Consider the following 576,716-nt stretch of genomic DNA (forward strand, 5'->3'; position numbering starts at 1 on the left):
AGCCCAGGATTGTCTGCGCACAGAATTCGTAACCCCTGGATTGTCGCACACAGAAGCAACCTGGAGTCACTTTCCTTCTTCCTTATGTCAGTACTCTTTCATGTATCTGACTGTTTTTGGATGGCCACAGACACTATACTTACATCCTAAGTCCCCACTCAATCCTAATAGTACAGTGTCTGTTGGCACAAACCTCAAAAGGACTTGTGTTTAGGATCTAAGGGAGTCTAGCCCAGCTTTGCATGCTCCCGTCACCTGCTAAAGAAACTAGTACTTTGGGTACATCTCACTGAGGGTCCTACAGAAGACGTGCGGGGTGGGTGAAGAGTGACTGTCGGGCAGAGGCCTGGAGCCCCTGGTTCTCCCCCCACTGGAGCACAACGTGAATGTGTGTGACCCTGGTAGTGAGGGAGCTGGGCTGAGGGTCCCCCAGAGTCACACACTGCCTCATCTGTGTCTACCTTCACCTCCCAGGTTTCTGATGAAGAGCTACCTGCAGGTTCAGGTGTCCGCAGGCTCCACACCACAGAAGCCTCTCCCTCCATCTGTTATGTATCTTGCCATACCAGGGCCAGCCAGGTGTGCAGCCCAGACAGCAGCTGACTTCCTTTGCCCCGATCTCTATACCACAGCCTGGGCACATGTATCTACCAGGTAAGCCAGTATGGAGAAGTCAGCATCCCACCCATGGTGGGCTCCTTCCCACGCAAGGACAGCTGGACGGTCACTAGCAGACAGTGCTTTACCAACCACGCCATCCCCTGCCTCTCCAGACCTCCAGCTCCTATGATTGTGGGTGTAGAAGAAGGAACACCTTACCCTTCAGCCATTAACCACCACCATTTCTTTATCCCAGTCACGGTGGTAGAAATGTATCCCCTCTCTGGCTAGTGAGAGGAAGCCTTTAAACCTTTAGGTGCCTATGGTGAGTTCCAATCTAACAAATGCGCTCATACATAAATCACTGTCCATGAACGGATGTACAAATCAGTGCCATCAAGTAAAGTAGTGTTTTAAGTCTGAACTATCCCACAATCTACTAGTAATTTTCAGAGTCAAGTTACTATCTGCACCCCTGTAAAACAGGCAGGCACAAGTTGTAAATACTAGTAATGCCCACGCTGTGTGGGACAGAGACAGGGTGATCCCTGGGGCTTGCTGGCTGCCAGCCTGGATCCAAGTACACTGAGAGACCCTATCTCAGGGGAATAGGGCACAGATTGATAGAGGAGGATTTCTGACATCCTCTGGACTCTATGCAAGCACATGTACCTGCTAACATATGCATACACACATGTACATATACGCCACACACACATATATATCATACACATTAAATAAACAAAGAAAGCATAAAGGCAATTTTCAGAAGTGTAGTTATACCTCAGAATAGAACTGGTTTGTAGTCAGGGTCTAGTCAAGTCCAAGGCACATGATCAAAACTAAGGACTCAGAGCTAGAGAGATGGTGCAACCATTAAGAGAGAGCTTACTGTTCTTGCAGAGGACTCAGGTTTGGTTACCAGGGAAACTGACATTCTTCTAGCTTCCATGGGTACCTGCACATACATGGTACACATAAACACACACAAGTACAAAATACATGAAAATACATGGGGTTTTTTTAGAAAGAATATATATTATACTTTGGTTGTGAGCCTAGCCTTTCATGGCTAAGCCATCTCTCCAGCCCAAGAACATATATTATTTGTTGTTCCTTTCTTAAGTAAGGGTCTCACTATGTAGTCATGGCTGGCCTGGAACTCACTGGGTAGACTGGGCTGTCCTCAAACTCATAGAGATCTACCTGCCTCTGCCTCTTGCCTCCTCAGTGCTAGAATTAAACATGTGCATTGCCATGCCTAGCTTAAAACATTAATTTTTTATTATTGATTTTAATTTTATGTGTTTGACTGCTTATCTGTATATCTGTGCACCATAGATAAGAGGTGCCCATGGATGCCAGAAGTGGGCATTGAATCTCCTGGAACTAGAGTTACAGACAGTTGTTAGCTACCGTGCAGATGATGGGACTTGAACCTGGGTCCTCAGGAAGAGCAGCCAGTGCTCTTAATTGTTGAGCCATCTCTCCAACCCATAACATGAATTCTATGAAAAAACAGCTAGGCAGTGGTGGTGCATGCCTTTAATTCCAGCACTCAAGAAGCACTCAAGAGGCAGAGGCAGGTGGGTCTCTGTGAGTTCTAGTCCAGCCTGGTCTATAGAGAGAGTTCTAGAACAGTCAGAGCTGTTAAATAGAGAAACCTTGTCTTGGAAAACTAAAAAAATAAACAAACCACCCAAGAATGTGCACATTCTGCTGGGCAGTGGTGGCGCACGCCTTTAATCCCAGCATTCGGGAGGCAGAGACAGGCGCATCTCTGTGAGTTTGAGGCCAGCCTGATCTACAGAGGGAGTTCTGGAACAGGCTCCAAAGCCACAGAGAAACCCTGTCTCGAAAAAACAAACAAACAAACAAAAAAAACAAAAAAACAAATATCACCAAATACTATACAAGAGCTAGTTCCAGGACAGGCTCCAAAACCACAGAGAAACCCTGTCTCGAAAAACCAAAAAAAAAAAAAAAAAAAAAAAAGAAATGACTAAGTATTCCAGAGACTGGAAAAAGAGACACACCCTAACCAACCAAATACAGATACCATCACTGAAGAGATTTAACTGTCTACAAGGGAACTTTCTGAACTCTGCCCCAAAATGGAAAGCCAGAGACTGGAGAAAACATTTCCAGCATTTACCAAGAAAGCTAACATTCCAACCTGTGTCCCGAGGAAGGTAGCAGCTTCCTTAGGATCAAAGGCAACTTGAGACATTTGCTTATTCATTCCATAATATTTTTAAATGCCTGTAATATCCCAGGTAGTGTGTTTAGAAACAAGGATCTATCTGTAAGCTAGCCTGATAAACACACAGGACACACTGGGCTGGGAAGGTTGGGGAAGGGAAAACAGGCTGCTGGGGAATTAAAAGGCCATTCTGCATCTCCTGCCTTGGAACTCAATGTACCATCTGCCTATCAAGTCCCTGACAAAGCAAACTCGGTGTAGCTTAATAAACAGTTTGCTTTATGCCCAAATTCCAAAGGCCAGATAAACACTGTAGAAAACAGACTAAAGGTTATTATGACGGCAAACGGTTAAGTTAATGCTCAGAGGTCAGGAGGTGGGTCTCTGTTTTTGTATCTAGGTACCTCAGGTAGGAATTTGCAGCATGATTAGCCTTAGAAGAATAAACATTCTCCTTGCTCTGGCCATAAGAAGTCAATCAACAGGATGGCCTGAAGTAGATCCAAAGGCTTAAGAACTCCCAGAGGCTAAAGCAGGAGGATTTAAAGTTCTAGGTCACTCTAGGCTATACAGCAATACTGTCTCAATGGAGAAAAAAAATCTTAGCCCTATTCCTTATTAGCTGTGTGATCCTGGGCAAGTTAATTAACCTTTCTGGGACTCAGTTTTTCCCACTGTAAATTGGGAATGCCCGCCCTTAAAGAGATGCTTCTGAGTCTATAGCTTTATGGCATATAAGACATCAGTTGGATCATTTCCATTTTTGAGAGACCCCAACAGCCCATCAGTTCTCTTTCCTGTTCATTCAGGATACTGAGTCTCTTTTCTTTGGTTCCCAGGCTCATAAAGGATGCAGCACACCACACACAGACCCTCATGAGATCTGGGGTTGACCAGCATGACGCCTGGAACCAGACTGCTACCATACATGTCCAGGCTGCTAAGGTGAGATGTCTGTCAGCTGTGAGGGGCTTGTTCTGTTTCCCAGGTAGGCCACCATGCTATGAAAACTCAAGTTCATATCCTTACCCACGCCTGCTCCTCAGAGACTGCCATCATCTTGCATCCAAGGCTGTAGTCTAGAGAATTTTAATTAAAGGACTTAACTCCAAAGCATCTTGCTGGCAGCCTGTAGGAAAATCTAATGAGGCATTGCTACTGGATTTGACTCAGGACATTCAAATAGCTCCTCCCAGAGAGAAAAGCAGCTCGAGTCTTCCCTTAGCCCCACGGGCAGTCCTAGGATGTCTGATCCAATTTACATTCTCTTTTGTGTTTGTGCGTACTTCACCACCCGTCGATAAATATTTGCCTCTTCACCAGCACTGGATACTAAACAGCAGAGACGTCACCAACAAACAGCTATAATCGGGGAAGCACGAGGATGGGATGGGAAATGGCTGCTGGTTACACTCCCTGCAGAACCCAAAAGATTCTCCAAAAGAAAGGGGTACATGGGCTGAGATTTCAAGCGGCAGTTGGCGGTCTGATAGTTGTGGCAGCTTGGGAGAGGTTTCCCAGCAAAGAGCGCAGGTATCATCAAAGCAGGTAGGAAAGGCTAGTTGGCTGGGAAGCCAAAGCAAGAGAGCTGAACTAAGGTGAGGCAGACAGAGCAGGGAGAGCAGGAGGAGGGGGGTGAGGCCTGAGGCCTTAGGCCTTCTGGAGCTTGGTAGGATGGCTGGTTCTTCCTTCCCTTGCAGGGGGGAACGTGCCACGCTTGGAAGGAGTAATCAGAGTTTCTAGAAGAATCATGCATGCTGCAGGGGAAAGAAAGGGCCGGAAGCCAATCAGAAGAAAGCAGAGACAGTCTGGTCCGTCCTGAGGGTGGCTCTACCATGAGCATGGTGGAGACACAGTGAAACCGGAGAGATGCAGAGATTCAGGGCAGAGGTTACAGGACTCAAGGTCACGGGGTGGGGAGCAGTAAGAATGCCTCCGAAGCCGAGGCAGCTGAGATGTCTCACTTACCAACAACTGGAAGACAGGGAAGTGTTCATTCCCATTGTCAAAGTCCAGGCCTGAAAAGGGCTCTCTCAAAACAGGAGTCCTGAAAAGTACCTGCAGAGAGGCACGCCTAGGTCAGGCTGACAGGCAGACTGAGCACAAGCGCACCTGGCGACCCAGCATTCAATCACATGCAACCGGGCCTGGCATGGACCCTGCAGACCTCCGCTTCTGGGCATCGGAGTTCCACTTAGTCTTCAACCCGCTGTGCTGAGACCCCTACCAACCACAGGGTTAGCCAGATCACAGGAAAGGAGACACACTTGCCCAGTGTCCATTTGTCTGTCTTTAAACCTTAGTGCCCTGACTTTAAACACACCATCCAAGACTCCATCAGTTAGCATAAAGGAGGCTAACCGAATCCTTTCGAAGGTGAAGGAGTGAAATAATGGAGCCAAGACACCTTCATTTCCCATGCGCCATGGAGGCACAGATATGTCCATCCTCAGGAAGTTTCCAGGAAGAGACCTGCCGCTGGCCTCTCACTCCCTGGTAGAACTCACTGGAAGAAAGCACTAGGAGAACTTTGCCATCCTCCCTCATAAAGGGATTCCTCCTGCAGCAGCCCCACATTCCAGTCATTTAACAAACAATAGGGGACCTGACGGCCTCCCACGGAGGCCAGTGTCATCCTTTAGTTGTTGGGGTGAGGAGAGAGAGAGCCCAAGGAAGATGCTCAAATGGCTAAGGTTAGTAGTGGTCATCTTGCTTACTGATCCCCACTCTTTATTAAGTGATTATGAAACACAGAGTCCGGCCCTCCTCCTCCATGGCACCATGGCCTAGTGAAAAACAGCACTGCTTACAATGCCCGTTAGTATACATTTCACACATACATTCCTCAGTGCACACATGTGCACACACACTGCCTTAACATGGCAGACAGTAAGTAGCTGTTTTCTTGAGAAAAGGGGGGGGAGGGGGGCTGACACCCTCCAGGTACCCCAGGCTAGCCTTCAATCCTCCTATAGTCTTTCTACTGTCTTTTGTTGTTGTTTTCTGTAGTAAACAACAATTCTTTTTTTTTAATGTCAAAAGGGAATACAATCACTTAAATGCATTTTTCAAGATTAAGCCATGAATAAGTCCATTTTGGGTACTCTTTGTTGTAGAGTTAGTGATTCTGACATAATCAAACACTTGACATCAGTGATGGAACTCTTACAGGTAGCAGGAGCGTAGCTGGTTTGATCTTGACACTGGGGAAATTTCCTAGCATTGCTGCACTTTATATTTATTTGAATTTTCTCAGACTTAATACCATTACAGTTTGTAATATAATTAAGCACCTTCCTGACACACTTTCTAACATTTCCAAGAGCTTTGAGAAGAGGAATCTAACTAAATATCCAAACACGGCAATTTATTCCTTCTCAGCTTCCTGCTTTTCATTTATTTCTTTATTCTGTTTTCCACATCATATATCTTGATCCCATTCATTCCCCATGTTTGCATCCCCCCTCAACCCCTGCGTACCCCCCAATAAAATAAAATTCAAGAGAAAAAAAGGAAGAAAATAAAATGAGAAAAATAAAAATACGGAAGAAATTAAAAATCTCGTCACGGAAGCTGCAGTGCAGTTGTGATCCAACAAGTCATGACGTATACCCCTTTGTTCATACATCTCTGCTTGCAAGTGTTCATTGCAAAGAGTCATTGGTCTGGTTTGAGGCCCCTGGGTTCACTATGTGTTTGATGCCGGGCCCCCACCAGGACACTTCCTGGACACCCGTTAGTGCTCTGTGTTGTGGAGAGCCTGCAGCTTTGGGTCTGTGGGTCAGATCTTTCATATGTTCCAGCACATCATAGATGGGGTGGATGTTGGGGCGGGCCAACTCATAACCCTGGGTCTGGGCCTGGGCAGCTGGAGGGTTGGTTCCCCATAAGGGAGCGAGGGACAGCTCTCCTGGCCTTATGACCACGGGGCCAGCTCTCCCACCTGCCCCAGGCGTTTCTTTCTATTTTCTAATGCTCTTAAAGATATCTCACGTAAATGAGGAATCCAAAGGCCCAGTTTCACAGTCCACCTCGTCCCCAGTACACATATACAGATATGCATATTCACACCACCAAAAAGCTTCCATCAGACAAGAAATAGCCACCAGTCCCTAGAAGGCACACTTACTCCAAACATCTTGCCAAGCCTCCAGAATGACCTGTGGAGCTGGGAATGAGAGTTGGTGGCCTATGCATCTTTGTCTCTTCATAGGCCCACTGCTACTACATCACTGTGAGGAATTTTAAGGAAGCCGTGGAGAAACTAGGCAACGAACCAGAGATTCAGCGGGTGCTCCAACGCCTCTGTGACCTCTATGCGCTACATGGTATTCTGACTAACTCAGGCGACTTTCTTCATGATGGCTTCCTGTCTGGAGCCCAGGTGGACATGGCTAGAACAGCCTTTCTCGACCTGCTTCCCTTGATCCGGTGAGTGACTGGGACTTGAAATCATGTTAGACCCTGGTGTTCAGGTTGCTTCCCATTCTAAGACCTTGTAAACTTGGGGTCTAGACAGGCTAGCGCCCAGCACAATTATACCAACAGAAAGCACTGGGCTTAATGACAGAATCAATAGGGGAATTAGGAGAAAATTAGAATCAAAGTGCTAAAGAATAAATTAGCTACCTCAGTTGAACTCTCCAACACTGGCAAGGATCAGTGTCTAAGAAATGTGACTAAAATCAAGGTTCCTATATATGGGCATGTTAATAATAACAATTTTAATCATAAGCAGTGTTTAATGAGGATGTGTTTGCTAGGAGCTTTTATATGCATCATCTCATTTAATTCATTCAGCCTTTGAATTGGATTTAATCTTCCTGTGCTACTGAGCAAGCTTAGGTGTATGAGAGTGAACTTTTGTACCTTTGCGTGATTAGGCAGAGGAGGAGCTGGGGACATTCAGAGCTTCTGGCCACTGAGCATGCTCTCTTCACCTGTGTGGTAAGGTGCCTGGGGAGTTTATTATCATGTGTGTGGTATGCATATCCAGGTCTTTGTTGACTTTGCCTTGAGCAAATTCTTACCAAGTTTCAAAAATGTATTTTATTACTCCTTTACATCACTTAAAGATGCTTTTATAGACTCAATAATTTATGTACTGTTTTATAAAGCAATACATGATACTTTTTAAATGTAGAGCTGATCCTGACATCTAGAGTCATGAATACTAGTGACATTCATCCTGCTATTTTATACATAAAGTAAATATTGCTTTAAGAACACATCAAAACTGAAGTCTGTCCTGACCAGATAACTAGAAGAAACATGTATTAAAACACTATGAATTATTTATTAGTGTCAAATATATATATATATATATACATATATATATATATATTTTTTTTTTAAGGTAACTTGAGAACACAATATTTTTTTAAACCTTTCTGGGCAAGCCGGGCAGTGGTGGCGCACGCCTTTAATCCCAGCACTCGGGAGGCAGAGGCAGGAGGATCTCTGTGAGTTCGAGACCAGCCTGGTCTACAAGAGCTAGTTCCAGGACAGGCTCCAAAACCACAGAGAAACCCTGTCTCGAAAAACCAAAAAAAAAAAAACAAAAAAAAAAACCCTTCTGGGCAAAAAATATGATGCCTTTATGTGTGGAGGGAAGTGACTTTTCTCCTGGGACCTTCAGTAGTTCTCATTATTAGTAAAAAGATTTTAAATTGGTGCAGGGTTTCATAAGAGGCTAAAAACAATTGAATCAAATGCTTTTTTTTGTTTCTAATATGCATTATTAACATGACCCTGTGGCTATATATCAGCACGTGACAGATAGCTAGTAGCTAGTAAATGTTTGTTCAATTAAACCATCAAATATGGGGCCAGAGAGATGGCCTGTGGGTCAAAGTGTCCCCCACCAAACCTGACAATCTTAGTTTGATCCCAAACAGCAGAAGGCTAGTACCAGCTTCTATAAAGGCATCCTCTAACCTCCAAACACAAACCATAGCATCCCCACCAAAGTAAACGAGTAATAATATCAACAAAAATGGTCAGATGTACACTGAATACAATTACACCAGGTGTTAAATTTATCTTAATGCAGGATGATCCAGTATGGGACCTCTAAGAGTATAATTAGTGCTACAGAGGGCAAGTTGCCTGTCTTTCTGAAATGATTAGCATTTTTAAAACACACACACAAAAAAACAAAACACTCTGGCCTGGCTGGTGATAATCAGACATAAAAGAGAACCATAACACCTCATAAGCATGGTACGTGTGTGCGTGCGTGCGTGCGTGCGCGCATACGTGCCTTGGCTCCACGGACATAAGCTCCCAACACACACCTCGAAACCACAAACTGATTTATTTACATTGGGTCCTAAGTTTCCTTTCCTTCTGCAGTAATTATTTATGAAACAGACCCACGCTCTCATCAGTTCAGAGTCACGGTTCTCTGCCTAGATTAGCCACTATCGCCCTCAGCTTTTGGGGATGACAAATCAGGACAGGACAATTCTGAGAGGCACCAAAACTAGCTCTCAGTGTGTGGCCAATGAACTGCCTGGCTCAGTCGGAGTACCTTAAGTGGTGCTAAAAACCTCCACTAGGGACTTCTGAGTAAAGGTGGCAGATTCAACACACACATTCATTTCCGAAGCCCCACTAAAACACCAGGATAAACATCAAATATATACCTGATTTGAGACTACATCTCATGTAGCACTGGCTTTGAACTTGCTATATAGCCAAGGATAGCCTTGAACCTCTGGTGGTCCTGCCCCTATATTCCCAGTGCTGGGATTACCAGCATTAGCCAACACACCCAGTTTTTATGGAGTGCTCCAGTTTGAACCCGGGATTTTGCTTCACACATGCTGGGCAAGCACTCTACCAACTGAGCTAAGGGCTACACCCTTAGCCCTGAAAACACTCAAAAACTTAAAGGTATCCACCCACAAAGAGGAAGACCGAAGAAACAGGAATGTCGGAGGACATGGGACACGGACTGGCAGACAGGTTCAGTAGAGAACTTGGAAGTGTGTTTCTGGCAGTGGGATAAAGGTGAAATGACAGAACGCACTGGATTCCCAGTTTCCTCCTTCCTCTTGACCCAGTTCTGCGAAAAGGGTAAACAGCAAGGCAGTGTTGACTGGAGAGCACTGCGCACAGCCGAGGATGAGACCATCCTACAAAATCACTTTACACGCCCTTCCCAGCACGTTTCCCATTGGCTCCTTGAAGGCTGGCAGCCTGTACGTATGAAGATGACAAGACAGTCCCTCCAGCAGCCAAAGAGAAGGAGCTAAAGATGCAAACCACTTATAATCCATCCAGCTCACCCCACAGTGACCCCACTAAAAAGTAATCCCAGGCTTCTCCTCAAAAAGAATAGTGGCTAGTTAACACCCCCACTATCAGCTAAGATCGGACATCCAGGATCACCATGCAAAAAGACCCAAATACACAAGAACAAGACAAGTTAAAGGATACAAATAAACCTGCAGGGAAAAATCAAACTTAAAAACGGAAAAGAAACATTTTTTTAAAAAAATCACCAATATCTTCAAAGAGCTAAGAAGGTCAAGATACTGCGATCAGCAGTCAGAGGGCAGAAGAAAAAGGTTCTGAAATTTTAAAAATGATAATAGAAATGAAACATCAGTGAATGGATTGGAAGATAGAGTTGTGGCGACCTTAGAGAAAGTCAGAGACAAAAATAAAATAAAATGATTTTTAAAAAGAGGACCAAGCAATAAAAAATTTTAAAATATATTTTAAAGAAAACCCATATTCTCACTGGCCTGGAACTCACAAGCAAGCTAGATAGATTGGCCATTGAGCCCAGCAGTGATCTGCCTGTCCCCACCTGCCCAATCTAGGATTACAAACGCCCATGCTAAATGGTGGTGCATACCTTTAAACCCAGGACTCAGAAGCAGGTGAATCTCTGTGATTTCTAAGCCAATTTGGTCTATAGAAAGAGTTCCAGGACAGCAGAGCTGTTACACAGTGAAACCCTAACTCAGAAACAAAATAAAATTAAAACAAAACAAAACTCAACATAACACTCAGTACCACACACACACACACACACACACACACACACACACACACAAATAAATTCTAGGAATCAAACTTAGGTCCTCAAGCAGTTTATCAACCGAGCCACCGCCTCGGTTATATGAATAAGATAAAGCAGGGGCTGGGAGTACAGCTCTGAGGTAGAACACTTGCTAAGTGTGCAGGATGCCATTGGTTTAACCTGCGTCCCCAAAATAAATCATTATAAATAAATTAATAAATAGTAGCAAGGAGATAGATCTAGAAGCTAATGCAATAATCCAGGTGAGAGATGACCACAGATTGGACCAGAGTACAGCACTAACTGCTGTGGTGGGAAAGAGGCAAATGCGGACATGCTTTGAAAACAGAACAGTGTTTGCTGACAATTAGATATGGTACAAGACAGAAAGAAAAAGTCAGGCCATTTATCATAAAGGGGAAATCTATAGGAGGGCCAGGTTTGTGTAAGACAGACAAGATCAGGAGTTTGTTTTAGGAATTCAGTGCAGTTAAAAAGCCTGTTAACAGTCTAATACAGAAGCCAGCAAGCAGGTGACATAAAGGAGGGATAAATTTGGAAGTTAGTGGCATGTGGCTGGTATTTAAAGCCATGAGAAAGATGATGTCATCTAGGAGTGAGTGAATGAGAAGGGTTAGGACCCTCCAAAAACAGTAAGGAGACATAGACAAGAGTTATTTCAGGGAAGTGCTTGAGGTAAGAGCAAAACAAATCCAGTCCTCCAGAAAGAGCAGAAGAACTGGAGATAAACAAACAAAATACACCCAAATTCCGTCAAAAGAGAAGCCAAGATCTAGGGTAGGTGAGGGAAATGAGGGAAGCCAAACGCCTGTTTGCTTTTAAATATTTTTAAATTTTACAAACATGCCTCCATATATGTAAGTGCACAATGCCTGGGGAGTTAGAGACAGCTGTGAGCCACCCAGCGTTGTCAGCTAAACCACGGTCCTCTAAGAGCAGCAAGTGTTCTTAACGCTGAGCCATCTCTCCAGCAACCCCCACCAGCTTGTCTTAAGAGAGATGATAGCAACACCGATGGAATGACCCCAAAGGGTTTCTGACACCGCACAGGAAAGAAAATGTATCCTTCTCCTGTAGGTAAGGGATAGAAGAATCTAGCGGACCAAGGACTGGGTAGACAAGAAGCAGGAGATGGAGCTGACGGGTGTAATGGAGGGTTGTGCACAATGCTCAGAGGTGACAGCCTATGGGAAACCCGTATGACTTGCACCTGATCAGTGAAATAAAATGCAGAGTCACTCTGGGAAGGAAGGGGAGGTGGGTGCTGTGGACTTGAAGATGGAAGAGACTGAAAAATCACTAGGTGAGCGAGTCGGTGAAGCAAAGCAATGGAGCACGATTGCTAGGCCGCGTGGCTCAGCTGCCTGATCTCTTAGGACAGCAGCATAGGCTGGTTTTTCCAGCCACATACAGTCACACAGGTGGTGGCAGAAGATCCTTGCAAACAAGGAGTGAGCTGGGCTCTACATCAGCATGGCAAAAGAAGAAAAACTGCTGAATGTATTTTCAGGGGGGAGAATAAAATGGCCCATGGAATTTCAGCTGACTACAGAGAAAACTGAGACCATCAGGGTCATTAACAGACATTAAACAAGAAGTACAGCTCATGAGCTCTTGTCAAAACAGGAGGCTTACTGGGCGTTGGTGGCGCACGCCTTTAATCCCAGCACTCAGGAGGCAGAGGCAGGTGGATCTCTGTGAGTTCGAGGCCAGTGTGATCTACAGAGTGAGTCCCAGGACAGGCTCCAAAGCTACAAAGAGAAAACCTATCTTGAAAAACAAACCAAACCAACCAAACAAACAAACAAAAAACCCAGAAGGCTCATTGTTGTCAAAACAGGATTAAAGGCCAACAAGATGACTTGATGGGCAAAGGTACTTGAAGCCAATACTGACAATGTGAGTTCAGTCCCTAGGATGATGATGGGAGCTTGATCCAGAGACCCACAAGTGGAAGGACTGACTCTGGCATCTTGTCCTCTGACCTCCATAAGGACTGCACAGTTCTAGACCAGCCGGAACTACACAGTGACACAACCAAGGCCAAGCTGACCTACATAGACCTTCAGATCAAACAGACTTGACACAAGACCTTACCTCAAAACAAAACAAAAATTTAAAATACAAAATATAATTAGGTTTATTATCCTAGCCACCTCAAATGTTTTGATGTCACACAGTCATCATAATGTCAACACTGAACATTAACTAATCTTATCAAAAATTACAACCTGGCCAGAAAGCCAAGGGGAAGAAACCTGGGGATGAGGAGACAGAAGAGAAGAGAAAACTGTTCAGTGCAGCCAAGTGTGTGGAATGGTGCCTGTAATCCCAGCATCAGGAGTCTGGGGGTGGGGCACTGAGGGGAGTGTTGCATGCCAACCTGGGATGCAAAGAGTTCCAGGCCAACCTGGACTGCATGGTAAGATTTGTCCCTTTTACTTGCCCAAAAGGAAATCCTCATTTTTATTACAGTGAGTAATATCTAAAACCAAAGCACCAAGAAGTTATTGGTATTAACTAAATAAACAAACAAAAAATAAATAAACAAAAAAAATAGGAGAATATCAGCTAAAAGACCAACTATGTCTCTAAGGAGAAGACAGGAATGGAGAAACAAGGTGCATTCTGTTGTAATGAAACACTGAGCAAAACCAGCTTGGTGAGGAAAGGGTTTATTTGGTTCTCAGGTCATAGTCAACCATTGAAAAAGGCCAAGGCAGAAGGCAGCGTCTGGAGGCAGGAACTGAAGCAGAGACCATGGAGGAATGCTGCTTACTGGCTTGCTCCAGTTGCTTTTTTATACAACCCAAGACCACCTGCCCAGAGATGGCACCGCCCACAGTGGGCTGTGCTCCCCACATCAATCATTAATCAGGAAAATGCCCCAACGTGTCTACCCGTCAATCTGATGGAGGCAGTTCCTCAATTGGCGCTCCCTCTTTCCAAGTGGCTCGAATTTGTGTCAGCTGACAAAAATCAACTAGTACACTGGGAGATTAAGCTTTTTTTTTTTTCACTTATTTTTTTTAATCCGGTGTTGGGAATTGGATCCTGGACTTTACACCCAGTAGACAAGGCCTAATTTTTTAAATAACAAGTCTTAAAGAACTTTATGATTCTTTATCCTGTGCATACATAACTTATAAAAAAATAAAACCCAGAGGGCTGGAGAGGTGGCTCAGCAGTTAAGAGCACTGACCGCTCTTCCAGAGAAGACAGATTCAAACCCAGTACCCACATGGCAGCTCAGATGTCTTTGACTTTTTTTTCAGGGGATCCGACACCCTCACACAGACATACAGGTGGGCAAAACACAACATAAAATATAAATAAAGTTTAAAAAAAAGAATGGTTTAAAAAAATAAAACCCAAATAATAAAGGTAAATTGTTCAAACAGCAGATAATGATGCAACCTATAGTTACTTCCTGTGGATCAATTCGATTCTTAGGACTAAGGTGAAATGCTCATGATTTGTTTCCTCTCTCAGGAAGGATGCAATCTTGTTAACTGATGCTTTTGACTTGACGGATAATTGTTTAAATTCGGCACTGGGCTGTTATGATGGACATGTCTACGAACGTCTGTTTGAGTGGGCTCAGAAGTTACCAGCCAATAATCAGGTAGTTGAGTGGAATTCATTATAAATTATGTAAAAGGGCAGAGAACAAGCAGTAAATACATCTCCATGTTTTCCCATTTTAATCAGTTCTGCTTACGCTGAAAATTACTTGGCATAGAGCATCTGTTTAAAACACTTCTAGAGAGCACATAAAAGAAACCAGGGGTGCAGTTTGGCAGGAACTGAAATAAGCAAAATACACAGTTCAGAATGTGGAAAGGGCATTAAGAGAAAGGCTTGACATACCCGAAGGCACACACATACAGTAGCAAGCAAATCTAAGATAAATCATAGCAGTGGTAAACCATCTTACTTTTGGCTTTTTAGCTCCATGCTATGTAGATCCAGAGGTGATTTGAGGTACTGTCTTAGGTGGGCAGGAAGGCACATATATTATAAAGGGGATGATAGCAAGACTGTCCTCAGAGGGAAGACGAGAATTCCAGTTATCCCAGCCTCACTGGGCAAAGGTAAGAATTCAAAGTACTGTACTTTGAATTTAGGGAGCCTGTAGTAAAGAGCAGATTTGACAAGGACAACCCCAACAAAGGACGCATCTATCTATAGGCACACACAAGGTGTTTCACAGTGTTGGGTATATTAGACTTTATAAACATGTTTTTCAGATGGTGAAACTTTCTCTTTCGTCCACCTTCAGGAAGGCATCTTACAATGCAGTGACCGACACTTGGGCTTGCTCACACTTTACAGGTGTTATTAGACTTGCTCTTGGCAGTATGTATCCTGTCACACATCAGAGCTGAGCTTCCCACGATCATCTAAAGTCATAACCTCCAGAATGGCTGCCAGACAGGTCAGCCCACTTCAGTCAAGAGCCATCCACAAGATGACCTGGTTTTAGCTCAAGGAAATATAAACAGTCTTCCTAGTCACTGCTCCTATGGTTAACCTGCTTCTAATATGTTACTCATCTAATGATCATTTCTCTGTCCTTGCTCGTGTTTAAATCCTGGTACAAAAGCAAAGCAATCCTTCCCAATCCAGCCTGCTTCCATGGTCTCGAGAGAGACCTGCGTCCTTTGGTGCTCCATAGAGCTGCCGCACCTCTCCCTGTGCACCTGTCGGCAAATGCCGAGACACAAAATATTCCACTCCCCTAGATTCCTCAGGGTCACTGAAGACTGTAGTGGGCCATCTTATCTTTCTTCATTCTTAAACACTTTAATCTGGAAACCATAGCAGGTTTGTAGAAACGAGACGTGACTGACCCCTCATCTCACTGATTCTGTAAAATGCTGACATACTTCAAACTGTTCTTCTGTCTCTACTTCCTTCTACTTGACCAAGGATAGAGCTTCCTATGACCTACATAACGATACGAAAGCAGTCACGACAGATACTCATCAACCGGCCTTATGTGACCTTGTTAAGTCACAGGTGTGGTCTTTTCACACAGGGAAGTTTAGGAAAGGGGGTCAAAACGATAGTTGGTGGACCGGTAACATACAGCCATGTGATCTTATACTTTCAGCTCCTTTGAAAAGCTTCAACATTTTTAAAGTCTCTCCCTTTTTTTTTTTTTTTTTTTGATCTGTAATAGTTCTGAAGTGCAGCAGACATTTTAATAGAAAAAGGCACATTGCGGGTATTTTAAATAAGTTAAAACAGCAGCTATACTGAAACATGCCCTGCGGACACAAAAGTACAAATGAGAATATATGTCCAGTGTTCTCATGCCAGAAGTAAAGTGCTATGTGGTAGGCTGCACCTCTTAGCTCCACAGGAGTCTCTCCTGTCTGCAGCAGGTTGTGCTGAGATTTCTCCTATCAGGATGACACGCTACCCTGGTGTACTCTGTGATGTCTGCTTTGGGCTGACTGATCTAGAAAACTGCCACAGAAGATCCCCCCAGCCCCACGAAATCACATCCAAGCCATTCCCAATGGAAGCAAGAAGGAATCATCACGGGTTAATTTAGACCAGGAACCCCCCTTTTTAGTGCTTGTCTCAGGGCCTTTTGTGGCCAGGCTGGCCTTCAACTCCTACCTCCCAAATGCCATTTGTACATCATCGCACCCCGTTCTAGTCTCTCAATAACTATATTGTAAAGATATGCCCAAGGAATAGTTCATTCATTCAAAGAACAATTACTGTGCAATGGCGGTGTGCTGAGATTGGAGAAACAGTGAAGAACAGGGTGTAAACCTATGTTAGGACCTTATAGGCTTTTTTTGCTTAAGATTTATTTATTATGTATACAGTATTCTGCATGTAGGACTGCATGACAAAAGAAGGCACCGGATCTCATTATAGATGGTTATGAGCCCGCATGTGGTTGCTGGAAATTAAACTTAGCATCTCTGGAAGAACAGCCAGTGCTCTTGACCTCTAAGCCATCTCTCCAGTCCCCAGAACTTTATAGTTTTACTGTAAAAGAAATTAAAATAGTATGGAAGACTAGAGTTTAGCTATAAAGAAAAGAACTCAGACATGGCACTAGAGAATGATAGAAAAGCTGATTTGGACACAGAATATTGCCTACCTGATTCTACTTTCTGGTTGCTTGCTTTGTGGTTTGTGTTCAAAATTTCAAAGAGTCTCAAAAAGTGAAGGATTTCATTTGTATTAAATTCTGAAAAAAATAAATAAGCTGTACACTTTTCTCTTAATCAGCCACCTGCATGCAGTTTAAAATCTGCCTAAGACAGGAGGCTTGTTGGAAAAGTGTTTACCATATGTTCACACAAAATGAACTTTAAAAGTAATTTTAAAAATTAAGAATCTTAGGTAACTGAAAGGTGGTGGTGGCACATGCCTGTAATCCCACCACTTGGGAGGCAGAAACAGGCAGATTTCTGTAAATTCAAGACCATCTTGGTTTACAAATTACAAAGAGTTCCAGGACAGCCAAAGCTGTTCTACAGGGAAACCCTGTCTCGAAAAACAAAACAAAACAGGATCTTAGGCAATGCTACTCTTTTTTTTTTTTTTTTTTTTTTTTTTTTTTTTTTTGGTTTTTCGAGACAGGGTTTCTCTGTGGTTTTGGAGCCTGTCCTGGAACTAGCTCTTGTAGACCAGGCTGGTCTCGAACTCACAGAGATCCGCCTGCCTCTGCCTCCCAAGTGCTGGGATTAAAGGCGTGCGCCACCACCGCCCGGCCAATGCTACTCTTTTAAAGTGAAGAATAATTCTAGAAGTATTCTAATAATGTGATTCCTATAAACACAGAAAAACCCTGCCTATGAGAAATATATCCGACCACTGCTACAAAGCTGGAGACCCAAGCTGTGAAAAGCCAACAGTACTCAGGATCAAGAAGCATCATGGTGGCACAGCATATACAGACCAAGAATTAAAGTCAAAGCAAAGGGTGGAGTGACTAGTTCTTCAAATTGCTTAGTAAGTTGGTACGTGAATGAAATGCTCATCACTTTATTCTGCTTTTGGAGTTTCCCTTTGTCCGTTTATAGCATATATTTGGTTAAATGCTGGAACTTTGCTTTAAATGTAGCAAAAGCCAATAAACACATTAGCTGCTACTTGTGTGGTGTATTTATCTAGGGTATACCGGGATCGACCAGTCTGAGGGATGTCAGCAGGCATTCTACCACGGAGCTACCTCGTGGTCCACAACTTACCTTTAGCATTTACCCTCAGGTTTACAAAGACACACATGCAGCCCTTTAAAGGTACTTGGATGTGCTATAATCTAAATAAAATATAAAGGCTCAGAATGTAACATATCATTTTTTAAAAGTAAAAATGATTTAAAATTTTATAAAGAGACAGAATTGTCTCAGTATATCCAAATATAACCAAACTACATTTTTCTTTTTTTTGAATGATTTATTTATTATGTATACAAATTCTGTCCATATGTATGCTTGCAGGCCAGAAGAGAGCACCAGATCTCATTATAGATGGTTGTGAGCCACCATGTGGTTGCTGGGAATTGAACCCATAACCTCTGGAAGAGCAGTCAGTGCTCTTAACCTCTGAGCCATCTCTCTGGCCCCCCAAATGATGTTTTTCATTTCATTTTCAACTCCACAACAACATAAAACAGTTACAGCATGGACTGCAGCTAAGTGACAAGCACTTACCTAACATGAATAATACCCAGGTCAATCCCCAGGAGTGAGGGAAGAAAACAAACAAGCCTTAAAAATCCTGCTGGCTGCTTTTATTTAAATAAGCAATCATTTACCTACTAATAATTAGTAAACCAGAGAAAATTTGCCAAAAGCAATCTTCCCTTTAGGGAGAATGGGGACAAGGAAGAAAATTCAGAAGTTTTCCTTTTTCCTAAACTTAAAACTAGTATTACTCCTACTTTCACAACTTTTATGTATGTATATATATATATATGTGTATATATATAATTATATATATATAATTTTATATATAATATATATTTTAAGTGTAAGTGTGTGTGTGTGTGTGTGTGTGTGTGTGTGTGTGTAAACCAGTGGTGTCAGATCTGCCTAGAGCTGGCGTTACAGGCAGTTGTGAGCTGGTGACATAGGTGTTGGGCACCAAATTCCTATACAAGAGCAACAAGTACTCTTAACTAAGAGCCCTCCACAAGAGTTCTGAACCCAAATCATCTTACTTCATGTTGGCTTCAGCTAGCTCCATAGCACAGGACTGATCTGGGTCTTTATTAGGAAACTACAGATCAATTTACAACAGAAGCCAACAGTAGCCTCTTCTCACCTGTCCATCAATACAATGAAACTACAGAAACCTGTCAATAATATTGAAGAATCCTTGTTTGAAGATGAGATAATTATGGGTTTCGTGTGTGTGTGTGTGTGTGTGTGTGTGTGTGATTTGTCAAATCTTAAATTTTCAAAGAGATATATAAGTAAATATTTTAATCTTCCTTTCAAAGGGAGAATCTCTTCTCAGAGAAGAGGAAAAGAGTGTTTCGTCTGCCATAGGGCCAACACCAAAGAAGTCCACTGTTCCCTTAAAGCAGGGACATTTTTATCCGATGTTCACAAACTAGAAAGTCTCACTGTAATTAACACACTCCTTCCTATGAGAAACTTTCAAGCAACAGACTCCTATCAACTCTGAAACAAGACAACAATGAAATAAGCAAATGTACATACATTTTCTCTTATTTCCGATCCTTCACTGCAACTTATTCTTCTCAGAGTTGAACTTACATCTGACAAAAACATACATTTGTGGCTACCACAATACATAAGAATAAGATGGCTAGAGTCATTTTGTCCCCCACATGCAGCAGAAGCTGGAGTGAGTCCTAGTCATAGCTGTGGCTGTTGAAAACCCTGTAATATTCCCTGAAAATCCTATCTGAACATGGCTTTGCACTCTTTAGACAAAACTGCTTATCTCTGATGGCACAGCTGGCTTTCTGAACTAAAATCTAAGGTTCCACTGAGTTCTGGCAACTCCATTACAAATGTGCTATAAGCAGTTTGAGACACAAGCAATGCATACTTCTGACAGAGAATATGACTTTCCCCTTATATAGCAATAAATACAACCCTTAATGTTCATACTCCATTTTTTATTAGATTTTGCTTTCCTGGTCGACAGTACACTTGGGAATGAAACTGTACCAGGCATAAGGTTTCTACCACAGGGATATTTTGTATTGAGAATCCAATATAAATATTTCTAGTCAGACATTTCAATGGCTACAGATATTTGGTTGCTTGATTTATATGCATAGAAAGAAACAGTCCTTACAAGGATCAGCAGGTGATTGGCCAGTCTTCCTTTAATACACTACTGCCTATTGGTCTGGAATCGAGGTCACCCTACATGATATTCTCATTTTCCTCAAAGACATGAATACTCTGCTTAATCTTTCATTACTGTATTTTTAGCCTTCCAGTTGAGTTAGGGACCACGTTACCAGAAATCATTTTAGCACTGTTAAGGGTAGATTATATATCATAATGATTTTCAAGCTCTCTTTTTATAAAAAAGGTTTCTGGAGACTCTGAACAGGCACATGCATATTTGGAACAAAACAAGAAGGCTGCTCACACACGGAACTTCCTTCTGGTCCTCGAGGCCTTCAAATAAATACAAATATTAAAAAGGGGGTACACTATGATTTAGAAAACAAGAACAGTCTCTTTCATGTCCCCAGACAAACGTGAGCTTACAGGAAGTCCTCCCCAGCACTGGCGATCAGTCATCTGTTTTCCGGGCCAGTCTACAGAAAGTCCAGTTGTGCTCTACTGTGTTCTCGTTGGCCCGCTCGCTCATGTGATGCACCCGAGTATTGCGGATTGTGAAACCTTGCTTTGTAATGTATTCCATCAGGTGGACCCGGAGAGAAACTTCCTGGTGATAATCGCATGGTCCAAAGGTGAAGGAAACCTGGCAGTCTCTGGTGTCCATCATGTGCTTATTCCACTTGGTGAAATAATTTGAGATGCCTTCTAGTAGGGAATGCACCTTGGTGGTGATGGTTAACTGGGTTATGATGACGGCCACAGGATTGGAATATTTAGAAAGCTTCCGAGTACTAGACAGCTCTACAACTTCTTCAAAAGTATCCATAGGATACAAAGGCTTAGGGTCATTGAGACACTGAATCAAGGGTTCAATCTGGTAAAAGTCAGCTTCTTTCCGAAGAAGATCAAATTCCTTAAAATCCAGAGGGAGGGTCAATTCTGAAGTTCGTAAGAAGTTGAGGACATAGCGGAAAAGAGGTCCATCTCGATCGATGAAGTAATTGCCTTGCGGGTCTCGGGCTGTGGGGAAGTCCCCCCCAAACATAGCTCCAAGCATGGAATCCGGGTAACGTGTCAGTGTGGTAAGGGACGTTGTGTACAAGTGTCCACCTACATTCAACGTGACTGGGTCAGTCATCTGAAATCAAAGAAACAGTCACCTGAAACCATAAAATCACAACTTCGACAAATTAACAAGATCAATACCAATCAGCCAGTATAAGACCCCTTTCTGCTGTAATGTATTTGGCAGTGTTAGGGAGGAAATGGTCTTACTTTCAATAATAACTCACCAGGAGAAGGCCTTCAACATTTTCTTTCAAATCAAATAAATCCAATCTTTTAAGAGTTACTCTACTCCTGCTGGGAGTGACCTTTAGTGTCATACAGTCAAGTCCAGAATCTCAAGAGTTTCTGAGTCAGGTCTGCCTGCCTCTACCTCCCCTAGTGGGATTAAAAATGTGTGCCACCTCACTTGACAAGACCTTCAGCTTTTTTAAATTTACCAGAAGCTAGAATAAAAGTAATCTGAGAGTGTAGCAATAATGAACTTTGGGATTTTGTCCTCAAAGGAGTCATGAGGTGTAATTTTTTTTTTGAGACTAAGTTTCACATAACTTCGACTGGCTTCATATTCACTGTGTAGCTATGAATGGTCTAGAATTCCTGATCCTCCTGCCTCTCCCCAGTGCTAAGATCTCAGGAGTCCATCATCACACCCAGTTGTGAAATGTATGAATGTACTTATGTGAGTGCTTTGACTGCATGTATGTATGTGTGCCTCATGTAAGCCAAGGGTATGGATTGCCTAGGGACTGCAGTTACAGGCGATTGTGACTCTTAGGCTGGATGCTAGGAACCAAACCCAGGTCCTCTGCACGAGCAGAAGTGCTCTTAACTGCTGAGCCATCTCTCCAACTCCAAAATGTATCCTCCCTCTGCCCCCGCCCCCGAGAAAGGGTTTTTCTGTGTAACAGTCCTGGTTGTCCTTGAACTCAGTCTGTAGACCAGGCTGGCCTCAAACTCACAGAGCGGCCTTTGCCTCCCAAGTGGTGGGACTAAAGGTGTGTGCCACCATCCCCCAGTCCCAACGTGTATCTTAAAGACAAAAATTTATTTAGAATTAATCTTAGTAATTTTTTTTATGGAAGCAACAATTCCCTTTTCTTTTCTGGTTTTTCTTTTTATTGTTGTTGAGACAGCATCTTACTACATAGACAAAGCAAGTCAAAAATGCACAAACCTTCTGCATCTACCTCCCAAGTGTTGTTGACATTACAGGCCTGCACCACCATGCCCAGGAAATAAGTTCCTAACACTAAACTAAGAAATAGAAGGTTTGTGGACACAATCTAGCCTATGTTCTAGCCCCAAACTACCACATACCTAAGGGCTAATAGCAGCTTCAAATGTCATAGTCTGATTGTATATTCACTTTAGTAACATTAATGCTGCAATCTGACCTTTAATTCTGAGAAGGAAGTTTCTCAAAATAACACACCCCAGCCTTAGAAATCCTATTTAAGAAAAAAAAAAATCAAAGACGGTCTTCAGGTTCTAAGAAAGCAAAGTATTTCTTACCTGATGAGGAAGAAAACAGGCAAACATGGACACATGTGAAAACTGCATGTGAGAAGAAAATCCTTCTACCTATTAATTCCTTTACTACAACAAAGCATCCTCCACTCCATTCTCCCCGGGCCCTTTGGACATTCCATTCTATGAACAGAGAATTTAAACATACGCCATAGACCAAAACATCATGGTCTACCTGACGTTCGTGGTTATAAATAGCTACTAGGTGGGCAGAGAGATGTCAGGAGTTAAAAGCAATGTATGACTGTAGTGGAACTGAGTTCCACTTCCAGTAACCATGTCTGGGTGGCCCACAGCATCTCCAGGGACCATATGCCCGCCCTCTTCTGGCCTCCAAGAACACTGCACTCACCGCTTCACCCACACATAATTAAAATAAATAATATGCAATAAAAATGTTAAGTTATTTGGAGAATATGCACTGAGTCTTCCACTAAAACGTCAAACCAAATAAAGATCCACACTCCAAATACATCCACACAAAGTAGATGGAGCTGCACAAATTCATAGTTTCATCCTTGTACGATAAGCCTATGACGGTGCAGAGAAAGGCGTCCAAATGGCTTGCCAGCCTTCCAAGCGCAGCAAGGACTACTCACCATATATCCCCAGTCTCCATTATCCATCTGCTCCAGCACGGGTCCGTCAGGAGCCCAGGAACCAGGAAGACTCTAGAGGAAGAAAACAAGCAGGTAACCATGACAATGGAGAATAAGAGCTATTCTGCCCAATGCAGTAGCTCAGACCTCACAAGGACCGCTCACACACGGCCCGTTGGAACCTACATCAGGGCGAAATTGTGAGGAAGAAAGCCATGCCATGCTTGTCCTTACCTCTGGAGCCCACTGGGCACAAAGGACTAGCCTACTTGGAGAAGGAGGAAAGAGTCTGTCACTCTGGGCTGGCAAGACAACCCAGTAGGTAAAGCAGCTTACCTGAAAACCTGACTTTGATCCCAGGACCCTCATGGTGGAAAGAGAAAAAAACTTACTTCCACAAGTTGCCCTCTGACCTTTGTCCTCTGACCTCCATATACACAGTCACAACCACAAGTAATAAAACAAAAAACTGACCAATTCTGCCACTATTTTCTAAAAATGTAATATTTAGATTTTCAGAGAACATTATGATTAGGTCTACAACCTTACATTGATTCTGACCTACAAGATGCTCTACATCAAAAAGGTCACTTGAGGGGGAAAGGGGAAATTCCTTTGGATCAGCATACCAGCTGTATAAACTAAGCATCTGAGAAAGCATTTAAAATCATGGGCTTCAAAAGTAATGGTCACTTTCCAAGAGAAAAAAAAACAGAATATTATTACCTTATAGTGTAAAAAACCAATCAGGTTTAATAATGAAGTATTTCTCTTTGTACATTAATCAAAACAAACAGAAGCAATTCAAACTGGTAAGGCACAATTTGGTACAAAAAGAGCCTCACAGACCTGGCTGAGGTCACTCAGGCAGCACCATGGAGAGCCAGTCTTAGGTCACTGGCAAAGGCCCATGTACTAATAAAGCCAGCTTCAATCTGCTTTTTCCTCCTATTCAAGAGCATGCCACAGTTCTCCTGCGACTTAACTGCCTTAGTCAGTTCCCTCTCACTCACTCTGTTCTCCAAATCAACCTGCAAAGCAAACTGCAGAGCCAATTTCAAAATCACTAGCAGAGATGCCAAGAAACACGGACATACCTACGGGTCCTTTCCCTGGGAAAAGCACCAGCTTTGTATGTGGCCTTTGAAGGCCCATTTTTCCACTTTTAGTGGAATCTGGTCCCCATTTCCAGGACAAGAACAAGCCCTGGCTACAAAAGATCACAAAGGCTCTTTCTCAAAAGGTCACTCAGGCAAGTCGAGAGCATTTGCATAGCACAGCAGGGGCTGAAATCAGAGCCGGCAGCAGCTATTTCTCTACCTTTACAAATTCTTCAAAGCAAACAAGCTAAAATGTGGACCCGAGGAGACACAGGCGGCTGTCATTCTTTACTCTCAGCCATAGGGTACAGACGGTCAGCCTTTCAGCGTACTATAGAGAGATGGAACAAAAGTAACACCAGAGGCCTTTTACCTTTTCTCTCTGACTCACTCCACAAACCCCATCTGATGTGAACGGAAGACATGAGCTTTAGCAATTTTTGGCTTCATTACCGATAACAACAAATCCATGATGCAGTGAGTTAAAGGGCATTTCCCAAAACTCAAAGTACTCTTTCCCCACGGCCTCAATAATCACTCAACCAAACTTATTTTAGGTCCAGTATCACAGGGCAGGGGAGCCCACGTGAAATACGGATACACAGGAATACGATAGTGAACCCTGACCTCGTGGAGCTTTCAGTCCACAAAGGGAGGCAACGCACAACAGCTGAAGTCACAATATAATCCCAGCCTGCCATTAACAGAACAGACTGAAGGAGACCTCAGGAGGAAGAGACCTAGACTCCAACTGGAAAAATGTCGGGCTTCAGAGAAGGGCTCCTCGGTGAACACCGGAAGACAATGTGCCCAACCTGAGCAGGGATTCCGGAATCAAGCCAATGTAGCAGTCTTTCTGCTCGTGAGCACACCCCTGTTCAGTTATACAATAAAGAGGCAAGGACGCCTGGACAAGAACTTGTGTTTTCTGACTCCTGGTCAAGATTTTTCCAAAAGCACCTCCTAGAGTAGAAATTCAAAGAACAAAATCCAAACAACAAACTGAAAAGCATCAACTTTATACTCCCCATAGCCAGCTATTAACCCCATCCAACTGGCGCTTTATTCACAACCTCACAAAAACTTAGGCTAATTAACTAGTCATAATGAGTCATAAAAAAATTTCTACCACTAAATAAAAATGGCAAGACCCTGCTCATTGGTGACTAATGGCTGCTGTCCCATCTCAGGCGACAGGAAGAATTCCAGTTCGTGAACATTCAAATGGCTAATGAAGAATGGAAACCCAAAGCCGGAAGAAAATCATCAGACAGCAATGCCACCGCTATATCCAGGACTAACCTTGCATATTTATGTCTTCACTTCTACATCAAAACAAGATAACTTCTTGTGCAAACATTAAAACAAACAAGCAAAAAAAAATTAGACGTTTCGAATCTCTTCCACAGCAAAAGTCAAGGTCTGGCTACAAACATATAACGAACCTCAAGCTTAATAATTTAGAGAAGCAGTCTTGGGAACCTATGTCCCTTCCTTCCTTCCTCCCTCCCTCCCTCCATCCATCCCTTCCTTCTTCCCTCTCTCCCTCCCTCCCTTCCTCCCTCCCTCTCTCCCTCCTCCCTTCCTGCCTCCCTCCCTCCCCTTGTATGTGGGAGTTAGAGGCTGGGCCCCTCATGCCATGATGTGTGCCTTTACTAAGGAGCTAGCTCCGTGATCTAAGCCCAGGTCTCTTAAAAAGCACCGCAAGGCCTTATACTTGTATGTAAGATACACGAAAATAAAATGAGACACAGTCACTACTAGTCACTTCCAATATAACTAAGCTACCTAAAAAACAGTAATAATAAATTGTTCACTAATAAACTCAAAGATCAATAAAAGGCAATCTTGATTCACCTAAAGTTGATCTCCACACCTTGCTTGTAAACACCTGCTACAGCATAGCATCTCTACAAAAATCTAGAGAAACAGGGAGGGGCAAGATTCTTGCTTCTCCAACAGTCACATTCTGAACTGATGACTATCAGGGACATCTCAGACGTGGACGCAATAAAACACAACCCAAGACCTCACAGAACAGCTTCGGTCTCTTCCAATGAACCCTTTCCCAGGGGTGCTAACAATTCATTTCCTTTTCATCTTCTCTCCCATCCGGCACCATCCAGTGGAGGACTTAATGAGAAGTTTAAATAACCACAAGCCAGGCAACAGAAGGCCTTCAAGTGGGGCATCAAACAGGCCTGTTTTACTTGAGGGGTAAATAAAAAAATACTTTTTTCATAAAATCTGTGAGACATTTCTCATAAAATTCCTTTAAAGGTATTTCCCTTGCTAAAGATCATTTTTAGGGCAGTGACCACAACCAAACAATAACCATAGAGTTCAAAGAAAGGCTTTCTGATTTTGCAAAATCAGTTCACCTGAAAATATCTGACCTTTAATACAAATAAATCCACATCCCAAAGACTCTAAGGCAACGCTGAGGTCCCATGCTTAGGCTTCAAAGGTTATAACTAGTGTGGAACTCTGACGGCAGGCTAGCAGGGAGTTGCGAAAAACAAATCCTGAAGAATTCCTAGAAGCCTGAAAGAAATTATGAACTTACTGACCTAGCGAATCCGAAGAATGCGCAATTCAGTAAGCTAACAACTTAAAAGCATGTGAGAACCCTCAGTGGTATCCTTCTTATCATAGCAAAGCAGCTTTAGGGGCTACAAAACATTAACACAATATTCTAGACTTACTGCTGATTGAGACACCCCCAGAGCAAAAGTCCTTCTCCCATGCAACAGTCTATATGCTGTAATGGAAACCTCCAAATTTGAAGGAGTAATGAATGAGACAACTGCAATCACTTCCTTCCCAGGGGTTCTGGGTAGCCTTTTTTTTTTTTTCCTACTGAGACCCTTGTGCCTGCTATCCCAAAAAGAAGACTCAGTGAATTTTCTCCACCTATACTTACCTTCCAAATTGCCTTTGTACTCACTTTCTCTGTTCTGGGAAACGTGGGAGTTTGAAAGTGAAATACTTTTTATAGCACTTGGTTCAGTGGCATCTAAAGGAGTCGTCTGAGTTAAAGTCCACATGCAGGCCAGCACAAGCCGCCAGGCACACAAGGGTAATGGGATTATAAAGCTAAATTACCGACAACTAAACCAGAGATGGATTTTTTTTCCTCTTCTCCCCCTCTCTCAACCATGTGAGCTAGAAGAAAGGAGATGAAGGCAGAAAAGTAGAAAGACTTTTACAAGAAGTTAGGAAATTTCTAAAGTATCAAATCAGAAGCATACACACTCTCCAGCGAAATTGTTGTCAGAGTCAAATTAAAAACAAACAAACAAACATGAAATTCCACTTCCCCTCAGTTTCCACTAAAATGGGCTATTATGGCCTTCGCAAAAGTAAACACAGCATAGGTAAAACGGGCTGACGGGCAGTGAAAAGGAACGGAGTTCTGAAGTCACTGTGCGGCCTTCCAGCAGAGAGTAAGAACATGATAAATGGCTCTTTACTCCTGGAAGCATCAACAAAATTTGAGAGGTAAAGTCGGGCACAGTGGGCAAACATAGAGGTGAAAGGCAGCCTGTGCTCTTCCCAGGAGTTTCCACAGCGACTAAAATAGGAAGTGCTAAACGTAAAGATGTCCCAGCACTGACAGACAGAACAGACACGTGGGCTCTCGGAACTTCTAGAAAGCATGACTCAGGGTTGTCTCCAAGATAAAGCAGAACACAAATATATGTGTTCCATTTAAAATAGACCCCAGCTATAAAAATCCAAGACACATCAAAAGATACATTCGAATGACCATAAGATTGCTTTATGTGATAGTGTTTCCGCTCAAATATGCTTTAAGAGAATTCGAACCACAAACCTTATTGATGCCATCATCTGTGGCTTTCTTTCAATCTAAGGCATCACAACTAAAAAACCATGCTGGCACCTGGTTTTCAAGGGCTATTCTCCCAGCCTACCTACCTGCCCACCTGGACCTGTGCTCTTTTGAAAACACTTCTCGGTATCAGGCCTGTGATACCGCAACATTATTCCCATACTAGAATAGAGAAAAAGATGAGCCAGCCAAGGAGATACGCTGGAGACAGATGCTTGGGATATCCCAAACATTCTCAGCCAAGCCACATCACCCAAGGTCTACTTGTGAGGCAAACACCTTGCATCACCGAAAACTACAACTGGGTTTATCAACTTGCTGTGTGAACTGCTGTACTGGACAGAAACGTGACAACTTCAGCAGAATATCCAAACAGGATCTCAGTCACGTTTCGTTTCTCCGTCCCACCCCAGACACAGCCTCCTCTGCCACAGCCCAGCAGGTGCTGCAGGGGCTCCTCACGACCACACCATGGGTCACCTTTGACACCCAGCACTAAAACGCCCTGACATCCCAAAACCCCAGCAGAAAGCTGCAATCTGTGCAGAAAACCCCAAAGGCAAGGCTTTAAAACTAGGACAGTGGCGGCCAATAAGCGCCACTCCCCAAAGAACAATCCTTTCCCCGCAGAACCCGCGGGTCCCGGACCGGGCCGCACTCCTCGGTCGCCCGCAAGCCAAGCCCGGCCGGCCACGCGCACCGAGCCCCGAACCCGAGCCGGAGCCCGCGGCGCCGGGCCGCGCGTCCCCGGAGTCCCCCGCCCAGGCCCGGCCGCGGGCTCGTGCCAGCCCCGGGACGCGCGCCCGCCACCCGCCGTCCGCCTCAGCCCGACTTCCCCGCAGCCCCGGCCCCACAGGCCCGGCTCCCGCCCCACTCACTGCGCGAGCGCAACGGCGACCCGGCCGGGAGACGCCGGCGGCCCGAGAGCGCGAGCGCGGGGACGAGCGAGCCTGCGCCCGGCGGCGGCGGCGGCAGCAGCAGCAGCAACAGCAGCAGCAGCGGCGGGGACGACTGAGCCGGCGCCCGGAGTTGCGGCTCCAGCTGCCCGGCGCGGGCGGCGCCTTCTCAGCGGAGTCGCGGCGCCGAGAGCGCGGACGCCCCCTATCGGCGGCGCTGGGCGGAGGCCGGGCGGGCGCGGACGGGCGCTCGCTCTGGGCGCTGCCGGGTCGGCGTTGTCAGGCGGGCTCTGCAGCAGTCCCGAAGTCCCGCCTCTGGCCCGCCCAAGCCCCGCCCTTCCAAGGAGCTCCGCTCAGATCACGCCCCAACTCCGCCCCCGCCCCAGGCTGTGCTCCTCCCGGCCGCCGGCGGTTCCTTCCGTGCGGGCCACAGCCATCGTAGGTCTCTAATGCTGTTTCTCCTCCGCTGTTTCCCCTGAGAGTTGATAGAACTCATCGAATGCCGGGTTTGGGGAGGACAGCAGCCTCCCAGACTCAAGAAAGCAGCCAATAGACAACATAAGACAAGTTCGAATCCTGTTGGGAGGGGCCCGATTAGAAGGCTGCGGTGAAGAATTAGGGAAGAGGGGCTCCTGCTTTTCAGATGTGAGGCTCGAAATGGCCAGAGCCCCTCCTGGCCTTAAAAGGTAGGCATACCATTCTGTAAATTAATGGCTGTGAAGGACCACCTATTCGGTCTTTAGGGATGGAAGCGAAGAACTGCCAGGTATAAGGGGAGAGCTAACATCATCCTGTGCAAAGCCTCTGAGGAGGTTTGACCTGGATGGTGCTGGCAAGGATACTGTCCCTCACTTCAAGAGGGAGGCCAAGGCTGCAGAACTAATTGGACTTCGTGCAAAGACGAGTTCCAAAAGCCATTCATTTCTAGCTAGCTGGATCGGATCGCGGTCCACTTCTACACGGGTGAAAAACCACTGGTCTTAGAAACTCCTTTAATCCCAGCACTCAAAGGCAGAGGCAAGCAGGTCTCTTGTGAGTTCTAAATTAGCCTGGCCTACATAGAAAACTCCAGGCCAGCCAGCCTACAGAATGAAACTTTGACTAAAAAAAAAAAAACAAACAAACAAAAGAAATGAGACTCACCTGGTTTACACATCCACATGTTGGTTAGATGGTTCTGGAATCTAGTTTTTATGAATATGATTATCAGGGTCATATCTAATATTTGATTTTTCTTCAAAAATCTAGTTGATAGGTATAAGTAACATGGGCTTCAACCTAATGAAGGGTTATGCTGACATGTTCACTAAGGGAAAATAGAGACAAAGTAAGGACACAGGGAAATGCTTCTGCACATACACAAAATACTGTATGCAGCATCCTAGTGTTGATTTTCATTATTTGTTTCGGGGGGTTGGTTTGGTTTGGTTTTGATTTTCTGGAGACAAGGTTTCTCTGTGTAGCCCTGGCTATCCTAGAATGCACTCTGTAATGACTGACTTCAAGAGATCCGCTTGCCTCTACCTCGAGAGTGCTGGGATTAAAGGTCTGCACTACCAACACCTGGGGAATGTTAATTTTTTTTAATGACAAAATTTTGAAGGATAAATCATTGAACATAATGTTCCAAGGTAATAGACTAAGAATGTCCGTGATCTGTGACTTACTCTTTTCTTTTTAAAGATTTTCTCAAAAATTTTATGTGTGCAGGTGTTTTGCTTGCCTCCGAAGCTTTATACAAGATGATGTTAGCTCTACCCTTCTAATTGGCTGTTCTTCACTTCCCGAAAGGCCGGATAGGTGGTCCCTCAAAGTCATTAATTTACAGAATGGCCTGCCTAACGTATAAGGCCAGAAGGGGCTCTGACTATAGATAGATAGATCCTCATATAGAGGGATTGCTACCTGTGTGCAGTGCTCATGGAGGCCAGAAAAGGGAGTTGCATCCCTTGGGATTGGCCTTATAGATTGTGGTTAGCTACTATGTGTGTGTTAGGAATAGAACCCTGGGCCTCTGGAAGACCAGCCAGTGCTCTTAACTGTTGAGCCACCTCCCCAGTCCCTGTTTATTACTTCTTAATGTTCTTCTGAATTTTATTTATTTTCTAGAATATGTAGATATTGTATTTATAGTCAGAAAAAAAAATACAAGGAGTATGGATGCTTGTCTTTGAGGTACTAAGGATTGAAGTCAGGACCATACAAACTAAACAAACCTCTATGTGCTAAACTACACCACCAGTCCAACAATATACGAAAGAAAGAAAGAAAGAAAGAAAGAACGAAAGAAAGAGCGAGCTGGGCAGTGCTTCCACACGCCTTTAATCTCAGCACTTGGGAGGCAGAGGCAAGTGGATCTCAGTGAGTTTGAGGCCATCCTGGTCTACAAAGTAAATTCCAGGACAGCCAGGATTGTTACACAGAGAAACCCCATCTCTAAAAAAAATAAAATAAAATAACCATAGAGTCCAAAAGCAGTGACAATTCACAGCCCCTGTCTGGCCTTTATCTAATTGTTTCCTTTTTCTGATTAAATTCACGAACGTTGAGCTGAGTACCACTGGTGATAATAGGCATCATTATGTTGTTCTTTGGCTTCTAATGTGCCACTAAGTTTGGGGTTGGCTATCAATTCTAACAGAGAAATCTTCGTAGAGTTAGGAAGCGTCAGCTTTATTGTGAATGGGTGCCAAGAGAATGAGTTCCAGTCTTGAATTGTTAAACCATCCATGCATTCTTGACGACATATTATTTTTTCACTATACTGCTGGATTTTGTTGGGTAATGTTTTGTTAGGACTTTCTTTTTTTGGATCTGGATGGCCTCTAACTCACCTGCCTCTGCATCCCAGGTGCTGGGATTAAAGGGGTGAACCACTACCGCTTGGCTAACTTGAGACTCTTAAACTAAGAAATGGCTATGTGTATCTGAACAACTTCTCTAGGACTAGGGGTTTCTGTAGTTTAGTTCTCCTGTAAGTCCCATCCAGAGTGCTTGGTTAGGGGCTGAGAATGGATGGTTACCCCGGAACTAGTGTGGACAGTTCAGGGTTGCCAGCCTATAAGGGGAACACCCACTCCTGGCTGGCACATCCCCACCCATACGCCCACACTCTCTCCAGTGATTCCTAGGACTCTACTTTCCAGGTAACCTCTAGGTTATGTTGAAGAGAGTCTGGATGGTCTTGTCTGCACCATGGCTGGGCTAGCCTGGAAGAGGCCACTACTGTGGCAGCTACAAATGCAACAGGAGGGAATCAGACCAACAGGCTGTAAGAAGATATGTGGGGAAAGAAAGTCACAGCTAACAAACCTGACTAATGGGGTTCAGCCTCCTGTTCTGAGTTATCCCTTACCCCACTGTGGCTTGCTTGACCTCAGGTCCCACATGTCAAAGAATGTTGCATCTTCAGTGGAGCACTCGGGATCCCTCCTCTACCTGCTCTGGATTGATTTGCCTGCCTTTCACTGTCCTGTCTAGCTAGGGTAGCTAAGAGAGTCTCTTTCCTGGCCAGGTGATGCCCAACCTAGGATCCATCCCTGTTTCTAGCCCTTTACTCTCCCTAGAATGAGCTCTTCTACTCTGCCTCTGCCGACTTTCTCCAGACAAACAGCCACAGAACTCTATCTGATGCTGACCAACAGACCTCTCCTTTGACCTAGGGACCCCTCCCCTTATTCTTTTGTGATACATCTTCCTGTTATGAACCCATGACCCACAATATTCAATCTGGTCCTAGGGACCACCTCTTACTTAAATGAGTCTTGCTAAAACTAGTAGGACCTTCCTTGGTATTGAATAAGCATGACCCAGGCCTCCACAGAGGTGTAAGTATACAGTGCTTCAGGTGCCATGCTCTCTTTTTCTTCCCTTTGTATCTCCTCCTCTCAAGATGGAGAGGCTACCCCCGCTTTTTCCATCCTTTACACCCGCATTTCAATGGTAACCTCCCCTCTCTCCCCATCATTCTCCCCAGACTGGCTCGGCCATTTCTATGACGTTCATGGATGTTTCTAAGCTAAACATTCCCAGGTCCATACCTCCAGCCAAGCTCCTTCTGACCTCTAGAGTGGAAGACCCTGCATGTATGACAGCCCCAACATGTGCCAAGCCCTATGGCAGTGCTTTCATCCCCTGCAACAGTTTGTCATCTCTCATTTGATAACAAATCATCTCAAAATGTAGGGTGCTGTGGGACAGTGGTCTTGTACCCTGTCACTTGTATTGTATTGCTTTAATAAAACGCTGATTGGCGTAGCCAGGCAGGAAGTATAGGCAGAGTGACCAAGCAGGAAATAGAGGATGGGTGACGAGAACAGGAGAATTCTGGGAAGAGGAAAGGTTGAGTCTGCAGTCGTCACCCAGACCAAGAGGAAGCAAGATGAAAATGCCTCGCTGGTAAAAGGTACCAAGCTACATGGCGAACACAGGCAAGAGTTATGGCTTAAGATGTAAAATATGAGTTAATTAGAAGCCTGAGCTAATAGGCCAACCAGTTTATAATTAATGTAGACCTCTGTGTGTTTCTTTGGGACTGAATGGCTGCGGGACCAGGCGGGACAGAAAGCTCTGTTAACAATAGGGGTTGACAGCAACTATTTATTGTTTGTGGTTTCTGGGCTGAGAGCTTACAGTCCAACTGTCCTCAGGGGTTACAGTCATCAGAAGACTAGAGAATTCACCCCTTCACTCATGTGACTTTTAGCACAAAGCATTAGTTCTTTATCACATGAACTGCCCCTGACAAAGGGTGACCAGCATCCTCAGCATAAGTGACCTGCCAGACAGTAGCCCTGTAAGCCAGCCTCAAAAGTGGCATGCCCATATTGTTTTGATCAAACCTTTTGCAATATGGGAGGTGTGAATAGCAGGAAGCGAAGGTCCTTAGAGCCCACTCTGCAGGCTGCCACACCTGCTCTGAGGATCGACTGGCCTCCACTTCCCACCCTACACATTAGAAAACTACATGGGAGGCGTGAAAACATGGATGATGCCACTGTACAAGGTACATGAAGGGAGGTTCACGCGTGTCACTGCCTAGCTCCCCGTGGTTCCTCCTTGCTCACAGCCCACCATTTGCCAATCCACCCCCAGCTTCATCCTTGATAACTTCAAACCACACTCTCCCACTACCCTCCAACCTCCTCAGCCCCAACTCAGCTCAGCAAATGGCACCACTGTCCTACCATCTGCCCAAACCAACAGCTTTGAGTCATGCCTGCTCCTCCTTCCCCCTCACTCCCCAGTGCCAGGAAGCACAGGCTTGCCAAGTCTCCCCATAAGCACAGCCAGGATCCATCTCTCCTCCTCCCCCGCCTATGCATCACCAATTGCGCCAGGCCATGCCACCAACAGTTCCATTACGGACATCTGCGGAAGCGTTCTCGCTGGTCTCTCTGCCTCACACCTCCATCTGTCCTTCTCTCTTCGGTGTGAGTCATTCAGAGCTGGCTGTGTCTTCCTGCTTGCTTCATACCCTGCAGTGGTTCCCAGACCTGGCCCCCTGGTATATAGTGTGGTCACTTGTCCAGCCTCCTCTCCCCTGATCCTCTTCCTTCTGGTTGGGCCCTCGCCTCTCTCATAGTTCAGTTCGGAGACCTACTGCCCAGATGTCCATGCCAGGGACATCATGGACTAATCTGCAGTCCCCTGTCTCCAGAACTCTGTGTCCCAGCATTTGAATTTGTTTCCTCCTTCTCCCTTGAGCATGCTGTCATTTGCTGACCTTCCCCAAGAGGCTCGGGTCCTCCAGTTTTAAGTTGCAATGAGCCTGCCTTCCCTCTCTTTGCCTCCCTGCTTTTCAGTTGGACTGTGAACTCCCTAAGGGAAAGGCAGCATCTGTGTGACTTAGGACAGCACCACACAAACAGATTAAGCCACACAAGTGCCGAGTACTTAGCACATACCTGGCAGTGACCCGACCATTTGAGGAGTTTTTGGCATTGCTCTTTTCTGCCAGGTGCCTCACACCCCAGCAGAGTAGACAGCGCCCTTTTGTCAGATGTGTCCTGGGCCACCCCCACCACTCCCACTTCGGGTCTTTGCGGATGTACCCTTCCCTCTGTTCATTCAGGTGACTCCTGTCCGTTCATCAGCAGTGTGGACCACCAGATTTAGCAAATGAAGACAGGACACTCAGTTCAATTTGGAGTTGAGCTAAACAACCTTTGTAACACAGGTATGCCCAACTACTGTACTAAATACATCCTGTCTTCCGTCTGGCAGCCGCCTCAGGAATCAGCAACTCTTCAGTCCTCCAAACCAGCAGCTTGGCTAATATAATGGCAGTAGAGGTAAAGAGGAAGAAGGAAAATGGATCCTCTACTCCCCCTCTACTAACCCCCTGGCTTGCCCCTGCCAAGCCCAAACTCTGCCTATGAGCTGACATCATCTGTTCCCAGTGAGATCCGATAGCCTGGATTCCGTGTTAAGTCTCCCTCGGAGCTTCTTTCATCCAGGACAACCTAGTCCATAGAGGGGAAGCATAAACAAGCAACACAAAGCAAAATAAACAAGCAAACAAAAGAAAAGATAAACAAAAGCAAAAAGGACGAAGTTAAGGAGATGGGAAAGAACCCACAAATGAAATGCTGCCAAGAAGACACAAAGCAGGCAGAATGTTCTGGACAGCTGCCTGTAGTGGAGAGCTCCTCTCCTGGCTTTGTCTCTGTTTCTTAGTCCCACCACCCTCCACCTCAGAGCATCAAGGTACCTGTGAAGCAGAAATGACACAAAAAGAATGTGTCTAGGTCCCCTCCGTTTTCAAAGTCAGCCACATGAGCGTCAGAACGCTCCAAAAGGAACAGGTCTTAAGGATGCAGGGAGGCTCTCTCAGAGGTGAGCATGTGGGGGCCAAGCTGCTATGGAAATCCAAGACAGTAACCTGAGGGCTGAAGCCACACCACTCGTGGCGACTCACATTACCTCCCACAGTCCCTCAGAGTTGAAGGTGTCCCTACGGACCCGGTGATAGATGCTCCACTAAGGCAGCTGATTGTGTGGATTCTCTGGACTCAGATTTGGCTGAATAGCTCTGTTTCCCTGACAGCCAAGCATGAAAATCAGGTTCACTCTGCAGCTCTTCTGCTCTCTCTCTCTCTCTCTCTCTCTCTCTCTCTCTCTCTCTGTCTCTCTCTCTCTGTCTCTCTCTCTCTCTCTCTCTCTCTCTCTCTCTCTCTCACACACACACACACACAGACACACACACACACACACACACACAGTGATCCCACCTGCACCCCTTTCTCCCCAATCTCTTTGTTCCTTGTTTCTCCAGGAAAGGTTGGTAAGTGTTCCCTTTTAGCTGCTCCAACTTGGAAATAAATTTCTTAAGCAGACCCCCTCCTCATCTTCGTACCCAGTTTCTGGTCCCAGGCCCTTCCTACACGTGTCCCAGCCTGCAGGGAAGCCCTTTGGCAGAAGGGACCTGGTAACAGCCGTTTCCAACACCTCCCCCTCTTCCAGCCACAGAGCCACTTAGGGAAGTTTGACAAGAGTGTTTTTCCTTTTTATACGATTTCTAATTACCTGCTGTTCCTGGCCTTCTCTTTTAATCAGCTTCCAGAACTCAGCTGGGAGCAACAGAACCAGAGACAGGAATCTGGTTCTCACCGGTATGAGAGCGGGGCTTGTGGGTGTCCCCGGATGTCATCAGCCTCTTCACCATTATGACTTTCCATAATTACAGAGACTGCCCAGGACTCAGAAGATCCGGCTTCTGTCTCGAGCCTCGTGACTGTCTCCACATGTCAGCTTTGAAAAGTTTCCTGGTCCTGCCAGGCCTTCTGTGTCACCGAAACTGCCTGGTCACGGCATCACCAGCTGGCCTGCAGAAGGCTTGTGAAAACTGCGGATTCTGAGTGTCCTCCCTGGCTGCTCTAGAACCCACACACGTCAGTCCCACATTCTCAGTCTTGCATTGCCTTCTTGCCGCTTCCCCAACCCAAACGCTTCTGCACAAGTCTGATAGTTTAGAAAGAATAAGTTCTCTTGAAAAGCCCTGCCTTTGCCTGTTCTTTCCAGCCCCCTCAGGCTGCATCTTTCTAGGCCTGAAAAATCCCCCTTTTCATGCTTCTTCCTGCCTGTGTGTCTAAGTCCTCCCTCAGGCAGCAAAGGCCACCCATACGTGCCCCCCCACCTCCATCGCAGGAGTTCTTCATGACAGAGCCAAACACGGTTGTTATAGTGGAGTTCAGGACACAGCACTTTAGCTGAAGGGATTCATTTTGTTTTGTTTTTGAGATAAGGTCTCATTGTAGTCCAGCTGACTTCAAACTCACTGTATGATCGAGACTGGTCTCCGTAGGTACCAGGCAAGCGCACATGGTGCACATACATACACGCAGGCAAACACTTATGTCTTAGCTACAGTTTATTGCTATGATGAGACACCATGACCAAATCTTATGGAGGAAAACTTTTATTATTTATTTATTTAATGTACATTGGTATTTTGCCTGCATGTATCTCTGTGTGAGAGTGTCAAATCTTGGAGTTACAGATAGCTGTTAGTTGCCATGTGGGTGCTGGGAATTGAACCTGAGTCCTCTGGAAGAACAGTCAGTACTTTTAACCATTGAGCCATCTCTCCAGCCCCGTGGAAAACATTTTTTTTGTTTGTTTGTTTTGGTTTTGTGCTTTTGGAGACAGGGTTTCACTGTGCAGCCCTGATTGTCCTGGGACTCACTCTCTCTATGACCAGCTTGCCCTTGAACTCAGAGATCCGCCTGTCTCTGTCCCCTGAATGCTAAAATTAAAGGTGTGTGTCACCACTGCCAATCTGAAGGAAAACATGTAATTGGGGATGGCTTATGGTTTAGAAGTTTAGTGCATTATTATTAGTATTTTTGTTTTGCTTTGTTTTGAGGTAGGTTTCTCTGTGTAACAGATCTGTCTGTCCTGAAACTCAATCACTTTGTAACCTGGCTGGCCTTGAACTCACTTGAATTCCTCTGCCTCTGCCTCTGCCTCTGCCTCTGCCTCTGCCTCTGCCTCTGCCTCTCAAGTGCTGGGATTAAAGGTGTGCAGCTTGGCCCATTATTGTCATGGCAGGAAGCACAGTGACACATAGGCAGATGTAGTTCTGGAGAGGTAGCTGAGAGTTCTACATCTGGATCCACAAGTAACAGGAAGAGAGTGAGATACTTACTGGGCCTGCCTTGAGCATCTAAAACCTCAAAGCTTGCCCCAATGACACACTTCCTCCTACAAGGCCACACTTCCTAATAGTTCCACTCCCCATGAGCCTATGAGGGCCGTTTTCATTCAAACCACCACAACTCACACACATAAAATTAAAAAGTCCTTTAAAAAAGGAAATGCAAATAGCAAATAATAAACATTTTCTTTAAGGGTTCAACTTCACTAGCTTTCAATAAAACACAAATTAAAACTACTTTAAGATACCGTCTCACTGAAGTCCAAATGACCATCACCAGGAAAACAAATTCTGACAAGGATATGAAAAGGAAAAAACCCTTACCCACTGATGATGGAACTAACTTGATACAGCCACTGTAAAAATCAGTGTGGATGTATCTCAAAAAATTAAAAACAAAACCATTCTATGACCAAGGCATACCATTTCTGAGCATGTATACCTGAATGACTCCATGTCCTGCTACAGAGATACTTGCCCATCTACCTTTACTTTACTTGGTTCATAATACCGAGAAAAAGAAATCAGCCTAGCTGTCTGTTTAGTTAGGGTTTTATCGCTGTGAAGAGACACCATGACCACAGCAACTCTTATAAAGAAACACATTTAATGGGAGCTGGTTTACAGTTCAGAGGTTTAGTCCATTGTCATCATGGTGGGAAGCATGCAGCGTGCACACAGACATGGTGCTGGAAAAAGAGCTGAGTGTTCTCATCTTGATCCACAGGCAGCAGAAGCAGAGATTGTGGCCCACACAAGGCATAGCTTGAGTGTATAAGACCGCAAAGCCCATCTCCACAAAGACACACTTTCTCCAACAAGGCCACACCTACTCCAACAAGGCCATACCTCCTAATAGTGTCACTCAATCTGGGACAAGCATTCAAACACACGTATCTATGGGAGCCATTCTAATTCAGACCACCACAGTGCCCATCCGCTGATAAATAGATAGACAATGGAACTTTAACTCAGATGCAAAGAAAAGTTAAATCATTAAATTCATAGGAAATTAGACGGAACTGGAAAATGCTGTCCTAACTGAGGCTGTCCATAGAAGTCAAGAAGCTAGGAAAGGCCCAGAAGAGTGGGAAGGGAACGAGGCCATAAGAGGGAAGGGAAGAGAAAACAAGTAATATGTAAGTAGAAGGGGAATCTGAAAATAGGGTGGGAGTGGGGTAGTGGGGACAGGATGGAGTTGGGGAAAATACTGAGGTTTGAAAGGTTTAATCAGGGATGAGATGGAATAGGAAGAAGAAGGGGTAGGGGAAGGATTAACCAAGCTAGTAAGCTAATTTTTTAAAAATTTAGAGAAATTGAAATGGAGGCAATCATCATGGGTAGATAATATCCTCCCACATTATTAAAAAAGTAAGACAGCTTTTTTTTTTTCATCTTCCTCTCGGAGAGGCAGCTTCGCTTCTGCATCTCTCCCCACTTCTCTGCTTCCCCCCTTCTCTGTCTCTTTCTCCTCCTCCTCCTCCTCCTCCTCCTTCTTCTCTCTTTCTCTCTCTCTCTCTCTCTCTCTCTCTCTCTCTCTCCCTCTCTCTCTGCCCCCCTTCTCCCTTCCTCCTCCATAACCCCCTGAATAAACATTCAACCTCACCCTGTAAAAAAAAAAAAAAGTAAGACAAAAAAAAAATTCCAGACATGGGATACCTCAGTATGAGTTACTGGTGAGGGAGGCCCCCTAAACAATATAGGTTTTTATCATTTTGGTTGCCCACCGGAAATTAATGGTAAGAGAAATCGATGTGGAACTAACCTAGAAACTATCCTATTGGCTAGACTACAGTTCTGGAAAATCCTATGAAGACCACTAGGGGGGAAAGTCATCAGTGGTTTTACTGAGACATGGACCCAGCATTTTACAACACAGGCCTGCCAACAAGGTGTATCAGTTGGTGAAAAATAGCTTGAAAGGTATAGGGTTCGCCAACCATCTTTTGATTGGATGTTAGGCCCCTCTGCAAGAGGGAAGTCATGCTTGGTACTATAAACCAGATCAAAACCCCACAGCTAGAGAGGTCATAGGTCATAGCGGGAAATCTACTACTGTTTTGAAAGTTGCTGCAGAACTGCCTTCCAAAGTTCATGTTAATACCCATCAATCACAGCTCAGTGCTCTTCTTACTCTTGGTCCAGAAGCTGGTTTCCGCAGTGGGCAGGAATTGGTGCAGAGACTCAAAACCAGTAAAAGCAATGAAATGATGGCTGAGTTCTCAGCTCTAAACAGGACATCTATGCAAACCCTCCCCTCAAGGCTCTAGGAATACCAGGGAAAGGAGGCAAGACTGAGTTCTCAGCTCTAAACAGGATATCTATGCAAACCCTACCCTCAAGGCTCTGGGAATACCAGGGAAATGAGCAAAAAGAATTTAAGAATTGCAGGATGGGGAGCTACAGTGAAATGCTGCGCTCTGGCCACTACAGGGCTTTTTTGCCCATGAACCGACAGCAGCTGTGGTTAGTCACAGGCGATCAAACCAGTGAAATTTCCAGTATGGTTTGGGGGGGGCACATGAGGGTCTACCCTTAGCTGAGGGGCTATTGGTAGTTAATGGTGGCTTGCAGAGGGAGAACCATTTTTCTTTAAGAAAAGTTGCCCATGGGTCAATAAATAACATTACACCCATGTATTTATGTAGTGATAAGGCGAGCAGGCCTGCTTACTGTCCTGCCCGGCACCCCACAACCAGCAAGCCCCAAAGAAAATCACACAGAGGGAGAGGCGCGGCAATCAGGAATAGGCCTTAGGGGACCTGCGCGGCTGCAGACGCAAGCAGCGGGGACTGGCACACGCAAGCGGTGGTGCACACGCAAGCAGCGAGACGGGCGCACAATAACAAGAGCAGATCGCCCCACTACAATTAAATCAAAGAGGTAGGCCTTTTGTTGGTGAGGTCACTGGCAAAGAGGGAGCCTGGTCCTGTTCCTGAAGACCCTTCAGAGGGGTGAGAGGGTTCTTGGCCTGTGGCAGGAACCAGGAAACAGAGCAAGGGCATTTTGGAAGTGGAACTCTTGGCCAGCAGGGAAACCTGATCCGGTTTTAAAAGACCCATTAGATAGGATCAATAGGAGGAGATGGGCAGGCGCCAAGGCAAGAATTCACCCAATAATCTGAAAAACAACATGAAAACACCAGAACCCAATGATCTTACAACAGAAGTATTTGAACACCCTAACACAGAAGAAGTGGAAAAAATTGACTTTATGAAAGCAATAGAGTCACTTAAACAACATGTAAAAAATGCCCTTATAGAAATGGATGAGAAGTATGACAAAAAGTTTGAAGAAATGAGTAAATACGTACATGATACCCTGGAAAACCAAGAAAAAATGATCAAACAGGTAATGGAAACAGTTCAAGAATTGAAAACTGAAATGAAGGCAAGGAAGAAAACACAAACTGAGAACCAGCTGGATAAGGAAAATCTAGGTCAACGAGCAGAGTCTACAGAAACAAGCATAATCAATAGAATACAAGAGATAGAAGAAAGAATCTCAGATTCTGAGGACACCATAGAGAAAATAAACACACAGATCAAAGAAAACAGCAAAGCCAACAAATTCTCAACACAAAACATTCAGGAAATATGGGACACAATAAAAAGACCAAACCTAAGAATAATAGGAATAGAAGAAGGAGAAGAGTCACAGCTCAAAGGCCCAGAAAATATTTTTAACAAAATTATGGAAGAAAACTTTCCCAACATAAAGAAAGATATTCATTTAAATATTCAAGAAGCATACAGAACACCAAACAAACTGGATCAAAGAAAAACATCTCCTCGCCATATAATAATCAAAACACAAAATATTCAGCTTAAAGAAAGAATATTAAGAGCTGCAAAGGAAAAAGGGCAAGTGACTTATAAAGGTAAACCGATCAGACTTACACCTGACTTCTCGATGGAAACCATGAAAGCCAGAAGGTCCTGGATAGATGTGCTGCAGAAGCTAAGAGACCATGGATGCAAACCCAAACTACTATACCCAGCCAAGCAATTGTTCACTATCAATGGAGAAAACAAGACATTCCAGGATAAGAACAAATTTAAACAATAGGTAGCCACAAATCCAGCCCTACAGAAAGTAATAGAAGGAAAATCGCAACCCAAAGAATCCAACATTGCCAACACTGCCTCTAATAACTCAGGCATCTAGCAAACCTTCACCAGCACATCTCAAAAAAGGGAGACACACAAACTCTACAACCAAAAACAATAAGAATAATTGGAGTAAACAACCACTGGTCATTAATATCACTTAATATTAATGGGCTCAATTCACCTATAAAAAGGCACAGGCTAAGAGATTGGATACGAAAACAGGATCCAACATTCTGCTGTTCGCAAGAAACACATCTCAACCACAAAGACAGGCATCTACTCAGAGTAAAGGGTTGGGAAAAGGTGTTTCAAGCAAATGGTCCTAAGAAAAAAGCAGGTGTAGCTATACTAATTTCTAACAAAACTGACTTCAAACTAAAATCAATCAGAAGAGATCGAGATGGACACTTTATACTCATAAAAGGAACAATTCATCAGGATGATGTCTCAATCCTGAATATCTATGCCCCTAATATAAAAGCACCTACTTATGTAAAAGAAATATTACTAGAACTCAAGGCAGACATCAAACCACACACACTAGTAGTAGGAGACTGCAACACACCTCTCTCTCCAACGGACAGGTCAATCAGACAGAAACCTAATAGAGAACTAAGAAAATTATTGGAGGTAATGAAGCAAATGGACTTAACAGACATCTATAGAACACTCCACCCAAAAAGGAAAGAATATACCTTCTTCTCTGCAGCTCATGGAACCTTCTCGAAAATTGACCACATACTCGGACACAAAGGAAACCTCCACAGATACCAAAAAATATCAGTGTCCACCTGTGTCTTATCTGATCACCATGAATTAAAGTTAGAAGGCAACAATAATACTACCCACAGAAAGCCAACAAACTCATGGAAACTGAACAGTCAACTACTGAACCACACCTGGGTCAAGGAAGAAATTAAAAAAGAAATTAAAGTCTTCCTTGAATTTAATGAAAATAAAGAGACAACATACTCAAGCCTATGGGACACGATGAAAGCAGTGCTAAGAGGAAAGTTCATAGCACTAAGTGCCCACTTAAAGAAAACGGAGAATGCATACCTTTGGGGACTTAACAACACACCTGAAAGCTCTAGGAAAAAAAGAAGCAGATGTGCCCAGGAGAAGTAGAAGACTGGAAATAATAAAACTGAGGGCAGAAATCAACAAAATAGAAACACAGAAAACAGTCCAAAGAATCATTGAAACAAAAAGTTTGTTCTTGGAGAAAATCAACAAGATCAACAAACCCCTATCCAAACTAATTAAATGACAGAGAGAGAACACGCAAATAAATAAGATCAGAAATGAAAAGGGGGACATAACCACAGACACAGAGGAAATTCAGAGAATCAGTAGATCTTACTACAAAAGCCTGTATGCCACAAAACTGGAAAATACAAAAGAAATGGACATTTTTTAAAATAAGTACCATATACCAAAGTTAAACCAAGACCAGGTGAATGATCTAAATAGACCTGTTAGTCGCGAAGAATTAGAAACGGTTATCAAAAATCTCCCTTCGAAAAAAAAAGCCCTGGAAGCCGGGCGGTGGTGGCACACGCCTGTAATCCCAGCACTCGGGAGGCAGAGGCAGGCGGATCTCTGTGAGTTCGAGACCAGCCTGGTCTACAGAGCTAGTTCCAGGACAGGCTCCAAAACCACAGAGAAACCTTGTCTCGAAAAAACCAAAAAAAAAAAAGAAAAAAAAAGAAAAAAAGCCCTGGACCAGATGGTTTCAATGCAGATTTCTACCAGAACTTCCAAGAAGAACTAATACCTATACTCCTTAATGTATTTCACAATATAGAAACAGAAGAATCATTGCCAAATTCCTTTTATGAAGCTACAGTTACCCTGATACCAAAACCACACAAAGACCCAACCAAGAAAGAGAATTACAGGCCTATCTCACTCATTAATATCGACGCAAAAATTCTCAATAAAATACTGGCAAACCGAATCCAAGAACACATTAGAAAAATTATCCAAAGCCGGGAGTTGGTGGCGCACGCCTTTAATCCCAGCACTCGGGAGGCAGAGGCAGGTGGATCTCTGTGAGTTCGAGACCAGCCTGGTCTACAGAGCTAGTTCCAGGACAGGCTCCAAAGCCGCAGAGAAACCCTGTCTCAAAAAACCAAAAAAAAAAAAAATTATCCATTATGATCAAGTAGGCTTCATCCCAGAGATGCAGGGCTGGTTCAACATACACAAATCTATTAATGTAAACCACCATATAAATAAACTGAAAGAAAAAAACCATATGATCATTTCATTAGATGCTGAAAAAGCATTCAACAAAATTCAACACCCCTTTATGATAAAGGTCTTGGAGAGATTAGGGATACAAGGGTCATACCTAAATATAATAAAAGCTATTTACAGCAAGTCAACAGCTAACATCAAATTAAACGGAGAGAAACTCAAAGCAATCCCACTAAAATCAGGAACACGACAAGGATGTCCACTCTCTCCATACCTCTTCAATATAGTGCTTGAAGTTCTAGCAATAGCAATAAGACAACATAAGGGGATCAAGGGGATTCATATTGGAAAAGAAGAAGTTAAGCTTTCGTTATTTGCAGATGATATGATAGTATACATAAGCAACCCCAAAAACTCTACCAAAGAACTCCTACAGCTGATAAACTCCTTTAGTAATGTGACAGGATACAAGATCAACTCCAAAAAATCAGTTGCCTTCCTATACACTAAGGATAAGAAAGCAGAGAAGGAAATCAGAGAAGCATCACCTTTCATGATAGCCACAAATACCATAAAATATCTTGGGGTAACACTGATCAAGGAAGTGAAAGATCTATTTGACAACAACTTTAAGTCTTTGAAGAAAGAAATTGAAGAGGACACCAGAAAATGGAAGGACCTTCCTTGCTCTTGGATTGGGAGGATCAACATAGTAAAAATGGCAATTCTACCAAAAGCAATCTATAGATTCAATGCAATCCCCATCAAAATCCCATCAAAATTCTTCACAGATCTGGAGAAGACAATAATCAACTTTATATGGAAAAACAAAAAACCCAGGCTAGCCAAAACAATCTTATACAATAAAGGATTGTCTGGAGGCATTACCATCCCTGACTTCAAACTCTATTACAGAGCTACGGTACTGAAAACAGCTTGGTATTGGCATAAAAACAAAGAAGTCGACCAATGGAATCGAATAGAAGACCCTGACTTTAACCCACAAACCTATGAACACCTGATTTTTGATAAAGGAGCTAAAAGTATACAATGGAAAAAAGAGAGCATCTTCAACAAATTGTGCTGGCAAAACTGGATGTCAATCTGTAGAATAATTAAAATAGATCCATATCTATCGCCATGCGTAAAACTCAAGTCCAAATGGATTAAAGACCTCAATATCAGTCCGAACACACTGAACCTGATAGAACAGAAAGTGGGAAGTACTCTACAACACATGGGCACAGGAGACCACTTCCTACTTATAACCCCAGCAGCACAGACATTAATGGCCTCATTGAATAAATGGGACCTCCTGAGACTGAGAAGCTTCTGTAAAGCAAAGGACACTGTCACTAAGACAAAAAGACAACCCACTTACTGGGAGAAGATCTTCACCAACCCCGTAACTGACAAAGGTATGATCTCCAAAATATATAAAGAACTCAAGAAACTAGACCGTAAAAGGCTAATCGACCCAATTATAAAATGGGGCACTGAGCTGAACAGAGAATTATCAACAGAAGGACTTCAAATGGCCAAAAGACACTTAAGGTCATGCTCAACTTCCTTAGCAATCAGGGAAATGCAAATCAAGACAACTTTAAGATACCATCTTACACCTGTCAGAATGACTAAAATAAAAAACACCAATGATAGCCTTTGCTGGAGAGGTTGTGGAGAAAGGGGTACACTCATCCATTGCTGGTGGGAATGCAAACTTGTGCAACCACTCTGGAAAGCAGTGTGGCGGTTTCTCAGGAAATTTGGGATCAACCTACCCCTGGACCCAGCAATACCACTCTTGGGAATATACCCAAGAAAAGCCCTATCATACAACAAAAGTATATGCTCAACTATGTTCATAGCAGCATTGTTTGTAATAGCCAGAACCTGGAAACAACATAGATGCCCTTCAATGGAAGAATGGGTGAAGAAAGTATGGAATATATACATATTAGAGTATTACTCAGCAGTAAAAAACAAGGACTTCTTGAATTTTGCATACAGGCGATGAAAGGAGACAGAGACAGAGACCCACATTGGAGCACCGGACTGAAATCTCCAGGTCCAAATCAGGTCCAGAAGGAGAGGGAGCATGAGCAAGGAACTCAGGACCGTGAGGGGTACACCCACACACTGAGACAATGGGGATGTTCTATGGGGAACTCACCAAGGCCAACTGGCCTGGGTCTGAAAAAGCATGGGATAAAACCGGACTTGCTGAACATAGCGGACAATGAGGACTACTGAGAACTCAAGAACAATGGCAATGGGTTTTTGATCCTACTGCTTGTACTGGCTTTGTGGGAGCCTAGGAAGTTTGGATGCTCACCTTACTAAACATGGATGGAGGTGGGCGGTCCTTGGACTTCACACAGGTCAGGGAACCCTGATTGCTCTTTGAGCTGATGAGGGAGGGGGACTTGATCGGGGAAGGGAGAGGGAAATGGGAGTCGGTGGTGGGGAGGAGGCAGAAATCCTTAATAAATAAATAAAATTAAAAAAATAAGAAAATCACACACAGAGTCTGCATTAATTATAAACTGATTGGCCCATTAGCTCATTCTTCTTATTAGCTCTTGTAGCTTATACTAACCCATTATTCTTATCTATGTTAGCCACATGGCTCAGTACCTTTCTCAGCAGGGCAGGTCACATGTTGCCTCTTTGGAGGTCTGAGCTGGACTGGGAGGAATGGGCTTCCTCCTTCCTAGCATTCTCCTGTTCTTATTGCTCTGCCTCTACTTCCTGTCTTGGTTGACCTGCCTATACTTTCTGCCTGGCCAATCAGCGTTTTATTAAAATACATGATTGACAGAATACAGACAATTCTCCTGCATCATATATAAGCAACAGTAATTAAACTTGGTGGGTTGCTTTGTTTTATTTTTTTTCAAAGGCATGAAAATAGAAAGGGGATGTATTGGGAAGAATTCCAGAGCTAACCGAAGGGGGATAAGAAACCAGATGCTGTAATTTTAATCAAAATACATTGTATGTACATGCATGAAATTGTCAAAGAATAAGTTTTAAAAAATATTAAAAACAAAAAAGGTAGGAAAACAAAAGGTCTTTCAGAAAGACATTCAACATCAGCCTCTTGCCTACACACACACACACACACACACACACACACAATCAATACACGCATAAAACAACACAGAAATTCAGCTTTAACCGTTCCTTCAGGTCTTCATTTCTCAGTGACTCCCTCCACCACAGAAAGCGTATATGAAATAAATTTGTGTTTCGGGTTGTTTTTTTCTGTCAGTATGTCTTTTGCTACAAAGGGCAGAAGAAAAAGGAGCTTTCCTCCCCTACAGTCACCTATGTTTTCCACAGTGTGTAACAGATAATGTTTGTGAAGCTGTCATAGCATAGACTGTCAGTGTTCTAGGAGCTCCTGAAAGAAAAAGTACAATGGCAAGGCAAGAAGGCTATTTTACACCTATTAAAATGTCCCTGAGGATTCTTGAGAGTGATGGGGGTTGAGCGCCTCAATGGCTAACAGTGGATCCATTGTCATCTCCGCAGGCAATGAGAACATCATGAGGTACAGTAACTATAGTAACCATGCGAAGAAGGATGTTTTAGGTTTCCGAGTCATCTCACACATGTCCCTTTTTCCCTGTTATTGACATCAAACCTGAGATGAATAGGTGTGATCCCAGCTTGTCCTCTGCCTCTGTCATCAGCACTTCAGATCGGACCCACTTCTAAGCCTTATCAGACTCAGTTTCCTCAACTGGGGAACAGAATAAACAATTCCTTTCCAGGATGGCTTTGACAGCCAAATAGGACAATTGAGGTATGGAAAACTTTGGTGATGCAGCTCCTGGCACGAAGTCAGTGCACAGTAAATTGGTAGCTCTATTATAATAACTAATTGCTGTGCTGTTGATTTGAGAAGATAAATATAGAATTGAAGTTTTGGCAGGCAGCAGGGGAACTAGGCTGAGAGGTACTGATGACTTGCCTCTTCCAACCAGACCTCTTGAAACATCCATTTATTTTGGTTGCATACTGACTGTTATGTTGTCCGTGTTGGTAATTGCTATGAATAATTAAGGGACAATGGCTTCCACTGACATTCTTGAGTTCCTTCTGTGATTAGAGAAATGTATCTTTTTATAACTCTCTCTGAAGTAAGCCACACAAAACCTGAACTCTTACCATCATAAAACTATGTTGTCAGAGAGACGGAATTACAGAAAATAGTAAGAAGGAAAGTAATAACTCAACTTCATTAACTACTTTAAGAAGTAACTGGGAGAATGACATCCTCGTTTGGCTGAATATTTTTTTAATACATTTTGTTATGGGGATAGACTCAAGAAAGAAATATTCACAAAACACAAACAAATACATTAATAACATTTCACAAAGTGAGCATCCCCTTATAATCACAGTCATGAAATAAAACATCACTGGTGGTTCGGAAGCCCCATCATGTCCTTCCCTTTTTCATTTCTTTTGTATTGTCACCAGACAAGGTCTCCTGCAGCCCAGCTGGCCTACAACTCTATATTTAGCCAAAAGCTCCTCATCCCCTTGCCTCCATCTCTAGAGTGCTAGGATTACAGACATTTATGTCCACATTCAGCTTCCCTTTCCCTTCTTTTCCTACCCTTCTCCTCCTTCTTCAATTCAGAAGCCGTGAGTTATACCCACTGAAAATGCACACACCGTAGTTTAGATAGGAAACATACCCCTAGAGTTATGTTAAAGGCATGGTCCTGAGCTTGTCGGAGGTGCCGGAATCTAAGAAGTCTGGCCTGACAGGAGGCCTTTCCATCAGGAGCTGTGCCCTGCCTCCCCCAGGAACTCCCTCCAACAAGTCCTTCTTCTTTCTCTCTTTTGTGACCCGGCCTCTAGACAGCAGTTTTGCCCCAGCCAATCATCCTCACCACAATATGTTTGCTCATCATGGGTCCAAAAGCAACACAGTCAAACCATCAGACTAAAACCTTCAAAGCCATGAGCTTTGAATTTCCTCTAGAAATTGGCAATGCTGGACATTTATTCCAGTGATAGGAAGCTAGTTAACACTGTACGGTTCCGTTTCATTCTAAACGTCGACTGTTTGCCGTCATCGCTACTAGCCAGTTTTAGAGTCTTCCCACCATTCTAAACAGTTCCCTGGGTCACAGTTATCTATTCTGTGCACAGGCTGGCCCCACCCTCAGCCGCAGGCTAACGCTGATGCTCTTTCTCTCTCTGTAGGGTTTCAAGAGGAGAGCACAGGCAGTCTTCTGTATTATAATTGGCTTTTTAATCACAAACTCCGTCAATTAGCATTTCCCAAGCATGGCATATGTCATAGCTTTACATGGCATACAGACAATTGTATGATAGTCTGATGTGTGCTTTTAGTAAGTAACAGGGAAAATTTTTATAACGTCTAAAGGGAAGCTAGTTGATTATTTTTAACAAGATACATGAACTAACTAGTAGATCAAGTCCATGATGCCACACATAGTACTGTTCAATCTAGAGTGTGTTTAAATGTTAATCCACATAAAGCAACATGATGCATAATAACACAGATAGAAAATGAGATATAAATTTCTCTCCAAGTGATTGGTGCCAGTAAAGCAGTAGGCTTACATTCAGTAAGAAAAAATGGTTCCTGTGAGACCTGAAATTGTGTATTCAATACATAGACTTGAAAAAATAATCCAGGGGACTGGAGAGATGGCTTAGCAGTTAAGAGCACTGGCTGCTCTTCCAGAGGTCCTGAGTTCAATTCCCAGCAACCACATGTGGCTCACAACCATCTGTAATGAGATCTGGTGCCATCTTCTGGCAGGCAGGCATGTATGCAGGTAGAACCCTGTATACATAGTAAATAAATAAATCTTTAAAATAAAAAATAATCCAAACTTTATGTTCATTTAGGTATTTTGACATTTTTCATAAAGTACTTTCTATGTGTTAGATAAATGTTCACTTAGAAAGTCTACTTAAACTTCTTTTTTTTAAATTTATTTATTTATTAAAGATTTCTGTCTCTTCCCCGCCACCGCCTCCCATTTCCCTCCCCTCCCATTTCCCTCCCCCTCCCCCTTAAACTTCTTTTTATGTTTACATTTTAAATAGTTCTTAAATTAATGATGCAAATCAACTATGAAGCTTGGCATAATAGCACACGTCTATAATCTTAGTACTCGGGAGATTGAAGCAGGAGGACTGTCAGGAATTTGAGGCCAGTTTAAACTATATAATAAGCTTTTGTTTGGTTTTGGTTTTCTGAGACAAGGTTTCTCTGTATAGCCCTGGCTGTCCCAGAACTCACTCTATAGACCAGGCAGGCCCGAATTCAGACATCCACCTGCCTCTGCCTCCCAAGTGCTGGGTTTAAAGGCATACACCACAACACCTAGGCATCACTGTAAGATCTTGTCTCAAAAAAATGTGTGTGTGTGTGTGTGTGTGTGTGTGTGTGTGTGTGTGTGTGTGTTGGGGGCAGCTAGGAAGATAGCATTTGCCACACATGTGTGAAGACTAGAATTCAGATTCCCCCAAACCCACATAAATGCCAGTTGTAAGTGTATAGACCTACCTATAATTTCAATTTCAATAGGCAAAAACCTGGTGTTCAAATCCAAGCTCTCACCATTCGCTGTATGACCTTGAATGGGTTCCTTATCCTACTCAGCATCAATTTTTCTGTTCTATAAAATGGAAATAGTATTTCATCAAAAAGCCTACAGCTCCAAGTCCAGTTTAAATTCAACAGATAATATAAAACATTACGTTTTATTTTGTGCCCATCTAGAAACACAGAGCTGCCATCAAAGCAAGAGCTGCCATCAAACTTGGAACCTGGTGGAAGGTGTTGATCCACACTGCTGGTTCTTTCTGTGTTTGCCTTCCTCACTTCCATGCAGAAGAAGAAAGTTGTGCCAGCCATGGTGGTTCACACCTAAATTTCTATAGCACTTGGAAAGCTCAGGAAGAAGAATCAAGGACAAGTTAAGGTCAGCACCTAGTACACACTGAGTTAAAGACTCTCCTTGGCTACATAGCAAAACCTAGGGAGGAGAGAGAGAGAAAGAAGAGAGAGGGAGAGAAGCAACGAAAGGAGCTGGCTCTAGGACACTGTTTAGAGTTGGAAGCCTGTAAAAGGTTTTGCAAGCACTATCTGGGCAGCTTCAATATGTCAGCAATGTAGCAGGGGACCCTAGAACCAAGAGGCTCACTGAATGATCAAAAGATTCTTCAACTGGCTACATGGACTGATGACCAAAGAGGACACTTTCTTCTCCCTTTTCTTGCCCTCGCCTCAGTCCCAGGACTATGGGAAACCTACCTATGTGCACATACACAGGAAAGCCCTCAGTGAGAGTTCTTACCTGGGCAAGCATGATGGAGGCCTGTTCAGAGTTTAGCATTAGAAAAGCAAGCTTTGTTTCTTACCCACTGGAGTTGGGGATTGGGCTTCAGACCATTTTCAGCCAGTATGAAGAATTCTGAGTTACTCGTTCTAAGAAACAGGATGGGTAACAGATCCCAGCAAGAGGTATCAGAGAAGGTGAAGTTACTGCTTGGTCTCTTGGAGACCACACTGTCTGAAAGACCTCTCTCTGGTTGTGGGTTTGAGTGCAAACAAAGGAAACAAGTGTGGGCGTGAGAGAACAAAGAAGCCTACTGCTGTTTGCCTCTGTTCACACTCAACCTCATTAAATGCAGAAATTCAGGTTAGCAGCTCAGGCTTAGCAATTAAAACTGTGAGGCAGCTACATCTTTTCTGCTTAAAGCGAGGAAGGCATATGTATGGCCTGTGAAACTGTGGATTTGACACCACAGCCCTCTGTACAAACATCTGACTCCATCTGAGCACGCAGGGTGGCCCGCTCAGGTTTCACCATTAAACCCCAACCCTGCTGTGAATGTCAGTTCCTCCCAGAAGCACAGGGAATAAAGCAAATCTCTTTAAAGCAGTACCAACAGCCCTTAAGCCCCAGTTTATGAAGGTTCAAGCCCCAGAGGAGGCCCTGGGCTCTGGCGGCGCACTCTGAGGTTGAGCAGCTAGAACCTAGACGCTGGTGTGTTCATCACTATGACATTTACACTCTGAGAGCCCAGGGAAATGGGTCTTTGAGATGACAGACATTTTTGTAGAGCAAAGCCTGGGATATCTTCAAATGCCGGAAAGAAAATGGTAGGTACCTTTATCTTCAGCCTAGTTGCAAATCTACCTGAAAGGTCAAAGGTCAGTGCGGGGGGGGGGGGGGAGCTCCAACTGTCAGGAGCCACTGTGGTATTTTATGCATCAGTGAACTCAGGCTGAGGGGAGTTAGGGGACTCTAACCAAAGAAGTTGCATTGCAGAGTGCTGGCCGGTGAGTTGTGACTGCAGCCCTGCCTCAGGTCTGTTCATTCACTAAAAACCGTCTCTTACTATTTACCTCTGTGGTCCTGTGGGTCATGATGTGGCAAACCTGCTCCAAATTACTTCTTACCACACACCGCCTGGAAGCAGGGATGTGTTGCACTCTGAGTCAGTGGGACATGCCCATCAAGCCCTACGGTAAGTAATATTTGTGGGAGATCAGGATATGTCACCCCAAACATGGCCACCCTATCCTCAGGGGCCCAAAATGACCGAATGGCCCGGTTAGGGAGTTGCTCTTATCCATCTTTTGAATGTTCAGGTGAGAAAGAGACATAGGAGTACCCTGACCATGAACACCAGAAAGGGCAACATGGCCTAGAGTCCAGACTCCTAATGCAGTAAGCATGACCACAAGCCTATGCTCTCAACAGAAAGTCTGAGGTACAGAGGAGGATGTCAGACAAGAAGAATTCAAAGACCATTTGGATGTGAGGTCTATGGAGGGCCCAACCATGACAAGCTCAATGGAGACCTGAGTCAGATTACCTGTTCCAGGAAAGACCACAAATAGGGACCACCCAGGCACCACCCAGGAACGGACCATCCAAAGGGAAAGTACCTAGCTTTCCAAAGGAAATTCCTAATGCTCCAACCATTGTAGATAAGATCACCTGATGTCTTTTAGCTCAGGACACACCCATCCCCTTTCACCAAAACACCCCTAGACAAATGTCAGTCAATTAGGCGTCCTGAACCATAGAAAACCCTCACCCCAACTTCTGCTATGATAAGAACCCCACCCCAACTGAGCTCGAGGTTCTCTGACTGTGCCAATGCACTGGACACATGGAGAGTCCAAATTCAAACTTGAATAAAGGTTCTTTGCTTTTACATACAGGATTTATTATCTGTGGTGGTCTTTTGGGGATCCCCAATGTTGTGCTTTCCTGTCGCTTTAAGGGACAAGCCACGCCCACTCCCATTACCTCCAGCCTGCCCGCTGCCATCTTGGGCCCTTCCTTTTCTGCTTCCTCAATGTGCGTGCTTTTTATTATAAGGAAGACCTGGGAATGTTATGGTTTTGGTCCCTTTAAGAGACAAGCCACACCCATTCCCCTCCCCATCCGCTGAGGCAGGCTGATCTTCAGCTTCCAGCCTGAGCTGGCTCTCTTTCCCATCTTCCTCTCGGAGAGTCAGCTTCGCTTCTGCCTCTCTCCCCACTTCTCTGCTTCCCCCTTCTCTGTCTTTTTCTCCTCTTCTCTCTCTCTCTCTCTCTCTCTCTCTCTCTCTCCCTCTCTCTCTGTCCCCTCCTTCACTCTTCCTCCTCCATAACCCCCTGAATAAACATTCAACCTCACCCTGCATGTCATGTCTACCCATGTTTCTGTCTTCTGCCTGCCCGCCATGTGTCTCCCTGCCTGGAACCAGCCATTGCTCAGGGACCAGCAGCTGTCTCTGCCTGGGGCCCACTGCCTGCTGCCACATGGCCTGCCACCACTGCTCTGGGACCAGCAGCTGTCTCTGCCTGGGACTGGCTGCTCCCAGGGCCTGCTGTCTGCCGCCACATGGCCCGCCACCACCACCACCACCGCTCAGGCCACTGCTCTGGGACCAGCAGCCATTTCTGCCTGGGACTGACTGCTCCCAGAGCCCGCTGCCTGCCACCACATGGCCCGCCGCCACCATTTGGGAGCTACAGCATTTCTGCTGCCTACTGCCACCAGGGATATTGCAGCATTTTTTAAAAAAGAATAACACCCATAATCTCAGCATAACAGCCCAGTGTTGTGGAGTTAGGATGTATAGGAACAGTGGTCTCTCCATGGGTTAGTTCTGGAGTGACTAAGATCCCTATATGGTTTTAATTCTGGGAATTTGGGGCATAACCTTCCAGAATCAGCCAGAGCTTCAAAAGGCACCTTCAGACAGACTGTGAACCTGGGTCAGAGGTCATGGGTACAGCCAGGTGACCTGGCAGTGTGTTGCTTATCTAGGCTAGCCAGCAGACGTTTAGCATGATGTCAAGGGGATCATTTTGATAAGCTTAGAGTCGAGCATGAGACCTTACAGGCAAGCAAAAGGGTTCATCTTGACTCTTTCTCTTTGCTTCTTCATCTAAAATATATCAAACTGATTTTCTTAACAACATAGCAGTGTCTCAGTTCCTCATGTGCCTCTGGCCTAGTGCCGAGCCTCACAGTAGTCAGCAACATTCTGCATAAAAAGAAAACTGTGGCTGGGAGTGGAAATGGTACAGACTCGGGAAGAAAATTTGGCAGTTCCTCAAACAACCAAGCGTACAACCATCCTACAGCCTAGCAAGTCTACTTGGGCATTTATCCCAGAGAAACAGAGACTTATGTTCACACAGAAACCTGGACAGGACTGTTTGTAACGGCGTTTTTGGTACCAGCTCTAAGCTGCAAACAATCCAAGAATTCTGCAGCAGGTAAATAATTAAATGATAGTCTAACCATGCCAGGAAATATGCAGCATCCAGCAATAAACGGGGAAAAAAAACCGATGCAATAGAAGCCAATAGCATTATCCTCCATGAGAAAAACCAAACTTATGCTATGTTGCGCTTATATAATATTCTCAAAATAACAAAATGATGTTGTTGGAGAGCTGATTGACAGTTTCCAGGGTCAAGGATAGCAGAAGAAAGGACCAGTATACTATGTTAGGGCAGCATGAGGGAGATGCCTGCAGTGACTGAGTACTTTTATGTCTTCTTCTCCTTCTTCTTTACAATTTATTTTGTGGGGTGTGTGTACATGTGTGTGCGTGTGCATGCGTGTGTGCGTGTGTCCAATTAGAGGACAATTTGTGAGAGTCAATTCTCTGTCCACATGTGGGATCCAGGGACTGAACTCGGGTCCTCAGGCTTGTGCAGCAAAAACCTTTACCTACTGAGCCATCTTGCAGGCCCTACTTGTTCAGCATCTTCCCTGTCATGGTGGTTACCTAATTCCAGTTCCACAAATGCAACACAGTAGCACAAAAGGCGTGTTCTTGGTCAGTCTTCTGTTGCTGTGACTAGACACAAAGACCTAGAAAACTCATAGAAAACATTTAAATGAGGGCTTGCTTACTATTTCAAGGGTTTAGTCCATTATCATCAGGACATGGAGAATGGTGACATGCAATCAGCCATGATGCTGGAAAAGTGGAGAGTTCTTTTTTTTTTAATTTATTTATTTATTAAAAATTTCTGTCTCTTCCCCGCCACCGCCTCCCATTTCCCTCCCCCTTCCCCAATTAAGTCCCCCCCCTCCTCAGCCCGAAAAGCAATCAGGGTTCCCTGTCCTGTGGGAAGTCCAAGGAACCCCCACCTCCATCCAGTTGAGCATCCAAACTACCTAGGCTCCCATAAAGCCAGTGCGTGCAGTAGGATCAGAAACCCATTGCCATTGTTCTTGAGTTCTCAGTAGTCCTCATTGTCTGCTATGTTCAGAGAGTCCGGTTTTATCCCAGGCTTTTCCAGACCCAGGCCAGCTGGCCTTGGTGAGTTCCCAATAGAACATCCCCTTTGTCTCAGTGTGTGGGTGCACCCCTTGCGGTCCTGAGTTCTATATCTGGATTCACAGGCAGCAGGAAGAGAAAGACACTGGGCCTGGCTTGAGCTTTTGAAACCCCAAAGCCCAAAGAGACAAAATACCTCTAACAAAGCCACAACTACTCCAACAAGGCCACACCTCCTAATCCTTTTCCAGCAGAACCACTTGCAGATGTCGAAGCATTCAAATACATGAGCCTATGGGGGTCATTCTTATTCAGACTGACACATTCCACTCCCTGCCCCCCCCCCCATAGGCTTGTAGTCATAATAATGGATCCAACTTCAAAAGTCCCGACAGTCTATCACGGTATCAGCATTGTTTAAAAGCTCAAAGTTCAAAGTCTCTTCTGAGACTGAAGACAGTCTCTTAACTGTAACCTCTCCATAAAATCAAAATCAAAAAGCAGGTCACATACTTCCAACATATTATGGGATAGAATATACACTGTCATTCCAAATGGGAGAATAATGAGAAAATACTGAACCAAAGCAAGATTGAAAACCAGCTGGGCAAACTCAAAACTCTGCATTTCCATAGCTAAAGTCAAAATACTCTTCAGATCTCCACCTCTTCTCTGTTTGGTTGGAGCCTCGTGCTCCCTCCTGCACAATCTGGAAAGCCCCAATCTCTCTGCCTCTGACTGTCTCGCTCTCTCTCCAAACCCCACTAGCTCAGAGTCTGCAAACAAAGAAAAGGCACCGCAAAGCCCACTTCTGCATCCTTGGTGGCTATTGCAGCTTCCCCCTCCCCTTAAAGTTGTCAGCCATCCAAGTCCCCACCTAAGTGCTCAGCATTTGACCATACTTGCGCACAAACCCAACTTGTAGAAAGACACATCATCACCTTTTGCCTACAACCTATAAAATCTCCCTGCTTTAGTTCAGACATCCGACTTCTCTGGCCTGCCTCCGGGATCAGACCATCTGCCCTGGGATTTGCTCTTAATAAACCTATTGTTATACTTTTTCAGTTCGACTTGATCTGGTTTACTGCATGGTGGAGAAACTTATTATCTGGGGCAGAGAGAGCAGAAAACCTATTGCTTTCGGTTTTGTTGACTGCAACACACTTCTCTCTCTCGGGCTACTTGTACTCCCTGTTAGCATCTCTTCTCAGCAGGTATCCTGTGACTCTCTAACGTCGTAGGGTTTCAAAGGTAATTCGGGTTTCACCTTCACAACTTCACACAATGACCTCTCTGGGCCTCCACACAGGAACATCCCTGACACATGTCTGGCCTCTGCAGCTTTCCTTAATTGCAGAGGGAGATTCTACAACCTCTTTTAAGTATTCTTAACTCCAAAGCCAGAAGAACCATGTGGCCAAAACTTCTTAGTTCTACTACTTGCTGGGCCTGAAACTTTATCTCCTTGTTCAATTATATTTGCACCAATGTTTTTGGAGGGTTTTTTTTTTTTAGTTTGTTTATGGTTTTTTGTTGGTGTTATTTTGTTTTTCAAAATGGGGTTTCTCTGGCTATCCTGGAATTCACTCTGTAGACCATGGTGACTTAGAACTCACAGAGATCTGCCTGCCTATGCCTCCAGAGTTCTGGGATTAAAGGCATGGGCCACCACTGCCTAGCTACTGAAGGGAACAGGCAAAAGCACCTTGGCCTGAGTATTCATTTTGACTTCAGATTCCATTTTCCCTGCAGGATGAAATAAAGTTCAGGTTCCCAAACCCTAGGAGAGCTGAGAACCTTCCCATGGCTGATCCACATCCTCGCAAAAACCATAGAAATAGCCGTTATACATCTTTAGTTCTTTAGAAACATGACTGTTTCTAACAACAGAAAGAACAAATGAATCTAATTGGTTGGAGTGAAAGGTTTGCACTGTATGTTGACTGACAATGATGGGACATTCAAGGAAGCCCCTAATCTCTAAATCCTGATTAGTGAAAATTGTAATTGTAACTTGGCAAAAAATGTTTGAGAATTTTATGCTTACAAACCCAACTTCTGCCCCTACTAGGGACTGTCAGGAGAAAGAAGGCTCCCAAGTCCTTGTCCTGCAGCTCTTATCGATCAGTGACCCACTTATGTGGTGAATTATTAAAATCTTTGGAACCATAAGTGTTGTCTCTCTCCTTCCTCATGGAGCATAATGTGTTATCTCCATTTTACAAGCTGGAAGTTTAACTGGATAGGATCCTGCCCTGAAGGCACCACTCCCTTTATTCCAGTTAGCATCAGATTTTTCTTCAAATTTTTTATCTCCTTGGGTACTGGATTTAGCTCTATTATACTTCCTGGTGCCCCTTTTCTCCTCAAACTGTACATTTTGTTTTTTTCCTTATTCAGCTTGTTCCTTTTAATTATAGATCTATCTGCATTAAGAGTGGTCACTCATAACCATGTGACATAGTCAATCCGAGGCTGTCTGCCATTAATCCATAGAATCCCCTCTGCCATTAATCCATAGCTCTTCAACATAGCTTCAGACAAAATTTTTGGACAGGATCAGAAATTAGCCCCATTCTTCAACAAAATATGACATGAAAGGTCTGTGGTTCACTTACTAATATTCTTCTCTGAACTTTTTTAGTCAAGTCATCAAAATCTGCATAGTTCTCAGCACCATCATCTTCCATGCTTCTTCAACTGTTTTCCTAATCCAAAGTCCACATTCCACCAACAAGCAGCATGGTCAGGTCTATCACAGCAATACCCCACTCCTGGTACCAACTTCATTCTTAGTCACTATTCTCTATCACTATGAAGAGAAACACTGACTATGGCAAGTCTTAGAAAAGAAAGTATTTAACTGAGGACTTGCTTACAGTTTAGAAATTTAGTCATCATAGTGGGAAGCGTGGTGATAGAGGCAAACTTGGTGCTGGAGAAGTAACTGAGAGTTCTACATCCAGATCCATAGGCAGCAGGAAGAGAGAGACACTGGGCCTGGCTTGGGCCCTTGAAACTTCAAATCCCACCCCACCCCCATGACATACTTTCTCCAAGAAGGCCACATCTACTCCAACAAGGCCACACCTCCAATCCTTCTCAAGTAGTGCTGCTTGCTGATGACAGAGCATTCAAACATATGAGCCCATGATGGCCATTCTTCTTCATACCACCACAGCACCAATGCCCGTGTTTGGGGTTTGTGCTGTGTTTATATGAACCGTCACCATTGAAGAAAGTAGGTATATGATACCAGGGGGATTCTCTACTATGTTGGCAACCTCCGTGAAAAATTATTTCAATATAGAACTTTAAAAAAAAAAACAGCAGGGCAGTGGTGGCACATGCCTTTAATCCCAGCACTCAGGAGGCAGAGGCAGGTGGATCTCTGGGAGTTCGAGGCCAGCCTAGTCTATAAGAGCTAGTTCCGGGACAGGCACCAAAGCTACAGAGAAACCCTGTCTCGAAAAAAAAAATTGTAGTTGAAAGGATAATCTGATTTCTCAGATTTGTAATCATTCTGTAGAGATTCTGGTGAAGAGCTAAGATGGCAAATGCCCCATTCCCAGAAAGTTCCTGACCGTTCTTCATGGTCATGGTATTCCATTTTAGAAGCACAGCATAGATATTTTTAATGCAAAGATTACCTAAGAATGTTTACATTATTTTCATCTTTGCTACTATAAATGTTATTAGAAATAGTCATGAATCAGCTCATGCATAATTCATTCCTCCCATTGTTTTTATACTTTTGTTTTCAGAGCAAAATCATTTATGGTGGCAACATTGGTTTTCCTTACAGCTCTGGTATATTACTAATTTATGCTGTATTTAAACCAATGTATAAATTTTTTAAGATCAAGATTCTGAAAATATATATTTGCATACATATTTTCTTTGGTAAAAAAAGTTAGTCTACTTCAAGTTACTGTAGTCAGTTAACATTAATAAAACAGTATTTCTAGTTAGTTAATACAAATTACTCTTTTACCTATCAGTGTTGATATAAATATATTTTATTGTTTTTTTTCTTTTGTATTATGGGTCCTAGAAAAATGTTTTAAAGGAACATTCTCATTATTTTCATGTCATTTACTATTACTAAGCTCCAGAGATAATGGTGTGAAACACTGCCTCCTTTAGTCTATCAGCTACACGTAAGAAAGTCTGAGTGATAGTTAACTCAGAGACTTCTTTCAACCTGAGAAACACAAAGCCCAGCTCTAAGGCCGGGCGATGGTGGCGCACGCCTTTAATCCCAGCACTCGGGAGACAGAGGCAGGCGGATCTCTGTGAGTTTGAGACCAGCCTGGTCTACAGAGCTAGTTCCAGGACAGGCTCCAAAGCCACAGAGAAACCCTGCCTTGAAAAATAAAAAACAAACAAACAAAAAACCAAACAAAAACAAAACAAAAACCCAGCTCTAATGTATCAGGCAAATGTTTTTTTCCTTTCAGTACTAGATAGTTCCAACGTATTTTCTTTAGTTCCTATGTATTTTATTTAGTTAAGTAATAGGCATCAACATGTTTGGGACTCTAAAGAAGTGTCTCTTTTGTGCCTGGAAACATTTTATCCCATCTTCTCAAAGTTCTTTATACAGTGCATGGGTGAAGCTTTCTGGGCAACTTTGAGCCTTGGCTGCTACAAAGTCAAGATGTGGGCTCCACATCTGAGCTTTGCAACCCACAGACACTGTATGGTTAAGGCCAGAGAACCTGAGTGCTAATATTTTTGGAAGTCCACCATCTTGTTAGTCACACAGCGGTGGCTGTTAACAGGTCTTCCCACTTTCTGTGGCATCTGCCAGAGTCAGGCCAAGAGAGCACCCTCTATAGGTGCATCTCAGCAGTAACATAGAGGTTGTGCTCCCCGATTCCAAATACTCCAACCCCCAAATTTTGACCACTGCTAAGTTGAATGCAGTGTTCATTTCTAGACAGGAGTAGAGAATTCATTGTTTGACTCATGTGATCATGTGGCCACAGTCATGTGACATACTTTATCACAGTTAAAACACAAATGTCCTAAAAATATTACAGAAAATAACATAGTGTTTATGAAACATGAATTAATTTCTGGTTTGGACTTAGTGTACTTACTTAGTGTAAGTAAAAATGCTGCAGGTTTTTGAGTGGCTGCAGCGGGCAGCAGGCCATGAGACCACACCGCAGGTCCCTGAGCAGGGTCAGGCAGCAGGTCCCGAGAGCAGCCAGTCCCAGGCAGAGATGGCACAGTTCCCCAAGTGGCTGCAGCAGGCCACAAGGAAAGACAGACAGATGGGCATACCATGAGACCCTGCCATAGTCTTCAAAGGTGGTTGGTCCTGGGCAGGGAGACACACAGCAGGCAAGAGACAAAAGCATGGATAGGCACATATAGGGTGAGGTTGGATATTTATTTAGTGGGTTATGGAAGGGGAGAAGGGAGAAAGGAGAAGAGCAGAGAAAGAGAGAGAGAGAGAGAGAGAGAGAGAGAGAGAGAAACAGAAGGGGGATGGGGAGAAGTGGGAAAAGTGGGGAGAGACAGAAGCTGCTTCTTCAAGAGGGAGATAGAAAAGGAAGGGACTCAGGTTGGAAGCTGAAGATCAGCTTGCCTTGGTGGGGAGGGTTCAGGAGGGGAGTGGACATGGCTTGCCTCTTAAAGGGACAGGACAGACCATTACACTTCAGTCCAATCTGATTTTTTATTATGTGTATGTAAATATTTTAAATTCTGGAAAACATTGAAAATCTGAAATACATTTTCTTAGTTACTTTTCCAATACTGTGATAAGACCATGACCAACTTATTTGTGTTTATTTGAGGCTTATAGTTTCGATCATCAGAGCAGGAAGCATGGCATTGGGCAAGAAGGCTTGGCACTGGAGCTGGAGTTGAAGGCTCACATCCTGAGACACAATCATGAGGCAAAGAGAGCTAACTGAGCCTGGTGTGGGCTTTTGAAACTTCAAAGCTCACCCTTTGTGACAAACCTCCAGCAGGACCACCCACATCCCCCAACCCTTCCCAAACAGTTCCACCTACTAGGAACCAAGTATTTAAATAGCAGAGCCTATGGAAGCCATCCTCATTTACACCTCCACACACATCAAGTCCAAAGCAAAAGCCTATAGTCATCTTTGAGAAACAGCATGCGAGAATTCACCTTGGTGAGTTTTTGAAACAGCCGAATGACTAAAGCTTCCAAAACCCAAATTTGATATTAAGATGCTGTACTCGGTTTTTTCCTCCTCCCTGTGATTGGACAGCAAGGGAGAAAGGGTACATTTTAACTTATGATTTGAGCTGGTGCAACCCATCCTAGCAGGGGAAGACACGACTCTGAGCCTGCAGGCTTCCTGGCGTCAGGGACTTATAGCACATGCTTGCTCATATCTGTCAAGGATAGGAAACATGGGCTGGAGAGATGGCCCAGAGGTTAAGAGCACTGACTTTCCTACCAGAGGTCCTGAGTTCAATTCCCAACAACCACATGGTGGTTCACAACCATCTGTAATGAGATCTAGTATCCTCTTCTGGGGTGCAGACACACATGCAGCCAGAACACTGTATACATAATAAATAAATAAATCGTAAAAAAAAAAGGAAAGAAAACATAGAACTCAGAGCTCAGTGTGAAGTGGGGTTGTGCTCACTCAAAACCTACCCCCAGTGACCCACTTCTTCCAGTAGGGCCCTACCTCATAAAGAATCTGCAACCTCCCTCCCAAAACACTGTCACCAACAGTGACTGAGTATTCAAACATATGAGCCTCCTATGGGGGATATTTTATATCCTATCCATAGCAGATATGCACTGCTTTGGAGGCCTTTTCACGAATCAGCATCATCAAGACCAAAATAAGAACTAAAAGACTGCCTCTCTGGACAGCTGCTTCCCCAATCAGAACAAGGCAGAACCGCCGGACTTTTGCAACCAAGAGAAGCGGCAAGGCCTCTGTGGACAGCAACTGTGTGAATCCCCTTTGCCCCGTATTCTGAGCACTAATTTAAGACATCACAGAAGAGACATTTCCTGGGAAAATCTGAACTGCTCTTCACCCTCTGTCCTCTGCAAGGAGACCTGCTGATAGTGATACTTGGGACGATGAATCATGGCTTAGCTGATGATAACTGCTCTATTTTTCTTTCTACAACACCGTACGCTATTTGGTCAGACAAACCCTTTGCCCTCAGGGGCTTCCCCTCTTATTTTGCTCAGTAAACCAGTTGATTGAGTACCTGCTAATTCCATCATATCTCACGTGAGTCTGAGGCCTCATGTTTTCTTCTTGCTCACACATCAAAGCTTATTCCAGTCTATGGGGGGGGGGGGGGTCACCTGACCCTAGGAGGCCCCGCCTTTCCTCCACCCAGCTTCTGTTGCTGCCACACCCACACCAGTGAGAGCGGGTCTCTAAAAGCCACAAACTGCCTTCTCCACCAGCAGAGGGCAATTGGATTGGATTCTGCTCAAGTGTGACTCCAGGAGAGGAAGAGGAAGAGGGAGATTTATGGCACTGAAGAGTTGTCCGAGATGTCTTCATTGCCATCATAAAAGATAGTGTCTGAATTCAGGACTGACTCCAGAGAAAGCACACACACGCCCCCTGCCTATCACTCCATGAATAGGTGACGAGCTTTCTCTGCTTTGGTGTGCAATTTCCCAACCCTGATTCTACATCAGAGACCAAGAGACCAGAGAGGAAAGGCAGTGAGGATTCTCTGCAGGATCTTGGAAACACAGCTGCTCTGGCCACAGACTAGGAGCCCTTCTCAATTCCAAATGCCCACTTTCCTGCTGCTGCCACCGACACTGAAGAACCACCTAACTGCATGCAGGCTGGGACAGGAGAGGACGGGAAGACAGGGGAATATAGTATTACCACAGCTCCACACGGCCTGTGATGTGGAGACCTGTTTCGGGGGTGGGGGACCCAAAGAGGATGTGTAGATTCAGCGGGGTGGAGGGGGAGGGGCGGGAGGCAGCCACTGAAGGTGAACCAGGATGGCTGCCAGCAGCATTTAATTGAAAAAAAGATTGCACCTTTTATACTCTATAGTTGCACATAGGATTAAATGGGAGACAAGGGGACTTGAGCTGGGGCGTGGTTTGAGATCAGGCCTTGAGGAATCTAGTCTTGACTATGACTTTAGGCACCTGCACCGCACCAGTCATGTGTTAATGAAGGGCCAGGACTGCTTTATCAAGCAGGAACTTTCCCCCAAGCCTCCAAGGGAATGGAGAACTTTATCTCTTATGTCTTCCTCTTTTTTCGTTTTACCAGACCATTCTGATTTCTCTGTATTTATTAACTGAACTCTTGCCTTTCACAGCCTCAGGCTTGGGATAAGAACTGTAGGCATTTCATCCTTGGGATCACCTGAGTCTAGGAAATCTCTAACATTCCTGTTCTTGGTGTAATTAGGAGGGAACAATGGAATTCCTGGTTCCTAGGTGGCAGGGATTTTTCCCCCAAAGAATCATTTTGTTTAGGGTGGCCACTACGGTACTCATTTCATCCTTTACCAACCGATAGATGATAAATAGATAGATGATAGATGATAGATAGATAGATAGATAGATAGATAGATAGATAGATAGATAGATGATAGATAGATGATTGATAGATAATAGATAGATGATAGATAGATACATAGATAGATAGATAGAAGATAGATAGATTGATAGATAGATAGATAGAGAGAGAGAGAGAGAGAGAGAGAGAGAGATTAGACTGTAAGCAGGCAAGTTTGTAGGGCATTTTCTTAATTAGTGATTGATGGAGGAGAGCCCAGGCCATTGTGGGTGGGGTTATCCCCTAGGATGATAGATGATGGTCCTGGGATCAATGAGAAACCAGGCTGAGCAAGCCTTGGAGAGTAAGGAAGTAAACGGCACCCTTCACGGCCTGTGCATCAGCTCCCATCTCCAGGTTCCTGCCATGTTTAAGCTACTATGCTGACTTCCTTCAGTGATAAACTATAATGTGGAAACCCAATAAACCCTGTCCACAACATGGTGTTTCATCATAGCATAGTGCCACAACTAGGACATCTACATACAATTTTCAAAACCGGGGCTTAGTGGGTAACGTGCTTACCTTAGTTTGGATCTCTAGCATCCATGTAATGTTGGGTACAGCTTATAACCTCAGCTCTGGAGGAGAAGACGCAGAAGATCCCAGGGGCTCTCTGACCAGCTGCTCCAATCTATCCATGAGCCCCAGGTTCAGGGAGAGACTTGTCTCAAAATGTAAGGTGAAGATAGACAGAGGATGATATTCAATGTTGATTCCTAACTTCCAAACATGCATATGGAAATATACCTCCACAACATGTACACAAACATGCATAGTCACATACATTTTTTAAAATTGCTCTATTCGTTATTAGTTAAAATAGAAAGAGCTAGCCGGGCGGTGGTGGCGCACGCCTTTAATCCCAGCACTCGGGAGGCGGAGGCAGGCGGATCTCTGTGAGTTCGAGGCCAGCCTGGTCTACAAGAGCTAGTTCCAGGACAGGAACCAAAAGCTACGGAGAAACCCTGTCTCGAAAAATCCAAAAAAAAAAAAAAAAAAAAAAATAGAAAGAGCTGACTATTTCCTGCTTTGCTGTAACAAACCTGGTGTTTTGAAAAACGCTTTTGCTTTTTACTTATTTCATTCTGTGACTATAAAAGTCCATGTAATGCTTCCACAAGGAACATGTTACTTGGGGCTACCTGAATCTGTGCTCCAAGGCCATGTTCACTCATATCTGGGTCAGAATAAACTCGTATTCCCTTTGCACAGAGAGTTGTTTTGCATCCACATCCACAGCAGAGGGCCCAGCTGGAATGAAAAGAGAGAGGCAAGTATGTTCTTTCCCCATCTCCCTAGAAAGAGATGCCACACTTCCAACCTCAGCCACCATCAGAGATACAGGCTTGAGGATTTTACATGCACCACCCAAGTTCTCAGGCCTGCAGACTGAGCAAGGTCTGCGGTGCCCTGCACTGACCGAGGTCCCTGGTTCTCCCATTTGCCTCTAGCTTAAAGTGACTTCTCAGCTTCATTATCTCCTTCACACATCTGCATCTGTACCTGTCTCTAAACTTCTTTACCTGTATGTGTCATTGCCCTGCTCTCTGGAGACTTCTCAGGAAGGTAGGTGATTACCTGGGTTTTCTGCACCACTGGAACTGTTTTCCTGCAGTGGGATAGGTTTCTCACTCAAAAACATCTTACTTCATCAACTTATTATAATGTGTGCATGGTGGGGGAGTGTGTGTGTGTGTGTGTGTGTGTGTGTGTGTGTGTGTGTGTTTTGAGATGAAGTCCTGGTATGTAGCCCAAGACTCCAGGTTCTCACTATCTTGACAGCTGGGATTACAGATATACATCACAATACCCAGCCTTCAAAATTTAAAAACTAAAATGTAAAAACTAAAACTAAAGGAGAATAAGGCATAAGTTTAAACCAGCACTTGGGAGGCAGAGATGAGCAGATCTCTGTGAGTCTGAGGCCAGCCTGGTCTACAAAGTGAGTGCCAGAACAGCCAGAGCTATACATAGAGTAACCCTGTCTTGGGAAACAAAAAAAAAAATAAAACAAAATGAGCATAAGTGTATATGGATATATCAGAAAAGAATACACCAAAATTATAAAATGTATTTTGTCCCTAGGTGGGATTTAGTATGTCATCCTTATTTTTAAACTTTGTGCTATGCTTTTTTCCTAATTCTTCCTGGATATTCTCTATGAAACAGGTGGACAGGCAGACAGATATTAATGAGATAGATAGATATTATTATTTATAAACATATAGACGATATACTCAACAGAATTATTAGATAAAAAGCAAACCAAAATCATAAGACATCACTTCATACACATTAGGATAGTGTTAAATTCATACAGTAGGAGGGGAAAGAGTATATATAGAAAAATGTGCACTTCTGGTGCATATATAACTGCTGTGGAATTTTATATGAGGAAATACTAAAAAAAAAACTGAGCATCTAATCACCTCATAATATAGTCATTTCACCTCTGAGTCTATGAAATTGAAGAATTAAAAAGAAAGGGCTAGGGTGTAGCTCAGCGACATGCCCAGCATGCACAAAAGCCCTGAGTTTGATCCCCAGCAACACACACACACTGAAACTCATGATTCGAATAGTCATTTGTACACCCATATTCATAACGCCAGCATTCATAAAAGCCAAATACTCAAAACAAATGAGTGAGGTAAACGAAATGTGGTATAAACACACAAAAGAATATTATTCAGCCACAGGAAAAAGAGAAACGTGACACCCATGTGATATCATACTAAGGGAATTAAGATAGTTACAAAATGACAAACTCTGGATGTGACACTTTTATCCAGTACCTAAAAGATCCAAACTCAGAGAAAGAAAGTAGAACTGTGGTTGCCAGGGAATGGAGGAGAGAGTGGGAGGTACTGTTTATGGTTGAGAAGATTCATCTGGGAAAATGAGACAGTTCTAGAGATGGCTGGTGGGGATGGTTAGAGTGTGAATGTGGGCTGGAGAAATGGCTCAGTGGTTAAGAGCACTTACTGGTCTTGCAGAGGACCCAGCTGCATTCCTAGCACCCACATGGCAGTTCACAACCGTCTGCAACTCCAGTTCCAAAAGATCCAGTGTCTTCTTCTAACTTCCAAGGGCTCTTACTCACATGTAGTACACATGCATATACCCGGGTACACTGACATTCATTAAACATGAGTGAATAAATAATAATAAGAGTGTGAATATTATCCATACCACTAAACTGTACACTTCAAACCTCAAAAATGGTAAATTTTAAGTTTGAATAATTTGTACACGAATTTGAAAAACACAACCTAACTATTATATGGTCAAAAGACTTTACCAATGATAAAAAATATGTCACCAAAGAGGATGACACTTCACCAAAGATGTATTGCAAGTAGGCAAATAGAAAAAAACCATTAATATCAAGAACCATTAGGGAAATCCAATTAAAATGGGAGGATTACCCTACCTATCTATTGTGGGGGCATCCCAGCTAAGTGTGTCATGCGTACATGTAATCCTAGCACACAGGAGTCCAGGAAAGAGGATTGAAGTTTGGGGTTAGTGTGTGCTATGAACATAGCAAAACCCTGTTTCAAAACCCAAAAGGCTGATAGCACTACATATTACCAAAGATCTAGAGCCACTTGGCCGACATCTCACAGAGGTTAAGTGAAATGGCATGGTCAACACTGTTTTTTATTTGGAGGCATTTTGAGACAGGATTTCTCTGTGTAACCCTGGCTTCCCTGAAACTCTCTCTGTAGAACAGAGTGGCCTTGAACTCACAAAGATCCGCCTGTCTCTGACTCCCCAGGGCTGGGATTAAAGGTGTGTGCCACCACCTCCTGGCTAATCCAGATGTTCTTTAAAGAGCAAATGGACCAGCTGATTTAGTCATTGACTATTACTTAATAGACAGATGTGTGGAACACACCGATTTGCGTAGCTCTGAAGATGAGAGTCAGTCTCAAAAGGTTACATATTGCATGATTTCATTCATATAACATTCTCTCTCTCTCTCTCTCTCTCTCTCTCTCTCTCTCTCTCTCTCTCCATGAGTGTGTGTGTGTGTGTGCTAGGACTCTGAACTTTATGCCCAGAATATAAGAGAATGAACTACAACCAGGCAGTGGTGGCACACAACTTTAATCCCAGCACTCGGGAGGCAGAGGCAGCAGATTTCTGAGAGTTGCAGGCTGTTCTAGGACAAACTCCAAAGTTATACAGAGAAACCCTGTCTTGAAAAATAAATAAAATAAAAGAGAGAGAGAATGAATTATAGTCATTTGAAACATATCAGCAATTGTTGGGACTTGAAGATTATGAGGTAACAACAGAAGTTTCTTTGTGTTGATAAAAAAAATCTATATTTTTATTTGGTTGGTGGTTACATGAATCTGTATGTGACATAATGCATTCATATATAAGCACATTCATATGTTTAAAATACATAAACATATAAAATAATTCACATAGCTAGGCATGGTGGCACACACCTTTAATTCCAGAGTTTGAGAGGCAGGAGGATTTCTGTGCTCTGGAGGCCAGCCTGGTCTATAGATAGGACTACATATTGAGACCCTTTGTCCAAAAAAGAAAAGAAAGGAAGGAAGAAAGGAAGGGAGGAAGAAAAAAGAAAGAGAGGGAGGGAGGGAGGGAGGAAGAAAGGAAAGAAGAAAGGAAGGAAGGAAGGAAGACAGAAAGAAAGAAAGAAAGAAAGAAAGAAAGAAAGAAAGAAGCAGTACTAGGTATGGTAGTCCAAATCTATAATCCCAGTAATCCAGAGCTCAGGAAATTGAGACAAGAGGATTTAGGAAACTTTAGGATTTAAATTTGAGGCCATTCTGGGAGTTCCGACAAAACCTTGGATAAAGGGATTTCCAAAAGATGAGAAAAGACCCTGAAGAGACCCGAGGACAGACATTTCTTTTCACTCTGCAAAGATCTGATTTTGAGAGAGGACTGTATGGCCAATTTATGCTTCCCAAAATCTTTCTAGAAAATCTAGGGAACATATGAATACAAGTTTATTTTAAGAATTTTTGACTTTAAAACTCGGGCATTTTCATCATCTATGTTTTTAAAACAGAAAATTTTGCTCAGCCTTTCTAAACTGACCAGTTTGAAAGGAAAGTGACTATACCGATTATTATGTATCTAAAATGACCATGGTCATTATTTGAAAGAAAATCCTCCTCCGAGGCCTGTGAAACCCAATCCCTTCCCCATCTTGCTGCACTGACTCAGCCTCACTGGCAAACTTTTGCGAATATAAGGCCTCAGAACACTGTCCTTCTTAACCACAGGCAGGCTCTGCCTTCCATTCGACTTGATGTCTCCTTTGGCTTTGTTACTCAGGTGCCAGATGCTCAGTGGTAGGGACCAGGAAGACAACGGACTCACTTTGACTCTGAACGGCACGGTCCTAGTTTGGTTTCTGTTGCTGTGATAAACGCTGACCAAAATCAAGTAGGGGGAAGGGAAAGGGTCTGTTTGACTTACACTTCCACGTCATTGTGCATCACTGAGAGAAGCCAGGGCAGGAACTCAAACAAAAAAAAAATAATAATTATTATCAAGTAAGGATTAGATTCACGTGGTCCAGTTTTTTTGTATTTGCAAATTCAAAGTAACTACTTTATTATCTATCCTCTCTTGGTGAGTTCAAAGTTTTGTAACTAATACATTTTCTATTCTAACTTGTATTACCAACCTCAAACTATCTTCTTAGACCTCAAAACATTTTCTTAGATAAACAATTTAGGCTCCTATGTCTCTCAACCTTACACCTCTTATACCTCTTTTGGGAGTTTCTTTTCTGAATTTAGTAACAAGGAAAACTGTAACTACAACAGTAGGCAAGTGTGAGTATTACAGCTTTGGAGCTGCAAAGATATCCTGACCTGTTGGGAAACCAGGCTATACTTAGAGATGCAGTAGGACAGTTCTGGAAGGGTAGAGAGAGCTACAATAGGACAGTCCTGGAGTCTGGTGTCACTACAGGACAGCTCAGCCTTGGTGGGGAAATGTATCTGACTTGTCAGGAAGCCAGGCTGGCTATACTTGAGCCACAATAGGACCGCTCTGGAGGATGGAGCCACAACAGGACAGCTCAGCCCTACCGGGAAAGGTGTTCTGACTTGTTGGGAAACCAGACTACAGGAAGTTGGGGTGTGGTGGGGGATGGTCTCCCTGCAGAATATAGCAATCTCTTCTCTGGGAGAGCAGCTACAGCTGAGCTGTGCTCTATTCCCCTTAAGGAGTGTCCTAGCAGAGCTATAGGCTTCTTCTTCCACCTAAGATGTTACTTCTTTTGCTAACACTCTGCTGAAGTGGAAGTCCCTACAGAAATGTAGCAATCTCCTCTGGCTCCAGTGAAAAGTCTTTTTCTGCTCAGCCTTGTTCAACCCCACTTAGGGAGCACCCCAGCAAGCTTCTGTTCTTCTGTTCTGCTCAACCTTGCTCAGACCCCCTATGTTTTAAAAAACATATTTATTTATTTATTTGTTTATTTGTTTATTTATTTATTTATTATGTATACAATATTCTGTCTGTGTGTATGTCTGCAGGCCAGAAGAGAGCACCAGACCTCATTACAGATGGTTGTGAGCCACCATGTGGTTGCCAGGAATTGAACTCAGGACCTTTGGAAGAGCAGGCAATGCTCTTAACCACTGAGCCATCTCTCCAGCCCCCTCAGCAAGGTTTTTCAACTCAGTCCCCTAAGGGACATAGCAGCTATGTTCTATTCTGCACCAACTAATGAAGATCATCACCGAAGACTCGTTTGAGAAAGAGATTTATTTGGGTCGAAGGAGTCCAGGAGAGTGTCTGCCTCTGCCAGGTTGGTGAAAGACAGCCTCCAACTGAACAGGCAGACAAGCTTACATAGGGCTTCCTAGGGGCAGAGGAAGAAGAGGGATTGGTTAGCTTTCCCTGCTCAGGGACTGGTTACATTAGGTGGTCAGGGGCAGAGATGGCTCTGATTTCAGGGCCAAACTGTGGGTTTTTGTTTTGTTTTGTTTGTTTGTTTTTTTCGAGACAGAGTTTCTTTGTAGTTTTGGAGCTTTCCCTAGAGCTAACTCTTGTAGATCAGGCTGGCCTTGAACTCACAGAGATCCGCCTGCTTCTGCCTCCCAAGTGATGGGATTAAAGGCATGCACCACCACTGCCTGGTGAAACTATATTTCTTTCAGTGGTTCTTTTTAGACATTTAGCTCTAAATTTAGGGCCAGGGCATATTTCTTTCACTGGCTCTGATTCTGAGGACAAAGTGTGTTTCTTTGACAGTGGTTTTAGAGTTAGGGCATGTTTCTTTAGTTCCGGTTTCAGAATTAAACGTATTTCTTTCCCTGGTTCAGGTCTCAGATCTAGGGTGTATTTCTTTCACTGGCTCTGGGTTCAGAGCCAGGGTACTCAGGAATTGCTTGGTTTCCTGCTCAAGGATTGGTTGGTTTTCCTGCTTCAGTTGTCCCTTTTACCTGCATTAACTACATCATCTTCAATTCCATTAGAGATCCAAGGAAGAGATAATATTACCTGAGTAAACAGGAAGTACAGAGCAAGCATCTTCTAAAACTATAGAAATGACAGAAGCAGCTGGCCGGCTGGACAGTCACCCAAGGTTTCCCTGTAATGCTGGGGCATCCATCTTTGGTCTACAGGCCTAGAATATCTGACAGACTTTTCTATGAAGCAGGAATTTTGAAGGACTGTCTTACCTTGTCTTGGAAAAGTTTGGCAGCCTCCTTCTTTTGTGCCCTGCTTGTTCTACTACAGCTGTTAGCAGTCAAGGCAAGGGCAGTTTCTTGCTCAGTGGCTAACTTTGTCACAACAAAAGCAAACTCCAAATGGTGGTTCTTTGGTACCCATCCTCCTTTTTTGAAATAAATTGGTGTTGCCAAGAGCAGATGTGTCTCATTTTCTTGAAAAGCCTTAGGTTATTGAAACATCTTAAATGCCATATTCTGTAGATCTCTGAGGTGTTTGAAGACTACCCATCTATCTAAAATAAATCTCTGTTTAACACTGAACACATACCTAACATAACTACAACTTTGATTATTATAGATGACTAACTACTAACCTGTATTTCTAAATTATACATTACATTTTAAAATGAGCTGCATAAGTATAATACCTTAAACACGAATATATATATATATATATATATATATGATGTGGGAGTTATTTGTTATTAATAAAGAAACTGCCTAGACCCATTTGATAGGCCAACCCTTAGGTAGGCGGAGAAAACAGAACAGAATGCTGGGAGAAAGAAGCTGAATCAGGAGCCACCATGATTCTCCCACTCCAGGCAGACGCAGGTTAAGATCATTCTTGGTAAGCCAGCTCGTGGGCTACACAGATTATAAGAAATGGGCTAATCCAGGTGTGAGAGTTAGCTGAGAAAAGGCTAGATATAATGGGCCAAGTGGTGTTTAAAAGAATACAGTTTCCGTGTAATTATTTCGGGGCATAAGCTAGCCATGTGGGAGGCCGGGTGCCGGGGATGCAGCCCCGCCGCTCCTATTACAACATATATAAATACTTGCATCAATATACAAAAATACCTTAAATAAGAGTAGGAACATATATCTATATATAAAGAGTACGTTCTAATAAAAACCTTAAATTTATATCAATATATAAAAATCTACACCAATGTAAAATATTTGAGATTAATAGTTGCTTTTTAGTTTAAATAGATTCAATAATCTACCTTTTTATTCTATCCTATCCATATCCCCCCTGTCTTTTTCCCCCCAGAACTAGATCGTTAAATCCAACCTTTGCTTAGTTTCCTTCTTTACCATGACTGGCAACAATTTGCAACCCCCCCCCCAATGATGACAAACATTCATAGCCCATCAAATGACCAGAAATATCCACCCCACCTCTTGGGAATGTGGTTGTCATATTCTTAAAATTAATTCCTGGTAATGTGGTAATGACATCTTTAGGGAACCCTGAGAAAGTGGGTTAATGACTAAGCCCTAGGAGAGCTAGCTGTATCATTTTTTGTTCAGTTTCTGTGTGATGGGAAAGTGTAGAGCTTATCTGAAGTCTTGGCTAGATAGTCTGTGAGGATGAACCATCTCAGCTAACAGTGTTGAAATTGTCCTGAGTGGATTATAGTTCAAAGCTGATATTTAGATGGTGTTTGTTAGCTTAATGGCATTACCACAATCCAGGTGGAATTGCTGTGGGGCCCCATCATCTCTTTGGAGATTTCAAAGTTTGCTGTTAGAAATGGTCACAGTTCACTACAGAAAAACATCTTAAATGTCTTATGCAGCAGATCTCTGAGAGGTTAAGGAACCACAATCTATTAAGTATATCTGGGGTACACAAACTTAATTCCTAGTTACCTGCTTCAGACTAAGTCCAAAATCATGTATAGGAAGCTAGATGAAGCCTATTTGTAGAATTAGTTAGTACTTTATATGACCATTAATATCATTTAAATATATAGAGACATATTATAAATTTAAATATATATAGACATATTATAAATTTAGTGATAATATTTATATTTTAGTTACAATAGGATAGTCTATTAATTTTTGTTGTCTTCTGTTCCATATCAGGTGGCTCTGCTGACATGAGACAGAGATTTTTAGATTTTCCTTTAATCAGCATGCTTGGGTTTAGAGAAGGAGAGAGCAACACTCCAACTCCAAAGCCAGTTTTAAGCTTTAATTGGAATAGGACTTGAAAAAGACCATTTGCATTATATGTCTGTAGAGAACAGCAGAAACAAATATTTGGGAAGATTATGAAGTTTTATCCTGTTAGTAATGTGCTATAGTGCTTGCTTCGGCAGCACATTTACTAAAATTGGAACGATACAGAAAAGATTAGCATGGCCCCTGAGCAAGGATGACACAGAAGTTTGTGAAGCATTCCATAATTTTTGCATTTCACCATCATCTTCAAGTACATAAAAGAACACATACTGGTGATAAACCCTACACGTGTAACCACTGTGATAAAACCTTTTCACAGAACAGCAATCTCCAAGTACATCAAAAGACACATACTGGAGAGAAACCCTACAAATGTAATCAAATGTGATAAAGCCTTTTGGCAGAAATGTAATCTCCAAGTACGTCAAAGAACACATACTGGAGAGAAACCTTATCAATATAATCAATGTGGTAAAGCTTTTGCAAGTCATGGAGACCTTCACAGACATAACAGAACACAGACTGAAGAGAAGCTCTTTGAATGTAATCAGTGTGATAAAGCATTTTCAAGGAGCTCTCAACTCCAAATACACAAAAGAACACATACTAGAGAAACACACTATGAATATAATCAATGCGGTAAAGCCATTTCATAGGTCAGTAGTCTCTACCTTCACAAAAGAGCACATACTGAAGATAAACCCTATGAATGTAATCAATGTGGTAAAGTCTTTTCACAACTTAGTAGGAACCAAAATAATAATATAAAAAAGCATGATGGAGAGAAGTCTTATTAATGTAATCAATGCGGTAAAGCTTTTGCAATTCATTGTGAGCTTCACAGACATAAATGAACACATAGAGGAGAGAAGAACTTTAATGTAATCAATGTGATAAAGGTTTTTCATGATGCTCTAAACTCCAAATGCATGAAAGAAAACATACTGGAAAGAAATCTTATCAATGTAATCAATGTGGTAAAGCCATTTCTTTCTTTTTAAAAAAGTTAGTTTTTCGAGACAGGGTTTCTCTGTAGCTTTGGAGCCTGCCCTGGCACTAGCTCTTGTAGACCAGGCTGGCCTCGAACTCACAGAGATCCACCTGCCTCCCGAGTGCTGGGATTAAAGGTGTGCGCCACCACCGCCCGGCTATTTATTTATTATGAATACAATATTCTGTCTGTGTGTATGCCTTCAGGTCAGAAGAGGGCACCAGACCTCATTACAGATGGTTGTGAGCCACCATGTGGTTGCCAGGAATTGAACTCAGGACCTTTGAAAGAGCAGGCAATGCCCTTAACTGCTGAACCATCTCTCCATCCCAGGTAAAGCCATTTCATATGTCAGTGTTCTCCAACATCACTAAAGAACACATACTGGAGAGAAACCTTACAAATATAATCAATGTATTAAAGCCTTTGTATGTCATAGAAGTCTTTATATCCATCAAAGAACACATACTTGATAGAAGCCCTACAAATTTATCCAATGTTGTAAAGCCTTTGAATGTGTTATCAATTTTAAAATCATGAGAAAGAATCATACTGCAGAGAAACTTTTTTAAAAAAAAATTGGGGGCAGGGTTTCTATGTAGCATTGGAGGCTGTCCTGGAAATTATTTGTAGACCATGCTGGCCTTGAAGTCCTAGATATGTGCCTGTCCTTCCCAAGTTCTGAGATTAAAGGTGTGTGACACCAAAGTTTGGCCAGAGAAAAAGGGGTAATGAGTGTGGTAAAGTTTTCCTCTTTGTAGTAGTCTTTATACAAGAGTAAAACTTTTAGTGGATAATAGGTCTGTTAAAGCCTTTGCAAATCATGGTACTCTTTGAGGATGTAAGTGTTATGGTTTAAGTAAAAATGCTGCAGATCCCCAAGTGGCAGCAGCAGGCCATGAGACCATGCTGCCAGTCCCCAAATGGCAGTGGGCAGTGGGTCCTGAGACCACAGCCAACCACAAAGGCAGTCGGGTCCCAGGCACGAAGCCATGTAGCAGGTGAGAGACAGAGACAGATAGGCATGCCATGCAAAGTGAACCTGCATTATTCATTTAGTGGGTTATGGAAGGGAAGGCGAGAAGGGGGAAGAACAGAGAGAGAGAGAGAGACAGAGAGAGAGACAGAGAGACAGAGAGAGAAACAGTGAGGGGGAGAAGTAGAGAGAAGGGAGAGGCAGAAGCTGCCTCTTTGAGAGAGAGTGAGAGACAGAAAGGAAGGGACTCAGGCTGGAAACTGAAGATCAGCCTGCCTCAGCAGATGGAGGAAGGAGTGGGCATGACTTGTCTCTTAAAGGAACAGAGCAGACCATTACATTCCCATCTCTTTTTTTATAATAAAAAGGTGGGAGGTTAGGCACCACAGGTTAAAGGAATTGGGGCCGCAGATTCTCAAAACTGCTTCCTTTTTATTTAGGGGCATCATCTTTGGAGGGGACCTGAGAAGGCTGGGTGCTGGTCATATCCTGGCATAGCTAGTCTCTTTGCTTCTGTCCTGTGTTTGTGGTATGGAAATGTCTGGTGTCTCTTATACCTTTTTAAGGTATTGGCAGAACAGAGGATAACGTTAAATTAAGGGAAAAATTTTAAGACCAGGGAATTGAGGGGGATGTATCTGACCTCTTTAAGGTGGATCCTTCAATTCAGCTCCCTGGAACTCACAAGAATTCTTTGAGTTTGTAAAAACAGAAGTTTTAGACATATACATTGTATAAACAGTAGCATATTTATGTCAGAATGTCTGTGACAGATACTTTTACACAATAAAAAGTATTTTTAAGACATAAATTCTTTCACAAGGAATGTTAAACAGCCCTACCTTATGTCAATATTTTGTACAACAGCCAATAGAACTAATTCATAAACAGTTTCCTGAATCTATAATTTACCATTACATGAATGATATCTAATTGACTGATTCAGAAACAGATACCTTAGAAAAAAATATTTGATGAATTAATGAGAGTTTTGCCTTGTTGGAGATTACAAACTGCTCCTAGCACCCTGCACTCTGGTGTTCCCCAGTCTTAACATGGGAAAGATTTTTCTTTTAATATTATTTAACTCTCTACTAAAGGATTTCCCAGGAATCTCACCAAATCTGCTGACATCTCAGTAGTTTGTTGTCTGTGGCGAACTGAAGCCCCTCGCACAGTTTCCAAGGGCAAGCCTGCCATTTGGTTCTTGGCAAGCAGCAGCCACTGCTGTGAGTGCTTGTGCGAAAAGACCCAAGGCAACTGTGGTAGAGCAGTCTGGCGTGACGTCTCCGTCCATGTGACTGCACCACTAGTTGGAGTGCCAAATGTTGTTTTAACTCTGGCACAGTGGCTGTGCCTTAATCTCAGCCTTCAATTGCAGCTCAGCAGTCACCAGCCTGCTTACCTAGCAGTAGCCTGGCAAGAATCCTATTCCCGCAGGCATCAGTCCTGTGGCTGCCACTAAAGGTAGCTTTAACTAAATCTCTGTCGTTCTAATTATGACTAAGACTCGAGATTCAAAGGTTGGGGTACAATCCTGTTAGCTCAGAGAGGCTGAGTTGCAGCTAGCTATCCCCAACCATGGAAGACTCAGGCTTCCACTTCAACAACCAGAAAAGGCTGTGCCACTCCAAATCCCTCCTTACTACTTCCTGTGTCTCTCTGTCTCTCCCAGATACCTTCTGGTGCTCTATGATTACTTCCTGTCAACTTGCTGCTAATGCAGCCTCCTGACCCAAGGTTAATTTAATTAACAAAAATACAAACTTGGGGTTCACAGTGTGATTGAATATCCCCCTAATATTCCCTTATCCTAGGTGAGTTTAGTTTGTGTCAAACTGACAAAAACTAACCACTGCAACAGTGCAGAATAAGCAGTCACAGAAGCTGATGTTAATTTCATGCCTTATCAGAGCTGAGACTCTGAGAAAACATGGCATCAACATCCTAGACATCTGTATTATATCTCACTGCCACCCAGCATATAGAGAGACAGGGTGCAGGATGGAAAAGGGCTGTCAATCACTCAGGAGCTCAGGCTTGCCCTACTCTGCTCAGGTGGTCAGCCGTGTTTCTGAGTCTTGTGATGTCCATGTTTTCTTTATCATCCCTGGCATTCTTCACTCTGACCACGTTTGCACTCAGACACATGAAACAATGACTCTCAAGATAGTATCCCCTCTGGTTTCAACTGTGTAATCCTCTAGGGGCAACTGGTTTGGGAGAAAGATTCATTCAGACCAAGCAAATTGCTAATGATGTGAATAAAAAATGAAATACAAGGAGGAGGAGGTGGCTACTCTAAAGTATGGAGGAGATTTTTATTGTAGAAATGGGGGAGAAAGCAGGGAAAAGGAATAGTCCAGCCTGAACATGGCTGGCAGACTTAACTAGACCATGGGGGACGAGGACAAGAAAGGAGCTGATGATCAAAGAGGTGGTCCAGGCAAAGAGACCAAACCCTGTAGCCAAAATGGGATATATAGGGATCCGACTGGGGAGGAGGGAAGGGAAGCCCAGCCCCTGGGAGGGGGTAGGGTGGGAAGTGCTGGAACGTGCCACAGATACTGAATAAGACTTGTGCTGGGTTTGGGAACCTAATACAATGTATATGTACTAAGTTATTAATAATATGGATATATAGATTCTCTTTTATAATATAGGGTACACATGATAGAACATAAAATTGTCTTGTGATGCTAGGCTATGGTGGCGCACGACTTTAATCCCAGCACTCGGGAGGCAGAGGCAGGCGGATCTCTGTGAGTCTGAGGCCAGTCTGACCTACAAGGACAGCTAGGACTGTACACAGAGAAACCCTGTCTCAAAAATAAAAATTGTCCTATGAGAATCAAAGTTAAATGCTGGAGGCTATTTATTGTTTATGTTGTGCTCCCCTAAATAGGTTTGTCTCATTTGCACCAGATGTGCTTAATCACATGTGGGCAGTAGGTACATATACAGGAAACACATCAGGATATATGCTTGCCCCTGATTGGATGTAGGCAGAAGGTACAGGATGTGTGCTTGCTTATGATTGGACCCAATAGAAAATACAGTGGCCTTCTGGCTTTGTCTTTTTAAACCTTTGCAAAATGTGACTTGTCACCATTTCCTGGGAACCCCAGAATAGTCCAGGGGTTACACAGAGAAACCCTGTCTCATGGGAAAACAAAAAGACATTCCATGAAAGTCTTTCAAAGCAGGGGAGATTAAAAAGTCCTTATCCTAAACACAAATTTTTAAAGTATTTGATAGAACAGTTCTATATTTGCTATTCCTTCCTTCTTTCCTTCCTTTCTTTCATTTGTTTTGGTTTTTTTTTTTTTTTTTTTTTTTTTAGACAGAGTTTCTCTATTGCCCTTGCTGCCTTGGCACTCGCTCTGGAGACCAGGCTGGCGTGGAACTCATAAGATCCACCTGCCTCTGCCTCCTGACTGCTGGGATTAAAAGACAGCACCACTACCATTAGGCGCATATTTGATATTTCTTACAAAGTGACCATTTGATGGCAGTAGTGAGGGAGATTTGGTAGGGGTTGATCCCATACCTCAGTGTCCATCTTTCCATTTACAGATGAGATAGAATGAAAAGAATAAAGGCCACAACTAAGCAGCTATTCCCAAATGTCTGTCTCTAGTCCTATCAAGTCTTTAGGCTTCAGACTTCTCCAGTCTGGGCATTGAGTGAAAAAAAAAAGGAGATAAAAAGGGAAAGAAAGGACATGACTGCTCCTCGGTATGGCGGAGGCGAAAGTTTATTATAGAAAAATGGGAGCGCGTCGTCAGAAGCAGGGGCATCTGGGAGAGTCCAGAGTGGACGTGACCAGACTGAGCTGGGCCACTCGGGGAGAGTGGGGGGAAACAGGAAACTAGGTACAACAGCCAAAACGGCAAAAGGGCCGGTAACCAAAATGTCTGGTTATATAGGGAAGAGCTTCTGGGGTGGGGAAGGACAACTCAACCCTTGGCTGGAGACTTCAGGGCAGAGGGGTGGGGTGTGCCAGACAAACCAAGTAACAGTAAGGGCTGAAGGAAACTGGGAGAACCTGGTGGCCATGTCCGCTTTGATGTATTAAACAGGCACCTCAGCCATATGTCCCAGGTTTGAAACTTAGAAGATATACCACCTAAATTCAGCATGATCAGAACAACTTCCTCACCTCTTCAGAAGACAAAACTAACAGAAACCACCTACAATCACTGATGTAGCACACATCACAAATACTTTACTGAAAGTGGACACAATGCATGCTTGAAAGCTATTGCTTATAGTCAGTGGACAGCGCCCATTCATACATGGTGAGGGCTCTCTCAGATGTCTCTGCCTCTGGCCATGCTCTCCCATACATCTATAATAAACTTCCTCCTCCACCATTCGGAGAAGCAGTCATTTCCTTTCCTTTCCGTTTCGTTGATTTCGTCCTCCTCCACTGGACTCTGTGCAAAAGTCACGTGGTACTCGAGGCCTGCAGTGCCCGCAAAGGGGTGGCTTTAAGGTCCCTCCATCCTCGGTCAGCCAGGCCGCACTGTGTCTCAGCACGTGGCAGGCAGCAGTCAGGGGTGTGTGCACGGCGTGCTAGTTGCAGGAGAGCGGCCGCAAGCTGCCGGCAAAGCCCTCTCTAGTGGGCCTGGCCAGAAAGGATCAGCTGCTGCCGCTGCCGCTGCCGCCACTCCGGCGGGCTGCTGACGGGCAAGGTGGGCGGGGCTCGCAGGCATCACTCCCTGACATTGGCTACAGCAGCAGAGGCCTATAGGGCAGTGCCTTTAGCCTGAGGGGCGGGACCCTCTTGCATTGCGCTTTGCTATTCGCTCTCTGAGGAAGGCGGGTCCCTTAGCCGTCGCTTTCTATAGGCTCCTCCGGACGGAGGCGGGCCCTAAGGTCGTCCCGCCCCACCATTGGTTGCGCCAGGCCTGGTCTGCGGCGCTTCTGTGTTGTCATTAGGCCGCCAGTAGAGGACACGGGCAAGATGGCGGTGGTGGTTGGCTTGGTGCGGGGGCCCTTGCGGCAGGTAGGTCGCAGTCCCCGGTACCCCCGCGGCCGACCCCGTGCCCTCCCTGAACCTCCTTCTCTCTCCCTGCCAGGTTTCCGGGCTGCTGAAGAGGCGTTTTCACCGCTCGGCGCCCGCGGCACTGCAGGTAACCGGCGCCTACGCCGCTGGGCGAGGCTGGGAGGGGGTCCCCAGTTCCCGGGCAGGCCTGAGTGGGCTGGGGGGCATCGCGGACCCTGGCGGCGGCCGAGCCCCGGGGATGATTCTCGCTGCCTCTGTCCCCGCCCGGCGCCACTCACACCGACACCCCTCCCCGCGAGGCCGGCGGCAGGCTAATAAACGATCAGTAACCTCCCCCAACCCCCGAAATTGTGGTAAAATATTAGTTTCAAACCTTTTGTTAAAATGTAAAGTTCCGTGGCATCGGATGCATTCACCATATACGCTATTTATTTCTAGAACTTTTTTTGATCCTCCGAAACAACGCTATCCATTACACGATTATAACTCACACTTTCTCCAACCGCTGTTATAGACCATATTGTATTTTTCTGGTTCTTGTTCAGTGTGCTTGTTCTAGAATGTCACATAAGTTGAATCATTTGTCCTTCTGTGTCTGGCTTATTTAACTTCTCACAGGAGCTTCAAGGTTCATACATGTTGTAGCATACATACATCAGACTTTCTTCCTTTGAAAAGTTTAACTGTATCCTTTGTACACTTTATACATTTATTCAAGGATAGATATTTGGCTTGAGTCCCTGATTCTCTGGCCTCTGTGTATCTAGAAGTGGAAGATTTTTACCATTCTATTTACTAAAGTAACAGTTCCTAGGTTGTGGATGTCAAGTGTTGGGCACTAGTGAGTGCTTAGCCTTAGACTTCCTTGCTAGTTCTCTGCCTCCAAGAATAGTGATAAAACAGCCTAGCATGATTTCTACTTAGGAAACTGCCTGCCAGCTAGTTTAGGGGTCCATCAATTTTCTCACCTGGGTATATACATCAAGCAGCACAACAAAAGCATTCTGTAAGCTGGTCATTAAGATCTAGTGAAGGATTAGTGACAGTGTTACTTACTGAACTTTAATTTGTATGCTATGTATATCTGCTTTGTGTATGTGTGTGGGTGTGCATGTGTGCACTTAAAGAGGCTCAGTTTCCTCCTTCCACTATGTGAGACCTGGCGATCAAACTCATCAGACTTGGCCATCTTGCCTCCTCAGATACTTGGAACTTTAAAAGGGAACTGCTTGAGTATTAAGTTTATGTTCTGTGTTGTAGGCAGCCTTGGTAAGTATAAGGAAGGGACTCTCCGTAGTATCTAAATCCTTTACCGTATTTCCTGTTTATATACTCCTGTGACAGTTGACAGTTCGTGAAGCTATTAATCAGGGTATGGATGAAGAACTGGAAAGAGATGAAAAGGTATTTCTGCTTGGGGAAGAAGTTGCCCAGTATGATGGTGCATACAAGGTAACTGAAATAAGTAAACTTGATATAAAATTTAAAAATACGCATTTGCCCTGACAGAACCTTGAAGGTCAGGGGGTTAAATCTTAATTGTAGGTTAGCAGAGGCCTGTGGAAGAAATACGGTGACAAGAGGATCATAGACACCCCCATATCAGAGGTGAGCCTTGCAGACCAGCTTAGAGTTGAGGATTCAGTTTTATTTCTGTGGACGTTTCCTTAGACTGCTGTTTCTTTACAGATGGGCTTTGCTGGAATCGCTGTTGGCGCAGCTATGGTATGTACTATTAGTTATGAAATCTAAGAGATATCCTTTAATATTATCTTCTGAAATAATTGACCTGGGCATGGTAGCACTCACCTTTAATCTAACCCAGCACTTGGGAAATAGGCAAGCAGATTTCTGAGTTCAAGGCCAGCCTGGTCTACAGGGTGAGTTCCAGGAAAGCCACGCTAAACACAGAAATCTTGTTTGGAAAAACCAACAACAAAACCAAAAAAAAAAAAGGAAGAAGAAAGAAAATATTGTTTGCAATGTTGGAAGAGTGGCGTGGTTATTTAGTATTCTTCCTTGTTGTATTTAATCTAATTAATGTTGATGTTTTTTCCTACTTGACAGGCTGGGTTGCGGCCCATCTGTGAATTTATGACCTTCAACTTCTCAATGCAAGCCATTGACCAGGTTATAAACTCAGCCGCTAAGACTTACTATATGTCTGCTGGCCTTCAGCCTGTGCCCATAGTATTCAGGGGGCCCAATGGTGCCTCAGCAGGTGTAGCTGCCCAGCATTCACAGTGCTTTGCTGCATGGTATGGGCACTGCCCAGGTTTAAAAGTGGTCAGCCCCTGGAATTCCGAGGATGCAAAAGGACTTATTAAATCGGCCATTCGTGATGATAATCCAGGTCAGCATGGTAACATTAGAAACTGACATGAACTCTTGCATGTGAGGAACTATCAAGGGCACCTAGTGAGATGTAGACACCACATATGTAGAGTGCTAATGGTTTGTAGAGAGAAAAGGTAGTAAAAATCGTGCTTTTTTTCTCTGCTGTAAGGTGCTGGTTACTTACTGCACATCTGCACCATTGGCTTAACCTCAGCAAGTAGAATTATATTGACCAAAGCTGGGTGGGGATAGCACACACCTTTAATCCTGGGGTGTGGGGGTGGGGTGGGGGAGGGTGTGGATGTAAGTTCAAGGCCAGCCTGGTCTACAGGGCTAGTTCTAGGATAGCTAGGGCTGTAACACAGAGAAACCCTCTTTCCAAAACCAAAACAAACAAAAAAGATTTATATTGACCGAACTTAGGTGCCTGCACGTAACCCATCCTGAAGCTTCTAGGCTTCTGAGTATTCAGATGAATGATTTCACTGTCTATACATTCTTAGTCATTTTGTCTGTAGTTGATGTTTGAAAACTTTAATGCCTTGCAGTGGTGATGCTAGAGAATGAACTGATGTATGGAGTTGCATTTGAACTTCCTGCAGAAGCTCAGTCAAAAGATTTTCTGATTCCTATTGGAAAAGCCAAAATCGAAAGGCAAGGTAAGAACACCTTAGTATATATTAATGACTATTTTCACTGTAGCCCTTGTGTTTGCATAGGCCAGAAGTTACTGCCAAGTAGTTTGACTTAAAAAGTAAAGGTTGAATGAGCTCAGGTTATGCTTTTCTGAATCTCTGTCTGGTACGTTTGTATTTCATGTCCAGAAATACAATCTCATTGCTCAGGTCACTGAAATAAGGTGAAGGCTTGATAAGACAAGAGCCACAGCCGGCAGCAGAATCACCGGTGCTACATCGGTTCCATTGACCTCTAATCTGTGACCACTTTATTTCAGGGACCAACATCACTGTAGTTGCCCATTCAAGACCAGTGGGGCACTGCCTAGAAGCTGCAGCTGTATTGTCTAAGGAGGGAATTGAATGTGAGGTAAGTGGACATTCGCTCCCCTCCTTCTTTAAATCAGAAACTCCCTTTAGGACTCAAGGCTGTTGAGTTGGACACACACACAAGATTCTGGATCTTTTTAAGTCCCTTTCTCAGGTTACAATCCAGTCGTGCTGGCCTGGGGTGACAGCTCATTCAGTAAAGGGCTTTCTGTGCCAGCATGAGGACCTGAGTTTGGATCCCCAGCACCATGTAGAAACAAAAAAAGCCGGGTGTGGCAGTATGAGTTTGTTATCCCAGCCCTCGGGAGACAGTGCTTGCTAGCCTGGCCAGCAAGTCTAACCAATCAGTTAGCTCCAGATTCAGTGAGAGGCCATTTCTAAAATAAGAAAAAAAAAAAAAAAAAAGATGAGGAGGTGGAGAGCAATTGAGCAAGGAACCTGACGTCATCCTCTGACTCCTCGCAGTGCACATATAACACACACACACACACACACACACATGCACAAGATCCAGCGTTGGAGCTGGACTTCAGAAGTAATGGAACCTAATCTCCTATGTAGTTCTCCTTGGAAAGTATTACTTGCTGTGTTTTATAAGCTGTGAAATGGGGATGATAGAAATTCCCCATTGGGTGTCATGATGTAGGGCCTGCTGCACATTAAACACTCAACTATTTCTTTTGTAAGAGGGATGATGAAACCAGGGAGGGTGAGTGAACCCTGTAGGTGAGCAAAGTTTCCTGTAATGGGAATACAGGTTTCCGCTTTAATTATAAGTTCTTTGACTTTTTGTTTAAGACAAGGTCTTGCTGTGTAGTCCACACTATCCTCAAACATGTGGTCATCCTGCCTCAGCCTCCTAAGTGTTGGGATTACAGGTTTACACCAACATACTGGTTTTCCTTTTAGTCTCTATTGTGTACCTATTAATAGGTGTATTCAGTTTTCCTTAACCCAGAGATTAACAAAAACAAAAAGTGTTGTTTTGGAGTCAAGGCTGTATTTATCTCTTGAAGTCTATAAAGCCTATTTACTGCACTGTTTGTAGGTGATAAATTTGCGTACTATCAGACCAATGGACATTGAAGCCATAGAAGCCAGTGTCATGAAGACAAATCACCTCGTAACTGTGGAAGGAGGCTGGCCACAATTTGGAGTGGGAGCTGAGATTTGTGCCAGAATCATGGAAGGTATTTAAAGAAAACTGGTTCTAGGATACAATCAAGCTGTAGTGAACAGTATACATAGATCAAAAGCTAGGTGTGACCGAATGACTTTTCTGCTTGTCAGTCTAGGGTTTTTGTCTATCAGGAAAATGTTTTAAAAGGTCCAGTCAGAAGCAGTGTCCTGTAACTAGGGTTCATTACCTTGTTTTTCTCTGAGTCCCAAACCAGCCTCTCAGATGAGCCTTCTTTTCTCCAGGCCCTGCATTCAATTTCCTCGATGCTCCTGCTGTTCGTGTCACTGGTGCTGATGTCCCTATGCCTTATGCGAAGATCCTAGAAGACAACTCCATACCTCAGGTCAAAGACATCATATTTGCAGTAAAGAAGACGCTGAATGTCTAATTTGGACTTTGAAATCAAGTCATTGACATTTATTTAAAATACTTGTTGGGACTTCATCTGATGTGTACTGAGAAACTTTACTATCATAAAGTTAATGCTAAAGCAGCAGCGGGTTGTCTGTACTGGTAAGAAGTGTAAATGTGCTTATGGGTGGAAAACACTCCCCGCCCTAGACGCTATACTTTCTTTGTCTGTTACTGTTAGTCTAGTCTTTGAATAAGATTAATATAAATATTTACCCTCTTTCACTACAAGGGGCAAGAATGTTGCAGAGTCCTGATGAAAGATATACCCCCAGAAGATAACTTATATGTTTTAAAAGTATATTATCTACATTTGCTGTTAAATTGTTTTGATAAGGAATAAAGGGGATTCCTACCTATGAGTAGTTGTATTTATTTTTCTCCAAGACATGTTTCTCTGTTTAACAGTTCGGGATGTCTAGGTACTCGCTTTGTAGCCCAGGCTGGCCTCGAATTTACAGAGATCTGCCTGCCTCTGCCTCCCAAGTTCTGGGATTAAAGGTGTGGCAAGTAATTGTATATTAGTGAAATAACGTATGTGGAAGTCTTGGGGTACTATTAAGAAATTAGTGTCAGATGAAAAATAACCTGATATGCTGTATAAATGCAGCTTCCTTAGTTTTTAAGAAGATTTCACTGTATCCCTGGCTGGTCCAGAACTATCTGTAGACCAGGATCTCATAGACATCCACCAGCCTCTGCCTCCCAAGAGCTGGCACTAAAGGTATATTCCACGTACCTGACCCTAATTTGTCATTTCTCTACTGCCCCAGGGCCATATGCATGTTAGCCAAGTGCTCTGCTACAGCCCCAGATGCTATTTGCTTTTATTCATGTATCTAAAACTTCATCCAAAATTGCAGAAACTAAAAGCAGAAGCACTCGATCCAGGTTTCCATCATCAAAATAGTCTACTGCCGGGGGCTGGAGAGATGGCTCAGTGGTTAAGAGCATTGCCTCCTCTTCCAAAGGTCCTGAGTTCAATTCCCAGCAACCACATGGTGGCTCACAACCATCTATAATGGGGTCTGGTGCCCTCTTCTGACCTGCAGGCATACACACAGACAGAATACATAATAAATAAACAAACAAACAAATAAATAAATAATTAAAAAAAAAACAAAATAGTCTACTGCCTCACAGCCCTTTTCTTTTGAGGCAGGGTCTCATTGGCTCAGGTTCCTTTAGTAGATGATGATGACCTTAAGATTCTGACCCACCTACCTCCACCTCCTAAGTGCCACAGACACACACCACCATACTTAGTTGAGACAGTGCTGGTAATGATCCAGGGCTTCCTCAGTGCTGTACAAGCGCTTTGTCAACTGAGTTATATCCCCAGTGCAGTGTCTCAACTCTTCAGACCTAACAGAGTTTCTTTTAAAATGAAAGATTCATGTGAGGTGCTCCTCCACAGTATTCAAACAGATACTGTCATATATGAGCCTCGTTAAAACTTGATGGAAGGATTTAGACAAGTTATGTCTGTATGCCTGAAGGCCAGAAGAGGGCACCAGACCTCTTTACAGATGGTTGTGAGCCACCATGTGGTTGCTGGGAATTGAACTCAGGACCTTTGGAAGAGCAAGCAATGCTCTTAACCACTGAGCCATCTCTCCAGCCCCTAAACAAGTTATGGAAGTGTATAGATAGTCTCTAAATAGTAGGGGTTATCAGCAGGTATGAAGGAGATAAGGAGACAGGACAGGAGGAGAGGAGTAACACCACACTTCACAAAATGTGCTGTATGAAGTTCTCATCTGAAATACCTAGCAAAGCCACAACGTATTTTCTTAACATGATTTATTTTAATAAAAAATACAGCTGAGTATGTATCACAGATTACATGAAACTATACACAATGACATTCTTTCTGCATAGTAACCAACACTGATGTGTGTATTTGAATTTTAACGTGGATTTTTAATAATCCTTTAAAGTGCAATTTATTTAAAGGTTTAAGCAAATCACAGAACGAAAGACTTCTAATAACTGAGTAACATCAAAAAAGATGCTGAAATTGGATACATCGAATCAGAAGTGATTGCCATTGATGCCAGATTAACTTGTAATGACTCTCCCTCTACTCCAACCTGACTTAAATGCTGAGAATTAAGACAATCCTTTAACTGGCAAGAGCTTTTTCTGTGGTTAATGTTTTCCCGTCTGTCTTGGTACATTCTAACTGAAAAGAACTGTAAATCCAGAGTGGCTGCTGTCAGCCACAGTGAGACTCCCCCCTCCTGTAGAAGGAAGAATCAAGAGAGAGCTCTTGCTTCTCTGCCTCAGTATAACTAACTGCCTTGGTTACAGTGTTAGCGTCTGAGGTGAACTACGTAAGAAATGACCAGAAAATGTTTGAGAAGACTGAACTGTGAGAACACTTTCGATAGAGTGGCAGAGATAGTAACAGGCCAGTCACTGCTGTGACAGAATATCATCATTGCTTTTGTTTTCTGTCATTTTCCTTTAGCTGGTGAAAATAATTCCCATATGCTGCTGCCCCTAAAGGAAGCCCATTAGAGTCACAGGAGCAAACTGTTAAGGCAGCAATGCTAGCCCCACTTTGTTCTACTTGGAGAGTGTTTTCCTCTTGGAGTATGTCGGCAAGACTGGCTGTACTGGCTCTGCCGGACTCGCCCCAGAAAGGGACTTGAGGGAGGCTGTGCAAGGACTCAACTAGGAAGAGGGACTTGGGTGGGAGTGGGACAGAAGAGCTTGGCCTCCCAGTGTAAACAGGAAACATCAGCCAATTTTAGGAGCACTGTGATCACAGGTTTTGGCTTTCCTCAAAGTTCCCTTTTGGAAATTCTGGATGGAGCTGAGCAAGGCTCCACGATTCACACCATTCACATCCTGGGGCAGGAGCGGGACAGGCATCTCTGTGCCCGAGGTTGTCGAGGGAGCTGCTGGTGGAGGCGGAGGAGGCGGAGGAGGTGGAGGTAATGCAGAAGACAGCCCTGCAGAGGAAAAAGAAGGTCAGTGTTCCACCTTTCCACCTGCCCTGATGCTGCTTCTACTTGGGCCAGGGCAAAGTAGAATCTGGGGAGACTAAATATTCTCAGAGGGGCCAAGAACCCAGTATTCAGGGTATTTTCAAACGCTAAAAAAAGGAAAGAACGTAAAAAAAAAGGGGGGGGGAGTTTAAAGGTTATTTCTTTCAAATGTGAGAAGAGAATTGAATTGAGTATCAGGGATTTTGTGAAACCATACAGTGACAGCAATCCCTAGAGCGGCTCAGACTCTGTTCCCAGCAGGTCAGCTATACCTGCTGAGTACACAGGGTGAGACATATCTGCATGCAGAGTTGGGCCAAAGGGATGAACAATCCCTAGCTGCTTCTGCACACAGTACTTGAAGGCTGTAATTGGCTAGACTAGGCCAGCAAGCCCCAGGGATCCTCCTGTCACAGCCTCCCCAGGCTTGCAGTTTTATAAGTGTGTGTTGCTGCTGCTTGCTATTTCTCAGGGCCTCCAAGAATCATGGCGATCTTGCAGCACCACACAGCTGCAGCTTCACTTGAAAAGTGTGTACTGTTGTAAAGATCAGAGCCTAAGTGGGAAGAAGCCTTACAGTTCGTGCCGTTATTTGGCTCCAAGTAGAAACAGGACTTGATGACAAAAGTGGGAGTGACATCTGTTGGCCTGTTAAAGAGCGAGCCAATGCCAGCTGTTGAATCTGCTTTGAACGATTTCCTGTTGGGCTGAATTAAAGAAACGTAAAATACTACTACTTGTCAACAGGAATTTGAGAAAGGGGTCTCTTCCTGGCAATGGCATTCTCATAGAGAAGCCCAACCCCAGAACAGAATGAGTCCTCGTGGCCATGCATGTCATGGAATCTGGACAAAGAAAGGGAACCTGGGTATCTAACACATCCTTCAGGTGAACTCTTTAAACGTTCATTTCCTGTGTATGTGTACCACACAAGCAGGCCACAGTGCACACGTGGAGCTCAGAGGACAAGCGGTGGCACAGCCAGTCCTCTCTGCACCATGTGAGTCTAGAGACTGTAATTCAGGTTGGTAAGCAGTCAGTCACTAGATTTCATTTTCTTGTTCTTTTTTAAGTCACTAGGTAAACTGTTCTTTCCAAAGTAGTGAGACATTACTGCTGCAGGTGACTTTAGTGGATGGCAGTTATGAACACTGTGGTTCTCTAAGACCCTACTTGTCTGTTGTTACCACACTGCTGTGGGCAGTGTGAATAGACAGGTACACTGTGCACTAAATATGGATCAGGAATGAATGGCTCAAGGTCACCAATAAAATACTCAAGTGTGGCAAGCAATGATCAAAGTCTTGCAGTTCACAAACCCACTTACCTCCTTTATACCTTTAGCCCAACCTAAGGCAACCAAAATGAAAGGCTCACACAAATGCACAGTCTCATGTTCTGCAATCATGGAATTCTCAAACAAGGATCCCATAGCAATACAAATAAAGATTAAATACAGACAAATGAATAAAATGTAATTTACATTGGTTTTGCTCAACAATGAATGAAATTCAACTAGGTTTTATGTAGGATGGATTATGGAAGACATTCCTGGCTTTACCTCATAAAGATTATAATGAATAGTAACCTTGAAGTGACGACTGAGGTAAGAAGCCCAGGTGGAATGAGCATAGAAGCATCCACTTAGGGCATCTGAATATATGCCAATGAAATGTTGGAGTGAGGGAGGACTCTCTTGACTTGACAGCATGCAGTACCAAGGCTGCCAGAGATAGAAGCTCTGCCCATGTGGGGATGAATGGCTATCAAAACCCATTAGGCATTATCCTAATGGCCAGAGAAGGGCAGTAGAAGTATTAGACCAGACCAGGAGCTGTAGGTTTCCCCCACCGAGCTTTGTGTCCAGGTCCCTGGTTGAAGAATCACTACAGGGTTAAGACTCAGAAGACAGGCTTGGACTGCAGCAGCACTGGGGACCCCACCGCTTGCCTAAGACTGGCTGCCCTCCAGCCTAGGGTTTAGGAAGGCTTGAATTCACGAGTATGGGTGGTGACCTTGGCATACAACAGCTTGGCTTCAGAGAACCAGCCCTTGATGCTGGCATCAGAACCTCACATGTACTACCAGAGTTTTGGAGTCTTTCTCTCTCTCTCTCTCTCTCTCTCTCTCTCTCTCTCTCTGTCTTTGTTTTTTTTTGTTTTTGTTTTTGTTTCTTCTAGACAGGGTTTTTCTGTGGCTTTGGAGCCTGTCCTGGAACTAGCTCTTGTAGACCAGGGCGGTCTCAAAACTCACAGAGATCTGCCTGCTTCTGCCTCCTGAGTGTTGGGATTAAAAGGCATGTAGCACCACCTCCTGGTGAGTCTGTTAGCTTCGTTTAAAGGTCAGTGAGTATAAGACAGGACCATTAGAAACAATGTCAAGAAAGGAAAGATGGGACAGAGAATAAACATAAGCGGACAAGAGGAAAGAGCAAACTCCACGCTAGACTGGTGGTTATATGAAGTCACAACTAGGATGGGACATGCTCCTAAAAGTGCATCTACAATGACAACCAGGACAGTCCTGAGTTCTCCTATCTCACGCTCTCTTAGACAAAAATCTCAATTAGCTGATCTAACTTTCCCAGAAGCCTCTCCACCTGGCCCAGTAGGAATGTGGCAATCAGCTTTGTGTACCATTCTGGTACACAAAGAAAAATTACATATTTTAGATCCTGGGAAGGTTGCTGTGCCAGGAACATTTGTAACACTCTTTTGGGAAGGACATTTGGAGTTACCTATTTTTAGGTCAAGTCCAGTAGTCTCTAGGTTTCTGTAGCTCTGGATGGGTCAGCCAACTGGCCACTAGACCATACCAGATCCAGAAGACAGCAGTGACACAGGGACACAGTAGTTCTCAGCTTTCTGGGCCATCTTTGCCTTGGCCTTAGGCAGATGAGGAGACTCATATCTCAAGAATTCCCAAGTGTATGTCAGAACTTTTTTTTTCTGTCATCAATTATAAAAACCAGGAGGTTGTGACAACTTAACTGCCTAATACCATGTTTTCCCAGTAACTAGGAACCAACATTCTGCAGCACAATATTCAGAGTAACAGTTTACAACATTAAAATGGACTCAGATGCCACTGAGATGCAATTAGAGCTCACATTTCCAAACTAAAATTGGAATGAAAACGAAGATTTGAGAAGGTCACGATGGAAATGAAATGGATACAGATGAAGTGACTGGGGTGGGGTGGCTTTTAAAGATGCTGTGTTTTCACTGAGATAGTCCAAGAAGGAAGTGCTCTTTGTTCGGCTTCCCGTGTCCACCAGTGACACAAACACACAGAAACACAGCATCTCTAAAGCTGGAGAATCAGCGGAGCTTACTTTACCGAAAACTCACGTTCAAAGTGGTGCATGCTCTACTGAAGACAGCAGAGGGGGAGGGAAGGGAGGGAGGAGAGAGAAAGAGAGAGACATCATTATATAGAGTTTAGTGTCATTTAAGCAAACAGTAACAGTAAAATGTTAGTCTGAATTGCATGTTAAGTATTCTCACTACAAAACTAGGGTACACTTAACCACAAAATGTGTGCTGTACAAGCTCAAACATGAACCTTTCAGGATACGGCAAATGAACAAGCCACCTTTTCACACTTTTCTAAGCCAGTGAGATGCTATTTTTATTTATTTACAAGCATAATAGGCACTTCGGAAGAGCAGGCAAGGCCAGTGGTCTGTTCTGCACCTATTACCAACCAGGGATGTTTATCAAGAGATTCAACAAAGGAAAGCTCACTGTTTTACAAAACAGTCTTCCGCTGTCTAAAATAGACTCTCTTTTTAAGCTGAGAAGAACAAAGTAACAGAACAGGTATAAGGGGGTTTGTGGGTGGGCGACTTCTCAGGAAGAACCGTGGGACCCCATCCCCAGCCCACTTTAGTCTAGTGAAACTTCCAATGGCAAAAGCAAAAAATGGCTTTGTTTGTTCTTTCAAACTCACTAAGTTTCAGGTTAAAAGAAAACGATAATGCTTCTTTCCCCACACAGTGAGCCCCAGATTTCCTCAGGACAAACAGCAAGAAAGAACATCAGTCTGAGATGGGCCCCTCAATCCCTGTGGCCACAAGACCAACTCTGGAAGAAACAAAGGAGGCTGGGAACATGCAGTCACTCCTTTTTCCTTCACCAGGGGAGAAATCCAAGGAGAAACTCACACCCTTAGAACTGGGGGTGGCGGGTGGGCATGGGAGAGTGGGCAGAAAGCTGCAGCAGAGGGCAGGCAGAACCAAGGCACTCCCATGGTCAGCCCTGCACGACAGGCAACCTGCTCAGGGAAAAACACATTGCTCTGTGTGTGTGCAGCTTTGCTTACTGGATTGAGAGACCAAACCCAGGGTGGAACTACATCCCCAACCCTAGGGTTTTTTGAGACTGTCTCACTACATATAGCTCAAGCTGGCCTCAAATTCTGAACCTTCCTGCCTCAGCTTCCCAATATTACAAGCATACACCCGCCAGGCTTGTGTATAGCTTTTGAAAAGAGATAATTGTTAAAGCTGAATACAAACATTTTGGTATACACTGGCCTCAGACTTGATTAGACCAGGCAAATTCTACATTTTAAGTAAGTTCATTTTTCTCAGTAAGTTCAAAATTCTCTAGATGGTGTAAATCCTTACCCTTATTAATTCCTAACTCTCCTTGGCTCTCTCTTCCGTACGCTCTATCATTCTCTAGGCCCACGTTCCAGTTCATCTCCTTAAGGTCTCCATAGTCCCCACCCTAACCTTATGATTGTTTACTGCTTAGAAAGCCTTGCAGAAGTCAGTTCTTTCCTACCATGTGGGTTCCATGGACAGAGCTCTGGTTGTTAGACTTGGCAGTAAGCACCTTTACCAACACAGCCATCTCCTTGGCCCACAGATCCTTCTAAAAGTCGGCTCTCCAGAAAGTCATCTAGAGAGAAGATATCTGTGAGCCTCCACTACGGAAATCTGGAGATGAAGGGTCAGAAGATAAAGTTGGGGAAGGTTAAAAGTGATGATGGTTTACAGAGAGATTTTATTTGAAAGAGGAAAAAGGAAACCTGCATAAGACAGGGTCTGAGCTGTGGTTTGACTCAAGGTTTTCAGGGCTTTTTCATTTGTCAAGACTGTTTTTCTCTCTGAAAATTACTTGTAGGGTGTTTTATATGTTGATTGCCATGCCAAAAGCTTAATTCCTTTATCATGCCTTCACCATTTTTAACTTAGAAGTTCAAATTAATTAGAATTAATTAAAAGTAATTTTGTTTTATAAAAGACATTAATTAAAGTAAAATAAAACAAGACAGTTCCTAAGAATGGAACTCATTTGTTCACGGTTACAGAGGGCAACTGGTAGAGCCGGCTCTGTGCACTCCAGCAGAGCAGCGCTTAACTTCCATGGTCATGATACTCCCAGAAAAAAGCAGGCTCTCAATGAGTGGAGTAAATGAATGGAGGCAGAATCAAGTTCAAATCCTGGATCTTGAAGCTTCCATTATCTGTGACCTTGGTCAAGTTCTCAACTCTACTAGAAGCTCAGTTTTTCTGTGAAATAGAGATAAACTGGAATCTACTCTTATTGGACAGGAAGAAAGTTGAGGATTAAAGGGGACAATGAATACAAATCACTTAGATGTGATTACTGAAAACAACAGTTTTATGTTTCCCCTTTATTTAGCATCCTTAACATACTCTTGTAAATGTACTTTATAAAAAGAGCCAATACATGAAGAGTTTGAGTCTATCCTTGGCTACATGAGATCCCACCTTAACCATTACCTTACAAAAAGGCCTAGAGAGTTAGTTCAGAGGTTAAGAATGCTAGCTGCTCTTCCAGAGTACTTGAGTTCCATCTCTGGCACTCCTATGAGAAGGCTTCCAACTGCTGTAATTCCAGGGATCCAACAAATTTTGCTGATCACCCCCAGAATTTTCACAACACATGTGCATGATTCCTCACACACACACACATAAATGAAAAGGAAACCAAGACAATAGGCCTGCAGTCTGTTCCCCAAATACAGTGAGAGCAAATATCTGTATATGTGCAAACTAGGGCATTTTAAAACACTCAGCTCTACAAATGTACAGAATTTTAATCCTTCCCAAAGAGGCCTTTATGAGTCATGGAACAATAGAAAAGAATTAGAAAATTTTTCACTGAAACAAACAAACAAATGAGGGCCTTACGAAAGAGTATGAGAGAATGCCAGCCACCAAGTACAACTGCCACCAGACTTGAGGAAACAGTATTAGTCCCAACAATTTAGTGTGGATCTCAACAAGTACCAACAAATCCTGCAGAGAGGATCCCAGCTGCTAGACAGGGCTCATCTGGTAATATCTCTTCAGTTGGAAGTGCCTGTTACTTCTGCCAAATCCTAAGGAGCTAAAACAAGTCCATCTTGTTCTAGTCACCATGATCACCTAAAACTGAAGCTGTGGCGGAAGAAGTCCCACTCAACCTGCCAACGCTGACCTGCTGCGGTCCCTCCTCTTCTGAAGGTCTTGACCTATCTGCCCCACAATGCTACATCATGCTCCTCACCCAGGAAAAGTTGAGAGCAGAGCCAGCCTCTACCTCCCAAACACTTCACCTACAGTAAAGTCTCCTGGTGCTAGGCGCAGGGTTCAACTCGAGATGCTGCTTGCTGATAAGCCAACCTTTGATACAGATTTTTGTGGAGGAGGAGAGGATTTGTGACAAGATCGCTCTGTATAGTGTCACCCTGGCTGTCCTATAACTTATTCTGTGAACCAAGCTGGCCTTGAACTCAGCGATCTACCTGCCCCTAACTCCCACAGTATTGGGATTAAAGGTATGTGCTACCACTGCCTGTTGAGAAAGATCTTTTATTTCAAAGGAACTACTGGGAGAAAACATTACCAGGTTTTAGACCATTAGCAGGAAGTTTCTGTCTATTTGAACTGTGTTCCAACAGTTTGGAGCTTCTGAGGCACTGGACATCGGCTGAAGCCTGTCCGCTTCTCTTTGTAACCCAGGCTACATGAAAGTGTACTTTGAAAACATTTGAGGTAAGCAGACCTACTATGCATATCTGGTTTATGCACCTAAAATGCTAGGTTGCTAGGCAAATGATATAAGATTCATTACAAGGAACAGCCAGTAGAGGTCAGAGCATGGTCTTTGGGATAAATAATTCTGTCAATAATTTCAACAAAATCATTAAAGGGAATAAAGGCTCTCCTGACAGCTGTCGTACTTGGGCTTCAAATGTGTTCTCTCCAGTTCACAATACTGCTCCCTGTCATCCCCACTGTCCTTAGATGAATCTTTCCCCATATTGACTGACTGCTAGAAAAAATTCCATTTTTCTTCTCTCATTCTGAAAGTTAGCTCATCTTAGGTAAAGCTGCTATTATATGAAATCGCTCCCACTTAGGCACAGGTAACCAGGAGAGTCAGACTATGAATGAAATCAGGCATCCAAAGGCAAAAGCGAGCTACCCAGAAGCACAGCTCACACACAGGGTGCTCGGCACACTAGGCAGGCATCTCCGTTATCCAGGGCTAAGAGTCCTCAGAACCCTCTTCGTTTCCTTAGTGTATGAAAATGAGAGGAAACTAACACCATATATTAAGCTGGAAATGGCTCAAAACAGTCTGAATAGTAGATTTCCAGAAACTTCTGCTCAGCTCAAACAATTAATCGTCACAAGACAACTCTGTCTATTAAGAAGTTCTTTGCAAAATCTGCTGAGAAAGTCAGAGATAAAAGAATCATCCCAATGATCTGGCATTTCTGCTCTATAAAACTGGCCCTGGCCCTAGAACACATAACAGTAAGCGACCAGTAAACACTCTCAGCCAGCAAGGAGAGAGTCAATCAAACCAGCCTTCTTGCATTCATGTTTTTTCCCAGGAGCTTTAGTCAGAGTCATTTAAAGGCAGCCAATACCATAAGCATTAGAGAATATGGTACCGTCAGCTCATATACCAATCCTGCCAAAGACTTCCCTTTCAAACAGCTGGAAGAACTCTTCCAAGGACAGCAATGAACTCTGAGTGGAAAAACCAGCTTCTTAGACTAAATATTCTTGAATGAATGATCATTCATTCAAGGAGGAAAATGAAATGTGTTGTCGCTTTGTTTTTACTGGACTGCAAAATGGTTAGAAAGAAGATCTTAGTTCAAAAAGGAAAGGCGAAAGAGTATTGTGAGACTACTCCACAGGACTGTTCTTGTATGTAATTCCAAAGACAAATTCTTTGTCAGTATTTTTCCCCCAACAACAACAAAACCAAAAACCCTCACAGTATCTGATTTAATTCACAAGGTGAAACGAAGGTTAATGATAATTATCAGATAATTACACGCTTTACAGAGCAGAATAGAGAACAAACGGTTATCCGGAAATTGTTAGTAGGGATGCTTCACTCTGTGCTAGGCAGCTTGTGAGCTCTGCTGTGACCAGCCCACAGCAGAAAGGGGCTGCAGGAGAAGCTGCAGGTAGGTAGGACAAAGTGTAGGACAACAATGTGTTTGCTTTGCCCAAAGACAAGCTCCGACCCAAGGAGACTCCTGAAAACAGCCTGTCAGCCCCTCCAAAGAATACACGTTTTGCATTTGCGTTCGGCTCTCTGGAGAAGAGAGGTGGGGTCTGTGTCCTGAAATGCTTGGATGGAGAAGAAGGCCTGTCGCCTTATACAGTACTGACCTGCTGTGGAGGGTGGAGTTGGAGATGATGGGGATGTGAGAGGTGAGCTGGCCCCAGATCCTGCTGAGAAAAACAGAGAAATCCTCGTGGGGACCAAAAACAGACATTTGAAACTTGGCATGAGCAGAAACTCAGCATTGTTTGAGAATCTGTTATTAGCCCAGTATGTTCTGTGGAGCAATGTGATGAGAAACAGAAAATATAGAAATTAAGCCAAGCGGTGGTGGCGCACGCCTTTAATCCCAGCACTCGGGGGAGGCAGAGACAGGCGGATCTCTGTGAGTTCGAGGCCAGCCTGGTCTACAAGAGCTAGTTCCAGGGCAGCTCCAAAACCACAGAGAAACCCTGTCTAGAAAAAACAAAAACTATAGATATATGAATTAGATCCAGTGGTGGCAGGTTTCCCTCCAGTGCAAGGTGTATTTCCTTCACCAGCCTGGCAGAATTCTCACTCAAAGGAATCAAGAGCACCTTGTAGAATTTACACACACACACACATTCTCTCCCCCCCCCCTCTCTCCCTCCCTCTCTCCCTCCCTCCCTCCCAAGTACCGGGAGCACAGGCGTACACCACTACCACATCAGATTCCTTTTCTGAGGCAGGGTCTCTTTCTGTGTACTTTTGGCTGTCCTGGAACTCACTATGTAGATCTTGAACTCACAGAGCTCCACCTGCCTCTGGTTCCCAAGAGCTGAGATTAAAGGTGTGCACCACTACACCCGACTCGAGCTTTGCTCACATTCGTCCATGTGTTTGAGGCAGAGTCTCATTAAGTAGCCCAAACTAGCTCAACCTCCAGGGCACTGTAATTATAGGTAGTATGTGACCACACCAGCTCAAGTCTCCCGTGAGCCTCTCGGTATTTCCTCTAGGGTAGGCAAACATCTTCCTATCTGAATTGACCACGGAAAATGAGGCATGACTTGTTGAAGATCAACTTTACCAGCAGGTACATTCAGTTAGAGAGGTGCAGTCCTGAACCTGGATTTTCTTTACTTTTTATTTATTTTTATTTTATGTGCATTGGCATTTTGCCTGCATGCCTGTCTGTTTGAGGGTGTCAAAGTTACAGACAGTTTTGAGCTGCCATGTGGGTGATGGGAATTGAATCCTGGTCCTCTGGAAGAGCCATTGCTCCAGCCCCATGTAAGACCTTTTCTTACATGAAATTTAGTAAACAACCTCATTTAGGGTAAAAACCATAAGCAAAATCCAAATTCCCTGTAGCTGGAAAATCTCTAGAAAATATCCCTTCAGCCCAGCAAGGAAGTAGCCCCCACAGAAGCCTCTTGTTTGGAAATAGGAAGGCACAGTCCTGTGGAAAGGACAGCCAGAGCTCCTTCACCTGGAGCCACCAAAGGGAGTGCTGCTGTCAACCAGCACTGAGAAGCCACCACTAGCTCCAAGGCTAGGCTTCCAGCTACAGACAGCACTCACAGAGGATGTGCTGGAGCCCTGGGGATACACTGGAGATGAGTCCTGAACAAACCACACCCTGCATTCTCCACAGTACTTCCTCAGCTCAGTGTAGGAGGGTTGGTTTGCTGAAAAGGTTAGAGGCAAAACTCAACAAGGCTGCTTTTCTACTGGTTGCAGCATTAGCAGATCTTAAAGACAGAAAACCGGACTTGTGAGTCTAGTCAGGCTGGTAACTAACCTATACATTTCCATCAATAACCAGTACCTGGCTTTCCTAAACTCCTGAGGTGTCTTGGCTATGATTTTTGTTTTTATTTATTTGTTTGATTTTTCAAAACAGTTTCTCTGTGTAGCTCTGGCTGTCCTGGAACTCACTCTGTAGGACAGGCTGGCTTCAAACAGAGATCTGCCAGCTTCTGCCTCCCAAGTGCTGGGATTAAAGGCATGCCCGGCTAAGATTTTTGTTTTTTAAGACAGGTTTTGTGTGTCTTTTAGATTGATGTCGAACTTGCTATGTAGCTGAGGATAACCCTAAACCCTCTCTTGGAATTCTTTGGTGTCCACTCTGTGACATGTGCATGTGGAAGAGTGCAGGCATAATCTTGGGAAGGGGCAGGTATAGGCTTTTTTTTTTTTTTTTTTTTTTCGAGACAGGGTTTCTCTGTGGTTTTGGAGCCTGTCCTGGAACTAGCTCTTGTAGACCAGGCTGGTCTCGAACTCACAGAGATCCGCCTGCCTCTCAGGTATAGGATTTCTCTGGTTTACAAAGAACTAGATGAACAGAATCACTAGTGTATAGACATGCTGGTTGGATATATGGCTCTCCCCCTACCTATAAAAATTCGTCCTATAACTACGGAGCAAGTAGATTTCCAAATATGAAATTATGTGCCAGTCATAGCAGCTTCCGTCCCCAAGCATGTTGGTCCTTACTGGGACCTCCTCTTTTCCTTCTAGAATTCTGTGATAGTGTCATGATTCTCATCCTACTTCTAGTGTCCTAGGATTCACATTCCAATCTTTCAATTTCCAGCTCTACACACATCTCCGGCATTCTTCAGCTGAGGATAATCTAGCCTTCAATTTCCAGCTCTACACACATCTCTGGCATTCTTCAGCTGAGGATAATCTAGCCTTCAAGATACATCTTGATTCTCTTGCATGCCTCTCAGTATCTCCTCTAGTGTCAGCAAACATCTTCCTATCGGAATTGACCAAGGAAAATGAGGCATGACTTGTGATTGATTGATAGATCAATCCATAGATCGACTGATCCATCCATCCATCCATCCATCCATCCAGTCTCAATACAGTGAAGCCAGGCTGGTCTCCAATTCATGGCCTTAAATAATCTCAGTCTCCTGAGTAGCTAGGAATACATGCATGCCTAGCCCTTCCACTTTCAAAGCCTTCTGCTTAGTCACCTGTGCCTCCTCACTGATGGGCTTCCTCCACACCTGACGCTGACAGTGGAGCTTTCAATGCTCATCCTTGGTTCTCTGGCTTCTCAAACACTCTCCTCTTTGCATATTCAGCTCCTCCCTTCCATATGGGTCCTTTATCTTCTTAGAGTATAATCAGCTAAACTTCAATTTCCCCTTCCCATGCCTCACCCCCCAGGGGTGAAACTGAGGAGTTATTGAAAACTCCCTTCTCTTCCTCCAACCACAAGGGTTCCAGAGCAGAAGGCAAGATTGAGGCAAATTTCCATGTACAAAGAAGGGCCTGTTTTTCTTCCACATCACATGCTCCTATGTCTGACCGACTGAGTTTGGTGCAGAGGTGGGAGTGTGAGCGTTGTCACAATATTCACCGGGGGCAGAGTTCTAATCTGTGCACACATCACTGCTGCTCAGTCAAATCTCCGCACCTCTGCACGCCGGGCTCCAGCCACCTAGACCAGTTACCTGAGTTATTGGAGCTGTGCTTCACTGGCTGTTCTTCACTGTTCTCAACCGCAGATCGCTTCGATTTCTTTAAAAATAAAAGAAAGGTGGGTGGTAAGCAAAGAAAAGGCACACTTTAGTAGAGACTTAAAAAAATTTCGGATATACAGTTTAACCAGCTACAAAAATTGGTATACTCAGCTTCTAACTTAATGCAGTGAAGAAGCCACAGGTCAAAATGGAAAATAAAACCAGAATGCTGACCATTTATTTCCTCCAGTTAATTTTTGCCATAATTGGCCTAGCAAACCAGGAAACTATATGGCCCATTATACGCACCCCCCCCCCCCCCCGTGTGTGTGTTAAGCTCCAAACTAGTCATCTGGAAGTGCTTTTAGCTTTCAAGGGGATATAATACAAAACGTGTCACTAAGTGTACACCATTAGCTTTAGAATTTTCTTCACATACAGTCAAGAACTTAAAAAGAGAACACAGGTACTGTGGGATAATGCTTTTGTATACTGTAAAGATTTGTCATTCATATTGGTTTAATAAAATGCTAAATGGCCAGTAGCCAGGCAGGAAGTATAGGTTGGGGCAACCAGACTAGGAGAATTCTGGGAAGAGGAAATGCAGAGAGGCAGTCACCAGCCAGACACAGAAGAAGCAAGATGAGAAAGCCTCAGTGAGAAGAGGTACCAAGCCACATGGATAAACACAGACAAGAATTAAGGGTTAATTTAAGATGCAAGAGCTAGCTAGGAATACGCCTAAGCCATTGGCCAAACAGTATTGTAATTAATATAGTTTCTGTGTGATTAAACAGGTCTGGGTTACTGGGAAACAAAAGTACAGTCTCCATTTACATAATGGTGCCCAATGTAGGGCAAAAATTTCCACGTAAAGTCTAAAAAAGCTTTAAAAAAAGGATTTTAGACATACAAAATCAGAATCAAACACAGACTCTCCAATAGCTGTTGGCTAGCAGTGAACGAAGGCACAGCTCTTTTAAGAAAGGCTTTCTGACTCAGCGTTAAAGGCAAAAATCTCACAGCTCTTTTAATATTGCTTAGCAGATTAAAGACTCATGTGCTCAAAAAAAAATAGAGATATACAATAAAAACAGATTCAAACAGAAAACAAACCTCTAAACGGTTTACAATGTGCTTAAAATACACATAAGCATAAAGAAAAAGATTTTAAAAATCCTTAAAAAATAAAATAATTGGATATGATGGCACTCTCCTTTAATCTCAGAATTTGGGAGGCAAAGGCAGGCAAATTTGAGTTCAAAGTCAGCCTGGTCTACAAAATAAGTTCCAGAACAGCCAAAGACACACACACAAAACAAACAAACAAACAAACAAACAAACAAAAACCCTGTCTCAAAAAACCAAAAATTAAAAAAAAAAAGCCACACAAAAATAAAGAATAAGTGCAATTTCCACTTTCACACAGGGACAACAGGCTTACCTTTCGAGCTAGGATCTTTCTCCTTTTCCTTTCTTCCTCAGACCCGTGGTGTGACTGAGCTCTTGTTAGTCTTCGATGTTGGTGAATCTTTAAGAGATGACAATCCCCCATAAGTGTAAGGAAATCCTATCTACAGCAGGATCCTAAGGAGACATCTGTGTGTATGATCACATTAAACTGTTAGGATAAACAGGCCTTTCTTAGCCTGCTGTCAGTCTCGTGGCTATGTCAAGATCTATGGGAGAAGGGTATGCTAAGTGATGATCCTTCTCACTTTCCTGTTCCTTCTACCCTCACTCTACAGAAAAATGTGGCACAGGAGTGCTGCCAACCACTCCACCCAGGAAACCCTACCATGTGTGTGTCCTTGTTTCTCACAGACTGAGGGCTGGACTATAAGATATGGTACTCTGCGTTACAGCACTTAGCCCAAAATCTGGTTGAGAGCAACTATGCACATAATGTTTACCAAGTAAAGAGTCAAAGACAATCACTGTGAACCTCATGGCAGGGAATAGAGGCACTAATATTGAATAACTATTGCCAGCTTACCTGCTTCTGTTCTTCGATGAGTCTCTTTTCTATACATTCTTTGGCAATTCTCAATGCCTCTTTTAATTTTGTGGGAATCTGAAAGAAGTAGTACATGAACTAATGATTGAAGTGGTTGGAGTCTCCGGAGTCCTGAACACACTCAGCAGTAGCCATGATCACATGGGACGTCCTCTAGAATAGAACCAGTTAAAACTGCACACTCCATCTATGTCAGCTATATTCACTTCGACAGAACTTTCGGGCAACAAACACAAAATTAAATAAATAAATAAACCATAAACACACCATGCTTCAAATAATTCAAGGGGTTCCAGAATTGCCAAAGTAATCTCAAAGTAATTCAACACAGGTGCAAGACCAAAATGTAATACTTAAAACAGCAGAGCTGCTACAGCACAGGGAAGGGGCACTGTGGCACTGGGTTTGTCAATGCTTTCTTTCTTCTTTCTCCTCCTCCAGGCAGGGCTTCTCTGTATAGCCCTGGCTGTTCTGGAACTTACTCAGTAGAGCAGACTGGCCTCAAACTCACAGATCCATCTGCCTCTGCCTCCCGAGTACTGGGATTAAAGGCATGTGCCACCACCACCAGGCTATTATTTTCTTTTTACTCAAAAAATTAATTTACTTATTCATTTGTCTGTCTTTGTTTTGGGGACAGCATCTCTGGGAGTTGTTCAGACTGGCCTTGAACTCACTCAGAAGCACAAGCAAACTTGAATTTGAGATCCTTCTGCTGCAGCTTCCTCAGTTGCTGTGTTTGCCACCACCCATCTCCAGGACACACACTCTCTCTCTCTCTCTCTCTCTCTTTCTCTCTCGTTTTTTGAGACAGGGTTTCTCTATGTAACAGTCCTAGCTGTCCTGAAACTCAACTCTGTAGACCAAGTTCTTGAGTGCTGGGATTAAAGGTGTGCACCACCACTGCCTGACTGGCCCATTTTCTTAAGGGAGGATCTTACTGTACGGCCCAGGATAGCCTGGTATTTTGCCTATTCTGGCCTTAACTAATGATTCTCTTGCCTCAGAGATTACAGGCACATACTATCCTACCCAGCTGGAAAGGATTTCTTGGATACGATACCAAAAACATAGGCAATAAAAGAAAACAATGAATAACTTGGACTCATCAAAATTAAAACTTGTTCAAGAAAGGATACCATCAACAAGGACGTAATATCAGAAGATATGAACAAAAAAAATGAAACCCAATTTAAAATGGGAAAAGTTTTAATGACATTTCTTCAAAGAAAAAATATAGATGGTAAAAAAATATGCATTATCAAATGGTCTTTTCACCAGGTAAAAAAGATGTTCAATACTGAAGAAACACAAATTAAATTCACACTAAGATAGCATGTCACAGGGGGCTGGAGAGATGGCTCAGAGGTTAAGAGCATTGCCTGCTCTTCCAAAGGTCCTGAGTTCAATCCCCAGCAACCACATGGTGATTCACAACCATCTGTAATGAGGTCTGGTGCCCTCTCCTGGCCTGCAGGCATACACACAGACAGAATATTGTATACATAATAAATAAATAAATATTAAAAAAAAGATAGCATGTCACTTCATAACTATTATGATGGCCACTATCAAAAAAAAAACATAAATTCAGTCTGCATGGTAGCACATTCTTTTAATCCCAGCACTTGAGAAGCCAAGGCAGGAGAATTTAAGTTCCATGCTAGCCTGGGCTATAGCAAGTTTCAGGCCATCTTGAGCAACATAGTGAGACCCTGTTGCAAAAAACAGACAAATAAGAATAACAAGGTTTTTTTTTTTTATTATACAATACTTTGTATTTTTTAAGCATACCAATCCAAGTTTCCCCTCCCTCTCTCCCAACCTTCCCTTCATCTGCTCTGCTCCTCAGAGAGGGTAAGGCCTCCCCTGGGAATTCAACTAAGTCTGTCCCACCACCTTGTTGAGGCAGGACCATACCCCCCACCCCTGTGCCTAGGCTGACAAGGTATCTCTCCATAGAGAGTGGGCTCTACAAAGTCAGTTCATACATTAGGGTTAGATCCTGGTCCCACTGCCAGTGGCTCCACATACTGCCCACGACAAACCATTGTCACCTGCATTCAGGGGCCTAGTACAGTCCTATGCAGGTTCCCTAGCTGTTAGTCCTGAGTCAGTGTGCTACCACTAGCTCAGATCAGTTGATTCTATGTGTTTCCCCATCATGGTCTTGACCCCTTTGTTGTTATTACTGCTCCTCTCTCTCTTCGACTGTACTCCGAGAGCTCGGCCCAGCAGTTAGTTGTGGATCTCTGCATCTGCTTCGATCTGTTTCTGGGATGAGGGTTCTGGCTTCTCTGGGGTTGTTGATTGTAGGCTGGTTATCCTTTGCTTTATGTTTGATATCCACTTATGAATAAGTACATACTATAAGTACATGCTATATTTGTCTTTCTGAGTCTGGGTTACCTCACTCAAGATGTTTTTTTTTCCAATTCTGTCCATTTGCTGCAAATATCAAGATGTCATTTTTTTGTTTGTTTGTTTTTTCCACTCAGTAGTATTCCATTGTGTAAATGTTACACATTTTCTTTATCCATTCTTTGGTTGAGGGGCATCTAGGTTGTTTATAGGTTCTGGCTATTACAAATAATGCTACTATGTACATAGTAGAGCAAATGTCTTGTGGTATGAGTGTGCATCCTTTGGGTATTTGCCCAAAAGTAGTATTACTGAGTCTTGAAGTAGACTGATTCCTAATTTTCGGAGAAACCACCATACTGATTTCCACAGTGGCTATACAAGTTTGCACTTCCACTAGTAATGGAGTAGTTAGTATTCCCCTTACTCCACATCCTCTTCAGCATAAGTTGTTATAACTGTTTTTTATTTTGGCCATTCTTACTGGTGTAAGATGGTATCTCAGAGTTGTTTTGATTTGCATTTCTCTGACAGTTAAGGATGTTAAGCATTTCCTTAAGTGTTTTTTGACACTTTTAAGGATTTTTTTTGTTGAGAATTCTGTTTAGATCTGTATCCCATTTTTTAATTGGATTATTTGGTAATTTGATGTGTAGTTTCTTCAGTTCTTTGTATATTTTGGAGATCAGCCCTCTATCAGGTGCAGGGTTGGTGAAGATCTTTTTCCATTCTGTAATCTGCCCCTTTGTCTTGTTGACCGTGCCCTTTGCTTTACATAAGCTTTTCAGTTTCAGAAGTTTCCATTTATTAATTGCTGCTCTCAGTGTCTGTGCTACTGGTGTTATAATTTAAGAAGTGATTTCCTGTGCTGATGTGTTCAAGGGTACTTTCCACTTTCTCTTCTATGAGGTTCAGTGTGGTTAGATTTATGTGGAGGTCTCTGATCCATTTGGACTTGGGTTTGGGACATGGCAATAGATATGGATCTATTTGCATTCTTCTACATGTCGAAATCCAGTTAGACCAGCACAATTTGTTAAAGATGTTTTCGTATTTCCAGTTTATATCTTTAGCTTCTTTATCAAAAATCAGGCATTCATAGGTGTGTGGGTTAGTATCAGGGTCTTTGATTTGATTCCATTGGTCCATCTGCCTGTTTTATGCCTGTAGCTCAATATTAGAGTTTGAAGTTAGGGATGGTGATGCCTCCAGAAGTTCCTTTATTGTAAAGGGTTGTTTTGGCTATCTTGCGTTTTTTGCTTTTCCATATGAAATTTAGTATTGTTCTTTCAAGGTCTGTGAAGAATTGTGCTGGGATTTTGATGGCATTGCATTGAATCTGTAGATTGCTTTTGATAAAATTGCCATTTTTACTATGTTAAGCCTACCTATTCATGAGCATGGGAGACCTTTCCATTTTCTGATACCCTTTTCAATTTTGTTATTCAAAGACTTAAAGCTCTTGGTCATACAGGTCTTTCACTTGTTTGGTTAGAGTTACCACTAGATATAATAAGGAATTATAACTAGTTTGGCTAAAAGAAAGGCTAGTAGTTAAGAGCACCTTCTGTTCTTGCATAGGACCTATGTTTGGTCCCCAGGACCGTCATGGCAGCTTGTGGCCATTTAACTATACCTGTAGTTCCAGGGGATCTAATGCCCTTTCCTGGCTTCTGCAGGCACCAAACGTATGTGTAGTACATAGACAAATATGCAGACAAAACACTTATACATATAAAACAGAGTAACAAGTCTTGGAAGGGATGTAGAGAAACAAGAACTTTGTGTACTGTCAGTATGATGATATAATCACTGTGGAAACCAATATGTAGATTTCTAAAACAAAAACAACTGAAGGACCATATGAGGTAGAAATTTGACTGCCATCGGGGAGAGCCAGGGGTGTTGCTGCTTCCTATGCTGTAGTGTACCAGCCAGTCCCACCCCCGCCCCCGCACAGAGATGGACATGGCTCTAAACATCAGATTGTTACTAGCATCCACAGAGCAGTGTGAGGCCTGATTCTGGCTTTTCAGTTACAAGCCCATGATTGTCCTACCACAGATACTGCTTCTCTTGAGACTTCTTTCCAGGTTTTTCTTTAGATTCAGATGTTTGGGTTTATATTCTATCTTCCAGATCCCACTATTTTGTTGATAAATAAACTTTCCACATTATTACAATGCCTAGATACATTTTACTTTTATTTTTAGATACACGCACTACAGCTGGACATGGTGGTGTATGCCTATAACCCAGCATTAGGGAGGCAGGCATGAGAGGACTGCTGCGAGTTTCAGGCCATCCAAGTCTGCTAAAACAAACAAACAAACAAAACCAAAAGAACAAAACAAAAAACCCCAAACAAACCCCAAACCAAATCAACTGCATGCATCACAGATGATCAAAACAATAACTAGCTACAGGATATTTAGATTGTTTCCCAATTTTTTATATTATGACTATTTTGTTGTTTTTAAAGTTTTTCAAAGCCAACTTACTTATTCAACACATCCAAAATTTATATAATTTGCTTTACCTTAAACTGTGGCTTTTCAGAAGTTGTTAGTAAAACATCACTGAATAATCTATAAGAAAAGAAACAAATGTGTAAGGCCCTGGTTTTATTTCCGGTAACATGAAGAAGAAAATCTTTCTTAAACCAGAAACACTCTCTGGGGCAGGTAAGAGCAGCTCAGGATAGCTCAGTCCCTGAGCCACCCAGTCCAGCACTAAGTTTGTTAGTTAAGGCAAAGGCATTTAAACGTCACTTGCTGTGCCCTCAGAGGTGGTATTAGGAAGGGGACCAGGTCAGTTATACTTAATACTGTGAGCAATATAATATTTGTAAAAAAAAAAATCTTCATAAACCCCAGTTCACAAAATGTTGCAAATAATATATTTAGCAGATGTTTCTGAACAGAATTGTTTTTTTTCTTGCCTCAGAAAAGGTTGTTTATTCTAGAACTTAATACATTTTGAATTGTCATGATTGGACTCTAAGAGAAAAATCATTTCCTTCTGTTTCTCATACTTCATTCTAAAGCAGCAGTTTCTGGATTGTATTCTTTCTTCAGAGGTATGTTATTAAAAACAGCAGCAGGAGGAACACTAACAGCTTGGGTCAGAAGACTTGCTTGGGTAGTGTCCAAGTGGTTAAGGGATCTGAATTGAGAATTCTTGTCTAAAGACAGTAACTCAGCCCCTGCAGAAATGGCAGTTGCCCTTCCCAGAGCCCTCCCCTGCAGCTCATCCACTACTTCCAGACCTCATATTTCCACTAAACATAGTCACATCTCTTCAGCTATGGTGCTCAAAGCTGAAGCCCATGAGGTACAAAGATTTAGAAGACAAAACGTGCTTGTTGCTGGGACTGGGGACAACCAGAGACCTGGGGAAGGGAACCCAGTGCACACTCAAGTACATCAGCCTCACACTGTTCCCTAGCCAAATGCACTTTGATTAGGAGTCTGTGGGAAACGTTGCAGTTTTCAGAGTGGACCTGTTCTTTCACATGAACATGGTCACCAGTGGCTGCTGGCTTGGAAACAGGTGCCGCAGCGTCACATCCACGGACAAGGGCTTGTTTCTTCTGCTCACCAGCCTGGCCTACAGCAGGCTTCTCTAACCACGTCAGAAGAAGGGATGGGATGAAGGACTTTTCCCCCCACTTTGTTGGCTGCTGTTACTACTTCCTGAAGAACTTTGCTATACAACAGGCTGGTGCAGATAAAGCAGGCAGAGCTAGAGAAATTTCTCAACATGCAGAAGAAGCTTGCCCAAGTCTTCCTGGAATAAGGAATGAAGCTGAGATCCATTCACAAGTTTGTCTGACTTCAGTGATACCACCCTTAGCCTCTCCATGAAGGAACAGTACCTAAAGGAGGGGCCCCAGGCAGGTATCAGCTCTCTCAACTCCTCACAACTCTGTTGATAGGAGGTCTTTTGAGTATAAGACCCTTAGCACAAGGTTTGGTATTTGTTAGCTAGGAGTTGAATAGCTAGTGCCCAGTGATGAAATGAACAAGCAAAAACCCAGTTACACACACACACACACACACACACGCTAATGGTGATAAAACACATATGGAAAGGACAGTGGTGTTCTAGGACAGCAAGTGGACTAAGCAGAGAGACACAAGGCAAGATCATGGTATCATGCTGTATGGGACACACAATAAGCCAGTCACTTCAATCCTGCAGGGACCACCACTGAGTCTTTACCATGGTACTGGGCTCTGGGCACAGTGGTCCAAGGTTCAGCACAGTTATCAAGATTACAACCAATGCATATGATTGACTTACGGCATCTGTAAGAGCCGGGAGACGGTAGGCATGCCATTTTTACAGGCTTCACAAGACAGCGTAGACTCCAACACGGCCACTTGAAATGAACAGATACACATTTTAGTTCCACAGAACACTCTCAAAGATCCACTTGCTGAGGAAAAGTTTGACATCTCTTTGCAACAACTGTCTGCGGGCTGATCAGGACAGTGTCAAAAACTCTTCACACAAAGACAGATGGCATACGTGGGAGGGATGGGAAATGCTGGCATTTTCAATGATTCAAAAGAAATGCCTCAGAAACCACATGCTGACAGAAAGCTAAGTATACTCCAAGGATAAATAGAGAAAAGCACCAAGATTGTATTCATACAATTGTTCTCTTTAGAGAGAAGCAAATATTACACAGAAGTAAAATTCTGAACTTGAGATTTTGTTGCTTGCTTGCTTGCTTTTAAAGGAAACCAGCGGACAAAGTGCTGTCACTTCATCACCCGACACGATGCTACAAGTGAGGGACCAGATTACTACTCACAGGCTACTGTTCAAACTCATCAGGAGACAGTCCCAGGGTCTGTTCTCTTAAACTGCCTCATTTGGCACAGTGAAACTTGATGAAGTGATTTGCATGTCAAGCAGAGTGTTCCAAAAGCTACCGTGGGCCCTTTTTCTTTCAGCCTTGAGCTCTGAGCCGGCCACTCAGAAGACAGGAGGGTCTGAGGTGAGTTTACATCAGTCCTTATGCCTTATCTGTCCTTTGGTCTTCCTTAGTCTCCTTGGGTAAGGCTGTATCAGCTTCTTGATCCCACTTACCTGAGAATCCGGAGGCACGGATGAGCTAGCTAAGCCCTTACTTTCCAGGTCTCCAGCCACGAAGTTCCTTCAAGTCCCATTCCAGTTTGGATGGGACTCTGACAAGTACTTAGTTCCTCAAATCTGACTTCAAGTTGCTTGACCCTCACTTTTGCTTCTAATTAAATCCCCAGCTGGTCATAGTTCTCTTTCCACCCTGTTGCTTCCAGAATTACAATGCAGTTTAGAGGAGGTCTGCCAAAGGCTTGAGACAGATGAACAGACAGACAAGCTGTCTGAATATTTACTGATGTGTGCTCTGTCTGTGGAGGATGACAACTTCCTCTGTATCTTTCTCGGACTTTGGAAAGAGGTTAAGGAGCTCTGCAGACTACCAAGTCCCAGCAGACCCCACTCCCAAGCTCTATACTGACCCACAGCCATGGATGGTGCAGGAGGAAAGGAGTCAACAGGCACGGAGTCTGGAGGTCGTCCATAAGTCATTTCATACAGTAAATGGCCAAAGCAGTGGACGTCTATACTTTCCAATGTCTGGGGAAGAAAGAGCAGTGCCATGTTCACCTTTCAGCCATTAGCCCTCAGTGCTCCTGCCCAAGCTTTAACTGTGAAGCAAGGTGCAGGAGCAGGCCCATTCCCACTACAACTCCAAAGCCTTTTTCAAACAAGGCATTTTTCTGACTTAAGCTATAGGTCATTTTCAATCAATTCTATTCCCTTCCTTGTCCCACCCACCATTTCATCTTTGCCTCTTAAAGATCAGCAATGCTCCATGAGAGAAATGGGAACAAGGTATGCTCTAACTATATTTTTCACTTCATGATGTATAGGGTAATCTGTACCTAAACACAGACCTGACAAGACTGTCACACTTACATTGATTTTCCTGAACTGTGTGAAGTAGGATCGGTAGAAGGAAGGAAGACCCAATAGGGAGTTTTCAAGATCGAGCAGCCGGCAAGTGTTGCCGTCCATCATTACATTCGCTGCATGAAGGTGGCCATAAGGGAATCCCTTGTCGTGGAGAAACTTCAGTACCTATTAAAAAATATGTGCACACTGAATTGGTCCCAATTCATGCCCATATAACATAGGTTAAATTCATGTTTTAAGTATTTTTTGGGGAAACTGAATGGTGGTGGCACACACCTTTTAATCCCAGCCCTCAGGAGGCAGAGGCAGGCGGACCTCTGAGTTCAAGGTCAGCCTGGTCTACAAGGGTGGTTAACCAGGACAGGGTGGTTAGAGAAACTTTGTCTCACAAAACCAAAACCCAACTCCCCCCTCCCCTCACCCCCTGAAAAAAAAAAAGATGGGAGAGCAAGATGGCTCAGGGTAGAAGGTAACCACTGAATCTGACAAACTGAGGTCAATCCTTGGGGCAGACATACAGGAAAGAGAGAACTGACTCCCAGATTGTCCTCTGACCTCCACACATAAACAAACAAGTAAACAAATATAAAAAGGAAACCATTTCAGCTGGGCATGTAGCTCAGTAGCATTTTCTCACCAGGCAGGAGACTAAGAGTTAATCCCTCAGCAAAAGTTAAAATGCCGCCTCCATCCTTTCTTTGGAAAAAGGAGTGATACAGAGTACCTCCCGGCTGTGAGACTGTCAGATACAACACCAAATCCCCTTCTTTCCCAGATGAAGAGAATTAGCTTGGAGGGAATAGCTCTGATAGTGAAAGGCTCTGCTTTGGGAACTTCCTGGTGCCAGCAGGCCAGCTCTTTTTCTGAGAGAGTCCCCATTCCACCTGCATCGACTCATAAAGCTATGGCACTAGTGTCTCCGCCAATCACTTAGGGAAAGGGGTTAAGCTGAGAACATCTCAAGTTCAATATCTACTTGGGACATATTTGATAATAAAAATACAAAGTAGGTTTCTGGCCTCTCCAAAAGGAGCAAACTTTTCAGCTTCAACTTAGAGAAACAGTGACTCCCTCAGCAACAGCTGTGCATATGCCCCCACAAGGACCTGAGGAACTGAGCAGTGGTGGGGAGGGAGTGCCCAGCAATCCAGAAAAGACAGAAGGAGACACGGAAACACCTCTTTCCAGCTGCTGGCTTTAAAAATCTCATCCTTAAAAAAAAGTATTAATTATTCTTGCCACCAGGCAGGGCAGTGGTGTAGTATTCCTTTAAGCCCAGCAGCACTCAGGAGGCAGAGGCAGGTGAATTTCTTGAGTTTGAAGCTAGCCTGGTTTACAGAGCAAGTTCTAGGACAGCCAAGGCCACACAGACAAACCTTGCCTTGAAAAATAAATAAATAAATAAAACTTATTCTTTTTAAAACTTGTAACGCATAAAATATATTGCTAGCAGTACATATATGTAAATTTATAGTTAAATATATATATAACATGGAAAAGGGGCTGGGAAGATGGCTCAGTGGATTAAAGTGCCTGTACATAGCAAGAAGACCTAATTTTTGGATCTCCAGCACCATGGAAGCTTGCATCTGTAACTCCAGTTCTGGGGCAGAAGGGAAAGATAAGTGGATCCCTGGAGCTTACTGGTCAACCAGCCTAGGTGAACTCCAGGTTCAGTGAGAAATCCTGTTTCAAAAAAATGAGGTGGACAATGACAGGAAGACACCTGCTGTTGACCTCTGGCCTCCACATGTGTGCCCACACAAAATCACATATGTACCTACCTATCTACACATATCTACACACACACAAACACACACACACACACACAGAGAACATGAGACACAGAACTCTATCTCTATCTATCTATCTATCTATCTATCTATCTATCTATCTATCTATCTATAGAACATGGAACACAGAACTATGCTTAAATCTCCATAGATGGGTTTGCACAATCCAAGAAGCCTAGGGAATATTACACAGAGGATGACAAGGCCAAAGTTGATACTCTCTTTTCCCTCTCCTTCTCCTCCATTTTTCTTGGTGTTGAGGATTATTTTGTGCCTCGAAGCACTAAAACACACTGTCTAGTAGAGCTACATCTCCATCCTGCCCAAACAGGAAAAACCCTTTACAGTTCTGTTAAGAAGACATATGGGGTCAGGCATGGTGGTGCATGTCTTTAATTCTAGCATGCAGAGGCATGTAGAACCCTGAGTTCAAAGTCAGTCTGGTTCTATACAATGTACTCCAGGCCAGCCAGAGTTAGTTACACTTTAAAAAATAAAAATAAAAAAAAATCTTGGGCTAAATGACCCGAGTTCAGTCTGTGAACCGTGAATCAAAGCTGTCCTTTGATTTTTGTCTCACACATAGCATGGCTTACTTACCCACACTCAGCCAAACTTTTAGAACTTTATAGATCTATATTATTGCTAGCGTCATCTCAAATATTTGCTTGTTGGGGCAAAATAAAGCAATGCTATCAAGTTCCAGATAAATAGAACAATGTCTCTGCTTTTGGATATTGCCAGGGAACTTTCCCATATGGAAACTGCCACTCCAGGGGTTGTAGAGATGAATGACTCGGCAGTTAAGATCACTTGTTGTTCTCCCAAAGACCAAAGTTCGGTTCCTCACACTGCTGTTGGATGGCTTATAACACCTGTAACTTCAGCATCAGGGGATGACATCCTCTTCAGGCTTCTACAGAGGGAGGCCTCCACACACGTGGCAAACATACACATACAAATAAATCTTTAAAAAAATTGTAATTTTGGATGAAACATGAGTGCAATTTAAACAAAATCAAGTATGTCTTACCTCTAATATCTGCCGTCCATATGTTTTTATTTGCTGGAGTTCCAGACCCTGGGTTTTTTTCGGGTTGCAGTACTTCTTTAGGAAGGGGTCCTTTGGTTTTGCCTTTACAAGGGAACCAAGAACACATAAGTAACAGAAGAGCCAATTTTTACCCTGGGGCTTCCTGAAAGGTAAAACCGCATGGGACTAAAGGTGCCAGGGCCCCAGCACACAGATGTGGGGCTTATGTAATTCAATAGTCTGTAGCTGAGATAGAGAGGCTGACTGGGCTCTATTTCTTCTGTATCTGAGGGACATAGTTGGCCTCATCCTGGGCAATTCCCAAACTCTTGCCTACTGTTAGAATTCTCCAGGACTGCTTTTTTTCTCCCTACCCCCTCCATGGGATTTCTCTGTGTAACAGCCCTTGCTGTCCCGGGACTCAGTCTGTAGACCAGACTGGCCTCAAACTCCCTAATTTCTGCCTGGAATTCACTCAGTAGACCACCTAGCCTACTACTGCTTTTATTCTTCTTTTAAAGTAAATATTTATTTACTTATTTATTTAATATATATGAGTGCTCTAAGTGTTCTATCTACATGCACACCCTATGCCAGAAGAGGGCATCAGATCCCACTACAGATGGTTGTGAGCCACCATGTGATTGCTGGGAATTGAACTCAGGACCCCAGAAGAGCAGTCAGTGCTCTTAACCTATGAGCCATCTCTCTAGCCCAAAAAATGGCATCTTTTTTTTTAAAAAAAAAAAATTTTTTTGACATAGGGTTTCTCTGTGTATCTTTGGCTATCCTGTCCTGAACTCTGTAGACCAGGCTGGCCTCAGACTCACAGAGATCCACCTGCCTCTGCCTCTCAAGTCCTTGGATTAACCATGTGCCACCACACCCAGCTCAACTTCTGGAATTTTATGTATCAAGTATCAGTAACAGGTTCTAAGGTACTGTGGGATGGTCTTTCTGTATGCTGTGAATATGTGTTGCTCTTATTGGTTGATAAATAATGGGGTTTTGGCATATAGCAAGGTAAAATAGAGCCAGGTGGGAAATCCAAGCAGAGACACTGGAGAAGAAGGGGTGGAGTCTGAGAGACATTAGCCAGCCACCAAGGTAACAAGCCATGAACCACATGGCAAATCGTAGATTAAAAATTATGGGTTAATTTAAATATAAGAGCTAGCTAATAATAAGTCTGAGCCATTAGCCAAGCACTTATAAGTAATATTAATCCTCTGAGTGGTTATTCAGAATAGGCAGGTGGAAGAGAAACCTCCAATCACACTAAGGGACTGAATAACTTTATAAGCATGAACTTGGTTTATAAGTAATACCTTGTAGATCAGATCCTTCAACGTTCCTTTTTCATTAAAGGTTCTAATCAGCAATGCTGATGATTCATTAGCGGTGGCAAAGGTAACCCGATATATGTAAGGGTGCTGCCAAAACAAAAAAGAAATTCAGGTTTACATCAGGATTTATGATTCATGATCTGGTTATATAGAGTCAAACGCCATGTTGATGGTTTAGGTTTGTACAAAGTGACATTCCCTGAACACACACTACTTTCATGATAGTAGATGATCAACTAGCACCTTTCTCAGAGAAGAGAAAGATGGGAAGATGTGTCGTGGCAAGCTTTACATAGAGCTCTGCTTGGCTAAGCCCCTCATGTAAAGTCTCTGCTCCTCAAGGAAGACAGGCTCCTCATGGAAGGTCTCACTTTGTTGTGTGCATCCACAGAGTTAGGAGACCAGGGCAAGTGTGTCTCCGCTCACAGCTTGACCACTTACTCTGCACTGCTGTCTGGGTGCCAAGGCAAGGAGCATAACAACTAGAGAAAAGCATGATCAGTGTGCTTTGCATCCTGGCTTTTTTCAGAAGCCAGTAGCATGAACCTCCCTGAGTTCCTAGTATCTTCCTCAGATGGGGACTTTAATGTCAACCAAGCAAGGTGAGGGAAAGACAAATTCTTTAAAGACTTAAAAGTCTTCCTATAACCTGGAACTTTGGGTACATGGACCAGAAGACTAACTGCTCAGGCTCTAGGTAACCTGGTGAATCACAGGCTAATCAGCTGGCCTTTACAGAAAAATGCATTATTTATTATTAGACAGTCCTAATCTAAGACCTTGCTTGGATTACCACAAGTATACATTCAAAATATGTCTGAGGTCTGGCCTGCAAATGGGTCGACATTGTATGTATTCTAGAAGGAGCTGCTTGTGGACTGAGCCACCAAGCTCAACTCATGTGTATTTCTTACATGCACCATGTTGGGAAGAGGATTGTTTTGTTATTTGAGACAAAGTCTCGCTATGTAGCTCAGGTTGGCCTTGAACTGGTAACTCTTCTACCTCTGCCTCTGTCTCCCAAATACTGGTATGACAGCTTGGGTCACTACCCCAAGTATTCTTTTTTATTGTTTTAATTTTTTTAGATTTATTTATTTTTATCTCGTGTATATGACTGTATATGCATTACATGTGTGCCTGGTGCTCATAGTGGGTGTCAGAAGAGGGTGACAGATCTCTAGAACTGGAATTATGGATGGTTGTGAACTACCTCGTGGGTGCTCAAAATCAAACCCAGGTCCTCTCCACGAACAAGTGCTCTTAACCTCTGAGCCATCTCTCCAGGCTCTTCCTTCTTGTTTTTGTTTTGTTTCCTAAACATTCATTGAAAGTAATTTAAATCTCAGGGGTAACTGAGCCTGGTAGTGCAGGTCTATAATCACAGACTCAGGTAGTGATGGAGGAAGGCCATTGGCTAATAAAGGAACTGCCTTGGCCCATTTTATTGGTTAGAAGATATGTGGGAGGAGTAAACAGAACAGAACGCTGGGAGGAAGAGGAAGTGAGCTCAGACTCGACAGCTCTCCTCTCTGGAGCAGACGCCTGAGAGAGACGCCATGCTCCTGGCTCCTGGGCAGACGCACGCTATGAAGCTCCGACCCAGGATGGACATAGGCTAGAATCTTCCCGGTAAGCGTACCTTGGGGTGCCATACACAGATGATTAGAAATGGGCTAAATTAATATATGAGAATTAGCCAGTAAGGGCTAAAGGGCCAAGCAGTGTTTAAATGAATACAGTTTGTGTGTTGTTATTTCGGGGCATAAGCTAGCCGAGCGGGCGGCTGGGGTGCTGGGGACGCAGCCCCATCGCCCTTATTACTACAAGGTAGGGGCAGGAAGCTAACAAGTTCAAGCCCTGTCTGGGTTACAGAGTGAGTTCAAGGCCAATTTGGGGAATTTAGTGAGACCCCATCTTAAAATAAGTGGTAAATTATGGCTGAAATAGTTCAGTGGTGGAGCATCTGCCTACCATATACAAAGTGCTAGGTTCAATCTCAGTTACTGCAAACAATAGTAACAAAACAAAATCTGGGTGTTGAAAGTCTGTCAAACAATCAGATAAACTCAAGGCCACAATATTTTTCTTCAGCATAAAATCACATCTCATTAATATTTGGCCTCACTGCCTTTTTATTTTTTGAGACAGGGTTTCTCTGTGAAACAGTCCTGGCCATCCCATCCTGGAAATCACTTTGTTGATCAGGCTGGCCTCAAACTCACTGGGATTAAAGGTGTGCGCCACCACTACTCAGTGGCCTCAATGCTTTAACAAGAGGTCTTCAAAGGTAAACTTGCCAATCTAAGCAGACAAGTTAATGTGACTGTGCTCACTCCACAAGCAACTAATTGTAGAGTGTGGAAAACAGGTGGTGGTGTTATTATTAACCCACCTGAAGGGTGCTAAAGATGTTCCGTACATATTCTGAGTCTATCTGTGTCCTTTCTTCTAAAAAATGGCCTTAGATTAAGACTGTGTATTAGTATAAATAATACATGTTTCCTTAAAGGCCAGCTGACTAGCCTGTGAAAGGTACCTGAGACAGTAAAGTGGCTATTTAGTCATTCCTTCACCCAGGCTGGTTACCTAGAGCCTGAGCAGTTAGCCTTGTGTTCAAACATTCAACAGAAGAGGTTCATGGGCAGTGGTGGCACATGCCTTTAATGTCAGCAGTCGGGAGGGAGAGGCAGGTAGATGTCTGCGAGTCTGAGGCCAGCCTAGTGTACAAACCACATTTCAAGACAGCCTGGGGCTCTGTTGCACAGAAACCATGTCTCAAGCAAACAAAAAGCAAAAACAAAACAAAACAAAAAACAAGAGGTTCAGACAAGAGTTGCTTTCCTACTCTGGTATTTGATTAAAATACAAAGACTACACTTAAATTACTATGATTAATGGGCTATGAAGATGTCTCAAACACTGGCTTAAAGGACCTCTGATCTAAGGGAGTTGCCCTGCTCACTTCTGGTCTGAACTAAAAGTCACTGTACCTTTCCATTCTCTTGAACCTACAGGGCATTTCCAGCTCTTCTACCCACGTACACTCTCAAAACAACACTGACTCTGATTAGCAATGAGGACAGCAGGAGGACTTGTACGTACCACACAGGAAGGCAGAAGTTTGATTATACACTGAAAATCTTTATCTGTCAAGTACTTGTCTGGACCAAGATCAGCCTGGAAATACAAGAAGAAATATCAGAGTATCACTTTTGTTTCTCCCCAAAAAGAAAAAAAAATCCTTATGTCCTTCTTCCTAATTTTATTTGCCCAAATTCTTAATTATAAATCAAAGATGGAAACCATATCAAGTCTGCTGCTTCAAGGCCTTTTCTGGAAAGATAGTATGTGCATATATGAACACCAAGGTATGACTGAGACTTCCTCCAGTCCCATACCAAATGTGTCACTAGAACTGCCATAGAGAAAAGAATGAGGTAATGCTCAATAGCTTTCTTTGCAGGTCATTCCAAAACTGTCAGTCCTAATTCCAGGTTGTTCCTATATCCTTCTGAACATTTGATACTTGACCAAATGTATAGCCGCGATATTTGAACAACCCTCCATGATGTGGGACTGAGAAAGTCCTTACATCACCATGTGTGAGCTCAGTACAGTTCTGAGGGTCTTTTTATCAAAACTCTCTTCCATAGTGGGCACGTACACTTTTGATCCCAGCACTCGGGAGGCAGAGGCAGTCGGATTTCTGTGAGTTTGAGGAGAGCCTAGTCTACACAGTAAATTCCAGGGCAGTCAGGGCTACACAGTGAAACCCTATCTCAAAAAACAAAAACAAAACAAAAAACCTTTCTTGCATATATTATTTAAATCTGTTGGCATAAACTAAAGCAAAAGAATTCGCTTACCCAGCTCAGTACCAGTCGTTCCTTTGGTTGGTTTTTAATTTTCATCAAGAAATATTTCTTCCTTATCCTCCAACCTGCCACAGAAGCAAGCAGAAAGGTGCTTATAGTGTCAGCATTTTTGCAACAGTTGATGTATAGACTAAGTAGTTAATCAAAATTACATTTAACAATTTTAGCCTCAGATATGTAGGTCCCAACCACTTAACAATGTTCATATGGAAAGACTATACTACAAAAAAAATAAACAAAGAAATTACTTATGGAAAAGCTAATAAAACAGCACTTCAATCTAGACCTACTAAAAATGGCTAAAGAAGAAAGAATAGAGGTTCTGAAAGTTACCAGCACCCTAGTCCTCTGACAGGGCTTTAACCAAGGTTAATAGGTATTAAAAGTTAGGGATAATACTTTAAGCAGTAGGGAGGTAGAAGGAATATGAAGTCAACAGATGTAAAGAGCTTCCCGGGGATGAACAGGCACAGTTCCAATGCAGAATGAGCATGCCAGCCTCTCACCTATGTCTTTCAGTGGTTCTACCACCTCCCACTTGGGCTCTGATCGGAAGAACATGGAAACCTGTTGTAAGGCGATCTCTGTAACGATATTGTAGAAATCCATTATTAGTCAGATGTGTTAGGAAAGACCAATGGCTTCACATATTGTTCATACAAGTGAAATCCCTGTAGTGTATAGATTTCTTTAAACTAGGAAATCTAGGGTTTGGAAAGATGGCTCAGTGGTTAAGAGCACTGGCTGTTCTTCCAGAGGACTCAGGTTCAATTCCCAGCATCCCCATGGCAACTTACAACTGTGTTTGTAACACCAGTTCCAAGGGTTCTATTTAAAAACATAACAAAAAAAAAAAAAAACCCTAGGTAACCTGAAGTATGTAAACTAGCTGGCTAAACCAGGAATTTAATCAGGCCACAATGAAAGCTCAAGATTCAGAAAGTATTATAAATCACACAGAACAACATGTTCCAAGTGACATCTATCCTATCTTCATTCCTTATGGGATTACAGCTTTCACAAAGAAGTGATTAGCCACAAGTAGACACTGGAATAAAAGCCAGAGTTTCAGAAAAATGTTTCACAATAACATGGCTCAACTGTGATGTGGCACAGAGTGCCTGTTTCCTTACAGATTTTTTTATGCTCTTTTTGTTGTTCATTTATCATGCAAACATTTCCCCTTTAACAAAGACAATGAAAAGAGGAAGTTCCTCCAAGTTCACTGTATTAAGAAACTATCAGAATAACTGTTTTTTACACCTCCACTTCCCGCACCGCCCCCCCCCCCCCACACACACACAACATGGCTGGATAGCATTTCCTGCCAATGTGGTAAGTGAAATCACTCCGGATCCCTGAAAGCAAAGAGTAAACAGTGGAATTTCACCTCAGCCTGGCGCTAATTACATCCCAAGGAGACTGGCGAGGCTTGGACTCACCAACAATTCCCTCCATATGTCCAAACAACATTCTCTCCTGGAATCCCCTAGAGCTTGGCAAACATTACCACTGCATGTTTTACAGAACATTCTGAGTGAAGAAGTTTGCAGGAGACAACAGTCAGCTGTGTGTTTACTGACTCACTATGCAAAGTGTCACCTAAATATCCCAGAGAAACACATGACTACGAAATGCAAAACTGGCTCTATTTACATTGTTAGATTCTATCAGATTTACATTCTATTTACATTCTTAGCTGCTCTAAAATGCCACAGGACTTTGGGAAGGGCTTGGGGCTGCTAATAAGAACATCAGTTTTTATTAGCTCTGGGCATGCTGGGCCTCTGTATAAATGTCGTCGATACAGCATTTTTATCATTTCCAAAGAAAGCTGAAAACAAGTTAAAAAGAAAACTATTTTAAGTGAAAGCATTCATATCAAATTTGAGAAAAATCAGGAAAATAATTTTCTATCTACCACATTGTCACTTCAAGAAACTACACAGGACAATGGTTCAAAACTAAAGGTGACTCATAAACCATCAATCAACAAGTTACTGTATGTTACTAATGTTAGTTCCAACTATGGCGGCCAGCCTGCCTCGGCGATTAAGTTATCCCCTGCCAGCAGGTGGCTTTCCATCTCACTGTGCAGCACACACGTCTTTTAGAACGTGCCCTTCTATCAGTCTGTTCTCTTGTTCTCTCTTGCCTATTACTCTGCTGTCTGTCTGTCTGTCTGACTGCCTCTCTTGTGTCCCCACTCCGAGGGGGCCTTTCACTCTTTCCCTCTCTCCTTCTCACTGCCCCAGTAAATCTCTTGCACTAACTCTGCTGTTGTGCATGGCATGTTCTTTCAGTGGCACATCTTGGCAGGGCCTGCCGAAGGTACCCAACTGGCCACGCTTTGGCCTTTCAACTATGTGTCATACACAATTTTAGAAATGGAGAAATAACAGGGAACAAATAAGACGAGATAGATTTGTTCCTGATAAATTGGGGACTGGGAATTAGATTTTTGTTTTATACTTTACAGATCAGAGAGCTTGAGAAAAAAAATTTTCTTTTCACGGAACTGTTATTTATCATAAAAAAAAAATTCCATGGTGATTAATTCTAATGCTCTCTTTCAGGACTAAGTATCAGTCCTAAACATCTCTGCATACAAGCCCATTTGGGTTTCCCACTTCCTACCAAACCAAAACCCAACTGCTAAAGCAAGTGTCTAGCTGGCTTAGGTTTCATGGCCCACAGTGTTTAGTTCACCAGCCACACTGAGCTCTGCCTTCCACAACCTCTTGGCCTGGCCCCAGCAGCAGCATTTCCACAAGGACCAGATAACCCTTCAGGCTGAGCCCAAATCTAATGCTCCCCTACTCCCAAACCCTCTCCTCCTCATACATGTCCAGGGTATCTGTCCCTCAGGGACCATGCAGGTCCTGAATTAGGAATGTTCTCTTCATTGCTGCAAACTCTAGCCGGCAGGACATCTTTTAATTTAAGTAAAGCCTAGAGCCCTTTGGAAATACTAATTCCCCCTACTCTGGGTTCTTTCTTCTTCCTGTAGTACTGGCCCCTGACTCTGATAACCTCCACTGGCCTCTCAGATGCTAATATCAGCACCGCTTCTGGGAGCCCTCCTCTATCTCCAGGCCTGGTGCACCTTCTAACCCTGCTCATTCTGCAATGGAGAAATCTCTTTGCATAAGTGCTATGGGCCGTGCTGTAGACTTAGCACCTGGCACATACAATACTGCTCAATTAATATTTGATGAAGAAAGAACTAAAGATTCAATACATGGCCAATGGATGTGGAACCTCCCATTGGAACCATTAGAATGTGCAGACCCCGAAAAGAAATACATTTGCCTTCTACTTACATCTCTTTCATAATATTTATTTATAAATTTTGCTATTTTAAAAAATTGTTTCTTAGCCTGGCATGGTAGTACATGCCTTTAATCCCAAATGCTGGTTGGCAGAGGCAGACGGATCTCTGAGTTTGAGGCTAGCCTGGTCTATGGAGCAAGTTCCAGGACAGATAGAGAAACCCTGTCTCGAAAAAAGATCCCCCCACCCATCCTCAAAGAAAACGTATTGTTTCTTAGCTAGGTGATAGTGGCGTACACATTTAATCCCAGCACTTGGGAGGCAGGAGCAGGTGGATCTCTGTGAGTTTGAGATCAGTCAAGCTACAGTGAATCCTTGTCTCAATACCCCACCATCACCCTCCACACATACCCCCAAAATGGGGCAAAATGGCTACTCAGTTAAGTGCTAAGAAACAAAAGCTCAAAACAGAGAATGGGAAACCAAGCCCTCAGTCCATCCTACTGCCTCCTGGCTTCCAGCTTTCATAGACTCAGAGGTAGCAGGTCTCCCTTTTTGTTTGTTTGTTTTTTTGAGACAGGGTTTCTTTGTGTAACAGTTCTACCTTCCTCACACACCTTAACAGAGACCAAAGCTTAATAGGTCCTTCAGCATGTGGACAGGTCAGACAAGTTCTAGGTGGGATCTGAACTTGCTTCTATCAAAGCTGTGGACCTATAACACTCCTCATCTTTGCTCAAACTGATCAACTCTGAATTACGGATGGTGACCCCTTAAAAACTCTTAAAAGCCCTCACCCTCAAGGAAAGACAGCTTCAGCTCAGCTGTGCAGAGGGTTTTCTCTCTGTGGCCTTCCTTTCCTCACCTGATGACTCACTTTGCTGTGTTTAAGATTTTTGCTATTGCTCCATGTTTCACTCCGGATTTTTCCAGCCTTTTAGTTCTTTAACTGATAGAGAAAACAAACCTGATCAAGATCCCTAGATGGTAACAGAAGGAAAACAGACAAACTTCTAGAAACCAAATAACATTTTAACTTGGAAAACTCTGATAGGACAGAGCCAAACAAATGTGCAGGGCCTAAGTAAGCCCTGCCTCTTTAAGATCTTAGCTCCCTCATCTATAAGGCAGCTGGGACCCAGGAGAAGAATCTGCCAATAAAATCCTTGCTGTGTAAGCACACCTGACAACCTGAAGTCTGAGTTCAAGCACCCATGTGAAAACTTGGAGGCATTGATCAGCACTGAATCCTGTTGCTGCCGAGGCAGAATAGATAGGATTGGTGCTCTGGCTGGCCACCCTGGGAAATGACAAGTTTCAGGCTCAGTGAGAGACCCTGTCGTAAACAAAAATAATAAAGTGGGGAGTGAAAGATACCTGACATCAACTTCTGGCCTCCACGTGCACACATCCATTTGTACACACGCACACATGTGTACATGCTGTGTGTATACACATATACATACATGTAGACACATGGTTAGTTTTGAGATAACAGCTCTAAGATGCCTTCTGTGTCTACCCCATGTACATTACTACTCTCTGGTCTAAGCTCTTTGAATATAAGAAATGCATGTGCTTCATGCCTATCCTGGCACACGGTGTGGCATGTCACTGATGATGCTGAATAGAAGTGATCGCTACCTGCCCACTACAGCTCGACACCTGCCCTCACGAGAGCATCAGCAGACACTGTCAGGAGATAAGGCTGACAAATGTGAAGACAGCTGAGTTGATTCATTAAAGATGACCTGCTGGGGGGCTGGAGAAATGGCTCTGTGATTAAGAGCACTGGCTGGCTGCTCTTCCAGAGGTCCTGAGTTTAATTCCCAGCAACCACACAGTGGTTCACAACCATCTATAAGAAGATCTGGTGCCCTCTTCTGGGGTGCAGGTATACATGCAGACAGAACACTATATACATAATAAATAAATAAACCTTAAGAAAAGTGACCTGCTGACAACTTTGGAACAGTCAAGGTGAGACTTGGAGAAAGAGATGAAAGAGTCAAAAGGCAGCGGCAGAACTGAAGCTCTTCTGAGTTCCCGTCCAGTGTCAAAGTGCTTAAGAAGGAAATAATGGAATCCTTGTAACCATACAATGCTTGACTTTGTAACCTACAGTAAACGAATTTTAATACCCATTCCTTTCCCTGACTAGATTCTGGAAAAGCATTTTCCTTCATCTTGTATAACATCCACTAGAAGATGGCAAAAACCTCCACAAGGCTCATCACACTGCAATGCATACGCAAATCACCGGACAACCTTTAAAGTCAGTTCCTGATCCGGCAGGTCTGGGAAGGGCCTCAACTCTGTTCTTTAGACAAGTTCTTATGATGCCAACTACACCTGGTGAGAGAGCCTAGAGAACCTCGCTGTGAGCAGTGAGCTCACACTCAGCTGCATAGACAGATCGGGAGCTCACAGACTCCACAGACTGGCATACACATAGACTGAGCACTGACTGGGAAGGTTTGGAGCCCAACGAGAAATAGGCTTCCAGGTGTCCCTTCTCAAACAGAATGACAAGTGTCTTCCTATTAATTCAGATACAGTAATTTGTGTTTGTTTAGCATTTTTGAAATAGGATCTCACTTTGTTGTCCAAGCTGGCCTGGAACTTACTGTATAAACTTATGGCAATCCTCTTCCCAAGTGCTAGAGTTGTAGGAATGAGTCTGGCTTTAAAAAACAATGTTTTAGGGGCTGGAGAGATGGCTCAGTGGTTAAGAGTACTAACTGCTCTTCCAGAGGACCCAAGTTCAATTCCCAGTACCCACATGGCAGCTCACAACTGTCCGAAGATCCAGTTGCAGGGTCTCTGACACCTTCACACCAATGCACATAAAATAAAAGTTAAATAAACCATAAAAAATATTAAAAAAAAAACAACAATGTTTTAAAAGATCCAGTAACAGGGGTCTGGAGGGATGGCTCAGCGGTTGGGCATGCTGGCTGCTCTTCCAGCGGACCTGGGTTTAAGTACCAGGACCCACATGGCAGCTCACAACTGTTTATAATTCCTGTTCCAGGGGATCTGACACCCTCACACAGGCATACTACATGTGTGGCAGAACACCAATGTACATAAAATACAAATAAAAACTATTTTTTTTTAAAAAGAAACAATAACAGAATCTATTACCTTAACAAGAAATTAACAACCAGAGTTCCATTTAGAAACCCTTAAAGCATGGCTTGGCTTTAAATAATCTGTTTTTTCTGTTTATCAGGGTAACTCTATAATAGTTTTAAAGGCCCCTAAAGGCCACACCAGAGGGAAGTAGATATTTAGTTCTTCCTTCTGCTGATGTCAGGCTTGGGTATTTGATGCTGACTTTGTGTGGAACTAGCAGGGAAGCAAAAACCCTGATCCTGGGGAGCCACCCTCTGCGCATGACACACAAGAGCCTCAGGAAGGAGGTGTGAGGACATAGAAACAGCCCTTCTAAATCAACATTACATTTAAAAACTATTTAAAGAAAACCGAGACATATTCCACACTGTAAACATAAACCAGACTGAGGGTGCTCTGTGCACTACTGCTGTGGGCTGTCTGCTCTGTTCCAAAGAGAAGATAATGGGCAATCAGAGGTACAGACACAATTGTTTCTCTTCTGTATTTTCTGTACAGGCATCAAAAATATTTTGGAAGGAAATTATGCCCCTTCTAAAAATATATAGAAAAATACAATCAAGAAAATCTTTGCAAAGAAACACTATCCTGTTACAAATGTGCACATTTCCCCCATATGGAAGTAGAGCTTTCCCATATATTATCTCTTGCTGAGCCCAAGCCCCACATGACTGCACTTCACAGACCCTGTTTCTTACCAGTGTAGTTTGCAGAATAGTTGTTCGGGTCCAGGAACTTCTTAAGCAGCTCACAATTGGACAAGACATGATTTGCCATGATAACATTAAGGTAGTTCTGCAGGCCTCTCTGTCTCTCAGCGATGAATTCACGGTCCATGTTTCCAATCAGTTTCTTAGGAGGAAGAGGCAGACTCAAGCCTGCAATCTGAAAGAACGGAAGGAAAAAAAGGAAGATGAGGGGGGAGTTATAGTTGTGTTATATATCCACAAGTAAGTTTGATATCTGAATCCTGAAACATCTGTAATTCATTAAATATAAAACAATGCAGACTTTAAAGATTAAAAATTTTATATATATAAAACTATACATCTCATGATTGATAAAATTATATACTAATCATAGTAACCGATTGTTTCACTTTTACCAACATTTTATTGGTATGTTTATTGGACATAGTACCAAGAGAAATTGTTTTTACAAAGTTAACATTAGTAGTCCTATGAAACTACTTCCTCCACAGCCCATGGGCCAGGTTCTCCAGACCCTGGAACAACCATAGCAGTTCTGATCTTTTGGCATTGGGGAATGTCTTGACTCTACATTCCTGGGCAGTATTTGTAATATTTTCATGATGGGTGATGGGATTAAGGTCTCCTTCACAGCTGAACAGTGGATCCCAGCTCAGAGGCAGGCAGATCTCTGAGTTCAAGGCCAGAGTGGTCTACAAAGCGAGTTTCAGGCTACAAGAGAAACTTTGTCTCAAAAAACAAAGAACAAAAAAGAAGTTCTCTTTCATAGTTCTGACCTCATCTTGCATACCCTGTCTCCTGCCTCCAGTTACATTATTGTATTTACACTAGGAAAAATGATATTCCTTACAAATACATTCACAACTGCTGAGCCTATTTTGGGTTCTGTGTTATAAATAGGATCCTATGAGGTTATCTGCTTCCCATCTCAGAATTTTGCCTTTTTACATCTCTGAGTTTGAGGCCAGCCTCGTCTAGAGATCTAGTTTCAGGACAGTCAAGATTAGTCAGTGAAGGACAGAAAGTTGATGAAGGTGTAATTGAACGAGGGGGCCACGGTCCAGTCCAGAAAGCAGCAGAGTTTAGCAGCTTTAGCCACGTGGTTCTGGCTTTAGAGTTAAGGACAGAGATGTAGGCAGTGGAATTAGCCTCCAAGCTGCAGAGGCCAGACATGTCTTGTGGTGTCCCTGAATGGAGGCCCAGAGAGCCCATTTTGTGAAGCTGTGAAATTGAGGGCTGAATTGCCTTAAAGAACCCAAGATGTTAAAGAAGCCAGTGCTGTGGGATACCTGCTGAGGAAAGCTTCTAACAGGGAGCAGAAACAGCCCAAAAGAAGTGTGTTGTAGTTGACAAAGCTGAATGGAGTTGGAGATCTGAAGAGAATTTTGACATAAGACACAAAAATGCAGAGTTTGCAGTTTTTCCCAAACTCCAAGCTGGATGTGGGTCTTGCTTTGGTTCAGTATTTCCTTGTTATGTTTCCTTCCCTATGTTTTGGAATGGTAGTGTATGTCCTGTACCATTATATGTTGGAAGTATAAGATGTTCTTTGATTTTGATTTTACAGGTGATAACAGTAAGAGATTGCATGTCTCTCAGAAGAGATTTTGAATTTTGGACTTTTAAACATTGTTGAGACTGTGCTAGACTATGTGGATTTTTTTGTTTTCTTTTGTTTTTTAGAGATAGGGTTTCTCTGTGTATCTTTGGCTGACTTGGAACACATTCTGTTGATCAGGCTTGGCCTTGAACTCACAGAGATCTGCCCGTCTATGCCTCCGAAGTGTTGGGATTAAAGGCATGTACCACCACCGCCTGGCACATTATGATACTCTAACAAGTTTATGGGGGCCAGGGAGTGGAATGTGATAATGTGAATGTAAATGGCTCCCATCTCAGGGAATAGCACTATTAGGAGGTGTGGTTTTGTTGGAGTGGGTATAGTCTTTTTTAAAATTGATATTTATTGAACTCTACATTTTTCTCTGCTGCCCTCCCTGCTTCTCCCCTCCCCCGCTTCAACCCTCCCCCAAGTTCCCCATGCCCCCAATTTACTCAGGAGATCTTGTCTTTTTCTAATTTCTATTTCCCATGTAGATTAGATCTATGTATGTCTCTCTTACTGTCCTCATTGTTGTCTAAGTTCTCTGGCATTGTGGTTTGTAGGATGGCTTTCTTTGCTTTATTTTAAAAACCACCTATGGGTGAGTATATGTGATAATTGTCTTTCTGTGTCTGGGTTACCTCACTAAAAATAATGTTTTCTAGCTCCATCCATTTTCCTGCAAAATTCAAGCTGTCATTATTTTTTTCTTCTGTGTAAGTACTCCATTGTGTAAATGTACCACATTTTCTTTATCCATTCTTCGATCGAGGGGAACTTAGGTTGTTTCCAGGTTCTGGCTATGACAAACAATGCTGCTATGAACATAGTTGAGCACATGTCCTTGTGGCACAATTGAGCATCCTTTGGATATATCCCCAAAAGTGGTATTACTGGGTCTTGAGGAAGGTTGTTTCCTAATTTTCTGAGAAATCACCACACTGACATCCAAAAGGGCTATACCAGCTTGTATATACACCAGCAATGCAGGAGTGTTTCCTTTTCCCCACAACCTCTCCAGCATAAGTTGTCATCAGTATTTTTGAACTTGGCCATTCTTTCAGGTGTAAGATGGAATCTCAGAGTTGTTTTGATTAGTCATCCTCTGATGACTAAGGATGTTTAACATTTTCTTAAGTGTCTTTCAGCCATTTTAGATTCCTCTGTGGAGAGTTCTCTGTTTAGGTTTGTACTCCATTTTTTTTATTGGATTATGTGATCTTTTGGTGTCCAATTTCTTGAGTTCTTTGTGTATTTTGGAGATCAGGCCTCTGTCTGATGTGGGGTTAGAGAAGATCTTTTCTTCTCTGTTGTAGGCTGTTGTTTTGTCTTATTGACCATGTCCTTTACTTTACAGAAGCTTTTCAGTTTCAGGAGGTCCCATTTATTAATTGTTTCTCTCAGTGTCTGTGCTGCTGGGGTCTATTTAGGAAGTGGTTCCGTGTGCCAATGCGTTCAAGTGTACTTCCTACTTTCTCTTCTATGAGGTTCAGTGTCGCTGGCTTTATGTTAAGGTCTTTGATCTATTTGGACTTGAGTTTTATGCATGGTGATCGATATAGGTCTATTTTCATTCTTCTACATGTTGATATCCAGTTATGCCAGCACCACTTGTTAAATACGCTTTCTTTTTTCCATTTGATATTTTTCACTTCTTTATCAAAGATCAGGTGTTCGAAGATGAGTGGATTGACATCCGGGTCTTCTATTTGGTTCCATTGGTCCTCCTGTCTGTTCTTATGCCAATACCAGGCTGTTTTCAGTACTGTAGATCTGTAGTAGAGTTTGAAGTCAGGGATTGTGATGCCTCCAGAAGTTCTTTTATTGTACAGGATTGTTTTGGCTATATCCTGGGTTTTTTTGCTTTTCCATATGAAGTTGAATACCATTCTTTCACGGACTTTAAAGAATTTTGCTGAGATTTTAATGGGCATTGCGTTGAATCTGTGGAGTGGGTATAATCTTGTTGGAGAAAGAGTGTCACTGTGGAGCTGGGCTTTGGGATCTCTTTGCTCAGTGTGACCCAACAATTTCCTGTTGCCTTGTGATGAAGCTGCAGCCAGCAGCATGTCTTCCTGCAGGCCACCATGCTCCCTGGCGTGATGATAATGGACTGAACCTCTGAACTGTAAGATGCCACCTCAATTAAATTTTTTTCTCTTATAAGAGTTGCTGTGGTCATAGTGTCTCTTCACAGCAACCGAAACCCTAAACAGGTTTTCTGTGTGTAACAGCCCTGCCTATTCAGGAACTCACTCTGTAGACCAGGCTGGCCATGAATTTACAGAGATCTGCCTGCCTATGCCTCACAAGTGCTAGCATTAAAGTTGTGGACCACCACACCTAGATGTCATTTGGGTTTTCAACATAAATGCTTTGTTGTGGTTTTCACTTCAGCATTTCTATTTGTCCTTGAAGGTGTGTGTGTGTGTGTGTGTGTGTGTGTGTGTGTGTGTAAGTCAATTTATTATTGCTTACAATAGCTATGGAGGAAGAAAAGGTAAAAGTGGGTGCTCAATCTCCTACCATTTTCCAGATCACTTCAAACTTTTGAGACTATTTTTAAACTTGAAAAGCAAAGTAAGGTCACTTTCAAAGAGTAGTACTATAGTAGTGCTATTTGACACTTGAACCAAAAATAAAAATAAAAACAAAAAAGCAATCCAAACGATATGCATATTGATTGACTGAGGGTAAGGCCAAATGAGAAGGGCACCTCAAATTTAGAAAAGGATGCATGGTAAGCTAGTCACAGGGGCAAACCTAACTCAGGTTCCACTCTAGATTTTTCAAGCAACGATGACACAGTCCAATGAATTAAGACGTGTGGTTGGAATGAGAATGGACCCTATAGGATCATACATGTGGTGAGTGCTTGGTCTCAAGTTGGTGGTTCTGTTTGGGGAGGTTTGAGAAGTGTGGCCTTGCTGGCGGAGCCTTCACTAGAGGCAGGTCTTGAGAGCCTCCAGCCCTGCCCTCCTTGCAGTTTGTTCTCTCTCCTTCATGCCTGGACTCCGAGATATGAACTCCCAGCTCGCTGCTCAGGCTGCCATGCTGCCCCACCATCAGGGGCTCTAACCTCAGTCAGAATAAACTTTCTTCTATGAGTCACGGTGTTTTATCACAGCAACAGAAAGTAATGAGTACGATGTCATGGGAAAACGGCTAGCTGACAACTCTAAGTTGCCTATTTCTCCCGTAAAACTATGAAAACGTTTCAGACAATTAGGATACATTTTCTATCATAGTAGTTTGTCACTAGATAAGACACTTAAATTTCAAGGGTTTTTTTCTCATTCATAAAATTAAGCTTTATCTAAGGAGTTTCTTCACTTTATCTTAGCAGAAAGGCCAAGGAGTGATTACAGTTTCTTGCTTAGCTAAATATAATGCATAAGTACAAAGAAAGCACATCACTCAGCATGACAATCATTTTATTTGATGTTGCTCAAGGGCAGAAAGCATTACTAAGGTTATATATCAATGTAGCCTAAAACATAACTGGTATATCCTAAAAATACCTTATGAAATTTGTAGAACATAATCTTATTTTTATTTAAACCATGGATGTGCTCATATATGGGAGTGGACAGTGTCTTTTTCTTTCCTCAAAAGCTTTTTAATTAGCCGGGCGGTGGTGGCGCACGCCTTTAATCCCAGCACTCGGGAGGCAGAGGCAGGTGGATCTCTGTGAGTTCGAGGCCAGCCTGGTCTACAAGAGCTAGTTCCAGGACAGGAACCAAAAGCTACGGAGAAACCCTGTCTCGAAAAATCATAAAAAAAAAAAAAAAAAGCTTTTTAATTTTTAAAATTTTTATGTGTGTAACTGTTTTTCTTGCATTTATGCCTATGCACCACATCCATGCCTAGAGAGGGCTTCAGAGCCCCTAGAACTGGAGATATAGATGGTTATGAGCCACCAAGTGGGTTCTGGGAATCAAACTTAGGTCCTCTGGAAAAGCAGCCAGTACTTTTAACTTCTGAGCCATCATTCCAGCTCCCATGAAAACTCTCTTAAAAGATTCACACATAGCTATCTCTGGGAGCAGGTTGTGATTTTTTTATTCTGTGATGAAATATTTATCATACTCACGTACCCTTCTCAACTAAAAGAGAAAAACATTCTTTTTCTAATTAAAATGATATTTTAGGCAAGGTTTTTTAAAATTATTTATTTATTATGAACACACGGGACTGCATGGTCCATACAACAGCACCCACTGAGTGATGAGTCCTACATCGTCCCATATGCAGCACTGGATTCAAACACCAGTATTTTCCATTTATGGTGGGGATATAAGAATGTATTTGATAAAACAGTTGTCTTTTCTGTTTGTTTGTTTGTTTGTTTTGAGGGAGTAGTCTCAAACTCTCTAGGTAGCTGAGAATGGCTATGAGCCTGACCCTCATGCCCCCACCTCCTAAAGGCTGGGAGCATAGGTGTGTACCACAATACCATACTCTCTGTGGAGCCAGGAAACTGAACCCCGAGCTCCATGTGTGCTAGGCCAGCACTCTACCAGCCTGAAATGTCTGTCTTGAATGGTGAGAGCTCCAAGCCCCAACCAATCTATTTTTTTTTTTACTTTCTTTTGCATGTATACGGTGTGTGTGCGTGGACCCAGGTGTGCTGGTGTCATAGTGTACGCGTGGAGGCTGAAGGACAACCTTGCGTGTCACTTCTCACTTTCCACCTCATTTGAGCCACAGCCTTTTAGTTGTTCCTGCTTCACGCGCTAAGTTAGCTGGTCCTCAAGCTGGGAATTTTATCTCTGCCTCTCATCGCCCTGTAGGGTAGTAGGATTACTGACCTGTGCCACCACCACACCCGCCCTTACGTGAAAATCAAAACAACTCTGAGATTCCATCTTATACCTGTAAGAATAGCCAAGATCAAAAACACTGATGACAACTTATGCTGGAGAGGTTGTGGGGAAAAGGAAACACTTCTGCATTGCTGGTGTATATACAAGCTGGTATAGCCCCTTTGGATGTCAGTGTGGCAATTTCTCAGAAAATTAGGAAACAACCTTCCTCAAGACCCAGTAATACCACTTTTGGGGATATATCCAAAGGATGCTCAATTGTGCCACAAGGACATGTGCTCAACTATGTTCATAACAGCTTTATTTGTCATAGCCAGAACCTGGAAACAACCTAAATGCCCCTTGATCATAGAATGAATAAGAAAAATGTGGTACATTTACACAATGGAGAACTTACACAGAAGAAAAAAAAAGCCATCCTACAAACCACAATGCCAGAGAACTTAGACAACAATGAGGACAGTAAGAGAGACATACATAGATCTAATCTACATGGGAAATAGAAATTAGAAAAAGATCTCCTGAGTAAATTGGGGGCATGGGGACCTTGGGGGAGGGTTGAAGCGGGGGAGAGGAGAAGCAGGGAGGGCAGCAGAGAAAAATGTAGAGCTCAATAAATATCAATAAAAAACATAAAAAACAAAAAACAAACAACAATAACAACAAAAAAAAAACTTCCCTTGAAGGGGAAAGCTGGGTGGGACTCTACAAAGCCAGCAGAGAAGTTCCTGAGTTCTACTTATACCAACTTCAGGGAGAAGTGCAGAGCTAGAAGGTCCCCAAGGTGGAACCTGAAACTGGTCCTCTGGCCTAGTAGAAGCTTCTAAATTACACACAGACTCTACCAATGTTTCCAGGAAGTTAACTTTTATCTGGAGGTAAAACCTCCGAACTGGTCATGCTCCTTACTCCCTTCCATCATCAGATTTTAACAATCACCTTCAGGCATATGCCAGTGAGTGTTCTAAACTCTCAACAACCTTTAATTTATCTCATAAAATAAGCTCTCCAAGGTCAACTACAGGCTGTAAAATTGAAATCATAAAACATTTGGAATAAGAGAGACCACAGAAGTCACTCTTCATTTGAGAAGGACAAAATGAGACCTAAAAGAAGAGATGGCTGATCCAAGGTCTACCACCAGGCCAGAGTCTGGGTTTTCCCATCACTCCAACCCCTTTCTCCTTTCCTTTTCATCGATGCATGACCTCCCTGGCTGGCTGCTAATTTGACACTGTATTTATTTGAAATATGGTGCTTTTTTTTCTGTGCTGTGCCTATGAAATATGATAACCATAAAATTTTTTGGAAAACACAGACTTTTCTATTTTCTTTTTTTACTTATATAGTCTACATGCATTTTAACAGAACATGGAAAGTACCAAACACTATAAAGAGCTAAAAGAAAAAAAAAACATAATCCTGCCACCTGGGGATCATGAGTGTTAACATTTTGGCATATTTCCTTCGAACCTTTTTTTGCTAAACATTTCATATAATTATATCATATGGCATGTAAGTTTGCATTCAGAAATATCATTATACTAAAGTTTGTTCCCACTGTACTCAGACCCACCCCATACTTGAGATTGAGATTATATTTCTCTCCTTCACAGGAATACACTTATCTGTAGAGAGTAATCAGATACTGAAAACCACGGTCAGAGTTTCATTCTGAGGTTTCTGAGTCCTTTGGTTATAGAGGTTGTTTTAAAATTATTTCATTGCCAAAAAGCTGCACATACTTTCTTCTGTTTGTTTACTTGGATGAAGAAAAACTTTCCACTGCCAGATGTGGTGGCCCATTCCTGTAATCCCAGCATTTGAGAAGGCAGGAGGAGTTCAAGGTCATACTGGGCTATGTAGTAAGTTGGAAACCAGCTAAGCAGTATGGAACTCTGTCTCAAAACAACCCCTACCCCACACAGTATGTGAATATCTGAAATAAGATGCATATCAGAAGCACTAATTTTAAAAAGAAAAACTACACTGGAGCAAAAATAAGTTCCAGGCCAGTACATGGCAAGATTTATCTCGAGAAAATAACAATCATTCAATCTCTGTCAACATGTTTGTTATCTAGAGATCAACTGGTCATACTAAAATTAAAACCAAATATTATCTGAAGGTATAGCTCAGTGGTAGACAGATCATGTGACAGCATGTGAAACACCCTGCACTCAATCCCCAGAACTATACAACAAAGATCAAAGGTACAACAGAAAGCAACTATAGTGTCCTACAGATTACTGGGTCAATTGCAGAAGAAAAGTACTCATGTTTTTACAGTAAATAATGTTTGGGCTCTACTGACACCATTTTCTGAAGTCTGACATAAAACATGGCCGTTTGAAGGAAAAGGAAGCAATATGTTCCCTTTTACCCAGAAGTTCTCCTGACCTTGGTGCATACCATCAGAGGTCACCCAGCGTGTGTGATAGCTAGATCACTAAGGAAGGGAGCAGTTCTTTGCCTCCCTGCTAATCTGGTCAACAACTAAGCACTCCAGCACACACTGAAAGGTTTCTACTGCCACACAAATCTGAGGAATGGCACAAGCCTGACAGTCTTCAGTACTAACATGGCCAGGGATTCTGATGGTGCTGAAGACTATCTAGGAGCCTTTTACTAGTGGCATTGGATGTCCTTGCATAGCTTCCTTCTTTTGATTAAGGGCATCAGGTTAGAATATTAGAATCTAATGTGTACTTCAGAGAAATCATTGAGTAGAAAAAGACTGAGTCTCTACTGTTATGGTTTAATGCTGATCTACACTGCTAACTGCAGAGGAGCCAAGCAAGAGTAAAGGAGAGAGCCCCAGATACTCCTGCACGAACTCTAGCAATCTATGTAGTCAGTCCTCATCCACAAAAGGAGCTTATCCATATGACTTCTAACCAGTAAAAGATATCATAAGCAACCATGTGTGTCACCAGTGTTTTGAAACATTTACCTGCAAGCTGTTGTTAAGTAAATCGAAGTCACTGTATCTTCTAACAATCTGTAAGAGACAAAACAGTGGTGTTTTGATTCAGCAAAGGCATCCCTCTCCACCTCCTGACTTGGGACTCTCTGGTGTTCCAGAGCTGGAGCATCTGTGCCAAGTGGAGCAGTGCTGCTTAGTGTTCACTTTGATTGATAAGTCCAGAAAATGCACATAGCAGTCTCACAGGGATGGCCTGGACTGCAGTAAACTGGTTAATGCTGGCCAAATTCACAAGGCATCAACAAGAGATTTAAACAACAGCAAAAAATTTGTCATGTTTTCAGGTCAAATTGCCTTTCAAATATCTTTCATATTAACCGATTACGTAGAGGGGTAGGTAGATTAATGATTTAGAAAACAAAGGGAAACAGACAGCTTTGATGTTGTTTGTCCTCGACAGGAATAAAACATCATCTGGTAGACATGCCACCTCCCCTGGAGATAAGTCTGTTCCTGTAGGTAAAACTGTTTTACTTCTCAGCAAAAGTTCAGTTTTTATGTCCTGTGTCATTCCTTGGTTATACTTCTGTTACTGCTTAGAACACAGCCAAATCTCATTAGCGCTGGTGTGTTGGCTACTTTAATGTCAGTATGATACCAACTAAAGTCATATGGAAAAAGGGGATCTCAACTGAGAAAATGTTCCCAACATGTTGGCCTGTGGAACATTTTATTGATTGAGGATTGATGTGGGAGGACCCAGCCTTCTCTGGGTGTGCCACTATGGGCTGGGTCCTGAGCACTATATGAAAGCAGGCTGAGCAAGGCATAAGGAACAAGCTAATAAGCAGCATTCCTCCATGGCCTCTGCTTCAGTCCTTGCTCCATGTTCCTGCCCTGAGTTCCTGTCCTGGTTTCCCTCAGTGATGGACTTATAAGCTGTACGGTGAAATAAGTCCTTTCCTCCTCAAGTTGCCTTAGGTCTTAAGTGTTTTATTACAACTAGAAGCCATAAATAAGACATCTTGGTAAGGAAATCATTGTGCTTTTGAGTAGTTTGACTTCAGTCTTTATCACTGGTTCTCAAATAATGTATGTAGATAAATTACCTGGATACCACCTAGAACCTCACCATAAGACAGCTTCATTCGGTAGGACTCAGGTAGGGCCCAAGAGCCCATTTTTTGTTAAGTACCCCATATAAGGTAATAAGAGCTAGAAAAACTTGTACCAGGGCTTGACTATTCTGGTAGGATGATTCTTGTCAAATGTACATAATGTTACACGTAAGTCAACCCTGATAAAGGAAGCCAATGATAGCACAGTGCTTAACTGCAGGGAAATGCACATTACAACGCTGCTCCGTCAACACTGAAAATGTGTGCCCTCAGACCAGTTACTTACCTCCGAAGTGGAAAGTGCAAATCATGCTGCTACAGAGGAATGCTCTAAGAGTGGAGTAAATTAATGTGTTTAAATCAGTGGTGAGTAATTCATAAACAGATGTATGTGATAAATATCCAAATAAAAGCAGTCTGAAACTTTAGGCAAAGAAAAGACTGTTTGGAGCACTGTGGTCAGAGACTGCCTAAGGTGGAGCCAAGGCTCGAGCTGGGTCATAGAGCACAGGCAATACTATTAGAAGGGGTAGGATGGCCACAGTCCCATGAACAATTCAGCTACCCTTTGCAAGCCAACTGGGATGGGAAAGACCCCTAGTTTTCCCCACTGTCTTTTTCTCTTTAAGGCCAGCACTGAGAAAAGCAGAGCCAGGGACCTCAAGACGAGCCCTCCTTAGGGACAGTGAAAGAGTTAGCTCCAGCTGTGCAAGAGTAAACTAGCCCATAAAGGACAGTGACCTGACTGTACACTGTTGTTACCTGGTGACTCACGTTATGTTTCTGGGCTGAGTTGGAGAACTGCTTTCTACTGTTCCAGGTAACCAACCACCAGGAACAAAGGCTTTGTACATCTGTATTAAAGTTAAAGACTTATGATGCTGAAGAAATGCTTCAGGGGGTAAGAGCTCACACTGCTCCTATAGGGGCCCAGTTTGTTCCCCAACAACCATATCATGTGGAACTGCCTGTCACTCCTGCCCCACAGAATCCAAATTCCTTTTCTGGCCTCGGTGGACGTGGAATTCACTTGCACAAACCCACACTGAGAGAGACACACACATACATAATTTTAAAAGACAAAAAGAAAACTAAAGGCTTACACCCAAAAGCAATATGATTTTTACTATATAAATATTCTGACTTTTCCAGATTTTCTGATACCCAGTGGCCACAAATTTAAACACTTTTTTCTAATAGACAAAAATACTTACCTGCCAGCTGTTTTCTGTGGAAATTCCCCTTTGTACCCTGATGATATATTCCTAAAAGGGATAAAAGAAAGAGCCTTAGTTGTAAAAAGAAAAAAAAAAAAATTGGGGCAGGGGATGTGATTGGGTGGTCATAGACTCAGTAGCATGAAGAAGGCTCTGGGTTCAATACTTAGCACAGGGGCAGCAGGGAGCTGCTGATCATGGAAGATAGCATCTGTATTCCCAGAACCAGGGAGATTAAAGCAGGAGAATGACAAGTTGGAGGCAAGCTTGTTTTACATGGTGAGATTCTGTTTCAATAAAACACTCATTTTTGGATACCAGATAAATGTATGACTTCAAAGAAAGGGTTGGAGCAATGGCTCATCTGTTAAGACATGGATTCTGTTCCCAGAACCCACAGGGCAGTTCACAAGCATCTGTAACTCCAGTTCCAGGATATATGATCCCCTCTTCTGACTTCCAAGTACACCAGGCATGCACATGGTATACATATATAGACACGCTGAAAAATACACATAAAATAATGTAGGCCTCTGAGTTCAAGGCCAGCCTTGTCAACATAGTAAGCACCAAGTCAAAACTATGTGTGACCCCATCTTAAAAAACAAATTAATGAAACTTAAAAAGTTTCATTTCATCCCTGAATCCTACAAGATGGTGAGAGAAAACTGTCTCCTGAGAGCTAGCTGTCCTCTGACCTTCACATGAGAGCTGTGGCAGGGGCATGCCTGCTTTCATAAACACACACATAAAAATCGGTTAATTTTTTTATTTTAAAAATAAACTTAAGTTTTAAAGAGACCTATAAAATCAATTTGATGTATTTGATAAAGAACTAAACCTATGAAGATCTAAAGAGAAGTAGGCTGTTCTGTACTTTGGAGACACCATATGTTGTATAGTTAAAGATACCGAAAAGAATGGAAAACTAGAAAGGTGATTTTTCTCAGAACATTTTGATTCTACTAAAGTGGATCAAAGGTACTCCTCCTTGACTAAAAAGACATTCGATTTTTTTCAGATTTCCGGAACTGCAACAATGAAATGCTTCACTAAGATTCCCACTGCCTGAAAGCCTTGGAAACTGTGAAGTCAGTTTTCTCCTGAGCTTCAGGCTGCAATGGTACCCCAGATTCTCCAGTGACTTGTGTTACCCTTCTCTCTCTGATGTGGAACAGACCCTATGTGTAGATAGGACAGAATGAATCACCAAGGCCCAAGAAGTCTAGGCTGCCACTAACCTAGCCATCTGTAGCCACTTCCCCAGAGAGGTCCCTCCCTCCTGCTTCCCCTGACACCACATACTTAACCTTGGCATGCAAGGAGGGTGGAACATGTGCGCATTTTGGCAAGTCATTGTGGTCTGGGGCTGAAGTTTTTCAAACTGGACATGTACTAAGACCACATGATATGGAGCATACATGAAGAAAGAAAAGAGAATTAACGGGAAACTTACACTAAACTTCTACATTAGTCATTCAGACTTCTGGGCAGCCACTCTAAGGGACAAATTCATACTCAGCAAGATACAGAGAACTGTCCAAGACAGCACGGATTTGGCGGAGCTGACTGGGAACCAGAACCTTCATCTTGATCACTCCCAGGACCTTCAACCTTCCAATGTGGTTGGTAGTTTCCACTGACCTGCAGAAGCTGTAAGACTGGCCTACTTCCACATCTTTAAAATACTGGTACTTAGCCGGGCGATGGTGGCGCATGCCTTTAATCCCAGCACTCGGGAGGCAGAGGCAGGCGGATCTCTGGGAGTTCTAGACCAGCCTGGTCTACAGAGCTAGTTCCAGGACAGGCTCCAAAGCCACAGAGAAACCCTGTCTCAAAAAACCGAAAAATAAAAAATAAAAATAAATAAAATAAAATACTGGTACTTGGGCTGGTGAGGCAGCTCAGCACATACAGGCACTCGCCACTAAGGCTGATGACTTGTATACCTATAACCCACATGGAAGAAAGAGTTCCTGTGGGTGCTCCTCTAACCTCTATACACATAATGGGACATGTATACCCCACACACATGCTTTCTCTCGCAAATAAAAAATATGGAGGTCTAATCAAGTGCACAGAATTCACTAGATTGCCCTAATGGTGCACACCTATTGACTCTGGCCTGAAGGTGCAAGGGTGAGGGGCAGCCATTTCCAAAACCGTTGATTAATGCTTTCAACACAGATCATTTTCCAAGCAAGCACTTCCAGAGGTATATTTTGGATTTTACCACACTGTGACTGATACTCAGTTGCCTTAGTTTGATGAGATTCTAGGAAAACTATTTTTAATCTGTCTCGCATCAAGTTTCTTTAGTGAGGCTACAAACACAAAACATCTTGACACAAAGGAAAGCCGAGGCTTAAGGAAAGCTTCAACCACCCTCACAAACATGTCTCTTCATTTCTGCACAGCTCTCAACCACCGTGACACTTAAAGGATAGAAGGTTACACAGAGCTCTCTAGAGATGTTTTACAGACACAAAAGCAGAAGGTCTTATCATCCAGAATCACCTACAGAACTTAAGAGGAAAGAAAAGATTTCTATGTTTGCTTAGGTCCTATCTCCCAGAGAGAGTTAATGATTCACCGTCTGGGGCTGGAGAGATGGCTCAGTGGTTAAGAGCACTGCCTGCTCTTCCAAAGGTCCTGAGTTCAATTCCCAGCAACCACAAGGTGGCTCACAACCATCTGTAATGAGGTCTGGTGCCCTCTTCTGGCCTGCAGACATACACACAGACAGAATATTGTATACATAATAAATAAATAAAAAAGTATCAAAAAAAAATGATTCACCGTCTGAACCACGCACAAGCATTGACAGTTACTACAAGCTCCCTAGGTGATTCCAATACACAGCCAGGGTAATGAATGACTACTGTTCCACAGCCTCTGAAAGAAAACTGGAAGCAAGATCTGTAATCTCAGCTCCTAGGGGGCAGACCCGGGAGGATGGTAAATCCTAATCCAGGCTGGGTTACATAGTGAGGCCCTATCTTAAAAAATAAAACCAATCTCCAGGCGGTGGTGGTGCCCTCCTTTAATCCCAGCACTCAGGAGGCAAAGGCAGGCAGATTTCTGTGAGTTTAAAGCCAGCCTGGTCTACAGATAGAGATGGCCAGTGCTGCACAAAAAAAAATTTAAAAAAGAAAAAAAAAACCTGTCTTGAAAACAAACAAACAAATAAATAATTAGAAATAAATAAATAGAGTTATATTCTATGTCTTTAATCCCAGCACTTGGGAAGCAGAAACAGGTGAATCTCTGTGAGTTCCAGGACAGCCAAGACTACACGGAGAAACCCTGTCTCGAAAAACCAACCAGGGCTGGAGAGATGGCTCAGTGGTTAAGAGTCCAGGCTGCTCTTCCGGAGGTCCTGAGTTCAATTCCCAGCAACCACATGATGGCCTCACAATCATCTATAATGAGATCTGGTTCCCTCTTCTGGCCTGCAGGCATGCATCCAGACAGAATGTTGTATACATAATAAATAAATCTTTAAAAAAAAAAAACCAACCAATCAAACAAACAAATAAATAAAGCCAATAAAAGATGACTCATGAGCCAGTCAGCACACGTCTGTGATCCAAGCACTATTTGGGAGGCTAAGGAAAGAGGATCAGGAGTCAAGGATAGCCTTGGCTATATAGTAGGCAGACCATAGGCTACATGAGACCCTGCCTAAGGAAAAAGGGAAGGAGGAAAGGAACTAATCAGAAGCAGATCTCTATCACAGAAATAAAAGCTTCTACCAGGGAGGAAGGGCACAATTAAACCAAACACCTACCAAACTTCAAAGGCCTTTGCCCTCTTTCCTTCTTCTCTCCACAAGGGCTCAGTTCTTTTATTTCCTTGGGCACAGTACATACTTCACCTTGGGATTTTAAACGTGGAGAATTGAACTGAGCTTTGTGAGAGCCAGGCAGCCTGTCTGTCTCCAGGGCCCACTAACCTTGCTAAGTCTCTGAGTTCACCCCCAAGCTCACTTCTTTACTAGACCTTCTCCTTCACTAGAAGGAACCAGAAACATCCTGCAAACAAGTGACCATAAAGAAGAAACAATACTTCTCTGCTCTGGAACTTTCCATGGCTCCCACTAGGTTAAATACCCAGACAACCTTCGATATTCCTGTAAATCCTGACCAAACTGACCTAACCTTTTCTTTCTATTTAGAGCTTCCTTATCAGACTGCCTATGTCCTAAAGATTCCTGTTTTATGCCTCTCAGTTTGCTGTTCCAAATATTTAAATCCTGGAGTGCTGAGCTTTTTAAATGTTAACTGCTATTTTTGTTCCATATCAATATTTTGGGAAACAGTTCTTTCCAGCTGGACTAAGGTCTAAAGAGCTAGGATCACATATTTCTTATGCTCCAGATCCCACCCAGCACAAAATGAGGTCAGCAGAAGAGACAAAGCAAATAATCAGGGCATTAGTCACCTAACTGCTCCCTTGTGAACGATGAAGCCTGCATGCACACCTACAAACAGGTAAAAATCAAAGCTCCACAAGATCTCATTAGTCTCAGACTGATTATCTCTCTAAAGAATTAATGTCAAGACTCACGGGGCTAATGCAGGATAAATAATATTTCCACAGCTGTCATATACCTTTGTATTGAGTGTACAGCAGGAAGATTAAAAGCTTCCAGTCAGCCTGGCTACGCAGTGAGACCTTGACTCAAAGGGAAGAAATACTTTTTAAAAAAATTTTTATTTTATGTGCATTGTTGTTCTTTGCCTGTATGTGTGTCTGAGTGAGGGCTTCAAATCCTGGAGTTACAGACAGTTGTGAGCTACCATGTGGGTGTCGGGAACTGAACCTGGGTCCTCTGGAATCACAGCCAAGTGCTCTTAACCGCTGAGCCATCTCTCCAACCCCCCTTCCCCTTTTTGAGACAGTGTTTCTATGTGTAAAAGCCCTAGCTGTCTTGAAACTCACTCTGGCCTCAAACTCACAGAGATCTGCCTGCCTCTCTCTCCCGCGTGTTGGGATTAAAGGTATGTGCCACCTCCACCTGGCATAAAAAAATACCTTCTTAAGGTTCAAACTTAGGAAGTTACAAGGCGTGCAGCTGTAACCCCCAGGCAGCAGGCGGCATCCTACTCAGGGACACCAAGTTTCTGAGGAAGAACCATAACAGAAATATTTGTTCAGTTCACTGGCCACCTGCCTGGCTATTCACCATCTTTAATGTTTCACAGAGTTAACGATTACTCTTTGCTCTGAAACTCATTTATCTCTGCTTCATCTGCAGGTTCTCAGTGCTAGAACCTACTTTATTCTACATCAATTGCTGTGCAAACCAATAATGTGCAAAAAATATCTTCAAACAAATAAAAATCTTGAAGGTTTTTAAAGGCATCTGAAGAACCACAACTGTCTTAGTGTAAGTTCTGGCGGGTGAGTGAAGCCAAGCGTATCTCCTTTCCAACCACCGACTCTATTTAAAACTCCTAACTACAGGTCATAGCACCTTGAGCTTTACTCATCACAAAACAAAATCCCCCAGTTTGCTTTATGCAAAACCAAACCGAGTACTTTCCCTCTGTTCACAGAGTAGTCACAGAAAAGCACCACAGCCCACTTTGATCCCTGCAGTGAAAACTGCCATCCATGATCTCGGGCCTTGGAAGTTCATGCTGTCCTCTGTGGAATGTTCTCTCTCCCAGCAGAAAAGCTGGTCTGCATAGACTTCAAAGACAGACGATGCTCCAGTCAGAGACATTCCACAAGGAAGCATTCTGAATACGGCTTTGTTGTTTCATTTTCGGTTTTCTGATACAGGTTTTCTCAGTGTAGCTGTGGCTATCCTGAACCTGCTCTGTAGACCAGGCTGGCCTTGAACTCAGAGATCCACCTGGCCTTTGCCTCCATCGCCTGCGTAACTAATGTTAATATCAAAGTAAAGCATCAACACACACAGACTCCCCAACAAAACTATTAAATAAAATATAGCTTTCACTTATTTGTTCGATAATTCCTGGAATGTCTCAAAACTGCAGAAATGGCCGGGCAGTGGTGACGCACACCTTTAATCCCAGCACTGGGGAGGCAGAGGCAGGTGAATCTCTGTGAAATCAAGGCCTGCCTGGTCTACAAGAATAGTCAGGATAGTTCTTGTTAGTTCCAAAACAGTCAGGACTGCTACACAGAGAAGCCCTGTCTCAAAACAAAACAAAACAAAAACCCACCTGCAGAAATGGATGCACTGAACATAAAGCACTAACTACCTATCGCATAAGAAGCTAGAAGTCTTAAGCAGACAGTCCTGCTGGCAGTGATGATTTTTCTGTGGTTCTGGATCTCTGGAGGCTGATACAGCAGAAACTGACCTGAGTACAGCTGAGGGCTACAAAGTCCCCACTCCTGGGGACATTCTTTGCTACCTCCTTTCGTCCACTGCTCCAAAGACAGGGCTCCTAGATGTCCTCATGACAGAAGGACACTGGGTAACCACAACAGACATCCTGGCTCAAGGTTCGATTACCACCCTTCTAGTTTCCCAGCCTAATTCTTCTGAGCCTCTGCACAATCGTATCTTTCCAACAGGCTGTGGTGAATGCTGGATGACACAGCACTGCTAAGGCATCTAGGACAGTGGCCAGGCGCCAGCTTCCAAGGTGTCTGTAGGTGAATGCTTGTCTCCAGAACTGTTCCAGTGCCTACGACCTAGGCAGACACTTTCACACTGTGTAGTTTCCTTTCACTCAGCTCAGTAGGCAGAACCAGTCTATCAGGTCAGGAGGATGTGCCCAGAACACAGCCTTTTGGTTTTAGTGCCCCCAAATGTTTCAGTCAACCTCATACCACATGGGTACAAATTGCAGGAGTGAGTGTAATCTGGGCACCAGAGAAACTGTACAAATATGAACATTATTTTCCCTCCACGTTAAGGAAACCCTATCATCAACATTTGGCAGGTTCTGGAGAAACAGGAGGGGCAGGCAGGAAAGAGTTCAGCAGCTAAGGATGCTTGCTGCTCTCACAGAGGGCAGGAGTCTGGTTCCCAACAATGGCATGCAGCAACTCACAATTGCCTTATAACTCCAGTCTCAGGGGACCCAACGCTCTTTTGGATATATTATATTAAGCAAAATATTTAGATTATTTCACTTTTTTAGTTTTTTAATATTTACTTTTTCAATTATTAGAGAGAATGATGTGTGTGTATGTGTGTGTGAGTGTAGGCACATGCATGCCATGTCATGATACAAACATGCATATACACGTGGAGGGAAGACTGAAGGGCAACTTTAGAAATCCGTTTCTGGTCTTCCATCAAGGAATCCAGGGGTCAAGCTCAGGTCATTAGATTGCACAGGGAGTGTTTGCACAGATGGCCTTTCTGGCCGTCCGAGCACCCTCTTCTCGCTGCTATTAATGTAGTTACTGGAAAAGGCAAAATTACATGTGCCACTCATGTGACATCTTTACTGGATGGTGCTGCTCCCAGCCTCTAGTTTGTGTGATAATTAATGCCATGCCTATGTGGCTAGGGTGGAGAACTGAAAAACTGTTCACCCAAATCACTGCCTGGTTCTGTGGTTCTCAGGGTACTTCCAAATTGTTGGTGTCTAGGTCTACTCAGACAGTTATGAGATCAAATGAAAAACATAGAAAAAATCTTACTTCTTACAAGGTAAAATATATACTTAGTATATCATCCAGATATTTCATCCCTAGGTATTTATTCAGAAATGAAAATGTATCTTCACAATGACTTATCCAAATGTTCATGGCAGCTTTATCATAAAATACACACTGTAAACAACTAAATGCTGGTGTGAGATAATAAACTGTGGTACAAACACACACAATACAGTATTATTTAGCAATTAAAAAAAAATCCTTGGGGTTGAACTCATGCCTTTCTTCCCACAAATTTGAGAGGATGACGCAAAATGATCTTTGAGAGGGTGGGGGAGGCAGAAACTAAATACTGCACCATGTACAGTTTTACTTATAGTGTATGCGCCACAAAAGATGAAATGCCAGGAACAACAAACAGAGTAGTAGTGGCCAGGGACCAGAAGAGGATACTGACTACAAAGGATGCTAAAGAAATGTTTGCTGTAGAAATAGTTATAGTGGCTATGTCTTTTTCTTTTCTTTTCTTTTTTTTTTTTTTTTGGTTTTTTTCGAGACAGGGTTTCTCTGTAGCTTTGGTGCCTGTCCCGGAACTACCTCTTGTAGACCAGGCTGGCCTCGAACTCCCAGAGATCCGCCTGCCTCTGCCTCGCGAGTGCTGGGATTAAAGGCGTGCGCCACGGCGGCTATGTCTTTTTCAAAGTTACCAAACTGAATACTTAAAAATGATTAATTTTTGCATGTAAATTATACTTTAACAAATCCAACCTAACAGGGGGGTGAGGAGAAAAGGAAGAAGGAAAAGGAAAGAAATTAATGATTGACATGAAGTACTTTATGGCTTAGCAAAGAGCAACATCAACTGCCTGACAATCACCACACTCATTTCTGTGTTATTTTAAAAGGTTTACAATTAGCAGCACTCCGGAGGCAGCAGCAAGCAGATCTCCATGAGTTCAAGGTCAGGCTGGTCTACAGAGTAAGTTCCAGGACAGCCAAGACTCCTGAGAAACCCTGTCTTGAAAAACCAGAAAGGTCTAGACCTTAAGACTGACTACCCTCTGACCTCTGGCGCACTTGTCCACCTGCTCAACTTTTCCTTTGCCATGTTTCCCTCTCCTCCTCCTCCCATCTTGTTATAGACCAGAGACGCATCCTGAGTCCACTGATTCATGACTTCCCTATGTCCTTCCTTTATCCACAGTACCCTATATACCAGCAGCAAATCAGGCTTCCTAAAACATCATTCTCCTGTGCTACACACCTGCTCAAGAATCCTCAATGCTGCTCAAATCCCCTGAGCCTGGCATCCAAGAGATTCCACAACTGGTTTGAGAACACCGCTTTTCTGTATTTACCCTCACCACAATGAACAAATGGAAATAAATATACAAAGGCAGGAATCAACTCGTGCACTCCACGTCCCAAGTGCCCATAACATAGAACATGTCTACAGCAAGTTACAGAAAAATGCTGTTCAGATGTTTGACAACTGATCGCCAACCTGATTCAAATCCACAGCACACACGTGGAAAGCCAACCATGGCTGGGCATGCTGTGGCTCCAGCACTATGTCACTGAGCCAGACGCAGAAAGCAAACAACTCAGAAGTCTCAAGAAGTCCCTGAAATTTACCAGATACATAAGACTCCTTCCTACCCAAGTTTATATAAGCAGTAAGGACTGGGGAAGCAACTCAGAGCAGTGTCCAACCAGCCTATCTATCTCTAAGGGACTAGCCAGCAGAATTACCAGGAGGAAATACTCAATGACCTGTCAAATTGCCTACAAGTCATGAAGGAAGCTCCAGGGCTGCAGCTTTCCCGAATCATTAACCATGCTAGGGTGGGTGGGCTTTTGGTGAAGCAGCTGCCTCTGAGTCATCCCTGCTCTTGTTACTGACCCCAATAAACTCAGTGGCTCACCAAGTTGAACTTTGGTGATATTGTACTTAGTTCTAGCATCAGTTCCTGACCTGGGTTGAACAGACATTTGTGATTTGTATTGCAACTTCCCTGGAAAAGTGTCATGCAATACATGGGTACACATATTTACCTGCATGCACCATACACATTAACACATAAACAAACACACACACACGAGAAAGCAGCAGACAGGTTGAGCATGAGGGCTCACCCAGGAAACCAATCAAGATAGGAGGCAGACAGATGTAAGTTTGCACAGAACGCAATTGGGAAGGAACATACATAGAGATATGTCTTGGGCAACAAGAAGGTAGAAGGATTATCATATCTCAGGGGAGAGGAAAGCCTTCTGTAGGAAGCTAGTCAGATATTCTGTGGTCAACTGGAATGTCTCTGGGCTTTCCTAGAAATTACAAAAAAAGTAGCAGCATCAGTAGCAGTGTGGGAGTCAGAAGCTGGTAGAACATACTCTCCTGTCTTGACGACTTCACCCTGTCTGGGAGTGTAAGACAACCTGCTAACGTGGTGATCTTCAGGCCCACACGCAGAAATGCCTAGGGTATGACAGGAGACTGCCCATTTTCTGTGCTTGGCTGGGTTAGTGGGCTGTTCTCTACTGGCCACACACTTGAGGCTGGTGTACACAGGCCTACTTCCAGCCTCATATAAGAGGAAGGGGTTAACGTGTGCAGGGCTGAAGTGCATGAGTCCCTGGGCAGAATGGAGGGCCTGAATGAAAAAGACCCCTTTCTTCCTCATCATGGCAGGGGGTGTGGGGCTGTTCAAATGAATTAATGAGGAGAAACGACTTGTTCTAAACTAAGTCAAAAAAAATACGGGAAAACTCCTTTAAATGTTCGCAGCAAAGGTGCTGAGACTAACAAGTGGATCCAATGCAAGGTTCATACACACTACATTCTGATCCAGAACCCTTTGCCCTTCCCCAGGCCACTAATTAGTTATCTGTGCACACATACCAAAATGCACTATGCAAGCTGCAAACTAAAGCAGTTTGTTCTCTTTCTTGCAGCATATAATCCATCTAGTGTTTCAAGTACAGTTTTCATAGAATAACATATATATGATAGTATAGTACATTATTTTTAAATATACACATCTCACTCTTCCAGCTTACCGCTTCTTTTGAGTGTGTGAGTGTGTGTGCTTGACTGTCTAAACATGAATAGAAACTATCACAATGCAGTGGAATTCCCAAGCTGAAAGAAATATAATCACATTAACAAAAGAGCAAGTGTCCTAGTCACCAAGAAATGACCACTCAGTTATTCCAAAGCAACAATAACAGCAAAAGTTCCTTTAGGTTTTCAACTGTGGTTTTTTTAGGAAGTGTGAGGAAATGCTAAAGATGGCCAGACTTCCCCCAAGTTTGGTCACCAAAATCCTCAACTGGAGACTCCAAAGTGTTTACCCAAGATAAAGTATTTGTGTTCTTAGTCAAGGTCTCAACCTGAAAACAAAGGACAATGACCTCTTTATAGCACACTTGAATCTTCCCTTTACTCGCAGGGATTCCAACTAACCAAAACGACCCCCAGTTCAAGGGCAAACCCACAAAAAGAGTTGACCACACCCTTCCCAAACCTGAGCACTTAAGAGCTCCAAGGGGGAGCTAGTGTGGAGTTTCTCACTGTTAATTACAGCACTGAAAGGCAGAGGAGGAGGGTTACACGTTGGAGGACAGCTTGGTCTATACTGTAAATTCCTTACTAACCAGGCCTGCATGGTAAAACTCTGTTTAAAAAAAGTATGTGTGTGTTGTCTGTGTGCGGGGGGAGGGGAGGTGTATCTAGCATGGTGATACTTGCCTTTAATCCCAGCACAACAGGTAAAGGTGCTTTGTCATCATGCCTGATGGCCCAAATGTGATCTCTAGAACTCACATGGAAGAACAGGAAAACCGATTCCTGCAAGTTGTTTTCTGACCTCCATACGTGTGCTGTGGGACCCACACAGCCTCCATTCTCCTAACATCCAAATAAATGAATAAATGCAATAAAAAATTTTAATTAAAAAAATAAAAAGTTCCAAGGGAACTTGAGCATTAATCAGTCCATAAAGCATTTGTAAACACAAACGTAAGGGCTTGAGTTCAATTCCTAGCACTCACATAAAAAAGTCAGGAACAGCATGCACCTGTAATGGTAACACTCAGGAGCACAGTAGGGTCATTAAGGCTTACTGGCCATCAGTCTAGCCTAATCTGAAAATTCAATGAGAAACTTTCTCAAAAAAAAAACAAAACAAAAACCAAAAAAGCCAAAAAGGGCTGAAGAGATGGTTTTTGCAGAATACTTGGGTTTGACTCCCAGTACCACATGGCAGCTCACAAGCATCTGTGACCTCAGTTCCAGGGCATCCAACACCCTCTTTTGGCCTCCATGGGCACTAGGCACATACATGATACACACACATACATACAATACGTATAATAAGCAAATCTAAAATTAGTTAATTAATTTAAAAAAAAGGTGGCTGATTCTAGCAAGGTGGCAAACAATTTTAATCCAGCACCCAGAAGGCAGATTCAGGTGGATCTCTGTGAGGTCTGGCCTGGCCAGAGCTCCACAGTAAGAGCTCATTTCAAAAAAATAAGTACTTAATAAAACAAAAAGACAAGAAGACACCAAACTCTACCATACACACAAACACACACATATGCCCACACACACACATGCACACATATACAGACACATACACAAGCACAGGTACACACATAAATACACAGGTACAGATACACAAATACAAACACACACACATACACACACAAATACATAGGTACAGATAGACACACACAGACTCACATACAGATACATACAATCACAGATACACACATACATAAACATACAGACACACAGATACACACATATACAGACACACACACATATAAAGATACACAGACAGACACATGAATACACAGGCACTGACGCAGATACACGGGCGCACGCGCACACACAGAGTTCCAGTTCAGGTCCAGTTTCCCCTTTCTCAGAACACCAAAAGTTGCAACATTTCCTATGTAGCTTTATTTCCATGTAGCCCTCGAAAGCCTCCGGAAGCTTAGAAGGAAATGACTCTTGGCCTGCAGTGGAGAACTGAGGGCTTGCCCCTGTGTTACAAACAAACACACAAATTTCTCATTGACTATCTGTATTTTGATCAATCCCAAGATCATAATGGAAGGAATGGCTGTTTCAGCAAGAACAAAACACTTTTCTTTACACATAAAACAAACTCCTGCCCTGGAACCCACATTTCCCACTGGGAACATTGCCACATTCTTACTTCCCTATTACAACACATTTCTAACAGGGCAATGCTCAAAAGAGGTGACAGACAAGGACTGGGTATCACTGGTCCCTAAATCAGGTGCATAAAGAATGTTTTTCAATAAGAAGAGATGACTTAGGATCTCTAATGAACTAATCACCAGTCTCTAAACTCTCCCAACGGAGGGTTTTCTGGCTGCACTCATCAAGTTTTGCAGGACAACTGAAGACACGAGGCGGCAGATGAGTGAGGGGAGGCCAAGGAAAGAGCTGCCACCACTACCTTACTGCAGTGCGTTCAAGCGCTGCCATTTCCTACCACATACTCAACACTTGCTTATGCAAATATTTTCAGAGGAATTGTTTTATAAGTATTCAGTATAATGTGGACTTCTGAAGAAACCTCCATATAGCATCTGAAAACGAAGTCAAGATAATTCCGACATTGAATACTGGCTTACTTAGGCTTTGAAGACAAACGTCATTTTTTTTTTTTTTTGGTTGGTTGGTTTGCTTTATGTTTTTCAAGACAGGGTTTCTCTCTCTGTGTAGCCCTGGCTGTCCTGGAACTAGCAAAGTTGACCAGGCTGGCCTCCAACTCAGAGATCCACCTACCTCTGAGCAAATCAAACAAATAAACAAATCAAACAAACAAACAAATCCCCCCCAAACAAAACAAAACAAAAAAGAAACTAAATGCCCTTTGTGTGTGTGTGGGGGGGGCAGGGGAGGTGGCACAGGCCTTTAATTCCAGCACTCAGGTGGTAGAGGTGGGTGGATCTCTGAGAGTTGGGGCCAGTCTGGTCTACAGAACTTCCAGGAGAGCCAAGGCTACACAAAGAAACCCTGTGTCGACAAACAAAAACCGAAATACAACAAAAGAAACTAAGCTCACCCAACTGTGGTGGCACACGCCTTTAATCCCAGCACTTGGGAGGCAGAAGAAGGTGGTCTACAGCCTGGTCTATAAGAGCTAGTTCCAGGTCAGGCTCCAAAGCAACAGAGAAATCTTGTCTCAAAAAAACAAAACAAAACAAAAACAAAACAAACAAAAACAAAACAAACTAACTAACTAAGCTCAACAAACCAAAAAGAAATTCCAGCAGGGCAGTGGTGGCGCACGCCTTTAATCCCTGCACTTGGACGCAGAGGCAGGTGGATCTCTGTGCGTTCAAGGCCAGCCTGGTCTACAAGAGCTAGTTCCAGGACAGATAGAACTGTTACACAAAGAAACCCTGTCTTGAAAAAAACAAAACAAAACAAAACTCCTCCGAACCCATATATGTTATGGCAGGTAACTTGTGCGAACCTTAGAAAATGAAAGCCCTCAGATCCAATACAACAAACGTTCTATGAAAGCCAGAACCGTATAGTTGTTTATGCTATAAATATCACTCAATGATCTTTTACTTCAAGAACAGAATGCACCAGATGCAGAGTAAGTGGGCCCTAAGCCAGATGAACTGGCAGAATGGTCAACAGGAGAAAGCTGAAGCGAAAAGGTTAGCCACATGGCCATCCTACCACGCAGCAAGAAGGAATAGTAGTCCACCTGATAACAGTCCTTTGGGCTCTAGTTCTGTGAAGTCTGCACTTTTTTAGTCTATTGCCTTTGTTTTCCCCTTCATGTAGCCAAGAATTTGCATTTTCCCTTTCTTCTCTTATTTCTCCTAAGCTTGCTTACAACTCACCTGATGGTCGGTTACCATAATCCTTTGTTTAGAAAACCTCTTTTCCACTTAAAGCCTCCTGCCCCTAAATACCAGCCCTTCTTATTTGGTGTGTGTGCCTGGGGGGGGGGGGGGGTAAAGAGAGAGGAGAGGGGGGAGAGGGAGAGAGGGAGGGAGGGAGGGACGGAGGGAGGGAGGGAGTTTATTTTATGTGCATCCACTTTCCAGCCTGGAGCCCCTGACGGCCAGAAGAGGGCACTGGATGAATTGGAACTGGAATTACAACCAACTGTGAGCCACCACGGGGGTGCTAGGAACCCAACCTGGGTCCTCTGCATGAACAAGTGCTCTTAATTGCTAAGACACCTCTTCAGTCCTCTCTGAGCAATTTCTTGAAGCCAAAGTCATTGTGCTCCATTAAAAAAAGGAAAGAAGAAATAAGCATAGGGTGGGGGGTGGGGGGGGGAGGAAGGAAGGAGAAAACCTTTCAAGCCCAAGGCAGGCAATGAATCACCTACCAACACACACCCCACCAGCTAGCTGCTTATCCAAGTGTCTTTCTGAGAAATGACTGTATCCTTTTTCCTCCTGGTGTATATGCTTTCCCCACACAATTTTTCCCTTCATAAATCCTAAATCAGATTTACCCTATAATTTTGAGCTGTAAATTCTGTTTTCCAAGACAAAGCAATTTGACAAAGTAACTATGGACAGAAATGAGCTTACTTGGAATAACATACTTACATGTGACTAACCCCCTACATGTAGGTTACTAGGAAATAGAGACGGAAGGGAGCAACGTTGCAAATACTTCATAAAGATGATTTTTCATCCTTGTAACAAGAGGAGAGCAGTTGAGAACAGGCACTGATTATTCCTATTTACATATCACAAAACTGAAATAAAAGAGAGACCTACTGGTTGTTTCGAACCCGGGGGAAAAAAGGCCGAGGTACCCATTTAACACATCAAATCAGACTTGGCCACCTGGTTTTCCCTGAATCCCTACCTGTTGAGGGTCCTCCTGGCTGGCATACCCTGCCCCCCACCGCGAACGCTCCAACCATTTAGTTCCTTTGTGTCTTTGGGCCTCCTGGATGCTGCACCTGGTACCCTTGCTCTCCCCATTTCTTCCTCTCCCTCTACCCCCACAAGGCCCAGCTCTCCACATACCTACAATAAACCTCTCCTCCACCAGACCTGGGAGCAGCTAAGCAGCCATGTCTTTTTCTTTCTCTTTCTTGCTTTCTTTCTCCTTCATTCAGTGCTTCATGAGGGTGCATGTCTGTAACCCCAGCACTCAGAAAGTGAAAGCAGGAAGGCTAGGGTTCAAGGCCGGCTTCAGCAGCATCACAAACAAAAATCTTAGTGAGCTGGAATACACCCTGGATAGGATCTCTGTTAGTCCAAGGCCAGTCAGGTCTACACATCGAGCTCCTGGCCAGTAAGGGATACATAGTGAGGCGCCCATCGCAAAACAAAACAAAACAAAACAAGGGGGGAGGGGTCAGCAATTGTCCTAAGGTATATGACTGACAGGTGTGACTCCAGCTTGACTCTTCAAATCAAGGACAGCCGCTACTATATGTCCCATGTGTTTCTGTCGACGGCCAAGGAGCAACTTCCTAGAAAGCAGAATTTTGAAGGATGCATCTTTGACTTTTGAGACATGATTTCCTGACCAACAAACTGTAAAGCTACCTTCAATCTGCCCAAAAGAGAGCAATGCCTTTCTCTTCTCCCATGCACCACTTTCAATAACTACTTCTTTCCAGCTGTTCTGTTTCCAAAGGACTTACTCAGAGCATTCGCAGTCCAGGAAGTTTGCACCAGTGTATGCTTTTTCTCAATAAAGTTTAGGGCTGATGCAACATTTTTCAGTCTCACACTAAGATGACAAGAACACAGAATAGTCAAAAATTACGCAAGACAATGATACTTTTTTTTTTTATTCCACATCTGCCTGTCTTGGTCTCCTGTGAGTCACTGTCTTTCCTGTTCAGTCATCGTTATAAAAACTGCTAATTTTTTTTTGCCCTAAAATTCTTGCTTTGTGCTTGTTTTAATGAAAAGCTCCGCATAACGATGGGATCCCATTACATCTCTCAGCACCTCACTTGAGCACTGACCTCTGCAGGCAGCCCAGAAGCCTCATTCTGATTTTCACAATCTCGCTTTACACAAACAGGAAAAGGGGCACAATGAGACTACAATTCATTTACTTACCCATCAAACAGACACAAGTGAAATACTATCAGACTGAGACCCAAAAGTGAACGGGAATTGTCTCCCCTGTTACAGTGTGGCAGAGAGGAAAGGACACGGTTATAGTGGTGTCTATCTTGGGGAAACAGCTAGGAAGGAAGGTTTTCTAGAGGAAGTAGTCTCTAAGCACCTATCACATCCATCTCTTCAGTACTAGACCTAAACAACTCATCACGTTCTCTAAGAGATTATAAGACTTACTTGCCAGTAATCCAGTCAAAAATATAACTTGAAAGAATGATGAAGTCCTGCCCTAAACTTGGGCCCTTTAAATACTCACTTTGCAACAAATTACAAGTTTAACAAACTCATGGCTATTTAGTGCCTTTTCACAAGTTTTAGAATAGGATTTAAGATTTTAGCCTAGGCAGCACTCGGGAGGCAGAGGCAGGCAGATCTCTGTGAGTTCTAGACCAGCCTGGTCTACAGAGCTAGTTCCAGGACAGGCTCCAAAGCCACAGAGAAACCCTGTCTCGAAAAACCAAATTAAAAAAAAAAAAAAAAAAAAAAGATTTTTAGCCTAGGGAGACAAACGCACTTTTTAAAAAGATAAGTCATTTCTCTAAGGCTGAATGCTTTGAACAATCCAGGTCCTAAAAACAAGGCTGTCGAGAGGTAACTGGGGTTCCGAAAAGTACCGCTTTAATACGACAGAATGAAAGATCTCTTTGAACAGCGTAAGAACTTCACACACATACACACACACACACACACACACACACACACGGAGGGTTGTTGTGGGGCTTTAGTCTCCAAATGATGAACCCCCAAACACGATAAACAAGACTGTGAGCTGGAATCTGATTTGGTGGCCTGACAAACATTACAATCTAAGGAAATCCCACTCCCACCCCCACCCCATTCATCATTTCCTCACTAAAGTCCCAGAGGTTAGCAGCTCCCCGGTTTTTTACTGGTTCCTGGATTTACTGCCTGTAAATTACAATGCATAGAGCGCCTTTCAAAAGAAAAATTGCACGGGCAAATGAAAACAAGCGTGCCTTAAAGCCCCATAAAAGACTGTAGGCGAAACGAACTCGCCTGTGTTTACTACGAGTATCTAGGGCTGGCTCCCTCCTGCCACTCCAGGGGTCCCCGAGGCAAACGCGAGGCGCCCGGGCCGCGGCTGAGCAGGAGCGGGGCAGCGGGGTCCCACACCTGCCCGGCTCCGGTGCCCGCGCCCGGCTGCGCCGTCCGGCCTGAGCCCGGCCCCCGCCCTCGGCCCCGGCCTCCCGCCCCGGCCGGGCCGCGCACCGTGTGCGACTGCAGACTCTGGCTCGCCTCGACGGCCGCTGTCAGCGGCACCGTGTCGTCCAGCAGCACCTTGCCGGCCGGCGGCTTCTCCATGAAAGCCATCCCGGGACGCCGCTGCCTCTGAAGCCGGGGAAGGAACCGGAGGCGCCGAGCCCCGCCGCCCGTCCGCCCGCCCGCCGCGTCCCGCCGCCGCCGCTGCTGTCAACGCGCGCCGCCCCACGCGCCGCCGCCGCCCGCGGGGTCCTAACGCCGGTCGGCTCGGCTCGAGGGCTGTCAACACCCGTCCGCCCGACCACGCTGGGTCCTAGCGCTGTCTTGTACCGCACGGTAGGTGACTCTCCTAAGGCTGCTGTCAGAGGCCTCGTGTTGCTGTGTTGGCACCTCCTGGTCGCTGCATCGTACACCCATTACAATGAGCACCCCGCCTGGGACCCAGGAGCACAAAACTAAACCATCACCACCAGGAATCCTCAGATCTAGACGCTGTATCTAGAGCCCTGGAATCCAACAGACCTGAGCCTTTACAGATGAAACCTTCAAAAGCTCATATGGGCAGATTTGAGACCCTACTGCTCCCTATCACATCTTCCCTGCCCAGGGACCCTAGGGATCAGGAAATAACAACAACAACAACAAAATCACTTTCAGGGAGAACCCTCAGTCTGAGTATGTAGACCAAACTTTCTAAACCAAATCCTGATTCCGACTTTGAACTTGGATCCTTAGGAGAATCTGGGTGCTGCATGCACCCTTATAACTGGTTTAACTCCAAAACCCTCTAGCAACAAGCTCTAAGAAATTGGGAAGGAAAAAAAATAACAGATGCAAAGACTTCCCTGCTTCTATGCTTGGGACCTAGGCCAAAGGTCTTCAAATCCCAAGAGCCTTCAGATTTCTTAGACTCGGAAAGTCTAAGCATTCTGGCTCCAAGAACCTCAAACTTAGCCATCAAACTTGAAGATCCGCTTCTCAGTACCAAATCTACCGTGCTTATCTTAATCTAAGATCGCAGTTTTCCAAGACAATAATGGAATTAAACTTCAATCAGTTGATCAGGACCTTCAGGCATTTTCGTCAGCTATGTGACCCTGAATAAACCACTCACTTTTCCACCTGCAAAACTGAACCAATATCTATGTAGAAAGTCGTAGGAATGAACAGGATGGGAAAGTACTTTGCACATATTAAAAATTTCAAATATACATTACAATCTGACAATTCATAGAACAGGTTTCTAGCTCTTGTTTGTTTCCACTAACTTTCTTTCATTTCATCCATAGAAACAAAGTCGCTTTGTGAATCCACCACCACCGCAACTGACGTCACAGCAAAGGTCTCCATGGCACTTTAAGCTTAAAGAGGTTGTTGGGCAACCCCAAGCAGCCAAGTGATAAGGACAGACTGCCCTTAGGGAATGCTCAGGAGAGGGAGATAAGGGGGAATGCAACTTCTTAATTTAGCCCTAAATAAATGAGAACTCTTCCTATATCTCATTTCCATCTCAATGTGCTTTAAAGCAGCAATCTAGGAAAGCTAAACCGTGTGTTGCTTAAGAAGGATACCAACTCTTCTCCTCTGTTTGTTTCTTTTGTTTAATGACAATGAATGGGGTACTTCATTGTCAGAGTAGCAGAAACCCAAACCCTGCATTACTCCTGTCATGGTGGAGATTGACCAAGACAAGGCTAGACATGCTCATATCCTGCTGCTGTGTGCTGAATTCATTCTTAGGGAGGGCATTAATTCATGCATCAATTATTCACTGGGTACCTACCACAAAATAAGACGAGTGGTGGTGCTGGGTTTAATAATGCATATGAAGGGCTTGAAGATATCTCACCCTGAAACGAATTCTGTCTCAAAGAGGGTTCTACTAAGGGAGCAATGAGGGAGTGTTGAGAAGGACAGCATGCAAAGGATAAGCATCTAATCCCCAATAAGATCACACGAACCATGGTATAATCAGCCATTACTGCAAGGCTAAAACCCAGGTTGTTTGCTAGGGGTGTAGCTTAGTGATAGATAGAGAATTGATTTCCGCAAGACCCTGGGACCAATCATTAACACCAAAACCAGTCTAAGACTATCTAATGATGTTCAAGAATGTTCTTGACCTAATACGTGAAACGAGGAATACATCTCTCTGTAGATAGATACAGGAAAACCACCAGAGGGAAACAGACCAAAGTGCTTCCTGTAGGAAACAGAATCATATTTTTCAAAATGCATTTAATTACAATATTTTATATTTATGATTAGGTAGCAAAATATTATATAACCAGGCCCAGTGCTCTACCAAACCACAGATTTCAAAACATACATTTCCAAGGTTCAGAAGATGCCTCTCTGAATCTAGCAAATTGTACTTAGCTCCATTTCCAGTGTATCAGCACAAACAAAATGAGGCGGTTGTGCTACTGGAAGGCCTTGGATAGAAAGGATCCACAAATGAAAAACCAGAAAATGAGTGGAAGTTTTATTTTTGCTGGTTATGGTGCTGGGGTTCAAACCCGGGGCCTCACACAGGCTAGGCAGGTATTCTGCCACTGACCTGCATTCCCAGTCCAGACTTCCAATAATATAGATAGGAGGAAGGAAAGATGGTCACAGAGACAGTGACTGCAAGGCAGTCTGTATGAAGTACAGAGATTGAGGCACCAGACACCATGGGAGCATAAGAGATAAGAAGTAACGACAGCTAGTGGACTGTGGAGCAGCTCATGAAAGATGTGGGGTTTGAACAGTCTTTAAGAACCCAGTGTTTCGTGTACCCAGTGTTTCGTGTACCCAGTGTTTCGCATGCTAGCTACACTTTCAGCCCCATTTGTGCTTCTATCAGAAACCCGCTGAACTACTGAACAGACACCAGACACCAAATATTGAGTTTGGCATTGGAAAGTTAAGAAAAACAAGACGGATGCCACCTACTGTCAAACTTTGGAGGCTCATAAACTAGAAACAAATATGACGTGAAGTCACAGGTTAGGCCAGGGATCCACACTGCTTGAAGCAGTAAGAGACCAGGATGTGTGATGAAATGGGCAGGAGGTGCTAGCAGAGAGGAGAAGTTCTTCACAACCTACTTAGACATTCTCAGGGCAACAGGTGGTTCAGGCTTGAAAACCTCAGGGACTCACGCAGACTGCGAGGCCACCAACAGACACTTTCTTGTGTGGACTTCAGTACTTCAAGGAGGGAAGGGTGAATACTGAGTGGGTAAAGGCATTGTGGGAGGGAGCAGGACATGGGTATGGAGCGAAAAATTCTGGTTTGGAGGAAGACTGCCATGAGAGAGAAAAGAGAATTTGAGTTAGACTCAAAAACTAAGCAAAACCTACCTGCCCTCACAAATCTGAGGAAGAGCCGGGGTGCGGCCTTGGTGACCCAGGCCTTTAATTCCAGCACTCAGTGGGAGGCAGAGGCAGACAGATCTCTGAGGCCAGCTTGGTCTACAGTGTGAGTTCCAGAACAGGCAAGGCTCCAAAGCTACAGAGAAATCCTGCCTCGAAAAACCAAAAATAAACAAACAAATAAATAAAAATAAACAAATCCGAGGAAGAAATCAGAGTGCTGGTCATGGTTACAGGTTCACGTTCTGAGTTAACTCCTTAGATTTCACCAGCTCAAAAGGTACCCAGCTGTCTGACTTCATTTTGCTTCAGCTTCCTCAGCTGTGGAATGGGGACTGGGACAGCCTCAGCAGGCAGGATGACTGGGTGCCCTGAACTGTGCTAATGTTGGTGTACCTAAAAGAAGGTTGAGACAAACTGCAGGTTACAAGCCTTTCCTGGGAACAAAGAATCTGAATGTTTTTCTCTCCAGAAGGGAAGGGACTGAAAAGGAATCAGAACTGAACACCGGGACTGCACATGTCACGGAATGTGACTTGCCTGTCTTCTTTACCAGGAAAGAGAAACTGAAAGCCAGAAATATTTGATGGAAGCCAGGGACAGGCTCAGTGTTTCCTTATCCTTCTGTGATTCTCTCTGGCAGCCCAAGCTTACTTCTTTCCTACCACCTCAGTGAGTTCCTTGTCAGCAACCCCAAGTATCCTGAGACACCAGACCAAACTCCAACCCCAAGACCACCTCAATATTCACCTGGTTTTTTGTTTGTTTGTTTGTTTTTGTTTGTTTGGTTTTGGTTTTTTGTTTTTCCGAGACAGGGTTTCTCTGTGGCTTTGGAGCCTGTCCTGGAACCAGCTCTTGTAGCCCAGGCTGGTCTCGAACTTAGAGATCTGCCTGCCTCTGCCTCCTGAGTTGCTGGGATTAAAGGCATGCGCCACCACTGCCCGGCTGCTTTTCTTTCAATTCTTTTTTTTTAAATTTGGCTACAAGACCCGGTGGTCTTTCTCCCTGAGCCCCCGAGTGGCTGACTACAGATGCAGGCTTTTGTGCCTGGCTCTGTCTGGTATTTGCAATGGCACAGAATGACTATGGGGAAGCTCTTTCCAGGTCAGAGCTGATCTAATTCAAATCAGACTTGCTTTTCTAGTCTTGGGCTGAATAAACTAATAAGGAATGAGAAAATGTCATGGTGTTGCTTTTTGCATACATACAACTACTTGCAGGCTAGCAGAAGAAAAGAAGATTTTTATATTCTGTTGTTGCCAAATATTTAGACAGCTCATGGGTTGTTTGTTTAACAACCTGAGGTTTGGCCAGATTGATTGAACATAATGGATTTTAGTGAGGAAATTCCTAAGCCTGACAACTGCTATACAAACCAGAACACACAAGTTTCAATATTTCCTAAGCAGAGTGGTCTTACAACTAAAAATGGCTTCATTTCTTTAAATATTCATAGTCTGGCCAGGCAGTGGTGGCTCACGCCTTTAATCCCAGTACTCAGGAGGCAGAGGCAGGAGGATCTCTGAGTTCGAGGCCCACCTGGTCTACATAGTGAGTTCCAGAACAGCAGGACTGTTTCACAGAGAAACCCTGTCTCAAAAAAAATAAAAAATAAATAAATAAAAATTTATGGTGAGGACACTAAACAAAATTTAACTCATAGCTGTTCATTCTGCTCCAATTCCAAATTTCTCTGAAGATGCGGTGAATCCTGCTCTTTGCAATCCAAACGAAAGCAGAGAATAAAGAACAAAGCACCCAAGATAGTACCACATAAAGCCAGCCATGCAACCCAGGCAGTAACTGGACAGCACCCCGATTCTGCTGACCTGGAATAGTCAATCAACTATGCCAGCAATGAGGCGGTCACAGAGCACAGTTGCTCAGAGTGACAGTCAACCCTTGGTAGACTGTTTTAATATAAACCCTTAACAGATGTGATTTAACAGCAATTTTCTCAGGGTCTGTAAATTATACTCTAAGAACATATAAGAAAAAATGACTAACTAATCCTTTGGCCCTAAATGAAAACCCATGGTTATCTCAGATGTACTGGTGGGAACATTTTTTTCTCTAGGTGAACACTCAAGTCAGGCCCACAAGGTAAATGGTGGCCATGGTGAGGCTCTACCCACTGATCTAAGATTTGCTGCTGAGAAAAAAGAAGAGTGGCATTTCAGTAATATGGAAATGTTCCCAACAGAATAACAGTCTGTTAAGCAATTTTCCAGTACATTAGGCTAAAAATGCTTAAGATGGATATTCTTTCTGTGCCAATCAAATATCACATAAATTGCAGTCTTACAAAGCACCTAATATGAAAAGTGCTAGACAAATTGGCCTATTTTAGTCATTACTTTGCACTCACTTTCCTGTGACCTAGTGTGATCACGGCTCCCTCTCAATCACCAGTCCCCTTCACTGTAAGACAGACAGTAGTCATTCTTTCTGGGTTCTCCTGTGGGCTTGAGAAAGTGAATGATCGCTTCTCCTTGTGGCTGCTTTAACACAGCTTCAGCGGCCTGACAGCCTTGGCTGAGTCACCACTTACAGACTACGGCCTCTTCGCTGTTTAACCGAGACCAAAGTTCATGACCACACCAGACTACTAGTAACGTGAAAATGCTCTAAATGAGAAGCTACAGTGTAAATCAGTTATTAGCCAAAGTGACATCTCTCTTCACCCCCCACACGGCTTACATAATCTTTTCTTTTGGTTGGTTGGGACAGATCGTCTATCTTCCTGCCTCAGTCTCTGAATTGCCAGAATTAGGCAGCAGTCACTGTGCCTGTCTCTAACTTTTTGTTTGTTTTTCTTTTTTTTAAGACAGGGTCTAATAGCCCTGGCTGTCCTAGAACTCACTCTGTGGACCAGGCTGGTTTCAAACCCACAGACATCCACCTGCCTCTGCCTCCTGAGTGCTGGGACTAAAGGCATGTGCCACCATCACCTGGCTAACTTTTCTTTTTATCTAGCTGATCCAAAAGCTGTCGTCTGAACACAATCTCTGAATGCCATCTTGGAAAAGGGTAGGTGGCCAATCATGGTGCTACGCATTTGTTTTCTCAGAACTTGGGAAGCTGAAACAGGAAGATGCTGAGCTCAAAGCCCGCCTAGGCTATGTGGTATGACTAGTACTGGCACAGGGGTGAGGGACAGGTATTGGGTAGAAACTACAGGTACAGAATAGGGAAATGCTACAACTATAGCAGAGAATATCAATCTGAGTGGATTTAAGAAATCTATTTTAACAAAATGTTATTGAAATTGACAGTGTTCCAGGAATGAAAACACTGGATTCACAATGACAGGAAAAAGGAAGTTCAAGCTTGAATGCTAGCTCTACTGCATATTAGCTGCATGACCCTGGACAGCTATACAGCATCAGTTAGCTTCTGTATCAATAAGATCGGTCCATTAACTTTATAAAGCTGTTTCAAGAATTATAGTAAAGGCAGAAAATTAGCTTATGGCTCCCTCGGCCATTATGGGGCTAGCAAGAAACCTGGCAGTAGAAAAATTCCCAGGAATCTACAAGGATGACCCCAGCTAAGACCCTAAGCAATGGAGGAGAAGATGCCTGAACTGGCTTTGCCCTGTAGTCAGACTGATGAATATTCTAAATATTACCATGGAACCTTCATCTAGCAACTGATGGAAACAGAGGCAGAGACCCGCAGCGGAGCACTGGACTGAGCTCCCAAAGTCCAGTTGAAGAGTTGGAGGAGTGAGAATATGAGCAAAGAGATCAAGACCATGATAGGAACACCAGTGAAACAGTTTACCTGAGCTAATGGGAGCTCACCAACTCTAGCCAGACAGGGAAGGAACCAGCATAGGTCCAAACTAGTCCCTCTGAATGTAGGTAACAGTTGCGTGGCTGGGGCAGACTGTGGGGCCACGGGCAGGGGCATCAGGATTTATCCCTACTGCTTGTACTGGCTTTTTAGGAACCTATTCTCTTTGGATGGATATCTTGTTCAGCCTAGATATAGTAGGACCTTTCCCAGAGCAATATCCCTTTCTGAGGAGTGGATGGGGGATAAGGTGGGGGGTAGGTAGAAGAAATGGGAGGAAGGGAGGGAATGGGAACTGAGATTGGTATGCAAAGTAAAAAAAAGTTTGTTTTCTTTAAAAAGAAACAAAATAAATTAATAAAAAATTAGCTTATTAGAAGTGTAAACAAAAAAAAAATCACATCGTGCTCTCTGTACGGATCCACACATAAGACTGTTACTGAATACCAGGGGTTGAGTTCTCTATTTTCTTCTGATATTTCATCAAGTCTAGTGACTTCCCTAGAACTAAGTCTCCTTAGATGTACTCCATCTGCAATGCTGCCCATTCTGAAACTTACAATAGCTCCTGACACAAACTTTGGCATCTTCTCACCCTCAAACACTGTAATAGGCTTACAACCAACTCACAAGATGCATGACTGCCCTCTAGTGACTACAATAATTCTTTCTAGTAATCTAGTCAGCTGTTCCAGTCTAGTACCTTGCTGAGTAAATTAACTCCAAGGAACTGAGTTCAACCCCAGAATCCACGTTTAAACAAAGCAGGCACAGTGGCTTATGCTTGAGAAGTGGAGACAGGTGGATCCCTTAAGCTCACAGGTCAGCCAGCGTCATCTAATTACTGAGTTCCAGCTAGTGAGCTACAAAAAGATTATGTAAATCTTGTGTAATGACACCTTACTGACCTTTGGCCTCCACAAGCACAAAGTACACACCCACAGAAATCTTGTTACTTAACACAGCACCAGAGCCTGTTGGCCTGGTGCACGTCTTTAATCCCAGCACTCGGGAGGCAGAGGCAGGCTAGCCTGGTTTACAGATCAAGTTCTAGGACAGCCAGGGCTACAGAAAGAGAAACCCTGTTTTGAAAAACAACAACAAAAACAAACAAACCAACAAAACAGCACCAGAAGGAAGGCCTTTTCCAGGAGATACGCAATAGCTAACCACATTTGATCGTTGGCTTTGTTTTAACGTCTTGCTCTGTCAGGCTGCTCTCAAATCCCTAGTCCTAAATTTTGGAATTCTAAGTAAATGATTCTGTGCCCTGCTGATCTTGTATTTCTAATCGGAGCAGTTAGTTATGGTCAGTTACCATTTAACATAGTGAACACAGGTGAGCCACAAGTATACAGATACTTGCTTAAAAAGGATTTGCTGTATAGGGATGGCTGTTTAAAACTTAACATATTTGGCACATTTGCCCCATATCCCTAAACTCTTAAAAAACAAACAAACAAAAAGCAAAACAAAAACCCTCAGCCTCCCTCATTCACCACATATACTTTTTTTTTTTCCTATTTGAGATAGGGTTTATGTAGTCCTGAAACTTGCCATGCAGACCAGATTGATCTCAAACTCAAGAGATACTCCTGCCTATACCTGGAATTATATGCATGCATCACCACACCCTGGTCTGACTTATTCCTTATACCACATACATATTTTTTAAAAAAGATATTTATGTTTGTTGTTTTGGTTTTTCGAGACAGGGTTTCTCTATGTAGCCTTGGCTGTCCTGGAACTCACTCTGTAGACCAGGCTATCCTGGAACTCAAAGACATCTGCCTGCCTCTGCCTCCCAAGTGCTGGTATTAAAGGTGTGCACCACCACTGCCTGCCCAGCTGATGTTTTGGTTTTAATATAGACCCACATTTTCAAGACAGGGAAAGAAGAATCAGAGCCCTTTAAAAAAAGATCCTTTGCACCCCAGTCTTCTCTCCAGGTCTAAAATACTAACAGAGATTGGCCTACTCCCTGAAAAATCGACATGCCAACATGTTCAACTGTAAAGCAGCCAGCTTCAAATTCAGAAAAACCCCTAACCTCATTCATGGGAGGCCGGGGTGGGAAGATAATGTTGGCTATTATTTATAGGCCTGGCTCTGGGCTTACTTGTAGGTTTCTATTATTTCCAACAGTGCTGCACAGTATTAGGAGTTGATAACTGAGTCAAAGCTGCACGTAAATCTCTCTCCCATAACAGCAAAAGCTACCCGGGGAAGTTACATAGAAGGTTGAAGTCGATGGCATTTTTGTTTTTTTGAGACAGAGTCTCTTTCCGTAGCCCTGGCTGTGCTGGAACTGGCTGTGCACAGCAGGCTGGCCTTGAGCTCCACCTGGCCTCTGCCTCTCAAGTGGGGAATAAAGGATTGTGCCACCACATCCAGCACAAGATTACATGTTGGTGTAAACAGTAAAGAATAGGTGTTCCAGCCGGGCGGTGGTGGCGCATGCCTTTAATCCCAGCACTCGGGAGGCAGAGGCAGGCAGATCTCTGTGAGTTCGAGACCAGCCTGGTCTACAAGAGCTAGCTCCAGGACAGGCTCCAAAGCCACAGAGAAACCCTATCTCGAAAAACCAAAAAAAAAAAAAAAAAAAAAAAGAATAGGTGTTCCAAGATGATCTGACTTCCATCATTGCAGTTAGTAACTAAATTCGTGGTGGTATAATCCACAAGAACCCTCAACACAGATAGAGGTAGGCGTTATCAAATACAAATATAACTATGTTTGAAATTCTGAAAGTAAAACATGTAGATAGCTTTCCCATTTTTAAAAAAATATTTTTATTATTGTTGTGTTTGTGTGGTTGTTTTGCCTGCATGTATGCCTGTGTACTATACGCATGTAGTTTCTCCAGAGGCCAGAAGACGGTGTTGGATCCTTTGACTCTGGAGTTACAAACAGTTGGGAGTGCCAAGAATTAAACCCAGATCCTCTGGAAGAGCAGCCAGTGATCTTACCTGATAAGCCATTCCTTCAGCCCCTCTCAATTGTTTTATAATTGGAAAAAAAGAACAAAAAACCAAAAAAAATAACCAAACTTCCAAAGGCGACGAAATCTTGTACATGCTTAAGTCTGGACAAAGCATAAAGTTAATATAAAAAGTAGACATTGAAACAAACTGTCGACTTGCTCTCCTTCCCCACATGACTTCCGAGTATACAGCAACAGCCCACGTCCCCATTTGTCATTTGACACTGAGCACAGGTGTTTGAACTTACAACTTTAAATTTGCATTTCAGCATCAGGAGCTTCTGGGACCATAACTTTAACCCAACCTTCCATAACTGTCTTCTTACTCTCTACTACACAGCAGGACACCGCAACAACAGCAACCAACTGCTTCAGCCTCTTCACTTCTGCAGACGCTAAGACCTCTTCTCCAGTATATAAAGGGGCTGGAAATTTAATTTCCTGAGAAAGAAACACACAGCCTGGCCCTGGCATTTTAGTACCCAGGAGAGCAGAAATAAGTCCACTTATCAAAACTCCATGCACAATTGTCTTTCCAAACTTGGTGTGTTTTGCATAATCTTCACTTAGATGCAGAGGATTGTCATCTCCTGTTAACTTGGAGAAGGTAGCCACATCCTGCTGTGTGAAGGCTCTGCTGAGCTCAGCACGGTCTCCAACCCTTATGTGCACACACTGAAAGCACTGCCCTGCTGGGACCAGGTGATTCTGCCACAGTCTCCTCTGAAGCCCACTCCACCAGCGATGATGACCAGAAATCACAGAGAACATCTTCAGTGTCTCCAAATAGCATCAATAGGGGCTTTAGCCTGCTTCTTTTTTTTCAATGTATGTAGATACCAAAAGATTCTGTTGAGAGTGGAGGTTTCTGGAACTGTAAGAGTATTTAATCCAACACTTGTTCCCTGCTATTACCAGATAATGCGAGGAGAAAGGGAGACACCTACGAAAGAAGAAAAGGTTAACGCAGACCGCATGGTAACAACAGGCAGCCCAGAAACATGCAGGTTTTACAGGCTAGTAGTCACATTGTAAGGCACATCCTGGCAGGAGCAATGACTGAGAACAAGTACTAGTAAGCCTGGAAACAACCTGCTAACACAACACTGCACTAGTAGTGAGAAGAGCCTTTATCACAAATCCTGATAAGAAAAATTTGACCTTCAATCATCTCTTACAAAGTGATCTAAAATCTGACTACTCTGCCTCAGTTTCAGAGGCAGTGAGATTCCGGCTTGTCCTTGCCAGATGTTAACTGTTTATTTTACTCAAGACAAAAATGAGACACACGTCCAGATCACATCCTGCTGTGCTCAGTCCTCCTGGAATCATGAGGGAAAAGTCTTTACCTGAATCACTCTAAAGGCACACTTCTTGTTTTTATAGGCTCCGAACAAGGTCAAAGAGCTCCACAATTTAGTCAGACCACTGTATAAAGAACAAGAAAGCATAAATAAAGATTTCTGTTGCCAACAGCTCCCTAGTACTTTTGTTTGCGATTGTCTAGAAAATTAAAAACAAATAAACACAGAAACCTCATTTAAATAAAACAGAACCTTAGAAGAATGTATCACAGACAGAAAACAAATTGAGCTCAAGAATTTTTCTTTCTTTTTTTTTTTAATTTTTTTTTTTGATTTATTTATTACGTGTACAGCCTTCCATGTGTGCCCGCAGGCCAGAAGGGGGCGCCAGGTCTCATTATAGATGGCTGTGAGCCACCATGTGGTTGCTGGGAATTGAACTCAGGACCTCTGGAAGAGCAGTCAGTGCTCTTAACCACTGAGCCATCTCTCCAGCCCTCAAGAATTTTTCTAAACTGCACACATTTCTGACTTTAAAACAATAATCATCAGGATAATGCACAAATTCATGAAGTATTCCATATTTAAAAAAAAAACAAAACAAAACAAGACTACCTTCCCCAGTGAAAGCTACAACTTTTAAGGGCAGTAATGTACTCTAATGCTTGTGGGTAAATGCTGGCGTACTTCATTCTGCTGAAATTATTTTCATATATAATAGGAATTTTTGAAAATGCCTTTGGGTCTGTGCAGCAGAACCGTGTAACAGTCTGAGCACAGGACTACAATGCGAGATGGATCCTGTATCACAAACACAGGCTTGAGAAACCTTGGCTCTTAGAGGCTACAGTGTTACTGGGTGGTGCCATTCTCATCCTGCATTTGATCCTAATCCATCTTTATGAGATATTGACATACAAGCCAAATACCAGAGGAGGAGCAAAGTTCATTGGGATGACTGTTAGTCCATATAATCGAAGTAACTCTTTACCATACTCCCAGATGACCTGCTTGGTCATAAGTGAAGAAGTTAGCCCTGATGGTGAAGTCCAGCAGATGTTAGTGGGAATTACTGTTTGAAAAGACAAGATGGATAATTTAGAAATACAGGCTTTCCCATAGCAGTGTCTCCATGGATAGAATCTTTCGCCAGGATTCTGACTTAACTTGTTTGCAGAAACTTATGGAGTGTCTAAGGAAAACACTAAGCAAAGTAGCCTATTGCTTCATCGCTGAGGAATTCTTGACCCAAATAGAAAATTTGTTCCTTTCCAATTACAAAAGCAAGGAAGAAAATGGACTGGCTGAAGAGAATAGTCCAGCGGAGTTGTTCTGTAATATTTTAAAATGTCTATGTTTTGACAATTGCAGATGGCCCCTATGCTGGCCTTGCCACCCTTGGCCAAGGCCTTAAAGAAGCACAGATGAGTCTGGACCCAAGGAGGCATTTAACACAGAAGTTGATGAAGCAAGCTCCTAGAGAAAAGCCCATCTCAACAGTGTGTGCATAAGTGGATGACCATAGACACCTGAGACCCTTCATCCCAAGTTCTGCCTCTTTGGAGGACACAACTGTAAAACAGTGAGCTTAGAATTTGTGTCTTCTGTATAACCATGTTGTCAAGAATTTACTCTAAAATATCCACAAAAGCCGGGCGGTGGTGGCGCACGCTTTAGTCCCAGCACTCGGGAGGCAGAGGCAGGTGGATCTCTGTGAGTTCGAGACCAGCCTGGTCTACAAGATCTAGTTCCAGGACAGGCTCCAAAACCACAGAGAAACCCTGTCTCGAAAAACCAAAAAAAAAAAAAAAAAAAAAAAAAAAAAATCCACAAAATAAAACGAAGCCAAAATTTAAAAAAAAAAAAAGAATTTGTGTCTTGTTCTGCCTTGGGTAAGGAAAATTAATAATAGTACTTCTCCTCTATTAGACTTGGTGTTCTTCAAAAATAATACTCAAGAAAACAAATCAGGCCCTCAGTTAACCTTGAGGCATTCTTCTCCAGTCCTGTAAAATGGCCTGGAGCTCCCATTGTTATAGTTGGTTTGACCCTGTGCTCACAGCTCATGAGCTTTTTAGGCCCCAAGCACTTTTGCCCACTTGGACCCCTTCTGTATTTATATTAATAAAAAAAAAAAGAAAAAGAAAAGAAAGGAAATAAAAGAGAAAAAAACCCATAATTATCAACTGGGAACCTGGCTGTGATTAAACCACAGGGTTCTCGTATCTAGAGTCTAACCAGGTAGAGGAATGTGTAGGAACGTGTATAGTAACTCCAGTGTACATTCCCAGCCATGGCCTCTCATCCTGGAGGCATCTTCACTGCTGTCCCATCAATGTCATACCTGCTGCACACTCTCAAGATGGCTGACAAGGTCTTCTCTTCATAGGTTAGGACGTCCACAGGTAAAGCAGCACCAACCTAGGTATGGACAACACCATTAGTGGACTCCTGTCACCACTGTGAACGCCGATAACGCCAGTATTTCAATTAATGGTGCTGGTACTCTCATGTGCCTGATAAGGGCTCCTATTGTCTGCAATGTTCCCATTCCTTTTCGTGACACCTCCTTGCCTTTGAATCTGTGTTTAAAGTGTTCCTTCTCCAGCTGGTGAGATGGCTCAGTGGGTAAAGCTGCCTGGCACAAGCCTAAGGGCCTAAGCTTGATCCCCATAGTTCAATCCCCAGAACTCACATGGTAAAGGAGAGAACTAACTCCCACAAGTTGTCCTCTGACTTCCACACATGCAGAGGTATATACATGTCTATGCACACCCTCTCCCCATACACACAAACACACAGAGAAATGTTTTCCCAAAACCTCCTTCCCATATTCAAAAGACTAGGCTCAATCCGAACTCTCACACAAGACCCCATACTTTGTTCTTCCACAATTCTCCCAGTCTTGTCATTATTTAGCAAGACTGACAGCCCAAGAAAAAGAGACCATGTCTTGGGGCACACCTTTAATCCCAGCACTCGGGAGGAAGAAATAGGCAGATCTCTGGGAGTTCGAGACCAGCCTGGTCTACAAGAGCTAGTTCCAGGACAAGCTCCAAAGCTACAGAGAAACCCTGTCTCAAAAAACAAAAAGAGAGAGAGAGAGAGAGAAAGAGAGAGAGAGAGAGAGAGAGAGAGAGAGAGACTGAGACTATATCTTACGGCTCTTATCTCCTGAAACTATATTTTTTTTTAAATTTTAATTTCTTTTAGTTTTTCAAGACAGGTTTCTCTCTGTAGCTCTGGTTGTCTTAGGACTCGTTCTGTACACCAGGCTGGCTTTGACCTCACAGAGATCTACCTGCCTCTGCCTCCCAAGTGCTGTGATCAAAGGCAAGCATCACCACTGCGCAGTGAAACTACATTTTTAAATGACATATAGAAATTGCAGGTTTTGTTTTTTTAATTTGTTGCAGTCTACAGGGAGTTCATGTACTCTTCCCTTAGGCTCTGCCAAAAGCAGTGTCTTATATAACATAGTATAGGATCAAAGCCAGGTGGCGGTATTGACCCAATTCAGAATTTACTTAGACCTGACATCATTTGTGTGCATTTATATTTGTATGTGTGTACTTCTATGTGACTTTTCCTCATAGGTGATTTCTTCTAATCACCACCAATACCAAGATAAAAACCTGAACCACCACAAGACTCCTTCTATTGAACCTTTATAATCATACATACCCCACTTCCCTAAGCCCTGGTGACCACTTCGTTCTTCAGGTTATGTTGAAGCAAGAGCATTATATACATAGAATTACCCCACAAGTAATTTACTTAGGGTTGGCTATTTCCATTCAGCTCAGTTTTCTAGAGATTTGTCTGGCCACTATCCTCTCCTCTGATGACCATATTCTACGATTTGAATATACAATCACTGAACACTCACCCATTAAGGGACAACTGTGATGTTTTCAGCTTCCGGATATTATTAGTGCCCCACAAACACTCATGTGCAACATTACTTTCCTTAAGATTTATTTTTATGAGTTAGGCGGTGGTGGTGCACACCTTTAATCCTAGCACTTCGGAGGCAGAGGCAGGTGGACCTCTGTGAGTACAAGGCCAGCCTGGTTTACAAGAACTAGTTCTAGGACAAGCGCCAAAGCTAAAGAAACCCTGTCTCATAAAAAAAAAAAAAAAAAAAAGGATTTATTTTTATGTATGTCAGTGTTTTGCACACATGCATATCTGTGCACCATATGTATGCCTGGTATCTGCGGCAGTCAGAGGAGATCAGATTCTATAAACTAGAGTTACAAATGACTCTGGACCACTATGTGGGCATTGGGAACTGAACCTGGGTCCTCTGCAAGAGCAAGTGTAGGTTTGCTTTGAATTACATTTTTTGGGGGGAGGTAGCTCTGAGACAGGGTTTTTCTGTGCAGCCCTGGCTGTCCTGGAATTTACTTTGTAAACCAGACTGGCCTTGATCTCAGGGATGTGCCTGCCTGTGCCTCCTTAGTGCTGGAATTAAAGGCGTGCGCCACCATGCCTGGCTCTTTCCATTTTATTCACAGTTTTTGCAGAGTATATTTGATAAGATACAGGGTAGACTTGAACAGAATAAATATATCAGGTAATTTCTCGAGAGTCAATCCTAGCTTTGCTTTTCCTCTTTACTTCCAAAGCTCATCTTCTGTTTAGTGAATGCTAAGACAAAGGGGCCCGAAGTGCTGGTCGGCAACAGGCTAAGAAGCTGCACCAGAATGTCAACCAACATCACTAAGTTTTTTTTTTTTCATCACTAAGTTTTTACTTCTGCTCATACTGTTTCAGAATTTTTTTATTACTTTAAGATCAATTTATTTTTATGTGTGTGTTTTCCCCACATGTATCTGTGTCATGGCACACGTACCGAGGTCTGTTTGCTCACGTGCATATGTGTACATGTGTTACATGTGCCACTGCACATGTGTGGAGATGAAAGGGAATTCTCAAGAGTTTGTTCTTTCTTTCCATCATGTGGGTTCCAGGAACTGAACTCAGGACATCTTGCCATTCCTCACAAAGTTTTAAAAAGAGACTTTCTCATTGAAGCATGCTGGCTCTCATATAAACCCTTTCAAAGATGGGCAAAGATATCTAGACTATAATTTGATAGCATTGTGCAGGAACGGTAACCGAACAGATTCTTGGTCAAATACAGGGCATGCTGGAACAACCTACCAAAACTCATTATTTCTGAAAGTTGGCTTCTGCAAACTCTAGTACAGCTTTAAAAAATGGTATTTCTGTGTTTCTTACAAAGTGCTCTTCTAGGCCAGGAGTGCTGTTTCTCACTTTTAATCCCAGTGCTTGGGAGGCAGAAGTAGGAGGCTCTGTGAATTCAAGGCTAACCTGGTTTAGGTTCCAGGACAAACAGGGATCTACAGACAACTCAAACAAACAAACAAACAAACTTTTCCCTTTTTAAAAAAGTACCAGGTAGCTCAGGCTGACTTCCAATGGCTGTGTAGAGGAGTCTAACCTTGAATTCTTACTCTAATTCCACTCACCAACAGTAGAATCATAGATGCTAGAATTCTTATAGGTGTATGCCCAAGTGACAGGTATGACCAGCCCAAGGTAGGCCACCATTCCACCACTGAGCTATACTCTTGGTCCCTTTTCTAGACTTTCTTAGAAAATCCTGGAGAATGTTAGCTGCCAAGCGACTCATACCTCCCCAAACAGGTCCTTCAGGGACGAAACAAGCAGCTGTTTGAATTGGGCTGCGTTCAGCTCAACTCCGTGTTCTTGAAACTCTCTGAAAAATATTAAAAAGAGAAACTATCTTATTAAATCTAAGCTTTTCAGGTTTGGAAAAAAAAAACAAGTAAAAGGAAACAACTCACAAGACTGAACTTACAAGCAGACTTTCATATAGTGGTACTCTGAGGGGTTCTTGTAAACCACTCTTTCATATGCAGTAGCTGGCATCTTCAAACATGGGCACCTAAAAAAAGGAGTCAAGAGAGCTCATAACTACCAGGTACTCGTTGTCAGTAGTAGTATTCTCTAGTAGTAGTTCTGTTTTTAATGGGAACTTACTTTCTATTTGCTGAGAAAGACTTGCTATATAAGCTGGCCCTGAACTGCTACTCCTGCCTTGCTCTACGGAGGACTGAGATTACCAGGTGGAATGTCACCACATCCAATCTATTTGGCTTTTAAAGATGTATTACAGTACTTTATGTAACCCTAGTTAGACAACAGTTACCCATCTAGATATAGAGGAGTCTCTTTGTTCTTTGGCAGGTCCTTATTTTTGGTATATGTTGAGGGGTGGTGGTGCTGGAGATCACGCCCAGAATCTGGTGCAGGACAGGCAAGCCCATTCCTGTATTTTTAAACATGCCAGAATAGATCATCCTTAATCAAAGGAAAGATACAATAAGGAAATATAACCATTTACTCTGTCCACATACAACATGAGGGGTGGTCCTTTTGTTGTCCTTTCCCCAAGTCTGCTATTCTCAGTCCAGAAATCAGTCAATAGTGCAGATGTAGCTCAGCAGCAGAGTGCTTACCTCACACCCCTGCAATACAGCTCTCACCTCAAAGAGAGTAAGAGCCTATTCTGGAACCAAATATTAGTGGCCATGGCCCAGGAACAAAGATGTATGCTACTCAAGGCAGTAAATTTCCTGATGTTTTTATAGTAAATGAACAAAGACGGTCATAATGAAGACACTTTTCAAATACACTGGTGAAAACACCAGGTCGGCAGCTACAGCAACGCAGGAAAACCTCTGCTATAGGGCTCAGATGCTGACGGCATTCTTCCCCTTAGACTCGTGAAAGCTAAGTGGTCTGCTAAGTCAATACAGCCCAAAACATTTCACCCAAAGGATGTTATGTGAGACTCAGAGGTGTACAGGAAGACAACTTAAAACAGATGCCTGGACTTGCAACATCCCAACCTCTACACGTTCCTCATTAACCTTCTCATTCTAATCAGCTAACCAACCAAGTACAAAATCCAGTCGAAATGAAGTGCAGCTTTTTACCAGGAACTTTCCTTCACACTAGCACTCCCCAGGATAATTCTCATTGGTGAAGAAAGGGAAGCAAACACAAACCGAGAGCCGTCCAGTACACAGCATCCAGCTCTCTGTAGGGCTATTTGGCAGCACTGTGAAGGACTGACCTTACAACATAAGGTATCTAAGGAAATGCTGTTATGGAATATGACTTTAACTAGGCAAAGTGTAACACTGTTTATTCAGCGTTTGTTTAATTATGTAAAGATGTGTTGCTGTTTCACCTTGCCTGCCAGAGACACCTGATTGGTCTAATAAAAAACTGAAGTGGGGAGGGGGCTGAGAGATGGCTCAGAGGTTAAGAGCACTGACTGTTCACAACCATCTATAATGAGATCTGGTGCCCTCTTCTGGCCTGCAGGGATATATACAGACAGATGCTGTATACATAATTAATAAATAAATCTTAAAAAAAAAGCTGAACAGCCAATAGCTAGGCAGTAGAGGGGTAGGTGGGGCTGGTGGATAGAGATAGTAAGTAGGAGGAAGAGAGAGAGAAAAGGGAGAAAGAGAGGGCATTACCCAGAGTCAGCTAGTCAGCTAGCTGCCAGCCAGCCAGCCAGTCAGCTGGACACAGAGTAGGACATATAGAATGAAAGAAATGTAAAGAGCCCCAAAGCAAAATGTAAATAGGTTAAAATAAGTTATAAGAGCTAGTGGAACAAGCCTAAGATAAGGCCAGCATTCATAACTAATAAGTCTCCATGTCATTATTTGGGGGCTGAGGGCCCAAGAAGGCCAGTTATAAGGCGCTCCTAGAAAGGGTATTCCTGTGGCTTATACGTGGTGTGTCCCAGCCAAAAACCCACTCCTGCTGGAGTTTAATCCTTAATCAGGTACTAAGAGGTGAAAACTGCCAGGCGGTGGTGGCGCACACCTTTAATCCCAGCACTCAGTAGGCAGAGGCAGGCGGATCTCTGTAAGTTCGAGACCAGTCTGGTCTACAAGAGCTAGTTCCAGGACAGGCTCCAAAGCTACAGAGAAACCCCGTCTGGGGCAGGGGGGCAGAGGTGAAAACCTAATCCAATTATTGTGTTCTGAGATGGGGCCTTTGGGAAGAAGCTAGGATTGAATAAAGTCATCAGGGAAGAAGTCCCATGATTAAATCATAGTAGCTTTGTAAGAGGGATCAGAGACCCAGACAGACATACTTTCTGCGTTGGGACTCTACAAGCTGGAAGCCCATGACCAATGCCACCTCTTGGACTTGGAACTGAAGTATTAGCCCAAACAGATTTGTTTATAGTTTACCTAGTCTGTGGTATTATTACTGGCAACAGAATACATATGAACACAGGCATCAACGCTATCCCTATTTTCAGATAATGATGAGGCGGAGGGGGCAGCTACGTAGCCCAGGCTGGCTTTCGATATGATTCTCCTGCTTTATCTTCCAGTGCTAGGATTATGGGTATATACCGGGGCACCCCATACTCAATGCCTTTGCAAACAGATCTGAACTCCCGACAATTTCCAATGTGCCGATCCCCCTTAGAAAATCCTTTTCCTGGGGTCCACTCAGACCTCACTGTCCCCTGGACAACTCTCATTCCCACTTCGATGTCTCCTCCTTCAGGGAGGCTTTCTCACACCTGCCCTAACAGACTGTTTGCTAAGGAGAAGGGTCATTCTTACCCAAAGTCACACTGTTATAGACCAGCTTCAAGCACCTTTAGATGGTAATTCTCAGAAAAAGGAAGTTGGAATCTAGGAGCTTTATCCCCTTTTTCTGGGTCCAAAACACTTACTGAATGTGTGACTGAGGAGAGGGTAATGGTGTAGGCTAGGTGCCCAGGGTATCTAATTGGTTTCAGGACAGCAGCAACCAGTCTCTACCAGAACCTGTCTGGTTCACTCATTCACCATCTGAAACATGACAGGTGTTTTAGGCCTTGCCAACTTCCTAGGTGATGCTGCTGCCTAAGGCAGAGCTGATTGGTTAAAGATTGAGAGTTACATAACTAAGGAGCATTTTGGAAGTAGATGGTGGTAATGGTTATACAACAATGCATATTTCCTTAATGACAAAAAAAGTTAAATGATACAGTGTATATTTTCCTTTTTTTTAAGATTACTTAGGGCTGGAGAGATGACTCGATGTTAAGGGTTCTTGTTGCTTTAGAGAAGCCAGGCTGGGTTTTCAGCATCCACAGGGTAGCTAACATCAGTCTGTACTCCAGTTCCAGAGGATCAAATACCCTCTTCTGGTCTTCATGGGCATTGCAGTCACATGGTGCATTGATACAAATCCAGGCAAAACACCAATACACCACAAATAAAAATAAATTAGCCTAAAAAACAATGACTGCATAGTCTTGAGCTCTCAGAGTAAGATCGAGTGTTGCCCCCTGCAGGCTGTACTGAGATGGAGGTGCCCTCAGTAGTGTGGCATCATACTCAAGGGGTTCAACACTGTAACTCTTATAGTCACTGTTGATGCCTTTCACTGATTGCAGGGATGTTCACAAACACCTAGTTTTTGACTCCTCTGCCTCCTCTAACCTATACTGCTGTTTGTGAATGTGTTAAAAGCCCATCACAGCCAGGTAGTGATGTCAAATGCCCTTAATCCCAGCACTCAGGAGGCAGAGGCAGGTGGATGCTTCTCATTTTATCCCGTCAGTCCATTCGAGGTCAATCTCTACCGCCTCAGTTTTGTTCTATGCGAACGAGAAAGGATGACTTGATCACTCCTAGGTATGACTGAGAAAATTTCCTGTAGATGTGAGGGAGAGCACAGCCAGAAGCAGCTGGAAAGGTCCAGACTGAATGGGGCCAGCAGCATAGACCCGGCCATGAGCGAGGGATGGGGAGAGCAAGAGAGCAAGCGAGGGAACCAAGAGGGCAAAAGAGAAGCAATGAGCGTGTGCACAATCAAGAGAACCAAGAAGGAGAGAAGAACCAGGAGAGGGGATAGCTTTTGTCTAAGTGCCAGACTCTGGGAAAAGGAATTTCCTCTTTTTTTTTTGGGGGGGGGGGGGGCGGGTATGGGATAGGGGTTGGAGACAGAAGTTTCTCCTTGTAACTGAGCCCTGGCTGTCCTGGACTCACATTGTAGAGCAGACTGGCCTCGAACTCAGAGAACTCCTCGAACTCCTCCCAGTGATGGGATTAAGGGCATGCACCACCACACCTGGAGAACAGGAATTTCTTGAGACGTAAAACTCTGGGTTTCCTCCTCTTGTGGGCCTCGGCTTGGGCTAGTTTCTCCGTAAGTCAGAAGCGGGTAGTCACGTGTCTCACACTTCCTAGCTTCCTTCATCTTCCTCAATGTGTCCCACTGCCCATCAGATCTATTATTGTACCAACCGCTCCTTGCCCAATCCTTTCAAGTCTTACAGTATTTCTAACAGGTTCACAGAATATTTAATATCCACTTCCTTGCTCCTGCCTCTCAATACGTCTGCACTCCGAAAAAGAACCTTTTTCATTCCCGATTGCTACTCACGGACTCAAACGAGTGCCTTGCACATCTGGGCACACACACAAAACACAGCTCTGGAACTAATGGGACTAAACCAGTCACTGAAGAAGCCCGATCCCCTACTGCTGGAGTCACTCTGTTTCCAACCTTGCTTGACTTAGCGCCCACCTAGAATGTAGTGCGCCTAGCACACGGCCAGGTGAACCCTCCCGGCCACCGTCTGTCACCAGGACCTCAGCCACGCCTTACTAATGCCCGCGGCCCGGTTCTCGGCCTGACCTCGGGCCCAGTGCTCTTCCACCCTGCGCTCCCGCCTCTGCATGCGCACCCGCACCTACCGCGTGCAGTTAAGCGGCCCCGGCGCAGAACGAAGCCCCGTTCCTGTCTCTTTCGCTAGAATTCAGCAAGGGTCGGAGTTCCAATGCAGCGGCTCAAGCGTGGACCCGCAAAGCTGGTGTATTTACATTTGACTCCGTCCCGCCCTGCCCCACAGACGCGAACCCGCAAGCGGACGTGACGTCACTGCGCGGCGTCGGTCACTAGGCTGTCGCAGAATCTTCTGCAGGGCTGAGGCCGGCGGGTGCAGCGCCGCCTAGCGTCCACTTCCGGAACCTAACGTTTGTGGCAGGTTTATGAGGCCCAGACAATCTTCGTGGTCTGGTCGTTTATTTCTACGTTCATTCGCAACAGGTTATATCAAATATCTCCTATCCTGGATTATTATTTTTTTTTGCTGTGCCAGGGATCAAAACCAATGCCCCATCTATTCTAAGCAAGTCCTCTACAACGAAATTAAATCCAAGCCTTAGTATCTTTCAAGAACATCTGTCAGGCACTAAGGACAAGATCTACTACTGTCAATATACCTTTATGGCACCAAGTACATAGTAGATGTTCTGTATCGACGTGGAAAGATTTAGCTGCTCCTATATCCAGATGTTATTCCACTTCTACTTTTACCCACCAAGTATTTGTTCAGAATCCACCACGTGCTAGCCACTGTTCTGGGTACTGGGAGCTCAGGAAAATAAAATATGGTCCCACTCTACGTGTGACATACAGTGTGTGTTTAACAGCAATAATAGCAACTAATATTGACTTTGTGCCAGGCACTGTCCAAAAGATTTTACATAAGTTATCTAATGGAACCGTCACACAACCTTGGGGTAGCTATTATTACAATAGTCCCCATTTTACAGAAGTAGAACTGAGGCAGAGGGAAAGGCTAAGTTATTTGCCCCAGATTGTGGTTACGAGTGGTATTACAGATTATCTATCGGCTTTGGCTGTCCAGTGATGTCCAGACGGCACCATCTTAAACCGAGGTGGTCTCTGAGTATGGGAACTTGTGTGATGACTTATCACTGCTTGCAGTCCTCGGTACCACTGGGTCACTCAGCTTGTATTTTAGTAAATGGTTGTGATTTGGCCTGAGATGGACATGGCAGTGAAGGTAAAGGGATGCCTTGCACAGCCAAGTCAGTGCCTAGGTCAGTTGGAGCCTTTTCTATAACCCGGAAAAGAATCTAATATTTGCTGTTCCCTAAAGCTCTGTCATTCCTATGTTTTTTGTTTTTTATTTTATTTTTTTATTGATACTTATTGAGCTCTACATTTTTCTCTACTCCCCTCTCTGCCTCTCCTCTCCCCTTAAATCCTCCCCCAAGGTCCCCATGCTCCCAGTTTACTCAGGAGATCTTGTCTTTTTATACTTTTTATACTTTCTACTTCACATGTAGATTAGATCTATGTAAGTTTCTCTTAGTGTCTGCATTGTTGTCTAAGTTCTCTGGGATTGTGCTTTGTAGGCTGGCTTTCTTTGCTTTTTGTTTAAAAACCACCTATGAGTGAGTACATGTGATAATTGTCTTTCTGTGTCTGGGTTACCTCACTCAAAATAATGTTTTCTAGCTCCACCCATTTTCCTGCAAAATTCAAGCTGTCATTATTTTTTTTCTGCTGTGTAGTACTCCATTGTGTAAATATACCACATTTTCCTTATCCATTCTTCAGTTGAGGGGCATTTAGGTTGTTTCCAGGTTCTGACTATGACAAACAAAGCTGCTGTGAACATAATTGAGCACGTGTCCTTGTGGCACGATTGAGCATGCTTTGGATATATACCCAAAAGTGGTATTACTGGGTCTTGAGGAAGGCTGTTTCCTAATTTTCTGAGAAATCGCCACACTGACATCCAAAGGGGTTGTACCAGCTTGCATTCCCACCAGCAATGCAGAAGTGTTCCCTTTTCCCCACGACCTCTCCAGCATAAGTTGTCATCAGTGTTTCTGATCTTGGCCATTCTTACAGGTGTAAGATGGAATCTCAGAGTTGTTTTGATTTGCATTTCTTTGATGACTAAGGATGTTTAACATTTCCTTAAGTGTCTTTCAGCCATTTTAGATTCCTCTATTGAGAGTTCTATGTTTAGGTCTGTACTCCATTTTTTTTATTGGATTATGTGATCTTTTGGTGTCCAATTTTTTGAGTTCTTTGTATATTTTGGAGATCAGACCTCTGTCTGATGTGGGGTTAGTGAAGATCTTTTCCCATTCTCGTTTTGTCTTATTGACCATGTCCTTTGCTTTACAGAAGCTTTTCATTTTCAGGAGGTTCCATTTATTAATTGTTTCTCTCAGTGTCTGTGCTGCTGGGGTTCTATTTAGGAAGTGGTCTCCTGTGCCAATGTGTTCAAGTGTACTTCCTACTTTCTCTTCAATAAGGTTCAGTGTGGCTGGCTTTATGTTGAGGTCTTTGATCCATTTGGACTTGATGTCATTCTATCTTGGCCATGCTCTGTAGCTATGTGGCTTTTGCTTCCTCTCTTTTCCCCTCAAAGGAAACAGGACTTATTTCAGATGGGCACATTTTCTTTCTCAAAAAAGTTTGGATTTTGGAAGTTGCCAAAACTGTCTTAGAACCCATTCTCTGCTACAGATCCAGCTTCTTCACTTCTTGTACAGATAGATAAATAATCAGCAACTTCCTTGAGTAGTTGTGATTAGTTCATGTACTGCGTGCCATCCAGAAAACGGTAATAGAAAAGCCTCTCTGGGCCAGCCACCTGGAAAACTCCTCTTGCCAGGCTTTGTGCCCAGAAAAAAAACCAGAAGTACATGTATTTTGGGTTTCAAAGAACTTTGGTAAATTTTTACTCTTGCACCAAAATCTTGAAAAAACAATGTCCCCTTATGCTGTCAGGGCTGTCTTGTTAATCCAGAGTTAAGGATGAAAAGGGTTATTGGCTGGTTTTTGTTTTTTTCAATGAAATTTTACTTTTTTTTACTGGGTACTGTGATGTATCATTTCAGATGATATAAGGGGGTAAGCAAGAAAAACCTCCCTCCCTAGCTAATTTCTTGCCGTCTCTTTTCCTCTCTTTCTTCCTTCCCACCTCTCTATCTCTCCCTCCCTTCCCTTGTTCCCCCTTTCTGAGACAGGGTCTTGCTATGTAATCCCCGCCGGCCTTGAATTTACCATGTAGCCAAAGCGAGCCTCAGACTTTTAACCCAGCCCTCAAAATACCAAGATTACAGGAGTGTGCTGCCATGACTAAGTTTTCATTCCTCTTCATCTCTTCTTCCCTTCGTCCCTCCCTTATTCACCCCTCCCATCCCCCCTCTTGCTTTCAAGAGGCAGCAGGCTGGGCCATAATAAGAAAATCACCTGAAAAACCTTGTTTGAGTGTCTTAAATTTCTTCCCACAAGTTTGGTGTGAAGTTTTCTCTCTTGAACATTTAAGTGTAACATCACTTTAAAACAAAACACACGAGGGGTCTGGCAAGATGGTTCATCAGATAAAGCTACTGATTCAGGCCCAAAAACCTGATGAATTCTATTCCTGGTATCCACATCCTCAGTTCTACCCAAAACTGTCTTTGTTGGGGTTACTGTTGCTGTGATGAACACCATGACCAAAAGCAAGTTGGGGAGAAAAGCGTTTATTTGGCTTACATTTCCACACCATAATCCATCACTTAAAAAAGTCAGGACAGGAAATCAAACAGGACAGGAACCCTGGAGTCAGGAGCTGATGCAGAGACTATGGAGGAGTTCTGCTTACTGGTGAACTCAGCCTGCTTTCTTATAGAACTTAGGGCCACAAGCCCAGTAATGGCACCTCCCACAATGGGCTGGACCCTCCCCTATCAATCTCTAATTAAGAAAATGCTCTCCAGGTTTGCCCACAGCCAGATTTTTTTTGGGGGGGGGGGAGTTCTCCAAATAACAGCTCTGGCTGTACTGGAACTCACTGTAGACATTGCAGGCCTTCAGAGATCCACCTGCCTCTGCCTCCAAAGTGCTGGGAATAAAGGCGTGTGCCACCACTGCCCAGCTCACAGCCCGATCTTATGGAGGCATTTTCTCGATCGAGGTTTCCTCCTCTTCCTGTGATCAAAGCTTGTGTCAAGCTGACATAAATCTAGTCAGCACAGTGTTCTGATTGTCGGCATCCTGACGTTGTTCTAGTGGAATTTTTTAAATGTGCATTGGTGTTTTACCTGCATGTATATCTGTGAAAAAGTGCCAGATCCCCTGGAATTGGAGTTACAGACAGTTATGAACTGCCATATGGGTGCTGGGAATTGAACCCAGGTCCTCTGGAAGAGCAGTCAGTTCTCTTAACTCTGAGACATCTCTACAGCCCCCTGGTGGAACATTTTGAGTATAGACATTAATGCACTGTATTCTTTTTTTCCAATGGACTAATGTAGCAGAGACCAAGAATTCAGTTCACACTTCATTTCTCTGCTCTCCCTTCCCTGCCTTGCTAATCGGTATCAACTAGATTTTCTACAGTACCCAAGGGGAAATCTATGCCACAATTGTCCATCCATGCAATGGGAATCATGACCTGTGTCAGCAGATTCTTTGAAGATAGGACAACGGTCAAAACGATCAGAAGCTAAAAGCTTTTAACTGCTTCATTTTAAGGAGATCCACCAAGTGCCAGAGAGCTGGCTCACAGTATGCCATCTGTATCGTACAGTGACACTGAAATGCCGCTGGTGGCATTATCATTGTGACAGTGAAGAAGATGCAACAGAAGGCTCCAGCTGGATTTTATCCCTTCCGCAAGGAGCTGCTCCTTCAAGGACACCCTGGGGATCATCTCCAATCAAGAACTGAAACACCTGCAGGGATCGGCAGGCAGAAAGTAAGGGGGTGAGTTCAGCTAAAGTCTGGCTGCAGCTGCACCACACGGGGAGCTCTGGAGTATTAAGGACTTGCAATCTTTAAGGCAATCCCAAAGGAAGACTGAGCCTTCCTTCTCCTTGGCCACTGGCTTCCATCTGCAGCAAATGAAAATAAGGCATCACCACATGGTGGTACATGCCTAAGAGCTGAGCACTCATACGGCTGAGCCCGGAGCATGGAGACTTTGAGGCCAGCCTGGGCTACATGGCTCACCCTGTCTCACCTCCCTATCCCAAACTAAAAACCAAAGCCAACCAACAAAAAAAGAATTTGTGGGTTGGGTAGTGGTGGCGCACACCTTTAATCTCAGCAGTCAGGAGGCAGAGGCAGAGACAGAGGCAGGTGGATCTCTGTGAGTTTGAGGCCGGCTTGGTCTATAGAGTGAGATCCAGGACAGCCAGGGCTACACAGAGAAATTGTGTCTTGATGAATCTGTGAAGTTTAGACAGAGATAGTTCAGTGGGAGACAATCTGAGTTCTGATCCCCTCAGGTAAAAGCCAGGGATGTTCACATGTTCACCTGGGGGATCCCCCTCCTCTCTTCCAGAGCCTCACAGGACTGGCCTTCTGCCATCCAGCCCCATCCTTGGCTCTTCTTAACTCTGTTCTGGGATGGGATTTCCTAAGTTGTCGAGGCTGGCCTCCAACTTGCCATCCTCTGAAATAGCTGAAATAGTGGGCTTTTGCTGCTGTGCTTAGCTAGATCATTTCTTAAAATTTCAAAAATACTTTCTCAAGGGTACTTGGGCATTCTACACTTTTTTCAGGAGAACTCTGCATTCTCCTTACAGAATCCTGGAACTCTAGAAGAGTCCTGAGGATAGCGGTAAGAGAGGCAGGTGGGTAGGGGGAACAATAATTCCCAGCATAACTCCATTTATTATTTTTTTAAAAAAATTCGCCAAACCATCTGCAGGCCCTTTCTGATTATAGGTATGTGTATGTAGTATATGCAAGTACACAGACATCCCTCCCAAAAAATGGTGGGGGAGGGTGGGGCCATGCAGGAGGCATAGGTATCTTTCTTAGCATTGGGAAAATAAAAGTGACAGATATCATTAATATCAATAATTAAAATAATAGAACGGGGCTGGAGACATGGTTCAGTGGTTAAGAGCACTGGTACGTATCCAGAGGACCTGGATTCATTTCCCAGCAACCACATGACAGCTAACAGTTGTTTGTAACTCCAAGCTCTGACACCCTCACACACACAAGCAGACATAACACCAATGCACATAAAATAAATATTCCTTTAAAAATATTAGACAGACTACTGATGTTCAGGAAGCAGCTTCTGTGGCACACACCCATGTGCAGGCTGTTTCTTTCGCATGCTGGAAAATTCTCTTCCTCAGTGTACCGCCTACACCCAACAGAAGAGGGAACCTGGAGAGCAGACTCCCATTCTTTATCTGCGACTCTGAAATTAAGAAACAAACAAGCAAGCAAAACAGAAGCACAGTCTTCTCGCCCAGTACCACCGCGAAGGGAAGGTTTGTTCAGATCTCATCCGATTTACACTGGTAGCAGAAACATGGATGCATCGATTGAGTCATGCGTGGAGCTGGGATCTTATATGAGATGAGGTGCATGGTCCTTTTACATAGGGATGGGTCTGGGCTTGAATCACATTCAGATCTGCGAGCCTTGGTGAGGAACCGTGGGAGTAGGTTCACAGTAGTCTCGGCAGTCACCTTCCAAGGGTTGTGTTGCAATCAGTGAGAGGTATATGCCGCAGCTAGCCTTGGCCTTGGGCCACTAGGGTTGTCAGAATCCTTCATTCCTATCACCTGATGGAGCCCCATAACCCAAGGTTCCCATTGGAGGCTTATGAACCAAAGATTCCGAAACTCAGAAAGGCGTGATTCCTTCCTGGACTCAGCAAGAATGGCCCAGCTGCCTGGTGCCTCTACCTCTCTCAGGTCAGTGATGGTCAAGACCCTTGTTCCTACCACATGCCGTGGAACTGCCAGGCCCACACCCTGGTTGATACCAGTCTCGAGAACGTGGATGGTACTGAACCATAAAGCTCCAGGGCAGCGGGGTTCTTAAACAATAATCCAAGCACTGCGCCACCCCACCCTGCTCCAGTGTCGGCAGCTAATTCGAGGTTATCTCCATTGCCCCATCTCTGTCCATTTCTCCCCCTTCCAAATGCCTTCTACTGGGCTGGAGAGATGGCTCAGCGGTTAGGAGCACTGGCCGCTCTTCCAGAGGTCCTGAGTTCAGTTCCCAGCATCCACATGGTGGCTCACAACCATCTGTAATGAGATCTGGTGCCTTCTTCTGGCCTGCAGGGACACATTCAAGCAAAACACTTATACATAATAAATAAATAAATCTTAAAAAAAATGCCTTCTACTTTTGAACTCCCTGATGGCTGACCAGGAAGTCTAGTCTGTGACTTTGGGGTGACACCGGAGCTGGGAGGTAACTGCCTGTTCCTGCACATGGGTCATACTGGGAGAAAGAAGAGATAAAAAAAAGGGATTGGATAAACACAGTGGCCTTAGTCCTACAGCCCCACCAGGCAGGTATTCCAACACTCTCCCCCCACCCACCCAGCAGTGTCTTCTGGGCAGAGCAGCAGGTATGACTCCCTGGGATACAGGGACCTCACAGGAGCTCAAGTGGAAGACACAGATTTGAACAGGCAGCACCACTGACCTGGCATGTGTCACCTGGTACCAATGTCATTCCTGCTGCCACCCCAATCCCGGAGAAGCCCAGACTGATGGCAAAGCATTCTGATCACTGTCCCTCGGTGTCTCCAGTAGTTGTCCAGGAAGCGCAATCTGCTACAACTCTGATGGTCCCAACTCTGAGCAGAGGGAATGAGTTTATTGGGGCTTTCCATTTTAGTCCAGCAGTTTCTGGCAGCCTTTCAGGAAGGGCCGTGATGAATGATTCCTTTCTTCTTTCCAAGGTTTGGCAAAGGCACAGAGCCCAGCAGGATCTGGTGTGGAGGCAGCTAGCTCTGGCAGTGATTAGCAGGCTTCTTAAAATTATTGGAGCAAGATACAGGGTACAAGGGACTTCCCAGCATGGCTGGGCCATCAGAAAACCTACTTGATGTGTTTATCAAAAACTCTCTTATTCTTGGTCCATGACTTCTCTCAAGGTTTTCTGTTGACAGTGGAGGAAGTGGGGGCCGTGTTCTACTGCAGAACCTGCCTCCTGTTCTTCCATGCTGAGGTGGACTGCACACACCCTGCCCGAATGACAATGCAGATGCCTCCCCCGGTGACACTGTGCTTTGAGACGCTCTTACTGTGGCCTCACGATCTTCCTGCCACCTCTCTCCAAGTTGTAGGATTCTGAGTATACACCAGAACACATAGCTTACAGACCCAGCTTCCAATCCTCACCAGTAAGAACTCCTGTGTCCAGAGGCTACTGTTCTGAAACTGACCCTCAGATCCAGAGTCTCTCTAGAGATTCATGGGAAACCATCTCTCATCACCCAGGTGCAGAGACACCCTCCTCACAGGAAGCTCAGAACTCATGGGAATAAGAAAAATCATCAACTATCTACTTTCTCTGAGAAACAGAATAGATTCTGTTGACTTTTATTTTCAATTGCATTACTCCCCTTGGTCCACTGGCTGATTTACTGTTGTTTTTTTTTTTCCAAGTTTCTGGAGGTGGAAGCTTAATTTATTGATTTTCAGTCTTTCTTTTCCTTTTCTTTTGTTTTTGATTTTTCAAGACAGGGTTTCTCTGTGTAGCCCTGGTTGTCCTGGAACTAGCTTTATAGACCAGGCTGGCCTCGAACTCATAGAAGCCAACCTGGTCTACAAAGGGAGTTCCAGGACAGCCAGAACTGTTTGTTACACAGAGAAACCTTGTGTTAAAAAACAAACAAACAAAAACCAGAAAAACAAAACAAAAAGGAAAGGAAAAAGGGAACAAATTGATGACTTCTTCTTCTGAGAGATGACTTCACTTACTTTAAAAAACACACAGGATGATGGAGTAATGGCTCAGCAGTTACCAGCACACACTATTCTTGCAGAGGACCCAGGTTTGAATCCCAGTACCCATGACAGGCAAAGCACATATCCTGAAATTGCAGCTCCAAGGGGCTTGCAGCTGCCGGTCTCCACAAGCAGCTGCCGGCCTCCACAAGCACCTGCGCTTGCTTTCATTTACGCCCACACAGACACAGACACATTCACATAGTCACAGTAAATATAAAATAACAGAAACATCTTTTTAGGGTCCAGAGATATGGCTCAGTTGGTAAGGGGTTATTACCATGCAAGTCTGAGAATCCAAGTTCGGATTTCCTGCACCCATATAAGAAACGGGACACAGCCTCATGTGCCTGCAATTCCAGTGCTGGACGGGTAATGAGAGAAAGATGCCTGGGGCTTTGCTAGCTTCAGACTCACTGAGAGATCCTGTCTTAAAAATGAGGTGGGGACTAACTGAGGAAGATACCTGCCATCAACCGTCAACCTCTGGCCTCTTCACATGACCCCACAAATAAACACATTTTTAAGTGAACAGAAAATCTATTAATATTGCATCCCATTAGGAGCTCAGAAATGGAAAGCACGTGCGTGTTGCCAGCCTAGACTTATTCAATTTATTTTACATCATTGTGGTCACTTTTTACAGCTGTTTGGACTTACTTTTTTCAATCACATTATTGTTCACAGAATTCACAGAATTCATTAACAAACTAGTATTTTACATCAGAGGGTTATCAGTAGAAGAGCAGAATAGAAAAGATGCCCATGAGCTCCAGTCTGATTAGATAGAGGTCTAGAACATTATTGCTTTATTAGTCCTATTTTTAAAAATTATAAATTATTCCTAGGAAACCCACCCTGTCAGATGGTCTTCATTCTGGTCACTCATATCTGATTTGTAGGTACCCAGACCCATAAGTCTGTGTTGTGCTGCTTCGGCAGTTCTGAGGGCTGGCTGAAGCCAAAAAATGCCCCTCCATGTATGTTTCTACATGTAAAAAAAAAAAAAAAACGTAGAAACATTTTCTTTTCGTGTCTTTCTTTCTTTTTTTTAATTGTCTCAGTCAGTAGCTCAGGCTGGCCTTGAACTCACTCTGTACCTCAGGCAAGCCTTGAACTTAGATCCTCCTGCCTCAGCCTCCCAAGTGGCTGAGATTCCAGGTCTGTGCATCAGGCCTTAGGGGCAGAAAGCTCTTCCACAGTTTCCTGTTTCTTCCCTGGTCTTGTGGCTAATGGGCTGCATTGACACATGGGCCTCTATGCAAAACTTGCTTAGATCTAAACAAGGGTTCAATAAATGACTAAAGCTCCTATGCAGGAAGCCACTGACCATGCAAGGGATACATCTGAAGCAACAAAAATAGCTCAAGTTTAATGTGTGAGGAATGCCTTAAAGAAAATGTACTTAATGGTCATCATCCTGGGTGGCTGCTTAGCACTGCCTTGGCTTGTCAGTGACATACACTTGACGACTTCTAGCAGGCTTCATGGCTGGGTTTTTTTTTGTTGTTTTTTTTTTTTTTAAATTTAGTTCCATTTAGGTTTCTATTTTGAAAAAGGATCTTGGAGATTTCCTTGCGGCCCCTGATGCTCTGTGGAACCATACTGGGATAGGAGGTTGGCTTCCTCAGGGACACTGGTCCTCCAATGGCATTTGGGGCAGGATCCCTGAGAGTGGTGACTGTATCAAGTTTTGGGGATGGGAGCAGATGCTGTGTGAACAATGCAGGCTGTGGCAAGGGCCTCAGTTCAGCTTCTTGTTGTTGTCTGTGCTGTGCACAGAAGCTAAGAAGTCGACAATGAGCTTGGCTGTCTTCCTCGGTCTCTCCATCACCACGGAGTGGCCACAATTTTCCAGAAGCTCTACCTGGCAGTTAGCAATGGACTTGGCCAATATATCTGCCCCAGACACATCGAGCACCTGCAGTGGAAGAGAGGGAAAGAAAGAGTACACAAAGATGTCGATGCCCCATGGTGTTGCTGTGGACCGGTTCTACCTCTGACACTCTGGCCTTTCCACCACATCCATGCTTATTCCACATGGGCGATTGAATCCATGGCCTTGTGCATGCGAGGTGGAACGCATCACCCCCTGCACATTCCCAGCCCTACACCAGCCTTGGGACAGTCGGGAGACCTGAGACTTAAGGGGAATGATTTGAGTAGTTGGCTCGATGCTGGAGTAGGAAGCCCAGGGGTAGGAAAGCCCCATTAGAAAATACAAGAGGTGAAGGCTACAGGGAGAACCTCCATGGAAGACCTTTAGGGACCCCCAGAGCTTCCCCAGGACTGAACAACCCATTCACTTTTATTTTAATTTTAGTTATCCCCCTAGTATGCCTAGTGGGATCACTTTTCCCTCCATATTCTCCTTTGAAGGTAGTTTTGCAGTCATGCCCCTAGGGCTAATCAAAGTCACCTGTAGGTCTTCCCAGACAAGGCCCCTTTCTTTATCCTTTATGGGCAAAAGCAAAGACCTCAAATGCTCAAGCTGTTTCTGAACTTTAGTCTCATCAACTTGAGGTTTCCAGCACCCTCAAGTGGGGTAGGCAGAAAAGAGTATGGTGGAGCATAAAAATCAAATGTCATTGTTCTCAGCTCACAGAACTGTGACACAAGAAACCCACTAGGGAGGCCCACTTTACAGATCACTGCTTGCTTTTTTCCACAGGGCCCTGTGACATACCTGGTCTTGTTTTCCCCAAATGATCTGTGTTGGGACCTTGATCTTGTCCATGTTCTGATGCAGAGAGTATCTGGATTTCTCGCTGACGATTTCCAAAAACACTTGTAAGGAAAGAAACACATAGTGAATGTATGCAGGGTCACACAGGTACCACAACAGCTAGAGCTTGATCAGGTTCAGACCACTCTAAGGACAGAGGTTTACAAATTATAAGGAAGCCAGCCACTAAGCTGCAAGCTGGAGCAGGGCTACTTACACTTCCGGTAGAAGCCGTTATGAGGGATGCGAACATCAACAAGGCCTTGAAGGATCTGAGGATGAAGAATGAAAAGTTAGAAAACAAGAGAAGTCTCACTTCCTCCAGCCTCTTATGGCTCTGGAGCAGCACAGGAAAGAAAGCTCAGCACTTTCCCGCACTGCCTAGGGCTGGGCTTGTGAACCCTCAGAACGCAGAATATAATTGGGAGGCTTTAAAAAAAAACAAACTGAGCTGGAGAGACAGCCCAGTCACAACACTTGCTGCTCTGGATGACCTGGTTTGATTCTCAGCACAGACAAGGCGGCTCACAACAATCTGTATCTCCAGTTCCAGGGCTCTGATGCCCTCTTCCGGCCTCTATAGGCTCTTCATCCATGTGGTGCGCAAATATACAGGCAAAACACCTTTCACATTAAAAAACAGTAATAATTAAAAACTAGGGAGGAACTTGGGAAATGCTGCAAAGCCAGAGGTCTGCACACCATGTTAAAGACACTAGCATGGCAGCTTGAGAAACTCTTGGTTTAATTCAAGACAAAAATTTGGGTAAACAAAATATCAGATCATTAGGCAATACTATTCAAATGCAGAACAAAATTGAACCATAAGGACTGATGATCCTATAAACAATGATGGAGCTGGGGACATACATAGCTCAGTTGACAGAGCGCTAGCCTAGCATGCACCGAGCAAATATAGACAGGCCAGATCTCCAAGCCTTGGGCTACTAACCCAAATAGGTGGCCATGGCCATCTGTAAAGAAGTTCCTTGCCTCAGGACTCAAAGTCAAAGCAGAGGGCTCACAGAGGTAGCTGTCAGTCCTCTCATCCATGAGGGAACAGGTCCAGACTCCTTCACCACACCTTCTCAGGAGTCTTATGCAGACCAAAGTTGGGAAGACTAGTGTTATATTCCTCAAAAGGCCACACACTAAAAATGCTTGGTCTTCAGCCTGTAGTGCCACTGGGAGGTGGGCTTTAGGAGGTGAAACCTACTTGGAGAGGTCATTGGTGATATGCTTTTGAATGATGTATTGGAACCCTGGCTCCATCCCTGTCTGCTTCCCGTCCACCGTGAGACGAGCGGTTCTGCTGTACTGCATGCTTCCTGCCATGACGTCCTGCCTCACCAAAGTGACCTCTGAACCCATGATGCTCTCGGGTATTTTCCCGCCATGATAGAAAGCTCACTAATATATTAAACCACGGCTGCTTTGGACTAAACCAGCTCTCTAAAGCATAGCTAGAATCACAGAGGTTCTGTGTAGGAGCACAGAGGTGAGGGAAATGACTGTTATTTAATAACACTGTGTTCCATGACAGACATTTCTTCTTGCTTCTCCAACTCTGCTTAATTCAGTGCTTCACAACCTTAATGCTGTGACCCTTTAACACTGTTCCTCATATTGTAGTGACCCCCCAACCATAAAATTATTTTCATTGCTACTTCATAACCATAATTTTGCTACTGTTATGAACTGTAATGTAAATATCTCATATTTCCTATGGTCTTAGGTGACCTCTGTGAAATGGTTGTTCAACCCCCAAATGGGTTGCAACCCATAGGTTGAGGACCACTGGCTTAATTGACTGTTCAATTCATCCATTCATCTTGTTTCCCGGAATCCTGTATTCATGTCTGTATTTGCTTATCCATCCTTTCTCCACCCATACATTATCCATCCATCATCCCATTCAACCAAACAACCAACCAATCAACAACCATCCACTCACCGTTTTATCCTGCAGCCTTAAGACATATAAGCAAACAAATGCATTAACTCATACATCTCTCTATCCAGTACCTACATATCCACTGACTTTCTCTGATACTAAGGCATCCTATACTATATCCACCACCTATGCAATCTATATAAGTGGGACCTTCTTCATGGGAGTACGCTGCTAAAGGATAGAGATAGATAGGCCTGGTCTTATACAGGACAGAGCTCCTGTGAACAAACACAACCTGAAGATGGCCTAGTGGACTCACTGGCACATGTCTCTACCCTCCTGGGAAAGAGAGGCTTCTGAAGCCAACATGTATTTTCTCCCAGTGTTTTCTCATCCCTGACAGCTGAAAGCATGGAAACAATATTCTAAAGGTATCATAGCTAGAGGAGGATAGTGCCACTTCAGAACTAAAAAGATATCGAGGACAGATTACACCACAGACACAGAATTGGGATGCTTCCCCAGAAGTGTGCTGCCCTTATTAACTAAGTCATGGTCACAAAGTCTGCACAGCATCCATTCTCACAGCCTAGGAGGACCTCACCTCACCCTGAGGCAGGGTTCATTGTTTAAGACACCGGAGATAATCTGGGTTTATAAGGTCTCAGCTGTGGATTTTCCTCTCTGTTCCTTTTCCTCAAATGACCTTGTTCAGACACACGGCCCTCAATATCTTCCTCTGCCTCCAGCTTTACATTTAGCCTGGACTTCCCTTGGCACCACTTAAATATCCAACTGCCTGTCTGACACATCCCTTGGAGGCCTCAAAAGCAATCTGAGCTTGATATATCCAAAATGGAACTCAGCATATGTCCCAAACCTGAACTTCCTCTTCTCCTTTCCTTGCTCAGAAAATGCTACTTTACCATTCAGCCTGGGTAAAACTGGAAGTCACTGCTCACTTTTCTTTCTCACCACCACTTCCAACCCACCCTAAGTCCAGTCCATTCTTTCTCACCACCACTTCCAACCAGCCCTAAGTCCAGTCCATTCTTTCTCACCACCACTTCCAACCCACCCTAAGTCCAGTCCATTCTTTCTCACCACCACTTCCAACCCACCCTAAGTCCAGTCCATTCTTTCTCACCACCACTTCCAACCCACCCTAAGTCCAGTCCATTCTTTCTCACCACCACTTCCAACCCGCCCTAAGTCCAGTCCATTCTTTCTCACCACCACTTCCGACCCACCCTAAGTCCAGTCCATTCTTTCTCACCACCACTTCCGACCCACCCTAAGTCCAGTCCATTCTTTCTCACCACCACTTCCAACCCACCCTAAGTCCAGTCCATTCTTTCTCACCACCACTTCCAACCAGCCCTAAGTCCAGTCCATTCTTTCTCACCACCACTTCCAACCCACCCTAAGTCCAGTCCATTCTTTCTCACCACCACTTCCAACCCACCCTAAGTCCAGTCCATTCTTTCTCACCACCACTTCCGACCCACCCTAAGTCCAGTCCATTCTTTCTCACCACCACTTCCAACCCACCCTAAGTCCTGTCCATTCTTTCTCACCACCACTTCCGACCCGCCCTAAGTCCTGTCCATTCTTTCTCACCACCACTTCCAACCCACCCTAAGTCCAGTCCATTCTTTCTCACCACCACTTCCGACCCACCCTAAGTCCAGTCCATTCTTTCTCACCACCACTTCCGACCCACCCTAAGTCCAGTCCATTCTTTCTCACCACCACTTCCGACCCACCCTAAGTCCTGTCCATTTTTTCTCACAATCCATCTCAGCCAGTGCTGCAACCCAGTCCATACAATCATCTCTAAGCCACAGCATACTCTAAGTAGCCTCTGTTCTTATTTGTGTCCCCTACAGTCCTTCAGTGGCTCTCCTACTACGCTTAGAAAAAAGAGACTCATTCCCACAAACTACAAGATTTTTTCAGAGCAGCTCTTAGGAGACCACGAGGTCACACTGTGCTCATACTCAATGTCACTCAACGTCATTGCCTTTCACCCACATTCTCTTAAAAGCACACTATTATTTGGTGCCTATGTAACAAGCTATCATCTCTTATGGCAAATGTCTATCTTTGTGTTTTAAAATTTTTTGAGTTTCAGCACCAACAAATATGACCCTCATAGATAAAAAGCCCTTTGGATTCATTCAAAATATTCTTTTTAAATGTACAAGTCTAAGAGTCTTCTAATTTTTTAAAATGGAGAATGTGATTTAGCCCCTGACTCTCTTTCCAGCTCCTTTCTCCTTCACTCTCTAGGCTTCAGCCACTTGCTTTCTTCCATGGCCATGAATCTGTGTATGTTTTTTCCACTCCTCACATGGCCCCTCAAATTACTTTATCAAGCTATCCCTATCTCCCCATTTTAAATACTTACACCACCTTCACTTCACCTCTAAAATTGGTTTCAATTTGTAAATTTTTGTCTATTAGTTGTCTGCTTCCCACACTGGACTACATCTGCCCAGGAAAATTCCCTGTGTACACATTTACCATAGTGTTCAGCGTGGTGTCTGACATATCACAGGCATCTGGTGAGCTACATGCTGAACAATTGGAGCAGACAGAATGGAGTCAGTAGATGCCAGAGGACACGCTGGGGAGGCCGCGTGGAGGACAAGGGTGTGGCTGTGACACACATACCTGCTGGGGCACCTTGAACCGGACATAGGAGCAGAGCTGGAGCATCTCACTCATCTCTTCTGGGGTAGACGGGATCAAAGGAATTTTGTGAATGGCAGCTGAGTCCTGCAGCTCTTTGAGCCGTTGTACAAACTGATTGTCAGTTGAGTACTGCAAGCCTGGGATGCAAAACAAAAGAGCCAGATGACACACCTCTCAGATGTATTATGTGCCTGTGTGCAGGACATGTTCAGTGGCAAACTCAGGTTAACATGTCAAGTTTCTTTCTCTAGGAGATCCTTCTGTTTTTCTTTCTTTCTTTATTTCTTCTTCTTTATTTCTTCTTCTTCTTCTTCTTCTTCTTCTTCTTCTTCTTCTTCTTCTTCTTCTTTTGAGACAGGTTTCTCTGTGTTGTTCTGGCCATCTTTGGAACTTACTTTGTAGACCAGGCTGGCCTCGAACTCAAAGATCCGCCTGCCTCTGCCTCCTGAGTGCTGGGTTTAAAGATGTGCACCATCACTACCTGGTTAGAAGATCATTTTTAATTGATACTAGCACCCTTGCTCAAAGTAAAAATCATATTCCAAGAAACACTGGAAAAAATGCATCATCCTAGATATTTTAGGGTGGGAGTTAAGCATGCCTCAAGAGGAGGAAACAGGAGAATCACAAGTTCAGGGCCAGCATATGTAGCTACATGATAAATTCTAAGCTAGCACAGATTAAAGCAACACCGTTATGTTTTAGGACTGATTGCACACACCATGGCATGCAGAAACTCAGGCTGTCCCCAAGCCTCTCGCATCAGAATCTGCATTTCATCGAACTGTCCAGGGATGGAGTGTGGGAAGACTAGATGGTGTCTCACTTGCACTGCTTTCAGCCTGCATTAATTACTTTAAGGAGCTTGAAGGACCCGTATGATGGAAAGAAAGCACAGGGCTGCCATGACCGGTAGCTCCCTCCCCTGACCTGGATGCCCTCCCCTTTGTGGCCAATGCATAAGACACGAGGGAATGTAAGTGCAGCGCATAGGCTCTTTTCCTCCAGAGAACATCAGCAGAGGGGAGACTCCTTTTGAGACTGCTCGCTGTCACGTGACACAGGAGACTCTGATAGCTAAGCATCATGTAGCAGGGAAAGAGCTGTTTCTACCAACACAGAGCCATTTCTTGGTTTAACATAGATGAAGAACTAGATTTCAGGGGAAAAGCTAGGCATGGCCTAGAAACTCAGAATTTGGGAGGTAGGCGTGGAAAGATTGGGAGTTTAAGACCAGCCTTGACTACATGAGACCTTATGTTAAAAACAGACAGGCAGTTGCATCTTTAATACCAGCCATCCTATAGAAACCAACATATTACGGTCAGGGAAATGGCTCAGTGGATAAGAAGCTCTTGTTGCGTAAATATGAGGATGGGCATTTAGAACCCCCTGTAGAAGCTGTATAGCCACCTGCAATCTCAACCCTCGGAGATAAAAACAGGGGAGCCTGTAGCCAGCTTGCTAGCAAGACTAGCCATAACTGGCAAGTTCCAGGTTCAGAAAGAGATCCCACATCAACAAAGTGGACCAAAGAAGACACTAAGCATCATTTTTTTCTCCTACCCCCAAAGAAAACCACACATTATAAATCTATGTCCAGAAAAGCCTGCTGAGATGGTGTGCTCCTGTAATCTTCGCCACACAGGAGTCTGAGACAAGAGGAATGCAAGTTTGAAGCCAGCCTAAGCTACATACACAGCGAATTAAAGCCAGCGTAGCAAGAGCCTAACTTGGGGGATGGGCGAGGATTCACACAACCTGCCCAGAATTGTTCAGATCCAATCCTGTTTCACAGAGACTCCTCTTTCATTTTAATCATGGAATATGTCCTTTGAGAGCACAGGCAATTTCATCAGGTGGTCTTAAAAGCTTTCAAAGATGGCCTCATAACTTCCTGTAATATCCTTTAGAAGTTGTTCTAAGATGACATCTCTATTAGAAACAAACTAACTTAAGATGTGGGTACGGAGCTCAGTAGCAGAGTACTTGCTTAGCCTGTAGGACTAACCCTGGATTTGACATTCAGCATCATAAAAAAGTCAGATCCTGTCAGATGATCAAATAATGACATTCCTTTTTTTCCGTTAGCCTTTACATCTTTTCTCTTTTAATTTATATTGTCACTGCCCCCCAAAGTCGTATATATATATATATATATATATGTGTGTATATATATATATATTTTTTAATTATTCTTAGGTTTAATATCTTGTGGTATCCTATACTGGACTCTGATACACAAAAACAACATGGTTGGAAAAATGAAATCGAATTCAAATAAAGCTTGGGATTCAGTTAATTGTCGGGCACCAAGCTTGACTCCCTGGTTGTGACACAGTCACTGTGTGATTGATGTGGACTGTTCACAACAGACAGAACTGGGTAAAGGGCTATGGGATTCTGCAGTACCTTGTCAACATTCCGTAAATTTAAAAGAATTCCAGTGGGGCCACTGGCAGTGGGGCCAGGATTTATCCCTAGTGCTTGAACTGGCTTTTTGAAGTCCATTCTCTTTGAAGGGATGCCTCGCTCAGCCTAGATATGGGGAAAAGGGCCTTGGTCCTGCCTCAAAGTGATGGGCTAGACTTTGGTGACTCCCCATAGGAAGCCTTACCCTCTCTGAGGTGGGTGGGGTGGGGGAAAGTGAGGAGAGTGGGAGGAAAAGAGGGAGTGGGAACTAAGATTGGTGTGTAAAATGAGAAAAGATTGTTTAAAAAAATAATATAGGGCTAGAGAGATGGCTCAGCGGTTAAGAGAACTGACTGCTCTTCCAGAGGTCTTGAGTTCAATTCCCAGCAACCACATGGTGGCTCACAACCACCTATAATGAGATATGGTGCTCTCGTCTGGCCTACAGGCAGGATACTGTATAAATAAATAAATCTTTAAAAAAATAATATAAATAATAACTTTTTTATAAAATATAAAAGTTTTAAAAAAATTAAAATCATATAAAGAAAAATGTAGGTAGGATGTGATCCTAACTTATTTCCCTTTTCCTTCCTTCCTTCCTTCCTTCCTTCCTTCCTTCCTCTCTTCTTCTTCTTCTTCTTCTTCTTCTTCTTCTTCTTTTCTTTTTTTTTTCAAGAAAGGATTTCTCTGTAGCTTTGGTCCCTGTCCTGGAACTAGCTCTTGTAGACCAGGCTGGCCTCAAACTCACAGAGATCCACCTGCCTCTGCCTCCAGAGCGCTGAGATTAAAGGTGTGCGCCACCACCGGGCTTGTTTCCACCTTTTCACATGTAAACAATCAATCTTAAATTTCCACTCCCTCCCCCCTTCTCTGTGGAGCAGGGCTGGCTCCAGTTAATTCAGCCTGGCTATGGTTCTCATTACACAAGCAATGCCTATTTCTGGGGTCTATATCAGAAGGATAAATTTTTAAAGGAGCCACAGCAGAAGCTGTGTGGATGATTCTTTAAGTTCAAGTCACCGGTGAGGTTGCTCTGGTCACGTCACTCACCAGCAGGGCACACAAGACACAGGCTGCAGACATCAGATGGGTACTGAGCAGCGTATACTCCAGCCACGTGGCCACCCATGGAGGTGCCTATCAGGTGAAAGGGCTTTTTGTTCAGCTTAAGGCACTCTACAAACTAGGAGGAGAAATGAAAAGGAAGCATGGTTACGGCTGAGACGTCAGTGACGACTGCAGAGCAGAGACGCCTCCCCTCAGTAAAACTGAACACTCCGCCGGCGCCGACATGATCACACCCAGTATCTAGTACTGTAACGGATTTATAGTTTGCTTTACAGGGCGCACATGGCTGTAGGGTCATTTATAAATATAAAATCAAACAACAAGGGTCCCCTTATTAAGTCATAAACTGTTCTGTAAAAGGTCAAGGCAGCAGTGCTTTTTTCCTATGGTTCATCTGGTCTCTGTTGTTCCTACTCAGCTCAGCTGCTGGGTCACAAAGGCTGCCAGAGACAATACATACCTAAGTAAGCAAAAGTAGGTGGCAGCTCTGGAGCCATAGTTTGATGGCTCCTGCTTCATTTGAAGCCCTCTCTGACTAGACATCTGTCCAATCAACAATCTATACACTTGTCCCTCACTGGAAAAATATTACTGGGTATTTGTTATTTACAAGGAACTATGGTTAGCTGCTGAGGATACAGCAAAGAGCCAGACAATAAGCCCTAGTTAAAATATATAGTTTAATAGTGGAGGCAGAAATTATCAACTAAATATCCTTATTTTGAAAAAAAAAATCAATGTGAACCTGAAACAAACTATTCTGTTAAGAAAGGGCTCATGGGTAATCATAACCTTAAGAGAGAGCCAGAGATAGATACTAAAATACAGCAAAATGCAAAGATTCTACCCCTAACAAACAAGCGGAAAAATAGACCTCCACAGGGGAACTCTAAATGCCTTTTCAGAGGGCTGAGAAACTGCCCAGATTACATTTCTTCATGTACGAATCGCAAGGGATGTAACCCCGTGGGTAGAGTGCTTGGTTAGCATGCACGAACTCCTTGATTTGTACTTGATTCTCAGCACCACAGATAACACTCCTGGTAGCACATTGCTGTAATCATTGCTCTTGGGAGGTGGAGGCAGGAAAATCAGAAGTTCAAGGCAACCTTCCACTACATGACACCCTATTTCAAAAAATAAAACAAAAAAGTACAATAGGCTTAAAGGAAATAGATCTGTAACGAGTTCAGGCTCTCCTGAACGGATCAAAGATATCCCTAGGCTACCAATTTGTTTGCAATGCTTGGAGACAGAATGTGCCACAGTGTGGCTATGAGCCAGTGTGCAACTCTTGCCTGCTTTCCATATGTGAGAAGATACAATCTAGGCAGTTCAAGTAAAGCCTCTGGCTTACCTGGTGTACCCTCTTAACTTGCCCATCTATGGACAGGTCATCCAGGGAGGAGCGGGTGGTACCTTCATGGCCAGGCATGTCCACGCAGACCAAGTGCAGGTTCTTCGGAAGGAACTGAAGACCCAGACAGTCAGTATGTGATCTAGAAAAACACATCTGCCCATTTCTCTGGTGAGGTAGCAGCTGCCCTCTACCCAGTGACCCAGAGAGTCACTGAAACTATGTTTCTGATCCTCCACATGTCTTCCGTGAAATATGTGAATAAGTATCAACAGAGCCTCATATGGAGGAGAGGAACTCAGGAATGGCACACAGATGAAGAGAGGCTCAGTGGGTGACTGGAGACAGGATGCAAAACTCAGGCTAGCAGGCTTACATCTTGCACTTAATTTTTTTAAATATCTGCCATTATGTTTTAAGTATCAATTCTCTCCTTCCACCTTTATGTGGGTTCCAGAGATCAAACTCAGTTTACCAGGCTTGCATGGCAAGTGCTTTTCCCTCTGAGCCAACATCTTAAAACTTCTTAATACTGTTTGCTCAGTGCTACTTCTTTTCCTTCCCATGCCATACTTCCTCCAGCCACGTGGCTATTTGTCTTGGAACCAGGAGAGATGGTTCCCAGAGCCTTGAGCAGTTCCCAGAGACCAGAGTCAAAGGAGCAATGCTTTTCCCCAAAGCCATAAGGCTGGTTTCAACTTTCTTTTATTTCTTCATCAAGACCTAATTCTTGAGATGATTATTCTCCCAAATCACCTTTCCTCTGTTTAAAAGATGCACTGACTTTTAGCCATGAGTCTGAAAACATACCAAGGATGTTTAATGAAGGAGGGACAAAAAGAATTAAAGGCTTGAAGATGGCTGTCCTCATGGTGGCATCTGGAAAGAGCACAAGTAACCCAATGGCACATGCGCTTTCCCTTCTAGTGACACTTATGATCTCTTGGAAGTTGTCCTATTTGAAGTAGGATGCTGCTTTCTCGAGACAAATGCCAGCCTCAGTCCCACCCTCCACCAGCTAGCTAGTCACTCTCCCAAAATACAGTGAGAGGCAACGCAAGTCAACAGCACAAAAATGACTTGGAAAAGGATTCTGAAAAGCTGCCAGATCAAGACCATCTCTCTAAATGATTAAGGAAAGAAAAAAGAACAAATAGCAGAAGGATGAGGAGTTTGGGGGCAGGCAGGGAAAGGAAAGGAATGCGTAAGAACAAACACTTGGGAAAGGCTCAGGCTTGAGCATCATGTCACGGCAGTCCTGAGATGGAGCGTTCTAACACCGCCACCCCTCCCCCTGCCTAAAAATATCTCCATGGTGAGAAGATTCCAAAGACAGTTTTTAAAATACTATTCAATCAGGCCGGGCGGTGGTGGCTCACACCTTTAATCCCAGCACTCGGGAGGCAGAGGCAGGCAGATCTCTGTGAGTTCGAGGCCAGCCTGGTCTACAAGAGCTAGTTCCAGGACAGGCACCAGAGCTACAGAGAAACCCTGTCTCGAAAAAAACAAAACAAAAAATACTACTCAGTTAATTCTGTAACACAGTACTTTGTTAATTTTAAGATGAATTTGAACTGTGCTCCCACCCCTTTCCTTTTAAGACAGAAGAGTCTGGGAGTGTACCTTGACCACGCTGAGCCACATATCCTTGTGTGCAGAGAAACCATGCAGCATGAGGATGGACGGTTTGTGTCCTGGCCTGCCCCGGAAGGAGTAACAGAACTGATAGTCCTCATGGTGCACATAGCGGACTTGCATACCCAGTGTCCTCCGCCAGTACCTACGGTGAAGAAAGGCAAGACACAAGAGTGTTCAGGGAGTGACTTCAGGAGGGGTACAGGTCCTCTCTAGAGAGTCTACTTGGTGGCGACGCAGATGCTTCTCCCAGCTCTTGTCCTTTACTTCTCCCTCAAGGAGCACTAAGAGGAGAAGTATGTCACATGTGTTTGGAAAGCAGAAGGGTAGCAGGGTGTGTATGTGTTTGTGTGTGTGTGTGTGGGGGGGGTGATGATGGATGAACATGGGAGAATAATAGGATCAGTATGCATTACATACATGCATGGAAATATCATCATAAAACTCGTTACGCTGTGCAGTTAATATATGGTAATACAGAAATGGGAAAACGAAAAGTCATAAAGAACTAGCACCTGAATGAAAAACAAAACAAACAGGACACTACACACAACCCCTTCTGTTGCAGCTCTCAAAGCTCAATGAAAAACAAACGGGACACTACACACACCTTTTGTTAGAGCGCTCCCAAGACTCCAGAACTAACTACTGCTCAAGACCTCTCTGCACTGCCTGCTCTCTGGTTTCGTTCCTCACAGCACACGGTGATGGCTGAAGGCTCAGCTGCTGTTAGTTATATAAGCCTTGGCAAAGCTGTGGTTTGGCCTCTAGTCCATTTCAATACAAAATTTCTACTGAAACAAACTGAACACTCAGCATGAAAAAAAAATCTCTTCAAAGATAAAAGCAAGTTAAATTATCCAGGTATCTTCCCTCTAACAGACTTTATACCAAAGCAGCAGTCAAGTCTTGCAAAAGTAAGTGAACGGAAACAATGTTAACGTTTTGTATGACCTAAGCGGGAAGAAAAGTCAGCTATCATAATCATGTTTACTTGGATCTACAAACAAAAAGTGTGGGTGTATCACAAGGCACCATCAAGGATCGGAGCAGAAGCAGAGAATGGGGTAAAGAGTAGGAAGGGGAAGAGAGGGGTCAGGGAGAGCTAGGACTATTCCTTCTGATCGTTTTGCAATGACTGCATTGCCTACTCAAAACATTAAAGTGGTAATAAAATTGGCTTGCCTAAGGCTCTTTATAGGAAGAAAGCAGGCCTATTTTAGTACTCTAAATAATGGTTCTATAACATGAGTTTGTTTGCTCATTCATAGCCCAGCTATTGGCTAAATGACCTAAAATGTATAATTCTTCATTGACAACAAGGGGGAAACATTGCATTCCACCAAGGCTATGGCCAATATTAAATGTAATAATCCACATGTAAAGTTTTTTGGATTGTTTTTATTTGTGTGTCCATGTGTTCACATGTGTGTATATATACATGTGTGTGTATGCATGTGAGTATAATGCTTTCAAAAGTCAGAAGAGGGCACTGTGTCCCCTTGTGTCCCCTGAAGCTGCAATGACAGGCCATTGTGGGCCACCCAAGGCAGGTGCTGGAAGTGAGCTCCAGCCTTCTGGAAGAACGGGCAGCAGACTTAACTGCTGAGCAATCTCTCCAGCCCCAAGCCACACAAAAAACGTTTATTCAAGACACAGCACATGATAATACTCGACAAACAGCGGTTAGCATTATATTTAAAAAATGATCTCTTTCCAAGTATGTCATTTGCTAAAATTCAAGGGAAAAACTAGAGGTAATATTTGAAACAAATAGGATAACCGCAGATTGTTCTCATCCCCACCTCTCTTGGGACAAACCTGGGGCCTAACACCTGCTAAATAAGCATTCTACCACTGAGCTACACCCTCTGCTCAGGACTGATATCCTTAATATGTACAAACTGATATGGACCATGCCAAAAACTTAATTCGACATTGGGTAAAATAAATGAAAGGATAACTTAGAGCAGAAGAGATATTAATGTTGAACAAACATAGGAAACATGCTCAAGTTCACTAAAAAAATACAAACATGCAATAAAATAATCCTTTTACATCACTGAATTCTTATGTCCCTTGCTAGCCATTCTAAAAAATTCAGGAAGCAGGAACTGGTAAAAGAAAATTGATTTATTTAGTTTGGGCCAGAACTGGGGAGAGAAAAACTTCCACCTTCTCTCTACCTGCCCCTATAGGAATGATGGAACAAAAGCCAGGAATAACACACAGATTTAGCTATGAGTTAAAGATATCCAAACTACGAGCTTTTCTAGTCAGTTCCTCCTTTGGTACCAGGCTGTGATCTACCCTAACTGGCAAAATGGTATTTCCTGATGAAATTCTAATTTTTTTAATTTTATATTTATTTATTTAAGACAGAGTCTCTCTATGTAATCCTGGCTGTCTCAGAACTTACTATGTAGACCAGGCTGGCCTTGAACTCACAGAGATCTTTCTGCCTCTGCCTCCCAAGTGCTGGAATTAAAGGCGTATATCAGCACATCAGAAAAAAAATCTAATTTCTTAAAAAAAAATTTATGTATATGGGTGTTTTGCCTGCGTGTGTGTGTGTGTGTGTGTGTGTGTGTGTGTGTGTGTGTACCACATGCATGGCTGGTACCCACTGAGGCCAGCAGAGGGCATTGAATCTCCTAGGAACTGGAGTTACATTTGGTTGCAAGCATTCATTGAGGTGCTGGGAATCAAACGTGGGTCCTTTGGAAGAGCAGCCAGTTGCTCTTATCCACTGAGCTACTGTTCCAGCCATGAAACTCTGGTTCCTTTATAGTCTCTGTGTATGTAGACTTTCAAATTAGAAAAATAGGATTTTTCCTTTTTTCTTTTAGACCAGTTCTAATGCCCTACCTTTCTAGGAAGCAATCTGGCATTAGTCACCAGGAATTTTTTAAACTGGCCTATTTCAATTCAAAGATTAATTTGTACCAGAAAGATAAGAAGAAACCTTAATGAAAAAGAAAACTTAAGAAAAAAAATTAGGTCACAAAAACACAAGCAGAAGAGCTGGGCACATGACACAGTGGTGAGATACCAGTGGGAACCTAGGTTCCTTCCCCAACACTAGAAAACACATCAGGAAGGATGTGTGGGAACAGGCTGAACCAGCACAATGCAGTCATACTTCAAGGAACACAGCATTCAGCAGAAACTCAGAAGAGGCAAGGAATGAGTCTCCCTCAACCGTCAAAGAGAACTAGCTCCAATTCCATGTTCCTGGCCTCCAGAACCACGAGACAGTTTAAGTACAGTTCCGTTGTTTTAGACATTGAAGCAGCCCAATTGGTTTTGTCTTTGAAGTATATTTATTTTTATGTGTATGGATATGGATCATGGATATTCTGTCTGTATCTATGTCTGTGCACCACATGCATGCCTGGTGCTCCCAGAGGCCAGAAAAGAGTAAGATCCTCCGGAACTGGAGTTCCAGATGGTGTGAGCCACCATGCGGATGCTGGAAACGGAACCTGAATCCTCTGGATGAGCAGCCAATACTCTTAACTGCTGTGCCATCTCTCCAGTCCCTTGTTTCTGTTTGTAACTTTAGCTTTTCTAATAGAAAGGTAATAAATATTATCTCATTGTATTTTGTTTTCAGTTCAGATCTGAACACTAAGCAAGTATTTAGAATTATTGTGGTTTGAGTGTCCTTTATGCTAATGGTCTAGCAGATACATCTCTGCAAAGTATCTGAGTTTTCTGTCTCTGAGTTATATGCTCTTTTTTTTAGAGCTACAGGAGGAATTCTTTTTTTTATTAACTTTTTATTTATTTATAAATAAGTGTTCTGTCTGCATGTATCCCTGCAGGCCAGAAGAGGACACCAGATCACCTTACAGATGGTTGTGAGCCACCACATGGTTGCTGGGAATTGAAACTCAGGACCTCAGGAAGAGCAGCCAGTGCTCTTAACTGCCGAGCCATCTCTCCAGGCCCTGGAATTCTTAATATATGCTGGGTGCAAGTTCTTTATGAACAGACTTACTGCAAATACATAATGCCAACCTTGGTATGCATTTTTACTTCCCAAATAGTCTTCCTTTGGGGAGAAACTGTGCTAAGGATTAAACACAGTGTCCGGTACATGGTGGGCACACAAAATGAGCAAAATGAGCTATACACCAGCTTGGTCTTTTTGGTTAACACTATTTCTTCATTTAAGATGATACAATAAAACTGAACGATTTGTTTTGTTTTGTTTTGAGACAGGGTTTTTCTGTGTAGTCCTGGCTGTTCTGGAACTAGATCTATAGAGCAGGCTGGCCTGAAACTCACAGAGCTCCACCTGCCTCTGCCTCCCAAGTGCTGGGATTAAAAGTGTGCACCACATCCACCCAGCCTAAACTGAACAATCTTTATGGCTAGAAGTTTTATAAAAACTTCTGCCTACCTCAAATGTCAAGAAAAATACCTGTCTATGTATTCTTTTTTTTTGCTTTTTTATTAGAAATAACCAAGTTACTTTTTAAATTTTTTTTATTCATTTTACATACCAACCACAGTTCCCCTTCCCTCCTCTCCTCCCCCTCTCCACTCCCACGTCCCATTCATTCCTCAGAGAGGGTAAGGCTTCCCATGGGGAATCAACAAACCTATGTTTTCTTTTTAAAGCTATGTTTTCTTAAGATTTGTTGAACATTTACAAAGACCTACAATGTACCAGGCTTTGATTCTTAGGCTATGAATTTGCAGAAGGGCTGAGGAAAAAGATAGATAGATAGATAGATAGATAGATAGATAGATAGATACTTGGAGGAGTTTAAACCCCTCTTCATTAGATCACCCGTGCAGGCTATGAATTTGCAGATAAGCTGAGGAAAATAATAAATAAATAAATAAAACAAACAAAACTTGGAGGAGTTTAAACCCCTCTTCATTAGATCACCTGTGCAGGTGAGAATTGAACTTAGCCAGGCACCTTGCTCAGGGTTTCACAGTGTTGACATAAAGGCCTCAGCCAGCCTGCCTTTCATTCAGCTCTAAGCCCATTCAGCTTGTTAGCAAAACTCAGTTCTCTGTGGGTACAGGACCGAAGTCCTTGGGTCCTTGCTGGCTGGAAGTTGAGAACTCTCTGCCTCCTCCAACCCAACCGTGTTCCTTCCTGGATGGCCCCCTCTGACTCAAATGAACAACAGCACTGAGTCGTGATGGAGATGTGCGTCTTTCTGCTTTTAGGGGCTGAGGTGATTAGATTAGACCCCTGTGAATGGTGTCCTAAAGTAAGCTGCATACAACATATACCATCACTGTAATTTAGCAGGACCACGACACTGCCATAGTCACCAGTCTCTGAGAAGGGGGCAGGCATCTTCAAGGAGCAGAATTTAATAATTCTGCCTACCAAGAGTCACACTTACATTTCCCCCAGCTGGATTTCTTGCTAAGACAGTGCATTTTCCGTATCTCTGTCATCTATTTCCGGACACCTCCGGTCCATTGTTCTGTCTGTCCTCTGTGCCAGTTTCACACCGACTTGACTTTCGCAACGTCATAATTATTCCTGATAGCTGGTAATATAATCATCTCATTTCATTCTTCAAGATTGCCCTGATTAGTTGGCCCTGTGCTTTTCCTTAAGAAGAGCATAGGCTGCTCTTGTGAAGGACATAGGTTCTGCTTCCAGCACCCACATGGCAGATCATAACCATCTATAATTCTAGCTCCAGGGCATCTGATTCAGAAGGGCACCAGGCAGACACAATTTAATATACACACATGCAGATAAATACTCAGACACACACAGTGGAGGGACAGCAGCAGAGAGGAGACACAAGAGAGGGTGGCAAGGGGTGAACACAATCATTACAGATATGTCCATTATAGATATGTATGGAAATGTCAGAATGACACTCACCCCAATGCTTATAGCTGGTACATGCTAATCGAAACTTTTAAAAGAGAAATTAAAACTCTAGACAAACTACTACATTAATTTTAGCTCACTCTGATCTCATGGAAACGAGGTCAGTTCCAATCTCATCTAAACATTTGTCTTATCTGTAAAATAAGGCTAATACTATTTCCTGCCAACTTGAAGGATCATATAAAAATTAAACATTCTGAAACTAGTAAAAAAAAATCTAATTGATCTACTTTGCTTTCTATCACTGGGATAGAGATCCATAGCCAACAGGAACTGTGGGAGGAAAGGGTTTATCTGGCTTACATGACCTGGGCCACAATCCATCAAGGGATGCCAAGGCAGAAACTCAAGGCAGGAATCTGGACACAGGAAACGAAGCAGCAGCCATGGAGGGAACACTGCTTACTGGCTTGTTCAGCCTGCTTTCCTATATACAACCCAGGACCACCTGCACAGGGGTGGCACCGCCCACAGTAGGCCGGGCCTGCCCACATCAGTCATTAATCAAGAGCACGTCAACCTTGTCTCAATTGAGGTTCCCTCTTCCCATGTGATCCTAACTTGTGTCCAGCTGACCAAGAACTAACCAGCACACTGCTTATCAAAGGCCACCAGAAAAACCTACTGGCATTTAAGACGGCTAGTCACTTAATTTAGGGGCCATCGTACGAAAATGTGACATCTCTACAAGAAGAAAATCTTTTGGCCCACAAATAAAGTCTATCCTTCCATGAATTTAGGTATTATCAACTGTCTCAGATGGACATTTTTTAGTTTTTATGTAGAGACCTTCCATGTTTTTTTAAAAAAGGGATTGAAGAGACTATTACCTTTATTATTTAAAAATTGAAATATATTATTGTTGTGGTTTGTGTATGTGTATGTGCTGCAATGAGAATATGGGGGTCAGAGGACATTTGGGAGTCAGTTCTCTCCCTCCACCCTGTGGGTAGGTGTGTTGTGATGCTTGTGTGTGTGCAGACATATCTGTGGAGGTTAGAGGACAACTTCTTGGAGTCAATTCTCTCCTTCCACCCTTGTTTCCAGGGAACCGACGCAGTTCATCAGGCTGGTGTGGCAAGCACCTTTACCCATTTCACCATCGCCATAGCGTCCACGCTGTTCTTTAGATTTATTGTTAGGTATTTGAGAGCTGTTGGCACTAGAGTAAGTAGTAACATTTACCCTTTTTTTTTCATTTTCATTTATTTGTTTCTGTTATATGGGAATGCCCCTAATTTTTGGTTATTGATTTTTTAAAATGATTTATTTATTTACTTTGTGTGTATGAAGAGTTTGCTCACGTGTATATATGTATACCATGCGAGTTCCTGTTGCATCCCCTGGAACTGGGGTAGTTGTGAGCCATCATGTGGGTGCTGGGAGTTGAACCCAGGTTCTTTTTGCAAGAGCAATGAGTACTCTTAACCACTGAGTCATCTCTCTAGCACCCGCTATTGATCTTGTATTCAGCAACTTAGCCAAATTCACTTCTGGTGTGTGTGTGTGTGTGTGTGTACATGCACATGTAAGTGGGTGCGTGTACAAATGGACCAGGTGTCTTCCTCTATTGTTTTTCTTCCTTATTTTTCCAAAGACAGGGCCTCTCATTAAATATGATGCTCACTGATGTCACTATAATAATGGCCAACAAGCCCCAAGGGATCCTCCCATCTCTGCTTCCCAGACCCGGGATTACAGATGTCTGATGCTTCACCCAGTTTTTGTTTGTTTTTGTTTCTGTGGATGCTAGAGAGCCATACTCAGGTGTTTATTCTTGTGTAGCAAGAACTGAACCAACTGGACCATCTCCCTACCCAGACCCCAAATCCACCTATTCATTCCAATTATCTATAGATTCAGATATTTACTTTTCGATTCACAACAGTAGTAAAATTACAGTGATGAAGTAACAGTGAAAATAGTTTCATGGTTGGCGGTCATCACAACATGAGGAACTGTATTAAAGGGTCACCGCATCAGGAAGGTTGAGAAACACTGCTCCAGAGGCTGGGAAGTCCAAGACCATGGTGCGACTTCCGCTTGGCTTTTGGTCAAGGTTTTCTGCTGCTTCAAGTCAAGGCAGAAAGCCAAACGGCAAGTGGCCATGTACCAAAATCATAAAGTACAAGGTACTGCCTTGATTTACAGTGACAAACTCCATGTAGTAATGAGTCAGTTTCAGCAGAACTGCATTAACCTTGCCTTCTCACAGATCCGTTCACACGGCTCCACTAGGGACGGACCCTCAACAGGGGTTTGGGAGGTACAGACCCAGGCCAGTGCACGAGGAACATGGGATCAACATCGGGGCCTTGGCGGGATAAACCTGTAATCCCAGCACTGGGGAGGCTAAGGCAGGAGGATCACAAATTTACATAGTGTGAACTTTGGGGAGGTGGAAAAGATCTAGGACGACGGAGTGGTTGTGACTGTACAATAAATACAATAAAAACACCCAACCGTACGCTTTCATATAATGAACGTCAACTAGAACTTGGTAAAAACAGTAAAACATTGGCTAAGAAGGTCTTTCTCCTCTTTGAAAAACCAACAAAAAAATTAAAACGGCTCTGATACCAGTTCTGAAAACGCGCTCTTTGAGAGTCCAGGGAACTTGGATGTCGGGAGACATTGAGGCTGGTTCTCGCCCACGATGGGTGGAACCACACATCAGCACGCAGTCATATCCATGGTTACGGGTCCACGTCTGCAAACTGCGTTCTCTGTTTCAACTTCAATTGTTTAACAATGATGGCGTCTGCGTGTGGAGGAGCAAGGTCCTCCGCAGGGTCAAGAAGTGGAGACCTGGCTCTGACCTCTCCAAGTCCAGGACTACCCAGGAGCCTCAGCAACACAGCACCGACAGTGGCATCTAGGCAGCGAAAGGTCTGATTTGTCAATGCAGAGGTGGGTCCTGGGTGGCCCTCTGAAGGGAAGACAGCCCCACCCACGCAGAAAAGGCAGAGAGAATGAAAGATCATAAACTGCTTTGTTCTATTTGTTGCTTTCCAAGGCTTGGAGCCTGAGCAGCTGGTGGAAAATTCCACACGCCAGTGAAACAAAAGGGAGCCAGAAAGGAGGGCAGAGAGAGGGCACCAGCCTCCCGGTCCACATGCCTAAGTTCCCTCTAACTGCCCAAGGCCCAGATAAATCTCCCGGGGTTTATCTACAGTATGGAGAGGACCCAGTGCTCATTTCAGCATGAGTTGGGTGGGGGAGGATTCTGTATTTCATAAGTGGGCAGAGGCACAGAAAAAAAAAAATCAATGAAGAATAGCACTTTCTTTCCAAGTGTTAACCTTTTTAAAAGTTAGGAATGCAGGTCAGCGCTAGAGCCCTGCCTGGCATGCACAGGCCCTGGCTTCAGTTCTTTAATAGGCAACAATAGATAGGCTAACATTTAGTGAGACGATTTAAGGTAACTGTGTTTATTTTTACTTTTTTACATTTAGTTACTTTTCACGGCAAATCTTCCATGTTATAGTGAAGCCATTTATATCACTTTGTAAATAAACGGATTTAAAGGCCAGGTGTAGGGGCTCATACCTGTAAGCCCAGAACTTGGGCAGCAGAAATGGGATCCTGAGTTCAAGATCTGGGTGGGCTACGCAGGGAGTATAGACCAACTGGGGCTACAATGAGACACTATCTCAAAACAGTAACAATAATAGAACTCACAGTTCCATAGATTGTCCTCTGACCTCCACAGATGAGCTGCGGCATAAAAGTTTCCCCAGTGACAATAAATACAAAATTTAAAACAACACTCAAAACACAGATTTAATGTCTTTTTTGTTTGTTTTGTTTTTTCGAGACAGGGTTTCTCTGTAGCTTTCGAGCCTGTCCAGGAACTAGCTCTTGTAGACCAGGCTGGCCTCAAACTCACAAAGATCTGCCTATCTCTGCCTCCTGAGTGTTGGGATTAAAGGCGCAGATTTACTGTTTTAACTCTGAGGAAAATACAGATGATCCCGAGATGGGCTGGGGTGAAGGCGCTGAGAATGGCAGATATCTGGAAGCTTCATTTGTCTCTTTCACCTCACTAATTAACAATATAGAGCAAGGCTGGGCGTGCTGGCACCCTCCTGTAATCCCAGGATTAGGGAGGATCTGGAGACATCTTCATAGTAGATCTGCAGCTAGCCTATGCTACGCTCCTGTAATCCCAGGATTTGGGAGGATCCAGAGTCATCCTCATAGTAAATCTGTACCTAGCCTGTGCTACGCTCCTGTAATCCCAGGATTTGGGAGGTGGAAAAGGGAGGATCAGCTAGCCTGTGCTACAGGTTCTTATTTCAAAACACCAAAACCAAACAGCTGTGCTGGCACATGCTTTCAATCCTAGCTCTCCCAGAGCAGAGGCAGGCAGATCTCTGTGAATTCAAGGCCTGCCTGACCTACAGAGAATCCTAGACTAGCCACAGCTTCTTATACGGAGATCCTTTCTTAAAACCCAAACAAAACAGGTAAATCTTAAAGCATTCAGTGCCAAATGTGCACTTGGCACTGAGTGTTTCCGAGCTTCTGGTTCACGTCTCAGTGACATCACTGCAGCTGGTGGCTAGGAAGGCAACCATGCCCAGGAGACTGAGCGGTCCTGAGGGCAAGCATGCTGTCAGAAACTCGAGACAGTGTACCTGCTTTGAAGTAGCTGCCAGTTCAAGAACACATTTAAAACCCCAAAGAGGGGCTGGAGAGATGGCTCTGTGGTTAAGAGCACTCACTGCTGCTTCAGGGGATCACAAACATGGCATCTTACAACAGTCTGTAACTCCAAGTTCAGGGCACCCAACACCCTGTGCTGGCCTCTGTAGGTGTCAAGCAAGCACAAGGTGCATAGACACGCACACAGGCAAAACACCCACACACATAAAAATAATTTTTTTTTAAACTTAAAAGCTCTCTAAACAAGATGTCCTTCAACTTTTCTGAGTCTGAAGTATCTCAGGACACAATGATCAGTAACAGTGACCAGGACAAAGTGGGGATGAGGATACTATGATACTTTGTAAACCTTCACTATACAGCTGACTTACCAATAATAGATCCTTATCAGCGCTGAAGGCCACAGGAGAAAAGAAGCCACGAATGCCAGGATTGGAATGGCCAGGGTTCCACCCGCGATCACAAACATGTTCACTACATCGAGATCCATCCTGCTCTCTAAGGCTGGTTGACACCTGCAGAGGCTGGAGAGAGAGAACAGTACTGAAGCCCTCTCAGGGGGAAAAAAGGAAGACGCAGAAAGGGAAAGGATCCTAAATGAGAGATCGGGAGACATGCGGACAATACTAAAGCCATCCCAGGGGAAAAGAGGGAGACTCAGAAAGGACAAAGATCCTGAATGAGGCCGAGAAAAACAAAACAAATGTAGCAACTAGATGTGAGGAGGCAGACTTTGAAGGACAGTGGGCCACAAAAAGTGAAAATCAAAACCACAGGGTACATTGTCGGGATGACTGGAGTACCCAATGGCTATCAGACGGTACTAGGATGCACAGAGCTACCATTCTTGAACATTTGACAAATTGTAGCTGTGGACAATGCAGGCTGTCATGCCCAGGGACATGTCCAAGCTTTGAGGGGGTGTGTACAGACTGGTATCCACTACTCACTTTTAAAAGCTCAGGAAAGAGAAAGTAATGTGTGTGAAATGTTAACTATGATGTATTATTCCCTCAAGTTTTCTATAGATTTACAATATTTTATTTTCATTGATTGGTTATGCAACCTAGGCTGGCTTGAAACTCACTATGTAACCCAGGTTGGCCTGGAACTCACAGTCCTCCTGCCTCAGTTTCTTGAATGCTGAAATTACAGGCAAGCATCTTATAATAACCAAATGAGGGGCTGCAGAGATGGCCCAGTAGTTAGAGCACTTGCTGCTCTTAAAGAGGACCTGAGTTGGGTTCTCAGTACCCAAGTTCCAGGGGATCTGATGCCCTCTTCTGCCTTCTTCAGGCACCAGGCATGGAATTGATGTACTTACATACATGCATGTGCAAAACACTCATACACATAAAATTAAAAATATAACTAATCAAGAGAGGAATTGTATCCATTTCACAGATGAGAGCACTGAGGCAGAGAGGACGTAACTCTGCTCTGCTCAGTCACTAGAAGTGGTTTTCCCAGCATCCTTTAGTCGCTGGCCTGTCTCTCTTCTAGAAGCTCACTCCGTGACAAGAATAATCACTTACGTTCTCTCTTAGTGCCTAGAATAACACAAGGCACACACAAAGTACAAACAGACCAGAGAAAAGCAAAGTTACAAGTTGGGATTAATTCCACATAACATGTTTTATGGAAGGAAAATCATCACCTGTAAGGCTACAAGAGACTGACGTTTCCCCCTGAAAGTTAAGTAATCACAAAGCTCCCTGGAGGAGCTGTCTCTTAAATTCCATGTACAAAAGCTGGAGAAAGGTGTGTGGCTCAGTGACAGAACACCTGCCTAGCACACCTAGGGCTCTGGGTTCCAGTTCAACACTGGGGGTTAAAAAAGAATTGCTGGCACAATCTGCAAAGAACAGGCATGTGTAAATCTGCAGGCGGGGGTTGTGGATCCCGCATGAGCTGATGGCTGCAAAAATTCAGCTTCAAGACGACTCTTCTAGACTACAGGACGCCTTTAGAAAGTGCAGCGAGCCACTGTGATTCAGACTCTGAGCTGGGAAGCTAATTACCCAATGTCCCATCAGTCTAGGATTTAGAACATTTCATGCCCAAGGTCATGGACATCACGAGCTCTGGCACTAGAGACGGTAGGCAAACATAAAGAGAAAAAACCCTTCCTCTGCCTGTGTCTGCTGGGGACATTCCACTTTGGAGGAATTTTCTACCAGAATTCATCTGCTGAGCAGAAGGAACTTTTGTACAGCAGGACCACTTTAACAAGGTTTGGTCTTCTCAGAGAATCCACACACTTGGTCTCACTGAGAAAGTTATGCTTTCTGACTGCCATGGCTTAGACCAGGGGTCCTCAATCTGTGGGTGGTGACCCCTTCCACAGGGGTCACTTATCAGATATCCTGCATATCAGATATTTACATTACAATTCATAACAGCAGCAAAATTACAGTTACGAAGTAGCAACGGGATAATTTTATGGTGGGGGTCACCACTATATGAGCTGCATGAAAGGGTTGATGCATTAAGAAAGGTTGAGAGCCGCTGATTTAGACAAAAAGGGGATAACTGTTCACACCTCTGCACTATCTTTCACTTACAAAGGACTTGCCTTGCTTTCCTTTGGAAGGTGGGTCCCCTACCCTGCTGGTACATTCATTGTGCCTGGGGTAGGCTAGAGACAGAAAAACCAAAACTTTGAGAACAAAACTCAGAAAACCACATAAGGGCGTTGCCTGAAATTCTCTAGACTACGGCCCCTTACAAAGATAGTGCTTGGTGGCTTGGGAATGGGAGAACATTAAGCCAGGCTTTAGGGGCATAGGGCTCTGGTTAATGCCAACACTCACTAAGAAACTTATCTCTGCTGTTCAAGTCCTGACAAGGCCAGAGAGCATCTCTGAGGACATCGTATCTGCTCCTAGGAACTCCTGGAAGTGTTTAGCTAGTCAGTAATACAGTTCCCATCACTCATTCTAACAGATTGTATGTGCAAGTGTATATGAGCATGCCGTTAGGTGGGGACACGCCACAGCGGACATGTGGAGGTTAGAGAACTTGAGGAACCCAGTTCTCTCCTCCCACTGCGTGGGTTCTGGGGCTCAAATTCAGGCCATCAGGAGTGGCAGTCCAACCACTGAACCATTCAGTGGCTCTTACTAATACGTTTAGTTGTTCTAGGGGTGTATCTTAATTTTCAGAATAAATTTAAGTAAAAAGACACTGATTTAAGGAAAAACACTTGAGCCTGTGAAAAACATTGGAGCTCAGGGCTAGTGTTCTAGTCTATCATGCATTAGGTCCTGGGGCTTGCTCCCTGGTGCTGCAAGAAAACCAAAGAAAGTGCTGAGCAGGTGACATGTGGTTCTGAGGATGTGATAAGTGAGTTGCTGCACGGAAGGGCATAGTCACAGGCGGAGGGGCACTAGACTTAGGGACGTTCCAGCCACCGGCTCCTCTACGCATCTCTCGTCGTCGTCTCTTCTGCCCTTTCCTAATCTGGTGACTTAATATTTCTAAAATTATGACAGGAAATCAAGGCAAGGGCTCCAGCTAGTCCTTCCATAAGCCTCACATCCTATTTACAGCTCCCCAGAAGCTAAAACAGCACCTTGATAAGCTCTTGATTCTCCGTAATGCTTGTTGTTTGATTTACTCTTTTCACTAATCTAGGATATAAAGTAGAGGCCCCAGGAGCCCTGCGACACAGGATGAAGGGAGGTAACATCAGGACAGGAGCTGGAGTGGCTCTCCCTCAATACATGCCTTTTTCTTTGGCTTTCAATGTAATCAGCTAATAAGAAATTTATTCTCTTTATAAAACACACAAAAAACAACAAAATAAGGAAGAAAAGGAGGAAGAGTTGGCCATTCCGCCAGCAAGGGGAGTCACTCCGAGTCACACAGAGCCCACTACTCAGCATCCGCCGCCACATGTTAACACTGCAGCTACCTGTCCAGGGTCTTTATCATTATAAACAAGAATGGAGAGGAACTAGACAGGGTAGATCAGTAGATCCTCGCATGAGGGAAATCGAGTGTCGTTAGGGTTAGAGACCAGGCATGGCATTTCAGAGCTCTTTAAAGCCCCTGACTTGAATGCTGAGAATGCTGACGATGGTATGTTACTCTTCAGGGTATAGGGCACAATACAAGCACAAACAGACTGTACAAACACTCTCACTGACTCCTGCCTTCTAGGCACGTCCAACCTGCCCAGTGAATCTCAGGATATTTACTGCTACGGTCCACACATTTGTGGTAACAGTACCACCATCATGGCACAAGGTTGGACATGCTGACATTCATCCAATTTCCCAACTAGAGTCTTGGTCTGTACAAAACAATAATGCCTTTTACAACAAAACACAACTGTGGCCACCACCATTGCAGTCAGATGTAAGAGCAGTATTCATGTACCAGTTACTTCCCTGTGCCAGCGTTGTGCAGTGATTAACACCCATCTTCCCATTTTCTCTTTCATAAGAGGAGAGATGAGAAACACGCCTCCCGCTGAAACTTAACGAGGTCAACAAGAACACCTCCCAAGGTCACCTGGTCGGTAAGCAGCATGACCTGAACCCTCACTCAACCCTGTAGGCCTCCCTACTGCATATCTCTTCCTCTCTCATGCAGTGTTTTCCAGGCATGCCTGCACTGGGCATCAGTTATGTATGCATCAGACTCCCAGTTCAGTGACTCCATAGATACCCACCATATTTCTATAGAACTACATCAACACATGCTAATACAATAACAACTTTGGCAAGTTACCAATCTTGTTCATTCCTTATTCCTGCTGGTATGTTTCTTTTTTTTTTTGTTGTTGTTGTTGTTGTTTTTTCGAGACAGGGTTTCTCTGTGGTTTTTGGAGCCTGTCCTGGAACTAGCTCTTGTAGACCAGGCTGGTCTCGAACTCACAGAGATCCGCCTGCCTCTGCCTCCCAAATGCTGGGATTAAAGGCGTGTGCCACCACCGCCCAGCCTTTTTTTTTTTTTTTTCTGGTATGTTTCTAAAACTATTCAGTGCTGCTGGTGTGGGAGGTCCTTCTGTCTGTGTGTTGCTTTTCTTGGTTAATGAATAAAGAAACTGCCTTGGCCCATTGATAGAGCAGAACTTAGGTAGGCAGAGAAAATGGAACTGAATACTGGGAGGAAGAAGGCAGAGTCGGAGAGACACCATGGAGCCGCCAGAGACATGCCAAATCTTTGTCAGTAAGCCACTGCCACTTGGCAATATACAGACTAATAGAAATGGGTTAAATTAATATAAGAGTTAGCCAATAAGAAGCTAACGCTACAAATTCAATGCAATGCCCATCAAAATCCCAGAAAAATTCTTCAAAGACCTCAAAAGAACAGTATTCAATTTCATATGGAAAAGCAAAAAACTCAGGATAGCCAAAACAATTCTGTACAATAAAAGAACTTCTGGAGGCATCACAATCCCTGACTTCAAACTCTACTACAGAGCTACAGTACTGAAAACAGTTGGTATTGGCATAAGAACAGACAGGAGGACCAATGGAACCAAATAGAAGACCCGGATGTCAATCCACACATCTTCGAACACCTGATCTTTGATAAAGAAGTGAAAAATATCAAATGGAAAAAAGAAAGCATATTTAACAAGTGGTGCTGGCATAACTGGATATCAACATGTAGAAGAATGAAAATAGACCCATATCTATCACCATGCACAAAACTCAAGTCCAAATGGATCAAAGACCTCAATATAAAGCCAGCTAAACTGACCTTATAGAAGAGAAAGTGGGAAGTACAGTTTAACACATTGGCACAGGGAACCACTTCCTAAATATAACCCTAGCAGCACAGACACTGAAAGAAACAATGAATAAGGGACCTCCTGAAACTGAAAAGCTTCTGTAAAGCAAAGGACACGGTCAACAAGACAGTCTATACAATGGGAAAAGATCTTCACTAACCCCACATCAGACAGAGGTCTGATCTCCAAAATATATAAAGAACTCAAAAAATTGGACACCAAAAGATCACGTAATCCAATAAAAAAAAAAAAAAAACAGCGTACAGACCTAAACAGAGAACTCTCAATAGAGGAATCTAAAATGGCTGAAAGACACTTAAGGAAATGTTCAACATCCTTAGTCATCAGAGAAATGCAAATCAAAACAACTCTAAGATTCCATCTACACCTGTAAGAATAGCCAAGATCAAAAACACTGATGACAACTTATACTGGAGAGGTTGTGGGGAAAAGGGAACACTCCTGCATTGCTGGTGGGAATGCAAGCTGGTACAACCCCTTTGGATGTCAGTGTGGCGATTTTTCAGAAAGTTAGGAAACAACCTTCCTCAAGACCCAGTAATACCACTTTTGGGTCTATATCCAAAAGATGCTCAATCATGCCACAAGGACATGTGCTCAACTATGTTCATAGCAGCTTTGTTTGTCATAGCCAGAACCTGGAAACAACCTAAATATCCCTCGACTGAAGAACGGATAAGAAAAATGTGATACATTTACACAATAGAGTACTACACAGCAGAAAAAAATAACGACAGCTTGAATTTTGCAGGAAAATGGATGGAGCTAGAAAACATTATTTTGAGTGAGGTAACCCAGATTCAGAAAGACAATTATCACATGTACTCACTCATAGGTGGTTTTTAAACATAAAGCAAAGAAAGCCAGCCTACAAACCACAATCCCAGAGAACTTAGACAACAATGAGGACACTAAGAGAGACTTACATAGATCTAATCCACATGGGAAGTAGAAAGTATAAAAAGACAAGATTTCCTGAGTAAACTGGGAGCATGGGGACCTTGGGGGAAGATTGAAGGGGGAAGGTGAGAGGCAGGGAGGGGAGCAGAGAAAAATGTAGAGCTCAGTAAATATCAATAAAAAAATGTATATATATATATATATACATATATATATATATGAAGCTAGAGCTAATGGGCCAAGCAGTGTTTTAATTAATATAGTTTCTGTGTGGTTATTTTGGTTCTGGGCGGCTGGTATGGGACAATTGTCTATATTCTGTCAATTATATTTTAAATAAACGCTGACTGGCCGGTAACCAGGCAGGAAGTATAAGCAGGACAACCAGACAGGAAGTAGAGGCGGGTCAATGAGAACAGGAGAATTCTGGGAAGAAGGAAGCCCATTCCTCTGCAGTCCTGATCCATCCATAGAAGAAGCAAGACGTGACTGCCTCACTAAAAAAGGTACCAAGCCATGTGGCTAACATATATTAGAGTAATAATATAAGTCATAAGAGTTAATAAGAAGCCTGAGCTAATGGGCCAATCAGTTTTTAACTAATGTAGACCTCTGTGTGATTTCTTTAAGACTTAACGATTGCGGGCAGGACAGGAAACCTCAGTCAACAGGTGGCTAGGACGAACAAGCGGCTCCCTTCTGCAACATGCTGTTTATGTTTCTTCAGTTATACAACATAAAAATTATCCCCATAAAGTTTAGCACTAGAAAAATACTGTTATTTTTATTTTGTGTGTATGGGCATTTTGCATGCTTGTGTACCACATGGATGCAGTGCTTACTGAGGCCAGAAAAGGGGGGTTAGATTCCCTGGAATTTGAGCTACAGATGGCTTTGAGTCACCACGTGGGTGCAGGGAACTGAACCTGGGTCTTCTGCAAGAGCAATAAGTACTCTTAAGCACTGAGCCATCTCTCTAGCCCTGAAAAATATTAATTTTAGCTATGTCTCATGGCACAGACCTGTAATTCCAGCTCCTTGGAAGGCAAGACGGGAGGATCACTAGTTGAAGTAGCAAATTCCAGGCCAGTCTGGGCAGCTTAGCAAGATCTTTTCTCAAAATAAATTTGGTGGGTTTTGTTTTGCTGGAATGGGGACACGGGTCAGTGGTAGAATAGGTCGAATTCGGAAGGCTTGGGGGGGGATGGTAATGGTGGTGCTGGTGACTAAAACACTATAAAGAAAGAAATATAGAGAAAGAAAAGTGCCATGTTTCTGAACTAGTTCCTGAAAAGAATCTGATTCTTCAAAACTATCACTGAAGATCAACAGTTAAACAGCCCTGGTTGCTCTCCTCCACTTTCTTTGTGGTCATCTTATCTCCTCAACTGTGGTTCAGCCCATTCCTGTTCTGTAACTTGAGGCTTCAACAGCTTTGCTGTTGAAGTGAGCCATGGCTGAGCATGCCTGGCTGGGGTACCCCAGTGTGCTCTCAATTGTTCCCTGGATAACTGTAGAGGCATTTTACGTGACCCCTCCCCCCCATTATTCTCGTAATGCTCTCCTGACTCTTCCTCACCTCCACTCTCAACTACTCTCTCCTACAGGAGTTAGAAATACCAAGGTACATGACAGGATTTCCTTCTAGATTTTTCTACTGCCTGCCTGACCACCTATGACACTAAGGTCCCACGATGCCTCAAATATATTTCTTCCTGTTTCTTCTGAGTCATTGACTTTTACTGACAGTTCCTCCATCCGCGTAGCTTCCTCAATTCTATATAACTTCCACTCTTCTCACTTGTTCAATACACCAGATGCATATTGGTGAAAGATACTGGCACTCGGGCCAACTGTCTAAAGTCTAAATACTGATGTTTAACCTAAGTAACCTCTGGAGATACAGTTCTGTGACAGAGTGCTTGCCTAACACATATGAATCCCTAAGGTCAATGTTCAGTACCATAAATTTAAATAATTGACTAATTTAGTAAAATCCAAAGTTCACTTCTTAATTACAACAGCTGCCTTTCAAGCACTCAATAGCCACATGCAGAGAGGAGTACCGATATGGGACCGCACAGCACTGGGAGTCACACCCACACAGGAAAACACAGCATAGGGAGTCACACCCACACAGGACCACACAGCACAGGGAGTCACACCCACACAGGACCGCACAGCACAGGGAGTCACACCCATACACAGGACCACACAGCACTGGGAGTCACACCCACACAGGACCACACAGCACAGGGAGTCACACCCACACAGGACCACACAGCACAGGGAGTCACACCCACACACAGGACCACACAGCACCGGGAGTCACACCCACACAGCACTGGGAGTCACACCCACACAGGACCACAAGGCACTGGGAGTCACCCCCACACAGGACCACATGGCACTGGGAGTCACCCCACACAGGACCACACGGCACTGGGAGTCACACCCACACATGACCACACGGCACTGGGAGTCACACCCACACAGGACCACACAGCACTGGGAGTCACACTGAGATGGCCCCTTGCAAGCAATCAATTAGGTCAGTTTGGTTTAGTATTTAGTAGAAGAGCAATCCACATCAGACATAGAACTGTCAATCAGTCAGACGTGCTCCCTTGGAACCAGGCCCTTGTTTCTCCTGGCTCCCTTTCTGTAAATGCTGTCCTAACACATCAACCATCCTTCCAATACCAGCTCCTGGAGGACTCATCTCAGTTCAAGACAAGAACTGGGCTGAGCTGATCAAACACCCACCAGATGGAATAAAAACCACCCATATGGTCCCAGTTCAACTTCCCAGTGCTAACTCACCCCATGTCTTCTTACACCCCAACCAACTAACTTCCTGCCTCACTCCTGAACATATTACTGCTACCCTATAGCTAACTGATAAACTCACTCTTCCCTGCCTCTAGGATTGCTTCCAGTGATGAATTTCCCAGCAGAATACTGTCATTCCTCTGTGGCCTTGCCTTGTCATTCCTCAGAGCCCTGCTCCTTGATGGTCTTTGAAAACCGTACAGACTTTTGGACTGTATACTGGAGTTATGAAGATCCTTGTGATGGTCTGTCCTGTCCCTTTAAAAGACAAGTCACACCTACTCCCTCCCATGTCTGCCGAGGCAAGCTGATCTGCTGATCTTCAGCTTCTAGCCTGAGCCCCTTCCTTCCACCACCCTCTCCCCCCTTCAGAGGCAGCTTCTGTCTCTCCTTTCTCCCCACTTCTCTCCTTCTCTGTTTTTTTTTCTCTCCCTTCCTTCCACCCCCCCTCAGAGGCAGCTTCTGTCTCTCCCTTCTCCCCACTTCTCTCCTTCTCTGTTTCTCTCTCTCTCCCTGCTCTTCCCCCTTCCCTACCATAACCCACTAAATAAATATACAACTTCACTCTGCATGGCTTGCCCATCCATGTCTCTGTCTCTCACCCTCCGTGTGGCTCCCTGCCTAGGACCATGATGCCTTTGGAGACCTGCAGCATGGGCATGTCTAACCATCTCAATCTCTCACCCCACGCGGCTCCCTGCTTGGGACTCACTGCCCCTTGTGGCCTGCAGGCAAGCCACTCGGGAGCTCTCTGACTGGGACCTGGCTGCCTTCGTGGCCTGACACGGTCTCGGTACCCACTGCCTGCTGCTTGCCGCTACATGGGAACCTGCGGCGTGGTCTCATGGCCTGCTGCCCACTGCCTTTGCTTGGGTACCTACAGCATTTCTGCTGCTTTGCCCCTTGGGGAACCTGCAGCATTTTACCTTTACCATAACAATCCTTGCCCCAAGTACTAATCCCTTCCCACCTACCTTTACCATAACAATCCTTGCCCCGTACACTGACCTAGAGCCTACTCAGCACGGGTGGCCTGGGACAGGACTTCAGAGCAGCCCAGCCTCAGGAAAGCCTGCTCCTGTTTTAGATAATCTAATATATTTAAAAAAAAGCACACTTACTCTTTAAGGAGCAGACGCTTTCCCAACGTTACTGGCTTTGGCAGGAGTTGAAAATGAGATTTTGTAATCACAAGAAATAAAATGACAAAGCATTAAATCATATAAGGAATGTGTTGGTAGCCAGCCAAATCTGGCTGTGGTGGAGCAGAGGGCTCTCAGCACGTGGAAAATGCGCATTTCCTGCAGCTTTATTGTCCGCCCCTAGCTCAAGCCACCTCCCCAATTAGTAGGCCAAAGTGCACAGAGGGTAGGGCTAAAAGGTCTAAGATGAAAGCAGGTGATAGGTCAAGATGGATTGATTGTCACCAGCAGGAGAGGTCAAACAGATAGAAGCAGGCATGCTTGGGGCACAAAGCTTAACAAGGACCTTCAAATAAAGATAGAGATTCTTGTTCCTCATCTGAACGAGGGCTTAGCTAAATGCTATATTTGGGAAGAAATAAAAAAAAGAAAATTAACTAGTGGGTAAAGGAAGGAAATCCTGCTACAGGAGTAGCCAGTGAACATGGCTGCTAAATGCTCAAAAACTGGGCTAGAAGGACAGAAGGGGGCTGGCAAAAACTTCACAGCAAAGTGTGAGGAGATGGGACAGGAAAGTTAGGCCACTCGACCCAAAAGTATTCCAGGCAAGTTAGCGTTATACATGAAAAACAGAGAATCAAGAAAGGTCTAGAAGAAATCACAACTTGAAAACGTCTCCACAGGGAAGGTCACTCTAAGACACATAAACCACAGAGGCCATAAGAAAACACTTCACTAAAAAATAAATTATATCAGTATTACGAGAATAATAAGTTGACTGCATAAAATTGCTTTTGAAGTCCACTCGGAAAGAGATTTCATAAACAAAATCAAAACTTGCCAACAGATATCACATAACAGACAACTTCCTTAGAGCATAAAAAGTCCCCATAGAACAAGAACAAGTAAGTGGGTAAGTGACCTGGGTGACGCCTCAGGTAGAAAACAGGATCAGCCCTTAAACCCACGAAAAGATGCTCAGTTTCATTTACAACAAGACTAAGTCCTTGGGTTAAGGTTCTCACTCATCACCAGCAAAAACAGTAAAAACCCAAGAAGCCACGGACTATGCAGTGAGGATGTGTAGAAACAGATGCTCTCACATCCTGGACCAGTTTGCACACTCATCAACAAACTCCATGGATAGCAACTTGTCAAAACCTGTGGCAATGTAAGGTGTCCCTTCCCTTGACCTAACAATGCCCTCTTTCTTTTAGGAGTTCACCCTTATTTTCTATTGAATATATATAAAATCTTGATACGAAGTTATTTATTACAACATACTATAATGAAAGACTGGAAGCAACTCATATGCCCCCTTTTTCATGGGGTCTGGTGAATAAACACTGGCATAGCTTTTTAAAAGACTACAGCTGAACAGCTGTGGTACATGACTTTAATCACAACACTTGGGAGGCAGAGGCAAGCAAATCTCTGAGTTAGAGGCCAGCCTCGTCTACAGAATGAGTTTCAGAACAGCCAGGGCTACACAGAGAAACCCTGTCTTGAAAAAACAAAACAAAGCAACAACAACAAAAGATTCAATAGAGCCATTAAGTACAAATTGAAATTTTCAGACATTAAAATAGTGGGGCACACAACTACGCAAGGTGATGTATGTCTTTAATCCCAGCACTTGGATAGCAGAGGTAGGTGGATCTCTGTAAGTAAGAAGCCAGCCTGGTCTACACAGTGATTTCCAAGCCAGCAGTGGTACTTAGATCTTGTCTTTTAAAAATTACATTTATTTGGTACTGGAGAGATAGCTGGGTGCTTAAGAGCAGTTGCCACTCTGCAGAGGACCAGCGTTCAGTTTCCAGAACCCACATGGGGGCTCACAACTGTAACTCAAATTACACCAGATCAGATACCCTCTTCTGTCTTCCATGGGTATCAGACACACACATGGTTCACATGTATACATGCAGGTGATACTCTCATACACATAAAAATAAATACATTTTAAAATACTGAGGCAGTCCCATTTGTCCCAATGGGTAATGAACAATAAGGTATATTGTTAATTTAAAAAAAAAAAAGAAAAGAAAAAGAAATAGAAGACTGTATAGCAGCCAGGCATGTAGTACACATGGATAATTCCATTGCTTAGAAAACAGAAGCAGATTCTGGTCCTGTGGTGGTGCATGCCTTTAATCCTAGCACTTGGGAGGCAGAGGCAAGCAGATCTCTGAGTTCAAGGCCAGTCTGCTCTATAGATCAAGTTATAGGATGGTCAGGGCTACGTAAAGAGACCCTGTCTTGGGGGAAAAGAAAGAAAGAAAGAAAGAAAGAAAGAAAGAAAGAAAGAAAGAAAGAAAACTGAAGTGGGAGGATAGGGAGTTCAAGGCTAGTATGAGCTGTATAGCAACTCAGTCTTAAATAAGTAAACAAGCAAAATCAAAACAAACAGTAGATAAAATAAGACTTCTAAATTGAAGAGAGAAGGAGAAACATATATCATATGCTTGTATATGTATAAAATGGTCCTGGAAATAATGGCTGGGTCTGGGAAGAGAAACTGGAAGGCTGGGAGTAGAGATGAAGAAATAGAAATTCAAGTACTGTTAGGATGAAAATCTATCTCCGTACATTAGGCACACATAATCATAATCAGAATGCCTACATTAAGATAATATTCGGGGGGACACACCTCCTGACCTACGTAATAGTGCAGAGGTTAAGTACACACCAGCAGGAACTTTAGTCTTTAACTCGAGGTCCAGTACTCCAAGATAGACACTGATAAGGTCTTTCCAACCTGTAACCACACATCCAAGGTTAAGCTATGACTTCCTATCTCCTTTGTGGTTCAGAAAGCGCTGATGAGAAAGTTGATAAAACACCAGTGACTGTTTTCCCTGGGGGTTCTTGTTCAAGAAGTGGTCGAGACACAGCTGCTCCCCCAATTCTGTCACTCTAGTAACACCGTGGACAAGACAGCTCAGTCTGCTGGACTGTGCCCATGGGCAGAGGATCAGGGAGGAACAGAAAGTCTTACCACCTAATCCTGGAGATCCGACTAATTGAGACAGGATCAATTAGACAGAACAACCAGGAACTTAGCTAGAAAGGGGCTTGTGCATCTGTGGCAGTTTTCAAAACTTTTACTGTCTAAGAAGACAAAGTTCATGTCCTGGCAAGGCCCAGTTCATGAGAAACATCAGACTCTTGAACCAAGATATGAGCTGTGATAATCCAAGATAACTACTTCCTAGAAATCATGTTTGAAATAAGACAAAACCATTGAAATCCAAACTAGTCTCTCCATCTGTCTGGACAAAACAGAAGTCTAACGCCACTTGACCAGCTCCTCATATGGTACCTGAGCTCCAGGGTCTGGGGATCTCACTACAAGCTTTCATCCTCCCTCAAGGAAGAGTGCCAGAGAGAGCATCATATTGGCAAGCATTTTCTACTGAACTAAAAGGGAATCAAAGTAGCCCCATGTGTGCTATGATAGAGACCTAGAATGGAAACTGAGCATCTAAAACATTCTCCTATTGCCCAAACTTGCTCTCAAAGAGCTGGGAGTTTAAAGAGGTTTGTCTTCAGCAAAGGGGGTACGGCCAGTCAAAAGTATTTCTGATTGTAGGAACAAAGCCGACTTCCCAGAGAAGAGCCCTGTCAAAATAAACAATGGCAAGGTTTGGAGGGCACAAAGTCTAGTCTACCCTCTTTCTAGCCAAAATCTCCTACCCAGAGGAAGTCTCAGTAATGTAATAAACACACACAAAAAAAAGCACAACATAAAAACTAGACCTTGTGGTGCTTGCCAGGAACCCTACAGCATTCAGGAGGCTGAGGCAGGAGGATCATGTTGAAGGACAGTCTGGGCTACAAGAAGAGATTCTTATCAAAAAGAGGGGTAGGAGAGGAAGAAGGCGAAGGAAAAGGAGAAGGAGCAGGAAAAGAAGAAGACAGAAGAAAAAGAAGAAGAAGAAGAAGAAGAAGAAGAAGAAGAAGAAGAAGAAGAAGGACACAAGACAGAACCACTTAAAATTTCGTAGTTGGTAGATAGCACTGGAAAACACTACATTAAAAAAAAAAACTAAAATGCAACAAACACAAGTTTGCTGCTGGGCACTTGTACACTCTCCCGTAGTAAACTTAAAGTGTTTGTTTAAGCAAGGGGCTAGGATGTAGCTCAGCACGCACAAAACTCTGGGTTCCATCCCCCGCACCGTGTAAAGTCGGTAAGGTGGTACCTTCTGCAACCACAGCCTGGAGGGTAGGAAAACCAAGGTCATTTTCAGCCACGTAGTAAGTTTGAGGCCAACCTGGGATACTTGAGATCCTGTCTCAAACACAGACACAAAAGGAGTAACAAACACAAAATAAAATTTGTGTTTTAGAGCCCCGGGCGGTGGTGACACACACCTTTAATCCCAGCACTTGAAAGGCAGAGGCAGGCAGACCTCTGTGAGTTCAAGACCAGCCTGGTTTACGGAGTGAGTTCCAAGATAGTCAAGGCTACACAGAGAAACTCTGTCTTGAAACCACCCCCCAAATTGTTTTAATGACAACCCTGTGTTAATTCCTAGAACAAAGAATAAAGTACCATAGACTGTTAGTAGCATGAAGGGTCTGGTTACCATGGTGTTACCAAGAGGCTTTTTTTTTTTTTTTTTGCAAAAGTATCTCAGTCTCATTTCTCAAGCGTCCTCTCAAGGGTCCCTCAATCCTCTAATGTCCCTGTCTCTATCCCCTGCAGGGGTGCCTGTCCCTTGTCTTGAACTGTTGACACATCTAAAAATATCCCATTCTGCCGCTGTCTCAACACATCAGCCGGGAGGCTCGCAAGCATCACTTGTTTTGATTTCATGAAATCCTGCCTCTCTGCTAAGAGTGGTGATTGTACAGTCCCCTGTCTATCTAACACTTACAAAAATCTATGCCAGGGAAGACGCAGAACAAATCACGGGTGCTCCTGGAGCTTGCCTGTCCACCAGCGTGGAAAACAGCAGGGGATGTGACAGAATGGGCTGTCGTATTGCCTGTTCATGAATCCATTAATGAGGATTTTCTTGGCATGAGAACTTCTACCTCCCATCTCCAGGCTGGACCCTTTGGTTGACTGAGATATGAGACCAACTCCCGCTGAGGACAGCGCCATACTGGCTTTCTCTTCTCCACTGGCCCCTCTCCCTACCGTAGGACGCTGTTAAACCTCCTTTGTGGCTCTTTCTGGTAGAACAAGGAAGTTAGATCCTCAGCTAGGGTTTCCTCTGTGCCCCCAGTTCACCTCACTCATTCTCCCTCCCCACAAAACTTCTAAATGAACCAGATCATGGCCTTTGACTTACCGTAAACACTTAAGACCCACTGTACCGTGCCCTTGGCGGACACCTGGTAAATTCCAAACAGTACACCACAAAGTCAAAACACAGCCCACGCTCAGATGCAGAAGAAATCAGTCCCTGCAGCCACCAGACTGTCTCTCATGGAGGAGCCACGGGTCCATAAGGCTGCATAGCAGTGTCAACACAGGCTATACCCTCCTTCCATCCCATGACTGCCAACACAATGAACATTACTGTCAGAACCTTTGCTAGAGGTTACAGATCAGTGGGGCTGCTGAGACTCGGAGGGTCACACTGCTTTCTTTTCCTCTGCTCCTCGGTTCGCAAGGGCCTTCAGCATCCGGTGCAAGGCTCATCTCTCAGGAGTCATTCTTTTCAATCCCTCACCACCTGTCCGCCACCTTCACGGACTATTCCACAAGCCGTGGACACACCAGATCCTTCCACGTCTCCAGGGCTTTGGCACACTTGGTCTTCTGTCTTTTAAGCCCTGGCTCACCCATGGGTTATGCCCATCAACACTGTACCCCCTGTCTGCATGTGCTCCTCAAAGGTTCAGGTTTGTGCTTCAGTATCCTGGGTTCAAATCTCTGCTCTGCTACTAACCAGCCACTGGGCTTTGAACGGATTCTCTTCAGAACTTTAGTGTGGAGATGACATGATGTCAGAGAAGGTTCAAAGGAGTGACTGGCACATACTGGAAGTCCCTCTGCACAGCAGGGAAGACCAGCCTGCTGGCCCAGTAGTCAGACAGCCCTGCCACACACCACACCTTTACCCCTGCCACGTCCTGCCCTGCTCAGGGACTGTCCAACTGCTTAAGCTATATAAAGGGGTATGTGCTGTAGTCCTACACACTCAGGTTTAGCTTAGTGTCCAGTCCTCAAGTGTGCAGCCCTGGACTCCTAACCTGGGTACATGACAAAGCAAACCTCCCTGGCCAACAGCCAAGGCTTCTGGAAAACTCCCAGGCAAAAGCTGCTGCTATTCTAGCCAATTACTTAACAAGAGGAGGATCCCAACCTGCAGCAGTTAGGGACCTTGGTTCACCCCTTCCAGGACTGGGTGCTCCGCTTTGGTACTGCAGAGGCCGCCGGGCCAGGCAGGCCCATGCAGCCATAGCAGCGACAACTACCTGACGCACAGGGCTATCGACAGCACCGTGCTCTTCTGTGAAGAGACAGTTACACTCAACAGCAAGAAGCACTTTCATAGCCGGGCGGTGGCGGCGCACGCCTTTAATCCCAGCACTCGGGAGGCAGAGGCAGGCGGATCTCTGTGAGTTCGAGACCAGCCTGGTCTACAAGAGCTAGTTCCAGGACAGGCTCCAAAACCACAGAGAAACCCTGTCTCGAAAAACCAAAAAAAAAAAAAAAAAAAAAAGAAGAAGAAGCACTTTCATGTCATGAGAAGCAAGCCCATGTCAGGATTCTCAGTAAGTGGCAATGGGGGCCAGATGAGCAATGTTGGCTGTCCTGCCTTCAGCATCCCTGGCCTTCACCTGCTCAAGCTCTTCACAAGCTGTGATAAGCAGAAAGGTCTCAAAACAAAACAAACTTGACAACTCCAGGGGGGACAAAGTTACCCTGGCTGAGACTTCTACCCGCATCTCATCACCGTGGAAACTCAGTGAGGACTTTGGAATTATGCACAAAAGTTACCCAGAAATAATGTCTTCCATTGTCAAGGGTTCCAAACCCAGTTTGCAGACTCTTAAAGCCTGGTTCCATGTCAGAATCCCCCTGATTCAGTTGGCTCAGGAGTGGAGTGTTGGCACAGTACTGTTTTTAAAACCCTTGCTGCTTGGCTGGTTGGTGGTGCTGTAGAACTCAGACTAGCCTCAAGCTTGCTATGCAGCCAAGGATGGCCTTCACTGCTTCACCAGAGCTGGGATTACAGGCATGCACCACCACGCCTAGTTTCTTTGGTGCTGCGATGGAGCCCAGGGCTTTGAGCCCGCTAAGCAAACGTAACAGAACCACATTTCCTGCACAAAATGGATATAAGTGTCCCAGAGCCTTTTTCCCCTAGGGTAGATAATCTAAATACTAAGCAAGTTCAAAAGCCAGGCAAGAAGTTTACCCCTGAGCTACAGTGGAGCCCTCCCCACCAGCGGCTCTAAGTGTACACAGAATGCAGCTAACACTTCTTCTGCCAACCCCACCCCCATGGCAGTGGAAAAAGCCAGTGGTGCAGCCAAAACAAGTGTGAGAAGATTTCTGATGCTCCTTCCTCACTGTGACACGTCCTCTGTGCACCCCCGTTTCTTGGTCTGTAGACAGTTTAGCAGAAAGAAAAGTACTGCCACCAGCAGGCAGCTTTCTCGAGTTCTTATCAAGTTTATGCAGTGCTGCCCCTTGGGACTGCCCATGAAGGCCCGCCTCACACAGCTGTTGGCCATATCTGAAACACGTTTAAACCAGTGTTTAAAATAGCAACATGTGGTAGTGGGGCCGGGGAGGTGTTCTGTGTTCTGGAGAGATAGTTCAGTATCTATCAGAACTGACACCAAACTTTGACAACCTGAGCTCAATTCCTGGGACCTACGAAGGGGAAGGGAGCCAACTCTTGAAAGTTGTCCTCACTTGTGTGCTGTGCTGTGTGTGTACAGATATGCAATAATTTCTAACATTTTTTAAAGGGTGGGCATGTAGCTCAGTGGTAGAGAATCTACCTAATGTGTACAAGACCTTAGGTTCAGCATCCATACCAGTTCCCCTCCCCCTGCAAAAACAAACAACATGTAGACCTTGCTTCTTGGTATACTGCAAACTTAATTCTTTTGTTTTTCATTTTTGTTTTTTGAGACAGGGTTTCTGTGTAGCCTTAGCTGTCCTAGAACTCACTGTAGCCCAGGCTGGCCTTGAACTTAGAGATCTGCCTGCCTTGCCTTCTGAGTGCTGGGATTAAAGGTCTGCACTACCACACCCAGCTCGCAAAGACTTTTAAAGGGGTCTCTGTCCTTTTTGAAATCAGAGCACAGTAACTGATCTGGTCACCAAAATAACCAGGAACAAACTGGTAAAGAGTATTCTCTCAGCTGCTCCTCAGTCTCCCAGGATAAAACACTCATCATTTTTTTCTCCCAAACCCAGAGGTGATCCATATTCCCTCAGGACAGGCCTGTATCAGCCAAACAATCTGTGAACCAAGACCATCTCTAAGACAGGTTTTCCTCCTTGCAAAAAATTGCGTAAGTACTTCAGTTGCACAAACGGTTTGGCCACATCCACTCTCCCTATACAGATCCCCACGGAGCTCACAGCCCATCAGTTTTAAAGCTCAAGAAAGGGAGGACTAATTTGCTCTCTTAGTGCAAAGGCAGAAAATGGGTTAGAGCTGACAAAACCTTCAGAAGACTTTCTGAGTTAAAAAAAAAAAAATGTTTATTCTGCTTGGCCCAAACTCACTTTCAAGTAGAGGGTGTGAGTTGTTTATTTGTAATTAAATACAGCTTCTGTAATTCAAGGTAGTGGTCAGTGATCATGGCTCTTCCCAGTACTGGTGGTCCACACTCCGGGCTCTGCAGATCACTCTATCAAAGGATCACTGCTTTCCTCTCATGTAGGAACAGTTTCTAAGCCGAAGCTCACAGAGTAGGTAACTGGCCAGGGCCACAGTGCAAGTAGAGCAGAGATGTAGGCCCAATGCAAAAGAAAATATGCTGCCATATAACATGAGCCTTTCTCTCTGCGATCCAGCTGTGCTACAGTGGGCCCACAATTTCTTTACAAACCAATCTACCTGTTGGCTTATACAGTGGGGGGGGGGGGGGGGAAAGGAAGCAGGAGGGAGGGAGGGAAAGAGGGCGGAAGAGGGAAGCGGGAGGGAGGGAGAGAGAGAGACAGAAAGAGACAGAGAATCCTGGAGAGCATTAAAAACTCCCTGATGGGGGCTGGAGAGATGGCTCAGTGGTTAAGAGCTTTGCCTGCTTTTCCAAAGGTCCTGAGTTCAGTTCCCAGCAACCACATGGTGGTTCACAACCATCTGTAATGAGACTTGGTGCCCTCTTCTGGCCTGCAGAGATACATGCAGGCAGAACACTGAATACATAATAAATAAATAAATCTTAAAAAATAAAAAAACTCCCTGGTGATCAGAGTAACTTAATTTACTTATTTAGCTATGGCAGGGATTAAACCCAGCGCCTATCACATTCCAGACAAGTGCTCTAACACGGTATCTCCCTCATCCGCAGCCCACAAAGCCCAACTTTAGAAAAATAAACTGGTACCAAAAACACAGGTGCCACATTTCTATTCCCTCTATCAGAAAAGCATCCATAAGAAGTTAGTCATGGGGGCTGGAGAGATGGCTCAGTGGTTAAGAGCATTGCCTGCTCTTCCAAAGGTCATGAGTTCAATTCCCGGCAACCACATGGTGGCTCACAACCATCTGTAACGAGAGCTGCTGCCCTCTTCTGGTCTACAGACATACACACAGACAGACTATTGTATACATAAATAAATAAATAAATATTTAAAAAAAAAGAAGTTAGTCATGGAGGCAGGACAGATGGCTCAGCAGTTAAGAGTACTGGCTGCTCTTGCACAGAACCGGTCCAATTCCCAGCACCCACATGGCTTCTCACAAACATCTGTAACCCCAGCCCCAGGGGATTTTATATCCTCTTCTGACTTCCACAGGTACCAGGCATGCACACAGTACACAGACAGACATCCAAATGTAACAACGATACATATAATTTTTTTTAAAAAAAAAAAGTTGTTAAAACTGGGTTTAAAAAAAAATCAGTGACTCTGATAACTTCTGAGGTCAAAGTTGGTGTGTCTCAGGAAGGTGCCATTTCTGGGAGTCTCACATCACCCCCCCTAAGAACCGCATCAACAGCGCACCCACCTTGTGGGGCAATCAAGACAGTACTACGGGTAATGCTTCTCAGTGGCTAGGGCAGAATCAGGCACTGAGTACTTGCTTACTTTGTCAGCTACTACAGTTACATTCGGTATTTAATAGCAGCTGGTGGCAGCCAGCCGTGAGGGACGCCTGAGCAGGGAGTCAAGCAAAGGTTGTCTTCAAGGTCCCAGCTAGAGCAGGGCTCTCCTCTTACTTTTCTTAAACACCTAGAGCCTGGGACCTTAAAAAAAAAAAAAAAGCTCAAAATAACATATCCCCTGCACACACAGCCGTTTGATCCTCCTCCCCAACCCCACTAGGTTGATGTGGCCTCCCCACAGGTCTGTGGGTGTGGGAGTAAATCACGTGTGCTTAGCCCAGCAGCTAGCATTATCTGCATCTCTAAGGCAACCAGAAAGCCCCAGTCCCTGCCAGCAGGGATGCTAAATTCTTCTCTGGCTGTTGTTAGACCACCAGCTTCCTGGCTCCTCCAAAGGAAAAGGGAATTGGGGCATGCAAAAGCATCAGAAGGCCAAAGGAGATTTGATGTTCGCGGAAGGAGAGAAATCTTAGGGTAGGTACGGAAGTCTGGTCATGGCAAGAGAGGTACCTGACAGGGAACTAGGTCATTTGGGAGTGTTAGGTAGCCAGACAGGCTTGAAGAAAGGACTCCCTCTCCCATCATGAGCTTCGGGCTCCACCTCTTGTCTCCCTGGCAACGCTTTTTTTTTTTTTAAGAAAAGGAAGCTCACGTTTGCGGTGCGCGCGGATCTGTGAGTTCAAGGCCAACCAACCTGATCTCTGGAGAGAGTTCTAGTCAGCAGCACACGGAGAAACCCAGTCTCAAAAAACAAAACAAAACAAACAAAAACGAAAGAAAGAAAGAAAGAAAGAACAGGAAGCATCATAATTTCCCTCCTTTAAGATTTCAAGTACCACATGCAAGGGAGGAAACTAGAGGCTGGTAGTCTTTGTTGAGAGCCCCCCCCCCCCCCCCCCCACACACACACCAAGAAAGCATTTCCTCCCGGTAAAGCGTGGTCTTTAAAAATTGAGCCACCTAGCCAGGAGATTGCCTCTCAGCAAGGACGACAGACCTAAAGACTTGGTAGGTAAGGGTAGGAATAATTATCACTTAGCGAGATAAGAGCTCAGAAGCCCCTCCCTAGAGGCAGCTGCTAGCACATCTTCACTGTTAAGTCTGCCCACTTTTCTGAGCTCTATTTCAAAACGCTAATCATGCTTGTCCCCGACATTCTGAACAGATCTCTCCCTGATGCTCGAAGCCCCTCCACACAGTTGCTTGCAGAGTTTCCACTGCTGAGCCCGTGTTGACCCTAACTCAAAGGGCACGACTTTCCTCTCCACCTCCCTCCTTCCACCAGCCACAGAAATTTACAGCCTGCCTGCCCAGTTTTCTCTCAAACTCTTAACATGGTTCCGGAGCTTTAAAATGTTTCCATCGATGAGGCTACGAATCCGCAAAAATGGTGCCGCGATTCCCTGGTACCAGAAAAGCTAGTTGTCGTCCTGCTCTAGAGCGGAGAAGGTAGCAGGGTTGGAGTGCGTGGGGTGGAGGACCAAAACCACCTTGGCACTAGGAGAAAGGCACCGCGGCTGGTGCAAGCACGGGGGATCGGGAGAAAGAGAAATGGGATGCATATCCCACTCAGTCCTCACTCTATTCCTAAGCTTAAGGCAGCGAGCCAGCCAGTGGGGAGACCCGGCTTGGGGAACATCTCAGGCCTCCCCCCTCCCCCGCGCCCGCACCTTAAGAGAAAGCGGGAAAATGGAACAGGAAGGGAGGTTTGTATCTCGGACCCATCTGCATTCACCCTTGCGATGCTGGGGTGGAAGGGCTGGCCTCGGAAAATGGGGGCAGATGGCCAGGTCGTGGGAGGCTGCCATCCCTCTCCTAAGAGCACAGCCACAGTCACCTTAACTTCCCGCCTCGCTCACCTGACAGACCTCAGAGGTCGGGGTCCAGCAGCCGGATCACCGCCCTCCGTTCCCAGGCCCCCGCACCTGCGCACTCCCAGCTCTCAGTGATAGGCTTGGCATGTCTCCTTAAAGGCGCAACGCGCACGCTCGCGTCCTCCGACAGAAAAACCCGTCCAACTCGAACCGCGCGTTGTGTCTCAGCAGCCGGGTTTTGTTTGGTGTATGCCGAACCGCTACCCCGAGCTAATTCGTGTCCCTAACTCAATACATTAAACCCGGCAGGTCAGTCCTTCCCCAGAAGCCCGCCTCCACCAACCGTGAACCTAAGGCACGAGCATCTAGTGGGTTCCCAGAGGAAGAACTCGCATAAAGAGTGCTCAGGGGCGGACATTAGGGAGCAAATATTGCCACGTTGCCAGGCGAAGCCAAAGTTCTCGGGCACTGTTTGGTTTACTGAGCATCTACTGTGTGCCTAGCGTTTCTGAGCCTTTCACCCACCAAAAAGATCCAAACCCTGAGAGTTTAGAGACTCTTGGGAATTCCAAAGTAAGCCTTGGCTACTGAACTATAGGGTGGAGATGAAGGGATGAGACCCTAGTGTTTAGCATCTAGAAAACTTTCCGAAAAGTATATTGTTGTTTCTTACCTCGTAAAACCAAGCAAAGGACAGTGTGGCCTGGCTACTCTTCCTGTTCCAAAGTCTCAGTTAAGATGTCATTTCAGAGCCAGGCGGTGGTGGCGCATGCCTTTAATCCCAGCACTCAGGAGGCAGAGGCAGGCGGATCTCTGTGAGTTCGAGGCCAGCCTGGTCTACAAGAGCCAGCTCCGGGCTCCAAAGCTACAAAGAAACCCTATCTCGAAACACCAAAAAGAAAAAAAAAAGTCATTCCAGGAAGCCCTCCCTAAATCCCTTTAGGCTCACACTGTGCTGCAAGTTTAACTCTAGTCAAAACACCCAGCCATTCTTTTAACAAGTATGCATTGAGCACCGAATGGCCACATAGAGATAAGTAAAGGACCTGGCCCTACACTCACACAGCACAAGTCTTCCTGTGGCACGGAATCCTAGACCCTCTGCCTCTATCTGCATGGGTGGAACTAGTGTTCCTCAGGATTCTGGACCACATATATCCTCTGTAAGGGCTGCCCTCTAGCATGTTCCAGCAGGCTCTGTAGCAAACAGATCTGGATTAAGCTGAGCATGTTTTAGCTTCTAAGAATGGACAAGAAACCCTAGAGTTTCCTAGTGGAGGTCCCCGAAGCCACTGGTGCACACTCCTGTCCAAAACGATTTTCTATCCAGCTTCTGGAACTTACCCCAAAGTCTGGGACAAGATTCCTGGCTCAGGCTGAATCCTCATCATGCCAGATGCTGGCTGCCGCATCACTCAGGCCTCAAGAACTGCACCTGACTCACTTCTGGTGACTATTCCCACAGCTTCTGTAGCAAGTCACCATCTTTTGGTGGCCTGGACAAATTGTTGTGGCCTTCTTCCTTCCTACCAAGTCAGTAATATTAGAACCTTTCCAACCCACCTGTCCACAATGACATCACTACAGACCTAGAGAGGCAAAGAACCCAAATGAGCTACCCTGGCTTCCTCAGTGGCCACTTACTGTAGGCCCTGCAACCTTGGAGTCTGGGAGCATTTACCAAACAGATGCAGAGGGGTGATTTCAGGACTTAGTTAATATAAGAATAAGTTCAATGAACAAAGATCCTTCTAGAAGGCCTAGCCTTGAAGCCTTTACTGTGTGTGCTTGAAAGCGGTTGTTTTTAAGATATCTTAAATTTCCCTCCTCAGTAGTTTATACATGGGGTTGAGATACACACACACGTCAGTGATAGAGTGGCACAGGCTGAGGCCTGACAGGTTTGGTGGCACGTTTCTTTAATCTCATCACTACAGAGGCGGGTGAATCTATGTGAGTTCCAGGCCAACCAGGGGTATATAGTGAGTCTCAGAAGGAAAAAAGAAGAAGGAGAAGGAGGAGGAGGAGGAGAAAGAAGAAGAAGAAGCATGAGACCTTGGGTTTGACCCCTAACAAGTCAAAAACAAACAAAAACTTAAAAATGGGTGGCTAGTCCTCCTTTTTCCTCCTTTAATTCATACCCTTTGGTCTCAGGCCTCCAAAGGCCTGAAGTTTCTGTAGCCAGTCTCTTCCCCTCACAGTTTTATTGCCTGGACATACTTAATTGAACCTTAGAGGCAAAGCACATTCTTGGTGACTCTTCACAAGATGACTGACAAGAAAGAAGCCTTAATTAGCACCAGTCTTAACAGTGAAGCCAAGAATGTAGGGAAAAAATGAAGAAGTCCCCAACACCTTGCCTCTCCCACCTTTATTCCCGCTGAGTCTATGACACTCTCGACACTACCATTGAGGAGCAGGTGACTAGGGCAGTCGGAGAATTTCTTCTCTCCTGACCGAACAGAAGCTCCTTATCAGCTGTAAGGTCTCACTCCAGCTTTAGCAAAGAGTTTCAAAATCCCTTGGCAGAGCACCTCAGGCTGTGTCCCATCACAAGTCTGGAGAGGTGTCCTAGACTCCGAAGAACATCAGTCAGAGATGAGCAGTGGCTATAGTGGCTCCTGCTTAATGCGTGTTTGTTCTGCAGTCACTGGGCATGAAACCATGTAGTCCCCACAAGCACTGAGCACACCACATTGCAGAGAGATTACAGGATAGGTCCCAGAGCCACCGTATAGCCAGCGAGGAGTCAAAACATTCATTCATTCATTTACTAATTCATCAAACACTGCTACAAATTTGCCACATGCTAGGTACTCTCTTGGTGACAAGTCAGGCTGTTTGCTTGGTTTAAGTTTTTAAAAGGTGATGTGGGAGTGTCATATATCAATCTGTTGATTTCATTGGTTAAGTAATAAACAAACTGCTTGGGCTCATAGCTTAGAACATAGGTGTGTGGAGTAAACAGAACAGAATGCTGGGAGGAAGAGGAAGTGAGGTAAGATGCCTCAGACAGAGGCGCCATGCTCCCGGCTCCGGGGCAGACACACCCAATGAAGCTCCGACCCAGGATGGACGTGGGCTAGAATCTTCCCAGTAAGACCAGTGCTCACAGATTATTAGAGATGGGTTGATCGGGATATCAGAATTAGCCAGTAAGGGCTAGAGCTAAAGGGCCAAGCAGTGTCTAAAGGAATACAGTTTGTGTGTTGTTATTTCGGGGCATAAGCTAGCCAAGCAGGCGGCCGGGGTGCTGGGCACGCAGCCCCGCCACCCTTATTACTACAAAAAGGTACTTATTGATTGGTGTGTGTGTGTGTAAGTACACACCACTATGGCATGTGTGTGGAAACCAGAGGACATCTTATAGGAGTTGGTTCTTTTATCGTAGGAGTCCTGAGATTAGAACCCAGGTCATCAGACTTGGCAGCAAGCACCGTGACTGCTTGTGGACCCCAGATGCACTAGTTGTCCTTAAGGTCTTAGGGTCTGTAAAGATGAACATTGTTCTCAATTGACTGGATCTATATAATCCCACAGGACGCAAACTTTTGGGCATGTCTTTGAAGAATTTTCTAGATAGTGTAGTAATAAGGGTGGCAGGGCTGCGTCCCCAGCACCCTGGCTGCCTGGCTAGCTTATGCCTGAAATAACAACACACAAACTGTATTCATTTAATCACTGCTTGGCCCATTTCTATCTAGCCTCTTCTAGGCTAATTCTCACATATTAATTTAGCCCATTTCTAATCATCTTTGTAGCGCCCCTAGGTGCGCTTACTGGGATGATTCTAGCCTATGTCCATCCTGGGTCGGAGCTTCATCGCGTGCGTCTGCCTGGGAGCTGGGAGCATGGCATCTCTCTGAGGCGTGGGAGAGCTGTGGAGTCTGAGCTCACTTCCTCTTCCTCCCAGCATTCTGTTCTGTTTACTCTTCCCACCTATCTTCTAACCAATGAGGGCCAAGCAGTTTCTTTTTATTTAACCAATGACCTTCCTCCATCAAGATAGGAAGGTGAGGTATGAGTGGCACCATTCAGTGGTCTGGGGTTCCAGACCCAGTATCAAGGAGAAAGTGAACTGAGCACTGGCCTTTATCTCTCCCTGTTTCACGGCCGCAGATGCAAGGTGACCAGCTGCCTCTCACCCCTGCTTCCATCTTTCCCCTCTAAGGAATTCCCTGTATCCACTATCATCCTCTGGGACCCCTCGAATTGCAAGCCCAAAGAAACTCTCTGTCCCTTGAGCTGTCCCGGTCATGTATTTGATCCCAGCAACAAGAAAACTAATGAATACACAGTCTGTTTTTAAGAAAAAAAAAATAATGGAGATTGCTTAACCAGAGAGTCACACAAAGGCCATGCTCAACATGGAAGTGTTGCAAAAGAAAAAACAAAACACAAAAGATCCCACATGTACCCAGATGCCAGCTAGACGAATTCCAAGTCTTATAAAGCATGAGCCGGCCCCGGGTACATCTGCGGGGCACCTGTAAGCCAGGCACTAAATTCTCTTCTCAATTTGCACTTCAGATGATACTGCCTTGCAGTACCTGCCCTGTTACTTCATTCACATGCGCATTCATGCTCCCCCTCCTCCTCTCTTACACACCACACACACACACACACACACACACACACACACACACTAGAATTCACTATAGTATATGTATTCATTTAGATGGCTCTCACTCTTCCAGGCTCTGAGTTCACTTGGTGAGGCATGTAGGAACAGCTAATTAACATATGCCTGTTCTGTGCCACTCATCCCTGGAGACATGAAAGTGGAAAGGAGCTCACAGCCTGGGAGAGTCAAAAGCCACCTAAATGAATACATATACGATAGTGAATTCTAGTGTGTCTGTGTGTCATGAGTTATCTCACCGAAGCCTCCAACAAGCCTGTTAGGCGGGCACTTATTACTAGCCCCACTTTACAAATGAGGGGAAAAAATTGAGGTTCTAAGACTAAATAACCCACGAAAGTCACACAGTCAACCAGTATTATTGTCATAATGAACAGATGTGCAGGTCTGAAAGCAAAGTTTGTGTGGAAACTATTGAGCTACCTGCTTCCGAAGCCAGTTATAGGATTAAATATGAAGGATGTGAAACGTGAAAAATTCTAACGCTAAACATTCAGCAATCTATGACACACTAGCATTTTAAAGAAAAAAAAAACCTCTCAAACTAATCCAAAATATCATTTATTCCTTTATTTGTAAATAAAATATTACTAACCTCCCAAATCTGCATTGCAGTCCAGGTATGAAAGATTCACTCTGATTCTTTCCTTCAAGGAGAATGTTCCTCTGAGTTTAAATTGCAAGGTTTGTGGAGGTACATATCAGGATTCTGTCTCAAACAGAAAGAAAATTTAAAAAAAAACTCAAACCAGACAAGACACTGTGTCAATCTGAAGCCCAAAATGTGTGCATGTGCACATGTGTGAGTGGGCGTGTGCATGTTTGTATGTGTCCCTGTGGGCACATGTGTGATGTGCCAAACTGATGGAGGAAGGTCATTGGTTAAGTAATAAAGAAACTGCTTGGCCTCATAGGTTAAAGCATTATAGGTGGGAGGAGTAAACAGAACAGAATGCTGGGAGGAAGAGGAAGTGAGCTCAGAGAGGCCATGCTCCGCTCTCCCGGGCAGGCGCACGATGAAGCAAGCTGCCAGGTCAGACATGCTGAATCTTTTCCGGTAAGACCGGAGCTACACAGTTTATTAGAGATGGGTTGATCGGGATATCAGAATTAGCCAGTAAGGGCCAGAGCTAATGGGCCAAGCAGAATGGGCCAAGCAGTGTTTAAAAGAATACAGTGTCCGTGTAATTATTTCGGGGCATAAGCTAGCCAGGCGGCCGGGGGGCCGGGGTGCCGGGGACGCAGCCCCGCCACTCATATTACTACAAAACCAAACTGCCCATGTGGAGGTCAGAGGACTCCCTCAACTGTTGGTATTCACTATGCACCTTGCTCTGATGCAGTCCCTTGCTGTTTCCTGCTGTGCAGACCAAGTTAGCTGGCCCATGAGCTTCTGCGAATTCTCCAGTCCTCACTTCCCATGTCACAGGAGCGATGGGATTATAGACACTACTGTGTCCCTTTCTTTCATTGGTTTGTTTTTAATGTGGGTCCTAGGGATCCAAATTCTGGTCTCTATGTGCACAGAAAGTGCTTTATTCCCTGAGCATCTTGTCAGCACCCGAAATCATTCTTACTATACTGAGCTCATTTGTGCAAAGAGCCAGCAGAGCCCAGCGCTAGTCATGGAGATTTGTGTGAGGATAGGAGTTTGACTTTTGAGAGAGCCCTCCCCAAAGCTTGAACTCTGCAAGCACCTGAGAGGGAGTTGGAAAACGACGGAAGATTTCCACAATATTATCCTGGACCTTTACAGAGAAGCAGACAGTACTAAACCCCCAAATTGCTGGGCTTCAAATGCTAGCAACAGGAAATGGTTGATTAAGCCCAGATTTGAATTAAAAGATGAATTTTAAAAAAGGAAGTGAGCATATGGGAAGCCAGCAGATGGAGAGGGAAGGCAAGGGGGCCAGTTTCCTAATTTATGTCTTCGCCATGAAAATGAGCTTCTCGTTAGAACAGCCCCCATGGAGAACTGAGCTCAGCAGAGAATGGAATGTACCCAGTAAAGCAACTTAGTTCAAGGGACCAGATCGAGAGAAATGATCAGCCAGTGTACTGAGCAGAAATGTTTCCGTGGTCTTCAATAATCTATGCTAGCAGCCCTTCATGACTGAGGGTCTTTGCTTCAAACTGGGCAGAGAGACACAGATCTAGGAACCCCGAGGTGTGACACTGATGTCTATGAACGGACTGCATCTGGTTAGTAAATGCAGCCAGAAGAAGCGGCGCTCTGGAAAGCTCTGAAACCAGGCATGAGATAATGCAGTCACAGTTTCAACAACACTATTCGAGGGAGATAAGGAGATTGTTCTAAGATCCATAGGAATGAGCACAGTCAAGAAAAGCCCAAACACACCCAATTAAAAAATGAAAAGCCTCAGGACTTAGTCAAAATAGCACAGTTGTTCACATAGTGTGGCATTACACAGAGGTGGCTTAAAAACACCGATGAAACACCACAGTTGCTACAGGTGCCACATACACAGGGACATCTTCATCATAAAAAAAAAATGTCTAAAGGAGAAATAACTCAGCAAAAAGGTGCTGTGACAGTCGGCCCCAGTGGCACAGGCCCAGGGAGCCTGAAGAAGGAACATCGCAAGTTCGATGGGTTATAGGCTAGGTTCAAGGCCAGTCTGAACAACTCGAGACCCTGTCTCAAAATAAATAGTGGAAAGGCAGCTGCAGACACAGCACAGGAGTAGAGCACTTGCCTAGTGCACACACGACACCCGTAGGTCCACTTTCCAGTTGGGGGAGTCGGGGGGTGTGCCAGGACACTTGAGTATATTGAAAACTAGAGAATTTTGATTCTTTTTAAAAATATTTACTTATTATGTATACAATATTCTGTCTGCATGTATGCCTACAGGCCAGAAGAGGGCACCAGACCCCATTACAGATGGTTGTGAGCCACCTTGTGGTTATTGGGAATTGAACTCAGGACCTTTAGAAGAGCAGGCTATGCTCTTAACCACTGAGCCATCTCTCCAGCCCAAAAACCAGAGAATTTTAAGCTGGATGTGGAAGCACACCTAACACCCAGAGGCAGGAAGCAAATCTGAAGCTAGCTCGGACTATGAAATGAGAATGGGAATAGATGTGGGAACACAGCGGAGTGAGGTGTTTCAGTCCAAGCTGGAAGAGATCAGCTTCAGTGATCAGAGTGCCATGATTCCTGGTTCTTCACGCCATTTCCCAAGTAGATTGGTCTCATTAAAAGGCAGGTGAGCAGTGGGCCACTGGCAGTGGGGGAACGTTTCTGAACCTTGCCTACCCTAGACCTAACATTGTGGATTTCGTGTATCAACCCTTTTACTTTCTTCCTCGGCCTCTGATACTTCTACCATTTAACACTGAGGAAATGGTGTCTTAGGATTGGATAAATCGTCCGAAGTCACTTCAGGTGTGATGAGGGGCAGGGAGCAGGATGGTTTGCTGAATCTATGCTGTCAACCAACCTGGCACTCCCGAGAGCCTCCGAAGCTTTGTGTGTCTCATGCCGGAGGCTGCAATAAAGACTCCACTGAAATCCCAAGTGGTGGGAGACGTGTTGGAGAAGCTGGGGACCTGCTAGAAATGACGCCTCCTCACCATTGGGCCTCCTTTTGAACACAGCTTGGTTGGATGTGAACGGGTCTCCACGGAAACAGCTTCCACTGACTTCTTAGAGAGAAGCTGGCTCTCAGTCTCAGAATTAACTTTAAATACAGTTCCTGGACTTTATCTGTACCTCACTGACACAGGAGCTCCTTAGGGCAATGCAAAGGGATGGGTGGGGACACAAATGTGTTCTCCGGTAGGTCTAGTCTGCCATTCACTCAGTGGGTACTCTGACAGTTGTCTGTTCTCTCAGCTCTAGCGTACCTCCTTTTATCCAATAGGGATAGTAGAACACCTACCCCTTATATTTGTTCAGGTGTTAACAAATTCTTAAGTAAAATAAATACTTTGTCTATCTCCTTCTGCTTATCCATCCTCTGCCTCCTATTCTGATTCTAATGCTAGAGTGATCAATTAATTATTTGCTCATGACTCATTTTTTTTAAAGATTTATTTATTCATTATGTGTACAGTGTTCTGCAGGTCAGAAGAGGACACCAGATCTTACTACAGATGGTTGTGAGCCACCATGTGGTTGCTGGGAATTGAACTCAGGACCTCTGGAACAGCAGGCAGTGTTCTTAACCGCTGAGCCATCTCTCCAGCCCCCATGACTCATTTTTATTTAGTGTTGAAAATCTAGTTTTGTAGGAACTCACCCATCTGCCGCCTTGGACAAACTGGGATGGTAGCTAGTCTTCTCTGCATTACAGTCAGAAGTCATAATAGCACAGATCAAATAGTGGCCAATGGGACTCAAGGTGATTTGAGTTTAAGATTTAGGCTGGTAATTCAAAATTGTGACTGTTTCATGGCCACTGGATATAGATATTTCAGAGACCTAGAAAACTCAGTGAAACTGTATATGAGTCTCATTAATTACTTAATTTTGAGTCTTTCATGGAAGAAGCTATTTTATTTATCCTTTTGTTTTGTTTTGTTTTCCTGTTTTTTAAGACAGGATTTCTTTGTGTACCCCTGGCTATCTTGGAACCCACTCTGTAGACCAGGCTGGCCTCAAAGAGATCTGCCTGCCTTTGCCACCACCTTCCAGCTTATTCATCCTTTTATGCCTCTCTTCCTGTGTGTTCTGCTGGTATAACAGCATCCTGGAGGTGGGCTGATTTATAAAGAAATGAGGAGTCAAGTGTGGCGGTGCACACTTTTAATCCTAGCGCTCCAGCAGCAGAGGCAGTTGGATCTCTGAGTTTGAGGCCAGCCCGGTCTACATAACAAATTCCAGGACAGCCAGAGCTGTTACACAAAGAGAACCTGTTTTTAAAAAACAAACAAACAAAACAAACCACCATCAACAACAAAAAAATAAGGCTCATCTTGTCTCGGGCTCAAGAGGCCTGAAAGTCCCTGTCAGGTAGGAGCCTCGGGTAGAAGCCTCATGCTGCTTCAAGCCAGGGTAGAAAACAGTAGTTCACCCAGTGGGTGAACTTGGTTTGTAATCACCTGGAATTTTGAGGCAAGGTATTATTATGTAGCCTAGGCTGGTTTTACACTGACAGCCTCCTGCCTGTACTTCTTGAGTCCTGGGAATAAAGGCATGTGCCACCACACTTGGCTTGAGAAGTCACTCTTGCTAGAACAAGTCCATTCCTGTAGAAGGGAATTGTTCCCTCTTAGTAATCTAATCGTGTTTTAATGACCTCACCACTTCTTTGCATAGTTCTAGCACAGTGAGTTTTGCAGAGGATGAAGCACATTCAGTCATGGCAACCTCCACCCTTACAAGGGCAGATTGTTGGTTAAATCTCTGAAAAATTCACCTTGCAAACTGATTCCAAGTCCCAAGTCAAGAACTACTGTGTCAAGGCCTCCAGGAATGATATCTGAAGGAAGAAGGCAGTTAATAACACCGATCTGCAGCCAGGTGTGGTCTGGGGACTGCTTTGGAGACTCTGCTCTGCAAGGGAATTTCTACACTGGGCGTGTCACGCCCACCCTGAGAATCATCTGTGAGTCACTGCCTAGTTGAGGTTTGTCACCTGCTCAAGCCTGCTTTCCTACTCTAACTTTGCAGCTGCCGTGGCTTCTGGTGGATTGATATATCGGGGTCTAATGTTTGATGACTCGGAAGGGGATGTGCCCCTGGAGCATGCCTTACAAACCACTGGAGGCCTCTAGGACAAAGTCATCAGAATCAGAATGAAGTCACTGATGCTAACACAAAAAACCAGGAGCTTCTGAATGGAGAGCTCCCGAAGTCTATTTTCTGGTACTGGTTATCACAATAAAGCCTCCCGGGACCACTACCTCACATAAAGGCCATCGCAATGGCACACAAAAAGTGCTTCTAACCAAGGACGGTGGCACACGTCCGCAATCCCAGCACAGGAAAGATTGAGGCGGGAGGATGACAAGTTTAAGGCTAGCCTGGCTTGCCCCCAGTGAGAGTCCCTTGGAAAACAAAACTGAGGATATGTATCTAGGAACCTGTTTACCCTCAGACTGATGCTGCAATTGCCGCCAAGATTACCGTTTGACATTGTTGTGCTTTCCTGTCGCTTTAAGGGACAAGCCATGCCCACTCCCATTACCTCTGACCTGCCCGCCGCCATCTTGGCCCCTTCCTTTTCTGCTTCCTTGATGTGCGTGCTTTTTATTATAAGGAAGACCTGGGAATGTTATGGTTCTGGTCCCTTTAAGAGACAAGCCACACCCACTCCCCTCCCCATCCGCTGAGACAGGCTGATCTTCAGCTTCTGGCCTGAGCTTGTTCTCTCTTTTCCATCTTCCTCTCTCCCTGCTTCTCTGCTTCCCCCCTTCTCTGTCTCTCTCTCTGTCTCTGTCTCTCTGTCTCTCTCTCCCTCTCTCTCTGTCCCCCACTTCACCCTTCCTCCTCCATAACCCCTGAATAAACATTCAACCTCACTCTGCATGTCGTGTCTATCCATGTTTCTGTCTTCTGCCTGCTCACCATGTGTCTCCCTGCCTGGAACCAGCCATTACTCAGGGACCAGCAGCCATCTCTGCCTGGGGCCCACTGCCTGCTGCCACATGGCCCGCCACCACTGCTCTGGGACTAGCAGCTGTCTCTGCCTGAGGCTGGCTGCTCCTAGGGCCCACTGTCTGCCGCCACATGGCCCGCCATCACCACTCAGGCCACCGCTCTGGGACCGGCAGCCATTTCTGCCTGGGACTGGCTGCTCCCAGGGCCCGCTGCCTGCCACCACATGGCCCGCTGCCACCATTTGGGACCTACAGCATTTCTGCTGCCTACTGCCGCGGGGATCTTGCAGCATTTTTTAAAAAAGAACAACAGACATTATTTTGTGGGAGCCTCCTTTAAAAACCTCCCATGACCTCCACCTCTCCACCATGCTCTAAGCAGCACAGGTTTGGCCACCTCGGTGCTCTGCTCTTCACAAATAAACATCTTTAGTTTTCAGCCACTGTAACTCTGACTGTGACTTGGGCTGAGATGCTGAACCAAGCCAGGAAGTTTCAAACTGCGGAGTGTAATCTTTGGTCGCTCGCAATCCAGGGATGAGGAGGCCGTGAATTGTTCTCTGTGTTCTGAGCTGGAATGGTGGCAGACCTTGTCACCATTCCATGCAGAGGAGAGGTCATTGATGGAGGAAGGTCATTGGCTAATAAAGAAACTGCCTTGGCCCATTTTATTGGTTAGAAGATAGGTGGGAGGGGTAAACAGAACAGAACGCTGGGAGGAAGAGGAAGTGAGGTCAGACTCGACAGCTCTCCTCTCGGGAGCAGATGCCTCAGAGAGACGCCAAGCTCCTGGCTCCTGGGCAGACACACGCTATGAAGCTCCGACCCAGGATGGACATAGGCTAGAATCTCCCCGGTAAGCGCACCTTGGGGTGCTACACACAGATGATTAGAAATGGGCTAAATTAATATGTGAGAATTAGCCTAGAAGAGAATGGGCCAAGCAGTGTTTAAAAGAATACAGTGTCCGTATAATTATTTCGGGGCATAAGCTAGCCGAGCAGGCAGCTGGGGTGCTGGGGACGCAGCCCCGCCGCCCCTATTTACAACAGGTCATGACCAGCGCTTACATTTTAGAGCCAAATATTCCTGGAAGTGCCTCATGCTTGAGAGATGTGGGTCAGGTGCTTGTCCACTCTTAGGCATAACCTCCTCAACCGTCAAATGAGGAGCTATTGTTCAGGAGGCTATGAAATGAGGGATCCACTACAGCTTGGTACCCACAGCCATTATAATTACTATATAATTGTGTTTCCATAGAAATAGCCTGCCCTACACGGTTCAAGAAACTATCTTTCAGTTGTCATGGATGGTATCAAATAGCGATGATTTAGTGTGAGCGACTAAGTACTTTTAATTCATGTCTGCTTCCTGTGTCTAACTCACCCAGCTGTCCTGGGATGCCAGGAGATGCTCATCTAAGAGATCCCAAGATAGATAAGGTAGTGCATGCCTCCTAGCCCAGAACTTGGAAAGTAGAGGCAGGAAACTCAAACTCTGATTCATCCTCAGCTAAACAGTAAGTTTGAAGCCAGCCTCAGCTACCTGAGATCCAGAAAAAAAGAAAAAAAGAAAGAAAGAAAGAGAGATCTGAAATGAAGAAAAAAGGAAGGAAGAGAGGGGAAGAAGGGAGGGAGAAGGAAGGAAAAGAGAGAGGGAGAGAGAGAGAAAGAGGAAAAGAAAGCACATCCGAGAGGCAGAAGCGGCCATCTCAGGCACCATTGAGGCGGAGAGGCAGACACAGAGAGCCCTAGTGTCACACACACTCCGACTTTAACTAAGTAACTGGACTGCACTCCCACAAGCTCCAGGTCATGTCACTTCTGGTAAGAATCAAAGATATTCTAAGGGATCCCAACCTCATGTCAGCCAGAGGGGAACTTGCCTCCCAGGAAGAGATTTGATGCACTTCTGACAACATTTTGGAGCAACTTTCAGTACAGACAAGATGATGGCAGAGCAGTGATGGGCAGGGCCATACCTTGACCAGCATTGTCCATCTGTGCATACCTTTGGCCTTCCATCTAAACCTAACCCTCCTATCAAGATTCCGAGGACAGACTTGGTGGTCACTGGCCTGTTTGTCCCTCTCCCCAGCGTGACCAACTGAAGAGATCTCCTTTCTCCTTTTCCACTAGTTTCTTTAAGGCCCGTGGAGGACGGGTGGCAAGCTTGGCCAGTCAGGAATGCCAGGGCCTCGCTTCTGACCTAACAACTCCAGTAACAGATTAAAGGTGACCTGAGACAAGACTGCTAAGCAAATACGTAATTTAGGTTGGATCCAGGAAAAAATGCAAAAAGGGCCTTATTATAATGGCTGACAACACTGGAGTAATGTTATAGATGAGGTAACACTTCTGTATAATTGTTATTTATTTTTTATTTATTTATTTATTTATTTATTTATTTTAAAAGCCTACAGCACCTGGTATTCCCAGGAGGTCTTCCATCCAAGTACTAACCAGGCCCGACCCTGCTTAGCTTCTGAGATCAGGCACGTTCAGGGTGGTATGGCCGTAGACTTTTTGTATAATTGTTAAACCTGGTTTTGGTAATACCCGTCTGGTGGTCAAGGAAACCTACTTGTTCTTGGGAAACACACCCTGATGTGTAAGGGTAAAGCGTTGCACTGTTTGGAGGCCTATTCCTGAATGAAAAACTTGTATTCATAGCAACTAGTGAAAAGGAAAAATTGGGTGCAGTGGGTGAGCGCTTTTCCGTTATTTTTGAGATTTGTATGCGACGATTTCAAAGAAAGATGCTAAACGTAAATAAATACGTTGAATCTAAGACACCACAAAGCCCTTAAAACAAGGAAGTGCTTCTTCTGAATCTTGGGCCTATCCCTCACAGCGACCTCTTACGGTCTGGCTGGGGCGCCCAGCTTGATACCAACAAGCTGCTTTAGAAAAGGCTTGCCTTGCCTTTTTGCACAGAAAGCAGGAAAAGAAAGGCAATGGCCGGCGCTGCCTGTGGGAAGAATTGGCGAAGCGGCTGCATTGGCACTGCTTGACCGACTGCGGCTTTTGTCTTATGGAAATCTGAGTGAGGAACAGTGTTCTCAGACGCAAAGGCAAGACCGGCTTTCTAGCAGAGAAACTGTGCTTCCATCTGCCAGAAGAGGGCGCTGCCTCCCTGCTGTCCATCCTCAAGGGGCTCCACGGAGTGGTTTTGCACATTGGCAGTTGCCAGCGGAAGGATCAAAGCGAAGTGAAGAAATCAAAGCCAATGAAAGGTCCCATCAGCGTCCTTGGCTAAGATATCGATACTCTGTTCATGATGGATTTTTTTTTGAATAAATTTTGATTTTTTACAAAATAAGGAATTAAATTGCCTTGATCATTAATTTGTTTGGCACTGCCCTGAATTTTGGGCCCAAAGCCATGATTTCACTGGACCCTCTCTAGTTCCCCCCAGCCTGGGAGATCTAACAGTCTGTGCATCGCAACACCACCAGCTCAGAGTCTGGTCGGTCAGGCAAGGTCTGAAGTTATACGGGCCTTTTTGTATCTGTAAACAAAGAATTAGCCAAGAGAACTAGTTTTGTGAAACCAAATGGATGCCTTTGATGTCACAGCATGGCCAAAGGCTGAGGCTCACTGTCTTTATCTCCTGCTTTCTTAGTCCTCATCTGTAAGATGGAAAGAGCACTGCTTTCCCTACAGTTTTTAGATGCTGCTTCTCGAATTCTCTCCGTGTGTATGTTACATATGAGTGCGGTGCGCATGGTGTATGCTCATGTATGTGTGTGTGGATGGGGACACCAAAGGAGGGTGTCAAGAGTCTGCCTCCACCCTCTTCATCTTCTTCCTTCGAGGCAGGGTCTCTCTGAACTTGGAGTGCCCGCCGTTTTTTGGCTAGACTGGCAGCCAACAAGTCCCTGTCTCCATCCCTCACAACCCTGGGGTTGTAGGTGTGTGTGAGACTACACCCAAGTTATTTCATGGGTACTGAGCTCCGAACTCAAGTCCTTGTGGTTGTATAGCGAGTGTTCCTAACCACAGGGCCATCTCTCTAGCTCCAAGATAGCATTTTTTTTTTTAACTACACAAATGAAGGACCAGGTGCTGTGCTGAGTTAGTGCTTCAGTTAAAAGCTAAAGTTTCACAGCTGTGCTAACTATATGGAAGAGATTATCTTCCGTCTTAAAGGTGAAGAAATGGGCACAGAGAGGTTTAGTTATATGTCCAAGGTCGAACAGCCAGTGACTGGAAAGTATATTTGCTCTAACCTCCAAACCAACATTCTTAACTAGAGCGGTTCCTAGCACCCCTGAGACTGTCCCAATGTGGAGGAGACTAGCACCTAGCTGCAAGTAGCGAGGAGGCTGTTGGACTGCACTGGACAGATCCACGACAGAGAATTACCTGGCCCTGAGTTGGTTAGCTTCCCATCACTGTAACACGAGAGACATGCAGAGAAGTGTTTCATTCTGGCTGTGTCTTGGACACCAAGCCCACGATACATAGGCTGTTTTTATGTGCAGCTCATGAAGGGCAAGTGCTTCATAGCAGGAACAGATATTAAAGCAAGGTTGCTCCCCTCAGGGCTGGAGCATGAAAGAAAACCAAAGGAGACCAGGGAGATGATGGCTGTTCCACAGTCTCCTTCAGGGCACACCTCTAATGACCTAAAACCTTCCACTAAGTGCCCACTTTTATAGTGTCCAGCTCCATGCTGGGGACTAAGCTTCTACCACATGAATCTCCATGGGGGTGGGGGTGGGGAGTACATGAAATGCAAGCTTCAGCAAGACCCCAAAAGTCTTCCAGAGTTAATCCCTGAGAATTAATTAATTAATTAATAATTAAATAATTATTCCAACGGTTGTTGCTACTGTTTTCTTTTGTCTGCATGGTTAGGGAAGGGAGTTCCTTTGGTTGCCCAGGGAAACTGAATTTCCTGGCTCAGCATCCATACTATCATGGAGAATCCAGGCTTTGGAGAATCAGCTGAGCACCTTATTTTGCATTCAACAGTGATCTATTAAGCACCTGCTACCTGCCCACCCTTTCCTGGTCAGCACACACCCATGATATCTGGGCCTATGAAGAGATGTCTAGTGAGAGGGCAGACGTTAGATGAGAAGACACGCAGCTCATTCATGATAATACATTGTGGTATCTGGAACAAAGCACAGGACCTGGGCCCCACTAAAGAGAAAATGCACTCTCTGAGAGTGTGGAATTACATCTGAGACTGGAGGCGGGAGTCCGGCTGAGCTAGAGACCCTGTCTCAGAGAAAGAGAACGAAAGACAGTTCAAAGAATTCTGAAGGCATGACAGTTGGGTTTTCCCTTCATAGGATGATTTTCTGTAAGCCCAAGCACAGCCCTATGTAGAAGCTGTCATGTGGGGTTGAAACCCAGAGCCCGTTTCACCAGCTGGTACAAAGGCACCTGCATAAATATAACTCTCATTGCAAAGGGAATGTGAAAACCAAATATGAGTGAGATGACCTAGAAGCACAGATTCGGGCTTCCCCAAATACCGTTTCCCAAAGCACTAACCAGTTTTAAGGATTGTTCAAATTTTTAATTACTTAATGTACTTATGTGTATGGGTGTTTTGTCTGCTCAGATGTCTGTGGAGGTCAGAAGAAGGTGTCAGATCACCTGAACTGGAGTTATAGATCATGGTGAGTGGCCATGTGGGTGCTGGGAGTTGAACCCGGTCCTTGGGGGGAAATGATCCAGTGCTCTTAACTGCTGGGCCGTCTCTCTAGCCCCCAGTTTTAGAATTTTTTCTTTTAAAAAATTTTTAAGCTTATTTATTTATTTTATGTTTGTGAGTGCTCTATCTGCATTTACACCTTTTCTGCTGGAAAAGGACATCAGATCCCACTATAGATGGTTATGAGCCACCTTCAGGTCCTCTGGGAGAGTAGCCAGTGCTCTTAACTGCGGAGCCATCTCTCCAGCCCCACAGTACGCTTTTTTAGTTACAAAACAAAGAAACATCGGTGAGAGTACAGCGTAGGTGGCTTCAGCAAATCGGGAAAAATCCATGTTTTGGGTCTCAGCTGTTATCTGATGACATTTCTTCTTGTGTGTTTTAAAAGGGTTTTAGCTGACTGTCACAAGGATGGCGATAAATGGCCTTTACAGAGCGCTAAAGATGGCTGCAAGATCATTGGACTCGGCAGTTCTATTAGTCAATCAGCTTTATAGAATCTGTGACACGGGTGTGGCTTTTTTTTTTTCTTCTGGGCCCTTCAGTTCAGACAGGTGGATTTTGCTAGAATTACACAATCTTAAGTGGTGCTGCCGCTTCACCCTACCCCGAAGGCTGCTGGTGATTGGGATGACGAAGCCATCTGTGCACATTACAGGATCATGCCAAGCGGCTCACTCATTCCTGCACGCGGCAGCATCAGGTGGAAACACCTGTTTGGCTTGTGCGGCCCATCCCCGCCCGTCATGGGGACTTTACTGCAGGTACCTTGCTTCTTTCTGATGCCTCTGAGGGACTCAGCCTGTGACACTTTTGTTCTTCATAGGACCTCCATTTTGCCTTCCTCAGATCCCAAGGTATTCTCGGCCTCATTTCATTCAAACGGATCCTCACCTTATAACACCTCTGGAGATGGTTAAAGAGCCAACGCACATATGTGTCCACTGGCAAGTAGTCTCCAAATCTTTATTTCCCCAGCAGATGGCTCCTTCAGCCCAGTGCCCTCTGGGTGGACACTTCTAAGTATATGAACTGTCAGAAAAAGACATGTCCAGAGATCAAAACTGATCCCCCACCTCCACCCCTGCCCGCTGAGATTACAACCGACTTTAAGGGGACTGGTGCCTAAATTAGGCATGCACTTTCCTTACAAGGGCAAAGAAGACAGAGGCCTCCCTAAAGGCCAACCCATTGTCTTCATTTCCTTGGGGATTAAAACCCATGATCATGAGTTCCTCAGAGAAGTGAAAGTGGCCCAGAGGGATCCAGTAATTCCTGTTATCAGCAGGCTTTATAAGTCAGTGAGCCAGGAGCTGTCTCTTCATTCAGACGGACGACGTCCCAGGAGAACAAAGATGTTCCTGCATCAGGCTTCCTTGCGCTTGGCTTCCTTGCTGCTCTTCTCTCTTGCCCTCCATAGTGCCCTGGCCCTGAAGCTCTGCTCCTTCAATGTGAGATCATTTGGAGAGCGGAAGAAGGAAAACCACAATGCCATGGACGTCATTGTGCAGGTGAGTTGTGTTTGAGTCCTGGCCACCCCTTACACCTTTTCTGCAGCGTCAGACTTAAGGGCCCTGAAATTTGCTCTCAAGATGAGGTAAGGACAGCGGTAACTACCATTGCAATGACTGCCTCAGGTCCTGGTGCTTTCCGTCACATCTTCAGACCACTGTTATCTGATGATATTTCTTCTTGTGTATTCCAAAGGTATTCTAGGAAGGTGTTGTGCCTTCCACAGGGGTGTTGCAAGGTTGCTGAGCAGGTAAACATGATGCTTTTGCCAGAGTCTGGGCAGTAGATAGTTCCAGCTATGTGCTGCTGTTCTGATGGTTTTAGCTGAACATACTGAGTGTGTGTGTGTGTGTCAGGCACTATAAATACATGATCCCATTTGTCAACCTCACGAGCAAGGACTATTGTTCCCCGGTGGAGAAGATGAACTCAGCAGAGTGATGCAATGCTGGGTAGTTCCCGGGAGGAGCATTGAGGAAACTGGTACAGCCTTGTCTGCTTCATCTTTATAATCGTTGGCAAAACGTGCATTCTCTCTCTCCTTCTCTTCCTCCTTTCCTCTCTATCTCTCTCCTATCATCCCTTCATACCTCTCCCCCATTGATCTTCCCCCAAATCAAAATTCTATGCTTTCTCTGCTTGTGGATATTGCTGTTCTTGGGTAATATGACCAATGTCCAGGGAAACTGCCTACATTTTTCTGGAGTCAGTTGACTCTCTGTCCCATGGGCTGATTTATTTTTGATACTTGGACTCTGGTGGAATGGCTATTACTTAAAAACAAACAAACAAACCCAGTGAGATTAGGGATGTACTTCAGTTGGTAGACTGCTTGCTTAGCATTTGTGAAGTCCATCCTTGGCATTGCATGAACCAGGCATGGTGCTGCCCACCTGTAACTTCAGCACCAGGGAGGTAGAAAGAGTAAGAAGGTCAAAGGGTCAAGGTTATCTATGACAATATAGCAAATTAAAGGTCAGCCTGGTCTACATGAAACCCTATCTCAACACACACACACACACACACACACACACCAACAAAAGAGGCCCCCATGTGTGGTGAAAATGACAGCAGCCCTAGGCTCAGACCCCATCTATCCCCAGAGGAACTCAAGAGTCCTTCTCTTCCCGGTGCCTCCCATAGAGTGGGTTCTCCCACTGAGTGGCTGGTAAGGCTGGTGACTGAAGCCCAGCGGAGCTGAGATGAAGCTGGTATTATGCTACTGTTGGACAGAGAGGACACAAGCAGAAAGCCTGCTGTGCTCTTACCAAAATAGTTCTGGGTCCTAGGTGACTCTGTCCTTTAGATGATAAGCAAGAAGCTCTAGACATTGTGGTTTTACCAGGACAGCTGAGCCAAGCCCGTGGGAATCCTAACACCATGGCTGAATGGAGACATCTGACGTGCAAGAAAACGATTTCCCAGTTTCTTCACATGTAGCCTAGTGGCGCCTGGGGACTTAAGTGACTATCTACAGCCCTAACTTATTCATCCCTGGAAATGTTGCCACACTCTTGGAGGCTGTGTTTTTGTACTCTGGTGATTCCGTTCCTCCACACAGCATCTCCTCTGAGCTGTGAGTCCCACCAAGTGTGCCTAAAGTCTTTGTCAAGGCTTTATCCCATTCTCATAAAGCCATTGTGCAAACAGAAGCCAATCCCTTGGAAACCACCAGAGCCATCACAGAGCAGTGGTGGTTGACTGCAAATACCTGGTGCTCGATTAGCAAGTAAGGCTTGTATGGCTCAAAGGTAAAGACACATTTGCCACCAAAAGAATGCAAACAATCCAAGTAGGAAAACATCCATTTTAGTGATGTAAATGTACCACGATGGGGGGCATTATGTACCACTAGAAGTTGTGCTTTAGGAGAGTATCACCATCATTTCTCATGAGGTCTATGCTGGGCAAACTCCCTCTGTAACCAAGGACAACCTTGAATTTCTAAGCCCCTTGCTTCTGCTTTCTGAGTGCTGGGATTAACAGCATTTGCTATCATACATGGTTTATGCAGTGCTTGAGACTGAATCCAGGACTTTGTGCATGCTAGACAAGAATTCTGCCAACTGAGTCAGTCACGCCTCATCTGCTGGTGTGGTCCCTTCACAGCTCCACAGCCCTCTTTATAATTGGTTACTCAGTGGGTGTTAGTAAGCTGAATGCTAAGGGAAGGTGAGCAATGGCCTGTTTATATTACAGACTCCCTTCCTGGCCACGGAATAGCCAAGGAGATTAGCATGCCAAAGGCCAAGGTTCCTCTCTTGTGTGACCCATTGGCAAAGCGCAAGAGTAAGCCAGGGCTCAGATTCCCTTTCCTGAGAGCACAGCCAGATTTCCTGTTGACATCCCTGTTCCTTGCTTACCAAGCACTTCTGAGCCCCGAATCTCCAGCTGATACTGGTTTCCAGTTTCCTTGCTGTCTCTGGGAAGTTTTCTCAGAGAAAAATCTGCAAGATTCTGTTGTCCAAATTCTCAAAATGGCAGAGGTTGAGGAAAAGCCATATTTTCTTCTGGTTCCTGCTTCTTGGGAAGCGACTCCCTGGTGGTCCTTTCAGAGCCAAGCTCTGGGTGGACCCTTCCCTTCAAGCTTTCCTCGGTGCCAGATTCCTGCATGCTCACAGGATGGAGTCACGGTCTGGAGGGCAGATATGCTCTGCACTATGCTGCCAAAATCCTCTGAAAGCAACAGTCTGTGGTGGGGTGAGCATGGCTAGTGTGGATGGGATCCAGATAAGTAGTGCCATTGATGCTCTGAGGGTGAGGGAAGGGACAGTCTGGAGAGGTCTAGAAAGATCTTGGGTGGAGACATACTCACAAAATCCTACCTAATGTCTTTAAAGAATAAACAGCATAGCATGTTGGGGAAGACCTAGGGTTCAATCCACTTCTCTACCACTTATGTGCCTCACCACACCGGGTGGACTTACTCTCTGGTTCCAGTTGTCCCATCTGTAGCATGGACAGGATAACAAAGATGATCAGATCATGAGGTTGAACTTGGACCCAGCACATAACACTGCAGAAAAGAATGATTATCATGTACTCTAAGGCCTGAGAAGGGTGACAAGCCACCCCCATCTACCAGGCCAACCCCAGTGCCTTGGACAGTCTGACACAGGTTCTCGACCTGATGGATGTGTAAACTGAAGGACACAGGAGACTCACCAAGGCCCAGCTTAGTGTCAGACAACTACCAGTGACTGGAAAGGAAAACACAAGATGACCAGGCAGCGTCCCTCGTGCTCTACCCATGCTAGCGAAGGGCAGATGACACAGTGTTGACAAGCTTGTCCCTGATGCAGTCTGTCTAGTGTAGACAAGTGGGAGAGACAAATCATGGGTTGAACCTGGCTCTTCCCAACTAGCTATGAAAACCTGAGAAGTTACCTCAGCCCTCAGAGCATTGGCTTTCTCGGTGATAAAGTAGGACAAGGCTAGGGAGATGCTTGAAGTGAGATGCTTGCTGACCCGAGCATGAGGAGCTGACTTTGATCCCCCAGAACCCATTGTGAAAAGTCCAGATGTAACGGTACACACTTGTCATCTCAGTCTGAGGAGCAGAGATGGTGGGATTGCTGGGGCTCCTTGTGCAGCTAGCCTAGCCTGATTTTCAAGCCAGGCCCCAGTGAGAGACCTTTTCTCAAAGGAAAGATGGAAGACTCTTGAGGTTGACTTCTGGTCTCCATATGTTCTCACATACAAGGGTATATTCACACCCATAAACATAGGCGCCCACCTCCCTACACACACACACACACACACACACACACGTGCACGCGTGTGTGTGCATGCACAGTAATATTAGTAGAAATGTGAAAATCCTTGCCTGTAAAAGGTACTCAACCACAGCGCCTTAGAAATAATAAACTACAGACCACCTACCTAGCTGGCACTGCCCTAAATTCCTACTTCATCCTACTTCCATTGTAAAGGGTCAAAATGGGAATCAAAGAGTGTGAACGTGTGTTTGTCTTTGTGTTTTGAGAAAGTGTCTCACTATGCAGCCCAGGCTAGCCTCAAACTCACACAGATCTGCCTGCTTCTGCCTCTTCACGCTGGGATTAAAGGTGTGTGCTTTACACCCACCGAATGTGTGCATTTTAAAGTCACTTCTGGAAAGGTCTGGTAGTTTCCAGTGACTGAGCAGCATGCTGGCTTGAGGCTGGCACATGGCTCCTGATGTGTACTGCACGGCCAGTGCTGTGGGTTTCACCTAGAATCGAGGCTTCCTGATCAGTCAGTCCTTAGTCCCGGCTTCCTAAAGTCTGCATCCCTGGTCCCGGGAACGTGGACTCCACTCTTCTGCAGATATAACTGGAGATGCTCTGGACATAGAGGCCCAGTGGCTCTCCATGACTTGCTTCGCCCTCGATAGCCACATTCTGTAGAGCTAAGTCCCCAGCATTCCATTACTCAGAGCCACGTGGTCATCCAGGGGTGTGAGCTCTTTCTGCTCCCTGATGGCAGCTCACCCTGACAAAGTGTCTCTTGTATTTTTCCTCCCACTGAATTATTTCTAACCCTTTCAGGGACCAAAGGCTATCTCTTTCCAGGAGTCTTCCCTGATCTTCTGACAAAAGCAATTAATTATTCACAGACATATCCAGCATGTCCATGGCTTGTGACTTTCATTTAGCACAAATTCTACTTTTCTTCCATTATACTGCCTAGCTTCCATCGGACTCTGAGTCTCTGAGTGACTGTATTTTAACAGCTGAGCGTAGTGGAACCTACAGAACTGAGCTGGAACCTTGGCTTCCCCACCTGTATTGGCTGTGACTTTAGAATAATTGCTAAAATACTCTGAGTTTAGTTACTATCTAGATCTAATGGGCTAACCATCATGTCCCTTTTTCAGTGTTCCTGTGAAGTAGGTTCACAGTAAATGTTAGCTCTTATGTTGTTACCACTGTAATTACGCCTTCTGAGATCTGTAGCCTTGTACCTTTACCCATTAAGGTTTAATATGTATTTATTGTTATCACCACTACAACCACTCAACCCAAGCTATAGGATGTGTAGGAGTATCACAGTCAGGAGTGTCTCTGGTTGGTTGTTTACATCGAGATGCCAGTGTGGTTATTTTCGAGCCGTGTGGCTGGATAACATGACCTTGTCTGAGCTTCAGTCTCCTCATCCTTAAGATGGACATGCCAGCTGAGTGTGGCAGTGCCCACCTTTAATTCCAGCACCCTGGAGGTAGAGACACGCACATCTCTGAGTTCCAGGCCAGCCAGGGCTATATAGTGAGACCCTGCCTCAAACAAAGAAATTAATTAAAAAAAATTAAAATGGGCAGAAAATAACTTAAATAGCAACAACCAAACCACTGGGCACATGATTGCACCCCATGTGATCCTAGTTACTCAGAACTGAGGCAGGGGAATCACTTCAGACCTGAAGTTTGGGACCAACCTAAGCAACGCGACCCTATCTCAAAACTACAGCAAACATCAACAAAACACAAAAGAGACACAGCAAAAAGCTGTTCTCAGTTCAGGAAGAGATTTACGTATGCTAGCAAGCACCTGACTATGGTACTTGGAACCCAGCAAGGGCCTGATGAAAGATTTGGTGATTTACAGTAAACAGTCCTGGAAATTCTCTCTCTGCAGATCATCAAACGCTGCGACCTTATACTCCTGATGGAAATCAAGGACAGCAGCAACAACATCTGCCCCATGCTGATGGAGAAGCTGAACGGGTAAATGGGGAGAGGGACGGGCCCCCAGAGAGCTTAAAGTCAAGGGCAAAGGCACCCACCCGACTGGGTCTGCTGCCCTCCTCCTACCTGCATGGTGAGCTCTACACCAGGAATAAATAGTGGGTGTTTAAAATCAGCCCCAGGCCGGGTGGTGGCGGCACATGTCCCAGCACTCGGGAGGCAGAGGCAGGCGGATCTCTGTGAGTTTGAGGCCAGCCTGGTCTACAAGAACTAGTTCCAGGACAGGCTCTAAAACTACAGAGAAACCCTGTTTTGAAAAAAAAAAACCAAAATAAATAAATAAAATGAAATAAAAATTAAAATCAGCCCCAGAACATTTGAGCGATTCCCTGGTGAGCTGGTGGACCTCAGAAGTGGCACTTGGACGGAACCTGAGAAACTTAACTCCAAGTAGAAAGCACGAGTGAGTGCAATGGTTCAGAGCCAAAGCAGGAGTCTCTTGGTTTGTTCTCTTTCTTCTTTCTATTCTAGTGTGTGTGTGTGTGTGTGTGTGTGTGTGTGTGTGTGTTCCATAACACATGTAGAGGTCAAAGAACAATTGGCAGGAGTCGGATCTCTCCTTCTTCCCTTTGGGAGCTGGACACCAAACTCACACTGTTAGGCCTGATGGGAGCATTTTTACCTGTTAGGCTGTATTGAAGACTAAAAGTAAGGATTTCTGATTCTGCCTGGATCGTCTCTTGTCTCTGTGATTCCCACAGAAGCAGGATGAAGCTTGTGGGGTCTGAAATGAGAAGGTCTCAAATCCTAGCCTTGTATTGTTAAATCACACAGTAGGGGCTGGGTGGTGGTGGCACATGCCTTTAATCCCAGCACTCTAGAGGAAGAGGCAGGCATATCTCCGTGAGTTCGAGGCTAGCCTGGGCAGTTCCAGGACAGCCAGGGCTACAGAGAAACTCTGTCTTGAGTCTGGAGAGATAACTCAGCTCAGTGGTAGCTGCTCTTCCAGAAGACCCAGGCTCAGTTCTTAGACAATTGTCTATAACTCCAGCTCCAGGGGACTTGACACTCATGGCAAAACACACATTTGTTTTTTTTTTTTTTTTAAAAAAAAAGAAAGCCTGTCTTAAAGAACCAAAAGGAAGAAGAAAGAAGGAAAGTAAGGAAGGACTATATGTGGTACTATATGCCAGCACTCGGGGTGTGGCAGCAGGAATGTGGGTAGGGACATCTGTGGTACTATATGTTTCAGTGCTGGGGATTTGAAGGCAGGGATGGAGGTAGGGGCAGCTGTGGTACCAAATGCTACTACTGGGGCAGGGGTGAGGGGTTAGGCTAGGGGCAGATGTAGCAAAAATGTGTTTAGAGGTCTGTTTATTTTTCACAACACACTAAATTTTGTTTTGCAGGAATTCACGGAGAAGTACAACCTACAACTATGTGATTAGTTCTCGACTTGGAAGAAACACATACAAAGAACAGTATGCCTTCCTCTATAAGTGAGTTTCATCTGTCTGAACTGAACTCAAGTGTATATGTTGGATCAGGTATGGCAGAATGCCCCTTTAATCCCAGTCCTAGAAAAGGAGAGGTAGGCAGTTTTCTGTGAGTTTTGGCTAGCCTGGTCTACACAGTTCCAGGCTAGTGAGAGTTACAAAGTGAGATCCCATCTCAAGTAAAACAAAAACATTCGATTCTGGTCTCAAAGCGGTTATCATAGCAGTCAGGATCTTGGCTGTCAAACCCATGCGCTGGGACTGGAGCTCAGCTGCTGGAGGGCTTGCTCACCCAGTCCATGCAGAGCCTGGCTTTCACCCCACTTGGAAGGTAGAGGTAAAGGGATCGGACTTCAGGCAACACGGCAAGTTCAGAATCAGCCTGAGCTATATGAGGGGAGACCCTGTTTCAAAACAAATCACCTGAAACTTTCACAAGAAAATCGTTCAATCATTAGCTGGAAAGCACAGCAGCTTTATGACAACTGCTGACTGGCCAGGGTAGGAGTTCTTTGTCCTTTGTGGGGAAGTCCTGGCTCAGCTCATCTGAGCACAGGACAAAGGACTTTCTCTGGTTTCCTCCCATTCTTCTGTTTAATGTCTGAACATTCACCTGCTGTGTCCCAGACAGCATGTATAACTCAGATCCTCAGCTCACGGAGAAGAGCTGATTCTACCTGTTCTTAGGGGAAAGACCCTCCCAAAGTTGAGCCTGCTCTGGAAGCTACTTAAGTCACGACCAAAAAACTCAGTGAGAAGAAATTCTTTCTCCCTTCTCTTGTAGGGAAAAGCTGGTATCTGTGAAAGACAAATACCTCTACCACGACTACCAGGATGGAGATGCCGACGTGTTTTCCAGGGAGCCCTTTGTGGTTTGGTTCCAGTCACCCTTCACTGGTGAGACCATGACCCTGTATGAGTTGCTCTTGAGGTCTCTATGACCAAATACACAACACAGACAGCTCAGAGGAGCAGGGGAGATTTATTTATGTTTTAGAGGATTCATCCATCGCTGCAGCTTTGTGGATTCGGAGACTGTGGTAAGGCGGAACATTCTGTCAGTGAGAACATAGGTCACAGGGCTTCTTCACCTCATGGTGGAGAGGTGTAAGAAAGGCCCGAGGCCCTAGGGATAACCTCGGAAGTCACTCCCCAGTGACCTGCTTCCTCCATCAAAACCCCAGGTCTTAAAGTTTTCACAACCTCCCAAAAATAATGCTGCCATCTGGGGACCAGGCATTCAACACACAGACCTCTGAGAGACATTTCATATTTAAGCCATAACAGCCCATCTCCTGGTGACCTCTCCAGCAGCCCAGGAAAGGGCCCAGCCCTGAGCATGTGTGACGTGCTTGCAGAGTCATGCATTGTCTTATGGGATCCCTGAGGTGAGAGTTAACGCTTGAGAAAAGCAGCTGCCCTGAGAATCCCAAGATGTAGGACCTTTTAGCCTGGATACTTTTCTCAGGATCATTGATAACTTCACCCTCCACAGATTGCCAGAAGGGAGTAAAATTAAACCGGGTGTGCTTTGACCCCTTGCTACTTAGTCTATGTCTAATGGCCAGTTTCCTGTTATTCTTCCATGGACTGCAATGTAGGGACTAGGACTATCCCCAATTCAGATTTGAGAAGACTGGGGTTTTAAAGGCATTATCACTTGCTGAAGTCCAACTATTAGAGCAGATGAGCCAGAATTTTAAGTCAGGACACGGGCCCAGAAGCCCATATTCCCAATCTCCACTAAACTCAATAGAATGTCAAAATTCACCAGATGTGGTGGCGCATGCGTGTACTTTTCAGCATTCAGGAGGCAGAGAGAGAAGGACCAGCAGACTGGGGCCAGCCTGAACTATATTGTGAGACCCTGTTCTCAAAATACTAAGTGCCAAAACTACAGCCTGGTGAAAGCGCTGGTGCCTAGCATGTACAAGGTTCTGAAGTCAATCTTCTGCACTGAAGGAACAGAAATAAAAAAGTCAAGAATTAAAATTAGTGTATAAGTTTCAGCATGTAAAGTCAAATGCTTTTCACTACCTACTATGTGACCTTCTGAGGGCCTAAGACTCACAAAGTCCATGCCGTCATGACATCGTATTGTCGAAGGAATACAGAGTGTGAATGAACAGATATATGCAGAATTAAAGCAGGCCTGCCTGTCTCTATCCCACCCTGGTGAAACTCTCAGAACTACAGAATTAACTATCTCTGCCCTGGGTTAATTAACTTGAGGAAAATAACTTTGGGAAAATAACTATAAGAGAAGTGTGTGAATTCTCAGTAGTGGAGAAGAGGGACTATTGAGGGCAATGAGTGCAATTATCCTTTTATTTATTATCCAATTTACTTATGGCTGAGCAGGGAGAGGCTTCACCTCCAAGTACTTATTTTTTCCTCAAAGAGAGGCAAGACTCTGTGTATTACTAAGTAGATCTGCTTTTCCTGAGCCTCTACGCCCAGTCTTTCCTACCCTTCATCTCTCCCTTGGGTAAAGAGTTTACCCTGTTGTATCAGGACTGAAAACAAATGAGTTAGCAATTTTATCCATTTATCTAACTTTCATTCATGAATTCAATCAAGAAATAGTTTTGAGCACCTTGGGGTGCCCGGTGTTGTACTAGGTAGTGCAGACAAGAAGGTGAATTGAAAATAGAAGCCTGGCGTCGTGGAGTTGTCTCTTGCGGGTGAAGCATAGAAGAGAAGCTTACAGAGGATGAAGGAGTGATAAGCAGGACATATCAAACAGCGCAGAGGGATCTTAGAGGGGTGACTAGTCATGGCCATTAGAGGCAGACAAGGTCTGTTACCATGCAGATGGCTGGAGACAGGAAGGCACCGAGAGTCAAATCTCAGAGGTGGGAATGTGGTGAAGTGTGTAAGGGAATTACCAGAAAGGCAGAGCCATGAGCTGGAGGTGCGGCTAAGGAGTAGGTCTCCCGCCTCCAGGGACAGCCTATAGGTCTGAGGCCCAGCTTCCTGTGGGAAAACAGTATCTTCAGTGTTACGTAAGGAAACACACATCAAAGCAAGAGTAACCTGGCATCTTGCAAAATGGTGTGCCACAGCCCGAGCCAGGTGAGCAACCATCCTGAGGAGCAACATTCAGTTAGTTTTTATTTTAAGGCAGGTGGTGACTGCGTCTCATGCCATTGGTGAGAGGTTGACCACACAGTCTCATGTGATTGGCTAGCTCATAGTCTGTGTAAAGGAGAGTATGGTAGAGTAAGGGCTTGAGAATGTCCAGGTCTTGGGCAAACAGGCGTGCACATACACAAGAGGTTCATAAGATGGCAGAGGTTTATGGAATATTGGCCCATTAGAGGTTAGCTACCTTTGATAGAAAAAAAAAATTTTTTTTCCCTCACATCCCCTCTGTGGGTCTCAAGCAATGTCCTCTTGTAGCCTCTACACATGAGGCAGGAGTGGGATCCAGGCAGAGAATGAGAGGTTGCCTCAGATCAGAGCTCCTGCAGACAGGAGGGCAAGGCCTGGCTACTAGGCCCACCCGGGGAACCACACTTAGGAGCTTTTGGTTCTCACTCTCTTTCTCTCTGTTGTTTTGCGGTCTGGATACAAGGTTTTGCTGTGTAGCCCAGACTAACCCTGATTTTTACAATCCTCCTGTTTCCTGTTTTCCAGAGCTGGGATTAGGGAAATATACCACCGCACCCTGATTATCATCTCTTTGTTTTGTTTTTGAGATAGGGTCTCACGTACTCCCGCCTGGCCTTGAACTCCTGACTCTTCAGCATCCCCCACCCCTTGAGTTATGAAACTGCAGGCCTAGGCAACCATGCTTTGTTTTATGTGATGCTTTGGATCGAACCCAGGGCTGTGTGTGTCTATGCACGTGCAGGTGCCCAAGGAGGCCGGAAGTCTTGGATCCCCCTACAACTGGAGTTCTAGTTGACTGTGAGCTACCCAACATAGGTGGAAAACAAACTCCAATCCTTTGCCAGAACAGTACATGCTCTTAACCACTGAGCCACCTCTCCAACACCTCCATCCTTTCTTGTTCTTTTTTGAAACAGGGTGCTACTATATAGACCAGGCTGGCTTTGAACTTATAGACACGAGTTGCCTTCAACTCCCAAGTGCTGGCATCAAAGCCTTGTACCCCCATGCCCCCTGCTTTCTAATTTTTTAGGTAAATTTTATTATTATTATTATTATTTTCTTCTTGTTTGCAAAAGGACTATAAACTTGCCAGCCTCCGTTTTTTTTTTTCCTTATAATACAAAAGCTAAACATGTTACCAAAGTCCTTGATCAGGGGCCTGGCTCCAGATTTGCCCCCTGCTACCCTGAAAGTGCAGACTGAGACAGTGGTGGTAAAACAAGGAAGGAATTTGATTGTCAGTATGGCAACAGGAAGCAGACAAGTGTCCTAGCCTTGTCCTGGGGGATCTTGGTAAGACCTTGAGATTATAGAGGAAAGAAGAAAAGCCAGGAGGGGTAGAGTTAGACGTTGGTCAACAGTCTTGGTATGATGTCATGTGTTTTATTACTGGCTCCAGGTCCCCTGGAGGACACTGTAGCTTCCTGGGGTTAGAACCGAGGTTTCTGTCAGGGATCGATCTGCCTGCAAGGTTCACTGTTTCTGGATTACATCTCTCTGTCTTTAGCCTTGGGGGATGAGAGACTGGCCATCCTGTTGTCTCCTTAAATGGTGAATGTGTCAGCAGAGTCTGAGCCAGAGTTTAAGGTAGAAGAGGAGACAGATGCAAAGCAAATGCACGGATTCCAGACGTTCATCTTCCTTCAGCCAGGCCTTGGACATCTACAGCCCCAGAAGACAGCTTTAAACAAAAGCAATCACTAAGTCCTGGTTATAAGTAACCTTTATTTATTTGTTATAGGTTATTTTTTCACTTTTTTTTTTTTTGAGGCATTCTCCTGTAGCTGAGGCTGGCCTCGAACTCCTCCTCCTTCTGTCTCAGTTTCCTAAGTTCAGGACTACAGATACGTGCCACCCTATCCAACTGGATTTGTTACTCTTAGAAAGAACGACATAGCCATAAAACATAAATAATTTTCGGTACTCCAAACAAACCAAGAGAAAAAAATAAAGATTTGAAAAAGGAAGGGCAGGTGAGATCACAAAACACACACACACACACACACACACACACACACACACACACACGGACTGTTAAAAAAGAAAGGAAAGGAAGCAGAGCTAGAAAGAGAGAAAAAAACCACAGTGCCCACAGTGCCAGGCGTGACCACGATCACCAGCTTCCTCTTAGCTGGGGAGAGCACAGGTTGGAGAACGGAGTCTTTCATGTCCTGACAACAAGCAGCCTGGTGTCACTAAAGCACCGGAATCTCAGCCACCGTCTCCGGCGCTCTGTCACGATGCCCTCACAAGGCAGCGGTGTCTGTTAGAGGGGCCTTCTTCAGGCAGTGTTAGGGGGCCCTCAACGGGTAGTGTGTCACCTCCTGTTTGTTATTCCTCAGCTGTCAAGGACTTCGTGATCATCCCCTTGCACACGACGCCTGAGACTTCCGTGAAAGAGATTGATGAGTTGGTTGACGTCTACACGGATGTGAAACGGCGGTGGAAAGTACAGGTGAGGGCTCTGTGCTTGTCCCGTTCCCATCAGGCAGCACCCAGTCATTCAATAGGAGGGTGAGGGGGCGGAGTACATGCAAGCTGCAACTGATGTACAGTTTTTCCTCAGCCCTAAACATCCTTGCTAAGGCTTCTCTGGCCTGTCCCTGTGGGTCCTGGGAATTAGTGCTCTGCTGCGTGTATAATGGATGCCAGTATTATTAACTGTTTGGTCCTAAGGCCTATGCACTGTGCTGAGACTACATATGAACAAGTGGACTTAATCCTCTCAATAATCCAACAAGGAACTGGGGAGATGGTTCACTTGATAAAGTGCTTGTCCTGCAAACAGTCCTCAGAAACCATAAAACAAAACCACATACACACACACACACACACACACACACACACACACACACACAGAGAATACTGGACATGCTGGTGCAAATTTACATTTCCCGTGTTGAGGACAGAGGCAAACAAATCTCTGGGACTCAATAGTTAGTTAGTTTAGCATGCTTGGCAAATTCCATGCCAGTGAGAGATGCAACCACAGAAAAAAGAAAGCAGCGGTACCTAAGGACAGCACCCAAGGTTGTACTCTGGCCTCTACAAGCATACACACGTGTACCTGCACTATGCACACCCACTACACACACTAAGTCATTCCACAAGCACACACATATGTGTACCTGCACTGTGAACACCCACCACACACACTAAGTCATCCCACAAGCACACACACATGTACCTCTACTGTGTACACAACCACACACACTAAGTCACCCCACAAGCACACACATATGTGTACCTGCACAGTGTACACAACCACAAAAGGTCATTAATCAGTCCCAATTTATAACTAAGAACAGTGAGGCCTAGGAGGTCAGGAGTGTTTCAGAGGCAAGAGGCAAGATCACAAAAAGGAGAAGCAATGATGGTGTTCGCTCCTCAAGACAGCCATCACCTGTCATTCGGAAGATAGAGACACTGTCATCTGTGGCTCTGCGGGTTTGAGGAAGTGCTCAGACGGCTCTCCTGCCAAATTCCTCTTTTTTCCTTTCGGAATGTGATGCCAAAAGTCCCTCTTTCTCTTCAATTCCCCCACTCGAGGTGCAAAATGAGTCAAGTGTGGACACAGCTGGTCAGAAGTGACCATCAAGAGGGCCAGGGGTGCCTTTCGTTGCTTATTTGTAAGTTCCCGAATAAACGATGAGTCCCCACATTCAGCACGAATACATCGAGTATCTGGGGAAGAGACTGTGGCTGATGGACCTTCAGGAAGGCAGACTGAGGTTTGGCCCTGGGTTATGTTGCTTAATCCCTCTGGTTGTGTGGCCTAGAGCAGCCCGCTTAATTGCTCTTGTCTGTCCCTGCTGTGGTTCATGGTGGTTCAAGACATGTCAGTTGAGCTTGGTAAATCACTTCCTGCTGACTGGGGCACATAGGTTAGGGATAGCATTCTGTCTTTATGCACCTTAATCTCAAGGGAAACCCTAATTGCAGAGGTCAGAATGAAATGCTCTTAAGGAAAGCTCTCAAGTCAGCAATCATCCCAAACAATAGCACAAACAAGGAAATAAGATGTTTCCTCTGTAACTGCAGAATGTTAAAATTCTCTTCCCATGGCCTGTGGGGGATGGGATGCTTCCAAATCTTGGTGGTATAGGGTGGAGAAAAGCAGGTCACTCTCAGGCTGCCTCTCAAAGGATTGAGTTTTGATAGGAATTAGTTTCTGTCCTCCATACACTAGGACACAGAGAGATGTCAAAATAGCCATCACCGCATTGCCCCAGTTAACTTGGCTTCTTGGGAACTGAGGTGTTTGTTCGTTTACATTTGCTGCAGTGTTTATGTGAGGGGATATCTTAGCTGGATTCCAGTATTTCTCGTCTACCTATGCGCAGCAGGTTACAGAGATACTGTGACTAAGATCTGGATGGCACTGTGGGGCAAGCATCCTCTCTCCCACTCCTTGTTCTCACTGCCAGATCCTTCTTCAAACTCTGACTCACTTGGAACCTGTTTGTTCTCTCTTTTTTTTTTACTTTCTTTTTGTTTTATTGAGAAAAAAACAATTTCCGCCTCCTCCCAGCCTCCCACTCCCCCCCCCCACTCCTCTCCCCGTCCCCCCACTCCTCTCCCTCTTCCCCCACTCCTCTCCCCCTCCCTCTCAAGTCTGAAGAGCAGTCAGGGTTCCTTGCCCTGTGGAAAGTCCAAAGTCCCCCCCCCCCCATCCTGGTCTAGGAAGGTGAACATCCAAACTGGCTAGGCTCCCACAAAGCCAGAACATGAAGTAGGATCAAAACCCCGTGCCATTGTCCTTGGCTTCTCAGCAGCCCTCATTGTCCGCCATATTCAGAGAGTCTGGTTTTATCCCCTGCTTTTTCAGTCACAGTCCAGCTGGCCTTGGTGAGCTCCCAATAGATCAGCCCCACTGTCTCCGTGGGTGGGTGCACCCCTCTTGGTCCTGACTTCCTTGCTCGTCTTCTCCCTCCTTCTGTTCCTCATTGGGACTTTGGGAGCTCCGTCCAGTACTCCAGTGTGGGTCTCTGTCTCTATCTCCATCCATCGCCAGATGAAGGTTCTATGGTGATATGCAAAATATTCATCAGTATGGCTATAGGATAGGATCATTTCAGGTTCCTTAAAAAGGGAACACAGATAGAAACTGTAAGTTTGCTAGTAACATAGCAGTGCCCCAGAACCCGGTGCATGAAGTAACTCTGGGCTGTTTCTCGCTGTTCAGCAGGCTGCAGAGCCAATGCCAGTGGGGAAGAGCCAGGTTGTTCCTTCTGGGACCTCTGTCCCTGGCCTATAGATACTCATCTTCATCTGCTGTCTCTGTGTTGTCTTTCCTCTGTATCTCTCTATGTTCTAATCTCTATTTCTCTTACTCAAATTTATTTATTTATTTTTGTCATGCTGGGGATCAAAGCCAGGACCTCCTACTTGCCTGTGCTCTACCACTGAGCAAAACCAGTCCTGTTTCTATATAAGGGGCCACCCACCTGGCCTCATTTTTTAACTTTAATTATATCTTAAAAGTTCCATTCTCCAGCTGGGTGTGGAAGTGCACAGAGATCAAGAGGTGGATACAAGAGAATCAGGGGTCCAAGATCATCCTGGGCTACAGAGCTAATTTGAGGCATGCCTAGATTACATGAGACTCTGTATGTATTCACATTCTAGTGTATCAGGACCAGGAGTTAAAATTGGAATGGATGGGTCAGTGACATGGTTCAGTGAGTAAAAGAATTTGCTGTGCAAGTCTGACAACCAAAGTTATATCCCTAAAATCCACAGTAGAAGGACAGAAGAGAATCAACAAGTTTATATGTATATATATATATGTATGTATATTTATACATATATATGTATACACACACACTACACATATACACACAATAATAAGTTTAAAAGAAACAAAATATATTGGGAGGGGTCCAGTCCAAGTCCCAAAAGACCTCTTTGTAGCTGGGTGGCAGTGGCGCATGCCTTTAATTCCAGCGCTCAGGAGGCAGAGACAGGTGGATTTCTGAGTTCAAGGTCAATCTGGTCTACACAGCAAGTTCTGGGACAACTAGGGCTACACAGAGAATCCCTGTCTCCAATCTGAACAAAACAAAAAGACCTCTTTGTTTACTGGACATGAAAGGTGGGGCCCTTGCCGGTGGCTGACAATGAAGTCATGAATTCCAGTGCTTGCCAAGTGATGGTTCTAAAACATGTCTTTCAGAATTTCATCTTCATGGGTGATTTCAACGCTGGCTGCAGTTATGTTCCCAAGAAGGCCTGGAAGAACATCCGTTTGAGGACTGACCTCAACTTCGTTTGGCTGATTGAGGACCAGGTGGACACCACAGTCAAGAAGAGCACCGACTGTGCCTATGACAGGTAGGAGCCTCTACAGAGGCTGCTTGGTCCGTTCATACCAGGGCAGGCCGACCCCTTCAGCTAGAGAAAAAATCAGTTCCATTTCAGGACTGTTACTACAATTTCTTCCCTGGGGGTGTTGTAAGAAATGCCCCTCTCCCAGTCCCAGTTATAAACCTGGATAGAATTCACCCCCAGGGAACCCATGAGTTTGTTGGCCTAACTTAAATATCATAGGTGTGTGAGTGTTCCCCTGCCAAAATGCCACACCAGGGTCTTTACCCAGGAGAGATAATGACTTTGTTATAGTTGCATAGATAAAGCCTGGATCCTCTAGTCTTCCCAGGCTTGTATACTCTATTCCTCTCAGAAGCCGTGGGCAGTGGGGGATGAGTTGCATGCAACATGTGGTTGGGAGGGGCTGGATTCACAGGAAAGGATCTTGTAACTCACCCCACCCCTCTACGTGGGGATGTAGACAGTCAATAAGCCCAGCTGGATGATCAAGAGGGCACAGCTGACTGCCCATGGCGGTGGTCGTTTGGCTTGGAGGAGATCCCTGTACAAGGATCCTCTGGTTCCCTATGCAGTGCATGGATCTACATAGCCTTACATAGAAGTAGTACTATAGCTTAGCAGTGGCTGGCACTGACTTTGATGTCAGATGGGCCTGAATTCAAGTCCTGACTCTACCATTTCATGTGTTGTGACCAAAACTTAGACTCGTCGTGTCGATTGTATTGTAAGCTTCAGACTGAGGTATTAATAGTACCTTAGACCGGGTCTAGTGGTGCACGCCTTTAATCCCTACACTGGGGAGGCAGAGGCAAGTGGATCTCTGTGAGTTCGAGGCCAGCCTGGTCTACAGAGCTAGTTCTAGGACAGACAGAACTATTACACAGACAAACCATGTCTCAAGCAAGCAAACAAACAAACAAAACAAAACCAAAAATAGAACCTCAGTTGTTGAGATATAATGAGGACTAAATGAAATAACGCATAGAAAGCTTTTAACACAGTGCCTGGCACATGACAAGTGCTAAATACATTTGTATGTGTTTAGATGGCACCTAGATCATTCAGGTAGGTATGGCCACAGATAATTCCTGTGCTATCACCAATTCTATCCCAAACATATACCACAGCTGGTCACTGCACCACCATCACTGGTGAGAGAGACAGCCTACATGTATATCTTAACCAAATCTTTCTGATCCTCAGGTGTTTGATAAATCAAAGCAGGGGAGGTGGCTCGGTATGTAAAGGTACTTACTACACAAGCATGGTGAATTGAGCTTGATTCCCAGGACAAATGGAAGGAGAGATTCGGCCTCACAAAGCTATCCTTTGATCGCACACATTTGTAGTAGCATGCTCCCCAGTATATAAGTAACTTTAAATTTTAAAATGAGCGCATTTAACGCAACAATATTTGTACTTTGATTTGATTTTTTTTTTCTTTTGGTTTTTCAAGATAGTCTTTCTCTGTAAAGCAGCTCTGACTGTCCTGGAACTTGCTCTGTAGACCAGGCTGGCTTGAATTCACAGAGATCCACCTGCCTTTGTCTCCTGAGGCCTGGGAGTACAGGCACGAGCCACTACACCTGACTTGAATACTTTTCAAATTATTACTACACATAAATGCAGTTACATGTGTTTAAATAATGACTATTGTTGTAATTTAAACTTACCCTGGGTTTTTTCTTTTTTAATCAATTAATTAATTTTTGTTGTATGTGCATTGGTGTTTTGCCTGCCATGTATGTCTGTGAGAGAGTGTCAGAGGGAGTTACAGACAATTGTGAGCTGTCATGATGTGGGTGCTGGGAATTAAACCCAGGTTCTTTGGAAGAGCAGTCAGTGTTCTTAACTGCTGAGCCATCCTCCAGCCCTCACTTCTTTCAAGAACTGTCAGCTTTGTTCCCTCAGTCAGGAGGGAAGTGTGGGTGCCCAAAGTGTGTGAATTATCAGGGACTATCCGCAGCACAAACCACAAACAAGTGGGGGAAACACAGTTCCACAGTGCCTTCCGTTCTCATCCCTCAGCTGACTGAGGAAGGAGTCTGAGAAGGTCATCGGCCAGGTGCGCTCACTTCTCAGGCCTCAAGGTCTCCTCACTGCCTTTGTTTCTCCTGGGGTTTCTGAGGTTGCAGATTAATTTTTGGTTTTTATTGTGCCAGCCCTCAAAAATGGAAGCCCAGGGCGAGAAGTTATAGCCTCCCAAGCACCCAGGCCTCTCTTCCCATTTTCAAATGTTTCAGCCAAGTTGGGCAGATGGCACTGGCTTACCCAACCATGTCAGCTGTGGGATCTTCAGCAGGTCAAACCCAGAAACCAAACCACCACTCAGAATTGGGAAAGCTCAGGGCAGAGCCATGGAAGGGCAGTTTTCACTAATTAGGCAGGACACTAAGACCACATAGACCTACCTGTTTCGCTTCCGGTGTCATATGCTAGAGTCCACTTCCTCTTTTTGTATATTACATTTGTGTGTGTGTGTGTGCATGCGAGTGTGTGGTGATGGTGGTGAAAGCAAGTGAGTACAGGTTCATGTGCCTGGAGGTCAGAGAACCATTGCCTTGATACAGGGCTTCCTATTGAATTGAAATTCAATTCTTTTGTTTAAGCTGGCAGTGATGTCTGGGGATCTGAATGACTCTGCCCCAGTGCTGGGGATACAGAAGGGCACAGACATGCCTAGCTTCTGTTGTAGGTGCTGGAGAGTCAAATCTATGTTTTCTTGCTTTAGACCAAGCCCTTCTTACCCACTGAGCCTTCACCCCAGTCCTTAAAGTCTGTTGATAATTTGAATACCACATTTTTATTTGGTGTCATAGCTGCAAATTATCTTTACATTCATTTCCCCCCTCTGTACTTTTCTTTCAATCCATCAATTTCTCATTAAAATAAATGAGCTCATTTTAAAGGAAATATCATGATACTGTACAAAGTAAGACTATAGTATCACTTGCCATTCATTGGTCAAAGGTGACAAAACAGACACCCAGGAGAAAGTGGTTATTCTAGAGAACACTTGGAGGTGGCAGTTTGCTCTCCTCTTGTTAAAATGAGGAATTAGGAAGGTTTCCAAGACAAGCTGGCACCGATCTGAGGTTTTTGCCAAAAAAACAATCAGCTCTAAGTGAAAAGGGACAGAGTAAAACAACATTCTCATACTACAAACCATTGCTGTACTGGGTGGCTCATATGTGAAATGTGTTCTAATACCAGCTGTGTTTGTCGTGCTGGGGCTACAGGCCTGTGATCACAGGGCTAACAGGGGACCGGTTCTGCTTTGAAACTGTAGGTGCCATCCTCTAGGGGAGTGTCTGGCTTGCTTTTCTGTTGCTGTGATAAACAATGTCACCAAAGGGAATCTGGGGAGGAAAGGGTTTGTTGTTGTTGTTTTGTTTTATCTAGTGTGTGTGTGTGTTGGTGAATGTGCGTGTTGCATGTGCATATGTAGGTTCAAGCACCAGGAGATGAGACAATATGTCTGTCTTATTGCCTTGGATAGGTTTTTCTTGCTGGTTATAGTCTATTGTTAAGGGAAACCAAGCCAAGAACTTGAGGCAGAAACAGAAGCAGAGACCATGAAGGGATGCTGCTGACTGCCCTGATCCCTCTAGCTACTCAGCTACTCTTTTTTTCTTTTCCATTTATTAATTTTCTTTTATTGAAAATAGATTTTTTTCATACAATATATTCTGATTATGGTTTCCTGTCTACCTACTCCTCCCAGTTCCTCCTCACCTCTCCTCCTTCCAGAAAAGCAAACAGGTTTCTAAGGAACAATAATAAAATACAATAAAATAAAACAAATCGGAATAGGACAAAACGACAAAACAAGGAAAAGAGCCAAAGAAAAAGCACAAGAAACATACATAGATGCAGAGACACATATGTTCAAATACATAGGAATTCCATAAAACCCCAAACCAGAAGCCATAATATATCTACAAAGGAGTTGTAAGATAGAAGAAAAATGAAGTCCTCGCTTAATATTATGACACAAAGAGCCTCCAAAGATGCCGCTGAGTTTGTTTTGTGTTGGTCATCCACTGCTGGGCATGGGACCTTCCTTTAAGAGTAGTTAGTTTCCTCAGTGAGACTCCTTGGAAAAAACTAAATTTTCAATTGCAGCTGACTCTCAATTGAAAATAGCTTCTGAGTTAGGTAGGGATGGGGGTGTGTTAACACATCTCCTTTCAGCTCTAGGACCCCATCTGGTGCAGAGCCATGCAAGCCCCATGCCTGCTGCCCTGTTGTATCCAGAAAGCCTTAAGTCTTTGTTGTCCTCTATCCCCTTGGGCTCTTACACTCTTTCTGCCTCCTCGCACAGTTTCCTGAACCTAGAGAGAAGGGATTTGATGGAGATGTCCCTTTTAGGGATTTCCCAAGGTTTCTCACTCTCTGTGTCTTTGACTGTGGGTCTCTGTATTTGTGCCCATCTGCTTTAAAGAGGAAGCTTCTCTGGTGATGGCCGAGCAAGGCACAGATCTGTGGGTATAGCAGAGTGTCATTAGTAGTCATTTTATTGCTATGTTCCTTTAGCGGAACAGTAGTATTTGTTGTTTTCCTAGGTTCCTGACCTATTCAGTTTCAGGTTCTTGGTCACTAAGGCAGTGTTGAACATGGGTTCCATCTCATGGTGGGGGCCTTAATTCCAATATGACATTGGTTGGTTACTCCCACAAGCTCTGTGACAGTATTGCACCAGTGTATTTTGCAGGCAGGTCACTCTTACAGACTGAAAGTTTCTAGCTGGGTTGGTGTTTCCTTTTCTCCCCTAGTAGCATGCAGAGTACCTTCCAGTACCATAAACATAAATTAGAGGTAAAGGCTCTAAGTAGGCACCAGCTCTACTTATCTGTGTTCAATGAGTTGTATTGGTGTTGTCCGCAGTAATAGGGTCTAACTGCTGATTTGTGGAGAGCCTTGACAATAGCCTGGCTTGTTTGGAAGTTCCCACGAGACCCTTTTGGCTAACAACTTGATTGGGTGTAACCCACCCCCAGTACTTGAAACTTAATTTGGTGATGAGAAATGTCCAGTTGAGTCACCATTGCCCCCATTATTTGTCAGTTTCATTTAGTACCTTCGTGTGTGTGTGTGTGTGTGTGTGTGTGTTTGTGTATGTGTGTGAATTATATATAACAGGAAACTTCTGCTGTATTAGGTTTCCATAAGATCCCTCAAATGGACCCTAGTTTTAACTGTCCATCCCTGAATTCTCTCCCTCTTTCCTTTCTTTCTTCCCTTCCCCTCCCTGTCTGATCCTCTCATTTCAATCCCCCCACATCATCCATCCATAACTATCTATTTTATTCCCCTTTCCTAGGGGGAATTCATCTCTCCCTTCATACCTTACTCTCTACCTAACCTCTGTGGTTCTACAGAGTGTAGCTTGCTTATCAGGGACTTAACAGCTAACATCGACATAGAAGTGAATAATACTGTTTGTCTTTCTGGGTCTAAGTTACCTCACTTAGAATGATTTTTGCTTAGTTCCATTCATTTACCTACAAGTTTCCTTCCTTCCTTCCTTCCTTCTTTTTTTCCTTTCTTTCTTTCTTCCTTCCTTCCGTCCTTCCTTCTTTTTTTCCTTCCTTCCTTCCTTGCTTCCTTCCTTCCTTCCTTTCTTTCCTTCTCTCTCTCTCTCTCTCATAGGGTTTCTCTGTGTAAACTTGGCTATCCTGGAACTCACTCTGTAGACCAGGCTGGCCCCTAACTCAGAGTGAGTGGTCTGCCTCTTCCTCCCAAATGCTGGGACTAAAAGTGAACACCACCACCACCCATCAGAAATTCTCATTTTTTGATAGCTGAGTAATAATCCATTCTGTGAATGTACTACATTTTCTTTATCTATTCAACCATTAATGAATATCTAGATTGTTTCCAATTTATTGCTTTTATGAATAGAGCAGAAATAAACATAGCTGATGGATGGATTTTCCATTCAATTCCCATCTTTATGATTAAACTGCCACACTGATTTTCATAGTGGCAAACAAGTTTGCACTTTCACCACCAATGGAAGAGTGCTTTCTTTACTCCACATCTTTACCAGGATGAGCTTTCACTTGTGTTATGGTTCTCAGTCATTCTGACAGGTGTAAGATGGAATCTCAAAGTACCGTTGATTTGCATTTCCCTGATGCTGTTGTTGAAGACACTACCACTTTTTCTAGTGTATATTTCTGGCTTCTCTATCAAAAATTGGGTATCCATGAGTGTGTGGACTTATTTCTGAATCTTTATCTCTATTTTATTGATCAGCATGTCTGTTTTTGTGCCAATACCATGCTGGTTTTATTATTATAACTCTGCAGAATAATTTGATAGTGGGGCTAGTGATACTTTCCGCAGTTCTTTACTCATTCGTGAGTGTTTTATCAATGATTTTGATAAACAAAACTGAACTACAGCCCAGACCCACCTGCCTAGGTCTAGTACCACCCACAGTGGGCTAGATCCTCCTGTATCAATTAACAATAAAAATACCCCCCACAGACATGCCCACAGGCCGTCCTGATGAAGACAATTCCTCGAGTGAGGTTCCTTCTTCCCAGATATTTCTAGCTTGGTGACAAGTTTACCAAAACTAACCAGTCAAGGTGGCAAGCTAAACTTAGTTGTGGACACAGAACACCCACTGCACGAAAGGGATAGGCTGCCCAATCAATTTCAGAGTCTAAGTCAGCCCTCCCTTTGATCTCAGAAGTTGACACCTTTGACTAATTAATGTATCTATTTCCTTGTCCTCTCTCTAGGATTGTGCTTCGAGGGCAAGAGATAGTCAACTCCGTGGTTCCCAATTCAAATGGAGTCTTTGACTTCCAGAAAACTTATCAGTTGTCTGAAGAGGAGGTAAGATTACCACCTGGTCTTTCTAGTCCACCAGCCTGGAAATTTGGGAGGGGTGCTCTTGAGTCAAAAGACCTAGAATTCTATGATTTGAAGGCCTGCCAAATTTCCCAGGAGCAGGACCAAGAGCAAGACTCATCAATTCTACTTGATGACCTCAGACATTTCATCTTCCCTCTCTACTGAATTTGGTCATTGCTAAGGCCATGATATGTCCCAGGCATCCCCTAACCCCCAAATCTATTTCTATTTTCCCCTTTTAGGCCCTGGATGTCAGTGACCACTTTCCAGTTGAATTTAAACTCCAGTCTTCAAGGGCCTTCACCAACAACAGAAAATCTGTTGCTCTAAAGAAGAGAAAAAAAGGCAATCGCTCCTAGGTACCATGGCGCCATTTTTTTTTAAAAGTCACACCTTGCTTCTAAATAAAATGGCTCTCATCGGTCTAAACTATCTGCACACTCTGCACACTCAGGAATTAGGAATGACCTGGCTAATTTTATTGTCTATCTAAGTCCATTCCACCTGGAGCCAAGTTGGGAAAGAGTCTTCTGTTATGCCTCTTTGACCCCACACCATCACTGGGACCTACCACTAGTTAGGTAGCAGGTCAAATGTCAGCTGTCAGCCCTAGCTGTCAGTGTTCACAAGAGACTCCAGTTTCCCAGAAATGAGCAGAAATGTCAAGACTCAAATAATACCTCATGATGTCTCAATCAGACTCTGCTTCATCCTGCTGGGGTTGGGCAATTGTAACATCTATCAGGAATGAAGAATGAGGGCCATTCCTACTGTGTTTTCCTGGCTCCATTGTCCTAACTCAATCAACCTAGTAACCTCCAGTGTCACCTGCCGTGCACCGCGCCCCCGTGTCTGCGCTCTGTGCACTGGCACCCAGTTCACGAGCTTCGGGCAAGGGGGCTGGAGGTTAAAATACACAAACACACACAGACAGAGAGACAGAGACATGGGTCATCCTTGAATTCCCCAAGAATGCCCCCTTTATTGTGTTCAGGGGCAGATTATATAGAGATAGCCACGCCCCAGCCAAACCCACCAGAAACCACTCTCCTGCCATCAGGAACTCCTGAAGGTCTCGTGCTCAGAGCAGCTGTAGGCACACAGATCAGGGGATTACAAGAAATTCAGGATCTGGGGGTCTCACTGCTCCCAACAGTCACCCTTTTCATTTTCAAGTAAGAACACAATCCTTTCCCTACCCACAGACCACCCCTTATCCATAGACCACATCTACCCATAAATCATCCCTAGCCACAGCCCACCCCTAACTAAAGCCCACCCCTGCCCATAGACCACACCTACCCAAGACTACCCCTACCCACAGCCCATCCCTAACCATAGACCACACCTACCTATAGGCCACACCTATTCAAGACTACCCGTATCCAAAGCCCACCCTTACCCACAGCCCATCCCTATTCACAGCCCATTCCTACCCGTAGACTACCTCTACCCACAGCCCTGTCCATAAGTCATTGCCATGGCCTGAGCTCAGTCTTCAGACACCATGAAGGTTTCTAAAGAAGAGAAAAAAAAAGAGCAATTGCTCCTAGGTACCATGGTACCATTTTTTTTTAAAGTCACTCCTTGCTTCTGAATAAAATGGCTCTCATAGGTTGAAACTATCTGCACACACAGGAATTAAGAATGGCCCAGCTGATTTCATTATCCATCTGCGTTCAGTCCACCTGGAGCTAAGCTGAAAAAAAAGTCTTCTGTTATGCCTCACTTTGCATTGGATGCTCCAAAAGGGTCTTCACTTCCTACCCCCTTTTCCCTTTTCTCTTCTTCCTTCCCCCAACTCCCTGAAGAGGTTCTACCTTGCATTCTGTCCTCTCCCAAGTAACCCCTGTCTCATATCCCATGCCTCCCTTCCAATATTTACCACATTGTATTTGTGCTGGGGCCAGCACTGAAGCTCACTGAAAGTCCAGGAAGGGCAAGTTCCATTGACTGACTTGGACTTGAGGCTTTGTTCTCCCTTTGCCACTCTGGAAACCAGCAATGTGGCACCATTTTGCTTATGTTTAGGGTGCCCATTTTTGTGTATTTTGCTTTGTTTTCCAGGATATTCTTTCTTTATTCTTTACTTGTACATGAACAGGAGCCGTGAAAAGCAATGGCACTTCTGACTCTACTCCTAGTGTCTTGTCTCAGAGGCAACCTTTTCACACAGCTTCTGTGGTCTTCTAAAGATGTTCATGCATAAATGAGTACCATGTGTAATCTTAAGAAATACAAAATGTATCACACTGTACATATGGGTCTATGAGTTGCTTTTTTTCCCTTAATATACTGGTGACCGCATGACTTTGATATAAGAAAAAAAGGCCACGAGTTTTGTGTTAGTCAGCTCCATCATCCTGACAGAAGCCTAAGATCACCTTTAAAGGAGGGTCTGTGTTGTGACTTGTGTCTCCAGAAATTTCACACACACACACACACACACACACACACACACACACACACACAGAGAGAGAGAGAGAGAGAGAGAGAGAGAGAGAGAGAGAGAGGGCTCCTCTGGTCTCCACAAGTATACATGCATTCAAGAAAAGCACCCATACACATAAAAATAGACAGACAGGGTGGGAGGCATAGTCTCAGTTTCCCTTCCAGGGCATGCTCTCTCACCATGACCCCTAACCAAGCTCCAACTCTCACAAGATTCCCATCTCCCGACAGCATCATAGGTTGGGTACCAAATCTTTCCTACATGAGCCTTTGGGAGCCACTCTAGTCCCAAGTGTCAGCCTTGAACTAGGATTATGTAGCATCTTGCCAAGGGAATAAAATCAAAAGGGCCCTGGCTAACTTGGGAAAGACATCTTCCCCAAAATGCTGATTCACCTTGGAGATTTTGTGGAGATTTCTATTGTCCAATTAATCTCTGAGACTTTGGAGGAGATGACAAGGCTGTTGAGAAGTTGGCACTCTTTTGAGTTCACAGACCCGGAAACTTTCCAGTGTCCAAATGGTAAAGTACCTGTTATTCCCCTTTAGCTATTTAGAACCAATGGTGCCAAGAACCCCTTGCTTTGCCATTGCTACAGCATAAGCATTTTGGCAAGTGAGCTTCAAGAAAAGGGGATACAATTACGTCTAGTCCTTGTAATAGCACCTTCCTTTTCCAATTCCCATTTCTGATACAGTGACCTTCACTGTGTTCCCCTGGAAGTGGGGCCTGAGGGGGCTTCTCCCACACAGAGACCCTCACTCAGATCTCTTCCTTGAGTTGAGGAAGGCAAGTATAAAGGGCAGTTGTCGGGGCGGGGGAGATGACTCTACTGTAAAGAGCTAGCAGTGCAAGCATGAGGATCTGAGTTCAAATCCCCAGCACCCAGGAAAGACGCTGGGCATGGTGGCATGTGCCAGTGATTCTAGTGCTGGAAACATCTCTAGGGTTTGTTGGCTAGGCAGTCTTGTTGAATTGGTGAGCTTCAAGTTCAGTGAGAGACCCTGTCTCAAAAAGAAGGTGGAGTAGAGAGAATCATACCCAACATAGATCTCTGGCCTCCTCACACACGTGCGTGTGTATGTATAAGTATATACACACAGTGGCCAAAGTGGTGGCCGTATTCCGTTCCTCCCAAATTAAGGAAAGGGAACCAAGTTCAGGCAGGTGTATGGACAGAAAGCGGAGCCACTGACAGAAGCTCACATCTGAATCAGCTGCTGAGTTGAATCCTATTTATTATCATGAAGAAGCCAGCATTTCTAAGTCACTTATTTGTGGATCACATTCATGGGACTTTGGCAGTTGTGGCTTCAACCTGTTAGATTCAGAGAAACTATGGAAATTAAGGAACTCTAAGAAAGCGAGGGCATAAGGGTCTGAATCTGTGCCCATACTAATGTGACCCCCCACACGCATGCACACACACGCATGCACACACAAGCACACACATGCACGCACACATACACACATGCATGCACACAAGCACGCACACAAGCACACACATGCACACACACACACATGCACACATGCACACACACACACATAAACACACACACCTCTGCATCCCAAGGACTCCTTGCTTGGCACATGTTCACCAATCTTGCTTGGCTTCTGGCTGAGTGATACGAGCCTGTGTTCCCAACAGGTTGCTGTGTGTGGGAGATATATTGAGTCTATGGAGGCGTTAACTAAGACAAGACATCATATAAATGTGTTATTAATGTCATATTAATGGTGTGTGTGTGTGCGTGTGTGTGTGTGTGCGTGCGTGTGTAAAATTCTCCAGGGACAATACTTCTTGAAATCAAAACATGAGTTCAAGGTTGCCCTTGATGCTCAAAATTGTATTCTGCTTAGCAATTGTACCACTTTAAATTAGTCAATCAGGTGGGGAAGAGACAGAAATCTTAAATAAATAAATAAATAAGCATTATATTAAAAAAATAAAATAAAAATAAATTAGTCAATCATGTAAGAATGTGAGGCCAAGTTCAGAGTGAGGCACAGGGCCTGTTTGCATTAGGGATAAAAACCCAGGGTGTGCTTGTCTGCTTGATTTGACTGTGCACCCTTTTGCAGCAAACACTTTTTGCTTGCCAAAATATTTTGAATTGTACGGTCATTTACCTGAGATCTCAGATCTGCTTTTTATAAGCTAGAAGTAGACTTCAAGACAAAACCACAAATAATAGCTGGCATTTGCAAAGCCACTCCAGTCTGTCTCCTTCCCTTCCTTTTTTTCTCTCTCCCTTTCTCTCTCTCCCTTTCTCTCTCTTCCTTTCTCTCTCTCTCTCTCTCTCTCTCTCTCTCTCTCTCTCTCTCTCTGAGAAAAGATCCCCTCTATTTCAGGTTGGTCTCAAACTTGACTACATAGCAGAAGGTGATCTTGAACTTCTGATCTTCCCGCTCCACCTTCTGAATGTTGGTATTATAGATACTGACCACACTGCAAGGTTTTACGCAGTGCTGGAGGTCAATCTTAGCACTTTACGTACACTAGGCAAACACTCTACTCACTGAGTTACATCTTTAGCCCCTAGGCTGTGCCCTCAAAAGATGTTACCTGGGCAGGTGAAATGACTCAGAAGGTAAAGACTTTTGTTGCCAAACCCAACAACTTGAACCTGATCCAGAACAGACTTGATGGAAGGAAAGAATCAATTCCTTCAAGTTGTCCTTTGACCTCCACATGTAAACATACCCCCATAAATAAATAATAATTATAATACCCCCATAATAAAAATTAGAACATCAGTGTAAAAAGTTGTAGCCTTTGCTATCTCATGGAATTCCAAGCACAAGGTGAGGAGGTGATGCCTGATGTTATACACATTCTATAGTTGAGAAGTCAAGCAACTTCCCCAAGGTCATCCAGCTAGAGAATATAGAGCCCAGGGTTTACTCATTTATTGCGCAGGGGTAGGCACAGCTTCTGGGGTGTGGGTTGAGGAACACAATAATTTTAAGGGTCACAGAAATGATAAGTTTCTAGTTGAAGAAAAATTTAATACATACTGTTAATGTTTTCTTTTGTAAAAAACATAGATAAAAAATAAAAATTTTCAACGTTAATAGAGGAATGGACACAGGAATGGAACCAGGAACCAGGAGAGGCCTAACAGGACTCTTGACTTGTCTTGCTAACAGAGCCAGAATCAAATCCAGGTGTATGTGCCTCCAAAGGTCACGATCTCCTGAGTGTCCTCTAACACAGGCAGGAAATCCAAGTAGGGACGAACAGTAAAATGCTGGGCCAAAGCCAGGGCGAACGCTCTTCTATCGCCACCTGGTGGCTTTTCTGGAAACTTCGGCTTAGTCACGGAGTTTAGGATGATGACCCAGGAAGCAGCCAATGCTCTTTGTATCCGTACTCTCTACTAGAGCGGGGCGCTGGCTAGGGATCCCTGTTAGGCTGTCATGGAAGTTCATACATCTTGCCCTGCTCGTACTCGCGCACATGCGCCCGCCCGCACTCCTCATCACTGACAACCCCGAGTTCTATCAGTATTGTTCAGGGTAGACTTGGGTAATGCAAACAAACTGTGAGCCAATAGACAATTTGAAATCATCCAGCGACCATAGTTTTGAAAAATAAACTAACATATTTTATAAATTTAAACCCGAGCGTCAGTGTGTGGGGGTCAAATCTAGCCGGTCCGACTCTGATTTGGGTCTTTGCTGGTTTGGAGGCTCACCGCCACACCCAGCGCTTTTGAGTGCTCTCTGGTTGCGTTTGCCTTATAGCAGTAAAGCTGAACATCTGTGTGGGTGGGGGCCAGCTGACTGCCAGCCGGACAACGTTCACTCTAGGCCTTCACAGGAAAACCTGACTCAAACAGTCCGTCATATCAGTCTTAGAATTATTGATGGGCTTGTTCATATTCCCTACCGTACTCAATCTTCAAAAAGCAAACACAGAGACACACACACCCAGGTGCCTTTTATCCTCAGAGACTATATCAGTGTGCATAAGGCATTTAATGTGCTCAGTGACACACGTGTGACTCACAAATACCAAATTGGAGATGCAGGCTTAGAAAAAATGCGTGCAAATTCCATATGGGTGTTTGCTAAGTACATAGACGGCCTATCTGCCTGCCCGCCTTTCCCATCTCTCTTCTTCTATCCCCTTTCCTGCGTGCGTTTCCATGTGAATGTGGGCACGCACGTGTGCACGGATCTGCACGCCTAAAGTCCAAAGAGGTGAGAGCGTCATCCTCTATCACATCTCATCTGTTTCTCTGAGGCAGGCTCTGTGTGAACTTAACCCCAGTGATCTTCCCAGCTGCCCTGCCGGGGCTACAGGATGTTACAGAAACGCAGGAATCTAAACTCTAGTTCACACGATTACACAGCAAACATTCTTGACTGCTGAGACATTCCTCCAGTCCTCCTCCTTCCCTACCTTTCTTCTTTCATTTTGGTACAGAGTCTCGGGTATTGTAGGTGGCCTTGCGTTTGCTGTGCAAACAAGGAGGTGACTTTGGACTTCTGATCCTTCTGCTTCCACATTCAAGTGCTGTGGTTATGGGAATGTTTCATCAGGCCTCCTGTATGTGGTGCTGGGGGCCTAAGGGTTGAACCCAGGACCTTATGCAAGCCAGGCAATCAGTCTACTATCCAAGCTAAGTGTCCACCCCTTGGTCCTTTTTGGCTTGTTTTCTAGAGAGATTTTAGGCATAAAAATTAGGGATAGCACCCGTTTATAATGAATCTACCTTTCAGCCCACACCTTTAGCTTGATGCTAGTTACATGGCACTGCCCCTGGGATAACTGAGGAAACACTTCCCACCCAAGATGGTCATTTAGTAGGGAAGAGTGGATATACAGAATGTTCATCAAGAATGCCTGTCCTCTCCCGAGCAACCTGTGTACTTGTTGCTAAAGAAAAATCACAATTCATCACACACATGGATAGAGTCAGGCACTGTGCCAAAGGGTTACAAAGTGTGATGTTGTTTAGTGACAGAATGCCAGTGACCTGCTGCAGGGAGCTTTTTCCGTGCTCCAAAGCTATTCACGTTCCTCACCACAGCCCTCCTCACTCTGTGAGTTCCAAGATATGCCCTCTTCTGTCCCAGGAGCCCAGCCAAAGCCTTGTGCTTTCAATCCAAGGGCCCCAGAGAACCCAGTGAGTTATTGGTGTTTGAATAAATTCAGCAGGTGTGTTTGTCCAGCAACTCTGTCATGTCAGGCTGCTGTGTGAGTGCTATGGGCCTTGGTCACACTGTCTGTCTTTTCCTCTCTCTCAAGATTGTTGTCAAGATTGATGAGGGAAAATTAGTTGTACTCAGTATTTTATGTGGTCTGGTTGTCTGTGAGATTGCAGGGTAATGAGCAAACTAGTGAAGGCCTGGAGAATTCCCCTAGTGGTGGCTCTTGAGAGACTCATTTGTCCAGTTCACTCTCTGTTCAGACAGAGGGGCTGCCCCCTTTTGACTAGGATGGAGAGCTCCACAATGCCCTGAGTTAAGGAAAACCCGTGAATATTTTGGTTTTTGCAAAGAGCTATGTGAGGGTTTGGGATCCCTACAGATGGATGTCTCCTAAGCAACAAGATACTGCGATGGCAGTATGTGATGGGATTTCATGGACCACTATTTCCATGTCTGGGATTATGCCTGGGAGTGCTTTCCAAGCGAAAAGAGGAAGACCCAGTAAGATGGCTCCGATAATGGACCCTGTAAGGACTGGCTATCAGAGGGCAGGGGTAATGCCCTGAATTAGGAGTATGTTGAAGTCCTCACCGACAGTGTCTCTTGCTGTCACCTGATTTAGAAACAGTAGGTGACATCATCTAGAGTGGTGTGGGCCCCAGTCCAACATGTCTGAGATCCTTATACAACAGGGGTGTGAGGACAGGTCACCCTGACCCGTGTGACACTGAAGGCAATTTAGAGCAGCGCTGTGGCAAGCCGAAGAGGACAAGCCTGCCCTCAAGACATGAGAGGCATGAAGGAGGCAGGAAGGGGCTCCTCTTCCAGAGCCAAGGGAGCATGGCTCCGTGGAGCCCTTGGTTATTGGACCTCCAGCCTTGAGAGCGGCAACACAGTGAATTTCTGTTGTTCGAGGCCTCCTAGATTTTCATAGCCTAGGAAAACTACTACAGGAGGATACAGGGAGTTTTATGTTATGGCCATGGCTCCAGGATAGCACACACTGGTTGTGGAAGAGATGGGCTAGATGTTTAGAGGTTCTTTCTCTTCATTCCTTCCCGGGTTAAGAGTGGGTATGCTGGCCAGCTTGGCCACTCATGGTTCTGGAAGCCGTGGGAAGTTCACGCAAGAGTTCCAGGTCAGCCTGAGTTCTACATGAACCCTTGCCTCAGAAAAATCAAGTGAACAAAACCCCCACATATTTCCAGTGTCTTTACACTCTCTTTCTTCCCTTTCCCTGGACACAGAGGACTCTAAAATGATTCTGATGTGTGTCATTGCCAGAGCCACCAGATGAGGGCAGTGTCTCCTCTAGATGAGTACCTAGGAAGCTGTTCACTCTACATTAGACTGGACTCTGGTGGGACAAATACATCTTCAATGAGTCTTTGAAAGTGAAGGAAAAAGAAACGTATCTTTATTTGTTTAAATAGTTGGGACGTAGGGGCTGCTTGTTGCAGCACATGAAGCAGGGCATCTCTGACTGATGCAGGGGAGAGGGAAGCCACCAGAGAAGATGGCAAGTTCTTCCCTGAACTGTAGGATACACTGGTACAGAGCAACTCTCCTAGAGATCCCATCAGTCCAATGTAGAGAAATAAACACTAGGAGATCGTTGCTTTCCTTAGCACCTTGTGGGCTAAGCCAATTTCTCCACTGTCCAGTCCTGCTGATGCAACTTTGCATCTCATTGTCTTCCCCAGGAAAAGGAGTAGCATTGCTAGTGATGGCAGGGTGGGGGCGGCAGCTTTGTAAGGAGTGGAGTTCTCTGTGTGTAGACAGGAGCCACAACATAAGCCAACAGTACACGCCAGAGGTGTACGTCTGTGGTCACTTCTTCATGTCACTCTCAGCCAAGGAAGCGGGGCTCAGCAGAACATGGAGCATCACCCACCTGGCTGGTCCAGTTAGGGCAAAGGAGCCACCGAGGCCTTTCCCAGGCCAAGTTCACATGAGGTCATCTGTCTGCCGCGGAACATGGAAAACGCTACTTTTGATGTAAAACGACTTGGCGATGGATTGACTTCTGGCATGAGCTGGAGTACTGTAGTTTTTCATGACATCCCCTAGAACACAGTAGAGGCCCGGATGAAAAGGAGTCATCACCATCCTCCTGCTAGACCTTCAGGAGGCAACTCTTCTGTCATGCAGTAGTAGCCACTGCCTCTCCATGTCCCTGGCTCCTTCCTGAGGATGCTCAGAACTCGTGACCCAACAGCTAGTGCGTGCACAGCGTGGAACGTCAAGACCTTGCTCTGGCCCCATCAGGATCTGTGTTTGCCAGCACTTAAGTCATTCCAGCCGCTAACCAGCTGGGCCCTTCACCCAGCTCCAAGCTCATCCACCATGCTTCACCTTCCTGCTACAGTCAGACTGTCCCACTGGCCCACTGAACAGCAAAGTCTCTAGGGGCTGCCTAAGGCCAAACGAGATCCTCAGATGCCCACCACTGCAGATCCTGCCTGTTGAACCAGTAGTAACAGTCATAATTTAATAATAACACTAATAAATATAATGCTTGTTATTGTGCACTTTCTATGTGTGAGGTATTAGTCAGTTGTTTTATATATACATAAGGAAATTTATGACCGACCCAGCTGGGACCCAGATAATGTTCCGACTCTTTCCTGTCCCTTCTTTGCACCCTCTTGGATGAGCTGCATCTCTCTGTTTATAATTAGGGTAGGGGACAGAATCAGTCAGCGGAAGGTCTTTTATCTGTTCCCCAAGTGACTCCTGAATTGGGTTTGGGTTCAGGGTGTGATGTCAGAGGTTTATGAAATGTTCTAGAGATTATGGGAGGAGCTTTGAGCTTAAGCAGACGACAGTCTGCCTTCTGGCTACAATCCAACATGACCCTCACAGTCAGCGAACATTCAGAAGCAGGCTACCAGCAAGGCTACTGACATTCTCGAGTCTGGGTTGCTAGATAAAGCATAGACTACCCATTCACATTTGGATTGCAGATAGTTATGAGTAATCTTTTTTTTTTAATTTATTTATTAAGGATTTCTGCCTCGTCCCCACAACCGCTTCCCATTTCCCTCCCCCTCCCCCGATCAAGTCCCCCCCCCCTCATCTGCTCGAAGAGCAATCAGGGTTCCCTGACCTGTGGGAAGCCCAAGGACTGCCCACCTCTATCCAGGTCTCGTAAGGTGAGCATTCAAACTGCCTAGGCTCCCACAAAGCCAGTACGTGCAGTAGGATCAAAAACCCACTGCAATTGTTCTTGAATTCTCAGTATTCCTCATTGTCCGCTATGTTCAGCTAGTCCGGATTTATCCCAGGTTTTTTCAGACCTAGGCCAGCTGGCCTTGGTGAGATCCCAATAGAACATCCCCAATGTCTTAGTGTGTGGGTGCACCCCTCGTGGTCCTGAGTTCCTTGCTCGTGCTCCGTCTCCTTCTGCTCCTGATTTGGACCTTGAGATTTCTGTCCGGTGCTCCCGTGTGGGTCTCTGTCTCTGTCTCCTTTCATCGCCTGATGAAGGTTAATATTCCTGAGGATGCCTATGTGTTTGTCTTTGGATTCACCTTATTTAGCTTCTCTAGGAACATGAATTATAGGCTCAATGTCCTTTATTTATGGCTAGAAACCAAATATGAGTGAGTACATCCCATGTTCCTCTTTTTGGGTCTGGCTTACCTCACTCAGGATAGTGTTTTCTATTTCCATCCATTTGTATGCAAAATTCAAGAAGTCCTTGTTTTTTACTGCTGAGTAATACTCTAATATGTATATATTCCATACTTTCTTCATCCATTCTTCCGTTGAAGGGCATCTAGGTTGTTTCCAGGTTCTGGCTATTACAAACAATGCTGCCATGAACATAGTTGAGCATATACTTTTGTTGTATGATAGGGCCTCTCTTGGGTATATTCCCAAGAGTGGTATTGCTGGATCCAGGGGTAGGTTGATCCCAAATTTCCTGAGAAACCGAAACACTGCTTTCCAGAGTGGTTGCACAAGTTTGCATTCCCACCAGCAATGGGTGAGTGTACCCCTTTCTCCACAACCTCTCCAGCAAAGGCTATCATTGGTGTTTTTTATTTTAGCCATTCTGACAGGTGTAAGGTGGTATCTTAAAGTTGTCTTGATTTGCATTTCCCTGATCGCTAAGGAAGTTGAGCATGACCTTAAGTGTCTTTTGGCCATTTGAAGTTCTTCTGTTGAGAATTCTCTGTTCAGATCAGTGCCCCATTTTATAATTGGGTTGATTAGCCTTTTACGGTCTAGTTTCTTGAGTTCTTTATATATTTTGGAGATCAAACCTTTGTCAGTTGCAGGATTGGTGAAGATCTTCTCCCAGTCAGTGGGTTGTCTTTTTGTCTTAGTGACAGTGTCCTTTGCTTTACAGAATCTTCTCAGCCTCAGGAAGTCCCATTTATTCAATGATGCCCTTAGTGTCTGTGCTGCTGGGGTTATACATAGGAAGTGGTCTCCTGTGCCCATGTGTTGTAGAGTACTTCCCACTTTCTCTTCTATCAGGTTCAGTGTGTTCGGACTGATATTGAGGTCTTTAATCCATTTGGATTTGAGTTTTGTGCATGGTGATAGATATGGATCTATTTTTATGAGTAATCTTTAGAGTATGGTCATACCATATTTACTGTATGCTCACACAAAAAGTTATTTGTTACCTAGAATTCAAATTTGCCTTTGTATCCTGTGTGCGTATTTGCAAAATCTACCAACACAGCGTGTTTGCAGGCAGTGAGCGTGGGCCTGTGAGGCAGAGCAGGAGAGGAGGTGCTGGCCACTTCACTGAGATGCTCTCTGTGAGTTCAGGCCAGCAGGTTCTTTTTGGAAGAACACTATGCAAAGTCACTACCCAGGACAAGACTCTGTAGGAGGCCTTCCTGTTTTCTGTCTGCCAGAATAGTCCCCCAGTCCTGCTCCTCATATCCTGAGTTATCTCTTATTCTCACAGCTTTGATGGTCAGTGTGGTTCACAGACAGGCAGTATCGGCAGCATCTGGGAGCTAGTTAGATGTACAGAAACAGGCCGAGGTTCAGTGTGGAGCACTTGCTTAGGATGTGTACAATGGCCTGTATCCCATCCCCAACTTTCAACAACTGACTCCTACACCCTATAAGGACCACACAAAACCAAACCAAAACCTCACAACATGGCTGCTGCCTGTGCCTACAGTCTATATCTACTTCTTGTCTGCCTTTCATGGAGTCAGAGACCATGTTTGTTTTGCTCTCTGGTTCATGCCTAGGGACTTCTGCCTTAGCAGCTTCTGTAGGCTCACCAAGCTGCAGAAGCACCAAGTGGGCTCAGTGAGTCTGCCTAGAAGGCCCTGGGAAGGTTTCCTAGCAGAGATAGCATGTAGTGAAGCCTGGTAAAGGAAGGGGAGGTGGGGCAGTGGTGGTGCATGCCTTTAATCCAAGCACTTGGGAGGCAGAGGCGGGCAGATCTCTGTGTTCGAGTCCAGCCTGGTCTACAAGAGCTAGTTTCAGGTCAGGCTCCAAAGCCACAGAGAAACCCTGTCTCCAAAAACAAAAACAAAATAAACAAACAAACAAAAATAAAAGGAGGAGGAGGAGGAGAAGAAGAAGAAGAAGAAGAAGAAGAAGAAGAAGAAGAAGAAGAAGAAGAAAAAAAAAAAAGGGAGGCAGGGTGTGTTCTAGGGAACAAGCCAGAAACCATGTGCAGATAGGAGGTCTCCTGGTCCACTTGTAGGATGGTGAGCTCATTTGGTTCTTTGTGTCAGGAGCGAGATGATGAAGAGTGAGGTTGGGGAGGAAGAGTGCATGATCTTACCCACATGCCAGCCATACTCCCAGGAAGACACCATTGGGTACTTGTACTTCTTCTCTGGTATCAGGCGATTCTGCTCCTTGAGGTACAGGGTCCGGCCCTGGCCATCATGGGAGATGCCTTGGAAGAGCAGCTTCAGGGTGGCCTGGGTGGGGTGCCTCATTTCCAAGTCCTCTGGCCTGCCTTGGGCTGCTGAGTATCGAGGAAATCCCCTGGGCTGCCTCACTCTGTCTCCCTGGACACCTCCTGTTTTGAACAGCTGGTCTTGGACCCCCTTGGTCTCTGGCCATCTCACCTGTACCTCTTTTCTGACAGGGGAGTCAGTGGCAGGCACTGGGCCTGCTTTCAAGACTGACCCACAGGGTGCCTGCCAGGCCTGCTTCCTGGTTCTGGACCCCTCTTTCAGGTACTTGTGACCATAGCGGATATTCCAGGTGGCCCGAGCAACCATCTCCTTCTTTATTCGCTCTCCCCAAGCAGCCTGGTTTGAGGAGTTGAACATCTCCCTCATGCTATGGAGCCCAGAGGTGGGAAGGAAGATTCTTCTTCTTGAAGCTCGTCTGTGTTTGGATGGATGGTGTCTGTCTCCAAGGAAACATGTAGCCAATGAGAGTCAAGTTGCCAGGGCTGCTAGACAGCCCTGCTAGATAGGACAGGGTGGGATCCTGAGGGGACTAGCGTCACCTACTGCTAAGCCAGGCCAGGTCAAATTGAAAGAGAAAGCAGAACCACGGTCCAGTAAGATGGCTCCGTGGGTAAGGGTTCTGTCATGTAAGCCCAATCAATGGCCTGAGTTCCGTCCTGGAACTCAGGGCAGAGGGAGAGAACTGGCTCCCAAAAGCTGTCCTCTGACTCCTTCAGGCGTCTCCTCACACATGTCACAGGACGCACATGCATGCACACATACATACACACACATACACACACATGCATGCACACACACACACACAAGCACACTTAGGGTTTTTTAAAGATTTATTTGTTTGTTTATTATGTATACAACATTCTGCTTCCATGTATGCCCACACACCAGAAGAGGGTGCCAGATCTCATTACAGATGGTTGTGAGCCACCATGTGGTTGCTGGGAATTGAACTCACGTCCTCTGGAAGAGCAGCCAGTGCTCTTAACTACTGAGCCATGTCTCCAGCCCGCACACTTAGTTTTTAATAATAAATTTAAAAAAGAGAGCAGAGACTGGACCCATGACCCTTCCAGGGTGACAAGTGGCAGGTGGGGGTGTCCCATTCTTTACCAGGGAATCATACGCCAAGTATTCCCAGGGGACACACAGGAGTCATGCCTTCTTCCACACAATGGACCCTGAAGTGACCTGCTATATACCAGGCACCCAGATGAACTAACAGAAGGTCCATCCCCTACCGTCTTGAAGCTTGGGTATGTGGTTAAGGGGAGTGTCATGGCAGTTCTGTAGTCTCACTCATCAGAGGCCCAGCCCTGCCACCTGCTAGCTAGTAGCCCGCCTATCTGTGCACACGATGACGGTGGGAGCAGACCTTCCTATGAGAAGAGCGTCTCGCGGTGTATAAAGCCTCGCGCAGATTCTGGTTTGTGGGGCAATCTCCATTAATGCCATCTGGGATGTACTATGTACCTGCCTGACCGGGCACTATGCTGTGCTCTGAGGCCTTCAGCCATCTCCTTATTCATGACCAGACCACTGCTGTTTCACAAAGGCCCCAGACTGGGCCCTTTGCTTCTTTAGCACACTGCTTACAGGTGTCCAATCAGATGTGGAAAATGGGGGGGGGGGGGTGTCCAGTGACATTAAAAAATAAAAAGAAAGAAAAAAGAAAAACCTAGAAGGCAAAAAAAAAAAAACAATTGGTTGTGCCTCAGTTTGGCCTGGACTACAGGCATTTAGCACATGTGCTTGGGCAGATACTCTACCTCCTTCTGAGGGCTTTGGGTGACTTCTTGGCTCTTAGGTCAGGCTGCAAACCCTGATTGTTCTACTAGCTGCCCGGAACTGCATCTAAACAGAAGTCCCATGCCTTCCTGGCTGTGCCCGACAGAGCATGGACGTCCATCTCCAACGTATTTTCCCATTTTACAGATGTGGGCACTGAGGTTCAGAGGCCATTCCCTGGGGTGTCTTGGCTGGTTGGCTGCAGGGCTGGGACTGTTTAACTTGAACCCTTTGCTGAAGACTTCACAATTTCCCCCTGATAATGTCAGATCCAGCCCTCAGCAGGCTCTGGCTCCACAGCCCCATGGCTTCTCCTAAGCCCCACACAAGGCAAGTGTTATGTTAAGGCGAGTGGCTTGGGGGAAGTCAGGACAGAGCAGGATGTGACTCTCCTAGCCTGGGCTTAGAACCATCATATTGTCTTTCCCCACAGACCAGCTTTCTCTCAAAGGGACACCCATTCCTCTCCACTTTGGGGAGCCAAGTTACTGCAACATCCTTCCAGGCGCCCTGGAAGTCCTGGCTTACCTAGGTCTGTTGGGGGCAGGGGGCGGTAAATGGGCTGAGAGGAGAGGTGTTTCTCTTGGCTTAGAATATAAAGTCCCACTCTCTCCCCATTTTACAGATGAGAACACAGAGGCCACTGCCCGAGATGACTCAGCTGGCAAGCCACAGGGCTGGGACTGAAATCCAGACCTGAAATTGTTACATGGGACACGCTGCTTGCAAATCCTCACACGCTGGGTCATTCTGTTGCCCGGAGCCTCTGTCACACTGTTCTCTCTGAGCACACCCTGCCCAGGTTTAGCTGGACCCAAAGAATGTGCCCCACCTCAGTGGTGACTGGGCGAGGCAAGGCATCCTGGTGCGGTAGAAGGGCGGGTGGTCAGACAGGGGAAACATGGGCAATAAAGGACCAGAAGATTCTTTGTCCTGGAGAGATAAACAAGTCCAAAGCTCAGAGCACCCTGGGATACGTGCCACAAGTCAGACTTGTAAATTCCAGGCTCCTGGCTGCCTTGGAGAATGCTGAGGAAGAGAAAATGGGTGTGAGGGGTGGGTCCCCTAAATTCCATGTACATGAGCTGGTCCCCATGGGCTTGGGGGCCCAGACAAAGCAGAGAAGGAGCTTTTGTTTGCTACGATCCCTCCCACCATGCATTTGGCCAGATCTTTAGGGAAAGGCCAAAGAGAAAAACTGAATCCAGCTTGCTTAGAGCCTTCCCTGCCTCTACTTTTGACATTTGTAAGAAAAAATTATTAAATTTTATTAGGCGATGCCCACCTTGTTTTTTGGGGTGGTTTGGAACTAGCCACATTAGGTTAGGCCAGCTGGTCAGGGAGCCTGGGGACCCAGCTGTCACACCTTCCAGAACAGCATGGGGGACATCTGGTGGATGCTATTATGCCCAGCCTCCTCATGTGGGTGCTGGGACGGAACTCACGTGTTCTACCACTGAGCTGTGTTATATTCCCAACTCTCTTATTCTCCCACTTAAATACAGATTTCAGGGATTGAGCTGGGGGCACGGCTCAGAGGTAGAGCACTTGTATTAGATCTGCTCACAAATTAACAACAACAAAAATAATCTAAAACAAAACCCAGAAAAATCCACCTGCCCAGTGTTGGCTTTGCAAGTTGTAAGAAACAACCTGAAGGTACAGGGCTAGAACACCCATGTTTTTGATTCTGTTGATTCTTAAGGCCGAGCAATTTTCAAAGGAAATCAAATCCCCGTGTGCTGAATTGTATAACAAATGAATCAAAATGTGGATCTCAAGGCCCCTTCTGAAGTCCGAAAACAAGGGGCCAAGGACTAATATGTGTAAGTGTGCTATTAATGAACATTTGCTCCCTGAGATCATCTTGGTAAGCACTTCCCTGAGCTGCAGAGGACAATGTGGGCTCCCAGGACGGGTAGGGCAGGGTGGGTACTGGCTGCAATTCCATTGGCCACTGGTGTAACTTCCTAGACTCATCAGCTTCAGCTGGGGAACAGGCAAACATCCAATCAGGAAGGACCTGGCACCAGGCCCACCAAGTTTCAAAGTTTTCAGGGTATTGACACAAACAATAGCCTGTTTCCATAGTAACCACGCCCAGGTGCAGATAAGAGCTGCCCTCTGGTTCTAGGCACTGAGAACAACAGGTCTCCACCCTGTAGGCCCTGATGTCACAGGCAGCAATGGCAGGGTTGTACCCCTAAGGTAAAACTATCATCACCCACCAGGTGCCTACAACCAGCTCACTCACACACACCATGTATGAGGCGTATCACTGCCAGGAAGGGTTGTCCACACAAAGTAACCAGTAAAGAAGTGTTCCCACAGATCCCAGTGGGACCTATAGATCATGGGAACCAGCCAAAGGAGGCATGCTCAGATGGCTAGTTACAAGACAGTGTTTAGATTCTGGGACACCTTACACCAAAGTCAACGCGGTTATTGTACAAATTCTGCTTCTCCCAGCAAACCTAGTCAGGCTAGAGGGGAATAAATGGATGGTGGCATCCTTGTGCCTCTATGGCAAAGCCAGCATCACACCAGACAGGTATCTGCGTGGACTCTTCGTGGCCCAAAGCCTTACAGAGGCTAGGAGTCTAGGACAGACTTCAAGGCACAGAGGAGAAAGGGTGCCTCTGCCTCTCCTCCCCTCTAATCTCAGAGGAAGACAAATCATTCCACTAGGCAGCCAGGTAGAGCAGGAAAAACAAACCACCACAACAAAAATACAACACAGAAAGCAGAGTAGGGGATGTAGTTTAGTTGGCAGAGCGCTTGTCTGTCACATACAAAGTTCAGGGTTTGCTCCTGGCACAGCATACATACAAAAAGATGTTCAAATTCCTTGTTGGCTACATAGGCGTTCCAGGCTAGCCTGGAACACACAAGACCCTGTCCTGTACACGTACATACCACCAGTAAAAATGATCCAGATTCCCTGCCTGAACCCCCACTCCCCTTATTCCCAGACTGATGGTCTTGGGGTCACCATGGGTACTGCCAAGGGCTTTTGTAGGGCTCCTGCAACTCTTTCTCTTTGGGCTGCTTCCCTGCAGTGCCTTGAGGGTAGCGCTCCCATTCTGGAGTCAAAAGGAATAGGCCCAAATCTGTTTCCATATGAGCTCGGTCTGTAACTGTGAGGTGTAAATTGAACCCTTGTTAGTTTTGTCATCTGTAAAATGTCAACTGACCACTGTAATGAGCAGTAGATGGAAGGCTAAGCACATGATGAGTCATCAGCAATCACTTTTCCTGGCACGGACAGGGACGAGGGAGGGGCAGATGGTGGCACTCATTACTGTGTCTAAGGCAGTGGAGGTATGTGACGGGTTGAAAAACATTTCTGAGATAGCAGATTCATGGGTATTAGGCAAGAAGATTTCTTAAAATCCATAGTTTCCACCTGGCTTTTCGAGACAGGGTTTCTCTAGCTCCTGAGCTTTTCTTAGAACTAGCTCTTGTAGATTAGGTTGGCTTTACACTCACAGAGATCTGCCTGCCTCTGCCAACTGAGTACTGGGATTAAAGGTGTGCACCACCACCACCTGGCTCTACCTGGGTTTTGTATCTAGGACTCCAAAGAAGTCAAGTTGGTAACATGGCCCATGTACCCTCTTGAGTCCCCTTGACTCTCACGCTGGCTCTGGCTTCTAAGGAAAAGACAGCCCTTTGCTTGCAAGAAAAGATATGCCCATTGTCAAATCACATTGCCCGCACTGACAGGAGAGGGGAGAGGCTGATTGCAAAGATTCTAAGAATGACAGGGAGCTACATATGCAGCAAACATTTTATTTAATAAGTTATAAGATACACTTTCCAGTTGGCATTTGATTCCAGTTTGGTCTCCCTGTCTATTATGCCTGTGTCCTTTCACATCCGGCTTCAGCTGCTCCAGTTCCTGACAGGTGGCTTTTACCACCCACACCTCTCCAGCTGCCGTGTCTTGGTGCAGGATACTCGCTTCACCCCGGCCACATCCATGACAACATCCACAACACCCCGTTTTTGTTGTTAACATTTGCTCCCACCATTTGGCAGCCTGGTGATGCTTCCCACAGCCTTTAAAGAGACCTCAGGTGAGGCCACATCTTAGTGTCTTGGTCCTTAAGGCTTCTCATGGGTCATAACAGTGGTACCCACCCCTTCCAGCTTTTGCAGAGGGGCCCGGCAGTAGCTTATCAGTGGCCTCTGCCATTTAGCAGAAGTCATGGACTCTGAGGGCAGCTGGCAGTGGCCTTGCATCTGGCTATGACTACATGCCATCAAGGCTGTTTATAAAGCAGAAGGCAGGGGCAGAATTCCAAAAATGGGGTATAGGGTTGTTCTGCATGCCTCTTGCACCTGAGTTGGCTTTGGGATGAAGTCAAAGGGACCAGGGCCCGTGAGGGAGCGCAGAGATGGAATGTGATCTGGGTTAGACGTCTTATTGTCATCTAGTCTTGAGGGAATTGGGTTGGAAGGGTCTTTGGCAAGGGTCCCCCCTTCTGCAATGACATTCTTGTTTGGCAAATGCTTGAGTAGATCAGGAGCTTAGGGGAGCCAGTCAGTCTTGCCCTGGTCTTAGACCTTTGAACTCAAGAGTCTTGATTTGGAGTACTCTGCACTTTCTTGTACCCAGTTTGGTTTCTTATGATGTCCCACATGTCCTCAAGAGTCAAGTCTAGGGCACTAAAGGCACTTGGAATGAAGGGGTAAGGTTTGGGGGTGGGGTTTCAGGCCCACCAGCAGGCTGAGGACATTGTAAAAAAATGAATTGCAAACTAGCAACAAAAGCAACTGGAAGGATTCCTCCAGGATTTAAGGTACAGTGACGTGAAAGGGGCTACCAGGGATGTGTTCTTCCCCCCACTTCACAGCCAGAACGTAGTCTCCTCTCTCTTTGACAACGTATGTGACATTGTATTGTTGGTTGCCTACATGTTTCATGGAGACCTCTTCACAGGGGGTGGTGGGCCCATGGACCCCGATCAACAGCATGTTGGACCCTAGGGGAAGAGAAAGTTGTTATTGACCAATGAGTCAGGCAAATCAGAGAGAGTACGGGAGGGTTGTGACTCACAAAGGTAGAGAGGCCAGGATTCCTGGCTGAGCTGGGGTGATGACACCATAGTCCTCTGACAGGTGGCAAAGCATCACCATTACCAGTAAGACACAGCCTGATTTGGATTCCGACACCAGCTCTGACACCCTCTACCCTGCCCCTGGCTTTGGTGACCTTAGACATGAAACATCTCTCTACCTAAGTTACAAATCAGGAAGGCCACTAACTGCCTCTTTGTGTGTGTGTGTGTGGGGGGGGGGGGCATTCCAGACAGGATTGCTCTCTGTTGCCCTGACTGTCCTGGAACTCACTCTGTAGACCAGGCTGGCCTCAAAGTCAGAGGGTCCACCTGTGTGTGCCACCATGCCCAGCTTTGCCAGCCGCTTCTTAAAGCTTCTGGATATCACAGAAGTGACTGAGTTGAACCCTTAGCACATAGGGCTACAGCGCTGCCAGCTGTTGGGTTCTTTTGTTTTTGAAAGACCTTAAAGAAAGAATTATGATTCTCACTTGGGAAAAGAAACTGACTTCTAGGAGATTCCGTTAGCCCACCCAAGGCAAGTGGCTAGAGAGCTTTATGAATGAACAAAGTGACAGCTAGATTTCCAGCCCAGGTATGCTGGGTGCCAGAGCCAGGCCTATCAAAACACAAGGAAATGTTCAGTTTTAAAGATTTACTTATTTTATGTGCATTGGTATTTTGCCTGCCTGTATGTCTGTGTGAGGGTGTGAGATCCCCTGGAACTGGAGTTACAGTCATGAGCTGTCATGTGGATGGCGGGAATTAAACCCGGGTCCTCCAGAAGAGCAGCCAGTGCTCTTAATCACTGAGTCATCTCTCCAGTCCAAATCAATTTTAAGCCATGATTAAAGCAACTGGAGTCAGAGAAAGGGGTTAAGTGGCCAATTTAGTTTGCTCATCTGAAACGGGGACACTACCATCTTCCATTTGTCTGAAATGGGGACATTACTGTCTTCCATTATGTCTTGGTGAAAGAATCAAGAGGCAAAAGAAAGGAAAATCAGCTAAGAATATTAAGTACAGAAGGGCACAGGAAGAAACATGGTTATTTGTAAGTACGGGAGATCACGAAAGATCCTAGTGGATACACTGAAGAGGTGAGTGAGGATGTCTATACTACCCCCAGGGTAGCCCTTCCCAGCAGACCCGTAACGCCTACCGGCTTTGCTGCAATCCACCAGGAAAGAACTCTTCTGGCCCACGAAGGCCTTTGAGAGCCCTGCCCCTTTGGAGGTCACCTTGCTGGCATCTGAGGATGACTTGGGGATGGCGCTATAGCAGGTTTCCGTTGAGGACCTGGTCACTGACTCCACCAAGATGGATGAGGTCTCGTTGGCGGAGCCTGGGCCGACAAGACGCTGGCCTAGAGCACGGGAAAGGCATGAATGGTCAGACTAATGCGTGTCTATGTGGGGTGTGGTCCTGTCAGCCAGCAGCCAAGTATATCTCTTGCAAAAGCCCTAAAAAGCTCCCGTACCTCGATACAAAACAACTCCATCAGCATCTCACATCTGTATATATATTATGGGGCAAGGGTTCAAATCTAGGTCCTCATGCATGTTAGGTAAGCAATCTACCACCATCCACACCCCTAATAAATTTTGGATTTTGTTGCTTTTTTTCTTTTGGACAGGCTCTCACTTAGCCAAGGCTGTTCTCAAACGCCGGATCTTCCACTGGTTTGAGATTCCAGGAGTATACTCCCATGCCTGGCCCCAGCCCTTGCACTAACACTTTTTAACACACAGGGTCTTACTAAATATCACAGGCTGGCCTCAAACTTACAATCTGCCTGCCTCAGCTTTCCGTGGTGGATCACAGGTATATACCACCAAGCTATGTCCTCTAGATCCTTGGGGTCTTACCCAGACAACTAGAATCTGGTTTGCTGGGCAAATGGACCAGGTTCAGCAAAGGCTGACATGGTTGAGTAATTCCTCCATAGAATAAAGACCCAGTAGCACTCACCTCTTGTTGTTTCTGTGGAATACTCATACATTGCAGTATAAACGGCTGGGAGAACAGAGGTTGAGTCTGAGCATGAGAGGATGGCTTTCCTTTCTGGGTTTTTTTAAATCCTACCATGAGCCCACGCCACTTGTGTAACAGGGAATCGGGCCATACATGGTGAGCACCCTGAGTTTTACTGTTTGGTATTTATTTTAATGTTTCTGGAGAAGGTAGGCGTTATAGAATTCTTTTATTTTATTATGCGGAAGGTGAAGATTAAAAACGAGGCTCCAACTAAGCCAAGTGCACGCCGCCATTCAAATGTGTAAATATGCCTTCTTTTCTGCCAGAGACAGAAAACCACCTAGCACTGTTTCTTTACTTCTTCTCTCTCACCCTCAAACGGCATTTTCCCAAGGTGGAACATACTGGATTCAGATATAATATTTTTTTAGGTTTTTAAAAAAAGGCTTATTGATTTAATGCGTACGTGACTGTGTGAGCTTATGTGCACCCATGCGTGTGCAAGTACCTATGCAGGTCAGAGGCCAGGATTGAATTTTCTGAACTAGAGGTACAGGTGTTGTCAGCTGCTGTGGATGACGGGATTCCAGCCTAGGCCCGTCAGGGGCAATTTATGCTTGTAATCGCTGAGTCACCTCTCTAGCCCACACACCATTTCCCTTCCTTCCTTCCTTCCTTCCTTTCTTTCTTGAGTTTTAAAACAAGCTCACTGAAGAGCGTTCTTAGGAAGGCTCTCGCTTTTGACTTATCATAGGCAAAAAAAAAAAAAAGGTTCCATTTTTCCATGCTGGATACTAAAGAACAGAGTTCCTTACTGTTCTCTGCAGAACCCCTGGGCAATAGAGCACAGGACTGTCACTTCTGCACTGTGAGAACAAACTTAAAAAATTCTCCAAAAAGCGACAAAAATAACAGAAGATGGCAGGCTTCCCTACTGCGGCCCTACTCGCTCCACAGTCCTGGGGCCAGTATTCTCGCTCTCTTTTATTTTTACCACGACAAGCTACTAGTTTCAATTTATCTGCTTTATAAGTTCCGTCCCCTCTCTAAATTCAAGAGTATTCAATACAAAAGTCCACACATTATCACAGAATTCATATGTATTTAGAGAGCCCTCGAAATCAACTCTGTTCCTGACCCTTTGAGGCAACGCTGAATTTATAGCTCTATCAGACGAAAGGAGGACTGAAGAGCAGGGTCTGCTGAGATTCTGAGACCCTCACAGCTCTCGTGAATACTGTCCCCCACGGTCGTAGTTCTGTCAGTTACCATGTTATGGCTTCAGAGGAAGCAATTCCTTTTCCTTCAAGGCTCATATTGATACCTGGAAGGAAAATGCTTCTGCCCCAGTGCTCACAGAGCTGGGCAGTATATCCACTACCCACGTACCATTTCTTTACATTCAGGATTAGCTGTGGACTCAACATAAACCACCTGCAGCTGTTACTACTGGTGATTGGACAAGACCCGCTCTGCAGGACAGAAGAACAAAACCCAAAGTGGCTTGTCATTACCTGTCACCTTGGCCTTGAATGGACTGCGTAAGATGTGGTTGGGCCCGCCATATTTGACACTAATCAGGTAGTTTCCAGGGGCCATGGGAGTGTACATGACTTTGTACCCTTCTGGGGTTTCTTGGCAATCCATTTTGACCTTGGATGGGCCTTCGATGGTGACAGAGAGTGTCCCTGGGCCTGCCTGAGTGGTGTTGATGAAGAATTCTGATTGGATACCTGGGAGAGAGGAAGTGGGACATACGGACGGTTTGTAGGGAGAAGGGGGAGTAACACAATGGTGAGACACACACACACACACACACACACACACTAGTTGCTTGCTGTGGCATCATGGGAAACAGGTGGCCCTGGAGCTCTGAGTTCCTGGCACAAAGAAACACAGGCTGTGGAGGTACAGCCCCCTTGCCCAGGCTAGGTCAAAAGTGTGGCTGACATTTTGCCCTCTAGCACCAACTGCTTGGACAACACTATTGTCTCTGGGAATGTGGCTGAGAGGGAAACCCGAGTTGTCACTGTGAGGCTGAAGTGCTGTCCCAGGCAACAGAGCCTAGCTTTGCTTCTAGGGGAAACCATTTTCCTCTGGGTAGATGGGGTTGAGGAAGCCCAGTCTCTCTTCCCTTTCTGTTCATCCTAGACACTGGGCTGAATCCTGGGGCTGGTGCCTAGAGCTGTCAGCTCACTTTCTTTGCCATGAATATCAGCAATAAGAGAAGGAACTAATATAAACAGCAATTCTACTGACTGAGCACGACACCAGACCCCAGGCCATATGCCACTCTGCAAGCCTAACACTCTATCATAGTGTTTCTTACTCCACATGGTGTTCAGGCCATGTGTAACTCAAGGTGCGTCACCAGAAAGTGATGTGCTGTATCCAAGCTTCCTGTGTAGAACTATGGGTCTAGGCCCAAGAAGTCACTATATGCTTGGGGGGAGAGGCAGATGGGAGAATGGACGGGAGACTGACACGCAGAACAACTGCCACATATACCCTATTTGCAGCCTTGAGACATCTGACCTCTCAGATATCCTGTGACAAAAGAGGTCAACTAATGACGCAGCTTGGGTCCCCGCTTTATCCCCTGTACCTGTAGCCTCCTTCCAGTCCAGAGGGGCAGTGGAAGCAGCAGGGGTGCCAGACACCAGCTCCTGTGCACTAGAAGCCCTTTAGGGGGTGCTCTAGTGCAACATCCTCCAGCAGCATTGTACCCCTGCCAGAGACTCAGACGCCAACCCAGCTGGGAAATATTTTGGTTTAACTACAGTTCCTGGGCCAGAGAAAGAATTATTGTTCTGGCTATCAATAAGACAAAGGAGCTGCTATGGTGTGACCCCCAAACATGAGCCAGCTGTTTCTGGAACTTTCCTGAAGCTGCTGTCCCAAAGTCTCCCTACTGTCCCACCTTGACTCTGCCTCGGAGTTAATAAGTACATTGGAGAAGCCCCTCCCCCAGTCTCCAGCAGCTGCTGTGGAGGTTGGGGGTGGTGTGGAAGCGGGCCATGAGCCACAAAGGGGCATGTGTCCAGGAAGAGGCTGTAAGATGGTGAGAACAAAAGCATTGGAAGTTGAAAAGACTCGACTGTCCCGGAGAGAAGCACTGTCCTTTTAGTCAATCAAGAGCCCAAAAAGGCAGTGATGAAGCAGAGAAGGGGGAACTTAGGAGTTAAAGTCAAGAACTAAGCTGAGCAGTTGTGGTGCACTCGGGAGGCAGAGGCAGGCTGGCCAGCCTGGTCTACAGAGCAATTTCCAGGACAGGCTCCAAAGTTGTACAGAGAAACCTGGTCTCGAAAAACCAAAAAGAAAACGTCAAGAACTACCAAGTGTTTACTTCCTCTAACAGACGGGGCAAGCCTATGAGGCAGCTTTATGACCCACCTGCCACCATTTTGCCCATCCACTGCTGGGGCTTAGCAGAACGACTTAGATATGCTATCTAACCATTTTATTGCTAAGGGACTGGCCCAAGAGAAGACAGGAGAGAAAATCTCACATGCAGATATATGTCAACATCTACTCCAGCTATGACCAATATGTGATGTGATACCCAAACCATCTTTGTACATGGTGGTGGTTCTACCCATCCCCATGCTGATCCTCATGGCTGCTCCAAGGAGTCCCAAACACTGTGGGCCAACTCCAGGCCTCTGTCTGAAGCCTGGCCACAAACATAGGACTTCTTGCTTTTCTCCAGTCAGGACATGAGAAAAGCTGGCCACACAGATCTTATTTTTTTTTTGATAGGATTTCTCTCTGTGGCCCAGGTTGGGCTCAAACTCAGATACCACCCTGCCTCTCCTTCCTGAGCGTTGGGATTAAAGGCATGCACCACCACGGCCTGGCCTCGCAGATCCTTTTTTGAAAGTTCTCTTCATGCTGCATCCTCTCTGGATAGATATTTGGGGAAAGCCTTGGGGGCAGGCAGGACAGGAAAACAAGATGCCCACTCTATGAACAGAGCTAACACTGATGAAGGGTGGAAAGCGGATAACCTCTGGGCCTTTACTCTGGCTGTTTGGGACTCTTTGGAGCAGCCATGAGGATCAGCATGGGGATGGCTGGGAGCTTTTCTATAAGACCAGCTCTTTGGCAGTCACACTGCTAGGGACAGCCTGACATCTGAGCTCCAGAAGGGTGAGAAATACCAAGAGGAAGTAGTGGAAGGCTGTGACAGCAGCAGCCAACAAGGGATTGGATGGCCCTCGGCTGTAATGGCAGGCTCCGAGGCTGCTGTGGGCAAGGCCTAGGCTTGCTGTCTGCTCTACTGCCAAGAGGGGCCCACAGGTATGACCGCCTGGAAACCATGCTGGGCATCTATCTAGAGGGTAGGCGTTCTGGTTTAGGACACCCCACAAAGTTGGCTGGGGTGCAGTATGTGCCTGTACAGTCAGGAGCTCAGGGCTCAGACTTTAAGATCACAGACTTGGGGCTTACCCCCCGCCCCGTGCTATGAGCTCCCAGCTGAGTGGCACCAGAGAGTGCTGGATCACTTCCTTTTCTCCTCCCAATCTGCAAAGCAGATCTCATCCAAGGGCAAGATACTGGCTCAGAGTGAAGTCGGGAGTCAGGCTGGGAGTGCCAAGGGCATCTGGCAGGAGCAACGCCACTGAGGGGGTGGCTTTTATGGAGGACACTGCTTTGGCGAGACTACTTGGAAGCACACCCGTCTATCGGCCACTCCTAACTTGGGCAGGGCTCCTCTACCACTTACGAAGAAACTCACTCCAGGACTGGTTTGCTGTTACCATAGCAAACCATCCCCCAGTGCAAGGGGAAAACACTCTGTTCTGTCCCAACTCACAGCACGGCAGGGGGTGGGAAGACCAAGGGGGCATTGAAAAACCAGGATCTTCCCAAGAAGCCCCAAGTGACAGCAAAAATAAGCGGTGTCCTATTGAATCCACACTGTGACCCTCCTTCACAGATGCTAACAAGGACAGAGTCCTTATTATCACTAATGCTGATGTGATGAACAGAGCTGAGGTCTATTTCAAGCTGACCACGTAAGTAAGTGGCTTTTGGTTCAAGCTATGAAAGTCAATCAGCAAGATCACACAGATCTTTCAGATGTTCAGTGAAGAAGTGAGTTATCCTTGCAGTGAGGTAACTTCATTAAAGCTGAACGGGGAATGAGTCTGTCAAGGAATCAACCATCTGGCCAACTGGCCACTCAGCACCATGTCAGTTCAGGGACAGGCAGCAAGGGAGAGAGCCTCTGTGACCTGGTGACTAGTGAGCAATGTTCACACCTGCAGGAGGAGGGAGGACAGGTCCAGGGAGCGGCTGCGAGAGGGCCATAAAGCGAGGCCTGCTGCACCCTGTCAGCCCTTCCGCTGCATTTGTAGTGAGTAGATACAAGGACACAGGCTATGTGAGAGCTTAGGCTGCTTCAGTGTCTGTCTGTCTGTCTATAGGCCTAGGAGCTGCACCATGAATGCTGTACAAAAAAATCCTCCACATTAATGATACTAGGTTGTCACCATCCTGCCCCCAAGGCCGAGGAACTTGTGGAAGAAAGACATCTGGTCTACAACAAACAGTAATGATTGTGATGATACAGGCCTTGCTCTGGGTTCATCCTGGCTCAAACAGTGGTCTCCCAAGTCCACCAAAGCATGTGTACCTGCATTTTCCCAAGGACTGAACCCAGAAGGCCTCCAGGGGCTGAAGATGTCTACCCCAGCTTTGCCCTACAGCTTCTCGAGTAACAAGAAGAGCAGGGTTTCTTACCTGTGGTGCCCCCCTCGAGTCCAGCACCATAGGCTGACACCAGAGCAGGATTCCCTGCTTGGCCAGGCTCTCCAACACGCACTTTGAAAGGGCTCCCAACCACGTGGCTGCCATTGAACTTGACATCAATTGTGTGGATGCCGTTCTCATGGGGGATGAAGCGAACGGCATATTTATCTAGGAGAAGAGACACAAGGTAAACGTAGGTGGTAAGCAGCCTGGAGTTAAAAGGGAGGACACAGCACTACAAGACAACCTGAGCCGGCCAGTGTTGAATCATTTAAAGACACTGTTCTTCTGGGGACCTGGCAGCTAACTCACAGGTTAAGGTCAGCTAGATTTATTTGTGTCTCCTTAGTCAGTCCTTTGGGAGATGTTCTGAATCTCCAATTCAACATTCACCAGAACACTCCGGCCCCTGCTTCACAATCTGCTATGAAAATAATCTGCTCACTTCTCAATACAGTTCCAATCGGTATTAAGGTTCTCTAATTACGTTCAAGGCAAGCAACTGTCAGCAATAGAAACAGCCAGACTTTTCTGATTTGGGTGACAACGTGTGTCAAGGTCATCTGTCAACAGATGAGTGAGTACCTAGGCTGGCCTTGCATGGTATACCCTGTGGTTTCTCTGCTCATTAGTCCCTGCTTCCTTGAACATTTTATCTCCTTTAGGACCTGTGGCCATTAAAGCTTTACCCCAAACCCTCTTTTGTTTCTCTAGTACTCTCCACAAAGGAATGCTCTAGACTGAGCTACCTACCCCTATCTCTCAGTATTGCACTTCCCCAAGCATTTCCCAGCTGGGTGCCCACGTCCTCCCCTAAAGCCAAAATGTTTCAGGGGAAATGAACCCCACCCTGATGTCCAGATGTGGTCTTTAACAGGATGGGGAAAATTCTTTCCCCAAGGTAAATCAATTCATTTCTTGACCTATAGGAAGTGACTCAGGAATGGGCGTGTGTCCCAGCTCACTGAGACAGTTGGAGAGGCCTGCTAGAGACTTACAGAGTTCTTGCATCTTGGGACTTCTGAAAATGAGTCCTGAGAAGATGTCTCTTGGCTGATATGGTTTAAAATGAAACAGCACAAAAAAGGAAAGAAGCCTTGAAGCCAAGGAAGAGTAAGGACACATTGGGCCTGATGCCACCCGATAGAATGCACTGGGGAGCCCGAGGCAGGAATGTATTGGGTGTTACTCTGGGATATATGAGCTCCAGGCCAGCCTTGGGTACACAGAGAGGCTGACTCAAAAAATAAAGCAAAGCAAAACAAAACAACAAATAGTCTTTGAGGCCTTGGAGAGAACACCCATTAATGATTGTTAAAACCTACCACAGACTCCAAACTTGGCAGTTAGAAGAGTAACTGGGCCTCATTATTACATGTGTTCGCTTGAGTTGGGTATCCTATAATTGTAATTGGTAACACCTCAACTGTGTAATGCCCAAAATGACCTTAGACACCACTGCATCTCAGAGACTGCCTGGGCCAAGGACAAACTTCACTTGCTGCTGAGCTCAATGCCCTGGACATCAAATAAACACCACCAGCTGGTTGACACTCCAAGTAAGAGAGAGACCCTGATTAACCCTTGCACACCCTCTAGCCAGCTATCCTCAGTACTGCTAACTACATGGGCACCTTTGTACCCGTGCATCCAGAACACGCCATCTGTGTGTGGGCCCTGGAGGCTAGAGGTTGACACTGGTGTCTTCTTCAGTGACTCTCCACCTCATGTTTTTGATTCAGGTTCTCTCACTGAACCTGGAGCTCACTCATGTAGTCAGACCGCCTGGCTAGGAAGCCTCTTGTACCAAACTCCCATCACAGCTGTGTGCCTGGCTGGACCAGCCACCCTCACACCCCATCACAGTTGTATGCTTGGCTGGATCAAATTCAGGTCCTTACGCTTGCACTTTACTGACTAAACCATCTCCCCAGTCCTTACATGTTCAGAATTCACTCTCAAAGCCAAGTAGCCACCAATCACCTTTGGCTGCTGCTTCATTCTGCTTTCTCAAGGGCAGCAGCTCACCACTTTGCCAGTTACACATCCTAACAGATTCTCTATGATGCAGCCAAATGTTAGCCATGATATGGGCAAGGCATCCCACTCCCAATATTTGTTTCAGGAGAGAAAAAAAGCTGTTGAAGGGCCCTAGCAAGCCTGGCAAACATGGCGCTCGTAGGCCTTACCCTTCCCCCTTCTCCTGCCTTGTAAACCACAGATTACATCCCTAAAACTAGCCATCAAGGTCTATTATCTTATTTGGTAAATATGTCTATTACCTATTTGGTAATAATTTCTTACGTCAGACTCATTTCCTGAGGATAAGTATCAAAGTCCAGCAATCAAAAGCCTGCTTTGGTTCACCTAATTAAAATGCCCAATCAAAATATACCACCACATCTTAGGCCATTCTAACGCGGATCTTCCTTTTTTTCTTTTCTTAAAAATTACACCAGTAAGGTCATTTGCTGCTGTTTTTCTGCCTGAGTCAGAAAGCAGCCACTTTATCTTTTCTTCCCTGCTTAATAAAGGATCTCTCTGTGGAAAAAAGGTATTTGAGTGTGGTTTGTGCATAATCCACGTCCAGGAGGAAGCCCCTGCTATGCAAGGGTGGGGGTAGGGGTGGCTCCTTCAGCTGGTCACTCATGCTCTGAATTTCCACCCTCATTGGATGCAGGTGAACACACAGCAAATGCCCAACAGCGGAGTGTGACATCAAAAACCATGCTGAATGAAGCTCTCCTGACCCTGCCAAATCAAAGTGTCCCACTCCTGCTCAGCCCTACCATCTGCTTCTTGGTTCTTCTATGGTATCACTTAGGGAAGTCTTCAATCTGCAGGTTTTTGCATCATTCTGACTAATTCTGGCCAGAACTAGTTGCTGATATATTTTAGTTTTATTATTATTTTTTATTTATTTTGAGATGGAGCTTTACTGTGTAGGCCAGGCTGGCCTTGAACTTGAAGTCCTCCTGCTTCAGTTTCTTGGATATTAAGATTATAGGTACGCATTAACATGAGCAGTGTTTTGAGAACAAGAGTTGTATATTTACTAGCTCTACCTTCCTGCCAAATCTCTAACGTACGATAAACGTTCATTGACAAAATGGCCTCTTTAAAGTTGACTGACATCAGAGAGCCCTATAAATCTGAGGGATCGGGCTCTGGAGACCTAGATTCTCATGGAGTAAGGTAAAATATCCTTACCCATGTTATAAAGTCAACAATATAATAAAACTGTATGATTTTGTTAAACTACAATTGCAAACTGTGATTATCGTGTAAAAGGAAACTGGTAAAGGTAACAAAATCAAGGAGACTTTGTTTAATGTCACATGAAAAGTCTCTGGGTGCCTGGCAACATGTCTACCCCATGTTATAAAGGACGTCTAGCGGCAGCAGAAAGAACTTGAAGACTCGCCAGCAGTATGGTAGCTGGAGAGGCCTGCCCTAGGAAGCTCTGCCAGAAACACTGATGCGGAGACCCCCGTGCCAGCCCTGATACTTACCGGGCTCTAGTTCAGATACATGACATTCCTCCACGGCTCCTGAGGGGCTATGCACCTTTGCATCGATCTTTCCTTTTGCACCATTCAACCTTATAGCAAAGGATGCTGGCTGGTTAACTTTTAATCCTGATTCCTGAGAATTCAATAAATTAGACAGGTTATGGTAGCTGGTGTTCCTGCTCAGAAGCACACACTGACCCAAGGTAGGGCTCCAGGCGGGAATACTCTTCTGCGCAACACTTGGCAAGGAAACTGGGCTGCTTAGACGTCCACATTTCTAATAGTACACAGAAACACACACTGCACTCTTACACAGAAACATTCAGGGTGGGGAGAGGTTCTGAGACTGGAGACTTGAGAGATTCCAGTCCAAAACCACCAAGTCTGTCCCGCTAAATCATCATCACCCACCATCAGGATCCTTTTTAGGAACAGGTTTCACGACATGAGCCAGATGCTATGTCTGCCTTTTTTTGTTACTATTTTTCATGTCAAGCGCAGGAATGGGCAGCACTTTTGAAAACAATTCTAAAGGGCTACACATGTAAAGTAGGCTGCACTTTGCTTAACTACTTTTTCCTAGTAATAAAACAAAGTTGTTAACTCTGAGTCTCAATTTCCTTACTTTAAAATGGACAAACTAACTGGCCCGATTTCAGGGAACTGTTATGAAGAGCACATGAAATTATGATAAAGACTCAGCCAAAGGCCTGGCCCATACATGAGAAGGCTCCAAAAACCGTCAGCACAAAAAAAGCAATTCCAAAACATGTGGTGTGGTCTTTGTTCTTTTCTGGGTCGGCTTCACTTTCTTCCTGTCTTCAAAAGTATACCTTCTTGGAGGAGTGGCTTAGGTACTAGGTGCTTAAAATAAAGCAACCTTCTTTATTATGATTGCCCATACTTTCCAGGGAAGGGTTGCATGTTCCAGTTTTGACTTGGACTTGCTGGGACAGCCATTCCTCAGATGCAACAGGACTCACACTTAGTATGCAAAAGAGCATCCAGGAACACAAAGTGCAGATTCTAGACATACCGTAAGAAGGCTGAGCAATGGCCCAAGGACAATTATACAGTAGGTCCTAACAACACGGTGTCCCCTGGGTTCGTCCCTAGCTTCAGGCTGAAACATATCACTTAAAGTACTTCAAATTGTATGACAAAAAATGCAGTTTCTCTAGCTGCACCTCGATGGGGCCCCCACATGTGACTATTAAACTATACTGTGGAGATGTAGAATGTTCTATGCACTCTGATGCCAGGAGGTCCCAGCCTGGGGAGGGCGGGCATAATACAACGCAAGGATTCTTTAGTTTCCAGACCACCCCCACTCTCTCTCCTCCCACACAAAGTGCCAGCCAACTCCACTCTTCTGTGAAGTCAAAAAAGCCAGATAAAACAAAACATACTTCTCACATATAACCAGCACCAGATGTTGTTCAGGCCTCCGCTACGGCCCTGATAAATAATTTACATATCCCTCGGCATGGAGCGACTACATACTTACTGAAATACTTATGAGTAAACTGTGGCAGGAGGTGGGCTCAGCAGAAGTCTGCTGGAGAGGATGGCTCAGAACCAGCTTTTGAGAGCAGGCTGTTACCTGAGTCTGTGGCTGCCGCTTAATCCTCAAGAGGGAGATAAATGTCTCTGAAGATCTGAAAAGAGATCTTCGAGATGCAGGAAGGCAGCTCTCTGCCCTCAACAAATGCTGTGTTTATCTCCCTCTATAGGTTTTAGGTAAGTCGGCCACAAAAGAAACTCCTGTTAAGAAGCCTTTAAATGAAACACAAGAAAAACATCTACACCACAGCGACCAGTCAGGACCTCTGGGGCTCTCCAGTTGAGACCTCGTCAATCTGTAGACTGCGATTCTAGGCTGGCTCCCATCTGGACCTCTAACTAGCCCGAGTGCCAGTTTCTCAGCATAAGACTGGAATCTCGATCGTTAACCAAAAGTACAGCTAGTTCGCTCTATCACCCATTCCAAAGGCCAGATTGGATTTTAACCAGTTCAGAAAATACTTGTTTTTAAGAACTGGGATAACTAAAGGCTATTTAGAAATCCCATTAACTAGAAACTAAATTTGGGTATTCTGATGTTTCTCTACAACCTACTTGCTTCTCTTAATTAAAATATGTTCAGTGTCTTCAGCTCCAATGACTCTCAATTTGGCTCTGGTTCTAATATAACTCTATGTGTGTATGTGCATGCGTGTGTGTGTGTGTGTGTGTGTGTGTGTGTCTGCTGCCTCATACAAGGTGGCTTTTCACCAGAACCACTCTGGATCATCTTTAAAATTAGGTCAAGAGAAGCTGCCTATCAGGGTGTTGCGAGGCTTTACAGAAGTAACACTGAGAAAGTTCTCGGCATAGTTCCTCACACAATCCCATAAAGACAGCACCCTAATGTAAAAGAACTGCAGCTAACTCTGGGGAACGGAAGCCAACAATCATTACAGCTACAGATCACTAGACTGAGCACCGTCTGTTCTGAAAGCCCCCCTGCTCCTTTAACTAACAGTTAACAGGGCTTCCTTTGCTTCTCTTGAATAGATATTTATAAGCAAACTTGTGGTAAGGTGTATCGTTTACCAAGTCTGCTTGTGCTTGCTCAAAGTGTCTTTTGTCCTGAGGCTACATAAGGAGGTGACCCTGTCACAGGATGGCTGCCCCATGACTGGTAACATCTGTGCATAAGGGCTTAGAACTTAAAGAGAGAGTCAAAGTGGCCTCTGGAGTCCAGGAGCCTCACTGGTCGGCCTGTGGCCAAGGAGATGGATGCTTCCTTGCGTCTCACCTGAAGGCTCATAACAGTGAGGCAGCGAGCGTCGTCTGAGGGTGCGATGACCGGCACCAGGTAGGGGCTGTCGGGGATGTGCTCGTCGTTGAACTTGATAGACACCTCGTAGTTACCTGTTGGGATAGGAAAGCCCCACCATTTCAGAAATCTCAGAAAGGTCTCTCGGTAGTGGCCACTGGCATAAGCTGGGCTCAGATGTCTTCAGAGACTAGCACTCCTGCAGGCCACAGTTGAGGAGCTGATAGAGGGTCACCTGGCTAACACTGACGCAGCAGGATTGTATGAACTGGGTAAGGTCAGAGATTCTTGACCTGGATCTATAGGGTTGTCTATATACAGGATCCTAGACACCCAGGGGCTTGCGTAGGAAAAGCAGTTGCGTCCATATATGTTTACTAATCTCTAACTTCAAGAATTTGTCACTAGAAATATCAGCTAGGAAACACAGGACATGAGAAGCACCTATGCCTTTGATTGCCAATATTTACATTCTATATCAAGGTATTTTCATCCTATTTGAAGAATTACAGCTATCTTGACATCATCGCTTACACTTATCACTACTTTGAAATTAAGATCAATGTACCTTCACTGAATTTTATTATAGTTTAATATATTACCTCATGTATATTTCACTACTATGTATTTAATAACTATACTTTCACATAGTTTTATTTATTTGAGACAAAAGGTTCACTCTGCAGCCCAGGTCAGCCTGGAGCTCGCTATATATAAATTCTGGCTGGCTTTGCAATCATGACAATCGCTTTGCCTCAGCTCCCAGGTGGCTCTCAGTTATTTTAATAAAACTTACTTCTTTTATGATTTGATGTACTCTCTGTTGAGTACACCAAAAAAAAAACTATCCTGAGGACAGATTTTTATCAGTTGTCCAAAAGGGCTCAGGCGTATAAAAGGTGACAAAGTCCTGCTCTAGGTTCTCAGATAAGCAGCTAAACCAGCTACACGTCACGTGTAGGCAGAACATCTGGCGGAGTGGTAGACAGAACGAAGCATTTGAAAGCAAGCAAGCAGAGACCACCATTAAAAGACAAGAGATGATGAGAACAAGGTTCCTTATCTCTTGGAGGCCTGTTTTCTGCATCTAAGGTTCTAGAAGGCTCTCCCATGTACGCCCACATGCAAAAAGCCTGTTTGCTTGACCTAACTTGGTAAGTTTCTGATCCTGGCCACTAAACCATCTCCGAACAAGGAAAGCATTCTAAGTCAACCCTTGAGTACATACCAGGCTCTTGGGCAATATAAGACACACCACATGACCCATTTTTATGGTCATCAAATGTAATCTCGGCCTTGCTAGGGCCCTCAACAGCAATGGAGAGGCCTCCAGCACCTGCTTCCCGGGTCCAGATGCTGAACTCAGCTGAGAGCAAAGAAACACCTGGTTAGTAAGAGAGCCCGAGAGCACCTGCCCCTCTTTTAGCTTAAGCCAGTATAAGTCCAGATTCTTGCCAGCACTTTCCTTTTGCCCTAGCCCCAAGCAGGTCCCAGGCAAAGGCTATCATTGCAGTTTCTGAAGCTCATGAAGTTCATGTGGAATACACCCAAACCAAAGCAGAAGAGGATGAAAGTGTTCAGATTCCCCCACACCACTTCCCACAGCAGCCACGGCAAGAAGGGGAAGGGACCCCCTTCAATTGGCTTTGCAACGCTCTACTGTGTTGCACAAAACACCAGTTCTTAAGAATGTACTGAAATAGTTTCTGTTTTCCTCTTAAGACACTTAATACACACTAATTTTAGACTCAGCAAAATTTGTCTAAGCCTGTTTGGCTTTGTAAAGGTGAGTGATTTCCAATCTCAGCTTTAAAAGCTTTGAATAAGGAATGTCCCTTGTAGCCATCCACTGGAAAATTGTTTCATTAGAGCAATGGGTACAGTGTAAACTTACTTGTCTCTAAGTGAAGACTTGCCCCAAATTCTTACCTGGGATGCCTGCTTCTCCCCTCTCCAGGCCAGGGCCTCCTGCCCGGACCTTGTGGGCACCACCTTCACCAAGGGGCCCCACGGTGAACTGGAAGGGGCTTCCTGTTACATGCTGTCCATGGTACTTTACACTGACTGTGTGAACGCCCATCTCCTGGGGCACAAATCGGACACAGTGAGAGTTCTTCCCAACAGGCACAATCTCTGCCTCGGTGACATGGCCAGAGGGGCTGGTGACATGGGCAGACATGTCACTGCTGTTGATTTCTGAGAGCAGAAAGGTTGGGAGAAGAAAGTTAGGGCAACAGCCTAGGGCCAGGCAGGACACATAGGGCAAGCAGAGAAGGGTGAGGCAGGTACAGCCCAGAGGTGTGAGGTGCCTGGACTCCCCTTCTGGCTAGAGGCCTGCTCTCCTGTGGCCAGCGTGAAGGGGGCAGGCCCTGCCAGCACTGATGGCCTTCTAGGGGCACTAAAGCTTCCTGTCCCATTTAGATATGTCTACAGCTTTCCTGGCTGGAGCCCAGTTACCTCTACATGGCAGTTTCAAACTAGGACCTGAGCAGGAAACCACGGCGTGTAATAAAACCCACATGTTTCTATGAAAAAGTGATGTGACCGTCTGCCATGCGTAGTTAAGTTCTTCTCTACAGAAAGCAGAAAACACAACAGCCTTCCTGAATCCCTCCCTCACACTTTAATTAATGTATGTATTATATATATATATATATATATATATGCATATATGAGCACATGTGCCACAATATGTTGCTAGAGGTCAGAGGACAAGCTGTAGTTGTTTCTCTCCTTCCAATATGTGGGCCCGGAGAATCAAACTTAGGTCATCAGACTTAGCAGCAGGCATCCTTGGCCACTGAGCCATCTCACTGGCCCACAGAGCCTTCACCTCTTACTGTCAAGCTTTGGTGCTTCTTCCAGGCAATAAGGTCAAATGCGCTCAGAGACCAAAGTGAGTGCATGCCAGTCTCAATGGCAAACGAGAAACCATGCGCCAGCAAAGCTGTCAGCAAAGAGGTCAAGGGGCCCCACTCTCAGAAAGGCAATGCCTTGGGTTACAAGCACTAGGAAGCAAATCATGTCTGTTACAAGCTGCTCACATCACACACACAACTGTGCCTGCACTGGCATGGAGGAGACAAGCGGGTGGCACTGGATGTTGCCATCACCTAGAGCCCAAATAAAACTGCACCGTGCAGCAGTTCATGATTCTGTAGCCTACGAACAGAGAAAGGAAGAGAGGTTGAGGAGTGGCCATATCATGGTATGGACCCAACGTCTGTGCCTCTGCCACATTCCTCTGGCAAACGCTACCCCCCAGAATAATAGCTCTAGAAAAGTACAGGGGAGAAAGCCCAGATTCAATGGGCTAAGTGGAGTCCTCATGATGACTTAGTGCCATTAGAAGGGTCCCCAGCAACCTCTTCTTTCTCCTTTCATCACATAAGCATACGAGTTGGGTATCTACAACCCGGAAGAAGGGATCTACTCATGCTAGTCCGATCTGATGCACAGCCTCTAGGGCTGGGAGAAGTGAATGTCTATTAGTTGTCAAGATACGCTACTTTGTGACTGAGATACCCAATGCAGCCTGGGTCCCCAGGAACTAATGGGTTCCCCCCACTCTACCAGATGAGAGGGGGCCGAGTGGGTAATGAAGGACAGACAGTGTCTCCTGTAGATTCCTCTGCTATCAAGTAACTGCAAACAATGACCAAGGGCCAAAAGAAACTTAAGACAGATGTCAACACTCCACAGACACCCATATTCAAGGGAGAGGCCGCAAAGAGAGGAGACCAGGCGATTTGCAAAATGAAAGTGGAAAGCAAAGCAAAGTCCACGTCCCAAGTAATCGTAGAAACAAGACTAACATGGAGATACCACAGTTTCCCAGCAAAATGAATGACAGGGTGCCTCCTGCTAGTGGATCACGGGGAGAAACAGGATCCGATACATCCCTGGAGGACAGTTTACCAAAGTATGGCCATGTCCAAATGCACTGGCCAGCAACCCCTGTCCTGGTCACCCATCTTCCACCACCTTGATGCATATGAACAGTGTGCCACCATGTTCAGTTAACAGTTTTAAAAAAGTGGTCTTGCCTATAGTAATAAGATGCTAACTGCATTCACACTTGACTATGTTGTTGTACATGTGTAAGAAACCACTGACTACAGCTAAGAAGGGAGGGTAAAGGAATGTGAAGTCTTGGGAATGAGCCTCCTTACTCCTAAGGTCAGCTATGTGTATCTTTTGCATGAGCATGTATGTCTTCAGGTGCATGTGAATGTATGCACACGTTCATGTTTGAGTATGTATATGATATGTGCGTGTGTGCACACACACAGGCCAGAGGACAGCATCAGGTCTTGCTCCTTAGGAGCCATTCACTTTGTTTTTGTTTTGGCTTGTGGATCAATTTAGCTAGACTGGCTGGACAGTGAGTCCTAGGGACCCCTTGTCCCTGCATCCCAGTACTGGGATTATACACAGGCACCATCATACCTGGTTTTCCTTTCTTTCAAATGTAAATTCTGGAGATGGAACTCAGAGTCCTCATACCTGGGCAGCAATGACTTTACCAATGTAGTTATTGCCCCTACTTTCCCCTTCTCCGTAGTGTTTGAGCAACGCCACAGGCCTTGCCGGTTTGTGGGCAGAGGAATCTTGAAGCTTTCACCGACACAGTGATTCTCTGTACAAAAAGACCCTAGGCACATTTCAGATAGGCCACTGGCCTGCTTATAGTGCATGGAGTCTCAATTTACCATGAAGCACTTCAAAGGGGCCCACCTAATTTTGGAGCAAAGTCTAGTTCTCATGTTAACGATAAAAAAGATGAACTGCAGCGAGGTTTCACCTCCTCAATACTGTCAGATATTGGCACCAGCCAGCCATGTTTCCCCCTGACATTATTTTCATCAGCAAAGAGTAAATCTAAAAGCAGATTGATGTCCCCCCCAGGCAATGCAACAAAACTACTTTTATTTGGAAGAAAAAAGGTAAGAGGTAAGCACATTTCTCCTAAATGAACCTCTGTGAAAACAAAAAACTTGTTGTGGTATCTCTAGCTTGTAGCCCTAGCACTGGGGAGGCCGAGGCAGGAGAATCATACAGAGACTGGGTTTCTCTGTAACTTTGGAGCCTGTCCTGGAAACTTGCTCTGTAGAACAGACTGGCCTTGAACTCATAGTGATCCACCTGTCTCTGCCTCCAGAGTGCTGGGATAAAGGCATGCACCACCACGGCCTGGCTGAGACCCTATTAAAAAGCAAAAAAACCTAAGAAAATTGTGCAATGACAATGTCTCCAGTGTCAAGGAGGACAGTGTGCTCTAGTCATGCCGGCATTTGGTCCCAAGGTGCTGGCTGCTGCTCTGTCCCACTCGCTCCCCATACGCACCTGGGATCTTCAGGTTCAGGTCACAGATACTGCCAACTGTGGCCACAGATGGCGCCCGGCTGGTCCGGGTGATGCTCTCTTTGACTCTTCCCTCACCACTGATCTTCACAGTGAATGGACTGCCTGCAAGACCGAGAAGGCCCCTGTGAGCAGCCCTGATAGGCACATGGGTGTCATTTATTAAAAACTTAAGCATTACAGAGGGAGGGCAGAGGGGCCTCATACCAGGTACATGTTCATCAGCAAATTTGGTGGAGACGATATAGACCCCAGGCACTGTGGGGAAGTAGGACACCTTGCAGGTACCATCCTCCAGGTCCTCTGTCTGGATGTCCACTTTGCTGGGTCCTTCCACCGCCAAGGATATGCCACCATATCCTGCAACACAGCAGCCTGTTTTAGCACAACTCCCGAGAGAAGACTGTGATGAATGGGGAAGGGAAACCCAGCCACTGATATCAAAATAATTTCCACAGAGCAGAAAGTATCCAGCTTGGGGAGCCTATGGCAAAGGAACAAGCTAAAGGCTTTAGCAGGTTAACTCTGCTGACCACGGCTTTAAGACAACTCCTCCCGTGAAGGTTTATCTATCAATGTCCCATCTGAACATGTGTCTTGAGCAACCATATGTCCCTCAATAAATGCCTGGACTGTTTTGAGGGGTTATTGGAATTTTCAAAGAGCAAACAGTTCCACTGACCATATCAACGGACCCAAAAGTTCAATGGCACAAAATCTCAACAATGAGCACTGAGTGGTGCAGAAATTTTTTTCAATCTTTGTTCTGGGATTCTAACTTTGTCTAGAGCTCACTAATGTGGCTGCCACCGCTACTGTCACTCAAGAAGACAGAAGAGGAAGGCACTGGGATGTGGAAGGGCTTGAGAGGCCAATCTAACTCAAAGTATCTCAAAGAGAGATGAGGGGAGTGGTATGCCTTATTTTGCCCAAAGCACTGCTCAACTAACCCAATATGCTCTGCTTAGGAGGTGACCAGGAGGCCCTGGGAGCAGAGTACAATGATGTAGTACATGTACTGTAACAGTCATGTACTGTGACCTTTTGGACCTTAGAAACAGATTATAAACAGGGCTATAACAGTCCCTATGTATCTTCAGTTTTTTTCTCTATAAACCAAATTTCCACTCTTGTAATTCAGGTAGAATCTCCTATCTCAGAGGCTGAAGGTTTAGAGACAAAGAATTGGCAGTCACAATCCCCAGCCATTTCCCACAAAACTACCCCACAGACCTGCATCTCTTGTGTCCACGATGAAGTCAGACATCTCAAACGTCCGGCCTTCTGACAGGCCTCGACCATAGACTTTGGCACGACGTGCATCGCCAATCTCAGACTGGACCACCATAATGGATACGGGGCTGTTGGCCACATGGTTGCCATTCTTCTTGATGCTGACTAGATGTTCACCCACCTCTCGAGGGATGAAAGAAATGCCTGGACCGGAACACAGGGGGAGAAAGGATAAAGGAGAAGTCAGGGAGGAGAATGGCTAGGATATAGAATGTGTTCATAGTTAACTTGACTGGATCTAAAATAATCTAGGAGAAAGACCCTGTGTGTGTCTGTTGAGGGCATTTATAGATTAGGTTAACTGAGATGGGAAGAGCTAACCTCAATGTTGGCAGCAGCACTGTATGGGCTGGGGCTCTGGATTGTATAAAGGGAAGTCAAGATGAGCACCAGCGTTCATCTATCTCTGCTTCTGACTGTAGATCTCATGTGTGGAGGTTTGAAAGAATTGGCCCCCAAAGGGAGAGGCACTATTCGGAGGTGTGGCCTTGTTGGAGGAAGTGTGCCACTGTGGAGGTGGGCTTTGAGGTCTCATATGTGCTCAAGCCACACCCTAGCCCTAACCCTAACCACTTCCTAATGCCAGTGAATCAAGATGTAAGAACTCCTAGCTCCTTCTCCAGCACCAAGTCTGCCTGCATGCTGCCTTGCTTTCTGCCATGATGATCATGGACGAAACCTCTGACTGTAAGCGAGCCACCACAACTAAATGTTTTCTTTTATAAGAGTTGTGGTCACGGTGTCTCTTCACAGCTATAGAAACCCTAACAGACATCATGTGACAAGCTGTTTTGCTCTGTCACCTTTTATAACCCCACCACGATAGACTGTATCACAGAACGGAGTCAAAACAAACCTCTCCTTTCGTAAGCGGCCTTTGTTGGGGGTTTTGCCACAGCAGAGAGAAAACTAGCTAATAAGATGGTTACTCTCAAAATTAGAAACAGGACCCCCTTACGTTGCAACAGTCCAGTATCCAGGGATACTAACACAAAGGCAGAGCATACATGCGGGACACAGGTTTAACGTAACAGACTGCAATGCACCACCCACTTCCTAAGGGAGGAGTGAGGAGTCGCTGGCCTCACCCCACCATGCAGGCAATCCAAAGCTCACCAATGTGGTTGTTGGGCAGCCTCTTCAGTAGACAGGGCTCATCACGTCCAGATGGGGCCTTGATATTGGCTGTCAGTGTGCTGAGGTCAGTCTCACTGATGTCCAGAAGGAAGTCGGCAGCTGATCCCAGCTTCACTTGTGAGCAGCGTCTGCTATCGTCTGGGAAAAAGCCAAGAGAGCTTCTATCACATGAGCTAGCTTAGTTCTAGCTGTTCAGAGCAGACAGTCTACGAGATACTTAAGAGATGAGCAGTCGAGAATCTACTAACCACAGGTATATGATAAGCATCTGCCTCCGACAATGTGTATTAATATTTAATAATCAATGTTGGAGGATGATGGGTGGTTATGACTGGTTCAAAGGAAGACAAGAAGCTGGAAGGAACCTGAGCTGCAATAGTAATGAACTGACTTTTAAAGGAATCTCTAACATGCAGAAGAACGGAACTAAGTATCTATCTCTCTGTCTAATCTCTCCTTCTGCTCAAAACACAATTCGAAATGGATCAAGGACCTCAAGGTGAGACTAGAAACTTGGAAACTGCAGGAGGAAATATGAAAACATGTTTTAAGAAGGGTTTCATAATATGGGGAATAATCTCCAAATTGACCAATGGGATTACATAGTTAAACAGCTTCTTCACAGCAAACAAAATGCCAGAGTGAACAGAATCTGTAGAATTGAGAATAAAAACCACTTTGTCTAAATACATATCGGGTAGGAAATTAATATGCATAATACAGAAACATCCATTTATATATATTTTATGTAAATATATATAAAGATATATAATAAGAAATTAAATAGTAAAAATCAAAAATAAAATATATTGGTTAATAACAATTCTCAAAAGAAATATAAGTGGCTATTAAATATTTTTAAAAGGTGCTCAATATCTTTAGACAGTAGGAGAATGCAAATTAAGCCTGTTTTGAGATCCATCCTCCACTGCCTGTTTTTTTTCTCCCTCCCTCCCTTCTTTTTTTTTTTTTTTTTTCTTGGAGACAGAGTTTTTCTGTATTGCCCTGCCTGTCTTTGAACTTGCTCTGTAGAGACCAGGCTGGCCTCAAACTCAGCGATCCGCCTGCCTCTGCCTCCTGAGTGCTGGGATTAAAGGTGTTCGCCATCACCACCTGGTCTGTTTTGAGATTCTACCTCATACCAGCCAGAAGGGCGATCACCATTAACTCAAAGGACAAGTGACGTTGGCAAGCGGAACTCATACTCACTACTGGTGAGACTGTAAACTGATACAGACATCTATAGAAATCAGTGTGGAAGGTTCTCAAAGACTGAAGTAGATTCACCAACTGACCCATTCATACCACTCCTGCGAGACTCTAAGCTAACCCACCACAGAGATACCTGCCCATCCAAGCTCGCTGCTGCGCTAGCCACAATAGTTAGGAAACAGAACCAGCCTAGATGCCCATCAACAGATGAAAGGATAAAGAAAATATGCTGCATAGACAGATTGAGCAATATTTAAAAAATGAGACCAGGATATCTGTAGGAAAACAGATGACTTTAAGTCATCTTAATAAATAAAGTCAGGCCGACTCAGAAAGATCATGCCACGTATGTATACACATGCTGTTTGTGTTTGTGTGTGTGTGTGTGTGTGTGTGTGTGTGTGTGTGTATGAGAGCGAGAGCGAGCGAGCGAGAGAGAGAATCAGGGACCATGAGATTGAAGGAAGCTATCTTAAGAGAGGGTAGGTAGGGGACATGGAAGCAATAGAACACAAGCAAAACAAAAACAGGGGGGCAGGCAGTGGGAGAGCAATGGGGGAACAAAGTGTAACGACATATGCTCGAAAATCCCACAATAAAAGTCATTGTGTTGTGAATTAAAAGGAAAAAAATTAAAGGAATCTTTGTCAAGAGAAAGTTCCCACCTGCTGCTGTGCCCTTGGAAATTTCCTAGGTATGCATGAACCCCACTCCCCACAGTGTTGCTACTCACTTCAAACAGGCCTAAAAAACCTTGATTTGTACATCTCCTGAGAAACCACTGTATGTTCCCAAACCAGCAGGCTGAACAGAGGGTATGGAAGGGGATAACTTGCCTCTGAATACCAGTGAGCTTGGCTAACTGGCTACATCCCCAAACTACAGTTTTCTGGTCAGTAGGAAGGAGGAGATATCTTATGTAGTACAATGCTAATCGGCCTCAGCACTTAGTTCCTGCACTCGGCTGTCAGTACTATCTTGATGCATGTAGCTAAGGGCTTGTTGTCTAGATGGTAACTCATATTTTCTCTTCATTATGAAAGAAGGAGGAATTTAGGCAGCCTGAGCCCTGGACTTGGCTTCTCCTGAAACCAAGGGACAAGCTTACCATCCCAGGCGGATGAGATGGGGATATAGGTGAGGCACAGCTCGACCTCCCATGAGAAGTTCCTGCAAGCTAGACAATGTCCCCCTACCTGTGATCTTGGCAGTGAAGGGGCTGCCAGGGATGTGCTTGTCATTGTACTTGACCAGAATGCTGTAGTCGCCTGGCAGGGTGGGCAGGTAGGTCACTGTACACGTCCCATCTTTGTTGTCGATGCAGCTGATCTCTGCTTTGGAGGGGCCTTCGATAGCCAAATCCAGACCGCCTGTGAGTGCGAGCATGGGAGGAGAGCAGTCAGAGAGAGTCTCTGTTTCCATAGGGACAATTCATCCATGGGGATCCTGACCCCAGGGACAGAAGACTGACACACTCCACGTGAGCATCAAAGTAGAACAATCTACAGGGGAAAGCCTACTGGGAAAACATGCCCCTGGGAACGGCACCTGCACCCCTGCTTAGAGAATTCCAGCTCTCCAAGGACCTGAGAAAGAACGAAGAGACAGAGAGCTACACATCAGACTTGCACAGACTGTCCCAGTGGTCAGGGTGGGTGCCACATCAGGACCACAGGCTTAGGAATCCGTGACTATTGTGGTTGGCGAGCGCACGTCAGCAAGAATGTCCAGCTTAATAGCTTGTGGGAGGTCCAGAGGACTAATGAGTAAAACGAACAAAAATAAAACCATTTTCAACCCAAAGCCCACTTGAATTCTCAGCGGGTCACATGAAATAGTTCATCATACAAATCTGATTTCACTCAGATCCTAAGAATTTAAACATTTCTATTTTGGGTAGACGATGGATTTTCATATGAGAGAAAACGAGACAAGTACTACTCTATCATAGTGAATTTCTTCTTTTGAGATGAGGTCTCACTATATATGGTTCATGCCAGTTTTGTGCTCCCTGGCGTGAGCTCCCACATCAGTCTACTGAGTATCTGGGACTCCATGTGCGCCACCATGCCCAGCATGTGTCAATCATGGTCATTACCTCTCCGAACGGAAGGCTACAAATGCACAAACATGTAAACCATGCAGTACCTTCTCCCGCATCCTCCGTGACGATGGTGAATGTGGCGGTTTTGTTGGCTACTCCATACACAAGGCCAGGACCATATGCAGAAACACTCCCACTGTTGGGGTAGTTCACATAGAACTGGAGCGGGCTCTCTGCATTTGCCAAAGACAAAAACAAAACAGGAAACCTCAGATAGAAGGCAGTACCTCAATGTTCACCTCTTAGCAGGCAGGTCTGTCACCCTTTGAGGCTGTTCCAGATCAGAGGGGTATGTGGGAGCTGACATAGGAGATTTCATCTCAGAAGGGCAAATAAGGAGGCAGCTGTATCATGCGAAGGTAGGCGCTGCTTACCTGAGCAAAGTTGTCTGTCATGCCATTCAAGATGTAAGACTCCCTGATCTAGGAAGATCATCTTCAAAAATGACCCTACAGCAGTCCTCTCTGCCCACTGCACTCTCATCCCTATTAAAGCTCTTTAATTCCTAGGATTCATGTGCAAACCAGCAAAGACCTTTTAGCATCTAACAACACGGAGTTGACCCACCTACACAACGTTACAGAATCCAGGTGTATTTACTTGAGAGATTAACCATGGTGTGTCACATTACAAAGAGACAAAGCGAACAATGTCTTTATATACAACATTGCTATTAATCCAGAGGGGCTGCTGCTGTGCGGGCTCCGCTGGTTAATGCAAACCTAGTGACCTGCCTGTGATCCCTAGAACTAAAGTAAAGGTATAGAGAATTAACTACAGTTTTCCTCTGACTTCCATGTGCAAACCTCAGCATGGATGCCCATACATATCCATGTCATGCACACATGCAATAACAGAAAAGAACCATTAAGCCATTCTTTTAACAGATAAATGTAAATATGCTAGTAGGCACACAGGAAGTCTCTGAAAAGGTCGTCACAGTGGTGATGGAGGAAGGGTGAGAACCAAGAAAAGTGTGCAGCTGTTTTATAATAGTCTTATTGTTTAGTCCAGGGGCCTCAGCCTCCTGAGTGAGTTTACAGACACCTAACGTCTGCCTGAAGCTTGAGAGATGACTCGTCTCTAAGCTCTGTATCTATCCCATTAGTGTATTTAAACAGGAAAAACATTTTTGCTTTAACCAAGTGCTGTGCAGACTTATGAACATAAAGCGAATGGCAAACTCAGAGACGTATTTTTAACTCCTACCTCAAAAGCATAAATTCTCCACTGGGAAAACAGACAAAGAATATGAAGATTGACAGAGAACTGAAGACACTCCACTTGGAGCTTATTTTCTTCTTGGCAAAACTGGCCTTTGGGAAAGGAACTGCCCATGCCTCGACCACTGGCAAAATGTGCGGAGTCCGGATGGACAAGTAGGATACAAGAAAAAAGACTACCAAATCTTGCCAAGACAGGGTAAGATGGTTTTGAAAATCTTCCCGCCTCTAAAAATGGCCTGCCAGTTACTCTAGGCCTTAGCCAAAGTTGGTTGCTTCAACACTGCAAATGAGACTTTGGGTGATTGCCCAGGTAGCCGGTTGTCTCCGTCATCTACTTTTTGGAAGCTGCTTGATTGCACTTCCTGCCTATTCAAGTAATATTACCTCCCTTCTCAGGCCTTTGATGGGTTGAAGATTAGACAGTCATAGTTATTTTATTCTTATGATTTATCCAAGCCATTTGTAATGCAAGACTTAGACTTCTTAGAATAAAATAATTATTAAAACATTTAGCATATGTTTCTTGTTTAATATTGTTTATGCTGGTTGTAATTCTAATTGTTATACTTGATATCTGTTCTTGTTGTATATAGTTTTTTATTGGGTTTGGAACTCTGTTATTTTGACAAAAGGGGGAGTGATGGGGAACCTCCTTCAGCCAACGGCCTTTGAGAGGCTGGACCAGGTGGGGTGTGGCCTTTGGGTACCAAAAAGCCCATGGGGGTGCCTACTCGGCCTTGTCCCACTCACCACACCCCGTTGGAACCCATTCCTGTTGCCTCGTTGTGATCTGTGAGTTTTCCTTTTAACAAAGAAAAACCTTAGTATACCCTATTCGGAGCTAATGTGAGATTATTTGATTCTTGTTCCACTGATCTGATGTGTTCTGCTTCATCCACTTAATATCTGGGAAGTTGTACCAATCAATGTCATTCACAGTAAAAAAGGTACCAAGATACCATGCACTTTTAAATCATCAGACTGGCAAAGAAACAACTGCACAGTAGACTCTACTGGGCAAACTTGTGGAGTGACAGGCGCTTTGCTTAACTGCTGCGGTCCCAATGTAACGGCTCCAGGAAGGAAAATATGGTACAATCTATTCAAATTACAAAGGCCTGTGTCTGGCCCCACAGCACTTCTGCTCAGGGGACTAAATCCCATAGGTACACCAAGTGTGCCAACCAGAGTGGCGACAGCGACGGTGGCAAGGCTGAAATGCTCCCCAGTGGGGGACCTGGAAGCACATACAATGACTCATTCTGGTGAGGGAAAGCTATAAGGTGTGAAGATATACCACTGCACAGACCTGCACAGCTCCTTTGGACATGCTGTCAGAGGTAAAAGGAAAGGACAGCTGATGGGAAGATAACTACCTTTCAGAAAACGAGGGCTGGATTTTAAAACCTGTATTCCTTTTTTCAAGATAGGGTTCGTCTGTGTACCCCTGGCTTTCCTGGAACTCAAACTGTAAAGGAGAGTGGCCTCGACCTCAAGAGATCCATCTGCCTCTGCCTCCCGAGGGCTGGGATTAAAGGCGTGCACCACCACCACCTGGCTAGAATCTGTATTCTTACTTGAATGTGGTCTTAACATTTTTCTAAACTTGAACATAAATTTTACCAACAATCAGTTGTAAGGAGAAGGCAGATGGAGGTTACAGGTACGATCATGTTACTTACTCAAAATATTAAATTAGAAGATACTTAAGCAATTGCAAAGAGCCAACGAAAATGATGACACTGCTGGATGACGGCCAGAAAACACAAGCTAGCCCCAAATCAGGAGTGACTGGGGGCTATCTGTCTTCTTCTAACTCCTGTGTTTTAGGACGTGACCCTGTTTCTAAGTCCCACACCCCACAGGGTTTCCAGGCCAGGCCAGAAAGCCTCACTTCCTGTGCCTGCCTTGTATTTGATCTTTGGCCACACTTAACACAGTTACAAGGACAAACAATCAGAGCCGCACGGCCCTGCCCTCTGACCCAGGATGATGAGATGTATTCTCTCTTCAGGAAGCAGACTCTCAGGCTGTTTGCACAGGGAAGCCAACACGACATTTCCGGGCCTGCCCTGGAGAGCACCTTAGCTTCCCAGATGTCCAGGAGGCTAGCGAGCTGCTGTACCTCACTTACCAGGGATGTGGCTCCCCATGTACTTAATATGCATTTCGTGAAGCCCGACTTCAGTGGGGGCGTATCTGACAGTGACTGTGCCGTCTTTGTTGTCCACGATCTCAGGTGTCGCTTTCTTCCCAGAAGGCATATGCACCTCTCCTGGAGAATACAGGGACACAGGGCACTGGGGTCATTGGTGACCTCTCCCCACGAAGCAGATGTAATACAGAAATGTCTTCACTACACAGGTTCTCAGACCCCCCCAGAACACTCACGCTGCGGTAACATCCAAGCACCACAGTGGGAAAACTGAGACCTGCTTTCTATAGCTTCCCCCTTTGGTTTCCACGAGAAGCAGTAGGTAACTATCGTGTAAATAAATGAAGGGCGTCTCCAACAGGCAAATTCAAAGTGCAAAGAGGATCTGAGAAGACCACAAACGAGTAAGGGGAGCAGGAATGAAAGAGGTTGGGCTTCTAGAAAGGGACTTAGATAAGACAGACCTCAGTGTTTCAGGCTGTATTTGGAAAACTGAGTGGATAAGAGAAAGCAGGGAAAAGGGGGAACAGAAACCTGGCAGTGATGAGATCTAAACAAAGTTCCTACCCTGAGGAGAAACACAAGTCTCAAGAACGTAATGCAAGTTATAAACGAACCCCCTCTTCAGAGAAATGGGTTGTCCAGTCTCAGGGGCACTCGGGAAGGAGCCAGGACAAAAGTATGGCAGAATCACCTCCCCAGCACGGTTCTGAGCTGCAGGTGCAGCAGACAAAGGGTAAGGCAAGTCTTGCAAGGGTTTACCTGTGATTTCTCCTTTCCTGACAGCAAATGGAATCACCAGGTCAAAGGGCTTAAAGCCTAGGCCATTCATGTCACTCACTGGGACATAGGCCTCTTCGGTCACCTAAAAACAGGAGAGACTGGTCACTTCGTAAAACGGACAGCCGTGTGGACTTGTGGAGCTACAGGGGGCAGAACCATGGGAATTCTACAAGGCAACAAGACCTAAATTTGGGGTGTGTGACCCTGTACTTATGGGCTCTGTCTGACTGGGTCAGGATCAAGTTGGAAAGATTGGAGAAGTTCTGATTGATCATTTGCTAGAAATGGCTTGCTCTAAGAGTGTGCTTGTAGAATTCCCAGTATTGCCCAAAGGCAAATGGAAAAAGGAGAGAGCAATGTCTGCGTCCCAAGAGGCTCCACCTGGAAAGGTTTAGTTGCTTGTGGCCTGGAAAAGAAGGTGTGTTTTAAGTGGCACAAAGTGGCAGCAGGTGACTTTGCCCCTAGACAGAAACCAGATGCACAAGGGGTAGCTTGGAGTCAGTAGGAGCTCTGCCAACAGCCATCCATCTTGTTATTTAAACACGGGGAAGAAAAACGGCACCCAGCGTGATCACAGACAGGATGGCTGGTGATTCGTGAGGAGCAGGTGGTGACATGGAGGTAGATCTTAGAGAGCGTGGGATTGTGACGATGGGATGATCAGTGGGGACACACCAACGGCCAGGACACCAGAGGACTCAAGCGATTCCCACAAGCAGGCAGCAGCTTTTCTAAAACGAAGGTTGAATGAACCCCGAAATGCAAAAAAAGGGAAAACGAAAACCAAAGTGTACCCAGGGCCTGAATCCAGGGGGACATGCATTTACCGGTGCCTTCTCCAGGGCTGTGACTTCCCCATCCGTGGCCTAGTCAGTGGCAAATGAAGATTAATTGGGAATCACACCAGAGGGATATTGTTACCCAAGATCCTACAGTTTGTACTCTACCCCATATGCCCAGCAGGTGTCTGTTATTATGGAGTTGTTTTTTTTTTTTTGACAGAGTCTCATGTGGCCCAGGCTGGTCTCAAACTCTCCATGAACCCAAGGATAGCCTTCAACTGCTGATTTCTGGCCTCCACCCCCGACGTGCTGGGATTATAGGCATGTGCCGTCATACTCAGGATGACTGATAAATTCTTTCTGCCCTTTTCGGGGGAAAGCTGTCCTCTTTGTAACTGTCACAGGCTCTTGTCCTTCGGACCCACAATTCCTGAGTGAGTGATGTGCACAGAAGCCACAGTGGTGTCACAAGAGACTGAAGTAAACCCTGGAGTAAACCTGGTCAGACCGGTGAGGGGATTGCTCAGTGAAGTCTGACAAAATCCTAAGGAAGGGAATCCATGTCAGCGTGAGGGAAGCAAGCAAGCATCAAAGCTATACATCATGATCCCTTGCAGGAAATTCAAGCGTCCATGTGTAAGGAGAGAAAGCTGACAGCCGTCATCCTGGCATGGAGTCAGGAAAGAAGTGGATTTTGTTTTTCTTTTACTTGGCGTCTGGTTTTACTTTACTTTGTGTATGTGTGGTATATGTCTGTGCTCGTGGGAACACATAAATGCAAGGTGTAGAAGCACGGGCTCTTCACATTGGTGTCTCCTGTTGCTTTCCACCTTGTTTGCTAGTTTTAGATTTATTTATTTAATGTGCACGAGTGTTTTGTCTCCATCTATCTATGTATTCCATATGTGTGCCTGGTGCCAGCAGAGGTGAGGAGGTTATAATTGGTTCTAAGAATTCAGAACCTCCACAAGAGCAGCCAGTGCTCCTAATTACTGAGCCATTCCTCTAGTCCCTAGTTTTTGTGATTGGGCACTGGATTTGAACTACAACTCAAGATCACTGATTGACTAGACTAGCTGTTTATCAAGCACCCAGGGTTTTCCTGTTTCTGCCTTCTGGTTACAGGCATGTGCTGTCATGCCCTGATTTTTCTGAGTGCTGCGAATCCGATCTCAGGCTATGCTTGCACAACACCTGCTTTACCCAACGTCATTTCCCTAACCTGAGAAATGTCGTTAGTCATTAATACGCTGTTTTTTTTCTTCTTCTTCTTTCTTTTGACGTGGAGGGTTTAACTTGCTGGGTAGATTTTTTTTTTTTAAATGATTTACTTATTTTCTGTGCATTGCTGTTTTGCTTGCATGTTTCTCTGTGCAAGGGTGTCAAATCTCCTAGGACTGGAGTTACAGAAAATTGTGAGCTGCCATGTGGGTGCTGAGAATTGAAACTAAGTCCTTCAGAAGAACAGTCAGTGCTCTTAACCACTGAGCCATCTCTCCAGTCCCAATAATTAATGCTTTAGATTTTAGTGTATATTCATTTTTAAAAATGGTCAGTTTTATGCCTTTGATCCAACTGACCCAACAGGGAAGGGTCCCTCATCACCATCCTCCTAGGAACAAAGGATAACAAGAAACAAAGAAGTTGTGGCCTGTGCCACCTGCAGAAAGGCTGTTACTGACACCCAGCTTTGCCTTTAGGGCCAGTTCTGATGGAGGCCATCTCAAAACCATGTCACCAACAGAAAGGCCTTTCAAGGCTACAGTAGCCTTGTGATTTAAAACTTCTTAGTGGGGACAAACAAGCTGCTCATCTACGAACTTAGCTGACCAAGCCTGTGGTCACAACTAAGACATTTGCCATCAATGTGGTGTCAGGCGTCCATGTTCTTCCTGTCTTGAGCCTATAAAGGGAGGAAGAGAATCTACCCAGTGAAGGGGGTGCAAGTGACCACTAGACATCCTCAAGCTGTGAGCACTTAGGGCTGAAGGGCTATTCATTTCTAATGTGTTTGAAAGCTTCCACTTCTGGAATGACCCACCTGTTAATGTGGTCTCTGAATTTTTACCTTGATTGTTCTCACTTAGACCCCAGCATCTGGGGTCTCTCCTCCCTAGACCATTGCAGCAGCATCATGACGTCTGCCCAGCGATTTCTGCTTTCCTACCTCATTCAATTCTAACTAACAAGATCATATGTACCATGGGATAAACACAACGTCTTAAAACTACAACTGGGACACTTTTCAAAATAACACCAGCGTTCTCGTTGCAATGTTTTCTCCCCTAGAGAAGAAAAACACTCCCAAATGGAGAGTGTCCAAAGTTGACAAGTGTTTACATATTTGAGATATGAAAGAGCTTTCAGACCTCTGGCAGGATGTTTATAGCTAAACAAACATGGAGGGAAAAGAGAGAAGCTATAACAGATTACAGATGGGAACGGAGTCCCTGGGCTTCTGTTTGAAACACACTCTTTGAACCATTCTCCATTGCTGTACAACGCGAAGGAATTAGAAAACACTTCATGACATGGAGTCATATCACTGGCTGGCAGCATAGGACCTGTGGTTGGGTGGCTGTTCTTTTACATCAAAGGATACAACGAGGGAGCCCACATGGCACCTGGTATCTGTCCAGACTGGGCAATCCTTATTATAACAGGGCAAACAGAGCTTGCTTCTGAGGCTTACGTGGGAATTCTGCCACAGTTCTACCAGGCTCTTGCGGAAGAACCTTAATAATCAGAGAAGATCTGAAAGGCACCCAGAGCTGAAAGCCTTTAGTTTGCAGTTTTCTGGTAACCTGAATGTTTGGACAATGGTGCCCTTCTATTCCCAATCTTCCTTGCTTTTAAAGGGAAGACACACTGGGCGATGGTGGCGTATGCCTTTAATCCCAGCAGTCAGGAAGCAGAGGCAGACGGATCTCTGTGAGTTCGAGGCCTGCCTACAAGTCTACAAGAGCTAGTTCCGGGACACCAAAGCTACAGAGAAACCTTGTCTCAAAAAACCAAAAAAAAAAAAAAAAAAAAAAAAAAAAGGAAAGACATTTCCCTTTTTGAACTTCGCCCAAATGCAACTGGAAGTACTATGCACCCTGAGATCTCAGAGGCGAGTGTGTAGACAAGAGAAAATGAGGACCCTTCTCCTCTATTGTGGAGATGGGGGAGGAGGCACATGTACTTTATTGTTTTCCTTTGTTTTTTCCTATAAAGCTAAGCTAGCCCTCCCTCTGAGATAGTTTAGACAAAGACTTTGCCTAACACCCTTGGCATGACAGATGCCTCCATGACTGAAGATATTTCCCCCCAAATTGGTGTTTCTAGAGATACCTAGAGTCAAAGCCATGAGGAAAGACGGAACTGATGGCCATTACAGTATCTGCTAGCAACAGTGGGCTCAGGAGAAGGAACCTTGCTTACCATGACTGTGAAGGGGCTATTGGGAATATCAACGCCACCAAAGCGCACATAGATCACATAGGTGCCTGGCTTGGGAGCAGTGTAGAAAATGTCATAGGTCCCATCTTCATTTTCTATGACCTCAGCCTCAGCCTCGGTGCCATCTGGGGTCAGAATTGTGCAGGTCACTTTCCCCTTCCCAGCAGTCTTGGCGTCCACTACAAAGCCCACTTCCTCGCCAGTTTTCACAACAGGGGCAATCCCAGGACCTATAGGAAAGGTCAGAAGAAAATCAAATCATAGGCTGTGGATACTTGCATCAGACCAGGTCATATGACCTCAGAACAGGTAAAACTATGTTGTGCTGTCTACGTCGTGAAGGTCAAACCTTTACCTGCTGCCAGGCAGAGGGGCGTGCCAAAGATCAATGAGAAGAGTACTGCTCAAAGGAATCTCTCGATTGTGCCTGTCCTTAGCTTTGCAACCTCTCCCCAAACAACAGACAGCGGTCACCTGTCTTTTTCTCTCCGATTTGCAAAAAAAAAATACGGAAAAAAAAAAAAAAACCACACTGGTCAAAATGTGCAAAATGACGAAGGGCCCTGTGCACAGAAAGCTTTTCACACAGTAGGACGTAGAAGTGGAGCCGGTGGTGCCAGACTCGGCAGAACAAGAGGTGAGATCAACAGGTACCGCTAGGCCGAAAAAAAAAAAAAAGATCCCTGCCTGAGCTAGGGGAGGAAAGAGGTCTGCAAAGCCAGGAGCTCCCCATCTCTCACTAAACATGCCCTCAACCAGTTGTTGCTGTAGACCAGAGTGGTATATGTTTTTCAGTTTTTTAGCCATGGGTGAGACAAAAAGGGCCAAAGCGAGCAATCTGAGATCAGAGAACAGACCACATCTAGGGTAGACCTACATTCAGGTTCTTTTCATTATGAGGAGTAAATGATTTAGTTCAGTCAGTGATTTGTATAGTTTTGATTTTTCTCCACCAATCAACCAGTTGATAGTGTGCATGTGTGTTTGCATACGCAAGCACAAGGTGTGTATGTATGTGTGAGCATGCGCATGAAGACAATTTCTGAGACAATTCTTTCCTCTCGCTATCTGGGTTTTGGGAACTGAACTTAAGGTTGTCAGGTTTCTTGGAAAGCACCCTTACTCACTGAGCCATCACCAGCCCAGGCTTCATGTTTTAAAATCTGCTAAAGCAGCAGCATCAAGCTGTAGGAGCTGCTTTTAGAAACAGGCACAAAACCAGGTGTGCTGATATATGCATAGAATCCCAGCTCTTCGGAGGCAGAAGTGGGAGGATTAGCTTTTGGCAGCATCCTCAGCTACACATCAAGTCTGAGTGAGGCTAGCCAGGACACATGAGACCTTGTTTTGGTTTGTTAAATGGATAATACCATATTGGACTGGTATGAAGGTTCAGCGGGTAAGAGTACCTGCAGCTCTTTGATTTCCCCCTCCATATGGTCAAGCAGGCATGTCTAAGAAGCTGAAGCAAGGGACGGTAAAACATTCATGAATTCTCAAGAGAAAAATCCCAAATCCTTTCACCTTTTTCTCCCCCTATTGCCAATCTAAGTAAAATGCTCTTGAGTGAATTCTGAACAAGTGAGCCCACCACTCACACAGGCAGAAATAGGCTGCTTCTCATGGTAGTCTCCATAAGAGATATCAGCTAGTTCCCTCACTTCAAAAGCATGTAAGAGCTCCCCTGCCCCGACATCATGTTCCGCATCTTTCCCACCCACCCTTATCTCATCTTTGTAATAACTGTGATGTCATCTTGGACACCTGGAAATGCTTCTGGAGTCTTAATGTTCTCACCTCAAAACATCTTCACTCTAGGCACTCATGACTGGTGCTCCAGAGAGCCTAAGCAACTTTCCCAATCACACGTCTATTAAGTGGCACGAGGTCAGAACACACACACACACACACACACACACACACACACACACCCCTAACCCTGATGCTCACCTGTGGCCAGACACTTGCTGGCATCGCCTGTTTGCGTGGCCCGGATGCGGTAAGGAGAAAGTGGAATGTTGTCTCCACCATAGGTGACCCCAATCATATAGCGTCCAGTCTTATCAGGGATATAGGTTACGGCGTATGTGCCGTCTTTACTGTCGTGAATAGTGGCTCTTTGAGGCTTTCCCTCTTGGTCCTGTGAATCACAGAGCAATGCTATCTGGGATGCTGCTATCAACATGTAGAAACCAATCGCAGCAAACCATGGTCTTTAATCAGCACCTCTACGGGTGGGAGCAGAGAGAAGCTTAACATGATCTTGTTCTGTTGCATTTGGGTAGGGAAAGGAAAGGGTTGCAGATCACACCATGATGGCCTGTCAATTAGTATTTGAGCATCACATAAACTATAGAGACATTATAGCAAAAGCTTGGCTCATAGTCTGCCTTTTTTCCCCCTTCCTTTTCTGTTAAAAACAGGACGTTCCTCCTTAGTTAGGTGCACCACTGAATACAAGTCTTCACATTTTCAGCTTTGCCACCATAGGACCATGTGACTATAGCCGGGGGTAGGGAAGGTCTTCTCACCTACAAGAGCCATTTCCCTTGTTTCTGTTTACCTTCTGGTTCACCTTCTAACCCTGACATCCAGAGCACTAGTAGGCTCATGGTCCATGAGTAACAGACCCACATTACAGATTACAGATGCAGCTTCCTTGGTGAGCCATGGAACACCTAGGTAGCTTACCTCTGGCATTATTTCCAAGAAAGAACAATTCTTTGTTAGAGGCTCTGTGGTAAGTAGAATTTTAGCTCCCACCAAACCAAGGGGCAATTAAAAACAATTAAAATCAGCATAAGAAGCAATGTAGTAACAAAGAAGACAGAGTGTCTGGTGTGACTCCGCCATCACCTCCGCTGCTCACCCAATCACCCAGGTGAGACACCGGCTGTAAAATCCCCAAAACACGTGTCCTGGGGCAGAAATTAGTCATTAAACTCCCGTTTTTAGCCCATTTCCAGGATATTAAGTCTTACTAATGAGGTTTGGTTCTCCTCTCCACCATCATAAACAACCAAACAACCATAGTTACCGTGATCTGGACGGCAAGGAGGCCTTCACCAGCGTCTCTGGCATCAATCGCAAACTCCACAGGTAGGCTGGCAGGCACTCCATAGGAACTGAGGCCAGGCCCAGAGGCAGTCACTTTGCTGGCATCATACGTGGGAAGGACCTTGACCTTAAAGGGACTTGATAAACACAGAAGGCCTGGTCAGTAAGGATACAGGTCAGTCCTGCCCTACCTGATCTCTCTTCTACAAAGAGTTGGGGCTAAGAGGGGGATTTCTGTAAGAGATACAAGAGCAGGCTTAATCAAAGGACCAGAAGGTCATTGAAAATACAGAGCTGTGAGGTGCAAGCCACCATGCAACAGCCCACCTTGGCTTCCCTTTGAACTGAAGACAGATGAATGGACAGACCCTGGAACAGGGACTAGTGTCTACTGGATGGTGCCACACTACATGAACTTATACAGGTTCTTTAACAGTGCTAAAGAAGAAGTGAGGGGGGGACAAGGTGGCACCAGAGCAGGGGTTACCAATCCTGCAGGTGGATACTTCTGAGGGTGGATTGTACCCAAGCCTGAAGACTCAGATATTCACCTTCGAGGGATCTCTTCATCAGCATATTTGACAGAAACAATGTAGGGCCCCTCCTGAGATGGGGTGTAGGTCACCGTGTGCGTGCCATCCCCGTTATCCACAATATTCACTGGCTCCACGAGGCCTGAGGACAGAAATGAGAGGGCTGACTAACAACCTGGCCTCCTTCATTGCACCCCAGCTGCATTTAGGACAGGATCACAGTCATCCCCAAAAACTATTGCTTTCCACTGAGGAAACATAAAGGCAAGCAGAACATAATCACAGGATCTATAAGTCACAGTAGCAGAGTTAACATCAAGACACACCTCTAGCTTTTTGTGGGTTAATGTATACTCAGCCTGTCATACTGCCCTAGAGTACAACTTAGGAGACCATCCATGCTTGTTGCTGGAGATACGCATTACAGACATGCTACATATTCTTTCAAGCTGGTTAGGCATGCTTGGGTGTGGTAATTTTAATTCTATAGCCGAGAAAGTTCCAAAATGTCTAGACACCTCAACAGCAAAAAGTAACCAATGAGCTGGCCAATCAAGACTTCTTGCCTCCTTTCAGTAAAGAACACAATGGCACCAACAAGCTAGGGTACAAAGTTACAGAGTAGGTAGGGGTGCCAATCTCAAAGAACCAGAGGGACATCAACAAGATGCTACAGGTGATAAGAGTATATTAAAGCCTGATTAAGGCATGCACTACGGTGATAAGATTCTAGACCCCCAGCCTTGAACATACGTCGAGGAGGCGTCAGTAGCCGGGAAGGTTAAAGCAGGGTGTGCTCATTAAGTAAAGTCAGGTGAAGTAAGGACAAGTCAGTTTTAGAGGTGGGGCCAGCTAGAGGCTCCCAGGTTACATAATTGGAAGCAGCTGCTAATGGGAAAACACAAACCTCAAACCCATCTCTATAAAGGCAACCTTTGGGTCAGCTTTAAAGAGCTCTGAAATGGCTTTCAAGGGGCTGTACCTTGACTGGGAGTCCACTGCAGCCGCTAAAATTACAAGGCTGTGACCTGAGAAATCCTCCATTCGAGGCTACTATGGAAATATAGCCCCCCCACCCCCACCCCCTTGGTTCAGCAGCTTCACTAAAGGAGAATCCACACCATGACCTCATTTTCCCAGACCGCTTCTGCTCTGAGCTTCAAAGGGCAGAACCTCCCGATGAACTCCACTAAGGAGGCTTCCCTTCAAAGGAAGAAACCTCAGCTCACTGCTTCTGGAAGCCACAAACACATCACAGAAGAGAAACCTACATTAATTAAGAAATCAGGCACACTAATTCATATGGAAAACAAGGTATGTGTTAAATATTGGATGAAATACAGCAGCAGGCTTCAGTAGTTCAGGGTTGTCCCCAGAAACCTTAATTACAGATTTTCAGCAGTGTGGGCCAACTGCCAACAAAACCCATTCCCAAAGACACCCTCTCTCCGGGAAGTTGAGAAAATGACAAAGCTATATCCTTCACCAAGTTTCTGGTCTATTTCACAGCAACACTGAGCACCTCACAGGGATGGATCATCTCCAAACCCTGTCTCCTGTCCACACCCAGATGAACCCCTAGACACCCCTATACATGCTGAGCAGGTAATGGTGCAGCCCTGTGAACAGTGCATGTTAAAGTCCACACAGCTCTTCCTTCGACAAGCTACCTGGGAAAGTGAACTTATTACGCACATGCCCCAAGTTCCAGTACTCAGCAGGCAGAGGTAGGAGGATAGCAAAGATCAAAGCCAGTCTGGGTTACTTAGTTAGACCACAATCTTGGAAAACCAAGGCCTAGGATGTAGCTCACTGATAGGACACTTGTGTGGCATGGGTAAGGCCCATGGTTTTGCTTTCAGCATCAGAAGTGAAGAAGTTAAATTATAAAAAGAAACATAGGACTACATTATTAACAGGAGAAATGGACTTAGGAGAATACACCAACTTTTAAGCAGGCTCGTCTGCGGGCTAGCTAGAATGCAGAAGGATGAATTAATGGAGAGACTTGAACTATAAAATTCATGAGCAATCTCCCAAGAAATCACCTCCTCTGGGTCATAGTTGTCTCTACCCATGGTGGGTGAATGTGGGTGGCAGACAGGATACAGACTCACCTCTTGGGCCCAGGACCCTCACTTCCAATGGAGCTAGGCCAGCCTTGCTGCTGTCCACTGTGAAGGACTGCAGGACGCGAGCTCGAACACCAGAGCCCAGACCAGGGCCAGCAACTTTGACCTTGCTGGGATCCACAACATCTTTGGCAGGAACTTTGAAGGGGCTGCCTGTAAGAGTCACAGGATTCTGAGCATGAAGCAATCAAAATAGCACCCTGTGTAGTCCTACTGTTGCTCTACCTAGACAGCGACTGTATGCACCTCAGTCAGTTCAGCCTGCTTTACAGTGGGGGCAGCTATGCGACCACAGCTATTCCCATATCTGCCATGCAGCACTAAGCACATGTGGACACGGGATCTGGGGCCTCAGTGAGCCTTTCAGGAAGCCAAAGTAGGGCAATGAGAGCACATTCTTCTAACATCCTGTGTGGCATCAGTTGGCAGCCACACAAGGCAGAACATGTAGGAGATGATGAATTTGGTCTGCAGGAGACCAGAAAAAGCTTTCCAGTAAAATCAGTGCTATGATGTAAGAGGAAGCAGCTACCACACAGGGGAAGCTATCCTTGGGGGAGGGGGGAATTCCCAGGAAAGCAAACACGATACTCTCAGCTCCTGGATGTTTCAACTCTCGGGAGTTACCTTGACTAAGCAGCCTGACACTAAGACAAGCAACATCCTATACACTAAGTGCTGCTGGCTGGGGGCAGTCCTGGGGTTCAGGGGAGATTGACAATCAGCTCTGGGAGGAGACAGACCCTGAATCACAGGAGTGAAGAGTGGGGCAGAGGCACAGAGGAGGAGGAGAAGCAAGGCTCTTGGAGAATGGAGGCAGGCAGCTTAGTGGCAGGAGTATATACAGAAGAGCAGAGCAGGTAGGCCTCACAAGCCCCACCCAACCTCTTTCCCTCCTACATAAGCCAGTGCCTTCTGAGCATGCACGGTTGCTCCATTCCATGCTCCTCTGGTAAAGCCTATTTCTCCAAGGTTAAGCTATGGTATGCTGCAGAAATGACTCTTTAGGAAAACCTGAGGATTTTCCACTTTTTAATAATGTCCGTTGTAAAGACTGGTAAAACACGCTGAATCCAGGGAAATTAAGATTTGTAAGTGAAGCATTAAAAAGAAACAAGTGCAGAAGAGCCAGTATTGCTCACAGGACGTCTCACACAGCAGGAGTACCACTGTCCCCAGCAACCTCAGGTTGTCAAGGCCATGGTCAAAGAGCTCCAGTATCATTTGCCACATGCAAAACATGTGCCCTTCACGTTTCAAAAGGTAGGTCAACTGCCAGACGCCTGCCATGGAAATAACTGTTTCTGCTAGGGATCTCAGGAAGCTTCCACTTTGCAAAATTAGGGGTTATAAATACACTTACAGGAAGAACCGAGACCCTAGCGAAGGTGAGCAACGCCTTCCATGCTGGGGTTAGGCAACAATAGAGTGTTGTATTTTGGGAGTAATAACTGGGAACTCCAGTGTTAACAAGCAACAAGAGACTATCTCTGTGGCCAATCAGTAAGTCAGAACCTCAGCTGGAAACTGTGTGAACTCAGCTTGAGAGCAGCTTTGTAGCAGTATGCGATGGTCTAACATGTTCAGATATATTAGCTTTGCCAACATCCTATTCTCTGTTCCAGGTTAACATCACCAATTGACCAAAACCCTTCAAGAATCCCAATTAATCAAGTGGTCCAGGCAGCTTCCACCAAAAGACCACAGTTGGCTCACCACAAGAAACCAGTAAGTTATTATAGGTAAGATGGGATAGTCTATTTAAAACAGTATCACCACCTAGCATGTTAAGAGGCAGGAAGATTCCAAGTCTGAGGTTCTGTCTCAAAACAAAAAAATAAAAATCCACCAGAGGTTTGTATGAGTCCAGAAAAAACAACCCATATTTAATCATCCAAATACCCAGGAAAGCAAACAAGAAGCTGGTAGGTCACTGGATATTTCAGGTCTCAGAAGTTATCTTGGCTACACTAAGACAAGCAATGTCTTACACTAAGTGCCTCTGTCTGGGACAGTTTTAGAGTTCAGGGGAAACTGATTCGGCTCTGGGAAGAGACAGAACCAGAAGCATAAAGAGCCACCATCTCCCCGACGGGAGAGGCCCAGGTGCATCTTTTTTTGTTAGAATCATTTGCTTAGTGCTCACTGATGGACCCAAACTCTTACTCCCTAATGCAGGGGAATTTCAAAGCTCATGCCACCAGTACTTTCCCAAAGCCAAGGCAGCACCACTGCCCCTATAGCAGAAGCACACAGAAGTCAGCAGAATCAGCTGCCTGGTGAAAGACACTGTCACTTCCCCTGGAGACCACCTTCTGCTCATTCTCAGGCTCAACTCTTTCACAGGCACTGCCCTGAGGCAAAGCACCAAAGAGGACCTTACAGCCCTACTCTGGCCCTTCTCCCCATTCACCTGCTTCCTATTAGCACAGAATTTAGCTGCGTAAATGCTAGATAGTAGTTGCTCCAGGAGTGGGAGCTTTGTCTGTCTTGTTTCTAGCTGAAATTCTCTAGATGAAGTACTAAAATTAAAACAAACAAGCAAAAAACCCCATAAGATACAATCTTTATTTTTGTTTTCTTAAGATAGGGTTTCTCTGTGTAACAGTCCTGGTTGTCCCGGAACTTGGTATGTAGACTAGGCTGGCCTCGAACTCAAGAGTTCTACCTGCCTTTACCTCCTCAGTGCTGGGATTATGTGTGCATAGATGGCAAGGGGAAAGAAAAGAGGAGACAGAATCAGAAAAGCACAGGCCAGCAGACAGCCAAGACCCCTGAAAGCCAGCAGTTTAAGGACCCCTCAATCCCTTTGACACATGGTATCCCACTGGGGAGGAAACCCACAGGAGCCAGGAAGGCTCTTGCAGTTTCTGGGCTCTGCCCTCTTTCCGTTCCCCTGGGACACATCCTGGCTTAGTAACAGCCCTGGAGTTCTCAGACTTGCATCCCAACACAGTCCACATTCTCCAACATTCTTAGGCATGGATGTGCACATGAAATGGGATTTTTCATCATTCTGTTATGCAACCAGAACTAGAACTTGCTAGAGATACCGCTCCATAAAAATAAAATGGAGGCCCTTCATACTTAATCACATCTTCATGGTTTCGATTTTTACTACAGTAGTTCTCATCAGGGTGATTTTTGTCTACAAAGACAAAGGACAATTTCCAGACATTTTCGGCTGTCACAGATGAAGGCTGCTTGCTGCAGGTATGCATCTCGTAGGCAGAGGCCAGAGATGCTGACATTACAATGCACAGAAAGCTCTTCTTAACCAATTTCTACACAGAATGCCCGCACAGTCAGAGATGAGAAGCCCTGTTTTACACTAAAAGCATAAAACATCATTAAACAGCAAACCAATTAATAAATAAGAATTTATTATAAAGACATATTCATATGTCTTTATCAGCTGCCAGGATTGACAATGCAAAGGAAAATCAAGACACATAAGCAAAGCAAGTAAAAGCCAAGCTCCAAAGGTCTCGGGGCTGAAGAAATGGCTCTGTGACTAAGAGCATTTATTGCTCTTACAGAGAACCTGGGTTCAATTCCCGGCACCCACAGAGGCACCCACAGCTCACACCTGCTCCCTGAGGACTGAAAATCCTCTGTCTTCTTTGGGCAGCTGTATACATGTGGCAAAGATAAGCTCCTATAAGCACACGCATGTAGTAACAATAGCATTTAAAAAATAAAGACTTTTCAAATTTTGTTAAAGAATGAACTTTCCCTTAAATCAGAAACCAAGTCACCCAAACTAAGTCATATGAACCACAATTCTTAGTGAAGATCCAAGTCAATGCTTTCTACCATGTTACTGAGTTCCACTAAGTTGTGATCTCTTGGTGCTGGGGTCACTGGAAAGATTCTCTCTGAAAAGTCTTTCCACAAGCTTTCTACCCAAGAGAGATGAGCAAAACCAAATCTGTTTTCATCGGACATCATTTATTCTTTGAACCATCACCCAAGGAATGGCTTACCAGGGATGTGGACACCTCCATACGTGATATTAACGTCATAATCCCCCGGAGCGAAGGGGACATACTCGGCGCTGCAGCTGCCGTCCTTGTTGTCCCTGCAGTTTATCTTCGACTCTGATGGCCCCTCGACAGTTATGCCGAGCCCACCAATTCCTGCCCCTCTGGAAAGACAAGAGGCGGAGGGTGAACTGTGAACAATCCATGCCCGAATTCACTCCCCCAAAAAAAACCTTTATCAGTGATTCTATTTCCTTAACCTGACTCAAGCAATGTGGCAATACCTGCCAGGCCAGGGTTTCTCATAAGTTTCATATAGAGTCTATATACAGTCTTGATTCCTCCTTCCCAGGTTGAGCCTTCAACGGTATTTACTGTTTATTTCACAGGGTACAATAACCAATATAACACAGGGATGCACGTTAGAGTACTGAGCCTGTGTTTTTACCACTGATCTACAACCATATCCCTTTGGAGTTAATATAATGGAATGTCTCGAATATTTCATTTACATATAGGGTTAGCTATAGTCTTAGTGTGCTTGTCATCTTGATTATTATTATTTCTGGTATACTTTTAGGTATACTTGGTCATTCTCTGTAACATCAATCTCGACACAAGAAAACATTTAATACGTCTTTAAAAATGCATCTTACCAGAAGTTGAAAGACCATGACATGTAAGTAGGGCAAAGCTACAACTTTTTTCTCCCCCGAGACAGACAGGGTCTCATTCTGCAGCTCAGACTGGTCTCAAACTTAGAGCAATTCTCTAGTCTCAGACTTACAAACCTCTTTTTTGTTGTTGTTTCCTTTCTGGGCTAACTACATACGGATCAATACCCTGATCCCAGATCACTGCCTACCTGGTTACCACTGTGAAGACATTAGATTTGTTGGTAAAGGCTTCTTTCAGCCCAGGACCTTGGGCATGGACCCGGGATGGCTGGCAGCCTTCAGTTACAGCCACTTTGAAGGGACTGTTTGGGATAGGCACATCATCGTATGTCACCTCCACTACATGGGAACCTGTCCAAATACAAACAAGCAACAAATGGTACTTGTAGGCAATGTCACTACTTTGAGCTTTTATCTAATATTTTATAGATAGCACACCAACTACTATTTGAAAAGAGTAGATGAAGAACATAGCAACATAAGGCTGGAGACCAGTGGCTCAGTGGTTAAGAGCACATATTGCACCGGGCAGTGGTGGTGCAAGCCTTTAACCCCAGCAGTTGATAGACGGGTATCAGGGAATTCGAGGCCAGCCTGGCCTACAGAGAGAGTTCTAAGACAGCCAGGACTGTTACACAGAGAAACCATGTCCCAAAAAACCAAAAGCGAAAACCAAACCAAACAAACAAAAAGCATGTATTATTGTTCCTGCTCTGGACCTGAGCGAAGTCCCCTGTGTAACAGCCCTGGCTGTCCTGGAACTCATCACTCTGTAGACCAGGCTGGCCTTAAGCTCACAGAAATCCACCTGCCTCTATCTCCCCACAGATTGTTTGTATATTAAATATACAAACTACCTAAGTATTCCTTGAAAAGAGCACTAGATTTGTATTTAATGCAGTTAACCTAGACAGATGATCCTGATTTGAGAAAACACCATCCAGGCATTAAAAGACCACAGGAAATTCAGGAAACAGAAAAGCCAGGCATCTACAAATATCTGAAGAAAGTTGGACAGAATATTTATGGGATCATATATTCAACAAAGGGGATAGAAGTGCTTTCCTTTTCTCTTTATGATTTCCTGATTCAAAAAAACTGCAAAAAAAATGTACACAAATCATACATTGTTAAATGCTAACAATCTGCTCAGGCGGAGCTGGGGCTTAGCGACATATAACATAAGGCTAGTGTTTAATTAGGGTTTCCATTGCTGCCAAGAGACACCATGACCACAACTCTTAAAAAGGAAAACACTTAATTGTGGTGGCTCACTTACAGTTCAGAGGTTTAGTCCATTATCTTCCGTCATAGCAGGAAGCAAGGTAGCACGTTGAGAGGGAGCTAAGAGTTCTTACATCTTGACTCACAGGCAACAGGAAGTGGTTTGAGACACTGGGCATGGCTTGAACATATGAGACCTCAAAGCCTGTCTCCACAGTGACACACTTCCTCCAACAAGGACACACCTATTCCAACAAGGTCATACCTCCTAATAGTGCCACTCCCTTTGGGGGCCATTTTCTTTCAAACCACCATAGCCAATAAAACAGGCATTAAATGGCCACTGGCCCCTCTGGGGAGGGTATCTTTTCCATTTTTGAGTAACGTGCATTGTTCTCTGCTGAGGCAGGTTGAATAAAATGGGTCAGGTACGTGAGTAGGTGGTAGACTTGGCTAAACAAACGGCCGACATAGCTCTGACGGAACAAGAGTCACTACCACAGAGAGGAGGGCTCACCTTTCTCAAACGGTGTATATTCTACCTGGTAGGTCCCATCAGCATTGTCCTTGACAAAGCACTCAGTGGAAGCCCCTGAGGGGTTGGCAATGCGAGCTTTGATGTGGTCACCTCCAACCTGGGTCAAGGACCTTGAGTCAATCATGAAGTCTGTTGTGGCCTCCCGAAACACATCTGTTGAACAATCACATAGTAAGAACGTTGCTGGGCAGTGGTGGCACATGCAAGGCAGAGGCAGGAGGATCTCTGAGTTTGAGGCCAGCCTGGTCTACAGAGCTAGTTCCAAGACAACAAGAGCTACACAGAGAAACCGTGTCTTGAAAACCAAAAACAAAAGTGTAACCTTGGGCCCAAACAGGACTCCCCCACCCCACCCCATGAAGATTCACACTCCGGAATACATTAGGTATAATTTTGGTGTCCTAAGAGTGGTTTCGCTGATTGTGAAAGTCAAGGTAGACTTGGCCAAGCGAAACAAAATTGCTCACACAAAGATGAGGATTAGGCCAGGTGTAGCGGTGCATGCCTGGAATTTCAGCCACTCAAAAACATGAAACAAGGGAGTTGTGAGTTCAAGACCAGCCTAGGCTACATAATGAGACCCTGTCCCAAAACAAAAACAAAGGGAGTGACCCAGGACATGGGCAAAGACAGACTAGCTCTGCCCTCTGTATATTATTAACACATTTTACATCATTTAACTCCAACTAAGTCCCAGTGAAATGACAAAAATATTAACAGAGATTTTTGGCTTTTCCACTCAAACTGGAAATAAGCTGAAAATGCTAGCCCCATCTACCAGGGAGAAACGAAAAAATAGGGACTTGGTGGAGTGCAACCTCTGGAAACAATGTGAGCCCCATTTTCCTTTATTGTTCCCTTCCCCCCATTAGTCAACCACACGAGGCAGAAGCTATAGGTGAGAACCTGACCCCCGGCAGGTAGTGGAGTTTGTTCTGGAGACTCACCTTTTCCTTCTATGCCTGGTCCAAAGGCTTTGATCCCACTAGTGTCTATGGCGGGCTCCACCTTGACCCGGGTGGGAAAATGTGGTACGAGCTCACCACCATACTTCATGGTCAGAGTGTACATGCCAGCTGTCAGGGGTACATAGGTCACCGCGTAGGTACCATCTTTGTTGTTCTGGATAGAAACTTCAGCTTTCGCCCCTGAGTCTGAGACAGCTTCCAGGCCCAGAGTCCCAGGCCCTGCTTCGGAACAGTCAACAGTAAGGAGTCCGGCTTCACCCGCCTTCCCATGTTCTAGACCTGGTCCTGATGCCACAACCTTAGAGGGGTCAAATGGCATTTCAATGTCAGCTTTGAAGGGAGAGCCAGGAATGTGGACTTCCTCAAAGAGAATGTTGACAAAATATTCCCCAGGTTTTGTGGGAAGGTAAGAGACGGAGCAGGTGCCATCACCATTGTCGGAGCATTCGATTTTGGCCTCACATGGACCTTCCACGGTTAGACCCAAACCTCCAGTTCCGGCTCCTTTGGTGTCAATGGTGAACTCAGCAGGCTTGCCTACAAGACCTCCTTCCAGGCCAGGACCACGGGCCTTCACCTGTTTGAACAAAGAATAAAAGTCAAATCCTATCTATAGCTGCTATGGCTACCCAGTCAGCCATGCTTCTAACACTTGTGACCGCAAATCACACAAAAGCATACATCAGTCAAATATTCCATAGCCCTGGGGCTGGTGGTCATGCGCATGCACACGTTAATACATGCATCAGTCAGGGTCCAAGAATGCAATCCAGCTGCTCAAAAGAACATGTAGGCTAGAAGGAGCCCTTAGCACAGGACCAGTGGTAAGGTGGTAGGTCTGCCCTAATGCTTCATTCTTTGCCCTGCCTCTTCTGAACCACAGGGCTGGATGTGAGACCCTAACATCTTGATTAACACACACACACACAGACACCACACACACAGACACCACACACACACACACACACACACACACACACACAGACACCACACACACAGACACCACACACACACACACACACAGACACCACACACACAGACACCACACACACACACACACACAGACACCACACACACAGACACCACACACACACACACACACACACACAGACACCACACACACACACACACACAGACACCACACACACAGACACCACACACACACACACACACAGACACCACACACACAGACACCACACACACAGACACCACACACACACACACCACACACACAGACACCACACACACACACACACACACACACAGACACCACACACACACACAGACACACACAGACACCACACACACACACAGACACCACACACACACAGACACCACACACACAGACACCACACACACACACACACAGACACCACACACACACACACACAGACACCACACACACACACACACAGACACCACACACACACACACAGACACCACACACACACACACACACAGACACCACACACACAGACACCACACACACAGATACCACACACACACACACACACACAGACACCACACACATATAGACAACACACACACACACACACACACACGTTTGCTTGGTTGGGGCTTCAAGAAGGTACAGCAGTTTGGGTTGCTACAGATCCATCAATAAATCTTACATAATAAAACTTTGTTTTAGAAGAGATAACTATAGAATTCATGCCATTCGCACTACTGGAAATATCCCCAAATCATTTGAATGGAGGAGACTAGGACTAAGGATAATATACTGTTATGTCTGCTAGGATAGGTTCTGTAGGATGAACTCCATCTGTATAATGGACACTGGGCTGAGGCCACTACATTCTTGCCTATCTCTATGGGCTGACTACTGCTTATGTACATTGTTACGCTAACCAACACATAAAGGACTCTCTCACCAGAGTTTTGCAAACAGAGGAAACATGAGAAGATGGTCCAACTATTAAGGGAACCAGGAACCCCGAATTGCAGAATATCTGTCAGTCATTGAGAGCTCACATACATCAGAGAGACTTTCCCGTATCTTTCTCAGGTAGTACTCCAAATTATCTCTGGCAGCAATAGGGCAACCCCCAAACTGACCTTGGTGGGATCTGGTGGTAGTGAGGCCTCCACAGTATAGGGGCTTCCAGGCACTGGGTGTCCATCATAGGTGACATCTACAGCAAACAGCCCCTCCTCCCGAGGGATGAATTTGGCTGTACTGCTCTCCTTGCCGGCCACTGGTGCTACCAGGCATGGCACAACCTTCCGAGAAGGGCTCAGGATGGTCACATCCAGCTTGCCCTGGCCTCCTGCCCCTTTAGTGTCAATGGCAAATTCCTGATCCTTCCCAACCTCAACTCCTGTGGAAAGGAAGACAAGGTAAAGCGATGAGCTGCTGCTCCCTGTCAGCAGCAGAGAAAGCAAGAACAAGGTAAAGGTAACACGCTGGACATGGGCTTCTACCTCAGTTGCCACAGGAAATAATGACTGAGGTAAGGCCGAGAAGAAAGAGTAATACAACAACATTTAAGCCTCAACCACTGGCATAAGCACAACACAGTGCGTCACTAACACTGACAATAACAGGAATTTACTAAACACAATTTCTAGACCAGTCACAAATATTGTACATGGTCTCCTATGTACATACTAGTTCTATGGGTTGTTTATTAAGAACGAGTGGCCTTTACAGATGGGGAAACTGAGGCTCTGAGGTTAATTAACTTTTCTAGGATAACATATCTAGCAGATCACAAGGCTAGGAATCAAACAAATTTATCTAACCCCATGGTCTGCTTTGATGATAGATTATAATTACAGTACAATCCAGCACTGCCCGCTTCTTCACTTTCTTATGGTAATAATCTTACATGGAAACGCACCCTTAATAAGTCAATATTTTTAACTCCTGACAGAAAATCCAACCCTAATACCATCTCCACCCACAAGAAGGCAGAAGTCACATAGCTGGGTCAGGTCTCTGGGTCACAAAGCAAAATCTTGCACATTAAAGAGGGTAACCTCAATGGTTAGAAGCACAGACTACTCTTGCAGAAACTGGAGTTCCCAGCCCCGCACAAGGCAGTTCACAGCTGCCTGTAATTACAGCTGCAGGAGATGGACAATGTCTTCCAGACCCCACAGGCACCTGCACTCGTGTGCACGTAATGCCCCCCATACACATAATTAAATTTTAAAATAATGAAAATAAATCTTGAAACAGTCTTTGTAAGGCAAGGCTGTAGGAACCCCAGGTGTTGTTTTGACAGAAACAAGGAAAGGGTTTCAACCAAAATAAAAGCACTGGCAATATAGGACCCTGCCACAATCAGGCAAATCTTAACTCTGGAGACATGGAGGCGCCTGCCAAGGCCAGCACAGCAGCCCACAAGTTCTATGTCCCAACAGGGCAGAGGCTTTCCATGTTTTTCCTTTTCTGCAGTCAAAACTTGATGTCCCAGGAAAAGAAGAACGAAGGGAACACATGAAGTATCTGAGTAGTGGCTGTCACATGCTCACAGCCTTTTGTCCCCAGCCACAAAAGCCAGCAGAGACTCACTTAACAGCTTCCAGAATGTGAGCTAGCCTAGTATGAAAGTGTGCGCAGGACACAACCAATGAAGGTTCTCACTGAAGGCCAGTTGAGACTTTATGGGGTTAGTCTGGCGTACACACACCAGGTATGCAGACTTGTCCCACTGACTATGTGTCCTGAAATCAGATGAGCATACAACGCTGAGGGACATCCAGTTTGAAACTCTCCAAACAGTTAATACTAATGAAGAAGACTGAATTGTATCATGACTTCCAAAATGTAGCACTGATCTCAATGGGTAGCACAGGACATAGGCTACAGGCAGGACAGGATAACTTCAATGCAAGATAGATAATACCAAGTGTTTTCTCTGGATACATCTATATGGATAGATGCAGGAGGGCGTGAAAGTAATATGCAAGACCTTATTTTAAACCCAAAGACGTTTTTAAAATGCATCAGCTAACACTCAGAACTTTGATTAACTGTAGCAAGCAGGATCAGGCATATCCAGCCATCGACTTGCAGGTTATATGCAGCCACATTCTGCCTAGGACAGACACCAAAATCATTACCTCACTTAAAAAACATTGAGACTAAAAACAATAACAACAACAACAACAACAACAACAAAACCTCAACTGTATGGGTCATGAAGTGAATTTTGTAAATGGTAACATCGTTTTGCAATATCAAAAGATGGGACACTTATGTATGTAAGAACTGCCTGATGAAAAAATGGGCTTATATATTCCTCGAATTATAATTACTTTAAGAGTGTGTGTGGAAGCCAAGTGAGCATAAGGAAGCATGCTGGAACTCATACTGTACTATTCTCTTTATGTTTGAAGTTTTCCATACCAATAAGAACAACAATAATGATAAAAAACATTAAAGGGCTGGAAAGGGCTCAATGACAGGGTGCTTGCGTAGCGTGTACAAGGCTCTGCCTGGGCTCTCTTTAGCTTTAGGACCACAAAAACAAACAAAACCCAACTTTTTCAATTTTAACAAAAATAAAATGATGTTATAATGTTTTTATAACAATATACGATGAGGTAAGATACACACCAAGCTAAAGGGGGAAAACAGAAGGGGAAGGTTATGGTTTCTAAATGCCAAGAAGTTGATTTCCATGCATGACCATTGACCATGTAATTCAGATGCCCAAGATGGTTGGCACAGTGTGACTCTCATCCAAAAATAACATTCTTTAGCTTCTCTCTTTATGAAAACTTCCTGTGGTAACATCAGCAGTTACAGAGAGCTGACTACATTTTCTGCCTTTATTACCCTCATTTAATTCTTTTTACAATACTGCCATGAGTCTAAGCCTGGTACGCGTAAGTGGCACACATGTCACAGGACTAGTTCACAGCACAGCTCTCATGCAAACCTAAGTCTGTCCATTGCAACATCTCTTTAAGACAGAATTAGTTTTCCTGAAAACTCCATATAATAGCAGTCACAGCTTCCGGTTGCCAGTGATCTTATTAGACACTTACTGCTTTCTAGTCCATTGATTTTTATCTTGCTCAGATCCAGTGGAGCAGCAACACCCACGGTGAAGGGACTCTTAGGAATGGGATCACCACCGTACGTCACCAAAACCTGCATGTTACCCTGGAATGAAAGAGAGAAAAGGATTACACGTTAGTGCACTTCGCACTAAACTGCCCTCCAGAACCTTCATTCCTCCCCGGGCCATAGTGAGATTGAGTTCATTAACTAAGTTTAATTAATTTTTCTTGTTTCTCATGTATGCCAGGCTGGCTCTGAACTTGCTATTCAGCAGAGGATCCTCTAACTTTCGATCCTCCAAGATTATAAGTGTATGCTACAACACTCAGCTAATGCAATGTTGGGGATCTAACCTATGGCTTCATGTATGCCAGGCAAGTATGCTACCAACCGAGCTAAAGGTACAGTTTGAATCTTAGTGGCTTCAGAAAACATCTTAAATACTTCTCTAAGCTTTGAAACACATGGCAAGAACAATAAATAAATAAATAAATAAATAAATAAATAAATAAATAAAAGCAGCTAGGAACAGAGACAATAAGCTGGGAATTAATGCCAGGCTTGTACTATGAACTTTCATGTTTTTCCTCAATTCAAAAATCACAAAACAGAGTCAGGTGGTGGTGGTGCACACCTTTAACTCCTGCATTCGGGAGGCACAGGCAGGTAGATCTCTGTGAGTTTGAGGCCAGCCTGGTCTACAAAGAGAGTTCCAGGATAGCCAAAACTGTTACACAAAGAAACCCTGTCTCAAAAAACCAAAAAGAAAGAAGGAAAGAAGGAAGAGAGGGAGGAAGGAAGGAACAAAGAAATCACAAAACAGTCCTAAGGAGTAGTTCTTATTACCATCTTCTTCCTTGTTCAGAGAGGTGATGGAACATGCTCCTATCACACACACTTGGTAAAGTGCATGCTGGATTCACACCATGGAACCCAAACTTCTACTTCTTGGCTCTGGCACAGCACCTCGCACCATGACACAAGCCAACCTCAGCCATGTACAGCATTGGACCTGGAGCCTCTAAACCAAGAGAACCAGTTCCTTCAATACTTGGCAATCAGTTTTGGGACACTGGGCCACACATAGGAGCATTCTTAGATCAGCACATAGACACTAACCACCAAGTCACTAGAATTAGAATGACGGAAAGGAAAGCTGTGTGAAGGCATACAGTACTGGAAGACTGGCAGGCTCCCTTGCTGGAAGCCCTGGTGGCTGCAGAGACACACATAGCACAACCATGCAGTTTTTGTTCTCTGTCCACAGATCCTGAGCCAACTCACTGCTGGCTTCCTCTCACCACACGCGCCTCCACGTCCAGGAATAACCAAGTATGTAGGAGAGTGAGAAGAGTCCCCAGACAATCCAGGCTCTCTGGCACACAGGCCCTACTAAAAGCTGTCACCAGTCAAGTGTTAAAAGGGTGTAGCTTTTGGCTGGATGTATATTTTCTCACATTCTTTCTGTAACTAAAGAAGGGAAAGAGAGCCAAGGGGAGGAGGGACGCCTGCATCAATGACGGGGGAATAACCGATTTTCCAGGAGTCTTAATTCGGTGCACAAAACCAAACCGGCCTACCTTAAGGGTCTAACATTTCATGCTAAAATGTGCATAGGTCAAATTCAACAGAGCTGGGAGCCAGCCAAGGGAGAAGAAAGGCCTCCTCTAACGGCTAAAGAAACACGGATTTGTTATTGCAGTCGCTGCAATATTCCCAACAATGTCAGTTCTCCTGAGCCTCCATTTCCCATTAGCCTTGAACTCCTTTAGGGGTGAGGCCTCAAGGTTAACTAGGGACCTTAGTAATAGAGCTCTCGACACCCCAGTATGTTTTCTGGTCACGTCCTTAAAGTGCTGGAGGAAGAGAAAAGTCCCCTTCCCGCTAAGCCCGCCCGGCTCATAAAACAAAGTATGCTTCGTTTCCACTCGCAAAAGCAATGCACAACTCAGATAGGAAATGAACTTTGCCTTAAACAATCTTAAGGGATGGGTGTGGGTAGTCTTGAGGACTTACACTCCCAATTCCTAAGCGTTTTCAGTTTCTTCGGAGGCCAAGCTAAGAACAAACAGTACCTTCCCAGCCCCCCAGGACTGTCTAAGTCTAAGGCAGTGACCACCTGTGTGCTATACCAAGGTGTAGCTGCCTACAAAACCGTTTTCTGTTCCTCCCTACATGCTTCTGAGACCTGACCTTTATTCTACAAAAGCAAACAAAATATCCCACAGTAGTAAGACACAGACGTGACAGCTTACAAGACAGAGCAGCAGGCTCCTCCATTTCAGAGTCTCCTGAGAGAAACCATCACTACATCACTACCGCTTAACCCTGACACAACACAGCAGGAGGTCTGCGTGAGAAGTCTAAGCCACTTGAGACTATGAGACCGCAGACAAGCAATGCCACTGGGCAAGACTGGGGCTCTCTGTGACCTCTGGGAGAATCCTGAAGTTCCACCTATCATGCCCACTCCTTGAAGACAAAACTGCTTTGACCACTGTATCACAACGGACATATCCAACCATTCGTGTTAATCATCCACTGCAGGTAAGTCCCTGCAAACTGTCATCCAGAGACTAACACGGAACAGAAGATAGCGGTCAAGGCATATAGGACTTTAGCTCCTCAGAAGTATGACCTGCATTCTGAGGAGGAATTACATAATCTAGTCCTGGATGTACCCATGCCTCTCCACATACATCAACAGCTGCCTGGCAGCTCGAAAAATTCATCGTAAGAAGGCATACCTGTGGCCATTAGCTCCCAAAGCATGCCCCTTTCTCCACACAGGGAACAGCACTCTGAAGGGCCTGGGAATCTTAACTTTAGGCTACAACAAAGCGCGTACAGGTACGCTTTCCTTCACCCACTCTGGGGTGCTTTGGGTTCCTCCCAGGAATGAGATACAGGCTGTGTATCTCAACTCCTCTGCCAGATTATAATGTTCCTAGGCCAGTTATGCTTGTGAATACAGGCACACTATCATTTCCCCCTTCATTGAGCTCCTAGTCAACAAATGGTGTCCAACGTGCAGACAACTGCATCCACAGAAAACCCGAGAGAGCCTGGGAAGTAATTCTAGCCACAAAATAACAGTGTTAAGCACGGCTTCTTGGTAGCAGCAATTTCTCGGGTTTGCTCTCTTTGCTAGAGACAAGTGCATCTCACTTAAGAGAGGCTTCCTGACTCAGCTTTAGCTGCAAACCACCAAACACTTAAATGGTGTTTATGATTGCCGACAACTTGCTTCTTGGTGGTGTCAGGGACCTTGAAACTCCACAGAGTTGTGGCAATAAGCATGACTCCAGTCAGTAACTCTGACATGAGGCTAGACTCTCAGAAAGCTAAAGAATGGGCTGGATCCAGCCATCAAAGCACGGCTTTAATTCTAGCCATACTGCTTAGCAAATTAAAGACTCATGTGGTCAGAAAAAGAGAGATGTACAATAAAGACTCAAATAAAGAAAACCTCTAAATGGTTTACAGTGTGTTTAAAAATATATGTAGGCTTGGGAGAGAAAAGAAAAAGGATCAAGTCCTTAAAATAAAAAAGAAAGAGAGTAGTTGGGTGTGGTGGCACATACCTTTAATCTCAACACTTAGGAGGCAGAGGCAGGCAGATCTCTGTGAGTTCAAGGACAACCTGGTCTACAGAGTGAGTTCCAGGACAGCAAAGATACACAAAGAAACCCTGTCTCAAAAAGGAAAAAATTAAAAATAAAAACAAAAGAAATAGAGTTTAAAATAAAGCCACGTAAAGATGAAAAATACACAGAGGGTCTGGATACTGTATGTTTTTGTGTTGTCTTTAAATTGTTTGATGGCTGAGGAAGGAGCAAAAGCTGCTAAAAGATATTTGATTATAAATGCTGCTGGGTTAATCCAACATATGTATATTTTGAAAATGCTTTGACTTAAAAATTTAAGTAAAAAGGTATGTTAATTTGGAGAAGAGGTTTTTGCTTTTGTTTCCAAAGGAAATGAGAGGCTGTGGATTCATTCTGGACTAAGAAAAATCAGGTTTGATCAAGGAAGACCCCCTGAAGAATCTCCAGTAGGAGCAGAGTCCAGACGTTCCAACATTTCAGAGGACCTCTGTTGGAGTTTCCTCTGAGTTCTGCATCCAGAACAGTTTCAAAACTGTTGGCAGAGATGATGAAGCCTCACAGAATATTCCATTTAGGACTTGACCATAAGGTTTTCTTTAGGTCCCCATAAGATTATCAGCACCCCCAATCAGCAGCAAGTATCCTGGAAAACTATGCCCACATTCCCCTCAAAAATGGATTATGGAGGGGGCTGGAGAGATGGCTCAGAGGTTAAGAGCACTGATTGCTCTTCCAGAGGTCCTGAGTTCAATTCCCAGCAACCACATGGTGGCTCACAACCATCTAAAATGAGATTTGGTGCCCTCTTCTGGCATACAAACATACATGGAAGGAATGTTGTATACATAATAAATAAATCTTAAAAAAATGGATTATGGATGTTTTTCTTTGTTTAGAAGGTTGGTTACAAGTTGTATGGATAATGATCAGGAAGAAAGCTAAACACGCAAGATTCAATTCAGAGTTCTTGTTTTGAAAAAAAAAAGGGGGAGGGGGTGCGCTGTGGGACAATGGTTTTACCCCGTAAAGATTTGTTTCTTGTATTTGTTTAATAAAATGCTGATTGGCCAGCAGCCAGGCAGGAAGCAGAGGTGGGGCAACGAGAACAGGAGAATTCTGAGAAGAAGAAAGGTTCAGTCTGCAGTCGTCAGGAAGCCAGACACAGATCAAGCAAGATGTGACTGTCTTGCTGAAAAAGGTACCAAGCCACACAGCTAACACAGACAAGTACTATGGGCTAATATAAGTTATAAGAGTTAATAAGAAGCCTGAGCTAAGGGAACACCTACAGCACTAGGTCAAGTCCTGGGGATGGGAACATGCATGCAGGACATGCTATCCTACCTTGGTGTGGAGGTTTGCATGAGAATAGTTTTCATAGGTTCATGTATTGGAATGCTTGATTCCTAGTTGGTGGATTATTCTGAAGGATTAGGAGATATGACCTTGTTGGAGGAGGTATGTCATTGGGAGTGGGCCTGGAAGTTCCAAAAGTCCATGCTAGGCCACTCTCACCTTCTCTATGCCTGTTGCCTGGGAATCAGAATGTAAGCTCTCAGCTACTACTCCAGTGCCATGTCTGCCTGCCTGCCTGAGCCTTGTTCCCAACCATGACATCATGGATTGACACTCTGAAACTGTAAGCAAGCCCCCAATTAAGACTTCCTCTGTGGGTTGCCTAGGTGATAGTTTCTTTCTACAACAATAGAACAATAAGGCACTTGGGTAGCTCACAGTTCTGGAGGAGACATGCTACATGTTTCCTTTGCCATAGGAAAAATGATGGAACTATGAGGGTTGCTCTATACAGCCTATGAGAAGGACTCCACAAAATGTCTACAACAGTAACATTAAAATCAAGACTCCACTAGGTTCCTTGGACATAACACAGCCCTGAGAGGCCTCTTAGCATACTAACAGCTCTTAAAGCTGCTCCCACCAGAGAACTATATGAACTTGACCTCAGAAGCATGCTGAAGTAAAGTGCTTCCTACTCTAGCATCACTTCAAACCTGATAAGACTTGACTTGGGCTCTTGACATGCATCTTGATTGGCAGCTGGGTGCACATAGGGCAAGGGATCTACTTTGTTTTTAGTGGGTTCAAGTCAAACCCTGACTTTCATCCTGGTACCTGCTTTTTAAAAGACTCATCCAAAAGACAAAGAATATGACAGATAGATGGAAAATGAAGCTAAGTCACAAAATGTTCAGAAGAGAATCTATGATCACCTTGGGTTCATGACCATGCTTTTTGGTACTTTCTCCCCAGGAATGCAGAGAACTTGCAGCAAAGATCTTGCCAAGCTCCCAGTCTAAGGTCCCACCAGTTCTCAGAACTATCAGTGAGAAGAAACTGAGGGCTAATAATTACTGAGTCTTCCAACAAGGGAAAAGAATACATCACCTATTAAATGTGTTCATTTTACTATTAGCAAAAAAGAACCTTTCAGTGGGATTTCTTCAAAGTACTTGGGAAGAAGAAAATCTGGAGGTAAGAGGCCACATTCCTATAATGTCGTACTCAGATCTTATCCCAGAGAATTTTCCCCATTGTCAGGGAAGTTCCAAAGAAAAGATATTATCTCTAAGGATGTGTAACCCCAAAGCAAGAAGGCTAGCCACACACACCCCATTCTTACTGTACCCCTACTTTTCCCCATTTGACTCTTGGCAGCCCCATGCTGAGAGGGCCCTGGCAGAGAAAGGCTTGAGCACTGTTTCTGACGACTGTACACTCTACTCTTGTCCTGCAAATGGCTTATTAACAAAGGGGGCTCCCTCCTTCTCAGCATGACGGCATCTCAGAGCTTACAATGACTATCTATATAACACTAAGCATGAGTATTAAAATTCAGACTTTCCTGGCAAAATATCTGCTAAGCAGACTCTGGAGGTGTGAACACGAAGCAAAAGCTTAATTCTAAGCAAATGCAAGGGGTTCAAATTTCCAGTTTTGCAAGAAAGGAGTGTGGGAAAGATGGAAGGGGGTGGGTGATGCTTGCACAACACCATAAATGCGACGTAGCAGGCAATTTTGTTATGAAAAGAATGAATTTAAAAACAACAGACATAAACTTGTATGGAAGGGTAGCTTTTAGACCCTTATGTATAAAATAACAAATCTGCCTAGACAGCAAGATTCCTCAGAATTCCTGCACTTTGAAATAGGGAGCAATTTGTGGCCCTAAATAGTGGGCTTTGGGCCTTAGGGGTTAAAAGCTGAATAGGCTCATTGAGAAAAGATCCCTCTAAAACACCTCATTAAAAAACTAAATGACGTGAAACAGCCCACAAGGGAAACTGCAGGTGAGGGACCATTTTTTTTTTTTTTTATAATTAATCAGGTTGGGAAGCAGTGAAATAGGGTGGGGGTGGGGTTGAGCATAAGAAGGTAGACTGGATAGGTTCTTTATATAAGAACTCAGTGCTTCTCTGACCAAACCCCACACTGAGGTAGAGATGTGGGGCTGCCTTCCTACTTCTCTGGGAAGCCCATAGCACCCTGGGGGCTTCTTTCCTCGCGAGAGCACACACTGTGCAGTACCACCCATGCACTGATCATTCCCATGCCGTGCACAGGGAGGGAAATGCCTGGCCAGAAAAGCAAGGGACAAGAGGGAAGCGTACCTGCTGGGTTGGGGTGTATTTAACAGTATGTGAGTAGTCGTAGTTATCGATGATGTCCAAGTCCTTCACTGCATCACCAGGAAGGAGGCTGCTGAACTGCACGTTGAGCGGTGCTTTCCCAGCCCCCTTGGTATACACGGTGAAGTGGGTTGGCTTCCCATTTTCCACACCTGGAAGGACACAGGGAAGGGGGAGACAGAGGCCGGAGAGGTTTCACTTTTAGAACCAGTCTGACAGGCTCAACAGCACCGCTCCTCAGCAGGAGCCAGGGACACATTGTTCCTGCCACATCAGAGCCCTTCACTGAAGAGAAGTCCCTCGAGGTCTAGACAGTGTAGAGAGATGAAGGCAGCCTTACCCATCACAGTCTTACCTGCTTGACTCAACCCCGGACCTTCTGCCTTCACTTTGCTGGCATCGTGGGAAGGGTCAACTTTGACTCTGAAAGGGCTGGCAGGGATTTCCTGAAGCAAAGACACGTCTGAGAAAGGAGGCCCCTAGGGAATCTTCAGAGCTTTACCTTCTGCCCAAACACAATGGACAAAGGCTGCCCTAATGCCCACTTTAACAAGTGATGAGAAACTTCCATTATTGTAGGTGAAGTCTGCACACACAGGTGCGCATCTGGAACCCTAATAGCAAAAACACCCCTGGGTCTTTAACACCAGATGTTGGGGGCTAAGGATAAAAAAAAATACTACTCAAAATAAAGTAAAAGCCAACATAATACAGGGTTAGGAGGTAGGAAATGTCCTCCAGGGAGAGCTGTGGGTGGAGATGTGAGGGCTTCAAGGAAGTAATCAGAAACAGAGTGAGCACAATTCTTCAAAAAGAATTTACAGGCTGTCAGAATAAAAGAATAAATTAATTAGACCACGTCGACTTAAGATCATTAACTTGAGGCACAGGCTATTCTCCCGAGCTTCCGAATTTTTAGACAGTTTTAAGTTTGAGCAGTAGAATTTCAAAATGCCTAGTTTCAGAGTGCTCCTTACAGGACCACCATGATCATTTCAAAAAGCTTTTGCTATAAAAGCATAAGGGCAGAGACCAGAGTTATTACTGCGAAAAGGTCAAGGTGGGGCACATCTAGAAGTTGCTTAACTCTTCAATCAAAAGGTTGGTGAATGTTTTTAACAAGTCAGTTTCTGCTTAGAGTCCTACTTTTAACCACTGAGAGAGAAAAAAGTGAGAATTTAGCTTAGCCTCCTCCTACCCCCTTTTCTGGTTTTAAGAAAATAGAGAAATTGAACACAGCTCTCAAAACATCTCTCTCAGCTGGTATCTCAGGGGATACGTACACAGGTGGCCTAAAAGTGCAGGGCTCACCCTTCTCTGGGCCTCTCAGGCCCTAACACATACCTGAGATGCAAAGAGAACCTTGATGGTGTACCGTCCAGCAGCAGGGGGCACGTATTTGACTGTAAATGTGTCATTGACGTTGTGAATAATGTCGAAATCCACGTCTTCCTCATCCTCACTTAGCACGCGGGCATCACACTTAATGCCAACACTGACATCACCTAAGACAGACATGCTCAGTGAGTGCCAGCTTACAGGCAGCAGCATGCCTTAGACAATCACTTCCTCCAGCCCGGGTTAACACCCCACAAGAGCCAACTCAAGAAAGGGAAGGTGATAAATCAGCGTTTTTGGAAAAGAATGCACTAAGATAATTACCAAGCAACGAACAAAGCTCATGGGTAAACAACCGCATACTAAAAGGGGCTACTTCCTAGTTCAAAGTTCACTGCCCTCCAAATGTTGTAAGGATGTTCTTCTCAAGGAATGATAATGACGGGGGGGGGGGGGGGGGGGGGGGGGGGAGACGGGACGAAGGGGACGAAGGGGACGAAGGGGACGAAGTCTGATCTCACCTTCCCCAGCCTCTGTACAATCCACGGTGAAGTGCGTAGGCTCATTAGCCTTCAGACCACTTCTCTCCACACCTGGTCCAAACACTTTGACCTTCTGGGGATGGCTCCCTTGCCCAATGTTGACCTGGAAAAGATGTGAACCTAGGAAATAAATCTATATAAAAAGTATTACTTCCCTTAGGTTCAAGCATAAGACTAGAAATGGCCGTTTTGTCAATCTAGAGTATTTTGCCCCGTCAGCCCAAGTCTCTTTTCAAGTCCTATCCAGAATGGGTTCTTTCTATACATCTGCCTTAGCCATCTACTACACAAGGCCCAGACTCAATATACAGCCAGGTTTTTTCCATACAATTAGAATAGACTTCACAACCTACCCTGTAGGGGCTGTGTGGTATGTTCACACCTCCCCAGATCACAGCTATGGTGTGCTTGATGGCTTTAACTGGGGTGTATGAGCAGGCAAATGTGCCGTCCATCTGATTCTTCACCTGGATGTCAATGGGCTGGCCTTCCCCGTCCTGCAAAAGAGCCAGTCAAAACCTGAGCAAAGGTGGTCCCCACAATGTCTCCACCAAAAAGCGACCTCCGTGGCTTCTAGGGGTGGCCAAAATACTATCAACTTATAATCATACAGCAACCACAGCATGCTATATACTCCCTATACACAGGCTATAGGTAACAACAAACAAAACCAAATATTCCCACAAATAAAACAGGTCTCACTAGCTTACTCAGGATGATTTTAATGTCCTACCATGGACCTCCCAATTACTAGGAATCAGGTACACATTGCTGTGCCTAATTTCATTTATTTACTTGTAATTACTAAGAGTAAATGCTATAATCTCCCAGCCTAAAGCCAGTGCCATTTAGCATATAATTTCAATTCTTGAGTTTAAGTCCTTTGGCTAATTTTAAATAACTCAGATAAGCATAATCTGAATTTTGTTCACAACCCTATTAGAAATCAAGTAGACTAAGACAAACTGAAAGATATTACAGAGAAATCTTAAACAAACAATCCTTCTTTTTATAGATCATGAATCACAAGTATGAAAAATGTCCCACATTATGTTAGTCCCACGTAGTCCTCGTATTGTACTGTAGGACACTATTATTACTCTCAGTGTGTGGATAAGAAAGCCGAGGACCAGATGCACTGAGCCCTTGACATTACACCTTCCACCTGACAAGTGCATGTGGCCCCCCTAGAAACTTACCTGAGCCATTATCTTTAAGGGAGCTTTTCCAGCATCCTTAGGATCCACAATGAACTCGGCTGGGTTGTTGACAATGCAACCAGACTTCTCCAAACCAGGCCCATATGCTTGGACCTGAGGTAAAAACCAAATAATGTTTCTTCCCCCGGGTCAAAGGATGGGATGGAGAGGGGAGTACACAAAATGCCTGGTGCTTAATTGAGCATTGCTATAGGATGTAAAATGCCAAAGAAAGCTGTAACTTAAAAATAAATACCACTAGTAGATGTTCACGAAGGAGAAAATACTCTAAAACAAAATCCGAACTAACCCAGACTCTCTGCCTTTACTCTGAAATGAGAGAAAGAGCTTTTGTATCTGGGGCAGATCTTTAGCTGTGGCTGGCTTCAAGTTTCCCACTTTGAGGAAACACTGAGGGTTGCAGTCACCACAAGCAAAGAACTAACCATGGGCCCAAGAGTGCAACAAATTAGCTCATTGATGATACTCTATGGATAGCTGGCCAATAGCCATTGTAAGTGGCAAGTGGAGCCTCTTCCACTTAACAGGCGTATCGTTGAATTTTCCCAGAAGCTCTGGGAGCAGACACTACCATTCCTAGTTTATGAAGAACAATGTCAAGAGTCAGAGAGGTCCATTACTTTCCCAACATCCTGGAAGTTCTGAGAGGGCCACTTCTGCCCTAAGATCTAACCCATTGCTCTCTGCCATAGGGGAGAAGGGGCAAAAGAAGGGTGAGGGTGTTTACTAGATCCGGGTTGTAGTCTCCAGTAGCAGGGTGGATGAAAGCCATGTATGGGCTGTCCTTGATGTCCTCATCGTCACACATGATGTGAACGGCATATTCACCAGGTTCCTTGGGCCAGTATTTGACATCACACGATCCATCATTCTGATCATCATATTCTATCTTTGCCTGGGAGGGGCCTTCAATTGCAAACCCTGAGGGATGAAATGAAAGGGCTTTCCTGGTTACACCTGGTGAGAATTATCTATTCTATGTGCTACTACCATCTCCTTCTCTCTGCCTCCTGGAAACCAAGTAATGAGCAGAAAATGGAAATCAAGTATGTCCCTTTTCCACAAAACCAAGGTCCCTGGGTCTTGACTAGGGGTAGAAGGGTTAGACTGGATATATTTCTGGTTTTCAGGTAACATGAGGAAGGGTAGGAAAGAGACATACCTAGGGCAAGGGTACATACCAGAAAAACCCTTTTTTTGAACATAGAGCAACATATGCCAAAAGTCTTAAACCAATACTTGTTTGTCTAAACTCATTTCTAAATTTTCACATGAATGAATGAAGTGAGGTTTTGCACTCAACATTGTTTTGATATAATAATATGTTGGAAGTAACTTGAGAGCCCAAGAAGAGACTGAAATACAACAAAATTGCATAGAAGCCATGGGAAATGAAGGAATTACATCCACTCATGTGGGGCATAAGGATATAAAGATACATCTGTGTGTTTAGGAAAAAAGTCCAAGAAGAGATTAAAAGTTTAACTACTACCTTAGACTAGAAGTAAATACCAAAATGATTGCTCTATCGACCAGTGGAAATTATATGTAATTTCTTATTTTTCCCTCTTTTGCTTATTGTTATACCGAAAACAGGGGCCAGTAAACTATAGCTCACTGGTCAAAATTTCTATATAAAGAGTTTTACAGGAATATAGGCATACTTCCTCACGTATGTATTTTCTTGATGACTGCTTTAAAACCACAATGGCAAAGTCAGATAATTGTGATAGAGATCATGTAGCATGTAAGGTAAAAATACTGGGCATGTGGTGCTTTCTAGAAAAAGTTTGTTGGCTTCTAATCCATAATGATCATGTGTTTTGTCAGGCAACCACTTAAAATATATTCAGTTATGCTCCAAATAATATATTTACTTTTTCAAATTTCAGCAAAATTAACCAAGTCATTTATTTAAGGGTCAATCACCAATTCTTACCTACGATGTTTTATGTACTGTTTAGCATACCACCTACCCCCACTTAGGGAACTGATCAGTAAAGCAATCACTATTATCACAGGCATTGGACAACTGAAAGCAAAAAGGAAAATAAGAACTAGAATTCCACAGCATCCAGAAGGCTTTGTATAGTCAGGAGGCCAGGAGATCACACGAAGCTCCAACACTAGGTACTGTGTTGTCCTTAGCCTTACAGAAATGGTTGGGTAGTTGCCTCCACTTACCCAGAGTCCCAACCTCAGAACCAATGGACTCCACCACGAAGTCAGCTGATCGGCCAACAATGCCACCATGAAGACCAGGGCCCCAGGCACGGACTTTCTGCATGCCTGCTTCAGGGCCAACTTGAACTTCAAAGGGGCTAGAAGGGAGGGAACAGAAGAAGCATTGAGAAAGAGCATAAAAAGGGATTGCTTAACACCATTCTTTCTACTTGCCTTATCTTCTGCAGGGAGGCTGAAACTCTAGGCAAGTTCCTGCCTCCACACTGGTTGCCCCCACAGCCATTGTTACGTCAACAATATAATGCAATGTGGATGCTTCAGGAGCTGGGGGGCACTGGGCTGTCACTCAAGCAACACATCTGTTCTAGTTTGCTCATCAGTGTGTGACCTTAGGTATGCAGGGCCCTCTAGAGTGTAAACCTCAAAGATTAAGACTATTCACACTTCTCTTTTCCCACATATGCTATAACCAAACCAAACCAAACCAAAAACAAAACAACAAAAACAACAAAAAACCCAAACTAGTATGAATAGGTTTTAACTCATTCATACATGACCAAATATGCTTTAATTTTGGCAAGGGAAGTTATTTGCAATAAGCGTGTCCAGACACTGAAAACCCTATATAAGAGTTCCCCTTATCCTTAGTTTTATTTTCTTAAGTTTCAATGTGGTTTGCAATATGTATCATTTTGAGATTGATAGTGCTTTGCCTTGATGCCTACATTATATTTTTTTTTAACTTTGTCTCATCATATAGGCATGATGTCATCTAACAACACAAGAAGGGTAAGTCCAGTACAATATGGTAGTTTTTATTTTTGATTTATTTAATTTTGTTTTGACACAGGGTTTCTTTATGTAGTGCTGGCTGTCCTGGAACTTGCTCTGTAGACCAGATTGACCTCAAACTCACGGAACTCCACCTGCCCCCGTCTCCTGGGTGCTAGTATTAAAGGCATGCATCTCCACTGTCTGGCAATGGCATGCTTATGTTAAGACAATATTCATGTGCCTTTCATTTCATTTCACCACCACCATTATCAGTCTCGCATTGTGTCTATTTTATAAATTAAACCTTTCCATGGGTGTGCATGTGTAGAGGCAAACAAAACAAAACAAAACCCACCAGCACATGACACGGTCTGGGGTGGGTTTCAGGCATATATTCCTGGTTTTAGAAGGCAACCTTTGTAGATTAAGAGAGAACTACTATAATGTTCAAGTATTTCTCAAGACAAAATGCAATCAGACTCTAAATTGCCCTCGGGAGAGCAGCAAAGCCCAAGGGTCCAGAAAGGAAAACTGCTATAGCCCCAGGCAAAGCTGTGGCCAGGGTCCCTTGCCTCTGATGGCATTCATGTAGATGGTTTTAATGTAAACCATAGCAGACTGTGCCCCTGCGGCACTCGTGAACAGAGGCATTCATTGAAAAGGAGAGCCTCGGTTTATACAAGGCTGTATAGACACACAGCCCATTTGCTCTCTATTACAGCTCTTTCTGGTTTCCCTGCCTCCCACCAGGCGCAAACCACCAGCATTTGATTTAAAGCAGGGCAGCTGAAACCACAGTGACTTTGTGCTGCTTTTGAGAATAAGCCAAGTGTCTGTGCTGCTCCGAAAAGGGGAGGGGCAGGATGGGGGTGGAAAGCTTTTAACAAAGCAGATCTCTCTTCCCTCTGGCAGCCCGGGAAGAGCAGCAGGCTCCTGTGAGCCTGTCACAGGCCGATTATACCTCTAAGCGAGGCACATCTCCAACCTAGACTCACCTCTTCGGAATGTGGTGTCCCCCCCAAGTAATTGCAATGCTGTATTTCCCTGGTGTGCTAGGGTAGTACTCAAATGAGTAGACCCCATCCAGAAAGCCCTTCTGCTTGACGAGCTCCTCCAGTCCCTCTGTAGAAAGAAAATACACAGCCTTTGCAGTATAACCTCTAGGCTTAAAGGAAACCATCCACAAAACCTAGGTGACCTACAAAACTTCAACTCTGAATGTGAGGTTTCCCCCTCCCCCACCAAACCTGGGAGAGGGTTCCAAAACTAAAAGCAGACTCATCTCAGCTTCCAAGGGGGAAGAAATGGGATGACTTCCCAGCTCACTTGCTTCAAAAGCTCTCAGTAGAGGCTGAGGTCCTAAACCAGCTGCATTGTTTGCTGTGTCTCAGAATTTCTCAATAGTTCTAGCTACCTTCCGGCTACCATCCCACCCCTCCAACACTGGAAACGGAGGCCATCTTTATGATGACTTGTCTTGGACTAAGCACCTGTGTATTGTTTCCTGGCCAACAAAGGAAGAGAGTCCTTACGAGTGATCTATGAGAAGATGGGTTTTAGGTTCTATACACCATTTCAGATCCAGCCATCAGGTAGAAACTTGTTTTATGTTGAGGTTTGGCCGGAAAAGTCAAGCAGTCAAGAAAGTCTCCAAGGTCAGAAAAGAATACCTCTTTGGTTCCTGTGGCAACAAGCTGAGTGGGTGCGGGGGGCTGGGAATGGGTGGAGGGACAGCCCCAGAGCTACTTGGCTCTAGGTCTAGGCAGTCTAGAGCCCTGGCTGCCCTTGGGGCATATCTTTCCCCAAAGCTTTGAGCTGAGACCACATAGGAACTTTTTGGACTCAGAACTAATACTGATACAGAGGACAAAGGGAACCGTGATGCAGGGCTTGCAGGACTCTACAAGCCTTAGAAGGAAAAGCATGAAGCGCTGTTTCACCTGTTACTAGGACTTCTGAGCTGCCCCTCTGTCCTAGAGAAGACACCAGACAGAGGAGTGCTGACCCCATGTCTATTCTCTCTGTCACTAAAGGAGAAAGACTAGGGCACTGGGGAAACATGGCCTCTGCCAAAGGCTTTTACCTACACAGAAAACCATCCTAGGGTGTTTTATTCTTCTATAAACACTGATCATACTAACATAGTAACTGACATAGATTCATAGTCTATAAAACATAACCTGGGCTGGAGAAATCATGGCTTTGAACACTGTGATTGGATTCCAGAATGTCACTCTGTGCAAGGACTTTACACCTAGATCTTTCCAGAGAGAGAGAGAGAGAGAGAGAGAGAGAGAGAGAGAGAGAGAGAGAGAGAGAAAGGCAGGGCAGGAAGGAGCGCTAGAGTACTGTCCCCAAAGCAACATTTCTCCAATTCCCTTACAGCATCACTTTCTATCCCAGAGGTTTTTAGAATGGAAGGCTGTCAAACCACCCACTGGTTGTATCTACCCATATCCAGGACAGATGTTACTAATCAATCACTGCTCCCTCCTCCAAAGAGCACAGATAGGACTTAGATCTTTGTCATAGCTCTCTGGGAGATCAATCAGGACCACCGTGGGACGTAATTCATACACCGTGGCTGAAAAATTAGCTAAGATTTTATCTGGCATGGGGAAAGAAAGGAGTACTTACTAGGGCCCTTCACAGTTACACCAAGCTCCCCGCTTCCAGCAGCTTTGGTGTCCACCTTAAAGTCTGCAGTCTCCCGGATCCGGACACCTTTGGGTTGCAGGCCTCGGCCACTGGCCCGGCAGGCATTTGGATTGCAGGCTGCAAGCAGAGTTTTAACATCAGTTCAACCTTTTAATATTTGGTAAAAGAAAAGAAAAGTAAGGCTACTTGGGGCCACTTGCCAAGAAAATGTTTGCTTTGCACAAAGAGCATCCGGTAGTTGCCCAAGACCAGGGGTCCCACTCAGGAAGTGCACCAGCTAGCAAAGAAGGACACAGCATGACTTTGTGCAGTCTCACCAAACAAGGGCTGGGCAAAAGTTATTTTGGCAACATTCAACAGGAAAGTACCGTGCTCCTGGTACTGGCTTTTGGCCTTTTATGAGCAGGAAGGTATTAAGACTGAGAACTGAGCGTTGTCCAAACCCCACTGCCACACTCAAGGGCCCACTAACTGGGGAAAATTATATTTTTTCAAGTCTACTCTGAAAATGCAATGCTTGAAATATGTCTGGGTTCTAAAGCCTGGGTCAGCCATCTCTGAAGACCTGGACATGACTGTTGTCTTGTATGTGAACAGTCAGGCAGAAAGCTGAAATCGTGCTCTCAAAGACGGCTATGACAAACCTCTGGGCATCTGCAAAGGCAAGCCTCAGCGGAAGTGCCATTTTTGACTTGATGTCTGGTCTCCTTTAAAAACCACACACTTTAGGACTAAACTTAAGGACTACGGTGGTGACTAACATTCTTCATTTGGGGGAGCCATGAAACTACTCTTCTGTGTGGGGTCATCAGCGAGGATGTTTATAAAGACACATATACTTCCTAAGGATCCTCTGCCCAGCATACGCAACCTCTTCCTTCAGTGGAAATGGAAAATTGACGGGCACAATGTCCTATTGTCCATGAATTGGCTTTTCCTCTCCAAATCTCACATTGCACATGACAGCCCTTTATGCACAGGTATCAACAGTGGAAGGAAGCAAGTTTCTTTATTAGACACATCCTTCCTCTTGGTTATATGGCAAGCCATTGCTTGCCGGAGAGGCACACAGACATTCTTGCAGTTAGAGATCATGTTAGATGGTTATGGATGAACATAGTTTATGGTGGTGGTACTTAATGGCCAGTAACATTGGTTTTCCACTGTTAAAGATACGGAAGTATGAACGTGTGCACTGAAGGGCCCCGCACATGCTCTACCACTGAGTCCTTTTTTACTTTTTATTTCAAGGCAGGGTCTCACTAAGTTGTTTTCCTGTGACCAAGTTGGCTTTGAACTTGCGATTCTTCTGTCTCGGCCTCCCAACTGACTAAGATTATAGGCCTGTAGCACCAGGCCTGGCTAAAGCATCTTTTAATATCAAATCATCACAGAGGAAGGCAGTAAATAAGAAGAGAAAAAACAATAACAAAAAACTTACTGTCTCAGAAATGAATGAGGCAGCCCATGAATGAAAGATTAGGAAACACTAGAATGAGGAAAGCTGTCTTAAACCATCGCTTTCCTGACGGCAAAGGAATTTTGATTATAAATATCTAGGGAGAGGGTTGCATTTTCTTTGTCAAAGGGACAAAAGTTGGTCACATGGGAATAAGTCACAAGATGACAGGAATTCTGGGGGGGGGGACTAAATGTGTTCTCTCTCTCTCGGAAATATTAAACATATACAACATGGTCAACACCAAAATGCTAACAGCTCAGCTCCCATAAACACTCTGCTGAAGAATTTGAGGGAACACGCCAGATCTGCTGCCACCCTCAGCACCTCGTTCAGGCTGGGATCTGGCTAGACGAACTGTAATCACTAACACCTGTACAGGAATTTCCTGAAGTCACACACAGGACAGACTCCCCTGACACGTGCAATCAGCACGAAGAACTGGTAAAGACACCCCCACTCAACCGGCCCTTACCAAAGCAAGAGCCTCTGGCCCAGAGCTTGTAAATAGGAAGCCAGCAGCTTCAGGGTCCAGGCTGGCCCAGAGGCAGGATTCAGAAGAAGCAGCCAGGTCTGCAGGTGCAGAGATGGAGGACAGAATAGGGAGAGGCAAGTATTGGTTAGAAAAGGCAGCATAGTTGGGAAACAACAACAAAAAGTCAAAGAAACAGAGAGAGACAGAAACTCTAACACCAGGAGATAAGATACGCTACTGGCTGCAGAGGAATTTAGCAGCGTGGTTACAGGCCTGGTCAATGAACACTATGGTCCTACATATGTTTTACAGTACTAAGATCCACACTGTCCAAGCCTTAGTCACCCCACCTACAATCTGGAGTGGTAATCATACCTGAAATGCATAGACATACATGTGGGTTAATGTAGTTGAGCTGAGTGCCCAACAGCCAGAAAAAAATGCTTGGACTATAGGACCTGCTGTTGTCAAGCTTGGTCTTAGATACCACATCCAACAGACTTAGGTCTCTGCATACAGATTTGGTATCCCTTATCAAAAATGACTGGAACAAAAAGATTTTTGCTATAGTGAGATTTTAAAGGTGTTTTTGATGTTTATGTGTGTCTATATAAGTGCCTGCCACACATGTGCAGGAGCCCATGGAGGCGAGAAGAGTGAATCAGAACCCCTAGAGCTGAAGTTAGATAGGTAAGAGTCGACGGGTGTAGGTGCTGGGAAGTGAAAGCAAATCCTCTGGAAGTACAGGAAGAGCTCGTCACTACTGAACCTCAAATCCAGTACCCATTTCAGACATACTTTTAAAAAATATTTGCACGGGTCGGGAGGTGGTGGTGCACGCCTTTGATCCCAGAACTTGGGAGAGAGAAGCAAGTGGATCTACTTACAGAGTGAGTTCCACAACTATCCATGCAGAGGAACCCCATTTTGAAAAAAAAACAACAAATTACACAGATTTTGTTGATTGAGCTTCCCTTATCTGAAAACCTAAAATCTAAAATTATCTGACAATCATGTCAGTGTATACACACACACACACCAAAAAAAAAAAAAAAAAAAAAAAAAAGGATCTTGAAGCAATACAGTTTTCAGATCGGGATACTCAATCTGCGGTACAAAGTAGACTTGAAATGTTCCTTAGTGGTGTTAAGTGTTGAGTAGGTGGGACCTAAGGGAAAGAAGTTGGGTCACTGGAAATTTACTCTGTAAAGCAGTGGTTCTCAACCTGTGGGCCATGACCCCTTGGGGTTTGCATATTAGCTGTTTACATTACGATTTATGAACAATAGCAAAATTACAGCTTTAAAGCAGCAAAGACATAGTTTCATGGTTGGGTGTCACACATGAGTAAGGGTCGCAGCGTTACCAAGTTTGAGAACCACTGCTATGAAGGATCGGTGAGGGCCTAGCCCCTTCCGATCTCTTTCTTGGCTTCCTGGCTACCATGTGGTAACAGCTCTATTGCCACTTGTGCCTATCACAGCTATGCAGCAAAACCATAGGCCTATGAGGAACTGGGCCAAGAGATCATGGCCATAAACCAAATCGCTTTATCATCTACTAATGTGATCAATTTAGATATTTTGACGCAGGGAGGAAAGTTGAGGAACACAACTCGTATTAACACTGATCCTGAATTACCACTTCCTGTTGAAGGGATTCTGGCAGACAGAGGATTGAGTGAGTCCAGGTTTGTTAGTCTCTATGCCAGGTATATTTGGCCAGTACTTACCTTCCCCAACCTGCACACCAAAGGGACTCTTGGGAATGGCATCTCCAGCAAAGGAGACCTTGATCACATGGGGGCCGGGTTGCACTGGCTTGTACACACATCTATACACCTGATTTCCTCTGTCTTCCACCAGCAGCTCCACAGTGTTCTTGCCCTGAGGATCCTCCACCTCAACACCAATGTCGCCCACGCCAGCTCCTGGGAAAGAACCGCCATTCCATGAGCACATCTTCCCCTTTCAAAAGCTTGCTGCCAACCAGTGTAAACTGCAAGGCTGTACCACCGTCCTCTTTTCCACACTGTCTGTTTCCTTTTTTTAATTGAGAGAAAGCTGCCAGGTGATAGTGACACACACCTTTAATCCTCGGGAGAAAGAGGCAGGTGGATCTCTGTGAGTTCTAGGCCACCCTGGTCTAGAGAGCGAGTTACAGGACAGCCAGGGCTACACAAGAGAAACCCTAGAAAAACTAAAAGAAAATAAAGCTAACAAATCAATAACAATTTTACTCATTTGTGCTGCCCATTCCCCTAGTCTTTCATAAAACTTGTTCTCCGCATGACTGGTAAAATCTAGTGTAGACAGAAATTTGAACAGAAATTGAGAAGTCATCAGTCAGGGTCAGTAGTGAAGATACATACAAATGTAACTAATTCATGAGAAAAAGTTGTTGCTCAGTCTGAAAGACCAAAGTTTGGGTGCCCCAAGCCTTCCTGAAGATTCTGTTTGAGATCATCAATAAGACGCAAAGGTCAAACCACATTACCAGCTGTATAGATGTCAAAATAGGTGGGCTTGTTGGCAATGTTTCCTGTAGTTTCCAGCCCTGGGCCTTTTGCAATGACTTTGCTGGCATCTCCTTGGGCTTTGTCAACGTTCACTTCAAATGGGCTCTTAGAGATGTGCTGTCCTGCAAAGAGGACTGTGACCTACAAGTAACAAGAGAGATCGATGAGACAGCTACTCCCTGGCCATCAAGAGCACCACCCAACCTCGTGCTTCCATCCAGTCTTCTTTCAGCTTTCTCAGGATTGGACACCCAAAGATGGCTGGAAGCAGGAGTCCTAAAATCCCATCAAGCATATGGCTATGCCCATGCCCATGATATCAGATACACTTGGTCTTTGATTTTTTTCTGATTGTGTTTGGTAATCTCCTGGATATCTGTGCTGTCCAGCCTCTGGTTCCTGGCTATCCAGGCAGTGTCAGACATGGGTTTCCTCTTGTGGTGTGGGCCTCAAGTTAGACCAGTCATTGGTTGGTTGTTCCCACAAGTTATGTTGCACCATGACCTCAGCACATCTTACAGGGCACTCAGCCTTTCTAGCAGGGAATGCACAACCATTTATACTTAAATATCTAGGCATGGGGTTCCTTTAGTAGTGCAGACAGAGCTACTGCATTCTCAGAATAAAGTGTACCAACCCAAGATTTCAGATACAGAGTCAGATTTTTCACAGACTAAGATCATTCTCAGATCTGTGTTTGAGGCAAAGTATAATGACTTCTGTCTACAACCTTAGCGAAAAATGTCGCATCCTGGGATATTTCAAGGGACCTAGACTGAGTTTCCTATGAACCTATATTTGGTTGGAATAAACCAATTAGATCATAAATGTTCCCTTTTAAGATTTAAAAAATTTCCCCAGATTCACGATGTCCTGGAGTAAGAAGAGTCCTGGTGAATTCACAAAAGCTCAAGGCAGAAAGCAGAACCTGTCTTAAAGTCTGGGCATGATATAGGAGGATTGGCTTTGTGTACAGAAGGCTTTCTTTCAGTGGAAGACACATTCCTAGGTTACCCACTTGTTGTAGACCAGACTCTGAGCTCTTGCCCTATGGAATCATCCCAGAATTAGTCTCAAACATAGCTTGAGATGATGCTGAGGTGAAGGGTCTGGGAGCTGGATCCCAGGCATTCTCAGATGTCGAGTGAATTCTTTGCTGCTGCTAGTGAGCTGAGCTGTGTGTCGACAGGAATTAAGATCAGGATCCTCTCTAGCCAATCTCAAAGGGGGATGAGTAAGGAAGCACTCAGAACAGAAGCCACAGGTAGTCACTATAGTATCTATAGTCCAGACATACAGCTTCAATTTTTAGGTACCCATGTGGAATTAGGGAGGAAAAAATCAGGATATTACAAATAACTTCTGGGGAATTTAAATAGAGATGTACTTGTTAATACCAAGTCTGATTCATAGAGACTCTACCATTTTTCCCAAATGAGCATGAACAATCTAGTAACTAGTAGTTAATTTAAGTCACTCCTACAGCTTTTGCCTAGAATGTGAGAGATCCTGCATTCCACACCCAGACTTGTTAAAAACACCTGCCAACAAGACCATTCCTCTTTCTACGATCTCTATCTTTAATATATAACAATACAAGCCCAATGACCAGACCATGCTATGGCCGTGCCGTATCTTACTTTGTGCAGCCCAGTGACCTTGGGTAGATACTCCACAGAGTATGTCTTGTTCTTGTCACTGTCGGGGGTCACGCGTGCCTAGAAGAGAAGATGATTAGCAGTTAGAGAAGAAGCGAGGTATGAGTAAGTCATGTGTTGTGAGGCCATTTCTGTCCCCCAAGAGGTATTAGCAAAGAGGTAACAACAAAAGGGGGGTGGGTGGGATGAAACTACCTAGAAAAAGCTAGGACTCTCTCTAGGGACTGGCCATCAAGGACCGAGAAAACACAAAGTAGATTTCCTTGATCACCTATTAGTTTGGTGATTATTATTAGCTTAGGAGATACAAGAACCAGTTTTATGAGCCAAAAATAAAACAGTAAGTTGGGCAGAGACCCTGCTTCAGAGGGGAAGCCAGACAATGTGTTGGTATATTTACTAGTTCAGATTGTGTTGTGACAGGAGTGAGATCTAGACCTAAGAAAATATGATACACTCAGGTCCTGGCTAACAGATGATTAGTAGAGGAAAATCAGGACACCTCAATTAACAAGCCTTGTGACTCATCCAAAGTATCTTTTACTTTATTAAACACTGTGTTCTTGTAAATCAATGTATATTGCAAGAGTTCTTGGGCAAGTTACTTTATCTATGGCAAGCCTCAGGATCTTTCTGGTAACATTTTGGTGGAGAGCTATGAGGACATGAAGATACAGTCTCTGTTCTTGATAAGGTCCAATATCCTTCAGCATCATACCTCTTCTTTGTTTCCTTCTGGGTCCTCAACAAACACCATCACATCTCCCTGCCCGGCACTGATGGTATCTACAGTGAACTTGGCTGGCTGCTTCACCATGTTTCCAGTGGGTTCGATTCCTGTCATGAAATTAGACAGTAATTATTGAGTTGACCTATTCTTTCACACAAACCATCACCCACTATGTCTTGTCTTTTCTTCATGTTACCTAACCAATATCCAATTCTAGAATATTCAGGAGTTTCAGGTAGCGGCACATACAACAATGAAAACATACATTAGGTGGTAGCTAGCAGCAGGGTCTGCCTTTGAGAAGTCATACAGGAGAAGGAAAGGTACACTTTTTTTTTTTAAACAACACTGTATATACTTTTAAAAAATTGTATCTGGTTATTATTTGTAATTAGAATTTTCAATTTTAAGACAGCTAAGCAAAATTAGCTTGATTCAAAGACAAATATCACATATCTTCTGTCATATGTGGATTTCAGGTGTAGACATAAATGGTATAAAAATAGACATAAGACCCTGTGGGAGAAAATGTCTTCGGAAGAAAAGAAAAGGGTAATGGGGGTAAAGAAAGACAAATACTGTGTATTTTCTTTAATACCTAGTTATTAAAAAGTTACTTGAGGTGGCTAGAGAGATGGCTTAGCTGTTATGAGTACTTGCTACTGTTGCAAAGGACTTGGGTTCCATTCCCAGAACCCACACAGTGGTTAACAACAACTTATAACTCCAGTTCCAAAAAGATCTGAAGATCACTTCTGACTTTCTTGGGCACCAGGATTTGGGGGAGGAGGACCAGTGGGGAGAGGGGAGAAAGGGAAGGGCAATGCAGGGGAGAATATGAGCAAAGAATGATGATTTATTTACATGTATGAAAATGATACAAAGAGAGGCTGGAGCTAAAGCTTGGTTGGTACATTGCTTGTACAAAGTCCTGGGCTCGATCCCCAGTGCCACCAGGCAACACAGCAAGTCTAACTCCCAGCCTGGGCTACAAGAGACCCTACTGAAAGAAAAAAAGAAAGAAAGAAGGAAGGAAGGAAGGAAGGAAGGAAGGAAAAAAGCTAATATTCTGTATTAATTAATTAATTTAAAAATAGATAATTGAGCAATAAAGAAAGCACAAATAGAGAAAATTCAGGAAATGGAAAATCTGGGTAAGCGAACAGGAACTACAGATACAAACATCCCCAACAGAATTCAAGAGGTGGAAGAGAGAATCTCTGGCATTAAAGATACAGTGGAAGAAAGTCAAAGAAAATGTTAAAGCTAAAAAATCAACACAAAACATCCAGAAAATCTGGGACACCATGAAAAGACCAGACTTAAGGGTAATAGGAAGAGAAGGAGAAGAATCCAAGCTCAAATCCTAGAAAATATGTTTAACAAAATCATAGAAGAAAATTTCCCTAAAGAAGGACATGCCTATAAAGGTACAAGAAGCTTACAGAATGCCAAATAGATTGGATCAGAAAAGAAAGCCCTCATGTCATATAAGAATCAAAACACTAAATAAACAGAACAAAGAAGGATTATTAAAAGCTGCAAGGGAAAAAGGTCAAGTAACATATAAAGGCAGACTTATAAGAAGTACACTTCAGCCGAGCGGTGGTGGCGCATGCCTTTAATCCCAGCACTCGGGAGGCAGAGGCAGGTGGATGTCTGTGAGTTCGAGGCCAGCCTGGTCTAGAAGAGCTAGTTCTAGGACAGGAACCAAAAAGCTACAGTCTCAAAAAAGTAAAAAAAAAAAAAAAAAAAAGAAGTACACTTGATTTCTTAATGGAGACTATAAAAGCCAGAAGGGTTTGGAAGATGTCTTGCAGACTCTAAGAGACCAGCCCAGACAAATATACCCAGCAAAACTTTTAATCACCTTGGAGAAAATAAGGTATTTCATGACAAAGTCAAATTTAAACAATATCCATCCACAAATCCAGCCCTACAGAAGATACTAGAATGAAAATCCCAACCCAAAGAAGTTAACTATATACCCATGTACTGGTTGTTCTTCTCGAGGACCTGGGTTAAGTTCCCAGCACTCACATGGCAGTTCACAACTGTCTGTAACTCAAGTTCCGGGGGATCCAACACCCTCGCATAGACATACATGCAAGCAAAAACACCAACCAATGTACATCAAATAAAAATAAATAAACCATTAAAAAAACTACACCCATGTAAACATAGGCAATAGATAATTTCATGCCTGTAAAATCCAAAGAAGGGAAACACACACCACCACTACCAACAACAACAACAACATACCAGGAATAGACAATCAGTGGTCATTAACATCTCCTAACATCAATGGGCTCAATTTGCCAATAAAAAGACATGGGCTAACAGAATGGATCCAAAACAGGATTCATTCCTCTGCTGCATACAAGAAACATACCTCAACATAAAAGATTGTCATTACCTCAGAGCAAAGTGTTCGAAAAAGTTTTTTTTTTCTTTTTCTTTTTTCTTTTTTTTTTTTTTTTTTTTTTTTTTTGGTTTTTGAGACAGGGTTTCTCTGTAGCTTTGGAGCCTGGATCCTGTCCTGGAACTAGCTCTTGTAGACCAAGTTGGCCTTGAATTGAGAAAGATTTTCTAAGCAAATGGACTTATCAAGCAAGTGAGTGTAGCTATCTAAAAAGACTTCAAACCAAAATTAATCAAATGAGATGGAGAAAGACATTTCATACTCACTAAAGGAAAAATCCACCACAATGACATCTCAATTCTGTACATCTATGCCATAAATGGAAGGGCACCCCCATTTGTAAAAGAAACATTTTTAAAGCTCAAGTCACACATCGGACACCAAACATTAATAGTGGGAGACTTTAACACCCCACTCTCACTAATGGACAGATCATCCAGACAGAAACTAAACACAGAAATAATAGAACTAACAGACATTATGACTCAAATGGACCTACCAGATATCTATAGAACATTTCACCCAAACACAAAAGAATATATCTTCTTTTCAGCACCTCATGGAACCTTCTCCAAAACTGACCACATACTCAGTAACAAGTCTTAAAAGATACAAGACAATTGAAATAACCCTCTGTATCCCCATCAGACTGCCATGGATTAACATTGGATTTCAACAACAGAAACAACAGAAAACCTACAAACTCGTGGAAACTGAACAACTCTCTATTGAATTACCACTGGGTCAAAGAAGAAATAAAGACTTCCTAGAATTCAGTGAAAATGAACCTACCTAAACTTATTGGACACAATGAGAGTGGTGCTGAGGGGAAAGAGCACAGGACTAAATGCCTGAATAAAGAAATTAGAGAATTTTCATGCCAGAGACTTAGAGCACACCTGAAAGATCTAGAAGAAAAAGAAGCAGATACACCAAAGTGGAATAGAAGGCAGGAAATAATCAAACTGAGGGCTGAAATCAATAAAATAGAAACAAAGAGAACAATACAGGAATCAATGAAACAGAGAGTTGGCTCTGAGAAAAATCAACAAGATAGACAAATTCTTCTCCAAACTAAAAGGCAGAGAGAAAATATCCAAAAAACAAGCAAAACAAACAAACAAACGATCCAAAATGAGAATTGCAAAGGGGGATGTAACAACAGACATCAAGGAAATTCAAAGAATCTTAGGTCAAAAATTTGTATTCCACAAAATTTGGAAATCTAAAAGAAAGGGACAATTTTCTCAATAGATAAATCACTTACCGAAGTTAAATCAAGATCAGATAAACAATTTAAATAAACCTATACTCCCCAAAGGAAATAGAAGCAGTCATTAAAAGTCTCCCAACCAAAAAAAGCCTAGGGCCAGACAGTTTTAGGGCAGAATTCTACCAGATCATCAGAGAAGAGCTAATACCAATATTCCTTAAAATAGTCTACAAAATATAAATAGAAGAAACATTGCCAATTCATTTTATGAGTCCACAGTCACCCTGATACTCAAACTACATAAAGACTCATCATCAACAACAAAAAGACAGAGAAAATTACACACCAATCTCCCTCATGAGCATAGATACAAAAATACTCAATAAAGTACTCAGAAACTGAATCCAAGAACACATCAAAAAGATCATCCACCATGATCAAGACAACTTCATCCCAGATGCAGGGATGGTTCTACAAAAAATCTGTCAATGTAATCCACCACATAAACAAATTGAAAGACAAAACCCACATGATGCTGAAAAAGCCTTTGACAAAATCCAACACCCATTCATGGTAAAAGTCTTGGAGAGATCATGAATACAAAGGACATATCTAAACAAAAGCAATATACAGCAAGTCTCTCTCTCTCTCTCTCTCTCTCTCTATATATATATATATATATATAGTTAATATCAAATTAAATGGGGAGAAACTCAAAGCAATTCCATTAAAATCAGTTACAAAACAAGCTGTCCACTCCATATCCATTCCATATAATACTTGAAAATCTAGCCAGAGTAATAAGAAAACTAAAGGAGAACAAGGGGGTACAAATCAGGAAGGAAGAAGTCAAAGTGTCATTGTTTGTAGGTGATATAATAGTATACAGAGGCGATCCCAAAAATTCTACCAAGGAACTCCTACAGCTGATAAACACCTTTAGTGAAGTGGTTGGATACAAGGTTAACTTAAAAAAAAAAAAAGAAATAAAAAAAGAAAGAAAAAGAAAAATCAGTAGCCCTCCTATATACAAACAATAAGTGGGCTGAGAAAAAATCAGGGAAACAACACCCTTCACAATAGCCACAAATAACATAAAATATCTTAGTGTAACTCTAACCATGCAAGTAAAAGACCTATTTAATAAGAATTTCAGATCTTTGAATAAAGAAATTAGAGAAGCTATCAGAAGATGGAAACATCTCGCATGCTCATGGATCAATAGGAATTAACATAGTAAAAATGGCCATCCTACCAAAAATACTCTACAGATTCAATGCAAGCTCCATTAAATTCCCAACGCAATTCTCTACATATCCTGAAAGAACAATACTCAACTTCGTATGGAAAAACAAGCAAACAAACAAAAACCCAGAATAGCTAAAACAATACCAATCTCCAAAAAATAAAACAATAAAAGAACTTCCAGAGGTATCACCATCCCAGATTTCAAGTTCTATTACAGGGCATTAATAATAAAAACCACATAAAAACAGACAGGTGGATCAATGGAATTGAACTGAAGATCCAGATGCAAATCCACACACTTATGGACACTTGCTTTTTGACATAGAAGCCAAAAGTATACAATGGAAAAAAAAAAAGCATCTTCAACAAATAGTGCTGGCCTAACTGGAAGCTGGCATGTAGAAAAAAGCAAATAGATCTATACCTATCACTCTGCACAAAACTCAAGTCCAAGTAGATCAAAGACCTCAACATAAATCCCGATAAACTGAACCTGACAGAAGAGAAAGTGAGCCCTCAGTGGTAACACTGGTGCAAAGTGATCATATGATATCCCAACCAGAGTACTGCAAATGATATGGACAAGATAGAGAGCATTCTATAACCACAAGGATCCCTCATGGTGCCCTTTTAGGAGTTCCACCCAATTCCCTTCCACTCCACCCTCTTCTTATCCTCGACAACCACTAATCTGTTCTCTATCTCTGTAATTTTACCATTTCAAAAATGTTGCATAAATGGAATCATATATTACGCAACCTTATGGTCCTTCTCACTGGAAATCCTCTGTCGATCCACTCAGGCTGCTGCTGCTACTTTTTCACTGATGAGTAACGTTCTGTGCTATGTAGCTATTTACTCATCCTCCCAGTGAAGGATATCTGGGTTATCTCCAGCTGTCTGTCATTTTCAAAGCTAGTACAAACATCCAGATAAAAGTTTTGTAAGAGTGTAAGAGTATAGCAAGTATAAGGTTTTATATCTGGACCTGTCTCCTTCCTCTAAACCTGGTTCCTCATACAGAGCCCACAAACTCCCTGGAATGTCCAAGTGATCCTGGAATGGGAATAACCATTCTACACCAGTTCCTGACACAGAACTCCTAAGCTCCCTGGAATTTCCTGGGTTGATAGCTTTTGGTGGGAATCTCAGTTAGGACTGGTCACCAGAAGAAAGCCAGGCTTGAGAATCCAGAAGCATCTGGGTTGGGAAAAATATTCGCTCGCCAGGAGTGTGGCCCATCCCAACTCTGAGATCCTGTGAACTTCCCGATACAGACCTCTTTTCATTCTAGAATATACCAGGATACACGGTATTCCCTGAGCTCTGTTTGACCGGTCACACAGGTCACAGGAACTTCTGATTTGGAGTCAAGTAAGATAGAAACTGTAAATAACTCCAGGACCCACTTCTTGTAACTAGTGTCTAAGGCTGGTTAGAGACTGGGGCTTCAACCTGAACCAATGTCAGGCAGAAGGTTCTAAGAAGACAGCTGATTGTGAGCCATTCAGCTGCTATTCACAGAGAACTAGAAAAGCAGTCAGCAGGAAAATCCACTCAGGTTGCTGGGCAGAAACTAAATATAGGGAGTAGAGGCAGAAAAGCACTTTGTGACTGAGACAGACAAGTGCCAATGGGGGCAACGGCTGGCTTGTACAGGCTTCGTATGTTTAGTGCTAGGTTTTCTTCCTGCTGATTTATGTTGAGAACATTGGCTTCTTGCCTACAAAAAAAGAAAATTTCATTTGTGTGTGTGTGTGTGTGTTTTGTTTTATGGTGGTAGGGACTGACCACACAGGTGCTAGCTAGGCAAGTTGCCACTGCTGAATTCATTGCTAAGATTTCAATAGCAATTGTGTCAACATGACCAGTTAGGAAGAAGCCACATCTCTGTTTCAGTCTCTGTGTACTCGGGTCTCTTCACTATGGTTTCTAGATTATAAATCCCGTGTTTTATTGCATGCACACCTATTTTCTCTCCTATGTGTCTGTAAAATGACGTGCTATTTTCAATTCCAGGATCCACGCGTGTATTCTACAATATAAAACTTGCACACAGCCTGGCATGTCACTTGGTGCCCTGTCATCTTGCTGAACTTAACTTACTCGAGGAAAGTTTAATTCTGTTTTGGGGACTTTTGAGAGGGTTTCGTCTTGAAAGCACAGAAATCTGTCTGCCTTTGCCCGGGATTAAAGGAGTATGTCATCACACCTGGCTTTTCTCTTTTATTTTTCGAGATGGTCGATACAGACCAGCACATCGTTTGCAACTGGGCATTTTGTTTCTGACTTTGCTGTTGTCCACATTTAAAGCCTACTTCCTACCTAACCTTACCATTCAAACCACCCCATCCCATATTATGTTGCAAAGAAATGGTAAGAGCAGCCACCCTCTCCGGTGTTCCAGATCTTAAAACACTCAGCTTTTCACCACTAATCAGATGTCAGCCCCGAGTTTCTGTGGCAGTGACTCTACATTAAATTGAGGAAGTTTGTCTGTCCTTCCCCTTTGCTGAGTTCTTACTATGGATGGTTGCTGAATTTTGTCAGTTGATTTTTTTTAACATCAGTATGACCCTGCATTTTTCCCACCAACTTGTTACTTTAATCTGGTTGATGGTGTTGGCAAGTTTTCTAATAGTGACCAGCCTTATATTGCTGCCCAGTCACCATGTGTGACCTATTTTATATTATTACTCAAATGTATATGATAATATTTTGTGATCGGCTTTTTACATCCACATTTTATTGATCTCTGTGTTTTTGTTTTGTTTTGGTATTGGCTTCAGTTTTACTATTAGTCTCATCAAGTGGGTCAAATCTGTTGCCTAGTTTTGTGAACTGACATAAGCTAAGGTCACCTGGGAAGAGAGAACCTCAATTGAAGAATTGCCTCCTTCGGACTGACCTCTCTCTGGCATGTCTGTGGGAAATGTTGATTAATGATTGATGTGGGATGACCCAGCCTACCATGGTGGTGCTAACCCTGGGCAGGTGATCCTGGGTTGTATTAAGAAAGCAAGCCAGTAAGCAGCACCCTGCCAGGGTCTACTTCAGCTCTAGCCTCCAGGTTCCAGCTGGAGCTTCAGGCTTTCCTCAAAGACTGCAAGGTACAAGCTGAAATAAATCCTTTCTTCCCCACATTGCTTCTGGGTCAGTGTTTTATCACAGCAGCAGGGACCAAACTAGAACATAAGTGTTCTCATCCTTTATTTATTTTTAAGACCATAAAATCTGTTTTAATCCTTTTCTAAATGTTTGGTAGAATTCTCCAGTGGAATCATCCACAGCATCTGGGGGTTTTCAGGAGACTTTCAATTTTATAAATTAAATTTCCTAAATGTTTCTAGACTCATCCAGGCTATCTGGTTGGATTGAGGTGGTCTGCTGCAGTTAACACAGAATTTTGCTTCCATATTTTTTCTTCCTGTTATTTCAAGATTCCTTCTTCCACATGTTTCCTTGAAAAGGCCATCCCTTCAGGACAGACTTTTGGTGACAAATTCTTTTACTTTTCCCTTGTCTGAAAGTAAAGGGATTTCCCTTGGATAAAAAGGATTCTAGTTGATGTCTTTTTAAAAAAAAAAAAAAACCAGCCAAACAAAATACTTGCAAAATGCAGTGTTACTTCCTTCTGACCTCCATGGTTTTGATGAAAAACCTGCCATTCTGGTATTTCCTTTGGGCACGCTTTCAAGGTCTCACACCAAGCATAAACTTCCATGGTTCAGGCAGGTGTAGTGGCAGAGGCTGTGATTCCAGCATTTGGAGGTGATGGTAAAAGATTCAAGACAGTTCTGGCCTTACACAAGTCACACCTCTCGTGGTCTTTAGTTTTCTGAAGTGTTTCCAGATAGCCCTTGTCCCCAGGAGTACTACTATGCATATTCCTTCTGCTGGGTGTTTTTTTTTTTTATCATGTTCATTTATAGTTTCTATAGACAAATATTTCTCTGAGTAGTTTTTAGCCCTGTCTTCTTTTCACCCCCTCCCATGTCTCCTCTCGTGTGATCATTCACACTTTTGTTTTGGTTCCCACTGGTCTCAGGGGCTCTGTTCATTTTTTTCCTTTTCCTGTCTTTCATTTAGACTATTGGGCCATTTCTCCTGTTCCACGTTCAGTTCACCGATTCTCTGTCTTTCCACTCTGCTACCGAACACATCCAAGAAGTCATCTCAGTTATTCTTCTTTCTTTCTTTGGGCCTTTTTTTTTGTGGGTTTTTTGTTTTTGTTTTTGTTTTTTTTTTGTATTTTTTTTCCCTAGTTCTAAGATCTTCAGTTTGGCTCAAGGTCTTCTGGGCATTTGGGTTTCTGTCTGGGCATTCTATTTATTTCCTAGGACTTCTCCCCCCCCATTTATTTTAAGAGTATGTTTAATTGTAGTTGAAGTCTTAGTCTTTTTAAAAATGGCCACTGTATTAGTTATTTTTCTCATTACTGTGACCAAATACCTGACAAGAAGGAAGCATTAATTGGTTTTTAGTGCAAGAGTTCACCATGGAAGGAACTCGTTTTTAGTTCAAGAGTTCACCATGGAAGGAACTTATGTGGCAGGAGCTGGAGCTGCCTGGTCAGCGGGTGACATCATATCCACAGTTCACATAGTGGATACAGGTTTCGCCTCAGTTTCTTTTTATTCAATTCATCAGGGATCCCAGATGATGGAATAGTTTAGGATAGTTTTCATACCTCAACTAACCCAATCTAGAAAATCCTACACAGACTTGCTCAAAAGTTGATCTGCTAGGTGATTTTAAATCCCGTCAAGTAAAAAAATATTAACACCATAGACACTTTAAAAATCTTGGCAGATAATTCTTATATGTCTGTCATCCCACAACTGACATCAATGGTCCTTTTCATTTGATTTGACATCTTGGTTCATGGTGCAGCGAGTGATTTTTCAAGGTGAAACTTGGACAGTTAGGTTCTATGTCATGGGACTCTTGGATCTTAGGTCACCTCTCTGTTGGCTTGTTTTTTATTACACCCCTCCAGCAGGGGAGGAAGTCCAGGATGTCCACTCAACTCCCACTGTACTTGAGGTTTTAATTGAGAGGGGCTCTCCATTTCCAATGAGTTAGGGTTGAGTTTTAGCTCCCCCTCTACCAGCCAGAAGAGGAACACCTTACACAGCCTCTGTGGATATCATCACTACCTTAAAACTAGACTCTAGTCAGAGACTTGGCTCCACCTTTACTTTGCTTATAAATGAACAGGGCAGGGTTTTTTCCTAAGTTGTTTGGCTGAACATAGATCACGTACTGTGCCGAAAGAGCGTTCTGCCTTTGGGCGGCAGGGATATGGCTCAACGATAGAATATTTGTTTTAGCTTTCATAAGGATATCTCGGTATGACACCCCCTCATGACCCACACCCCATTTAAAATAAATGCCTCAGACTTGAAAGGAAAGAAAGGGATTAGAAATTGGAAAGTGGGCTTTCGGATTTTATTTTCTGTTTTCCTTTTGCTTATAAAATGATCAGATCACTAACAATAAGATTTGAACACACACCTACGCCATTGACAAGCACTTATTCCATCTGACTTTAGCAGTCTGAGAAATAACTTATTCTGCATCTTATCTTGTCAATGACTCAGTTAAATTAGTGTAATGTCCCCCAGCTAACCAGGTTTGGTTGGGAAGCTGAACCACATCCTTCATACTCTATCAAACTCCAGCAGAGTCATGCTTACTATGGAACCCTCTAGTTATTCAGACAGAGGGGAATACAAGTGCTTCATACAGAATAAGGGTTGGAAAAGGGTTTGCTCAGCTCAGGAACAGGTGTGTTCAATAAATGCTAACCCTGCAAGGGAGCCTTACAAAAGATCCTAAGCCCCAGGCAACTCAGAGCTCAAAAGATGACTTTGCAATTGTTAACTGGAGTCAATGCGAATCTACCCAAATATCCACAGTAGGAAACAAACCTCTGAACCCTCTTAGAAACTAAACTACACGGAGTAGTCTCCATTCCTAGTCTGAGTAGCAAACGAAGTTAACACATCGTAATGAAGCAAAAGAGGCCTGACTTCCATCTCACCAAGGAAGAAGGACATGTCTCACAGACTCTTTGTGTGGTGCCCCCACTACCCAAAGTGACCATGTTGCCTTCCTATTTTAAAAGAAGAAAAGTTAAGCAAAGACTCACAACATGGTCCAGCAATTTTATGCCTAGATATAAATCCAAAAGTTCCTGGTACCAATGTTCTTGGCAGCATTGTTCACAATGGCTACAAGGTAGAACAACACAAACGCCTATAAGTAAATGAATAAATAAACCAAATACAGGACATACGACAGAATATCATCACCCATAAAAAAGAAAATTGTGATATATGCTATAATGTAAAAAAAAAATTCTGAAAATATGTTAAGTGAGGTAAGCTGGAGACAACAGTCACACACAATATTGCTCCATTTCCAGATACCTAAACAAACGTACCAACAGAAAACAGAATGGAGGGTGCCAAGAGAAAGGGGCAAAAGAGAACGGAGAGCTTGTTTAGTGAACACAGTGTTTTGCTTTGAAAGTTAAAATTGCTCTGCAGATCAACAGTAATGGTGATAGCCCTTATGACGGATGAGGGTGTTTAATGTCCCAGAACATTATATTCCGAGCAATAAATTTATCGTGATGAAAAGAAAATGTAAAAACAAACCTACACACAAATAAACATGAGATGAAAACAGCTTGTTTCTTCCTAGCATTCACAACACCTACAAAGAAGGAAATGGGCAATGACCAGCCACATTCCTGAACTAGTGAGCAGTCATTTTCTGGAAGACAGCACCATGAAAGGAAACTGTCTCACACTAACAATGAGGAAACTGCACAGCCAGTGATAAGGTTATTACAAACAAGCATTTCATGCCTTGATGAAAGTAAGCCCCTTTGGTCAGTATGTTGACATGAGAGTCATCTCTAGCTTCTTTGCATTAAGGAAACATTATCTGTAAGAGTCCTCATAGCATTTATCACCTTGGTTGACTCAGAGAAAGCTACTTGGAGAGGATGATGGGCAGTGGGAAGAGGGCCTCCAAAGTTGTCCAGTCCTTATTACCCAACAAGAGGGGAAGCACCGAATTGTGCAAACAAGCATCTAAGTGTTGGAGTTCAAGAATAAGAATATAGAAATGCAGGTTCTAGGAATAGGAACGTGCAAATAAAGAGATACACAGCTGTAAACTCAGGAGAATGAGAGCAGACCATCAGCAGCTTAGATTAACAGTTAACAGTGGTTTACTTTGCTTCACAACCCATACTCTGTCTGCAAGGCTGAAGCGTTCTTCTGCAAATGGAGAGTCCCTCTGCAAACTGAGGGTCAGCTTTTAGGTAAACCCCAGCCACTCATGACCAACAACTGATGTAAGCAAAGTTAACTTTTAACCTGACTTTTTGTTTGTGCATTTTCCCATACCCTTCCCTGCTATGCAAAACTGGCAATATCAGTGGAGTACAGAGCTTTGGTAAACACAATCAAGAAGTGCCAGAGAGAACAATGGGCAAAATACAAACACTAGTTTAACAACAACAACAACAACAACAACAACAACAACCTATTAATGGAAATTGTAAAAGAAAAAGCAATTTGTATCTGAGTTGCACCTTGAGGTTGTAAAAATTCTTTTGCTCATGCCTAATGCTTGCTTCTTGCTATAAAAAGGGGAGTTCTAAAACAGCCTGTCTCTGGCTAAGGTCACAGCTATTGCTCATAAGCTTTTTGTGCCCCCGTGGAAAGTTTTTCTTTTTCCTGGAATAAAGTTTGCTCCTGGTTTAGGAGATTTTGGTGGTCTGTCCCCATCTTTGTACGACCCCTGTGTAACCAAGAAAATTTTAGTTACAAAAATTAAGAAATAAAATGTACTTCTTGTCTTCTTTATAAAAGGGGGAACTGCTGCACTAATCTTACCAGAAACCAAACTCACAGCCATGTAGTTGTCATTTTATTATTTCTTGTTTTGTTCGTTTAGCTTTTGTGGTTTTTTTTTTTTTTTGAGACAGGATTTCTCTGTGGGTAGCCCTGGCTGTCCTCAAACTCACAGAGATCCTCCTGCCTCTGCTGCTGAGTACTGGGACTAGAGGTGTGCCCCACCACACCCAGCTTGTTCCTTAGTTTTAAAACAGGGTCATACTGTTACTCTGGTCATCCTTAAACTTGACATTCCTCAGCCTCAGCCTTCCAGAGCACTGAGATTTAAAGGCAACACCTACCACCATATCCAACTGTTAATTAACCTCCTTTAAAAACGAGTAGGCTTCAAATCAGCTGCTGACCACAACTGACCAGATGCCTGGAATGGCTCTGACCAGCCACCAGGTGCTGGGCATCTTACAGTGAGAGTCATAAACAGGATGTTTCAGCAAGGAAGCGCCCACCAGGAATTAACAAGAGTTCCCACCTCATTAGGAAACCTGAAGCAGATTCTGCCTGACAGGAGAAATCAATCAGCATCCAGAAGGCAGAGGCTCTTACCCCACCCCCATCCCTGACCTGGGGCAAGACCCATCCCAGCCACCATGGACCAGGCTCTGGCTCTTAAATGAGAGCATCAGTCTTCCCAGGGCTACTGCATGAAGCACACAAAGCAGCAAATTCAGTATACACTACTTCAGGAAAGACAGATTCTCAAGAAAGAATAAGGTAATCATAAACAGAATTTTAGGTCTAAACACATTCTCTCTCTCTCTCTCTCCAAAGGTGCAGCGTATCTTTAGAGATTGAACCCTTACATCCTGTGTCTTGAGACAGACTGAAACTGGAGCTCCGCGTATGGCTAGACTGGAAGGTCAGAAAGACCTAGACGTCCTATCTCTGCCTCCCTAGTCCTGGAAATACAGAAGTGTGCCACCATCCCTGGTTTTTAGGTGAGTGCTGGGGATCCCAACTCAGGTCCCTGTGCTTGCACAAGAAGCCTTTACTGACTATACCATCTCCTTAGCGTCCTGATCCCGAGAGAATTGCTCCCAGAGCTATTGCCGGAGAAAAAGCCTCAGATCCAACAAGACCAGCACTTACCTCTCCCATAGGCCCTGGCTTTCTTTGGGTTGAGTTTGGGTTTAAGAGGAGCGCCTGGCTTGAGCTTGGCTTTGGGGAACTGAGAAAGGTAGGTCATCACGGAGTGCTCATCTACATCCGGGTGAATAATCTCCTCAGGAGTGATGACCTAGAAGGATAACATGATGGGTGACTGCTCTGCCATGCCACTTTGCAGCCACTGAAATCTCCCTTAAACCACATGCTACAAATAAGAAACTCAATTTTGCATTCTAATGAAATCACATTAAAACCATACCAAGATCAGCGTTTGAATACGCATGTGTTGCTGGTTCCTTTGTAAGGTGGGAGATATTCTCCCAAAATTCTACATGTAATTCCCAGAGATTCCTGACATGCCCCTCCCCCACGTCTCCTTCAAAAGACTTCCTGTTCACTCCCCTGGTCCAATGTTTCAGAAAGCGGATAAGGTACATGAGGGAAAGGAACATACCCATAAAGCAATGGCAATGTTTTGAAAGCACATCAGCAGGCCTTTCCTTTTGCTCATCTACTGTGTGTATACATATAAGAATAAAGTAAACCAGTGAGAAAGTCAGCACATACCTATAACCTCAGCACTCGGGAGGCTGAACAGGAAGATGGCAAGTTTGAGGTTAGCCTGTGACTTATGGTGAAGTTTTGGCTCAAAACACAAACAAGTAGTAGGATGGCAGTGGTGTATGCCTTTAATTCCAGCACTCTGGAGGCAGAGGCAGGCGGAGCTCTGGGCCAGCCTGGTCTACAGAGGGAGTTCCTGGGCAGCAAGAGCTATACAGAGAAACTCTGGCTCCCAAAACAACAACAACAATAACAACAACAAAATCTAAGCAGGGCAGCAGGGGACAACATAGGAGTCATGTGGTCTTAATATATTAGGAGCCTTTAAAAATGAGGAGGGGAACTAGAGAGATGGCTCGATTTTTAAGAAGTGGATAGCACTCTTACAGAGGCCCTAAGTTCAGTTCCCAGCAGCTTGTAACAGTCTGTAATTCCAGCTCTAGGAATCCATGCCTCTGGCCTCTGAAGGATCCCCTTTACACACACACACAATAAAAAATAAAATAAAATATTGGGGGAAGGTTCTCTGGACACTCAGTTTAGAGCTAATATTCGATCCAGGTTGGACAGGGAACCGTTCTAAAGTTATCAGTATCCTTGATTCACTACCTGACCCAACCCTAACTTTCAAGATCTTTCTTGTCCCCAGAGAGGATGCACAGTGGTGAGCCACACCTCCTCAGAGCAGCAGAAGGCTCTACACCTCATGAGCCATATCAACCAAATGCAATTAAGAAATGATAAAATGCAGCCGGGCGGTGGTGGCGCACGCCTTTAATCCCAGCACTTGGGAGGCAGAGACAGGTGGATCTTTGTGAGTTCGAGGCCAGCCTGGTCTACAAGAGCTAGTTCCAGGACAGGCTCCATATCTACAGAGAAACCCTGTCTCGAAAAACCAAAAAAAAAAAAAAAAAAAAAAAAAAGAAATGAGAATATGCACTGTGGCCAGTAGCTAAGAACAAAATAGCTAGAGGTTTTAAATAGTCATCTACAAATCAATCCATTAAAAGCAAAATATGCATTGATTTGGTATTTCTCTCCAAAAACTCCTATAGTAATTTTATAGTACCCAGCATCACAGAGCACCACGAAGAGGTGGTGTCAGATTAAAAGAGAGATGAGAAACGCAATACAACACTTCCTGGGGGTGACAGATCTGAGAACCGTCATGTATCAGATACATGACTCCAAAACCAAAGCAAAGAAACAGGCCAGCTTTCCTACCTCCAGGGGAAACCATGGAATATACTGAACTCAACTCTGAACACAGACTCACACTTCAGCATAGTCTACAATGAAGGATCTTCTGTCCCATAGGACTGGTTTTTCTACAACTTCTCTTTGATCATAGCTTTGATGCTGGGAGCCATGGTTCTTTCAGGGAGATTTTTACAAGGAAAAGATTGGTTTCAAGTAAGATACTCAGCAATTTAGAGGTTATCTTTGACTTACCAAAAGCTTGAGTCCCCTTGTGATTACTGTGATAGATTACGGAAAATGCAAATTCTGCTGCAATTTCCACTAATGGGTATTATCTTGATTTATAATAAAAGAAAGTTCTAAATACAAATTAAAATTGTTTCTCTTATATAGGTTTAAAAAATAGTCAAATACTGGTAGCTCCTTATGACTCATCCTAATAGTTAAGGACCATGCTTGCTGGCTGGTTTTAAAGATAACCTTCAAAATATTTGGAACGAAGAGAACAGAAAATTTGCAGTGAGACACACCTGAAATCCCAGCACTCCAGAGGCTGAGACAAAATCAGGAGTTCAAAGTCAGCCTGGATTATATAGTAAGACATCAGGCAGGAGGTGAGAAGAAGATTAGTAGAGAGGGAAGTAGGGGGAGGAATTACCAGCTTGTGACGTGAAGATTTCTGAATGACCTATAAGCTACTAAATCCACACGAACCTATCATTATGAACTAACTGGGATGGTGGGAGAGTGCTGGAGGCGAGGTTCTTTAAAGGCTTGAATGCCAAGAAGGTCAGACTGTGGTCTGACCCAGAAAGGCATCCAGACTACCAGCAACAACTTAGTGGGTGGGAGCTGTCTCCTGGGACACAGCGGCATGCATGTAGATACCTGTGGGACGCCCAGCCAGTCGTCAGCCTGCTGCATGGCTTCTCGCGCATTATCCACTGGCCTCTGTGGGTCCCAGGATTCCCAGTCTGGGCACAGACCTGTTCGCGACACAGGAAGGGTGCTTTTAGCATTAGTTGACAAAGAGATTAAAAGAAGTCATGTGCTGATAACACAACCATTTAGTCTTTTTACTCAGCAATTTCCACCAACTTAATAACTGTACATCTGAGGCGCAAAAAGTACGATAGTTAAGAGCATGTCAGCATGGAAACTATTCAGCCTGAGCAAAGACATGCTTATAGGACACCTGTTCTGACAGCAAGAACGGGGCTCCCCATTGCTTCAAGGTCTAGTAAAACAAAGAAGGCCTATAAAACTGCTTGGGCTTGGTGCCATTCTACAGGAAAGGTATTCTTTTAATACTATGCCTAGATATATCTAACAAAGATTAAACTAGCATCCTATGTGATTCAAAACTCCAGTTGCCCAAATGCACAATCCTAGAGTCATTTAAAAGGCCCTAATAAGTACAAGAAGTAAAGCTCTCTGATTTAAACTCAGAAGAGCTAGCATAAATTGTGCCTTTGGGTAGAAGAAGTAAGGAAGAGGGCACTAGGAAATGAGCTAATACGACACTTTTTAAAAATGGCATTTATTTATTTGTTATGTATGTGTAGTGTATAGAGACAAGCACATACCACAGTACCCAGAAATAAGTTTTCTCCTTCTACCATGTGGGTATCAGGGATTGAACATGGGTCATTGAGACTTGATGGCAAAGGCCTTTACCCACTGAGCCAGCTTGACGGCCTAATGCTACTCTTTGAATTAGTCTTGGAAGATTCAAGCTTGTGGATGGTCAAGGAGGAATGAGGCTTTGATGCAGCCTTTTCTCCCTGACACCAGTGAGTTCTGCTTTGAGTGCACTGAGATTTGTCACTTTGCTCAGTATTCATGTGCCCAGCTCACGTAGAATACTCAGTAAATGGAAGATATAATAATTAAAGTATGGTTTTTTAATAAAAATAATTTGGGGGTGGCATATAAACACTGGTTCTAGCTTTTCTACTGTGTGTGAGCCAGTAAACTCTACCCATCAATCCAAGCCTCTAGTGAGGATAATTACATCTTGGTGTCCACTCAACCACTCAGGAAAGAGCCTATCCAGGTTGGAAAAGGCTCTAACTGGATCCACACCAAGTAGTATTCTGCAGCAATACCGAGAGAAAGGGGCAAAGAAAGCCATATATAGTCAAACTAGTAGTTAATAAAAACAGTCACTTTCCATTCAGCAGAAGACTTTAGATTCCCATGCCAAGCCACTGAAGTGAGCCACATGTTTTCTTTAAGCCAACAGGAAACGAGGCACCAATGTGGGAAGACATAGGACTGGAATCTGGATTATAACCCCAAAGCCTGCTCAAAATTCAGGCTCTGGGGCTTCTGTGGTGATCTGAATAGCTGACTGGATACACTGCCAAATGTGTATGGACAGACCTTTGAAAGAGCACACACAACATTTGTGGCTCATCCTCTGTCTTACAATGGACCAAAACCAGGAGACCCACACCAGCTACCACAAACAACCTTTCTCATAGAAATCCAGGTTTGGGACCTACACGCTCCACCCTAGAGAGATGGTTTAGGCAATTACAGGCACTTACCTGGAGCACAGCTGTCTACTAGGGCTCCCAGAGCTTTGCCATCTTGCCAGTTCTGATTAAAGTTGGTGATGGGCAAGTATGGGATCTTGTTCTGAATCCATCCCAGCAGCCTCTGCTTTGGCGTCTGCTTCTTGGCATCATCATCCCCTTCATCTTCCCATACAGGCATGGAGATGGAGTAATGAAGGATCAAAGTCCATACCAGGCCCAAGATGAGCTTCAGGTTTCCGTCAACAATGGCTTTGCTATCTGGGAAGACAAGACAACAGCTTGGTCACTTTGAGTTACACAAAAGTGTGTCCAGCTCTTTGTACAAAGTGAATGGGACCCTCGTCCACAGGGAACCGTACTGAGATACCTCAGTGTGAAAGGACGTAGTACTAGGATCTGCTTGAAAGCATCTTCAAATGGAACGACTCCAGCAGCAATCCAGCGTGTTTGCTAACTATTGCCCTGGGTCATTATATTACTGTCTCTACTTTTCCGCATGCTTAAAATTCTCCAAACAAAGAAATACTAAATTTTAGAGAAGTCCATGTTTGAAGTGCAGCAGATGAGATAGATCAACAACAAACTACCAGTGCCACAGATGAGCCCCTGATTCAACATACACAAATGGATGTCAAGATGGCAAGTGGTCAAAAGCTTGGAGGCAGAAGATATACTTGGGACTGACATTTAAATATGATGGGAGATGTAGGAGAAACTTCTGACTACTAGAGAAACTGGATGAAGAGACATAAATTAACAAAATGGAATTCCCCAGTGCTCTTCGTCCAGGAGTTGGTGATCTGGTTGCCTCTCCACTGAAAGACGGCTGAAACGAAGAACTGATCCTGGGCAGGAGACTCAAGATTGTGATACAATTCCCTCTTTAAATGTAGAAGACATTCAAAGAGAGGGCTGCACACATGTGGACACCAAGAAATGATCTGAGGGCTTAATGGGTAAAAGTGCTTGCTGCCAAGCCTACGATTTCAATGATGAAAGTGGTTTTCCTCTCTTCTCTAAGCACATAAACACACACACACACACACACACACACACACACATTCTCTCTCTGTCTCTCTCTCATACAAAAATAAATGTTATAAAATAATAAAAGAAATGACCTGAGGAGTCTTCTACATTGAAGCAAATTAATTCACAAGTAACTTAACACTTCCAAGCCTGCAGTAAATGTAACTACTATGGTGCCGTTTCTCCCCAGTTGGCCTACCCCACTGTTTTGTACCTAAGTTTCTGGCTGTTTTTCTTTCAATTAAAGTGGAGTTTCCAAGGCTGCAGAAATGTTCAGCCATTAAGAGCACACACTGCTTTTCTAACAACCTGACTTTGGCTCGTAGCATCCATGTGTGGCTCACAACAACCCGCAGCTCCAGCTACAAAACCTCATGCCTCAGCTAAAAGGGTGTCTGTACTCACGTGCAGACACAGCTACATTATTTTAAAACAATAAAAATGAATCCCAAATTGATGTTTCCTTTATAGCTTAAAATATAAATAAATCACTTCAGAAATACAGACAATAAAAGGTGTGTGTGTGTGTGTGTCCCAGAAATAATAATGGCGTGCAATCTGTACTAATGTCCCTTGTTTGCTGTTCTGATTTTATATCTTTCTGCACAAATATTTAAATGTTTCTTTTTACTAGCAATTATATCAGAGTCCTCTTTTTCCTATAAAAAACTTGTTTCTGTTTATATTCCTATCTATACATTTAATAGGCTGGCTTCCCCTTCAGCCTTACCAATGTTGACTTATAAATCACATTCATCTCTGCTGCTCAGACACGTCACTCATTCAGAAGATAGTTAAGCTAATGCAACCAGAAAAGTCTCTGTAGACAAGCCTAAATCGGGGCTCCTTTCTCAATCCTATCCCTGATTCCTGATTCGGAGAGTTTGTCAATACCCTGGGGCCAGTTGTGTCCTTATTTTTATTTGTTTTTTGAGACTGACTCTTGTACTGTAGTCTAAGCTGGCTTCAAATTTGCGGTTATCCTGTTGCTTCCCAGGTGCTAGATTACGGGCATATAATACCATGCCCGGCTCTCTGTTCACCCACCTTCCCCCTGCACCCATCAAAATTTAAACACTATCTTTAGAATTGATCTTTATCCCTCCTTCCACATCATCAAGAATCACCTGTCATCCTACTGAGACCCAAGTTGAAGACGTCATAACTGTTTTGGGATCCCCTTCAAGCCTCTGGTACAGTTTCTACAGTGTGTCATCTCTTGGCAAATATTTGAACATTCCAATAGATGTGCAGCTTCTCCCTCTCCTGGTGTCCCTGAGAGCCCTGAAGGTCAACCGCTATTTAAACAGTCTCTACATCGTAGTCCTAGTTGGGTACCTCTGTTTGTCTCAACTAACTGATGGTGCCTGCTGTCCAGTCAAATTCCTTAAGCTCATAGAATCTAAACAGGTACCAGTCAGTTGGCCTGAGGCTTGTCACATTCACCTAACCACACATGGCATATTCAGGTTCAAAGCTGGCCTCTTCCACTGACTTGCATTACAGGACTGCTTTATGTTCTGGTTTCTTTGCCTCCGAGAACCTTCACCCTGTCTTCCTGTGGAGTACACTCTCACATACGCCAAGGCTGGTGGTGCTACACGCACAACCGCATGTGTGCCGGGATCCTTTCCTTCAACATCAGGACTGCCTTCTACTCCCACAGCAGGACCACAGTGGGACACTGAGCATTCTTCAGCTGCCGATTGTCCCACCTTGAGGCACCTGAACAGTAAAGACAAACCAAACTGCACAGAATGTGGAAGCAGCTTAACAACACATTGGAGACATCAATAACCTCTTGCACTGTGAGGGTTAAGAAGCCTCACCCCACCACAGGCATAAGTCCGTAAAACTCAAACTTCCCTGAGGTATGTGTGAAACAAATGCTTTTCAGAAGGAGACTTGCAAGCGTGCCTAAGTACAAGGCCCTCCTGGGTTCAATCTTTAGCATAAGAAAAAAGGACAAATCTCATCTGGGTGTGGGAGTACACTTTTGTAATCTCAGCACTAGGGAGACCCTGGCAGGAGGATCCTCAGGAATTCAAAGTAAGTGAGTTCATGCTCAGCCTGGGCTACATAGCAAGCAAGACACTGTCTCAAAACACATGTATGCCTAATTGCACAGGCACACTTATCTCATAACTTGAAGTCAGATAGCTCTATTTCTATACAGGTTACATATGTTGCTTTAAAGGAGAAAAGCAAAGTCTTTTTCAAGCAGATCCAGTCAAAGTCTGAGCCAAACTTATAAAATATACAATGCCCAAAACTTCTGTTTCCAATGAGTTCAAGGTGGGTGTCCTAACAGGAAAGCCCCCTTTATGGCCTTCCTGGGATACATGATACCTTCATTCTGCTAGTCTAAGAAGCTGGAGGGAGAACAGGCTTCATTCCAAAAGTGAGTTTTGACAGGTAAAGGCTCAAATGTTTAGCCCAGCTCTTAGAACAATAAAAAGATGGAGACTTGCCCAAAAGACCTCCCCAGTTCCCAACCACTGGAAACAGGAGACTTCCTAGGCCTTGAAAAGGAAATGTTACAGGGCATCCCAGTGTGCATGTCTGGCTATTGCTATGGGCCTGGTGTGCTGTGTAGTGCTCATTCTGACACACAAGAGGAGGAAAAGACCAGAGTGGACCAAAGCATCCCAGAGTAAGAGGCTGGAGGGCCACTAGCTTTCACCAACGAAACAAGCCGGCGCCCAGCAAGTCTGCCCAATCTCCCAGACTCTGCTTGGACTGGAACCTGGCCATGGATTTCTCCTCCCCAAATCTGACCAATCATAGCTCCCACATAACTACCCTGGCAATTGACAACACTTCCCCCAAGCCACACACTTTCTCAAACTACCTACAATTGTCTAGTTACTTTTAAATGACAGCATTGACCCTTTTCTTTTTTCAATAGCTAGAAAGTCAATTTAAACTACTATAAATTCTAAGATGGAATACTTTTATATCAGTTCTCTAGTCCTTGTTAAGAAGCATTTGTATGTGGAATGGGGTCAATTATGAGGTGAGTACCAGATATTTTAAGCATCCTGCAGAAGCAACTTTGAAAACCTCCTTGAAGGGCCAGTTCTCCAAGAGTCAATGATGTGGTAACTTTCACCTCTCTCAGCTCTCATCAACGAGGCCCAGACCCATACAACTATGTTCCTTATTTTGTGCATCTAGTGCTATCCTGGCACATCTTGGGAGTTCCTGGCTGCTAATGATTAATCAAGGTAGCAGAGGTAGTTAGTGAGCCTGGAGAACAGACGTGGGTGGAGAACATTCCATAGTTTTATTCTTCTGAATGAGAACAATAGGCCATCCTTTGGTCACAAAATGGCTGGCTACAGGGCCATAAACAGGCAAGAAGTGACACCAGAAATTAAGAAGGGAAGAATGTCACCAGGGCCACAGGAACAGAAAGTTCCACATTCTCTGCTCTCTGTCCACTGAGCAACTGTCACCTGCTAAGAGCCAGTGTGGCTCAGAGCCTGAAGTACAGACGGTTAATACATGAAAGTATGCTCTACGTGCTTAGCCACTAGGAAAATGCAAGACAAAGCTGCACTGAAATTCGCTGCTTCTGTCAGAATGGCTAACATTAAAAACAAAAGGAAACAAAAAACAAACAAGGGTCTGAGAGACAGCTCAATGGTTAAGGTGGTTAAGGCACTTGCTGCTCTTGCAGAGGAAGGGGGCTTGGATAACAGCATCCACATGGCTGTCTCCAACTTGCTCCTGTGATCTGGTGCCCTCTTCTAACCTCCAAGGGTATTGCATGCACAGGGTACACTTGCATAGGTGCAGGCAAACACACCCACATAAAAACAACAAACGCAGGCAAGGTGGAGGAGGGGAGGAAGGCACCTTACAAAATGTCGGTGGGAAAATACACTACAACAGCCACTATAGAAGGTGCCTTCCTTGTGCCAGACGGATGGTGGTGGCACGTGACTTTAATCCTAACACTTGGGAGGCAGAGGCAGGTGGATCTCTGTGAGTTTGAGGCTAGCTTACTCTACAGAGTGAGTTCTAGGACAGGCAAGGCTGTTACATAATGAAACCCTGTCCCAAAAAAAACTAAAAGTTAAAAGTCAACTTACCATATGACTAAGCTGTACCATTCATTCCTGGATACACAGCCATACCAGAGATACCTGCCCATCCACGTGTGCTGCTGTATGGCGGAGTTACAAAACCATCTTAGATCTCCACTGATGAAAAAGTGGTGTGTGCATGCGTGTGTGTGTGTGTGCACGCACATGTATACAATGTAGAATATATACACAGCTATAAAGAATAATAGATAAAACTCAACAAATATATTAAGTAAAAAGAAAAATATTTCCATATTTTTATATGGAAACTCGGGAGTATGTACAAACACGCATGTACACACACACACACACACACACAAGCACATGAGGAGAACTAGCAGAGAAAAGGGTGAGAAAAGGTAACCAGGAGTGAATACAGTCAGAGCACCCGATACATGTGAACAAAAACACCAAAATCCACTGCTTACTACAATAAATATATATGGGCTAAAAAGTGAAGAGCAGAGAATCAGCTGTGGAACCATCAGTCCAACTAGATTCTTCTCTCTGGATAAGGCAGCACTTCTCTGAGCTTTATTTTCCTCATCTGACAAACAGGAATCATTATATTCAACAACTCCATAGGGTATGGTGTGAGGTGTGAGACCAGAGAACGCCAAGAGTTGAGTGTGCTGTCTGGAACACAGCAGGTGCTTAATAAGTCTACCTCCTTCCCCGCCTGCATTAATTTACCTACTCTTTCCCTACCGTGACAAACATTCTTTCTCAGAGACAGAAACATATTTCAATTGTCATTTCTATGCAGAGAAAAAAAAAGTAAAGGGCTTGGTGGATTTAAATGCAGTTAAAATGTCCAACTATCACCTCTCTGAGCCAAGCCATTCATTAGGAGGGCCAGAACCTCCAAGGCTTCTCCTCCTGACTACCACATTACTGTCAATCTGGGGAAAACAGAGTTGAGATCTCCATTAAGCAAGACACCAGTGGGCTGAGCAGTGAAAGACCCACATGGCCTGAGAACCTCCTTTCCCAACAGACGTCCCAGAGACTAGCAAGGAACTGAATCTTGCAAAAGGAACTTGGTACTCCGGGCAGACCATCTGGGCCAGGTGCTCACCCCTGTTTGGCTGTCCTGATTTTAATTAAGGTGCCTCGTCGGTGGTCCCCAACTTTCCTGGCCTGGAACTCCCCATCTCCTCGGCTAAGCCTAGAGGGAAGGTCAGGGAGAGCCCAGAAAGGACAGGTTCTAGGAATAGTCTCAGCTCCATCACCTCTTCTCCCTACACTTCAGTTCCCTCACCTGGAAAAAGAGATGATGCTGACATACAAGCCCAGCCCCCGCGGGGTGGGGGGGAACCCCTGCTGTAATAAATAGCAGTGCCTCTCAACAACTCCACAGCCAGTTTTCATGAAGCGCTGCTGCTGTTACTATGCCTTGCTCAGAGCAGAGGTCTTCCTGTTGTTGGCCTCAGTTGCTGGTGAGCCTGCATTTCCTGTACATGACTGCTCCCAGATCATCCTGAACTGTACAGTTCTCCTGGAGCCAGAGGAGCCAGAGATAGCAGGACCTGGGGCTCACTGGTATTGTGAGGCTGACTTATATGGAAGCCCCACAAACCATTCCTGAGTTGGAGTCTTCAGATGTTCAAACACGACACCTGGAAGCCAAAGGGAGCAACCGACAACTCGCTTCAGTCCCTCGGTGAAAATTTAGCAGGATGAAGCCTATCTACACCGAGTCTCGGTGAAAGAAGATCCATCTTGGTCAGGGTCATATTTCTGATATACTATATACGGTTCTTCTCCTCACACTGCAGGTGAACTGTTCCAGGGGCTCCCCAGGTAGGATTAAGAGGGGCCAGGTGGCTTCACTCCTATCTGTACTTTGGCATCTTCCTAGAGCCTCAAACCAACAAAACACTAGACAAGGCAGAGACTTAGAATCATGGCTCTGATGCTGGAAAGTATCTGTGGCAAAGGGCATTAAAATCCTTCCTCCCCTTCTTGATCCTAGGCCTGTGACTTCCAGAAAAATGGTTCTCTCAGCCTCTCTGGACTTTAACAGTGTAGCTGTCCCTAACAGACAGTGAGAAAAAGTAAAGGATGCCACTACTCTAGTCCTGCAAAATGGGTGGATATGTCCCTGACTGCCAGCCAGAGCCTTGTACCTACCTCCTGTTGTGACCTGACCATTGGAAAAAAACAAAAAGCAAAACAGAATCAGGTGCCCTGTCTCCCTAAAGATCGATAACAACAAGCACATTTTCATTCTTTTCCAGTGGTGCTCCTGATGTTATTGTCCATCTGTCCATCAGTTCATCCCCACCACCATACATCCACCTAAGCCTTTTTGTTACAGGTGGGTCTATTTCAATATAGACCACAATAGGATAATGTTAGGGCAGGAAACTGGTCAGCTGGATTTCCAATTCTCTTTCCTGCTCCCAAACTGCTCAGAGACTGCTAGGGACTTTTGAGTTGATTTTTATACCCACCGTGTTTGGGTTTACTCAAGAGTGTATTTATTCATTCAGGCCCTGTGGTGGTGCCCTCAGGAGGCAGAGGCAGGTGAGGGTGAGGCTAGACTGGTCTAGAGAGTGAGTTCCAGGACAGCTAGGGCTGTTACAAAGATAAACTCTGTCTCAAAAAAAAAAAAAAAACAAGAGTGCATTCAGAAGGTATTATGTTAGTTAAGCTTTCAAAAATGATTTCATTCATTTTTGAAATACCCAACAAAACAACTTAAGAGAGGAAGGGTCTATCTTGGTTCACAGTTTGAGGGTACAGTGTTGGGATAATCTTTTTGTAGACTATGTGAAGGTGTGTTTGTCCGTCCTCATTTGCCTAAGGCACCTTCTGATTGGTTTAATTAAAAGCTGAACAGCCAATAGCTAGGCAGGAGAGGACAGGCGGGAATTCTAGGCAGAGATAAGAACTCTGGGAAAGAATCTGAAGTGGGAGATTCACCAGCCAGACATGGAGGAATTCAGATGTACGATACTGAGGTGAGGTATCGCGCCATAAGGCAGAATGTAGATTAACATAAATGGGTTAATTTAAGTTTTAAGAGCTAGTTGGGAACAATCCTACACTAAGGCCAAGTTTTCATACATAATAAGAAGTCTCCGTATCATTATTCAGAAGCTGGTGTTTAAAGAGAGATCTGTTACAGTACAGTCCATCATGTTGGGGAAGTTACGGCAACAGTGGTATAAGGCAGTTAGTTGGATTGCATCTGCAGTCAGGAAACAGGGAGAGAGAAAGGCTAATGCTCAGCTCACATTCTCCTTCCCATTCAGTCCAGGAATCCCTGTTTGCTGTATTGAGGACTCTGAGGCCACTTCTGGGCTAAATAATTGAGATTCCAACATGGGTTACCATGGAAAGTGGAAGCTCAGAAGATTATGGTGGCAATCTGAACTGTATGTGGGAGAAGAGGTGGGGCTTTACCGGAACAGAATCAAGTAAAATATTTTCAAATGTTCTAGATTTCGACTGACATAGTGACAAATGCATTTAATCCTAGCACTTGGGAGGCAGAGGCAGGTGGATCTCTGAGTTCAATGCTAGCTTGGTCTACATACTGAGTTCTAGCCGGCAAAGGTTGCACAGTGACACCATGTCTCAGAACTAACAAACACAGGCGCACACACACGTGTATGAGCAGAAAGAGAAAAGATTTCTACTAAAAGCCATGATACATTCCTCACATTTTTCTACTTGGCAAACTATTCTTTCTGTCCCTTGCTCACTCGCTGAGCTTTGGCCTCAAATAAATATGCATGGAGAAAATGATTACAGAAATACCTGGCTTTTATTTTGGTATTGTGCTATAAGTTACATTTGTAATACTTGGTAGCCTTTCCCCCTCCCTAACAATACTTTTGAAAGCTTTTTAGAAATGTACTTCAGAATTAGTTTATATCCAACAATGAGGCTAATATTAGATCAACTGATTAAATATTAAACAGCCCAGAAGAGTGTATAAGTTATGGGGTCTAACCCTGGTTCATCTTAGCATATGGAGCACATGCTGGTCTCCATCAGTACCTGTGGCTCTCAGCTCTTTTCCCCTCCACCCCACTTTTGGTCACCCCCTCTTTTTTTTTTTTTTTTTTTTTTTTGGTTTTTTCGAGACAGGGTTTCTCTGTGGTTTTGGAGCCTGTCCTGGAACTAGCTCTTGTAGACCAGGCTGGTCTCGAACTCACACAGATCCTCCTGCCTCTGCCTCCCGAGTGCTGGGATGAAAGGCGTGCGCCACCACCGCCCGGCGGTCACCCCCTCTTTTGTCCTCTCCTTTCTTCTGCTCTTTGCTCTTCCCACTCCTCTCTTGGTCATGTCCACTCTGCTGGCCATGCTCAATGTCCTATTTCCTCTCCGTGCTCTGAACTCTGCCAGATGCCTCTGGCTGTGCTCTTACTCTTATCCACAATAAAAACCATCTCCTTAATCACATTTTGAAGCGGTCATTCACCCACTTTATACATTTTCTATTATTGGGAAATCTTTAAGTTAGACTTAAGGACCAAGTTTAGCAACAGAGGAGGTTGAAGCAGAAGGATCTAGAATTACAAACCAGTCTGGGACACACGTTGAGTTCCATGCTAGGGGATGGCTATGTAATAAAGTCACATCTCAAAAATAAACAACAACAAAAAAACTATCACATGTTAGGATGAAGATTATAACCTTGTTAGGAAGGTTAAAGAAAAAAGGGAACAAAGAACAAAATGGTCTAAATGATGCTTTTCTCTGAACTCCAAGCTATTTGTCCCCGCATAAGCTCACACTGTTGACACCACACACTTTCAGGTAAAGGGTCTCCCAAGCATGCTCTGAGTCACAGAGCAGAATATAAGCACTGGAAGCTTCAGGTTAAATCCAGGCATGAAGCACATGAGGCATTCATAGCCATCAGTTCCGGGCTCACCGCCTCCAGCCACCACCACTCTAAGGATACATCCAGCTGAAATAACAAATGCTGGCTGTGAATGGAGGTCCCTCAGACCCTCTGACTCCATCTCAGCTTGTCAGGCAGAGAGGCCACCTCCCCTGAAATGCAACTCACCAGCTGGGAGCTGGGTCCAACCTGAGTAGAAGGTCGCCTAAATGTGCAGTCCCCAAAGAAGCCCTGAGGAAAAGGAGGGCATGGGAAACAGGTCTGAGAAGACCCACAGGCACCCTCATGGTCAACACCAACATGACAGCAGTTCCTTCCCATCCAAACTCTTCCCAGGGCCAAGCCCTGTCCAACTTGAAGCCTTTCCTTGTAACAAATACCCTAGGAGGGTAGGTAGCTTTGATGGTGAAGTCCCATTTTACAGATGAGATGATAGAGATAAAGCCATTACTCCATTTTTCTGAATCTGTATTCTACCACAACTGGCAGGTAAGTCATGACTTTCATTCTGCAGATGAGGAGACAGAGGGTCCTATGGCTGGTAACTCTATGTGCTGACCTACAAGCAGAGCAAATCGACTTCCACTTGTTCCATTTGTTTTCACTGTCCAGATCTGCAAGGCTCTAAGAGAAAACACTGTGCACAGATTGCATGCAGAGTGGCAACAGAAGGCACAGGAGGTGTAAATAATGAGTCAGAACTGTTTGTTGGACCCCTTTTCTCAGTCAGGACCTTCTGGGGTGGGGATTCTAACTAATTAGGGACCTGTCTCTCTCTCTGTGTGTCTCTGTCTCTCTCTCTAGGAAGTTCCTGCATATTGCTTCTTTTATTGGCAGAGAAACCATCTATAGACAACTCTTTGGAGGATGTGATTCCACCCAGAGCAATCCAAACCTGTTACCCTGCCTTTTTCTCTGGAAAATATAAATTAGGTTTACTCATATTCTTGAAAACCCTGTTTGCTCTTTCTCTTCTGTTTTCATGTCCAACAAAAATTTCCTAACTGCCTTCTAAACATTAGGCCTTGGGTTGGATACAAATTCAATTGTAAACAAGAAAGTAGATTAAGCTTGCTCTAAAATAGTCCATGAAGAGAATGGCGTTTACTGGATAATACAGTGAAGAACCAGTCAAGGTAGAAAGATGATAATTTTTGGCTTTTGAGTCCCCATACTACACTATGATTAATACACACACATACATATCACATACACACACACATACACATGCACATAAATCAGAATAGAAGCTAGAAAAAATAATGGTGAACAGGACGGGTATTCAATTACAAACTTGTAAACGTTGAACCTAGTTACAAAATCAGATCAAGGTGGCTTCTTTGGTTTGCATTTCCTTCAAATAACCCAGCTCATGTTACAAGTCATAGAAGCCTATTAGAAATGGCAGGCTGCCCAAAGATTATGAAATAATAAATGGAACAAAACTTCCAATTTAAAGTGGAGAATAGGAATAAAGCTGAGGGAAATTCGAAAGAATTTATACCAGCTGGCTCCCAACATCACCATCAGAGAGAGGATGAAGTCGGAGGAAAGAAATTCACAGGAGAGATGACAGCATTTTTTCCTGTTTCCCAACATGGACACGTTTGGGACGGCACGGGATACTGTCACGATATAGCTTAATCGACAGCTAGTACTTGTAGTTTAAGTCTTTTTGATCCCTGGTGATACAAGAAGGCCTCTGAACACATCTCACAAAGAGATTGGCTGCCTCATTGCAGGTAGAATGCCTGTTTCCAACATTCTTGGGGAAAAAAGCATGGGGTGGTGGGGATGGTGGTGGTGTGTGTATGTGTGTATGTGCATGTGTGTATTTGTCTAGCTGTCTCTCTGTCTGTGTCTACTCAAAGAAAGAAGAATGGATCATTTAATGAAATCAGTAACCTAGCGATGAAAAAGGATTGGTCAGGGACTGGACAGCTGAAAGCTGACATGCCCTGCCTTGGGGGTCAGGAAAGCCAGAGTCATCCCTAAATGCAGAAACCTGCTAGCTATGGGGCTAAGAGGGGGCCACTTCCTCACACATGAACTCACCCTATCAAGTCGCTGTGACACCCAATAAAGCAGGCAGCAAACTCTCCATGACAGTTTCATCACATCCAGAGACTACGGTGAATACTCTCATGACCCGTGTAAAAATGTCAACACACACAAGTATAGGAACAGATAGTGTGCCGCTAGCACCGTGAGAAAGGCTTAGTGTGTAAAGACTGCTCATCACTGAGGGCTCCAGAACTCCGCCTTCCACACAGAACATTCCATCTGCTAACAACCACAGAGTGGGACCCATCAGGACCTTGGATGAAAGCTGACAGAATCAAGATGCTCTTTGCTTGGTGAGCTGCTGAGTGAATTTGCTGGTTTGCTAAATTCTGCAGGCCACCCTGACCCTACCAGCAGATTGCAGAATGGTCCCATGCATGAAAGAAAATTAAATTCAGGTTCCCTAAATTCAATTTGAAGCACAAAGTGTTGAAGAAAGTTCCTGAGCAAGATTTTTGTTTTGTTTTGGTTTCTGGTCGAATTTGAGGTGGATAAGGAGGTATTAAAAAAATTGTTAATCATTAAATCAGCCTAATATATCAGTACAACTTAAACCCCACAGTCAACAAGAAGTTAAAGAAATTGTACAAACAGGAGAGTAGCAGGTTGCTGTAAAAAGAATACAGAAGATCTGCTTGTTCCTCTTACAGGGGCAAGCACTGATTGTGGATTAAGAAAGTGAAGGAAACAAGAACCTGCACTCAACTGTCGTCTCTGACTCTAGCAAGAGGACTAAAAGGATGACAGCAAAGAAGGATTTTTGTGTGTTATTGTTGATACATCCTTTCATATTGTTAGGACTCAGGCATTATGATGGTCCCTGTCATCTGGCAGAATGCACTCAGGCAGTAGCCTGGCCAGCCCAGGGTCCTATGACTGCTATGTCACACTACAAGATCCCTTTAAGAGAGAAGTTCCGCCCATTCCCGCTCCCCCTTCCCTCCTTCTTCTGAAGAGGCAAGCAGGTCTCTTTCTCTATCTCTGTCTCTCCCTTTCTCTTTCCTCCCCATTCCCTTTTCTCAAAAAATCTACCCACTCAAGCTCTGCCTGCATGGCGTATTTGGCTCCCTCCCACCAAGGTCCCTCTCCCACAGAATCATAACACACACATTGCTTGTATTTTTAATTTTCATTTATTTATTTGTTTTGTTTCGGGACAGGGTTTCTTTGTGTAACTCTGGCTGTCCTGGAACTCACTCAGTAAACCAGGCTGCTCTTGAATTCAGAGATCCACCAGCCTCTGCTGGGATTAAAGGTGTGTGTGCTGCCGCCATCACCTGGCTAGTATTTCTTTTTAATTTTAAAATTACAGTCATTCCTTTTAGAGTAAATTTTTACACATACTACCAAAACATATAGTAAGAAACTTTTTACCAGGTGGTGGTGGCACACGCTTTCTACTTAGGAGGTAGAGAGAAGCAGGCAGATCTCTGTGAGTTCCAGGCCAGACTGATCTACAAAGCGAGTTCCAGGTCAGCCAGAGCCGTTACTGGGAAACCCTGTCTTGAAAAATGAAAGGAAACTTTTAAATAAAATTTCTAGCAGGTTCTGTAGGATTCCAGGAATGCGGGGAAATTAACAGGCAAGGGGCTTTATCCAGTGATAAGAGCAGTGGGTTTGGTAGGCTTGTATGCTAGTGGAAAGGAGCACTTGGGTGAGCAACAGCTCAGGTCATTTGCTTACAGGCACAGTCCCGAAGAGACAGAGCTGCTTATGAACTGAGCAGTCTGGGTGGAGAGGCAGAGAGAGGCCCTGTGCCGTAGGTTTCTCCTAGGATTTTCACGGAAGATCAAAAAGAAAACTTTGCAGTTTTGCTCAATAGTTTTTCTGAGATGTTCCCTCCCTCACCTTTCTCACAGTGAAAAGGCAGATGCCTCATGTCTCAGCAGACACTCATCATCCCTCCTGGACCCGCAGGCACCCAAGCCTCTGAGGTAGCCTCTGTCCTTTCCAAACAGCTTGAGGGAGTAGGGACTCTGCCTGAGATCACACAGCAGGAAGACAGTCATCTGGCTGCCTCTGGGCGTAGTTTTCAGGACAACAGCAACAAAATTTAACTTTGTGACTCTTTCCCTGACATCACAAGCAATCTTGCAAGATTCAGAAACCAACCTGACTTAGTGCAGTGACCTCCTTGAGTCCTCACAACCGCTGTGAGATAGATACCACTCTAAGCACCATTTAAAGATTAATAGGAGTAAATTCAGTCCAAAGTATAGCTCCCAGAGGTGAAGCAGGGGTTTGAACTTAGGTCACTGACTCCAAAGTCTGCTGTTGACCATCCTTCCCTGGAGAACCGAACAGGCACACAAAGGAAGAGACTAATGTATGACAAAGTTGTCACAAATGCCTCAAAGATTAAAAAGGGATTTAAAAAAAAAATGTTAAGGGTTACATCACCCTCTTAAAAGAGATTTATTATTGTGCCCTTGAATTCCGTCTCCTGACAAACGATCTTGGCAACTAGATAAACAGACCAAACACAGCAGATCGGACTCACTGCTAAACGGGGGAACTCCATCTAACATTCCTTAGGCACGCTGTCCAAAGTTCAGAGCAAGCGAGTGACACACAATTAATCTCCACAGCGTTAGCCCAGCCACCAGCTGCTGCTGGACTGCAGGAAGAGTTTGTCTGAGCCAAACCTTTTCATTGCCAGTTCTTCCTCTACGGCCTGTGTGGATCAGAAGCTGCCTCTAGCCCGGCAAGCATGGCTGGAACTGTCCAGCCTACACTTGGCTCCAGGAGCACTGCCCAGTGTTTCCAGACCACACTTAAACCTGGTCCCAGCCTTCCACCACCCGGATCACTGATCAGCATTTTCTTTAATTCAGCTCATCCCTGCTTCACATTCCTTAAGTGATGATGCCCATGAAATTACAGATTTAAAACACTAGTTACATTTTTAAAACACTCATGAAAATACTAGCTCTAACTGTCAAAAGTTAGTCACTTAACCATATCATCTTGAGTACCATGTCTTAGAAGAGATCACATCAGACATCCATCCACCAGTTTGTCGAGATCAAAAAGAGGGGCTGGGTGGGGGTAGTGGGGAAATGGAGTATTTTTGGCTAAGTAGCACTGATAACACACTAAACAACTTTTTTTTCTTTGTTTTCTGATAGATTCCCCTGTGTTAGTGGTTTTTCAACCTTCCTAATGCTGGTTCTTTAATAGAATCATGTTGTAGTATCCCTCAACCAAACATTATTTTTGTTGCTACTTTATAACTGTAATTTTATTACTGTTATAAATTGTAATATAAGTATCTGATGTGGCCCCTTGGGGACTGTGAACCAGGGGCTGATAACTGCCACCCTCTGTAGTTCAAGCTAGTTTTAGATTCATGACCGTCTTGCCTTAGTTCTCCTAATGCTGGAATTACAAGCATGCATAACCATATTTGGCTAATTTTTTGTTTTTTGAGTCTTGTTACATTGCATACTTCTAAACTCAATCAAACCCTGAGGCAGGTACTAAAATATCCAGCTCCAAACAATTCCGCTGCTACTGGGCTCCTCAGAACTTCAACACACAAATTCATACTGACGATCTCCAAGAAATGACTAGGATGTCATACTCAATTCCTAGATGTTATTGGACTAGGGCGTATTTAGGGTGTGTGTGCAAGTGTATGTGCATGTGTATGTGCTTGTGTGTGTGCGCGCATGCACGCGCACGTATGCGTGTGTTAGGTCCTAAACCCCAAAAGGCAGTGCCACTGACTATGTCTCAAGATGACAGTCTAGCCTTAGTCCAGACTGGACTAATTCTGGTAATTCACACTAACTTTGAAGCCAGTGGTGCAATGGTCTATCCTGTCCCTTTAAGAGACAAGCCCTGCCCAATCCCACCCCTCTCCACTGAGACAAGCAGATCTTCCTTCAGCTTCTGGCCTGAGCTCCTTCCTTCTTCCTCTCTTCCTTCTCCCCTTCCCCCTCCCTCCCTTCTTCTCTTCCCCCTACTTTCTTTCTCTCTTTCTGGTCTTCTCCCCTGTCCCTCCCCTCCACAACCCACTAAATAAATATCCAACTAATAGGTCTCTGTCTCTCACCAGCTTCTCATGGGACTGGCTGACCCGCTGAGGTCTCTCACGCGCAGCGGGGCTCCCTGACTGGGATCTACAGCCACTTGGGGAGCTGTTTTATTTTTACCATGGCAAATGGGGCACTTAAGAGCTTGTGTGTGTGTTGCACGTATATACGGAGGGCACCTAAGAGTGTGTGTGTGTGTGTGTGTTGCACGTATTATGGAGGGCACCTAACAGTTTGTGTGTGTGTGTGTATTGCACATATTGTAGAGGGCACCTAACCATTTGTGTATGTGTTGCACTTATATATGGAGGGTACAAGACATTGGGTGTGTCTCCCTCATTTGTTCTCCTTCTCTTATGTTTTGAGATGGAGTTTATCACTGAACCTGGCATTCACTGATTTAACTAACCCAGTTGGACCACAAAGTCACTCTGTCTACCCCAGATCCCACTGCCCTAGATTTGGAGTTACAGAGGCACTTAGCTGCACTCAGCTCTTTAAATGTGGGTGCTGGGCTTTGAGCTCAGAGCTGCATGATTATTCACCAAGCTCTTGACCAACTGAGCCACTGCTGGCCTGGGAACTTTATAACAGTTTGTCTTGAGGGGACTAACGCTCTGCATTTGGGGGAATTCTGCTTTAAACTCTCTTCCTGTCCTTCAAGCACGTCTTCCAAACACCCTCGGATTCTGGGAAGTGGACATTTTATACACAGTGGGGAGAGGGGCAGAAAAAACATTAAAGACGGAACCCGGGCAACAAGGAACAGCAACTTTCTCAAATCTATGATGTTTCTGTGATAATAATTAAGACATCATAACCCTGCCAACTTGGTTATGCCAATCTAGAAGTCTTAAAGGAAAACACATCCTTTGCACACCCTCACCCGTGTTTATAGGTTCTGGTGATTACCAACTCCTGAAGCAACTTACTGTTCAGTGCACAGTGTTGTGTGCCCCCCTTCCTCAGGTTCTCACTATGCCACTCTGGCTGTTCTGGTTGCTATGCTACTGCCTTCATCTCCTGAGAGCTGTGATTAAAGGTATGTACCACGATGCTGAGCTACAAACTGTCATTCTTAAGAAACAAGCAATGATTGAAATTCAGGCCCAAACCAGCCTCCTCCTTCCTGGACTTGCTTTAGAGATTCTGATGTCAAAATAAGTAGGTAACATATTGGCATGAAGGAGGAAGCAGGGAGGGTCCCCGTGGATCCAGGCCAGGCCAAGGAGGAGGAAGTAGGGAGGGTCCCCGTGGATCTGCCAAGGAGAAGGAAGCAGGGAGGGGCCACATGGATCTAGGCCACTGCTGAAGTCAGTACAAAGAGGAATCCCTCAGATGGGGACTAGATTATCAAACCACGTGGAAAGGGAAAAGTTCAAACCCTCCACCTGGAACCATCCAGGCAAGAAGGAAGGCATTCTACAGGGGTTATTTGTGCTCCTCCCTTTGCCATCAGTCTCCGGAAAGAAAGGTCCCCAAGGAGTTGGAATTTCCCCAGGAGTCTCACGCTGGGAGAAGGAAAAGGCTAAAGCCTGGTGTCAACCAGAATAGGAACTTGTCTGACCACCTGGGAGCAGAGACCGGGGCTGAAACCGTGATAGGGCAATGCTAGGAGTGGGGGGTTGGGGAGAGAACGCCAGACCCTGGCCAGGACCTCTGCCTATGGGGGTGGGGTGGAGGCTCACTGAGCTTGTTTGCGGTCCTCTTCCTGGAGTTATCACATTAAATAACTGCCCAGTGGTGGAGTTTGAATGAGAACGGTCCCCTGTAGGCTCAGATACTCACACCCTCGCTTCCCCTGTTCCCCTGTAGGCTCAGATACTCACACCCTCGGTTCCTCTGTTCCCCTGTAGGCTCAGATACTCACACCCTCGGTTCCCCTGTTCCCCTGTAGGCTCAGATACTCACACCCTCGGTTCCCCTGTTCCCCTGTAGGCTCAGATACTCACACCCTCGGTTCCCCTGTTACGGAGGTTGTACAACATTTGGGAGGAGGAGCTTGAGAATGAGAATTCCTGAAAGAAGCCGGATCCTCAAAGACTGGCTGGATGATCACGCTAAAGTGATGTGGAGAGGCTGGGATACTGCAGGTCCAGAGCCTTAGGCCCCCCACCCGTCCCGCCCATCTTGCCATGACCACCTTTCTGATGTATTCACCAATAAATTTTAAAACTGCCTTGATTTATGACTGTCTTCGTTCTGGTACTATAAAACTCCATCAAGGAGGTGCTTCCATGTAGGGGAATTAATTAAGAAAAAAATTCCCTCACTGGTGTGGTCTCCATGACTGAATTTTGGCTAATTCCAGGTGTAGTCAAGTTGACCACCAGGAGTAGCCAACACATTTTGTAATACTTTAGGAGAATTTTTCAAATAAAATTAATTGGCTGTGGTCATCACAGTCAGCATTTGATCTCCATAAGATTCCCTTTCTTGACAGTTCGCCCCTGCACAGCAAGTCCTCTAAGAAGCAGGGAAGGGGACCAACGGGATGACTCAGTAGGTAAACATACTTGTTGCAGAAGCCTGGTGACTTGAGTTCAAGCCCTGGAACCCATGTAAAAAGCAGGAGAGAACTGAGTCCACAAATCATCCTTTGGTCTGTGGCTGTGACACACATGTATGTCCACATATATCTGAATGGCTGTGTGAGTGCATGTGGGTGCATGCATACTGACACAGGAAAACAAAACCAACCAACAAAACCCCAGAGGAAGAGATAGGGTACACCCGCAATCTTAGCACTCCAGAGGAGAACCACTGCAAGTTAAGGACTAAGCCGGTACACACATTTAATTACTCACCAGCCAGAGTTACAAAGCACACACCTTTAGTCCTAGCATTTGGGAGGCAGGAGCAAGTGCATCTCTGAGTTTGAGAGCAGCTTGGTCTAAATAGCAAATCCCAAGACAGCCAGTGCTACACAGAGACTCTGTCTCCAAACAAGAACAAACGGAAAGAGTGTAATTTCCCTCGCGACGTGTTTTCCAAAGTACTGAGACCAAAATGTGCTTCCCTGGGCAAGCAAGGCTTGTGAATGGAAAGGAAGTGTCCAGTCACATTCTGCTTTAAAAGGGAAACAGAGCTGAGTTAGAGGGGAAAGGTGGGATGGGGTGGGCGATTTAAACCTTGTTCTAGTTTACCTACCTCCCAAGGTAAAGAGCGTGTTGTAAGTAAGCATCTAAATTCAGAGGACTCACCCCTACCCCACACAAGGAGCCCTCCCACAGAAAGGAACTGGATGAAATGGCAAGGACCCAGGCGTTCCATACGTCTACCTTAAAACAGCCTTTCTGCCTTCCCAGCTTAAGGGCCCCACTCAGAGCTGCAAAAACAGTCCTGACACTATTTGTAGCTCCTGGAGTGTTCACACAATGAGCCAATGTTTCCAGGGACTCAGGCCAATGGTGTAAAAGCTTCTGGTTGTTCATCAGAATCGAGAAATCTGTCTGAGGCTTCATGCAAGCAGAAGGCTCTGTCAGGCTTCATCTAATAAATTCCTCCACATCCCACCTGTGAAACTCCATGCCCATTTATTACCAAAACCAGAGTCCTAGCTTCAGGGCTTCTCCCGAGGCCTGAAGCTGGCTCCTTCAGCTAATGACGTCACTGACAAACTCCTGACAATGGCTCCCCAGAGCTTAAACCTTTGCTAATACCTAGCAAGAGCACATTCCTCCAGAGTGAGGTCATGCTAGCTAATTGTTAATCTGGCCTCCACCCCAGAGCCCAACACCACTGCTAGGAGAGGCCTATACAGTTAACCCCTGCCCCAGGGACTTTTTGAAGCTGCTAAGAGCAACCCCTAAGCAGAGAAAACCTGTAAAGTTAAACATGAATTTAAAAGAAAAACTTAAAAAAAAAAAAGAAAAACTTACTCTTTAGTAAGTATGCCCAATACAACAGCTTCTAACACACAAGAACTGCCTGCCACATTAGAAAGATCTGTTCTGTTTATCTGAAATGCAAATGTGAGTTTTTATTCCTTCATCTGGCTTACACGATTTCCTAAAGTGCCAGTTACACATTACAACACACACTGTGAGGTGGGAGGAGAGAGGATGCCAGACAGTCGGGGCTGGCGCTCAGCTGGTAGTGTGCCTGAGATGAAGCCCCAGCACTATGTAATCGGGTAGAAGAAGCACATATCTGTAATCCTTGCATGTGGGATGTGGAGGTAGGAATCAAAAAATAAAAGGAAGGAGGAAGAGCAAGGAAGAAGGGGGGAGGGGCTGAGGGATGGCAGAAGCTGGAAAAGTAAGAGTATCTTCTTAGTGTGCATGAGGTCTTGAGTCTGATTTCCAATTCCCCCCCCCCGTGTCTCTCTCTCTCTCTCTCTCTCTCTCTCTCCCCCCTCTCTCTCCCTCTCTCTCCACACACACACACACACACACACTCACGCACTCACACATGCACGCACGCACACTAAATCTCCTTTAGAAAGCAAATTAGGGGCCAAGCGTGGTGGCTACACCTGCAGTTTCCTTCCCTGGGAGGCAGAGGCATGATTGTGGCCAGCTGCAGACCAGCCGGAGCCTCATACAGAGACCATGTTTAGAGGCAGGGAGTATGGCACAAAAATCCAGGATTCTGCACTCTCCTCACTCGTCCACAAGTGTCCTTACTCCACTCTGACTTGTGAAACAAAAAGGTCTTATGTTGCCAGGAAACCAATATGATTTATTCAAAGAAAACCTCCCAACCTCTAGCCAATGCACTGGTGGTTAGAAAAAACATCTTGACCCCACATGGAAATGAGCAGGGATATAAATCCTGCACAGCAAGGATGTCCACTCCAGACTGGAATGGCTAGGGTACAGAAGAGAAACTGAGTTGATGCTCGGGGAATGAATCTTGACAATTAAGTTTATTTCCAGAATAATACTGTTGCTGAAGTGGTTAACGTTAATTTTTAAAATTTACTACCCCTTGGCTAAAGGATATCAAGGACATAATCATTTGCATGCAAAGGATTTGAAATTGAATTCTTAATTTAGCTCAAAAACCAAAGTTTAATATGCAGAATCAATGATGATAAGGGAAAACATTTACTTGGTGAATAAACCATGACAGATTAAAATCAGCGGCATGGGTGGGTGAAAAAAACTGGCAAATGATATACTTTATAATTATAATGATAAGTTTAAGTCAGAATAGGTTCAAAATCCATCTGAAAACTAGAAATGGGAGTTGAACATAGTGGGACACACCCGTAACCCAGCCCTAGAGGGAAAACAGGAAGATCAGGATTTGGAAGCCAGACATGGCTATAGAGGGAGTTACACACACACACACACACACACACACACACACACACACACACGAAAGTTCCAGCCACCCCACAATAAATGCTATAATAATAATAATAATAATAACAACAACAACAACAACCATTACTGTGTTACAGCTAACCTCCTGGGTATGGAGGGACACTGTGATTCTCATGAAATCTCCTTGAACGCCCACAGAAACAGTAATGGATGCTTGGTACCTCCACGTAGCTCAGAGAAGTATGTAGGAGTGCAGGAACAGAGCACATGCTAGGCTTTTGGGTGTGATTCCTAATACCACCATACCAAAAAGTGAGGGGAACATGAGACAGTGACCAAGCAAGCAAGCATGGTGGTACATTAATGACTGAAGGTCACAGACGGGCTTTTCCATGAAAAATAAACAAATAAATCCCACAACAACAAAAAAAAACCTTTCAAAATAAGGCAAGAATGTAGAAAATAAATACAAGGAAAAAAATGATGACAGTTGACTGTTGAATATCTGTGTTAACTAACATGTATTAATTTTCTTTGCATTACAAGGAAGAACCTTTTTTTTTTTTCTCCCAGGTGTCAAAACAAAAGCAACAACTCCTTAGGTACAAAGAAGCTATACCCATTTCATCTCCACACAGAGGCACTTGGCATTCAAAGAAAATATTCACCAGGAAGAAGAAAAATAAATCCAAAAACTCTATAGACTTGTTTTTGCAGTGTGAAGGAGTAAACCAGGTAAATACACTATTTATGTCATTGTTGAGTGACATCCTCTGCACTGAAGCTTTATTTCAAATCCAAATCCTATGCACTCCATCACTTGGTCATAAAAAAGGAATGAAATACAGATATAACACGGGTGAGTCTTGAAAACATTCTGCTGAGGGAAAGAAAGACACCAGCTACAATGGAATACATGCTATGTGGCTCTACCATAAGGAATGCCAGAACAGGCAAATTCGCGGAAACAGAAGTACATTAGGGGCTGCCAGGGCCTGAGTCCAGGGAGGATTGGAGAATGGATGCTGATGGCTGGGTGGAGATGAGCTAAAAATGTTAAAAAAAAATTGTACAGTGGTGGAAGTTACACAGTTCTGTGAATACACTATAAATCACACACTTAAAGGGTATGCAATCTATGAACTGGATTTCAATAAAGCACTTGGTTTGAAAAGCCTATGTATTCCTCTAACTTAGTCTTCCTAGTAGAAGGTTGTACTATATTATAAGAAGAACTCGGTTGAAAGCTGAATTCCTGTGACTGAGAGGATCTGGAGTCTAGATCCTCATCTAACACACAACAGAGCTGGCCTGCTGGGCAAATCTGTAAAGCTGGGGCAGCATCAGAGGGCATCTTAAGGTTCTCAAAGACATTCTATTAAAATTAAGTCTGTTTTAAACAGCAGTTTCCAAACATCTGTGAACCCGAAGGAATAACAGACCTTCATTAGGTTTACTGAAGCCTAGGCACAGTAAATCCACAGTGCAGGATTTTTTTCCCCTTTTGTCTTGGGACTTGGGCCCCAAGTGAGCAGCATCCCCACTTCCACTCAGCCTTGCAGCTCAGTTCAAAGGATGCCACAGGACGGTCACTTTCAACACTAACTGTGATAATTTTTAGGGACATTTTCCCCTACCACATTTTATGCTCTGATGATTCCACCACCACACGTGAACACTGGAAGTGGAAATCAGGCCAGCCACTGACCTGTGAGTTTGTTAATCAGAGGCTGTCGGCCCTGCAGAGGCCAGGACGGTCAAGGGACATAACCCTTCTCCTGGGGTCCATACAAACTTTTTCCTCTCTTCTGCAGCAGATGAAGCCAGATACTGGAGCCACATCGGACAAAACCAGAAGCCAAAGGCTACACACTGGAAGTAATCAACGCTGATTAGCATTTGGGGAGATCCTTGGCTTTAAACACACGCATTGATTCAGTTTTTCCAGAAGAAGCCATCCTGTCTCTCAGACGATGCTGCAGACAGTGAAGGAAGGAAGAGTCCCCACATTGGAGCAGAGGCCAGCTCCAAGAGTTCCCCAGGTGCTAATCTGGGCCATGCTTTGAGGCAGGAAGAAGCAAGCCACGAAGGCAAGTTGGAACTGTGGGTAACATGTTCCTAGCTTGGAGACTGGATCTGGACATAGCTTTTTCCTCCTCCTCTTCTTCTTCCTTCCACTCCCAAAATAGAGTTTCTTTGTGTAACAGCCTAGTTGTCCTGCTACTCACTCTGTAGACAAGACTGGTCTTGAACTCAGAGATCCGCCTGCCTCTGTCTCCGAGTGTTGGGATAGAAGGTGTGTCCCCCCCCCCCACCTGGGAGGTATTGTTTTCTTAAAACTGTCAAACAGTGCATTAAAAAGTCCATGAAATTCTTCAACTGCTTCCCAGTCTATCAGAAGAATTGAAATCTAGAAAGGTGAATGACTACTGTCAACCCTGTTCTAGGCCTTGCAGCGACCTCTTAAGTGTCAGGTTTCCAAGAATAAAAATCATTAACAGGGATGGGCCAGGCCTGTTGGTGCAGGCCTGAATTCCAAGTGGTTTGGGAGGCTGAGGCAACAGGGTTACATACTCTAGGCTTGGTATGGAGCAATAAATTAGTTCAAGATCAGCCTGGACAACTTTGAGACCTTATCTCAAAATACAAAGATGAAGCTGGGCATGGTGATGCAAGCCCAGCACTCAGGAGACTGAGGCAGGTGGACCTCTGTGAGTTTGAAGCCAGTCTGGTCTACTAATAGCCAAGAATACCCAGGATGATACAGAAACTGTCAAAAAAGAAGAAGAGGAGAAGGAGGAAGAGGAGGAGGAGGAGGAGGAGGAGGAGGAGGAGGAGGAGGAGGAGGAGGAGGAGGTGAAGTAAGCTGAGAGTTGGGATGTAGTTCAGTGGTAGAGGGCTTGCAGAGCATGTACGAGGCCCCTCAATCCTCAATTACATGCACACACAAACAAAGACAGTGTATGAACTTATAAACATTAAGCCCCCTAAAAGTAAATAAGTAACAATATCCACCAGGAAGAACCTGTAATCAGCCAGAGCTGATGCTGATCTGAAGTCTGAAGGCCAAACCCACCAAAGTGTTTCCAGGGTAGTTTGGGAACCCAGGCTGGGATGGACTAGGACTTAGGTCCAGGCTGGGATGGACTTAGGTTTCTAGAAAACTTTTTCAGCCTTTAGCACAGGAAATAAATTCACACACACCAAGCACAGACAGTGTAGCCGAGTGAGACAGCCAAAGTGTCAGCCATCCAAGACAGTCCTGTGAGGAACATGGGGCAGAGTAGGGTCACCAGAAAAACTGAAGAAATGAAATGGTTTAACAAATCATCCACAGAAAGAAAATTTCAGATTGCTAAAATCTCTCGACCCAGAACTCTTTTAAAAAAAGACAAAGATGGAAGTATTTGAGTAAGTCAGCTGGCTGGCAACCTTCACGGGGCTATTTTGCCATGTGCTGGGCCACCCAGATGCTGACAGTGAGGACAGGAGGAGGGAAGTCCATGAAGAAAAACCAAGAAGGATCTCGGGGAAGAAACGTGAAGCAAAACCAGGATGACCCTGAGCCATCTGTGTAATTGTTTGAGCCTGTTTACTACAGATCCTAGAACAATTTGGCTCAAGGTAAGTATGTGAACTGCCCCTGCCCTGGGAAGTGCCCAAGATACCAATGCAACAGGAGCAGAATACGTTACCTATCATTTGGAAACTGATTTTTGAATGAAAAATTGGGTTTAGACCTCATGGCTGGTGGTGGCTGTGAAGTCAGATCTTTCAGGAAAATCAAGGCCTTCAAGAGATTAAGAGCCACCTGGGTCCAGCTGCTACCCCAGAAGACCAGCAGGTGTCAGATAGCCCAAGGGCCCTGCCTCAATAGCCTTTGGATACAGACTAATCTGTTACCAGATGCTTGATGGGTGCCAACAGCTGCATTTTACCTGGTGACTGTCTGCAGCAAATCCCAGTTCACATGTATTCTCTTACACACGAAAACATGGAGCTGACGATAGTCACATAAAATGATTCTGAAAGTGAAGCTCTGGGTCCAGGCCTCTGGCATTTCCCACTTCCGCTGCTGTACCAGGCTTAGTTACATGTTTACCAGCCATGTAAACTGAGGACCCTCAGTTTCCTCATTTGTAAAGTTAGCATTAATGCCATTCCTCACATTGGTTTTGCCTCAGCCTTCTAATAGGTGGGGTCATAGGTGTGCCCCAGCCACAAAGGTAGCATTTGGTAAAGAACTTACTAGTCCCTACCAATCAGGTACCGAAAAGGTCCTGGCTCCTATTAGGACTTCCAGGCATAGTCAAGATGACTCCCACTTAATAAGAAGGCCCAGAGTTTCTACAAGAGGAAACCGGAAACAACTACCCTTTGTCAGACAGCGGCAGGCTCCTGGGGAGTAAAAGACAACAATTTATGCAAACTCCCCCTGCAGTACCAGTTTCTGTCTGCTTGCCTTTACTCCGTGAACCAGTGGGTACTAATGTTTCACAAAATGCTAACCTTACAAAGGAGCCTAAGAGCAACAGGGGTGCTGGACAGGGGCACAACTACCACCGCGGCACTGAAAGGATGGACTTGCTTCTGTGCACCTCTTCAGAGTTCGAGAACACAGCTCCTTACTGGAAGCAGCTACTAGTCTTTAAGTCTGCAACTTCCCACCCACCGATAAATCACAGTACCATCCTTGGCAAATACAAAGGAGAGGAGGCAACCAAGCAACAGGTATCCTTTTCCAGAGCACTTCAGAGCACTTCTGGATTCCCCAAGAAGAAGAACCAGCAGACACTGCATTTGTAGCTCCCCCAGAAGGCTACATTCTTTTCTGTCTAGTCACAGTTCCTGTTGAAAATAAGCTGATATTTCAGTAAGTTGAAATAGAGTGAAATCTGGTAGGCAGTGCACTAGCTGAGAATCAGGTGAAGAGCCTCGGTTCATCCCAGAACACATAAGTCCCCAGACTTAATCTCCAGCACTGGAGGGCAAAACCAGTTAACTCCGCCAAGAAAGTCAATCTTTTTTTTTTTTTTTTTTTGGTTTTTTGAGACAGGGTTTCTCTGTGGTTTTGGAGCCTGTCCTGGAACTAGCTCTTGTAGACCAGACTGGTCTCGAACTCCCAGAGATCCGCCTGCCTCTGCCTCCCGAGTGCTGGGATTAAAGGCGTGCGCCACCACCGCCCGGCTAAGAAAGTCAATCTTAATTTGGTGCTAAAACGGCCAGCGGCAGACAAGAGAGATGGCTCAGTGGGAGAGGCACGTGGCACCAGGGCTGATGACGATGAGTTTCATCCGCCAGGATCCACATACTAGAAATAATGCACTGACTCCCCCCCATGTTGTCCTCTGATCTCCACATGCATGTCCCGACCGGCTCCTACATGTCCCTCCCCCAATAAAAGGCATTAAAATAAAAAGTGAAAGATTAGGGTTAAAATACATCAAAATAAAAATTGAAAGACTAGTAGCTCACATGCTCATCTTTCTTTGTAACAGTAAGAACAAACTTCAGGCTCAGGGTTTAACAAACTCATTGGAGGAGGAAGTGTTGAGACAAGGTAGCTCTCAGGGAGGTAGCCCTCTGTACAGTAGACTGGCAATGAACTCAGTCACGCTTCAGCCTCTGGAGCGCTAAGAATTTCAGTTTTCTCTCACTGACATTCAGGTGGCTCATGACTGCATGGAACTCCAATTCCAGGGGATCTGATAACTCTAGCTTCCTCAGGTACCTGTGTACAGTCCCCCCTCCACATCACATCACAGCACACCACACCCACCCACTCACATTCGCAGACCCACCCACTCTCCCACACACATCACAACACATACACCCACACCCTTAAAAATAATAAAAGGAAATCTAAAAAAAAAAAATCAGAAAGCAATACAAGTACCCTGAGACTATAGTATTAGTATAAAAAGTCAGGATTGAGCCAAATTTATGATTATAATTTGAATTTACAATATTGTGGGAACGTGAGGAAGAAAGGATTAGCTCTACCTGGGGGCTGGGAGAAGGATTCACAAGAAGGGGAGACACCTGCATTGTTGCTTGAGCTACAAGAAAACGTAAGTGCTTAAAGAGAGGCAAAAGCAACTTGTATGGATATGGAGGGGAGCTACCCCACTCACCAAAAATAAGGGGTGCAATATATAGACCACTGCAAGGGGCAGCAGCCATGGAACACAACTTGCCTTGTAGGTACTTCATGAGAGACAACTCAAGTAGCCATAGGTTAGAGTTGGGGGCACAGTTCAGTGGCAGAACACTTGCTCTGGGTTTGAGCTCAGAACAGCAAAAGCAAACACATCAGCAGTTACCAAAAAACAAACCTGCATGTGCTTCAGCTTCCATTAGGAGGCAGAGGATTTATTTCATCACTAGGATCAAACCACTTCAAAAAGCAGCGGACTGCAGGGCGGTGGTGGTGCACGCCTTTAATCCCAGCACTCGGAAGGCAGAGGCAGGTGGATCTCTGGGAGTTCGAGGCCAGCCTGGTCTACAAGAGCTAGTTCCAGGACAGGCACCAAAGCTACAGAGAAACCCTGTCTCGAAAAACCAAAAAAAAAAAAAAAAAGCAGCAGACTGGCAGACTGAAAAGAACTCTTGAGGGGCTAGGGACGTGGCTCAGTTGGCAGAATGTATTTACATGAAGTCCCGGGTTCAATCCCCACCTCTGCATAAACTAGGCATGGTGGTGTACCTGGCTACGTGGTGAAAAGGACTTTAATGCCAAGCCTGGGCTTAGTGAGAACACCATGCTTGGTCAGCAATGCCTGTCTGTTGTGGACTAAGTACTGTGTGGGTGCTAGTGCCTTCCTGGCCAGATTCTGGTCTAGTTCTCCAAGTCTACAAAAGAGAAACAGAATTTATAATCAGCAGTTAGCCAAGGACCAGAGATTCTGGCTCCCCTGTCCATACTCTGTGCTCCGGCAATTTCTTTCATCAGAGTCAGAAGCATTTAAGAGCGTGGATTTATTTATAAAGAAAAGTAAATCTGTCCTATTAATTAAGAAGTTTTGACATGCATGGGTCTGAAACAATCAAGCTTTGTGGATTTGGGCCCCGGTGAGCTCACCAGTGAGCGCGCGATGATTTCATGTGAAGCTGCCTCCCTGCAGAAACCTGGTCCTAATAAAAATCATGCCCAATTGCCACCCCAGATGAGTATGCAGCCACCTCTCCTGCCTCATCAACAAGAGGCATGCATCCTTTAGCTCAGGGTTGTATGTGTGTCATGAAGAGCCATAATAACGGCTCAAAGCTCCCACCCCATCCTAATACTCTTCCTCCCTGGAATCACATTCAAAATGATAGACTGCTGGTTTGAGCTATGTCTTTTGCTTCTTTTAACAAATTCTGGACATCAACCAAACCCCCTATTCCTCACACATTCATTTCTTCTTTGAGCTCCTCCTTCTCAAGAAATGGGGGGTGGGTGCCTGATGCTTTTCACCAACCCCAAATTTGGGACTCTCTTCAGGTGGGATAAAATTCTGTGTCTGCAGGTCTGTGCAGTTATTTGGTATTTTACATGGCCTAGACAATATGACACTTGGCGTTAGGTCGGATTTTATTTCCTATTCATAGCTAAGTAACATAGTCTAAGAAACAAAATTTGGTTGTGCGGTTGATGGCAAAGCCTTTAATCCTAGCACCTGGGAGGCAGAGGCAGGCAGATCTCCAAGTTAGAGGCCAGCCTGGTCTACAGAAATAACATCAACTGGGGACTAGAAAGATGGTTCAGGGGTTAGGAGCACTGGCTGCTCTTGTAGAGAACCTGGGCTCAATTCCTAACACCGACATAGTGGCTCACAACCATCTGTAATTTCAGTTTGAGGATCTAATGCCTCTCCTTCTGAACTCCTTGGTACTAGAAACATACATGGTATACAGACATACATGAAAAAAAAACACTCATATATGAAATTTTTATAAATGATTTTATTTTGTTTTATATGTATGGGTGTTTTGGCTGCATGTATATCTGTGCACCATATGTATACTTGGTACCCACAAAGGCTGTAAGAGGGCACAGGCTCCCCTGGAACTGGAGTTACAGATGACTGCGAGCCAGTATGTGGGTTCTGGGAATTGAACCCAGGACCTCTAGAAGAGTAGCCAGTACTCTTCCCTGCTGAGCCACCTCTCCAGCCCCCATATACATAAAATTTTAAAAAATAAAATCTTTAGGAAAAAAGAAATGTAAATATTATGTGTGCTTGGGTGTATGTCTGTGACATGAACAGGTAATCTCACCTCACAGGCAGGGACAAGACACTGACCCCAGGTCATCAGGTAAGAAACACATAGTGATACCATGTTTTTATTAAAGGAAGGGGGATTCTAAAGAACAATTGGCAAACTCATGCCACGGTGCCCTAATGGGAAAAGTCAGGCATTTTATCCTGTCTTCAATATTCCTAATTTCTAACTGGGGGATATAACATGTGACCTAAACTTACTTAACAGTGACATGGCCGGTGAGTGCTTGAGGAGAGGGCAGGGAACACGGGCTGGTTAAATCACACTGAATCCTGAGGCTTCTTTCTCACTGAAATATGAAGTACGGTATTGAGTCTAACACTGTTATAGCAACAATATAACAAAATAACGCAGGTACCATGGAGAAATCGTCCAGGGCTCTCTGGTGGGCCTGCAAACTTCTAGGTCGACCTGCCTGCCGTACTTCATGTTTCAGGGGCTATAATCAATGAGCTACCTTTTTGGATGATCCAGGATTGTTTGAATTCCTTATAGCTTGGAACCATATGCACCCTACCAGATTACACTCACAGTCTGCCTCTATTGCTTCTTGACCATGTGGCCAGTCACTAAAGCCACTTGGTGCCTCAGTTTCCCTACCTGTAAAATGGAAATGAGTAAGGAGGCTATGTGGCTAGTAGTAACTTGGCCCACAGTGGGTGGAGCTTACTGGCTAGTCCTTAAGTGATGGCTGGAAAAGGTTGTATCCACCTCGCCACTAATCAGCCCACATGGTGAGATTATGGGAACTTTTGTCTATACTTAGTTTCGAGAACTATTTACAATGAAAATTTAAAACTTTTGTGATGGAGGACAGATAAAAGTTAACTAAAGTGATAATCACTTTCACCAACCATCTAAAAAAAAATACTATCTATCTTTAAAAACAAAACAAGAACCAAACTAGGCGTGATGGCACCCACCGTTATCCCAGCACTCAGAAGCCTGTGATGGGGAGATGTCAAGATCCAGGTCAAAGTTCAAAGAAACTTTGAAGGCAGAGGTATACAGGTATATTCTGTCTTCATAATGATAATGATACTCTCCTATGTGAAGGTGTGTGTATCTGAGGGTGGGAGTGTAGATGACTGCAAAAATACCCTTAATATATCTGAATTATACGCAATAACACTGGGGTTTTTTTGTTCGTTTTAACTTTTTAACTTAGAAAGACCAGTACGCAGTCCCATAGTTGGGGACTAACAAAATGAGTCTGGCCAGTGCAAAGGTTTTCCCAGAGTGCAATTCTCCCTAACATTCATTCCACCGACAAATCATCCCCTACTCTGGACTTTTACCTACTTTTAGACACAGTACAAATATTTCAGCAACTCTTTGGAATTACCTTGAGAAACACCTTCTCTCGGACAAAAGAGCTATTGACTGGAAGCTCCTGGAGGCAAGCTTCTGGAGTTCTGTGTCTTTGGGAATCTCAAGCTGCTGTTGTTCACAAGCAATGGGAGGGCCTTACACTCTAAATTAATTAGCTCAGGTCTTTCAACACATCTATGAGGAAGGCTCCTACTAAGCATCAATGTCTTTTGTCTTCATATCATATCTGAACATCTTGAGGATGATCTATTCCTCTTATTACAGCTGGGCTCAAACCTGTATGCAAGGCAACCAAACAGAATAATAAACACAAGGTATTTTTCTCCTTTCCATGGTTAAATAGAGAAATGCACTATAGCAATCCTTTTTAAGAGTCTTGTTACGTTGCCTGGTCTGGATCAAACTTCTGAGGGGGCTCAAGTGAGTTTCCCAAACCTCAGAGCTAGAACTGCTGCTTTGTGTCAGCCAGTTATGCTTTTACCTGTTTTAGTGTTGGAGCTCAAATCTAGGACTTCGGACACGCTAGGCTACTACTCTACCACTGAGCTACACTCCCAGTCTTTTTGAAAGAGAAATGGTCCAGACAAACACACGGACACAAGGAGCAGGAAAGGAACAGCACAACACAATTACCACTCAACTGAAGAATCCATGAGAATCAAAAGTCTCTGCACATCCCTTTTTGGTTTGTTTTGGAGACAGGATCTCACTGTGTAGCCTTGGCTAGTCTAGAACTAGCTATGTAGACCAGGCTGCCCTCAAACTCTCAGAGATCCACCTGCTCCTGTCTCCCCAGTGTTAAGATTTACACATGCACTACCATATCCAGGTATAAACCCAGGACTATGTGCACCAGTTAAAGCACACATACACCCCTGGCAATCACAAGTTTTGGTGGTGGTCATTCCCATGAACATATATGTATTGTATTACACATGAGTGGTAGTATGAATGTAAATGTCCCCCATAATCCCATAGGAGCGGCGGCACTATCAGGAGGTATGGCTTTGCTGGAGTGGGTTTGACCTTGTTGGAGGAAGTGTGTCACTGTTCGGGTGGGCTTTGAGGTTCCCTATGCTCAGGATACCACCCAGTGTCTCAGTTGACTTCCTGTTGCCTTCAAGATGTAGGACTCTCAGCTATTCCTGCAGCACCATGTCTGCTTATATGTCGCCATGTCCCACCATGACAATAATGGACTGAACCTCTGAAAGTGTGAGCCACCTCAATTAAATGTTTTCCTTTATAAGAGTTGCCATGATCCATGCCATATAAGAGTTGGGTGGTGGTGGCACACACCTTTAATCCCAGCACTTGGGAGGCAGAGGCAGGTGGATCTCTGTGAGTGAGTTCAAGGCTAGCCTGATCTACATAGCTAGTTCTAGGACAGCTAAGGCTGCTGCACAGAGAAATCTTGTGTTGAAAACCAAGAAGAAAGAAGAAAAAGAAAAGAAAGAGGAAAGAAGAAGGAAGAAGAAAGAAGCAGAAGAAGCAGAAGCAGAAGCAGAAGAAGCAGAAGAAGAAGAAGCAGAAGAAGAAGAAGCAGAAGAAGAAGAAGCAGAAGAAGAAGAAGAAGAAGAAGAAGGAGAGTTGCAGTTGCCATGGTCATCTTTACAGCAGTAAAACCCCAAACTAAGACAACATGTAAGTAAAAGTTAATAAACTATCACAGTAAAAATATCCCTCAATTTGCTTTCTTGGGTCCACATTACATTTGTAAAACTGACTTAGGGGAAACATGTGGGACGTAGACCCTCCGGACAGCTGAAGGAGGTCTGCTGAGGGAGGAAAGAGTGGGGTGGTGTGAGAATCTACCACTATACTCCGAACAGGGTATAATTTAAAACTTACTCATTATTTCTGTGGGTCACAAATCACAGAAAGGCAAACCACAGCTACGGAGGGAACCACTGGACATTACTAATCGGAGCCGGTGTCTACCAGCCCCTGTGCATCACAGGGATGTGGTTCTCTCCACAGTTCCTGCCCTCCATCAGCTGGTTGGGAGAAAGGCTTAGCCTGAGTGTGGTGCTGGTTACTTTCCACACTGCTCATCTCCTGCTCATTTCCCCTCATGCTGAGCACAGGCGAGCTGCCTGCCGGCAGGGACTTTAGAACAGTGTTTTGGATTTATTTATGGTTACCTTCCGTTTACTTAGTGATGCTGCTTTTCCATTATGATAGTGACACAAAGTCTCCTTTTCAATTACATCTGTTGTAAAAGTGAGTCAACTGCAGGGGGAGGGAGAAATAAAATTGAGTGAAAAATGAACTAGAGACAGCCATAGGATGTAAAACCAGGAGATGCAGGCCTCATTTGGTTCTTCCATTTTTACAGATGCAGAAGTTGAGTTTAGAGAAGGAGGTCCTAAGGACCAGAGAGACAGACCTGGAAATAAGAGCTAGACTAAGTCTGGGCTAGACACCTGCAGATCAGATTGATAACACTGAACTGCCGGAGCTGGAGAAACAAGAGCCATTGTGCAAGGGTTTGCATTTTTGCCCCATCCCATGGAAAAAGCACCTGGGTTGACTCATGCCTTCCTGTGGTTAAACTGGAGTTCTGCCTCGATCACTCAAGAGCCTTCACCAACTCTACCTTTGGGAAAGGGGCTGGATGTTCCCTGGTCACGGGAAAGAAAATGACAGTTATTAACGCTGCCCTATCAGACAGAAGTCTAACCTGATCATGAGATCAGCCAGCAAATGGAGGAAGCAGGTAGGCTGTGGAGGATCCACACATAGCCCTTTAGCCTGGGAGTGGGAAGGCTGGTGCAGCTGCTGAGAACCGAGAACTCTGCTATGGTTTCCCAGATCTACTCTTGCATTAGAAAGCAGCTTCCTAAAACCCATCCTGGCTCAGCAACATTGATGTCCAGTGTGGTTCCCAAGAACTACTGTAAAAATACTATCACAAGCCTCATCACACAGGGTTGGATCATGCTGGGATTAAGGCCATACCCAGGACAGTGAAAGTGCTGCAGGTGTTGCAGCCTTACAGTGTTCCAGATGTCAAGGGCCTGGATTAGAGGGGAGAGAGAGATGCTCAGGGCCAAGGCGGGGACCGCTAGTCTTCAGGGGATGGGTGGAAGCAGCCAGCACGCTTTGCTCTTTTGCTCCAGATTTCTGAAAGCTTGCAGGGTAGTCGGTGCCAGCAAGGATTAACCCTGAAAACGCCTTGTCTTCCCAGTTTCCTACACGTCGTCATTCCCACTAAATACTGAAAAGATAAGCAGGGGCTGTACCTGCGACATTAGCAGAAAGACTTATTTTCCCCAGGTTGAGTGGGGCCAGTGCTAAGGACGCGACGGCACCAGTTGTCATTTCCTGAACACAAGCTAGGCCCCAGACACAGCAAGAGGACTGTGAGGGAGAATATTTGCAGGTTTTGTTGTTCCCTTTGAAGCTCAGGCTGGCTGTGAATTCACCTACTCCAGACTCTCAAATGCAAACCACCACCACCCCCCCCCCCAGCCCCTTTTTGGGTAGAGTCTCTCTATTTGGCCCAGGCTGGTTTCAAACTCCTGTGTTCAAACAACCCTGAGCCTCAGCAGCAGCTGGGATTACAAATCACCATGCCTGTCTGGAGAGCAGAGAGAAACAGCTTCCTGTGGCCAGAGTAAACAAAAAGCTTCAGGCTATCACAATTCTTTCACAGGCCATCTCTTATACAGAGAAGGCAAAACCAAAAAAAGAAAGAGATGAGCTGGGGAAAAGGCTCAGTAAACTGCTTGCCACTCAGAAATGAAGATCAGATTCAATCCCCAGCACCCATGAAAAAAAAAAACTGCCCTACCCACCCAACATGACAAGCAAGCACACCCACACGTGAACATGAACACATACACACAGAATAAAAGAGAGAGAGAGAGAGAGAGAGAGAGAGAGAGAGAGAGCGCACATCAAGTATGGTGGCTCAGGCCCTTAATCCCAGCACTTGTGAGACAGAGGCAGGCAGATCTCTGTGAGTTTGAGGCCAATCTGGTCTATAGAGAAACCCTGTCTCGAAAACCAAAAACAGCAACAAAAAAGGTGTGAGATCGTTTAGCAGGTAAACTTGCCTGTGCAAACCTGGCAACTGAATTCAGTCCCTAGGACCTACATTATAGAAGGAAAGAACAACACCCATAAGCTGTCCTCTGATTTCTACACATGGGATGTAGCAATGTACACCTGACCCCCTCATCATGCACTTACACACACACACACACACACACACACACACCCCAAAAAATACACTTTAAAAAAAAAAAAACAAATCAAAGAGGGCTGGCAAGATGTCTCAGCAACCAAAGATATTTACTGCCAAGCCTGATGTTGACCCAAGTTTCTTCTCTGAAACCCACATGGTGGAAAGAAGAAAACCACTCCCCAGAGTAATTTTCAGACCTGTACACATGAGGTCTCTCCCTCTGCTTCTCTCTCTCTCTCTCTCTCTCTCTCTGTCTCTCTCTCTGTATGTCTCTGTCTCTGTCTCTGTCTCTCTCTCTCTCTCTCTCTCTCTCTCTCTCACACACACACACACACACACACACACACAGATGTTTTGGTTTTTCGAGATGTGGTTTCTCTGGGGCTTTGGGGCCTGTCCTGGAGCTAGCTCTTGTATACCAGGCTAGCCTCAAACTCACAGAGATCCACCATCTCTGCCTCCCAAGTGCTGGGATTAAAGGTGTGTGCCACCACAGCCCGGCTCAATAAAATGTTTTAAATAAAAAAAGAAAAATGGGAGGGAAAAACGTTGCAAATGACAAAAAGAATAAATTTATGGAAGAAAGAAGTCAGTAGGGAGAATAAATTTAAAAAAGAAAATGATAAACTGTGGTAGTTTGAATGAGAATGGCCCACATAGGCCCATATATTTCAATATTTAGTTCTCAGTTGGTGGGACTGTTTGGGAAGGGTTAGGTGATGTGACCTGGGGGTGAACTTTGTTTTTTCTTTTTTCCTTTTTTATTTGCTTTTTCTTTTGAGCTTTGAGATTTTAAAAGCTAAACTATTCTCAGTTACCTCTTTCTACCTCCTACTTACAGAAAAAAAAAAATGTGAGCTCCCATCTACTGTTCCAGCACCTGTCTGGGGATCTCTTGAGTTTGAGGCCAGGTTGGTCTACAGAGTTCCAGGACAGCCAAGGCTACACAGAGAAACCCTGTCTAGAGAAACCAAAGAGCATCATCATGCTTGCTATCTTTCTAACCAGGTGGTCGAGAAGGCCAGAAAATACCATTAACCTAAATGGACCCACCCAATGGCTGATCAAAAACTTAGTGACCTCTTCTCTTGCAAGAAGTCCCAGTCTTAGATTTGACCAATTCCTGGCCAAGGTTCAAACCACCTCAACCCACTCTTGATAAAGAGATCACTTCTTCCTCTAGCCTGAGGTGACTCTCACCAGTGGGGGGAGGGGTACAAGAAGACTTCACTCCAGGACAGGTCAAAGTACCTCCTCCTATCAGAACACTCCAGAAACGACTCCCAAGGAATGAACAGGGTCTTTCTGACCCACAGTTCTAAGCACTTGGAGAGTGTTTGTATTAGAAGTGGCTTTCATTCCATCTCCTTTGCCTCACAGGAAATGGAAAGGATATTCTGTTGGTCTGGTGTCCTTGTGAAGTACTGGGAAGACAATTCCTCCCTAAGAGCACGAAGTGATTTTTCAAACCTCTACAAGACCCTAGAAAGGCAAGAAGAAACCAGGCTGTCCAACTCCCCTGTCAGGGGACTTCTGAAACACATTTTAAACTGTCGATGTAGCTGAGCATCTAAAAACTAAACTGAGTTTCTCTAGTAGGCAGCCAAACATGAGCCAAAATTCGCAACAGTTACCAAACATAATAACTGTTATTAGCAGACCTTGGCACTCCCCATACAAGTTGGTCCTAAAGCTTTTAAGCCACAGGAAGTAGCTGGAACACCCCTGACCAAAACATATTTCTGAACCAATGGAGACTTCCAAACCATAATAAGAGGCAAATAAGACTTTCAATTTTAATGCTGCTCCAAGCACAGTTAAAACTCAAAGGTGAATCTTGGTATAAATACCAGTGTGACCAAATGACCGCATGAGAAGTTCCAGTCTACAGTCTTTTCTGAAAAAATGCATCTCTCTTTCCCCCATTACAACTAAAAGGAAACAGTAAGCCAAATTCCCTGAAAGGAAATAAAAAAATTCACTGAAGTTCTTTAAAGATGAGATCCATGCTTTTTCAATGTTCTTGTTTTTTTTTCTTTTTTTGGCAAAGTAAATAATTACAAATGTAAATTTAAAAATGACATTTATTTATATATCTATTGGTGTGTTTGTGTGTGTGTGTGTGTGTGTGTGTGTGCGCACGCGCACATGCACCAAATATGTGGAAGAAGTTAGAGGGCAATTTTCAGGTTTTCCCTGTCCTTCCAACATGTGGGTCCCAGGAACTGAACTCAGGTATTTATGCACGGTGGCAAACACTTTAATCTAAGCCATCTCACCAGCCTACAAATCTGACTTTTTTAATAAGAGGAAAAAATGCATTAGAAGTAGATTTCAAAACATAGTTTACAAGATTAAAACCTTGAGGGGGCTGGAGAGATGGCTCAGAGGTTAAGAGCATTGCCTGCTCTTCCAAAGGTCCTGAGTTCAATTCCCAGCAACCACATGGTGGCTCACAACCATCTGTAATGAGGTCTGGTGCCCTCTTCTGGCCTGTAGGCATATACAGAGACAGAATATTGTATACATAATAAATAAATATAAAAAAAAAGATTAAAACCTTGAGGTTGGATCTGTGGCTCAGTGGTCAACAGCACTGGCTACTCTTCCAGAGGATCCAGGTTCAATTCCCAGCATCCATATAGCAGTTAGCAATTGTGCAAGGGATCTGACACCCTCACACAAACACACATGCAGGCAAAACACCAATGCACATAAAATGAAAATAAATAATTTAAAAAAGATCAAAAAACTTAAACAGCCACACCCTCACTAGCCAAGCTGGGTTTGCCTCAGATCCCTTTTCTGTATAAGGACATTATAACAATAACTACCTCTTAAAGTTGCAATTTAGTTTCTGTAGCTATGGTTGAGAAGCCTTTATAACAAGTTCTGGTACTTAACACTCAACATGCGTTCTTTACATCTGATGGATCTGATCCTTGGTGGCTTACTATTAAATTCATTGTCGGAGCTTTACATAGCAACTTGGGAAACCTTGCTTTCTAGTAGCTGATGACCAACTGTCAGTGTTGAAACGGTAAGTATGAAGGGCTGAATTGAGTTCTGCATCGCAGATCCAAAAACTAGTTGTTTTGCGGGGACACCCATCATCCCCACTTTAAAAAGATGCAAAAAACAAATATCCTGAAATCTGCCCAAAACAAGCACACTGCAAGCAAGTCAGTGCACTGGGCTTATTATTCAATTCGCTGTGCTAGAGACTGTTTATTCAGTAAGTTCTCTCTTAAATCCCTACTAAGTGCCAAGCTCAGGGACACAGGTAAACAAGACACAGCCCTTGCTTTTAGAACAATTATGATCCACAGCAGAGGAGACCAAGTCAAATGTGAGGGTGGGGTATGGGTCCTAAGGCCAGGGCAAGGACCTCCAGCTAAGTGACTGCCCTTGGATATCAAGAAAGGAGAGCACATAAAAGAGACACAGAAAGGACTGTGTTGAGAGAGGCAACTGCAGGAAACGGAAGGCTAACACCTAGATCCTTCCAGAACAGTCCCAGGTGTCAGCTAGCCATCTTCAGCTGCTGAGGAACGTGACAAGCCACCTACAGTTGCTTCTAAACCAGGATCCACTTCGCCCCTCTACTCAGGACACTTTCTGGGTTCTGCCTCTGGAGGACCCGAACAGCCCAGATCTTTCACTAAGTTTCCACTTCTTTCTAAGGAGTTGTGTGAACAGAACCCAGAGAGAGCTCTGCTCAGTTAAGGGACCTGCTAAGTCTAGGAATTCAGTTCTAGAGTGCTTTCCCAGCAAGCAAGAAGTCTTGTGTTTGATCCCTGGCATGGAATAAAACAGGTGTGGCGGCACATCAGAAGTTCAAGGTCATACTTGGTTACACACCAACCTTTACACACCAACTTTAAGGCCAGCCTGGGGATATATGTAACCCCGTCTCAAAAATAAAATAAAATAAAGGTTTTAGAGTTGTGGTCCCTAAGGTACCCACCCAGAGGAACAACATCTGTCCCCATTTCTAGCCACCTTATAACCAATGACTCTGTCACTTATTCTTAGACTCCAGAGAGTGCCTGACAGACTGTGGAATGCTGAATCATTCTTGTTTTCTTTGAATCTGTTACGTCCCTTCAGGAACATGCAAGGAAGTGAGAATGAGTCACATATGAATTATGGTACCAACATGATAAAAGGCAAACTGTTTCCTCGAGAGATGGCTTCTCGGGGGCAGAAAGGGACCCGATTTTAGCCACTAGAAACCTTTACTACCCCTGCTTGCAACGGAGGCCTGCCGGTCCTTCAGTCGCAGTCAGCACAAGGTGGAGACAAGGACCGTTTCTTCTTTGGGGAAGGAAAGCCAACCGCTTTTTTTTTTTCATCTTAAAATCTCAATTTATGTGTCACAGCAAATTTACATTGTCCCTGCCACAAATCCCCTCCCGTTTTCCCTATATTGTGAGGTTGCCAACATTCCAAGCTAAGTTCCAAATAATTGCAGCCTCACTGGTTGTCTTTCTATTGGAAAGGAAATTCCAGAAAAGTTGTCTGGCATGGCGAAATCCTTATGAAAATACCCAGTAAGGTGACCGAGCCAGTTAGTCAAAAGAGCTTCAAATCTCCATGAGGAAAGGAATTCATGCCAGCATAAAGGGCCTTAGATATAGAGAACAGGAGTGCTGTGTTAAAACACCCAGGGCTTTCAACAAGCCAGGCCTGAAGTGCTCAGGAGGCTGAGCCCTAAATGGGCCCTCAGACCAGCCTCTCTGAGGAGCGAAGGCCGTGGGCAACACAAGCTCAGCTTCAAGCACACAGCTTCCTTCCTGCTGGTGGCCAGCCTGAGGCCAGCTGAAAAACGAACAGAAAGTCACTTGGTGGAACTGCAGGCAAGATATGCCAGAGCCAAACAAAGGATCATTGCCAGACCTGAGCAGAAAGGAACCCTGCACTCCTCGGAACAGCCTGGTTAATGTTTAAAGGTAGCAGAAGGGATGTAGGACAGGTCGTTTCCGACAGCACAGCTGGGCCAATGTCCACTGTCACCAATGCTCTCATGATAGGCCAGCTCTCACATCCCAACCCCACGCCCCACCCCACCCCACACACACCCCAGTCCACACCTGCTTTATGGTGGATGGAAGCCACGAGGAATTCCTGGGATATTTCCTTCCCCTCTGGCTTCCAGGCCTCACAGCACAGGACCCCAAGCAGACCCCGCAAAGCAAATGAGCTTTTGTTGTTCCCCACTGGGAACCAAAGGCAAAGCAATCACGAAAAAGTCTAAAGCTACTGCAGAAAGCCCCCTCCACACACAATCAATGCTCCTGGTGTTGAAACAGGTAAAGTAAATGGGCCCAAGAGTTCTGGAGCGCGTTAGGAAATTTATTTCTCTCTCTCCCTCCTTCCAATAGTAGGATTGAACCCAGGCCTCACACACTCCAGATAAACATTTTCTCACTCAACTATACCCCCATGGACACCACCCCTCCTTTGATTTTTACCACTTTCACTTTGAGACAGAATCCCACTAAGTCGCCTAAGCTGGCCTTAAATTTGTGAACCTCTTTTGTCAGCTCCCGAACAGGTGAGGATTGTGTCATCAGGCCCAGGTTGTAGCAAGAAAATTTAATGTTACAAATGAGTAAAATCTGAAGCAAAAAAAAAAAAAAACAAAAAAAACAAGAAATAAACCAACCACCACCGCGGAAGAAAATTCTCTTCCGCAACCTCTTTCTACAATAGACCTATTTTACTTGACCAAATGCTCAGCCTGATTGACAAGAGAATACTTCACTCTCACAGGTCAGTCCAGCCTTCTGAGATAAGAACAGGACACAGTCATCTAAATACTCCAGAACCACAGAACTGAGTTACAGACATACTCCAGAACCATAAAACTGGATTGCATATATATTCCAGAACCAAAGGATTGAGTTACAAAAGAAAAGGAAAATCTGCACCTAATATTTTAAGTAAGTTTTGTACTAAGCCACATTCATAGCCATACTGAGGAACAAGGGGCCCTCCGGCCTCCAGTCAGACATAAATGACAGACAGGTACAGCCTGTATCATACCTGACTAATAAAGGGCTGTGGATCTCAGCCTTAGTTTTTGTACCTATAAAATGCAAAGATAAAACACCCAGAAGGTGGAGGCAAGCTGATCACAGACTTGAGGATGGTCTGCACTGTAAAGTGAGACCCTATCTCAGAAATAAAAGAAAGCATTACAGAACTTGCAATGGTGATTAGAATAAGAACTGGACAGACCAATGCATAGCAGACAGAAGGCATGAAAAAACACGTGATGTTAGAGTAGAGGCTGAGTGGGACACACCTCAACATTGAGCGCACACACACAGCAACATCGGGAGGCAGAGCTGGTACCAAGAATAGACAAGGAAACAGTACGATATTGATGTCTTGCCAACCTGAACTACTCAGAAAAACCAGGTTCTGATGGGAGGGGAGCAGCAGTCAGCAGCCCTCAGCACAGTTCTGTGTCACCACCAGTACTGACGAGGTCAAGAGCCGATCTATGTGTTTGCTTACAGTACAAAAGCATTCGGCCATGGCAAGTCTACAGTATGGGGACTGGCTGAAAGAGGATGAATCGCGGCAACTGTTCTGTGGTAAATGTTGCCATAAGACAATAGGTGAAGTAAAAATCCCATCCAATTACTTCATGACAAGTTTGTAGAAGAGATAATAGTAACTATCATTGATCAAAGAAACACACTGAAGGCAAATGAAAGAAGGCTCCTAGCACAAGGCTTCTGGTGGCTGTGCGTCTGTAATTTCAGCACTTAGGAAGGCTGAGGCCATCCTGGGCCATTTATCTCAAACAAAAACAATCAAACAAAACATATTGAATAGGTGGGAGGGTTTTTTTTTTTTTTTAAATCCCCCCAGCTCCAATTGTTACACCAAGGAATATAATTCACACAGTCAGCAGGTCCCTTCTTTATCATCTCCAGTACAGCAATCCACACCATTTTGGTATTATAGCCTACAGAGAACAACCTGGTTTTTGAATCATCTTTCCCAGGAAAAGCTCTCCCTAGGACGTGGGCTGAGTTTCTCATGAAAAGCAAGGCAGCCACCTCAAAGCCTCTGAAGACATGTTATTGTTCATTCCATGATAGACCTGAGTGTACTCAGGGCTCATTGCCACGTTCAATAAGTAACTAGCCACAGCAACAATGCAGAGGCTGACATCAACTAGCATGGCATGGATGAACAACTGCAATTATCATTAATGTAGGAACTGTAACCATTTAGGTTGAAATGGCTCATTCTATCTGGCTTAACCAGTTAAATTTATGGTAGGTGGGTTTAACACAGACCCAGTTCCTTAGAATTAAAAGTAAAGTTAAAAATAGAATAATAAGACAGGGACTTGGGTAGATGAAGAAAAAAAAAAAACTAAGGCTGTAGCTTGATGGTAGAGCACTTGTCTGTAGCATGCAAAAGGCCCTGGATGGATTCCAATATTGGAAAGAAGAGGCAAGAATATTTGGAATTCTAAGACCACATTAAGACTCTGCTTTAAACAAACAAAAAAGAACAATATTAATAATGAACATGTCAACATCATTGTGCTACAACTTATGTGTGTGTATGCCAGGGTCTATGTAGCCCAGAGTAAGCTGAAATTTGCTACACAGCTGAAGATGACCTCAAATTTCTGATCTTCTTGCCTCTACTTCCCACAGATGTGCGCCACCATTATAGGTTCATTCAGTTCTAGGGTCCAAACTCCGGGCTTGGCACATCCTAGGCAAGAATTCTACCAATTGAGTTAAAGTCCCAGCCTAATCAAAAATATAGTTCTCTGTCACCCTATTTTCATTTTGCAGATGGAGAAGCCAAGGCTTAGAAAAATTAAAGCAACACACATCACGGTATTGTGGGGCAGAGTGAGCATCATAATCCAAGTTTTAGGTTCATGCCTGGATTAGCAGGCCTAGGGCACGCCGGTCCTATGTAGCCAGAAAGCAAGATGAAAAGGCATGGTGGTGCATGCTTTAATCCCAGCACTCAGGAGACAGAAGTAGGTGGATCTCTTGAGTTTAAAGCTGCCCTGGTCTACAAGAGAGAGTTCCAGGAGAGAGGAGACTACACAGAGAAAGCAACCCTATCACAAACAAACAAACAAACAAACAGGATGTCTAAAATCCCTGACTACTGCCTAAAAGCTTGGGTTCTGAACCTTTGCTGTCCCAAATGCAAGGTCGTCACCCTCAATCAAAGAACAGTCTACTTCGTGATGCCTACTTACAGGGCAGAACCTGGACTTGTGGGTGGGAATGCCGAAAGACATACTTGGCTCCAAATAAAAGCCCTCCTTTCCACAGACTCTCCAAGAACCAAGAATGAAGGCTGGCTGGCATGCTGGCTGCTCGAGCTCAGCAGAGACCCAGCCACCATCTGGAAGTGATTTGGCCCAGAGATTCCTGAACTGGGTGGGAGGTTGGAATGACAGGCGCCTGGAGCTCCTGTCCAGCTCAGAAACAAAGCAAGTGTGAATGGACTCTGGGGGCAGCCAGAACACACCAGGGTCATCCCCTTCCCAGGAGCAGACACCCTCCAGGCAGCTCCGCACTATTTTAGCAAGTAGGAGCAACTCTGGCCAATCGAGCTGGCCTCCCAGAGTGGTGCTGACTTTGAGCTTCTTTTCAGCCTGCAACCCTTCCAGCCTGACTTGAGACCATCCAACAGTACCTAGTTTAGTTAACAGGCACTAACAGCACTTACGATGCGCCCTAAACCGCTCCAGCCACCTAAAATGTTTTATCTAATTATGTTATGTGCATGAGTGTTTCGCCTGTATGAATGTGCACGCCTGGTGCCCATGGTGTTCAGGAGAGGGCATAATATTCCCTGGACCTGGATTTACAGAAGGTCATGCACCACACCATGTGGGTGCTGGGAATTGAACTCAGGTCTTTTGCAAAAGCATTAAGTGCTCTGATTACTGAGCCAACTCTGCAGCCCCTGTTCCAGGTACTTTTAAAAATATTACCTTGTTTAATCTTTGTAACAACATTTAAGGCGGTATTTATTATTTCTATTTCAGCAATTAGACAACAGAGGCATAGAAATTCTTAACAGCTACTTTGTGGCAAGTAAGAATTAAACCAAGACTTCTTGTGCTTAACGCTCTGTCTCACAGTAATGTGTGGCTGTCTTGTTACAAATGGCCCTGAATGTCAATTCTAACAAAACATTACATTTTAATACATATGTATTCTTTGGGTTTTTACACTGCTTGGTCCAAGAGAACACACTGGCTTTTGCTAGCTAGTTCAGGAAGAACTACAAAGTGGGAACTATCTGTAGAACATCAGATTAATGATGGCAGAACAAAGGGGAAGAAGGAAAAGATGCTGGGTGGCAAGGTGACCCACCATTCAGAGATTCAAAGTCCTGGGAACTCACTAATACTTAGGCTGATCCTGCGCAGGTAAGGATCAGGGTCAGCTGCATCTTGTAAAAAGGCAGGGAGGCATTCCTTTTCTAAAGGATCAAGCCACAATATATTACCCGAATTTCTAGCAGCCTCAATTGTCATTCTTGGGCTTCGAGGCTTCTTTTCTTTCCAAAGTTAGCTGGGCTGTCCAAAAGTCCGAAAGATTTATGGAGAAAACGAGTAAATAAAACTGCCAACTCCTTACAAAAACTATAACTAAGCATGCTGTGCTTTGCTACAAACTGCTCAGACCTAAGAAGAAACTAAACAAAACCTTCAATTTTGGGATAGAGCCTAGGGTGGGACCAACTTCTGATGAACCACAAATGTGAGTAAATAAATAGCCGGGGTTGTCTTTCAGAAGTTGTTGGCAGGTATGCCACTGTCCTCTGGCAGTGGCTGAGCATCTTATGTCTCCAGCTGGGCTTACAGGCATGATTCTAAAGATTCCCACAATGTAAATAAACTGTGGGGAATTAGCCAAGGCATACAATGATGCCCTGAATTCATCCAATAATCTTCCCTGGTTATGGAGTAAAACATGAGCCCCTGGAGCACAGGAAAACGCAATAAAAGCCACCAATGGAGAAAGCAGATATTCCTCAACAGACTCAACCGTTAAGACAAAACACAAACTGACTCTACTCACCTCCTGACAGTCACAACATTTAACTCCTGAGCCCTCATCATAGCCCAGAGGATTAATCCTGTCACTTATAAAGGGCCTCATGATCCCTACTGCATCTGAGGCTATGGTTCAAACTTTGGGTATTCAGTTGTCCGATGACACTCTGAACCTGAAAAGTGTAGGCTACAATAGCCCTTAGTCCAGACAGGGAGGCTGGGTTGTCTTTTTGTTTTGTTTAAAAAAAAAATGTATGTATATGAGTGTTCTACTTGCAAGTATGCCTGCATGACAGAAGAGGGCATCAGATACCATTATAGATGATTGTGAGGCACCATGTGGCTGCTGGGAATTGAACTCAGGACCTCTGGAAGAGCAACCAGTATTCTTAATTGCTGAGCTATCTCTCCAGCCCCAAGCTGTATTGTTTTCATCCCTGACACTAGAAAGAAATTCACTCAAAATTCAAATTCAACAGCTTGGCAAAGCTGCATTCTGGGCCCAGCGCACTGTTTCCGATCTTTAAGTAGGGACACTAACAACAATGAAAATAACAACAGCAACCATGTGGCATCCTAGTACAGACCCCAGCCCCTAGTACTGACCCTCCTGGGACTCCTGGGAAGATCACTATCAGAAGGAATTAATTACTCTCAATTGGTTATCCCGGATATTCAATGGCAGTGGTCATCAGAATGTAACACCTAGTGGGTGGCCCTAATAAAAAGTGCTATGGTGCGCATAAGACTACATAAAATGAACAGTGAATAAGAAAACGGAAGTCCAAGCTAGATGATTTTTTTATGGTCGAGTCATTACCTACAACATCCCTAGGGGCAGCCAAAAGATGCCTTTAGCTCCATCTCATCCCTCAGCAGTATAGGCCTCTAGCAAGGTGGGCAGGCCTTCAGAGAAAACCTGTTTGCTAAGAGATCTTTCTGGAAAGCAACTAGAGAGGAGTGTATGTGGTCACACCCTCTAACCTAGGAATACCACTTCAGGGAATATGATCTAAGAAATATTTTAGCAGGGGAAAAAAAAAAGAAGAAGAAGAACAACAACAACCAAAAAAAAAAAGCACAACTTTTGATGGTCTACCAAAACAAGCTGGCCATGGGTAACAGACCTATATCAGATGAATCAAATGAATGGGAGATCCCTAACTGTGGGATGTTAAGCAACAGGGGGAGGGGAGCTCAAGCCTCAACAGGCTCAGGACTGGAAATCATGAGGACCAACTAGAAAACTGCAAGGGACCACCAAACAAGTCCAGAATGAGACCCACAATCTTGGAGCACAGCTGTGAAGCCATGCTGGAAGCAGCTGCCCAAGAGTAAACAGCCGGTGAATTAGGCAGTCCTTGATGTTTTTTCTGGTGCTATGGTTTCTCCGTAAGCGATTCTATGTCATGTTTAACTCCTGGTTTAATTTAAGTTCCTTTGTTGAGTTAATTAAATAAGCACGAATTTTAAAACAGAATGGTTGCAAATTGAGCTCAGGCAGGCAGGCCTTGAGAGTTATTCCTTACAGGAAAGAGAACTTCCCGTGCAATTCTGAGGTCCCCCCTCCTCAGTATGGGAAGTGGGCCCCCAGAAGACAAGTACCCCAGGCAGCTTCCTTCACTGGGCAGCCGCGCCTGGGAGGGAGATCCTGCTAAGTGTTGTAGCTTCTTGGACCCAGGAAGTAGGAAGCTGATCTACCTGCCAGCACAGGTGTGGGGAAAGTCGAGCATGAGGCTGGGCGGAGGTTCGGTCTAGAGGGAACCCTTTTCCCCTGGAGAAAGTCCCACATGCCACACCCACCTTCCTCTCTGTCACTGGAGTCACTATAATGGCCTTGTTTCCTGAGGAAACAAGCCCAGCCTAAGTAATCCCTCCATGTACTCACAGTGTGAAGTGCACACATCCTCTGCACACGTATACACAAAAATCTTCACACACACACACACACACACACACACACACAAATGCTCTAGCCGGCAAGGAACGAGTCCTCACATACTCAACCCCTTTGTTCCCACACTCACAAACCTCTTTAGAAACTTTCAACTAGTACAGACCTTAATCCTCACCCTGAGACAGTAGAAAAGAAGGCAGACTCAAACGCCTTCTCAGAAAGACCCAGGGAACGGGGTGGGACAGGGGAGAGAAAAACCTTAGCTGTCACCTGCTTTAGTTTTTAGTTAGACCATACTTGCGGTGGGGGGGGGGGGGGGACGGGGACCTTGGGGAACCCAACTAGCCCTCTAAACTTCTCTCCTCTTCTGTAAAATGGGCCTAATGACACCTCAGTCCACAGGACATTAAGTACTGAGATAACTTAGAAGGTTGTGGCCACACAGTCAGCCTTAGTTAAACTTCTATAGACACTAATTACTCTCACCACTAAATGATCTCAACCTGAGGCGACCCACCACGCTGACACAGAGCTGAGAAGTGAGGACATTCCCTCCTGATTCCCCCTCCCACCCTTGGAGCCCACACCCATTCCGGCGTTGGAAGGGGAGGGGAGGGTCCCAGGTCTGGTCTCCACCTAGGCGAAGAGATCCCAAGCCAGAAAACTGTCGCGTCCTAGGTCTCACAGACTCCAAGCCAACGCCCTTTCGACCGCGGCGGTTCACACTGGGCGCACCTGGCTAGCGTGAAGTTGGGGTTTGGTATTTGACTCTAGGGTTCAGCCATCAGGGTGATTTCCCCAGCAATCCCAAGGTGTGCCACAATCAAATCTGCAGCTGAGGCTGGAAGTTCTTAGCAATCACGCCAGGTCCCAGCCCACAGATGGCACTGTGGAAAAGGCCTAGGTTCCTAGAATCTCATTCCAGGGCCACCTCCCCCTCGTCTCAGCGCCCACACCTGGCCCGGGGAAGCGATGCGCGGTGGGGCGCTCTGCCGATACCCCGATTTTTGCAAACTCAGGGCCGGGCCACAACACTCACCAATGGACACGAGTTTGATGCTTTCGTGGTCCAGGAACTCCAGCGCCACCGACACGTTCTCCAGCTTCATCTGTCGGAAGGTGGGCCGCTGGTGGTACTTGTGGTGCATGCGCTTCTGGCTGAGTACCTCCAGCAGCGCGATAAGCCGTAACCCGTCGCTAAGGTCGGTCTGCAGGTTCCCGATGCGTTTATTCACGCACTTGAGGTGCTCGTTGCACCAGCGCGTGAACGTGTTCTGCTGAATCTTCTTCCATGGCGCGTCCTCCGCCAGGTCCTTCTCGGTCACCGGCATCCTGGAAGCGGAGAGAGTGCACGGAGGCAACAAGCTGCAGGGGCTGATCTAAAAATCCCCAAGGACCGAACCGAAGCAAGTGGGAAGGCGGCCCGAACTCGCTGCTACCCAAGCCGCAACAAGAGCTGCTCTGCCCTCGTCCGCCCCCGAGAGCCCAAGTAGCCTGGCCTGGCGCCTGCGCGCTAGGCAGCCCAGCCCTCGAGGCTCCGCCCCGTTCAGACTCTAAAGAAGCGAACTCCTAAGCTGCGCTCGCTCTCTACAGCCCAAAGCCTGCACTACGCCGGGTTGCCGCCTCAGTTTCACGAACCTGACGTGACGGCCAGCTAGAAGGAAGAAACCTGGGAAACGCCCAGAAGAAGAGCACTTGCAGAATCAGGGGACTAGATGGAATGGTCACATGGAAAGGGAATGTGCCACCCATCTGTAGGTTTAGTGAGAGGCAGGTGCTTTTCTCCGAGTCTGCAAGGCAATGGTAAATTAGACACCTTGATTTCCTTATGTCAAGGAACTTTAAGTCTAATACCATGCACACACCACAGTAGCAGTGGTGAAAACGAACACTGTTTTCTATGGATATCAGTTGGCTTTTACTGGTGTAACAAATTACCAAAACCTGACGTCAAGAATTCTACAATTTCTTATTTTGCCTCTCTGTAAGTAAGATGTCTGGTCTGAGTTTTAGTGGGCCAAAACTGAGGTCACTAGCCCAATCAATGTATTTCTTGCTGAAATTTCTGGGAAGAAAAAATGTTCTTTTGCCTTTCCAGGTTATAGAAGCTGTGTGCACACGTCGGCTTATGATGCCTTTCTTATTCTCAACACCTGTAAACTACGGCACAAAATATTTCTCGTCTTCTCGTCTCCTTAGTTCTCCATAGTCACATCTTCCTAGAACTCTCTTAGGACCGCTTTGATTGTATTGGGTGAGCTGATTAGTCCAGAATGATCTTGTTATGTTTCATTTTCTACCTGTGATGACCAAGAGGCTCCAGGAAGGCACAGCCTGGGGAAAGGGCTTGATTAATGGGTGTGGGCCCCCTACTGACCTGTGTCCCTTTTCTCTTCCCTTCGCCTAAGACTTCCTTTCCCTCCACACCCCACAAACAGCACCAGGTCCATCTCAGTCACTGCTGTGTCTGTGTACCTGGTGTAGGGTTGCCATAGGAAACATTCAGGGAACAAATGGGCGGGTGGGTAGACGACCGGTTGCGTGGATGGAAGGATGAACGGATGAGCAGTTGCAGGCTGAGGTGGGCAGCTTTCATCCTGTAGGCTTTATCACTGGGGTACGGGGCCCCCTCTCTGTGTGACCTAAAGCCTGACGTTTCAGCCTTGAAGAATCTACATCCGGTCCCTACCCTGGGTGGGGTATTTACTCTACTCATTTCCACAAAACAATTAACTGCAAACATGTCAATCCAGGGAGATTGATACTAGAAGGCTAAACAGCCCTTCCCCGCCTTACGCGGAAAAGAGTAACACGCTCTTGCCATTCATATATTCTGGCTTCAGGCTCCTAGGGTATGCTCATAGTTCCAGCTTTTATTTCCCGTTGTATAGAAGAAATAATGATACTACCAGGAGAAAACCTTCCACTTTATCTTACTGACTGTGTTTCCTGTAAGCTCTTCAATACCCTGGAGGTCAACCTGTACCCTTGATTTCACTTTCACTTCTCGTCCTAATTTTCCATAACACCAGATCTAATTATTTCTCAATATTGAATTCCTAATAGTGGGTATGGCTAGGCCATTGCTATACAAAACTTAATTCACGTAACCCATTCCTCGTTGTGGAAAAATTTGACTGTCTACAGGGTGTCACCAGACCAAGCAATCATACGGTTGGGTCAGAGCAATACGGCAAGGCTGCTGGCGCTATATAAAGAAAGGCTATATATGTGTATATCTTACCTGTCAGTGTGTAACATACCTCTTGGATGACTCATAAGCAAATAGGAATGTTGGAGACTGGGAGAGGCATTTCCTTTCTACGTTTTAAGTTATAGCACACTCACTCATGTGTGTTCCTCTTCTGTCTCCAACAGGGTCTCATGTAGTTCAAGTTAGCCTGAAACTCTCCACGTAAGCAAAGATGGCCTTGCACACTTGATCCGCCTGCCTTCACCCCCTAAGTGCTGAGATTACAAACATACACCACCACACTGGCCTTAGGAATTTTTTAAAGGGCAATTAAATGAATATTTGTAACATTCAGATTTCAGGTTGGAGGTTGAACTCAGTAACAAGCACAGTGTTGCTTATCAGTGGAAAAAGCTGACAAACATCCCCCGACTCTGTGCTCAAAGTAAGCCTCACCTGTGATGGGGAGACCGCTACAGACCTCCCTCTCCACAGGACATGATGGGAGGCGCCCTTCATCTCTGGGTTGTTTTTTTAAAAAACACATAGCTCTTACTGTAGGCCTCTGTCTGCCTATAATTTCAGAGGAGGCAGAGGCAAGGGATTGAGAGGTTGAGATCCTCCCTTGGCCACATAGTGAACTCCAGGCTAGCCTTAGCTACATAGGAAGACTGTGTCTCAAAAACAGTAACAACCAACACACACACGACAAACACACACACACACACACACACACACACACACACACACACAGGTTGACTGAGAAGTAATTCAAAGAAATAGCTTGCTATGATTTGGGGGAAGTGTTGTATGTTTTAAGTTTGTGTGTGTGTGTGTCTATATATGAATAATGTTTACATGTGTATAAATATATATACATATGATCAAATATATGAATACAACTTGTTGAGTCTGTTTAGTGTTGATTGATTATACGTATATGTTTTTAGAGGTGACCATTTAGTATTGCATAGCTAATTAGGAGCCTCATTTTTCTAGAAGATGAATTCTCCCTCTCTCAACAGTCAATAACTGCCCATAGCACTTCAGAACAGGAACTCAAAACAGGGAAGGAACCTGAAGGCAGGACCTGATAGAGAGGCTGCTTACCCGCTCATTCTTCATGGCTTGCTCAACTTGCTTTCTTATAGAACCCAGGACTTAGCCGGGCATCATGGAAAATAACTTTAATCTCAGCCCTCAGGAGGCAGAGGCAGACAGATCTATGTGAGTTCGGGGCCAGTCTGGTCTACATAGTGAGTTCCAGGACAGATAGAGCTATGTAGAAAGACCCTGTCTAAAAAACAAACAAACAAGCAAACAAAAAACAAAACAAAAACAAAAGAAACAGGACCTCCAGTACAAACAAGGCTGCACCCACAATGGACTGGACCCTCCCCCATCAATCACTAATTAATAAGATGTCCTATAGCCAGATCTCATGGGTTTCCTTTCTTCCTTCCTTCCTTCCTTCCTTCCTTCCTTCCTTCCTTCCTTCCTTCCTGTTTGTTTATCTGTATGTTTGTTTTTCAAGACAGGGTTTCTCTGTGTAACATCTCTGGTTGTCTGGAACTCTGTAGACCAGGCTGGCCTCTAACTCAGACATCTGCCTGCCTCTGCCTCCCAAGTGCTGGAATTAAAGGTGGGTACCACCACTACCCAGGCATTGGTTTTGGTTTTTGGTTTTCACTGCCTTGCTACTCTCCTCCCTCCAGCTCCTTCTCAAATTCATGTTTTCTAATTGGCCAAGCCAGTCTTTGTACCAATCCTTGTACTGGATGTATTGTGAGGTAGAGATAGCTGCAAGAATACTTGTACTAAGTGGAAGGTGTAAGAGAAAAAGCAAGAAGAAACCTGCTCTCTTGGAAACTACCTATGTCCATTCTACTTTTTCACAGACGGGCTTTGCTGGGACATTCTATTGAAAGACGTTTACAAGCGGCGGGGCTCACTTTGTGTCCTAACTTAGGGCCTGATTTTTAATAGTGCTGAGGCATTATTGGCACCAGGAGCTAGATAGTTCTTGTCCTGAGGGAACTGTTTCATTCATTGTATGTTTGGCAACATCCTTGACCAGTAATAGGGAGAAATATCTTATCTGTTTCATGATGACAGTGTCTCTGGAGACAAAACTACCCCTATTTGGTGTGGTTTAGGCTGTCCCAGAAACAGATTTTGAGGTGAAGATTGCAGAAGGCATGAGTAATGGAAGAGGAAGGTAAGGTAGCCAGTGTTGTCTGGCAGCTCCTTAGACTTTAGCAGGCTGGGAGTGTGGTTACTTAGAATACACTCCCCCTCCTTCATAATCAGCTTTGGACCTTGTATAAAAATGCCCCTCCTTCAGATTTAAATAAACAAAGCTTGGTGGTGGTGATGTGTACCTTTAATCCCAGCACTTGGGAGTCAGAGGTAGGCAGATCTCCAAATTTAAGGCCAGCCTAGTCTTCAGAGTGAGTTAAAGAACATCTAGGACTACACAGAGAAACCCTGTCCAAAACAACCACCACCAAACTTAAAAGAATATATGAGGAGCAGCAGCTTAGTTTGTAGAGTGCTTGTCTAGCATGCATGAGCCATGGGTTTGATATCCAGCACTACACAAACTGAATATGCCTGCAATCTCTGCCCTCTGGGGATAAACGCTGGGAGATCAGAAGTTCGAAGTCATGTTCCATGTTCGGGGGTGCAGCTCAGTCGTCAAAAGTACCAGCCTAGCATATCAAAAGACCTGGATTGGCCTCCCTAGCACTTCCTAAATCAGGATGATATGACAAAGAGGCTCAAGGTCTTCGGGGGATTGAACTCGGGCTTCATATATACTAAGCAACTCCACCAACCAGTTTACATCCCCAGCCCTTGCTTTTGAATATTCTTTATGAAGGAGACCTTATCCTATTTCACAGGTAGGAAAATTGAGATTTAGAGACTCCGTGCCTGAGCTGGCTGGCCAGTAGGAGATGCAGTGCCCAAACTCTGGTCTCCAGACGTACTGACCCTGCAGTCTTTCCCCCGCCTGAAGAAAGAATCCTGCAGACATCTCTAGTGATGGGACTCTGAGCAACAGAAAGGTTATCCTGGGGTTTGATGAGTCAGAGAAGGACTCATCAGATAGGGATATTTCCACAGCAATTCTGCTGACATGGGTCTGATGTTAGCCTGGCCTTCATCTGGGCTTGGGTGGAGCTGTTTCAACATGAGAAATAAAATACGAGTTGGCCCTGTCAGTTTAGCAGGAGGCAAATAGAGAAAGAAAACAATATTGGGGGAGGGTTAGAAAGAAGAATGGGCTCTGTGGTGAACCAAAACACATCTCGGTCTGGAAGGATTTAGTAGGAGGCCGGAAGAAATCAAGGAGGACATAATTTTGCTGGTCATCATACATATTGGTGGGACATGTGGGCAGATTACAAGCTTATCAAGGGCCTATGAAAAGAAGTCTGTTAAATTTCTTGGTTTTCTTGAATAAGGTCACATTGTTAGGAAATAAAATATTCACCCACAAATTAAGCACGTATCTTCGTAACTGGGATGTTCGTAATCTTGCTGATAGTAATAGATCAATCCCTCTGTACCAGCACAAAGACGGATACAGAGGTTAAGAGAGGTCCCTTGCAAGTGACACCCACTGCTACTATAACAATGGGCCAGTGGAGAGAAAGGGAGCCGAAGTTTCTGTTCAAGAAGGTTCCAGCTGGTTGGCATGGTGGCACCTGCATATAATTTCAAGACTTGAGAGGCAGCGGTAGGAGCACCAGGAATTCACAATAATACCAACAAGGTCTACATAAGACCCTGCTTCAAAGAAACTGAAGGAGAGCTGGAGGACGTAGTTTACATGAAGCCCTGGGTTCAAATGCCAGCACGGCATGGTACACGATGGTATATGACTATAATCCTAGCACTTGGGAGGTAGGGGCAGGAAGATCAGTTCAGCTTTAGCTATATAGATAGTTTAGCCTGGAATACATAGGACCTTCTCTCAAAACGAAAATAAAAGAGGTGCTATGAATAGCTCAGCAGTCTAAGGCACTTGCCACAAAGCTTGACAATCTGAGTTTGATGGCCAGAACTCAGATGATGGAAGAAAACTGACTCCTACAACATGTACTCTAACATCTACATGCCCAGTGTGGCACCTGTACGCATGTGTGCATGTGCGCGCGCGCACACACACACACACACACACACACACACACACTAATGATTAAAAAGAGACTAAGAATTTGAGGGAAAACAACATGGAGGTTGTAGGGAAGAGAGGTAGGGGATGATGTAAATACAGTTACACATATATGAAATTAATCTTTTTTCTTTAATTTTTTTTAAAAAAAAAGGTGTAAAGAAGGAAGCCCCTTCTGCAGTCCATGGTGGTTGGTTTGGGGTTGGAATGTGATTCAAGCAGATCAGATTTTTTTTTTTTTTCAGAGAATTCTCAGCCAGACTCCCTTTATTCTAGGGCCTGGGGCATCCAAATGGACACTTTGGCTGCCATATAGGGAACAGGGCAGAGTCCTGGTGACAGCACTCAGTGGGATGAGTCAGAACCTTCCCTTTTTTGGAATTCATTCTCAGTCTTGACTAATAGGGCCTGGTCTGTCCCACAGGACTGGGAATTTCCTGGTCTTTTATCTCATCTTTAAGCACCACACCCTCTTCCCCTTCCAGATCCTGGGTGGGAGCTGGCAGGCAGATGTCACTGCCCAGTTACGGACTCCTGTTACTCCTGGGTACCTGGCTGGCAGAGAACACCTTGTCTAGTCTCCTCACTCACCACTCAAATGAAGACCTGAAGCTTGGAGGAATGCTTGTGACTGGACAGTAGTTTTTCTCTTGAAGGCTCCGGAGCAGTTTACAGGATTCCAGAAGCCCAGCTCACCCTGCCCTGGTCCTACTCTAGTCTGGATACTCCAGGGAGCTGCCTATGCATTTTCAATTGTGCTTGAGGTTCTGAATCTGAGCCATTTCCTCCTTCTAAGCCTCAGGTTCCTCAGGAGTTATCGCTAGACAATAGTGACACCAGACCCCCCAAGGGAGGTTGTCACTGAGGTCACTAAAGGAAATAGCAAGGATGAAGAACTTGGCAAACAGCCAATACATTTAGGAAATAGCACTATACTGAAAATATTTCCGTTTTAATTTTTAAAATTATAGTGTGTGTGTGTGTGTGTGTGTGTGTGTGAGAGAGAGAGAGAGAGAGAGAGAGAGAGAGAGCGAGCAAATCTTCCCCCACGTGAGTCCCTGGGGTCTAACTCATCAGGCTTGGTAGCAAGTGCTTATTATACTCACTGAGCCATTTGAGCCATTTTATAACCCCTGAAAACATTTTTTTGAAATGTAAAGAACTCTTCAGGCCTTCCTTTAAACTAGAAGGTAACAGTCTGTGACCCCACAGTTAGGCCGTGGGTGTAGAAGTTAGACACAGCCCCAGAAGCCTTCCTCCAATGACCTGTTGGTGCTGGACGATCACCCCCCTCCACCCACCCCCCACCCCCGCCCCCTACAAGCGCGCGGTGGCGCCCCAGCCCCTCATTCCTGTGAGTCAGCTCTATTCTTTAAAGTCAAGTAAAACAAAGCCCACAGTTCACTTCCTGGCATCTCCAAAGAAAGGCCTAGAATCTCCAGATCAGAACCGACTCTCCCTCGCTGCCCAGGCCTGATAACAAGAGTGGTTAGGGTCTGAGTCAGCTGGGAGTAGCTGCCTAAGGATTCACCTCTGCGCACCACTCAGTCCTTCAGCGCCACCTAATGGAGAAATCAGTTCAAACTCTTTGGGAGTTGCCCAGGCCAGAGTTAGGGACAAATGGTTAACTGACTCTGACCTTCAGATTCTCTCTGGATCCCTCAGTCCCTACCCGTTTCAGGGTGTGGCTGGCATACCCCACCCCCTGCCCTAAACTGCAGTCCAAGGGCTAGGCTGCCCTTCCCCCAGCTGTCCTTCCCTATATAATCCAGACATTGTGGTTACCTGGCCTTTTTTTTTTTTTTTTTTTTTTTTTTTTTGACTTACCCTTTACTCTCTTGACCAGTTTCCTGGTCTGGCTCTCCCTTCTCCCCTCCTCCTTCTCCTTATGTGGGCCTGCTCAGGGTTGTGTCCACTCCGGACTTGCCCGGATGTCTCTGTCTCTAATTATGCTCTCTCTTGTATCTATAATAAACTTTCTCCTCCACCATCTCTAAGAGCAGGCTTTTCCTTTTTTTAATTAATTAATTAATTAATTATTTTTTCATTCAGCCAGGAAGTGAAATGGCCTCTCCCAGGACTTTCTCAGCCAAGCTGGCCTAGGGAGTGGAGCAGCCCTGAGTACTGAGAGGAGACAGGCAGGGAAAAGGTGAAAGGTAGTTGGCACCCCACCTCCTGCTCTGGGAGAAACTTGCCCTACACCCTCCTCGAGGTCCACCAGTCTACCAGCATGGTCTAACCTGTCCACATGCCAACTAGCAACTGGAGTCACCCTTTTTCCTCCTTCCCTCCCCCTCCCCCACCTTTTTTAAAAAAAAGATTTATTTATTTATTTTTTATACAGTGTGTTCTCTCTGCATGTATGCCTGCAGGCCAGAAGAGGGCACCAGATTTCATTACTGATGGTTGTGAGCCACCATGTGGTTGCTGGGAATGAACTCAGGACCTCTGGAAGAACTATCAGTGCTCTTAACCTCTGAGCCATCTCTCCAGCCCACCTCCCCTTTTTAAAAGTACCATCTTACTACTGTGTAGACCAGATGGCTTCAAAGTCAGAGATCTTTCTGTCCCCATTTCCAGAGTGCTGTTATTAAGGTAGGTACCTACCATACCAGAAAACTGACTTTTTTTTTTTTTTTTTTTTTGCTGGGCTGGGACTGGGGTGGGCAGGTGCCAGGGTGGGTGTGTTGAAGTCAGAGGCAAACAGTCTTTCAGAGTTGGTTCTCCTTTTCATCATGTAAGTCCCTGGGATCGAAAGGCAGTGAGGTTTGTTGGTTGACACCTTCACTCACTGAGCTATCTTGCTATTTTTTTTATCTTTTATATTCTTCCTGTCTCTCCTTCTTTCTTTCTTATCTTTCTTCCGCTACAGTGTCTCCATGAACTCTGTGTTATAGGTAATGATTTTGAACCCTTGCTCTTCCTGCCTTTACCATCCCATGTGCTGTGATTACAGGCATATCCTATCACACCTAGTTTTGTCATTCTGGGAACTGAATCCAGACTGTCACACATGCCTGGCAAGACTCTACCAACAGAGCCACATCCCCAGCCCTATGTGCTTACTTTAAAAAAGAAGAAAGGGAAGGAGACACAGCTAGGTCTTTGGGGTCCACTGTGATGGTACACACCTATATTCTCAGCATTGGAGAGACTGAGGCAGGGGTGTAGAGAGTTCTGGCTACCCTGGGACACAGAGAGAGACTGTGTATCAAAGAAACAAAATCAACTACACAGGCAGAAACCTCACTTAGGTGACCACGGCCTCATCACTTCCAGGGTGCTCTCCCCTCTGTCATCTTGGGCATTAGGGTTTCCACTCATGCATCTGATGGGGACAGGAAGATTCAGTCTTGTAGTATGAGTATTTCTTCTGACTCCCAAGTCCTAAGTCCTTTCTCCTGAACTCTAGGTGCTGCTGCCCATAGCTCCTGGAAAGGACCAGAGCTTCTTATGCCCCAGAGTCTCTTCCTCCTGGCTTCCTTGTTTTATTTGAGTCAGGGTCTTACGTAAACCAGGCTGTTCTCAAACTTACCTGTAGTCAAGACCTTGAGCTACTAATCTTTTGTCTTTACCTCCCAAGTGCTAGGAGGACCGGTGTAGAACACTGGGCTTGAGAGGAGACTTCCTAGAGCAGGAAGCATTTCAGTTGTCCATGTGTTCTGACCAGCAAAGCAGGGAGCCAGGTGTTTCCTGTTAAGTCACCTAGGAGGCTTGCCAGGTGCTGGCTGTGCTGCCGTGGACAGGTTCCCTTTCTTTTTGTGTGTATCTCCACTTTGCCCTCTATAAAATGGGCTGAGGGTGCCTGTCAGTCTGCAAGGCAAGTAGTCCATTGGCATACAAATGCCTTGTGGTATACAATCCACCTCTTCTCTAGTGGGAATTATCTCCAGACAGCCTCCTAGTTAGCCACTTTCCTGGTGTGGATTAAAGGAAGGGGCCAGGACTGGGAAAGAGTGAAGCCAACCTGGCCCAGGTTTTCCAGATTATCCCTGGCTGTGTAAAGTTCTTGGGGTGGGCAGAAGGGTGAAACTTCCTTGTACTAACCTGAAAAAGAAGAGCTTCCATGGTGCTGCGGTCCCACCAGAACCTGGGTTCAGATCCTGAAGCAGGGAAGGGGCATTGGCGAAGAAATGAATTGCCTGACAACCGATGAGCTTTACACAAATGGCTGAATCTGAATAGCCAGCTGTCTTATTTACACATCAAAAACAAGAATGTTTTTCCATACTAATGAACAAGTTTTTCCCATTCTCAGATGTTAACCTCCAGCAAAAACAAATATGCCAAATATGTTTTTCTCAACTTTTACATCAAAACATCTTTAAACCAAAAACAACATTTATCATTTGGTTAGCTTGGCAAGATATCAAGCCAGGTACATCCTTTTTATATATATATAAAACTAAAGGGTGGCACACACTTTGAAAAAAAATAAAACAATCTTATTCAAAACATATTTACAGAAATAGGGGTGATCTGCTTCTGATTCTGTCAGCACTGAATCTGAACAGCTCGCTGGTCTGAAGTGACAGCTGGCATCCCCACTCAAGAACCCTGAGAAGCATCAACTTCCAAAGAATTTTAGAAGAAAATATTCGAGAAAAAAAAAGGGATTTCCAGGAATGAGCATATCTCTCCTATGCAAGGTTGACAAAACGATGCTAAAGCTGCCAAGAGAATTACTATGGAACAATCCTTTTCTACACTCTGAATATGTATTACTCTCCTTGTTTAATAAAAAGCTGACAAGCCGGTAACTGGCAGGAAGTTAGGTGGGAAAGCCAAATTGAGAATGATGGGAAGAAAGAGGGTGGAGTCAAGAGAGATGCCAGCCAGCTGCCCAGGAAGCAAAACATGGTAGAAGACAGGTAAAATCATGAGTCATGTGACAATATATAGAGTAATAGAAATGGGTTTCTTCAAGTTCTAAGAGCTAGTTAGTAATAGGCCTGAGCTTATCGATTTTGATGAATATTACAAGTAGAATGATTTTTTTTCATCTATTTATGAATTCATTTAGACAGAAGCTCACAGAACAGCCCAGGTTAACTCTATGTAGACCAGGTTGGATTTGTACCGACAGAGATCCTTCTGCCTCTGCCTCCTGAGTGCTGGGATTAAAAACATGTGCTACCATGGCTGACCTCATTTCTGTTTCCTAACAGCGCTTTGTGTGGGATCCTCTAGTATTCACTCTGATAGTTTCATCCAATGACTTCTCAGGGACTCCGTCCTTCTCGCGGTCTTCACATAGGGACTCCCTTTGCCACACACTATCCAGCCTCTAGGACTTTCTATAACTTTGAAGGAAGAATCCGTGACTCTTGTGCTCTTGCATTCTTCATGCCTCTAAAGCCAGTTCCACGTGGGTGACACTGCCAGGCTGGAATGACCCTGGCCAGTTGAATCATATTAGCAGAAAGCTTTTAGTTAGTCACTTTATAGGAGCAGTAAGTACCTTAGTTTCTCTTTTACAAGTTGGAAGTTTAGCTTGGTGGAGGTTTGTTGCAGTTCGAAATAGCCTCTCCTTAATGGCACTAATCTCCTTCACAATTATAACCTCTCTTCCATAAAGTGAACTGGTTGTGTTAAGCTTCTGGTGGCCTTTGTCTCTCCATTTTGTGTTTCTCTCTGTTATTTTCACTGGAGACCTGCATATGCATTGTCAGTAACCACCGCTTCACAGATTCAATGTTATGCTGTCATGAAATTTCTTATGCCAAAATTTTAGTTCATTATTTTCAAATTTAGCCTCAGGAATTTTTTAATTAGGGCTTTATTGCTGTGAAAAATACCATGACCACAGCAAACCTTATAAAGGAAAATGTTTAATTGGGGTTTGCTTCCTTTTGAGAGGTTTAGTCCGTTATTGTCATGGTGGGAAGCATGGTGTCATGCAGGTAGACATGGTGCTGTAGCGGTAACTGAGAGTTCTATATCTGGATCCACAGGAAACAGGAAGAGACAGTGATTCCCCAGGGGGCCTACCTTGAGCATCTGAGACCTCAAAGTCTACCCGCATTGACACACCTCCAAGAAGGCCACATCTCCTAATAGTGCCACTCCCTGTGAGCTGATGGGAGCCATTTTCTTTCAAACGATCACAGGCAATTTGTCAGATTCTTTTCATAAATATCATAGGACTAGCTTCTAGCTCAGTTGTTAACATTGCTCTCCTCTGAAACCTCTTTATCTGTGCCTCTACAGTCTACATGTGTTAATCTCACCAATCAAGAATAAGACCACTACCATAGTTTAAAGATGTATTTGAAGCAAGATTTATTAAATACTGGTCAGGTGGATGGGTTCTGACCAGGTCCATACCCAGGTTCCTTGGAAATCACCCTGAATCTAGTTTTGCAACAGCTTAAGTATTTCCCATCAGGTCCAATCAGGAGCAAGCATACATCCTGATGTTCCTGAAGCCTATATCCAATCAGAGGCAAGCCTACATCATACCATATTTCCTGCCCATGAACCTCACACCCACATGTGATTGAGCACATCTGGTGCAGATGTGTCAAACAAACTTGTTTAGGGGAGTGAAAACTTGTGGCTTGTTATCTCTTATAAATAATAGTAAATATCTCCCATAAATAATAGCATTTCGGGGACTCTCTGTCCTTGGGCAAGAGGCTTGAAGATCAAAGGCATTTTTGTTTCATGGATCTCTAAAATATAGCAATTAAACCTTAAAATGTAACTTTGACTCTCACATTCCCCCTTGAGCTGTATCCTGAATCAAATCCTTGACTCTGTGATGGGTTATCTGTTTATATTGGGATCTAAACCATCAGCTTAATGGTACTCAGACAGGAATTATCACTTAGTTAAGGCATCAACTATGTAAGAGCCAACAGCAATTTCAGAAGCAGAAGGACATAAGGCCCTGTGATGACTGACATCACAATTACTATCTAGAAGGAACCTGGAAATGAGAATGGGGGCCAGTTATTTGCTTAATCTCAGGTCCCTTTTTTTTTTTTGCATTTTTTTTGAGTACAGCATGATTATTTCTAATGATTCCTGAGTGGTTTTTACAGGGACAATTTTTTTCTTAAACCTATATAATAACCTTTCTGTTTCACACAGAGCTGGTTGAGTGCCCTATCATACAATAGAACTATTTCAGGTAATGACTCTTTCTGTTGATAGATCAGGGTCTATTTGGTTTTAACAGGTACCTTTCCTGGTATGTCAATAGGGATTAAAGGTAGCTATTTTGTCCCCTATGCCAGGGAGTTTCCTTTTGATCTAACATTCCAGCCTTCTGAGGGGATAAGGGGTGATATATGCCCTTTTGTAACTATTTCCTACTGAAGCTGAGGTTATGTCAGGGCCCAGGAAGGCTGGAATGCTAGTCAAAGGCACGGAGGGAATTCAGGCAATGGGACATTCGTCAGAAGGCGTATGGTTCACTGAGCCAGCTGAGGAGACAGGGAGCATTCACATCAGCTAAACTGATATACATCAGTTTTCAGCAAGTCCAGGGTTCTCAGTCATTTGGAGCAGGTTATAGTCAGTAGCTGATGCTTGGATATTTCTGTCAGCCGATTGGAAATTGGTGAGACAGATATAATTTCTGAGAAGGATAAATTATAGCAAGAAATATAATTCAAATGGCCTGTATATCAATTAAAATGGCAGAGACTAGTCCATTACCTAGACAGTCATCCCAGGTTCCTGTTGTCTCCATGGTGTTGGGAGCAGAGGTACCAAGACAGCATCAGTCTTCGGTCACCAGGCTCAGAAGGTGAGAGGCTTTACTGTGGAGGAACATGGGAGAAACCGACCTTTCTTTGTCTAGATAATAAATTCTCCAGAGTCCTTCCTATCCACAGTTGGGCAGGTCGTGGCAGCAAGTGCAGCATTGGGATGATCTCACCACATGGTTAACATTGCCACAATCCAGGTGGAGTGGTCATGGAGCTCTGTCATCTTCTTTGGAGGCCTCAGGGTCACCGCTAGGATTTGGGAGGCTCTGTCTGTCTTACTAAGCTTTTTCCATTAAACACTTAAGTGCCATATTCATCAGTTCTCTGGCAAGTTTGAGGGACATTATCTATTAGGTATATTCATGATAACCTTATTCTGCTACAATCCTGAAGATGTTTATGAATTGTAGAAGTTCCTTGGTAGAATTTTTGTGGTCACTTAAGTAAATTATTATATCATCAGCAAATAGTGAGAGTTTGACTTCTTTTCTGATTTGCATCCCCTTGATCTCTTTTTGTTGTCTTATTGCTCTAGCTAGAACCTCAAGAACTACATTGAATAGATATGGAGATAGTGGTCAACCTTGTCTTGTTCCTGATTTCAGTGGAATCACTTTGAGTTTCTTTCTATTTAGCTTGATGTTGGTTGTTGGCTTGCTGTATACTGCCTTTATCATGTTTAGATATGTTCCTTATATCCCTGCTTTCTCCATGACCTTAATCATAAAGGGATGTTGTATTTTGTTGAAGGCTTTTTCTGCATCTAATGGGGTGATTATGTGTTTTTTTTCCAGTTTGTTTATATAGTGGATTTTATTGACAGATTTTTATATGTTGAACCATCTCTGAATCTCTGGGATGAAGCCAACTTGATCATGGTGGATGACTTTTCTAATGTGTTCTTGGATTCGGTTTGCCAGTATTTTATTGAGTATTTTTCCATCAATGTTCATGAGTGAAATTGGTCTGTAATTCTCTTTCTAAGTAATGTCTTAGTGTGATTTGGGTATCAGGGCAATTGTAGCCTCATCAAAAGAGTTTGGCAATGTTCCTTCTGTTTCTATTGTGTGGAACAATTTGAGGAGTATTGGTTTTAGTTCTTCTTTGAAAATCTTCTAGAATTCTGTGCTGAAGCCATCTGGTCCTGACCTTTTTTTTGGTTGGGAGACTTTTGATGACTGTTTCTATTTCTTTCGCATTATATGTCTATTTAGTTTGCTTGTTTGGTCTTGATTTAATTTTGGTAAGTGATATTTATCCAAAAAGTTGTCTATTTCCTTTAAGTTTTCCAATTTTGTGGAGTATAGGTTTTTGAAATATGATCTGATGATTCTCTGGATTTCCTCCTTGTCTGTTGTTATATCCATCTTTTTATTTCTAATTTTGTTAATTTGGTTATTCTCTCTGTTCCTTTTGGTTAGTTTGGATAAAAGTTTGTCTATTTTGTTGATTTTCTCGAAGAACTGATTCTTTGTTTCAATGATTCTTTGTATTGTTTTCTTTGTTGATTTCAGCTCTCAATTTGATTATTTTCTGCCATCTAATCCTCCTGCTGAGTTTGCTTCTTTTTGTTCTAGAGTTTTCAGGTGTTCTGTTAACTCACTAGTGTGGGGACTTTTCCAGCTTCTTTTTGGAGGTGTTTAGTGCTGTGTACTTTCCTCTTAACACTGCTTTCACAGTGTCCCATAAATTTGGGTATGTTATGTGGTCATTTTCATTGAATTTTATAAAGTCTTTAATTTCTTCCTTTATTTCTTCCTTGACCCATTGGTGATTCAGGTGAGCATTGTTTAATTTCCATGTGTTTGTGGGCTTTATGGAATTAGTGTTGCTGTTGAATTCTAATTTTAAGCCATGGTGAGCTGATAAGATACATGGAGTTATTCCATTTTTTTTTTGTTTCTGTTGAGGTTTACCTAGTATGTCATCAATTTTTGAGAAGGTTCCATGAGGTGCTGAGAAGAAGGTATATTCTTTTATGTTTGGATAGAATGCTCTATAGTTGTCTGTTAAGTCAATTTGAGTCATAACATCTGTTAGCTTCCTTATTTCTCTGTTAATTTTCTGTCTGACAGACCTGTCCAGATGTAAGAGTGGGGTGCTGAAGTCTTCCACTATTAGTGTGTGGGGTCTAATGTGTGATTTAAGTTTTAGAAGTGTTTTTTTTTTTTTTTTCATATGAGGGTACCCTTTTGTTTGGGGCATAGACGTTCAGTATTGAGATTTCCTCTTGATAGATTTTTCCTGTGACTAATATGAAATGCCCTTCTTTGTTGCTTTTGATTGGTTTTAGTTTGAAATCTGTTTTGTTAGATATTAGGATAGCTACACCAGCTTGTTTCTTAGGTCCATTTGATTGGAAAACTTTTTCCCAATCCTTTACTCTGAGGCGATGTCTGTCTTTGAGGTTGAAGTGTGTTTCTTGTATGCAACAGAAGGATGGATTCTGTTTTCATACTCAATCTGTTAGCCTAGGTCTTTTTATAGGTGATTTGAGTCCATTTATATTAAGGGATATTAATGACGAGTGATTGCTATCTCCTGTTATTTTAGTTTTGGTGTTGGTGGTGTTGGTGATGCTATTGTTTGTGTTTTTCCTTTCTTTAGGATTTGCTGGTGTGAGATCATCTATTGCCTGTTTTTGTGGATGTAGACAACTTCCTTGGTTTGGAATTTTCCTTCTAGGAGTTTTTGTAGGGTTGGGTTTGTGGCTAGGTACTGGTTAAATCCGCTTCTGTAATGGAATGTCTTGCTTTGTCCTTCTATGGTGATTGAAAGTTTTGCTGGATATAGATGTCATGGTCTCTTAATGTCTGCATAAAAAATCTTCTGGCTTTCATTGTTTCCATTGAGAAGTCAGGTGTAATTCTCATAGATCTGCCTTTATATGTTACTCAGCTTTTTTTCTTTTCAGCTCTTAATATTCTTTCTTTATTCTGTATGTGTAGTGTTTTGATTATTATGTGGTGAGGGGACTTTTTTGATCCAGTCTATTTGGTGTTCTGTAAGCTTCTTGTAACTTCATATGCATGTCTTTCTTTAGGTTGGGAATGTTTTCTTTTATGATTTTGATGATTATATTTTCTGTGCTTTTGAGTTGGACTTCTTTTCCTTCTTCTAAACCTAATATTCTTAAGTTTGGCCTTTTCATGGTGTCCCATATTTCCTGAATATTTTGTGTTAAGCTTTGGTTAGATTTAATGTTTTCTTTGATTGATGAGGTTATTTCCTCTATTGTATCTTCAGTGCTTGAGATTTCTCTCTTTTATTGTATTTTATTGTATTTTGCTGTTTATGCTTGCATTTGTGGTTCCTGATCGTTTTCTCATAATTTCCATTTCTATAATTCCCTCAGTTTGTGTTTTCTTTATTGTTTCTATTTTGGTTTCCAAGTCTTGAATAGTTTCTTTCATCTGTTTGATTGCTTTTTCTTGTTTTCTTTTTAAAAAGAGATTTGTTTATTTCCTCAAATTTTTTGTTTGTCTTTTCCTTCATTTCTTTGGGGAAAATTTTCATTTCCTCTTTAAGGGCCTCAAACATTCTCCCAAAGTTATTTTGTAGGTCATTTTCTTCTGCTTCATCTATATTTAGTTGTTCATGTCTTGCTGTTGTAGAGTCACTAGTTTTTATTGGTGTCACATTGCTCTTTGTGGTGTTGAGTGTGTTCTTACCTTATCTACTTTTCCTCTGATTGGTGTAGGTTAGGCTGTGTCTCTGGTGATCAATCTTCCAGGTGCCAGTGGATCTAAGGCTCAGATGGTTGCTCCTCATGGTACAGTCAGGGCCAAAGTTCCAGTTACCCTGGAGGTCACTTGGTGTTCCCAGAGGTTTCTCTGTAATCTCGGAGATTGTTTGGGTCTGCTCCCACGTAGGTTGCTTGCTTGAAGCTGTTCCTGCTGAGGTCACTGACTTGGGCCTGCTCCAGCAGAGGTTGCTGGCTCAGACCTGCTTTGGTGGAGGTTGCTGATTCATGCCTGGTCCTGTAGAGGTCTCTGGCTCAGGCCTGATTCCTTGGTGGTCACTCTCTTGTACTTGCTCCTGTGAAGGTCACTGCTTTGGGCCTGCTCTGGCAGAGGTCACTGGCTCAGGCCTGTTCCCATAGATGTCCTTGGCTTGGTCCTACTCCCACAGAGGTCCCTGGCTTGGGCCTGGACCCACAGAGGTCTCTGACTTGGGCCTGCTCCCTCAGCGGTTGTTCCCTTGTCTCTGGGTCAGGCCTGCTTCTATAGAGGGTGCTGCCTTGGGCCTGTTCCAGTGAAAGACACTGGCTCAGGCCTGCTCCTGTGGAGGTTGCTGCCTTGGGCCTGCTTCAGTAGAGGTTGCTGGCTCAGGCCTGCTCTGGCAGAGATCACCGGCTCAGGCCTGTTCTTGTAGATGTCCCTGGCTTGGGCCCACTCCCACAGAGGTCTCTGGCTCGGACCTGTTCCCTCAGCAGTCACTCCCTTGTACCTGATCCTGTGGAGCATCATTTTTTTTCTAAACCACAGAGTAGTACTCCATTGTATAAATGTACCACATTTTCTTGTCTATTCTTTGGTTGAGGGGCATCTAGGTTGTTTCTAGGTTCTGGCTATTATGAGTAATGCTGCTATGAACATAGTCAAGCAAATGTCCTTATAGTATGATTGAGCATCCATTTTTTAAAGGGAAAATTTCATTTTCTCTTTAAGGGTCTATTGTCTTCATAAAGTTTATATTTAAAGTCGTCTTCTTCTGTTTCTTCTGGGCTAGGATGTTCAGGTCTTCCTGTTGTAGGACCACTAGGTTCTGGTATTGCCATTATTGCTTCTTAGGTTGTTGAATATATTCTTGTATTGGCTCCTACCCATCTCTTCCTCCAATCGACGTAGGCCGTGTCTTTGCCCCTTGGTCCAAACCTTGTAATGGGTGGTCTGTGTCTCAGGGAGTCACTCTTGGTCTGCTCTGTGTAGTCACTGTCTGGTCTCAGGGAGCTTCTGAGGTCTCCAGGCATGGCGTGGGACTTGTAGATTACAGGGTCTTATAGGGGTGTTGGAGCAGCCTGTCTGCAGGAGGTTTGCACACTAGCTGGCTAGTGCTAGTGGCAGAGGAGCCTGGACTTTTACTCTGCGACATAGGGCTTAGAGACTGGGCTGTCCATCTGGGGGCTGGTCACTTACCTCTTGGTCCACTCTGTGCACTTACAGTCTGTGTTTCAGGGAGCTGCTGAGGTCATAGGGGAATGGGTCTCTACGTGACTTATTTTTTTACTTTACTCTTTTTAAAGATTTTATATCTTTAAACTATTATTTATTTATTTTTATTACTATATGCCTATGAACATTGTTAAACACATTGTAACCTCTTTTGAGGTTTTGTTCATAGGAACCTGCTTAACTGTGTATCTCTAGTCTTTTTTATTTACGTGAGCAAACCCTTAGTTTGCTAAATGGCTTTGTGCTAGCAACTCCTTCTCTTCCTTTTTCTTCTTTCTCCTCCTCCTCCTCCTCCTCCTCCTCCTCCTCCTCCTCTTCCTTCTCCTCCTCCTCCTCCTCCTTCTCCTCCTCCTCTTCCTCCTCCTCCTCTTCTTCTTCTTTTTTTTTTTTTTTTTGAGATAGGGTTTTTCTGTGTAGTTCTGGCTGTCCTGGAACTCAGTTTTAGACCCAGCTGGCCACAGACTCAGAGATCTGCCTGCCTGCCTCCTGATTGCTCGGATTAAAGGCATGCACCACCACCACGACTTGGCAATTTCTAATGACTTATTGTTATACCCAAAGTCTAGTGCATCATCAACCACATGAGAGAAGCTTCATTTTGCAGTAGATGGCAATTAACATAAAAACATATCTAGCCAATGTTCAGAAAATAAGAGACATTAGAATGCTCCAACCTAAATGGAATTTCTATATCATATCTCTCCCCTCAAGGCTCAGGGATTCATGTGAAAAGGGGGTAAGAGGGGTTGGAAGAGCCAAAGGTAGCAGATGATTTCAAGGAAGCTATGTTTTTCAGAAACAATAGGGCAGATGCACATATGAACTCACAGAGATTGTGGCAGTATGTACAAGACTTATACTAGTTTGACGAGACAAAATTCCAGGATAGAGGACAGAAATTTCATCCCTAACTGAAGAACTCTTGGCATTTGGCTGCTTAGGGTATATTGACCATACACTAGGAAGGGCCCTATACACAGGAGCAATTGGACAATACAAAATGAACTTGATGGAGAGGCAGTCATAGAGACACATAGAAAGAGACACACACAAAGACAGAGAGAATAGGAAGCTGGGTGGGTAAGTGGTGGAGGATCTGGGAAGAACTGGGAAATGGGGAGGGATAAGATCAATAAATATTATATTAACATATCCATCAATATAGTCATTAATTTAATTCATCAATATATATTATATTAAATTTTCAAAGAATAAATGAAAGTTAGAATTATCATGAGCCTTACAGCCTGAGAAGCTACTTCCTCTGTGGAACATTCGTCAGGGGCTGCAGTTGACCTCTGTGACTTATAGGGCCCACCTTTGATCTTGTCCTTCCCTTGCCTCCTAATCCATAGTCAGACAGTTGTCTTCACTGGTCCATTGCTCTGGATCCATTCCTGGTACAGCCACACCTAAGAAACTTGCTGGAATGTTGCTTCCTCCTTCTACATGGAATCTTCTTGTCTTGCTGATTTCTAGTTGACACTGGAGCAAGAAGATCACTCCGGTCTCCTGAAGAGTCACGCTTTGCACAGTTTTAACACCAAGACTGTGAATAATAGCAGGAAATTTCCTTTCATTGTGTGTTTGTGCTCTGAGCTCTGCATATTTTAGTGTGCCTTAAATAGGTAATACCATTTCCTGTTATAGGTGCCTTCTGTGGCACTTGCCATGTAATTACTGTTGTGATGTGAATAGTGACAGTGTGAAATGTGTCACAGATGTCAAATAACGGTTGTATATCAGAGTCACAGGACTCTGTGAGGTTGTCCCAGGTCTTCCTCCAGCTCTATAATCTAGCACCACATTTCTTCCTGGCTTCTATACTCTAGCCACTGGGGCTCTCATACCCTATTTCTTAAAAAACAAATCAGGTTTGTAGAGGTAAGTGGATCAGGAGTTCAAGGTCATCCTGGACTACCTGAGCCCTTGTCTTAGAAAAATAATAATAGCAGTGTGGTGGTTTGAAAGAAAATGACTCCCAAAGGGAGCGGCACTACTAGGAGCTGTGGCCTTGTTGGAGGAAGTGTGTCACTGTGGGGGCGGGCTTTGAGGTCTTTTTCTCAAGCTTCACTCAGTGTGACCGTCAATTGACTTCCTGTTTCCTGTCTATCAACATGTAAGGACTATCAGCTCCAACACCACATCTGCCTGCCTGCCACCATGCTCCCCACCATGATGGTAATGGACTGAACCTCTAAAACTGTGAGCCCCACCCCGCCCCCATTAAATGTTTCTTTATAAGAGTTGCTGTGGTCATGGTGTCTCTTCACAGCAATAAAAACACTAACCAAGACAAACAGCAACCAAATTAAAACAAACAAGTAGAAAATAAATCCAACACATACCAGAAGCATCAGATCCAGTTTCCCCTCAGGACATTTCTACTGTTTGGTTGGAAAGCATTTCCTTGCTCGCAGAGCTGGTTCTTGCTCTTCAATGCAGGTCACTTCCCAGAAGTCATCCTGGACCATTCTGGTCAAAACTGTCCATACTAGATTTTCTTCATGTGAGGCTCATGTACATTGTTCATTGCACTTCATTTTCTGGTATTTTTCTCATCACCTTCTTATGTACTTGTTAAGCTAAATCATGCCACGGCGATAGAAACTTCCTGTAATCAGTGGCCCTCTCTGCCACTCTCAGCGAAATCTCAGGACCTGCAAAGCCATCTGGCAGTTAGTGGTCACTCAGAAAATACTTGAACAAATGGACTATTAGAGCATTTATCCTTTTAGCATCAATTTTGTGTGACCTCCTAGATTACAGTTCTTAGTAATTACAGTTTATACCATAAAACACTATTATGTGTTAATGGTCTTATGCCTTATATTGTTCAATCCCTGATTCATATGAAGTGTTGTAGCTTTCTGGCTGGAACTTGAGGCCAGTGGATGTTGTTTTTCTGCTGGCACAGAGGCTGAACCGGAATCTACTGCTGTTTCAGTCAGTAACTGCAGCTACTCAGTTACTTCTACATCCTGCTGGATTCACCTTCTGCTGCTGTACCAAATATATATATATATATATATATATATATATATTTCATTTTTAAAATGATTTATTTATTTATCATGTATAGAGTTCTGCCTGTATGTGTCTCTGCAGGCTAGAAGAGGGCACCAGAGCCCATCAGGGTGCTTGTGAGCCACCATGTGGATGCTGGGAATTGAACTCAGGACCTTTGGAAGAGCAGGCAGTGCTATTAACCTCTGAGCCATCTCTCCAGTTCCCCAAATATATTTTTTTCCTGGGACTTGGTTCCTCTGTGTAACAGTTCTGGCTGTCCTGGAACTTGCTTCGTAGATCAGGCTGGCCTCTAACTCACTGAGATACTCTTGCCTCTGCCTCCCAAGTGCTGATATTAAAGGTGTGCACCACAAGTGCCCTGCACCAAATGTAGTTTTTGACTAAATCTCTACTGTCCTATTTACCAATAAAGACTTGGGAGTCAGAGGCCGGGGTGAAAACTGGCTAGCTCAGAGAGGTTGAGGAGCAGCTAGCTGACCTTCCCTCTTGCCCAGTGTTTCAGAAAGAGTGCTTCTCTTCCATCACTTCAAACCAAAAAGGACCACCATTCTCAAAATCCCTCCCTACTACTTCCTGTGTGTCTCTCTATCAGTTTCCCAGACTCCCTCTGACTCTGTGGTTACTTCTTGTCAACTAGTTGCTGGTTCAGCATCCTGACCCAAGGTTGACTTTATTTAATTAATACAAACAAAAACTTGGGGTTCACAATCTGATCATATATCTCAAAACAAAAGGATGTTTGCATTTTCTACTTTTATTCTGTAGAGGGTAGATAATAGAGGAACTCACACAGCAGTTGGGTGGATAGGGATTCAAAGACAGAAATGGGTGCCCTGTGAACATTTTTTTCTGCTTTCTTGGGTCTTACTCATCCTGAATCTAGAGTAAGTTTTGATATATATCTTAATGGGTGCTTGAGTTTACTCAACCTAGCTCTGGAGGGTTTTGTTTAGATTTTCTGGGGGTTCTATAGTCTAGCTGGACTGGAAATTACTGGAGGTCACAAGGTCTGAGATTGTTTGCTACTTGGTTGCACTAAAGAAGTGAAAAACCACTTGACTGAGAGAGTTCTGAAAAGAATGTTTGATGGTTGACCAACATGTTTTGTGTTTCTTATATTTTTAATATTTAAGTACTTATTTAGAAATTATCCCCAGAAATGGTAAGAATTACTCTGGTGACATATCAGACCACAGATAATGCAGACAAATTAGGATGACACAAAACAGAAAGGCTGATGCAGAAAGACACACACACACACACACACACACACACACACACACACACACGAGCTGATGATTCTAAACACAACCACTTACATTGCAGAAGAGGATTTAAATTGTTGACAAATACCCAGTAGTCGATACCCTTAACTCAAACAATAGAAGTAGGGATGGAGGGGGTGACTCAGACAATACTTTGCAAACAGAGGACATAAATGCAACCCCTAGAATTCATATAAAAATGCCAGATATGCTGATATGAATTTGTAATCCCAGAACTGGGGAAGGAAGAAACAGGATACCTAAGACTCACTGGTTAGCCAGTCGAGCCTAATTGAGGAGTTCCAGATCAGTGAGAGATCCTTTCTCAAAGGAGGTGACATTCCTGAGGATGACACATAATGTTGCTGATTGGGTGATTTTGGGTCAACTTGACACAGCTAAAGTCACGAGAGAGGAAGAAGCCTTAGCTGAGGAAATGTCTCTTTGAGATCCAACTGGAAGACATTTTCTTAGTTGGTGATCATTGGGAGAGGGCTCAGTCCATGGTGGGTGGTGCCATCCCAGGACTGCAGGTCTTGGGTTCTATAAGAAGGTGGGATGAGCCGGGCGGTGGTGGTGCACGCCGTTAATCCCAACACTCGGGAGGCAGAGGCAGGCGGATGTCTGGGAGTTTGAGGCCAGCCTGGTCTACGAGAGGTAGTTCCGGGACAGGCACCAAAGCTACAGAGAAACCCTGTCTCGAAAAACCAAAAAAAAAAAAAAAAAAAAAAAAAAAAAAAAAGAAGGTGGGATAAACAAGCTATGAGAAACAAGTCAGTAAGCAGTTCCCCTCCATGGCCTCTGCATTAGTTCTTATCTCTAGGATCCTGCCCTGTTTGAGTTTCTTTCCTGATTTCCTTCAGTGATAAACAGCAATGCTGAAGTATAAGCCAAATAAATCCTTTTTTCCCCAACTTGCCTTTTGGTCATGGTGTTTCACCACAGCAATAGAAAATCTAACTAAGACAGTGGTCCTCTGTTCTCCACCCACATATATACACACACGTACATGCTGTACCCACATGCCATCAGGCACACACATCAAAAGGATGGAAGTAAAAATTGAAGAAAATAAAAATTTAAGGGCAACAGGAAATGGGTTTAGATCATAGTCGAAAAGTTCATTTCATATCAAACTATAAATATTTTTAGGTGGGTTACAACTTTGCCTTTCCGGCACTCAACCCCAAAACATTTATTGAGATTTGAGATGAAAATGAATAACTACTTTTTCTGTCACTGACATATTCAAATACAGGTAAAGAGAGACTACAGTTAGGAGCAACAGGCTCATTAATAAAAATTGCTACTTGGGAGACAGAGGCTGGCGCATTTCTGAGTTTGAGGCCAGCTTGGTCTACAGAGCGAGTTCCAGACAGCTAAGGTTACACAGAGAAACACTATCTTGAAACAAAGCAAGCAAGCAAACAAAAACTTCTAAGCACAATGGTATTTTGAATTCTTTTTCTGTCTTCAGTACTGTGAGACACTGGGAAGATGCTGTGGAGACCAGGCTGATTTTAGATTTGCATTGATCTCACCTTTGCCTTTTCAGAGCTAAGATTACAGTTTTTAATATAATTTACTCAAAGTTATCTGAAAAAGTAAAGATCTTTATCAGCCCAACCCCCAACACCAAGCAGGATTTCTATGTGTAACCCTGACTGGCCTGGAACTTACTCTATAGACCAGACAGGATTTGAACTCAAAGAGTTGCCTGCTTCTGCCTCCTAACTGCATGATTGCAAAATTTTCATAAGGGTACTTATTAAAACTGTGTTTTAGTAGCTTAGTACTTGTCCACCATGTATAAGGCACAGCCCTAGTACCAGAGGGTAAAAAGGCATGCATAGCGGGGTATATTTATAAACATAGCATATGGGAGGCTGAGGCTGGAGGACTGCCAAAAGTTTCAGACCAGCCTGGGCTACGCATTGAATTCAAGAACTTGTCTCAAAAATAAAAACAAAAACAAATGAAACAAAACATAACCAAAACCTCAAAGAAAACAACAAAAAATTGTTGCAGAATAATCTTTTTGTATATAAAGTTTTGTCACTAGGATTAGTTTAATAAAAAGCTGAATGACCGATAGTTAGGATTTTCAGGGCAGAGAGAATGCTGGGAAGAAAAAGGGCAGAGTCAAGAGGAGATGGCAGGACTCAGAGGAAGCAGCATGGGCATACAGAGTAAAGGCAATAAAGCCATTAGACAGAAAGTAAATTCATAGAAATGGGTTGACTTAAGGTATAAGAGGTAGTTAGAAATAAGTCTAAGCCATTGGCTGAGCTTTCAAGTCTCCATGTTGTGATTTGGGAGCTGACAGAAGAGACAGAAAAAAACCCTCCTACAGAAGAAAACCAATAACAAATATTATAGAGGGAAATAAATAAGCATGTTGGTTTAAGTCATTTTACTTCTGCGAAACATCCCATGTAAACCCTACAGAAAAATGAAATGCTAAAAAGAAAAAAATCAGTTTGAATTTATTATGATAATGATATGATGTTATAATGATATAATAATTCATAAAATACCAATTACACAACATAGAAATTTATTGTCTTAACACACACCTCTTTTGCTTCTCCAGCTTTTGGGTGGGGCGGGGGGGGGGGGCAGAATTCACTCCAGCCGACCAGTATAGTATTTCCTTTCCCAACATAATGTTTGTCAGCATTGCAACTCAAATGGAAAAACGTCCTGGCAGTAGCTAGCCTAGGAATACAACCAAGTCATTGTAAGCATAGCAGTTTACATTTCTGCTCCAGGAAAACGTTTCCCTAATGTAACAACTCCGCTGTGTCAGGGGAGGTTTCCCCTGAGAAAATGTTACGGTTCTGATCTGCTCCACTCAACTCAGGCGAAACTTGTTATAGCTGGACTCTGCTCTAGAGAAAATGCAAACAGCACAACAAACCTCAGTCAAGAGAATTTATTGAGAAAGAAGAATCCTCCACGGCGGCAGCCTCCAGTGAGAAACAGCAGCAAACTAAAGAGGGTACGGACTTTATATAGGATTTCTTGGGGCGGGGCCGGGCGGGGGGGAACAGAGTTTTCTAGGGTGGTTTGGGATTGGTGGATTTTGGTGGTCTGATTCTGTGGCAAGCTCAGGGATTGGTGGCATTTCGAGCACCGGGACCTCAGGGATTGGTAGTATTCTGTGCTGAGGGATTGTGCAACCTGACTCTGTAGCCAACTCAGGGATTGGTGCGATTTCAAGCCTTGGACCTGGAGTCAAGTCAGGGTCAGGATGTTTTTCATGTGTCCCAGGCTGGCCTCGAACTCCTATGTCATGAAGGACAACTCCTGATCTTTCTGTTTCCATCTCCCAAGAGTTGGTTTATTCTGGAGTAGTAATAACAAATGTCATTTTGAACCACAGGGCTGCACTGTTAACTTGGAATCACTTGTTTGGGGCAGGAGAGAGAACTGTAGTGTTGTGAAGGACCCTAGCCGTCACCAAGGGCCACACAGGTCGGCTGGGGAGATGCGTTACAAGGCAGGGTGCAAGGCTAGGCTCCTGTCTGAGGTAGGTCCTCTCTAAGTTGCCTTTAGTGGCATTGCAGAAACTGAACCCTTCCTTGCTGGAACAGTCGTTGAGGTGTGCACGCGCACACTGAAGAGTGAACTTGAGCTCAGCGGCTAGGTACGCAGTTGGCAGAAGCAGAACTGCAAGCCTTTTTGGTTGGAAACCTTGCTGAAATGTACACCCGTGAACACGCACGTGGCTTAGCCGCGTTGCCTGACCACAGAATGGGTGGCTGACCTACACTGACCCAGCAACCTAGTGGCCTCGTTATGAGGAAGACCATATGGTCTAGGAAGAGGGGCCCGGCGCCTGGCCGTTCCTCTACTCGCCTGTGGGCTGCCTGCCTGGGCTTTGGATGTGCTAGTAGTGACAGCCCGTCAGTGCCGAGATACCTCAGCGGATACTGTGCGACGCGACAGCTCCATCGGGCTGCGAGTGTCGGCGCTGTAGCTACTGTGGAGCATTTCCTCACAAACGGGGTAAACGGTGTGAATGACACAGACAAGAAGAACAGGCAAGAGAACTTGGGAGTGAATAATAGCAGATGAAGGGATTGTTGGTGACAGGTGGGGCCAACTTGGGAGAGTTTTGCTGTGCAATGGAGGGATTAGTGTTCAAGTATCAACTTTCAACGTGTAGTTGTGAGAGGGAGGCAGGAAGTAGTATAGATCTACTGTCCAACGTGCTCACCAAGAAAAGGCTAGAGAGGTCCTGCTTTTTCACTTCAACTGTAGAGAACAGATCAATGAAAAGCCCTCAACTCCTAGGCCTGACATTTCTCCCAAACCTAAACAGCTAGGTCAAATCGTATCCACAAGTTCCAGGAAGAGAGTTTTGGGAAACACTTAAGGAGAATTTGGATACTCCTTAAGGTTGTCTTATGTATTAAATGTAGCTTTAAAGTTGAGGTATCTGAGCACTCTTGGTATGGACATAGTATAGAAAATAGCCCAGGTTACATCATGCCAACTATTCATGAATAGAACTGGGAAAAGACCTGGGAATATTTATTCTCTTTTGTGTCAGCATACAATCCACGATGCCTTATACCAATGAATAAGGTTTGGTGAGGGAGGGTGTGTTCAATTTTTGTTTTGTATGCTAAGAAAAATTGAAAAATGCTGTTAGTTATAAATACCACACATTGTAAATGCAATTCCGATGTCATAGAAACAAAATTGTGAATTAAAGACCACTCTAAGGAAGCCTTCAAGATCATTCCATTCTGAACAACATACCGGAGTCTTCTGCTGTTAAAAATACACTTATCTAAATATATAATCTTTGAGCACAAGAGATTGATTCAGCAGCTCGAGGTGATTGCTGCCAACCCTGACAAATTGAGCTCCTTTCCTGGAACCTACATAGTGCCTGAGAATTCCACGAGTTGTCCTCTGACTTCCACACACTAGGTAAAATTAGCACACACACACACACACACACACACACACACACACACACGCACACACACACACCCGCAATCTTTATATTGTACAATTCTATTATTTCACTTTATTGTAAGCAGTAGGAATACTAGTCTTTATTGTAACCACCAGATACTGAGCTGTCTGGTGCTGGAAACACTCGTACATGCTTTGTCCAGAATTAAAATTGAAGCAGTATGGCAGTGCCAGGAAAGATATCTACTATGTTTAATACCCATCCTGTGGATGAGGAAATTGAGTTATGGAGCTCACAGAAAGCCGTAGCAGGCAACAGATTAGAGTAAGATCCAGATCCAAGCTGAATTAAATCTACTGGGCGTTCTTCTTTTATTCAAACAGGCTACTCCATGCATGAGTGCTGTCATGATAGAGCACTTGCCCTGAATGGGGCGGGCCTTGTCTTATGTCCCCAGAATTGAAAGGAATGAAGAAAGAAATCATTTTCCTTTAGGAAAAAAAAATCAATTAGACATTATTTAATTTTAAATATTATATGGATAAATGAGCTCTGACATAGGTCACTACTATTTTCTGAAAGGTTCTCTTATTTTCACAGAACTGCACTGCACTATGCGTGTGCATATGGCCAGCTGGGGGTGGTAGCTCTTCTAATAGAAAGGAACTGTGACATTAACGCCTGTGATGATGACAACTGCACACCTCTAATTAAGGTAGATATACAGATAATTTTAGTATGAGAGGGATTGCACTTGGATTCTTGGACTTGTAACTGGGTAATGGCCAACACAGGAACTCATGACTTGTCTAAACACATACGTGTCTGTGGAGTTCTCACTCACAAATGGAACTTCTGTATTGTATCATTTCCCAGAAGGCTCAGGGACCATTACAAGACAGAAAACTGAAACGAGGCAAACCAATGGGGATAAGGGTTCCAAAGGGAGAGGTACTGAGTAGGAGGAGTGGGGATGATAAATATGGCAAAACCAATAACTGAAAACAGGAGGTCTTGCATAAGCTGATGACTTATGCCAGGCAAGTTTATTAAGTACATTTAAGTAACTTATTTATTAAGTTATTAAGTACAGTCTCATACATGCTATTCTTCAAGGGGAAAACAGCCTAGGTCAGCAAAAAGCAAAGAGAACATGGCCTACCTCAGACACAGATAATCACAGCCCAGGGGTAAGAGTCGGGTCTCCAAAGCTGAGATTTTGATTCTTTTGAAGCACTGATTCTTTCCCTTGATTGCCTTGTCAAGTTTGCTTTTGAACAAGAATACAGAACTAAAGTTCCCTTTGTCTTTTCATCAGGGTCTCTGAGGAAGTCTTGGGTAGGTCTGACTCCCCACACTGAAAGAGAGCCAGAGGTCAGAGAGGACCAGGGGGCACCCACAGCAGCTGGGATTCTGTGCATAAGACCGGAACAAGATCAAACCTCTCTAGCACAGAGAAGGAAGGGCTTCATGAGCTCCCTCTCTAACTTAGGGAGCTAACAGTAGTTGGTGGCTTCTGGGGGAGGGAGAGTCGGCTTTCTTTAAGGGTATTGACTACATCCCACATTCCAGTAGATGGTCCCACATCAGGACTATGTGGGCAGGACAAATTAGAATCAGTGAGTTATTTATTCTTGTCTTTTAAAGAAGACATTAGGTTGGGAAGTAAAGAAAGGTGGGACTGGATCTGGGAGGAGTCGGGGTGAATATGATCAATATATATTGTATGAAATTTTTGAAGAATTAATAAATATTTAAAAATGCTTGTATTATATGGTGTGTTGACACACACCTGTAATCCTAAAAGTTGGGAGACTCAGGCAGGAGGATTTTGAATTCAGGCAAGGCTGAGCTGCATTAAGTGACCCAGTCTCAAAAAGTAAGATTTTTTTTTCCTGAGAAAAAAAAAGTAAATGCATCTCATTTAATGACAAGTAATTGATAAGAGCATGCCTAGCTTTAGCTGGCTTATTTATTGATGCAACCTCCACAGGCCTCACAGCACCAGCATGAGGAATGCGTGGCTCTCTTGCTACAACAGGGTGCGGAGGCAAACGCTGTGGATGCTTGTGGAAACACTGCCCTCCACTATGCAGTGCACAATGAAAACACAGCCATAGCCTCCCAGCTCCTTGAACATGGCACCAACGTTGAAGCTAAAACAAAGGTAAAACATTCACTTTTATTTACCACCCAGGATTTATTTACCACCCACTTTTATTTACCACCCAATGTTTTATAAAATGTCTACACGAACGGCTCTGTTTTTCAGCGCAGAAGTGCAGGCATTCACTGAATGGATGCTCTGCCAGGAGTTAATCATCAAAGGTGTTAAAGGTATGGATATTTTCAAAGACTTTTTAGAGGCTACGGAGTTTTTCTATGCCTAGCAAATAGTTGAAGGAACACCGAATTTGTTAAAGGTAAAAAATATTTTTTCTTATCTCTTTTCACCGAAGACTTTTTTTGAATTAATGTAAAACGACACACGAAAGTAAAGCATTTGTTATAATTGGGTTTTACAACCGCAAAAGAGGATTCTATAGCTGGAAGTTGTGTTGCTGTTAATATATTATACAAACATGTTTGTCTCTCAGAAATGAGGCTGACACAGGGAAAATGGGAATAGAGTTGTAATTGGAGGTACACAGGAAAATATAGAGGGAAATACAAAGAGACATTGTGTTTAATTATCCCAGGTTTATATGAGCATATGACAAAGATCTTTAATTTGGGAGACAGAACTCTTAGTTTGGTAAAATGTTATTGACTTACAAAGGAGCCTAGAGATAACATAGCATATTAATCCAAACAGAGAACCACTCACTCTTGCAGCCCTGGAAACCCAGCTCCTTCCTCCATGGACTCAAGGGGACCTAGGGCTTTAGTAACTTCTCATGTGGCCTCCTACTCTCTTCCAGCTAATCTGAACACTCAGAGATCACTATCAGAGTTCTTATCGATTAACTGGTATATATTGATTTCTGGTTTATATTTTCCCTAAAATAAAAGAAAACAACTTTTGTTACTAAATTGTAAATTTTCTTGTTGCTATTGTATTATTGTTATATGTGAGAATAAAATTTTGTAGTGAGTTTTTTAACTGCTAATATATGAATCTTGCCCCTTATTGCAGTAAACCATGAAACTGAATTGAATTGTCTTTTAATTCAGAGCATTTTTTTTCTTTTTTTTTAAATGTATGCTTGCATGCCAGAAGAGGATATCAGACCTCATTATAAATGGATGTGAGCTGCTATGTGGCTGCTGGGAATTGAACTCAGGACCTCTGGAAGAGCAGCCAATGTTCTTAACCACTGAGCCATCTCTTCAGCCTCAGAGCATTTTTCTGAAGGGTCCATTTGGAGCAGGAGCACCTGACAATTGCACCTTGTTTCGGCTACCTATAGAAGAGACTCAGTGACCTTCATCTGTAACCTGGTTCAAACATTCACACTGGAAAACTGTGACCACTGTATCCCTGAGGCCCTTCCTCAAGTGTGAATGGTCTTCACAAAAGTGCTATCAAGCATGAGTTTAAATCAAAGAGATTTAATACTGAACCTATAATCATAGTTAATAATAATGCAATATTTAAGTCTCTGTGGTGTTTCTGGAAAAGTAAATATTTTATGAACTGCCAATTGAGAAACCCTGCTCTGGAAATGACAATTTAGCTCATTTCATCCAACAGAAGTAAAATCTTTACGACCATGTGTAGTCGGGTTTTTTAATCTTTGGGGGCCTGCCACCCAGTTCCCAAATAAATACACCAGACTTATTCTTACTTATGAATGCCCAACCTTAGCTTGACTTGTTTCTAGCCATCTTTTCTAATGTAAGTTATCCCATTTCTCTTTAACTATGTTTTGCCTCTGGGCTTTATACCTTTCTTTATTCAATATATCTTTCTTTTCTTCTTACTCTGTGGCTGACTGGGTGGATGGCCCCTGCATCCTCTTCTTCTTTTCTCCTCCTTGTTCACTTCCCTAGATTTCTCCTACTTAGTCTCTCTGCCTGCCAGCCCCACCTATTTCTCTCTCCTGCCTAGCTATTGGCTGTTCAGCTCTTTATTAGACCAATCAGGTGTTTTAGGCAGAGAAAGTAACACAGTTTACAGAGTTAAACAAATGCAACATAAAAGAATTCAACACACCTTTGCATCATTAAACAAATATTCCACAGCATAAATGAATGTAACGCATCTTAAACTAATAGTCCGCAACAACCATGTTTTAGAATAGGGATGATGGAGATAAAAGAGAGTGTCCCTGCCCTCAAGAAGCTCTTGTTTTAGTTGAGAAAAACCATACAACCACACTAAAGTGAAGATTCTTGGCACTAGTGACTGGAACAAATTTTAGAGAGGTTTCAAAGGGGAGGAACAACCTGTGGGGTGCAGCTGGGAGCCGAGGAAGAGTCACCAGCTTATCTCCTCGCTATGCTATTTATGTTCGTAACATTCAAAAAAAGATTTGTACTATTTACGTTTGTAACATTCTTAAATGATTCAGTTGAGAAATACATCATTTCATATGCTGTAAATTGTTTTTTCCCATCAGGATGGCTTCACACCACTTTTACTTGCTCTACAGCAAAACAAAGACCAGATTGCAGAACTTTTAATAGAGAAGGGTGCAAACATACACAAGATGTTTCCCCGGACAGGTATGCTTTAGTGTTACTCTTAAATCTACTTACAATCATAATACCCAAACTTATAATCATACTACTCTTCAGTATTAGTACTATTTTTTTCTTTTTTTTTTTTAATAATTTTTTTTATTAAGAAAAGAAGAAAAAAAACATAAACAAAAAACAAGTTTCCACCTCCTCCCAGCCTCCCATTTCCCTCCCCCTCCTCCCACCCTTCTCCCCCTCCTCCCACCCTTCTACCCCTCCCCCCACTCCTCTCCCCCTCCCTCTCCAGTCCACAGAGCAGTCCAGGTTCCCTGCCCTGTGGTAAGTCCTAGGTCCTCCCCCCTCCGTCCATATCTAGGAAGGTGAACATCCAAACTGGCTAGGCTTCCACAAAGCCAGCACATTAAGTAGGATCAAAACCCCGTGCCATTGTCCTTGGCGTCTCATCAGCCCTCATTGTTCGCCATGTTCAGAGAGTCCGGTTTTATCCCATGCTTTTTCGGTCACAGTCCAGCTGGCCTTGGTGAGCTCCCAGTAGATCAGCTCCACTGTCTCAGTGGGTGGGTGCACGCCTCGTGGTCCCGACTTCTTTGCTCATGTTCTCCCTCCTTCTGCTCCTCATTGGGACCTTGGGAGCTCAGTCCAGTGCTCTAGTGTGGGTCTCTGTCTCTGTCTCCATCCATCACCAGATGAAGGTTCTATGATGATATGCAAGATATTCGTCAGTATTGCTCTCGGATAGGGTCATTTCAGGTTCCCAATCCTCAGCTACCCAAGGAACTAACTGGGAACCTCATGTTGGGCACTTGGGAGCCCCTCTAGGGTCAAATCTCTTGCTCACCCTAAAGTGGTTCCCTTAACTAAGAATTGTGGTTCCGTGCTCCCCTATCCACCTTTCCTTTATCCCAATTCTCCTGATTCCCCAAGTCCCCCCTCCTTCCCTTCTACCTTTTCTCTCCCCATCTCCCCTTACCCCCATCCCACCCCACCCCCAAGATCCTAATTTTCTCCCCGGCAATTGGGTCTACTTCCCTTAGCCAAGAGGATAACTATATGTTTTTCCTTGGGTTCACCTTCTTACTTAGCTTCTTTAGGTTCACCTATTGTAGACTCCGTGGCCCTAATTTATGGCTAGAAACCAATTATGAGCGAGTACATCCCACGTTCATCTTTTTGGGTCTGGGACACCTCACTCAGGATAGTGTTTTCTATTTCCATCCATTTGCCTGCAAAATTCGAGAAGTCATTGTTTTTTACCGCAGCGTAGTACTCTAGCGTGTATATATTCCATACTTTCTTCATCCATTCTTCCATTGAAGGGCATCTAGGTTGTTTCCAGGTTCTGGCTATTACAAATAATACTGCTATGAACATAGTTGAACAAATGCTTTTGTCATATGATAGAGCATCTCTTGGGTATATTCCCAGGAGTGGTATTGCTGGGTCCAGGGGTAAGTTGATCCCGAATTTCCTGAGAAACCGAAACACTGACTTCCACAGTGGTTGCACAAGATGGCATTCCCACCAGCAATGGATGAGGGTACCCGTTCCTCCACAGCCTCTCCAGCAAAGGATATCCTTGGTGTTTTTGACTTTAGCCATTCTGACAGGTGTAAGATGATATCTCAAAGTTGTTTTGATTTGCATTTCCCTGATTGCTAAGGAAGTTGAGCACGACTTTAAGTGTCTTTTGGCCATTTGAACTTCCTCTGCTGAGAATTCTCTGTTCAGTTCAGTGCCCCATTTTTTAATTGGGTTAATTAGCATTTTAAAGTCTAGTTTCTTGAGTTCTTTATATATTTTGGAGATCAGACCTTTGTCTGTTGTGGGGTTGGTGAAGATCTTCTCCCAATCAGTAGGTTGCCTTTGTGTCTTATTGACTATGTCCTTTGCTTTACAGAAGCTTCTCAGTTTAAGTAGGTCCCATTTATTCAATGTTGCCCTTAATGTCTGTGCTTCTGGGGTTATACATAGGAAGCGATCTCCTGTGCCCATCTGTTGTAGGGTACTTCCCACTTTCTCTTCTATCAGGTTCAGTGTGTTCGGGCTGATATTGAGGTCTTTAATCCATTTGGACTTGAGTTTTGTGCACGGTGATAGATAAGGGTCTATTTTCATTCTTCTACAAGATGACATCCAGTTGTGCCAGCACCATTTGTTGAAGATGCTTTCTTTCTTCCATTTTATACTTTTAGCTCCTTTATCGAAAATCAGGTGTTCATAGGTTTGTGGGATAAAATCCGGGTCTTCTATACGATTCCATTGGTCGACTTCTCTGTTTTTATGCCAGTACCACACTGTTTTCATTACTGTAGCTCTGTAATAGAGTTTGAAGTCAGGGATGGTAATGCCTCCAGAAGATCCTTTATTGTATAGGATTGTTTTGGCTATCCTGGGTTTTTTGTTTTTCCATATAAAGTTGATTATTGTCCTCTCCAGATCTGTGAAGAATTTTGATGGGATCTTGATGGGGATTGCATTGAATCTATAAATAGCCTTTGGTAGAATTGCCATTTTTACTATGTTGATCCTCCCAATCCAAGAGCAAGGGAGGTCCATCCATTTTCTGGTATCCTCTTCAATTTCTTTCTTCAATGCCTTAAAGTTCTTGTCAAATAGATCTTTCACTTCCTTGGTTAGATGTACCCCAAGATATTTTATGCTGTTTTTGGCTATTGTGAATGGTGAAGCTTCTCTGATTTCCCTCTCTGCTTCCATATCCTTTGTGTATAAGAGGGCGACTGATTTTTTGGAGTTGATCTTGTATCCTGCCACATTACTAAAGCTGTTTATCAGCTGTAGGAGTTCTTTGGTGGAGTTTTTGGGGTCGCTTATGTACACTATCATATCATCTGCAAATAATGAAAGTTTAACTTCTTCCTTTCCAATTCGAATCCCCTTGATTCCATTATGTTGTCTTATTGCTATTGCTAGAACTTCAAGCACTATATTGAAGAGGTATGGGGAGAGTGGACAGACAGCCTTGTCGTGTTCCTGAGTTAAGTGGGATGGCTTTGAGTTTCTCTCCGTTTAATTTGATGTTAGCTGTCGGCTTGCTGTATATAGCTTTTATTATATTTAGGTATGACCCTTGTATCCCTAATCTCTCCAAGACTTTTAACATAAATGGATGTTGAATTTTGTCAAATGCTTTTTCAGCATCTAATGAAATGATCATATGGTTTTTTTCTTTCAGTTTATTTATATGCTGGATTACATTGATAGATTTTCGTATGTTGAACCAGCCCTGCATCTCAGGAATGAAGCCTACTTGATCATAATGGATAATTTTTCGGATGTGTTCTTGGATTCGATTTGCCAGTATTTTGTTGAGGATTTTTGCGTCGATATTCATGAGTGAGATTGGCCTGTAGTTCTCTTTCCTGGTTGAGTCTTTGAGTGGTTTTGGTATCAGAGTAATTGTGGCTTCATAAAAGGAGTTTGGTAATGACCCTTCTGTTTCTATCTTGTGGAATACATTAAGGAGTATAGGTATTAGATCTTCTTGGAAGATCTGGTAGAATTCCGCATTGAAACCATCTGGTCCTGGGCTTTTTTTGGTAGGGAGGTTTTTGATAACCTCTTCTAATTCTTCGCGACTAACAGGTCTATTTAGATTGTTCACCAGGTCCTGATTTAACTTTGGTATATGATATTTATCTAAAAAAGTATCCATTTCCTTTACATTTTCCAATTTTGTGGCATATAGGCTTTTGTAGTAAGATCTAATGATTCTCTGAATTTCCTCTGTGTCTGTGGTTATGTCCCCCTTTTCATTTCTGATCTTATTAATTTGCAAATTCTCTCTCTGCCGTTTGATTAGCTTGGATAGTGGTTTGTCAATCTTGTTGATTTTCTCCAGGAACCAGCTTTTTGTTTCATTGATTTTTTGTATTGTTTTCTGTGTTTCTATTTTGTTGATTTCAGCCCTCATTTTGATTATTTCCAGTCTTCTATTCCTCCTAGGTGAGTCTGCTTCTTTTTTTTCTAGAGCTTTCAGGTGGGCTGTTAAGTCTCCAATGTGAGCTTTCTCTGTTTTCTTTAAGTGGGCACTTAGTGCTATGAACTTTCCTCTTAGGACTGCTTTCATAGTGTCCCATAAGTTTGAGTATGTTGTTTCTTTATTTTCATTGAATTTCAGGAAGACTTTAATTTCTTTCTTTATTTCTTCCTTAATCCAGCTATGGTTCAATAGTTGACTGTTCAGTTTCCATGACTTTGTATGCTTTCTGGGGGTAGCATTATTGTTGAATTCTAACTTTAATCCATGGTGATCTGATAAGACACAGGTGGTTACTAATATTTTTTTGTAACTGTGGATGTTTGCTTTGTTACCGACTATGTGGTCGATTTTCGAGAAGGTTCCATGAGCTGCAGAGAAGAAGGTATATTCTTTCCTATTTGGATGGAATGTTCTATAGATGTCTGTTAAGTCCATTTGATTCATTACCTCCACTAATTCTCTTATTTCTCTGTTAGGTTCCTGTCTGATTGACCTGTCCATTGGTGAGAGAGGAGTGTTGAAGTCTCCTACTATTAGTGTGTGCGGTTTGATGGCTGCCTTGAATTTTAGCAATGTTTCTTTTATGTACGTGGGTGCTTTTATATTAGGGGCATAGATGTTCAGGATTGAGACTTCATCCTGATGAACTGTTCCTGTTATGAGTATAAAATGCCCCTCTCCATCTCTTCTGATTGATTTAAGTTTAAAGTCAACTTTGTTAGAGATTAGTATGGCCACACCTGCCTGTTTCTTAGGTCCATTTGCTTGATAGGCCTTTTCCCAGCCCTTTACTCTGAGTAGGTGCCTGTCTTTGTGGTTGAGGTGTGTTTCTTGTAAACAGCAGAATGTTGGATCCTGTTTTCTTATCCAATCTCTTAGCCTGTGACTTTTTATAGGTGAGTTGAGTCCATTGACATTAAGTGATATTAATGACCAGTGGTTGTTAACTCCGGTCATTTTTTTTTTCGTCGTAGAGTTTGTGTGTTTCCCTTCTTTGTTTTGTGTTGGTGAAGGGTCTCTAGATGTCTGAGTTATTGTGGTCATTGTTGGACTCCTTGGTTAGTGATTTTCCTTCAATTACTTTCTGTAAGGCTGGATTTGTGGCTGCGTATTGTTTAAATTTGTTTTTATCATGGAAAATTTTATTTTCTCCATTTATAGTGAATGAAAGCTTGGCTGGGTATAGTAATCTGGGCTTGCACCCATGGTCTCTCAGTTTCTGCAGTACATCTATCCAGGACCTTCTGGCTTTCATGGTTTCCATGGAGAAGTCAGGTGTAAGTCTGATAGGTTTACCTTTATAAGTAATTTGGCCTTTTTCCTTTGCAGCTCTTAATATTCTTTCCTTATTCTGTATGCTTTGTGTTTTGATAATTATATGGCGAGGGGATTTTTTTTTTGATCCAGCCTATTCGGTGTTCTGTATGCTTCTTGCACCTTCATAGGAAAATCTTTCCTTAGGTTGGGAAAGTTTTCTTCTATAATTTTATTAAATAGATTTTCTGGACCATTGAGCTGCCCTTCTTCTCCTTCTTCTACTCCTATTATTCTTAGGTTTGGTCTTTTTATTGTGTCCCATATTTCCTGAATGTTTTGTGATGAGAGTTTGTTGGACTTGCTGTTTTCTTTGATCAGTGTGTTTATTTTCTCTATGGTATCTTCAGAATCCGAGAGTCTTTCTTCTATCTCTTGTATTCTGCTGGTTATGCTTGTTTCTGTAGTCTCTATTCGTTTACCTAGATTTTCCATGTCCAGACGGCCCTCTGTTTGTGTTTTCTTCTTTGCCTCCATTTCAGTTTTCAGGTCTTGAACTGTTTCCATTATCTGTTTGATTGTTTTTCCTTGGTTTTCTAGGGTATCATTCACTGATTTATTCAATTCTTCAAACTTTCTGTTATATTTCTCATCCATTTCTATAAGGGCGTTTTTTACATGCTGTTTAAGGGTGTCAATCACTTTCATGAAGTCTATCTTTTCTCCGTCCTCTTGATTAAGGGGTTCTTGTCCTCCCATTGTGAGGTCGCTTGTTTCTGGTAGCTTCATGTTGCTTTTCAGCTTGTTGGGCGAATTCTTGCCTTGACGTCGGCCCATCTCTTCTTCCAAATGCTCCCTATGGATCTTCTTTTACCGGATTAGGTCTCCTTGCCTACCAAACGCTGTCTCTCCCCAATGTTGGCTCTCCCAATGCTGGGTCTCCTGGCGCCGAAAGATCAGGCCTCCGTGCTGGTTGGGCAGCTCGCAGACAAAGCGCCTACCCCGCTTGGTGCAGGCAGGCCACAGAAACAAAGGAACTGCTGCCCGCCCGGGAGCCCCGGATACTCGGACCCTGCGCCCAGATAGGCTGGGCTGGGCGATGCCACGCGCCTAAAGAGGGCAGTGGGGGCGAAGTGGGGAGGGCTCTGGACGGAAGCTGGGTGGGCCAGGAAGAAAGAGGCAGCACCCGGGGAGTAGAGGCCCTGCAGAGAGCCCAAGCAGGACAGGGGGCCAAGAAACCCCCGAGCTCCCCGTCCCAGGCTGGCGCCGTGGGCCAGAAACTCACCCCAATGCTGGGTCTCCTGGCGCCGAAAGATCAGGCCTCCGTGCTGGTTGGGCAGCTCGCAGACAAAGCGCCTACCTAGTACTATTTTTTTTTAAATCTATTTCTTTTATGTGCATGAGTACTTTCCCTGCATGTATGTTTGGGCATCATGTGCATGTATGGAGCCTGTGGAGGTAAGAAGTCATTGGATCACTTGGAACCAAAGGACAAACTGTAGGTCAAAGGTTTTGTGGCTGAGTTGGTGTCCCAGCATTTGAAGACTTGTCTGGTTACAAAAGATGGCTGGTTCAGGCTCCATATCCCTCAGTACTTAGAGTCTTTGATCGCACTGGGTTTCTACCTTGCCCCGGAAATGTCCCCAGTACCAGTCATCTCTCCCAGTACTCCCTTACTTCATCCCTCCCCTACCTGATCCCTCCTGTTCCCATCCCCGCTCACCCATGGGTTCCACCCATAAGATCTATTCTGTTTCCTCTTACCAGGGAAATTCATGCTTCCCTTCTTGAGCCCCCCCTCTTGTTACTTAACTTTTCTGGGTCTATTGATTGTAGCATTATTATCTTTAACTTTACAGCTATATCCACTTGTCAGTGAGTACATAGCATGTTTGTCTCTCTGGGTGTGGGTCACCTCATTCAGGACGATCTTTTCTAGTTCCGTACATTTTCCTGCAAATTTCATGATTTTATTTTTTTAACAGCTGAGTAATACTTCATTGTGTAAATGTACTACTATGTAGACCAGGCTGGGGTTTTATCTTTGATGTTGATGTGTGTTTCTTGTATGGAACAGAAGGACAGATCCTGTGTTTGCATCCATTTTGTTAGTTTGTGTCTTTTTATTGGGGAATTGAGTCCATTGATAGTGATAGATATTAATAACCAATGATTGCTAATTTCTGTTATTTTTTTTTTGTTGATAGTGTGTGTGCGCGCGCGCTCATGCGGGGGGGGGGCATGTGCTTGCATTCTTCTTTTGGTTTTGCTGGTGTGAGATTATTTATTTCCTTTGTTTCACGGATCTAGATTACTCCTTGGGTTGGGGTTTTCCTTCTATTACTTCTGCAAGGCTGGGCTTGTTTAAATTTGACTTTGTCATGGAATATTTTGTTTTTTAGTGTCTAGAATTCCTTTCCAAGCCCTCTCAGGTTTTATGTGGATTTTTAGTTGGCCACGTTAGTGCGTCAATTTGTTGCAAGAGGCCACTTGTTGGTTCCTGGCTGCTCAGCCCCAAAATAATCACACAAAACTATATTATTTAAAACACTGCTTGGCTCATTAGCTTTAACTTCTTATTGGCTAACACTTATATCTTAATTTAACCCATCTCTATTAATCTGTGCATCATCACGAGGTTGTGGCCTACCAGCAAAGTTTCAACATCTCTGTCTCCAGCAGTGGCTCCATGGCTTCTCCCTGACTCCACCTCCTTTCTCCCAGTGTTCAGTTTAGTTTTCCCTGCCTACGTAAGTTCTGCCCTGCTATAGGTCCAAAGCAGTTTCTTTATTCATTAATGGTAATCAGAGCATACAGAGGGGAATTTGATATCAGCTCTCTGCCTGAGCTGGGGAGTGGGATATGTTGATGAGGAGGGTAGTGGATTTGGGGACAGTGTGGGGGGCACTGAGAGAGTGTAGGAGGTCAGCAGGTGGGCAGCCTATTTTGAATCCCAGTGACCAGTGTAGTCTCTGGTCCAGCAGGGAGTCTCTGCCTGAGTTCATCTTTCTGTTCTTCTGGCTGCTGTGGTCTGTTTTTTGGGCTGGCATGGCCGAAGCTGTTATTCAGACTGGCGTGACCTGCACCCGAGCAGAGGGTATCTCCCCAAGGTTGGGATGGAGGCACAGCAGCAAGGTGGGTGGTGGGGCAGGAAGGGCTAGCAGTGGATTAGGTCTTTAGGAACATAGGCAGGTACACAGCCTATTTGTTTTGCCTGGTGTGGTCCCATATTCCTTTTAATATTTACTATTTTTATTATTTGTAGTCTGATTTTTATCAATCATGTGATCTTCCATTAGCTAAGGCAGTTTTAAGATTTCTTTGTGTAGCCTTGGCTGTCCTGGAGCTAGCTCTGTAGACCAGGCTGGCCTTGAACCCAGAAATCTGCCTACCTGTGTCTCACAAGTGCTGAGATTAAAGATATGTGTCACTACTGCTCAGTTTACTAAGGTAGTTTTATATTAATGAAAATGCTTAAATACTGTATCTTGTTACATAGTGTCTTAGTCAGGGTTTTATCCTATGACCGTAGCAAGTGTTTTTAACTTTCTTTTTTGTTTAGTTTTTGTTACTTTCACACCACAGTGACACACCTACTCCAACAAGGCCACACCTACTCCAACAAGGCCACACCTACTCCAACATGGCCACACCTACTCCAACAAGGCCACACCTACTCCAACAAGGCCACTCCTACTCCAACAAGGCCACACCTACTCCAACAAGGCCACACCTACTCCAACAAGGCCACTAAAAGTGTTATTCCCCATGTGTTAAGCATTCAAGCACATAAGTCTATGGGAACCTTCTTATTCAAACCAGTACACATAATGACATTTCATTTTTGGTTTTTGGTGTTTATTGAGTCAGGGTATTACTATGTAGCTCTGATTGTTCTGGAGCTTACTTTATACACTAGGCTGGCCTCAAATTCACAGAGATTCTCCTGCCTCCCAAGTGCTGATATTAAAAGTATGTGCCACTGAACCCAGAAATATTTTTTATTTTTAAAAGTATATTTTCTACTTTAATTTTTGATTGACAATGAAATTTAAAGAATTTTCCAAGTATTTTTATTCTGCTGCATATATACTTTCCTTAAAAATGTTACAATCAACATAGAGTTTGAAAACGAGGTAGTCTCTTATATCACTCAATGCTTTTAATACATATTTATTAATTTATTTTATTTTATGTGTACATATGTGCACCTGAGTGTATGTATATGAACTACATACATGCAGTGCCCTTGCAGGCCAGAAGAGGGTGTTGGGTCTTCTGGAACTGGATATTCAGACAGTTGTGAGCTGCCATATGGTTGCTAGGAATCAAACCTGGGTCCTCTGCAAGAACAGTCAGTGCTCTTAACCATGGGACCATGCCTCTACACCTGTAAATTTTGCTCTTTGAATATGTTAGGTTGCCAGGTCATATGTCAAATATGTCAGGTTGCCATAATGGTTATTATATGGTGTTACCAGGTGCTATGCCTTTTTTTCTGTCCTCTTTGAATTGTTTTGGTGCTGTCCTTGTCAGTTGTGCGTCTGTTCATCCAAATGCCTGGAACAGCCGAAAAGAGGACAGGTTTATCTTGGCACATGGTTTTGAAGGTTTCAGTCCAAGGCAGTCTGGACTACTTGCCTTGTGAGACCGTGTGGTAGAGGAGAGTGTTCTGCTCATGGAAGCCTGGAAACAGAAAAAGACAGAGGATGGTTAAAAGACAGCACATACCTTTTACAGGTGCACCCACAGTAGACTGCTTCCAGCAGCTAGGCTTCATCTCTTTAATAGACAGTCCAGCGGTATACACACATTAACTTTTTTTTTTTTTAAAAAAGGTTTAGGACTATTATATTTTGGGTGATTTAATTTCCAAGAAGACTTTAAGAAAAATGATGCAACAATCAAGGATTTTTCCGGGCTTTCCTGAGGTCCCTTCAGCAGTGGCCTTTGGACCTGGTTCCGTAGAGCTTGGCCACATTCTCAAAGCAGTTCCACGACAGTGGTGAAGCCCAATGTGGAATCTAGGAAAATAAAACTCTTATGTCAGAGTTTACCACAGAAACCCCTGAATCTTGAGCTCTTGACTGTGGTCAGGAACAAGAGAGCTGCAGGACTGCGATGCTCTCCTGCGAGTTCTGTTACATGTTGTGAATTCTCAGCACTCAGTATCATACAGAAATACTTGTGAGTGCTGGTAGAGAGATGGTTAGAAGCAGGAGTCAAGTTCACGATCTGTAGAACCACCTTCTTTGTAGAGAGCGTCACGCTCAATGTCATGCCTCCAAGGTGTCATGACACGGATAGGGTTGTGGTGTTCCAGGTTCGTGGCAGATGAACGAAATAGGAGCACTAACTCCATGAGCACATAAATACGAAGTTATTGGGAGCCTCAGAACAAAATACAAGGAAAAACCACTGCCCTCCTTCGTGTGTGTGTGTGTGTGTCTGTGTTTGTGTTATGCATGTGTAGTTTTCTTATCTTAACAAATGGCCAAATTCTTCCCACTTCTTGTACACGGGAAAATGTAAGGACAGCATCAGTTACTTGTTGTTGAAGAACAAATTAAAAGTTGCTCATATATTTATGATGCTAAGTACATTGTAAATTAAAAATATAAAGAATCTAGTACTTGGTAAATGTTTTTCATATAAATATTAAAATAAGTGTCACTTCGTTTGTGTGTGTCACAGCAGATCAATACCCAAGAAACAGAAAAACTCAATGTGGAAAAAGTCCACAGGGAACCCTGCAGGTGAGATATACACAAGGTGGTCTTACCATATATAAAAAATGAATGAAAATTTTAGTCCTAAAAGGAATTAAGATATAAATTGCAGTTATATTGTTATTAATTTGTTTTCTAATATAAATTCAGAACTACCTAAGGAACTATTTCTAAATATTTGAAATATGAAATTAATATTGTCTGAAAATGTTGGTTTGTTTAGTTTTGGTGCCTGATTTTTTTTATAAACAAGAAAAAGATTTTTAACCTAATATATTGTATACAACCTTTATAGTCAGTCATATCATCAGAATTTGAACTTCTGTGGGATTAGAGGTGGCAGGCCATTAAGCTTTTTAAGTGGGTTCTGAGGGTCCAAACTCTGGTCCTCATCATTGTGTGGCAAACACTGCTATGTGGGTGCTGGGACTCAGATAAGGAGCCTCTGGAAGAGCAGCCAGTGCTCTTAACTGCAGAGCCCTGTCTTAAGTCACCTGAACATATTTTTTAACACAAATGAGGGCAATTTTTATAACAATACAGAAAATGATGATGATGATGATGATGATAATGATTTCTAGAGCACTTACAATTGAAATGAGGGAATCAAACATGTTTGACATACAAATTATAAATCTACAAACCAAAATATAATAATTGAAAAGTAGATATTAGACATATGTGTAATTCTAGTGAACCAAAGGGCAGTGGTTTACACACCTCATAATGTATCATGAGACTGAAATAAAGGATGCATATTTCTTCAATTAGTTAATTAATTTATTTATCATGTATACAATGTTCTGCCTGCATGCATACCTGTACCCCAGAAGAGGGCACCACATCTCATTATAAATGGTTGTGAGCCACCATGTGGTTGCTGGGAATTGAACTCAGGACCTCTGGAAGAACAGTCAGTGCTCTTAACCACTGAGGCATCTCTCCAGCCTCTCTTCAATTAAATTAATCTAAAACAAAATTAGTATAAGACTTGGAGTAGATTACTTTTTTGAGATAACATTTTGTTGTATAGCTTTAGCTAGTCTGGAACTTTCTATGTCGATCAGGCTGGCCTTGAACCCTCAGATCGCCTCTCATTTCTGCCTCCCCAGTGCTGGGATTAAAGGCCTGCACCACCATAGCTCTGATATGGATTCTTTTTGATGTCTAAATAGGAGTTGAATATTTTCAGATCTTTCTTCCTCAATCATCTTTGTTGTTTCTATTTTCCACATGGTGTATGTATAAAATTAACTTGGACTTATACCATGTGACCTCCTGGCTAAAAAAATAGAGGATGATGATAAAAAGTGTTATAAGCATAGGGGTTTCTTTTTATTGTCTTAAGATCAACTACATAATGGGAGGAAAAAATAAGTGAGAAGAAGTGTGAAAGTGTGTCTAAGGCTGACAAAGACTCTCATTAAACTCATGTGTGCATTGTGGCTCGGATTTATCTCCTTTATTAGAACAATCGAGATCATCCACCCTGCCACTTTAAGTACTCTTGACAAATATAGACATTTCCACATATTTTTTCACCTTTTTGTGTCTCCTGATTTTTTTATTAGATTTTTTTTAAAAAAAAATGCTAATCCAAATCCCCACTCCCCCTCCTCCCATTCCTTCCACACACCTTCCCATCCCACCCCTCTATTAAGAAGATTATTGTTCTGTCTTAATAGTTTTGTTTTGCCATCTACTTATATTATACCATTTGGATAAATCTTGGATTTTTTTTTAAAATTAGCATATAAAATCAGCAGATTTGGTTGATGGCAAAGTAGGATGCTGAATTCTGAGATGCATTGAATTGTCAAGACTGACAACAATCAAGAGATATTGTTTAAAAGTAAAAGCAGATAAGGCTTCTCATATGCCAGTTAGTATTAAGCTAGCTTGTAAAACTCCCTTTTATTTTTACTTTTTTAAAATGTATGTTTGTGTATGAATGTTCTGTTTGCTTCTGTGCCTGTGTACTATATGCATGCTTGTTGCCCACTGAGGTCACAAGAAGGCATTGGATCCTGTAGAACTGGAGTCTCAGACGGATGTGAGTCCCTGTGTGGATGCTTGAACCAAACTCCAGTGCTCTTAACTACCGAGTCATCTCTCCAAGTCCCAAACTCACACTTCTTAAATTTACCTGATTCAGTGGGTGTTCTGGGTAATCTATCTGAGTCAACTTTATGGGATTTTGTTTTGTTTTGTTTGTGACAGGGTTTCTCTGTGTAGCCCTGGCTGTCCTGGAATTCACCCTGTAGACCAGGCTGGCCTTAAGAGATCCATCTGCCTCTCCCTCCCACGTGCTAGGATTACAGGTACGTACCACCACTGCCCAGAAGCCTTATGGAATTTCATCAACTGCTTTGTGACATAAACCAGTGGATGGGTAGCCCCCTTTCAGAGCTTTTTAATGGATCCTCCAGGTTTTTCTCCGTAACTTCTACTGCAAGTAGATGCTGCTGCTGAAACAGAGCATTACTTGACAGCCCCCAGGTGTAACAGTCATGGCTAAGGAGAGAGAGGTCAGAAGGCATCTCCAGAAACCAAACTTGCAGCTGAGCAGCTCCCCTCTGCTGTGAGTAATGGCACACTTTGTTCATGCATCCCAAAGGTCACCTTCACTGTTTTCCTAGGATCCCAGTGGGCAATTATCAAAGGCCATGGGGAAAGTATTAATGGGGTACAGAAGGGAGAGAGAGGGGTTCCTTTTCTTCCAGAAGCCCTTTACTGTCACATTCTCTCCACCTGCTGCTACGTAAAACCAGGTCACACAGACTTTCTTGATATTTCTTCCTATCATGCAGGAGGTGAATGTGTTATGTCACGAAGAGTAGATTTGAAACACTCAGATGGATAATGTCTCCTTTTGAAATTTCTGAAAACTTTGGGTCTTTTACTCAAGCACCAATGCAGCAGAGGTTACAAAACGCCAGTGTTCTGTATGGAGAAAATACAAACACATCTATTTTTGGACTAAAATCAAGATCACGGCATTGACAAACAATAGAATGAATGAAACTATAGAACTCCCTTTTAGTGACAGATAACATAACTTGGACTTTCCTTAAAGGCAGAAGAGGAGAGGAATTGCGGACTCCAGGAACCCGAAGTCACACTAGAGAGCTCTAATGACAGAACCGCTTGTGCTGTTGCTTCTGCTGATGGTGACGCTGCTTCAGATTCCACTTCCACTCCAGCTGCTTCTAATATCGTTTCTGCTTCCACTTCTAATGCTTCCGTGGCTGCTGCACCTGCTTCTGCTGCTTTGGCTGCTGCGGTTGTTGTAGACTCCTCCAACGCTCCTGTTAATGTTGCGGTCGCTGCTGTTACTGCTACTACTGACCACAAAGGCATTGAACCAACTCTGCAAAGGCACAGTGGTACTACTAGCAGAAAGGATTTTGCTCTTACAGGAAAAGAACACAATAAGTAAGACCATGTTTTTTAGCTTAAAATAATCATTTTGACTTACAAAACAAATTCTCATTTTGACTAAGGTTCATGACGGTCACATGTGCTTGGTCTACCAATAGTGAAACATCACCCACTGTCAGAAACATTTAGATAGTTTGATTTCATTTTCCAGTTATATAGAAAACAGTGCTATATAAACATAATCATCATAGCTAGCAAACATGAGGGAAGCCCACTGCCTTTCCCCATGGTTAAATGAATTCGTTGACACAGAAATCAGAGTGCCGTTCCTTTCTTAGAACCCACTTGCCTGCAGTTCCATTAGAGTGCCTGCCACAGGTCTCAGGCATCACGTAGATCAGGCTTTTATCTAATCTCTGACTTGAACTTGAGTTTTTTTTATCCTTGCCAGGGCACCCCAGTCACAATGAACACTCAAGCATCTTTCTGCGCTTGCAGGCTTCCCTGACAGCTGCCTGTCATGTTTTCTATTCACTTACTGCTTGCTTAACAAGCCACGTGCTCACCTGGTCCTACTTGTTAATGTTCCTTCCACCTTACCCATACAGTGCAGACAAGTTTATTTTCCTCCTCTAACATTTGTTGTCTCTCTGTGTGTCTGTCTTACTGTTCATTTATGAACTTCAGTATCAGTAGGCTTTTGTCCGCTTACCACTGTAGCCTCATTGATTAGGCAATGGATTAGCAGATGACGACTCAAAGTGTCTTTTTGGAATGAGCAAATGAAATTTACCATGACTGTTGCTTTAAACTTTAGGCTTGTGAGTTCGAGGCCAGCCTGGTCTACAAGAGCTAGTTCCAGGACAGGAACCAAAAGCTACAGAGAAACCCTGTCTCGAAAAATCAAAAAAATAAAAAATAAAAAAATAAATAAAAAAAATAAACTTTAGACTACTTGTCACTTAAAAATTTTTTTGTTGTGGATTAATTCTCAGAATTTTTATTTACTAATTATACTCATTAAAAAATTCTGGTGATCTTTTATAGTCACCACATTAGCAATTTTAACATATACAGAAAGTTCAAACATTGTAGTTACCATTATTTACTCTTCTGCCTGCATTTATGATGGTTTTTCCTATGGCAAATAGATCAGAAGAATAGAAAAGTAATTTTTTTTTCTGATCAAGTTGCAAATTTTATTCCTCAGAAGCTGTTATATAGCAACTGGGCAAGGGGGAGGGGAGGGTGTCAGGAAAGTCCCTCTGCTGGAACTGAGGTCTGGAAGGTCTCTGGCTGAGAGAAAGAGATATTAGCTAACAAAGGAGGTGCTAATTGCTTCTAAAGCCTGGAGCCTGTTGTCTCACTAGGAGATAAGATGCCAGATTAATCTCCTAGGCCCGGAATTTACCCTGCAGAGTGGATGGAGATAAATAATTTACTTAACTTGTGAGTTTAAGATGGCTGTAAACAAAATACAGATCTCAAAATGTAGGTCTTTGCTTCCGGCAAGTCTGCCCTTTTTAAGTATTAGAATGAGGGGAGTTTAAGGTCATCTGGTCGATGAGCGGGCATTAACCAGTGGTTTTTGGTTAATTTTCATTGCTTGGGATCAACTATGGGTCTTATGTATGCTAGACAGCCCAGACCTCACCAACTCTTTTGTTCTTGAGAGGAATAAAATAAATATTTCTATAAGATTAGGTAGATAGTTTGATTAGAAAAGTGCTTGTCATGAGAGCATGAGGGCTCAAGTTTGTTACCTAGAACTCTTCTGAAATATTCGCTGTTGTGCCGTACATCTGTAAAGCCAGTACTAGGGAGATAGAGAAGGGAGAATACCTAGAGATCACTGGCCACTCAGTCTAGGTGAATTAGTGAGCTCTAGGTGCAGAGAGACCCTGACTCAAAAAATAGTGTGAAGAATGATTGAGAAAGATATCTTACACTAACTTCTGACCTACACGTGCGTGTATACACATATGCACAAGTGCACATACACATGAACGTATACATATACCATGCAATGCATAATATTAAAAGCCAGTATAAATAAATTAGTGGTTAGCTTATTCAACATGTTTCTCTCACACATTGATGATTCACATTTTTGTGATGGATGAATATATTACTTTTTATTATTGGATTAATTAGATGCTATACTGTTTTAATGGGGTTTTTTAAATTGATGATGTAATATACGTAACAGGATAGGTTGAAGTACTAACAACCCATAAAAACAGAGATAACAGGCTTTAGACCTCTTGCTTAGTCAGATTCTGCTATTGTGCAGACTGCTGCTGTATGATAGCATCTCAAGGAATTAGCAATACTGTGAAATTATTTGAGACATGGTTTCTTTGTGTAGCCCTGGGGGCCACGCTCATTCAAACATCACAGTGAATATTAATACAAGCATATTTAATTTCAGGTCTCCCTTAAAACAAAGTAAGAAGAGAGTAAATGATGGTTGTTTTTATGGAAAATTGAAAACTGAGTTCAGAGGTGGGGAAAGGCAGTATCATGAAGAATTTGGAAGGCAGCTATGGTCATCACTATACCATCAATGTTACAATGAAGAATTTGAAGTCAGTCAACATGAAATTTTCCTGGAGAATCTAAATGTGAACTCTAAGGCTTTAAAAAATAGTGTGACACAGGTAAATTAGTCATTGCTACAAATTTTATCTCATCAATATAAATTTGTATTTTGTGTATCTATATAATATCTATTTATATTCATCTATCATCTATCTTTCATCTATCTGTATCGCTATCTATGTATATCTCTATCTTCTATCTATCATCTATCTATCTATCTATCTATCTATCTATCTATCTATCTATCTATCTTGTTTTATCTATCTTTTATCTATCTATAATCTATCTAATTTGTACATATGCATATATACACTTATACTTATTGAAGGAAGGGGGGCCATTTGTTCTTCCCAGCTGCCTGGCTAGCTTATACCCAAAATAATCACACAGAAACTGTATTAATTAAATTACTGCTTGGCCCATTAGGTCTAACTTCTTATTAGCTAACTCTTATATATTAATTTAACCCATCTCCATTAATCTGTGTATCACTATGAGGTCATGGCCTACCAGCAAAATTTCAGCATGTCTATCTCTGGTGGCAGGTCCCTGGCATCTCTGACTCTGCCTTTCTTGCTCCCAGCATTCAGTTCCATCTTCCCCACCTACCTAAGTTCTGCCCTATCAACAAGCCGAGGCAGTTTCTTTATTCATTAATGGTAATTACAGCACACAGAGGGGACTCCCACATCATATATTCATACCCACACATATTAGTTTCTCAGTCACACAAGACTGGTTGTCTCAGATGGGTCTTCTGTATAAGCTAGAAACTCAGAAAAGTAGGCTCTAATGACAATGATTGTAGTAATAGGGGCGATGGCGGGGCTGCGTCCCCAACACCCCAGCCGCCTGCCCGTCTGGCTTATGCCCCGAAATAATTACACGGACACTGTATTCTTTTAAACTCTGCTTGGCCCTTTAGCTCTAGCACTTACAGGCTAATTCTCACATCCTGATCAACCCATCTCTAATAATCTGTGAGAACCGGTCTTACCGGGAAGATTCTAGCCTAGTCCATCCTGGGTCGGAGCTTCATGCTGGGAGCGGGACATGGCGTCTCTCCCAGGCGTCTGCTCCAGAGAGGAGAGCTGTCGAGACTGAGCTCACTTCCTCTTCCTCCCAGCGTTCTGTTCTGTTTACTCCTCCCACCTATCTTCTAACCAATGAGGGACAAGCAGTTTCTTTTTATTTAACCAATGACCTTCCTCCATCATTTCCCCTTTTTCGGTTTAAACAAAAAAAAAAGGCCTTAACTTTAACATAGCAAAATTACATATAACAAAAAAGTTATCAAGAAAAAGTTACAATAATCTTTATCATAACTAAGGAAAACTATAACTAACTATTCTTAACTCCATCAAAGACTCCAGAAAGATATAATATTACCTAAGTAAACAAGAACTAAGAAACTTCAAACTCTAGAAATGACAAAGACATTTCGCTGCCTGGACAGTCACCCAAAGTTCTTTTGTACCGTTGGGGCATCCATCTTCAGCCTTCAGGCCCATGGTACCCAGCAGATATTTCCATAAAGCAGGAAAATTCAAAGTCAGTTCAGTCACTATCTGTTGTGTCCTGCAGAATGTCTCGCAGACTCTTTCAAAATGAATCAGGAACCCCGAAAGATCATCTCACCTTAGGCAAGTTCAGTAGTCCTCTCTCTGTGGGTTCTCTGTGTCCAGTGTATGCAACAGTCCAGGCAAGAGCAGTTTCTTGCCCAAATGGCTATCAAACTCCATAAGGTGCCTCTTTGATGCCCATCTTCCTCTTGAAGTACATTGGTGCTGCCAGGAGCAGAGTGTCTCATTGTCATGAAACGTCCTCAGTTATTAAAACATTTAAAATGCCATATTCTATAATCTTTAAAAAATATGAAGAATGCCTATCTAAAATATATCTATGCACATCTAGAAAATATTAACTAACATGACTACAAACTTGACTATTATGATTATCTATTAACTACCTATATACATTACATTTTTAAATGAACTACACAATCACAGTTCCTTAATCAAGATCAGAAACACATATACATATAACAAAATTGACCGTAAATCTCTATCAATAAAGCAAAATCTATACTAATGCAAATTATTCATACCTATATCATATCCCCCTTTAAATGTAAAAGAACATTTATAAACATTTTTTGGGAATATGGGCGCAGTTATTTCTCTCCAAACTGCTTCCTGCTGAATGGGGGCGTCGTTAATTAGGTCTTTCACGTTATAACCTGTGTGCTAGTTTCATCTCAGTTGGCAGTTGAGCGAAGCAATTTTCTGAAGGTGTTCACACCAACCCTTCAGGAGGGCGTGGTCCATCATACCACATCGGAATAGAAGAAGTGAACAGCGTCTCATCCTCTGTGAAAACAAAATAAGAAACTCTTTTCCAAAGTATCATATCCTTAGATCCAAATTTTGAAATCATACCCTCATGATATCCGTTCTGGTTCCACTTGGCAGCCCATATAATGAAATGTCTCTCTGTACTTAGCTCCTTCACATTCAAAAAATTTAAAGAAAACACAATGTACATAATCCAGACTCTCTGTGAATTTTCCATTTTTACGTGGCTTATTTTTTACTCTATCACTTTACTTTATTCTGTCTCTTTAAAGACTTTACCTTTTTTTTTAACATTAACTTTATTTTCTATATTTTTTTTTCTTCTCTCTCTCAAGCCTACGTACATTCATCCAACAGTGTGACTCATTTAGTGGTCTGAATCTGTCCTATTGTGAATCAATTTTTTACTATCCAGGAGCACTTTTGATTTGCGCCTTTAAATCACTAGGCGCTTAAGAATCTAAGCTGTGACATTCCTAGGTTAACTTTTTGCTTTTTGAGCATATATCTTTGACCTGGAATAACCCTGTAGACCAGGCTGTCTTTGAACTCTCAGAGATCCGCCTGTCTCTGCCTCCCAGGCATTGGGATTAAAGGTGTAAACTACTACACCTTGAACTCACAGAGATCTGTTTGCCTCTGCCTTCTGGGCACTGGGATTAAAGGCGTGTGCTACCACACACAACAACTCTCTTCCTTTTTTTTGTTTTTTACTTTAAAAACTTCAACTTTTAGTCTGCATATATTTTTAACACACTTTAAACCATTCAGAAATTTTCTCTGTCTTTGAATATCTCTTTACTGTATATCTCTCTTTTTCTGACCACATGAGCCTTTAATTTACCAAGCAATATCAGTAGGATTAAAGGCGTGGCTTTGCCGGCTGGATCCAGCCCATTCCTTAGCTTTCCAGCCTCATGGCTGAGGTACTGGCTGTAGCCATGTTTATAGCCTCTATGGCGTTTCAAGGTCCCTGCCAGCCAGCAAGCTACAACAGACAACACTCAAGTCCTCTCTTGGTAGCCGGCCCTCCTGCCTCAAACAGTCAGAGTTTGCCATGGCAGGACAGCCCAGAAAGCCGGCATTTTTAAACGGTGCAGCTTTTTTCCTGCTATGGCTGAAAACCGAAAAGCATGCGTTCAGCTTTTCGTCAACATCATTTAAGTGTTTCGTGGCAGGACCTCTTAATGAGCTGCAGGTTTTGCAGCTAAAGCTGAGTCAGGAAGCCTCTCTTAGATAAGGCGCTTGCTTGCCTCTAGCAAGCAGAGCAGACCCGAGAACACAGCTAGTCTAGTTGCCATCAAACAAATCGTAGCACTTTACTCCAAATGCTCCATTCAAAAGCTCTGTCTCCTGCAGGAGCCAGATAGAGATTGCAATGGCAGCACAGCCCCAGGAAGTCGCGCTTTAAAATGACACAGCGTTTTTTCTGCTACTGTTGCCGAATCAGGAAATCTCTCTACAGCATGCCACCAACAAACAGCAAAAATCTGTGTTAAACTCTCTTTCCCTTATTTTTAAGCCTTCTCAGGTTTTTTAAGTGGGTTTAGTCCATCACGTGGGGCGCCATAATGTAGTAATAGGGGCGATGGCGGGGCTGCGTCCCCAACACCCCAGCCGCCTGCCCGTCTGGCTTATGCCCCGAAATAATTACACGGACACTGTATTCTTTTAAACTCTGCTTGGCCCTTTAGCTCTAGCACTTACAGGCTAATTCTCACATCCTGATCAACCCATCTCTAATAATCTGTGAGAACCGGTCTTACCGGGAAGATTCTAGCCTAGTCCATCCTGGGTCGGAGCTTCATGCTGGGAGCGGGACATGGCGTCTCTCCCAGGCGTCTGCTCCAGAGAGGAGAGCTGTCGAGACTGAGCTCACTTCCTCTTCCTCCCAGCGTTCTGTTCTGTTTACTCCTCCCACCTATCTTCTAACCAATGAGGGACAAGCAGTTTCTTTTTATTTAACCAATGACCTTCCTCCATCAAATGATGGAGTGGATGTGCTGGCAAGGTGAGGGCAAGCTGGCAAAGAAGGAAACTTCCATTGTCCTTATAAAGGCCTCCAGTAGAAGGTGTGGCCCAGGCTAAGGGTGTGTCTTTGCACTACAAGATCTAGATTAAAAGTGTATGTCTTCCCACCTCAAGATCTGGATTAAATGTTAGTGTCATTTCACCTCAAGATATGGATCAAAAGCCGCGTCTTCCAGCCTCAAGATCTGGATCACAGGCATGTTATCTTCCTGCCTCAAAATCCAGATCATGTGTTTGTTCTCCATCTCTGGATGGTAGTTCATTCCATATATAGTTAAGCTGACAACAAAGAATAGCCATTACAGCAGTCAAGCATAGATAATTACTAGGAATGCATTGATTCAAGAACCTTGATCTCAAAAGCGAGTCCAATATTATGGCTCTCTTTATAGGTTACATCAGTTACATGCTGCTTACATGCATCAGTTACATGCATCAGTTACATGCTGCTTAGTGTTGAAGGTTCTTTTTGCATTTTATTGTATGGTCATAGCGTTGAAAGTTATGTACTGAGAAAAAGTTACTTATGAAATTATTATAAATGGAAGAAATATTGGTTACTAGTGCAGTTGTAGAAGTTTTGTGAATTGTTGGGGACAAATTATAAGCTTCACGTTTTCTATTGACTGTTGCTTTCAGCAGTATAAAAACTTCACAGTGCCCTTTGCACAGAATGCCTCTGTGGGAATGCCAAGAACCTATGATTCCAGCTCTTATCATGGATTAAACCACAAAACACTAACACTGGAAGCAAATATTATATACAGCTCCCTACATACCAATTACTCTTCTGAGTCTACTGTTGTAAATAAATGAATCTCTTCATTTTAGAATCAGAGTCACCGAGGTATAGAAAGCTAATTCATTCCAGTTCACACAGGTCTTATATTTGTGGAGCTGGGATACAGACCTATCCTACCTGTCACCCAGAGTGCCTTAGTTAGGGTTTTTATCACTGTAAAGAGACACCATGACCATGGCAACGCTTATAAAGGAAAACCATATAACTGAGGTGGCTTACATTTTCAGAGGTTTCGTCCGTTATCATCATGGTGGAACATGGTAGCATGGTGACAGAGAGATAGTTGAGATTGCTGTATCTTACACAGGCTAGAAGAGGTGAACTGAGACACTGGGAGTTGCTTGAGCATAGATGTGACTTCAAAGTCCACCTCCACAGTGACCCAACAAGACCACACACCTACTTCAACAAGGCCACACCTCCTAACAGTGCCACACTCTCTGGGGCCAGTTTCTTTCAAACCACCACATTCCACTCCCTGGCTCCCAAAGGCTTGTAGCCAGATCATCGTGCAAAAATGCATTCAGTCCAAGTTCAAATGTCCCCATAGTTTATTATAGTCTTAAATTAATTTAAAAGTTTAAAGTTCAAAGTCTCTTCTGAGATTCACACCATCTTTTAACTGTAATCACCTGTAAAATAAATATAAAAAAGCAGGTCACATACTTTTAACATATAATGGCATAGGATATACATTGCCATTCCAAAACATAGGGAAGGGACCATAGTGAAAAGATAATAGACCAAAGGAGGACTAATAATCAGCTGGGCAGACTCTAAACTCTGCATATTCTTGTCTGATGTCAAAATGCTCATCAGATCTCCAATTCCTTTAATCTCTGTGGTCTGTAGCAAGCTTCTTCCTCTTGGACTTGTTTCACTTCCTGTCAGCAGCTCTCCTTGGCAGGTGTTCCATTGCTCTGGTATTTTGTGGTCTCCAAGGCCATTCTGGCTTCATCATCACAGCTTCATGCAATGGCCTCTCTAGGCCTCCATTCAGAGACACCCCTGATATATGATTGGCCTCAGCAGCTTTTCTTAGTTGCAGAGGGAGATTCCATAATTCCTTCTATCCTTGAAGCCAAAACAACATGGCTGAATGTGCCAAGTTCTCTGCTTACTGGGGCTGGAACATGGCTCTCTCTTTAAATTATATCTTCACCAACTTTCTGTTTTTTTTTTTTTTTAAATATTTATTTATTATTTATTGTGTATACAATATTCTGTGTGTATGCCTGCAGGCCAGAAGAGGGCACCAGACCCCAATACAGATGGTTGTGAGCCACCATGTGGTTGCTGGGAATTGAACTCAGGACCTTTGGAAGAGCAGGCAATGCTCTTAACCTCTGAGCCATCTCTCCAGCCCCCCAACTTTCTGTTTTTGACTGTTACCTTTACTGCTTATGTTCTAAAACTTTCTCTGTAGACCAGGCTGGCCTTGAGCTCATAGATCGTTCAATTACATCTTCACCAGCTTTCTGTTTTTGATATTTCCCTTCACTGCCTTACTTTGGCTATTCTGGAACTTGCTCTGTAGACCAGATTGGCTTCAAAGTCACAGAGATCAACCAGCCTCTGCCTCTGAAATGCTGTTATTAAAGACATGCACCACCACTGCTTTGCTATAAGCTTTTCTTTAATTCCTTTTCACAGGTTGGAAATTTAGCTGGGTGGGTTCTTGCCCTGAAGTCACTACTCCCTTTATTTCATTTCTTAATCTGTTAATCTCCTTGAACACAAGATTTAGCTCTATTCCATTTTATGGTGTTCTTTTCTCCTCAAAGATTTTTTCTTGCTCAGCTTGCTCCTTTTTATTATATATCTTCATTAGAGCTAACACTAGTAACCATACAATAGAGTCTATACTAGGCTGTTTTGAGATTTCTTTTGCCAAGGGAATTAATCCAAAACTCATCACTTTAACCTCTCGCAAACTTTTCAGTCAAGGCCAAAAGCAGCCACATTCTTCACCAAAATATCACAAAAATAATTTCTAGGCGATATACTAAAATTCTTCCCCTCTGAAACCTCTTTAGACAGCTTCCCACAGTTCAAACTGCTCCTTGCTGTGTGAAAGAATCCTTCTGTACACCGAAGATGTTGCTCTCATTGTTAATAAAAAGCTAATTTGCTAGTAGTTAGGCCGGATTTTCAGGGCAAAGAGAATTCTGGGAAGAAGAAGGGCAAAGTCAGAGGTATCCCCAGTGAGATATGGAGAGGAAAATGGAGTTAACAAGATGAAAGGAGGGGTAATGCCACATAGCATAATGTAGACTAATATAGATGGGTTAATTTAAGTTGTAAGAGCTAATTTATAATAAGCCTCAGCTATTGGCTGAGTATTTATAATTAATATTAAATCTCTGAGTGGTTATTCAGGAGCAGCTGCTGGGACACAGAAAAACTCTGCTTACACCATGCTCCTATTGATATTATCCATTAAGCACCACTTAAAGCATCCCTAACACAAACTCCTAACGTCCAAACTTCTCTGAAATTCCTCTAAACTAAAGCATGGCCAGATCTTTCACAGAAACACTCTAGTCCCTTATACCAACTTCTGTTTTAGTTAGGGGTTCTATTGCTGTGAAGAAATACCATGACCACAGCAACTCTATAAAGGAAAAACTTTCAGTTAGGGTGGCCTACATTTTTAGAGGTTTTGTCCATTATCATCATGGTGGGATATGGTGGCTTGCAGGAAGTCATAGTCTTGGAGAGGGAGCTGAGTGTGCTACATCTTATGCAGGCAACAGGATTTGAACACTTGAGCACAGATGAGACCTCAAAGCCTGCCTCCAAAGTGACCCAGTTCCTCCAGCAAGACCACACCTATTCCAACAAGGCCACATCTCCTAATGGTACCACTCCCTTTGGGTGCCATTTGTTTTTCAAATCACCAGACAGAATATCATGTTAATTTTTATCATCATTTGTTTACTTTGATTACTCCTCTATATGAATTTTTCAAATGATTATTTTTGAGGTAGTATTGAAATATAAGCAAATTCCTCACAGAGGTAATTTCTGGGTTTCCTCCCATTTTATTATTTTTCTCCAGTTGAATATCTGACAAAATTAATTTTAAAACAAGGGTCATATGATTCTGTTGTAGAGCAGAGGTCATTAACTTTTCAGCAGGAAATTGGGTGGTATCATTGTAGGTTTCACAGGCACAAGGTTTTTGTTCCAACAATTCTGTTCTCGGTCTGTACAACATGAATGCTCCCACTAACAACGGATAATGAGGAGTGGTTGCAGCTGTTTTGGCTAGAATTTTAGATGAAAATAGGCGATGGGCAGATGTGTTCAGGATGACTACCAAAGGCTTCTTTGTTTTCTTTTTGTTTTTGTTTCAGGAAGCACAGTTGCAGGAAGATGGACAGCGAGAAGGCATCCTGAATTCTTCAAGAGTGGAATATCAGCTATGGAAGTATGACTTAAAGCCACAAGCATAATACCTCATAATACCTCATAATAAATCTGATCAGCAGTATAGTAAGGAGATTATGTCAGCTGTGGTAATAAACACAGATGCATTATGCCAGAGAGACTTTTCACTTTATCTTAAATGCAATGCCTAAATTAAGGCTGGGATATAAGTCAGTGTTATGGTGCATAATTCGCATGGGCAAGAACCTGGATGCTATCATCTTTCTGCTTTTCAGTTTTTTTAATTTCATTATTAAGAATTGAGAATAATTAGTTCTTATATAAAATGTCTTTAGGCTAGAAGTTGAGTGTTTCAAGTTAGAAGACTCAGTAAAGAACCAAGCAGAAGAAATTGAAGAGATTGAGAATCAACTATTAAGAGAAGATTTGGTAAGTTAGTGTACTTTTTATTTCTGCCACCATGAAGAAAACATATCTTACCCCAGTGCTACTTGATAACATTTATTTATGTGTTCGTGGTGTTAATATGTGTAATGATGCAAGTCATCTTGACTTAACAGAAGAACTTGATTGAACTCATAGAATTAATTATTTGTACAGTACAGTCTGACTAGAGAAGATTCTGACAGCTGAAACCCAACATTTTGCACACATCTATCTGTGTTTATCTATCCATCCTTCTACCAAGGGACATCAGAGCTGTTTCTACCTCTTGCCTGTTGTAACACTACTCTAGAGGGACATGGCTATGCTGTTCTTTGCTTGAGGCTCTGTTACCATTTTACAAAATACAGCTCTGTTAGTATTTTATTTTTCTTAGGATACTAAGTAGTCATTTGATGTAGTGTTAAGAATCTCCCTTGTAGTCTAGCCTTTCAGGAGTGCTTTAAAAACAAATAGCTTCTAATTTGTATTTCATTAAGAACGTGTACTTGTTCATTAAGCAAACACTTCCTCCAATAAAGTTTATTTTTCTCTAGACTTAAAAGAAAGGTGATACAAAATGTTTGTAGAAATGGCTGCTTGGTGCAATTGGGCCTTACAGAGAAACATGGTACCACTCGTATTGAAGGTGCAGAATCTAATCTTTTCATTTATTTATGCTTATTATCCTTACAATGACATGACACTGCAATCTCAGAAAAGATAGAGATAATTCAGGATGCCATTTAATGGTATATAATGAAAATAATATTTATGCTTATTAATCAGAATAGAACTCTCATATATTCATTTATAGAAATTCTTACAACAATGGGCTGGAAAGCTAATTCAGCAGTTCAGACACTTGTTGAGGATTTAAGTTTAGTTCTCAGTACCCATGTTCTGTTGATGTAGGTGGTAGGAAATTAACCTAGGTTTTCTGCAAGAGCGTCAAGGGCCCTTCACCACTGAGCCATCTTTTCAGCCCCAGGATAAAGACCTTTAAAAGGTCTTGATGACCTTCAATTTTTTTATTGGAGTTATATGATTGATTGAAAATCAGATTTTCAATAGTGTAAAAGCGGTGGTGAGTGATTAAAAACAGATTTGTCGATGAGAACTTTCTTGAACAGGCTGATAAAAACTAGAATATGATGAAGTGAATTCAGCTATTGTGTGACTTCTGATAAGTCTCCAATAGCAGTCAAATGATTCTAAGTGTAGCTTGGTAAAACAATGAACTTACTGAATTTACAGGAATATTGGTGACTCAGAGTTAGAGGCATCATTGAGAAGCCAATTCTAGCACAGGGATAACTTACAAACTTCATTTCTGGAGCTCACTGCATAAATTAGAATCAGATCCACTGCAGAGTCTCCTCTCCCCAACAATTGTCTACACCTTGATAACATTGTGAAGAGGTCCTGTGACTTTTGTAAATTTTGGAGCTTTATGAATCTTGAAGATTTTGTTAACTTCCTGAATCTTATCAATTTCTTACTCTCTCCTTGAAGGAATGTTTCAATCCTAAGGAAACAGGCGCAGAACAAGTGTCTAAGTTACTTTTCAATTGTTTGAAAATATACCATGACTAAGGGCATTTATAAAAAGATAAAATTTGAGGGGGTTGCTTAGAGTTTCAGAGGGTTACTCAATAACCATTTTGGCAGGGATGAAGGTAACAGGCAGAAAGGCATGGTGCTGAGGCATTTAAACAAAAGCAGCAGGCAGAGAACAGAAAGACTGGGCTTGGAACCTCCAAGCCCACCACGAGTGACATTGCTCCTCCCATAAGGCTGCACCTCCCAATTCTTCCTAAACAGTTCCACCAACAGGGGACCAAACATTCAAATATATTAGCCTACAACGGTCGTTCTCATTCAAACCACCACAACAGATAAGATAGAGAAGACTTAGAGAAAAATAGAGAAAATAGGAACTCCTGGGCTAGTGCATACAAGAATGAGAATTTTATTCATCCCAAAGTCAAGTGATAATGAAAAATGTAATAGAAATAAAATAAGTACATTCTAAAGTTATCTTCATAAGGTATGATTTTAAGCACCTTAGAATATCTAGAACTATTAATGAACATTCTATAGCATCTTTCAAAAATTTTATTTATTTTGTGTGTATGTGTGTTTAGCTTATATATATAAGTGTATATATATACATATATATGTATTTATATGTTGGTGCACTACATGCATAGTTAACAGAAGCTTGTGAGTCACCATGTGGGTGCTGGAAATCAAACCTGGGTCTCTAGAAGAGTACTCAGTGTTCTTAACCTCCCAGGTATCTCTCCTGCCCCATACAACATCTTAATCACTCAACCATCTAAATACTCTTTATAGAATTTTATTGGCATTTATTTATTTTTCTTATTAAAGAAAGCATTTAACTCAGGACTTGTTTACAATTTCTGAGCGTTAGTTCACTACCATCATGGCAGAGAGCATGGTGGCACACTGGCAGACATGGTACTGGAGAAGTAGCTGAGAATTGTACGTCTTGATCCCCAGGCAGCAGCAGGAAGAGACAGTGACTCACTGGCCAGGCTTGAGCACCTAGAATCTCAAAAACCACCTCGAGTGACACACTGCCATTAAGGCCACACCTCCTAATCTATCCCTGATAGCTCACCAGCCAGGGACTAAGCATGCCTTTATGAGCCTATGAGGACTAATCCCATTCAAACCACCGAACGACACACCCTTAGTTATTCTGAGCCTGTCTAAAAACAAACCCCAAACTAGAAACCTACAGTCTCTTTAGTAGCTTGAAGCTCTGCATCAGTCATTGCCCTATCTAATGCCTAGCAAGGATGGTAAGAGAAAACTTAGGACTAGCACAGGAGTTTATGACTGTCAGGTCAGGTATCTGTGAATGCTGCTTACAGGTTTACTGGTGTTCATGCATAAAGAATTCTACTTCGTTGTCCTGCCTTTTCTCCTGTCAGCTTCCAAATACTCAAAACCTCTGTTTTAGCAAATATATCCATTAGTTTAACTTCCATGACAAAGGTGTACATCAATGTATTCTATTTTAGCAGGTGTCACTGTTTGAATTCTGTCCTAGATAACATTTTATAAATTGTTTCTAATGTATATCGCTCATAAACTCATGAGAAATACTATTTTAAGAAACAAGGATGAGTCCTTAGGTATTTAAAATATCTACTTATAAATATTTTGTCAAAGATTGGAGACAAAAAGAAACAACAAAATAAACTTATCCAGTCGACACAATCTCTGGCATGTGCTTTGGAACAAGAGAAGGAGAAAACGGAAGAATCAGAAAAGGAATTACTTGGGTAAGAGTTTAATATTTCAGATCATTTTAGTCATTCTGCAGTTGATTTAACTTTAGCTTACTGACTATCTAAATAGAAATTAATAGTGTATCTACCATTTCACAACAAAATTATTATGTTTTAAATGTACTTCAGAAACTTAGGGCAATGTGGAATATTTTTTGAGTGCCAAAATACCATTATCATCCTTTAATGGCTTTGACATTAGTAATAACAATACTTTTACCATTATCATTCTTTAATGGCTTTGACGTTAGTAATAACAATACTTTTGGTGTAGCTGTCACTGCGCCGTTTCTTTTCTACCTTAAATTTATGTATCTGAAGCATTTTTTTGCATTATATTTTCCTTCTTTTGGGAATATCCTTACCTCAATTTTCAAACCTGCTCACTTCTACACTTCTGTCTTGCCTGTTCTTTCCCAGCACAATTACATTGATCGTATTTACTTTTTCTACCTTTCTCGTTTTCAGTTATAAAATATATAGACTGGGTAAACTCATTTGAACTAGTATTTTCCATGTTTACTCTATCTATCTATCTATCTATCTATCTATCTATCTATCTATCTATCTATCTCCTTAAACCTTAGCTTGTTACCTATATGCATGCCAATAAATATAGATATTTTTCACACTGTTTCATCTCTGAAAACATAACCCCAAATTGCTTCTTGAAGTCATTTTTTTAAATCAGGTACTTGATCACAGCAATAAGAAAAGTAATACAGAAAAATAGAATCAAACAAGAGGGTTGCTGTGATAAACTTAAGTTGTTTTCAAGTCCTTGGAACCAATTTATTTGGAAAATGTAGAAGAATTTGGAGCTGCAGGCTAGCATGCTTGTAATTAGAATGTGGCAGGCCATTCTGGGAGAAGTTGGGATAACAAAAATTTTAAAAGAAATGTACTCACAAAGTTTAGGAAGAGAAAACAAGGACTTTATTGGGGATTGGACTAGAAGCCATTCATTTTGCCGTCTGGCAAAGAATTTGCCTACTTTCTGCCCATTTCCCAAAAACTTGAGTGAGGCATAGTTCGAAAGTAATGGACTCATTTGTTTGGCAGCAGAAATTTAAAGACACTATAGCATTCTCAGGCTGTGCCATGGTTCCTGCTTGCTGCTCTTATCTAGGTTCACAATGACAGACAGACAGACAGACAGATAGAAGTGAGATAACCAGTATAACAGAATGATGTGAAAAAAAGTACATTTCAGTGAGGAATGTAGTGTAAGTTTAACTTGAAGATGAGGCCAGTATGGAGAAAGCATCTGTCACTGTAAAGCAGTTTAGCAAAATTAATGAGGAACCTCACACTTTCTATTGGCATAATAGGAAAGGGACCTTGAGGATGAGACTCTGTTCATCCAAGGCCCAAACTCATAAAACTGCAAATTCATTTGAAATGAGAGAGACTGAAATCGATAATGCCTCTGAAGGGCTTCCCTGCCTAAAAGCAATTGCCTAGGCAATTTTCTCAGTTTAGCTTTCAAGGCATGCAGCAGCCACTACAGCTGTGGCAGAAAAGGTTAGAATACATCTCAGATGGACAACACCATACCCATGGTGCTGGTTTTTCATGCGTACAAAACTTAAGGATTACAGGGTCATGAAGGTTTTCACTAGGGGCCTCGGAAGCTTCTGAGGTCAGGCAATGAGGCAGGGGCAAGTTCCACACAGGAGATTTTGAGAAGTAACTGCATGAAGCTATGATGGTGAAGCCTAAGCAGTAGTGGAGAGATCATAGGATGCTGGATATATCAGAACCATGGGATGCTCAGCAATGAAAACTACAGGGACATAATGGAGCACATTTAAGAGGGAGGTTACATGTCCTATAGGCAGAAGAGAATGAGGCCTAGGGTGTCTATCCAAGACTCTTGGAACTCAGACAATTATGTCATGATCCCCAGAAGCCAGGCAGGTGGCTGACGTGTTGGTTTTTGCCTGTTCTGTTCAAGCCTGACATTGCTCTGACCTTCCCATGCTATGCCTTCATCCCTTCCTTTTGGAATAGTAATGTTTATTTAGTACAATTGTATATTGGAATTATGTAGCTTAGGTTTTGATTTTACTGAGGCTACAGTTAAGAGATTGCCTTGAGACTCAGAAGAGACTTTGAATGTTTGACTTTTGAACAGTGTTAGAGCTGTTAAGATTTTGGAGAATTGTTACAGATGAAATACCTTTGTTTTGCATTAAGAGATGCCCATGAGCAAGATACAGAGTGCTGATTTAAGAGTAGTGTGAAGCCAGGCGTGATGGCACATGCCTTTAATCCCAGCTCTTGGGAAAGAGAGGCAGGCAGACCTCTGCGAGTTTGAGGCCAGCCTGGTCTCCAAAGAGAGTTCCAGGACAACTAAGCCTATTACACAGAGAAACCATGTCTTGAAAAACCAAAAAAAGTTGTATTTGGGTGTCAAGTTGACAAGGGATGGACTTATAATAATCTTAATTTTCAATTTGACTGGATTTAAAATCAAACTAAGAGACACATTTCTGGCATCTGTGAAGGTGTTCCAGAAATGTCTAACTGAGCAGGAAAGATCTACCCTGAATATAGGTGACATCGCCTCATGGGCTAGAATTCTGGACTAAATAAAAAGTGAAAAAGAGATTCAGTTGAATACCAGCATTCATCTCTTCCCCACCTACTGACTCAACACGAAATGACCTGCCTATCGCCATGGTGAGAGCAGCTATGATCACCATGACTTCCCCATTAGGAAGGGAGGGCGCTACCTTAAAACTGTAAGCCAGAATGACCCTTCACACATTGCTTTTGTCATGGTGTAAGAAAAGTAACCAATACAGTACTAAAAATGAACTTGTGTTTCCCAAACAATTCTCTGTGTAGTTACATGTTCATCTGTCAAACTAATCATAAATTTCTTTCTCATAAGCCATAACTGGTCAAATGCAGAGATAAGAAATCTTGGGGGGGGGTGCCTGTCCCCAATTAATGCATTTATAACATGACCCCTGCACTCAGGGATTGTGGAAGAGGGGTCAAAATATTGTAAGAGACAAAGGGCCAGGAAATATGCTGTAAAATAGTTCCTTCTAAAATAAATTCATAAAGTGAATATACCATGGGGGAGAGAGATGGCTCTGGGAGGAGTTGTGGGGTAGAGCATGGGGGGGACATGCTTAAGATACATTACATGTGGGCTAGAGAGATGTCTGAGTGTTAAGGGCACTTGTTACTTTTCCAGAGAACCAGGGTTTGATTCCTAGCAGCCACATGGCAGTTCACAACTACCTGTAATTCCAGTCCCAGGAGATCTAATACCCTCTTATGGCCTCTGTATTCACCAGGTACACACATGCGGTACATATACATACATGCAAGCAAAAACACTCATAGGCATACCATAAAAATAAAAAAAATAAAATGCAGTGTATGAAATTCTCCAAGAATATATATGGAGTGGTTTGAAAGAAAATGGCCCCCCAAAAAGAGTGACACTAGTAGGAGATGTGGCTTTGTTGAAGTGGGTATGGTCTTGTTGGAGGAAGTTTTTCACTGTTGGAGCAGGTTTTGAGGTTTCCTGTATATATGAATTTTCATCAGTATACTTTCCGGGAATTTTAGATTATTCAAATAAGACAGACAGATACTTTATAAACTACTTTCTTTACTATCTGCTTAAATATTATTTAAGTTCTTACAGTTAAAATTTCACATGCTAATCTTTGTTCTTAACAGATTTATGGAAGTCGTAAAAGTAATAAGAAACAAGTTAAATGAGTGTAAAAATAGAGAATTACATTTCTATGAAGATATGCAAAGCAGAACATTCGAAATGCTAAGACATGAGGTAATTTTAAATCAGTTTCAAGACCTAAAAGCTTTCAATTTGGGGAAATATAAGACTCTAAGTTCTTTGTCCATTAAGTATGTGAAAATAAAAACATGTTTATTATTGTTAATGTGAATGTAGATGGTGTGTGTTTGTGTGTATATACATGCATGCTCTGTGGAGGTTGGACGACACCTTTGTGGAGTCAATTCTCTCTTTCCACATTTATATGGGTTTTGAGATTGCACTGAGGTTGTAAGCTTGCATGTAAGTGCCCTTAGAGGTTATACCAGCTATTGTATACTGTATTGGGTGAGTGAGAAGGTGTCAGTGCACACCTCTGGGTCTACCTTTATGAGAGGCCCTCAAATAGCTTATCCAGGTTTGTATCTTATCGAGATTGTGAAAAGTCAGATCATGCATTGACTAGATTAAAGGTAGTTACGCAGGGTTCATTAGTAGTAGTAGTAGTAATAATAATAATAATAATAATAATAATAAAATAAAAATAAATTCTGCCCAGTGAGTTCATCTCTTGTCTAGGGTACCATAACCAATCTATGTCACATAAGTGAAATTACTTTTCCTCTCAAAGTAGCCAGGCCAACAAGGGTGATGCTTAACCACATCTGTTTTATCTCCCTAGCAGATATTCTTTCTTGTATATGGCCTATTTGCCTAGCCTAGTGTTCTGGACCTTGATGAGGCTGTTGTTTGACTAACTTGGTGTTCATGGAAAAGTAGGGCTTATGAAAACTTTTTCCACACGCTGCTCTCTTTCTGATATCATCTGCAAGCCCCTCAATGAGCCATGCTTGTAAATTTGTAGTTCTTTTCTTTCCTATTTCTGCTCATTTCATCCATGTTTCCTAACACTGTTTTTACTTCTCATGATTCCTGTCCTCTATGTTTTTGTCTTAGGGGCAATTCATTTCCCCTACCTTCCCAACATGACTGTTTTTCACCACTCAGGGACTGCGAAATGGGGTCCTGGGAATCTGCCTTTCTTACAAGTTCTCCCAAGTAATTCAGATGACAGTAAAATGGGAGAAATTGTTTTTGAGGCCCATTTTGGAAATGTTGCCTTGCCTTTCATGACTTTTCCATGTTCGTCACATGCCCCAGTGGTTTGCACTGTCTGAATAGGAGACCTAGGAGGAAGAGGCTGAACTAAATAAACAGTAATCTTTGACTCCTACCTGTAGACACCGGGAATTATCAAAGTGAATTTGACGCTGACTCCAATTATGGCTTAGCCATCTTGGCCAGGTAACTTGGGAAAGCTAACAACAGAAAAAAAAGAAATACGAAAGGAATGAAGGGAAGAAGGAAGGGAGAAAGAAGGGAAAGCTCCAGGAAGGTACCGATGAGCTAGTCAAGTGAGCCCTTCTTTTCCCAGTGATTCATTACTCCCTAGAGTATGTACACTTGTAATCTAAGCACCCAGAAGACCAAGGCAATGGGATTGCCACCAATTAGAACAAGACCTTGTTTCATTATCAACAAAATAAATGTAAAATCCAGATCCTCTGGATAAAGATCCTAGGAATAGTGTTTTCCTGATAGGTAACAAGTTTTCCAGTGTAGGTCTAGGATAAGGTCTGAAGTCCACAGACATCCTGTGCAAAGGAATCCAAGGTACTCATATTCCAGGAAATGAGCCAACCTTCAGCAATTTGAAATGTGATTTGTAAGAGAGCCTATGAGTACTGAGCCTGTGACCAAAGCACCCGCCCTGGGGGTTCATCCATACAGGGTTCTCAGGATTAGTCTAGCTCTTTCATCGAACAGTTTTACTTTCAGGGACACTTGAGGGCTGTGTTAGGTATTGTCCAGTACCCCTGAAAATAGTAAAGAGGCAAGGCAGCTACTTTGTGTCATTAAAATGTTAAATTAAACACAGTGAGTTAAAGCATATCATTTCAGAGGAATGCAGGGGCAGACAGTGAGGTGGGAAGACAGAGGGTTGGATGTAGGGTAGCTGGGGACCAGAATGCTCCAAACCACAGAACTGATCCAGGATTAGGTGACTTAACATGTCAGTCCTGAGCACACCTCTATTGTCACAGGAGAAAGCCTTTGCACTCTACCTGTGCAGGTGTGTTATAAGTGCCTCCAGACTTACATAGTTAGCTACCTTCAAAGCCTTCATGGTCAAGCAGGTTTCATCAAACTCTACCCTCTTCTTCCAGCAGGTTTGCTGAATCTTCCAGTTCTTCATTTGATTGTGTGCCCTGGAACATAGGCCCTCTTTGGCTGCTTTTTGGAGAATGTTCTTTTAGAGTTGTGCTTCCTGTGTGCTGGTTCTAGTAATAGAATTCAGGGAAGAGAACAAAAGTGGAACTGGAGAATCTAGTACCTTAAAATTAGCCTCTGCTGTCACTTTTTAGAAGGGAAGAAAGGAAAAGAAGCAACATTTAGTATGTGTCTTTTCTGTGTTTGCTGTGGGGGGGGGGGACTCAGAAAGATTGCCTTAGAGAGGATCCTGATGAGAAATCTTATTTAAGTTTGTTTTCAGATGCACTTTGCCTTAAGTAAATGTGTTATTTTCTACCCAAAAAAGCACTCTTCATTCTTTTTCTCCCTTCCTTCCTCTCTTCCTTCCTCCCCTTTTCCTCCCTTTCCCTTTCTCCCTTCTTTCCTTCCTTTCTTTCTCCTCCTCTTTCTTTCCTCTTTCTCTCCCTTCCTTCCTTCCTTCCTTCCTCCCTTCCTCCCTCTCTCTTTCCTTCCTTCCTTTGCATGTTCCTCCTCTTCCCCCTCTTCCTCTTCTTCCCCTTCCCCTTGTTCCCCTTCCCCTTGTTCCCCTTCCCCTTCCTTTTCCTTCCTCTTCCCCTTCTTCCTCCTCCTCCCCTTCCTCCTCCTCCTCCTCCCCCCCCTCCTCCTCCTCCTCCCCCTCCTCTTCCTCCTTCTCCTCCTCCTTCTTCTTTTTCAAGATATAGTTTCTTTGTGTAGACTTGGCTGTCCTGGAACTCACTCTGTAGACCAGGCTGGTCTCAACTCAGAGATGTGCCTGCCTCTGTCTCCCAAGTGCTGGGATTAAAGGTAGCTTGTGCCATCATTGCCCATCTTTGCTTGCTCTCTTAGTTCTTTTTTTTTAATTATTATTATTTTTTTATTGAGAAAAGGAAAAAAAAGTTTCCCCCTCCTCCCAGCCTCCCATTTCCCTCCCCCTCCTCCCACCCTTCTCCCCCTCCCCCCACTCCTCTCCCCCTCCCTCTCCAGTCCAAAGAGCAGTCAGGGTTCCCTGCCCTGTGGAAAGTCCAAGGTCCTCCCCCCTCCGTCCATGTCTAGGAAGGTGAACATCCAAACTGGCTAGGCTCCCACAAAGCCAGCACATTAAGTAGGATCAAAATCCCATGCCATTGTCCTTGGCTTCTCATCAGCCCTCATTGTTCGCCATGTTCAGAGAGTCCGGTTTTATCCCATGCTTTTTCAGTCATAGTCCAGCTGGCCTTGGTGAGCTCCCAATAGATCAGCCCCACTGTCTCAGTGGGTGGGTGCACCCCTTGTGGTCCTGACTTCCTTGCTCATGTTCTCCCTCCTTCCGCTCTTCATTGGGACCTTGGGAGCTCAGTCCAGTGCTCCAGTGTGGGTCTCTGTCTCTATCTCCATCCATCACCAGATGAAGGTTCTATGATGATATGCAAGATATTCGTCAGTATTCTTATAGGATAGGGTCGTTTCAGGTTCCCTATCCTCAGCTGCCCAAGGAACTAACTGGGGACATCGCCTTGGGCTCCTGGGAACCACTCTATGTTCAAGTCTCTTGCCAGCCCTAAGATGGCTCCCTTAACTAAGAATTGTGGTTCCGTGCTTCCCTATCCAGCCTTTCTTTATCCCAATCATCCTGTTTCCCCAAGTTCCCTCCATCCTCCACTTCTCACTTTTCTCTCCGCATCTCCCCTTACCCCCATTCCCCCCCACCCCCAAGATCCCACTTTTCTCCCCGGCAATTTTGTCTACTTCCCATAGGCAAGAGGATAACTATATGTTTTTCCTTGGGTTCACCTTCTTATTTAGCTTCTTTAGGTTCACCAATTGTAGACTCCGTGACCCCTATTTATGGCTAGAAACCAATTATGAGTGAGTACATCCCATGTTCATCTTTTTGGGTCTGGGTTACCTCACTCAGGATAGTGTTTTCTATTTCCATCCATTTGCATGCAAAATTCGAGAAGTCATTGTTTTTTACCGCAGTGTAGTACTGTACTGTGTATATATTCCACACTTTATTCATCCATTCTTCCATTGAAGGACATCTAGGTTGTTTCCAGGATCTGGCTATTACAAATAGTACTGCTATGAACATAGTTGAACAAATGCTTTTGTCATATGATCGGGCATCTCTGGGGTATATTCCCAGGAGTGGTATCCTGGGTCCAGGGGTAGGTTGATCCTGAATTTTCTGAGAAACCGAAACACTGATTACCAAAGTGGTTGCACAAGATTTCATTCCCACCAGCAATGGATGAGTGTACCCCTTCCTCCACAGCCTCTCCAGCAAAGGCTATCATCGGTGTTTTTGATTTTAGCCATTCTGACAGGTGTAAGATGATATCTCAGAGTTGTTTTGATTTGCATTTCCCTGATTGCTAAGGAGGTTGAGCATGACCTTAAGTGTCTTTTAGCCATTTGAACTTCTTCTGTTGAGAATTCTCTGTTCAGTTCAGTGCCCCATTTTTTAATTGGGTTAATTAGCATTTTAAAGTCTAGTTTCTTGAGTTCTCTATATATTTTGGAGATCAGACCTTTGTCTGTTGCAGGGTTGGTGAAGATCTTCTCCCAGTCAGTAGGTTGCCTTTTTGTCTTAGTGACAGTGTCCTTTGCTTTACAGAAGCTTCTCAGTTTAAGTAGGTCCCATTTATTCAATGTTGCCCTTAATGTCTGTGCTGCTGGGGTTATACCTAGGAAGCAATCTCCTGTGCCCATCTGTTGTAGGGTACTTCGCCTTTCTCTTCTATCAGGTTCAGTGTGTTCGGACTGATATTGAGGTCTTTAATCCATTTGGACTTGAGTTTTGTGCACGGTGATAGATATGGGTCTATTTTCATTCTTCTACATGTTGACGTCCTGTTGTGCCAGCACCATTTGTTGAAGATGCTTTCTTTCTTCCATTGTATACTTTTAGCTCCTTTATCGAAAATGAGGTGTTCATAGGTTTGTGGGTTAAAATCCGGGTCTTCTATACGATTCCATTAGTCGACTTCTCTGTTTTTCTGCCAGTACCATACTGTTTTCATTACTGTAGCTCTGTAATAGAGTTTGAAGTCAGGGATGGTAATGCCTCCAGAAGATCCTTTATTGTATAGGATTGTTTTGGCTATCCTGGGTTTTTTGTTTTTCCATATAAAGTTGATTATTGTCCTCTCAAGATCTGTGAAGAATTTTGATGAGACCTTGATGGGGATTGCATTGAATCTATTAATTGCCTTTGGTAGAATTGCCATTTTTACTATGTTGATCCTCCCAATCCAAGAGCAGGGGAGGTCCTTCCATTTTCTGGTATCCTCTTCAATTTCTTTCTTCAATGCCTTAAAGTTCTTGTCAAATAGATCTTTCACTTCCTTGGTTAGAGTTACCCCAAGATATTTTATGATGTTTGTGGCTATGGTGAAAGGTGAAGCTTCTCTGATTTCCCTCTCTGCTTCCATATCCTTTGTGTATAAGAGGGCGACTGATTTTTTTTGGAGTTGATCTTGTATCCTGCCACATTACTAAAGCTGTTTATCAGCTGTAGAAGTTCTTTGGTGGAGTTTTGGGGGTCGCTTATGTAGACTATCATATCATCTGCAAATAATGAAAGTTTAACTTCTTCCTTTCCAATTCGAGTCCCCTTGATCCCATTATGTTGTCTTATTGCTATTGCTAGAACTTCAAGCACTATATTGAAGAGGTATGGTGAGAGTGGACAGCCTTGTCGTGTTCCTGAGTTTGGTGGGATGGCTTTGAGTTTCTCTTCGTTTAATTTGATGTTAGCTGTTGGCTTTCTGTATATAGCTTTAATTATATTTAGGTATGACCCTTGTATCCCTAATCTCTCCAATACTTTTATCATAAAGGGATGTTGGATTTTGTCAAATGCTTTTTCAGCATCTAATGAAATGATCATATGGTTTTTTCTTTCAGTTTATTTATTTGATGGATTACATTGATAGATTTTCGTATGTTGAACCAGCCCTGCATCTCTGGGATGAAGCCTACTTGATCATAATGGATAATTTTCCTAATACGTTCTTGGATACGGTTTGCCAGTATTTTGTTGAGGATTTTTGCGTCGATATTCATGAGTGAGATTGGCCTGTAATTCTCTTTCTTGGTTGAGTCTTTGTGCGGTTTTGGTATCAGAGAGACTGTAGCTTCATAAAAGGAATTTGGCAATGACTCTTCTGTCTCTATATTGTGAAATACATTAAGGAGTATAGGTATTAGGTTTTCTTGGAAGTTCTGTTAGAATTCTGCATTGAAACCATCTGGTCCTGGGCTTTTTTTGGTAGGGAGGTTTTTGATAACAGCTTCTAATTCTTCGCGACTAACAGGTTTATTTAGGTTGTTCACCTGGTCTTGGTTTTACTTTGGTATATGGTATTTATCTAAAAAAGTGTCCATTTCTTTTACATTTTCCAGTTTTGTGGCATACAGGCTTTTGTAGTAAGATCTAATGATTCTCTGAATTTCCTCTGTGTCTGTGGTTATGTCCCCCTTTTCATTTCTGATCCTATTAATTTGCATATTCTCTCTCTGCCATTTGATTAGTTTAGATAGGGGTTTATCAATCTTGTTGATTTTCTCCAGGAACCAGCTTTTTGTTTCATTGATTCTTTGGATTGTTTTCTGTGTTTCTATTTTGTTGATTTCAGCCCTCAGTTTGATTATTTCCAGTCTTCTACTCCTCCTAGGTGAGTATGCTTCTTTTTTTTTTTTTTTAGAGCTTTCAGGTCTGCTGTTAAGTCTCCAATGTGTGCTTTTTCTGTTTTCTTTAAGTGGGCACTTAGTTCTATGAACTTTCCTCTCAGAACTGCTTTCATAGTGTCTCATAAGTTTGGTAGGTTGTTTCTTTATTTTCATTGAGTTCGAGGAAGACTTTAATTTCTTTCTTTATTTCTTCCGTGATCCAGGTGTGGTTCAGTAGTTGACTGTTAGGTTTCCATGAGTTTGTAGGCTTTCTGGGGGTAGCATTGTTGTTGAATTCTAACTTTAATCCATGGTGATCTGATAAGACACAGGAGGTTACGAATATTTTTTTGTAACTGTAGAAGTTTGCTTTGTTACCAAGTACGTGGTCAATTTTCGAGAAGGTTCCATGAGCTGCAGAGAAGAAGGTATATTCTTTCCCATTTGGGTGGAATTTTCTATAGATGTCTGTTAAGTCCATTTGATTCATTACCTCCATTAATTCTCTTATTTCTCGGTTAGGTTTCTGTCTGATTGACCTGTCCATTGGTGACAGAGGAGTGTTGAAGTCTCCTACTATTAGTGTGTGCGGTTTGATGGCTGCCTTGAGTTTTAGTAATGTTTCTTTTATGTACGTGGGTGCTTTTATATTAGGGGCATAGATATTCAGGATTGAGACTTCATCCTGATGAATTGTTCCTGTTATGAGTATAAAATGTCCCTCTCCATCTCTTCTGATTGATTTAAGTTTGAAGTCAACTTTGTTAGAAATTAGTATGGCCACACCTGCTTGTTTCTTAGGTCCATTTGCTTGATAAGCCTTTTCCCAGCCCTTTACTCTGAGTAGGTGCCTGTCTTTGTGGTTGAGGTGTGTTTCTTGTAAACAGCAGAACTTTGGATCCTGTTTTCGTATCCAATCTCTTAGCCTGTGCCTTTTTATAGGTGAGTTGAGCCCATTAACATTAAGTGATATTAATGACCAATGGTTGTTAACTCCGGTCACTTTTTTAGATTAAGGTTTGTGTGTTTCCCTTCTTTGATTTGTGTTGGTGAAGGGTCTCTAGATGACTAAGTTATTGTGGGCATTGTTGGACTCCTTGGTTAGTGATTTTCCTTCTATTATTTTCTGTAAGGCTGGATTTGTGGCTACGTATTGTTTAAATTTGTTTTTATCCTGGAAAATTTTGTTTTCTCCATTTATAGTGAATGAAAGCGTGGCTGGGTATAGTAGTCTGGGCTTGCATCCATGATCTCTTAGTTTTTGCAGTACATCTATCCAGGACCTTCTGGCTTTCATGCTTTCCATAGAGAAGTCAGGTGTAAGTCTGATAGGTTTACCTTTATAAGTAACTTGGCCTTTTTCCTTTGCGGCTCTTAATATTCTTTCTTTATTCTGTATATTTTGTGTTTTGATTATTATATGGCGAGGTGATGTTTTTTTTTTTTTTTTTTGATCCAGCCTATTTGGTGTTCTGTATGCTTCTTGAACCTTCATAGGTACATCTTTCTTCAGGTTGGGAAAGTTTTCTTCTGTAATTTTATTAAGTATATTTTCTGGACCGTTGCGCTGCCCTTCTTCTCCTTGTTCTATTCCAATTATTGTTAGGTTTGGTCTTTTTATTGTGTCCCAGATTTCCTGAATGTTTTGTGATGAGAATTTGTTGGTTTTGCTGTTTTCTTTGATCAGTGTGTTTATTTTCTCTATGGTATCTTCAGTGTCTGACATTCTTTCTTCTATCTCTTGTAATCTGTTGTTAGTACTTGTCTCTGTAGTTCCTGTTTGTTTACCCAGATTTTCCATCTCCATTCTTCCCTCGGTTTGTGCTTTCTTCATTGCTTCCATTTCATTCTTCATGTCTTGAACCGCTTCCCTAACCTGTTTGATTGCTTTTTCTTGTTTCTCTTGGTTTTCTTGTGTGTCTTTGAGCGATTTATTCATTTCCTCTACCTTTTTGTTTGTAATCTCTAATTGTTTATGGCAGTTTTTCACCTCCTGTTTAAGGTCTTCTATTATTTTCATATAATTCACTTTTGAGTCTATTTCTTCTAATTCTTCTAGAGTAGGGTGTACAATTCTTCTTATTTCGGGATCCCTGGATTCTGGTGATGTCATGTTGCCTTTCAGGTTGTTGGAGGAATTCTTGCCTTGGTGCCTTCCCATCTCTTCCTTCAAATGGAGCCAGGAGAGGCCTGGTGTCTTGGTCCAGTCTTTGCTGTGACTGACTCTCTGGTTGTAACTCTTCAGTGTAGAAGCAGGAACCGTCCGGTCCAGATGGAACTCCTCAGCTCCAAAACATAGACACCTGGTAGTCCAATGACCCGCGGACAAAAGGGAGTACTTGGGGGGCAGGGCGGGGACGAGTAGAACACAGGACACCCTGCCACAAAAGCTGAAGGTGTGCGTGCTCCCTTTGGGGAGGGGGTCCTTGAGGCCTGCCCATTAGGCAGGCACTCACGTCTCTGGGTGGGTAGTCTTAGTGTAGGAGCAGAAAACTGTTCCTGAGCAAAGGACCTAGCAGAAAATGCAGGCCGTCCAGATGGAACTCCTCAGTACCTAAACAGGGCCGCCTGGTAGCCCGATGATCAGGGGACAAAAGGAAAAACCAGGCAGGCGGGGCGAGATCCAGGAGAACACAGGAACCCCTGGGGCACAAGCTGAAGGGGCAGGGGCTCTCTTACAGGGAAGCTTGAGGCCTGCCCGGTAGGCAGGCGGCAGGCACTCACTGCTCTGGGTGGGTCGCCTTAGTGTAGGAGCAGAAAACTATTCTTGAGCACTGGTTCTAGCATACAGCAGGGCAGGGTTGGGGTGGTGGTGGTGGGGAGCTGGGTTGTGCATAAGAAAGACAGCCCTGCAGAAGGAGCTAGGGGAGGGAGGTTTGTGCTCTCTTCTGGGACAATCTGCCCCTGAATAGCACACAGTCACCCGTCCAGATGGAACTCCTCCTCTCTTAGTTCTTATATAATTTGTTTAGTGTGACTAAATAAGGCACTAAACTCTGTGCTTTTTAAAAAAGAAAGAAAACACAAAACAATTACAGAGCAATGAAAGCCTAAGAGTGAGTGTGCATGTTTGTGATGTGGATGCTTAGTGCAAGGAGTAGAGTTCTGTGGTTCCTGGCCACTTCTGAGAAATGCAGCAGGCTACTCCCTAATATTCTGCTATAGATTTTAATAAGTTACAACTGTGTTTATGTCAAAATTATGCACTGATTTTGTATTAGACTATCTTCAGCCTAAATCCTTTATTACAAACTAACTTTCTTCATTTAGATCAGTCATCTTAAAGAAACATGGGGCCCGATACATTGCAGATATCTACACCAAGATATAAGCATTCAATCGACTGAGCAAGAATTGCTAAAAATAAAAACAGATCAGGATAATTATGAACACACGCACAAGACTCAAGAAAATGTGGAAAAAGAAATACTAACCCTCAAAAGTCTGATTAAAGAGACCATGGTAAGTCAGGACTAGTTCAATAGTGTGAAAAGAGATCTAGGAAGGAAGAAGGCAACAGATAATGGAAGCATTACAAGTTAATCTCATTTTACATGATAATTTCTTGTAGCATGCTTAGATTCAATTCACTGAAAATTACATTTTTGAACAATTCTGTTGTGCATTTCCCTCACTTTTTTTTTTTAACAGAAATTTGATTTGTAAAATTCTGGAAGACAGATAACCTAAGTTCCTTTCTGTAAAATTCCAATTTCCATTATGCATTATAATTATTTTTGCTTTGAATCATTTTACTTTTAAAGATAGTTTGTATGTAAAAGGACTATTGGGGCAAACATTACATCACTTCATAGATTTGTTCTTAAGTTACAATGTTGAAGTTTTAAATTTTGATAGATTCCATCTCTTAAGTCATCTGGTAGTAGAGTACTAAAATGAATGGTTCTCAGCTGAGGTCATGACCGGGTGACAGACGGTGTAAACAGCATACACGAGGCTCTAGATTAGATTTTCTATGGCAAAAAGAAAATAGAAGAGTCAGTTACATTTTATGACTTAGATTTAATGCATTTCTATAGAACTAGAATTGAAGATAAATATTTTAAACTCTAGCATGTTGTATCATATATATATATATATGATTGTATCAAATATATTTGTATCAAATATATGTATATATGAACTATATAGATATATGAGTATATATATTCATGAACTCTGGAAACGTATATACAGTATTCACTTTGGATATAGTTATTTAGAAACATTTACTTTTAATTTGTTTTTAGGCACAAACAGAAGAGGAAAAGAAATTAGAGAAATTAAGAGAGAACATCAATGATTTAAGAGTGAGTCAAATGGTACTCAGAATAAAAAACTTGGAATCAAAGCTCCCTGAGATGAAAAGTCAAGTAGATTCTACTAGAAGAGAAATGGAAAAATGTAAACAACTTTATGCAGAAGAAATTAAAAGTAGAAAATCACTTTCTAATACACTAAGAAAGTAAGTCAAAACAGTAATAGAAAATAATTCAATTCACTCATTAGAAAGCATGATTTCTAGTAAAACAGGCTTATTTATTTATTCATTTTTAGTTAATAACATTTTTCATTTATTTTACATGCCAACCAGTTTCCCCTCCCTCCACTCCTCCTACCTCTCCCACTTTCTCATCTATTAGGTTCAGTGTAACTGGATTTATGTTGAAGTCTTTGATCCACTTGGACTTAAATTTTATGCAGGGTGATACATACGGATCTATTAGAGTTCTTCTACAATCCACCATCCAGTTATACCAGCATCGTTTGTTGAAGATGTTTTTTTTTTTCCTTCTAATTTTGACTACTGTGTCAAAAATCAGGTGTTCATATGTGTGTGCATTTATGTCAGGGCCTTTGATTCAATTCCATTGATTTATGTGTCTGTTTTCATGCCAATACCAAGCTTATTACTATAGCTCTATAATAGACCTTGAAGTCAGAGATGGTGAGATGACTCCAGAAGTTCCTGGATAGTACAGAATTGCTTTAGCTATCCTGGATTTTTTGTTTTTCCATATGAATCTGAGTATTGGCCTTTCAAGGTCTGTAAAGAATTGTGATGGGATTTTGATGGAGATTGTATTGAATCTGTAGATTGCTTTTGGTAAGATTGTTTTTTTTTAACGGTTGTTTAATTTTTTTAAATTTATTTTTCCATTCAAAAATTTACACTTCCTTCCCTCTCCCATTTCCCCCCCGATCTCCCACTCACTCTCCTCCCTCCCCCTCCTTCCTTCCGTGGGAAGTCCAAGGCCCTCTCCCCTCCATCCAGGCCTAGGAAGGTGTGCATCCAAATAGACTAGGGTCCCAACAAGCCAGCACATGCAGTAGAAACAGGTCATAGTGATATTATTGATGGCTTCTCAGTCCGCCCCCATTGGCAGCCACATTCAGAGAGTTTGGTTTGATCACATTCTCATTCAGTCCAGCTGGATTTGGTGAGCTCCCATAGATCAGGCACGCTGTCTCAGTGGGTGGACCAACCCCTTGGGGTTCTGACTTCCTTGCTCATGTTCTCAAAGATAGTTATTTCTGCTATGTTGATTCTACCTATTCAAGAGTGTGAGAGATCTTTCCATTTTCTGATATATTCCTCAATTTCTTTCTTCAAAGACTTAAAGCTCTTGTCAAAAGAGCTTGTTTGGTTAGAGTTACCCCAAGATATTTTATATTACCTATGGCTATTGTAAAGGGTGATGTATTTCTTTCTAAACCCCTTTATCATTTGTATATAGGAGAGTCACTGATTTTTTTTTCGAGTTGATCTTGTATCCTAGCACATTACTGAAGGTATTTATCAGCTGTAGGAGTTCCCTGGTAGAATTTTTGGGGTCACTTATATATGTACTATCATATCATCTTCAAACAGGAAAAGTTTGACTTCTTTTTTTCCAATTTGTATCCCCTTGGTCCCCTTTTGTTGTCTTATCGCTCTAGCTAGAACTTCAAGTTCTTTATTGAATATATATGGAGAGAGTTGACAGCCTTGTCTTGTTCCTGATTTTAGTGGAATCACGTTGAGTTTCTGTCCATTTAATTTGATGTTGACTGTCAGCTTGCTGTAAATTGCTTTATTATGTTTAGATATGTTCCTTGTATCCTTGTTTTCTCCAAGATCTTTATCATGAAGGGGTGTTGAATTTTGTCAAAGACTTTTTCAGCATCTAATGAGATGATTATGTTTTATTCTTTCAGTTTGTTTATATGGTGGATTACATTGACATATTTTTGTGTGTTGAACCAACCCTGCATCTCTGCAGTGAAGCCTACTTGGTTGTGGTGGATAATTTTTTTTTGATGTGTTCTTGGATTTGGTTTGCTAGCATTTTATTGAGTATGTTTGCATCAATGTTCATAAAGGAAATTAGATTGTAATTCTCTTTTTGTTGTTGTTACAACTTTGTATGGCTTGGGTATCAGGGTGACTAGCCTCACAAATTTTGTTTCTCTTTTGTGGAGCAATTTGAAGAGTAATAGTATTAGCTCTTGTTTGAAATGCTAGTAGAATTCTGTGCTGAAACCCTCTGGCCCTGGGATATTTTGGCTAGAAAGCTTTTAATGACTGCTTCTATTTCCTTTGGGGAAATAAGTCTATTTAAGTTGTTTATCTGGTCTCAATTTAATTTGAAAATGTGGTTCCTATCCAGAAAATTGTTCATTTTTTTTTTTAGATTTTCCAGTTTTGTGGAGTATAGTGTTTTTTGATTCTCTGAATTTGATTCCCTGGATTTGATTTTCTGGATTTGATTCCATGGATTTCCTCCGTGTCTGTTGTGATGCCCCCTTTACATTTCTGGTTTTGATAATTTGGATAGTCACTCTCTGTCTTTTGGTTACTTTGGATGAGGATTTGCCCTATTTTGTTGATTTTCTTAAAGAACAAACTCTTTGTTTCATTGATTCTCTGTATTGCTCTTTGCTTCTATTTTATTGATAACAGTCCTGAGTTTGATTATTTCCTACCACCTAACTCCTCCGGGTGAATTTGTTTCTTTTTTTTTTTTTCTAGAGGTTTCTGGGTGTAGTAAGTTGCTAGTGTAAGGTTTCTCCAAACTCCTTATATGGGCACTATGAACTTTCCACTTAGTACTGCTTTCTTTGTGTTCATAAGTTTGGGTATGTTGTGGTTTCATTTTTTATTGAAATCTAGGAAGTCTTCAGTTTTTTTCTTTATTTCTTCCTTGACCCAGTGGTAATTCAGATGATAATTGTTCAGTTTCCATTAATTTGTAGGCTTTATGTAGTTTGTGTTGTTTAATTTTAACTTTAACCCTTGGTGATCTCATAATATACAGGGGATTATTCTATTTTTTTTGTATCTGTTGAGATTTCCTATGTGACCAAGTATATAATTAATTTTAGAGAAGGTTTCATGAGGTGCTGAGAAGAAGGTATATTCTTTTGTGTTTGGGTGAAATGTTCTATAGATGTCTATTAAGTCCAGTTGAGTCATAACATCTAATACTTCCCCTATTTCTCTGTTAATTTTCTGTCTGACAGACCTGTCCATTGGTAAGAATCAAGTGTTGAAATCTCCCACTACTAGTGTGTGTGGTTTGATGTGTGATTTAAGCTTTAGTAATCTTTCTTTCTTTCTTCCTTTCTTTCTTTCTTTCATTCATTCATTTTATTGAACTATACATTTTTCTCTGCTCCGCTCCCTCTGCTTCCTGCTTCTTGCCTTCCCATCAACCCTTCCCCATGGTCCCCATGCTTCCAATTTACTCAGGAGATCTTGTCTTTTTCTACTTCCCAGGTAGATTAAATCCACGTATTTCTCTCTTAGGGTCCTCATTGTTGTCTATGTTCTCTGAGATTGTGATTTGTTGGCTAGTTTTCTTTGCTTTGTGTTTAAAAACCACTTATGAGTGAGTACATATGATGTTTGTCTTTCTGGGTCTGGGTTACCTCACTCAATATGATGCTTTCTAGATCCATCCATTTGCCTGCAAATTTCAAGATGTCGCTATCTTTTTTCTGCTATGTATTACTCCATTGTGTAAATGTACCACATTTTCCTTACCCATTCTTCAGTCAAGGGGCATTTAGGTTGTTTCCAGGTTCTGGCTATGACAAACAATGCTGCTGTGAACATAGTTGAGCACATGTCCTTGAGGTACGATTGAGCATTTTTGGGGTATATACCCAACAGTTGTTTTGTGGGGTCTTGAGGGAGGTTGTTTCCTAATTTTCTGAGAAATCTCCATACTGATATCCAAAGGAGCTCTATCAATTTGCACTCCCATCAGAAATGCAGGAGTGTTGAGTGTTCCTTTTATCCCGCATCCTCTCCAGCATAAGTTGTCACCAGTGTTTTTGATCTTGGCCATTCATACAGGTATAAGATGGAATCTCAGAGTTGTTTTGATTTGCATTTCTCTGATGACTAAGGATATTGAACATTTCCTTAAGTGTCTTTCAGCCATTTTAGATTCCTCTGTTGAGAATTCTTTGTTTAGGTCTGTACTCCATGTTTCATTTTTTTTTCTGGATTATTTGTTCTTTTGATGTCCAATTCCTTGAATTCTTTCTATAGTTTGGAGATCAGCCCTCTGTCCGATGTGGGGTTGGTGAAGGTCTTTTCCCATTCAATAGGTTGCCATTTTGCTCTTTACAGAATCTTTTCAGTTTCAGGAGGCCCCACTTATTAATTGTTTCTCTCAGTGTCTGTGCTACTGGGTTATATTTAGGAAGTTGTCTCCTGTGCCAATGCGTTCAAGTGTACTTCCCACTTTCTCTTCTATGAGGTTCAGTGTGGATGGCTTTATGTTGAAGTCTTTGATCCATTTGTACTTGAGTTTGGTGCATGGTGGATCTATTTTCATAATTTTTCCATGTTGATATCCAGTTATGCCAGCACCATTTGTTGAATATGCTTTCTTTTATTCATTTTATATTTTTTGCTTTGTTGTCAAAAAAATTAGGTGTTCATTGGTGTGTTAAGAGGATAGTTCATAGCACTAAATGCCTACATAAAGAAGCTGGAAAAATCTCACACTAGAGAATTAACAGAACATTTGAAAACTCTAGAATGAAAATAAGAAAATTCACTCAGGAGAACTAGACAGCAGGAAATAATGAAATTGAGAGCTGAAATCAACAAAATAGAAACAAAGAAAATAATACAAATAATCAATGAGACAAAGAGTTGGTTCTTCAAGAAAATCAACAAGATAGACAAACCTTTATCTGAACTAACCTAAAGGCAGAGAGAGAATATCCAAATTAACAAAATCAGAGATGAAAAGGGGAACATAATAACAGACACTGAGGAAATACAGAGAATAATTAGATCATAGTTCGAAAACGTGTATTCCACAACATTGGAAAACTTAAAGGAAATGGACAACTTTCTGGATAAATAACACTCACCAAAATTAAATCAGATAGTAATGTTTCTTTTATAAATGTGGGTGGCCTTGTATTTCGGGCATGAATGTTCAGAATTGAGACTTCATATTGATGGATTTTTTTGTGATAAATATGCAATTTTCTTCTCCATCTCTTTTGATTAATTTTAGTTTGAAGTCTATTTTGTTAGATATTTGGATAGCTAAACCAGTTTGTTTCCTAGTATGTCCATTTGATTGGAAAGTCTTTTTCAACCTTTTACTCTGAGGTAATGTCTGTGTTTTAAGTTGAGGTGTGTTTCTTGTATGCAGCAGAAGGATGTATTTTGTTTTCATATTCATTCTGTTAGCCTGTGTCATTTCATAGGTGAATTGAATCCATTGATATTAAAGGATATTAATGACCAGTGATTGTTAATCCCTGTTAATTTTTGGTTTTGTTGTTGGTGATAGTGTGCTAGTCTTTCTCTTCTTTGGGATTTGCTGGTGTGGGAATATCTATTGCCTGTGTTTTTGTGGGTGCAGCTTACTTCTTTGGGTTGGAAATTTCCTTCTAGTACTTTGGGTAGGGCTGGATTTGTGGATAACTAAAATCAGGTTTTGTCATAGAATATCTTGTTTTCTCCATCTATGGTAATAGAAAATTTTGCTGGTATAGTATTCTGGGCTGGCATCCATGGTCTCTTAGTGTCCACATAACATTGACTAGGACCTTTTGACTTTCAGAGTCTCCACTGAGAAGTTGGGTGTTATTCTGATGGGTCTGCCTTTATATGTTACTTGGTCTCTTTTGTTTGCAGCTCTTAATATTCTTTCTTTATTCTGTATGTTTAATGTTTTGATTATTATGTGGCAAGGAGACATTTTTTTGGTCCAGTCTATTTGTTTTTCTGTAAGTTTCTTCATAGGCACTTCCTTCCTTAGTTTGGGAAAGTTTTCTTCCATGATTTTGTTGAATATATTATCTGTGCCTTTGAGCTCGTATTCTTCTCCTTCTTCTTTTCCTATTAGTCTTAGTTTTGGTCTTTTCATGGTGCTCCAGATTTCCTGGACCTCTTTTTTATGACTTTGTTAACTTTAATGTTTTATTTCACTGATGAATCTATTTCCTCTCTCTTATCTTCAAGGCCAAAGATTCTCTCTTCCATCTCCTGCATTCTGTTGGTTTTACTCGAATCTGTAGTTTCCATTTACCCAAATTTTCCATTTCTAGAATTCCCTCAGTTTGTGTTTTCTTTATTGCCTCTATTTCAGTTTTCAAGTTTTGAACTCTTTTCTTCACCTGTTTGATTGTGTTTTCTTGACTTTCTTTAATGAATTTATTGGTTTCTTCTAATTTTTTGTTCATCTTTTCCTTCATTAGAGTTACCACTAATAACTACAGGAGAAAGTCTACACTAGGCTCTTTATTTTTTATTGAGAAAAGAAAAAAAAAACATAAACAAAAATCAAGTTTCCACCTCCCCCCAGCCTCCCATTTCCCTCCCCCTCCTCCCACCCTTCTCCCCCTCCCCCCACTCCTCTCCCCCTCCCTCTCCAGTCCACAGAGCAGTCCAGGTTCCCTGCCCTGTGGTAAGTCCTAGGTCCTCCCCCCTCCGTCCATATCTAGGAAGGTGAACATCCAAACTGGCTAGGCTCCCACAAAGCCAGCACATTAAGTAGGATCAAAACCCCGTGCCATTGTCCTTGGCATCTCATCAGCCCTCATTGTTCGCCATGTTCAGAGGGTCCGGTTTTATCCCATGCTTTTTCGGTCACAGTCCAGCTGGCCTTGGTGAGCTCCCAGTAGATCAGCTCCACTGTCTCAGTGGGTGGGTGCACGCCTCGTGGTCCCGACTTCTTTGCTCATGTTCTCCCTCCTTCTGCTCCTCATTGGGACCTTGGGAGTTCAGTCCAGTGCTCCTGTGTGGGTCTCTGTCTCTATCTCTATCCATCACCAGATGAAGGTTCTATGATGATATGCAAGATATTCGTCAGTATTGCTCTAGGATAGGGTCATTTCAGGTTCCCAATCCTCAGCTGCCCAAGGAACTAACTGGGAACCTCATCTTGGGCACTTGGGAGCCCCTCTAGGGTCAAGTCTCTTGCCCACCCTAAAGTGGCTCCCTTAACTAAGAATTGTGGTTCCGTGCTCTCCTATCCACCTTTCCTTTATCCCAATTCTCCTGTTCCCCCAAGTCCCCCCTACTTCCCTTCTACCTTTTCTCTCCCCATCTCCCCTTACCCCCATCACACCCCACCCCCAAGATCCCAATTTTCTCCCTGGCAATTTGGTCTACTTCCCTTAGCCAAGAGGATAACTATATGTTTTTCCTTGGGTTCACCTTCTTACTTAGCTTCTTTAGGTTCACCTATTGTAGACTCCGTGGCCCTTATTTATGGCTAGAAACCAATTATGAGCGAGTACATCCCATGTTCATCTTTTTGGGTCTGGGACACCTCACTCAGGATAGTGTTTTCTATTTCCATCCATTTGCATGCAAAGTTCGAGAAGTCATTGTTTTTTACCGCAGCGTAGTACTCTAGCGTGTATATATTCCATACTTTCTTCATCCATTCTTCCACTGAAGGGCATCTAGGTTGTTTCCAGGTTCTGGCTATTACAAATAGTACTGCTATGAACATAGTTGAACAAATGCTTTTGTCATACACTAGGCTCTTTTGAGATTTCCTTTGCTAATGGATTTAATCTAAAACTCTTCACTTTAGCCTTAAGCAGACTCTTTGTACAAGAGCAAAATGCAGTCACTTTCTTGAAGGCGTAAGTCACAAACAATCCCACAGCAGTTTGGAATTATGACCAATAGAGAGGTTATTTATTTGAAGGGGAAAAACTTACAGATAACCCTCCCAGACAACAGCCCTCTGCGCAAACAGGAAAGGAGCCCGCTCCCTGGAAGTGGAGCCAGAAGCCAGAGAGGAACGAGGGCAGTTGCTGCTTTTTTAAAGAAAGAGAGACCACGCCCCAATGGGCTGGTATCTCAGCAGCTATTGGCTGAAGGAGAGGAAGGAGCTCCTGTAACACTTTCTTTACCAAAATACCACAAGATCAGTCTCTAGGCCTTATTCTAATATTCTTCTCCCCTAAACCCTCTTGATCCTATAGTTCTTCAAATCACATTCAGTACCACTGACTTCCATACTCCTCCTAGTATGGCATATTAAGCAGTGATTAAAGCATTCCACTGCTTTCCTAACTCAAACTCTCAAAGTTCATATTACTGCAAACAAAACGTGGTCAGGCCTATCATAAAAATAGCCAGTCCTTGGTCCCAACTTCTTTCTTAGTTAGGATTTTTATTGCTATGAAGAGACACCATGACCACAGCAACTCTTTTAATGAAAACCTTTACTTAGGGTGGATCACTTACAGTTTCAGAGGTTCAGTCCATTATCATCACGGCAGGATATGGTGGCATGTAGTCAGTCATAGTGCTGGAGAAGTTGCTGAGATTCCTACATCTTGCAGGCAACAGGACGGCAACTGAGATACTGGGCAGTGTCCTGAGCATTTGGAACCTCAAATCCCAGCCACACAGTGACACATTTCCTCCAACAAGGCCATACCCACTCCAAAAAAAATCACTCCTTGTAATAGTGCCACTCCCCATGAGAATATTGGGGCCAGTTACATTCAAGCGACCACAATAGATTGTGGACAGAGTGCATAGTTGGTGAGTGCAAATAGGTGACAAATGATTTTAAGGGATGCTTTTTTTTTTTTTTGAAACCCAAACTGGTTTTGAAACCCAAACTGAAAACCAAAACCACAAGGTTTTCTGGCTCTTTTTTAGTTCTTTTTAAATTGTATACATTTATTTAAGGAGCACAGCACGATACACTGATACATTCACATATAGGTAACTCACTGTTTTTAAAACATACTCACAATTGCACATATTTTACTCTTCGCGGTGCAAATACTTTCTGCTGCCATCTTCAGGAATCTTGCTAGTAGGACTTTCTAGAAGGCATCAGTGCTACCTGTGAAGTTACGACTCACTGATAATCAGCTCTCCCTCTCAGACGTCTTTTGTATTATGAGTGAGGAATTCACCTGGAAGTAGATGTACTTCTTTTATAACAATTTTAAGTCTATAATTGTATATACTCAGTACAGTCTAATATGTTTTCAGCTTGAAGACCATTTAATGAGACATTGTGTTTATTCTTATAGCATTTCCAAAGCAAAATAAGTCATAATTAAGTGTATAAATGATATAATTATCATACATAATTTACAAGAGTAATTTAGAAAAAAAATGAGACACTGACTCTGGCCTTGTTGCAATCTTCTCAGGACGATGGGAAGGCTAGAGGCTTCCACAACAAAACTTATGTGGGTGAATCAGCAGAAGATAACTCTGGGGACTATCCTGAGTTCCCTGCCTGTTCAAGAGTTCCCTCATGTTGCCACGGCCAATCCTGCTGTGGGACACAGCCCCAGTTCTCCTCTAAGAGATGCCCCATTTCTTCTTACCTTGGAGCCTCAGCCTGTTTGTGAGAGTGTGAGGAAGGATCTGTCCAAGGTTAGTAAAATTGTCTTTAGTTCCTTTGAGAAACCTCCAATTTCTGATAAGATCCTTGTTTTAAATCTGATGAAATACTGAATTGTTTAGTTGAATGAGGCAGGTTAAGTAAAAGGCACAATAATCTCTTCACGAACAAATATTCCTTGTTTTGTAATGAGTTACTAGAGGTTGTCTTTTCAAGAAACACTCAGTTGTTAGGTTTTCCAGATGGTTTTTATAGGGTGGTTTCCTGGAGTGATTTTGAAGATAACTGTAGAGAGATTATGTGTGGAGAGATTGCATTTTTCTTATCTGTCTCCATCTGGCTCAGCAGGCTGATATCATAGTATGGACACAGTACTTTTCTACTATTCTGGGACTCAAAGAAAGACATAGTCTTTTTGAGTTAACAGCCATTTTAAGTTTGATTTTTTTTTTTTTTTTGGTTTTTCGAGACAGGGTTTCTCTGTGGTTTTGGAGCCTGTCCTGGGACTAGCTCTTGTAGACCAGGCTGGTCTCGAACTCACAGAAATCCGCCTGCCTCTGCCTCCCGAGTGCTGGGATTAAAGGCGTGCGCCACCACCGCCCGGCTATAAGTTTGAATTTTTTACTTTTTGTACTTTTCATTTTTAAAAATGAGATAAGCTCCTTTAATGGAGAAAATATATAGTTTTTAAATGATATTGGCCACAAATGAACAGTAAAAATGACATCAGATGTGTATTACAAATTACATTTTCTGAAGCATTATCCACAACACTAGATATTCAGATACTAGAATATTCAGACCCTTTCTACACAATCTACTCTGTGCTTTCCTAACATAGTTTTAATAAGGTCACATCAAGTTTTGTCTTTTCAACACCTCCTCCTGACTTTTGAAAATTCATCCTAATTGGAAAATAAAGGAAAACAGAAGCAAAAACAAAACCAAACTTCTCTCTAGGTTTCTCCCAATGACAAGGGACACAAAAATGTCCCTGCCTGTCTGGGTAAAGGATCATTTTGAAGAAGAGTGCTGTACCTGTCCTGGAATTTGACTGTCTATTGTTAAGGACTCATATGTGATTTTGAATATTTTTGACTTAACAAGGATAAAAGGTAGTTGAGGAGGAAGGGCTCAGAGGCAGGATAAGGAACAAAACAGTGATAAGGACTTTGGAAGAAATTGTCCAAGAAAAAGCAAGATCAAGTATTTGAGTTCTGTTTGGACAAATCTGAGGACCAGGTGTGAGGAATCAGGCATTATCCTGGCCTGCCCCATCATCGGCAGAATGCATTCAGGCAATACCCTGGCCAGCCCAGAGTTCTAGTCTGTATGTAGGTGCCAAATGTTCTTTTAAGAGACAAGACCCACATACTCTCTTTCTCTTTTTCTGCCATTTTCTCTGAGGAGGCAGCTTTATTTCTCTCTCTCTCCCCTCCCCCTCTCTCTGTCTCTCTTTTCCTCTCCCCCTCTCTCTGTCTATCTCTGTCCCTCTCTTTCTTTCTCTCTCTCCCCCTTCCCTCTCCTCTGTGCTCTTCTCAATAAACTCCACATTCAAGCTTTGTCTGTATGGCATATTTGTCTCCTGCCTGCAGTCCTCACCTGCCATGGGACCCACTAGGGTCCCTACTTGTACCGTAATTGTAACACCAGATTTTGTTGTTTTGTAGACTGCTTTAGCCTTATGTTTCTACTACGGCTTTTGGTACCTTTCCTATTTGGCTCAGTGCTATATAAAATATTCTTCTTATTGCATTGCATAGATACTGCCTTTGAATTACCTTGCCCACCAGACCATTTAGTTTTCTTTGTACTTGTATGCAGAAGGTGAAGTCTCTGGCCCCTTTGGCTTACAAATAAGGGGAATTCTCTCATCTGGATGTGTGGACCATACATTCAGAGAGCTGAATCCCACTTGAGACAAGGTTAAAGATTAATTTTCTTGGGGCTGGAGAGATGGCTCAGAGGTTAAGAGTACTGGCTGCTCTTCCAGAGGTCCTGAGTTCAATTCTCAGCAACCACATGGTGACTCACAACCATCTTAGCCTGTGTCTTTTTATAGGTGAATCTAGTCCATTCATATTAAGAAATATTAATGACCAGTGATTGTTAATTCCTGTTATTTTTCGATGACAGTGTTTGTGTGTTTCCATTCTTTGGGGTTTTCTGGTGTGAGGTTATCTGTTGCCTATGTTTTGTGGGTGCAGTTAGCTTCCTTGGGTTGGAGTTTTTCTTCTAATACTTTCTGTTAGGTTGGATATTTGGATTGTTATTGTTTAAATCTGGTTTTGGCATGGAATATCTTGTTTTCTCCATCAGTGGTGATTGAAAGCTTTTCTGGGTATAATAGCCTGGGCTTGCATACGTGGTCTTTTAGTGTCTGCAGCACATCTGTCCAGGACCTTCTGGCTTTCATGGTTTCCACTGAGAAGTTGGGTGTAATTCTGAGAGGTCTGCTTTTATATGTTACTTGACCTTTTTCCTTTGGAGCTCTTAATATTCTTTGTTTATTCTGTATGCTTTGCATTTTGATTATTATACAGTGAGGGAACATTTTTTTTTAAATTCCAGTCTATTTGGTGTTCTGTAAGATTCTTGTACCTTCATAGAGATATCCTTCTTTAGACTGGGAAAGTTTTATTCTATGCTTTTGTTGAATATATTTTCTGTGTCTTTGAGTCAGAGTTCTTGTCCTTCTTCTATCCCTATTATTCCTAGGTTTTGTCTTTTCATGGTGTTCCAGATTTCCTGGATATTTTGTGTTAAGAATTTGTTAGATTTAATATTTTTTTGACCAATGAATCTATTTCCTCTATAGTATCTTCAACGACTGAGATTCTCTCTTCTATCTCTTGTATTCTGTTGTTTATGCTTGCCTTTGTAGTTCCCATTCATTTACTCAGATTTTCCATAGCCAGAATTCTCTTGGTTTGTGTTTTCTTTATTGGCTTTATTTTAGTCTTCAAGTCTTGAACTGTTTGGATTGTTTCCTTCACCTGATTGTTTTTTTCTTGTGTTTCATTGAGAGATGTATTGTTTTTTTTTAAATTTATTTCTTTATTAAGGATTTCTGCCTCCTCCCCGCAACCGCTTCCCATTTCCCTCCCCCTCCCCCGATCAAGTCCCCCTCCCTCATCTGCTCGAAGAGCAATCAGGGTTCCCTGACCTGTGGGATGCCCAAGGACTGCCCACCTCTATCCAGGTCTCATAAGGTGAGCATCCAAACTGCCTAGGCTCCCACAAAGCCAGTACGTGCAGTAGGATCAAAAACCCACTGCGATTGTTCTTGAGTTCTCAGTATTCCTCATTGTCCGCTATGTTCAGCTAGTCCGGATTTATCCCATGCTTTTTCAGACCTAGGCCAGCTGGCTTTGGTGAGTTCAAGATAGAACATCCCCATTGTCTCAGTGTGTGGGTGCACCCCTCGTGGTCCTGAGTTCCTTGCTCGTGCTCCGTCTCCTTCTGCTCCTGATTTGGACCTTGAGATTTCTGTCCGGTGCTCCAATGTGGGTCTCTGTCTCTGTCTCCTTTCATCGCCTGATGAAGGTTAATATTCATGAGGATGCCTATGAGTTTGTCTTTGGATTCACCTTCTTATTTAGATTCTGAGAGATGTATTGTATTCTTCCATTTTTTTTTATCTTTTCGTACATTTCTTTTAGAGAATTTTTCATTTCCTCTTTAAAGGTCTTCATCATCTTCATAAAGTTATGTTTAAAATCATTTTCTTCTGCTTCTTCTGGATTAGGATGATCAAATCTTCCTGTTTTATGACCACTGCATTCTGGTATTACCATGTTGCTTTTTAGGTTGTTAAATGAATTCTTGCATTGGCGCCTACCCATCTCTTCCTCCAATTGATGCTGGCAGTGTGTTTGCTCTCCTGCTCCATTTCTTGAAGTGGTTGTCTGCATCTTTGTTCTTGGTCTGCTCTTTACTTTTACTGTCAGTGTCTCAGGGAGCCACTGAGGTCTCTCTTGGCCCACTCTCTTAGCCTGCTATTTTGCTTTACTTTCTTGGTTACCCTCTTGGCCCCCTCTCTGGGACCTTTCTGTGTACTTGCAGCTTGTATTTTAGCATTCCTCTGAGGTTATGGGGCAGGGGGATAAGAAGGTGTTGTGGGAGCTGCGGGCTGTGTTCCACCCGGCTCCCAGCCGCCTGGTTGGCTTATGCCCCGAAATAACAACACACAAATTATATTCACTTAAACACTGCTTGGCCCATTAGCTCTAGCTCTTACTGGCTAATTCTGATATCCCGATCAACCCATCTCTAATAAGCACCAGTCTTACCGGGAAAGATTCAGCATGTCTGACCTCGCAGCTTGCTTCATGGCGTCTTCCCGGGAGAGGGGAGCATGGCCTCTGAGCTCACTTCCTCTTCCTCCCAGCATTCTGTTCTGTTTACTCCTCCCACCTATGTTTTAACCTATGAGGGCCAAGCAGTTTCTTTACTTTTTAACCAATGACCTTCGTCCATCAAGAAGGTGTGGGGGCAGAGTGGGACTTATAGCTTTCAGATTCCAATAGATGGGATCTAGTCTCAGTGATTTCAGTCACAGTTGTTACTGCACATCTTCTTTTTCTTATTCTGTTTAGAATAAAATGGCTCCTGTCTAGCAATCGTATTATTCTGGATTTGGAAGTGGGGAGTCTATGAAGTCAACACACACTGGCTGAGTATTATAAAACCTCTGAACACAAATATGCCATTGGTTCTGTTGTCAGGATGTGGGCTTCGGAGATTAGTGAATTTGCTTTGTGGATGGAAATGTTTGGATTTACTAAGATGATCTGGTTCCAGGTGAGGCTGAAGCTAGTTAAGTACTAGTGGAATTATTATTGAGACATTTATAACTTGATGGAATGAAAAGATTCTGTTTGCCCATATGTCACCTTGCTATCTTCTTGGGACAGTAAGGTAGTAGCTGTCATTTATTACTCTAGAGCAGTATTTAGCAGTGTTATCAGCAAATTTAAAAAGTTCACATAGACATGGAAATATTGAATGTTAATAGGAACAAAAGCCAAAGATTCAAGTCACACCTTTCTTATATTTGGATCTGCTGTTGCTCTTTGCACTGCTGAAGATAATCTTTGCCAAAAGTCAGCATAAAGCTCACCAGGACTTAGGGATGTTTTAGTTAAAGATACAGTCCTTTTTCCTGGTTCCTCCATTCTGTCCCAGGACCTTCAAGCCACTAACGGACATTGTGCAACAGTAGCATCATCAAGTTGTTATTGCCAATGCCAGTCTAAATTGATCCTCAACTAACAAATGATCCCTTGGTATATTTATTTCTCTAGCCTTATTATGCTGTTCCATGGCCACTGATTGCTCTCTCCATCATGTAAGTCATTGTAATTGAGGACCAGCATCTAATACAGCTGTCTTTAAGTCCTAGTCTGTGATTTAACTCTATTATGTGTAGTTCAGTTGTTTATTATCTAACCCACAAATTCATTCTAAATGCCACCGTTGCTCCTTTAATCATCTCATATATGTTATATCTAGAGATTTCCAATCAATCTGTACATAACCTTGAGGATGTTGATTGTCTGCTGGTATTTGCTGCACTGTTACTGGATACACCAGAAGAAGTGTTTTTTTTAAGATCCAGTAATCATTCCTGTATGCTGTCACAAGGTGGTGGCAAAGATCTATGATCAAACTTATCTCTCTTTAACGAGGCCTCTGTTTGGTTTAATTCTTGTTGAAACACCTTTTTATTGTTTGTTTTGTGTTTCATTCTTTTCCTCTTACTTCTGGAAGTAAACTTTTATTTTCATAAACTTCCTCTTGTTTTGGGAATTAACTTTTTTTTTTTTATGTCTCAAGGCCTTTTCTACTAGTTTGTTTAAGATTTGAAGTTGTGCAGAAAGCTCAAAGTCGAAGTTTTCTATCACAACTCCAGGAGGGGGAGGAAATCCCTCTTTATTCTCCTCTTTTGTCTCACTTCCAGTTTCTTCCAAATAGTTAACTTCCTCATTTATTGACACATTATCCTGTTGTACATTAGATCTTCATGTTTCTGACTGTTCACACTATAATGTTTCTAAGGCATTTGAAATTAAAATACATAAAGATGAAATCTTCATATATATTTCTTTTCCTTTCTGATGGGCCTGTCTTAAAGCTCTTATCACATGCTTCAATATTGACCATTTTAATTGAGCATTTGTGTTAGTAGAGTCACTGAGGGGAAGGAGAGGAGTTGTGTAGGGTGAAGACGCAGCATATCTAGGGTACAGGAAATTACTCTATCCGGTGCTTTCTAAGAACTAGGAAAAAAGTGATATCGACTTATATTTGTTAAACCAAATATAGGAATTATTCACAGATAAGATCTGTTCATATAAGGTTATGGTATGCTCAGAGGAAAAAGAACATGTCTAGCTCACACAAGCTCTTGGACTCCGTCAATTCCAAAACACACAAGCAAGCAATCAAATGAATGGAGTGGGGAGAATGAGGAAGAGGTAAAAAAAAGGAAAGGAAAAGAAATGAAAGGATGCCTTTTGTTAGGCAAAAGTCAGGACAAAATAAAGAACTTTAGGCAATGCTATTTCTTTTTTCCATTTTCTGTATTTTGTGTGTGTGTGTGTTTCTGCTGAGGTTCCAAAGAGGGTCTAAAATAGAGCTAGAGTTACAGGTGGGTTATGAGTTGCCTGACATGGGTGCTAGGAACTAAACTGAGGGCCTCTGGAAGAACAGCATATGCTCTTAATGGCTGAGCCATTTTTCTAGCCAAGAGGAAATTATGCCATGAAAATACTTATGGAAAAGTATATGTAAATATTAAAACCTATTACATATAAGAGTTAAATAATTCAGAAAAGAGCTTGTATGGGAAATAATGTCACATTGGTAGTTTTAAACATAGAGCCTTTTAAAAATGGGACACTTTATACAGTGTTTATTAATGACAATCTCTTCTGGTGCTGAATTGTTACATTTACCAGAACTTGCTATAGTGCTATTGTCACAGAAATGTCATGGAAAGGGCTGTATGCAAACACTAAAGCTGTCAGTCAAAGAAATATATCTTTACAACTAAAAGGAATCAGGGCATTGAATGTCACATTTTCATTGTCATCAAAATATGCTGTGTTATGATTTCTGTTTTAGGATCTGCTTGGGATGTTAGTAAGATAATTCAATTTCTTATAAAGATTTAAATGGCAGTATGGGAATGGGTGACATTTTCAATATAGTCTGAGTACTTTTATGCATTTTATAATTAACTAGATGCCTATAATTAGAAAGCTGTTTATAAAAGATTTTTAAATTTTATTTTGTGTATATGAGTATTTTGCCTGCATATATTTATGTATACTGTGTCCATGTCTGGTATAGAAGTTTACTACAATTCATAAGATATTGTATTAAGTATAAATATGTATTAATTTAATATTTGCATCAATAAAACAGTCTACTAATGCATATTTAGTAAGTATATATTTATTGTATTATTGTTCAGATCTCAGTAGCACAGATATATTCTCTGATCTAAACTTTAAGTATAAGTGGGAGTTTTATTTATATAGTTTTGTTTTCTTAAATCAGTCCTCATAAAGTTTAAAAGACAAGATCTCCTAAGTAAATTGGGAGCATGGGGACCTTGGAAGAGGGTTGAAGGGGAGGAGAGAAGCAGGGAGGGGAGCAGAGAAAAATGTAGAGATCAATAAAAATCAATAATAAATAAATAAATAAATAAGATACTTCACAACTAAAAAAATAAAATTTCACTTAAAAGCATGCTTTCAAATATCTATCATGTTTATCATAATAACTTTTAAACATTCTATAAGTAACATTTGACTTTTTTCAGAGGCAGATGGGGTTGGTAAAGCACATAACCAGAGAAGCAGAAGAAGGTATGCTTTTCTAATTGAGAGTTAAATTTAGATTAAGTAATTGATTTCTAAAGTAAATTATGAGAAGCACATATAACATTTTCCCTCTTGTTTGAAAACTTCTGCATTAGCTTTTTTTTTAAAAAGTAGATCAAGCAAGAGATGTGAGCATACACATTCCTGCTGTATTATTTTAATAAAATGCTGATTGGCCAGTAGCCAGGCAGGAAGTATAGGTGGGGTGATAAGAAGAGAAGAATTCTGGGAAGAGGAAAGAGCCAGTCTGCAGTTGTCACAAGGAAGCCAGACACAGAGTAAACAAGATGAGAACCTTTGACTGATATAAGGAACCAGGCCACATGGCTAACATAGAAAAGAATAATGGGCTAATTTAAGATGTAAGAATTAGTTAGTAAGAAAAGCCCAAGCTACTAGGCCAACTAGTTTATAATTAATATAAATCTCTGTGTGTTTCTTTGGGACTAAACAGCTGTGGGACCGGGTGGGACAGAAACCTCTGTCAATAAATGGTACCCAATGTGGGGCTCTAACCCACAACCCTGAGCTTAAGAGTCTCATGCTCTACTGACTGAGCTAGCCAGGCACCAACAAGTGGCCTTCTTACAACACATTCCTAATGAGAAATGAACTTATCTCTCATTTTTCATTATCTGTGTCTTTTATATCTTACAGACTCTCTGCACCTCCATGCTTTCTAGCCCAGCACTTTCCTCACTTCTGCCATCATCACCATCTCAGATTCATCCAGTAATACTTAGAAAGCCATCCCTGTTCAAGATGTCCCCTGCAAGTACCATTGTTACTGCTTTCTTACCCCATTGCTTTCCCCCCAGGATAAATGTAATTTCCTTCACTTGCACCAACACTTCCTTATGAGCTAGACAGTTCTCCAGTTATTCATCCCCATCTTTTGCCACTCCTTTCTCTGCCGCTTGCCATCACCATGTGCTTTTCCACCCCTAGTTGTTTTTAGGTACTACTTCTATTTTTCTGGTTGACTGTCTATGAACTGTTCCCCTCCATTACAGATCCTATAGTACTGACCCAAGAATGACTTCTAAGTTCCTTCTGTGTGTTCCAGTAGCTCCCTGTATTATACCTGCATAGAATCTGTGACTCGAGTGGGCATTATCCACCCATCTGATTTAGGAGGATTATATCATATGGTGGTTGAGTAGTGGATCCTGTCCTATCGACTCTACTGCTTGGTCTCAGTGACTTAACACATGGTTGTTCATTAGATATGAATGAAAAACTTAGCCATGATGATATCAAAGTCTGTGTGCACCAATGAGCATATTATAATTCTTCTCATTTTGTATTATGGTGGTGCATACATAAGTTTATTCTTAAACACTGGGGGTTCTCTCCATGTTCCTTACTGACTTCTGCTAAGTTAATTCTAAAACCTTTAAGATTAAGCATATAATTCTCACTTTCCTTTCTAGTCTCTGCTCCGCTTGATTCTTGGTCCTTTGAAGCTTCTCCATTGAGACCCACTGATACATCAAGTTACAGTCTATCTCAAGAAGAATAAAAAAATTAAAGAAAAGTATCTTTCTGAATGATAACATTTTATTTATTGAATCGTTTGTGTATTATTTTAATAGTTTCCCATTATAAAGTACTAAGTGAAAGCCATAAATTTTAAGCAGTTGAATTTATTTATCCGATATTTTTCCTTTTTAAAAATTTTATGCTACTCTGTCTTATATTAGCTGCCCATAGTTTGCCATTGAGGGGCGGGGCCTTATGACCTCCCCCCTCATAGACAACGAATGGAATGATGATGCACTCTATGGGAAGCTTTTGACAAACTGTCACCCACTGCCAATCCTGTAATATCTTGGATACTATTTGATTCTTTCAGCCAACATACCCCTGTGGGCTTACTAGAGACCCAACAAATGTGTGAGCAGCATCTGAGTGCCCGGAAACATCAAAATTGACTCAGATGTCTTCTATAAATCCCTTTTCATGGCCAGTCACTTCAGTCTAGGCTGTGAAACTGAAGGATATCCATTCATTTTACACACGGAGAAAAAATGACTATGACAAGGAATAAGGGACTGCCGATATCTCTGTAGTGCATTGTCTTCAGCAACACTTAGGAATGACATGGAGTCAGCTTCAACACTGGACTAGAGAATGAAATATTATACTTTTGGTTGTGGTCTTTCTGGAACAGCTTGACATCAACCCTGTTTTCCATGATAGATTTCGCACCATATCGGCAAGGTAAAGAACTCAGTCAACTTGCCAAGACTGTCAGTGTTAAACTGTAGGAAAAGGTCTTGGTCACCAATAATCTCTACCTGCCGTATTGTTGTAGCCATCATAGGAGCCACTAGATGTTGAATGTCAGTGTTCTCAGTAATTCTTCTCTTAGGTTTTCTGTATCTCAAGCTCGTTTTTGATGGTTTCTCTTCTTCAGGAGAAATGATATCAAAAGACCTATGGTGATTGAGGCTGGATCACCTGGAGGTCAGCTGCTTTTGAATCACTGGTGAGTTTACAGCTATAAGGAGGTGTCTTTTGTGGAGGAGGCCTTCATTTCAGGGTGTAGAATGCCAAGGGTTCAAGGAATATGTAACTTCTTTGGCCTCCTCAGTTCTTGCAAGAACTGCTATGTGAGAAGGAAAGGAAGTTGGATCAAGAAGCACTGGGCCCCAGGAAAGAAAAAATCAGGGCCTATTCACACTGAAAGCCACGGTCAAGAGTCCTGAGCTCCCCAACCAATGCCACATTTTCTGGGGATGGGATGAAATGGCGACTCACTTTCCTGTGAGACTTAGTCCTCCTGCTGCAGCAGCTCTGTCTGAAGGAGGCTCTCATCCTGGGATGTGGCTTGTTCCAACTCAGAATGGACATTTTCTGAAGGCAGTTAGGGAACAGGCATGGTGGGGGCCCTGTGATGTCAGCTATTGAGCCTCAACCAGCTCTATTCCACTGGACAAACCAGTATGACTTTCCAACTGAGGTCGTTCATGGGAGAAGGATCGGAGTGCACCTGGACTTGGATGTTTTTCTTAGATTTTAAAATCTTCTAGGAGATAACAGAAATACAGTGCGCTGAGCAAGAAAATACAGCACATTTCTCTAGTTGTCTAGATACAGTATTTTGGAAATCACAAGAGTGTATCAATGTCTGAGTAACAGTTCAGTTCAGGACAGATATTCATGAGTGTGAGCCACCTGGTAAGTTGAAAGTAGACCCTCTAGTGAAGCAATAAAATAATAGCATCGAAGGGTCTAATTATTTCTACAGCACAGAAATGTACCTGGGTTCAACTCCTCAATTCCTACATCTTTTTATAACCAGAAAAATCTTTTCACAGGAAACCAATGCACCTTGCAGAGAGCCTGTGATCAGCAGGAATTGCTGCATGCAGATCTGCCCAAAAGTAGAAACTTCTCTCTAAAGGTGACATTTTGGAAGGAATATAGGGTGGCAGGAGCATACACTGTTCTCCATATCTAACCCTCCTCCTCCTAGATTTAGGACTACCATAGGGAGATTTTGGGGGAGACACAGGTAGTGAGAAGGTACCAGAGAGCTCAGAAGGGAATAAGGTGTAAACAATCCTTAGAAACACTAAGGATCAAGCAGTATTTTTTGGTGAAGTTCTTGTTGATAGGACCAGCACAATACCCTGTAGTGTTGTTTTCCTGACTGTGGCTGAGAGATATCTGGATTGCAAGAGGCCCAATAGAGACAGAGATCTAGGTACTGGTGACATACATGGTTCTAACTACTCCTCTCAACCTGGGTTCCTACCTCATCTCAGGGACAACCAGACTAGAAGAATTATAGGATGAAAAAAGGTTCAGTCTGTAGTCACCAGACTGATGCAGAGGAAGCAAGATGAGAATACCTCACTGAGGTATCAAGCCATGTGGTTAAACATAGAAAAGAATTATGGGTTAAATTAAGTTGGAAGAGCTGGCTAACAATAAGCCTGAGCTAATATGCCAACCTGTTTATCATTAATATAAGTTTTTGTGTGTTTTGTTGGGACTGAATGACTGTTGGACCAGGTGGGACAGAAACTTCAGTGTACAAATAATGCCAACATGGGGCAACTACATCAACATAAAACCTGAGAGAGCTTGAGAAGGGATTCTGGACATAAAAGAACACAGTTAAGCATGACTTCTTGGTAGAAGCATTTTCTCAGCTGGGCTCTGTTTGCTAGAGGTGAGCAGAGGCATGGCTCCTTTAAGATAGGTTTCTTGACTCAGCTTTAGCAGCAAAAACCACATAGTTTTTTAAAGAGGCTCTGCCACTGAAATGGTATTTATGAGCAGCCTGGCAGCATGCTTATTGGTAGTTGGCATGAACCTATAAACTCCATAGTGTTTTTGTAAAAATCATGGCTCTCACCAGTACCTCCACCATGAAGCTAGACTCTCACGAGGCGGATCCAGCCACCAAAGCTGCAGCTTTAATTCTAGCCATATTGCTTAGCAAATTAAAGACTCATGTGGCCAGAAAAATGAGAGATATACAGTAAAGATGGATTCAGATAAAAAAAAAGCTAAATGGATTACAGTGTGTTAAAAATATATGTAGACTTGGAGCCGGGCGGTGGTGGCACACGCCTTTAATCCCAGCACTCGGGAGGCAGAGGCAGGCGGATCTCTGTGAGTTCGAGACCAGCCTGGTCTACAAGAGCTAGTTCCAGGACAGGCTCCAAAACCACAGAGAAACCCTGTCTCGAAAAACCAAATATATATATATATATGTATATGTATATAGACTTGGGAAAGAATAGAAAAAGAATAAAGTCCTTAAAAAAAGAAAAGAAAGAGAGTAGTTGGGTGTGGTCGTATATGCCTTTAATCCCAGCACTTGAAGTATATAATTTAATTACATGAGCTTCAAATTATCTTGAGCATTTACAAAAAAAAAAAAAAAACTAGAGAAGAATGACTTTGCTAGAATATGCCACTTTAAAGCGAGTTCTCCATATGCAATGTGTTTGTTAAAGGGCCGAGGTATACCAGATGGCTAAGGAAAAATGTTAACATAGAACTAGAAAACAAAATAGTGAGATGAGTAAGAAATGAACAATTCAGTTAGTGCAAGGGAGAGGAATACATGGACATGGTGACATCTACTGATGAGAACTGAAAAGTGAACTAACCTTCAGGAAAAGCAGAGAAGAAAGAACAATAAGAGGGCCCAGAAACACATGGAACAGTAGAAGAGGCACCACATGTAGTATGACAGAATTCAAAAGAGGATGCATTTCAAGAGGGAGGCAGACTTTGCTATGTCTAAGGCTACATAATTTTCACTTAAGGTAGCAGAAGAGCATCCTCTGTGTAGAGCAATGTGAGGATGGGAATGACTGTAGCAAAGCGCTTATCTGTGAAACAATGAAGATGCACGCCAGATTGCCTTAGTTTTAAGAGAGACTCAAAGGTAAGAGATGTAGTTTGGCAAGCATAAATTATTTCTAAGAAAAATAAATGTGAAGTCTTTGGGTGCAAGAATGAAGGGAACCAAAAGGAATAATGGGATTTAGAAATGATTTGTAGTTATTGTTTTAAACAAAAGTCCCAAGCATGAATAAATTCTCACATTTATATTTCCATGTTCCCGAATGGTAGTGAATGCATTAAAATAATATTTAAGAAATATCTACTATCTATAGTTGATTACACATTTGTCAAGCATAGTGAAAATATCTTATTCAACTTTGCTATCAAAATATCTATCTTAGAGCAGACCAGCCAAGATAGATAGCATTTTTAAATTGGTTTCTACATCAATTTTGGGATACAGCAATGGAATTAAAATGAGTCACAGTGAAAGAAAGTTTCAGAAATGGTTTATAATGACAAGATAAAGAGCTTAATCACTGTTATATTTGTCAGGAAAATAGACACCCCTGAAGCAATGTCAGAAACACTCCTAAGAAAATAACTCTGAACTAACCTGCACAGGAGTGAGTGCCATGGATAGAGGAGCAGTTTAGGAGCCATTGGAGTGGAAGGCTTGAAAATACCCAGCTATCTTCATCTTCCAGAATTGGACTCTTTCCTCAACAACTGACCATGTAACTGGAGAGAATTATTTAATATATCCCCACATACACAGTTATTTAAGTTTCTCCAAATTTTATTAAAAACATCAAATCAAAGATAAGGATTCATTCAAGAAAATCTAAGTCTTTCTAAGAACTAATCTGTGGCATCTGTGATATGACCCAAGATACTTCTTATAGAAACTACTAAAAGAACTCAATTCCTATTGGAAATGAGCAATAAAATGGGTCATCCCCTTTCCCCAAGTTCAAATGTGGGGTACACAGTAACCTGGGAAGAACAAGTTATTAAGATTTCTTATTTACGTGAGTTAAAGACACAATATTTTGGACAAGCACAACAAAGAGAAATGTGCATTCTTCCCTACCATGGCTTTGCCCCAGTGGAAAAAATGCAGGAGAGATAAGTATGAATGATGAGCAGTTCCACATCCCTGCTTGAAAGAATTAACTGGAATAATTTGTAGAAAAATCCACAGGTTAAACAAAAAGCATTACTGAAAACAATTAGGGCACTGATGGAAAGCACATAAGGGAGTTCTCAGAGCTTTGTGATTAAAATTAACAGCAAAGAAAATTTCAGAACAATCAAAAGTTAACCAGAGGGACCAAAAGAAGAGCTGACACAGACCTTACAGGAATCATAGTCAGGGGATAGGAAGGGTATGTACAAAGAAGAGGAGCAATCAGAACCAGCAAGGTGTGCACCTAAAAAAGAGCAATCAGAGCAGGATACAAGGAATGTTTGAAAATATTTCCCAACATACGTATAGAACAATTGGCAGAGAGAGGAGAAGCCAGGTCAAGGGTGCACTCCTAGCAAACCAAATAAAAAATAAAATCACATACACCTTTGATAGTCTTAAGGACTTATGCCCGCTGAAAGTTGTGTTCTTTCAGAAATGTTATCTGTAGGGAAAAAAAAAACCTTTGAATATTTCCTGGCTAATGACAGGGGAGAATATAATCTCCCTAAAGTGAGAAAGATATTCCAATTTGCATATAATAGCAACACAATAAAAATAATACCTTACTAAGAAGGATTAATCACAAAATTTAACAACAACAACAAAAATTTTTATTTATGGTAACCCAGGTTCTACCCTGGCATCTAGGTTAAAAGATAAAAGGGACAAAGTCTGAATAGAGATACTAGAGGTCACACAATATGTCGGAGGTATATTTCATCACCAATTCAACCAATCCATTAAAATGAGTAAATAAATGACTAAGTAAAATGATATCATCAACCATGGGGTCAAAAGAGGGAATCAGGATCTTGACATATTATAGTAAATTATCTGAAATGAGGGATATCTAGCAAAACTTACTAGAAACAATCAAACCAAAAAATATAACCAACATTTAAAAGTATATTCAAAGAAATATAGTGGACCCTGTGTAGATAAAGTTGATATACTAACAATATTTCCCCAGATAAAGAATCAGTAAAGAAATGATGTGGGAGTGTCATATATCAATCTGTTGATTTCATTGGTTAAGCAATAAAGAAACTGCTAGGCCCATTTGATAGGCCCACCCTTAGGTGGATGGAGTAAACAGAACAGAAGGCTGGGAGAAAGAAGCTGAGTCAGTGAGTCGCCATGATTCTCACACTCCAGATAGAGGCAGGTTAAGATCATTCCTGGTAAGCCAGCTCGTGGGCTACAGCAGATTATTAGAAATGGGCTAGTCCAGGTGCAAGAGCTAGGCTAGAAGAGGCTAGATAGAAATGGGCCAAGTGGTGTTTAAAAGAATACAGTTTCCGTGTAATTATTTCAGGTAAAGCTAGCCATGGGGGCTGCTGGGTGCTGGGGACGCAGCCCGCTGCTCCTTATTTCAACAGATGGCACCCAGACGTGATGGACTAAATCCACTTAAAAACCTGAGAAGGCTTAAAAATAAGGGAGAGAGAGTTTAACACAGATTTTTGCTGTTTGTTGGTGGCGTGCTGTAGAGAAATTTCCTGATTCAGCAACAGCAGCAGAAAAAAAGCTGTGTCATTTTAAAGTGCGGTTTCTTGGGACTGTGCCGCCAGTGCAAACTCTGGCTTTAAAACATTTCAACTGCTTTTATGGGACTCGATGTTTGCGTTCCCACTTGGGATCAAAAGGAGAATGCTCTGAGACCGTGCCAATGGCTCAGCCGCAGCTCAGAGGCAAGAGTGGCTCCGCCATGTTGGACTAGGCGGGGCTAGCAGGCAGTACCTGTTTTTGACCTAGGAATGTCACAGCTTAGATTCTTAAGCGCCTAGTGATTTAAAGGCGCAAATCAAAAGTGCTCCTGGATAGTAAAAAATTGCAGATTCACAATAGGACAGATTCAGACCACTAAATGAGTCACACTGTTGGATGAATGTACATAGGCTTGAGAGAGAGAAGAAAAAGAATATAGAGAATAAAGTTAATGGTTTAAAAAAAAAAGGTAAAGTCTTTAAAGAGACAGAGTACAGATAGTTATAGATTAAAAGAAATAAAGAAAAATAAGCCACGTAAAAATGGAAAATTCACAGAGAGTCTGGATTATGTACATTGTGTTTTCTTTAAAATTTTTGACTGTGAAGGAGCTAAGTACAGAGAGACATTTTATTACATGGGCTGCCAAGCTAAACCAGAATGGATATGAGGATATTACGATTTCAAAATTTGGGTCTAAGAATATGATGCTTTGGAGAGGGTCTTCTTTTGTTTTCACAGAGGACCAGACCCTGTGGATTTCTTCTATTCCAATTTGGTATGATGGACCACACCCTCCTGAAGGGTTGGTGTGAACACCTTCAGAAAATTGCTTCGCTCAACTGCCCACTGAGATGAAACTAGCATACAGGTTATACCATGAAAGACCTAATTAACGACGCCCCCATTCAGCAGGAAGCAGTTTGGAGAGAAAAAACTGTGCCCATGTTCCCAAAATATTGTTTATAAATGTTCTTTTACATTTAAAGGGGGATATGATATAGATATGAATAATTTGCATTAGTATAGATTTTGCTTTATTGATAGAGATTTACGGTCAATTTTGTTATATGTATATGTAATTCTGCTCTTGATTAAGGTATTGTGATTGTGTAGTTCATTTAAAATATAATGTATAATAGAAAATAGAGGTTGCTAATGGATAATCATCGATGATAGTAAAGTTTGTAGTCATGTTACTTAGATTTTCTAGATATATATAGATATATTTCAGATAGACATTCTTCATATCTTTCAAAGACTGCAGAATATGGCATTTTAAATGTTTTAATAACTTAGGACTTTTCATGACAATGAGACACTCTGCTCCTGGCAGCACCAATCTACTTCAAGAAGAAGATGGGCATTGAAGAGGATCCTTATGGAGTTTGATAGCCATTTGGGCAAGAAACTGTTCTTGCCTGGACTATTGCATAAACTGGACATAGAGAACCCGCAGAGAGAGGACTACTGAGCTTGCCTAAAGGTGAGATGGTCTTTCGGGGTTCCTGACTCATGAAAGAGTCTGCGAGACATTCTTCAGGATACAGCAGAAAATGACTAAACTGTCTTTGGAATTTCCTGCTTCATGAAAATGTCTGCTGGATACTTTGGGCCTGAAGGCTGAAGATGGATGCCCCAACGGTACAAAAGAACTTTGGGTGACTGTCCAGGCAGCGAGATGTCTCTGTCATTTCTAGAGTTTTCTTATTTCTTGTTAGGTAATATTATATCCTTCTGGAGTCTTTGATGGAGTTGAAGAATGAATAGATAGTTATAGTTTTCCTTAGTTATGATAAAAGAGAAAATAGATATAAATATTGTAACTGTAATTCTTGCTTGATAACTTTTTGTTATATGTAATTTTACTATGTTAAAGTTAAAGCCTTTTTTTGTTTAAACAGAAAAAGGGGAAGTGATGTGGGGGTGTCATATATCAATCTGTTGATTTCATTGGTTAAGCAATAAAGAAACTGCTAGGCCCATTTGATAGGCCCACCCTTAGGTGGGTGGAGTAAACAGAACAGAAGGCTGGGAGAAAGAAGCTGAGTCAGTGAGTCGCCATGATTCTCACACTCCAGACAGAGGCAGGTTAAGATCATTCCTGGTAAGCCAGCTCGTGGGCTACAGCAGATTATTAGAAATGGGCTAGTCCAGGTGCGAGAGCTAGCCTAGAAGAGGCTAGATAGAAATGGGCCAAGTGGTGTTTAAAAGAATACAGTTTCCGTGCAATTATTTCAGGTAAAGCTAGCCGTGGGGGCTGCTGGGTGCTGGGGACGCAGCCCGCTGCTCTTATTTCAACAAAGAAACATTAAAAAAAAAGAACCACATAGCAACTCTGGAACTAAAAAGCATACTAACCGACATGGGGCTTCAGTAAGAGAGAGTAGAAAGAAGGGGGAAGCATACACAAGAGAAGAAATAGTAAGGGGAAAGTCTGGTCAAAGAAAGAGTAAGTGAACTTGCCAAACTTGATGAAAAACATCATCGTACATACAAAACTTTAAAAACTCCAAATAAGACAAGTGTATCTGAATCCATAGCTAGATAAATTATAATAAAAACAATGATAGCAAAAAACAAAGAAAAAAATCCATAAGGCAGCAAGACAAAAATGACAAGGACAGGGAGCCCAAGTGAGACTATGTTAACGGCAGATGTCACATCGGAAACAATGGTAGTTGGAGGCAGTGGGATGACGTCTTCAGAAGAGTAGAAGTGAAAATTGTCAACCAAAACTTTTTCCAGGAAAAATTCATCTGTCAAAAATGAAGGCAGAATAAAGAATTTCCAAGATACATAAAAACTGAGAAAAATTGTTCTTTATAGACCTGTCTTAAAAGAAGGGGGCTCTTCAGGTTGAGTGTCAATGATATCAGACAGTACTTTCAATCCATTCCCTGAAAACTCTGTCATTAAAATGAGAATGTTGGCAATTATAGAAGATAATGTAATTGATCAATTATCTAGTCAGAAAATCTATAGAGAAACCAAGAAGTTGTATTACACTGTAGACTAAATGGACCTGACAGACATACGTAGAACACACCACCAGCACTAACAGAAAACACATTTCTCTGAACACCTGACATTATCAGGATTGCTCACATTGTAGGTTACCAATCAAATCTTTTTAATTTATAAAGACTAAAATCATATCAAATATGGTATGAAACTAGAAGCCAGTAAGAGAGACGTTTGAAAGACCCACCAGGATGGAGAATAAATGACATCCCTACGTAACTTGTGCATTGGACAATTGAAAAGGGAAACCATTGTATCCACAGGCAATCATAAATATAAAGAACACAGAGGAAAAAGTTTATAACAAAAAATGATAATATTTTAAAAAAGAGAAAAGGGGTCTGGGGCTGTAGCTTGGTCAATAATATATTTGATTTTCAGTCACAAGGATCTAAGTTTGATAAATAAAAAAGCCAGGAAGAATTTATGCAATCCCAGGACTGTGAACTCTGAGACATGTGGTTCAAGGGCTCACTGAGCAGCTAGCATAGGCTAGTAATTAAGAGCCGAGTCTCTGAGTGGTTCTGTCTTTAAAAAGATGTGGACAGTGCCTGCAGAATGACATCCAAGGTTGACTTCTGACCTCCTCATCCACGTGTATACACGTGAACATATATAGACAGATAGACATAGACACAGACCACACACACACACACACACACACACACACACACACACAGCAAAAGACAAAAAGAAAACTCCATATAAGCTAATGTTACAACTCAAGAAACTAAGAAAACAAGAAAAGTCTAGGCACAAATTTAACAGAGGAGAGATAAATGAAATAAAGAGTAAAGAAACAAGAGGAAAATCTCAACAAATAAGGCGTTATTTATACATACTTTTAAAAATTGACAACTTTCAGACACAGTAAGAAAAAATAGACAATGCTTAAGCAAATAGAAGCAGAAATGAAAGAACATTACATCTGAAGGCATTTAAATTCAAAGGGTGCTGGGTATAATTGTGAGCAACTTCACGATAATGAATTGTTATATGCTATTACAAGACATATCTGGAAGAAATGGATACATTCTTAACCACAAACAAGCTGCAAAGACTGAATGACTAACAATAAGTCAGAAGACTGAGCAATAAAAAGTCTCCTATCAAAGAAAAGCTCTAAACCAGATGGCCTGGAGGATGAATTCTACCAAGCATTTATAGAATGATTAATGACATTCTTAAAATCTTACACAGAAATAAGAAAAAGAAGCCTTTCTAGTCTTAAGGGGCCAATATTATCTTCATAGTAAAGCCAGATAAAGACACTGGAAGAATTGAAAATTGCCATTCAATGTCCTTAATGAACATGGCTGTAAAAATTCTAAACAAAACCAGAAAGTTAAGTTCAGTATCATATTAAGAAGATTGCATTCCATAATTAGCCCCGTTTTATCCTTTACAGGAGAAAATGGTTTAATATAATCTAATTAATCACTGTGTGGCATCTTGCTACTGAATAGAGGATAAAATAATATGATAATCTCAATGGATATATGAGAAATGTGTGATAAAAGTTATTCATATATATATATATATTCTAATATATATTAGAATATATATAAATTCTAATATATATATATATATTAGAATTTAACTGTTGAAAAACGTTACCTCAACATACTAAAGGCCATATATGACAAGCTTGAGCTTTTTAAGATGCAAATTGTAAAAAGATACAAGATAAGGAGTTTTTAATATAACATTTATTATTTTCTTGAGAATTTAATATAGTATATTTTTATCATAGTCACTGCACATTCCTCCAAAAAACTTTACAGAAACACCCCCACTTCTCTTATCCCCTCAATTCATGTTCTTTTTTGATGTTATACTATGTGTAATGGTCTGTCCTGTCCCTTTAAGAGACAAGCCCTGTCCATTCCCTCCCCTGTTCACCAAGGCAAGCAGATCTTCCTTCTGCTTCCAGCCTGAGCTCCTTTCTTTCCATCTCTCTCCCAAAAAGGTAGCCTCTCCTCTCCTCTCCTCTCCTCTCCTCTCCTCCCATCCTCTCTTCCCTCTCCTCTCTTTCTGTTTCTCTTTTTCTCTCTCTCTCTCCTCATTCCTCTCCTCCCTCCCTCTCCTCTTTCCCCTTACCTTCCATAATTCACTAAAGAAATACCCACTTTCTCTGCATGACATGTCTATGCATGTCTCTTCCCCTGTCAGTCTGTGTACAGGACCACCATGTCACCACCCTTATTTCTCCACTGAGTTCACTTTCTTTACTTAGGTCCTCTGCATCTCGTTTAGCTTAGCAATTGTCCTTCACGAATCTCAGAGGTAGTCTTAAGAGCCAAGATGCTGAATGTGCGAGCTTAAATCTTAAAAAAACCACTTCACAATACAAAATTATTGGCAATATGCCTAATGTGCTGCTACCACCCATTAAAGGAATAGTTTGGTCAGCTGAAGTGTCCCAATCAATTGGTTTCACTACAGTTTCAAATATCTGCTTGATAATATCTGCTTTGTACGGGAGGTGACAAGAATCAACAGTCTTCAATTTCGGTGCCCCAACAGCTCAAAGATCAGGGAAGAGGCAGATGCCTCTATAATAACTGATTAACAGCATGCTAGTTTTAATTAGGAATCATGCATGGGCAGGGGCGTGACACAAGGCAGGAGAAGATTCTGGATGGTTGTTAAGGAACAGCCTCACTCTGGCTTTTTTATGGAATAACAAGGTGAGTTTTCTTCGGTATTCCCATTCACATATGACTTTCAACCTGTTTCCTGTTTTATTTGGACCATCTACAGAAAGGCAGGACATAGGCACACATGCGCACCTGCAGTCCAGACCAAGTGCAACCGACAGCCTCCTCCTACCTCTACACCTAAGGCCTGGGCTGCCTACGGATGTGACTGCTGTCAGTCTAAATGGCTTTTCATTGGACGGTCCTCGATGTTCTCAAGTCTCTCACCTACTCCTATTTTAAATAAAGCTTCTTTGTCTGCAATGTTCCTGAAAAAATGACTCCAAAATCGTGTACGTGTAGGCACACACTCCTTACAGGTAGGCATGCTAAGATTAAAGAGTAGGGCGGGAGATGAATAGAGCCTGCTAGGCTTCTGCCAGAAGCCATGTGCTGTCTGGGACACATACTCCCAGCCTCCTCCTCTCTGAAGCCCATGGGAGAAGAGACTTCTGTCCCAAACCAGATGCTTCCCAAGTGCGTAATTTCAAAGCGTGAGGCAGCTGGCTTGAGAGAGGATGGTGTTTATAATCAGACTTTGGTTGCCTGTTATGGCGCTAATGGGCTCTCTGAGTCCAGATGGCCACCCCCTTGGCCAGCTCTCATCTGGTTGAGAATGCAGAGAAGCACGCAGCTGGCTGGAGTGCTGGAGAAGTCCCTCTGGGGGACGTGATGATGGGAGGGACTTAAGGGGCTGTTTACATTGCACTCCTCAAGCATCTGGGATTCTTCTCTGCTGGTGCTCAGTCTCACTGTCCTCCCCAATCTCCCCAGATCCCAAATGCACAGAGACAAAAGCTCAAACCAGATATACGATTCCCTTTGGTTCCTTTCCTATGATGGCAGAGCACAGGCTTTCCCTAGGGAAAACTTGCTCAGTCTCCACTTTGACTATCCATGTGAGACTGTCCCCTGCGTCTGTTGACCGGTATACTTGTAAGCTTGTCTTTGGTCCCTACCAATAGTTCAAAAGGTCAGGGTTACTTCCCATTGATGTGAAGACTTTGAAAATATTTACGAAACCATTAGGTGAAGGCATCCTGTATGTCCTCACATGTGGAAATCAAATATCTGTCTGTCTGTCTGCCCCCCTTTCCAAACAAATGGTTAAAAATAAATGGTAAAAACTGCTATTTATTTACTTTGTTCAATAAGGATATTTAAAAAAATTATTTAATATTTATATATCTCTATAGGTTTTTGTACACTTGTATGTACAGGTGCCTTCAGTGGCCAAAGGGAGTTGGATCCTTTGGTGGAGGAGATACAGTTGTTTGTGAGCCATTTGATGTGGGCTCTGGGAACTGAATCTGGGTCCTCTGGAAGAGCAGAAAGCATCTGAACCACCTCTCCAGTTCTCAATGAAGATATTATTTAAAAATAAGTAGCAGATACATTGCAAAATATCTTCTGGTTCTGAGCCTACATCTCCCACCGACTCAGGAAGAACCACTGTTTAACTCAGGCCTCAGCACCAAGATGTCGCCATAGCAGCCTTCCTATAAAGACTTAACAGTCTTCCTATAACACCTTTGGAAGGTGAGTGGCTAAACATTGAAGAGACTGCAAATACCAGCAACAGGGAGTTATCAGAGACTAATGAGGGAATCAGTTACTGACCCAGCTTGGTGGTTAATATTTCGGAGGAGAGCCTGGCATGGCGGTGCCTGCTCGTCATCCCAACATCTGGAGGTCCAGGCAGGTGGAAGAGGACCTCAAGGTCATCCTGGGTTACATAGTGAGTTGGAGGCCAGCCTGGACTAAATGAGATCCTTTCTCATAAAAAAAAACAAAAAACAAAAATTGGACCAGCCAGTCAGATGGCCCAACTGATCAAGGCACCTGCCCCTGAGAGTGAAGCCCTGAGTTTGCTCCCTGGAACTCACATGGTGGAAGGAGAGAGACAACCTCCTCAAGCTGCCCCCAACATTCCCTAGAAAAAATAAATTAAATAAAATATTTTTCTTTTTTTTTTAATTTTTCGAGACAGGGTTTCTCCATAGCCTTTTGGTTCCTGTCCTGGAACTAGTTCTTGTAGACCAGGCTGGCCTCGAACTCCCAGAGATCTGTCTGCCTCTGACTCCCGAGTGCTGGGATTAAAGGCGTGCGCCACCACCACCTGGCAATAAAATATTTTTAATTGCCTGGGATATCTTTCACAATTTTTGATTCTTGCATCTTGCCTGCACTAATTGAATAAGAATGCCGTGAAGTGGGATCAGAAATATATATCAATAACCAGTGTCTGTTTGACATGTCTGTGGTATGGGGCCATGTTCTATGTGAGCCAGGACTATGGGACTTCTCTCTCCAGCAAAATGCTCCCATGGTGGGAAAATTTTCAGTGATCAGAATACTGTAGGTGCTCTCTGGCCTAAATTTGCGTCTTCTCTGACTTTCTCAATATTGGACCTCTTTTGCATAAAAATGGTGGGTAATGCATCTTACCTGTGTTGTATCTGTGGGGGAAGTAATAAACATGCACACTCCTTAAAAGATCAGTGCCCTGCAGAGTTGAGGAGTTGAGTTTCCTGTCTTGTAGGGAGCTTTACCTGGGAGGCAAGCAGTGGTGACCCAGGCTGGTGTTTATGACTTCCAGTTTATTGCTCCTTAGATGACAAGGGTGCATTTGTGCGGGGGTGGGGGTGGGGACAAAAACAGGCTTGCAATTTTCTAAGGCTAATGTCTATGCCATTAAAAATCCTGATGAGTCTTTCTTGGGAGGGCTCAGGGCCAGGTTGTCCCTTGGAAGGAGATATTTGCTTTGCTCGAGAGTCTGTTGATGACAGATCCCCTTCAGGGTTCAAGGGGGATCCCCAACAGTTATTACTGGGGCACATTGGTGAAGCACCTTACTTTATCTGAACCTTGCTCCTTCGTGTTTCTGTTTCGGTATTACTCCTAAACAGACTAGATCAGATTTGTGCTGTCTGTTCTACAATTGCGGTGGAGTGATAAGAATAATCCATTATGGGATTAGTGGAGGTGGGTCTGTGTATTTTCTCTGTTGGGCCAGAAATCGATTCAAGTCAAGAGATTTTCTGGAAGCAAATTGCAGTGTGGCCAGGACAACTGTTCTGAAGAGTGCAGGAGTCTCTGATGATCAGAGTTTGGTCTCTGCTGATGCTTGTGGAGGTCAGGGCTGTCTGTCAGTTTAACATTCTCATAGGTGCAGGGAGAAAGAGTACAAGCTGCAAAGGTGGGTGGCCAAGTCCTCTGCTTGGTGCGGGTTAGTTCTGACAGGCTAGTCCGCATCCTCTTGTCCTCATCCAGCTAAGAAGGGTGGGTCTGCAGGGCTGACAGATACCAGGGGCACAGGATGCTCCAGATGAGTAACCAAAGGGACCCATCAGTCAGGGTTTTTCCTGTGGAGCCTAAGGGTTTTGTGGTGGAATTCACAAAGTCCAGTTCTGCTGGAGGGATGGCTGACCTGACCCCTGTTATCTCAGGGGCTAATAATTGTCATTTCAAGGGGGAAAGTGTTGACCTCCTTCTGTGTCTGGCACCACTATCAGCAATGCAACACAAAAGGAAACCTATGGGGTGCCTTGCCTTGGGAGAAGCCTCATTCTCATCCCGTTCATTCCTCCCTGTACGTACAATAAATTTCAGAAAAAAAAATCTTTTAAACTGGTGGTAGATAGTCCTCTTTGGGAAGGGGTTCATATTCATCGTGCTGTGATTGTTAGGGAAAATTTGGAGGTGGGAGCCGCTTTTTTGGTTTGCTGTATGATACCGCGGAAATCTATAACCTTTCTTGGGGTTCTTAGTCTCAGTAATAAATGACTTCAAGAATGGGCTCAAATGGAAGCTCAAAGACAATTTTGTAGATGTTTAAAAGAAAAATTCCAGGGCAAGCAAGCTGTGTGGAAGAGGAGACTGGAGAAAGAAGAGAAGAGAAGTGGAGTTCAGCTAGCATAGAGGTTAGCCACATGCTGGGGTGGGCAGCTTCGGAGAAACTGAGACAGAAAAGAGAGACAAAATACAAAACAAAGCCGACAAATAAAACCCACAAAAACAAATTGTAAACCAGCCAAACAACAGCAACAAAAAGGATGTTTAAGCTCCCAGCACAGAGAAGACATAAAAGAAGAATTCATTATAATTTTTAGCTCTGGGAAGGAGCAGTAGAACATGAGATGGGCTGGCTCGGTTGAATTATAATGCTTTCAGTAAAGTACACGATTTCTTAGAAAATCCTTCATCTGCCCGGTCCTGTTGGGATGGCGGATGGCCCACTGACATCTTTTGGTGGAGATGTTCAATGTGCTAAGACCAATGAGATCCTAAACATGTTTAAAGAGCCCTGGAAATTCAATGTGATACTATCTTTAGTCATTTGTTTTCCAGAATCTGATGATGGTGCTGATGCTGCCCACTAGACATTAAGGTCAAATTATCTGACTGTTGACCTTAACTATGTTTATTTTCTGCTTAGAAAATGATTCTACTGCACATTTTTTTTCCAAGGCTCTGTGGAGCTGATTGAATTAATAAGATCTTAGCCTGATTTTCTTGGCACTCTCTTCATCAAAACTGCCCCAAGCAGTGTGTTTGCTAATGGTTGCCAGATGTAGGAGAAAGGAGATGGCCTGTGGCTCTCGGCTCTCTCTGCTGTTGTTAATAATGCAGTCGGACCCTGAAGTGATGGATTCCTGTGGCCCCCTTTCAGAATTCTAATACTCTGCAGCCACATGGAGTGCCTGTGATTTCAGATTTACGTGTTCCTATTATGGGGTGGTTGCAGATAGATCCAAAGATGCAGGCTTAGTGAGATTATCATCGCTAATCATACTTCAGGGTAGAAATGAAGCTATAGAGAAGGCAATTGGTGTTGCCAAGGGCGACTGTCCTGAAGACATGTCAGAGCTCAAGGCCTAATGTGTTAGCCCAGTGTAAAGTGAACATGTGGACCCTAACCAAAGTTAAGAAGACCAATGTCTCCTCCCATGCCCTGTGCTTCATATGCTGGTGGGCAAGGACACCAGAGTATCACAGCCTCTGTGCAGGGACATGGCCAGAGCCACTCACTGTTTCCCAGAAGCCACCTCCCGCAGTTATCCTCCACGTGTCTTTGATGCTGCCAGCCTGGCTGCTGTTCTGTTCCAGTTCAGACACCCACCAACACCACTCTCTTCCTGTCCATGTTAGGACCGGATGGGCAAATGGGATGGGACAATGACCTAGTCATTCTGGGTAGTTGGAGGTCAGAGGATATAAGTGCTAAGGAGAAAGCTGTGAGTCTGTGGATCTGGAGAGTGGCAAAGGACAGGGGACAATATCCCGTATGAGGCAGGGTTCCAATTACCCAGCACATGGCTACTTCCCTTCCAAACTCACAAAAGACAAATTACTGAGATTCTGCGGACTCCTGGAGATGCCCAGCATGACATCAGCATATTGATCTCATGTTTTTATTGCGAGAGTATCCACGGATGATCTAATTGTAAATGCCACCAAGCACACAGTTTTGAGGACCTCTCAGGGAAAGGGGGGCTTGGAGCCAGATTTGTGAATATTGGCAGAACAGTAACAGTTAACATGAATACTTAGCATTCCATTAGACCCTGTTCAAGAGCATTTTATATATGTTAACCCAAACCTATAAGACTATCACTCTTCTCATGTCCTAAGTGGGAAAACTGACCTATAGAAAGGCATCTTTCCCAAAGATCACATGGTTCGGAAACAACAGGTCAAGGTGTGGCTTGTGCATTCTGACCCCCACACCTGCATTGGTAACCAGTCTAACATGCTACGTAACAACCGAGCCTGGGTTCTCATCTCACATTTAGGAGTAGGGATTATATATTGTGATGTTTGGATTTCAGATTGCTACAGCCACGAAGACAAGGTTAGATCTACTTATCTCTACCATATAGTTCCAGGGTACTTTCATTAGCTGTTCCTGTTCTATTTTTCCAATCTCCCTCACCTGGGGAATGGTGAGGCAGGATAACCACAAAGCCGTGGCTCTGCCACTTACTTTACTGTTCTAGGACACAAGGAAGCTTATTTAGTAGCAGAATGGGTTTCCTTAATCCCCTCCCCCTTCCGTGTGTGTGTGTGTGTGTGTGTGTGTTAGTGTGTGTTTCTCGGGGGACACTGTGGAGTTATTTCTTCCTCTGAAGTTTCTGGATTGTAATGGAAAGCCTGAGGAGTTGAGTGAGGTATGGTAGCAGGCTTTCTCATGTGGTGGGCATAAGCACTGTATGACTGAAGATAGTGTTTATCTTTGAATAATTTCTTATTATTTGAATATATTCTTAAGTGCAGGCTTAAGTGGCCATCTTCAATGTAGCTCTATTTCTTCTGGGTCCAAAGCTCAGGCTTCTTTTCTTCTTCATCTTAATTGCAAGTACTTTTAACTGGATAAATTCCATGAGTGGCCAATTAAGTTTCAATTTCGAGATCACATTTGAGGCCTGCAGCCTCACCACAGCTTGGGATCTCTGCAAAGTGACCCATGTCTGGGCTTCCATCTGCTTAATGTTGCTTTGCCCATTAAGAGAAAAGTTAATGCTTGCCTAATTGTTTATGTTGGGAGAGAAGCCAAGTCCTGCCCTTCCCTCAGCAGCTGCACTTCTACAGCTGTGACAGGAGCTGCAGGGCAGGGGAAGGAGAAGAGGCCTAGGCAGCAGGGAGACCCAAGGACTGCCAGGAGGAAGGGAGGTAGACAAGTGTCATCTAGGAGGGATTGGGGGTGCCAGTGGTTTGAGACACGGCAGGGCCTCTGATTATGACCACGTGTTATGGAGACAGTGATTGTGCAAGCTGCTTACTGGAGAGTGCTTGCTTGTTTCTTGAAGGGTGACTTGCCTTCTGTCCAGACACACTGCAGGTCAGCTAAGAGGCCTGTGGACCGTTGTTGCCATTCAATTTCCTGTCTTCTTCTTTCAAAATGCTGACACTGGAGCCGTGAGATTGATGCTCTCCACTCAGGTGGGATTCCCCTCTGTATGCTGTGCATACCATTGGTTAATAAAGAAACCGGCTTGGCCTATAGTAAGGTAGAATTTAGTTAGTGGGAGGGGGAGGAAGGAAATAATCAGAATGCTGGAAGAAAGGAGGTGGAGTCAGAAAGAAACCATGGAGCTGCCACCAGAGACAGACTTGCCAGAAGGCCACGAACCTCATGATAAAATCTAAACCAATGGAGATGGGTTAATTTTAGTTGTAGGAGCTAGCTAACAATATGCTTACGGAACTGGCCAAGCAGTGTGTGGTTATTTAGTTTCTGTGCACCCAGGAGCACACTCGCGGCCTCCTCCAACACTCCACAATTACTATGTGCTATGGCAGGCTCTTTGAAGGACATTAGCGGGATCATCTTGTTCAATGGTCAGAATGAAACGGAGGAGTAAGGTGCTGCTACTAATTTTGTTTTACAGTAGAAACTAAGGCATATAGTACTTGCTTTTTTGGAGTTAGTTCTTTTCACACTTCTCAGAATCCAGGGACCATGATGAGTCCACATGGTGCCTAGGCAATTGTAAGGGCAGCTGAATCCTTTTATCAAAAGGAGAGTATTAGTCAATATTCTATTGCTGTGAAGAGACACCATGACCGCGGCAACTCTTACAAAAGAAAGCATTTAACTTGGGCTGACACACGGTTTCAGAGGATTATCCTCACAACGGTGAGCATGGCAGCATGCAGGAAGACAGGGTAGCTGAGAGTTCAATATCCAAATCTGTAGGCAGCAGGAAGACAGAGACTCTGGGCCTGGCTTGAGGTTTTGAAACCCTGAAGCTCTTCCTCAGTGACACATTTCTTCCAACAAGGCCACACCTCTTAATCCCTCTCAAGTAGTGTCACTCCCTAATGACCAAGCATTCAAATATATGAGCCTGCGCTGGCCATTCCTATTCAGACCAGCACACAAGGAGAGATAAATACAGGTTGGTAGGAAGTGGGGGAAAATATCAGCCTTGGAAAATGACAAGAGCAAATGTGGTTTATTTTGAGCAGATGAGCCACCACCTTTTGAGCCAAAGGTAGAAACACATTACTCTTAGATAGTAAGAGAAAAAGGAAATTTTTTTTAAAAAAGGGAAAATGGTAGGTATTAGAATCTTCTATTAGATGCAAAATTCTAACAGAAGATAATGTCTATCAATGTTATATAACTATGGGGCACATATTGAGCGAGTATAAAGCCTTGATGGAAATGTCTTCCTTTCCTCTTCCCCACCACCACTCCCTTCTGCAATCTGCATGCACCTTTGCACACAGGACCCTTTTAAGGTTTATCAGGTCTGTGAGGTGCAAGGGGTGGGTGATGCACTGCCGTCTGGTCATCCCGGTGCTCTGCCTCACATCAGCGTAACACATCTCATCTCATTGATGAGAGGAAACAGCTTGTGAGGTGAGAAACGAAGAAAGGAATGAGACCCCTGGAGGTCTCCATGTTGTGGTGAAAGTGATAAGTACAGGTTGGTAGGAAGTGGGGGAAAATATCAGCAATGATTTAATCTCAGCCTGCACAGATTCAGTCCAAACACCAGAAAAAGAGAAGCTTGCTTCTGAAGCTTGTCTTGAAAGTATTCGTCTTCTAGGGGTCTGGAGAGATGGCTCTGTGGTCAAGAGTACTGGCTGCTCTTCTAGAGTACCTAGGTTCGATTCCCAGCAACCACACAGAGGCTCACAATTATCTGTAACTAGAGGTCCAGGGGATCTGGTGCCCGCTTCTGGCTTCTGCAGCCAACACACGTGATGCACAGACGCACGGACAAAACACTCAAACATCATAAAAATCAAGACAAAACACTCATACATACAACATAAAAATCAAGACCAAACACTCATACATACAACATAAAAATCAAGACTAAACACTCATACATACAACATAAAAATCAAGACAAAACACTCATACATACAGCATAAAAATCAAGTTACAAAAGAAAACAAACCTGCTTCTTCATCAGTTATAGCAGAATCACCTTTAATCCACAGGCTAAGATCCCAAATATTGGAATTTTTGAAAGATGCTTAAAAACTTTTGGGTAATCACCCTAAATTTACAGTTGAGAATATGAATGGCCCACAGGGTGAGCCATCTGCCTGGGTTTTGAGGTTGAGACTGGCAGAGTCAGACTTAAATCTCAAGCCTCCAGGTCAGAAAGGCCAGGGGTTTTCCCACTGTTCCAGAGTTTTCTCCATCCTGCTTTCTTGTATGACCTTACAGAAAAGAAAACCTTAGTGTCCCCCTTTCTCTCACACCGGGTGCTGATTTAAGTGCACTGCTATTGTCACCATAAAGGCAAAGCCCAGCTTCTTACCCTGTATCTGTGTTCCCTCCTCTACCCCCTGCTGCTGTGCTCTCTGGCCTGAGCTGAGGATAAATAGTCGAAATATCTGGTGACTCTGTGTTTAACATTCACTATGAATTCTGGGGGCTGGGTGATTCACTTGGTAAAGAGCTTGCTGTGCAAGCATGAGGACTTGAGTTTGATCCCCAGCACCTTAGGACCACACCTGCATTCCAGCACCTCAGGAGCACACCTGCATCCCAGCACCCCAGGAGCACACAACTGCAAGCCAGCGCCCCAGAAACACACCTGCATCCCCAGAACTCCAGGAGCACACCTGCATCCCAGCACCCCGAGAGCACACTTGTATCCCCAGCACCTCAGGAACACACCTGCATCCCACCACCCCAAGAGTACAACTGCATCCCAGCACCCCAGGAAGACACACTTGTATCTCCAGCATCCCAAGGGTACACTTGTATCCTCAGCACCTCAGAAAGACACCTGCATCCCAGCACCCCAAGAGCACAAATGCATTTCAGCACCCCAGAAACAGGCATACCTGTATCCCCAGCACCCCAGGAACACACCTGCATCCCAGCACCCAAGGAGCACACCTACAACCTCAGCACCAGGGAAGCAGAAGTTAGAGATGAGAAGGTCACCAGGGCTTGCTGGTTGGCTATTCTTGCCCTGTTGGTGAGCTCCAGGTTCAGTGAGAGTCCCAGTTTCAAAAACCAAAGTAGAAAGTGATAAAGACACCCAAAATTAACCACGAATGTGGACATCTACATATGCACACAGACACAGACATAGACACAGAAACACAGACACAGATACAGACATAGACAGACATACACACACACACGCACGCACACACACACACACACAGAGAGAGAGAGAGAGAGAGAGACAGACAGACAGACAGACAGAGACAGAGAGAAAGAGAGAGGAGAACGAGGCATTCATACAGTCAGATAGACAGACACACACAGACTACAAAAAGAGAAAACAACCGTAAACACTTGTTGCTAGATATATGAGATTTCCACAATGAGAAGCACAGTGGGTGGGTGGACTGAGGGGTGAAAGAAGGAGGATAACAGGCAGGCAGGGACCCCTGCAGTTACTTCCTTGTTCTAAGAGTTTTTCTGTAGCTTTTGAATAAGATTAATTTTAACTGGATAGTTGATTGCTGATGGAATATATGTAACAAGTATTAATTTACATTTACAAAGTTTGACAATAAGGTTTTATAATCCTCTATTTATAGATCCTGCTCATTTCCTGGGATACAAATAGGTAATTGCGGGGCTAAATTAAATGTTGAGCCACAAACCTTCTTCTGTTATGACTCTGCAAGCAGAAGGCCATCCCTGTAATCAAGTTTACAAATGCCCTCATACGTTCTTGGGCCAGAGAGGTGCTCTGGACTACACGTGATTCATTCTGCTTCTTCCACATTGAAGGTAGGGTGGCCAAGGACGCAGAAATTAAACCATTTGCTCAAAGGAGACTAGAATTTTGGAGGCCAATCAGAGATCGGCATTTCCTTCCTGTCACTTGTTTTCTAAGTTTATAATTGTGCCGGTTTTCTTAACTTTTCCCAGAGCTTCAGGCTTTCACGTGTAAAATAATGAACACACAAAGCCCATGTGTGATGTTTTCCTGACCCATGGCTTCTTATAAACGAAAGCCATGAGACTGGTGATCTTAGTGACTTCTTTAATCAACCAGTAGAAAGAACCTACTCATCAGAAAAGTCTGGAGACAGTTACAGTTTAATAGCTCTCAGGTATTCTCTCCTGATGCTTTTTCTCTCATGAGTGTCCACTTACGGAATTAAATGCAGAGATGACTGGCTTCTTGATAAATGGCCACTCCCCTAGTAATCTCTGTCTCAGTTGCTGCGATACATACCACAACCAAAAGCAACATGGGAAGAAAAGGGATTATTTCACCTTACAGTTTAGAATCTCTCATGAAAAGAAAGACAGGAACCCAAAGCAGAAATCCGGAGGCAGGAACAGATGCAGAGAACCTGGAGAAATGCTGCTTATTGCTTGTTCTCCACAGCTTGCTCAGTTTGCCTTCTTATACATCCCAGGAGCACCTGCCCAGGGATGACGTCATCTACAGTGTGTCGTGTCCTCCCACATCCATTAAGAGAATGCCCCACAGGTTTGCTCACAGATAAATCTGATGGAGACAATTCTTCTGTGGAGATATCTCTTCCCAGATATATCTAGGTTTGTGTGAAGTTGAGGAAAACATCTATCACACTCTCTCATCCCAAGATTTAGAGCCTGTCCTGTGTTCTAACCATTGCGCATCTTCAAACCCATTGAGAGGAAGAGTCAAGAGTGAGACCCAGGCTCTGTCTTCTTCCTGTTTTCCTCTCCTCTGCACTATCCCCTGCTAACTATGAGGATTTAAAGTTAGGTCTCCTAATCAAGAGACAGCTAGGACCAAGACACACCTATCCTCTTTGGGTCACAGTAACCCAAAGGATGGAGGGCTCTGCATGGGTGTGGGGATTTCTTTCTTTGCATTCTCTCTTCACAGGTAGACACAGGAAACGGTTTTGTATTATTATTAGAACTAGAAGTTTTAAAGGCTGGAGGACTTTGAGGTTTTTTTTTTTTTCTTTAATCCTTGGACACCCCGGAGAGACAGGCAATCATGAGGTATTTAAAAGGCTCCCAACAGCAAACCATTTGTCATTGCTCAAACTTGCAGAGATCAAAACCAGTTTGAGGTGAGTCCTCTTAAAAACAGTGGGAGTTATTGTTACATATTGGAAGTTGAAGATATTGAAGATATTCTCAACATGTTATAGTTTTGGTTTTGAGCCTGGCCTTTAACAGCTGAGCCACCTCTCCAGCCCATGGTTTCTTAATTTCTTTTATTGATCCACTCCCAAATTGTTGGCATGGTTACCATTATACTAATGCATGTAAAATATTATATAGCCTTTTAAGACTGTGCTTTTTAAAGATTCCTTAGTGACAGAAGTCTACAACCTGCTGAACTGATAATAAACTAATAAAGTTACAAATCAATTGTATCTAATTGCATGACCCCAGTTTTAGACAAGGTTATAAAGATATGTCAAAAATAACCCTTCATATCCACAATAATATTATCTCTTACTGGTGTTACTTTTGGTTTTTTTGTTTTCTTTCTTATGCCTTCCTGTATTTAGCAAATTTTCTATCCTAAAGGCTATATTTGTAATTTAATAGAAATTATTATGCAAAATTAGAGAGAATATCTGGTCCTTTTCTTTCTGGTTTAATAGAATGCAGGATATTTCAGAAAATATTTTAGGAAAAGAGTGTCTTGTTTTTCCTGTGAAAGTAAAATTGGAATTACAGATGGCTTACAGCTTTAAACATAAAAAGTGACTCACAAAACTTCCCAAAGAAAGCATTGGTTGGTACACTGATTGGTCTTTACGTCAAAGAGGAAAAGCAACAGCTACATAGAAAAAGTGAGATAATTTGCCCAAAGAAAAATGTTTAGTAAAACAAAAAGTCTCAATGTCAAAAGTAAAGCCAGTGACTATAGAAAGATAGCTTGCTTAGTGGTTAGGAACACTGGCTTCTCTTTCAGAGGACCTGGATTTTGTTCTCAGCACTCACACAGTGGTTAATAAAACCACTGTGGTTCTGTAACTCCAGTTCCAGGCTATTCAGTACTCTCTTCTGGCTTCTGTAGGTACCAGGCATGCACATGGCACACAAACATACATGCAGGAAAAACATTCATACACACAGAATAATAAAATGGCATAAGTTTTATTAACACCTTTTAAACTTTATGTGTATGGATGTGCATGCAAAGCCCAGTGGAGAAGCCAGAGGATAATTTGTGGGAACTGGTTCTCTCCTTTGCCTCTCTGGATCTTGGGGATCAAACTCTGGTTGTCAGGCTTGATGAAAACTGCTCTTTATCCCCTGAATTGTGTGCAGAGTCTGGGCAAAGAAAGATGTATAGGGACAGGAGCTGATTGTATTATGCCTTACCTCCCTAGAACTGGGGCACCTGAAGATGTTGCTATAAAAGGAATCCTAGTCTAAGCCTATGGGGCCATAGTTTCCCTATATATTACTAGAATAGACATATCTGTAGCAAAATTCCCACATTTGTTCTTTAAGCTGTGGAACGAGAGCTAAGACATAAGAGGGCTGACAGTCCTATGACAGTTTTCGAAATTTCCTGTATCCCACCCACGACACCACTACCTTGAATTCTGAAAGGGATGGCTGCCACTCTGAGGACATCAGGGATGCGTGGGTGGTGACCTTCATCATGTTAACATTTGTCAGTCTGGTACTGCAGAGTTCAGATGAATTGCAATAGATACCAGGGGACTATTACAGCTGTACCACATCTGCCACACTGGAACAGACCGCCACAATTTTGTACTCACAATACACAATGCCTTGGTGTAAAAATAGAAGAATTTCCCGTTTATATGGAAGAGACAACTGTACACACTTAGGACCTCGTGTTGGGCATGTTAGCTGTGTAACCTTCAATTGCAATACAGTCTAAAGGGATGAGGACCACCGGGGCATTGGACAGCACATCACACTAAGTTTATGCATGGCAGTTTGTTCCTATCAGATAAGGAAGAAGTAGAAAGTATGACGAGGGCGTGAATATGTCCTAGAATATGGGACATAAACTCTGCAAAGATTCAAGTCTACCCTATTAGAGGAGGTCCTAGGAGTCTAATAGTGAGATAATCATAATAATGGTGAGATAGTTATTCCTAAACAAAAGAAAACATTTGTGTCTTCCTTCTTGCCCCGTGAACTCAGAAGCGTTCTGAAATCCCATAGGCGTATCCATATCTTTAAGATGGAATGTTCCATACTTGAGAATATGCTCTGACCTATTTACCAGGCAATGTGGAAGGCTGCCAGCTCTCAGTGGATCCCGAAGCAGGAGAAGTCTCAGCAGCAATCCCAAGTTGCATCAGGAAGTGGTCCTTTCATTTGGATCATCTCTTGTGACAGACTTTGTAGTACTGCAGGTGTTCACAGTAGGTGGTTGCGATGTGTTCATGGTTTCTATCAAGCTCTGATAAGGAAATCACAACCAAGATGCCTAGGATTCTGGCATATACTCAAGTCATTTACAGCACGAAACTAGTCCTCGTTTCTGAACATAGTTCCTGGGAGTCTACTAGGCCCTGGCACAGATGAGACACCTGACTATAAGATCTTAAGTTACCAGGCAGCCTGAATTTTCCACAATGAGCAACCTCTCAAAGCATAATTCTGGAGGAACCTTAGAGCAAGCAGTGCCTTTTAATATGTAAGTGGTATGTTGGTAATTGGGCATAAATAGGCATGGCACAAGGAGGCAGAGAAAATGGACTTCTGTGCCACCCACTGCTGTTCTGTTCATCCTTATGACCACTTCGGTAGGAGCAAGACAAGGATGATTTTGACTCCTGGGTAGTGTAGTAAGTCTAACATGGAGCACAGGTCTGTAGTGATGGGGCGAGCAGGCCTGCTTTTCGTCACGGCTAGCTTTACAGCCGAATTAACAACACACAAATTATATTCATTCAAATACTGCCTGGCCCATTATATCTAGCCTCTTCTTGGCTAACTCTCATATCTTGCTTTAACCCATATCTAGTAATCTGTGTATCACCATGGGGTCGTGGCTTACTGGGAAGATTCTAACCCACATCCATTTTGGGCCAGAGCTTTATGGTGGTTGCCTGACTCTGTTTTCTTTCTCCCAGCATTCTGTTTTGTCTTTTCTGCCTACCTATGTTCTGACCTATCAGGCCAAGCAGTTTTCTTTATTAATTAACCAATGAAACAACAGATAGATGGAAGACCCTCCTATATCACAAGTCTTGTTTTTTTTTTTTTTTTTCCGAGACAGGGTTTCTCTGTAGCTTTGGAGCCTGTCCTGGAACTTCCTTTGTAGACCAGGCTGACCTCAAACTCACAGAGATCCACCTGCCTCTGCTTCCCGAGTGCTGGGATTAAAGGCGTGCACCACCACTGCCCTGTTTATCACAGGTCTTGAATTATCCTTGTTGGTTTTATATCCAATGACATGTGTCCTTACAAGATACAAAAGAGAAGACAGAGACACAAAGAAGAAGGTGATTTGAAGAGAGAGGCAGAAAGTGGGGGGTTGCATGCACATGCCGAGCGATGCCCAGGACTATTGACAGCCACTACAAAGTAGGAGAAAGGAAGGCAATGACTGTCCCTCAAAACCTCCAAAAGAGTGAATCCTGCTGATTCCGATTGTTCATTGGGAATGTTGAGACATTTAAAAATAAGTGTTTAATATTTAAAACTACGTGTTCTGTGTTAATTGGTTATAAGAACCAAATAAACGATGACCAATGATTCATCCTAGTGTTGTGCTGCAAGCAGAAAATGGTCCACAGTTTTATGTCACCAGAGTGGCCCTGAGAGACTGTGGGAGGGGGAGGGGCAGATCTTTAGATGGTGCAATGGATTATTTACTTTATGTGGAGGAGATGTGTCCCATATTAAGAATATGAGTGGAATTTGGGGGTAATGGAGGATAGTGAAGCCAGCTAATCAGATTTGTTCAAATGGATTTCTATTCCTTGAAATCTTGATTGTAGGGATGAGCGAAAGGTAGATAGATAGAGATGGGGGGGGAGAGAGAGAGGGAAGGAGGGAGGATGAAGTTCTTTGTAGTGGTGTGCAGATATTAAATATGAGTAGTTATGTATCAGTTTGCACTGTAGCAAATTATAAACAAATTGTCACCAAATTAGTGGCTTAAACAATGCCGATTGTCATCTGAAATCCAGGAATGCAAAACTGGTCCTATAATAGTACAATGTCTTATGAGAAACTAATTTCCTTTCTGTAGGCCTCAGAATTCCAAAAGAAACAGGTTGCTCCCCCTTTTCAGCTTCTAAGGGTGTACTCTTTTCATTGACTCCTAGCTCCTTTTCTTTATCTTCAAGACAAAAAATGCTGGTCAGTCTTCCTCACACTGCATTACTCAAACGTGGATGTTTAAAGACCCCTGTGATTATGAAGAACTCAGTGGGTTCACTGTATAGAAGATCTGGTCTAGGAGAATAGGTATATGGAATGGGTTAAAAATGTATTCAATGTTACACAAATGGGAGCTACCTCAGGCGGGGTTCCAACCATCTAGATCTCAATTCTACCCAGATTTCTTGTGTAGAATCTCTGCGCTTTACAATCCAGTGGTAAAATGTAATAACAACACGATGCTCACACAAGAAAGTGTTTCATCACTGAAGATGTGCCCAGTGAGTATGAATAGTTAATATTTTTTAAGTGCAGAGTGTATGTGGGCAGTGTATTTAGAACAGCGTCAGCTGAATTCAGCCTATAAAGGTAAGATGATTGTTACACCCTCTTTACCGTGAGAAAGACTGAGGTGCTGAAAGTTGTGGGATATTTTCCCAGCTTCATAGCTTCCTAGTGATTGGTAAAGCCAAGCTATTTACTGACTTGGTTTGTAAGCAGAGCCCATTATGTCTCATGGTCAGTGCAAGACACTTTTTGTTATTCATTAGCTTAAGTGATGGGCTTATGTTCATTTTCTATGGCTAGCATAACCAAGTATCATAAACGCAGTGACTTAACAAATCAATGTATTCTCGTTTTCCAGAGTTCAGAAGTCAGGGTTGTCAGGGTCTGTCTCTTCTGAGGATGTTGAGGAAGAATGTTCTCATTGGGTACCTTTCCTAGTGCCTGGTGGTTCACTGTCAATCTTTAGAGTCCTCAGTTTGTGGAACTGATGTCTCTATTTCTTCCTTCGTCATCACATCATGTTCTTTCTGTATGAGTGTGTGTTCTGTGTCCAGATTTCCTTCTTTAAAAAATAATGATGCCCACCACTCTACTGCAGTTTGACTTCATCTAATCACAGCAGCATAGAGCTTATTTTCAAATAAGGTCACTTTCTAAGGCACCGGGGGTTAGGATTTAAAGTTATGAATTGTGGGAAGACTTATTGTAACTCACAACAGGGGACATCAGAATAAAACTGTCAAGAAAATCTTACTCTTCTTTTGATAACTTGCAAATGAGCAAATTCTTAGCAAATGGTGCTGATGAGAGTGCCTCCTTCATCCAACCGCAAAGCAAGTCAGTGACTGCTTAGATGGTCACCTTCTGATGTTTTTTTCAGTGCCAACAGTTCATGTTAGTGAATTTAGTGCCTGGAATAACAGCTGATGGGGTGTGGGGGGGATTGTGTTCACACTGTATACTCTGAGGCATAATTATGATTGACAAGGTTTCAGTCATTTCTCTTTATTGCCGTTTGTTTTGCTTTGTCCCATCACTGAAATATACTGCATTCTTTACATCATGTCTCATTATGTAAAGACAAAGAAAGAGTTTTTAGTGTCTCTTTCTTTCTGTTTCATGAACAAAGACCAGGACTGAATGTCTGGAGCCTGTGGTCCCAGGTGAGGCGTGTTAACTTGGTAGTCAGGTTCATTGTCTGGAACCTTGTAGAAGACAATTGTGTCTGTCATCTTTCTGACATATTTTGTTTCTCCTGGTGCTCCGAGCCATGGGTCTCTGATTTCAGACTTCTATCCCTTACCCCGAGTCCAACCAGTCCAACAATTTTTATAAATGATAACTCTTAATTTCTGGGACATCCCATGCAGAAAAGATTAGACAAACCTCAGTTTATGACAATTTACCATTTTTCATTTTGTACAAGCATTCTGTGATAGCTAATACCTGGACTGCTTGATGCTATGCTGTATGAACTGGACATTCAGGACCCACAGAGAAATGACTGTTGAACTTGTCAAAAGGTGAGACAGTCCTTTGGGATTCCTGCTTCATGAAAGAGTCTGCTAGACATTCTGTAGGACATAGAAAAAATGACTAACAAATTGTCAATATAGGCGGAATTGTCTTTGAAATTTCTTGCTTTATGGAAAAGTCTGCTGGATACTATGGGCCTGTAGGCTGAAGATAGATGCCACAACAGTACAGAAGAACTTTGGGTGACTGTCCAGACAGCTAGATGTCTCTGTGGATTCTAGAGTTTTGGAAGTTGCTTACAATGCATGTTCTGTTTACTTGGGTAATATTATATCCTTTTAAAGTCTTTGATGGAGTTGAAGAATAGATACTTATAGTTTTCCTTAGTTTTGATCAAAGATAAAGTAGATATAAATATTATAACCGTAATTCTTGCTTGATACCTGTTTTGTTATATGTAATTTTACTATGTTAATGTTAAAACCTTTCTTTTTATCTAGACAGAAAAGGGGAAGTGATGTGGGATTTCCTTCTGTATGCTGTGAATACCATTGGTTAATAAAGAATCTGTCTTGGGTCTGGCAGGGCAAAATAGAGGTGTGTGAGGGAAACTAAATTGAATGCTGGGAGAAAGAAGGTGGAGTCAGAGAAATGCCAGGAACAGACAAGCCAGGAAGCCACAGCCATGTGACAATACACAGATTAATAGAAATAGGTTAAATTAAGATGTAAGAGCTAGCCAATAAAATTCTATAGCTAATAAGCTAAGCTTATACATTCATAGACAGATACTGCTGTCAGCTATACTCAGAGAAGCCCCTCTTTCCAGTGAATGGAAGTGAAATGCAGAGAATCATGACAACTCAAGGTGCTGACAATAACTCACAATTAGACACTCATCCCCGAACAAGACAACGCCCTCTAAGGCCTGGAGAACGCTGCAGAAGTAGAGTGAGGACATCTATAAACTAGAAGATAGGTAGTGCGGTGACAAAACCCTACATTTTGAGCAAGATGCAGCCACGGAAATCCCAAGATAACTTCCATTGCTGCGTGTGCTGGGTCTGCACAAGAATCAGCTTTCAACAGCTATGCATGGATGGAGGATTTGCTGAGGAGACTCCCCCTTCTCCTGCTGGATTGGTGGCAACTGATGGATTCTGGGAAAGGAGAGGTCATCCCTCCCAGTTGTGTATTCACTGGTGAGCCTATCAAGCTCCAGTGGATATGCCTAAGCCCACAGTCACAAAGACAGCCCAGATTAAACTCTGTGGTTCACAAAACAAGGAAAAGACATGGACTGTTTCAGTTTTATATGGTTTCAGTTTATCAAACTAGTGCAGCATACAATTGACTGACTTTTTATATTCCTAGAAAATGTCAGATTTTCAAAGCCTCCACTGAGATCTTATTCCCTAATTTTCCATTTTGAGTTTCTTGGTTAGTCTGTTGATTGGTATAATTGTTAGTCAGTGTCTGAGACTGCTGTGAGGTAAATAATTGGCTATAATTACGTTCAATCAAAGAGCCTAGGAAAAAATGCTTCCTGTCCCCACCTGAGTGGATCCATCTGAGTCATGTTAAATACTGACATCCTTTCGTGAAGAACCTTCTAGAGAAACACAAGGCAGCGCAAATAATGATAATCCTATGTGCATGGGACTTCAAAGGAGCTGTAGCTCTATTCTCCTCCATTCTGTGTCTGCCGGGTTGCTAGTTTTCAAAACTACTATGGAACTGAAGAGAGGGAGAAGAGACAGGAGGGAGTTAAAAATCTCAAGAAGCTTATTATTCTTCTGGAGTATTTGTTGCCTCTTCTCATTAGTTGTTTCCTGGACTGTGTAAGCCTATGGTTTATTTCCAGAGTTATGAGAAAGATGGTTTCTAAGTTTTGCTGTTTTTCTGATTTCTGTCATGGAGGAAAGAGTTCATGGATATTCTTTACCATTTTCTCTGGTCCCACTTCCTTCCTCTTGGCTTTTGAATGATGCCTATATAAATAGGACCATTTATTTCTCTGGTTTTTCTTTCCTACCTGTAACTATAAGGTAGGTATAACATAAGCATGGGGGGTAGCCAAAACCCTCTTACATTAATAAACAAAACTGTAGGCTCCAAAGTTGCAGACAAACCCTGTCTAAAAAATAAAAAGACAACAAAAAAAAAAAAAAAAGAAAGAAAGGAAAAGAAAGAAAACAGCTCTTCGGGTATTGCAGAGCAACAAGGTGGAAGGAACTCCTCCTCAATCGACTATCTAGACATCTATATGAGGATTAAGGCGTGTGTGTCATTTCAATTACTCTTAGTTTAGGTTTTCTGTTACATTGCTGAATCAAGTTGAAGTTGATGTGTTATTGTGACATTTTTATATGAAAAAAATTAAACTGAGAAGTTAGCTGCCTCCTCAAGGAAGAATTACTACTATAATACAGTCACATTCACATCTAGGATTCTGATGCTATAGCCCATCCTCTTGCCCTGTATCTCTGTTTCTCTGTCAGACACCATTAAGAGCAGACTCCATAGGGAAGATGTAGACATAGGGTGGCTTATGAATAAGAATCTGGATGAAGCAGATGAACATTTTAAATCTAGAAATAACTCACACAGAGCTTTGCAAGATTGAAGGGAATAATTATCTGGAAGAGACTCAGAGCAGAAGCATCCTTCCTTTCCCCCAAACAATTGAGATGTATTCAATGGAAACCTTGGGTAACAGCCATGCTATTATTCAATTATCCATGCCAGAAATAGTATTAGAAGGATGGAATCATAAAGAAACTTTTACAGATCAATAGTAAGAAGATTGAAACCATAACAAAAACAACTTCCATCAAAGCAAAGCCCAGAACCTGATGACTTCACTGCCATATTCTATAAAAAATTTTAAAGAATCAATATCGATTCTTCTTGAGATATTCTGACAAAAACGAAGAGGAAGACATTCTTCCAATACATCTACACAGTTGACATTAGTTAGTTGACACAAACTAAAATCAAACAAGAATGCAAGAAAAGAATTCAATATGTCAGCATCCTGAATGGGAATAGATATAAAATTTCTCAGGAAAATACCAACAAATTGAATTCAATAATTTAGTGAAAAGGTTGTTCACTGGTATCAAGTGGGATTTATCTCTCGGACACATGGGTGGTTTAACTGAACTTCTGCATATGCAGGACATTAAGTGTGACACAGCACAGCAACAGAATTATATAAAATTCTTTTTTTTTTTTTGTTTTTTCGAGACAGGGTTTCTCTGTGGTTTTGGAGCTTATCCTGGAACTAGCTCTTGTAGACCAGGCTGGTCTCGAACTCACAGAGATCCGCTTGCCTCTGCCTCCCGAGTGCTGGGATTAAAGGCGTGCGCCACCACCGCCCGGCTATAAAATTCTTATGAGCATCCAAATGCAGGCAGGAATAGAATTTAACACGATTTAATGTAAAATCCCCATAGCTATCACCACACAAAATGGAAGAAAGCTGGAAAATTTCCTTCTATTAGAAACAAGGGAAGGGTGCTTTTTAAAAATGACTTTTCTTCAGTATTGTTCTACAAGTCCTAGCCAGGCCATTCAGACATAAAAAGTACCCAAACTAGAAAAGAAGAGGTCTCAACTTACATATCAGCTATCTCAAAGACTCAACAGAAACATGAAGAAATTAATAAAGTCATTAAAGTTTCAGTATATAAAATCAGCATAAAAATCAGTAGTGTTGCTGGCAGTGATTTATCTGAAAAAGGAACCAAGAAAGCAATCTCATTTACAACAGTCATAAAAATACTTAGTAATAAATCTAAACAGTGAGGCGAAAGTTCTTATGAAAATGTAAGACATGAGTGAAAGGAAAAACTGAAGAAGAAACAAACAAAAAGACATCCTCTGTTTATGAAGTGGAAGGTTCAATATTTATAAAAGGTTCCTTCTACCCAAGACAATCTATAGATTCAATAAAATCTGGGGATGTAGCTGAGTGGTGGATGGTTGCTTAGCAGATTCACTCCAATCCACAGCAAAATGCCAATAACATTTTTCACAGAACTATAAAAAAATCATAAAATTTGCATGTAGCCACAAAAACACCTAAACAGGCAAAACCATCTAAAGCAAAACCAGCAAAGCTGTAGCAATCAAGTTAGCACAGTGCTGGCAGATTAAGCAAATATGCTTCCATAAAATCACAGCAGAGGGTCCACAGATCAACCATGTAACTACAGCCAACTGATTGTGATACAAGTGTAAGGACCTACGACAAAAAAAGGACCGTCTTCACAAGAAAGGGCCCTGTGAATACTGGCTGTCCACACAATGTAAAGAATGAAATTAAAGATACATCGTTTGACAGTTACAAACATCAGCGCCGAACAGTTTAAATACTTGCATCTATTATTTGAAACTGCATAACTACTAGAGGAAAATACATAAAGGAAATAGTTCAGGGCATTAGAATGGGTGGGGATTTTTTTTGGGCAAGACACAAAAGGCCAGGAAACAAAATGAAACACAAACAAGGATTGTGTCCAAGTAAAATTCAAATGTTTGTGCACTGTGAAGGAAAAAGCCAACTGAATGAACAGACAACCTACATGGTGGGAGAAAGTATTGGCAAACCACATATCTGCTAACGGCGTAATCCCCAGGAAATAGAAAGAGCTTTAAAAAACTTCAATAGCATCAAAGGAAAAGAGAGGACTAGCTTGACTTTTAAAACTGGGTAATTGACCGCTATGTTCAGCTAGTCCGGATTTATCCCATGCTTTTTCAGACCTAGGCCAGCTGGCCTTGGTGAGATCCCAATAGAACATCCCCATTGTCTTAGTGTGTGGGTGCACCCCTCGTGGTCCTGAGTTCCTTGCTCGTGCTCCGTCTCCTTCTGCTCCTGATTTGGACCTTGGGATTTCTGTCCGGTGCTCCCGTGTGGGTCTCTGTCTCTGTCTCCTTTCATCGCCTGATGAAGGTTAATATTCCTGAGGATGCCTATGTGTTTGTCTTTGGATTCACCTTATTTAGCTTCTCTAGGAACATGAATTATAGGCTCAATGTCCTTTATTTATGGCTAGAAACCAAATATGAGTGAGTACATCCCATGTTCCTCTTTTTGGGTCTGGCTTACCTCACTCAGGATAGTGTTTTCTATTTCGAGCAGATGAGGGGGGGGGACTTGATCGGGGGAGGGAAATGGGAAGCGGTTGTGGGGACGAGGCAGAAATCCTTAATAAATAAATAAGTTAAAAAAAAAACTGGGTAATTGACTTAAAAGAGACATTTCTCAAACAAGACAAAGAGAAGACGATCTACGCATCTCACCACCAGAAGAGAGATCTGCATCCCATGTTCACTAGCAAACAATTCCCAAGAATTAAAAATTAGAAACAATTGATGTCGCTATCAGTAAAGATATTATGGTACACACACACACATACACACACACACACACACACACACACAGAGAGAGAGAGAGAGAGAGAGAGAGAGAGAGAGAGAGAGAGAGACAGAGAGAGAGAGAGAGAGAGAGAGAGAGAGAGAGAGAACACTATTCAGTCACAAAACAATAAAATGCTGCCGTTCGTGTCAACCTGAATGGAACCAGAGATTCTGAAGTCAAGTGAATGAAACTGGGTACAGGAGGATAAGCGTCACATAATTGTGATAATATTTGGATTAGAAGATGTTGATCTCAGAGGAGCTGAAAGACTGTGTAGGGGAGATAAAGGATAAAAGGGAAGGGGGACAAAACTCCACCAAAGAACTTAGACAGCTGATAAACAGCTTTAGTAATGTGGCAGGATACAAGATCAACTCCAAAAAATCAGTCGCCCTCTTATACACAAAGGATATGGAAGCAGAGAGGGAAATCAGAGAAGCTTCACCATTCACAATAGCCACAAACAGCATAAAATATCTTGGGGTAAATCTAACCAAGGAAGTGAAAGATCTATTTGACAAGAACTTTAAGGCACTGAAGAAAGAAATTGAAGAGGATACCAAAAAATGGATGGACCTCCCTTGCTCTTGGATTGGGAGGATCAACATAGTAAAAATGGCAATTCTACCAAAGGCAATTTATAGATTCAATGCAATCCCCATCAAGATCCCATCAAAATTCTTCACAGATCTTGAGAGGACAATAATCAACTTTATATGGAAAAACAAAAAACCCAGGATAGCCAAAACAATCCTATACAATAAAGGATCTTCTGGAGGCATTACCATCCCTGACTTCAAACTCTATTACAGAGCTACAGTAATGAAAACAGTGTGGTACTGGCATAAAAACAGAGAAGTCGACCAATGGAATCGTATAGAAGACCCGGATTTTATCCCACAAACCTATGAACACCTCATTTTCGATAAAGGAGCTAAAAGTATACAATGGAAGAAAGAAAGCATCTTCAACAAATGGTGCTGGCACAACTGGATGTCAACCTGTAGAAGAATGAAAATAGACCCATATCTATCACCGTGCACAAAACTCAAGTCCAAATGGATTAAAGACTTCAATATCAGCCCGAACACACTGAACCTGATAGAAGAGAAAGTGGGAAATATCCTACAACAGATGGGCACGGGAGATCGCTTCCTATGTATAACCCCAGCAGCACAGACATTAAGGGCAACATTGAATAAATGGGACCTACTTAAACTGAGAAGCTTCTGTAAAGCAAAGGACATTGTCACTAAGACACAAAGGCAACCTACTGACTGGGAGAAGATCTTCACCAACCCCTCAACAGACAAAGGTCTGATCTCCAAAATATATAGAGAACTCAAGAAACTAGACTTTAAAATGCTAATTAACCCAATTAAAAAATGGGGCACTGAACTGAACAGAGAATTCTCAACAGAAGAAGTTCAAATGGCCAAAAGACACTTAAGGTCATGCTCAACTTCCTTAGCAATCAGGGAAATGCAAATCAAAACAACTTTGAGATATCATCTTACACCTGTCAGAATGGCTAAACTCAAAAACACCAAGGATAACCTTTGCTGGAGAGGCTGTGGAGGAATGGGTACCCTCATCCATTGCTGGTGGGAATGCAATCTTGTGCAACCACTGTGGACGTCAGTGTTTCGGTTTCTCAGGAAATTCGGGATCATCTTACCCCTGGACCCAGCAATACCACTCTTGGGAATATACCCAAGAGATGCTCTATCATATGACAAAAGCATTTGTTCAACTATGGTCATAGCAGTATTATTTGTAATAGCCAGAACCTGGAAACAACCTAGATGCCCTTCAATGGAAGAATGGATGAAGAAAGTATGGAATATATACACGCTAGAGTACTACGCTGCGGTAAAAAACAATGACTTCTCGAATTTTGCATGCAAATGGATGGAAATAGAAAACACTATCCTGAGTGAGGTGTCCCAGACCCAAAAAGATGAATATGGTATGTACTCACTCATAATTGGTTTCTAGCCATAAATAAGGGCCACGGAGTCTACAATAGGTGAACCTAAAGAAGCTAAGTAAGAAGGTGAACCCAAGCAAAAACATATAGTTATCCTCTTGGCTAAGGGAAGTAGACCAAATTGCCGGGGAGAAAATGGGATCTTGGGGGTGGGGTGGGATGGGGGTAAGGGGAGATGGGGAGAGAAAAGGTAGAAGGGAAGGAGGGGGGACCTGGGGAAACAGGAGAATTGGGATAAAGGAAAGGTGGATAGGGGAGCACGGAACCACAATTCTTAGTTAAGGGAGCCACTTTAGGGTGGGCAAGAGACTTGACCCTAGAGGGGCTCCCAAGTGCCCAAGATGAGGTTCCCAGTTAGTTCCTTGGGCAGCTGAGGATTGGGAACCTGAAATGACCCTATCCTAGAGCAATACTGACGAATATCTTGCATATCATCATAGAATCTTCATCTGGTGATGGATAGAGATAGAGACAGAGACCCACACAGGAGCACTGGACTGAGCTCCCAAGGTCCCAATGAGGAGCAGAAGGAGGGAGAACATGAACAAAGAAGTCGGGACCACAAGGCGTGCATCCACCCACTGAGACAGTGGAGCTGATCTACTGGGAGCTCACCAAGGCCAGCTGGACTGTGACCGAAAAAGCATGGGATAAAACCGGACTCTCTGAACATGGCGAACAATGAGGGCTGATGAGACACCAAGGACAATGGCACGGGGTTTTGATCCTACTTAATGTGCTGGCTTTGTGGGAGCTTAGCCAGTTTGGATGTTCACCTTCCTAGATATGGACGGAGGGGGGAGGACCTAGGACTTACCACAGGCAGGGAACCCGGACTGCTCTGTGAACTGGAGAGGGAGGGGGAGAGGAGTGGGGGGAGGGGGAGAAGGGTGGGAGGAGGGAGAGAAGGGTGGGAGGAGGGGGAGGGAAATGGGAGGCTGGGAGGAGGTGGAAACTTGTTTTTTTGTTTATTTTTTTTTTCTTCTTTTCTCAATAAAATAAAAAAAAAGGGAAGGGGGAGAGATTGATCAGTAGGTACCAAGTTACACTTACATGGGAGTAAGTGGACCCTGTTGCACAGTACACAGAAATATACTGTGTATTTCAAAAAATCTGTAAGAAAAGATAACAAATCGATAAATGTCAGAGGAGGTAGAATTTATCAATTTAATGCACATATCTTGAGGCTGGAGTGGTTGTTCAATACTTAAGAGCAAGTACTGCTTTTTCAGAGGACCTGAGTTTGGTTTTCAGTACCCAATGCAGGTAGCTCACAGTAGCCTATAACTCTAGTTCCAGGGGATATCGTGTACTCTCCTGGTCTTGGTGGGCATCTACATTTGTGTACTCATACTCACACACAGACACACATATGTGTACATGTCTAAAAAAAACCTACAGTTAATAAACACTTTCAGCAATGAAGCAGGATACAAAGTTAACACACACACAATACAATCACAAAACCCAAAACAAAACAAACAAAAAAGCTGTAGCCCTCCTTTATAAAAATGACAAATGGACTGAGAAAGAAACCAGGGAAGCAGCACCTTATGTTTCAATAACATATAATATCTTGGGGTAACTCTAACCACACAAATGAAAGACTCATATGATAAAAACTTTAAGACACTGAAGAAAGAAACTGAAGATACTATAAGAAGATGAAAAGATCTCCCATGCCATTGTATTGATATAGCAAAAGTTATCATTCTACTAAAAGCAATCTACAGATTCAATGCAATCGCTATCAAAATTCCAACACAATTTTTCACAGATCTTGAAAGGACAGTTTTCAGCTTCGTATATAAACACACACATGCGCGCGCGCACACACACACACACACACACACACACACAAAACCACACAGAATAGCTAAAAGAATCCTGAACAATAAAAGAACTGCTAGAGGTCTCACCATTCCTGAGTCAAGTTGTATTTCAAAACTATAATAAAAAAAACAGCATGGTATTTTCATACAAACAGATTCATTGATTAATAGAATCAAACTGAAAACCCAGATGTAAATTCATATAGTTATGAACACCTGATTTTTGATAAAGAACCTAGAAACACAAACTGGATAAAAGAAAGCATCTTCAGTAAACGGTGCTGGTCAAATTGGAGAACTCTATGTAGAATAATGTGATAAATCCATACTTATCACCCTACACAAAACTCAAGTTCACATGGATCAAAGACCTCAATATAAAACCAGATACACTGAACCTGATAGAAGAGAAAGTGGGGAATATGAAAAGACTTTCTGAACAGAGCGCCAATCATGGAGGCACTAAGATTAACAATCAATAAACAGAACTTCATGAAGCTGAAAGCTGCTGCATGGTAAAGGAGACTGTCATTTAAACAAAGCAGCTGCCTACAGAATGGGAAAAGATTTTTTTAACCAACTACATATTGAATAGAGGGCTAATATCCAAAATATATAAAAAGTTCCAAAACCTAGATATGAAGACAAGAAAACAGTTTAAAAAATAGGTTACAGGCCTATACAAAGAATTCTCAAACAAGGAATCTCAAATAGCTGAAAAATACTAAAAGAAATGTTCAGCATTTTTAGCCATCAGGGAAATGCAAATCAAAACTGCTTTGAGATTTCATTTTATACCCTTCAAAATGACAAATGACAGCTCATGCTGGGGAGGATGCAGAGTAAGATGAACAGTCATTCACTGCTGGTGGGAGTGCAAACTCATACAACTGCTATGGAAATCAGTGTGGTGGTTCCTCAGGAAGATGTAAATTGATCTTAAGGTCCAGTTATACCTCTCCTGGCCATATACCCAAAGGATACTTCATCCTACCACAGAGACACTTGCTTAACCATGTTCATTGCTTCTTCATTCATAATATCCAGAAATTGGGAACAACCTAAAAGTGTCCCTCAACAGATGAATGAATAAAGAAAATGTGGTACATTAACACAATGTACATTATTAGTCAGCTGTTAAAAAAATTGAAAATGGCAGGTAGATGGATGGAACTAGAAAAAAAATCATCCTGAGTGAGGTAACGCAGAAAGACAAATATGATATGTATTTGCTTATATGAACTCACAGAGACTGAGGTAGCAAGTGTAGGGCCTGCTGGGTCTGCATCATATAGGGTCCTAGAACTGCAAGGGGAAGTATACAGTTGCTCCCCTTCCTAAACCAGAAGCTATCTCCATTGGCAGCCACTTGCTAATAGAAATTTAGTTTTCTCCAGGGGAGTTTCACTGGGGAAACAAATTGCTCTTGAGGGTAGGATGCCTGCCAGCAGTAGATGCCAAGAGAAAACAAACTCAGTGGCATCTTTGGAGGTTCCTTGTCTCGGGGCTTTTCCTTTAAAAAATTACCTTATCATATATTATATCTATATAACACATATATATCACATTTATGATTATGTGATATAAGCCTACAGGTCCTTTGTATATATATATATAATGGCTTCCACTTAGTGTTATGGGATTCCTGAGTATGTGAACAAGTGGGCCTCGTCTCTGAGCCAATATCATATTAGTTTCCTGTGACTTTTCTTGGTCTCCTTTTCTTCTGTTTTTGTCCTATTCCAATGTATTAGTTTTTCTATTATCATATATTTTATTACTATCCCTTAGAAATTTATTTGTTTTCTAATGAGAGACAGAAAAAGGGAGGGATGCGAGGAACTAGTAGGAGTAGGTGGAGGGAAAACGGTAATCAGGATATAGTATGTGAGGGAAAAAAACCATTTTCAGTAAAAGTTAAATAAAAAGAAAACAAAAAAGCTACCCAAACTAAATTTCAAGCATGAATACCTTGAGACATCACACGATAATCTATAGTACGCATATTTTATGTGTCAGTTTAAATTTATTTAATTAGAAGAAAGTCTAGTAATAGAGTGTGGAGGTGGAGGAGAGAATTCCAGAGTGTGGCGCAGCTGTCACTGGTGAGGTGGCCAAAAGGAAACGAAAGACAAGTGTAAGGAGAATGAATACAGCAGGAGGAGAAATGATCCCATATGACAGGAGCCAAGCAGAATAAGCAGGAAGGAAGGGAGCGACTTTAGACTTTATTTCCTTTGGCTACCATTAGTTTTAGCCACTGTGACATGGGACCTACAACTTCTGTCTCTTCAGTTGTCAATAATGTCCCTATGAATTATCTCTTTAGATGAGACATAAGATTTATGTCAATCTCACAACTTGTGGGCTTTATAGGAGGACATCTGACGACAAGATGAAATTTTCTCAAGGTCTGTTCTTTTAAGACACAGGGACTTGTAAGTAGTTTAACTAACGAGAGGGCACACACTGCTCTGGCTGGCTTTTGAGTCCTCTTTTGATGGGGGTATATGCGATACTGTAGGGAAAGAAACTGCATACCTTCATTTTTTTTCTCTGCTGTAAAGCAAAACATAGTTCTAGTGGCGAGCTCACCTTTGTGTGCCGCTATATGTGGGACAGAAAGCTTCACTTGCTGAACACTCTCCAGAGACCACCATGTGAGAAGCAGGCATTATCTCCCTCAGATCACAAGTTTCAAATGAGAAATGACCAGAGACAACTCTTGGCTTGAAGTCTAGAAAGATCCAGATGAACTCTTTCTCTGTTTCCTTTCCAAGTTGTGGATATTTGAAAAAATAAGAAAAAGAGC

At 43.6% G+C, this 576,716-nt stretch overlaps 10 protein-coding genes, 1 non-coding gene and 1 pseudogene across 31 annotated transcripts in view; 4 read left to right on the top strand and 8 right to left on the bottom strand.

Annotated features, from left to right (window-relative positions):
- Acox2 (acyl-CoA oxidase 2) overlaps positions 1-17,983 on the top strand; it is a 29,863-nt gene extending 11,880 nt beyond the window's left edge. Inside the window, exons 11-15 of one of the 2 annotated variants that reach the window (XM_041662698.1) lie at positions 475-654; positions 3,643-3,748; positions 7,017-7,234; positions 14,352-14,484; positions 17,673-17,983. In XM_041662698.1, the coding sequence (XP_041518632.1) occupies positions 475-654; positions 3,643-3,748; positions 7,017-7,234; positions 14,352-14,484; positions 17,673-17,735 (700 nt within the window). In that variant the 3' untranslated portion in view covers positions 17,736-17,983. The remainder of the gene's footprint in view (positions 1-474; positions 655-3,642; positions 3,749-7,016; positions 7,235-14,351; positions 14,485-17,672) is intronic. The other variant, XM_041662699.1, reaches the window with a different exon arrangement.
- Positions 17,984-18,381: 398 nt separating this feature from the next.
- Positions 18,382-29,488, bottom strand: Kctd6 (potassium channel tetramerization domain containing 6). Of its 4 annotated transcripts, none has more exons than XM_041662886.1 (4): positions 29,193-29,488; positions 27,567-27,626; positions 23,362-23,433; positions 18,382-21,305 (listed from the first exon to the last, which is right to left on the bottom strand). In XM_041662886.1, exons 3-4 carry the CDS (start codon positions 23,386-23,388, stop codon positions 20,619-20,621), a joined length of 714 nt encoding a protein of 237 aa, XP_041518820.1. In that variant the 5' UTR covers positions 23,389-23,433; positions 27,567-27,626; positions 29,193-29,488; the 3' UTR covers positions 18,382-20,618. The 4 variants fall into 4 exon arrangements, with proteins under 4 accessions (XP_041518820.1, XP_041518821.1, XP_041518819.1 ...); XM_041662887.1 differs by lacking the exon at positions 29,193-29,488 and adding an exon at positions 28,401-28,809; XM_041662885.1 differs by lacking the exon at positions 27,567-27,626.
- Positions 29,489-74,833: 45,345 nt separating this feature from the next.
- LOC121455467 lies at positions 74,834-74,940 on the top strand. The gene has a single exon (XR_005975494.1). It is a non-coding gene; the product is annotated as a U6 spliceosomal RNA (small nuclear RNA).
- A 6,655-nt stretch (positions 74,941-81,595) lies between these two features.
- Pdhb (pyruvate dehydrogenase E1 subunit beta) lies at positions 81,596-86,984 on the top strand. The gene is made up of 10 exons (XM_041663065.1): positions 81,596-81,690; positions 81,764-81,817; positions 83,035-83,142; positions 83,236-83,298; positions 83,380-83,415; positions 83,758-84,043; positions 84,576-84,686; positions 84,983-85,074; positions 86,083-86,224; positions 86,457-86,984. Exons 1-10 carry the CDS (start codon positions 81,649-81,651, stop codon positions 86,600-86,602), a joined length of 1,080 nt encoding a protein of 359 aa, XP_041518999.1. The 5' UTR covers positions 81,596-81,648; the 3' UTR covers positions 86,603-86,984.
- Positions 86,985-88,413: 1,429 nt separating this feature from the next.
- Positions 88,414-157,024, bottom strand: Pxk (PX domain containing serine/threonine kinase like). Of its 13 annotated transcripts, none has more exons than XM_041662492.1 (19): positions 156,817-157,024; positions 138,820-138,870; positions 136,515-136,562; positions 127,121-127,307; positions 120,518-120,595; positions 120,003-120,076; positions 119,239-119,313; positions 116,116-116,220; positions 114,788-114,889; positions 111,965-112,126; positions 111,505-111,622; positions 110,297-110,375; positions 108,531-108,579; positions 103,610-103,687; positions 103,058-103,144; positions 101,605-101,671; positions 98,278-98,340; positions 89,845-89,861; positions 89,396-89,629 (listed from the first exon to the last, which is right to left on the bottom strand). In XM_041662492.1, the coding sequence occupies exons 1-19, from the start codon at positions 156,916-156,918 to the stop codon at positions 89,396-89,398; spliced, it is 1,776 nt and encodes a 591-aa protein (XP_041518426.1). In that variant the 5' UTR covers positions 156,919-157,024. The 13 variants fall into 13 exon arrangements, with proteins under 13 accessions (XP_041518415.1, XP_041518414.1, XP_041518424.1 ...); XM_041662488.1 differs by lacking the exon at positions 89,845-89,861 and adding an exon at positions 92,972-92,990 and having other exon boundaries at positions 89,446-89,585; positions 98,278-98,337; XM_041662486.1 differs by lacking the exon at positions 89,845-89,861 and adding an exon at positions 92,972-92,993 and having other exon boundaries at positions 89,446-89,585; positions 98,278-98,337.
- Positions 157,025-166,805: 9,781 nt separating this feature from the next.
- Htd2 (hydroxyacyl-thioester dehydratase type 2) lies at positions 166,806-167,718 on the bottom strand. The gene has a single exon (XM_041662694.1). It carries the CDS (start codon positions 167,716-167,718, stop codon positions 167,200-167,202), a length of 519 nt encoding a protein of 172 aa, XP_041518628.1. The 3' UTR covers positions 166,806-167,199.
- A 54-nt stretch (positions 167,719-167,772) lies between these two features.
- Rpp14 (ribonuclease P/MRP subunit p14) lies at positions 167,773-179,208 on the bottom strand. Its single transcript, XM_041662695.1, has 6 exons — positions 179,039-179,208; positions 174,103-174,189; positions 173,916-174,000; positions 170,596-170,672; positions 168,297-168,375; positions 167,773-167,890 (listed from the first exon to the last, which is right to left on the bottom strand). Exons 2-6 carry the CDS (start codon positions 174,171-174,173, stop codon positions 167,834-167,836), a joined length of 369 nt encoding a protein of 122 aa, XP_041518629.1. The 5' UTR covers positions 174,174-174,189; positions 179,039-179,208; the 3' UTR covers positions 167,773-167,833.
- Positions 179,209-188,479: 9,271 nt separating this feature from the next.
- On the bottom strand, positions 188,480-235,058 carry Abhd6 (abhydrolase domain containing 6, acylglycerol lipase). 3 transcript variants are annotated; one of them, XM_041663000.1, is made up of 9 exons: positions 234,980-235,058; positions 212,591-212,743; positions 201,659-201,815; positions 200,036-200,149; positions 198,661-198,793; positions 195,175-195,332; positions 190,822-190,876; positions 190,566-190,666; positions 188,480-189,800 (listed from the first exon to the last, which is right to left on the bottom strand). In XM_041663000.1, the coding sequence occupies exons 2-9, from the start codon at positions 212,707-212,709 to the stop codon at positions 189,624-189,626; spliced, it is 1,014 nt and encodes a 337-aa protein (XP_041518934.1). In that variant the 5' UTR covers positions 212,710-212,743; positions 234,980-235,058; the 3' UTR covers positions 188,480-189,623. The 3 variants fall into 3 exon arrangements, with proteins under 3 accessions (XP_041518934.1, XP_041518935.1, XP_041518936.1); XM_041663001.1 differs by having other exon boundaries at positions 234,989-235,044; XM_041663002.1 differs by lacking the exon at positions 234,980-235,058 and adding an exon at positions 222,843-222,980.
- A 13,498-nt stretch (positions 235,059-248,556) lies between these two features.
- Positions 248,557-248,665, bottom strand: LOC121455463 (annotated as a pseudogene).
- Positions 248,666-253,095: 4,430 nt separating this feature from the next.
- On the top strand, positions 253,096-279,063 carry Dnase1l3 (deoxyribonuclease 1 like 3). Its single transcript, XM_041662850.1, has 9 exons — positions 253,096-253,327; positions 258,944-259,032; positions 260,403-260,492; positions 261,274-261,386; positions 265,949-266,061; positions 269,782-269,939; positions 276,692-276,788; positions 277,049-277,165; positions 278,445-279,063. The coding sequence occupies exons 1-8, from the start codon at positions 253,172-253,174 to the stop codon at positions 277,163-277,165; spliced, it is 933 nt and encodes a 310-aa protein (XP_041518784.1). The 5' UTR covers positions 253,096-253,171; the 3' UTR covers positions 278,445-279,063.
- A 7,238-nt stretch (positions 279,064-286,301) lies between these two features.
- LOC121454961 (protein ATP6V1FNB-like) lies at positions 286,302-290,696 on the bottom strand. Its single transcript, XM_041662389.1, has 2 exons — positions 290,189-290,696; positions 286,302-286,484 (listed from the first exon to the last, which is right to left on the bottom strand). The coding sequence occupies exons 1-2, from the start codon at positions 290,694-290,696 to the stop codon at positions 286,366-286,368; spliced, it is 627 nt and encodes a 208-aa protein (XP_041518323.1). The 3' UTR covers positions 286,302-286,365.
- A 5,197-nt stretch (positions 290,697-295,893) lies between these two features.
- Positions 295,894-438,526, bottom strand: Flnb (filamin B). Of its 3 annotated transcripts, none has more exons than XM_041662690.1 (46): positions 438,078-438,526; positions 389,935-390,183; positions 388,271-388,368; positions 385,604-385,751; positions 371,686-371,804; positions 370,950-371,027; positions 369,288-369,450; positions 368,524-368,721; positions 364,837-364,974; positions 363,195-363,321; positions 361,426-361,562; positions 359,969-360,162; positions 359,221-359,334; positions 358,375-358,518; positions 358,001-358,124; positions 357,486-357,646; positions 356,497-356,587; positions 356,124-356,293; positions 348,871-348,988; positions 345,928-346,190; positions 343,831-344,428; positions 342,863-343,036; positions 341,310-341,472; positions 340,448-340,608; positions 336,447-336,614; positions 334,348-334,471; positions 333,777-333,933; positions 332,690-332,879; positions 330,722-330,969; positions 327,344-327,382; positions 326,496-326,598; positions 325,713-325,853; positions 322,397-322,525; positions 321,445-321,618; positions 319,016-319,174; positions 317,840-318,043; positions 316,814-316,966; positions 316,589-316,711; positions 313,172-313,438; positions 312,471-312,608; positions 311,222-311,337; positions 308,422-308,554; positions 304,901-305,077; positions 300,670-300,888; positions 298,341-298,544; positions 295,894-297,103 (listed from the first exon to the last, which is right to left on the bottom strand). In XM_041662690.1, exons 1-46 carry the CDS (start codon positions 438,367-438,369, stop codon positions 296,916-296,918), a joined length of 7,776 nt encoding a protein of 2,591 aa, XP_041518624.1. In that variant the 5' UTR covers positions 438,370-438,526; the 3' UTR covers positions 295,894-296,915. The 3 variants fall into 3 exon arrangements, with proteins under 3 accessions (XP_041518624.1, XP_041518623.1, XP_041518625.1); XM_041662689.1 differs by having other exon boundaries at positions 327,311-327,382; XM_041662691.1 differs by lacking the exon at positions 327,344-327,382.
- Positions 438,527-576,716: the final 138,190 nt, after the last annotated feature.

This window comes from Microtus oregoni, unplaced genomic scaffold (genome assembly GCF_018167655.1).
Source record: "Microtus oregoni isolate MIOR12 unplaced genomic scaffold, Mior012 000013F_ref0000133, whole genome shotgun sequence".
Lineage (NCBI taxonomy): Eukaryota > Metazoa > Chordata > Mammalia > Rodentia > Cricetidae > Microtus > Microtus oregoni.

Bases quoted from the DNA above. Each gene is read 5' to 3' on its own strand.
- Kctd6 (XM_041662885.1), bottom strand. From the start codon at position 23,388: ATGGATAATGGAGACTGGGGATATATG. The intron at 21,306-23,361 runs GTGAGTAGTCCT...CTTTGATTTCAG, and splicing joins ATGGAGACTGGGGATATATG to ATGACTGACCCAGTCACGTT.
- LOC121454961 (XM_041662389.1), bottom strand. From the start codon at position 290,696: ATGAGGGAGATGTTCAACTCCTCAAACCAGGCTGCTTGGGGAGAGCGA. The intron at 286,485-290,188 runs GTAAGATCATGC...ACTGTGTTCTAG, and splicing joins GGAGTATGGCTGGCATGTGG to GGGATGTCATGAAAAACTAC.
- Htd2 (XM_041662694.1), bottom strand. From the start codon at position 167,718: ATGTTCTCTGTGATTTCTGGTCATCATCGCTGGTGGAGTGGGCTTCAG.
- Pxk (XM_041662492.1), bottom strand. From the start codon at position 156,918: ATGGCTTTCATGGAGAAGCCGCCGGCCGGCAAGGTGCTGCTGGACGAC. The intron at 119,314-120,002 runs GTAAGCGAATTC...TTGTATTTCCAG, and splicing joins AACGACTGGTACTGAGCTGG to GCTGATCTTGGTCCAGACAA. The intron at 101,672-103,057 runs GTAAGCCTGTTG...TTATTTTTAAAG, and splicing joins GAAAGATCCTAGCTCGAAAG to AAATCGAAGCGATCTGCGGT.
- Flnb (XM_041662689.1), bottom strand. From the start codon at position 438,369: ATGCCGGTGACCGAGAAGGACCTGGCGGAGGACGCGCCATGGAAGAAG. The intron at 316,967-317,839 runs GTCTGTGGGGTA...GCTGTGTTGCAG, and splicing joins CGTGGACACAAGAGATGCAG to GATATGGTGGCATATCCTTG. The intron at 311,338-312,470 runs GTATGTACTCAA...CTATCCCAACAG, and splicing joins TTATATTGCCCAAGAGCCTG to GTAACTACGAGGTGTCTATC.
- Dnase1l3 (XM_041662850.1), top strand. From the start codon at position 253,172: ATGTTCCTGCATCAGGCTTCCTTGCGCTTGGCTTCCTTGCTGCTCTTC. The intron at 266,062-269,781 runs GTGAGGGCTCTG...CATGTCTTTCAG, and splicing joins AACGGCGGTGGAAAGTACAG to AATTTCATCTTCATGGGTGA. The intron at 276,789-277,048 runs GTAAGATTACCA...TTCCCCTTTTAG, and splicing joins ATCAGTTGTCTGAAGAGGAG to GCCCTGGATGTCAGTGACCA.
- Rpp14 (XM_041662695.1), bottom strand. From the start codon at position 174,173: ATGCCAGCTACTGCATATGAAAGAGTGGTTTACAAGAACCCCTCAGAG. The intron at 174,001-174,102 runs GTAAGTTCAGTC...AATATTTTTCAG, and splicing joins CACTATATGAAAGTCTGCTT to AGAGTTTCAAGAACACGGAG. The intron at 168,376-170,595 runs GTATGACATTGA...TTCTTTATACAG, and splicing joins ATCTTGAGAGTGTGCAGCAG to TGGTCTGACTAAATTGTGGA.
- Abhd6 (XM_041663000.1), bottom strand. From the start codon at position 212,709: ATGGATCTCGATGTAGTGAACATGTTTGTGATCGCGGGTGGAACCCTG. The intron at 198,794-200,035 runs GTAAGCCAGAGG...TTCTCCTCCTAG, and splicing joins AAGTTAAGAGGGTACACCAG to TTTGTAGAGTGCCTTAAGCT. The intron at 190,667-190,821 runs GTAAGTAGCCCT...TTTCCTTACAAG, and splicing joins TAACGGCTTCTACCGGAAGT to TGTTTTTGGAAATCGTCAGC.
- Pdhb (XM_041663065.1), top strand. From the start codon at position 81,649: ATGGCGGTGGTGGTTGGCTTGGTGCGGGGGCCCTTGCGGCAG. The intron at 83,416-83,757 runs GTATGTACTATT...CCTACTTGACAG, and splicing joins TCGCTGTTGGCGCAGCTATG to GCTGGGTTGCGGCCCATCTG. The intron at 84,687-84,982 runs GTAAGAACACCT...ACTTTATTTCAG, and splicing joins AGCCAAAATCGAAAGGCAAG to GGACCAACATCACTGTAGTT.